The sequence below is a fragment of the Nelumbo lutea genome, chromosome 1 (genome assembly GCF_056320005.1).
Source record: "Nelumbo lutea isolate HS-2025 chromosome 1, American lotus-T2T, whole genome shotgun sequence".
In the NCBI taxonomy this organism is placed as follows: domain Eukaryota; kingdom Viridiplantae; phylum Streptophyta; class Magnoliopsida; order Proteales; family Nelumbonaceae; genus Nelumbo; species Nelumbo lutea.
In genome coordinates, this window is record NC_142684.1 from 69,420,490 (window position 1) to 69,997,205 (window position 576,716).

The 576,716-nt window shown below is 38.7% G+C and overlaps 14 protein-coding genes, 6 long non-coding RNA genes and 3 pseudogenes across 39 annotated transcripts; 13 read left to right on the top strand and 10 right to left on the bottom strand.

Moving 5' to 3' along the window:
• The first annotated feature begins 19,925 nt into the window (after positions 1-19,925).
• Positions 19,926-21,378, top strand: LOC148875149 (uncharacterized). The gene is made up of 3 exons (XR_016105919.1): positions 19,926-20,437; positions 20,523-20,695; positions 21,078-21,378. It is a non-coding gene; the product is annotated as an uncharacterized LOC148875149 (long non-coding RNA).
• A 14,672-nt stretch (positions 21,379-36,050) lies between these two features.
• Positions 36,051-36,695, bottom strand: LOC148875150 (KH domain-containing protein At5g56140 pseudogene; annotated as a pseudogene).
• A 2,856-nt stretch (positions 36,696-39,551) lies between these two features.
• LOC148875151 (uncharacterized) lies at positions 39,552-40,204 on the bottom strand. The gene is made up of 2 exons (XR_016104878.1): positions 40,073-40,204; positions 39,552-39,934 (listed from the first exon to the last, which is right to left on the bottom strand). It is a non-coding gene; the product is annotated as an uncharacterized LOC148875151 (long non-coding RNA).
• Positions 40,205-40,231: 27 nt separating this feature from the next.
• Positions 40,232-159,117, bottom strand: LOC148875152 (glycerophosphodiester phosphodiesterase GDPDL3-like). Its single transcript, XM_088964210.1, has 9 exons — positions 158,836-159,117; positions 156,601-156,900; positions 114,300-114,412; positions 106,219-106,720; positions 83,331-83,369; positions 82,900-83,181; positions 42,772-42,908; positions 41,090-41,570; positions 40,232-40,816 (listed from the first exon to the last, which is right to left on the bottom strand). Exons 1-9 carry the CDS (start codon positions 158,948-158,950, stop codon positions 40,515-40,517), a joined length of 2,271 nt encoding a protein of 756 aa, XP_088820336.1. The 5' UTR covers positions 158,951-159,117; the 3' UTR covers positions 40,232-40,514.
• Positions 159,118-170,966: 11,849 nt separating this feature from the next.
• LOC148875153 (uncharacterized) lies at positions 170,967-172,418 on the bottom strand. The gene is made up of 2 exons (XM_088964211.1): positions 172,290-172,418; positions 170,967-171,838 (listed from the first exon to the last, which is right to left on the bottom strand). Exons 1-2 carry the CDS (start codon positions 172,302-172,304, stop codon positions 171,326-171,328), a joined length of 528 nt encoding a protein of 175 aa, XP_088820337.1. The 5' UTR covers positions 172,305-172,418; the 3' UTR covers positions 170,967-171,325.
• Positions 172,419-174,094: 1,676 nt separating this feature from the next.
• Positions 174,095-188,124, top strand: LOC148875154 (uncharacterized). The gene is made up of 2 exons (XR_016104879.1): positions 174,095-174,590; positions 187,894-188,124. It is a non-coding gene; the product is annotated as an uncharacterized LOC148875154 (long non-coding RNA).
• A 2,335-nt stretch (positions 188,125-190,459) lies between these two features.
• Positions 190,460-194,843, bottom strand: LOC148875155 (uncharacterized). Its single transcript, XM_088964212.1, has 8 exons — positions 194,466-194,843; positions 194,286-194,379; positions 193,257-193,376; positions 193,107-193,155; positions 192,754-192,853; positions 192,525-192,586; positions 192,308-192,366; positions 190,460-190,820 (listed from the first exon to the last, which is right to left on the bottom strand). Exons 1-8 carry the CDS (start codon positions 194,615-194,617, stop codon positions 190,716-190,718), a joined length of 741 nt encoding a protein of 246 aa, XP_088820338.1. The 5' UTR covers positions 194,618-194,843; the 3' UTR covers positions 190,460-190,715.
• A 21,679-nt stretch (positions 194,844-216,522) lies between these two features.
• On the top strand, positions 216,523-218,050 carry LOC148875156 (uncharacterized). Its single transcript, XR_016098258.1, has 2 exons — positions 216,523-217,218; positions 217,599-218,050. It is a non-coding gene; the product is annotated as an uncharacterized LOC148875156 (long non-coding RNA).
• A 9,880-nt stretch (positions 218,051-227,930) lies between these two features.
• Positions 227,931-229,507, top strand: LOC148875157 (uncharacterized). Of its 2 annotated transcripts, none has more exons than XM_088966144.1 (5): positions 227,931-228,506; positions 228,720-228,831; positions 228,922-229,003; positions 229,160-229,211; positions 229,349-229,507. In XM_088966144.1, exons 1-5 carry the CDS (start codon positions 227,967-227,969, stop codon positions 229,373-229,375), a joined length of 813 nt encoding a protein of 270 aa, XP_088822270.1. In that variant the 5' UTR covers positions 227,931-227,966; the 3' UTR covers positions 229,376-229,507. The 2 variants fall into 2 exon arrangements, with proteins under 2 accessions (XP_088822270.1, XP_088822269.1); XM_088966143.1 differs by having other exon boundaries at positions 229,357-229,507.
• Positions 229,508-234,880: 5,373 nt separating this feature from the next.
• Positions 234,881-240,953, bottom strand: LOC148875158 (SWIB complex BAF60b domain-containing protein). 2 transcript variants are annotated; one of them, XM_088964214.1, is made up of 6 exons: positions 240,400-240,953; positions 238,963-239,074; positions 238,683-238,854; positions 238,412-238,602; positions 237,485-237,625; positions 234,881-235,202 (listed from the first exon to the last, which is right to left on the bottom strand). In XM_088964214.1, exons 1-5 carry the CDS (start codon positions 240,840-240,842, stop codon positions 237,503-237,505), a joined length of 1,041 nt encoding a protein of 346 aa, XP_088820340.1. In that variant the 5' UTR covers positions 240,843-240,953; the 3' UTR covers positions 234,881-235,202; positions 237,485-237,502. The 2 variants fall into 2 exon arrangements, with proteins under 2 accessions (XP_088820340.1, XP_088820339.1); XM_088964213.1 differs by having other exon boundaries at positions 237,489-237,625; positions 240,400-240,952.
• A 27,732-nt stretch (positions 240,954-268,685) lies between these two features.
• On the bottom strand, positions 268,686-269,099 carry LOC148875159 (uncharacterized). The gene has a single exon (XM_088963759.1). The coding sequence runs from the start codon at positions 269,097-269,099 to the stop codon at positions 268,686-268,688; it is 414 nt and encodes a 137-aa protein (XP_088819885.1).
• A 474-nt stretch (positions 269,100-269,573) lies between these two features.
• On the top strand, positions 269,574-273,525 carry LOC148875160 (sulfate adenylyltransferase subunit). Its single transcript, XM_088964907.1, has 3 exons — positions 269,574-270,063; positions 272,714-272,935; positions 273,026-273,525. Exons 1-3 carry the CDS (start codon positions 269,878-269,880, stop codon positions 273,248-273,250), a joined length of 633 nt encoding a protein of 210 aa, XP_088821033.1. The 5' UTR covers positions 269,574-269,877; the 3' UTR covers positions 273,251-273,525.
• A 3,132-nt stretch (positions 273,526-276,657) lies between these two features.
• LOC148875161 (uncharacterized) lies at positions 276,658-277,472 on the top strand. Its single transcript, XR_016105097.1, has 3 exons — positions 276,658-276,799; positions 276,874-276,992; positions 277,099-277,472. It is a non-coding gene; the product is annotated as an uncharacterized LOC148875161 (long non-coding RNA).
• A 154-nt stretch (positions 277,473-277,626) lies between these two features.
• Positions 277,627-278,408, bottom strand: LOC148875162 (uncharacterized). Its single transcript, XR_016104867.1, has 2 exons — positions 278,207-278,408; positions 277,627-278,129 (listed from the first exon to the last, which is right to left on the bottom strand). It is a non-coding gene; the product is annotated as an uncharacterized LOC148875162 (long non-coding RNA).
• A 13,147-nt stretch (positions 278,409-291,555) lies between these two features.
• On the top strand, positions 291,556-295,539 carry LOC148875163 (rho GDP-dissociation inhibitor 1-like). Of its 2 annotated transcripts, none has more exons than XM_088965309.1 (5): positions 291,556-292,491; positions 292,645-292,711; positions 293,295-293,516; positions 293,605-293,729; positions 294,997-295,539. In XM_088965309.1, exons 1-5 carry the CDS (start codon positions 292,264-292,266, stop codon positions 295,072-295,074), a joined length of 720 nt encoding a protein of 239 aa, XP_088821435.1. In that variant the 5' UTR covers positions 291,556-292,263; the 3' UTR covers positions 295,075-295,539. The 2 variants fall into 2 exon arrangements, with proteins under 2 accessions (XP_088821435.1, XP_088821436.1); XM_088965310.1 differs by having other exon boundaries at positions 291,560-292,491; positions 293,298-293,516.
• A 5,432-nt stretch (positions 295,540-300,971) lies between these two features.
• LOC148875164 (fasciclin-like arabinogalactan protein 7 pseudogene) lies at positions 300,972-302,145 on the top strand (annotated as a pseudogene).
• Positions 302,146-308,779: 6,634 nt separating this feature from the next.
• LOC148875165 (fimbrin-5-like) lies at positions 308,780-315,855 on the top strand. Of its 2 annotated transcripts, none has more exons than XM_088964216.1 (15): positions 308,780-309,033; positions 309,358-309,506; positions 309,644-309,814; positions 309,981-310,219; positions 310,307-310,478; positions 310,580-310,618; positions 310,752-310,820; positions 310,963-311,079; positions 311,641-311,852; positions 312,386-312,541; positions 312,620-312,819; positions 313,937-314,094; positions 314,173-314,269; positions 314,446-314,537; positions 315,263-315,855. In XM_088964216.1, exons 2-15 carry the CDS (start codon positions 309,420-309,422, stop codon positions 315,602-315,604), a joined length of 2,151 nt encoding a protein of 716 aa, XP_088820342.1. In that variant the 5' UTR covers positions 308,780-309,033; positions 309,358-309,419; the 3' UTR covers positions 315,605-315,855. The 2 variants fall into 2 exon arrangements, with proteins under 2 accessions (XP_088820342.1, XP_088820341.1); XM_088964215.1 differs by having other exon boundaries at positions 308,789-309,247.
• Positions 315,856-316,734: 879 nt separating this feature from the next.
• Positions 316,735-323,979, bottom strand: LOC148875166 (ankyrin repeat family protein). Of its 3 annotated transcripts, XM_088964219.1 has the most exons (6): positions 321,974-323,945; positions 321,787-321,867; positions 319,989-320,748; positions 319,151-319,187; positions 318,897-319,030; positions 316,735-317,180 (listed from the first exon to the last, which is right to left on the bottom strand). In XM_088964219.1, the coding sequence occupies exons 3-6, from the start codon at positions 320,495-320,497 to the stop codon at positions 316,844-316,846; spliced, it is 1,017 nt and encodes a 338-aa protein (XP_088820345.1). In that variant the 5' UTR covers positions 320,498-320,748; positions 321,787-321,867; positions 321,974-323,945; the 3' UTR covers positions 316,735-316,843. The 3 variants fall into 3 exon arrangements, with proteins under 3 accessions (XP_088820345.1, XP_088820343.1, XP_088820344.1); XM_088964217.1 differs by lacking the exon at positions 321,787-321,867 and having other exon boundaries at positions 323,201-323,979; XM_088964218.1 differs by lacking the exons at positions 316,735-317,180; positions 318,897-319,030; positions 319,151-319,187; positions 321,787-321,867 and having other exon boundaries at positions 319,985-320,748; positions 323,201-323,973.
• A 39,574-nt stretch (positions 323,980-363,553) lies between these two features.
• Positions 363,554-413,829, top strand: EDM2 (ENHANCED DOWNY MILDEW 2). 2 transcript variants are annotated; one of them, XM_088964221.1, is made up of 19 exons: positions 363,554-363,750; positions 364,185-364,670; positions 364,755-364,851; positions 374,490-374,543; positions 374,651-374,769; positions 378,265-378,361; positions 378,484-378,582; positions 394,481-394,728; positions 394,829-394,918; positions 395,003-395,521; positions 395,688-395,835; positions 396,128-396,229; positions 397,368-397,460; positions 398,374-398,415; positions 402,931-403,041; positions 411,597-411,668; positions 411,799-411,917; positions 411,982-412,045; positions 412,152-413,829. In XM_088964221.1, the coding sequence occupies exons 2-19, from the start codon at positions 364,264-364,266 to the stop codon at positions 413,508-413,510; spliced, it is 3,840 nt and encodes a 1,279-aa protein (XP_088820347.1). In that variant the 5' UTR covers positions 363,554-363,750; positions 364,185-364,263; the 3' UTR covers positions 413,511-413,829. The 2 variants fall into 2 exon arrangements, with proteins under 2 accessions (XP_088820347.1, XP_088820346.1); XM_088964220.1 differs by having other exon boundaries at positions 363,558-363,750; positions 374,648-374,769.
• A 24,832-nt stretch (positions 413,830-438,661) lies between these two features.
• LOC148875168 (uncharacterized) lies at positions 438,662-464,327 on the top strand. 13 transcript variants are annotated; one of them, XM_088964224.1, is made up of 13 exons: positions 438,662-438,692; positions 439,447-440,170; positions 440,335-440,460; positions 440,576-440,615; positions 443,790-444,210; positions 448,807-449,051; positions 449,350-449,434; positions 449,595-449,780; positions 449,853-450,017; positions 450,121-450,333; positions 462,115-462,286; positions 463,478-463,646; positions 463,763-464,327. In XM_088964224.1, the coding sequence occupies exons 5-13, from the start codon at positions 443,830-443,832 to the stop codon at positions 463,854-463,856; spliced, it is 1,710 nt and encodes a 569-aa protein (XP_088820350.1). In that variant the 5' UTR covers positions 438,662-438,692; positions 439,447-440,170; positions 440,335-440,460; positions 440,576-440,615; positions 443,790-443,829; the 3' UTR covers positions 463,857-464,327. The 13 variants fall into 13 exon arrangements, with proteins under 13 accessions (XP_088820350.1, XP_088820356.1, XP_088820352.1 ...); XM_088964226.1 differs by lacking the exon at positions 438,662-438,692 and adding an exon at positions 441,529-441,701 and having other exon boundaries at positions 439,915-440,170; XM_088964227.1 differs by lacking the exon at positions 438,662-438,692 and adding an exon at positions 441,529-441,701 and having other exon boundaries at positions 439,915-440,170; positions 443,793-444,210.
• Positions 464,328-465,700: 1,373 nt separating this feature from the next.
• Positions 465,701-468,915, bottom strand: LOC148875169 (uncharacterized). Its single transcript, XM_088963772.1, has 7 exons — positions 468,829-468,915; positions 467,281-467,397; positions 467,025-467,203; positions 466,731-466,824; positions 466,537-466,614; positions 466,290-466,391; positions 465,701-466,123 (listed from the first exon to the last, which is right to left on the bottom strand). Exons 1-7 carry the CDS (start codon positions 468,913-468,915, stop codon positions 465,989-465,991), a joined length of 792 nt encoding a protein of 263 aa, XP_088819898.1. The 3' UTR covers positions 465,701-465,988.
• A 52,680-nt stretch (positions 468,916-521,595) lies between these two features.
• On the top strand, positions 521,596-522,934 carry LOC148875170 (acyl-CoA--sterol O-acyltransferase 1-like). The gene is made up of 2 exons (XM_088965785.1): positions 521,596-521,702; positions 521,787-522,934. Exons 1-2 carry the CDS (start codon positions 521,609-521,611, stop codon positions 522,737-522,739), a joined length of 1,047 nt encoding a protein of 348 aa, XP_088821911.1. The 5' UTR covers positions 521,596-521,608; the 3' UTR covers positions 522,740-522,934.
• A 20,889-nt stretch (positions 522,935-543,823) lies between these two features.
• On the top strand, positions 543,824-544,994 carry LOC148875171 (long-chain-alcohol O-fatty-acyltransferase pseudogene; annotated as a pseudogene).
• Positions 544,995-576,716: the final 31,722 nt, after the last annotated feature.

Genomic DNA, 576,716 nt, shown 5'->3' on the forward strand with positions numbered 1-576,716 from the left:
AGTTTATACAAAGAGATACATTACAAATTTTTTTTATCAATAACAGTAACTTTTATTAAAAAATATTAAAGAGAGAAACAATATAAGAGATACATTATAATCATTGATACCAAGGGCCAAGATCATACAATAACCTTACTAATAATACATCAAACAGTGTTTGAGCTTTCAATCTATTAAAATAAATTATTTTAGTACCATGAATATCATTTAACACAAAATAAATTATTTTATAATTTTTGGATTTTTCTATTTTTGGAAAAATGTATAAATCTAATAAATATTTTTTTGAAGGTAAAATTAACCAAAAATCTACATATTTTTGCACTTGGAATCCCAAAATACATATATCAATTGAACCTGAATCTACAAAAAAATGAACATGATTAAATAAAAAATAAAACTATCTTCTTTTTCTTCTTATGTTTGTTCCTCTTTGGTTTGCAGTTTGGGAGTGAAGAAACAATCTCAGTTGTTCTTAGGACAAGCAATATAATGATAAGGTTTAGAAAATTAGGTAAAATTAGTCAAAATATCCATAAAGCGGAAATTCTGCCAATTGATGCATCATACCCATGTATATCCATCCATATCCACCAATACATTTTGATACAGTCAATACGGTATTGGAATGGCTAGAATTTCCACAAAAGTGCCCAATCCACCCATGCATATTGTGTCAATATTTTGAACCTTGGCAACAAGTAGTATAGTGAGATCTCACTTGCATGCATCTCAGACCATTATACTATAATAGATATCACATATTACATAGAAACAAGTATGACTCTATTGTAAGTGATAGAATTCAGGTCTGCCTTAGAGTTTGGTCTGACTGAGTTCAATTATGTAGAAGAAGAAAGGTGATAGAGAGAGAGAGAGAGAGAGAGAGAGAGAGAGAGAGAGAGAAAGAGAGAAGAGAGAATTCTGTTTCGAACTGAAAGAGTCAACTTGACTTCTCCCAATCGGCCAGTAAGTATTTATATTATTATTAAAACATAACTGAAAAGACCTTTGTGCCCTTACTTAAGTTAAGAGCACTTGTTCCAACACAACATTACAGATCAGCAACATTAATCAAGATATATACTCACCAGCTTGTTACATATGTGGTCCACTCTTCCCCAACTCAAGCCTTTTGTAAACAAGTCAGTCCACTGATTTCCCGTATTAACATGTGTAGTGTCTAGCTCTCCATTCAGCACCTTCTCCCTTACAAAGTGACAGTCAACCTCAATGTGCTTGGTTCTTTCATGAAACACTGGATTAGAGGAGATATGAACTGTAGCCTGATTATCACAATAGAGCTTCATTGAAGTGTTAATGTCGTACCCTACTTCTTGTAGAAGGTTCCTTAGCTACACTAATTCACAAGCGGTGTGCGCCATAGCCCTACATTCTGCTTCTGCACTACTTCTTGCCACTACCGTCTGCTTCTTACTTTTCCATGTCACCAGGTTACCTCCCAAAAATGTGCAATAGTCTGTAGTGGACCGCCTATCAGACATAGAACCGGTCCAATCAACATCAGAATACCCTTCTATTTCAAGTTTTCCCCCACTCTTGTATATCGGACCGCAACCCGGAGCCCCTTTTAGATACTTCATAATTCTCAGAACTGCATTCCAATGAGGAATCAAAGGTTTTTGCATTAACTGGCTCACCACACTAACTGCAAATGAGATGTCTGGTCTGGTAATGGTTAGGTAGTTTAGTTTGCCCACAAGTCGTCGGTATCTGCCAGGGTCTTCAAACATTTCACCCATATCACTGCTTAGCTTGGTATTTGTGTCCATGGGTGTTTCAGCTAGTTTGGCACCCAACAGGCCTGTTTCTTCCAACAAATCAAGCACATACTTCCTCTAGCATAGGTTAATCCCATACTTGGATCTCACTACCTCTATCCCCAAGAAGTATTTCAGTTTACCCAGATCCTTTGTTTGAAAGTGATCTTGCAGATAAGTCTTCAGCTTGTCAATACCAATGTTATCATTCCTAGTAATAACAATATCATCTACATACACCACCAACAGTATTTTTCCTCCCGGAGAGTCATGACTAAATACAGAATGGTCAACTTTGCACTGCTTCATACCAAACTTCTTTACCACCTCACTAAACCTACCAAACCATGCTCGATGAGACTGTTTAAGCCCATATATAGCCTTCCTTAGTCTGCACACCTTACCATCCTCCCCCTGAGCAACAAAGCCTGGAGGTTGCTCCATGTAGACCTCATCGAGTAAGTCACCATGCAAAAAGGCATTCTTGATATCAAACTGATATAGTGGCCACTCATACATGGCTGCAAGAGAGATCACAACACGAACTAATCCTATCTTAGCAACCAGTGAGAAGGTCTCTATGTAGTCACTACCATAGGTTTGGGAGTACCCTTTTGCAACTAATCGCGCTTTCAGGCATTCAACACTACAATCAGGCAGATACCTAACCATATAAACCCATTTATAACCAACAGCTTGCTTCCCAGGAGGAAGAGCAGTGAGGTCCCAAGTATGATTATGATGAAGGGCTGAGAGTTCTTCTTCTATGGCACGACACCACCCTGGAGAGGCAAGGGCTTCCTGGACATCTTTAGGAACAATAACTAATGATAACAAGGTAACAAACTAGCGATGGGAAGCGGAAAGGTGAGTAAGAGAAACATAATTAGAGATGGGATGAAGGGTGCAAGTACGTTTACCTTTCCGCAAGGCAATGGGTAGATCAATCTCAGATGCTAAGTGCAGGTCTAGTGTCGGATCCGTCGACAGAGATGTAGTCGGAGGAGTAGTAGCTGGTGCACGTAGGCGATGTGTATACACATGACGGATAGGTGGGCGTTCAACAGGTGGTGGCACCGGAGGCAAGGATTTGGTCACGACTAGAACAAAGAAAGGAGGGTCGACAACGGGAAGTGGAAGAGGAGAAGGTGATGAGGAGGAAGAAGCATCACCAGACCCCAAAAAGAACGGAGTAGACTCAAAGAAACTGACATCAGCACACACAAAGGACCGTCGAGAACCAGGATGGTAACACCTATACCCTTTCTGGGTCTGAGAATAGCCAAGGAAGATGCACTTAATAGATCGGGCATCGAACTTGTCGTTCCCGAGACCCAGATTATGGACAAAATAGACACCCAAAAACTCTCGGCGTAAGAGGGAATAGAGACAAAGTGGGAAACAAGACCTGAAACGGAGAATGACCATCAAGGATGAATGTGGGCATTTGATTAATCAGAAAACAAGAGGTAAGCACTGCATCACTCCAAAAAGGTTTGGGAACATGCATATGATGCATTAGGTATCTTGCTATTTCAAGGAGATGGCGATTCTTTCTCTCAGCCACCCCGTTTTGTTGTGGGGTGTAGGTATACGAGGTTTGATGTATAATGCCGTGTTGGTCCAGGTATTCCTGAAATGATGAAGATAAATATTCGCGGCCATTATCAGAATGAAAAACTTTGATGTGGGTACCAAATTGGTTACGAATCTCAGCATAAATTTTTTGAAAAATGGTAAACAATTCACTTTTTTCTTTCATTAAATAGAGCCACATCATCCTTGAAAAATCATCCACAAAAATGACAAAATATCTATATCCATTATATGAAATCACTTTATAAGGACCCCAAACATCTGAATGAACTAAAGAAAAAGGACTCCACACATGGTTATCACCCCTAGAACTAAAGGAAACACGATGGTGTTTCCCAAACTGACATGACTCACAGTCCAAAACAGAAAACTGACTCAAGGATGGAACCAAGGACTTCAAGACTTTTAGCGATGGATGACCAAATCGGCAGTGCCATTGGAGAGGAGAAAGAGATGATTGGAGAGCTGTTGAAGTTCTACCACCACCACCGTCAAGATAATACAGTCCACCTGCTTCATGCCCTCCACCAATCTTCATCCCTATCTTGAGATCCTGAAAAACACACATAGAAGGATAAAAGGTAATGGAGTAGTTAACTGATTTGGTCAGCTTACTAACAGACATAAGGTTAAAAGGCAATTTAGGAACATATAGAATTGATGAGAGGGATATAGGATCTAGGTCAACATTACCAACACCACAAGTTGAGGATGTGGAACCATTAGTAAGAGTGACAGATTGTGATGTTGAGTAATGAGATAAGGAGGAAAACACACATAGAGTTCTAGTCATGTGATTGGAGGCTCCAGAGTTAATGATCCAGGGATTGGGTGTAGATGCCAGACAAGCCATACTTGAGTGAGAAAAAGTCATCGTGTTCTGCTGTGATTGTATAAACCTCTCATATTCATCACAGGAAACACTCACCATCTCCTTCATGGGACCATTTGTGGATGTAGGAGGCATCTGGTCAGATGAATGATTCTCCTGTCTAAAGCTGGAACTTGAGTCACCGGTCGCGGCATGATTGGCCCAGGTTGAGGGAGGACAATGTAGATCATAACAATAATAGATGGTATGTCCATCCATACCACAATGAGTGCACTTCCTCGGGCCTGAGCTACGTCCTCTACCACGGGCTCCCCCTGAATCTCTGCTCCCAGTACGACCACCACCACAATTATGAGTAGACCCACCACTGCCACTTTGGCCATATGCAGAACCACTACCACCACCATGGCCAGACTGAGCTCCCCGAGCTCCACCTCTAACACCATGGCCTCTCGATGCAGCAAAGGCAGATCTATCTGAGATATTAGAGTTCTTAGTAGATCCGATAGAAATCCTCCGGAGTCGAGCAAATACCTCTTCTAGGGACGGAAGAGCTGATCCCCCTAATATCTGAGCCCGTACTGGTTCATATTCAGACTTTAGTCCTACCAAAAATCTAGTCACATCAAGTTGTTTTCTCTGTTGTTGCTGAATCTTGACATCATAAGTGAGAGGATGATAGACATTCAACTCATTACGTATGTTCCTCATGTTAGCATAGTACTCCTCAAGACTCTGATTACCCTGTTGCAGGTTAAAGTACTCTTGATAAAGCTGATAAACTCTGGTTGTATTATCCTACCCCGAATACAATTTCTTCGCATGGTCCCACACATCTTTGGTAGTATCAAGGAACATGAAGTTCACACTAATCCTGGGTTCCATACTATTCCACAACCATGTGATGATCTGAGCATCCTCTTGCCCCTAGTCTTCATACTCGTGAGAGTCAGAGGAGGGTTTCTCCTCTCTGATGTGTTTTACCTTATTCTTTGCCTTCAGAAAGACTTCAACGGATTAAGCCCAAGGCACATAATTCTCTCCATTTAATTTAATGGAGGTCATCTGAACATTCAAGTAGTCTGTAGGCACCATCACACTAGGTTTATAATCATTATTGTCTCCCATTATGTTATCACCGATTCTACACACTTGCTGAATTATTATCATTGAGATCTGCACACTACACACACCACTAGGTCACACCTATCACACTGATTGCAGCACTTATTGTTGCTGGAATGTGTGCTCTTTACACCACAAACCCTAGATCACACCTATCACACTGATTTCAGCACTTGTTGTTGCTGAAAAGTGTGCTCACACCACAAACCCTACTCCTACAACTACCTGAAATCTCGCCACTATATGATCATATCTCTTCCTTTAAAATGCACAAAGAAACCAGCATAAACCTTAGTACTTACTGGCCAAAACCCTAACATATGGTCTGAAACACACCTCCTATTTAATCCATAACAGATATCATGCACTGAAATCTCTTACCTTATCGCTGAAGTAATACCCATACGAGCAGGAAAGCAGTCCACACACAACAGCCGCTGCACACACAGCAGCCACTGCCCACACAGTTCGACCCTCTATTCTTCCTCTACTAGGAGATGGCGATCTCAGAAATCACAGCAACCGACCACATACGACTTGATTGGAGGCATAGAGACCTCCAAGGGAAGAGATGGGGTGCGCAAAGAATGAACTCTAGGCAAGCAGAAATCTAGGCAGATTCAAGAATCTTTGACACCATGATAGAATTCAGGTCTACCTTAGAGTTTGGCCTGACGAGTTCAGTTATGTAGAAAAAGAAAGGTGATAGAGAGAGAGAGAGAGAGAGAAAGAGAGAAGAGAGAATTTTGGTTCGAACTGAAATAGTCAACTTGACTTCTCCCAGTTGAGCAGCAAGTATTTATATTATTTTTAAAACATAACTGAAAAGACCTATGTGCCCTTACTTAAGTTAAGAGCACTTGTTCTAACACAACATTACAGATCAACAACATTAATCAAGGTATAAAGACAAAAATACCCCTACACTAACAATAAGTAATTATATTTCACACAAATGCAGTCATTATGCTGTGCATTTATATAGTTGCAAGCATCCAACATTCATTTTCTAGTTGATGCACATTTTTAGGAGTATTGCTAGAATGGGAAAAAAAAAGGTAAGATCTTACCTACAGCCTCTGATGGAGTAATAGGGAAGTCAGACAAGATGCCATCAACAGAGAATTTACCATTGTCGATGAATGAAAGATACTCCTTTATTGGATCATAGCTATAATTATAGCTAAGACTTACGTCATTAGCAAATTCTGATGCAAAAACTTGAAGTCCTTTCCTATGAGCATTCAACACAAGAGAGGTATGAGGTTGTAGATATAAATCAGTGTTCATAGGCCATATGTAATTTTTTGGAACAAGGATTGCAGATGCAAACGACTTGACAAACGTAAGATTTTTCAATATTGAATCATAGGTCTGGTTTGTTGTAGGTTCAATATCATCAGCCCTCAGAAAGCGGAAGACCAGTTTTGTTGTGCTTCGCTTAAATTGTGCAGTAATACTCCTGAGAAAAGCTACTTCTGGTGATGAGATGTAACTAACAGTTACACCTCTTGACACAGAAAGCACAAAGCTTCTCATACTCAAATTGTGCTGCATAAAGAATGCATCATGCTGCAGAACAAATGTGCAAGCATAAATCAGGGTAGGTGCACAAAATATAGAACTTTTGCCACTGAAACTTTCATGCATGTAGTTTCTTTTATAAATACACGTATCCTTTTGTATATGGAATTCTGCTCCTATATTTCTATACCTAACTTTGTCACTAGTAACAAAATAAAAAAGAAAACCAAATTGGGATCTCTAAAAGGTTCTGCCAACCAGAAAAAGGTACCATTTTGATGACCCTTTCAAGACCCCCAATAATGGGGTCCATCACTAGGTAATGGCCCTTAGGTATCATAAATTATACTTTGCAATATTCTGTGTTACAGTAGTCAAAGGGCTATTACCCAATGTTGGTCCCAGCCATTGAGGGTTTTGGGTGGGGTAGACTGGATATGGACATAATATTTGGAAATAAAGTTTCCAATCCTTGTTCACACACTTGTCAGACTGGGATTTTACCATTGCACCGAGCATGGTCCCTATAATCTACAATCGTTTTCACGTGTGGTCTTTTTTGAGTTGTTTATTTATGTGTAGGGGTATTTTAGTCCTCATACATTATTTTATATTGTACTATCAGCTGCCCTAGTATCAATAATAAATTGGGTACCACCAGCTCATCTTTTTGTCTCTCCGCTCTTTCTCCATCTATTATCCTCTCTTCTCTTGATTCTTCTCTCTTAGGCTTGCTGTTTTAGATGGTATCAGACCAAGAAAATTAATTTGTGCCAATCAGATCAAGGCTCTTCATCAATTAGATGTGAAGTAGTCTTTCTAAATGGTGATCTAGAGGACGGAGTTTATATGGTATAGCCACCAGGATTTCTTTAAGGCATCAAGTAAAAGGTATGCAAGTTAAAAAAAGTCCTTATATGGGTCGAAATAGTCCCCCAAAGCTTGGTTTGGCAGGTTTAACCCGGCTGTGCAGCAGATTAGATCAAGCTATGCCAATTTGACCACATTTTGTTTGTAAAATGGGATCAAGATAATATTGTAGAACTTATTTTGTATGTGAATGTTATAGTCATTATTGGGAATTGGTACTCAGGTATCCAGAGATTGAACTAATTCTTAACATCACAGTTTGAGGTAAAAAATCTAGGTCTGCTCCATCACTTTCTTGGAATTGAGGTTACCCATACAAGTAAAGGTATATTCATTTCACAGAGGAAGTACATCCTAGATCTACCGCAAGATACTGCTAAGTTGGGCACTAAATCAGCTGATACTCCTATGGAGCTGAATCACAAGTTGAGCGACTGTGATGGAGAGACATTACCTGACACAAAACAGTACCAAAGGTTAGCCACAAGGTTGATGTATCTGTCCATGTTGGAATTTCCTATGTTGTTGAGGTTCTTAGTCAGCATAAGCATGTTCCTAAGATTGCTCATTTTACTGCTGCTAAGAGGATTCTTAACTATTTGAAGAAGCATCCAGGTAGGGGCCTATTGTTTACCAAGCATAGACATATGAGAGTGGAGGTGTAATTCAATGTTGATTGGGTTGGGTTAGTAGAATATAAGAAATCTACTAGTGGCTATTATATCTTTGTAGGAGGCAACCTAGTTACATGGACTAAGAAAAAGAATGTTATGGCCAGTTCTAGTGCTAAGCTAAATACTGAGTTATATATGGTGCACGGTGTTGCAGAGGTTCTATAGATTAAGAATCTTGTACAGGAAATTGGTTTGACAGTGAGAAACCCAATGACTCTTACTGTGACAACAAGGCAGCCATTAACATTGTTGTTAATCCTGTTCTCTATGATTAGACCAAATATATTGAAGTTGGCAAGCATTTCATTCAAGAGAAGATTGAGAAGGGTGAATTGTATACATCCTATGTCAGTACCAAAGATCGATTGGCTAATGTTCTTACAAAGAGTTTGAATTTTATGAGGCATAATGAATTATGTAGCAAGTTGGGCATGTTTGATATCTATGACCCAACTTGAGGGGGGGTGTCGTGTGGTCAATATAGAGTTGTTTAGGTGTAGGGGTATTTTAATCCTCACAAATTATTTTATATTATAATATCAGCTGCCCTACTACAATAAGTAAAAAACTGGTTGCCACCAGCCCATCCTTTTGGCTCTCTACTCTTTCTCCTTCTATTCTCCTCTCTTCTCTTGATTTTTCTCTCTCATACCTAATGCAATAAATGCTAACTATACCCTACAAGAAATATCTTTAATAAATAGTTTTCAAGGTGTTAATGTACGAGGCCAGTATTCTAATATTTTTTATTCGCATGTTCTGAAAAATTTTGTTAACACCCATTTTTTATGTTGTAAATTTAGGTTATTATTTTATTTTAGACAGGGTGAGACCCTAGGCACATACAGTTTAGTATTAGTTGAATCTTTGAACTGTACCAGATTTCCAGTATTGCCATGGAACTTGGAAATTAATGAGCAAAACTGGAATATTACACCTAATCCCTAGACTTGATTATGATACTGCACTAGGTGTCGGATTGGACTGCCTTTGACATACCAATCAATGAGATCCTTAGTGGGGGTCAAAACCTAGGTATGTTGGGACAGTCTAAGAATTCATCTGAGTGGGTGATCATAGTGATAGGATCAGCCCCTTTGTTGGACAAAGGTAATGATCGGGGATGCACTCTCTCTGATGGAAACCAAGACTGTCGGCAGCTGATTTCAATTGTTGAGATTTGTTTTGCAAAGTATATTTTATATGAGATATAAAAGTATATATATTATGGTTTCTAAAATGTTTGCAAAAGGTTTTAATTCCCAGGATCCATATAAGCAGAGAGTGCGACACTATTCCTTGCAGCCGAGGGAGAGGTCCTCTCTTGTCGGTCAGTGTTTAATCATTAAGGGCTGAGAGGCTAAGTGTAAGACCATTGAGGGTAATACCTGATGGGATAATCTTGCATCTGCCCATAGTCCCTGGGTGTTACAAGGTGGCTTGGCCCAAGGACCACTTAAGGTAAGTGTTGGGCCCATAGAGCCCATTTGATGGGTTTTAGGGGGTGCACTGCCCATAGCAGTGTATTTGGCCAGGCCTTGTAACAAAGGCTGGGCTGAACCCATGTGGTTGATGTGTAGATCAATGTTTGGGTCCCATGCCATACAAGGAAGCCCAACTGGGCAGCAGTTAGGAAGGTTAAGTGAGCACATAAGCTTAATGGGCCTAAAGCCCATTTTGAACTAGACTTATTTAATAAGTTAAATATGGGCGAATTCTGAGATGGGTCAGCAGATAGGATAGGGCCTTAACCCTATCCACTCAGAGAGTCCAGATCTAAATATGATTTGGATTTGGAAACCTCATAATAAGATTAGGAGAAGGTTGATCCAATTTGCAGATAAAATAAATGTTTATCCTTATCACCTAAAGAGATGTTTTGATCCAAATAAGATTTGGATCAGCAACTCCTAATTGGATTAGGAGCTGATCCTTTGGGGTTACAAAGAAGAAGGGGGCGGCAGCCTATAGAGAAGACATACTCACATCCTCTTGAGAGCTGAAATCACGGAAGAAAGATTTCTGCAATCCCTGCAAAAATCTTTCTTGCCGCCTCCTTCCTACAGCCGCCAGACATCTAATTCGATCTCCAACTTTGTGGGAGAAGTCAAGATTCGATCTTGACATCAGTTCTTTGTGAAAGAATTGAAAAGAAGTTGTACTCACATACCATCCTGCTGTTTCTTGCGAAGGACAGAGTTCTTGGAGAAGAACATTGCTGATTCTACTCCATCCTACACTGCGCTATCTTCAGTGGGAGCAGTCTTTGAATCCTTCGTTGGGCGTGAACACCTTTGTTGGGAGATATTATTTCTTCGTATCAGGTATAATCCTCTCCTACTCCTTTTGGTTCAGATCTAGTTCAGTTTATGGTTCAAGATTGATCCTTGAAAATATGATTTTCTAATTAGGGAATGTGATTCCCAGTGGGAGGGAGAGAAAAATTTTTGAAATTCGCCCACCTTATTCCGCAAGATTTGGGTGTCCATACGATGGATCTCCCATCCCTTCAATGGTATCAGAGCTCAGGTTCAAATCTTGAACCAATTTGTTTCAGATCTGAACCTGCAAAAATGGGCAGAAGGCGTTCTACCCAATTTGCGTAGATAAGGGTTTTGGGAAATTTGTTCCCAAAATTATGGGCAAATAATTTGAAATTAAATTTTATATAATCTGATTTTTGTTTAGAACTGTTCTTTATGATTTTCTTGATTTATGGGTTGTTCGTATAAGAGGAGATTGAAATCTTGATTTGCGCAGGGAACCTGCGTTTTTGTAGATTATGGATTATTTTATTACATTTGGTCTGTAAAATATTTTTTTTTATTTTTAGACTGAATGTATAGGCATTCTATCTGATGTAATTATTAATAGAAATTATGATTTCTATTTATTTTATTTCTGATTGAAGATGGCGGCGCAAGGAAGGAGATTTCGCAGATGGGAGAATCGCAATCTGCGATTTATAGTTTATGAAACTGCAAACTATGATCTAACCTCTGTTTTGCATGATAGATTGTGCGAACAACCCTTTTGACTGATTCTTGATTTTCTTTTATCAGTATTTAATTTCAGATTATTTTCTTGAATTAAAGATTTAATTAAAGATCAAACCCTAGACCCATTCAAACCAAGATTGGTTCAAATCGTTTGGACCAAATCTAGGGTTTGATCAAGGCTTAAAGTAAGCCCTAATTTTCCCACTAATGGGCCTAAGGCTTGATATTAAATAGTTAATTCGGCCCAACCTGTAAAGGCCCAGTTTTAAATAGTTAAAACTGCTAAAAGCCCACTTAATAGATAAAGCTATATGGGCCAAACCCTTCAACCCTAATTCGGCCCATATACCTAGATAATATTAATGGTTAATATTATGAATTTAAAATTGGCTCAAATGGGACTTACAGATAATTAATTGATTGAATCAATCTATCCTTGCATGTGATGTATGGATGTGTGATGTGCTACGCACATGGGCCATAAGTGTTTGGCCCATGCTCAATTGACAGTGGCTCTTGCACACACCATGACTGAATGCACATCATTGCCATGGTGTCCCTTTTAGTCATTAGATGACCTCTCTCAGTGGTGGGCCCTACACCTCATCGAGAGGTTATGTGTAGGACCCTAGCCGTTTTAGGCCCATCGAAATTTGGCTTTATGAAAGTCAGTGGGAGCCACTTTGGTTTGACCTAGATCAAACTAGGGCGTAATTAACTGTTCCCTCCAACTAATATGAGTGCATGTGATAGGGAGATTCATATGATGAACTCTCTAAAGGCCTTCCATCATTAGCATAAGGATGGGTCCTTCAGTAATGAGGATAGGGGCATCATAGACCGATATGGGAGGGGCTTCACCAGAAAATGGGAACTCTCTCACAGTACATTGTCGTTCACGAATATGATGGGTCAGCACTCACTAAATAGAAAGGTTTACCTGAAAATGGTTCTAAACCTTGTCTGACAGAGGCCAAAGGGAAACCTCATATGGTGAGTGGATATGATCCTTCACAGAAAGGTGGTGGGGTTATGCAGCTGAAACAGTTGGCTCCATAAACCCTATGTGATTTCCCACATTTCCAGAGACAACCCGCAGTCTCCGTCACTGAGAAAGGAGGAAATCCATATGTATGCCCTTAGCTTCAATCATAATGATGTACATTATGAGTTTATTGTAAATGAATAAAAGTACATATTTGGTTCATGTTCCCTTGGAATGTTTCTATGTAATACCCTTAAATTGGACACTTAATGAGACTCGTGTTAGTTTAGAATGTTCACAGCCAGTGGGTCGGTCTGGGGAGACGTATCCTGATAAGGCTGACACTGTTGTGCCACCAAGTCGGTTAGGGTGGCCTGTCTCAGCTGCCAGGGTGAGACCCTATGCACATACAGTGTAGGATTAGTTGAATCTTTGAACTGTACCAGATTTCCAGTATTGCCCTGGAACTTGGAGATTAATGAGCAAAAGCGGAATGTTACACCTGATCCCTAGACTTGACTATGATACTGCACTAGGTGTTGGATTGGGTTGTCTTTGATGTACCAATCAATGAGATCCTTAGCGGGGGTCAAAACCTGGGTATGTTGGGACAGTCTGAGAATTCATCTGAGTGGATGATCATGGTGATAGGATCAGCCCCTTTGTTGGATAAAGGTAATGATCGGGGATGCACTCTCTCTCTGATGGAAACCAAGACTATCGGCATCTGATTTCAATTGTTGAGATTTGTTTTGCAAAGTATGTTTTATATGAGATATAAAAGTATATATATTATGGTTTCTAAAATGTTTGCAAAAGGTTTTAATTCCCAGGATCCATATAAGCAGAGAGTGCAACACTATTCCTTGCAGCCGAGGGAGAGGTCATCTCTTGTCGGGCATTGTTTGATCATTAAGGGCTGAGAGGTTAAGTGTAAGACCATTGAGGGTAATACCTGATGGGATAATCTTGCATCTGCCCACAGTCCCTGGGTGTTACAAGGTGGCTTGGCCCAGGGACCACTTAGGGTAAGTGTTGGGCCCATAGAGCCCATTTGATGGATTTCAGGGGGTGCACTGTCCATAGCAGTGTATTTGGCCAGGCCTTGTAACAAAGGCTAGGCTGAACCCATGTGGCTGATGTGTAGATCAATGCTTGGGTCCCACGCTATACAAGGAAGCCCAACTGGGCAGCAGTTAGGAAGGTTAAGTGAGCACATAAGCTTAATGGGCCTAAAGCCCATTTTGAACTGGACTTATTTAATAAGTTAAATATGGGCGAATTCTGAGATGGGTCAGCAAATAGGATAGGGCCTTAACCCTATCCACTCAGAGAGTCCAGATCTAAATGTGATTTGGATCTGGAAACCTCCTAATAAGATGTGGAGAAGGTTGATCCAATCTGAAGATAAAATAAAGGTTTATCCTTATCACCTAAAGAGATGTTTTGATCCAAATAAGATTTGGATCAGCAACTCCTAATTGGATTAGGATTCTTGCCCCCTTTTTCCTGCTGCCGCCAGACATCCAGTTCGATCTCCAACTTTGTGGGAGAAGTCAATATTCGATCTTGACATCAGTTCTTTGTGAAAGAATTGAAAGGAAGTTGTGCTCACATACCATCCTATTGTTTCTTGCGAAGGGCAAAGTTCTTGGAGAAGAACATTGTTGATTCTACTCCATCCTACACTGCGTCATTTTCAGTGGGAATAGTCTTTGGATCCTTTCTTGGGCGTGAACACTTTGGTTGGGAGATATTATTTCTCCGTATCAGGTATAATCCTCTCCTACTCCTTTTGGTTCAGATCTGGTTCAGTTTATGGTTCAAGATTGATCATTGAAAATATGATTTTCTAAATAGGGAATGTGATTCCCAATTGGAGGGAGAGAAAAATTTTTGAAATTCGCCCATTTTATTCCACAAATTTTGGATGTCCATATGATGGATCTCTCATCCCTTCACCAAATTCTAAATATATACCAAGAATAATGTACTTGATCAATGAAAAAAAAAAAAAACAAAGGACATAAAGGCAAAATAGTTGAGGTGTAAATCTTCTATGAAAGTATAAATGAACAAGATCGCACAATCCAAATGCAGCATAAAGATATAAATGAAACACCCAACTTTAATACATTTAAGCATACATGGTGAAACAACAGTGTAAATTTACCAGATATCAAGTCCAACAATGTTAATAGCACCTATATCAGCACAAGTTCATTGTGTCCTCAGTGCAACGTTATAGCCTTATAGTCCACAGTATCAATTCAGCCATGAGAAACGAGATGTAGCTTACTCTTATAGCAAGGATTGAAGTATCGAATGTCGGGCAGTGTATCAGATTTCAACGAATTGGGATCGCCATGAGACTGGGTGGGACCTGCCAGATGCACGGTGTAAGATCATATTCGTGGAGAATTGGAACGTGTTTTTGTTGGCAGGCGATCTCGATTCGTTGAAATCTGACACACCGCCCGACATTCGATACTTCAATCATTGCTCACGGCTGTATTATCATATGATGCCTTTATGACGAGTGAACAGTGACGACCCTGGCAAAAAATTGACCCAACCCGCGAATCTAAATCGGGTTAGGGTTTTTAACAAGAAAACGGGTCTTATATTTAGCTAGTTGAATTTGAGAAGGGAAAATTCCTCATCAGTTGTACTTTGGTTCGAGTGATAATTTAGTCTTGGAACTTTAAAATATGATAATTTAGTATCTGAATTTTAAAAATATGATAACTCAGTATCTAAACTTTTAAAATGTGACAATGTAGTATTTGTCGTTAAATCACTTGTTAAGTGATATTTGAAAAGTCAAAAATGCCTTAAGAATGCCATCTAATTCTTTTTTATCAACCATCCAAACATTAACAATAAAATGTACACCCCAAATTCTAGTGCTTTGAATAAAATGTTTATTTTCCAAGTTTTCCCTTCATATCAATCAATACCCCAAACCCTTCCAATCTTTTCCAAAATTGATTTATTTTATAAATTTTCCTTTCATATGAATCCCTCAAAGGTAAAGTTGCAATTTTAAACTTTTTTGTTGTTTAAAGTTTATATTGTTTGTTATGTAAAAACTAGCCTCAATAATAACTACATGGGTATTTTAAACATTTGTATGCCTCTTGTTAGAGGATTCTAGGTGGGGGGGTCTACTTGCAACTGTATTAGAAAATTCAAGGGAGGCAATTGCAATCACCAAACTTCAAGGGAGATTCCAGCAACGGTTAGAAACTTCAAGGGAGGTTTCAATAATTTACCTTCTATGATGTCATAGTTAAATAAAATATGTAGAAAAATGGGTCATTTCTCTAATATTTTATATTAACAATATTAAAGAAAAAAGTGTCATAAACAAAAACTGTTTTCATTGATAATGAAAATGAAATACAAATTTTAAAACCAACAAAAAAATGAAATTGATTTCTTATTGGTCTAGGTCAACAATTCAACTTTTAGTTCATATGTGTCAATATTTGATATCATAATTAAATAATAAAAAATAAAAACATGCTAAAAATGAAAAAAAAATAAATTTTGTAAAAAAACATTTGGGTGCATCTATAATATTGTATATTTATCATATTAAACAAAACAAGTGTCATAAATAAGAATTATTTTTATACACATGAAAATATAAAAACGTAAAAAATGTAATTTGAATTTATCCCTTTAATTGTGAGGATAAAAATGTAATTTGAACTATTATTTTTCACCTCATTCAAATCCCTCTCATTAAGTCATATATTTGAGGACTAACGTCTATTCTCTCTCATTAAATGATGTATTTTAAATATTTTCTCACCAATAAATTATGTTATTAGATCTATATCCAATACTTTTAACAATATATATATTTTTTAAATTGAACCAAGAAATGAAATTGTCCTTTTGTCTAGGTGGTGGGTAAGGTCAACCATTTGGGTCAAATGGGTCAATTCATGATGTCATAATTAAATAATAAAAATTAAAGAAAGATAAGAATACAAAAAATACAAAATATTTGTAGAAAACATTTGGGACATCTATAATATAGAATTATTTTAAACACAGAGAAATTTATACAAAATTTAAAATAATTTTGATGTATATTACTATCTTTATCACCTAAAATTGTCACGTACAAAGCACGTGCAAATTTATTAGTAAAAGAAAAAGAAAAAACACTTCCATGTGAGAATAAATAAGACACACTTAGGGCTGAGATAATTAACATACAATGAGAAATAGTTTAAGATAGTAATAGGAAAAAAATCCATCCCTTTTTGATTTTTTCGGTTCATGGTTTTGAAAACCAGACCGGACCAGACGGTCGGACCAGAAAAATTGGGACCAGTTCCATTTTTTCCCAAAACTGGATATTTGCAAAAAAAATGTTGATTTGGTCAGCAAACCGTTGACCCAGGCGGTTGAACCATTCAAACCATTCAACGGTTTTGACCATTTTTTAAATTTTTAAATTTTTTTTGTAAGAACAGGCTGACAAAAATTGTAGAACTAACGATTTTAATGTTCGAACGGTCAGACCATTCGACTCAGGAACCGGACCACTGACCGGTTCATTCTCTGGGTCGGTTTTAAAAACCTTGTTTTGGTTTATTCCCCTTCCCCTTACCTTCCCAAGAAAAATTGTAGAACTGACGAGAATATAGTTTTAAGGAAATATACGAATTGAAGAAGAAAAACTCATGCTCATGCTTATCCATGATCATTCATCTTTCACAACACAACCTTCTCAGTAAAGCATTTTCTCTGGAAAAAAAACAGAGAAAAACAAATTCATTTCAATTTTCTTCCTTTTCCTTTTTTCGTAATTTATTCATATCATAAAATAATCCAGCATTTCCCCAAAGAAAAACCAATAAAAAAAGAAGGGCAAAGAGATACACAAAGAATGGTAATAGTAGTAGAAAATTATGGAGATATACACCAGCAAACGTAGAAGAAACATCTAGAGAAGAAGCAAGAGAAGGGCAAAGAGACACAGGGAGAGTCGAAGAAAAAACTCCTATATATAGTTTATTCAGACAACAAATTAAAAGAAGGAAAAAAAATGTAGTAACTAGTAGAAGAAGAAGAAGATACACACCACGTAACGTCTGCCATGGGCTGGTAGTGTTCTTAGAAGCTCTGGAACTCTGAGCGGCGGCGAGAACAGCTGAGTGAAGAACAAATAAGAGAAACAGAGAATAAGATATTGACATTGGCGGAAAGCTCACAGGAGTGAAAGCTGCTGCAAAGCTTTGAAACTCGATTCCCAGAAGAAAGCTGGTTTTTGTTCAGCTCAGCCTCCAACTCATAAGACTTAAAAGAGGGAGACAGAGAGAGAGATTTATGGAGACTGATTCGAGCACATTCCATAATTGATAACAGCAGCAAGGCACATTACCACCTAATTTTGTCTTGGTCAGTTCACAACATTACCAAACTCTAACTAATGACATGGTTAAATTGATGATTGTGTGGTCAATCTACATTTAAGTAATTAAATACGTATCTAATCTCGTACGCGTTTAATATTTATTTACATTTCAAAAATAAATAAATAAATACGTATTTCCATATGCATAACACATCTATTGATACATTGATACTTGATAACCATGGAATGGAGGAAAAAGCACGTCGCCTATTAATATTATAAAATTCTACTATTTTTTTTTTATAATTCCTAGCGGGTTTGGTGAATGGCATTATACTATTATCTTAAAGAGCAATGGTGATTAGTATTTTTCTTTTCTTCAATTGACCGTTTCAGCATGCATGCATGAATGCTGACTGCTGATGCTGCCACCACCCAAGCCGCTGGTTTATAAGTTTATTTTTGGTTAAATATTTAAATCTCTACTCACGTTTCTGCCTTTCTGCTAAATTTTTAAACCACCCTTCAGTTTGTTTTCTGAAATGACTCCAACCTCTCATTTCTCCGTTAGGAGCTGCCGTTTGCAAATTGCAATTGATCATACGCTAAGTAAGGTGGCGTTTGGTAATTTTTTTCTGAAAGATTTTGGGAAGATCTAACAACTATGTAAAATTTTGTATTAAAATCTTAGCAGTCTGAAGACTGTTTGGTTAAGACGTGTTTGAAAGACATGATGAAAAAAGTCAAAAAGTTTTATTTGGAATTTCTTGAAAATAGACCAAAATGGACTTCACATGGCTTTTTGGGGTGGCATCTTTTTAATGGTTAGATCTTTTCCCAATCAAATAGGAAAAGACTAAAATGCGGAATGACGGTTTTCTAAACAGCCTGTGCGAAAAGATACACCAAATAAAGCCTAAAATTTTCAAAACAAAAAACAAAATCCTTATTTTTATTTTGGCTAGGAATGGATTGCCAAACAGAATTAATATAGTCGACCCATATAATTGGATAAAGTAAAAATCAGTATCTTGAAGAGAATTTCCAAACAAATCAGTATCTCTAGAATTTCAAAAGCATCACCACAGAAATCCAATGTTGTTGAATCACCAAAAAGATCAGATTCAGTCATCACAAGACTGTGTGCATTGGGAATATATCTCTATATGAATAAAAGCATACAAGTAAAGAAATATTTCCAATACATGGTTGTAAGTGACTTTAAGGATGGTGTGAGCACTATATTGTGAGGATTGGATCCGAGTTCATCTCAAGCCATAAACATGCTGAAATCTTTATCGAACCTATAACCGTATTTTCATTTAAAGCAATTGCATTTTAGGCTCAATTTAGATAGAGTATAAATATAAATATATATATCGTATAAATACATACAAAATAATATAAAATAAAAGGTTTTGTGCTACATATTTGTATTTATACTCCTTCCAAATGGAGCATTAGGCTCAGTTTGAAATGAGTCCAAATACAAATATATACAATATAAATACATGCAAAACAATACAAAAATATAAGATTTTACACTATATATTTATAGGTGCACTCTTTCCAAACTAAGCCTTAGGCATTATTGGCCTCCTGTGAAAGGTTAACCGTTCATTTGTATGAAATGGGTGTTTATGATGAAAGTGAGGGGAGATTTAAACAATTTTTTGAGAATGTAAGGGGACATTTAAGTAATTATCCTTACCTTAGAAAAATTATTAGTCAATATGGCCTCCGAAGTCCGAACAAAATTAAAAATTCTATAAAATAAGACCATTATGGTTGGGACTTGGGAGAAGACGGGATGTAGCTCGGCCGGCCGGGTAGGTGGAGATATAGATCGAGGGTCCCTTTCACTTGTGTCGCAGTTGAAGGTAGTGCTGACTGTTCGAAGTGCGAAGACCCAGTCGGCCGACCGGCCGGTCAGCAACGACCACGTCATTACACAACATGACATGAATGTGATAGTTCCGCTGTTGGGGTTTTTTCTTTTAATTGATCGATAAATTAAACAAACAACTATCATTAATTATTAGGGTAAATTATAAAGACGCTTTTGTACTATGGGGTATATGACAAAGACCCCTCGTGCTTTGTTGTGCGATAAAAACGTCTCTGTACTATAACCGTGAGACAAAGACCCCTTCCCTTTCGTTCAAATATACCGTTGTAATAATTTTTAGTTCCCATATTACCCCTGTAATAAAAGAAAATACTGTTCATCTTCTTCGACCTCACGATACATGAACCTGTTGCAAGTCCTCCCTCTGTCTCCCTTTCTCTCCCCTGACCTCTCTTCTTCCCCTTCCCCTTTCTCTCCTCCCCTTTCTTCTTCCCAATTTCCTCGGCAAGGTGGAGATCGTTAACAGCATGGTGGAGCGCTCACGCAAAGGAAAAAACGTTGATCTGAACGTGTCTTCAAATCTGCAGCTTGTCACAAATATGGCCTCGCTCGTGCCCCCAAACTCGTCGAGATCATAGCAGTGGTGCCGGAATCGGAATGCGAGTCTCTGCTCCCTCGCCTCCGATCTAAGCCCGTCCGCACCGCTTCTGGTACAGCTGTAAGTTTTGAGCTAGCGAAACTTGGCAATTCCATCAACAGATGCTGAAATCGAACCCAGAAAATCCACTTCTCTTGAGGAATTACGGCCAATTCTTGCATTAGGTACTTGGCTGTTCGATTTACCGGTGATGTTTTTACTCCATCATTTCATAATGACGTTTTTATTTTTTGAATTTGATTTGTACAGGTGGAGAAAGATGTGGCTAAAGTGGAAGAGTACTATGATAGAGCTATATTGGCGAGTCCTGGAGACGGAGAAGTGTTGTCTCTATACGGAAAACTCATATGGGAGACGCATAGAGACCAAGATAGAGCTCAATTTTATTTCGACTAGGCAGTCCAGGCATCTCCAGGTGACTGGTATGCACTTTAAATTCCATTATTTTTACGCATAAATCCTGATAAACAAAAAGCAATAGAAAAGACAGGGGAAAGTTCGTTCATCATCGTTCTATATTTGGTTTGAACATTTTTCGTAAAATTCGATTTTCCCCTGTTTTTCTTGATTTTCTTTTTATTCTTATGATGATGAACTCTCTCCCATTGGGGTTGATATAGTGTGTGTGGTGGGTGGGTCCAATCTTCAATCTTCAATCTTCAAAGTCTCCGACGGTCTCCGTTATGCGTGACAAATCAATCCATCCTGAATCCTCACCGTTACTGAAACGGTGTAAAAATCCCTGAGATCAGTTTACGTGTAGGATTCTTAGAATTGATAGTTAGTTATTGTAACTCATCTCAGATGTGGACGATACCAGAAGTGGTGCAGACGGGCTTGGCACGGAGGTGAGGGAGCAGAGATTCACGTTCCGATTCTGGCACGGCAGCTATCATCTCGACGAATTTGGGGACACGAGTGAGGCCATATTTGTGACAAGCTACGGATTTGAGGTCGTTCGGATCAACATTTTCTCCTCTGTGCAAGAGCTCCTAATAGTGTTTTTTCCTAATAGTCATTATAGGGTAGTATGGGGATTAAAAAATATTGTAGCGGTGGATTTGGATTTCAACTGAAGCTAAAGGAAGAGGGTCTTTTTTTTCAAGGTCATTGTACAGAAGGGTTTTTGTCGCAAAACAAAGTACAGGGGTCTTTGTCATAGACCCCATAATACAAACTCCCGGTCAAAAAGGTGGATTAAACCATGTTACATCTAAAGTTTTAGCCCTCCGAAGTCTGAACAATACAACCATCAACCCCATTCATACATCTAAAGTAGCCCGTTTATTTGTACTTTTTCATTTTAAATGTTTTCTGTTTTTGTTGTTTGATTGGGCTTCACTTTAAACATTTTTTACTCTCTACCTTAGATTAATACCCATTAAAGTGTGTTACATCGGTATTTAGTTTCAAGAAACACTAGGGCATTGGGAGAAACAAGAATTTGACATTTCCACAAATGCCCCATGCACAAAAATCAATGTTTCAATTTTCTACCAATTATTTGATAAATGGTAAAACCAAATATTTGTTTCATTTTGCTTCATATGCAATAAACATCAATGCCTATGTGGCATTGATGTAGCGGTGTTTTTTCAATAAACGCCCATAAAACCAAACACAATCTAAATCATCAAAAATCTAAAATTATCCTTAATAAAGTTAAAAATATTATAATTATGCCACAAAATAGATATATTAATTCTGCCCATTAGAAGCTGAAACAAAATTGAAGCAATAAAAAAATCACATCTCTCCATCCTTGAATTTGAACATACTGTAAGGAATAAAAAAAATAGCCCACAATTCAGAATTTTATTTTACCAACTGCAGTCAAAATACAGTTTATATTAAAAAAAAAGATAATAAAGCCACAAGGCCTAAGTTTTTAAATTAGCTAAAAATTTACCATCACCAAAAAAATATACTTATCTACAAATGAATCATTCAATTTCAAGTAACTAAGGGCTTACCAGATATACCGATGTTCAACACATCAGACTCACCAACCATAATATTATATATATATATATATATATAATATTGTAAACCTAGCTATTCCAAACGATTGAATTGATGCATGTTTTCCATTGAAAATTAATCTATTCCAAACGATAAAAGGCTACAGCAATCCAGGCTAAGAACTTTCCTGATCTGATTTATCTTGTAAACCTAGTTCATGTAAAAAACATAACAAGATCCATAATATATCTATGAATATTCTTGGGAGTTGGGAGGATTAGTTCTTCGGCAATAAATAATGAATGGAATGATTACAGCCACTGGATCCTTAGTTTTTGATTATTGAAAAAAATACAGGTACTAAAATTATAAAATGTGGATCAGATGGTTGTGGCATTCTTGCGATCATGGTGGCTGCTTTTTACCCAAACTAGGTAATCAAAAAGATAAAGCTGCTTCTATTTTGTTGGTGAAAAGTATAAAGCTGTTTCACGTCTTAAGCTATTCTACCATTTCTTTTTATTTTCCTTTCTTATTCCCTACAAATCCTGCTTTGCAAGTTATCACAAATAATAGTATATATTATCAAAGTGGATGGTGATGAATTCGGATCTCCCGCCAATAAAACACATTCCAACTCCTACGATTCGATACTATATATCATGAGACTGGACCTATGATAAAAGTGGGATTCATCATGTATGAGATGTGCAATATTAGATTGTAATACTAGGTAAGAGTGTCAATGGATCGGTTTTGGATTGGACCTCGTCAGTCCAAAATCAATTTGGATGGATTAGATGAACCAATAAGACATATTGGATTGGATCAATGCGGTCCAAAATATTTATTAGATTGGATTGGACTTGGTCCGCCTGTAAAAATTTATATTGAATTGGGTTGGATTATGCCAATATTTGGTCCATTAATATAAGATAAGAATATATGTGTCAATGGACCGTATTTGAATTGATACCAATCTAAATCGAAATGAATTTAAACAGATTGGACGGTCTAGACATTCAATTGGACCGGTCCAAATTGGTCTAAAACATTCATTGGATTGGATTGGACCTGGTCCATTATAATGGACTCACATTGGACTGGATCGGATTGTACCAAATCCAATCCAATTGACACCCCTACTATTAGGGTGTTGGGATGGATGATCAGCACACCCTAAGAATTCATAGCTCCACTATACAGTTGGGGTAGATGCCAGCTTGAAATTGATGCCAATATACGAGCAAGTATTAGTGTTTTAGGATAGAGTATTTATCATTTTGAATTATGTAAGATTGCATTTTCGTATGTATGTTGTTGATAGGTGATCCGGACTTCTCTGGTCTCTCTTCCACAACTGGCTCTGGTTTCACCTCTTCAGTCTCTTTTTCAGTCTTCTCTACTGGTGTCACATCCTGAGTCTCTTCGTCTTTGTGCTCTGCTACTGGCTCATCAGTTTCAACCTTTGCCTCTTCTACTACTTTTATCTCCTCAACCACAGCGCAGGAGCTTCAACTTCTGGTTCTGGAGAGGCCATTTCCTACAATGGGGCATTCGGTGTTGTTTCTTTTGGTTCTTCTGCCACTACTGATTGTGATGTAGGTGCCACCGCTTCTTCTTGTTTGTTGGTAGACTCTTGAGTCTTATTCAATTCCTCTTTTGCATCTTGAATATCTGTCAATGCTGTAGTTGCTGATACAACCTGCTGCAGCACCCGGGCAGTTGTTTTAAATATCAGAAACAACAAAACAATAAGCACAAGGGGAAATATCTAGATTTAAATGAACTGGTAAATGTTTAATACGGAACATGGTTAAAGATACCCAATTAATCCGCCATACTTGGAATTTTGTAGGCATTATACTATTACTGTATTAGTTCCATAAAATCGTAAGATGGAGACTTCAATGGAAGCTTGTTGGAGCTTGGAGGAGAGGAGGAGTTCTATAATTCGAGCTCGTTGTGGATTCCATATATAATGGAAGAACATCATGACCTGATAAGAAAGAATGGGGTTTTGGAATAACAGAATTGGTGGAATTAAAGCATGTTGAATTGTTGATCACCATTGAAGTTTGTTGAACTTGCAGATGCAAGCTACAACTACGGATGGATATATGCTAGAACAGAACCATGAATGGAGTAATATACCTCAACAATGGCCATTGAATCCAATGGGAAGTGTGGTCGGTCTCTTGGAAGAGAGAGAGAGATGTTGGGTTTCCTTCATGTGTTGGGGTCTCGAGTTCAGTTTCGGTCAGTGCAAAGCCCGTTTGAACAGCTTTTACAGCATTGCATTGGGAATATCTTCATACTTATATGCTTTAGTTAATGGGGAGATATTCCCAATGAAAGGTTGCAAGAGTCTGTTTGAATGACGTGAGCATGAATTTGCACTGATTGAAGCTGTTGCGCAATAAGTAACTTGAGAAAGTTGGTAAGAAAGACAAAATAAAATTGAAACTTTTGATGTTCTCTCATTAGTGGGAATGAGATAAATTGTCTTGTCTTGGTTAATGTTAGTGGATGATGGGACCCACTATCTATTATTCTATGGCTTTCTCTACAAGCCACATTTGGTCTTGGTGTAGTGTGTCTCTTGGCATTCTAGACACTCAAATTGGTATCCTCTTTGAGAATAAAAGAGAAGAAGAGAATGAGTAGGGAAATTCTCTTTTACAATAGAAGAAAAAGAACATATTCAAGTTTCTTGCTACCTGAACAAAAGCACATTCAATCAACCATGTGGTTGTTGTTGTTCTAGACTTATTCCATCAATCATTTGATGGGTTTCTTGGCTCTTCAACAGTGGTTTTGGAGGGGGTTCGGTCATCCTGATTGGTGAGATTTTTCTCATGTTTGTTGGTTGAAATATATCTTGTTTGGTAACTATTTTCTATGTATCCAAGAAGTTGTTTATTGAAGTTGTTATTCTCTAGTTGGAAATAGTGGAAAAATTTTGAATTAGTGCCCTGTGGTTTTTATTCTTTACATTGAAAAGGTTTTCCATGTTAAAAATTCTTGTACTATTCTTCTTATCGTGTTTAATTATTTTTCTCTTTGGCCATTACTTGTTGTTTCTCGTTTATCATTTACATTGCTGATTTGTACACTTTTAAGAAGGGATTTTAATTCTAACAAGAGAGATAACCAATGGATATGAAAAGAAAAAACTGTATATAGAGAGATAGGGGAGATCATGTTGAATTAATTAAAAGAGAGAGAAAGGGAATAATACTGGGAATAGTAGTTGTAAGAATTTTGGCAAATATACATCTCATATCACTGACTTCAAGGACATCTGCATGGCGAATAGCAAAAAGTCCCTTGTAGAGATGTGTTGTATTGCTCTTGTGTTTGGTGCAGTAGGGCTTCTAGGTGATTAATTAACTATCATGAACACATGTTCTAGGCCCATGGAGTCATCACTTCTGTTTTGTTATTTGATAAATAATCAACACATGGCATGCTCTTTGCTTTACATACACCCCTTCTCCCTCCTTTCTCTCATTTCTCTTTTGATCATTTCCAATTATCTCTTGACCCTCTTTCTCTCCCGTCAAATCACTTTCTCAATGTCAAATCTCACTCTCTCTTCACCCTCCCCTTTCACGTCAAATCATTCTCTTTCTCCCACCTTCTCTCTTCAGTACCCTCCCCCTTTTCACGTCAATTCATTCTCTTTTAACATTCTCTCTCTCAATTCTCTCCCACCTTTTCTCTCACACGATTCTCTTTATTTTTCTTTAATCTCTTTTTGGTTTTTACTTTTTATCTTGTTTTTTTCTTAAAATGAGAGATTAATGAAAGGGTCATTTACTTAGAGATCCCTTGTAATTTATAAAAACACCCCTATAGTTTACACATTAGAATGTGTTTGGTTGCCATACAAATTTATTTATTTTATTCAATTTAATAAAATATTATCTAAACATTTATTTAATAAAATTAAAATATATTATTTATTTTTATTTATTCCTTTTTTATTTTATTTTTAAATTATTTATTTAATTGGGAATAATTTACTAACAAACTATTATTACTAGAAAAAGATAACTAGATTAGGGTTATCAATGGGTTGGATCTACCTAATGAATAATTTACTAACAAAATCAACCCCAATTAATGATTGGGTTGATTTTGGTTCTTGCCTGTCCTGAACTAATTCAAACCCGATATATATATAATTTTTGTAGTTAAACATGTTTGGCTTATTAACATATAAATAATTTAGTACGTTTCTATTATTTTTATTAAAATTATATTATCAAAATTTAAATTTTAAGTAATTATTTGAAAAAACAACTAATGTTTGAGATTAGTCCTACCTAGATCCAACCCACTGACAACCATAACCAGACTAAGGCTTCCCCATTATAGTTACTTATTATTCTTAAATAATATAGTTATAGTTATTTTATTTAACAAGATAATAATAATCTAATCTATAACTATATACTTAAAGCACTGGGTTCGTGTACATATGTGGTTAGAGGTCAACACGTGGAACATTTATGGCTTAATGCTCATTATATGTCATGGTAACAAAGAAAAACTAAACCAGAGTTTTGTATTCTTTCTTCTAATGGGACAATTTCTTACCAAATTTGTAGGGTATCATTTAATTTGAAATTTTACTCTATTTACTATTTTCTATTTGAAGTGGCAGGGAGCCTTGATGGTTTCTTGTTGATTTTAAATCTGGTAAGTTTTGCAGTTGTCTCTAACTTGTAATTTAACTAAAGTCCATCATTTGGGTGAATGATTGCAAATTTTTTTTTTCTACACCTCTGAATAGTATTAAGGAATAACTTATCTACTTCTGGCTATTATTTAACCTACAATAGTTTCTCTAATCAAGAAATTAATATAGAACTTATCTGTTTCTAGCTGTTGGTTAGCTTACAATTTGCTAGTTATTTGTTCTGCAACTCTCTCTTTTATTGTATAAGGGTTTTTGCACATTAGGTGTAGTTTGACTGAATGCCCTTTTTCAAGGTGAATGATTTCAGCTTTTGTTCTTATTTCCTTGCTTTCTAATTAAAGACCAACAACAATCATGAATTGTCATGAGTATTTTTACATTCTACAAGTCTATGACTTCCAACAGTCCCACCAAACTGGTGGTGCCTGTTTGGGAGGGCTGAAGCTTAATGGCTTCTAACTTGCCAAGGTGGTCCCCATATAGATATCTATAAACCATGTTTTCTGAAGCCAAATCTACTCTCAATATAGTTCAATTCTGCCTTCTTATACTATTATTTTTACAACAATTCATCTGAAGGGTTGTGCTAAACCAACTCAACTGAAATTTTAGCTACTATACATTAAATTGATTACCTATACTTCAATAATTCAAATATCTTACCAAAAAAAGTTTAATTATTTCCCTTATTTTATTTGAATATAAGGGATTTATTCTACTTTTTAAAATTTTTTCACAATTAATGGCAAGAGGGATGAGGAAGGGGAGTTTTTCTTTGTGCTTCAAAAAAATGTATGCTAGATTGGGAGATGGTTTTGTAATTGCAGTTTATAAGGGGGATGGGTAGGAGGAGAGTGATGAGAAGAGAGGGGGACTAAGGGAGGGAGGGAGAAGTGGAGAAGGGTATATGGAGATGACAGACAAAAAGAAATGTGATTTTGTAATCTATATATTTTGTGATGGGAAAGAAGGGAAGGAAAGAGAGAGATAGATTGAATACACCATGGTTTAGGGTTTTTTTGATTCAGGGGAATGAATGACAAACAAAAAAATGAAACTTTCTTTTTAAGTTTCATTAATCCTTCTATTGTTTATATATCCTATGATGGGTATATATCCTAGGCTTAGACTTGTGATTTGGCGATTATTTAGGGGCATTAGGCTTAAATATGTGCTCTTGCAGGTGTTAAAAGAGATCTATAACTATATACTTAAAGCAAGTTCATTAGTTTTTTAACTATTGTAGACCAGTGATCGGATACAAATGGGGAAGCAACAACTTGGTTATGTGTTGAATCTCACAGCTACAACATTTCAGTCCACTCCCATGTCTATTTACTCAACCTTGTATTGGCGATTTGGCCGATAATTAATAACTATTTATACTTCTAGTTTTTTTAGTTTTTATTTTTATTTTAAAATTATAAAAAAAATGTTTGTACATTTGACATGTTCATCTCCAACTTAGTATTTTAAAGAGCTCTCTCTTGTATCCATTTTTTAATAAGTATGAATAAATTGAGTTATTTATCCCAAAGAACATTAATGAGATAGCACAGGATTTTGAATTGAAAATTAAGTTTGTTATCTTGTTTTACAATAAAATTAAAGGATTTAGCTTGAATCCCAAGAAAATAAACAGTCTTTTTTTAAATCTCCAAAAATTTCATAATTGGCCGATTTTATATACCAACCGAGGTGGTTGGTATATAATAATGCCACATCATTGAGTGGTTAAGATAACCACACCCATACTCTTATCTTATCTTTTTCTCATGTTGTTATCTTTATTATTCCATCTCTATTTTAAGTAGTGTACACTCTTTATTTTGTCCTTTTACGTACTGTACTGAACTCACTCACTAGATCATTAATATATAAATTGGAACCTCCCCACTCGTTTGTGTGAGAGAATTTGTTAAAAGTTAAAACCAAGATATGGAATGGTATCAGAGCCCATTAGGATCCCAGCAATGTCAACTAATAGCACAACAACCTCTTGTTTAAATCCACAACCCCAAATTCCAGGGTTGTCCAATGTAATCCTTACCAACCTAGTTACAAGAAAACTAAACCGAGAGAATTACTCGCTCTGGCACTTTTGGGTCTTCCAATAGCACACAAGGGAACTGGTTTACTTGGATATGTTGATGGGAGTATCCCATGCCCAACCAAGCTTCTCACAACAACTGCTGCCGAGAATCTTCAATCAACACAGCCTCAGAAATCAACCCAGATTTTGTTACCTGGGAGAAACAAGATGCCTTGTTGCTCAGCTGGCTATTGTCATCAACTCTAACTGAAGCAGTACTTGGACAAGTAATTAGCTGCACTACTTCAGCAATGTTATGGAAAACCCTCGAGAAATTATTTCTGTCCAAATCACATGTCAGAGTGATGCAACTACACTTTGAATTGAACTACAAAGGTATGCCTTCTATGGATAATTAACTACAGAAAGCCGAACTTTTGGTTGACAGCCTAGCTGCCGTACTAGGTTCCCCAATACTAGATTATGATCTCAATCTCCCAATCTTGATCGGTCTCGGACCGGACTATGAAGCCCTAGTAACCTCAATCACCACTCACTCTATGAATTAACTATTGAAGAGTTACATGGAATGTTATTGAACCATGAACTCCGTCTGGAGTTTTACAAAGCTGGTTCAGAATCCACTATTTTTGGTGCTAATGCAGCCATTAGAGGCAACAACAACAAGTCTGATCCTCCACCCTTTCAAGGGTAATGGAATGGATGTAAAGGTCCCGCTAGAGAAGCCAAATATGATACTATCAAAAGAAAGGTAATAACTATGGGAAACTTGGGCTGGTGACCCAATGCGAACCTGACTCTCTCTCTCTCTCTCTCTCTCTCTCTCTCTCTCTCTCTCTCTCTCTCTCTCTATATATATATATATATATACACACTAAAGTAGAAACATACCACATTAGAGCTTAAGCTTTTTCCCTTACCCCAACCAAGAAGATCTATCACAAGTCATAACTCAGCCCCTCCTCATTTTAGCATTCCTTGCTCCTCATGAAACCACCTCATCACTCCCTTCTCCCTCTCTCATTTTGACATCTCAACATGCCTGGCCCATCCCTCTTTCTTATATGTTTAACCCTTTGGATATCCCTTCCTAAAAGTATTCCTAAACTCTCTCTACGAAAATCTAATCTAATCTAGTCAAGTGGCACCACTATACCCCACTTTCCCCTAAGTTATCTATAATTCCTATTTATCTCCTAAATTATGTATAATTCATAATTATCTCTAATTTAGTAGAGAGTTTCTTTCCTAAATTATCTCTAATTCCTATTTATCATACCCCAACTTTTCATCTATATATATCGAAAGAAAAATTGAATTAAAATTTTAAGAATTATTTAAATATTATAATGAAATTATATAATAACTTTAAAATATTCATTAAAAAGATAAAAAGTTATCATAGATTTAATAATATTAATATTTTAATAATTTTATACTTTTATAAAATTCATAACGAAATTATGTACTAATAATATAAATTATAATTTTATGAATTATTCACTTTAAGTATTATACAAATAATAAAAATTCAAAATTCAAAAATACTATTTAAAATTTTCAATAACTAAATACTATAAATAACAAAATATTAAAAATAGATAAATATTATATAAAAATTATTTAATATTATTTAATTACTTTAATATAAATAAAATTTAAATAATGAAAGTTTTTAAATATTTTAGAATTTATTTAAATATTTAAATAACTAAATATTTTAAATAACAAAATATTTAACAGAACTAAATTTTAAATAGTTAAAATAATGAAATTATGTAGTAAACTTAAAAATTTAAAAGTAGAAAATTGTTATAATAGATTTCATAATATTTGAATTATTAATAATTTTATATTTTACAAAAATTAATAAAGAAATTATGTAATAATAGTATAACTTATAAATTTATGGATTATGAAATTCAACAAATAAGTAAAATTGAAATAACTAAATAATGATATTATTTAAATAGATAAATAATATTATAAATAACTAATTTTAAATATTTTAAATATTAATAACTAAATCATATTTTAAATATTAATTAAAAATGAATAAAATATATTAAATAGATAAATTATTTATTAGCCTTAAAATTTTTATCAAAAACACAAAAATAATTATAATATATTTAATAATATTTGATAATAGAAATATAAAATATAAATAATTTATTTTTTATATATTATTGAAATAATGAAAAATAGATCAAATAATTTAGAGGTATTGAAGCTTTCTAATAACAAAAATAGGTAATAACTTTCAAAAATTATTTTCAATTGATATTAAAAAATATAATAATAATTGAAATTATTAATGTACTAATACTAAAAACATGATTTCACATTTATCAATTAATAATTCTAGAAAATAACTTTCAAAAAATTGATATTTATTGTTAATAATTTTAAAATCTTAATATATATTTATATATACTAAAACTTATATCGATTGTATTTTTAGTAATTATTTACTATATTTTTGTGATAAATATATTTTCAATAATTATGTATAAGTCTATTTTTGTTTTGTTATTTAATAGTAAATTTTCAATAATTATTGGAGATTAAACTATTGTTATTTATTAGAGATTAAATTATTAGTTTAGCTAAAATTAAGAGTGTTCACGGGTTGGTTCAATTCAATTGTATGTTGTTTGGCCAACAAAATTAGCCTAGTTGGGTTGGGGAGTTGGTCACTAGAAACCAAGCAGCCAACTTGGGTTAATTGGTTTGGGTCAATTTTCAGTTTGGTTGGTTGGTTTAAAAAATTTAAACTTAAAAAAGTTAAATTTAAAAATTACAGTGGTATTATTAAAAAATAAATTTAAAATTTAAAATTACAAAATAAAATATTTTAGACTAAGCAATATGTGAATATATATTAAACATAATTTTTTAATATGGAAAATTGGAAAAATTCACATATTGCTTAGTCTAAAATATTTTATTTTGTATATATATACATATATATATGTTCGGTTTGGTTTGTGTCAAATTACAAATGGCCAAACTGAAATTGACCCAACTTGGTCAGGTTGGGAAATTGTTGAACCAAAACCCACTAGAAATACTAGAAAACCAATCAACTCGAGTCAGGTTTATCGTTTCATCAGTTTGATGAACAACTCAGCTAAAATTAGTTATTGTTGCTTAATAGGTTAAAATATAAAACAATTGTCTACTCTTATGTGCTTTTATTGTTTAGCTTTCTCTTAACAAAGCTCATGTATTGCATAGGCCCCTGTTAGGTGCAACTTAAGTGGGTTGGGTTAGGTTGAGGGTCAATCCAATCCTAAGCCTCAAACCTCAAGCTCAAGCTTGGTCCAATTCAAGGTTAAGCATGAGTTTACCAACCTAGGCCCAAATCAACCTTAACTAAGCATCTCGAACTTAGGGATGACAATTTCTACCCTACCCGCTGGGTATCCACCCCTACCCACTTTTGATTGGGCAAGTTTTTTTTTTTTTTTGTTTGAAGGATGTGTTTTGGGACAAGTTGGGTTTTGGGATTCTACAACCCGTTCATTATGGGTAGGGTACGATATTAGGCTAAACCCAACCCCCTCATCCTTCATATTGTTGGAAAGCATATAAAGGATTTATATTTTGAATTGTTTATTTTGGTAAGAAAAATATTTTGAATTAGATATAAAGGATAATTTATAATTTATGTGTTCTTTTATATCTTAATCAAATAATTGGAAATTTTGTTGTTTATTTATGTTATTTTACTTATTTATTGTTTTTATATAACAAGAAATAATAGGAAACTAGATGTGGGTTTTAAACCCAACCCACCCCTACCCTTGAGTGCAAGAAGGATTTTGCATTTTCATGTGTGGGGATAGTTTGGATTCTCAAAATCCAACTCCCCTCTCCGTTAGGTGGAAAGAGTCTAGAATTTACAAAACCCTCCCCAAACTCACTCTATTGCCATTTCTACTGGATTAGGCTTGGGCTTGGGCATATTGGGCTTGAATACGGGGAGGGTTTTGCGTTTTCATGTGTGGGTAGAGCCTAAAATTTACAAAGCCCTCCCCGAACCCACTCAGTTGCCATCCCTACTCGGGCTAGGCTTGGACTTGGGCATAGTGATCTTTGTAACTTAATTTCTAGATAGAATTGGTTGATAGTAGCTCTTTTCTTTCACACATATGATTCCCAAACTTTACTTCAGAGTGGATTGACTCATCTAACTCTAAGAATAGTTATTTTCTTCCACACATATGGTCACTACAGCATATATCCAATAACCACTTATTTTTGTCATTATTCTCCTCCACATTACAAGCAAGAGTGTCTCAGAATCATCATTATTCTGAGCAAAATTTGCATTCAAACTCTTTTCTTTTGATTTTCTATGTCTGCACTCAGACTTGTTGTGACCATATTTTTTGCAATTGTTGCATTGAATCTTTTGTTTGTCTATCCCGTTCCAGGATATCTATTTCCCTTTTCTCTTATTTTTGGAGTCTTGGGTTTTTGATTCCCACCAACTTCTTCTTGATGAGATGTTTCCTTTTCCTTTTTCTGGGTCAATTGAACTTGGAGAGCTTCTTCTGTTACCTTCTCTGATTTCTCATTGAGCCTCTATTCATGGGCTTGAAGGGAGCCCGATAACTCATCAATTGTCATTGTGCTAAGGTCCTTTGACTCTTCAATGGCAGTCACCACATACCTAAACCACATCAGGGTCTGGAGTATTTTCTCCATAATTTGAAGATATGTAATTTTTTTTTTTCCATTTGCTTTCATTTGATTGACAAGAGTCGGTCGAACGGTCTGACCGTCCGAGTCAACAATGGTTCGAAAACGTTGCCAGAAACTTCAAAGGTGGTTTCAGCAATTTACTCAAAAAAGAATTATCAAATCAAATTCAGATATAACAAATTATTTTTTTTTATGAACTATTTGCACGCTTGGCCTAGTATTATGAAGAGATTAGATGGGATTAGTATACATACACACACATATCTGTACTCGTGTTCTTGGATTTCAGAATCAGAATATATGTAAATGAATCAAACTTTAAGAAGGATTAAAATTTTGCAACCTATTGGGGCATATAGGCCAATACATATCATATTGGTGACCCCCGATATGCCCCAACAATGTGCTTTGAGGTCTGATCTGGTTCAAAGGGGTAGATGGGCCCTACACCAATCCCCCTAAACAGTTTGAATAAAAAACTTAAAAAAAAAAGGATAAATTACATGGACCCCCTTACTATGGGGTCAGTGACAAAGACTCCCATGCACTTTTTTACGATAAACACTCCCCTGAACTTTTACATTGCAACAAATATCCCTTTGTTAAGTGAAAAGTGTAAAATTACCAAAATACCCCACTAACATTTTTCTATTTTCTTTTTTTGTCATTTTCTCTTAAAACATAATTTACCCAATAATACATCTAATCATTATTGGAAAAGGAAAAATCTAAAGTGGCATTTGATAAATCTGAAATTTTAGATCTGAAAAGTTAAAAAGATATTTTTTTTTGTTTGAAATTTGAAAAGAAGCATAAATGCTTTTCTACTTTTTAGATTCTTTGAATCTATAAGTTTGCTTGTATTGGATCAAACCTTTATCATATGAAATTTACTGATTTTACCATTTTACCCCTATAACATATTATTTGAAAATGTTGAGTTCAATTTGCATTATCTCATAAAAAATAATTTTCAACATCAAAATAATATTGAAGCAATACAAATAAAAAATAAAAATTTAATAATTAATAATTACTTATTAATAAATGAAATGATTAAAATTAAAAAAATAATTAATGCCTAAAAATATTAAAGTATTTAACAATTAGTAAAAATAATTTATAATTTATTATTATTATTATTTATTGTTATTATTATTATTATTATTATTATTATTATTATTATTATTATTATTGTTATTATTATTACTCATCGAACCACCGTTGCTGCAAGTTGCAGCGGCGGTGGCGGGAAGACAGGGGAGAGAGAAAGAGAGAGAGAGAGAGGTTGAATGAGGAAGAGTATTTTCTAACTTTAGGCCACGTTTGAAACGTGTTTGAGCGCGTTAAGTGACGGGCCTTAGTCTTAAAATCATGGTTTTCAAAACCGGACCGAACCGGAAAAACCAAGAACCAATCAAGTGACCGGTTTCAGTTTTCCCCAAAACTAGAAATTTGCCCAAAATTGTTGATTTTAGCTAGCAAACCACTGACCCCGGTGGTTAATCGTTAGAACCATTTGAACGGTTTTGACCATTTTTGTTTTTTAAATTTTTAAATTTTTTTATTTTTTTTGTCAAAATGGGCCAACTGTTCGACCCGGTAACCGGACCCCTGACCGGTTTGGTCCCTAGGTCATTTTTAAAAACCATGCTTAAAATTTCAGATCTGAGAAAACTTTCCAGGTCGTATTTCAGCACTAAACAAAGGTGGCATCTGAAAAACAACATCAATGAATGAGAAATCTAACTCTCACCACTGATCTGCGGGAAAAGGAAAAAATCTCCGGCAAGTTCATTGGTGACGTCCTCCATCTCTCCTGGTTTGGAGCGCATAGCAGTGTTGCGCTTCTTGTGCCCCGTTAATCAATTCGTGTACCTGTAGAATTAGTGGCATTAGAAAGGAGTAAGAGGCAAATTGCAGAAACAACTGATGGGAGCACTTCACCATTCAGTCCAAGATGCTGTTGGAAGTATAAAATCGTAGCAACTAATGCCTTCTCATTTCCAATTTGCCATAAATGTTTTCCCTTCTCTCACCATATCCATTTTTAATGCATTCCAATAGGGACTGTAAGGTTTTTATTCCTGGAGAATTCAGTGAAATCTTTCCAACAATCACCGAAGCTGTTATCCGTCGTAAAATCTTTGAAACAAGAGATTCTTCATATTGTTCCTCTGAAGAAATTGTGAAATGAAAATCAGTATTTTTTCAGAAGAGAGGGTTGCATAGAGTATGACTGCAAAGCAGTAGAGACCATCCACATAATACCTTTTTCTTTTCGTCTGAACACTTTGGAAAGAAGAAAGAAAGAAAATATCAACATAGGGATCCTGATAGATTTGAAAGATGCCTGAATAAATAGAAGGTAATCAATTTTCATTGCTTCTCATGCTGAAGAACAGAAAATGCTTCGATCTAAACGTCCTCTAATAAGGACATGACACTCAGTGCTTGCCTCCACCCGCTAAAGAGATTCCCTCTAGGACCAAGGAGGCGGCCAACAAAGTTGTAATTGGGGTATTTGTCGACAGGAATATCCACCCTGATAGTTTTCTTGACAATAAGACCAGATGAGGGTTGTATAAATCCTATTCTTTCCGATAGAAATGCTGATGCCCAACCATTCATATTGGCTCCTCCATTTGAAAATAATCCTCCAGATGTCAGAGGGCTAGCTGCAAGGGGGCTAGCATGTTCAAGACCACTTTGATCTAAAAGTGATGCATTCCCCAACAGTGTGCTTACACGCAATATTTCCTGGTTCAGCAACCGATAGCTGTGTGGAAGCATAGACATAAAAGGGTTAAGCTTCTGGCGCTCTACCAGCAACTCAGAGAGATTGTCTTGCTCAATAAGAGCGTTGGTTGCAGAGCGAATGCTAGAGAAGTCAGGAGAGTGGGGCGGTAGATGGAGATGGTGAGTAAGCCATATATCTGCCGGAAGACATATTTGCCTGGAGGGTGGGCGATAGATCCAGGCCTGATTCCGGCGAGATGGGTAGGGATCCCAAGCAGGCGATTTATAGCTCCAATGGTTGAATGAGAGCTATTGTAACTTTAATGTCCATTGGAATTGTCCATTTGTTGTCTATAGCAATTTCAAGAATATTTAAGTCCAAAGTACTGTTGGCGTAGGTGACAGTTCAGAATTGATGCCAATTTTGCGGTTTTTGATGCATAGAGTGTGAGTGTTGATACTAGACAGTTTGAATGTTTATAGACCTGCACTGGAATTCAGAAATCTACATTGAGCCTAATTTTTCTTAAAATAAATTAGAATATGATAGTTCTGGCATTTAGAAAATTTTAAACAGTCAAATGAGAATCTTTTTTCAAGTTAGAATGCTAATGGAGTTGTGTCTTTGTCTAACGGCCAAAGTTCAAGAAGGATCTTTGTTGTAAAAAAAAGTGCAAGGGGTCTTTGTCACTACCCCATAGTATAGGGGGTCCAAGTAATTTACCCGAAAAGAAAATATAAAAGCAGCCAAGGATACAACCATACAGTCCAAGTCACTTTGCTTCTCCTTGTTCTATTACCCCAATCCTGCATTCTCCTTTACTCTCTCTCCTCTCCCTCTTCCCATCACTCTCAATTTGTCATCTCAACACCCTCACTTTTGATTCCTCTCCCTTCTCATTGGACTCTCTCTCTCCCCCATAACTCATGTCTCTCACTTTCTATAACAACCTAAGGTCTCCCCTTAATTAGTTCAATATATATTTTATCCTCTACTTCTATATCTAATTCCCCTTATTCTTTCCACTTTTCCATAAAAATAGGGCCATAATTTATTAAGATTTGGTTTTCCAAATCAAACAATAATTAATCTATAGGCATAATTTTAAGCAAAGAGAAGGAAACAAGGGGAATTCGATGTTTTCCATATATTTATGACATCTTTGATTATTGTTAAATAATCTATTCTTAATAATCCATTAGTTATGAAAATTATTAAAAAATTCTGAAAAATATTATACCAAAAATTATTTCAGAAATAATCCATTATTTAAGAAATGTTAAATAATTTAATAATCCACCAAATTTAATAAACAATCCATTACTTAATATTTTTTGCTTATTAATGAGTGTTCAAAAATTTCAACATTTAGAGTAATTTACATTAATCATTGTAATTTAATAAAATTTCATTAATTTTTTACAATAATAATTTATTGATAAAAGATATTACTAATTTTACTAATTTATGTAATTTACTAATTTTTATAAAATCAATAATTATAGTTACCAATTATCAAATAATTTAGGGAAACTATTTAACTAATAATCCATAATTATTTTTTAAATAAGTAATTAAAAATTAAGAAATTGATCTATGAAAAAATATTCTCCAAAACTATTTAAATAATAATCCATTATTATTATTATTCAACTAAATAATTATTAAAAAATTTAGGAAACTAAATTAGGAAGTTAATCTATCAGAATTTGTTTCATAATTATTTAAATAACAATCCATTATTATTATTTCAATAAATAATTATTAAATGATTTAGGAAAATTATAGAGTCTATCCACACCAATCTAGACCACTTGGTTAACTTCGACCATACCTGGTTTTACATTAATTAATAACAAATGGTTCACTTTTGACTAAAAATAATTAATTTACTATAATTACATTATTTTACTAATTACACTTACTTTGATTAATAGTAAATAATTTAGGATTAAGAAGTAAATAATTTACATTAGTTTATTATTATTGTAAATATTTAATTTGCTATACATTACTTCTAATCAATAGCAATTTTAATCATTTTTTTTGGAAATTATCATAAAATATTATAATTATTGTTATTTAATTACTAGTAGTTAATTAGTTATAGAAAATTATTAAAATTGTAGGGATGGCAATTTTCCCTATAAAACTGGGGCAACAAGTTTTCTCAAATCTTAAACAAGAATGTAGCAAAGATGGGGTGGGGATAGGGAAAATATTTTTGCCCCAAATTAGGGATGGGATTTGCATATAATTCCCTGAACCCGATGGTAAATTAGTAAAATATCTATAGATTTAATATTGATTTTTAAAATATCTCTAAGTTTTTCTCATATTCTTATAATCCTAGGATCCCATAATTTCATTAGAAAATACCCAAATTGTTATAATCTAATTCCTAAAATATCCCCAAATTCTCATAATCCTATTTGTAAATCATTCACAAAATATATTTTTTAAGTGATTACCTCAGAGTAGGGAAAATTTGGAGATTCCTCATCCCTAACAGGGAATGGGTGCCTCACCCCGACCCCAATGGTGAATTCAGGGCGAGAAATAGAGTAGTGTCTTGACATAGAGGGGCAAGGGACAAGGAAGGGTGCCCTATCCCGTGCATTGTATAGGCCCTCGCTAGTTTAAATATACCCCTTGAGTTACCTTTCCAGAAAATGCGATGCTGCTACATTTCCTCATTTGATTATTTCCATTTTTCAATCCATTTAGAGCAGAATACTGTAATAGCCTGCTAGGTTAGTCTTTAATTTAGGCTGTACCTGGCAGCTATTGTCTGCACGTTGGATTGCTGAGTTGATTCTCCTGTTTGAGAAGCTTGAATAGCTTGCGGAGTTCATCGACTATAATTGAAGTGTTGGTAGTGCTAAATTAAATGCAGTGCATTACGCAAGCTACCTTCATAACTTTCTGAAAAAATCTCTGAATTGGCTATGCAAATTTTAATTTTTAATCATCCTCAGAGCTTCTCCTCCCAGATTTTTTTAAACTTATTAAAATTGTCCTAGAAAAAAGACAGAAAAAGAAAACGAAAAAACATCACCACATCAGCACCACATAGGCATTGACATTTATTACACATGAAACAATCTGAAACTGCTTGATTTTAATGTTTATCAAATAAATGGTAGAAAACTGAAATGTTTTTATTTCTACACAGGGAATTTGGGGAAACGTCAATGTCTAAAGTGATGCCCAACAAAACAATAAAAACATAAAACATTTAATGTGAAAAAGTAAAAATAAATGTTTAATGTGAAAAAGTACAAATAAACAGCACATTCATAAATGCCCACTGAACCAAACACATGCTTTATTGTGTGGAAAATCATCACTTTCGATTCGCATTATGTTCTCTCATTCGATGGTTTCCTCCTGATTTGTGTTTGGGATATTATCTCCCAAGGATTCCTTCACGGGAGCCTGTGTTCTGTCACAACTCACACTATTCATCAATGTTGATTACTCCACTGTTGGCAGGACATAAGTGGTGCGTATTTATCACCCAAATGAAGGAAAGTGGAGGTGTAGAGAGTCAGAGAGGTAATGGATTTATGATCCTTGGCTCAAAGAGGAAATGCATACTTGGAAGTTGAGTTGTTTGTTACCATTTTGTCCTTAACCTCGCAGAGGATTTGGTTTTCAGATGTCAAGCTCCCCGATAAACTTATCCCCACGGGAGATTGTGTTTTCAGTGTTTTTTCTTTCAGGAGATCCGGGTTCTACTAACACCAGTTCTATAGCACGAGAGATCAAACAATCAACAATTTTACAATGAAATACAAGAAATGCAATTCAAATATGTAACATAAATGTTTACAGGCGTTCATATTCCCAAAAAAAGTAATAATAAGAAAAACTACATTTTAAAAGTGACTAATCGCGTCAACCCCAAACCACCTACAATCTGAAACAGCAAGATAGCAATACAAGAATACATTTAACGGTTATACAAGGAAACCTTATTGTGGTATCTGGAGAATGGAGGAGTTGCAGGGAGTGTTGGCATGGATATTTTAGGTGATAAGGCAGAGTAATAGGTTACTGGTTTTAGAAAAGCAGAAGAGATGTGAGGAGAATGCCCAAAGATGATAATAAGTAGGTAGTACTCTCTGTCTGTCCGCTTGACTTCGGTGAGGTTGGAGGAGATGCAAATGTCCCACTCCCACTGGTTGATGTGTTCTTTGTAACTGAAGGTAATGGTGGCTCTGCCACATCGGATTCTGTCAGGACGGGGTTTGGAGCCTCAACAGAAGGTAAAAGTGCAGGATTCCCAAGTGACAGGAGACCGTTAGGTAGAACAGGATTCATATATCTTGGTTTTTTGTTGCCCATCTTCAAACATCGGTTATCTGCATTAACAATTTAATATGAAGCATCAACACCAATATTAACTTAATATTGAAATTGTTGAATTATAAGATGTAGTACAATAGCAGGACGCAGAAGAAGGAACAATTTTCTTAAAATGGATTTCGACTGTCTTCAAGACTTCTTGTAGCAATTGCAGAAAAGAAATCCTATTTACTTTTCTTCCCCCAGACACTACTGGAAGGTGGTGAAGCATTGCTTTTGTTGCAGAAACAAAACAAATAGCATCTCCATTGAGTAGGTTCAGAACTTACTTCTGTATGCATTAGCTGTCCCTGGAAAGTCGGTGATGATTCCATCGATCCTAGCTCCCATGACAAAATTATTGATCTCAAAATTTGGGTCTGACCAGAAGTCCCATGCTTGAGATAAATATTCATTATGGAATACATGTACATAGACAGTTAGGTTTGATGAGTGTAGCTTTGAAACAATGTTGGTAGCACCAGTGAGGAAGAGCTTATTCGTAGGAAACACAGAATTCTTTGTAATTGCCACAGAATGAGCAAATTGTTTGATGTCCATGATTGATGAGTCATCAGCATCACGGATATCTTCATTAACTTTGTATACCAACTGGTAATTGGTTTTCTCCTTGAATTTGATTAAAACGGAGCTGTTACTGGACTGGATCATAACCTTCTGTTTGGTTTGGTTATAGCCAGAATGGTTTAAAGAATCAATCACTGCATCAGTTATGCTTAAGCCCAGACTCTTTGCAAGATAGGTTGCATTCTGCAGAGAAGGCAAACAAATGTCATGATTCAGTTGAAAATGATAACTCCAAGAAGGATATAAATGAGGAAGGTTGCATTTAGGTATGCCTCAAGGAGAGCACCTGTTTTTTAGTTGGCTGAGCCCTATCCATATTCACCCATAACATGAATTTAGATTTTGTTTTTTGTAAAATTCTTCGTTGCATTTAGGCGTGTCAATTTCTGACCAAACACAGGTAACCCATCCACTTTAACTCATCTACTTGGTGGATTGCATATGGGTTGACAACCCATTTGGGTCGGGTCAAGTTTAAGTTGGTTAGTTGGATTGGGTGTTAGGTACTTGTAACTTGTTGGATCCTTTCCAAATTCTGCCACTCTCTCTCTCTCTCTCACCCACCCACTGGTTGGGTTAGAATGGGTGGATTAGGATGGGAGCTGAACAGATTCTTTATGTCTCAATCAACTTCAGAAAAAACAAAAATGACAAAAATATGCAAGATAAGAGGCTGTTGAAGAAGGGTCTACACACCAAATCACCAATGAGGGTTGGTGATGCAGTAATCAATTCCCGGTACCTGCTCCACCAGATGTGGCTGAAAGTCGTTGATGCCAGTCTGCCACCTTCTCTGGCCATTTCTTCTCTGTAGTGTGTCTTTGAGAGAGAGAAGAGAAGAGAATAAAAAAATAGGCAACCATCTATGCTGACAGTCTTGAGAGGCAATTTTGTCTGAAAAAACTTGATTATTTTCCTGGTCATAGATTTGGATATTATTTTGTGAAAGTGACTGATTTTATCAAGTCACCCGTCTTTGTTTCTTTATTTAAAGTCCTTTTTAGCCTTTTTTTTTTTCTTGAGGGTGGGGAATGGGGTGGGAAGGGGTGGTTACTTAAAATTGACCTAATTGAATGATTGTAACTAATTGGATAGGACAGTACCAGCTCAGTTGGTAAAATCTCTGGCTGGTTGTAGTAGAGACTTGGGATCAAATCCTGCTATCACTACGGTTTGGGGGTTATCTTGAGACATTTGACACACACCCCCCCCCCCCAAAAAAAAAGCAAAGGAAAAAAGAGAACAAAAATTAATTAATGTTTTCTCCTTGAACCTTCGGTCAAGACAACCTACATGTGTCTAAATTCAGCATAGGTACCTCTCTTACGCAATAACTATCATCCAAGATCAAACAATTAAAAAAGATTGAAACATATGAACTGACCTCTATGCTGATCAAGACAGAAAGTGGCTTGTCCTTTGCAAATGCCAGAAAGTCTTCTAGTGAGAAGATGTTTCCAGTATATTTATATGCAGGATTGCGATATAAGTACGATCCAATGAATGGATTAGCTATAGATGCTGCATTAAAAAAGGAAGTTTGCAAAGATCAAATGGAAGTTATTAAATACTTGGTTGAGACAAAGCAATCCTTCTACATGAGTATAAAACTGCATGAGTATAAATGTAATGTTTGTCGAAATTAAGGAAAAAGAAACCCAGGACAATAATAGTCATGTTGATATGAGCGCTATAACATTAAGTTTAAAGATGGGGTCCTGTTTGATAGGTCCTACATATAGGCCTCTTCTATATAAATTCTCCCTTCAAACCGTAATTTCAACTAATGAAAATAATTATCTTATGGAATTTGATGTGTTGCAATGCCTTTTCATAACCAAACCAACTCAAGAAAACCAATACAGAAGAAAGCTTTGAAATAAAAGACAAACTTTCTAGTGCAATTTTAATTGTACTAGAACATTACGAGAATCAAATATTCCTATCATTATAAGTTAATATGCAGCAACAAAGATAATTTCCAGGGATTTTAACAGGAAAGGGTAAATGTTTAGAAATGTTCTACACAAGAAAAAAGCAAGCTACAATTTGATGTGGTTAGAGACTGGAGACTATTGCATTAAACTAGGCACAACTCTTTTTTTTTTCAGATAAGCTGAACACTATTCAAGCACCATGAAACTACTGATGGAAATAGAGGGGTAGTTGTAAGGTTTAGAGATGTTGAAGAAGAGGAGGAAGTGTTGAGAATGCTTGGTGTGGCACTGTTCACACCAAGAAACTTTTCAATCTTCTTCACAAGCAAAATTACAAAGGTGCCCTTGAATAGGCACTCAAATACAATATTCATAAAATGACAGAAATGCCCTCATTCTCTTAAAACTCCCCCTCAAGCTGAGCATAGATATTTATCATGCCCAACTTGTTCAAATTGTTGTTGAGCTTTGATTTTGGAACACCTTTAGTAAGACAATCGGCCAACTGGTCTTCAGACCTCACATAAGGTAGACATCTCTCCATTGGCAACTCTTTCTCTAATGAAATGTCGATCAAACTCTATATACTTTGTACGATCATGTTGAGCAGGGTTGTGGGCTATGTTTATGGAAGCTTGATTGTCACAATATAATATCATTGGAGTATCAATTTGCACTCTCATTTCTATCAACAAGTTCTTCAACCACAATAATTCTAAGACTCCATGTGCCATAGCTTTGTACGAGCCACAATTGATTGCTTCTTGCTTCTCCAAGATACAACATATTACCACTCGCCAAAGTACAATAGCTAGAAGTAGACTGCCTACCATCAATAGAACCTGCCTAGTCAACATCAGAATAGGCCCCTACCTTTAGATGCCCATGATTAGAATACAACATCCCTTCAAATAGGAAAATATTCTATTCACTGCTTGCATATGAGATGATCTAGGCTTGTGCATGTATTGGTTGACCACACTTACAGCATATGATATATTTGGTCTAGTCAGAGAAGGCAATCGACAAGTCTCTGATACACACCTTTATCAGGAAGGACAACTTATGATTGGGATCAATTGGAGTTTTATCTGGTTTACAATCCCATTTTCTTACCTCCTGAAGTAAATCAAGAACATATTTCCTCTGAGAAATACAAATGCCCCTCTTTGACCTTGCTACCTCAATCCCTAGGAAATATTGGAGATTTCCGAGATCCTTAATTTCGAATTTAGTAGCAAGGAAAGACTTCAATTCAGCAATCCCAGAAATATCATCCCCTGTGACAATAATATCATTGACATATACTATCAACATAGTTATTTCCTAGGGATTGAGGTCAGCTTGTGATTGTGAGAAGCCAAATTTAAGACAACTTTCCTGAATCTGTCAAACCAAGCTCGAGGAGATTGTTTAAGGCCATAAAAGGGATTTCTTCAAACAACAAACCTTTCCTTCACTCCTGGAGGAAGTTCCACGTAAACTTCTTCTTGAAGGTCTCCATTAAGGAAGGCATTCTTAACATCCATTTGATACAAGGGCCAAGAATAGTGGGCAACAAGAGACATCATAACTTGAATTGAATTCATCTTGGCTACTGGAGCAAACATTTCCTGGTAATCAATGCTGTAAGACTGGGTGTACCCTTTTGCCACAACAGTTCAGAGACTCCATGTGCCATGGCCCTGTATTCTGCTTCTGCTGAGGATCGAGCCACAACTGATTGTTTTTTGCTCCTCCAAGAAATAACATTACCAGCCATCAAACTGCAATACCCTTTAGTAGATCTTCTGTCATCAATGTTTCCAGCCCAATCATCATCAGTATAGGCTTCAAGTTTCATGTGACCATGTTTGGCAAACAGAATTCCCTTTCTCGGAGAGCCTTTCAAATAACACAGAATTTGTTCAGCGGCTGCCATATGAGTATCTCTGGGAGCATGCATGAACTGGCTAATACAACTAACAACATATGCAATAGGTACAGGAGTTTCCCAAGAAGTCTCTAAAAGACCCCTTTGTCTTCTAACAACGTCCCATCTGAAGCGGAAAGTTTGTGACTCATATCAATAGGAGTAGCAGCTGGTCTAGCACCCATCTTCCCAGTTTCAGAAAGCAAGTCAAGGACATACTTCCTTCGGGAGATAAGGATCCCATCCTTAGATCTAGCAACTTCTATGCCAAGGAAGTATCTCAACTCCCTCAGGTCCTTAATCTCAAATTCTGTATGGAGGAAAGACTTAAGAGCATGAATTCCTGAAGCATCATTACCAGTCACAACAATATCGTCAACATACACAAATACTGCCAGAGATCCACTTCTCTTCACAAAAAGAGTATGATCAGATTGTGTCTGAACATAGCCGAAGTTAATAAGTGTTGTTCTAAATCTCTCAAACCATGCTCTAGGAGACTGTTTGAGGCCATAAAGGGATTTCTTCAATCTGCATACTTTTCCTTGCATATCACTTCCATACATTCTTGGAGGGAGAGACATATAAACCTCCTCATGTAAGTCACCATTCCAAAACGCATTCTTTACATCCAATTGATAAAGGGGCCAGTCAAAGTGAGCTGCCAGAGGTAAGAGAACCCTCACAGATGTCATCTTAGCAACAGGTGCAAAGGTCTCCAGATAATCAATACCATACGTCTGTGTGTAGCCTTTTGCAACTAGCTTGGCCTTGTACCTCTCAATGGTCCTATCAGCCCGGTATTTAATGGAAAAGACCCACATGCAACCAACCGGATCCTTCCCTTCAGGAAAATCCATCACTTCTCAAGTGTCATTCTTGTGTAGGGCATCCATTTCAGATTTCATGGCATCCCTCCATTCTGGAATCTCAAGAGCTTCTGACATAGACCTGGGAATAGGATTAGAAGCAACTGAAGAGAGATATGAAAAGTATGAAGGAGAAAGCAAACCATAAGAAAGGTGTTTGGAAATGCAGTGTGCAGTGCACTTCCGTTTCCCTTTCCTAATAGCAATGGGAACATCAAGATCCGGGAAAGATGGCTCTAAAGGGGTTGAAACAGTACCTGTTGTCTCATCTGTGACTGGAAGTGCATGAGGCTTATTTGTTGTAAGGGAAACAACCTGCTCATTCCTGGATCTTTGCCTTTGATACACCTTGGGATTGTGGGTAGGACGAGGAGGTAAAGGGAGAGGAACACTAGGACAAGGAGAATGGAGTGACTGATCCTCCCTTGATTCATTTGAAGAGGACACAGGTTCATCAAGATACTCAACTGGGGCAGGGAGAGGAAGAACAAACACTTGTGATAAACTCTCCCCCTGTGGACAATGTCCTTCCAGAGAGGAACCATAAAAGGGAGAAAGTTCAACAAAGGTGACATCCATTGAGACATATCGAGTGCCAGTCTTTGGATCAAAACAACGGTAATCCTTCTGTGTGGGGGAATAACCAAGGAAGATACACTTGTGGGCTTTTGGTTCAAATTTATGTCTCTGGGCACTTGGAATGTGTACATAACAGGTGCAGCCAAACACACGAAGAGGAATAGGAAAAAGGTCCTTATCCGGATGAAGAAGACTGAAGGGGAATTTAAACCCTAAAACCCTGGATGGCATACGGTTTATGAGGTAGGTAGCAGTGAGAACAGCATCACCCCAAAATTTTTGTAGGAACATGTAGGCAAACAAAAGACTCCTTGCAACTTCAACAATATGCCTATTTTTCCTTTCAGCAACTCCATTATGTTCAGGGGTTCTAACACAGGAACTTTGATGAATAACCCCCATGTCAGAGAGATAGGAGGATAAGTTCTTCTCAAAATATTCTTTTGCATTGTCAGATCTGGAAATTTTAATCCTAGTATCAAACTGGGTTAAAACAAATTCATGAAATTGTCCCACAAGTCTTGGAACTTCATCACGAGATTTCATCAGGAATATTCAAGTGAACCGAGAAAAATCATCAATAAACAAGATGAAGTATCTATAGCCCCCCATAGAGGATAAGTGGTAAGGCCCCCACACATCAGAGTGCACAATATTAAAAGGAAAAGATCTTTTATTGCTCAAAGGATAATTGTTTCTACAATGCTTTGATAACTGACATGATTCACAATGAAGACTAGACACACTAATTCTCTTGAACAATTCAGGGAATAGATGACTTAAAGCAGAAAAAGACAAATGGCCCAAACGACAATGACACAACATAATTCGACTAGCAGACTCTGAAGAAATAGAACTAAAAGCAGCATTCCTAGGCTGATCAAAGCATTGTCCCGGAGTATCGAGCAAGTATATTCCATTCGCTTCATGGCCACTCCCAATCACCTTCCAAGACTCCAGATCCTGAAAAACACAGTGGGAAGGAAAGAAGGTTACACAACAATTTAATGACTTGGTTAAACTACTTACAAATAACAAATTTGTATTTAATCTAGGAACATGAAGGGTAGAAGGTAGGAATAAGGAATTTGTAGCCTTGACGGTTCCCTTGCCAGAAATAGAGGCAAGAGAACCATCAGCTAAGGTGATTTTATCACGGCCAAGAAGCAAATCATATGAAACAAACAAAGTAGAAAGGTTGGTCATGTGATCGGAAGCACCTGAGTCGATAATCCAAGGGGTTTTAAGATTACCTGAAGTGGTTGCATGATTAGCAAAAGCTCTTATACCTAAGTGAGCAAATGCAGAAGTGGCTGAACTTCCTGAAGGGTTGGAAGATGAAGTTACACCTTCAAGATGACTGATCATCTTTCCAAACTTTTCATACTCAATTTTCATGGCCGCCAACTGTGCACAGGTAGACTCAACTTCAGTATCTGGACTAGTGGCAACATTTGCACTCCCTGTCCTTCTACTATCATGTTTCTTCTGGAACGGAATAGGAACAAGACCAGGATGTAATTTCCAGCACTTGTCTTTGGTGTGCTTTGGCTTCTTGCAGTATTCACATACAACTTCTTTCTTTCCAGAGCCACTAGGAGCCCCCACAACTCCTTTGTGTTTAACCCCCATATTTGCAAAGTGATCACTAGCACCAACCCCTTGAACCTGTACCAGCCTTCTGCTTTCTTCACTACTAACCAAAGCATACGCTTGTGACAATGAGACACTTTCCTTGGATAAAATATTTTGTTTTGTGATGTCATATTCTGGGTTTAATCCAGTTAGGAACTCAAACACCCTGTTTCTTTCAACTAATTTCCTGTAGGTTTTTGCATCATTAGTAGTGTTCCAAGTTATAGTTTCTATTAGATCAATTTCTTGCCACAAAGACTTCAAGGTTGAGAAGTATACCGTAAGGGATTTCTCCCCCTATCTCAAATTCTTCACAATTTATAGGCTCTGGCTACATTTAGTTTCTGGGAATAGGTTTCTACAACACTGTCCCAGATTTCCTTTGCTGAGTTCATCCATAGATAATGTTGACTAATCTGTGGCTGCATTGAATTCACAAGCCACCCAATAACGGTATAATTCTCTTGAATCCACTTCTCATAAGAGGGATCATCCTCGGGGGGAGCCTTCTTGCTCCCGGAGATAAACCCCCACTTTCCTCTGCTACATATATAAATTTTCACAGATTGTGACCATGCCAGAGAGTTGGTTCCATTCTAGTTTAACCGTGGTCACAGTCAACAAAGAATCAACTGGGGTTCCCAAAGCATGTCCATATTCAGCAACATTCTTACTCTCAATATCTAAGGAGTCCATCATGTAAATGCTTCAAATAGGGTTTCAGTCAATTTCTACTAGTGTACTGAATTGTTAGACAGTTTTGTACGCCCTTAGCTCCAATAAGTTTTGATGTACTTTTGACATTTAATGTAAATGAATAAAGTGCATGTTTGATTCATGTTGTGTGGTATGTTTCTGTGTAAGACCCTTAAACTGGACACTTAATGAGACTTGTGTTAGTTTAGAATGTTCACAGCCAGTGGATAAGTCTGGGGAGATTTATCCTGCCAAGGCTGACACTGGTGTGCTGCCAAGTGTTGGGGTGGCCTGTCTCAACTGCTAGGGTGAGACCCAAAGCACATGCAGTGTGGGATTACTTGAATCTTTGAACCGGACCAGATTTTCAGTATTGCCCTGGACCTTGGTGATTGATGAGCAAAACTGAAAAGTTACACCTAACCCCTAGACTCCATTATGATACTGCACTAGGTGTTGGATTGGACTGTCTTTGATATGCCAATCAGTGAGATCCTTAGCGAGGGTCAAAACCTGGGTATGTTGGGACAGTCTGAGAATTCATCTAAGTGGGTGATCATTGTGACAGGGTCAACCCCTTTGTCGGACAAAGGTAATGATCGGGGATGCACTCTCTCTGATGGAAACCAAACTGCCGACAGTTGATTTCAATCGTTGGAATTTTGTTTTGCAAAATTTATATACAAGATATATAGATATATACAATTTCAAAATGTTTGCAAATGGTTTTAATTCCCAGGATCCATTTGAGCAGAGAGTGCAACACTGTTCCTTGCAGCCGAGGGAGAGGTCCTCTCTTGTTGGGCAGTGTTTGATCATTATGGGCTGAGAGGTTAAGTGTAAGGCAATTTTGGGTTATACTTGATGGGTTAATCTTGCATCTGCCCACAGTCCCTGGGTTTTTATAAGATGGCTTGGCCCAGGGACCACTTAGTGTAAGTGTTGGGCCCATAGAGTCCATGTGATGGGCTCAAGGGATTCATTGGGCTTTCCAGGGAATTCGGCTAGGCCTTGTAACAAAGGCTGGGCCAAACCCATGTGGCTGATGTGTAGATCAATGCTTGGGTCCCACGCCATACAAAGAAGCCCAACTGGGCAGCAGTTTGGAAGCCTATTGAGCACTTCATACTTATTGGGCCTAAAGCCCATTTCGAACTGGCTGATTTAATAATCCTCTTAAAGGGGCGGATCTGAGATTCAAATAAAGATTTGAATCTGGTAACCTCCTAATAAGATCAAGAGTGGGCTGACCTAATCTGCAGATAGGATTAAGATAATTCCCTATCCAAATACAGATTTGGATTGGGATAACTCCTAATAGGATTAGGAGGTTTCTTAATCACTAAGAAAGAGGTGAAACCCTAGTCTTGAATTACTAGAATTCGAACCAAGGGTTTTAGCAGAACCTCCTCCTACAATCTGAGATAGTATCTCAGAAACCCTAGAGAGAAGAAAAGCAAATACGCCAACTTCAGCTCTAGAGTTCTCCTTCAGCCACTGCCGCCATTCACTACCTAGTTCGATCTCTTTGAGAGGGAAAGATCAAGAAGGTGTTCTTGATATCAGTCTTTGCTGAAAGGCTGATTGTGTACGGTGCTCTTCGCTTCCATCAAATTCTTGTGAAGAATTTGGTTCGTGGGACGAACACTGCTGGTTCTGCTCCAGCATCACTGCGTCATCTCCAATGGGATCAGATCTTGGGAGTATTCTTTGGGCGTGAACACCGACGTTGGGAGATACTGATTCTTTGTATCAGGTATAACCCTTCCCTTACTGTTTGGTTCAGATTTGGTTCAGTTTTGGTTCGATTAGATCCTTGAATATTGTATTCTAAAATTAGGGAATATGATTCCCAGTTTGAAGGGAGGAGAGAAATTTTTGAAATTCGCCCACCCTATTCCGCTGCTTTCTTGGCGTTCATACGATGGATCTCTCCCTTCTTTCATGAATGTGGATGAACTCAGATTGGGTTAAATCGGCCTCAAACACAGCAACTCACAAGGCCAACTCACACTCGATAGTCGTGAGAACCAAGCTCGGTAACAGCTCTTTCAAGAAGAAGATGGCTTGATTCAGCCTTCAAGAGGTAACCAGCAGACCTCCAAACACTGTGTACCCGACTGGCGTACCTTTCTAGTTAGGGATTCTAGGTTCCCAACAATAAGTGCCCTAAAGAGAGAAAAACACAGTTTGCAGTAATTAAAGGGGCCTTTTTACAAACACTGTGTATGCAACAGAGAATACCCCCACTGTCACCAAGTAAGAACCACCTCAGGAGCAGTCCATATAGGTCCAAGAAGCAACTAAACTGAAGTAAGAACTTGCACCACGGAGTCCAAAGAGGTTTTGGCAACTTGACAGTCCAATAGGGTGAGAAAACAACCCAGAAATCTTTGAGTTAAATTAGGTTAACGACAGCCGAACAGCTGAACAAATTTACAGGAGTTTCGAACACTTCAACAGTCCCCAAAACCAGAAATATAACCCAGGGATAACTTAATGCAACTTACAGTCTTATCAATCTCTGATTTGAGCTCCAAATCAGGCGAACAGTCCTTCTTTTTGATTCTTCCTGGTCACCGAACCTCTCCAAGTGATTAGAGTCTTGGGCACCCTCCAATGACCTCCAAGAATCAGGCAAACAAGTTGAAACTTCCAGCCCTAGAACACCTTCATGCAGTTGGTTGGACTATACCCACATGAGAGCCATGCCAAGTTCAGGCCTGCTTTGATACCAAGTTGAAAAACAGCCCTTCGAAGTATGGGACTGTATAGGATTAGATGGAAAAATCAAAAGGAGTAAAACAGCTGCAAAGATTGGTAGAAGATGAAGAGAGAGTTGACGGCAAAGAGGGTTAGAGAATGAGAGGTTCGAACTAATCTCTCCCTCTAACACTCTAACACTATTTCATTAAGTTAATTTTTGAATATTACAAGGGAGGCCCTTGGTTGGGTAAGAAATTACAAAAAAACATAGCATAGAAGAGGATGGGTCTAGAATAAGGCCCATTACAGAAAAGAACATAAATATAACATAGAATAACAGCCTATGGGCCATTCGGCCCATCTTCTCTACATAGAGAAAGGCTATTGGTAAGTTTAACTTCACCCAAACCCAATATTGGGGTCTGGGATCCATCGACAATGATAATCTTACCTTTCCCTTAAAAAAGTCTATATAAGTGGTAAAGTAGAAAGGCATACCAGTCATATGATCATTGGCTCTTGTATCAATTATCCAAGAGCTAGAGGGTGGGGCATGACATACAAGTGCAGTACCTGATTTTGTAAAGGCACTAGAAGAACATTTGAACCAATAGGTGTAGGCAACCTGCTCTTTCCAAGAGGGAGTGAGATGCCTCTCAATTTTTCCATCACATCAGGTGTCATGAGTAGATGCTGGAGTAGGAGGATTTCCCTCAAGCATGTGAGTCGAAGAATCATGACTTGTAGTAGCAACATGAGCATTTACTTTCTTTCCAGTTTTAAAATTCTCAGGTTTTAGGTGGGGATTTAGCTTCTTATAGTATTTACAAAATACCTCTTCAGGTTTACTATTGAGCAAGAGAAAGAAGAGGAAGAGGAGGAAGAAGAGAGAAGAGGCTGGCAGACTTAATGCCTCAAAAGAACTTGCTTCATGTGAGTGAAGCACTTGTATTTATACTACACTGGCCGTACAACACAAGTGGTATAGAAATTACAAAAATACCCCTACGGGCACTAAATCTGTGTACAGTAAATACAATAACATCTGTCAACACTCCCCCTCAAGTTGGAGCATAGATATCAATCATGCCCAACTTGTCACAAAGATCTTGATGTCTGGAATGGTTTAGCCCTTTTGTAAAGATGTCTACTAGTTGGTCTTCAGAGCTGATATATGGAGTGCATACTTCGCCTGTGATGACTTTCTCTCTGATAAAGTGCTTGTCAACTTCAATGTGCTTTGTTCTATCATGTAGTATCGGGTTAGCAGTAATACTTATAGCTGCCTTGTTATCATAGAGTAGAGTCATGGGTTTGTCCACTGGAAAACCCAACTCACCCAACAGATTCTTTATCCACATACCTTCGGCTACTCCGTGTGCCATTGCACGGTACTCAGCTTCAGCACTGGATCTAGCCACCACCGTTTGCTTCTTACTCCTCCAAGTAACAAGGTTTCCTCCTACAAAGGTGCAGTAACCACTAGTAGACCTTCTATCACTTTGAGATCCAGCCCAATCTGCATCTGTATAAATTTCAACTCTCAAATGTCCATGCTTCTAGAATAATAAGCCAACACCAGGGAACTTCTTAAGATACTGTAGTATCCTCTCTGCTGCTTCAAGATGAGTGGTCCTAGGTGCATGCATGAACTGGCTGAGGACACCAACAACATATGCTATGTCTGGATGGGTCATAGAGAGGTACAATAATCTCCCTACAAGCCTCTGAAATTGCTTCACATCTTTAAGAGGTTCACCTTGGCTGTCACTTAACTTATGGTTGGGGTCAATGGGAGAGTCAGCTGGCTTAACCCCAATCTTTCCAATGTCCTTCAGCAAGTCAATGGGAAACCCTTCAAACTTTGAATTTCATCCCTCCAGTCACCAGTAACAATTATGTCATCCACATATACTATTAGGGAAGCCATTTTACCTTCTCCCCTTTTCACAAACAGTGTGTGATCTGACTCACATTGCTTGTATCCCCTCTGCTGAACTGTAGTATGAAATCTGCTAAACCAAGCTCTTGGTGATTGCTTCAGCCCATATAAAGACTTCTTTAACTTGCACACTTTCTGTTCATTTCCTTGAGCCAGAAAACCAGGGGGTTGAACCATATAAACTTCCTCTTCAAGGTCACCATTCAAGAAGGCGTTCTTGATGTCGAGCTGATGTAGATCCCAATTCAGATTAGTAGTAAGAGAGAAAAGTACTCTAATAGAGTTCATTTTGGCAACAGGGGCAAAGGTTTCTACATAATCAACTCCATATACTTGAGTAAACCCCTTTGCCACTAAACGAGCTTTATACCTCTCCACGGTTCCATCAGCCCCATGCTTAACAGTGAACACCCATTTACATCCAACTGGATCCTTTCCCTTAGGGAGATCAACAAGTTCCCACGTGCCATTCTTATGAAGAGCATCAATTTCTTCCTTCATGGCATTTGTCCATTCTGGTACTGAGAGAGCTTCTGCCACATTCTTGGGAATAGGGATACTGTCAATGGAGGTAAGGAAGGCATGAAATGAAGGTGAGATGTTCTCATAGGAAACAAAGTTGGAAATGGGGTGTTTAGTGGTGCACAACCTAACACCTTTCCTGTGGGCAATAGAAAAGTCAAGATCATTAGCAACAGGGAGGTCAAGACCATCATTGGGAATCAAGTTACCTGAGTGAGTATGATCTTCCCCCGAGGAGTTTGATGGCACTTGAGGTACAGCTTCTGAATTCTCCATAGCTCTTGAACTTGGTTGGCCTTTACGACGACGAGAAAAAACACGGAAAGGTGGAGGATCAGGAAGAGAAGGGGGAGAAGGAAAAGGATTAGGAAGAGGAGGAAGCTGAACCAGTTTCTCCTCATGCCTACACTCCCCCTGAGGAGAAACAGGAAAGAAGAGCTCATCTTCAAAGTAGGTAACATCCATGGAGACAGAATCTCCAAGAAACAGGATCAAAGCAATGATACCCTTTCTGAGAGAATGAGTAGCCAAGAAATATGCACCGGATAGCACGAGAGTCCAATTTCCCCTAGGTGGGAGATAGGTTTTGGACAAAGCACCGACAACCAAAAACACGAGGAGGGATAGAAAGAAGAGGGGCCTCAGGGAAGAGAAGCTGATGTGGGGCTTTGTACTCTAACCAACGAGAGGGCATTCGGTTAATGAGGTATGCAGAACAAAGAACAACCTCAAGCCAAAATCGTTTGAGAACATTCATATGAAGTAGTAAACCCCATGCCACTTCAGGGAAGAGAAGCTGTTGTGGCGTGTGGGCACAAGAGCTCCAATGAAGTGAGCCATGTGAAGCAAAGAACTCCGTGAGGTCACTATGAAAAAACTCTTTTGCATTGTCTGACTGAAATATTTGTATCTCGGTCTGAAATTGGGTGAAGATCATCTGCTGAAAATCTTGGATAATTTTTGGTACTTCCTCACGGGTTCGCATTGGGTATACCCAAGTGTATCTGGAATAATCGTCAATGAAAGTAATGAAATACTTGTAGACACTCTCAAAAGGTAAAGTAACAGGGCCCCACACATCAGAATGCACAATATGAAAAGGAAACTCAGATTCACTATTTTTTTGAAGGAAATGAGTTCAACAATGCTTGCTTAACTGACAAGTTTGACAAGAGAAATCAGAAACAGACACTGACTTACATAATTCTGGAAACACAACTTTCAAGGACTCAAAAGACAAATGACCCAGACAATGCCACAAATACATATTACTCTTTCTGAACTGACTCATAGACTCTGTAACATGAAGGCCAGCCGTATTCTCTAGCATATAGAGTCCATCAACCATATGTCCCCTACCAATCGTCCTCCCCGAGGCCAGATCCTGAATCACACAATAGGAAGGGAAAAATGTCACAGAACAGTTTAAGGAATTTGTAACACTACTGACTGAGAACAAATTCATAGGATCTTTTCACTCCAAAGCCTCAAAATGATCAATTTCTTCCCAAATTGATTGTAAGGAGGAGAAATACATGGCCACTGATTTCTCCCCCTCTCGCATATTACATGCTTCTCTTCGCAATTGATAGATTCTAGTAGTGTTTTTCGCTTGAGAATAAGTTGTAGTTAGCCTGCCCCAAATATCTGTAGTTGTTGAAAGGAACATATAGTTATGTGCGATGTGTGGATGCATAGAGCATACAAGCCATGACATAACTAGCAGATTATCCTGCTCCCATTTGGAATAGTTTGGATCTTCAGGCTTCGACTTAGCTTCTTTACCGGTAATAAATCCGAGCTTACCTCTTCCACTGATTATAAGCTTGGTTGATTGAGATCATTCAAGAAGATTTGTTCCATCAAGTTTTACAGTAGTAATTTGTCTTCCGACATTGTCATTGCTTCCTAGGAGAACATAGGTAGGTATGCGGACGTCTTTGTGTGAGTCCATCGATCACAACCCCTCCAAAAAAAACTTCTCACTAGCACCACAATCTTCCAAAAACAGATAAACTCCCAAACATCTTTTCCACAAGGTTAGACACGAGTTACAACTAAAATACTAGGAAAAATAGGTACTGGCAGAAAATATGGGAAGAAAAAATTCCAAAAAAGTTTTAGGGCTCCAAAAAATTCAGGACTACTTCCTACAGTCCTAGGGGTTTATCACAACTTAAACACATGAGGTTTCAGAAGCAACCAATCCACCATACGAGCATGCAAGCCCTAAACTCCAGATCTAGATTTTTCGCTAATTTCATACGAAAAATCCAAGAAAATCCAAAACAACTTCAAACCACCAAGAAACTTATACCAAAATTCCCCTAAAATCAGGGCGAATAACGACCATCAAAAACCCATGAAGATGCCGCCGATTGCATGGACTGCTGACATCAACCGACGGCGTGCTGATGTCAGCAGGTCTGTCTGTGAGTCACAACCAGTTGTAGAGACTTTTCTTGATCATGCGTGGCTCTGATACCAAGTTGTAAGTGTCCAGAATGCTTGGTGTGGCACTGTTCACACCAAGATACTTTTCATTTTTTCACAAGCAAAATTACAAAGGTGGTCTTGAATAGGCACCCAAATACAAATATTCACAGTATTTAATATGCAGTCTGGATTAAGTAGGCACACACTGAGCACGTTGGGTAAGCACTTGGAAGTTTTATGATAGCTGTCCCTTAAAATACCCCAACATACCCTTGAAAAAGATTAAAATCAAATCCTGATGCAGGTATAGAATATTTATTGTGTACTCATTAACTATGCTTACAATGCTGTGCCTACTAGATCCAGACTCATTTAATGTGATCTGACTTTCATTTATAGGATATTACAACAAAATATAAGAGAAATGTGAAGGATTCATTTTCCTCATATTTACAGGGTTTACTTTTGTGTGTGTGGAACCCCCTCCATTGAAAGATCATGGATCTCCATCATGGAATACAAATGTTTTCTATTCCTCAATCTCCTAACAGTTTTCTTAACTTTCCTTGACTATGATTTTTTACCTTTCATCTTGACTAGTATTTTCATATTTTAATTTATTTGTTTTTATTATTTTATTCACTTCTACAATGTTTTTTCAACTTTTACCTAAGGGTCCATTTGCTATTAATAACCCCTATCCCTACAGATTAAGTGCTTAGGAGGTTCCAATACTTGTGTGGTTTAATGGATGCAGAGAGGAAAGCCTATGAATTTGTCATCTATTCATTTTGACAAACACAACAAAAAAGAACAAAATGGAAAACCTATCCATAAGATCTTACACCTCCATCTTTCCTGGGATTAGAATTTTCACGAGAAAAAAAGTAGAGAAACCAGGCGATTCTAGGTGAATGTGGAATGCTGAAGTCATGGAATTTGACAAAGAAAATCCTTATTTCTAGGTTAATTTGTTAGTTTATATACAAACTAACAAGTATACAAATTGAAAAATAGAAATTTTGTTTATGAAACAACAATTAATTATATATCAAAGCATAGTAAATCTCATACTCAAAAGACATAGGAATTTAAATCATCATCATCATCAATACCTTATCCCAACTATATTGGGTTGGCTACATTCAAATGCAACATTGCAGTATAATACGCATTTAATAGAGCGACTATATATAAAAAAAGTATCAGAAACTAAAGAATGTTATAATTTTTTATTTGTGGAGAAACAAACTAGTAATTTAATGAAGTCCCTGCCATATTAGTTGTCTTTTTTTATTTACCTGCTATTAGTATTTTGTTCCTTGTTATTAGTCTTCCTGGGCCTTACTGGGCCTACTATAGTTGCTGTTACTATTGCTGTTATTGTTTATTAAGGAGTGTGTTGGGAGGCAGGGGCATAGATGTCATTGTAGATCTTGTTATAATAGAAACATATAAATACCAAATCTGGATGGCACAAACTGATTTAGATCTGCTCCCTTTCTCTTCTCATTCTTCTTCTATTCTCTTCCCTTCTCTTCCTCTCTTCTTTCTTCTGTTTTTCTCTTATTTCTTTTTCTTTTATTTTTATTTTTTTGCTTTTCTTGCTGAAAGCACATCAGAATACTAATCGACTGTGAACAGCACCAGCCACCTTGGTATCAGAGCAAGGTTTAAGGCTTGCTAGGGTTACTATGTAGGCTTCTTCCAGCCAGCTACATGAAGATGTATTAGGGCTGGATACTTCAGTCTGTCTTGCCTGATTCTTGGAGGTTGATTGAAGAAGTTCTTGCTGCCCAAGATCTGCATTCTTGGAGATCACCAATAACCAGGAAGAATCAGAGTTCTTTGGATCAGATTAAGGTTTAGGGGATAAACCTCCAATTAGTACTGGCGCTCAGTGGTTTCTGAGTAGAAAATAGATCCTTCATGAGATCGACAGCTTGTAGGAAGTGATTGGGATCTTCTGGAAGGAATGGCTGAGTCTTTTGTTTTTCTCTATAGGCCTGGTTCTAGGGTTTCTACTAAGAACAGGTCAGTTCTAATGTCTTTTGACCTACCCCATTTACTTCTACTGTTCTGATTTCACTACCGGACTGTTAAGGGAGTAGTTCAAACTTGTAGTTCGTACTGGATTACTGCATAAGCTCTGTTTCAGACCTGTTAAGGGAGTATTTGTGAGGTCTTTGTGGTGTGATCAGTATGAAAATAGGTGGGAAGGAACCAAAATCCTTTGGAGAAGGATCTATGGGGTCTGGAAGTATGTCAGATTATACTTTTCAGATTACTATTGTTAAATTTGATGGAACAAATTACCTGGAATGGGCCCAATCAGCCATGATGGCCATTAGGGGAAGGGGAAAGCTTGGGTATGTAACTGGAGACATTAAAAAACCAGCAAAGGAAGACTCGACCTATGCAAAATGGGTTCAAGAAAATTATCCAATGATGACTTGGCTTTGCAACTGTGTGTAGCCACACATCAGTAGAAATTACTTATGGATGAAGACTGCTAAGGAAAAATCTGGGAGAATATGAAGGAAACCTACTCACGTCTCCTTAATGTTGCTAGGGCATATGAGCTGAAAAGTGAAGTGAATAACCTTAAACAGGGGGAGAAACCTGTATCAATTTACTTCTCTTCCTTAAAATATTTGTGACATCAGATTGATCACTTGGAGACCATTGAATGGGAAAGCCAAAAGGATGCAGCAACATATAGGAAGTTGGTTGAAACAAATATGGTGTTTGAACTTCTTGCTGGACTGAATTCGGATTATGATATTGTAAGGCAATTACTCAATAGGGACAGTGTCACCTTGTCTCAAGCCTATTCACTAATACATAGTGAAGAGAGTAGAAGGAAAGTTATGTTACAAATTCCACCCATGGAATCAGCCTTGGCAGCAGCGAAATCAAAGCCTGTTGGTGATAAGGAGAGGAAAATGAAAAGGGAAGTCAAGAGGGATATGGTGTGTGATTATTGCAAGAAGTCAAAACATACTAGAGACACTTGTTGGAAGATGCATCCTCATCTTGTCCTAGCAAGACTCAAGAATAAGAAAAGGAATGCCAGTGCAACAGTTACTACTGATTGTGCATCTTCCTTTGCTGCAAAACCCACATCCCTAGATGCATTAGCTGCAGTCAGAGCTGCCTTAACTCAGTTAGAGTGTGAAGTTAGAGCCTCAGGATCATCTCAACCCTCAATTGGTACATCTACCACTACTCCCACTTCAGCTTTTGCTCACTCAAGTACAAGAGCTACTGCATATCGTGCTTCAGCCCCAGGTAAAACTAGCTGCTTTTGGATTGTTGATTCAGGTGCTTCTAACCATATGACTAGTTTATCCTCCATGTTTACTTCCTACTCATCTTCTAGCAGAGACAAAATATCTATTGCTAATGACTCCCTTGTACCTATTTCAAGTGATAAAATTCTGATATGCACTAGAATCCTATTAGAATTAGTATTAGTGAGAGAGAGATTAGAAGAGGTACAAGAGAGAGTAGGAGAAGAAGAAAAGAAGAAGAGGAAAAAGGTTGGTTTGAACTAGAGAGAAAAGTCATCCTCTCTAGTTGGTCAGGTCATATTTATATATTTCTATTAAATAAAGCGAAAGATTATTATGTCCCTACTTATGGGACACATCACTTAGCATAAACATTAACATCAGCTTAAACATAAATAGAAGGACTAAACTACCCCTATACAATCGACACTAACACTCCCCCTCAAGTTAGTGAGTATACATCATATAGTCCCAGCTTGTTACATATGTTGTCCACTCATCCTTGACACAACCCTTTGGTGAACAAATCTGCCCATTGACTTCCTGTGTTAACATATGTAGTATCTATCACTCCACTAAGCACCTTCTCTCTAACAAAGTGATAGTCAACTTCTATATGCTTTGTTCTCTCATGAAACACTAGATTAGAAGAGGTGTGGACTACAACTTGGTCGTCACAATAAAGCTTCATTGGAGTGTCAATCGAATATCCCATCTCCTGTAGAAGATTTTTTAGATACACTAATTCACAAGTGGTATATGCCATGACTCTGTATTCAGCTTCTGCACAGCTTCTTGCCACAATTGTCTATTTCTTACTTTCCATGTCACCAAATCACCCCAAGGAAAGTACAATAACATGTAGTGGACCTTCTGTCAGATACAAAACCAGCCCAATCAGAATCGATGTATCCCTCTATTTCAAGATTTCCTCCACTCTGGTATATCAATCCACGATTAGGGGCTCCCTTCAAATACCTTACAATCCTTAGCACTGCATCCCAATGTGGAATTAGAGGTTTCTACATAAACTGACTCACCACACTAACTGCAAATGAAATATTTGGCTGCGTAATGGTTAGGTAGTTTAGCTTACTCACCAACCGCATGTACCTTCTAGGATCTTCAAACTCCTCATCCATATCACTGCTCAACTTGGTATTTGGTTCCATAGGTGTTTTAGCCAGTTTGGCACCTAACAGTCATGTTTCCTCCAACAAATCAAGAACAGACTTCCTCTGGCACGAATTAATAACATGCTTAGACCTTGATACTTCTATCCCTAAGAAGTATTTTAATTTACCAAGGTCCTTTGTTTGGAAGTGCTCCTGCAAAAAGGCCTTCAACCTATCAATCCCCAATCTATCACTACTGGTAATGACAATATCATTTACATATACCACAAGTAAGACCTTCCCAGCATGTGAATCGTGGCTGAATACTGAGTGATCAACCTAACACTGTTTCATACGAAACTTCTTTATCACTTCATTGAATCTACCAAACCATACACGGGGTGACTGTTTAGGTCCATAAATGGCTTTCTTTAGTCTGCACACCTTACCATCCTCCCCTTGAGCAACAAACCCCAATGGTTGCTCCATATAGACCTCCTCAAGGAGATCACCATGTAAAAATGCATTCTAGATGTCAAGCTGAAATAGAGGCCAATCATACATAGAAGCTAGAGATATCATAACACGAACTGAACCAATTTTAGAAACAGGAGAGAATGTCTCCGTGTAGTTAATACCATATGTTTGGGAATACCCTTTGGCAACCAGTCTAGCTTTCAACCGCTCTACATTACCATTAGGTAAATACTTAACAGTGTATACCCACTTACAACTAACAACATGCTTACCAGGAAGGAGTGTGGTGAGATACCACATATGATTATGAGCTAAAAAAGAGAGTTCTTCTTCCATTGCATGGCACCACCCTGAAGAGGCAAGGGCTTCCTAGACATTCGTAGGAATAGAAATAGAGGACAATAGAGAAACAAATTGGGAAGCTGAAAGGTGAGTGATAGAAACATAATTAGAAATTGGATGAACTGTGCAATTACATTTACCTTTCCACAAGGCGATAGGAAGATCAAGGTTAGAAACAAGGGGTGTGGCTGGTGTGGGAACAACTGCCAGATCTGTCAACAGTGATGAAGCTGGAGGAGGAGCTAGTACATGTTATTAATGCGTATACACTTGATGAATAGGTGGCCATTCAACAAGAAGCTACACCAGAGGCAAAGACTTAATCATAACTGGAACAAGTGGAATGGGGTCCTCAATGGGAATTGGAATAGGAGGTGAGGAAGAAGGGACATCACTTGACCTAGAGAAAAACAGAGTAGACTCAAAGAAAGTAACATCAGGACGCACAAAGGAACGTTTAAAGCTAGGGTTATAACAATTATACCCTTTCTAGGTCCAGAAATAGCCAAGGAATATACACTTAGTGGATCATGCATCTAATTTGTCCTCTCCCAGTCCAAGATTATGAACAAAACATACACACCCGAAAACCGTAGGAGTTAGAGGAAACGGAGACAAGGTAGGAAACAAAGTGGTGAAAGGAGAATGACCTTCAAGGATGGGCGTGGGCATCCAGTTAATTAGGAAGCAAGATGTAAACACATCACTCCAAAAATGTTTGGGTACATTCATATGGTGCATAAGGGACCGAGCAGTTTCCAAAAGATGATGGTTCTTTCTCTTAGCTACCCCATTTTGTTGTGGGGTGTGGGTACATAAAGTCTGATGGATAATGCCATGTTGTTCCAAATACTCCTAAAACGGTGTAGAATGTGTACACTGAATTGGTTATGAATTTCAGCATAAAATTTTTGAAAAATGGAAAACAATTCACTCCTTTCTTTCATTAGGTAAAGCCACATCATCCTTGAATAATCATCAACAAAAATAACAAAGTATTTGTAACCATTGTATGACACTACTTTATTTGGACCCCAAACATCTGAATGAACTAAAGAAAAATGACTCGACATACGATTATCAACCCTAGGACTAAAGGGAGCACGGTAATGTTTCCCCAACTGGCACGACTCATAGAAAGATGACTCAACGACGAAACAAGAGACTTCAATGCTTTAAGCGATGCTTTAAGTGATGGATGACCAAGTCTACAGTGCCACTGAAGAGGAGAAAGAGATGTCTGAAGAGCTGTTGACAAACTACCACCACCATCAAGATAATACAGTCTACCAGCTTCATGCCCTCCACCAATATTCATCTCCATCTTGAGATCCTAAAAAACACAAGAAGGGCAAAAAGTGATAGAGCAATTAAGAGACTTGGTTAGTTTACTAACAGATATAAGATTAAAGGGAAATTTGGAAACATACAAAATTGAGGATAGGGATAAAGGGTCTATGTCAACATTACCAACACCACAAATGGAAAATGTGGAACCATTAGCAAGAGTAATAGAGTGTGATGTGGGGCACTGAGAAAGGAAGGAAAACACACTTGGAGTTCCAATCATGTAATCAGAGGCTCCAGAGTCAATAATCTAGGGGTTGGGTTAAAGGTTCAAAAAATCGTTACGTAGAGGCCCATATTGGCCAATACATATCGTATCGGGCCCTTCCCGACATTCCCCTACAGGGGTTGTATTGGGTTAGGGCCTGGTTCAGAGGGTAGCTGGGACTTAAACCCGCCCTTCCCGATACGCCCCTACTAGCGTATTGGTTAGTATCGATACTTTGAACCTTGGTTGGGTTTGGATGCCAGACAAACCATACCTAAGTGTGCAAGAGTAGCTATATTTTGTTGAGATGTGGCCTGAATAAACCGCTCATACTCATCACGTAGGACACTCATCATCTCTTTCCCGGAAATATCTATAGATATAGAACGCATCTGATCAGCTTGTTGACCCTTCTGTCTGGAACCACTATCACTAGTCATTGCATGATTTTCCCAAGTTGGAGGTGGGCCATGCAAATCATGACAAAAGTTGATGGTATTCCCTTCCATACCACAGTGTGTACACCTCCTTGGACCATTACTACGTCCTCTACCACAAACTCCCCCTAAATCTCAACCTCTAATACGCCCACCACCACCACTACAACCATACATCAGTCCACTGCCACCACTACGGCTGAATTGAATTCTCTGTAGGCCCAACAAAAATCCTCCAAAGACAGTCAAATACATCTTCTAGAGACAAAAGAGCTGACCCTCCTAGTATTTGTGCTCTCACTGGTTCATATTCAGATTTCAGCCCAGTAAAAATCTGGTCACATCTAGTTGTTCTCTTTGTTGTTACCGAATCCTAACATCAGAAGTGAGGGGATGGTACACATTCAACTCATTACGAAGGTTCCTCATGCTGGCATAACACTCCTCAAGACTCTGATTATCCTATCGCAGATTAAAGTACTCTTGATAAAGCTGATACACTCTAGTAGTGTTGTCTTGTCCCGAGTACAACTTCTTGGCATGGTCCCAAATCTCCTTGGCTGTATCTAGGAACCAGTGTTTTAAGGAGGCACGCCTCCAAGTGAGGTGCTCCCAAAACGCCCTAAGGCATATGCCAAAGGCGCTGACACCTATGAGGCATATGCTTCTTGTGCAAGAGGCATATGCCTCATGTGCTTTTTTCATGAGGCGTTCTAGAGGCATACGCCTCATACGCCTCATGCACATCTGATGTAAAAAGACAAAAAAAAGAAAAAAAAGGAAAGGAAAGAAAAGGAAAGGAAAGGAAAGGGAAGGGAAATAAAAAGAAAGAGAATAAAAGAAGAGAAATGATAAAAAAAAAAAGAAAAGGAAAGGGAAGGGAAGAAAAGATAAGGGGAAAGAAAGTGGTTTGCCCCCTACCCCTAATCTTTTCTTAATATAAAAGATTTTTATTAAAAATAAAGAAAAAATGAGATCCCCCTTCCTCCTAACCCCCTCCTCTTAAGGAGGCTTATGCCTCCTTGTGTTTGGGAGGCTTACGCATCTTGCGTTCTGAACTACGCCTCACGCCTCTAGGTAGTGGAATGCCTCCATGTTTTAAAACATTGCTAGGAACATAAAATTCACATTGATCTTGGGTTCCATACTATTTTATACCCAGGTCATAATCTGTGCATATTCTTGTTCCCAATCACTATACTCCTGAGACTTAGTGGAAGGTTTTTCTTCCCTTACATACTTAACCTTCTTCTTAGCTCTAAGAAAGATCTCTACAGATTTCGTCCAAGATACATAATTCTCCCCATTCAATTTGATAAAAGTCATCTGAACATTCAGGTATTGGTGGGAACCATCACACTAGATTTGTGTTCACTATTGTCTCCCATATCTGATTTTTTTTTAATTCACTTCTCACCACATTGCACACTAATAAAACCATCTACAGTCACAATTTCAGCAATACCCGTCACTGATTTCTTCACTCTCTGCACCACAAAGCTACCACACAACTACCTGTATACACACCATAACACTAGCAACTCACCAACCATTCGATCCACATTGAAATACTCACATAACCCACCTATTTAATCACCAAAAAAAAATCTGCACTTGACTGTCCACTGCACCACTTGAAACAGACCTCTTCTCACCATCAATTAGGGGGGGCTTCCTACAAACCACCACAAATACCCACCAAACTACTGGCCGGAGGCATAAAAACCTCCAAGGAGAAAGGGCGATCACTCCTTTTCAGTCACTTCCCCTATCTCCAATAGACGATGAAGAAAACTAAAAAACCCTAGGCTGAATGACAATAGAATAGAATTCTGGGTAGATCTGATTTTGTCATAGTTGCTTTGATACCATGATAAAATTCTGGTCTACACTAGAATCCTGTTAGAATTACCATTAGAGTGAGAGAGATTAGAAGAGGTACAAGAGAGAATAGGAGAAGAATAAAAGAAGAAGAGAAGAAACAAGAGAAGGAAAAAGGTTGGTTCGAACTATAGAGAAAAGTCACCCTCTCTAGTCGGCCAAGTCATATTTATATGTTTCTATTAAATTAAACAAAAGACTATTATGTCCCTACTTAAGTATGGGACACATCACTTAGCATAAACATTACACATAAGCTTAAACATAAATAGAAGGACTAAACTACCCCTATACAATCAACACTAACATCAGGCAAAGAAGATATTAGAGTGTCTGATACCATCTCATTATCCTCTGTCTTACATGTCCCTAAACTTAGCACAAATCTGATTTCAGTTAGTAGCATTACTAAAAGTCAGAATTGCTCAATAACCTTTTTTCCTGACCATTGTGTCTTTCAGGATCTGGTGGCAAAGGGTGATTGGGACCGGCCGTGAGACAAATGGAATTTACTTGCTTGAGCATCCACCTAGAAGGAATAAAGATGTTGGGAGTCTTTTGTGTCTCAGTCTGTGAGTCAGGTTGTGCTTTGGCATAATCGATTCGGTCATTTATCTTTTGGGTCATTGAAGACTCTTTTTCCTACTTTGTTTGAGCCTGTCCAAGTGTCTAGTCTAAGTTGCGAGAGTTGTGAACTAGCAAAGCATTGTAGATCAACCTATTCTTTGTGCAATAAAAGAAGCATTGTTCCTTTTGAAATTGTGCATACTGATGTTTGAGGACCTTATCACATTAATGCAATGGGGGGTTATAGATATTTCCTACTATTTGTAGATTATTCTCATTTTTCCTAGGTTTATCTCATGCGTTCTCGAGATGAGGTACCTACTCTGACCCGTGTATTCCACCAGATGATTTTAACTCAGTTTGGAGTCAGGATCAAAATTCTCAGATCTGATAATGCCAAGGAGTATCCATTAGAGTACTTGTCCTCATACACCTCAGCAGAATGGAGTATCTGAGAGAAAGAATAGACACATTCTTGAAATTGCTAAGAGCATCATGCTAAATTCTAATGCTCCTATTTGTTTTTTTTTTTTTTGGGGGGGGGGGGGGGGTGCCATCCACACAGTTGTCTATCTTATCAAAAAAGTTCCTTCATGGGTTTTAGACATGAAAGCACCTTTTAACCTATTGTACCCAAATAAAGACCAGTTCACTATTCCCCTTGAGACCTTTGGGTGCACTTGCTTTGTTCAAATCGTTGGGCCTCACCATTCTAAATTTGATCCTAAGGCAGCCAAGTGTATTTTTCTTGGGTATGCACGAAATCGAAAGGGGTATTGCTGTTATGATCCAGTCTCTGAGACTAGGTTTGTGTCTATGGATGTTACATTCTTTGAGGATGTCCCTTATTACTCCAAGACTTCACCCTAGGGGGAGAGTTGTGAGTAGGGAGCTTTTGCTCAAGAAGTTCCATTGCCTATTCCTATCAATGAATGGAAGTGTAGTGAGGGGGGTTGTTAAAAGTGCAAGGAGTTGAGAGTGTTCCATAGACGATGGTGGAAGCATGTCAAAAGTTAACAGTCCAAGCCACCTCCAGTCTCCTCTATAACACCAGATTCAGGTATTTCACCCTATGTAACTACAACTACTGTAGATGATATGCCTACTACCACCATTGAACCTCAACTTCCCACAAATGATCTTGACCTACCTATTGCAATACGGAAAGGAAAGCGCTGTTGCACCTCATCTACTACCCATTGCATCTCTCAGTTTCTTTATTATGACCATCTTTCGCCATCATATAAGTCCTTTTTGGTGTCCATTGCTTTTGTACCTATCCCCAGAGCTGTGCAGGATGCCTTGGTAGTACCTGAGTGGAAGGAAACAATAAAGGTTGAGATAGTTGCACTTATCAAAAATGATAATTGGGAGCTAGTCAATCAACCAAGAGGGAAGAAACCGGTTGGGTGCAAGTGGATATTTGTAGTGAAGCACAATGCAGATGGGTCAATTGAAAGATACAAAGCTCGATTGGTTGCTAAGAGATACACACAGACTTATATTATTGATTATGTAGGAACCTTTGCACTAGTTGCCAAAATGGACACAATCAGAGTGTTGTTGTCTCTTGCTACAAACTTCTCATGGCCATTGTTCCAAATGGATGTTAAAAATGCTTTCTTGAATGGTGATCTACAGGAAGAGTTGTATATGGAGTTGCCCCTAGGCTTCTATAATGAAGACAGTGGAAAAGTCTGCCGATTGAAAAAGGCCTTGTTTGGCTTGAAATAGTCTCTAAGGGCATGGTTGGACAGGTTTAGACATGCCTTGGAAAAATATGGCTATGCAAAGGCTCAATCTGATCGCACTCTCTTTTTCAAGAAAGCAAGTTCAGCTTTAACTCTCCTGGCTGTATATGTTGATATTGTGGTGACAAGCAATGATAGTAATGAGATTAATTCTCTCAAGAAGCTACTTAGTAAGGAGTTTGAGGTAAAGGATCTAGGAGATTTGAGATATTTTTGGGGAATTGAAGTGGCTAGATCCAAGCATGGTATCTTCATATCCCAAAGGAAATATGCCCTTGATCTCTTAGAAGAAACTGGAAAATTAGGAATTAAGTCAGCAGACACACCAATTGAGCCAAACCATAGGATAAATGCAGAAGGGGGTGAACTAATTAAAGATAAATCCATGCATCAACAACTGGTTGGAAAGCTTATCTACCTCTGTCTAACACACCTATATATTTCTTATGCTATTAGTGTTGTCAGTCAATATATGTAGTCTCCTAGAACATCCTATATTCTTGTAGTTGAGAGGATACTTGCCTACTTGAAAAGGTGTCCAGGCAGAGGTATACTCTTCAGGAATAATGATCATATGAAGATAGAAGTGTACACTGATGCAGACTGGGCTGGATGTGTGGATGATAGGAGATTTACCTCAGGGTACTGTGCCCTTGTTGGGCGAAACCTTGTCTCTTGGAAGAGTAAGAAACAAACTGTTGTTGCCCGCTCCAGTGCTGAAGCAAAATACAGATCTATGGCTAATGGGGTGGCTGAAGTGTTATGGTTAAAATCACTACTTGAGGAGTTGGAGGTTGAATATGAAAAGCCCCTAATGTTGTATTGTGATAATTATGTTGTTATTAATATTGTTCATAATCCAATACAACATGATAGAACCAAACATATTAAGGTGGATTGACACTTTATCAGAGAAACAGTTGCCTCCAAAGAAGTGTGCCTTCCTTATGTTGTCTCCAATATGCAGCTTGCCGATCTCTTCACCAAAACAATTACAAGGGTCAGTTTAGAGATAGATTTATGCAAGTTGGGAATGACTAATATCTATTCTCAACTTGAGGGGGAGTGTGGAGAAACAAATTAGTAATTTAGTGAAATCCCTGCCATATTAGTTGTCTTTTTTTATTTACCTATTATTAGTTCTTTGCAATAAATCCGACTAAAAAATGAGGAAGAAGAGAAGATAAGGGAAGAAGAGAGAAGAGAAGAAGAAAGAAAGGAAGAAGAAAAGGTTTGGAGCAATGAAATAGTTCTAGCGGCGCCAGCTTCTATTATATTATATAGGGTGACAAAAATAAGAAGGGAAAAGACACCTGTGCCCCTGCTGTAAGTGAAGTACAATAACAGAAAATAAAAAAGGCTTTAACTAGCCAAACACACCCTAACACAAATAACTATATTATTTCAACACTCCCCCTCAAGTTGGAGCAAAGATGTCAATCATACCCAACTTGTCACACAAATCGTTGTGCCGCACATGATGAAAACCTTTGGTGAAGATATCTGTAAGTTCTTCTAAGCTGACATATGGACTACACACTTCTCCATTTACAAGTTTCTCTCTAATAAAATGCTTGTCCACTTCAATGTGTTTCGTCCTATCATACAGGACTGGATTAGCAACAATATTGATGGCAGCTTTATTGTCACAATAGAGTGACATAGGGTTGCTCACTACAAAACCCAGTTCACCTAACAGATTTCTTATCCACATGATTTCAGCAACCCCATGAGACATTGCTCTATATTCTGCTTCAGCACTAGATTTAGCCACCACACTTTGTTTTTTACTTCTCCATGTGACCAGGTTTCCTCCTACAAAGGCACAATACCCACTGATAAACTTTCAGTCATCAACTGCCCCTGCCCAATCAGCATTAGTATATACTTCCACATTTAAGTGTCCATGTTTCTGGAACAACAAACCAGCTCTGGGAATCTTGTTGAGGTATTGAGAATCCTCTCTGCAGCTTCAAGGTGAGTTTTCCTAGGATTGTGCATGAACTAAGGACACCCACTGCATAAGCAATATTAGGCCTGATCATAGACAAATACAAGAGTCTCCCTACAAGTCTCTGGAACTTCTTCACATCTTTCAAAAACTCTCCCTGACTGTTTCCCAGCTGATGATTAGATTCAATTGGTGAGTCAATTAGTTTTACCCCCAACTTTCCTGTATCTTCTAGTAGATCTAGTACATATTTCCGTTGGGAAATAAAGATGCCCTTGTGAGAGCGGGCAACTTCAATTCCAAGGAAATAACATAAGGGGCCCAGATCTTTCACCTCAAATTGAGTGGCTAAGAATTCTTTGTCTCTGTATTTCAGCCTCCCAATCTCCTATGATCACTATGTCATCCGCATACACAATTAGAGCTGCAATTTTCCCTTCACCTTTTTTCACAATTAGAGTGTGATCTGACTAGCATTGTTTGAACCCCATCTGTTGAACTACTAAGTGGAACTTACTAAACTAGGCCCGAGGTGATTGTTTCAAACCAAATAAAGATTTTTTTAACCTGCACACTTTTTGTTCACTGCCTTTGGCACAAAAACCTGGAGGTTGGGTCATGTACACTTCCTCTTCAAAGTCACCATTCAAGAAAGCATTTTTGATGTCCAATTGGTGAAGTTCCCAGTCAAGATTTGCTGCCAATGAAAGAAGAATCCTGATAGAGTTCATCTTGGCTACTAGAGCAAAAGTCTCTGCATAATCCACTCCATATACTTGTATAAAACCTCTTGCTACCAGTCTAGCCTTGTACCTTTCAACAGTTCCATCAACCTTGTGCTTCACTGTGAACACCCACTTGCAACCCACTAGTTCCTTCCCTTCAGGAAGATCCACCAACTCCCAAGTGCCATTTTTGTGTAATGCATCAATTTCTTCCTGCATTGCATCTGTCCATTCAGGTTTGGATAAAGCTTCTGCCACATTCTTAGGAACGGGGACACTGTCCACAGAAGAGAGGAATGCACGGAATGAAGGTGAAATGTGATCATAAGACACAAAATTAGAGATAAGATGATTAGTGGTACAAGATCTAACACCCTTTCTCTTAAAAATAGGAACATCAAGATCATTAATGACAGGGGAATCAATATTGAGAGGAACAGGCATATCAGTAGGAGCAAGTGTACATGGCCGATGAGATGGATCTTGAACTCTGTTGGCTTTTATGGCAATGATGAAAGGCACGGAATGGGGGAGGATCGGGTAAAGGAGGTAGTTGAGTTTGAGCCGCCTGTTTCTCCTCAACCCTACTCTCCCCCTGAGGAGAAACCGAGAAGAAAGGTTGATTCTCAAAGAAGGATACATCGATGGAGACATAATACTTGCAAGAGGTAGGATCATAGCAACGATACCCCTTTTGAGATAAAGGGTAACCAAGGAAAACACAAGGAATAGCCCGGGGATCAAGCTTACCTCGAGTAGGGGACAAGTTATGAACAAAGCAACGACACCCAAAAACACGCATCGGAATGGTGGACAACGGAGCTGTAGGAAACAGAAGCTGATGTGGGGCCTTATACTCTAGTAATTGAAATGGCATATGGTTGATGATGTATGTAGCACACAAAACTGCATCCATCCAAAAACGTTTTGGCACATTCATATGAATTAATAAGCCACAAGCTACTTCGAGAAGGTGACGGTTCTTTCGTTCAGCAACACCGTTTGGTTGGGGTGTCCTGGCACAAGAGCTTCATTGAAGTGACCCACTCGAAGCATAAAACTCCGTAAGATCACTATGGAAGTATTCCTTCGCATTGTCTGACTAGAAGATATGTATTTCAGTTTGGAACTGAGTGAACACCATCCGTTGAAAGTCTTTCACAATTTTTGGCACTTCATCTCTAGATCGCATAGGGTAAACCCAAGTGTATCTAGAGTAATCATCAATCAAGGTAATGAAGTACTTATATCCAACCTCAGTAGATAGAGTAACAGGGCCCCAAACATCAAAATAAACAATATGAAATGGAAATTCAGATCTTTTATTTCTCAAAGGAAAAGAACTTCTACAATGTTTACTCAATTGACATGTCTGACACTATAACTGACTCACTGGCAAGGATTCAAACAACTTTGAGAACATAACTTTTAATGACTCAAAAGAAAGATGACCAAGATGACTGTGCCATAAATAGGCTTAACTCTCACTGGGCGAACTCATGGACTCTATAGCCACAAGACCAGTTTTATTCTCCAATACGTAGAGACCATCCACCATGCTTCCTCTACCAATCGTCTTCCCCAAGGCCATATCTTGAAACACACATGAAGACGGAAAGAAAGTAATTGAACAGTTCAAAGAGTGAGTAATACTACTAATGGACAACAAATTTATAGGTAATTTCGGAACATGCAGTACATTAGAAAGGGTAAGGCCGAGTGGGAGAGGTATGGTGCCTTGGCCAACTATGGTAGAGAAAGAACCATCAGTTAGTCTCACCTTATCTCTCCTAGAGAGAAGGTTATATGTCTGAAATAAATTTGACTTACCGATCATTTGGTTTGAGGCTCTGGAGTCAATAACCCAAGGTGAATCAGTGGTATGAGATGACACATGGAAGGCAGTGGCAGCGTTACCTGATGTAAACGCGAAAGAGGTAGAGGGAGTAGGGCCAGAATCCATCTGGCGGAGAGTCCTACCATACAATTCCAAATGGTCACAAAAGGAGTTGATAATTTCTTCCTTAGGGTCAGAATTGGGATGCCTCTCTTGAGTTACCAATGGACTAATCTCTTGAGATGCCATATTAGTTGAGTTATACTTTTTCTGATTCAGCTGATTTGGTTTCTTGCCCTGATCAGGTGTTGACTTCTTACCCAAATCTTGTGCCCATTTAGGTTTTCCATGGAGATCCCAACATGTTCTCTTCTGAGAGTCACCTTTCTTAAAAGCACCTCCGACATTTGTATCTGAATTTCCCCGGACAGCTAGGGCAACTGACTCCCCCTCTGCACAATTCATCACACTTCTTCTACTCTTTTCTGACTGCACTAAGGCATACACCTCCTAAACTGATGTCAAATCTTTACTACCCAAGATCTGCACCATGATGGACTCATATGAAGGATTCAGCCCTAGAAGGAAGGCAAAAACCCGTTGCTGAGATACAAGTGACTTATATGCCTTTGCATCTTCATCACACTTCCAATTCACATTCTGGTAGTGATAAAGTTCTTTCCATATCGATGCCAAATCAGAATAGTACATCGAGAGACTCCTCTCCCCCAACTTGCAAGTAGAGGATTCAACTTGCAGTTGGTATCTTGGCATAGTGTCTCTGCTCTGAATAGGTGGACTTTGCTTGTTCCCATATCTCACAAGCAGTTTCAGCCCACATAAATGTCTTTCTTACCTGTGGCAGCATGGAAACCAAGAGCCATGACATCACCATACAATTCTCTTGGTTCCACCTTTCATATTCAGCACTTCCGTTCTTCGGTTCCTTCACTCTCCCATTGAAGTATCCTATTTTCCCCCTAGTAGTGATGTAGAGTTTTATTCCCCTAGACCACTCAAGGTAGTTCAGACCATCAAAGGGAATAACAGTCATGGGGAAATTCATATCCATTCCCCCACTCACTCCATTGTGGCTCCCTGAAATCTCTGAAGTAGCAGAATTCTCAGACGACATGGTAAGCACAAGGTTTTTTTATCTAAACTCTCAACTTAGGATTCCTCCTTATATCGACAAAAGCTCCACACACAACAATTCAGTTCTTGACTTAATCTGAGCACAAAAAACAGCACCAATTTCCAAAGAAGAACTATGACGAGACTGATTTTCAGATCTGCATGAAGAACAGTCCCAGCCTACTGGTTTTCCAGTAAGTTCCACCACAGCATTAATCAATAAGAGAAATCCTAACACACATGAAATCAGACTAACAAGCAGAGAAAACAGGTCATCTTTGACCTACAACCATCTTTTCACAAGTACAGGATCACACGATCCAACAAATAAAAGAGGTATAACCCTCACAAAAGTCTGCTGACATTCAGTGATTTGGATTCATTTGTTCTCCACTTGGTACAAGACCAAGGAAAGAAATAAAAGGAAAAAAAAAACTTTAGGGTTGTACCAGTTGCAAATCTGATTTGATCAGCCCAGATTCAATCCTCTGTTCCGCCCAGATTCAGCAACTTGAAGAGAAAACTTGGTTGCCCAGATTCAACAGCCTTGCTCTGATACCATCTTGGCAATAAATCCGACTGAAAAATAAGAAGAGAAGAGAAGGGAAGGAGAGAGAAGAGAAGAAGAAAGAAAGGAAGAAGGTTTGGAGCAATGGAACAGTGCAGGCAGCGCCAACTTCTATTATATTATATAGGGTGACAGAAATAAGAAGGGAAAAGACACCTGTGCTCCTGCTGTAAGTGAAGTACAATAACAGAAAATAAAAAAAAAGGCTTTAACTAGCCAAACAGACCCTAACACAAATAACTAAATTATTTCAACATTAGTATTCCGGGTGTTTCGATACAATAAAACACCCTTTTTTGAACCTTGCTTTCAGGTGGCCGAAAAGGAGTGGTAAAGTTCTTTGGAGAATGACAAGAGCTCCTTTGCCATAGACTATATGGGAAGAAAGAAATGCAATAATTTTCAAAGAAAAAAGAAAGTAGTATGGAAGCAATGATGGAGTGCATAATGACAAGTGTAACACATTGGGTACAAACTTTGGAGTTATTTTCACAGTTCTCTTATGAAGAAGATTTCATAAGAGAAGGAGAAATTAGTTTCCAGTTGGGCTCCCCATGAAGAAGATTTTGTTAAACTTAACTTTGATGGGAGAGGTAAAGTAAAGTTGAATTTTGATTGAAGCTCTTTCGGTAACCCCGGTATGGCTGGTATTGGAGCAATAAGAAATTCGAAGGTAAGATTGTTGTTCTCTTCTCCGGACCTATTGGTGTGGCTAACTCCATCAAAGCTGAATTGTTGGCTTTACTACAAGGTCTCAGCTTAGCTAAGCAAATGGGTTTCAGTCAATTGGAAGTGGAAGGGAACTCAAAAGTAATCATTTGTTGAGCAAGACGTAACAGAAATATTCCTTGGACCCTCAAAAATGCCAATAGGGAAGTAGAAAGGACTGCAAGAGATCTGGGTTCTGAATTCAAATGGGTCAGAAGGATTGCAAATGGGTTGGCTGACTCTCTTGTTAAATAAGGGGTAGAAAGGGAGTAATTGTTCTGGGCATCTCTGTAACATAGTGTTGTTTTTAGGTCTGATATCGTGGTTAGCAAAACAAAATTGTACTGCTTTTTCACATTTTGTTAATATAATCAAAGCTTTACTGGTATAAAAAAAAAAAAGACTTTGATGGGAACAACCAAGGTAACCCAGGCTCCTTTGGAATAGGGAGTGGATTTAAGGACTTTGAAGGGAGAATAGTGGCTTTTGTTTCCAGATCCAGTTGGTTTGGATGATTCGATTAGAGGAGAGAACCTCTCTGCTCTGAGTTCAACTAGCAAGAAGGTTGAATTTTGATAAGCTAATCATTGAAGGGGACTCCAACTCCAAAGTGGTGATTGGATGGTTAAGGGAACCGGTGGAAGTAAAGTGGGATTTTAGAGAGAAGATAAAGAAGTCCAAAGGGCTGGTCAGTAACATGAATGTAAGAATTCAGTGGCAAGGAAGGATAGCTAATGGAATAGCAAACACTGTATCTAAAACAAGGGTCTCCAGGGATCACCTATTTTGGGCTCAGTTGTAAATTGTTGTTCTATTTCTGGAGAGGCTGCACCTTGCACCTCTTGCTGGATCATTGTAACTCTACTGTTTCTTTAATAAAAATTTCTTACTACTTACCAAAAATATTAATAGTAAAACCTTAAAATAAAATATAAGTATTATAATAGTATATTATAGGAAGTATTGACAGAAATATTAAAATTATATATAATAAGGTGCCTACCATCTTATTTTCGTTGCCTAGGTAGGTGCCTTTTCAACTTAACTCATGGTGTTCAAGGTAGATGTGAACAAAGAGCACTTTATTTCTTTAGGTGATGATGCTTAGGTAGGTGCCTAGCTGAAACTTGGTAACTATGAGAGAAACTTCACATCTCAGAAAATCTCCATTTACATAATCAGATATGAACTGACTTTCAAGGTCATATTAGAAAACCATAAGAGATGGAGGTAGTCATTGGGTTAGGGGACTAATTTTCTATGCTAATACCATATGCATAGACTTGGAACTCAATCCATTTCAATGTGCACATTGAAAGAGAGAACCTATAGAGAAATAAATCAATTTTTTTCCAAAACCAATACAATTTAAGGTTGCCATCCCACCACTGAAGTAAAGTTTGGGTTAAAACACCCTCCAAATTCCTTCTCCAGTGGCAATTTTATAATTTTTTAGTGTTTTGAATTTTGGCATTTTTATTTTTATAATTTATTTTTTAGTTTGTTTTCTTATGAATGGGGTTGATTTTATTAAAGGGTCATGGTAGTTTAAAGCATTATGTTAGAGTCGGCTGTAGAAGGGTAGTATAGGCTTTTTACATTAAGTTATATGTTAATTGTACTGATGAGTAGATATTAAGTTAGCTGATGTGGCCCTCACTTAAGTGAGGGTATAAGAGTAATTCTGGTGTGTTTAGAAAAGTATAAATAAAGGCTGGCAGACTAGAGAAGTAGATTTTTTCTCTGTAGTTCGACTGGAACAGTTCTTCTCCTTCTTCTTCATCTTCTTATCTGAAATCATACAGACACTATATCTGAATTTTAACATGGTATCAGATCCACGATAATCAGTTCATATCAATCTTCTTTTTCTTTCTCTGTTCTGTGCATAATCTCCTAGGGTTTTGCATAATTCTCATTGATAGCTAGGAGTTTCTCAGAAAGAAAAAAAAGGATTGATCGTTTTCCCCTTATGGGGGTTTTCATGCCTCCAATGAGTGAAGTTGTTGTGGTTTTGTGTGGTTGGTAGGAAAGCCTCTACTCGGCAGTTCGTAGAGGACTGGTTTCGTGAGGATGGTGACAGTGCAGATTTCGTGAAACAGGTACATGATCTCTGAATCAAATTGTTTTGTGTAGCAGTAATTTTTTTTTTATATGTTGCAGAACTAAATGTCCTATTCATGAGGTGTATTGTGAGGGTTTATGGTGCTCGAAGTGGAAGGCAGCAGTGGTGTTGTTGCCAACAGTGATGAAGAATTGTGAGTGTTGTTGCTGAAGCCTATGGTAGTAGGAACCCTAGTAGTATTTAGTCGTTAGTGTGTAGTGTGGTGACTAATTAGTGAAGTAGAGTGACAACCTAGTGGTAGAATTTCTCCCCTTTTTCCCTTGTGCAGTCATGGGAGACAGAAGTGAATGCAAATCAAGTGTGATGGTCCCTTCTGATTATTTGAATGTGCAGATGACTTCTATAAAACTGAATGGTGAGAGTTATGTGCCTTGGGCTAAATCTGTTGAAATTTTTCTGAAAGCCAAGAAGAAAGTGAAGCATGTGAGGGAAGATAAACCCCCAATTGATTCTCAGGGATATGATGAGTGGGAGCAAGAGGATGCACAAATTATGATATGGCTATGGAACAGTATGGAATCCAAAATCAGTGTGAACATGTTTTTAGATACAACCAAGGAGGTCTGGTATCATGCAAGAAAGCTTTATTCTGGACAAGACAACACTACTAGGGTTTACCAACTACACCAAGAATATTTCAATTTGCAACAAGGGAATCAGAGTGTTGAGGACTATTATGCAAGTATGAGAAATCTGTGAAATGAGTTGAATGTGTATCACCCTCTTACACCTGATGTCAAAATTCAGCAACAACAGAGAGAACAGTTGGATGTGACCAAATTTTTAGTAGGGTTGAAGTCTAAATATGAACCGGTAAGGGCACAGGTACTAGGTGGGTCTGCTCTTCCCTCTCTTGAGGAAGTGTTTGCTTGTCTTCAAAGGATCTCAGTTGGACCCATAGAGAAATGCACTATATAAAATAGGTCTGCATTTGCAATTACGAGAGGGGGAGGCCATGGAGGTAGAGGAGGAGCTAGAGAAGGTCAACCTGACCATGGTAGTGGTGGTGGACCCATGTACGGTCATGGTGGTGGTGGAATGTATAGTCGTGGTGGTGGTCGTGTTGGAGTTTGAGACTCAGGGGGAGCCCGTGGTAGAGGACGTGGTAATGTTTAGAGGTGTACACATTGTGGTATGGAGGGACATACTAACAACTTCTGCTATGATCTACATGGCCCACCCTCAACCTGGGCAAATCATGTAGCCGTAAATGGTAGTAGTTTGAGACAAGAATCTCAGCATACTGATCAGACCCTCTACATCTACAGATACCTTTAGAAACGAGATGTTGAGTGTTCCATAGGATGAGTATGAGCGGTTTATTCAGGGTACATCTCAGCAGAACACGGCTACCCTTGCACACTCAGGTACGACATGTTTGGCATCCAAACCTTCCCATTGGATTATAGATTCTAGAGCTTCCAATCATATGACTGGGAAGGTGTGCTTTCATCCCTTTCTCCGTCCTCCACATCACAATCTGTTACTCTTGCCAATGGCTCTACATCTGCCATATGTGGTGTTAGTAATGTTGACATAGACTCATTATCCCTATCCTCAGTTTTATATGTCCCCAAGTTTCCCTTTAACCTGATGTTTGTTAGTAAATTGACTAAGTCTCTTAATTGCTTTGTAACTTTCTATCCATCCTCTTATGTGTTTCAGGATCTCAAAACGGGGATGAAGATTGGTGGAGGGCATGAAGATGGAGGTGGTTCGACAACAACCTTCAGACATCTCTCTCTCCTCATCAATGGCACTGCAAATTTGGTCATCCATCTCTTAAAGCTCTTCAGTTACTTGTTCCGTCGTTGAGTCGTCTTTCTACTTTGAATTGTGAGTCGTGTTAGTTTGGGAAACATCATCGTATTCCCTTTAGTCCTAGAGTTGATAGTCATACATCAAGTCCTTTTTCTTTAGTCCACTTGGATATCTGGGGTCCAAAGTGTCTTATACTGGTTACAAGTACTTTGTAATTTTTGTTGATGATTATTCAAGGATGACATTGCTTTTTCTTATGAAAGAAATGAGTGAATTGTTTTCTATTTTCAAAAAATTTTATGCTGAGATTCGCAATCAATTTAGTGTACACATTAAAATTCTCCGTTCTGATAATGACCACGAGTATTTTTACACACCATTTCAAGAATATTTGGAACAACATAGCATTATCCATCAAACCTTGTGTACCTACACCCCTCAACAAAATGGGGTGCCTGAGAGAAAAAACCGTCACCTTTTATAAACTTCTCGGTCCCTCTTACATCATATGAATGTTCCCAAACACTTTTGGAGTGATTCTATACTTTCATCTAGCTTCCTTATTAACCACATGCCCATGTCTACCCTTGAAGGTTAGTTTCCATTCTCTGTTTTATTTCCCACGTTGTCTCCTTTTCCCTTTACTCCCAGAGTTTTTGGATGTGTATTTTGTTCATAATCTTGGGCCTGGAATGGACAAGTTAGATGCTCGATCCACTAAGTGTATCTTCCTTCGCTATTCCAGTACTCAAAAAGGGTATAAGTGTTATAATCCTAGTTCCCGGCATTCTTTTGTGTGTCCTGATATTACATTCTTTGAGTCTGTTCCTTTTTTCTCCGGGTTGGATGTTTCTTATCCTCCATCATCTCCTCTTCTAGTTCCAGTTGAGGAACATGTTCCTCTTGTTCTAGTTGTGACCAAGTCTTTACCTCTAGTGCAACTACCTGCAGAACAACCACCTATCCGGCAAGTGTATACACATCGTCAAGTACCGGTCCTCCTCCAGCTTCGTCACCGTCGAAAAATCCGGCAATTGTTACCACCCCAGTCTCATCCCCCGTTTCTGACCTTGATCACCCTATTTCTTTACGGAAAGGTAAACGCAGTTGCACTCTTCACCCCATTTCCAATTATGTTTCGGTACCTCACCTTTCGACTTCCCATCGCCAGTTTGTTTCTATGTTATCCTCTGTCTTTGTTCCCAAGGATGTCCAGGAAGTTCTCACATTTCCAGGGTGGTGCCAAGGAATGGAAGAACTCTCGACCCTGACTCATACTCATACGCGGGACCTCACCACTCTTCCACCTGGTAAGCATGTTGTGGTTTGTAAGTGGGTGTACACTGTTAAATACTTGCCTGATGGGAGTGTTGAATAGTTGAGAGCTCAGTTAGTTGTCAAAGGTTATTACAATTGTATGGTATCGATTACACAGATGCCTTCTCTCTGGTTGCCAAAATTGGGTCTGTTCGTGTTCTGATCTCTCTCTTGCTGCTATGTTTGATTGGCCCTTTTTTCCGCTTGACACCAAGAATGCCTTTTTACATGGTAATCTCCTTGAGGAAGTGTACATGGAGCAACCACCAGGGTTTGTTGCTTAGGGGGAGGGTGATAAGGTGTGCAGACTAAAGAAGTGGTGAAGAAGTTTGGTAGATTTAGTGAAGTATGTTGCTATTTATGGACTTAAACAATCTCCCCATGCATGGTTTGGTAGATTCAGTGAAGTGGTGAAGTTTGGAATGAAACAGTGTTAGGTTGACCATTCTGTATTCAACTATGAATCCAATGTTGGGAAGATCCTATTGGTGGTATATGTAGATGATATTGTTATCACAGGCAGTGACAGACTAGGGATTGACAGATTGAAGACTTACTTGCATGATCACTTCCAGACAAAGGATCTTGGCAAATTAAGATACTTCCTAGGGATAGAGGTAGCAAGGTCAAAAAATGGTATTAATCTATGCCAAAGGAAATATGCCCTTGATCTGCTAGAGGAAATGGGGTTGCTAGGTGCCAAACCAGCTGAAACACCCATGGAACCAAATGTTAAGTTGAGTAGTGATGCAGGTGAGGAGTTTGAAGATCCGAGAAGGTACAGAAGGTTGGTAGGTAAGCTAAATTACTTAACCATCACTCGACCTGATGTCTCATTTGCAGTTAGTGTAGTGAGTCAGTTTATGCAGAATCCTCGAATTCCACATTGGGAGGCGGTTCTAAGGATTGTGCAATATTTGAAGGGAGCTCCAGGTCATGGTTTGTTATATAAGAGTGGAGGAAGTCTTGAGATAGAGAGATACACGGACGCTGATTGGGCCAGTTCCATATTTGACAGAAGGTCCACTACAGGGTATTGCACTTTTCTTGGTGGGAACTTAGTGACATGGAAAAGTAAGAAGCAGACAGTGGTAGCAAGAAGCAGTGCAGAGGCCGAATATAGAGCCATGGCACACACAACATGTGAACTAGTGTGGTTGAAGCATCTCTTAGAGGAAATGTGGTACTCGATTGACACGATTATGAAGCTATATTGTGATAATCAAGTTGCAATTCATATCTTCTCTAATATAGTGTTTCATGAAAGAACGAAGCATATAGAAGTTGATTGCTACTTTGTACGTGAGAAGGTGCTTAATGGAGTGATAAGTACAACATATATGAACATGGGGAATCAATGGGCAGATCTGTTTACCAAATGATTGAATCGGGGAAGAGTGGACTACATATGTAACAAGCTGGGACTATATGACATATACTCACCAACTTCAGGGGGAGTGTTAGAGTCGGCTGTAGAAGGGTAGTATAGGCTTTTTACTTTAAGTTATATGTTAATTGTACTGATGAGTAGATATTAAGTTAGCTGATGTGGCTCTCACTTAAGTGAGGGTATAAGAGTAATTCTGGTTTGTCTAGAAAAGTATAAATAAAGGCTGGCCGACTAGAGAAGTAGATTTTTCTCTCTAGTTCGACTGGAACAGTTTTCTTCTTCTTATCTGAAATCGTACGGACCCTATATCTGAATTTTAACACATCACAACAAAGAAGTTTTAGAATATTTAAACTTGAAGATGCAATCATGGCAATTTTCTTCTAGCCTACTCTTTAAAGGTTAAATTTTCTATGTTTTTTAAGGAATTATGGCCATTCTAGTGATAGAGTGTCAGTCCACGACAGATTGTCCTTCTTTCCTGGGTTTATTGTGGAATTGTCTTTTGGTTTGTTTAGCTGAGGTAGAAACAATAGAGCATTATTAGAGTTATTTTAGGATTTAGACTCATTATTTGGGTGCTCCTATGGGTTACTTATGGGTTTTCCTTAGTTTTGAAATAATTAGAAGTTATTTTGAGTTTGTTTCCTAGCTAAATTTGGAGTTTCTAAAAGAAGATCCAGGCTCCTATATTGAACCTATAAATAGAATTATCTATTGAAATTTTGAATGTGAAATTTGATGGGATTAAAATTGTCTTCCAAAGCTGCCTATGTGTGAGAGTGTGATTTTCTTATCTCTTTTTATCTCTAAAGGTGCAATGTTTCTTCTTTTTTTGGTCTCTTCATTATTTATATCTGAATATCATTCTCTCATAATTCAGATGATAAGATCTTTAATTTCCATCTTCTTCCCACCATATGAAGATTGCAGGACTTTTTTCCTCCCATTGTACATGGAATTTCAAAATGTTTTCTTGGCAATGAAATTTAGATGATCCATCATAGATATATTTCTCATTAGAAATTAGTAGGCCCCAATATATACCAAGTGTACCAATCTTTGGTCTCTTTCAAGATTCTAAAGGCTCAGTTTGGGAAGAGTACAAATAGAAATATGTACAGTACAAATACGAGGTTTAGAAATACCATATACAAGATTTTGCACTGTACATATCTGTATATGCACTCTTCCCAAACTGAGCCAAAAGTTCAAGATCTTATATGCAATACTTCAATTTTTTTAAAGCATGCTATGATTTTCTTAATCAGATAATGGAAGGCCACCATTTTGATCATTTTATCTATCAGACAACCTTGAAAGAAGAAATAAATTATAACTTACGCTTTAAGGTTTTAATCTCATCCCATGTAAGGTTGAATGTAAAAATTCCTGGGTTTGGCTGAATTTGTTGAATGGTAGTGAGGCGAGAGAGAAAATTTGTTTGAATAACATTTGTGTTGTCCATAAGATTTATAGAGCCCAAACATATGGGAACCCCATCTTGTGTCATTTGAACAGCACAGTCAATAACATCAGCACCATCATCAAAAGCTTGCATATATGCAATATCCGTAGAACCAGGGTAGATTCCACTAGCTCCATTGTATGAGATAATAAGTGGTACTGAAAGGAAAACAAAATAAGTAGATAAGCTGGGGCTTATATTGTGCTTTTGACTTATGTATAAGTTATGACTTCTAATTCACCAACTAAAATCTGAAAGAAAGACTCATATGATGCAGAAAGAAGTTAATATATAACTGGCATCATACCTTTTCCAGAACTGTTTGTGCTTACATGAGCAAAGCAATCTGTGGAGTAGTTGGGAGAAATTAATATCCTGAAGAAAAGAGCTTCTTGAAGAAACAACTTTATCAAGCTAAACAAGCCATATAGATGAAATGGACAAATAACAGAATTTATCAATGTTAAATGATACATATAGATTACGTGTAAATTGTAATTAAGGTTAGTTTACCTTTTATTCAGTTATTCTAATAAAACCAATTAGCATATAAGCCAAAGGAATTGGATCTGTCTTTCTACATGATTGAGGATTAACTTTATTGCTGAAATCATACAAATCAATCGAGTCCTTTGATTGAACTACCACCATAAGTCAAGTTGTAATGCCCTGAACAATTAATGACTAGAAGGATACTGAAGTGCAACTGCTTACTGGTATATACAATTTATCTTGTTGTTCTGCCTTGTGTGGCAATTTCATATGTTTACAACAAAATTTTCATGCTCAACTCATTATGAGCTTTATGCCTTTTCTTCGGGAGGGAAGTTCTGCAAATGCTTACCATTGCACAGTTTTTTTCATTTTTGGTTTTCCATTTGAATCAAACTTTCTATTTCTTAGAATAATTTCAATATTTTTGTGGCACAACTTTCTAATATTAGGTTTCCCCATTATTGATCTGACAGTGGTATGCACTATCTCCTATGTTTTAGGTTGGTTTGATTATTGATTCCTACAGTGTTTTAGAGGCAGGCCTAAGCTCACAGGCAAGGCTCTCTTTTGTGGGGAGTCTCACCTGTCTTGTTGCTATGTATTGAGGAATTATCCTTGAGTTTGATGTCTGAATTTACTATATTGGTAGGTTGTAACTATAATATCTGTCTCTATCTCAGCCCTCTAACACTGTTTTATTAGATATATTTGAGTAATTACAAGGAGGCCCTTTGACAGGATGGGCCCAAAATAACAAGAAGAATAAACAACCTATGGGCCATTCGGCCCATCTTCTCTACACTCCCCCTCAAGCTGAGCATAGATGTCAATCATGCCAAGCTTGCTGGTATCATGCTAAAGTTTTGCCTTGGGAATGCCTTTGGTAAGAAAATCTGCCAACTGTCCTTCAGATGTGATGAAAGGAAGACACACTTCACCCGAAGAGACTTTCTTTGGGAGATAATTTCAGAGAGCAAGTCAAGAACATACTTTCTTTGGAAGATAAGAATCCCATCCTTGGATCGAGCCACTTCTATGCCAAGAAAGTATCTCAATTCCCCCAAATCTTTAATCTCAAACTCTTTATGGAGAAAAGATTTTAGATCTTGAATTCCTGAGGCATCATTACCCATCTACATACACAATGAGGTATACTACCAGAGGTCCATTACTCTTCACAAAAAGAGTATGATCGGACTGTATCTGCACATAACCAAAGTTAACAAGTGTTGTTCTAAATCTCTCAAACCATGCTCTAGGGGACTGTTTTAGTCCATAAAGAGATTTCTTCAGCCTGCATACCTTCCCTCTTATATCAGTTCCATACATCTCTGGAGGAAGAGACACGTAAACCTCCTCATGTAATTCACCATTAAGAAATGCATTCTTCACATCCAATTGATAAAGGGGCCAGTCAAAGTGAGCAGCTAAAGATAGAAGAACCCTCACAGATGTCATCTTGGCAACAGGTGCAAAAGTCTCTAAATAATCAATCCCATATGTCTGTGTATAGCCTTTTGCAACCAGCCTGTCCTTGTACCTTTCAATGGTGCCATCAGCTCTGTATTTGATAGTAAAGACCCACTTGCAACCAGCAGGATCCTTCCCTTCAGGCAAATCCATTGTTAGACAGTTTTGTATGCCCTTAGCTTCAATCAGAATGATGTACTTTATGAGTTTATTGTAAATGAATAAAAGTGCATATTTGATTAATGTTCCCTTGTTTTGTTTCTGTGTAATACCCTTAAACTGGACACTTAATGAGACTCGTGTTAGTTTAGAATGTTCACAGCCAGTGGGTCGGTCTGGGGAGACCTATCCTGACAAGGCTGACACTGTGGTGCCACCAAGTCGGTTGGGGTGGCTTGTCTCAGCTACCGGGGTGAGACCCTAGGCACATACAGTGTGGGATATTGAATCTTTGAACTGGACCAGATTTCCAGTATTGCCCTGGACCTTGGAGATTGATGGGCAATACTAGAAATTTACACCCGACCGCTAGACTCGATTATGATACTGCACTAGACGTCGGATTGGACTGTCTTTGATGTACCAATCAGTGAGATCCTTAGCGGGGGTCAAAACCTGGGTATGTTGGGACAATCTGAGAATTCATCTGAGTGGGTGATCATAGTGACAGGATCAGCCCCTTTGTCGGACAAAGGTAATGATCGGGGATGCACTCTCACTGTTGGAAACCAAGACTGTCGGCAGCCGATATCAACCGTTGAGATTTGTTTTGCAAAATATATTTTATATGAGATATAAAAGTATATATATTATGGTTTCTAAATATTTTGCAAAAGGGTTTTAATTCCCGGGATCAATATAAGTGGAGAGTGCAACGCTGTTCCATGCAGTCGAGGGAGAGGTCTTCTCTTGTCGAGCAGTGTATGATCATTAAGGGCTGAGAGGTTAAGTGTAAGACCATTGAGGATAATACCTGATGGGCTAATCTTGCATCTGCCCACAATCCCTGGGTGTTACAAGGTGGCTTGGCCTAGGGACCACTTAGGGTAAGTGTTGGGCCCATAGAGCCCATTCGATGGGTTTCAGGGGGTGCACTGTCTTTAACAGTGTATTAAACCAGGCCTTGTAACAAAGGCTGGGCCGAACCCATGTGGCTGATGTGTAGATCAATGCTTGGGTCCCACGCCATACAAGGAAGCCCAATTGGGCAGCAGTTAGGAAGGTTAAGTGAGCGCATAAGCTTAATGGGCCTAAAAGCTCATTTCGAACTGGGCTATTTATTTAGTTAATTAAAGGGGCGAATTCTGAGATGAATTAGCAGATAGGATAGGGTCTTAATCCTATCCACTCAGAGATTCCAGTGCATCAGACCATATGACCAGCCTGTCTAATCTCTTCTACTCATACACCTTCTCTCTAGCAAAGAGAAAATATCCCTTGCTGATGGGTCTCTTGCTCCCATCTCTGGTAAAGGAGATATAAAAACCTCTGACACCCTTTATTTATCCTTTGTCCTTCATGTCCCTAAACTTAACACAAACCTTTTATCTGTTAGCAGCCTAACTAAATCCATGAATTGCAGCATAACCTTTTTTCCCACTCATTGTGTTTTTCAGGACTTGCAATCTCAAAGGATGATTGGGAGTGGCCATGAGGCGAACAGAATATACTTGTTGGACACTCAAGATCGAGCTTTGGGACCACCTCATGGAGTTGCCTTAGAGTCAGTTTTGTCAGAGTCTGTTAACAAGTCTTGTTATGTCACTTTCGGTTTGGTCATTTGTCATTTTCTACTTTGAGTCATTTGTTTCCAGATATGTTTAAGGGAGTGTCTTTATCGAGTCTTCATTGTGATTTGTGTGAACTAGCAAAGCATTGTAGACATTCTTATTCAATAAGCAATAAAAGATCTCTTTCTCCTTTCCATATTGTTCACTCTGACGAGTGGGGGCCATATCATTTGCCAACTATGGGGGGTTACAGGTACTTTATCCTTTTTATTGATGACTACTCTCGTTACACTTGGATTTATCTCATGAAATCCAGGGATGAAGTACCAGCTATTGTGCAAAAATTTCATGAACTCATCCTCATCCAGTTTAACACTCGTATCAAAATATTCCGTTCTGATAATGAAATCCAGGGATTTATCTCATCAAAGGCACAAGTTTGAACCTAAGGCTCATAAATGTGTTTTTCTAGAATATGCTTCCACACAGAAGGGATATTGCTGTTTCGATCCAGTTCGTGGCACCCGCTTTGTATCTCAGGATGTCACCTTTGCTAAGTTGCCTCCTTTCTTTAGCATTTCTCCTGAGGAGGAGAAATCTGAAGAGCCCTTTGCTATGTCTCCAGTTGTTCCTCTTCCCATTTGTCTTGAGTCCTATCATGAAGTGTCTACTTCTCCCACTGGACCTACATCCAATATTCCTGTTCCTCATCCTCCTCCACCTCATTCTCCTATAATTCCCCCTCCTCCTATTCTCCAAAGGTGGTACCAAAGGCAAAGATTCAAACATGGGAAGGTTGTTTCCACTCCTATAGAAAAGCCTCTTGCTCCTCCCATCATTACTGAGGTAACAGGTCAGCCTTCTTCTGACCCATCTACAGCTTTCCCAGACCTTGACCTTCCTATTGCTCTCCGCAAGGGCAAGCGGAAGTGTACAATCCATTGTATCTCCAAACACCTGTCTTACAGCCTTCTCTCTCCTTCCTACTACTCTTTTCTTGCATTTGTTTCTTCCCATGTGATACCCAGGTCCGTACCGGAAGCCTTATCTCAACCTGAATGGAGGGATGCTATGATGGCTGAACTGGATGCTTTGCATAAGAACCATAACTGGGATATTGTTGACTTGCCTAAAGGGAAGGAACCAGTGGGTTGTAAATGAGTGTTTACCATTAAATATCACTCTGATGGCTCTATTGAGAGGTTTAAGGCAAGGCTGGTTGCTAAGGGCTACACTCAAATGTATGGCATTGACTATCTTGAGACATTTGCTCCTGTAGCTAAGATGACCTCAGTCAGGGTTTTGTTATCTCTAGTTGCTACTTTTGACTGGCCCCTACACCAGTTTGATGTTAAAAATGCCTTCTTGAATGGAGACCTGCATGAAGATGTCTATATGTCTTTGCCTCCAGGGGTGTATGGGAAGGAAATGCAAGGCAAGGTGTGTAAACTGTAGAAATCTATTTATGGTCTCAAAAAGTCTCCTCGGCCTTGGTTTGAGAGGTTTAGGGCTGCTCTTGTCTCCTTTGGCTACACACAAACTCAACCCGATCATACCCTGTTCTTGAAGAGAAATGGCTCTTTGGTGACCTTGATAGTTTATGTTGATGATATTGTGGTCACGGGTAATGACACTCAAGAGGTCAGTAAACTAAAAAGATTTCTCAACTCTGAATTTGAGATCAAGGATTTGGGAGATCTTCGGTATTTTTTGGGCATTGAAGTTACTAGATCTAAGGATGGTATCTTCATTTCTCAGCGTAAATATGTCCTTGACCTCCTTGCTAAGACTGGTAAACTTGGAGCTAAACCAATCTCCACTCCTATTGATCCTAATCATAAGCTTTCTGCTACAGATAGTGAGCTTTTATCTGATAAGGGGGTGTTTCAGAGATTGCTTGGGAAGTTGTTATATCTTTGCATGACTCGGCCAGATATTTCCTATGCAGTAAGTGTTATTAGTCAATTTATGCATTCTCCTAGAGATACTCATTTAGCTGCTGTAGAAAGGGTTCTGTGTTACTTGAAAGGTACTCCAGGGAAAGGTATTCTATTTGCTAAACATGGACACATGAAGCTGGAAGCTTTCACTGATGCTGATTGGGTAGGATGTATTGATGATAGGTGATCCACCTCAGGCTACTGTGCTCTAGTCGCTAGGAACATTGTGTCATGGAGTAACAAACAGTCTATAGTTGCTAGATCCTCAGCTGAAGCAGAATACATGGCAATGGCACATGGTGTGTCAAAATTACTGTGGCTATGATCCCTTTTAGAAGAATTGAGGGTTGACTACGAGAAGCCAATGATGTTCTACTGTGACAACCAAGCAACTATCAACATTGCACATAATCCTGTTCAGCATGACAAAACTAAGCACATTGAGGTTGATAGACATTTTATAAGGGAAAGAGTTTCCTCAGGAGAAGTTTGTTTGCCATTCATCACATCAGACGAGCAGTTGGCTGATATCTTGACCAAGGGAGTTCCAAGAGGAAAAATGACACACTATATAAGCAAGCTGGGCATGATTGACATCTATGCTCAGCTTGAGGGGGAATGTAAAGAGACTAGGCCGAATGGGTCCTAGTATCTTCTCTTGTAATATCTTTTCTTTTATTGTTGGCTAATGGACCTCTCTTAATGGGCCTGTTATTTCTTTTTGTTTAATCTCTTAATGTTACTGCCTAGCTGGCCGCCCACTTAAGGGCACACTTGTCATTACTTTAATTTTAATTCTTAATAAAAAAAAAAAAGATTAGAAGGGAAAGGGAAGATAATTTGAATCTTCTTCTTCTTCCTTCTCTTTTCGCCATCTTCTTCTCTTGTGTTGCTGCTCTTACTTCTCTTCCTTTTTTTTTTCTTCTAATCTTCAAATTTACACCTAATATTTGAGGACTGATTTACATCTGTGAGACATTTGTTTAAAGCTACAGCCCAGAGTAGAGCATTTATCTTTGAAGGGACTACCTAGTTCCAGACTTTGTCTGCAGGAAACTCAGCTTGAGGACCAGTTGCTAATTTTCTAGAAAAGGAACTAACAGAGAAAACTCCATCACTACTTCAACTCCAGTTCCATGTGTCCTCCTCCAGTAAATCCAGATTGTGATTAGACAACAGCTCCAAGAGATTAGAAACCAATTCTATTTCCCAGTCCTGAAAATATCTCCTGAAAGAAGGGCACCAAATCTGTAAATTGTCTTGAACCTCACAGAAGTTAGCCATCAGGGCATCTTGATTCTCTGCAATCTGAAAAAGCTGAGGGAATAACTCTGCTAAAGGCAAGTTGCTGCACCATATATCTTTCCAGAAACTTACCCTATGTCCATTTCCCAATTTCATCAAAAGGCCCCTACTTATCAGAGGGAATATCTCCATGATTTTCCTTCCAAATAGAGCAACCCAATGAGGTAACAGAAATGGTTTTCACCCAATCACCCCTATCTGTGTTGAATTTGGCTGCAATTAAGCTTCTCCACCAGCTATCTCTCTCTTTGCCAAATCTCCAGATCCACTTCCCCAGAAGAGCTTTATTAAAGACTCTCATTTTCCTGACCCCTAGGCCACCCTTTTGTTTAGGGGCACAAACCTGGTCCCAGCTAACCAAATGAATCTTCTTCTCTTCTTCCCACCCTCTCCACAAGAAAACCTTCTGCAGCTTTTCCACTTTTTGGGCCACTTTCCTTGGCATTGGGAAAAGAGACAGGAAGTAGGAGGGCAGACTTGATAAGGAGATTTTTAACAGTGTAATCCTGCCTCCTAAGGAGAGGTATTTTGACTTCCAAGAAGCCAACTTCTTTTCTAACCTCTCCAGAACCGGTTCCCACACTACTGAAGTACATCTAGCTCCCAGGGGGATCCCCAGATAAATGGTTGGCAGGAAGCCAACTTGACAGGCCAACATTTCAGCTAAGTCATCTATATTCTCTATTTTTCCCACAGGAATTAATTTGATTTTAGACCAATTGACTTTCAGCCCTGTAACTATCTCAAACCAACAAAGGACCCCAAAAAGCACTTCCAACTGATTTCGATCAGCATCAATGAAACAGAGGGTATCATCAGCAACCCCCCCCCCCCCCGGAGTGGTTTCAAATCCTTGCCACATACCTTCACTTCCAACCTTATTCATAAAGGCTGTTAATAACTCCATTACACAAATGAAGCAGAGAGGAGAGAGGGGGTCACCTTGCTGGAGACCTCTAGAGTTCTTGAAAAAGCCAGTCGATTGTCCCTTTACCAGGACTGAAAATTTAGGAGAATCCAGTACAGGCAAGGCGCATTTTGGGGTATGCACCTCACCCAGGTGTTCTTTGTCTCCATTTTAGTTCATCCCTATAGGATAGCTTGTCAAGAATCAGCTTAGCTTCAAGCCTCTCTTTCCTCTCTTCTTCTGAAATAGAGCCAACCTCTTCATCCAAGTCAATTTCTGTAATTAAATTCAGATAGTCCCTTTTTTCTGATTCCAACTGTTCTTTAAAACCTTGCTTCCAAGATTTTAGGAAGTTAAGTTTCTTAGCAAGGATATGAGAGCTGGAACCCAGAAAATCAGTACAGGCGAGGCGCAATTTACTTTTGTTCTTTGTCTCCATTTTAGTTCATCCCTATAGGATAGCTTGTCAAGAATCAGCTTAGCTTCAAGCCTCTCTTTCCTCTCTTCTTCTGAAATAGAGCCAACCTCTTCAGCCAAGTCAATTTCTGTAATTAAATTCAGATAGTCCCTTTTTTCTGATTCCAACTGTTCTTTAAAACCTTGCTTCCAAGATTTTAGGAAGTTAAGTTTCTTAGCAAGGATATGAGAGCTGGAACCCAGAAAATCAGAATCTGACCACACCGAAGATAATATAAGTTTGAGATTTGCCTTTGACAAAATGTGTATTTCTTCTTGTCTCTCTTCTCATTCCAAACCCTTTCTTTCTCTTATTTCTTTCTTCTATTTATTTCTTTTACTTCTGTCCATTCTCAGATATGAATATCTTTTTCCCATAACTCGGATTTTTAATTCCCCTCTTTACGCACCACTAAATTCTAGTTGAACTTGTCTCCTCCTGTCATAAATAAATGGGTTAACCTATAACTACTTATAATAATGACACGTATAGCATACAACCAAGAAATATAGAAGATTTTTCTTGCTAGTATTCTGAGAGGAGTTAGATCTTGTTCTTTTTTCTTTTCCCGTTTTTATGGGAGAGGATCTAGATCAAACAGATCCAACATTGACTTGGCTGACAACAAATAATATTCTAGAAAAATCTTTAATTAAACCTCAACACATAACAGAGATATATTACTTGTTTGGTGGTGACAATTATGTGAATAGACTTTTTGTGTATCCTTTCACTTTGTAATTTTCTTAGTATTCTTTTTTTTATATGCTTAATACAATTTTCCTTTTCATTCAATAAAAGGATTAAAGAAATAATGACAAGGAGAAACAATAATTAGTGATTATAAACTCTGAGGAAAGTCTCCAATTTGTCTTTCTGTTTAGAAGCCCACCATTATTTCTCCTGGTCCTTAACAAAGTTCCTACCTACCATCTCTAGGTTGTCAACTGAATCAACTCCAGATTTTCATATGGGAATAGCTTCCCATGGCTTTTGGATTTTTTATTGACAAAAATACCCCTTCTTTTGAAATTGGTCCCTCTCTATTATGACGGTGGAAAATGGAATTTGAATACTACTGTTCAGTTCATTCTATTCCCCTTTATTATGTCCTATATTAAAAGTATTAATTCCCATTCACTCTCATTAAATCCTATATTTAAGGAATCTTTTTTCCTCAACATTAAGTTCCATTAATTAAATCCATGAACAATAAATTTAAGTATAAAAAACTATATTTTAAAACTGGCCTAAAAATGAAACCAGTATTTTTAGGTGATGGGTAAGCAATTCAACCTTGGGTCAAATAAGTCAACCCATGGTGCTATAATTGTTGAGAATGTGCATTTGTCTTAGGGGTATTGTTTCCCTTTCTTATAATTTGTATTTTGGGCGCCCTTATAAGGACATGACTAATTTTTTGACTTAGTATATAATGAAATATTAAGGGTGTAAATAGTAACACCCTATTCTCTCCCGTAACTCTTGACAACTTGGTATCAAAGCGGGAAGAAGTCCTGGACTAGGTTCCTCTACCAACTCCCAAACTCAAGAAGACCTGATGTCAAACCACCGCTGGATGACGTCAACAGTCGGTACAAGTACTAGCGGCAACCCTTGAATCTGATCTACTCTGGTGCGCCCTGATTTTAGGGTTATTTTGGTATGGTTCTTATCTTCATCTGATGTGTCTATGATTTTTCCCAGATTTTACAATCAGAAAATACAAAAAAAAATGGTTTGATGTTTGGATTTTTCTTCCTTGTCTGGGTTTGATGCATGCTTGAAACTTGTTGGTTTTGGTTTATCTGGCATCGCTAAAGGTATGGGAAGTGGTTCCACATTTTTATGACCTCTAAGCTTTCTCTAGGAGGTCTTTCTTCCCTCATATATTGCCGCTAGGTCAGTCTTGGGCCTCCCATTGGATTCCAGCCGAGTGTTTCCCATCTTTTGTGGGTCTTGTGTGTGTCGGTTAGTTGTTGGAGTGTTGTAGAACTGTTAAAAGGCCTACCCAACTCAAATGGATGTGCCTAAGGAGTTTTAAACTTTTTCTGGAGTGCATCTGGGTAATGTCGATGTCTCCAGTGGAATGATAACCACTATAAACTTGATGGAACCAACTTCCTAGAGTGGTCTCAATCATCCAAGCTTACTATCAGAGGTAGGGGTAAGCTGGGATTTATTACTGGTAGAGAGAAAAAGCCAGACTGATGACCCCAAACTTGCTAGATGGGAATAGGATAATTCCTTGGTTATGTCATGGCTGGTGTGTTCAATGCAGCCACATCTTGCCCGCAATTATATGTGTTATGTTTGTGCCTTGAATTCTTTGTGGCGACCCGCTTCATGAATCCACTCCGAATTAATTTGAGAAAAACTCGAAGGCAAATTTTCATAGTGGTTTATGGTGGATGCGTAGGGCTTGAGCAGTATGGACCTGACCCATATTCATCTTATAGGTCCGAACTGAATACGAAGAGTTATGTATTTCGGGGTGTTTCTCTCTTGTACACAAAGTCTAAGTCTTGTGAGAGACGAGTGAGACATTGGTGTATTTGGGGCTTAGGGTTTTCTGTGAGAGCACGACTCTGTATTTCTTCTCCATTACCTACTTCATAGTGGATTTTTGTTCCTCCCTCGCCCATGGACGTAGACTATAAGCTGAACCATGTAAATCTATGTGTTCTTTGTGCTTGTTTCTCTTTATTTCTGTTTTACTTTCATTTTGAGTGCCATTTCGAATCTGTTTTCTTGGGTTTTTCCGCAACAATATGTTCCTCTCCGCTGCCAAGGATATTTTGGATTGTGTTACAGCCACATATTCTCAAGCAAAAAATACAGCTTGAGTCTACCAACTCCGAAGAGAAGCTTGTAATATGCGTAAAGGGGAGAGGACTGTAGCCATGAACTTCTCTTCTTTGCAACCTCTATGGAAAGAAATGGACCATTTAGAGAACTTGGAATGGAAGAACCCTGAAGATGATAAATAGTATCGGAAGTATGTTGAGAAGAACCGAGTGTTTGACTTCTTGGCTGGCTTGAATGGTGAGTATGATTTTACTCAACAACATATTTTGAGTGTAGATATTGTTTCCCTTGCTACTGTATACTCCTTAATGCAGGGAGAGGAGAGTAGAAGGGTTACTATGATGCAGACCCCAATGATGGATCATTTTGCCTACATGTCTTCAAGGTTCAAGCTGAATACAAACAGATAGGGTACTAATGAAAAGCATGATGACATGTTATGTGATTACTGCAAGAGGCCGAGACATACGAAGGATAGGTGTTGGAAATTGAATCCACATTTGAAGCCTAACAAGTTTAAAACTACAAAGAAGTGTAATGCTCAACTTGCTACTGTTGGAGCTGATTACCCTCCTAATGTATAGGCTCTCACACACGATTCCTCTAATGTGATGGGGAAGCTCAAGATTCTATTGATTTAACTTGAGAAGTCCGGGGCCTTTGCCTCTAATAGTTTCAGTAATCCTTCTAGTGCTTTTGCAAAAATAGGTACTGCACTTACTTTTCAATCTTCTCCTACTAGCTCCTGGATTGTGGACTCTAGAGCTAGTGCACATATGACTGGTGCTTCCCACTTCACCTCTTATAAATTGGCTCTAGGGGAAGGAAAAATCATTGTAGTTGATGGATCTCAGACCCCAATCTTTGGTCTGGAGGAGGTTAAGCTTACTCGTGATCTTTCCCTGAGCTCTGTCCTTCATGTTCCCCAATTGTACAAGAATCTTTTTTCTGTTAGCACTCTTACCAAACCCCATAACTGTTCAGTGAACTTTTTCCCTTCTCATTGTGTTTTGTAGGACCTAAGAACGGGAAGGACAATTGGAACTGGACATGAATCTAATGGAGTTTACCATTTTGGTCAACTCTTTGAGCAAGGATTACTATGCTAGACTGAGTCATGTCAAGATGAAAATTTGAGTCTTTTGAAGTTGTGGCATTGTCGCCTCGGTCATGTGTCTTTTAAGTCCATTAAATTTGTTTCCAAACTTATGAGTTTGGATATGCAATGTGAAGTTTGTCATCTCTCAAAACAATGTAGAACTACATATCCTACAAGTAATAGAAGGAGAGATGTTGCTTTCAACTTGATACAGACTGATGTTTGGGGCCCATACTCTCTTCCAAGTATGGGTGACTATAAATATTTTATATTGTTCATTGATGATTACTCTAGATATATTTGGCTTTATCTAATGAAGAGTAGAGATGGGGTCCCTTCCATTGTCCAAAACTTCTTCAAGATGGTGGAAACACAATTTGAAAGGCACATCAAGATAATAAGGTCTGACAATGCTAAGAAGTATTTTGAAAAGCATCTGTGATTATTTCTTGAAGGAAAGGGACCAATTCATCAAAGCTCATGTTTTTATACTCTGCAAAAGAAAGGTGTAGCAGAAAGAAAAAATAAACATGTTGTTGAGGTGGCAAGAGGCCTTCTCTTCCAGATGAATGTACCAACTCGATTCTGGGGAGGTGCAGTTGAAGCAACAGTGTATCTCACTAATAGACTTCCTTCACGATCCCTTTCTTTTCAATACCCTCATCAACTTTTGTTTCCTAAGGATCACATTTTCAGCCTACCTCTCAAGAGTTTTTGGTTGTAGTTGCTTTGTTCATGACATGAGTCCTTCTCGCCTGAAACTTGACCCTAAATCTATCAAATGCATATTTTTGGGCTACTCTCCAGTCCAAAAGGGGTGGGTACAAGTGCTTTGATCCCCATACTGGCCAAAGTTATGTATCTAAGGATGCTACATCCCTTGAGTCTACTCCATATTTTCAATCCACTCGTCCTTTTCTTTAGGGGGAGAGTGTTTGTGAAGATCAGACTCCTTTTTGTTTCCCTATTCCTACCTCCATGGACATTCCTAGTTCGTCTTCCCCTTGTCGTAACAGTGTTCATGCTCCTCCTCCTCCTCCTCCTCCTCCCCCTGTTCCTCTCCAACAATCCTAGCAATAGTTGTTTATAAGGCACAAAAGGAAGGATACTCCTGAAGCTGAATGTCCACAACAATCTAATCACCTGGTTCTAGGTAACCCTGAAAGCAACCTTGAACTTCCTTCTCCTACTGTTATTTAGCCTTGTTGGAATAATGTTAGAATAACTTAGATGCAGTTGTTAGGGCCTGTTTGTCTAATTAAAGTGTTTTTTTTTCGTTTTTTATTTCTGTTAGGTTTGTTATTGTACTCAGGGGCACAAGGGTCTTTTCCCTTGTTATTTCTGCCGCCCTATATATATTAAATAAACACTTGCGCCGCCAGTACTGTTGCATTGCAAACTCTCTCTTTTCTCTTCTCTTCTCTTCTCTTCTCTCCTCTTTCACCTATCTCTGGCCGGCTACACTGCCAAGATGGTATCAGAGCAGGAATACTGATTAAAAGAGAGCAGACCGATCAACCCTACTAGGTTGATCAATCTTCTCTTGACAGTAACATGCTAGCAGAAAGGAAATCTGGTTCTGGACTACAGAATAGCTACGACTGGTACAGTTCTTCCTCTATTTTTCTCCTCTTTACTCTCCTTGATCATGGGCCGAGTGAAAACCCTATGAATCTGGGGCGGCTGAATGCTATCGAACCTGTGTAACCCTAGTTGTCTTGGATCGTGTGATTGTGTTAAGACAACTGTAGGTCAATGCTGACCTGTCCTCTCAATGGTTTGAGTTGACTATAAGCAAGAAGGATCTCTCTGCTGATTAGTGGCTGTTAGCCATTCTAGAATTCTGATAGGCAGGTCTGAAACTGTCGAATATTACCTCAGTTTTGCCCAGAATTTGGTACGGTTTGTGCACAATCGGGTTGGTAAACCCTAGTGTGTGGGTGTGAACTGAGTGGAGCATTGCTTTGTGGAGTAAGGAGGGGTCCTAAATCCGGTGTGTGGGACTGAGTAACTGCTTGACCATGTCGACTGAGAATTCTGCTACTTCAGAAATCTCAGGGAGCCACAATGGAGTGAGTGGGGGAATGGATATGAGCTTTCCCATGGTTGTCATTCCCTTTGATGGTCTGAATTACCTTGAGTGGTCTAGGGGGATAAAACTCTACATCACTGCTAGGGGGCGAATAGGATACATCAATGGGAGAGTAAAGGAACCGAAGTATGGAAGTGCTGAGCATGATAGGTGGGACCAAGAGAACAGTATGGTGATGTCTTGGCTCTTGGTTTCAATGCTGCCACAAGTAAGGAAGACCTTTATGTGGGCTGAAACTGCTTGTGAGATATGGGAACAAGCGAAGTCCACTTATTCAGAACAGAGACACTATGCCAAGATATATCAACTACAAGCAGAATCTTCTACTTGCAAGCAAGGGGAAAGGAGTCTCTCGATGTACTATTCTGATTTGACATCAATATGGAAAGAACTTGATCACTATCAGAATGTGAATTGGAAGTGTGATGAAGATGCAAAAGCCTATAAGTCACTTGTATCAAAGCAACGCGTGTTTGCCTTTCTCCTAGGGCCGAATCAGTCATATGAGTCCATCAGGGTACAGATCTTGGGTAGTAAAGACTTGCCATCAGTCCAGGAGGTGTATGCCTTGGTGCTGTCAGAAGAAAGCAGAAGAAGTGTGATGAATGGTGTAGAAGGGGAGTCAGTTGCCCTAGCGGTCCGGGGAAATTCAGATACAAATGTCGGAGGTGGTTTTAAAAGGGGTGACACTCAGAAACAAACAGAAGATAAAAGCAAGCTTTGGTGCACTCACTGCCAGAAGACACGACACACTAAAGATACATGCTGGGATCTCCATGGAAAACCTAAATGGGCACAGGATTTGGGTAAGAAGTCAGCACCGGATCAGGGCAAGAAACCAGGCCAACAGAATCAAAGAAGGTATAACTCAGCTAATCTGGCTTCGACAGAGACTAGTCCTTCCGTAACTCAGGAGAGACATCCCGGTTCTGACCCTAAGGAAGATATTATTAATTCCTTCCGTGAACATTTGGAATTGTATGGTAGGACTCTCCGCCATGTGGATTCTGGGCCTACTCCTTCTACCTCATTTGCGTCTACATCTAGTAATGCCACAGCCTTCCATGTGTCATCTCATACTACTGATTCACCTTGGATTATTGACTCCGGAGCCTCAAATCACATGACCGGTAAGTCAAATTTGTTCCAGACATATAACCTTCTCTCTAGGAGAGATAAGGTAAGATTGGCTGATGGTTCTTTTTCTACCATAGCTGGTCGAGGCACCATATCTCTCCCACTTTGCCTTACTCTTCCAAATGTCCTGCATGTTCCGAAATTACCTATTAATTTGTTGTCCATTAGTAGTATTACTCACTCTTTGAACTGCTCAGTCACCTTTTTTCCATCTTCATGTGTGTTTCAGGATTTGACCTCGGGGAAGACGATTGGTAGAGGAAGCATGGTGGATGGTCTCTACGTGTTGGAGAATAATGCTGGTCTAGTGGCGACCAAGTCCACAAGTTCGGCGAGTGAGAGTTAGGCCTATTTATGGCATAGTCGTTTAGGTCATCTTTCTTTTGAATCGTTAAAAGTTATGTTCCCAACGATTTTTGAGTCCTTGTCAGTGAGTCAGTTACAGTGTCAAACTTGTCAGTTGAGTAAGCATTGTAGAAGCTCTTTACCTTTAAGAAATAAAAGATCTGAATTTCCATTTCATTTTGTTTATTCTGATGTTTGGGGCCCTATTACTCTACCTACTGCGGCTGGCTATAAGTATTTTGTTACGTTGATTGATGATTATTCTCGATACACTTGGGTTTATCCTATGCGATCTCGAGATGAAGTGCCACAAATTGTGAAAGATTTCCAACGCATGGTGTTCACTCTGTTCCAAACGGAAATTCATATTTTCCAGTCGAACAATGCAAAGGAATATTTCCATAGTGATCTCACGAAGTTCTTTGCTTCGAGTGGGTCACTTCAGCGAAGCTCTTGTGCCAGGACACCCTAACAAAATGGTGTGGCTGAACGAAAAAATCGTCATCTACTCGAAGTTGTTCGTGGCTTGTTGATTCATATGAATGTGCCGAAACAGTTCTGGATGGATGCAGTATTGTGTGCGACATATATCATCAATCGAATGCCCTCTCGGCTACTAGAGTATAAGGCCCCACATCAGCTCTTGTTCCCTACAGCCCCGCTGTCCACCATTCCGATGCGTGTCTTTGGGTGTCGTTGTTTTGTCCACAACCTATCACTACTCGTGGTAAACTTGACCCTCGGGCTATTCCTCGTGTTTTTCTTGGTTACCCCTCATCTCAAAAGGGGTATCGTTGCTATGATCCCATTGCCCGTAAGTACTATGTTTCCACTGATGTCTCATTCTTTGAAAGTCAACCATTCTTCTCGGTTTCTCCTCAAGGGGAGAGTAGGGTTGAGGAGAAACAGGCGACGACTCAGATTCAGCTACCTCCTTTACCCGATCCTCCTCCGTTCCGGGTTTTCCATCGCCGTCATAAGAGCCAGCAAAGTTCAAGGGCCGTGGAGCCGGACACTATGCAACCAACATCATCGGATTCACCCAGTGATCTTAATATTCCTATTGCTAAGAGAAAGGGTGTTAGATTTTGTACCACTAATCATCCTATCTCTAACTTTGTGTCCTATGAGCATGTTTCACCCTCGTACCGTGCCTTCCTCTCCTCTGTGGACAGTGTTCCCATCCCTAAGACCGTGGCAGAAGCTTTGTCAAAACCTGAATGGACAGATGCAATGCAGGAAGAAATTGATGCCTTACATAAAAATGGTACGTGGGAGTTGGTAGATCTTCCTGAGGGGAAGGAACCAGTGGGGTGCAAGTGGGTGTTCACAGTGAAACACAAAGCTGATGGAACTATTGAAAGGTACAAGGCTAGACTGGTAGCAAGAGGCTTCACACAGGTATATGGAGTGGACTATGCAGAGACTTTTGCCCCTGTAGCGAAAATGAACTCCATCCGGATTCTCCTTTCCTTGGCAGCAAATCTTGACTGGGATCTTCACCAATTGGACATCAAGAATGCCTTCTTGAATGGTGACTTGGAAGAGGAGGTGTACATGACCCAACCCCCAGGGTTCTGTGCCAGAGGCAGTGAACAAAAGGTGTGCAAGTTGAAAAAGTCCCTATATGGATTGAAATAATCACCTCGGGCTTGGTTTAGTAAGTTCCATGTAGCAGTCCAACAAATGGGATTCAAACAATGCCAATCAATTATACCTTGTTTGTAAAAAGAGGTGAAGGTAAAATTGCAGCTCTTATTGTGTATGTGGATGACATAGTGATCACAGGAGATTGGGAAGCTGAAATCCAGAGACTAAAAAAATTCTTAGCCACTAAATTTGAGGTGAAGGATCTAGGCCCCTTACGATACTTCCTTGGAATTGAAGTTGCCCGCTCTCACAAGGGCATCTTTATTTCCCAACGGAAGTATGTACTAGATCTACTAGAAGATACAGGCAAGTTGGGGGTAAAACCATCTGATTCACCTATTGAACCTAATCACCATCTGGGAGACAGTCAGGGAGAGTTTTTGAAAGATGTAAAGATGTTCCAAAGACTTGTGGGGAGACTTTTGTATTTGTCTATGACCAGGCCTGATATTGCCTATGCAGTGGGTGTCCTTAGTCAATTCATGCACAGCCCGATGACAATTCACTTTGAGGCTACAGAGAGGATCTTGAAATATCTCAAGAAGTTTCCTGGGGCTGGTTTGTTGTTCCAGAAACACAGTCACTTAAAAGTGGAAGTATATACTGATGCAGATTGGGCAGGAGCAATCAATGACCAAAAGTCCACCAGTGGTTATTGTGCCTTTGTAGGAGGAAACCTTGTCACATGGAGAAGCAAAAAACAAAGTGTGGTGGCTAGATCTAGTGCTGAAGCAGAATATAGAGCAATGGCTCATGGGGTTGCGGAAATCATGTGGATAAGAAATCTGTTAGGTGAACTGGGTTTTGCAGTAAACAATCCTACTTCACTCTACTGTGACAATAAAGCAGCCATCAATATTGCTGCTAATCCAGTTCTGCATGATAGGACGAAACATATTGAAGTGGACAAACATTTTATCAGAGAGAAACTTGAAAGTGGAGAAGTGTGCACACCATATGTCAACTTGGAAGAGCAACTTGCAGATATCTTCACCAAAGGTCTTCATCATGTGTGGCACAAAGATTTGTGTGACAAGTTGGGCATGATTGACATCTATGCTCCAACTTGAGGGGGAGTGTTGGAATAATGTTAGAATAACTTAGTTGCAGTTGTTAGGGCCTGTTTGTCTAACTAAAGTGTTTTTTTATTTCGTTTTTTATTTCTGTTATGTCTGTTATTGTACTCAGAGGCACAAGGGTCTTTTCCCTTGTTATTTCTGTCGCCCTATATATATTAAATAAACACTGGCGCCACCAGTACTGTTGCATTGCAAACTCTCTCTTTTCTCTTCTCTTCTCTTCTCTCCTCTTTCACCTATCTCTGGCCGGCTACACTGCCAAGAAGCCTGATGTGTCACAATCTGACCTTGACCTTTCCATTGCAATTAGAAAAGGAAAAAGGAAATGCACTGCCTACCTCATCACTAACTATGTTTCTTATGATGCTCTTTCATATCATGCCTATGTTACTGCTATCTCCTTTGTTTCTACTCCTCATAATGTTTTAGATGCAGTGCAGTCACCTTAGTGGAAGAATGCTATGAACCAAGAGATAGAAGCTCTCTTAAAAAACCACACCTGGGAGCCTGTTCCTCTTCTTTAAGGCAAAGTCCCAGTGGGCTGCAAGTGGGTGTATACCATTAAACATCGAGCTGATGGATCAATTGAAAAATACAAAGCTAGGTTGGTGGCAAAAGGATACATCCAAACATATGGGATTGACTATCAAGAGACATTTGCTCTTGTAGCCAACATGAACTCTATTCGAGTTATTATGTCTCGTTGCTCATTATTCATTAACTCTATATCAGATGGATGTGAAGAATGCCTTCCTAAATGGAGATCTTCAGGTGGAGGTAAAGGGTAATCTTACCTAATAGTGAAGGGAAGGTTTGTCGTTTAAGAAAATCTCTTTATGGGCTTAAACAGTCCCCTAGAGATATTCTCATAATTGAGTTTACACAATCACAAGCAGACCATACTTTGTTTATAAGAAGAGTTAATGGCCTACCCACCTTGTCAATAGTGTATGTGGATGATATTGTTGTCACTGGAGATGATCACTCTGGGATAAACCAACTAAAGTCATTCCTTGCTTCTGAATTTGAAATGGCAAGGTCAAAGGGAGGGATATTCGTTTCACAAAGGAAGCATGTCCTTGATCTCCTTCATGAGGTTGGGAATTTGGGGTGTAAGCCAGTTGAAACTCCTATTGACCCCAATCATAAACTGAGTGTTGATGTTGGAGATATTCTTCCAAACAAGGGTTTCTACCAAAGGGTTGTTGGTCAGCTTCTTTACCTATGCCTGACTCAACCTGATATATCCTATGTTGTTAGCATAGTAAGTTGATATATGCACAGTCCTAGAACTTCACATATGCAGGTTGTCGATAGGATTCTTGCCTACCTAAAGGGGTGTCCAAGTAAAGGAATGTTGTACTCTAAGTCTCTAACCAGGGACATCTCAAGGTCAAGCCTTATACTGGTGCTGATTGGACAAGTTCTATAGATGATAGAAATTCAACCTCTAGTTATTGCACCTTGGTAGGAGGTAATGTTGTGTCTTAGAAAAACAAAAAACAATGTTGTTGACCAATCTAGTGCTGAAGCTGAATATAGAACTATGGCTCATGGTGTATCAAAGTTGTTATGGTTGAAGTCTTTGTTATCAGAGATTGGGATCCAAGCTAAAACCCCAATGATGCTACACTGTGATATCAAGTTGCCATAAACGTTGCTCATAACCCTATTCAATATGATCGCATAAAGCATATTGAAGCTGGCAGACACTTCATTAGATAAAAGATGGCTAATGGAGAAATATGTATGCTTTTTGTGAGGTCAGAGAACCAACTTGCTAATTGCCTCACTAAGGGTCTCAACAAGCCAAAACTTGATAGAAACTTGAGCAAGCTGGGCATGATAGATATCTATGCTCAACTTGAGGGGGAGTGTTGAGAATGTGCATTTGTCTTAGGGGTATTGTTGTGTCCTTCCTTGTTATTTTTATTTTGGCCGCCCTTATAGGGGCATGACTAATTTTTTGACTTAGTATATAATGAAATATTAAGGGTGTGAACAGTAACGCCCTATTCTCTCCCATAACTCTTCTTCTTCCTACACTCGACGACTATAATTAAATATTAAAATTTTAAACTAGACAAAATTTAAAACTGATCGAAAGATGAAACTATTATCCTATCTAGGTGGTAGGTCAATGGTCAACCTAAAAGATCAAATAGGTTAACCTGTGATGTCATAATTAAAAAATAAGTATTTGAAAAATATATAGAAACATAAAATATGACAAAATACATAATTTTTATAGAAAAAAAATTGAGCACATATCAAGTGTTATATATTCATCGTGTTAAACAAAAGTACAAAGAATAAGATATGTTTTTACAAATGATGAAAATGAATACAAAATTTAAAATCAACTTAAAAGCAAAACAATTTTTCCATTGATATGGTAGGTAAGTAGTTCAACTATCTAGGCCAAATGGGTTAGCCATGATGTCCAAATAAATAATAAAATTTTAAATAGGTAGAAACACAATAAGATGTAAAAGATAAAGAAATTTTGTAGAAAAGTATGGCCATATCTCTAATATTATAAAATATATATATATATATATATATTCATCATACTAAAAACAAAAGGTGATAAATAAAATTTGGTTTTATTATTGATGTAAATGGAATACAAAAATTAAGAAAAAAAATAGAATTAATGTCTAACCCATAACCCCTTTACCATGTCAAACAGTTCATTGGTTTAATTAGCTAGGTCACCATGTTGTTATCTAAGTCAGTGTTTTTTCACTAGCATGTAACTTGGTGGTAAATTGATCCAAAATCTTAGCCAAGTGATAGGTCAACTAATACAACCAATTGATATGACTACAAGATAAAAAAACAAGTGTTCTAAAAATTGATTAGAACTGCATTTCCCTCTTAGTCAAACAAGTCAGATTATGATGTCATAAATTAAATAATAAAAATAGAAAATAGAAAATATTATAAATCTTATAGAAATTTGAGCATGCCTTTAATATTCTATAGTCATCATATTAAGCAAAAATGTGTAAAAAATGAGAATAATTGTTAATAATGATGGAAATGGCTAAAATATATAAAAAGAAAACTAATGCCTTATCCATGACATGTTGCCCAATCAAAAAGATCAATGGTTTAACCAACAAGATTAGCTGATTGTTTACTAAGCCAATATTTTTTTTTTCTTTTTGCAAATTGCAACAAAGTGATTTGAGTTGAAACATGCTTAGAAATTTGCCAGGCTGACAAGTCAATATCAATATGATTGTCCAATTCAACTACAAATTGAAAACATTGATATAAACTACAAGTTTGAAGATTTGAAGCTAGGTCTTTAGGTTGAAAGGCAACAAATCCATCAATAAACCATGCTTCGATTACTTATCTTTGTTAAATGGGTTTTGATAAGAAACTGAAATAATAATAACAATAATAATAATAATAATAATAATAATTATAATAATTATTATTATTATTATTATGATAATTGTTATTATTATTTGAAATTGCCACATGCAACACAAATGCACATTTACTTGCTTGACAAAGCATCACAATGATGCCATGGAAATTAAGATGGTCTTTGGCATAAAGGTTCATGATTAGTGGTGTTCTTTTGAGAAGAATAGGCTGTGCACTTAATTTTTAAAGAGTTATTTTTTAAAATAAAGAGACTCATTTACAAATATGGTAGCAATTGGGGCTTCCCAGTCTTGAACAATAATTGATACCACATCAGCATCTTCTGGACCATGGTCCTATTTGTGAAAACTACTTTTTATAGTTATCAAAAACAAGGGAGTTTTTAAAAGAGGTAACATTAATTTATGGTTCTAGAGCCAGAAAACATAGCTAGTGAACATATTTTCCTTCTTTATATTTTTAAAACGGCATGAAAACAAAATGATCCCTTCAAACCAAACAACCCCTTAAAATGAATCTACCAAGAAATAAATGATAGTTGTTAGCATATGTAATCTTACAATGAGCCTCTACATATCTCATTAATGGATTTCAACATAGTCAACAAACATACTAGCAATGGTAAAGAACTCCAATGGCTAAAATATGGAATTTCAGGATGTGGCAGTAACATATGGATAAATTACATTTATCAGTAATCAAAATTCAAGAGCATAATGTATGGAACAGTTCTACGTGATGTAGTCACAAGTATAGTGTTAAGAAACGTAATCAGGGGTATTAGAGTCTTTTTCTTGTACTTTATGTTAAATAAGACAATGTACCAAACCTGTCACTATTTTAATATTGTTATCCCATACTTTGAGGGGCAGAACTACCTTTTGCATTGTTTTAAGAAATATATAAATAGATCCAGGTGCCAGGGGGAGAGTCTATTCTATTCTGTCCTCCGTTTCCTTCTATTTGTCTTCTCTTTTCCCTTGTCCCTCTGTCTTTCTTTGTTTGCTTGTTACATGTTGGATACCATTTGCACATTTAACTCCATCTAAATTTGTTTGTTGCAATCCAGGAATCATTTATTGTGGCAACAAGTAGAGTGGGATCTAACTTTCTCATATCTCAGATCATAATAGAGACATCGGATGAAGCAAATTACATAGAATCTAGTGTTGAGTCCATTGCATTTATATAGTTGCAAATACCCAACATTAATTTTTCTACCTGATGCATATTTTAAGAAGTATTACTAGAAAAGTGTGACTAGGCAAAATCTTACCTATGGCTTCTGATGCAGTTACAGGGAAGTCTGACAAGATTCCATCAACAGAGAATTTACCATTGTCAATGAATGAAAGATATTCCTTCACTGGATCATAGCTGTAATTGTAGCTAATAAGCCCATCATTGGCAAAATCTGATGCAAAGACCTCAAGTCCTTCCCCATGAGCATTCAACACAACAGAGGTATGGGGTTGCAGATATAGGTCAGTCCTTACAGGCCATATGTAATTCTTTGGGACAAGGATTGCAGAGGAAAATGTCTTGACAAATGTAAGATTTTTCAATATTGAACCATAGGTCTGGTTTGTTGTAGGTTCAATATCGTCAGCCCTTAGAAAGCGGAAGACCAGTTTTGTTGTGCTCTGCTTAAATTGTGTTGTAATACTCTTGAGAAAAGCTACTTCTGGTGATGATATGTAACTAACATTTACACGTCTTGATACAGAAAGCACAAAGCTTCTCATACTCAAATTGTGTTGCTTAAAGAATGCATCATACTGCAGAACAAATGTAAAAACAGAACTCAAGTTAATGCATAGCATATACTTCAAGAATTTCTGACACTGAAATTTTCCATATAGTTTTTTTGATAAATACATGTATCCTTTTGTAATATGGAACTCTGCTCCAATGCTTCTATACCTAACTTTCTCACTAATTACAAGAGGACAAGAAAAGGTTTTCTTGTATACCCTTCCAAATTATCTTTTCAAAAAAAGTTCCACTAACCAGAAAAGGGTCACCACTTCAATGACCCTTCCAAGACCCCAAATAACTGAGCCTATCACTAGGTGATGGACCTTATGTATCATAAATTATAAATTGCATTCTACATTAAGGCGGTCACTATTACCCAATCTTGGTCCCATCTATCCAGGGTCTTAGGAGGGTAGAATGGTTATGGACTTAACATCTGGAAATAAAGTTAGCACTCTCAGACTTGAATCCTTGTTCCTACATTTTTCAGCCTGAGATTTACTATTGTATCAAGCAATAGCCCCTACAATCAATGATACCTGATCCAAAATGTTAAATATACCCAAGGTGGAAAAATGTCTCTGATACATAGTTGTCAAGGTGCCAACTAAAGGACAAGGCATTAATTTGGGTTCTTTTTGGGAGGGGTGGATTTTCCAAGTGTGGATCTACAATATCCAGATACCAGTATGATAGGCCCCAATTAACCTTACGTATGCCAGGAAGAGGAAAGGTCAACAATCAGCTAAGGGGGGGAAACAATTGAACAATTAATCACATGAGGGCAATTATAGCTGGAGGGAATAAGGAGAGTCTTGGAGCATTTATAGCTATGTCAGTTATGAAAAAAGAAGAGTTTTTGGGCATTTATAACTAGGCCAGCTGGGCATTTATAGAGGGAGTCAGTTATGCTATCAGAAGAGTATAAGAAGGGGCTTTGGGGGATAGGGGGTGGTATGTTTTTCTTTGAGTAAAGAATATTGTCAGTGTTTGGGAGAGCCGGTGGTCTCTCGAAGAACCAACCAACTGTTAATGTTTTCTGCTGAATGAATACTAGTCTCTTTTGTTGATGTTCGAGCGTGTGAACGCTGCTGTAAGTCTGTGAACTGCGTGTCAAATTTTCAGGACATATCTCACAGTACATGCCTAGTGTACTCTTAGAGAATTAACACTTTTAAAATATGTAAAATGGTATGCTTTAACTAATTAAACTAGAAAAGATCTGCACATGTTAGAAATTTAATTAAATTTAACATGACATAGGTTTTAAGAAATGACACTTATCTTCAAAAACTACTTATAAACACATGAAATAAGCATGTTACATGGGATACCTAAACCTGTATCCATGTCCAAGATTTTAGGATATGGAAAGTGTATCCACATTTTCTATAATTGTGTCCATGTCCATGCCCATTCCGTATCTGGGCATTTATTATTAATATGATGCCTGTGTAGTTTGTAAGGTGATCACCTAGAAATAAAAAATGGGCTGAGAGGTACAGAAGTTGAGTGTACCAAAGTCTAGGGCACCATATTTCTAATTGCAAGATCAAAAGCTTAAGGATGTAGGAAGAGGAAGAATGGGAGATTGAAACTAAGCAGACAGAAACATTGAATATGTATCATTTGATTTGGGCAGTCAAAACAATAGCTCCAATCCCCAGCTCCCTCTTTCTCCCCTTCCATCCAAATATATTTCTCTTAGTTTTTGGAGCAGTCTAGTCTTACATGGAGTCATGGACCCTCCTAAAATAGATGGAGTGTCCTTTATTAGCAGAAAAATACAAAATAAATAAGGAAGAAGAAGAAAAGAGAGAAGGATGAAGAGAAGAGAGAAGGGAGAAGAAAAGAGAAAGTGTTTGGGTAAAGACTCTTATGCTTCTGCGGCAGTTACAGTACATAAACAGAATAAAAAACTAAGTTATTCTAAACAGAACAAGAAAAAATAAACTGAACAAAATAACTAGAATAAACTAAGCTATTTCAACACTACCTCTCAAGTTGGGACATAGATGTCAATCATGCCAAACTTGTCACACAAATCATTGTGCCACACAGGATGAAAATCCTTGGTGAAAATATCTGCACTTTGTTCTTTTGAGCTGACATAGGGAGTGCATACTTCTCCACTCACAAGTTTTACCCTAATAAAAATGCTTGTCCGCTTCAATATGTTTTGGCCTATCATGGAGGACTGGATAGCAACTTTATTGCCACAATAGAGTGACATGGGGCTGTTAACTGTAAAGCCCAATTCAACTAATAGTTTCTTTATCCACATGATTTCAGCAACTCCATGAGACATAAATCTGTATTCTGCTTCAGCACTGGGCCTAGCCACCACACTTTGTTTCTTACTTCTCCAAGTGACTAAGTTTTCTCCCACAAAGGTACAGTACTCACTGGTAGACTTTCTGTCATTGACTGCTCCTACCCAATCAGCATTTTTATACACTTCAATTTTAAATGCCCATATTTCTAGAACAACAATCTGGCCCCTAGGAACCTCTTGAGGAATCTAAGGATCCTTTTTGCAGCTTCAAAGTGGGAAAACTTAGGATTATACATGAACCAACTAAGCACACCCATTGCATAGGCAATCTTAAGTCTGGTCATAGACAAATGTAAGAGTCTCCCTATAAGTCTCTAGAACTTCACATCTTTCATAGCCAAATATAACATGTCAATGTTTACTCAATGAACATGTCAAACACTATAACTCTTTAATTTACAAAGACTTAAATAAGGTTTAATGACTCAAAAGAAAGATGACCAAGACGACTACGCCATAAGTAGGTGTTGCTCTCACAAGACGAACTCAAAGACTCTGTAGCCACAAGACTAGAGGTGTAAAGTGGGTGGTGCCACCACAGGCCCTACCGTCCTCCCCGGTGGAAATTTTGGGGGTTGGCCCGGCATGGCCAGCGGCCCAAGCCCAAGCGGGCCCACGTCGTGTCATGCCGACATGCGGGCCTGGGTTAGGCCTGGCTGCAGGCCGTGCCGTGGGCTTGGACCGTGCCGGGCTGGGCCACAGGGCAGGCCTTGGGCCTAAGCCGAAACGGGCTGCACTGTTTTTTCTTAATTTTTTATTTTTTTTTTGAAAATTTTGGTTTCTTTTCTAAGTAAAATTGTAAAACTAAAATACTTAACTTTCCTATGAAGTTTGGGAATTAGGAACTATTTAAAAAATTAAGAAATGAGAAATATAAGTTATTTAATACATAAATGAAAAAAATACGTAACCAAATTGAAATAAGAATGATGGAATAACAAATTGGAAGAAAAATAGAAATTTTATTTCATTTAAGTTTGAATGGTACAAATTAGTGAACTACAAATACAAATTAGTGAATTACAAATTTTGATTTCTTTTCACAGCATGTTTCTTGATTAACCGTATGTCTTCGTCTGTCCTTCAGGGTAAGACTCCTTATCATGTTTTGTTTCCAAATAAAACAATGTTTCCTATCAAGCCTAGGGTATTTGGGTGTACATGCTTTGTTCGGGATGTTCGTCCTCAGTTACCAAACTAGATCCAAAATCTTTGAAGTGTGTTTCTCTTGGGTATTCTCGTGTTCAAAAAGGGTATAGATGTTATTGTCCTACTCTTCACAAATATCTTGTGTCAGCTGATGTTAATTTTCTAGAAGATACACCTTTCTTTCCATCTACTCCTCATTCAAGTCAGGGGGAGGATGATGATTTGTTAATCTATACTATCACATCATCTGTTTCACATCCTATTGAATCTGCTCCTGCTATGCCTAAGCCACCTATAGTACAAGTTTATTCTCGGCGACCAACCCCTCTGGATCCATGTCCTGCACCAGCTCCTTCGTCGTCTGATTCAGTCTCAAATGATCCTGTTCCTTCGTCATCAGAACCAATCTCTAATGATGATCTTCCTATTGCTCTTCATAAAGGTAAGCGTAAGTGTGCTTATCCAGTGTCTTCATTTGTGTCTTATAATCATTTGTCGTCCTCTTCTTGTTCTTTTATTGCATCTCTTGATTCTATCTCTGTTCCTAAGACTGTTAAAGAAGCCCCTTCTCACCCTGGATGGCGTAATGCTATGATTAAGGAGATGAATGCTTTAGAGGACAAGGGCACTTGGACCTTGGTAAATTTACCTACAGATAAGAAGGCTATTGGGTGTAAATGGGTGTTTACAATTAAAGTCAATCCTGATGGGTCCATTGTCCGATTGAAAGCCCGTCTTGTTGCTAAAGGATATGTTCAGACTTATGGAGTGGATAATTCTGATACCTTTTCTCCTATTGCTAAACTTACATCTGTCAGGTTGTTTATTTCTATGGCAGCTACTTATAATTGGTCTTTTCATCAGTTAGACATCAAGAATGCTTTTCTTCATGGGGATCTTCAGGAGGAAGTTTATATGGAGCAACCGCCTGGCTTTGTTGCTCAGGGGGAGTATGGGAAAATTTGCTATCTTCATAAGTGTCTGTACGGGTTGAAATAGAGTCATCGCGCCTGGTTTGGAAAGTTTAGTCAGGCAGTAGACAATTTTGGTATGAAGAAAAGTAAGTCTGATCATTCTATTTTCTTCAAGCACTCTGCTGCCGGCATCATTTTGTTAGTTGTGTATGTGGATGATATTCTCATTACTGGGAGTGATACTACAGGGATGTCATCCCTTAAATCCTTTCTCCACACTTAGTTTCATACCAAAGATTTGGGAATGTTGAAATACTTCTTGGGTGTTGAGGTAACAAGAAGCAAGAAGGGAATATTCTTATCTCAAAGAAAATATGTACTTGACTTGTTGTCTGAGACGGGAAAGTTGGGAGTTAAGCCATGTAGCACTCCAATGGTTCCTAACTTGCAGATCACAAAAGATGGTGAATCATTTGAAGATCCTGAGAGATATAGAAGATTAGTTGGAAAGTTGAATTATCTTACTATAACTCGTCCAGATATTGTGTATTCAGTTAGTGTGGTGAGTCAGTACATGTCCTCTCCAACAATTAATCACTGGACAGTTGTAGAACAAATTTTGTGCTACTTAAAAGGAGCACCTGGGCAAGGAATTTTGTATGGCAATCATGGTCATACTAGAATTGAATGTTTTTCAGATGCTGATTGGGCAGGATCCAAGGAAGATCGAAGGTCTACTTCAGGCTATTGTGTATTTGTTGGAGGGAATCTAGTTTCATGGAAAAGCAAGAAGCAGAATGTTGTCTCACGTTCGAGTGCAGAATCGGAATATAGAGTTATGGCCAAGTCTGTGTGTGAAATAATGTGGATATATCAGTTTCTGACTGAAGTAGGTCTTAAAACTTCAGTACCAGCCAAGTTGTGGTGTGATAACCAAGCTGCTCTTCACATTGTATCTAATCCTGTTTTTCATGAACGAACTAAGCATATCGAGATTGATTGCCATTTCGTTCGTGAAAAGATTCAGCAAGGTTTGATTTCCACAAGTTATGTGAAAACAGAAGAACAACTGGGAGATATCTTCACGAAGGCTCTTAATGGGGCTGGGGTTGATTATCTTTGTAACAAGTTGGGCATGATTAATATCTATGCTCCAGCTTGGGGGGGAGTGTTACAGACTGTATAATTAAAATAGGAAGCAAATACTATGAAGATATGATTTACCTTGATTGTAGGACTGATTTGTAGGAATTTGATTAGTCTTCTTTCCTAACATATTCTTTCCTAACATAGAATTTGTAACTTGTATATATACATACGAGATTGATGAATAATATAACAAATTCTTCTTCCTCTGTTTACTCTTGCATTACAGAAGGGAACCATAATCAGTCTTCGAGAATTAGACTGTAGATGGTTTAATCCCTAACTTTGTCTTGAAAGAGGGACCATAATCAACCAAGTAGAGGCACTTGGTTGTAGATGGTTTATTTCCCTCAATTTCCTTTCTCAAAAGTAAAAATAAAAGAGAGGAAGAAGGATACATAGCAGAAGACATATATAGGAAGTATTCACAGAGAGGACTTTCTTTTTTCCACCTGTATTAGTGAGACTTTTCCTTCCCTGCCTTCCCTTGGGCACTTCTCTTTTCTTCTCTCCTCATCTTTGCTTTTCTTAAGAATCTCTTATGAAAATTTTCTCCGAAGAGTTCCTCTGTATGTGCTTCTAGCTTCCCCTTAAGGAGCTTAATTAGGGAGTGGGATAGTTATGTAACTACCTCCTCCTCCTAGGTGAAAGACACCTGTCCCTCCCACTTAAAGAGAGGGAACTCCCACACAGGATACTTTTTTATAGTTTTAATGATTTGGCTAGCAGACTAGCCAACCAACTTATTTGAGTTCTAATTTATTTAAATATTTTTTAGATTAAAAAATGCCTTCAACAGGTTCATATGATTTTTTCTTGGTATACAGCCAAGAGAAGGATTGAAGTAAAAAAAAATTGTATCAGTCATAGATTATCTTCTTCTGACCTCAATCTGGAAAAAGAACAAGATGAAGAACAAAAAACACTTGTTCGATCTGCTCTTAAACCCAGTAGCACCGCTTTGATACCATTATAGCAGAAAAATACAAAAGAAATAAGGAAGAAGAAGAGAGGGGGGAGAGAGAGAGAGAGAGAGAGAGAGAGAGAGAGAGAGAGAGAGAGAGAGAGAGAAGAGCAAGTGTTTGGGAAAAGACTCTTATGCCCCTGAGGCACTTACAGTGCATAAACAGAATAAAAAACTAAGTTATTCTAAACAGAACAAGAGAAAATAAACTGAATAAAATAACCAGAATAAACTAAACTATTTCAGCACCCTTGTTAGACACGTTTCTGATTCCAACACCCATGGAACCTTGAGGAGCACTTCTCATATTTTTCCCTCTTTATCCTTCCTAGTCAAACACAATGAACTCTCATAAAATGTTCATAAACAGCAAAGATGAACTTCTGGATTTACATATGCAATATTATATAGGTCTATGATAACAGAATTTACAAGATGAGCATATTATTTTGATAGTACATACAGGTTTTAGATATCTCCCTACATCCATGTTTTTTTCATTTTGCTGTGTCAGACTCCTCTACATGCACTGGATTCTAATTCCCATGTCAATGTCTATGCAACACTGGATTAATGTACATCTCTCTCCCCCTCTCTCTCTCTTGCTGTCTCAAACACTGTAACAGGGACTCTAACCCACTAATTCATTTCAAGCTGAACTGATGGTATGCTCTATATGTTGCAAAAAAAGAATGCTGAATGTGTTCTCTTCAGTTGTTTTCCTTGGCTTACTATTTCAGGTATATAAACTTAGAATTTTGCTGGTTGGTGAATTTTTCATCATATTTACCTTGTTACCAAACTTCACCTTACTGCCTTGACAAATATGTTCTGAGACTACCATTTAATGCATGGACACTATTATCTATAAAATTAGAGCATTCGAATTTGGAAAGTAATTTGTAAAGTATTGAAAATAATGCATAACTTAAAAATGGTTAGAAATAAGGTTCTGTGTCATCGATCATATCAAATAGGATACTTGGGTCCAAAACCATTTCATGGGTTTCCAGAAAGGAAAAGTTGTAACCCTGTTTCCAGCACCAATTTCCATATCAGGGTGTATCACCTTACAATTCAAAATCATTTACCTGAACATTCAACCATAAGCCTGGTTGCTTCAACTGTTTTGCCACATCTTCAACAGTAAGAATACCCAAAATATGGTCAAAAACATTTGATCGAGAGAAGATTCCTTGAACAACTGTTCAATCAGAAAAAGGAATCGTTAGCAAAACCTTTGATATCTCAGACTGCATAAGGCAATCAACCACACAAAGTATTAAGCAGCTGGACCAAGGAGATCTTATAAGCAGAAAGCAATTCATTCATTTTATTAGTTTAGTTGCAATATCTAGGTTTTATAGAGAAAGAAAACAAGGAGGAGAAGAGGAGAAGAGAAGATAAAAAGAGAGATTGAATGGAGAAGGGAGTTACTGTTCACTCTCTCAAACTTGAGAATTTATACTAAAATTACAAGCCCGCGTATGGTCGTCCAAATACAAAAAAAAAATACAAAAGAACAAAAAGGACAAGTATACCCTTACACCCAAACAATCTCAACACTCCCCCTCTAGCTGAGCATATATGTCAATCATGCCCAACTTGTCTAAGTTCTCAGCAAAATTTGGATGAAGGTCTTTAGTGCGACAATCAGCCAGCTGGTCTTCTAACCTTATAGAGGGTAGGCAAATCTCTCCACTTGCTATCCTCTCTCCGGTGAAATGTGTAGAGAGGATGGGCCGAATGGCCCATAGGCAGTTCTTATTTCTTTATGTTTCTATTCCTCTTTGTCAATGGGCCTTTATGTTTCTTTATGTTTTTTGTTTAATTAAGCTAATCGCCCAATTAAGGGCTTCCTTGTAATTATAGAAAATTTGTAAATTATTTTTAATGAAAAGATTAGGGAAGGGAGAGATGTTCAAACAACACTTCTCCTATTACAGCAGATCTCTTCTTCTTCTCCTCTCTTCTTCTTCTCTCTTGCTGCTGATATCTACCTTATTTTTCACACTTAAATCAGTTCTCTCATTCTTTTGGACTGTTTTTCTTCTTCGTTTCAAAGCGGGCTCATTTCTTCTCTTTTTTCCCTTTTTTTCCCATACACAGTGTGCATGGAGAGCTGAATCAAATGAGTGATTGAAGAAAGTATTCAGCCCAATTGGTAGTGGTCTTTCAGAAAAAAGGAAGCTGTCTTGTTCATTATTCTGACAGTCCTCGGAGTTTTTTGCCCAAAACCCTAATCGACTGGAGAATTCTGATTACGGGCCCCACAGGGAGCTTCACCTTGATGCTCAGTGACTGAAGGGGTTATCTTTCTTTATCTTGAAGACAGGTCCAAGTCTTGTGTGGTTCTATGAAGCCTACAGGGAGCGACTGAATTTTTCTCTTCATAGAGGTTGGTACTTGGTGTCTGTTTTTTTCCTGTCTTCCTTGTTTATCATTTGAAGTTGTTTGAGGAAGATGGATGTCTCCGGAGTCGAAAATAAGTTCTTTTGGAGTTGCTCTCAGAAAAGGAAAACGGAAGTGTACAACCCATTGCGTCTCAAACATGGTTTAAAATGTTCCTAATTTTGCTAATATTTCCACGACATATTTCCATTTCCATGGATAGTAACATGAAGTTTTATTGGAACCAACATTTCCCTAATGAACACTACCAGACCTACATGGAGTGCAAGAGATAGTATCAATGACATATTTCCATTTTCACTTCCATGGGTAGCAACATGTAATTTTACTAGAATTGACATATTCCTTTTGAACGCTGCCAGTACTATGTGGAGTACAAAAGATAGTATTATAAAATAAGTTGGTGACAATATTGTAGATATGTGAAATAACAAGTTATTGTCCACCTAACTTACATGATTACAACTTTGAGCGAGCTCAATATTCATTTCAAACATGAAGTTAAATAATAGTTTTTGTTTCTGTAGTAGATTATTTGGTTGATCCGTTACAACCATTTTCATTTTCTATAAGTTTAAATTTTGCTTTAACTAATTCTATCATGAAGTTCTAAAGCTTAAGGTTTAAAAGGCAATTTCAGAACGTATTCTTTTGTCTATAGTAATTTAAAAAGGTGTGCCCATGCTTCTTTTGTCATTTCATAAAATACCATTCTATATTTTGCATATTTAACAATGTTTCTACCATGTCTATAATTTTTACAATATTTCCATACGATATTTCTGGCATTTTTGACATGTTTCTTATATTTAGAAGACCGACATATCCACCGACATCGACATTTTAAACCTTGATCTCAAAACACTTATCCTATAGCCTTCTTTCCCCAACTTACTATTCCTTCCTCTATTTCTACACATGCAATCCCTAAGTTTATCCCAAAAGCCCTATCTAAACCAGAATAGAGGAATGCTATGATGAATAAGATAGATGCTTTGCATAAGAACAATACCTAGGAAATGGTAGATTTTCCAGGGGGAAGGAATCTGTTGGTTGTAAATGTACCGAGAAAACAACAAAAAAGGAAAGTAGTACTCAATCTGTTTTGTTCTTTTTGGCTCACAAACAACTTTGATACTATATTATGCTGCAAAGAATAGTAGAAAAGAAGAAAAGAGAAGGACAAGAAGAGAAGAGAGGGATTATACCTGATAAGGAGAAACAGTATCTCCCAATGGAAGTGTTCACGCCCAAGGAAGGATCCAAAAACTGCTCCCACTGAAAATGGCGCAGTGCAGGGTGGAGCAGAATCAGCAGTCTTCTTCCAAAAGAACTTGACCCTTCGCAAGAATCAACTGGATGGCGTGTGAATACAGCTCCAACCAATCTTTTCTCCAAAAGATTGGTATCAAAATCAAATCTTGATTTCTCCCAAGAACTGGAGATCGAACTACTGGAGGCGGCGGCTGTAGGAAGGAGGCGGCAAGAGAGTATTTGCAGGGTGCAGAATTCTTTCTTCTTGTGATCTCAGCTCTAAAGACAAGAGTGTTTTGGTTGCATGTCTAAAGGCTGCCGCCCCCTCCTCCTTTTATAGACTTAAAGGGATCAGCTCCTAATCCCATTAGGAGTTGCTGATCCAAATTAAATTTGGATTAGAAGTCCCTTTAAGTGATAAGGGATAACCCCTATCTTATCTGCAGATGACATCAGCCATCTCCTAATCTGATTAGGAAGCTTCCAGATCTAAATCTTATTTAGATCTTAGACTCTCTAAGTGGATAGGGTCTGGGCCCAATCCTATCAGCTGATCTATCTCAAAATTCGCCCCTTTAATTGACTAATCAAATTAGCCCAGTTCGAAATGGGCTTAAGGCCCATTTAAGGTTATGTATTCATTTAGCCTTCCAAACTGCTGCCCAGTTGGGCTTCCTTGTATGGCATGGGACCCAAACATTGATCTACACATTAGCTACATGGGTTCGGCCCAGCCTTTGTTACAAGGCTTGGCCGAATACACTATTATGGACAGTGCACCCCCTGAAAACCATCCCATGGTCTCTATGGGCCCAACACTTACCCTAAGTGGTCCCTGGGCCAAGCCACCTTGTAACACCCAGGGACTGTGGGCAGATGCAAGATTAGCCCATCAGGTATTATCCTCAATGGTCTTACACTTAACCTCTCAACCCATAATGATCATACACTGCCCGACAAGAGAGGACCTCTCCCTCGGCTGTAAGGAACAGTGTTGCACTCCCTGCTTATATGGATCCCGGGAATTAAAACATTTTGCAAACCTTTTAGAAACCATAATATATATACTTTTATATCTCATATAAAATATATTTTGCAAAAAAAAATCTCAACGATTGAAATCGGCTGGCGGCAGTCTTGGTTTCCATTAGTGAGAGTGCATCCCCGATCATTACCTTTGTCCGACAAAGGGGCTGATCCTATCACTATGATCACCCACTTAGATGAATTCTCAGACTATCCCAACATACCTAGGTTTTGACCCCCACTAAGGATCTCACTGAATGGTACATCAAAGACAGCCTAATCCGACACCTAGTGCAGTATCATAATCGAGTCTAGGGGTCGGGTGTAACTTTCCAGTTTTGCCCATCAATCTACAAGGTCCAGGGCAATACTGAAAATCTGGTCCAGTTCAAAGATTCAATTAATCCTACACTATATGTGCCTAGGGTCTCACCCCGGCAGCTGAGACAAGCCACCCCAACCGACTTGGCGACACCACAGTGTCAGCTTTGTCAGGATAGGTCTCCCCAGCTGACCCACTGGCTGTGAACATTCTAAACTTACACGAGTCTCATTATGTGTCCAGTCTAAGGGTATTACACAGAAACATACCAAGGGAACATGAATCAAATATGCACTTTTATTCATTTACAATAAACTTATAAAGTACATCATCTTGATTGAAGCTAAGGACATACAAAACTGTCTAACATCTAGGATTGGTGGGTCAGGTAATATGACTGAGGACACCTTTTAAATTACAACTGTTAGGTTTGATGGATCAAACTACTTAGAATGGATCCAATCAGCCATGATGGCCACTGGGGGTAGAGGAAAACTGAACTTCTTGCTAGGGGATGTGAAGGAACCAACCAAGGAGGACCCTACTTATGCTAAGTGGGTTTAGGAGAATTATTTGGTGATGATATATGCCTGTGCAACTCTATGCAGCCACACATCAGCCGAAACTACTTGTGGGCCAAAACAGCTAAGGAAATATGGGATGTTATGAAGGAAACCTACTCTCAGCCCCTTAATGTTGCTAGGGCTTATGAGCTGAAATGTGAGGTTAAAAATATCAAGCAATGAGAGAAACAGGTCTCCGTTTATTTTTTAACCTTGAAATCCCTGTGGCATGAAATTGACCATCTTGAAACAATTGAGTGGGAGAATCAGAAAGATGCACTGACTTACAGAAAGCAGGTTGAAACTAATAGAGTGTTTGAGTTCTTGGCTGGTCTAAATTCTGAATACGATATTGTGAGATGGCAGTTGTTGACAAGAGATAGTGTGACTTTATCAAAAGCCTATTCCCTAGTGCATAGTGAAGAAACTAGAAGAAAGGTTATGTTGCAGCAACAACCCTTCAAATCAGCCTTGGCAGTAGTTAGACCTAAATCTAGGGGGTGATAAGGAGAAGGATGTGAAGAAATAAAGCTAAGAAGGACTTAGTATGTGAACACTGCAAGAAACCTAAACATACTAAGGACACCTGTTGGAAGCTGTACCCTCATCTAGTTCTAGCAAAACTCAGAAATAAGAAAGGGAATGCTAATATGGCTGTCAACACCGATAGTACAACCTCATCAGGCACAAGAGGAACTCCTCTAGATACCCTAGTTGTAGTCCAAGCTGCTCTGACTTAGCTAGAAAATGAAGTTAGTAATTCAGCTCATCAGCCACCATCAGCTCCTCCAACATTAGCTTTTGCTCATTCAGGTAGTCGGGCCTCAACATACCATGCTTCAGCTCCAGGTAGTATAGAGCATTACTGGGTAATAGATTGAAGTGCATTTGACCATATGGCAGGCTTACCATCACTGTTTACTACCTATCATTTAGCTTCCGGTAGAGACAAAGTGTCCATTGTCGATGACTCGTTCCTATTTCTGGCAAGGGAGACATCAAGTTGTTTAATGCCATTTCCTTATCTTCGGTTTTGCATGTTCCTAAACCTAGTACTAACTTTCTTTCAGTTAGTAGCATTACAAAAACAAAAATTGTTCAGTGACATTTTTCCCTGATCATTGGGTTTTTCAGAATTTGGAGACAAGGAAGGTGATTGGGACTGGCCATGAGACGAATGAAATTTATCTGCTTGGAGGGAGCTCTCATTGGGAAGATAATGAAGCTAGGAGGTCTTTTGTTTCACTCTGCTAGTCAGGTTATGCTTTGGCATAATCGTTTAGGTCATTTATCTTTTCGGGCTTGAAGAGTTTGTTTCCCAGTTTGTTTGAGTCTATTCAAATGTCCAATTTAAAATGTGAGAGTTGTGAGCTTGCAAAACATTGTAGAACAACATATTCATTGAGTAATAAAAGAAGCAGTATTCCTTTTGAAATTGTGCATACCGATGTCTAGGGACCTTATCATACCACTTCTATGGGGGGATACAAATATTTCTTGTTGTTTGTTGATGATTATACCCGTTTTTCTTGGGTTTACCTTATGCATTCTCAAGATGAGGTTCCAGCATTGACCTGGATCTTTCATCAGATGATTTTAACCCAATCTATAGATCTGATAATGCAAAAGAATATTTTGCAAAACCTTTAGCCTCTTATCTTCTTGACCATGGGATTATCCATCAGAGTACTTGCCCTCATACACCACAGCAGAATGGGGTTGCCGAGAGAAAGAATAGGCATATATTGGAGGTGGCTAGAAGCATTATGTTTAACTCTAATGTGCCTATACATTTCTGGGGGGATGCTATTCTTACAGTAATATATCTCCTAAATCAGATTACTTTATGGGTTCTTGACATGAAATCTCCCTTTACTCTTTTATATCCGGATAAAGAATTGTTTATCGTTCCCCTTAAAACCTTTGGTTGTACTTGTTTTGTTCAAATTATTGGCCCTCATCGTTCCAAATTTGATCCTAAGGCCTCAAAATGTATTTTCCTTGGTTATGCACAAACTCATAAGGGATATTGTTGCTATGAACCTACTTCTGGGAGGAGATTTGTTTCTATGGATGCCACTTTCTTTGAGGATGTACCCTATTATCCTAAGGTTTCTCCTCAGGGGAAGAGTAGTGAGGTTGGGGTTAACTCATCAAAAGTTCATTTACCTGTCCCATTGGATGAAGGAGGAAATGGGGAGGGTTGTCAGAGGTGTCGGGATTTGAGAGTCTATCACAGACGGTGGAGGCAGGTTGACTTTGGTCATCAGCAGTCCAAGCTAGCCCCAGTTCCTTCTGCAGATCCAGATCCAGGTACCACAATCCCTTTATCAGATCCAAATTCCATTGATCCAGATACCACAGTCCCTTTATTAGATCCAGATTCCACTGAGATACCTTCCATTATTGAGCCCTTACCTCCATTGGATGACCTTGACCTCCCCATTGCAGTCCGTAAAGGCAAATTGCGTTGCACCACATCCACAGCTCACTACATTTCCCAGTTCTTGTCCTATGAGCACCCGTCCCCTTCTTACAGGTCCTTTCTTGCATCCATTGCTGAGATTCCTATCCCTAGAATAGTGTAAGAAGCCTTGTCAGTTCCTGAGTGGAAAGATGCAATGAAGGTTGAAATGGATGCTCTTCTGAGAAATAATACTTGGGAGCTAGCTGACTAGCCTAAAGGGAAGAAACCATTTGGTTGTAGATGGGTGTTTACTGTGAAACATAATGTTGATGGTTCCACTAAAAGGTATAAGGCCCGATTAGTTGCAAAGGGATTTACTCAGACTTATGGTATAGACTACTTGGAGACTTTTACTCCAGTAGCAAAGATGACCAGTATTAGAGTTTTATTATCCCTTGCAACTAATTACTCTTGGCCCTTGTTCCAGATGGATGTTAAAAATGCCTTCCTCAATGGAGACTTGCAGGAAGAAGTCTACATGCAACTGCCTCCTGGATTTTATGATGCAAAAACAGGAAAGAAGGTTTGCCGATTGAATAAAGCCTTGTATGAACTGAAACAGTCCCCAGAGCTTGATTTGATAAATTCAGACAAGCCCTTGGAAAATTCGGTTATGTGCAAGCCCAATCAGATCATACATTGTTCATTAAGAGAGTGGATTCTTCCTTGACCTTGCTTGCTATATATGTAGATGATATTGTAGTAACAGGGAATGATAGCAATGAGATTGAGTCTCTTAAACAATTCCTTCATCAAGAGTTTGAGGTAAAAGATCTGGGAGAGCAACGGTACTTCTCGGGTATTGAGGTAGCTAGGTCTAAACATGAGATTTTTGTTTCTCAAAGAAAGTATGTTCTTGAACTGTTGGAAGAAACTAGAAAGTTAGGTGTTAAGCCTGCAAACACACCTATTGAACAGAATCACAAGATCATGGGAGAGGGTGGAGAACCTCTTGAAGATAAAGCTATGTTCCAACGTTTGGTTGGAAAACACCTCTATCTTTGTCTCACATGATCGGGCATCAGTTATGCAGTTAGTGTTGTCAGTTGGTGCTAGAGTGAGCCGAATAAGGGTAGTTTAGTCAACTTGTATTTGTTAAGTTGTATGCTTATGTGGCAGTTTTATTAGAGACACTCTGCCCCACACTTAAGTAAGGGCAGTTTAGTCTTTGTACAAGTAACTAGAGACTAATTACTATTAAGGGGTCGACTGATAGGGTTAACCCATCAGATTCGACAGTCCCTTCATTTTCCTTCTTCTTCTTCTCTTCTTCTTCTTCTTCTTCTCTTCTTCTTCTTCTTCTTCTTCTTCTTGCTGGTTCGGGTTACTGTAGCAGCAGTCGAAACATGGTATCAAAGCAAGGTTCCTGGCCTACTTCAGTTCGTGAACATCTCAGCAGTGTTTGTGACCTCTCTTTCTTCATTTCTGGGCTGTCAATGGAGAAAACTGGTTCGTCCTAGGTCTGAAACATCTCAGCTCGTCTCTCTCTGCTGCGCATAACCTTCTTCATTAAGAAAATGACTTCAGCAGTGAATGGTTGGTTGAAACTCTCTCTGCTGCGCATAACCTGTGAGTACTGATCAGAACCTAGAAAACTAGGTTTATTGTTACCCTAGTTCTTGGAGAAAATCCCAAGAACGGGCTGTGTTTACAGTAGTCGAATGGTGTAAGGGCTGCTGTAAGTGGCTGAATGGTATAAGTGTAAGTGGCCGAATTGTGCAAAGTGTAATGCAGTGACCTAGCTGAGTTCTTTGTGGTCGTGTAGTGCCCTCTTAAAGGTGTTAAACAGGTCTGTACCGGGTGTAACAGATATGACTGTGGTGGTGCTTGTGATGCACAATCTTTGTTGAGTGGTTGTACGAGGACTTGCATGTGATTAGTAAGTGTTGAATTGATGTTTATGTGGTTCGTGGTGTTATGAAATCAGTAGTGGTGTGAACAAGAACAAGGCTTGTGTACCTATTATTGTGCTTAGGGACTACCATAGGTGCTGGAACATCAAACTCCTAATAGCAGCACTCAGTTGGTAGCTGGGAATTCAGGTTAGAGCAGCGGTGAAAGAGTATCATGGCAGCAATGGGAGATGGGTATAATGATCAGAAACCTAGTGTGGTAGTTCCCTCTGACTATCTAGGTGTACAGATGACCTCAGTTAAACTGAATGGTGAGAACTATGTTCCATGGGCCAAATCAGTGGAAGTTTTACTCAAGGCAAAGAGGAAAGTGAAGCATGTAAAAAAAGATAAACCATCGGCAGACTCTCAAGGGTTTGATGATTGGGAACAAGAGGATGCTCAAATCATGACCTGGTTATGGAATAGTATGGAACCAAAAATTAGTGCCAACTTCATGTTCCTAAATACGGCTAAGGATATATGGGAACATGCTAAGAAGTTGTATTCTGAACAAGATAATACTACAAGGGTATATCAACTTTATCAAGAATACTTTGATTTGCAATAAGGAAACAAAACCCTAGAGGAGTTTTATGCCTGTATGAAGAATCTCATAAATGAACTCAATGTCTATCATCCCCTCACTCCAGATGTTAAAGTTCAGCAACAACAAAGGGAACAACTAGATGTTACAAGATTCTTAGCGGGGTTGAAATCGGAGTATGAACCAGTTAGAGTCCAAATATTAGGGAGCTCTACTCTTCCTACACTTGAGGAAGTATTTGCACGGCTTCGTAGGATTTCTTTGGGATAGAAAGAGAATCCCACACAGTCTGATAAATCAGCACTTGTGACAGCCAGAGGAGGTGGACATGGTACAAGAGGGGGAGGACATGCCTGAAAGAATGGTAGGATCCATCGTATGGACGCCAAAAAGGTTGCGGAATGGGTGAGCGAATTTCAAAAATTTCCAACCTTTCTTCCAACTAAGAATCGCATTCCCTGATTTTAGAATCAAAATTCAAGGATTCTACTTGAACCAAACAAGACCAGATTTGAACCAAAGATCAGGAAAAGGGTTATACCTGATACGGAGAATCAAAATCTTGCAACGTCGGTGTTCACGCCCAAAGAAAGATCCAAGATCTACTCCCACTGAAGATGACACAACGATGGTGGGGCAGAACCAACAGTGTATGTCTCACGTACCGAACTCTTCACAAGAACTCGTTGGAGGCTTAGAGCACCAAACCAAATCAGCCTTTCAGCAAAGACTGATATCAAGAACAAATTTCTTGATTTACCCTTCAATGGAGTTTGAACTATGCAGCAAGGTGGCGGCGGCTAGAGGAGATCCCTAAGGTTGAAAGTTATCTCAGATTGCAGAGAGAGATAACTGCCAAACCCTAGGTCGAATTCATGTAATTCTCTGTTAGGGTTTCCTTCTTTCTTGGTGATTAAGAAATCTCCTAATCCCATTAGAAGTTATCCCAATCCAAATCTGTATTTGGATAGGGGATAATCTTAATCCTATCTACAAATTAGATTATCCCATTTCATCATGAGGTTAATCCTATCTGCAGATTCGCCCCCTTAAGTGGGTGATCATATCAGCCCAGTTCGAAATGGGCTTTTAAGCCCAATAAATAAATAGTGCTCAATAAGTTTCCAAACTGCTGCCCAGTTGGGCTTCTTTGTATGGCGTGGGACCCAAGCATTGATCTCCACATCAGCCACATGGGTTCGGCCCAGCCTTTGTTACAAGGCCTAGCCGAATTCACTGGAAAGCCCAGTGAACCCCTTGAGCCCATCACATGGACCCTATGGGCCCAACACTTAAACTAAGGGGTCCCTGGGCCAAGCCATCTTATAAAAACCCAGGGACTGTGTGCAGATGCAAGATTAGCCCATCAGGTACTATCCTAAATGGCCTTACACTTAACCTCTCAGTCCATAATGATCAAGCACTACCCGACAAGAGAGGACCTTTCCCTCGGCTGCAAGGAACAGTGCTACACTCTCTGCTCACATGGATCCTGGGAATTAAAACCATTTGCAAACATTTTGAAACCGTATATAAGTATACATCATATATATAAATTTTGCAAAACAAAATTCCAACGATTGAAATCAACTGCTGGCAGTTTGGTTTCCATCAAAGAGAGTGCATCCCCGATCATTACCTTTGTCCGACAAAGGGGTTGATCCCGTCACTATGATCACCCACTCAGATGGGTTCATGAACCATCCCAACATACCCAGGTTTTGACCCCCTCTGAGGATCTCACTAATTGGCATATCAAAGACAGCCCAATCTGCCACCTAGTGCAGTATCATAATCGAGTCTATGGGTCAGGTGTAACTTTCCAGTTTTGCCCATCAGTCTCCAAGGTCCAGGGCAACACTGGAAATCTGGTCCGGTTCAAGGATTCAAGTAATCCTACACTACGTGTGCCTTGGGTCTCACCCTGGCGGCTGAGACAAGCCACCCCAACAGTTGGCAGCACACCAATGTCAGCCTTGGCTGGATAAATCTCCCCAGATTTATCCAACAGCTGTGAACATTTAAAACTAACACAAGTTTCATTGAGTGTCCAGTTTTAGGGTCTTACACAGAAGCATACCACACAACATGAATCAAACATGTACTTTATTTATTTACATTAAATATCAAAAGTACATCAAAACTGATTGGAGCTAAGGGCATACAAAACTGTGTAACAATGCCTCTCGAGGAGGCCGTGGTAGTTCCATGTTTGGCCGGGGTGGTGGTCGTGACTCAGGGGGAGGCCGTGGCAAAGGAAAGAGTAATTCTGCAAGGAAATGTACCCATTGTGGCAGGGAAGGACACTCGATGAATTTCTGTTATGATCTACATGGCCCTCCCTCTAAATGGGCTAATCATGTTGTGGTTGGTGAGGTTGATATCAGTGATAGTAAACCGGCAGACCTAACTCCTTCCACATCTACATCTGCTTCTGGGAGGGAGATGGTAAGTGTACCACGTAATGAGTATGAACGGTTCCTTCAAACCACTTCACAGCATACCACTGCTACTCTAGCCCATTTAGGTATTGCTTGCATGTCATCTAAAACCTCTCCCTAGATTATTGACTCTGGAGCCTCTGATCACATGACCGGGACTCCAGGTGTGTTCTCTTCTCTTTCTAAAACTTCCACATCAAAAACTGTTACACTTGCCAATGGTTCTTCATCTCCCATCTGTGGTGTTGGTAATGTTGACATAGCTTCTCTTTCTTTACCATTTGTTCTATATGTACCTAAGTTTCCCTTCAATCTTATGTCTATTAGTAAATTAACCAAGACTCTTAACTGTTCTGTTACCTTCTTTCCTTCCTCTTGTGTTTTTCAGGATCTCAAGACGTGGAAGAAGATTGGTGGGGGGCATGAAGCTGGTGGATTGTATTATCTTGACGGTGGTGGATCCTCAATTGCTCTTCAGACTTCACTTACTCCTCTACAATGGCATTGTCGACTGGGACATCCTTCTCTCAAGGCACTCAAGATATTAGTTCCGTCTTTGAGTAATTTGTCAGTTTTACAGTGTGAGTCATGTCAGTTTGGGAAACATCGCCGTGTTTCCTGAAAGAAAGGTAGGATACATCTAATGGACACCATAAAGGTTGCGGAATGGGTGGGCGAATTTCAAAAATTTCCTACCTTCTCCCGACTGTGAATCATATTCCCTAAATTTAGAATACAATATTCAAGGATCCTACTTGAACCATAATCAAACCAGATCTGTACCAAAAGACAAATGGGAGGAATATACCTGATCCGGAGACGCACTATCTCCCAAAGTTGGTGTTCACGCCCAAAGAATGCTCCAAGATCCGTTCCTGCTGAAAATGACACAGCTGTGGATGGAACAGAACTAGCAGAGTGCGTCCTACACACTGGATCCTTCACAAGAATCCTCTGGAAACACTAAACACTGAATCCTTTTAGTCTTTGTTGCAAGACTAATGTCAAGAACAGATTTCTTGACTTTCTTTTTCTGCAAAGATCTAATCTTGCAAAAAATAGATGGCGACGGCAGGAGGAGAAATCTAAAGGCGAAAAGGATGAACTGTCTTTTTTTTTTCTGGAGTATGAAATGAGATCCTATCTCAATTCGCAGGAGATATCCTATATCTCTTCAAGGTGGTTCGAAATCTGATATTTCTCTTTTTTTTTGGGGGGGTTTCTCCTCCTTTCTTCTTGATTAAGAATCCTCCTAATTAGGAGTTATCCCAATCCAAATCAGTATTTGGATAGGGGATAATCTTAATCCTATCTGCAGATAAAGTTAGCTTACTCCTGATCTTATCAGAAGGTTACCAGATTCAAATCTAATTTGAATTTGGTCTCCAAGAGTGGATAAGGATAAAGGCCCAATCCTTTTACTAACATTAATCTCAGATTCGCCCCAAGGATTGGTGATCATATCAGCCCACCTCGAAATGGGCTTCTGGCTCATTAAGTGTTCAATGTCTAATTACTTTCCAATCTGCTGCCCAGTTGGGCTTCTTTGTATGGCGTGGGACCCAAGCATTGATCTACACACCAGCCACATGGGTTCAACCCAGCCTTTAATACAAGGCCCAGCCGAATTCACTGAAAAACTCAATGAACCCCTTGAGTCCATCATATGGACCCTATGGGCCCAACACTTACATTAAGTGGTCCCTGGGCCAAGCTATCTTATAAAAACCCAGGGACTGTGGGCAGGTGCAAGATTAGCCCATCAGGTATTATCCTCAATGGTCTTACACTTAACCTCTCAGCCCTTAATGATCAAGCATTGCCCGACAAGAGAAGACCTCTCCCTCGGCTGCAAGGAACAGTGCCACACTCTCCTCTCACATGGATCCCGGGAATTAAAACCATTTGCAAACAATTTGAAACCGTACATATATATATAAATATATTAATTTTGCAAAACAAGATTCCAACGATTGAAATCAACTGCCGTCAGTTTGGTTTCCATCAGAGAGAGTGCATTCCCGATCATTACCCTTTGTCCGACAAAGTGGCTGATTCTGTCACTATGATCACCCACTCAGATGAATTCTCAAACTTCCCCAACATACCCAGGTTTTGATCCCTGCTAAGGATCTCACTGATTGGCATATCAAAGGCAGCCTCATCCAACACCTAGTGAAGTGTCATAATCGAGTCTAGGGGTCAGGTGTAACTTTCCAGTTTTGCCCATCTATCTCCAAGGTCCAGGGCAAGACTGGAAATCTGGTCCGGTTCAAGGATTCAAGTAATCCCATACTGCATGTGCCTCGGGTCTTACCCTGATGGCTGAGACAGGCCATCCCAACACTTGGTGGCACACCAGCATCAGCCTTGGCAGGATAAATCTCCCCAGACTTATCCAACGGCTGTGAACATTTAAAACTAACATGAATCTCTATAAATATCTAGTTTTAGGGTTTTACACAGAATTAAACCAAACAACATGAATCAAACATGCACTTTATTTATTTCCACTAAATAACAAAAGTACATCAAATCAGATTGAAGCTAAGAGCATACAAAAACTGTCTAACATTTCCTTCAGTCTTAGAGTTGAAAGTCGTATGTTGAGTCCTTTTTCTTTGGTTCATTCAAATGTTTGGGGCCCGATCAAGATAGAGTCTTATAATGGGTACAAGTATTTTGTCTCTTTTATTGATGATTGTTCAAGGATGACATGGATTTACTTAATGAAAGAAAGAAGTGAATTATTCTCCATTTTTCAAAAATTTCATGCTGAAATACGTACACAATTTGGTGTTCCAATCAAAGTTCTTCGTTCAGATAATGGTCGTGAATACTTTCTTACTTCGTTTCAACAGTATTTAGAACAGCATGGCATTATTCATCAAACCTCATGTGCATCCACTCCTCAAGAAAATGGAGTGGCTGAACGAAAGAACCGTCAGCTCCTCGAAACTGCTCGGTCTATTCTTCATCATATGAGTGTTCCTAAATGGTTTTGGAGTGATGTTGTACTCACTGCATGTTTCCTCATTAATCAGATGCCCTCCTTCATTCTTAATGGTCGATCCCCCTTCTCTATCTTGTTCCCCACTTTATCTCCATTTCCATTAAAAGTGTCTTTCTTGGCTACTCTCGGACTCAAAAAGGGTACAAGTGTTATAATCCCATTACTCAAAAGTGCTATGTCTGTCCTGATGTCACCTTTTTTGAGTTTGTCCCCTTCTTCTCAGGACTTGATGCACCTTCGTCTCTACCCTTACTTCCTCTTCCTTTTCCTGTCAGTGATCCAGTTCCGGATGTTCCTGTTGGAGTAGACTCATCACCTCATCCAGTGCAAATCACTACTGAACGACCACTGATCCGGCAAGTGTATACACGTCGAACGACACCGGCCCTTCCTCCAGCTTCTACCTTATTTGCGGATCCTATCATGGCTCCTATTGCTGAACCCTCAGAACTTGACCTACCCATTGCCTTACGGAAAGGTAAACGCAGTTCTACTCTCCATCCCATTTCTAATTTTGTTTCATTATCTCGCCTTTCCACCTCACATCGTCGGTTTGTTTCACTTTTGTCATCTATTTCCATACCTAACAATGTCCAAGAAGCTCTTAGTTCACCTGGGTGGCGGCAAGCAATGAATGAGGAATTCTCTGCTCTTCAACATACTCAAACGTGGGAGCTCACTACTCTCCCACCTGGTAAGCATGTTGTGGACTGTAAATGGGTGTATACTGTTAAATACTTGCCAGATGGTAGTGTGGAGCGTCTGAAGGCCAGACTCGTTGCTAAAGGTTACTCACAGTTGTATGGAGTGGACTACATGGAGACATTCTCTCCGGTAGCTAAGATTGGCTATGTTCGTGTGTTAATTTCCCTAGCAGTTATGTATGATTGGCCTCTGTTTCAGCTTGACATCAAAAATGCCTTCCTTCATGGTGACCTTGTGGAGGAAGTATATATGGAGCAACCACCTGGGTTTGTTGCTTAGGGGGAGGATGGTAAGGTGTGCAGACTGAAGAAGGCAATTTATGGGTTGAAACAATCACCGCGTGCTTGGTTCGAGAAGTTTAGTGAAGTGGTGAAGAGTTTTGGAATGAAGCAATGCCAGGTTGATCACTTAGTGTTCAACTATGACTCAGAAGCTGGAAAGATTTTATTAGTGGTCTATGTGGATGATATTGTCATTACTGGCAGTGACAAATTGGGCATTGACAAACTAAAGGTATTTCTGCAAAATCATTTTCAAACAAAAGACCTTGGGACATTGAAGTATTTCTTGGGCATAGAAGTTTCTAGGTCAAAACAAAGTGTAAATCTGTGCCAAAGAAAATATGTTCTTGATCTACTGGAAGAAACATGACTGTTAGGTGCAAAACCGGCCGAAGCCCCTATGGAACCAAATGTTAAATTGAGCGGTGATACAGGGGAAGTATTTGAAGATCCTGGAAGGTATACACGACCAGTGGGGAAGCTGAACTATCTGACTATCACAAGACCAAACATCTCCTTTGCAGTCAGTGTGGTGAGCCAATTCATGCAGAACCCCCGTATACCTCACTGGGATGCAGTTCTTAGAACTGTAAGATATCTGAAGGGAGCTTCGGGCTGTGGGCTAATGTATAAACCAGGAGGAAAACTTGAAGTAATTGGGTACACAAATGCAGACTGGGCAGGCTCAGTGTATGACAGAAGATCTACTACAAGCTATTGCACATTTCTTAGAGGAAATCTTGTGACGTGGAAGAGTAAAAAGCAGATGGTTGTGGCTAGAAGCAGTGCTGAAGCCGAGTATAGGGCCATGGCACGCACATAGAAATCGGGTTCCACATGGATAAACCTATGAAATTGTACTGTGACAATCAAGCTGCACTCCATATCTCATCCAACTCTGTTTTTCATGAGAGAAGAAGCACATAGAGGTTGATTGCCACTTTGTGAGGGAGAAGGTTCTTGCTGGAGAGATAAGCATAGAACATGTGGGCTCGAGTGATTAGTGGGCAGATTTGTTTACAAAAGCTCTAAGCTCAGGGAAAGTGAACTATCTATGTAACAAGTTGGGATTATATGAAATATATTGTGCTTTTGTAGGATATTGTGCTTGCAGTTGAGAGGATATTAGAATATTTAAAGAGGCGCCCAGGTAGAGGTATACTATTCAAGAATAATGATCACATGAAGATAGAAGTTTACATAGATGTTGATTGGGCTGGGAGTGTTGATGATAGAAGGTCTACCTCTGGATATTGTGCTTTTGTAGGAGGTAACCTTGTCTCTTGGAGGAGTAAGAAACAAAGTGTTGTTTCTCGTTCCAGTGCTGAAGCTGAATATAAGTCCATGGCAAATGGTGTGGCTGAAATCCTATGGTTGAAATCACTATTTGAGGAGTTGGGTGTTGCTTATGAGAATCCCTTAATGTTGTACTGTGATAATCAGGCTGCTATTAATATAGCTCATAATCCGATACAACATGACAGAACTAAGCATATTGAAGTAGACTGACATTTTGTTAGAGAAAGCGTTTCATCTCAAGAAGTGTGTCTTCCGTATATCATCTCCAGCATGCAGCTCACAGATCTTCTCACTAAAGTTGTTCCAAAGAAGAAGTTAGAGGCAGACCTATGCAAGTTGGGAATGACAAATATCTATTCCCAACTTGAGGGGGAGTGTAGAGAACATTGATGTGAACCCCACTGCGTCCGTACAGTTAGTAGTTATGTTAGTTACTTCAGTTTGTTAGTTAGTATTGATTTCATACTTATATTGGTAGAAATCTGCTGAGTTCAAAAATATGAATAGAAAAAGTAGTTTCTTGAAGAGAGAAGGAAGAGAGAAGGAGAAGAAGAAAAGAAGAGAAAAAGAGATCTTGAAAAGAAAAGAGAGCAATGATCTGACCACCCCCTTCACTTATTATTTATACTAAAAATAATAGAGCAGTACAAAGACAACAATGCCCTTATAGGGCGGCAAAGCATAAAACAGCATATATAAGACTCAAAAACATAATAAAATTTGGACTCACATAACTACTATGGTCCCTACCTCCTATCTAACAACTAACATAAAACATCTACTCAAAAAAACAACACAAAACTGACTAATCTTCAACACTCCCCCTCAAGTTGGGAGTAAATGTCACACATTCCCAACTTGCATAGATCATGTTCAAGCTTGTTCTTTGCCACCCATTTAGTGAGAACATCAGCCAGGTGCAACTCTGAAGAGACATAAGGCAAACGAACTTCTCCGGTTGTTACCCTTTCTCTTATAAATTGTCTATCAACTTCAATGTGCTTTGTCCTGTCGTGCTGAATTAGATTATGGGCAATATTGATTGCAGCCTAATTGTTACAGTACAACATCAAAGGTTCCTCTGCATTCACCCCAATCTCACTCGAAAGAGATCTAACCCAAAGAAGTTCTGAGACACTATGAGACATGGATCTATACTCAGCCTCTGCACTTGACCTTGCCACAACCGCTTGCTTCTTACTCTTCTAGGAGATCAAGTTTCCACCTACAAAGGTACACACTCCTAATGTAGACCTCCTGTCATCTAAGCATCCTGCCTAGTCTGCATCTGTATAGGATTATAGCTTCAAATTCTCATGATTTGAGAAAAGAATGCCTCTTCCATGGCGCTTTTTCAGATATGCAAGTACTCTCAATAGCTTCCCAGTGTTGAACCCGAGATGCATGCATGTACCGACTCACAACACTGACAGCATAAGAAATATCTGGTCGTGTCATGCACAAATATAGCAGCCGACCCACCATTCTTTGATATTTCCCCACATCTTTTACCAACTCACCATCCACACCATTAATTTTGTGATTTGGATCGATAGGAGTGTCTTGTAGTTTGGTCCCCAGCTTCCCAGTCTCCCGCAGTAGGTCAAGTACATACTTTCTCTGTGAGATGAACATCCCATGCTTGGATCTTGCAACTTCAATCCCCAAGAAGTATTTGAGCTCACCAAGATCTTTGATCTCAAATTCTTGTTGCAATGATTTTTTGAGATCATCAATCTCCTCAAAATCATTTCCTGTAACCACTGTAGCATCCACATACACAATCAGAATTGACACCAGAGCATCTCTCCTCTTTACAAATAGGGTGTGATCAGAGTGGGTTTGTGTGTATCCAAAACGGATAAGTGCCCCTCTGAACCTGTCAAACCAAGCCCTAGGTGACTATTTTAGTCCATATAGAGATTTTCTGACTTTGCACACCTTTCCTTCACCAACATTTTTATAAAAGCCTGTTGGAATGTCCACATATATCTCCTCCTATAAATCACCATTGAGGAAAGCATTTTTGACATCAAGCTGAAACAAAGGCCATAAATGGATGGCTGCCAGAGATAAAAGAATATGAACTAAACTCATCTTAGCTACCGGTGCAAAGGTTTCCAGATAATCAATACCATAGGTCTGAGTATACTCTTTTGCTACCAACCTTGCCTTGTACCTCTCTATCTTGCCATCGGCCCTATACTTCATTGTGAATATCCATCTACATCCGACTGTCTCCTTGTCTAGGGGGAGATCAACTATTTCCCAAGTTTGGTTTTTAACCAAGGTTTCCATCTCTTCTTGCATGGCTGTTTTCCACTCAGGTTTGGAGATAGCCTCAGTAACATTCCTGGGTATAGACACAGAATCCAGTGAAAAAAGGAAAGCACATTAGGAGGGCGATAAGGCACTATAGGAAAGATGATGTGAAATACAATGGACTGTACACTTTCTCTTCCCTTTACAAAGTGCAATGGGAAGATCAAGGTCAGTGGGATCAACTGCAACAATGGTGTTAGGTACAGGAACATTATCATTAGAAAACATAGCAGGCTCAGGCTCAAGAGGAATACCTGGAACTGTATCTGTTGAATCTGGAGTTTCAGAAGGACATATAGAGAGTGGTGTGGGTTGAGGATGTGTGAAGTCAGCCATCGTCTACCGGCGCTGATATTTCTATGAGGTTGCTCAGTGGCTCCAGTAATGAAACTGATGGAGGTGCTGGCTGAACTAATGGAGGTGCTAGCTGAACTGGTGATGGAACTGATGGAGGCACCAAAGAAACAGAAAGAGGAACAGATTGTAAGTTCTCTCCAAAACTCTCCCCTTGAGGAGAACCACTCGAGAAGAAAATGGATTCGAAAAAGGTAACATCCATAGTAACAAATCTACTCCTCGACACTGGGTCATAACGGCAATACCCCTTTTGGTTCTGAGCATACCCAAGAAAAACACATTTTGTGGCCTTAGGATCCAATTTCTTACGGTGGGGGTCAAGAATGTGAACAAAGGAAACACAACCAAAAACCCTCAAAGGTATGTGAAATATCTCCCCATCTGGAAAAAAGAAGACTAAATGGCACCTTAAACCCCAAAGTCCATGAAGGAACACAGTTAATCAAATGCACGGCTGTAAGGACTGCATCTCCCCAGAAATGCACAGGAACTGAAACACACACCATAAGACTCCTTGTGACCTCCACAATGTGTCAGTTTTTCCTCTCAGCTACTCCATTCTATTGCGGTGTATATGCACAACTACTCTAATGAATTACACCATGTTCTAAGAAATACGTGGTCAAGTCCTTCTCAAAGTACTCTCTAGCACTATCTGATCTAAAAGCCTTAGTTCTCACTCCAAATTGTGTGAGAACCATTTGGTGGAACTGTCGTACCAAGTTAGGAACCTCATCCCGTGATCTCATCAAATATATCCATGAATGCCGTGTATAATCATCCACAAACAAGAGAAACTAACGGTATCCTCCTATGGAAGGCATATAATATGGCCCCTATACATCAGTGTGAACAATATTAAAAGCAAAAGTACTTCTTTTATTACTTGGTTTAAAATACTGCCTACAATGCTTTCCTAACTGACAACTCTCACACTCCAAAGTACATAACTGAACAGACTCAAACAACTTTGGGAAAAGAAATTTCAAAGAACTAAAAGAAAGATGTCCCAAGCGATTATGCCAAAGCATAATCCGGTTCACTGACTCTGACCCACTACTAATGTTGCTGCTAACATGGTGGCTCTGATGTCTCGGAATCTCATCTAGAAGGTAGACTCCATTTACCTCACGACCACTCCCAATCGTCTTTTTTGACTCCAGATCCTGCAAAACATAATTACCAGAAAGAAAGGTCACGAAACAATTCAATTTTTTTGTCAAAGAGCTAACAGATAGTAGGTTGGTATAAAGTTTAGGGACATGTAAAAGGGAGGATAAAGTTGTATCACTGGTCACTCTAACTGTCCCCTTCCCAGCAATGGGAATATGTGAACCATCTGCTGTAGAGACTCTGTTTCTACCAAAGCACAACTGATAGGAACTGAAAAGGGTAGGGGCATTAGTCATGTGCTCAGATGCTCCTGATTCTATAATACAAGATCCCTCATTACCTAAAGTGGATGCAAAATTTGCAATTGCATATGAACTACCTGTATGTGCAAAAGAAGTGTAGTTGGCTCCTGCATTCTGTTATCCATTTAGAAGGCCAGAGCTAGGTGAATCTTTCTTACTCATAAGCTATCCAAACCTCTCCAATTCTGTTTTCACTGTTGCTACTGCAATGGATTCCCAATCAGTTTGGGAAAGAGGGGCCAAAGAGTCTCTTGTAGTGGCCACATTTGCATTTCCCTTTTTGTTCCTTATCCGGGCAAGCATGAGATTTGGATGAAGCTCCCAACAAGTGTCCCTAGTATGCTTAGGCTTCTTACAATAATCACACACCAAGTCCTTCTTATCTTCCCTTCTAGTCTCACTACTCCCCTTGTCTCCATTCGGCTTAGGTTCGGTTGTACTAACCATAGCCGACTGGTCAATCCCAGGCTGTCTCAGCAATACATTCCTCCTACTATCCTCTCTAGAGACAAAGGCATAGGCTTGAGAGAGTGTCACACCCTCCCTAGAAAGAATATGCTGCCTAGCAATGTCAAATTCAGGGTTCAGCCTAGCCAAGAACTCAAAAACCCTATTCATCTCTACCAGTCTGTGATAGGTTGTTGCATCATTTACACTTTCCCATACCACAGTTTCTAAGTGATCTATTTCCTGCCAAAGGGTTTTTAGCATGGAGAAATACACAACAAGGGGTTTTTCTCCCTGTTTCATACTTATCATCTGATTCCTTAACTGATAGGCTCTGACTTCATTTTGCTTCTGAGAGTAGGTTTAGTCACTCCATCCCAAATCTCCTTAGCAATATTAGCCCATAGGAAATTTGTTGCAATATGAGGTAACATTAAATTACATAGCTAGGACATTACCATGTAATTCTCCTGCACCCATCGGGAAGAGTCTATATTAGGTTTCTTCTCCCCAGTGATGTACCCTAATTTTCCACGGGCACCAATAGCCATCTTGGCTGATTGTGCCCACTACAAATACTTTGTACCATCAAGTTTTACTGTAGTAATGATCCCAGACCCAAAAATATCACTACTACCTCCAACACCCAGTCCCACAGTACTGGTGGATTTCACCTCGGTATTCCAACTCTCCATCTTACTTCAAATAGTTCAATAGTAAGAAAAAATAGATTGGAGACCTTCCAAAAACAATTTAATATCACACACACACAGAAACCAACCCTTCCGGAAGAAAAAAAAAAAAAACCCAATCCGAAGAGAAATCTCTCTCCTCCCCACGCCTCCCAACAGAGAGAAGAGTGAATCGATCACTCCAGGAGGCTTAGAAAATTCTAGAAACTTAACCGCCTCTTCAGAGAATCAAAAGAAAACTAACAATACATGGGTGCCCAAGATCAGATCAAAAACAAAGAGTCCAACTTTTCTGTGACTCTTCCCCATACTCCAGTTCTTCCTGATTTTGATGCCGAACAGTAGATCACCTTCCTGATGACTAGACCCCACCAAAAAAATCCAATAACGGGACAATTTATAGCAGATCGATCATCCCTTTATTACTTCATGCAGTCGGCTGATCTAGGGCTGCATGAGAATGCTTCCATAAACCCTATCCGATGCTCTGATACCAAGTAGAAATCTGCTAAATTTAAAAATATGAATAGAAAAAGTAGTTTCTTGAAGAGAGAAGGAAGAGAGAATGAGAAGAAGAGATCTTGAAAAGAAAAGAGAGCAATGATCTGGCCACCCCCTTCACTTATTATTTATACTAAAAATAATAGAGCATTACAAAGACAACTATGCCCTTATAGGGCGAAAAAGCATAAAACAGCATATATAAGATTCAAAAACATAATAAAATTTGGAAACACACAACTATTGTGGTCCCCACCTCCTATCTAACAACTAACATAAAACATCTACTCAGAAAAACAACATAAAATTGATTAATCTTCAACAATATTATTGATTTGTTTTATTCTTTTTGACATGTAAGAAATAAGGGTAATTCAACCCTTTTGCATTTATTTGGATATGAATATAAATACAAGTAGAGGGGCGGCAATTGCTAGCTTTCTCACTTCTTTTCTGAACCAAATCTTCGAATCCTCCTCCTCTCCTTCTCTTCTCTTCTCTCCTTCTTCTCTTATATCTTTGTTTGACTTTTCTCATCAAATATTTAAAATATATTGTAGTCTTGTTCGACTACTGTTCTCTCAGGAAAACTAGGGTATTATGTACTGATCGAGACAGTCTTCAAATACCCTCCAACCAAGAACCAAAAATGGAAGTCGAAAGCCTGAGGATTACTCTTCAAACTTGTTAGAATGCTCAAGTCAAGGGTATTTTGGTCATTCTGGTTTATCTGTTTGAGAATGAAAGGTCTATTGTATCTGAGTTTAAGTTATGTGTCCCACCTCTTATGAGGGACAAAATGGTCTTCCTTGTAACTCTATGATTTTGAATAAATACAAGTGGGTCGGCTAGGGGAGAAGTGATTTTTTCTCTCTTCTAGTCTGACCGAACTTCTCTTCTTCTTCTTTCTCTTTTCTCTTCTTCTCTACTTCAACCTAGAATCAACTAGGGTTTCCTTACATGGTATCAGAGCAGTAAGGTATTTTTCTCCTTTCTTTTTCTCATTCTTTCTTGCTGTTGTTCTCTTTCTGGGTTCGCCGCCAACTTTCACAGTCATCTTCTTGTTTCGGCTGACCTGAGTGGAGGTTCGATAAGGGGCTGAAAAGGAGCTGTCATTTTGTGGGCCTGGAGGTGAGAATGCCTCCGGTCGTTGTCGTGGTGGTTGTTGAAGTGGTATACTAAACCCTCTATTCAGTGTACGAAGAGGGCTGAATGTGGACAGGTATGAACACTGCTGTCATTTGTCCAAGTAAGGGACTGTGAATGCTGTGTTTTTTGCTTCAAAATTTGTTTGTTGTGGAGCTCGGTGTGACTGATATGCATATCAGTCGTGTTTCTCTGCATTTTTCCTCATATGTGTGCTGAAAGAAGAGTTGTCGACTACGGAAGTTCACGACAGCTGTGGTGTGGTAGTGGTTGTGTCGTGCTGATTGGTGTATCTATGATTCTAAGTATTTAAAAGTGAACTCCTAGACCTTGTGTGTAATCAGTTCTACAGTATGAAGAACAAGTGTTCGATGTAATGACTGAGTGATTTCAGCCCTAGTGTATTGATGGTGAATGGTTCTGCAGTGTGCAATACAGGTGTTTGATGTGATGACTGAGTGATTTCAGCCTTAGTGTGTGGTGTGTAATGTGTATTTGAAGAAGTTGGAGTTTGTGGTGTTATAAGTGAAGTCTTGTGAAAGTGTGTGAGGTTGTGTTGTATATTTGAAGGTAAAATAATTAAGATGGCTTCATTTGGAAATGGGAATGACAATAAAACAGGTGTCATGCTTTCTCCAGACTATCTAAGTGTTCAAATGACATCCATCAAGCTGAATGGTGAGAATTATGTACCATGGGCAAAATTTGTGGAGGTGTTCTTGAAGGCCAAGAGGAGGGTCAAACATGCGAGAGAGGAGAAACCTCCTCTGATTCCCCTGGGTTCAGTGAATGGGAACAGGAAGATGCACAAATAATGACATGGCTCTGGAACAACATGGAATCAAAGATTAGTGTGAACTTCATGTTCCTAGATACAGCGAAGGAAATCTGAGATCATGCTAAGAAGCTATACTCTGGACAAGATAATACAACTAGGGTGTACCAGTTGTACCAAGAGTACTTCAATCTGAAGCAAGGGAATCAAAGCTTAGAAGAGTACTATGCAAGTTTGAGGAACATCCGTAATGAGCTCAATGTGTATCACCCTCTAACATCAGATGTTCAGATCCAACAACAACAACGTGAGCAACTTGATGTGACGAGGTTTCTTGTGGGTTTGAAGGCTGAGTATGAGCCTGTTAGAGCACAAATATTGGGGGGATCTGCTCTTCCCTCACTTGAAGAAGTTTTTGCCCGTCTTAAGAGGACATCCATTGAGTCGGTAGAACATTCTCTCTCTGACAGATCTGGTTTGGTAATGACTAAAGGGGGTGGTCGTGGAAATAGAAGTGGTGGTGGTAGTAGTGGACTCCCAAGCAATCGTGGTAGTCACATGTTTAACCGGGCTGGTGGCCGGATTGGAGGCTGAGACTCAGAGGGAGGCCATCGAAAAGGAAGAAGTAATGCCCAGAGAAAGTGTACACATTGTGGTTTAGAGGGACACAGTTAATTTCTGCTCTGATTTACGTGGTCCACCCAACACTTGGGATAACCATGCTATGACTAAGGGTAGTGGCACAATTACTGAAAGCCAGCAAACTGACCCAATCCCCTTCACATCTACTTGTGCTTCTAGGAAGGAAATGGTGAGTGTACCGCGTGCAGTATATAAGCAGTTCCTTCAAACATCTCAGCAGAACACCGCTACACTTGCCCATTCAGGTATGGCTTGCTTAGCTTCCAAAGCCTCACACTAGATCATTGACTCCGAAACCTCGGACCATATGTCTGGGACTCTTGATGTATTTTCTTCCCTTTCACGCTCCTCCACATCTCAAACAGTTACACTTGCTAATGGTTCTACATCTCCTATCTGTGGTGTTGGTGATGTTGATCTCTCCTTGCCTTTATCATCTGTTTTATATGTCCCTAAGTTCCCTTTTAACCTTATGTCTGTTAGTAGATTAACCAAGTCTCTTAATTGTTCTGTAACCTTCTATCCTTCTTCTTGTGTGTTTCAGGATCTCAAGACGGGGAGGAAGATTGGTGGAGGGCATGAAACAGGTGGATTGTATTACCGTGATGGTGGTGGCCCTTTAGTAGCTTTTCAGTCGTCTCTTACTCCTCTTCAATGGCACTGCAGACTTAGTCATCCTTCTCTCAAGGTTCTGAAGTTACTGGTTCCTTCCTTGAGTCATCTTTCATCGTTAGATTGTGAGTCATGTCAATTGGGAAAACATCATAGAGTCTCATTTAGTCCAAGAGTTGATAGTCATGTCTCAAGTCCTTTTTCTTTAGTTCATTCTGATGTATGGGGTCCAATTAAAGTGGTGTCATACAATGGCTATAAGTATTTTGTAATCTTTGGAGTGATGATGTTCTCACATCCTGTTTTTTGATCAATCGGATGCCCATGTCAATCCTTGGAAATCAATCCCCCTTCTCCGTGTTGTTTCCCACCTTGTCTCCATTTCCTCTCACCCCAAGAGTCTTTGGTTGTGTTTGTTTTGTTCAAAACTTGGGGCCTGGGGTAGACAAGCTAGATGCTCGAGCTACTAAGTGTATCTTTCTTGGCTACTCGATGACTGAGAAAGGGTGTAAGTGTTATAACCCTAAATCCCATAAATCGGTTGTGTGCTCTGATGTCACCTTCTTTGAATCAGTTCCGTTTTTCTCAGATGTTGTGGTCTCTTCCTCTCCCTCTATGGTTCCTCTTCCTACACCTATTGTGGACCTTCTTCCCATAGCTCCTATTTCTACTGCAGATGCACATCCTATGCTTGTTACTACTGAGAGGCCGCTAATCACTCAAGCGCATACCCGCAAAAGTGCATCGGATCCTCTTCCACTTCAGCCTCTGTTGACAGATCCTGCTACTGCTCCTTCTCCCTCAGATCTTGATCTTCCTATTGCTCTGCGGAAAGGTAAACGTACTTGTACTTCTCATCCCATCTCACACTATGTTTCTACTGCTCACATTTCTGCTTCTCATTGCAATTTTATATCATTACTCTCATCTGTTTCCATTCCCAAGACTGTCCAGGAAGCTCTTACCTCCCAGGGTGGCGGCAAGCCATGGAAGAATTCTCTACTCTATAACATAATCACACGTGGGAACTCACCGCTCTTCCTCCCAGTAAGCATATTGTTGGGTGTAAATGGGTCTACACAGTGAAGTATCTTCCTGATGGTAGTGTGGAGCGATTGAAGGCGAGGTTAGTGGACAAGGGTTACTCTCAGTTGTATGGGGTGGACTATATGGAGACATTTTCTCTTGTGGCTAAGATTGGTTTAGTTCGGGTATTGATTTCATTAGCTGTTATGTATGATTGGCCTCTTGTACAACTTGACAACAAGAATGCCTTCCTACATGGTGATCTCGTTGAGGAAGTGTATATGGAGCAACCACCAAGGTTTGTTGCTCAGGGGGAGGCTGGTAAGGTGTATAGGCTCAAAAAGGCAATTTATGGACTGAAACAATCTCCACGTGTTTGGTTTGGTAGGTTCAGTGAAGTGGTGAAAGCCTTTGGGATGAAACAGTGTCAGGTTGATCATTTTGTGTTCAGCTATAACTCAAAGGATGGAAAAATCTTGCTAGTCGTGTATGTTGATGATATTGTCATAACTAGGAGTGACAACAATGGAATCAACAGGTTGAAGAAATTCTTACAAGACCACTTCAATACGAAAGATCTTGGGAAGCTGAAGTATTTCTTGGTAATAGAGGTTGCGAGGTCAAAACATGGAATCAACTTATATCAGAGAAAATATGTTCTTGATCTACTTGAAGAAACAGGGTTGTTAGGTGTTGTTAGAGTGAGCCGAATAAGGGTAATTTAGTAATCTTATGTCAGTTAAGTACTTTGCTTATGTGGCTGTTTTATTAGAGTACTCTGCCCCACACTTAAGTGAGGGCAATTTAGTCTTTGTAAGTGTAATTAGAACCTAATAAACACAAGGGAGTCGACTGAATGGAAGTTTAATCAGTTCGACTAAACCCTCCTGTTCTCTCTTTCTCTTGTCTTCTTCCTCATCTTCTTCTTCCTTCTTCACTGGTTCGGACTACTGTAGCTGCTCCAAAACATGGTATCAGAGCAAGGTTTCTGACCTGCTTCCGCTTGCAAAGCATCTCAGCTGTGTTCATGACACCCTCCTCTTCGTTTCTAGTTGGTTAATGGAGAGAGCTGGTTCGCCCTAGGTCTGAGACATCACAGTTCGTTGCTCTCTGCTGCGCACAGTTTCCTTCATCAAGGAAGGTGATTTCAGCAGTGAATGGTTGGCTGATACTCTCAAAGGAAGGTTGGTTATTTAGTCCTCTTGTGTTGCTGGTATTTCTGGGTAGGAACCCTTCAAGAATCTCTTTGGGACAGACAGAGAACTCCACACAGTCTGATAGATCAGCACTTGTGACAGCTCGAGGGGTTAGATATAGTACAAGAGGGGGAGGTCATGCTCCCCGAGGAGGCCGTGGCAGTTCCATGATTAGTCGGGGTGGTCGTGACTCAGGGGGAGGCCGTGGCAGAGGGAAGAATAACTCTACAAGGAAATGCACTCATTGTGGTAGAGAGGGACACACAGTGAATTTCTGTTATGATCTACATGGCCCTCCCTCTAAATGGGCTAATCATGCTGTAGCGGGTGAGGTTGATATCAGTGACAGTAAACCGGCAGACCAAACTCATCCCACATCTACATCTACCTCTGGGAGGGAAATGGTGAGCGTACCGCGTGATGAGTATGAACGGTTCCTTCAAACTACTTCACAGCATACCACTGCCACACTTGCCCAATCAGGTATTGCTTGCATGTCATCTAAAACCTCTCCCTGGATTATTGACTCTGGAGCCTCAGATCATATGACCGGGACTCCAGGTGTGTTCTCTTCTCTCTCTGAAACCTCCACATCACAAACTGTTACACTTGCCAATGGGTCCTCATCTCCCATATGTGGTGTTGGTCATATTGACATGGCTCCTGTGCCCTTATCATCTGTTAGTAAAATAACCAAAGCTCTTAACTGTTCCGTTACCTTCTTTCCTTCCACCTGTGTTTTTTAGGATCTCAAGACGGGGAAGAAGATTGGTGGAGGGCATGAAGCTGGTGGACTGTACTATCTTGACGGTGGTGGATCTTCAATTGCTCTTCAGACTTCGCTTACTCCTCTACAATGGCATTGCCGACTGGGACATCCATCTCTCAAGGCTCTCAAGATTTTGGTCCCGTCATTGAGTCATTTGTCAGTTTTGCAATGTGAGTCATGTCAGTTTGGGAAACATCGTCGTGTGTCCTTCAGTCCAAGAGTTGAGAGTCGTATGTTGAGTCCTTTTTCTTTGGTTCATTCAGATGTTTGGGGTCCAATCAAAATAGAGTCTTATAATGGGTACAAGTATTTTGTCTCCTTTATTGATGATTGTTCAAGAATGACATGGATTTACTTAATGAAAGAAAGAAGTGAATTGTTTTCTATTTTTCAAAAATTCCATGCTGAAATACGCACACAATTTGGTGTTCCAATCAAAATTCTCCGTTCAGATAATGGTCGTGAATACTTTCTTACTTCATTTCAACAGTATTTAGAACAGCATGGCATTATTCATCAGACATCATGTGCATACACCCCTCAACAAAATGGGGTAGCTGAACGGAAGAACCGTCAGCTTCTTGAAACTGCTCGGTCTATTCTTCACCACATGAATGTTCCTAAACGTTTTTGAAGTGATGCTGTACTCACTGCATGTTTTCTCATTAATCGGATGCCCTCCTTCATTCTTCATGGTCGGTCCCCCTTCTCTATCTTGTTTCCCACTTTATCTCCATTCCCATTAATTCCTCGTGTCTTTGGTTGTGTGTGCTTTGTCCACAATCTGAGCCCTGGAATAGACAAGCTAGATGCACGCTCAATTAAATGTGTCTTCCTTGGCTACTCACGGACTCAGAAAGGGTACAAGTGTTATAATCCCATTACCCGGAAGTGCTATGTCTGTCCTGATGTCACCTTTTTTGAGTCAGTCCCCTTCTTCTCAAGTCCTGAAGCACCCTCGTCTCCACCCGCACTTCCTCTTCCTCTCCCTGTCAGTGATCCAGTTCCAGATGTTGTTGTTGGAGTAGACTCATCACCTCATCCCATGCAGATCACCACCGAACGTCCACCAATCCGGAAAGTGTATACACGTCGAACGGCACCGGCCCCTCCTCCAGCTTCTACCTCATCTGCGGATCCTCTCATGGCTCCTATTGTTGAACCCTCAAACCTTGATCTACCCATTGCCTTACGGAAAGGTAAACGCAGTTCTACCCTCCATCCCATTTCCAATTTCGTTTCATTATCTCGTCTTTCTACATCACATCGCCAGTTTGTTTCCCTTTTATCCTCTATTTCCATACCTAACAATGTCCAAGAAGCTCTCAGTTCACCTGATTGGCGGCAGGCAATGGAGGAGGAACTTTCTGCTCTTCAACATACTCAAACGTGGGAACTTACTACTCTCCCACCCGGTAAGCATGCTGTGGGATGTAAATGGGTGTATACTGTGAAATACTTGCCAGATGGTAGTGTAGAGCGTCTGAAGGCCAGACTTGTTGCTAAAGGTTACTCCCAGTTGTATGGAGTAGACTACATGGAGACATTCTCTCCGGTGGCTAAGATTGGTTCTGTTCGTGTACTAATTTCCCTGGCAGTTATGTATGATTGGCCTCTATTTCAGCTTGATATCAAGAATGCCTTTCTCCATGGTGATCTTGTGGAGGAGGTATATATGGAGCAACCACCTGGGTTTGTTGCTCAGGGGGAGGATGGTAAGGTATGCAGATTGAAAAAGGCAATTTATGGGTTGAAACAATCGCCGCGTGCTTGGTTTGGGAAGTTCAGTGAAGTGGTGAAGAGTTTTGGAATGAAGCAGTGCCAGGTAGATCACTCAATGTTCAGCTATGACTCAGAAGCTGGGAAGATTCTATTAGTTGTCTATGTGGATGATATTGTCATTACTGGCAGTGATAAATTGGGGATTGGCAAATTAAAGGTATTTTTGCAAAACCATTTCCAAACAAAAGATCTTGGAACATTGAAATATTTCTTGGGAATAGAGGTTGCCAGGTCAAAACAAGGTGTAAATCTGTGCCAAAGAAAATATGTTCTTGATCTATTGGAAGAAACAGGACTATTAGGTGCAAAACCGGCTGAGACCCCTATGGAACCAAATGTTAAGTTGAGCAGTGATACAGGAGAAGTATTTGAAGATCCTGGAAGGTATAGACGACTAGTGGGGAAGCTGAACTATCTAACTATCACGAGACCCGACATATCCTTTGCAGTCAGTGTGGTGAGCCAATTCATGCAGGACCCTCGTATACCTCACTGGGATGCAATTCTTAGAATTGTGAGGTATCTGAAAGGAGCTCCAGGCCGTGGACTATTGTATAAACCAGGAGGAAAACTTGAAGTAGTGGGGTATACAGATGCAGACTGGGCAGGCTCAGTGAATGATAGAAGATCTACTACGGGCTATTGCACATTTCTTGGAGGAAATCTTGTGACGTGGAAGAGTAAAAAGCAGACGGTTGTGGCCAGAAGTAGTGCTGAAGCTGAGTATAGGGCCATGGCACATACTACCTGTGAGTTAGTGTGGTTGAGGAATCTTCTACAAGAAATTGGGTTTCACATGGATAAACCTATGAGACTGTATTGTGACAACCAAGCTGCACTCCATATCTCATCCAATCCTGTATTTCATGAGAGAACAAAGCACATAGAGGTTGATTGCCACTTTGTGAGGGAGAAGGTCCTTGCTGGAGAGATAAACACAGAACATGTGGGCTCGAATGATCAATGGGCAGATTTGTTTACAAAAGCTCTAAACTCAGGGAAAGTGAATCATCTATGTAACAAGCTGGGATTATATGACATATATTCTCCAGCTTGAGGGGGAGTGTTAGAGTGAGCCGAATAAGGGTAATTTAGTAATCTTATGTCAGTTAAGTACTTTGCTTATGTGGCTGTTTTATTAGAGTACTCTGCCCCACACTTAAGTGAGGGCAGTTTAGTCTTTGTAAGTGTAATTAGAACCTAATAAACACAAGGGAGTCGACTGAATGGAAGTTTAATCAGTTCGACTAAACCCTCCTGTTCTCTCTTTCTCTTGTCTTCTTCCTCATCTTCTTCTTCCTTCTTCACTGGTTCGGACTACTGTAGCTGCTCCAAAACAGGTGTTAAACCAGCAGAGACTCCTATGGAACTCAATGTCAAGTTGAGTGTTGATGCAAGTGAAGAGTTTGATGATCCTGGAAGATACAGAAGGTTGGTGGGAAAGTTGAACTACCTGACCATTACCTGACCAGATATATCATTTGCTGTGAGTGTGGTGAGATAGTTTATGCAACATCCTCGGGTTCCTCACTGGGAAGCTGTTCTGAGAATTGTTACGTACCTAAAGGGTGCTCCAGGTCGTGGTTTGTTATACCAAAGTGGAGGGACTCTTGAGATAGTAGGGTACACAGATGTTGATTGCGTTGGTTCTATATCAGATAGGAGATCAACTATAGGGTATTGTACCTTCCTTGGTGGCAATCTTGTAACTTGGAAGAGCAAGAAACAAACAATGGTGGCAAGGAGTAATGCAGAAGCAGAGTATAGGGCTATGGCTCGTACCACATGTGAACTAGTATGGCTGAAGAACTTGCTACAAGAGATGGGATTCTCAGTTGATAAACCCATGAAACTATACTGTGATAATCAAGTTGTTGTTCATATCTCTTCCAATCCCGTCTTCCATGAGAGAACTAAGCATATTGAGGTTGACTGTCACTTTGTAAAAGAGAAAGTGATAAGTGGGGTGATAACCACATCTAATGTGAGCTTAGAAAATCAATGGGCAGATCTCTTCACAAAGGGATTGTCTCGGGGAAGAATAGATTACATTTGTAACAAGCTGGGACTATATGATATATACTCTCCAGCTTAAGGGGGAGTGTTAGAATGCTCGAGTCAAGGGTATTTTGGTCATTCTGGTTTATATGTTTGACAGTGAAAGGTTTATTGTATCTGAGTTTAAGTTATGTGTCCCACCTCTTATGAGGGACAAAATGGTCTTTCTTGTAACTATGATTTTGAATAAATACAAGTGGGTCGGCTAGGGGAGAAGTGATTTTTTCTCTCTTCTAGTATGGCCGAACTTCTCTTCTTCTTCTTTCTCTTTTCTCTTCTTCTTTTCTACTTCAACCTAGAATCAACTAGGGTTTCCTTACAAAACTTAAACAAGAAAATAAGGTTACAAGCTGTTATTCACAACCTGCTTTGATACCATGTACAATTACATAAAAACCCTTATAGGACTAAAGAAGGAGAAAATAAATAATGTACAACATACAACTAAGACTATGGTAAGACAGTACAACATCAGGCCTCTTCACAACTTTAAGAGAAGATAATTGAACAAAGGTTATGACATGAAACAAATATATTAGAGAGCTTATTTGAGTTTGTTCCAAGGAGATCAACAATGGAATCTTTCTTTTGAGATAATTGCTAGAAAGTTTAGAGAGAAGAAGAAATGTCTTCTATGGTGTTCACTGATTTTTGTTTTTTGATTGTTTGCTGAAATAGGGCTGTCGAATGAGAGAAGAAGAGGAAGAAGAAGAAGAACAGAAATGAAATGGGCAGCAGTCATATTTGCGGCCAGCCCTAATCTATTATATATAAGGACAATACATAGTGTTACATAAATGGACAAGACTACCCCTGATTAGTGAAGGGACACCTAGTCAAAATAAACACTAAGTAAGATTAGGCCCAGTAACTAAGGCCCAATAACTAATGACTTAAGGCCCAACAAAGATAAATATACAAACTAAGACAGCCGAACCAACACTCCCCCTCAAGCTAAGCATGGATGTCAATCATGTTTAGCTTGCCAAGTAAGTCCACGAATTTCACTGTAGTTAGCCCTTTAGTCAGAACATCTGCAATCTGCATCTTGAATGGAGTATAAGGAATGCAGAGTTCTCCTGAGACAATTCTTTCTCTAACAAAGTGACGGTCTATCTCAATATGTTTTGTTCTATCATGTTGCACTGGGTTATTTGCAATGTTGATGGCTGGCTTGTTGTCACAGTACAACCTGAGGGGGCACTCAATCTTTATTCCAAGTTCACCAAGCAGGATCTTCAGCCATAAGAGTTCAGCAACACCATGAGCCATAGCTCAGTACTCAGCCTCTGCACTAGATATTGCAACCACATTATGTTTTTTACTCCTCCATGTAAGTAAATTTCCTCCAACAAAGGTACAGTACCCAAAAGTAGACTTCCTGTCCCCAACAGAGCCAGCCCAATCTGCATCAGTATATCCTTCAACTTCAATTTTACTATTTTTTCTGAACAGAATCCCTTTCCCCGGGCAAGACTTCAAATATCTGAGGATCCTTTCCACAGCTTTCATGTGAGGGATCTTAGGAGTGTGCATGAACTGACTAACAACATGTACAGCATAAGCAATGTCAGAGCGAGTAAGGGACAGGTAAATCAACTTCCCCACTAGCTTTTGGTATCTTTCCTTATCAAGGTAGTCCTCTCCTACTGACACCTGTAGACCATGATTCTGTTCTATTGGAGTATCGGCTGGCTTACACCCCATCATGCCTATCTCTTGAAGAAGATCAAGGATGTATTTCCGCTGACATATATAGATGCCCTCTTTGGATCTTGCAACTTCAATTCCAAAAAAGTATCTTAGTTGGCCCAGATCTTTGATCTCAAATTCAGCAACCAAAAACTCCTTTAGTCTTTTAATCTCTTCTTGATCATCCCCTGTAATTACCATATCATCCACATAGACAATAAGTGTCGTAAGTTTGCTATTTCTCTTCCTTATGAATAGGGTATGATCTGCTCCACTTTGAGTGTAACCCCCTTTCTTCATGACTCCACATAGCTTCTCAAACCAAGCTCGAGGGGACTGCTTATGGTCGTATAGGGCCTTTCTCAGTCTACATACCTTCTTGCCATAGACATAACCTGGTAGAGGATCCATGAACACTTCTTCATGCAGGTCGCCATTCAAGAAAGCATTCTTCACGTCCAACTGATATAGCTCCCATGAGAAATTTGCAGCTAATGATAATAGAACTCAGATTGTGTTGAGTTTTGCCACCGGAGCAAAAGTTTCTTTGTAGTCAATCCCTTCTTTTTGAGTAAACCCTTTTGCCACCAGTCTAGCCTTGTACCTCTCAATGGACCCGTCCTCCCTACATCCAACAGTGCCTTTCCCTTCTGGTAGATCCACTAATTCCCAAGTCCTTGCTTTCATTAAGGCTTTCATTTCTTCATCCATAGCCTCTTTCCATTTTGGGTCAAATACTATCTCAGTATACCTAGTAGGAACATGCACAGAAGATAGAGCAGACACAAAAGAACAATAACGAGGAGACAATTGTGAGTGAGACAAAAAATCAGCAATAGGGTATTTGATAGTACAAGAACGAGTAGACTTACGAAGGGTAATGGGACGATCTAAGTCAAAGGAACTTATAGTATTACCTTGAGTTTCTGAGACAGGTTGATCCGAGTCCAATTGGTCGCTGTCATGAGTTAGAGGACCCTTCTTCCTTCTATTGTAGGTGATTCTGATATCTCTTTGCAGCCTGCTGGAGTCTTCAGTAATATTTGCAACATCACTAGTAGTAGCTGGTACAATGGGAGCCTCACTAGATTCACCCGGGATACCACAACTAGGTGGATCAAGAGGAGAAGATGGAAGACCTGAGGTCGAGAGAGGTACAAAGAATGGGGGAACAGAAGAATCCTCTTCCATCCCACTAGTCTCCCCTTGAAGAGGATTCTAGGAAGAGTGAAAATAGGATTGAGACTCAAAGAATACCACATCCTTTGTAACATTTTTTCTTGGTGACTGGATCATAACACTTGTATCCCTTCTGAGTAGGGGAGTACCCCAAAAAGATTCCCTTTGTAGCCCTAGGATCCAATTTGGTCTTCTTCGGATCCTTAACATGTATAAAGCATACACAATCAAAGACTCTCGGTGGAAGAGAAAAGTCAGGAAGATGGGGGCAAATAACAGAGAAAGGAGTTTTCATCCTCAATACCTTGGATGGCATTCGATTTATCAGATATGATGCAGTAAGGATTGCTTGAGACCAATAGCTTTTTGGAACTTTGTGCTGAAATAGTAAGGCTCGAGCAGTCTCCAATAGGTGCCTATTCTTGTGCTCAGCAACCCCATTCTGTTGGGGGGTACTAGCACAAGATGACTGATGAATCATTCCAGCATCCTCCATAAACAAATTCAAGGACCTTTCAAAGTATTTTGCAGCATTATCTGACCTGAATTGTTTGACCTTCGTACCAAATTGTGTTTCAATCATTTTGCAAAATGTCATGGTTACCCGCAACACTTTTTCTCGTGCTTTTAATAAGTAGATCCATGTGCATCGAGAATAGTGATCAATAAAACTGATAAAGTATCGAAAGCCATCAACAGAAATAATGGGAGAAGGACCCCAAACATCAGAGTGGACTAAGTCAAAAGAAGCTCAAATTTCATTACTTGAAGTTGAATAAACAGTTCTACATTGCTTTGATAGTTGACAGACTTCACAAAGTAACTCTTGACTTGAAACACCTTTGAATAATTCTGGAAACAACACTTCCAATGATGAAAAAGGTAAATGACCTAGCCTAGCATGCCATAGATGTAACCTATCTATTGACTCCACATTGAACTGACTACAAGTAGCAGATGTTTGCAAGGCCGAACTGATGTCTGCATCAAGGTAGTAGAGACCTCCACACTCATGACCGCTCCCAATCATTCTCTTTGTCAATCTGTCCTGAAAGACACAATGAGTAGGAAAAAAGGTTATGCTACAATTCAAATTTTTGGTAAGCTTTGAAACAGATAAAAGATTTGAAGAAAGATTGGGAACATGCAAGACAGATTTTAGTGAGAGGTCCTTGCTTAGGTCAACCACTCCCTTCCCAGAGATGGTAGAGAGAGAACCATTAGCAGCCCTCATTTTATCTTGGCCATACATTAAATGATAGGAAGAAAATAGAGAAGATATGTGTGTCATGTGGTTAGTTGCACCAGAATCAATAATCCAAGAGGCAGGATCAATAGAACTAGTTGCACTAAAGGCAGAGGCAATACCTGATCTGGCAAGGGAGGAGGATGGAAGAGAATTGGTCCTTAGACGGGCTAGGGCCCGGCTAAGTACCTCTACCTCATCGGAAGTAAAACCCAAGGACCCGGTTCGAGGGGAATTAGAAGTTTGTCCCATGGAAGAGGAAGTAACTGTAGATGTGTGTTTTGAACCATCATCACTTTGACCCATAGCCAAATTCACACTTGCAGATTGACCCTTCTGATGCTTCTTATCTTTCCTTAATGAAGCTGGCTTCAGATGCAGATGGAGAGCCCAACAGGTCTCTTTCACATGCCTTTCCCCTCCATAGTGGGTGCACTTCAGATGTCTCTTGTCAGAGTACCTGTTTCCCCTTTGATTTGTAGAGATTAGGACCGAATGCTCCACAGACTGTTCAGCTAGTTTTGTTTGAGTATCAACCTGCATCTCTTTTCTTCTCACCTCTTCATTCCTCACAAGGTAGTAAACATGATGTAAGTCTGGCATTTCATCCCTTCCCAGAATTTGGGATCTTATGCTCTCATATATAGGATCTAGGCTAGCCAGAAACTTAAATGCTCTACCCTCTTCAATTTGTCTGTCATGCTTTTCTTTGTCTCCAGCACTCTCCCAATCAATGATAAGGTGGTGATCTAACTCTTCCCATAGACCTTCTAGTGTAGCAAAATATGTTGCAACACTCATATCTCCTTGCCTCAAGGCAGCAATATCTTGATTCAGTCTGTAAACTCTGGCATTATTCTTTTTCTGCCCATAGGTTTTAGAAACATTTTCCCATATCTTGGCAGCCGTGGAAAAATGTTGAACAGTCCTGGCTACTCTTGGAGTCATTGAGGCAAGTAGCCAAGACATAACTGTAGCATTCTCTTTGCACCAAGTTCCATATTCAGCACTTCCCACTTCTGGTTCCTTCTTCTGCCCGTCTAAGTAACCAGTGAGTTCACGGGATGTGATGAAAAGCATGGCTGAGACAGACCATTCCCTGAAGTTGTACTCATCCAACAACACACTTGTGATCTGTAGGCTATGTAGATTTGGATTCTCCAGATTAGGAGACCTCCCACAAGCCCTAACATCTCTAGAAGACACTTCCCCGGATATTGAAGACATCTTCACTTACTTGTAAGTGTCAAGACTGTAACCGCAATGTATAGAGAACTGTTTCACACTTATGGGACTTGTTGCACTGTAAACTCAGTCCTGAGAACCAGACACAGAGCTGAAACACTGCACACTGTGCCCAAATTACTGCTGTCACCGAGTACTACACTGCAACTTGCTGTGTTGACTTCTACTGTGTGCTACGCACTGCTATCGCAGGTTATAACCTCACCCACGATCAGTTCTAGGACTGCTGAGATCAGTCCTTCCGCCTAGATCTATTCTACACAGATCTATCTTAGCCGAATGGCTACAATCTGTTGTACTGTGTCTATTAGGACATCAGCCTCTGGGTCTAATTCCCCTTGGGCCCTACAACCAAGGGAAACCCTAGATGTAGGTCTAGTTGTGTTCTACGACCAACCCTAGGGTTTCTTTGCAGCAACCAACAAGAAAGATGGGAGAGTTACCTGCGAGTAGAAGAAGATGCGGCTGTTGTAACCAGTCGAAAGATCAGTGCTCTGATACCATGTTTGCTGAAATAGAGCTGTCGAATGAGAGAAGAAGAGGAAGAAGAAGAAGAACAGAAATGAAATGGGTGGCAGTCATATTTTCGGCCAGCCCTAATCTATTATATATAAGGACAATACATAATGTTACATGAATGGACAAGACTGCCCCTGATTAGTGATGGGACACCTAGTCAAAATAAACACTAAGTAAGATTAGGCCCAGTAACTAAGGCCCAATAACTAATGACTTAAGACCCAACAAAGATAAACATACAAACTAAGACAGCCGAACCAACATTGATCAATAACAACAGCTTCATTAATATTAAAAGAAAAGAGAGATTATGGATACAAGAGGGGAGATAAAATATCTTAGCTCCCCAATAACAGAATACAAAGAGAATACAAAGAGAAAAAATTAAAAATTAGCCCAAAAGATAGACTCCCTATTTACCCCTTGCTTGGCCAACCCATCCACAAATGAGTTGGCACTCCTCTTCACCCATCTGTATTATATCTCCATGTCCTTACACAGCCACAAGAACTGTTTCTTTTCATTGTTATAGCTCCACAAACCACAGTCCTCTTTCTTCAACCAGCTAACCACCACCTTCGAATCACCTTCCAAGATCAACCGGCTGATATTTAATTCCTTTGCTCTTCAAATTCCTTCTAGCACTGCAAGGATATCAGCCCTAAGAGAGTCACCTTCTCCAATAGGGCCAGATAACAAAGCAATAACAATCCCTTCCTCATTCCTGAAAACTCCTCCAATCCCAAAGGGCCCTGGATTCCTTACACTACTGCCATCAAAATTCAATTTTATAAAACCCAAGGGGAGAGGGGACCAAGAGGGGCAAAGAGTCCTCTTGCACCAAGCATTGGTAGCAACCTCCTTCCAATGTCTTAGTAAGCCATCCACAGGAAAGTCTGAAAACAACTCCAAAGATTTTAGCCAAGGGGCAACCCTTAATAGAATTAGGTTTAATAGTTCTTCCAGGGTTCTTTCCTTGTTTGAAAAAATACGTGAATTTCTTTCTTCCCACAGTGACCAGCACATAGCTGCTCTAATACTCCTCCACGTAGTCTTCCCTCGCTTCTTAGGCATCTGAAAAAAGGAGAGAACAAACTTTGGACACTCTCAGTTGGATTCCAAGAACACCCAAAGTAGGAGAAAACCCACTCCCAAACAGTTTTAGTAACCTTACAAGAGACCACAAGGTGGCAGCCGAATTCCCCATCAACTTTATAAAGAGAACATCTGTTAGGAAGTAGACAATAGTTAGGTCTCTTTCTCTGAAGTAAGTCAATTGTGTTTATTCTTTCCAAGAAAATTTTCCAACAAAAAAAGCCAATTCGATGAGGAATAGGCTTGCTCCATATTTCCTTAGCTGGAAAGGACAACCCAATAGGGACAAAAGGCTGAGTTAAGATTTCAAAGAATGAAACACAAGAAAAAGTACCAGAGGTGGAAGGGGTCCAAAATCTGGTGTCTTCCTTATCAAGATTTAGGAAGACATTCTCAAGGGTGGCTAGCAAAGGTAACATGCTATCCAAGTCTGTATCCCTAATTGCCCTATGCAGGCCTAGGTTCCATCCAAAATCAAAAGTGGAGTCTAAAGGAACCAAGAAAGAAGAGATAGGTTCATTTTTCAAGTCTGAAAGAGCATGCACTGAAGGAAATTGGTCCTTTAGAGGTGAATCCCCGACCCAAAGTTGTTCCCAGAAATTTATTCGGTTACTAGTGTTTAGACCATATCTGATCCGAGGGGAAAAAACTGGAAGCAGGTTGTGAATGGATTTCCAAGGAGAAGCAGCTGTAGCCCTTGCCAAGATTCCAAGATCCTAGCCATTGTCTTTCGGCCTATGTATGCTAGCCACAATCTCAGTCCACAATTTATCCCATTCCAATGTAAACCTCCACAACCATTTTCCCAGCAGAGCCATATTCCTTTTCTTGATGTTACCAATCCTAAGACCTCCTAGTTTTTTACACCTAGTTACCACCTCCCAACTCACCCTATGATCTCTCTTCTCCTCTCCTCTCCAGGCTCCCACAGAAAATTCCTTATTAACTTTTCCAAGAGATTGGAGACCCTAGAAGGGATCTTAAACACTGACAGATAGTAGACAGGTAGGTTAGCTAGGGTAGATCTAATCAGAGTGACTCTCCCTCCTAAAGAAAGATAATTTCTCTTCCAAGCCGCCAGCCTCTTCTCAAACCTCTCCACTACCGGAATCCAGAAGCTTATATTCTTAGGATTATCTTCTAAAGGGAGGCCCAAGTATGTCAAGGACCAACCCAAGATTGCACAACCTAGCTCGCCTGCAAATTCCCTTAGGTCCCTTTCATCTACATTCACTCCCACCACACAACTCTTATCAAAGTTCACCTTGTGGTTAGATATCTGCTCAAAGAGTTGTATTGCCAACTTTAAATTCCGGATCCAATTAATGTCCCCTCCTTCACAGAACAAGATTGTGTCATCTGCAAATTGTAAATGTGTTAGAGGAACCTCCTCCCTTCCTACTCTCCACCCAAGTACATCAGCAATCAGGGTGAAAAGAAAAGGGGAGAGTCGGTCTCCTTATCTTAGAAAAGAAAGGGATTCCAAATAGGTATATAGACCTAATTATGGATATGTATGAGGGAGAAACAACCAATTTTAGAACACTTGGGGGAGAGACATCAGGTTTTACAGTTACAAAGGGTCTTCACCAAGGCTCAGCAGTAAGCCCTTATTTATTTGCATCAATTATAGAAGAATTGATTAAACATATAAAGGAGTAGGTTCCATGGTGCTTGTTGTTTACTGAGGTCATTCAAAGGAACCTAGGAGTATCTCTAATAGGTGATAAAATGAGAGAAAGTAGACTTAGATGGTTTGTATAAAGACCGCCTACAACACCCATAAGAAAAAGTGATCAGTTACAAGTTGAAGAAGCTAGAAGAGCTAGGGGCAAATGAAAAGGAACATACATCAAAGTAGTAAGAAATGATTTAAGCACTCTTTGTTTTTTTTTTGATAAATAACTGAAAATCTGAAACCATTTCATTAAATAGGAACAAAGGCTAGCTTCAGGACTACAATGCAGCTAGCGAAAAGTACAATACAAACTCGAGTTTAAACACTCATAATTTAGCAATGGATATGGCATTAAACAAAATGGAACAGCGAATCAGGATTCTTTTAATAACAATGTTAACATTCTGCAGAGTTGGTGTAGAAAGGTGTCAATTACTAGTCCTTGTACATTAGGGATTTAGCAACTCCAATCTCTAATCTCTGCTTACCCTTATAACAATTTCAAGAATCCCCAACAACAAAAGCGTATCAGGTTCAAAATATGAAATTATAAAATCAAAGAAAAAGATGATATAGTTAATTTACGAAATTGTTGAACTAACATCAGAATGAAGTTAGCAAAAAGGAAAAGCAGTATGATTCTAGTCTATTAAGAATTTGAAAAATCTCAACAGTTTTATATCAGTGGCAAAATATCTCATTCAATTTTTCTAGATTTATTCATGCAGAAAATTGCAATATTGCATTAGAAACAACTCAAAAAGTTGAGAACTTACGGAAGAAATTTTTCAAGTCATTCAAGGTAAAGTCCACGGAAAAGTGTCCTTGCATAGGTTGCCCATTGACATAGTATATTCTATTATTTTTAGAATCATTTGGAATGTAGAATGTAATGTCAGAAGAGTTATCTAGATTGAGGTATGGAAAGCATATCCCAGCTCCATCCTTTGTCAATTGCACATCGCACCATAAGATTACATTGGACAATAATAATAAAGCGGACTCATAGGCATCAATACTGGAATCTGGAAAGATCCCTGAAAAGCCACCCTTCGCTATGACTAAAGGTGCATTTCCTGCAAAAAGGAAAAATGTCAACAGATAGGTTCTGCTTCACATAGCTCTACAAGAATACCAAAGCACTAACAATATGTCTACAAAAAAATTCTAGCTAACATGTGGATACTAGTAGTCTATGTACCAAATTCTGAATAGACACCAAGAAGATTGTACTTGATCAATGAAAAAATAAATAAAGGACATAAAAGCAAAATGGTTGAGGTGTAAATCTTCTTTGCAAGTATAAATGAACAATATTACACAATAAAACACAATATAAAGATAAAAATGAGGCTCCCATCCATGATCCATCATGTGTTTAAACATAGGTGGGTGAAGAAGCAGCATAAGTTTACCAGATATTAACTCAAACAATGTATAACATTTATATCAGCATAAGTTCATTGTGTCTTCAGTCCAACATTATAGTCCACAGCATCAACCTATCAGCAACAAGATGTAGCATACTCTTATTATCTTTATTTATTTATTTATCTTTTTGCCATTGCATGGTCAGAAACTAAACTGGCTGGGACTCTGATTTATGCACCCTGAGACCAGATATTTTGATTTTCTGAGGCAATGCACTCATGTAAAAGAAAAATAACTCGGTCATTACTTTCACATTGTCTGAAATTCTATCTTCTAGAACCATATATGGTATATCGTACATTGAAGCTGATAATCACTTATTCCTGATTATCAAGATGAACCTGACCCCTTGGCCTCTTGATATACACAATTTGAAATTTTGTCCTGGAAATTACAGCACTTGTATACTAGCTGGTAATTTTTATAGTCCATTTACTATTGTCAGTATCTGTATACCCAGAGAATAGTTTAGACATTTGAGTTTCAACTGAGCAATTGGTTAGTATTTTTTAGCACTTCTCTAAATTCTAATAACTAAGATTCACTTATCTATTTAAAGAAGCATAAGCCAAATGTCTTAGGTCAAATTCTCCCAACATCTAATAATGTGATCCAATAGAAAACAACTCAAAATCTGAAATTATGTTGACTGATGTAGCAACCTAAGCATGCACCCATCCATTGACTTAAGTATTGAGATTTTATTGGCACTCCTGTTCTCTTGCTTGATTGGTTCATAATTCTTTAACTGATATATGTTATCATAATAAACACTGATTAATTAGTTGCGTATAAAAGGAAAAGAAAGAATACTTCCATATGAGAATAAATAAACACATAGGACCCAATAATATACAATTAAATATAGATCAAAACAGTAACAAGGACATCTCCATCTTTTTTTGTTTTTGTCTTTTCGTTTGTTCTTCCTCCCCTTACCCGTCCAATAAAAACAGTAACACTTGTGAAAAGACATTTTCAAGGAAACATACGAATTCAAGAAAGAAAATCATGCTCATGTGTATCAATGATCATCCATCTTTCACGACACAAGTTTCCGTCTTGAGCTTCTTCACAGGGGGAAAAAAAATGAAAAAAAATAAAGGCACTAAAGTTTTTCTTAGAGAGAAAATATCTTCAAGTTTCTAAAATGAAATTTCTCTTAAGAGACGTTTCCTCATGAACCTTTCGTTTTATTTCAATCAAAGTTCGGAATAAAATTAAAACAATAACAACAAGCAAATGCATTTAAATTGTCTTCCTTTTCCTTCTTTTGTGTTCATGTCATAAAATAATCCAGCATTCCCCAGAAAAAAAAAAAAAAACCAAGCAGAAGGGCAGAGAGAAACATGCACAAAGAGTTGAAGTAGTAGCAATAGCAGTACACACCACTTGACGTCTAAGAAACATTTAGAAATGAAGCAACAGAAGGGCAGAGAGACAGAGTAGAAGGAGAAACTCTTTTTTTTTATTATTCAGACAACAAAATAACGAAGACAAAACCTCTGCATTCTACAAAGAAGGAAGGGAATACATGCACACACAGAATGTTAGTAGTAGAAGAAGAAGAAAAATAGCACCATGTAACGTCTGCCATGGGCTGGTGGTGTTCTTAGAAGCTCGGTAACTCTGAGCGGCAACCAGAACGGCTGAGTGAAGAACAAATAAAAGAAATAGAGGATGAGAGGTTGTCATTGGAGGAAAGCTCGCCGGAGAGAAAAAGCTACAAAGGTTTGAAACTTCCAGGGAGTGCCGGTCGGCTTAATGACACAGAACAGAAGAAGAAAATGACCTGGGTTTATGTTTAGCTCAGCGTCTGATTCGAGCACATTCCATTTTTAATAACAGCAGGGCACATGATCACTTTTGTGAGTTTTTGTCCTAATTAAAACATTACCTTACTTTTTTTGACTAATGACATGGTTAAACAGATGATTGCGCGGTCAATGTACGTTTAATTAATTTATCATAATAATAGTTAAGTAAATACTTATTTCTAATATTTGATAAATGATGCTATGTCATCACTAAATTAACATTTATTCTATGATACTGGTTCATATGTATAATTATTAATGAACTATGGTTTTGAATTATATGCATGCTCACTGTTCGGAAAAGCTTCTTTTTAACGTTTCCCTTAACAATTAAGCCTTTATTTACTAATTTATTGATATAGCGTCTAATAACATCTAATTATTAATAAATTTTAAAATAATATCTATCAACTACTTTTAGAATGCTAAAAGCATGTCCACCTATGTCATTATAAAAATTTTAAATTTTTAAAATTTGCAAGAAATACAAACAAATAGAATAGAATAATTGTATGATTAATATTTTTCTTTATTCAATCGACCGTTTCATCTCCAATAATAATAATAATAGTTATTAGTAGTTATTGTTTGGACATCTTGGTGGATTTTAGTATTTTATACTTTTTTTATTAACCATTACATTATAAAAGGGAAGTCATTACTAGAATGTAGTTAGTCTTACCCTGAACCCAACAACTCATCCACACAATCCAAGGCAATACAAGGCACAGAAAACCAGGAAAAACAATAAACAATAAGCCTACATTAGTTCTGTGTGAGGGACTGGCTGTGCATAAAGTTAGAATATGGATATAAACGACGAGAAAAGTTATTCCATTTTGGGTAAATTACAACGACCGTGTACAATGGGTCAGTCGCAAACATCCTGTATTTTCAGGGCGCCTCATAGCACATCCCCTTCTGTATTGGGAATATCTCCTGTCATGATATTATTGATTCAGATGTTTTCAATATACTGCAAGAATGAGAACGTGCTGTAAGACTCATAGATGTAAATTTCGATAAAGACATTTAAAGTTTTTTTAATTATTTTAATTATTTAAAATTTTAAATTACCCTTTTTTATTTATTTGAATGATCACCAGAAAATAGATAAAACAGTCTTTAACTGTACTAACCTTAATAAACGACTCAAAATTGAACATTTTGGCCACCGATTTCAAGATCGATGGTTTGATTATTCAGTTAAAACAGATAAACCATTTTAATTAATAAATATGGACGATATTTTCTATTCATGTGAGGCGTTTGTGAGGCGCCCTTATAGGATAGAGTTAAACAATTTTTAAACAGTAGTGATTAATCAATCAAACTTAAATTAAATTCGGATATTCGATTTATTAGATAAATTCGAATTTAGTTGATTATTTTAAAAAACTGTCGAATATGAATTAGCTCCATTTACAGGCCTACAGGTAAGTGAGATAGGTCATTCAAAAATGGAAGGCGGCAGCCGGGGAATATCTGGCAGCTATGCGAAATTAACACTTGACAGTGACCGTATTTGCGTCAGCAGATGTGCGAAACGCCCAGCCCACGGTTCGATTGTTGGAGGCCAGGGTGTGATTGTGAAGACCCTGCCGTCCGGTCAGCCTGGGCCAGCCCGCTGAGATAGTGAGATCTGAGACGAATCGAAATAGTTTTGCAGCAGCGAACCAGCTACCACGCTATAACGCGGAACATGAAAAGAGATAAAGATAGTTTATCTCGTTTGTTTCTTTTGCTTTTTAAAATAAATTAATAAGAATAAAAACACATTAAATAATCAATTTTATTTACAGTTAGTTATTTGGGTAAATGAAGTAAATTAATTAATCATTTAAATTTTAAAATAAGTAATTTTATAATTATAATTAATAATTTTAATTTAATTAATACAAATCTTAAATTTTATATTTAAACGAAATTAAGTAACTTAACATATGATATGTACTAAAATGTTTCACCAAGTGCATGTTGCTCGGGGGTTAGGGCCTTAGGGGGAGCGAGAGGGTGGGGAGGGATTTGAGGTGGTGGTTGAATTCTTGAAGAGAGAGAGATGATGTTTTAAAATATTAGTTTGCTTTTGTTCCGTGGAATTTGATTGAAACTTTAAACATAGCCTAGGCTTGGTCCAAAGTTTTGTGTTTAAACATAGCCTGGGCTTGGCCCAACAAATTTTTAGCCCAATACTTTAGCCTACCTCAAGCTCACATTAGGCTCACAAATTTCCAAATCAAGCTTCGCTCCAACCAACCTAAGCCCAACCTAACTCAAAAATTCAAGACTTTAACCTAAGTTTTTTGTTCAAGCTTGGCCCCAATCTTGAGCATGTATTAGGCCCGCAAGTTTTCAAGTTGTGTTTGTTTCCAATACTTCAATCCCAACTCAAGGCTTGCCTGGATGAAACATAATTAGAAGACTTAATTAATTAATTGAAAAAATATATATTAAAAACATTTATTATTGTGTAAATAATATTCAAAGTTCATCGAGAGAGTGGTTGGAGATAAATAAAGATAAATGAAAATTAAAAATAGTGTTACAATGGGAGAGCAGAGAGAGAGAGGTAGATCAATAGATCGAGTTTGGGTCAAGTCCAAGTAGAACTGGAACAAACCTGACAAGAATGATTAAGGACCGAAAACCGAATTGGACTTGATAGGGATTTGTAATGTTAAGACCCATAACCAAATTGATCGATTCTCGAGAGAATCGACTCTAACTCGATGGACCTAATTATAATAAACCTATTGAAAATAATTATATAACATTAATTTATTTAATATATATATATGTATATAATAAATATAGATATAGCTCAAGTCGGGTCTAAATCAATTCGGGACTGGGTGGATCTGGTTCCAACCCAATGCGAATCGGTATAATTTATCAAGAATCAATTTCAATTCTTGTAATCAGAATTGACCCAATAGATCCTGGTCCATCAGGTTCATCAAGTTTAATCTGATCCATTGACAACCCTACTAATAGAGAATGAGTGATAAATGAAAAGTAAAGAGAATAATAATAATTTTGTGGCAATATTGTAATTAAGTAAAAAAACAAAGTTATACACAATGAAAAAAAAAAAAGATTAATCATTACTTTTCATGTCACTCTTATAATTAGATGAAAACTCAAGGGCAAATTCCTTAAAGTATCCTTATGGTTTAGGAAATTGATTAACTCTACACTTATTCTTTACATACCATCTTAAAGTACCCTTAAGTTTTTTGACAATTGTCTAAAACCTCCCTTGTCGTTAAATTTTTCTTACACTCCATTCACATGCGACATCACATGACTGATATGTTTCTAAAAATTTCTAATACCCTTTTATAGTACAGTAGGTAAACCCACTTTTAAGTCCACTCCGTCTTTGCCTCCCTCTCTATCCCTATAAAAACTCTGCATTCAGACAAAATAGGGTAAATTTGTCATCACCGATGCCAAGAAAAAGAATCCATTCTCCATCAAAGTTGGACTTGCCAAATGCTTAGCATCATCGTTGAAGTCACCAATTTAGAGCAAGCTAAGATTGAGGAAGAAGCATGGGTGTGTACCATTGTCATGATTGAGTAGTTGTAGAGAGGTATTCGACGCATGGTTGATCCGTCTCTTAGGCTGCGTTTGGTTGCAATGCAAATGCAAAGATGTACACAACATATTTACCCATTTTTCGGTTCATGAATGCAAATATAGTTCACATTTTAAACCATTTTTGTATTCCTCTTGTTTGTTTGAAATCGATGCAAAAGTATGGGCCCATCATTAAATGTTCCAATGCATAAACTTAGGTCAAAAAGTTAATTATTAAAAAAAAAACAAAATTGCATCCAAAAAATAGGTACAGTAATGCTCTCTTCTTAGAATACAAAAGTGTCATAAAATACATTTTTGTTTTGATAATCATTACTTTTTTTACATTTCAAACAAATGCTCGCAAACGCAAACCGAAATTCATAAATACCCCAGTTCAGTGTTTGTATCACAAACAAACGGAGCCTTATTAAGGAGATCAAGCGAGTAGTTTCAATTCTTGTAATGGAAAATGCCTGAATTGGTCTATCTATCTATCTATCTAGACTCTGAAGAGTAAAACAAAGGCATTTCTTTTTACAGACTTCTCACACCCCTCCCTCCACTTGAGATTTCATACTCACTTTTCCTACCCACTCTCTATCCGCCATGAATTGGGGCCACACATCTCTATTATGAATTGAGAGATGTGTGACTGCAATTTATTGCGGATAGAGAGTGGATGGAAAAAGTGAGTAGTAAATCTGGGCTCCCCCTCCCTCCTTTTTCGATGTTTCCTCCACTTGACAAGTCAGAACTCAGAAGGGAACACCATGAAGGATACCCTTTTTTCTTCTTGTCGTATAGTAATTGGTGATCGATGGAGTTGTCAAACTTATATTCTTCACCCTGCCATCACCTAAACTCGTGTTCTTCTCCGCCAAATCCTTTTCCCCATCGAATGGGTCAATGGAATGGTTGAAATTAGATGTCTTCTTAAGCATCTTCAGGGTAGATGAATCGTCTATATCGGAGCTATGGAGCATATCCCGGTTGTGTTTCAACCACAATGTAAAAGTCAGATCCGGGTTACCACGCTCCATGCGACAAGCGAAGGAACGAGTATGCTTTCATCGTTTAGTTGTCCAACTCCAACTCCATTTCCAGAAAAGTAGAAAGATGGGAATCCTAAATTTGGGGGTGGGGGGAAGCCAATGATATCAACAACAGAATAAATATATAAATCTAATGTAACAGTAACACCAAAACAAAGCAAACTTAGAAGTGCTTTAGTAAGAAACCCAAATATGAATAAAGTGAAAACCGATGGTTTTGTATATCAAATATATATATAAACAACCCTACTTAAAATTCCAACAATCTAGAAGTATTAAATTGGAAACCACTTGAAAAGCCAAATCATGTTTCGGCATGCTCACCATAGAGGGTTTTAGCATGCTCACCGCTTGAAATTCCAAGTCATACTGATCTATATGATTTGATGGTTTTGAGAGATGGGTTGTGGTGATGGCTTCTGTACAGAAATCGCCTGTATCAAGTGTAGGCACGAGCAAGAACAATCATGGTTCATGCAAGACTGATGCAATTGTCTCGGATCAGTTTCCGACTGGGTTGGTGACAATATGACTTGTTTGAAGATTTTGGAGCACAGTTGTCAACATCCAAGCTCTGCTATGCTCTTGTTTGTTTACCCTGTTCTGCTAATAAGAACTTCCATGTCTTCTTTGCTCGGAAAATGAATTGGTCATCAGTTGAATTTTATTTTGAAAATTTAAGAAATAATTGAAGGCAAATTTGACATTTTACTTATTTTCTGTCTATATTTAACAATGATGACAATTGCCAGGGGTACTTCAAGATAATATGTAGACAATAAGGGTAGAGTTAATTAATTTCCTAAACTTTAAGGGTACTTAATTAAAAAAGTGGCAATGATTGCTTTAGTGGTACTTCATTAATTAGTAAAAAAACTCAAGGTGGAAAATAATAACATTCTTATAATTAGTAAAAAAAACTTTAAGGTGACAAATAATGACACTCCATTGATGCCAAAATAGCAGAATATTTTACACGAGCTCATATAGCCCTCACACATTGAATCCATTTAAAGCTCTGGCCGTACCCATTTTGCTTTTAGTATATATGTTATGGTAGAAAGGCACGTGTCATACAAGTGTATCTAATGTGAAAATATATATATTATTAAAAATCATTTAATATGAAAAATATATTTTAAAATAAAATCAAGAAAAAAAAACACATTATGGAAAACTAGATTTTTTACTTGTCTTTTACTTTTGTTAACTGGGTAAGCATTATTTGTCTTTTACTTACAACAACGGTGGATGCTAATTTGCTGCAATTACGCCACTATAGGTTTACAACAACGAATAATTTTGCTGTTATAGACCAATTTTGTTGTAGTAACAAAATGATTGATATCATAGAAAAATCATGAGTTACGAGGATGGGAATAACCTTGTCCCTGCCAGCGGGGATGGGGATAGGGAATGGCTCCCCATCCCCACTCCACCCCATTGCCATTCCTAACAATTATCCACCATCACCATTTTTCTCTAAGAAATAAGCAAAACATTGTTTTTCTTCTTATAGTCATTTAGATAAGAAGTTGTATAAATAAGCAAAACATTGGCATTAATTAATACCAAGCTTGCCATGTATAAATTTTGAGACAATATTCCTTTAATTTTCATTTTTATTATATAAAACTACAAAATAAATCAATAACAACACAAATCAATAAATGGCATTGCCACAAAGGGTATTGACAAAATAATAATTTGTCAACTCATTGATAGCCTAAATATTGGGTTCGAGGAGAGAGAAAGGGTGTTAATTAGGTTAGTCTAGGTCTAATTTTTGTTTGAAATTTATTTCTAAATAAATGTATAATTTAGTAAATCAAATAAATAAGAGTTTATGGATAACAAATCATTTAATTTAATATAATATAATAAAAACTTTATTGGGATAGGACTAATATAATAAATTATTTCTAAATAAATCTACAAAAAATAAATAATATTTATTTATTACTAGGATGTGATTGGTACAAGCTATCTCAAACTATACCTAACCTATTAATAGCTCTAAATATTGGGCTCTAGGGGGGGGGAGGGGGAGAGAGAGTATCAATCAGGTGTTTTGGGTCGATTTTTTGCTAGTAATAACAAATTGTTAGTAAATTATTTCTAAATAAATAAGTAATTTATTTAATTTAATAAAATAAATAATGAATAAATAAAAGTTTATTGGAATAGGACTAGTACATGCCATCCTGAACCAGACCCAATCCATTGACAACCCTAAATATTGGATTAATAATAATTTGTTAGCAAATTATCTCTAAATAAATAAATAATTTAGAAAATAAAATAAATAAAATAAAATAAATAAGTAAATAAATAAAAGCTTTTGGGATGGGATTGGCTAAGGATATCCTAAGCCAAACTCAACCCCTTGACAATCCTAAATATTGGGTTCAAGAGAGAGAGAGAGAGAGAGAGAGAGAGAGAGAGAGTAAAAGAATCAGGTGAGAGAACAATGAGATGACTTTTATTGTTTTTGTTTTATATGGTGGCATGACCATAAATAATTAGATACTCGGTAACAAATATGAAAGATGGAAAAGTATTATGATTACATTTATCTTATATGATGGCATTATTATAAATTTAGTGACTCATTATATATATATACTAGATATAAAAGTGTGAATGAAGTGCGGAATTTTTTTAGACTAAAATTATCCTCAATTCCTCTATTTGAGAAGGGTATAAAAGTCTTATTATAGCTTCAATGCCAACTTTAATATCTACTAAAATGGTCATTTTTGTGTATTTAATCCATATCTAATTGTGGATTGAAAATGTAACTTCAATTATTACTTTCCACCTCATTTAATCCCCTCTCATTAAGTTTTACACTTAAGGTATTAAATCCCATTTTCTCTTATTACATCATATATTTTAAGTTACTTTTCACTAATAAATGCTACTAATTAGATCTATGCCAATATCTTTAACAATATAAGCCCATATGTCATAAAACTAACTCAAAAACAAAACCATTCTTTATCCAAGTGGTGGCTAAGCAATTCAACCATCCGAATCAAATTGATCAACCTATGAAGTTATAGTTAGGTAATAAATTTTTTTAATATAAATAAATATAAAAAAATGTAGAAAAATTAGACACATTTATGATATTTTTTAATCAAGTTAAAATATAAGTGTAATAAATAAGAATTATTTTTATTGATAATGAAAATGAAAACATAATTTAGAACTGACCAAAAATGAAATATAAAAGTTAATAATAAATAGTTCAAATTTTGGATTAAATGTGTTAACCTTTAATGTCATAAATAAATAATAAAAATTAATAAAATATAAAAATGCAAAATGAGAAAAATACATAAATTTTACAAAAAAGCATTCAGGCACATGTATAATATTATATATTTATCATGCTAAACAAAAAGTAAGTGTAATATATCAAAACTATTCACATAAAAAATACAAAAGAAATTATAGAAAAAATTGAATGTATCTATAATTCTATATTTGCACTATTATTGAAAATATGAATAAGATTGTGGAACGCTTTGGCTTCCGGTTTCCAAGTCAGCAGTTCAACTATCCAATTTGAATGGGTCAAATCGATAAGATGTAAAATATAATGTAACTTTTTATTTTGACCATTAGATTAGGTTAAAGTTTATTCGCATGGTTTTGAAAACCAAACCAATCTAGAAAAACTAGAAACCGATCAGGTAACTGGTTCTGTTTCACCCTAAAATCGCTTTTTGGCCAAAAACCTTTTGATTTGGTTGGTGACCTACCACCCCAGAGAGTCGAACCGTCAACCTAGACAATGGTTTTGGGGTTTTTTTTTTGTTTTTAAGTTAGAACGAGCCATCCATTTGAATAGAGTCGAACCATTTGACCCAAGAATTGGTCCACAAGCGGTTCCCTATTCAGTTCAGTTTTAAAAACCTTAGTCCATTGTATATATACATTATTATGAGAGGGGAGTGTAAAACTTTGAGAATGAGGCGGCTAGTTAAAACTTATAAGTGAGAAGAAGAAGAAGAAGAAGAAGCCACCACCGGCAACTAACTCCATGTTCATCATCACAACCGCTACAACATTGTTGCCCTCTTCTTATATCTTTCTCAAGTCCTAAATCATTTGCTTCATTTGTATCTTAGATTTCTAATATAAGATTGGTGTTTTAATCTTTCATATCTTCCATTGATTTTTCATTTTTTTTTATTGGAGTTGTAATTTTTTCTTTTTTATTGTTACGACTTAAAAAAGGGCCCTAAAAAGAATCACATAAATGGGAGAACTCAAAATCAAAATGGAAAAATTAAAAACCCTAACGAATTTTGGCCAATTGGAATAACTGAACAAGATTATGAGATATGAACCTTTCTTTATTTAATTTTTTATGTTCTAATTTCTATTTTAAAATAAATAAAAATTTTAGAAATAATTTGGAAGCAACCTGAGAACTATTAACAAGGTCAAACATTTTAACGGTTGAATTGCTTAGGTCAACGGTTTTTTTACCATCTCAATGTTTTTTTTTTGTACAATAGTAGTGTAGGGCCAAGACGGAATCGGTGACCTGGCCGGTTCCTAGGCCAAACGATCCGACCATCCAATTTGGTCCGATTTTTGAAATAGTGACTAAAATACTCATTTATGAATTTATTCCATATTTAATTATGTAAGATTTAAATTACAAATTGAACTACTAGTTTTCACCTCATTCAATTTCCCTCTATTTAAATCTTACATTTTTTGATAAATAGATAAAAGAAATAAAGATGCGCCAAAAAGATAAAACACTACAAAAATGAGAGTCTAGCCAAGCAGGTAGGCCTGCCAATGGTACTTAAAACTTTACAATTCAATCTGATTATCACATATTTGGATGTGGTGTTTATGTAATCAGATTTGGATTTCACAATCTGCATCTGATTAATAATAAAAGGAAAAATAGTATATATATATATGAGTAAAAAATAAAAAATACATAAAGTTTATAGAAAATTATCATCATCTAGAATTGCCACGTACAAAGCACATGCACACTTACTAGTATATATATATATATATATATATATATATATAGATAGATATATAGATAGATAGATAGATAGATAGATAGATAGATAGAGAGAGAGAGAGAGAGAGAGAGAGAGAGAATCTTAAAATTTTACATCATGAATGAAAAGAGAGAGCATTAAACTCTCTCTTTTAATAATAGGTATATGGATATAGTTCCCTTGTTGGGTTGGGACCTGGAACTTGGGACTTAAGGAAGATTATAAATATTGGAATGGGATGATTATAGCCATTGGATTTCTACTTATTCTTTTGATTATTGAAAAATGCAAGCACTAAAGTTATAAAATGTATGGATTACATGGTTTGGTTGGCATTCTTTTCTTATCTTGTACAAGTCTTGATCTGCAGCAAGTTACTGCAAATATAATAGAATTACCAAAGAGGATGGTGATCACTCAAAAGAATGTTGAATGCAGGTGGGGATCTGTTACTAAGGGTGACTGAGTGAGCAAATGGGTAGGTTCTACCCAGAACCAAATGGAACGAACCTTGAACCGACCCTTGAGCCCCAATCTATCATAATATAGGGTCTGGTTCCAAATTCTAGGAACCGATCCCCACTTATGTTGGTTCTAGGGTTTAGGGGTTTACCCTACTCGAACCAACCCGATGAACCAGCCTTGGTTGAACTTGGTGGAACTGACCTTGGAACCAAATTTACCTTGAAATAAACCCTAAAATTTTATTAAGGATGTGAAGGTTTGAACTCAAGCACTCATGGTTACAAAAGCCATAGTCTCAATTTACCATTAAGTTACTTAAGTGATTTGATCATTTCTTTTCATTTTAATATTTGAATGTGTATAATAAATAATGTAAAAGATAATGTTTACAAAATTTAAATTATAATGGCACATGTTAAACCATATATTAATATATTATGATAATCTACATACTAAATACTCACTTTAATCAGTAGAGATAATATAAGTTTTAAACTCTCTCTCTCTCTCTCTCTCTCTCTCTCTATCTCTCTATCTATCTATTTATCTATATATATATTATCATTATTGAAAATCAAGCTTTTAAAGGACGTGTTTCATTTTTTTAAAGGGGGGAGAGTAAAGAAATAATAAGTTTGACGGATAGGCTCTAGAGTCGACTCCAACCGACCTTTATAGGGTAAGTTCCGGTTCCAAAAACCTAGAACCAACCCCTATTGGGTAGTCTTTAGGTTTTTCTATGGAACCAAGCTGAACTAGCCTATACTCACCCCTATTTGCTACCAATAAAACACTCCCAACACTATCCCAACTTTTCATTGCAGCCGCATTCAGAACATATCCTTTATTGTTCATGGGAATATGTTCCCAATGCAATGGTTGATTGTGACATTATTGGCACCATGTATTGACTGCTGATGGGAATGCGAATGGATCTTCTCCTCAAATAGCACAGCCTTACATCAACCTCACAACCCCATCTTACCATATATTGGGAACATCTTGTGTTATTATTCATGGGAAGATGTTCCTAATAACAGGGGATGGGGCTGTGAGGTCGGTGTGAGATGCGCCTGATGAGAAGCAAATCCCGATTCCATGGGAATCCACTGAACCCATGCCTCTTTTCTCTTTTCCCTTGTAGCAATAAATAAAGAGAAAATTATTCAAATTTTCAAAACTACCCTTGTACTTTTACATATCAGTTGAAATTTTCCTTGTTTTCCAAAAAATAAAACAAATAGTTATAAAATAAGAGTCACTAAAATAACTAAATAATAAATATGGCATTCAACAGAATGCAATTGTAATTCAACATTACATTTCACTCTAATTTCTTTCAGCTGCGCACTACCATAAATTAATCCTGACGCTCTTTGTTTGCATGCAAATTGAAAATTGAAATTTGCATTGCTGTATATGCATGGAAGTGCAAATCGGCTGAGTATAAATTCTAATTTACTATTATTTCAGGTTTGACTTTGTCTTCTTTTTCCAAGTGAAATAGAAAGTAAAATGATTTGGTCCCTGTTATTTATATCTTCTTCAAAGCTCTAATTAAATGAATGATAATAATAGAAAAGTAGGAGCAAATTTATTTATTTATTTGAAAAGTAGGAAGTAAAATGATGTGAGCCCCACTTTATATCAAAATAAAGTAAGGTCAGGAAAATGATGCATATTTTGCATCAGGTAAGAGGAAAACAAATATTAAATACAAAACTGAACCGGGTACAAACAAACCGAATTCCAATTAATTGATACGATTTATTACTATTATTGTTTATTAGGTAACACTTTGCATCGACTCACATGCACGAACCCAAATTCACCTAACCCTCCTCCCCCTGGAACCAACAAACCCACTCTAACGGTGCACAATTAATTATTACTCACCCTCCAACTAAGATTTGGAGAATGTCTCAGATACAAAATTTTCCCCAATTCATACTATATGTTTGCCACATAGAAGCTGGGCCTTCGAGGGCCCAACTAGGTTATTCCTTTTAACTAAGCCCACCCCACTCATAATAACCCCCATGTTCCTAAATCTTAAAGCCACACGAAACTTAGAAAATTGGGACATCGCTAACATTCATCTATTCCTCACTCCTCAGCTGGAGTGTCCACGTTAACTTCTTTTTCTGCTTCCACTGGTTTCTCTTCTTCTGATGGAGCCTCCTCTGTTGAGGCAGCCGTAGTCTCCGGTGTCTCTTCCACAACTGGCTCTGGTGCTACCTCTTTAGTTTCTTCCTCTGTCTTCTCTATTACTGGCTCTGGTGTCACCTCTTCAGTCTCTTTTTCAGTCTTCTCTACTGGTGTCACATCCTGAGTCTCTTCGTCTTTATTCTCTACTACTGCTTCTTCAGTTTCAACCTTTGCTTCTTCTACCACTTGTTCATCCTCAACAACAGCAGGAGCTTCAACTTCTGGTTCTGGAGAGGCCGGTTCCTCCGATGGGGCATCCGGGGTTGTTTCTTTGGGTTCTTCTGCCACTGCTGATTCTGATGTAGGTGGCGCCGCTATCTCTTCTTGTTTGGTGATAGACTCTTGATCAGTCTTATTGAATTCATCTTTTGCATCTTGAATCTCTGGCAATGCGGTAGTTGATGATAGAACCTGCAGGACCCGGCCAGTTTTTTTATCAGAAATAACAAAACAATAAGCACAAGGGAAACAAATTAATCTGGATTTAAACGAACAGGGAAATGTTTAATACGGAACATGGTTTAAGATACCCAAATAAGCCGCCATACTTGAAATTTTGCAGCACTATACTATTACTATATTAGTTCTTGAAAATCGTTAGATGCATGGAGACTTCAATGGAAGCTTGTCTGAGTTTGAAGGACAGGAGGAGTTCTATCATTCGAGCTGATGATCGTCACGGGTTCCATATAATGGAATAACACCATGACATGATCAGCAAAAATGGGGTTTTGGAATAACAGAATTGGTGTAAAGCATGTTGATCACCATTGAAGTTTGTTAAATTTAATCTGCAGATGCAATCTAGAACTACAGATAGATATATGCTAAGCGCTAGAACAGAACCATGAATGGAGTATACCTCAACAGTGGCCATTGGGATCCAATGGGAAGTGTGGTTGATCTCTTGGAAGAGAGAGAGAGAGAGAGAGAGAGAGAGAGAGAGAGGGCCAATGAGTATGAAAGGAGAAACCCTGAGCGTCAATGAGATGATAGATGGCACTAGGGAGAGGCATATATAGAGAGATTGGAGACCTTGTCCAATTAATTAAAAGAGAGAGAGGGAAGAATAATGGGAACAGTAGTAAGAAATTTGGCAAATTTACATCTCATATCACTGAGTTCAAGGACATCTGCATGGCTAGCTAGTAGCAAAAAGTTGACATAAAATAATGTAGATGAGGTTTTCTATCAATAATTTGAGCTGTAAATAATGCTAACTAATGGAGGCTACATTTTCATAATTCATATCAGCCATTATCCCTTGTAGGGGTGTGTTAATTACGTTGCCCTTGTGTTTGGTGCAGTAGGGCTTCTAGGTGACTAACCATCATGCACACATGTTGTAGAGCCATTTTCTCTTTTAACTATTAGGACACAACTTAATTTTAGCCTCGGTTTTATATATATCCAAATTACCAATATTACCTTTATATGGGTTAGGCTTTAAACTTCTTAGAAGCATTCAAATTGTCTTTTTCATCAAATCCATGTAAATACATGTGCATATGTCTATAAATTTTAGCGGGTAAATCAAAGAATGTACTATTCATCACCTCCCACGTAAAAAAAAGGAAAATCTCAATGAAACCCACCTTACAAGTTTTAATTTCATCCTACAATTACAATAATTTAAAACTTCTAACACCCCACTTATGATACCATAACCCTTTTTGTATTGGCATCAATTTTCCCTTTGTCATTATTACCAACTGTACAATAAAATAAAAATTTGTGAGATAGGAATAAATAAAGATTCCCCAAGAAAATTCAACCAATAACAAATCCATGTGAATTACAGTTGTTTGGTTAGCACTTGGATGTGGATTAGATCAAAATATTAAGTCGACAGCCATTGAAACTTGGGTATTCTCAAGGTAAAACTAAAAGAGAGGGTGTTACAGGCGGATTCCCACACATTAATCTCCTTCTTTGTATGAATTGAATTAAGTTACTTTAGCCAGCTTTTGTGAATTTGACTTGTTATAGATTTTACTGCGTCATTACATTCTTTTTTTTTCCTATGTGTTAAATCACCAAAAAAAATAAATGTTAATAGGAGCTTAATTAGCCTGTTAAAATTGGGGAGCAGTGGTATGTCTGAAATTTGATGAAATTGGAAGGATCCTTTGTTTTGAATCGAGCTCTGTTTCTATTTTGGACCATTTTGGTGATTTTAACCTGTAAACCATTCTGATTTCTGGGACAGACACTAAACGCCAACGGCAACAGCAAATGCCTAGTCAGGCCGGTGCTAGAAGGGTCCCACTCACCAACTGCGATCATTATAACTTGAAAGAATGAAATTAAAAAGTAGTGAGGTGGCCACCTTTCGGCTGCTTTCCAGATAAGTGGTGCATCCGTCCTTCGTTCTCTCTTCCATCACGTTAGAGATAGGACGGAAAGCTTCTTCCCGTGCTAGAGGACGAAGGAAGACAGCTGAGAAAAGAGAAAGCGATGGATGGAATAGAGACGGGATGTAGTTCTAATTCAGTAATTCTTCTTCTTTCTACGTGTCATGGTCGCCTAATGTCAATTAAACATGGAACTTAATTGGATCCTACATTCCTATCTGAGCTGGCCCCCTGCATTGTTGATGCTTCCCTTGTCTCGTCGAGTCCTAGACTCCTAGAGCAGCGGGCCCCACAGGAAATGTTATGCACTGCAATGACACGTAGGAGGAATGGGACCCACCCACCTCTCGTCGCCTGGTACACGCCACGTCCGATCGGAGTCAGCTGCAGGCCTGCAGCGCCCTCACCCTCTCTCAAGTTAATCAGAGATGGAAGTAGAAATGGAGGGGGGCATTTTCGTAAGTGCAACGCGAAATTTCATGCAAGATCCAAGGTGTGGGTGGGGAATGGGCTATTTATTGGGCTTTTTCCCATAAGGCACAAGCTTTTTAGCTTTTTGGTGCTTTCTATATGGTTGTTGCGGATCTCGATTCATTACTCAAGCATTTCGTGAGCAATCGTTGGTTGGAAGTTGGAACTTGGATGATGATGAGGTCGCGACTTGCGATGCGTTACAGAGTTAATAGACTGTTAGATAAGATATGGTGATGGACGTCTTCACTCCGTGTCTGTGCCGTTTCGTTCGTCTTTGCACGTCACCTTTCCCTTCCGCAAAAAGAGAGAGGTGATATTGTCGCTCGGAGTTAGGGGTGAGTATTATTCAGTTAAAATCGAAAATTTGTATCTAAAATATTTTTGGTTTATTTTTTTATTTTTGATTAAATTGGTTTGGTTAATTCGGTTTTTAGTTAATTTGACGTTTGGTTTTAGTTTTTAGAATTAGGATTTCAGTTAAAAATTAATCAAATTTTTCATTATTATATAATATATAATATACAATATATAATATATAATATATTATATATTAATATATAATATGCTGAAATTTGATTTCATAATATATAACATACATTATATGTTATAATATATATAACAGAGTATATATTATTAAAATTCGGTTTTAAACGAAAACTGAACCGAAAATTTCGATTTAGATTTCGGTTTCAGTTTTTATATTTTTAGTTTGATTTTTAAAATTTTAATTTATTCGATTTGATTTTTAACCGAATAAACTGAATGCTCACCCTTAGTCAAAGTGTGAGGGTGCATGAAATCTCACAAACAACAGGCCCATCACGTGTTACGACGGACCTACTACTGCATAGGCCACTTTGGATTTGGGATCTTTTTCTGTTAGTGATGGATTGTATAATAGGGACTGCTATGCAGATTCTTATCCAACAATTTGTATACACACATGCATAACCTAAGGAGGTTGTATTAACATTCTATCATCCTATAACAACATATGTAATTGATGATGCCTGCACTAAGGTGGACAAGAAACCGATAAATCCTTCTAAAGATTGAGCTCAGTTGGAAGTGCCACATAGGGGGTGAAGCCGAAGTTATGCCAAAGCGAGCAAGACGAAGTGAGACACCAAGTGTAGCCTACGAGGAAGCGAAGTCAAAGGCCCCGAGGAGGTTTCCTGAGGAAAGGCACTTCAACACTCAAGTTAGTGAGGGAGGAAGGAGGGTTGAGAGAGTAGAAGAAGAGAGATACCTTGAGAGGAATTCCTTTAAATACTTGCTTATTGGGGCACGTGGCATGGGCTGAGGTTCTAGGGTGACCTCGATCCGTTCGTTGTGGGTGGTTTTGGAGGCCCTACTGTTTGGCCATGTGTCCCTCATTGTCTGAGGTTCTCCATTTGCTCAACGGTCATTACTCTGCTCTTAATGTTGATCCCGTTTGATGATGTGATTGGGCTGACATTTAAATTGTGTCATGTCATGTCCAAGGTGGCAATCCAACCGAGCTGAGGTACAATTGAGGAGCCCAAGGCCCATGTAGGGTTTGGTGAGGATTCCGTCCCAACCGAGGTTTGGGAGGCCAAAGTAGATATCTTAGATGAGGAACCCAAAGTCCCCTTAAGGGCCGGAGAGCGCTTCAACTCAATTCCTTGCTACTTCATAAAGAGTGATATGCAAAGGATCATGGAGGCATACAAAATTCCCCCTATGTATGAAATGAGGTGTCCTGGATGTGGAGAGGGTGAACTCGCCTTGGCCGAACCAGCTATAGTGTACGAGGAGAGCATAAGAGCAGGCTTAAGGTTACCCTTGGACCGTGGCCTAGTGTCTATGCTTAGACGGCTTCATGTATTGTCCATATACTTAATGTCAAACTCGTTCAAGTATCTAGTTGGGCTTCTACGTTTTTGTAGCATCCAAGACATTCCAATCACTAGTGGGGGAACAATTACTTCTCAGTTCAACCAAACGACAAACACGAAGGTGCTCATTAAGGTCTTCTCCTCAGTCAAGCACTAGAATGAGGGATTTTTCTTTGTAAAGCATACGGATGGGTGGCCTCTAGAGCTCAGGCTAGTCACTCTGAAGACTAAAGTGAAGGCTCTGAAGGAAGTAGAGCTAAACAAGGAAGAGATGATGGCCCTGAGGAGGATAATTGAGGTGTACATTAGGCAGTACACCTCGTCCGCCATGCTAATTTGATTTAGGTTGATGCTGCCCCCAACTAGTCGGTTTCCAAGCTATAGGAATTTGTACGGACCACTCTTTTATTTTGACTTAATTCTTCTAAGTACTAACTATTTATTTGTGACATGCAAATGCCGAGATGGATGCTGATGAGGAGAGTTAGATGTTGTGTTTCAAAAATGCAATCGCGAGGAAGAGGGTTGTGGCATCGAGCATGGGCACACCTTCCACCCATAACAAACTCAGCCTTCAAAGAAGATTAGAACATTGAGGAAGAGGTGGTCATGGTGTATAAGGAGCAAGTGCCTTTATCTTATGGCCATCAGTAGGTGACTCCGAGGAGGAGCTCAAAGGGTAAAAACCTCGACACAAGACGATGAAGACATTTATTAGCTGATCTAGAACATTTGCCGAGGAAACACTTTGCAGACCAAGGGTATGGCCAATCAGTTTACCCAAGCAATGTTGCTCCTCGAGATCTGAAGGGAGACCTCAGGCCACATGAGCGGGTCACTAGAGAACTCATCCATCCATGAATTCATCATGGTGTGATTTTGAATCATGCATTCCACTTTTTTTTTCTAACTTAAACAACACAGATTTATGATGGAGGTTGAGGGCTTCATCGCAGTATGCTTCTATACTCTGTGTTGGATGACTTTGCAACCAATTCGTACTAGTTCGGATTTGTATGGTGCAAGAGAAGGATCATGCACTTATTCCCTGACATAGCTGACATCGTGGAGGAGTTCTACCCTTAGGAGAGAAAGATACCCATAGAGCAAACTAAGATGACCAAGGTGTGGGAGAGGACTAGGGCAACCAAGCAAGCGGACAATGCCCAAGCGCACAGTGACAAGCCTCCAACTAAGTAGTGATCCACACTGAGTTTCTAGGGTGGCCTTCCTTTAGCTTTTCTTGTTCTCCTTTTTTGTACGGCTTAGTATGCCAAGCCCAAAAACATGTAAAAACTTTTTCAAGTAAATAGAAATACTTTCATGTTGCACACCACTTTGGATTGACTCAAGTTCTTTTATTATTATTTATTTTTATGTTTTTGCACATGCCTTGATATGCTCATCTATAGTGTGGCCTCAGGCTCTACAGAACTCAAGTTAAGTTGGCCAAAGCATTTCCAAGCTCTCACTATGTAGGATCTGTTCAAGGGGGGGGGGGGGGGAGCTAAGTTGTGCCCGGTCATTTAGGAGCTGATTGGAGGCTTCTTAACAAGTGCGTCATAGTTCTCGACTGACTCTACTACCATGGCGCCAGGCCAGGAATCTAATGCAATGGGTCCTTGATTGGGCGAGGCATGTGTATGCCATGTAGGGAAGCCTTCGTTGGTCATCCTCTTTCCATGGGTGGCAGGGGCATCATTCTTGCCATGCCTAACCTAGATTGGCATTATAAGTAATAGGCCTTAGTTGTTGGTGCTCATCTAGGTCAATATGTGTAGTGCTCAATGTGTGCGTTGCTGTGAGTACTCAACAACATCATGTATAGGAGACACGTTTGCAAGAAATTTATTTTCATTTCTCAATAGAGTTATAAAGACTTTGGCCACCATTTAGCTTGATGTTGTTCACTAATAGCACATCCTCAAATTAGCGGAGTTCCAACTCTGAGGTATGGGGTTGCCACTAAGGTCTTTCAACTTGTAAGAGCTCGGGCATCGTACTTTGTTGATTTTGTATGGTCCTTTCCAATTTAGTTATAGCTTGCTAATGTGGGCTTAGGTACAATGGCTTTGCGAAGCACAAGGTCCCCTATCTAGAACTACCTGTGGTGGATCCAAGCATCACAACACTTGGCCATTATCTGTTGGTAAGTGGCCATTTTGACTTGGGCTCAGTCCCTAGCTACTTCCAAAATATTGAGCTTGGCTTAGAGGTCTTCATTATTGGTGGCCTTGTCATAGAACTTGGTCCAGAGTGTGGGGGATCTGATCTTTGTTGGAATCACTACTTCGGCTTTAAAGATGAATTTGAAAGGGTCTCCCCAATTGCTATCCTTGGAGTGGTCCAGTACACCAGTACACCTAAAGAATACAAGGTAATTCCTTAACACACATGCTTTTGACTTGGTTCAGGTGTGTCTTCAAGCCATCTAACAAAGTGCAAATTGTGACCTTGGTTTGACCATTACTCTATGAATGGTGAACTGCATTGGTGTAGTGATCAATATCGAGCTTAGTGTAGTACTCTGTAAATTTCCTATCAATGAATTGGGTACCACTGTCAATGATAAGTACTTAAGGGATACCGAAGTAGCAAATGATGGATCTCCATAGGAAGCTTCAGGCATTTTGGGTTGTTATCTGCACTAGGGGTTTGACATTGACCCACTTTGTAAAGTAATCAATGACAATAAGGAGGAATTTCTTCTGATCGGTTATAGGAGGGAAGGTGTTGAAGATGTTTATTCCCTAATGGGCAAAGGGCCAAGGACTGTTGATCGGTGTTGGACCACAGGCTGGTGGACCATGTTGGAGTGCCTCTAACAACAGTTACATTTTTGTCTGAGCTGTGTAGCAACTTGCTTCATGACCAGCTAGAAGTACCCTTGCCAAAAGGTGTTGTGGGCAAGAGCTGAGATCTAGGGTGATCATCACATATTCCTTCATGTATTTCTCGAATCACATAATCAACTTCATCAAGGGCAAGACACTTCAGGTAAGGAATGGTGTGTAACCTTTGGTACAGGTTCCCTATGATGATGTAGTACCGAACTACTCGATGTGTCACCTTTTTATTTTTGGCTTGGCCATTTGGAAGAATGTCCTCCTATAGGTAGCGGAAAATAGGATCTTTCTAGGATGGTTGGGACTGTATTGGGAAGATCATTAGGGTCACCTTGGCTATACTGGGGTGAGCAATAATATCTATTTGGATTGTCCCCCTCAGTTTGGACCGCGATGAACTGGCTAGCTTAGACAAGGCATTGGCTTGAACATTCTTAGCCTGAGGTATTTGCTATAAGGAGAAGTGTTTGAACATTCTTAAACCTTCTTTATATAGTTTGCCATAGTGGGATCTCGGGCTTCAAATTCACCACTGACTTGGTTCACTATGAGCTGAGAGTCATTGAAGGCTTCAATGCGTTATGCACTGATCTCTTGAACTAGTAGAGTATGGTGATTTGTGCTTCATATTCTGCTTCATTGTTGGAGGCCTTGAAGTCGAACCTAAGGGTGTAATATAGTGTTAACTGATCTGAGGAGGAGAAGATTGTCGCCGCTCCCCTATTGGTTGGAGGAGCCATCAACATGAATAGTCTAGGTGGAGGGCTCTACAATCGAATCCAAGGTTGAGAAGGTGCACTCCACGATGAAAGCAGCCAGTGATTGAGCTTCGGTGGAAGGTTAAGGGACATAGTCAAGGTAGAACTCACTGAGATCTATGCACACACTTATCAAGTGCCCTGAGGTCTCTGGCTTCTACAACAATTTCCTGAAATGGTGATTAGAGAAGATGTGAATACTATGAGCTTAGAAATAGAGCCTGAGCTTATACGTTGAGGTCACAAAGGCCAAGGCAACCTTCTCTAGGTTCAGGTATTTGGTTTTTACGTTAATGAGTACTTTGTTAGTGTATTAGATGGACCTCTGCATTTCTTCTTCTTTTACGAGGACTAATTTAACCACCATGTCACCAATTGAGAGGTACAACATCAACTGATCTTTAGGATTCAACTTAGTTAGTAGGGGTAACAAGCTCAGGTATTGTTTTAGTTATTGAAAGGCTTTCTCACATTTTTCAATCCACTAGAAATCCTTCACCTTCTCAAGTGCCTTGAAGAACACGAGGCACTTGTTTGTAAACTTGGACATGAACCTATTGAGTAAAGCAATCCAACCCGTGAAGTGCTGCACCTCTTGGATTTTTTCGATTTGTCCTTTACCCCACTTTTGGCCACCATGAATCCCACAAATTTATTTGAACTAACATAGAAGGCACATTTGGTTGGATTTGGCCTCATCTTGCACCACCAAAAAATATCGAAGTCCTCCTTGAGGTCGGCCAAGTGCTACTTGACCTTCAAACTCTTTACTAGCATATTGTCAACATAGGCTTCAACATTTTGACCAATTTGTTCATTGAAGATGCGGTTTACCAATCTCTAATAAGTTACGTTGCTGTTCTTATGACTAAAGGACATGACCTTGTAATAGTAGAGTCCTTAGTTAGTAATGAAGGCGGTCTTCTCCAAATTGATGGAGTGCATCTGGATTTGGTTGTAAACTAAGAAGACATCCATGAATTTAAGTAGTTCATGGCTCATGATGGTTTTGACGAGCTGATCTATCCTTGGTAGAGGGAAGTTGTCCTTAGGGCAGGCCTTGTTAAGATCAATGAAGTTGATACAAATTCTTCACTTCCCGTTGGCCTTCTTCACCATCACCATCACCATGTTCTCTAACCAGTCTAGATAGCTTACTTCTTTGATGAAGTTTGTGACTAGTAGTTTGTTGACCTCTTATTATTTGCCATTGCTTTGGGCCGAAGCTCATCCTCTTTTGCCAGACAGGTTGATAGCATGGGTCAATGTTGAGTTGGTGGGTTATGACTTGGAGTTGATCCCTATCACCAAGCAAAGACATCAACATTAGCCCTTAAAAATTGGATGATATTATTGTGAAGGTTGTTCTCAAGTAAGGAGCTTACTTGGATAATTTTCTCCAAGTTGCCGTCAAATAAAGGTAGTTGAGTCAACCCCTTGATGGGTTGAATGAGTTGAGTGCGGACCTCATCCCAGAGGTCTAGGTTGTCTAGAATAAGAGCTCCTTAGGAGGCGACTTTCCCCTTCAAGTCTGCTATGTAGCACTATCGAGTAGTGCATTGATCTCCTTGAGCTACACCAATGTTGCAGTCAGTAGGAATGACGATAGTGGTCATTGTAGAACTCGAAATACTTATCTCTGGTCCTTTTGTTGCCTATAGACTTCAATCTCTCTGACCACCAGACGGAATGGTGGTAGCGGATTTGCATCATCACATTGGTCTATGTCATGTTGAAGGGAGTAAATCTCCTGAAGGTTGGAGGTGGACTCCTTGGCCTACGGTCCCAATTACAGTTTTTCCTCTTCCTATCGCAATTAGATTGATAATCATCCCGATCCTTTTGCTTCAAGTTGTGTTGGCTTTCTTTGGCTTCCTGACACCATGTTTAAGCCTTGTTTGTTTTGTAGCTACAATAGTTCGAACCAGGAGAAGAGAAGAAGAAGAAGAAGATGATGATGATGATGAAGAGAACAGTCGAACTTGATAGAATAAACCCTATCAGTCGACCCTTAATATGGATTAGCCTCTAATTAGTAGTATAAAGACTAAATTGCCCAACTTAAGTATGGGACATGAAGTCTCTATTAAAACTGTCACATAAACACACAACTTAATAGAAATAAAATGACTAATCTACCCTTATTCGACCAGCTTGTTACATATATAGTTCATTCTCCCTAAGCTTAAGCCTTTTGTAAACAAATCTGCCCATTGATCACCTGAGCCCACATGTTCTGTGCTTATCTCTCCAGTAAGGACCTTCTCCCTCGCAAAGTGGCAATCAATCTCTATGTGCTTTGTTGTCTCGTGAAAAACAGGGTTGGATGAGATGTGGAGTGCAGCTTGATTGTCACAGTACAATTTCATAGGTCTATCCATGGAGAACCTGATTTCTTGTAGGAGATTCCTCAGCCATACTAATTCACATGTAGTGTGTGCCATGGCTCTGTATTCGGCTTCAGCATTGCTCCTTGCCACAACCGTCTGCTTCTTACTCTTCTACGTCACAAGATTTTCTCAAAGAAATGTGCAGTAACCTGTAGTAGATTTTCTATCAAACATAGAACCTGCCCAATCTGCATCTGTATACCCAATTACTTCAAAATTTCCTCCTGGTTTGTACAATAACCCATGGCCTAGAGCTCCCTTCAAGTACCTTACAATTCTAAGAACTACATCCCAGTGAGGTATCCGAGGGTTCTGCATAAATTGGCTCACCACACTAACTGCAAAGGAGATGTCTAGTCTCGTTATAGTCAAATAGTTTAGCTTTCCCACTAGTCGTCTATACCTTCTAGGATCATCAAAAAATTTCCCCCCTGTATCACTGCTCAACTTAGCATTTGGCTCCATGGGAGTTTCAACCGGTTTTGCACCTAACAGTCTTGTTTCATCCAGCAGATCAAGAACATATTTTCTTTGGCACAAGTTTACACCTTGTCTTGATCTAGCAACTTCTATACCCAAGAAATACTTCAATGTCCCAAGGTCTTTTGTTTGAAAATGATTTTGCAAAAAGACCTTTAGTTTATCGATCCCCAATTTGTCACTACATGATTGGCTCATGTAAAAGGAGGACCATGGAGATCATAACAGAAATTCATCGAATGCTTGTCTCTGCCACAATGGGTACACTTCCTTCTAGAGTTACTTTTTCCTTTACCACGGTCTCCCCCGAGTCATGACCATCGCCACGGCCAAATACGGAACCACCATGACCTCCTTGGGAGGCATGTCCTCCCCCTTTAGTACCACATCCACCTCCTCTAGCTATCACAAATGCTAATCTGTTAGACTGTGTGGGATTCTTTGTAGGTCTCAATGAAATCCTACAAATCCATGCAAACACTTCCTCAAGTGTAGGAAGAGTAGAGCCCCATAATATTTGGGCCCTAACTAGTTCATATTCTGATTTCAATCCTACTAAGAACCTAGTGACATCTAGTTGTTCTCTCTGTTCTTACTGAACCTTAACATCTGGAGTGAGGGGATGATAGACATTGAGTTCATTTCTGAGGTTCTTCAGACTGGCATAGTACTCTTCTTGGGTTTTATTCCCTTGCTGTAGATCGAAATACTCCTGATAGAACTGATATACCCTTGTTGTATTATCCTGCCCAGAATAAAACTTCTTGGCATGTTCCCATATGTCCTTAGCTGTATCTAAGAACATAAAGTTGGCACTTATTTTGGGTTCCATACTATTCCATAACCATGTCATATTTTGGGATTTTCCTGTTCCCAGTCATCAAACCCTGAAGAGTCAGCAGGTGGTTTATCTTCCTTCACATGCTTCACTTTCCTCTTTGCCTTGAGAAAAACTTCTACTAGCTTGGCCTGTGGTACATAGTTCTGACCATTAAGCTTAATTGAAGTCATCTACATACCCAGATAGTCAGAGGGAATCACCACACTAGGTTTCTGATCACTACGACCATCTCCAGTTGCTGCCATGATGCTCTTCCAATGCTACTTCTAATATGAATTCTTGGTCGCCAACTAAGTACTATTGTCAGGAGTTTGATGTTCCAGACACTACAACAGTCCCCAAACACAGTTGATAGGTACAAAACTTTTGTTCTTGTTCACACCATTACTGATTTTACAAAATCATGAATCACACTAACATTAATTCAGTAACTCACTAACTGCATACAAGCCCTCTTGAAGCTGCTCAATAGAGATTGAGCATCACAAGCACCACCACACAACCATAGCTGTCACACATGGTACAGATCTGTCTGACCTTTTTAGAAGGCACTACAAGTCCAAAGAAAACATCAACTATTTCCACTATAGTAACCTGTCATTCAATTCAGGTCACTTGTGACCAACAAAAGCTTCAAAACAACTACAGACCAACATAAAAGGGTTAAACATACCCTTACACCATTCGGCCATTGTAAACATAGCCTGTTCTTGGACCTTTTTCCAAGAACCAAGGGTACAAACAACCTAGTCCTCTAGTTTCTTATCAGTCCCCACAGATTTTGAAGGCTTTCAACCCAGAAATACCAACAACACAAAAAAAAGAGGTAACCAACCTTCGATGGAGAGCTTCAGTCGACCATCCACTTTTGAAGTTGTTTTTTTTTTTTTGAAAAACAGTCAAGTTCTACATAGAGGAAGAAGGATTGAGGTGTTCTCAGGCCTAGGTCAAATCTGTGTTCTCCTTTTTTCAGCCCAGAAAGAAGAAAAAATGAGGTCACGAACAGAAAGGAGCAAGTCATGAATTTGTGAGGAGATTTAGAGAGCAACGTCCTGCTCTAATACCATGTTTGTTTTGTAGCTACAGTAGTTCGAACCAAGAGAAGAAAAGAAGAAGAAGATGAAGAGAATAGTCAAACTTGATAGACTAAACCCTATCAGTCGACCCTTAATATGGATTAGCCTCTAAATAGTAGTATAAAGACTAAACTACCCCCACTTAAGTATGGGACAGGAAGTCTCTATTAAAGCTACCACATAAGCATATAACTTAACAGAAATAAAATGACTAATCTACCCTTATTCGGCTAGCTCTAATAGGCCTTTTTGATGTTGATGTACTTGAATGCCTGGTCAAGGAGCTTGATCATGTCCTAAGGGGCCTTCTCTAGTAAAAAGTTGAAGCAAGAGGTTTGCAGGTCGTGCATCAACATAGCCACAACCACAAATTGATCTAGGTTTTCAACTTGAATCGACCCGTCATCCCTCTATCTAAGTTGCATAAGATTAGCCGATGTCTTCCAGTGTTGTCGGCTACTGATGAATTATGCTGAAAATAAGTCTTTAAATTAGTCCTAGGTGTCGATGAACCGAGGAGGCAATGCAGAGAACCCTTGTCAAGATGCTTCTTGTAGTGTGGAAGCAAAATCTTTGCACATCAAGGTATTTGAATCCCTGTGTAGGAGCATTGTGGCCTTGAATCCTTCTAGGTAATCCACAAGGTCCGTAGTATCATTGTACTTCTTGAACTATGGTGGCTTGAATCTTGGAAGGGGAACTCGTCCATGATTTCTTGCGTGAAGACAAGCCTCTGTTGGGCCAAGCTGCTAAAGTAGGTGAGTGATGGTCGAAGTGACTCCTTCCAAGCTCATTCAAGTGCTTGCAAATGTCTTGGATCTCGTTGTTGAGGTCAAACCATTTAGATGGTTTTGGTAGTGTATGTTGATCTCTTTTGAACTCGACTTGATTTACTAACATTGTTGTTGTGATTGTTGAGGTTGCACTTGGGGTCCTAGGTGCACCTTGATTAGAATGTGGATTCTGAAGTGTTAAGGTCCTCGGGGTCTTCTAGGTGCCCTTTGGGGTCCTCTATAAGAGGATTAGCCTGAGGGGCACTCCCTAGTTGGGGAGATTTTTTGTGGGAGGCACTAGAGGTTAAGGGGTGTGCTGTCATGGCAATGAGATGTTCAACTTGTTGTCACATGGCATAGTACTCCTTGTGGGATATTGGTTGTGCTTGTTGGGTTCCACAAAGCAGTGAGGTGCATTAAGAGTGAGATCCCCTGGATGGAGGGTATTGTGGTTGGTAATGTTCTTGGGAGTCATGGTTGCTGGTATACAAGGAGTAAAAAAAGAAATCAGAGCCTTATTGTGTCGGTTCCCATAGATGGTGCCAATTTGATGTAGTCCACATTGAAATGGACGGGCAATAGATAAATCCTGTTGAGGGGCAAGCTAAGCTAGAAGTGTTGCGAAGGGGTGAAGCTGAAGCTACGTTGAAGTGAATAGGATGAAGTGAGACACCAAGTGCGACTTGCAAAGAAGCAGAATTAGAGACCCTAAGGAAGTTCCTCGGGGAGAGGCACTTCAATGCTCAAGTCAATGAGCATTGAAGAAAGTTGGCTACATTGAGCTGATGAGGACAAGTTAGCCAAGTTGTGCTGAAGAGCAAGAGAGCAAGAGGACTACAATACTAAGAGAGTGGAAGAAGAGAGAGATACCTTGAAAGGAGTGACCTTAAATACCTGGGGGAGCACTGTTGTGCTCCTCTCTTGTTAGGACACATGGCACGAGTCGAGGTGCTTGTTGTTTGAGGTTCTAGGGTGGCTCTGGTTCATTCATCGTGGGAGCTTGTAGAGGCCCTACCATTTGGCCATGAGTTCCTCATTGTTTGGGGGTTTCAGTTCACTCTTCGACCATTACTCTGGGTTTAACTTTGGCTGTTGGGGCCCAATAACATAGGCTGTTGAGACAATTTCTAGGCTAGGAACGTTCTGGGAAATTCACCTATTCACGCCCATTCTTTGGTTTTTAGTAAAAATAAATTAAGATGTAATTACTAATTTACCCATTCTTTGGATAACGTGGCATTCCCATAAATTCTCTCAACAACATAGGCTGTTGGCCCCCAACAGCTAAAGTTTTTCCCATTACTCTACTCTTAATACTGATCCAGTATGATGACGTGGTCAAGCCAACGCTCAGACTATGCCATGTCATGTCTGAGGTAGCAATCCAACCGAGCCAAGGTATCATTAGTATATCTTTTGGATTTTTGCACGTATCCATATTATTTCCATCTCCACACAAATGATAAAACTTCACATGGAACACCACTATTTATGACTTTGAGGATTGCAAATGGTTCGGATTTAATCCTATTCTTTTTAAGTTGGATTCAGATATTTGTATGATTCGTTTAAATGAAATTCAATTATTGTTTGGAAATGGGGTTATTGAAACTTGGAGGAGAAGCTTTGAGGCACGTCTGAAGACACTGTCTTTAGAACATTATTTTCCCCCACATAGTTTCACTAAATTTGTTGTTGGGTTATAGGCAAATCTGTTCCCAGGATACAACAGAGCCTTGGGGGAGAATCTACAACCAACAAAGTTGAAGAGTCTCCGAAAAAATCTTCTGTGAGACTGTAGTAGACCAGACTGAGAGAGAGAGAGAAAGTGAATTTCGAAATTATTGTGTTGTGTGTGAAAAACCTAATTCATACTCCTTAAATAGTTTCTGAAGAGTTATGAAGAAAATGTAGGTGTTGATTCAGAGAAAGGCACCCTGAACAGTCACAGTTTCAAACATTGTGACTGTTTAAAAGGTAGTTAACATCAGCATTACACCAAAAGGCCAAAGCCACAATTCGTGAACCACGTGGGTGTGAGCAAAATGTGCCTCTAAAGCGCCTCATTGTGCCGCACACATGTGCACGCGCATTGTGGGACAAGTTTGAAACTAGTTTTAGTAAGAGAAAAGTTGTTTTTTAAAACAAGTGTGTAGTTATAATTTCTCATGTAATTGCCAATCAAACCCATTGGATTTAATCTCTAATGAGATTAAAATCCAACAGTTATTATTTAATTTTGTAGAATTGCGTTGGGTTTAGAATGTAGATAATTTTTTTATTTAATTTTATGAATTTATGCTACTTTTATGTAGAGACCAATTGATATACAAATTGAATTAGATATACGAATATTCAAACGAATTGAATTTGAATAATTGAATCTATGTTTTACAAATATGTAAAATATTGAATTTGGATCTCTAGAATTCTTTAACGGATTTGGATATATCCCTATTTGAATATGATGTGATTCATTTGCAAAGTACGGTTACCAATATTAGCATCAACGTCTAATTTTAATATTTTATTTTATTTTGTTAACATAAAAAATTATATGTATTTTTTAATAAATAGTCCTATGGACATGACATGAATTGAATGGTTTTGCATAGATGAAGCAATTTGGTTATGCCATCTGGGCTTTTGTTAGCAATCTCTATCCAATCCTAAAGGGCAGCCCAATGCACAAGGCTTCTGCCAATGTGGGGTCTGGAGAGGGGCAGATGTAAGCAGATTTATCACTGTACATGTAGAGGTTATTTCCAAGATTTGAAGCCTGATCACCCAAGTTGTAATGAAACAAGTCAACCATCTTAGAGAATAATGTGAATTCCTGTTCCTCATTCCAGTGCCAGTAAATTAAGAAAGGTTGATTTTATATTGTGGCTCATTGGAAAAGTAGAAAAGGGCCACTTTGAAACCAGAGGCAAATCCATATCTTGTAGTAGAAAAAAAAAGCTAACAGAGTATTCTGTGAGTATATGGAGGCTTTGTAGACTGGAATTTGAATCCGTTTGGAAACCTCACCAGAAGAAAATGGAGGTGGTGAAATGGGAGAGTGATCCAATACATATTTCAGGATCAACTTTGATATGGCAATGGAATTTGGAGTGGGCCGGATCTCCTGCCCACACAAATTCTGCCCATGTCGACCCACACAATATTGCAGCTACACATGGAAATCATCTCATCCTCCTACATAGTATTAAGCAGGGGGAGATGTTCCCAATTCGTGGGGATAGTATGTTATAAGTAGACGTGGACAGAGTTCTCATGAACAGGAGATCCAGAATCCAAACATTTGGGTTGTGTTTTGTAACATCGTTTTTTTTTTTTATTTACAAAAAATCATTTTGGGTTGATCAATACAAATTGGTGAATAATGTCTTATCATGTCACAGTTAAGAGTTACTTCAGCCAAAATGATTAAGACTTCACCCCTAGATCAAGAAAGGTGAAGTTGGAGTTTCAGTTATAAACGTCGATGATCAGACCTATACATATGTTTTTAAGGTATATTCATTTCAAATATAAGAAGAATCAAATTAACAGTTGTATATTAATCAACCCAAAATGTTTCAAGTATAGAAACAACAATTCACCGAAATGCGTTGTTCTACTTGAAATCCTCTAGGCAAAATTATGTTCCGGAAAGTTATTAAAGGACGTTAGCATTAACTAGGCTATGGTTGAGGAGTTGAGGCAATGATGACAACAAAAAGGAGGACGTAGCAGAGACTTCAACTTGCCATGGCTTCAAGGATACCATCGAGTCAAACCAAGAAATCATTGCCAACAACCAACATCCAGAGCGTCCATAGCACAACTCTGCAACAACCAACTTTCTCTGTTCAAAGAACCGATTGAAATGCCGGTTTACACCTTACATTATCATTATATTGGAGGACGCTTGGTGATGGCTACATGAGAACAGTTTTTGGTGGGCTCTGTTGAGCATCATATGTGCATTACAGAAGACAGGCCCTCTCATCAGTCAACTTTCTAGACTTGACAAGTTGAGATCGCTCCATGTTAATCCAATGTATGCTCTCTGCAGTAAAAGCCCAAATCTGGACGAATATAAATTCCGTTCCCTAGGATGGGATCCCGAAGAAGTAAATGAAACAAAAATCCCAGCTTCAATCTGAAAATCTGGGTCTTAAATGTTCATCATAAATGAAGAAGTAAACAATGAATTTTACTCGAGAGGGCTGGAGGCCTGGACTTGGAGGAGGCATGTTTTGTGCACATACCTGGTAAAAGGGGATTAAGAAATGGTTCATCGATTGAAACTTTGTAATCTATGATTAGGGGACAAGTCATAAATGAGGAAAAGTCTGCATGATAAAACGGTTTGTGCCCCAGGGACTGGTAGTTTAAAGGTAGCAGTCATCATGGTGCAAGTCTTAGTTGTGCCTTGGAATGGTATGACTGAGAGTGCTACCATGCCAATATTTCTCACTTTGAGGCTTGCACTCTTCATGAGAACTTCATGGCTTCATGCCATATATATTCTCACATTGGGACATTTGATTGACTTGTGCATTGTTGTGCTGGATCAGCGTAAATCATCGATAGTGTTCTGCTTGATGGCCTGGTTGGAAAGCGAATTTGTGAATTGGCTTAAGAAAATACTCTCCTTGCCTCCACCAAATAAATCAGTGTTATGTTGGCTGAATACCTCTCGTTACATCAGCCGCTTGGTGAAGTTTGCTGGGTGCTTCTCGAGCTTTAGTGAAGAGATTACAGATTACCTGTTTCTACATGCTCTTTCTGATAATCAAATACAGGCTCAAATTAGGTCGACATTGCATTGGTAATCACTATTAATCCAACTAAAGTGTTATGTTTGTGTGACTCACTTCATGAATTCGCTCTGAAATAATTTGAGAAAAACCCGACAAAATTTTACACCCCCACGGTAGTTTGGACCCGATCCATATTCAGCTTATAGGTCCAAACCAAATACGAAGAGTTATGTATTTTAGGGTTTTTTTCTCTTGTACACTTGGTCTTTGTCTTATGAGAAAAAAGAGACATTGGGTGTATTTTTGAGGTTTAGGGTTTTCTGAGTGAGATTGTGAGTGCACAACTCTGTATTTCTTCTTCATTACTAACTATATTGTGAATTTTTGCTCCTTCGCCTGTAGACGTAGACTATAAGCCGAACCATGTAAGTCTGTGTTCTCTGTGCTTGCTTCTCTTTAACTCTGTTTTACTTTCATTTTCGGTGCAATTCGAATTTGCTTTTTTTGGGTTTTTCACAACATAAGGTTTGAGTGGGATTGATCAGATAACATTACAAAAATAGTTCAAAAAATGTAAAAAGATTCATCAATTACCGTGGAATTTAACCATGAAAAATGTACAAAGTAGATTAAACCAGTGAACCACCAGTATCTGCGGAGGAAAATTTGTGGCTCTAGTACGAAACTCATCTTACAAGTCTTCTCAAGACTGCTTCAGCACGCTGCTCAAATTTTGGCAGGGCCCACTCATGTTGAACTATGTCAAGACTGTCTTTCTCTGCACTCAAGCTCTGTAAAATACAAAATAAAAAAAAAAATAATAATAAAGTTACAAGATCATCAGTGTTAAACAAAAATGTAGAGATTTACATGGGAGACGTTGACACTTCCATTAGGTTTGATAAGGCCGTATTTATTAGCCCCTAACAGTGCTATAGACATGCTACTTCAGTGGAGAGGGTTAGGGTCCAGAAGAAGCCTCTATCGGAAGGCAATCACACATGCCGTCATGTTTGGTTTATGGGAGGAGAGAAACAATTGGGTGTGAAGGAAAGATTGCCTCCTAAGCAATTAGGGCCAGATTCTCTTATTGGTTAACTTAGGGTTTGCGCAATAGAAACAGCTCAATTCCATTGTACAATACATATTCTCATTTACATTTCCTGTCCTATAATGAAATGGTTATTTTCTATTAATGTCCTTGATAGAGGTGGTTATATGGTTTTGTCAAAAGCTGTAGGGGAAATCAAAGTTCATTTAACTTGCAAAATTAGAGGCCAACAAAGATTAGACTTTAGAGGTTTTTATGATTCAGTCCACCCCTAGGAAATCCTAGCTCCACCTGAGTGGACTGAGTCCTGCCCGTGGATTGATGCCAAATTCACGGGCAGGATGTGGTTTATAGGGGGGGCTACTAGTAGACTAGGAGGGGGCTGCAAAAAAGATTTCTGAGGGGGAGTGCAGTCCAAAAATCCCTAGACTTTAATGGCAATCTGGTCTAAATCCATACAGAACCATTTCCACCCAATGTTTTAATGGAGAGTTCTTCAAGTGATAGAGAAGGTATTATGAGTTGTCAAGATTTATAGAGAGAATCAAATAGTGAAAATAAAGATCAATTATTCTTCTCATAATGTTTGACACATGTTCATATATTTGTTAAATGGTAAAAGTACATAGGAGCAACTTATCAATCACATGATGTTTGACATGTTATGCTAGACTTTATGTTAGGATGCATTGGTGAATTGAATTCTCTACAACCCAAAAAGTTAACACCTAAGAACTCATATATAATAGGCTAAAAAAATCTTAAGCTAAGCAAATGGACAAAAGGCTGACAACAATTTGTCGTCCCTAACAGTATGCCAAACCAAGAAGATCGCACTGTTCACTTCAATTAGAGTATCTCACTTCTTAAGGAGAAATCAGTGTTGTGCTATCATTCAAGCTACTTACAATATGGGCAGCATTTTGCTATAGATATTTGGCACTAACAATTTTAGACATCATTTAATCAAAGTGGCTTTAAATAGAACAGCTTGGTGAAACAGGATTCATGTAGCCGACCCCATATAGTTGGGATAAGGCATGGATGATAATGATTAGTAGACCTGTTCATGGGCCAGGCTTCGGGCACAGCTTTATACTGTTTCAGGCTCAGGCTTCAGGCCAGGCCCATTCAAATTTTGCCAAAAGCCAAGCCCGAGCCCGGCCCATGAACAGGTCTAACGATTAGATTAACCAGCAGAAAGACGGAAAGATAGACATTACATACCCTTGTAGGATCAAATCCAAACCCACTCATTTGCATCATTCGCTGTGTGTCATCTGTAGCTGCATTAGCAAATACATATCAGTTTCTGTAACATTTAAATATAATCATCATAGAGTTGAAAAAAAAAAAAAAAACATCATACAAAGTCTACGTTTTATCTCTTCAGAAGTAAGAGGGAAAAAATGCCCATTAGCCATATTACACAACAAGCACTGACCATTTTCTTCTCCTAGAATGAGGCTGAATAGACCCCTTAGTCCAAATAGATTGAGAAAATACCTGAAGGAAATAGAATGGCAAACCCATCAGAAATTATTAATCATATAGGACTTCCACATCCTGAAGTCAAACTGAAAGGTAACAATTTGTATAGGACAAACTCCAAGGAATATATTGTAGGAGGAACTAAAAATAAGGATCTCCTTGTTAAGGAAATATGAAAGTACCATGAACGGCTGCTCACATAGCTAACATCAACTGTGCTCAAGTCAATTCCATTTTGTAGCATTGATCTAAACCTCTGAGTCAGTGGAAAGGGTATCTTTGCTGAAAAAGGAAAAGATAAAATAAGATCAGATACTTATAATCACATCCACAATATCACATGTAAGTTAAAAATAGTAAATTGACCATGTAGGTCTTGAAAATGGTCAAGGGTACAAGATAAAGAACAAAAGTTACAGAAGCAATGAAAACAAAACTGAGTATCAATAGAACAGCTGCACAGATATCTAATTTAAGATAACTACTATTGCATTCAGAAACATTGATATTTCAAATGGGAAAAGAAGTGACACACCTGCGACAAAACCAGAGAAGAAAAAGTTGACCCACGCAAAAGTAAGAGTCTGAACAACAAATAACAAATTGGAAAAAGTAGTAAATTGTCCAATCTGAGCAATTGTGCAAACAAACAGGGTATAGAGAAGGATCAAACAAATCGCAATACCTGGGGTATTATCATAGAGAGGTTTTTCTTCATCATATCCATGGCCATGTTGGGATCAGAGAACATTTGTGCTTGTGCATTTTGAGCCTGGCCCTTAGGGACATGCAGCAACCCATTCTCCTGCAATGATACAGCAAATAATTTCAAATGCTATGATGGATGCAGCATAAGGATCACCAGAACTTGAAGCATATAAACCTGTGTCAGTAAATGAGTTCCCTTGTGGAACACTCAAGAATTCTGAAACCCAGTGGAATTCAGAGAAAAGAAGTAACAGAATTCCATTAATGAGAGAAGAAGAGAGCTTCCCTCGAAGAAGGTTACATCACTAAAGCATGGGGCAATGCCCAATTGCCCACCATAACATACTGAAGATACAATGAACAGATCTCAGATAGTAAAATTGTCATACCAAACAATGAACAGTTTTCAGATGACATTTGATTTAGAAGAGGATATAGTTCGGTGTTGAATGCAACCACAGAACAGGGTATGCCAGTCTATGTACAGTTGCACCAATCGAACAGGGTTTGTGTAGTGAGGGACATATGGTTCAGCTATGAATTAGTTTGGTTGAGTTTAGTATAAGATGCAAACGCATAAATTATTCACGTGAAGTGGTGGCTTCACAGGTATATCTCTAAATGAAAAAGAAAATTGAAAAGATACAAAGAATGGCAACCAAGAATGTAACAAGAAGGCCCTGGCGAAAGGAAAAAAATAAAAGAAAGAAAGAGGTCCTTTCCATGCTTAGAATGAAAACATACACAAACTAAATAAGCTTAAGCAGGAAAAAGAAATTCTATAAGCAAGAAACGAACTTACTTATTATTAGTATAATAAACAGAATAGATTACTCATCAAAATCACTTGGTTAATAGATATTTATCTTCCTACTCAAAAAAAAAAAAAAAGATATTTATCTAGAATGAGGAAACGACGCATGAAAAAAAAAACAAAAATTTCCGCGAAAAAAAAAACTGACTTGTATAAAGTAATAAACACGAATATGAGCCGAAGGAAAAGAACCTCATTACTGAAATACGTCCTTCTAGCACGAAACGACTTCAGGGGAATAAAATTTGCAGCCGCCCGTAAATTCCTGGCCCTAATAACAACCTGTCTGAAATTATTCAAAAAAAGCTAAGATCAAAATCAAAACTTTAGGAATAAAGAGAACGAAAGCAGCGGTTTGAATTATTATTCTACCCTTCTTTGACGACCTTGGCGTCGGGCAATTGATAAGATCGCATTAACTTGGAGACGAAGTACCGAAGAATTCCAATAAGAACCATGACAACAGAGAGAGGGATCAGAACCCAGTCTCTAATTGCCGTGTCTAGGACTAGATCTTCCGCCATTGGAGTAGCTCGAGCTCTAACTCGTACTGGAAATCAAAAACGAATCGCCCAAATCTTCGCCCTGTTTCTTATTTTGATGTTATCTTCTGAAATAGTGTTTCCTCCAACTCCAACGCTGAGCTGGAGTGCAGACTGCTCTCTATTGAGAGGCCATCCCTAGGGTTTGACGTATTTTCATATCTATCCCTGCCTTTTTCGAAAATTTATGACTAGTATTCTGTACTTTGGAAGTGTCACTTTCATCCCAAACTTTAAAACGCGATAATTCACGCGATAATTCAGTTACATTAGATAAGAATAACTTTTAGGTCTTAATATCCATAAAAGTAATATTTTTAATAAAATTTTAAAAATAAATTAGCTTTTTAAAAATAATATAAAAAAAGGTAAAATTATTATTCATCTTCTTCTCAGAGCCACTCGCCCCTGCCTTCAACACGCTTCTGGCACGTCTCCGATTGTTGTCTCTGCCTCTAGTTGTCATCTCTAACAGTCACCTCCGATTGTCGTCTCCAACGATCAATAAAGTGTTGTTGATAGTTGGATACCAGCAAGTGGGTCTTAGACTATCGCTTGTAGTCACAGAAACTCTCCTCAAATCTTTCACAAACTTCATACCCCTTTGTCTCTATTTAAAAAAAAAAAATCTCAACAAATTTTATTCATGACTCTCCCTAAATCATAGACGGTGACCATGTCCAAATCCACTAATTTCCCCAAATCTAGAAAATAAAACTTATGTGGTTTAGGAAAACCATCTGATAATGATTATGTCGTTGTCGAACTAATTCTCCTTGACGATGATGTCACTATTCCAGACGACCATTCTATTTCTAGCTTATACTATGGCAAAAGGGATGCCATTTCTTGGGATACCAGAGAAGGAAAATTTTACTCATAACGGGTTCAGGTTACACATAACGGGTTAAAATAGGTAAATAAGTGAAGTGTTAATAAATATTCCAATTTTTTTTTGGATTTGTAGGAAAATGAACAAGTATTTAAAGCGCCAAAAAAACCGCCAAAGCACGACAGGTCAAGCAAAGAACTGGCAACTCCCAAAAGGTAGCTTTTCCTGTTCTGTTTCTTAGTCGGGAAGAAAAGGGGTTATATAACTTGTCTATCGACACCTTTAGCTTAGATCCCCCATAACGACTAACACTTATCTGTCGACGACCACGACGACGATGGCCAAGATAAGGACCGCTTTTTTGCGAAACTCATGGATTCCAAACCCCACCACTTGCTGGTGTCCAACTATCAGCGATGCTTTCTCAATCGTCGAAGGCGGCTATCGGAGATGATAATTGAAAACGTGCCAGAGGCGGTGACAGGTGTCTATGATGAATAATCTATAAGAAGAAGATGATAAACAGTAACGTTGTCTCTTTTTTATATTATTCTTAAAAAATTAATTAATTTTTGAAATTTTATTAAATATATTACTTTTATTGATCTAATATCTCAATCAGAAGGCCCTTTCGAACACCGTTCAAATGGCCTTGCATTGGGAAGATCTCCGCACTTCTGTCCTTTATTTAATGGGAAATATTCCCAATGCAAGGTTATAACGGGTGTTCGAACGGACTTTGCACCAACTAAAGTCGGTTTTATAAGTAAAACCGTTCGTGCAATTGGAGGACGTCTAAACGGTTGAAGTATGCAAGGGATGCTTCACACTGTTAGTTAAGCAAAACCCTTTTTTTCGAGTACTCTCTTCTCTCCCTTGACAGCGGCGGTGAACCAGTGGTGGATTCTCTCCTATTTCAGACCTCCACCTCTAGCCTCTCATCCTCTCTTTCTTTGTCTCTCTCTCTTGTCTTCTCCTCCCTTTTCCTCTTCTTCCGTTATCTGTTTTGTCATTGTTGAGATTTGGGGAACACTCCCTTGTTCAAGATGAAGCAGTGGTAGACCGGCAACAACAATTCGATAAGCTTTTATCCCTCCATCAGGAGGTGGTGGCGGCAAGCAGTTAACCTAGGCCAAAATATGATCGGGACCAGCGGCAGCAGCGGGAGTTACCCCTAGATCTTCCTTGCATAAAGCAAAGTTTGTTGCATTATTTTTCAGCATGTGATAAGCCAATTACCTTCTCTTATAACCTCCTCTACGATCCTTGAGTGTTGGAGACTTCCTGCTCTCACCAGAATCTTCCGTCCATGGGTCATCACAACTGGGCGAACTCACTGTCTACTCGATGGGTTCTGATAGACCTCTCCAGAGTCGGTGGACTTGAGTGCAGAAATAGCCTCGATGAAGGATCGTAAGATTTTTGGGAGGAGATCTTTGGTGGACAAGGACTCATCGTCATGTCCGAGGCAATTGCAAAGGATAGATCAGCCTTTTCTGATCAATAGAGTAATTTCCTGGCCACGGAGATTCAACTACTGTGTCCATCTCACTTGGTTTATATGTTATGAGCAGCTTTGCTTCTTCTCCTTTCTGGTTTGTTTTCCTTCCTCAAGGATTATACTTAGAGGTTGAGGCTAAGGAGGAGAGAGGAGTACAACCCTGCGAGCGAGAGCAGAGCAGGGAGTGTCGAAATGTCATGAGTCTTCACATTTTCGAATTAGGAAACCGTGACATTTTCAAGAGAAGGCAGTGAAGGAGACGTTGTTCCCTTTGGATGGCACGCTTCAGTCAGGTCACATGAAGCTAAAGACGTGTGGCGCATTTTCCTTTTACATGAACGGTGCACGTATAGAGTGTGCCCTAACCGAAGCCGAACTCCAATCCAATACCTGCCCTTAACAGATAGTCAGTTATTTGTGTATCATATGTTATCATGTATTACTTAAGACTTTTGAAAATGTTAAAATTATTCTTGAAAATAAAATATTGGTCATCATCTTCTTCTTAAAATTCAGGAAAATGAGAAAAAAAAAATAAAATAAAATAAAAAATGAGTAAGACAAAGTTGTTTCATTTACCAACCCCATAAGGACCAATCAGAAAACCGATATCCAACGCTCCATGACTCTTTCACAGAGTCAGTGTTCCTTGAGTCGGTTCACTCTATACTATGACGAGAAGTGTTAAGGCTACCGATCAGAAAACATCGGTTCACTCTATACTGTTAAGGCTACCGATCAAATGGGTAGTTTTTGAATTTGTAACGACATATTTGTTGATCTTATGTATGACAAGACATAACTAGAGATACAGTGTTCAGTGCTGCGAAAATGAATGAGAGATCAAATTAAAATCCATGAATCTTCTTCTACTTCTTGCTACATCTCTCTCTAGTTCTCTACTTGTTCTATTGTCAACGTTTTCAAGAAAGAGTATTGATGAGAATACAAATATATATGCAATATATAGTTCTTCTAATCATTTTGGGTTTAATTTGTTCTTCTTAATTACTTTTCTTTATTCTGCTATACTCTCTTGTATTTCTAAATTTGTTCTTCCATTCCATGTTATAACTTGATTTTTAATTCTGCAATACGGGATTTGGGAATTGATGAGAGTGGATTTGGCCCTTCAATGACATTATGACACATGGCACCTCAGAACAAATAGGTGACACCCGAAAACACTTTAGCAACAACTTGCCTTAGCCAAGTTAATGGTGTCCCACCAGGCGCGGCCTGGCACTGATGCGACCTGGCGGCCTACGAGACGTGCTCACCAACAAATTCGGCATGCATATCCTAACACTCCCATGATCCTTGGAAGTTGATCCACATGCCGAACGATCTGGAGGGTGGTCAATGTGCATGGTGGTTACCTCTAGTAATCTCGAACCACTTATATGACCTCGCAGAAATCTCAGATATGGTGCGTGAAGCCCACGCCAAACAATGCCTATATAAAGGCATCAACCCCAATGGCAAGGGGGGTGAGTAAGCAAGTAAGCAAATTTCAGTTCTCATACTTTGTGATTTTTAGCTCGTAGTCTACTATAAGAGTATTGATTTAAGCATCGGAGCGACCTCGTCGAGTTAGCCACCCCGGGTCCTCTGACATTTGGTTCCTTGCAGGTTTCTAAAGAGCAACGAAGCTTATCAATCCAGCTCGTCACCAGACAACTCGGCACTTGGTCAGCCCGGCACCTCACGGGCAGCTCGGCACCTCATAGGCAGCTTGACACTATAATCAACTCGCCACCTATCCTGTCCAGCTCGATAGCCAAAGTTCTCCACTTTGGCCTGAGTCATCGGCCACTTGAAAGCAGACCAAATGATGAGGTACTTAACACAAAAATTCATACTCCACCAAAAAATTGATGAATGAAGAGGGGGAATGGGAATTTGGAATTGGTAGATTTGGTGTGGGAGAAGAAGAGGATTTCTCCATGTCTCTTGATTGGTTTAATCCAACATCGATCAGACCGGCTCTGAGACTTGATCCGATTTCTCTCCTTTGACTTTTCCATGTCTCTCGACTATTAAACTGTGAATAATATTTTAGCCACCCAACTCCAACTCTATGATGGAAGGGGACCTTCAAGGTCGTGTAATGAACACATGGGCTGATAAAACTCGGTCATTACTTCATACAACTCCCCAACGTTCTGTGATCTCAACAGTAAGGAAACAACGGTGGTAGGCCTATCGCATTTGGTCCCTGACTGGCCAGTCAACGCAATCGGGCATCAATTCCAAGTCCAGTAGCTTCCCCGGATACCTCCTAAGAAGGGCTTCCCATATCGTACAAGTTGACACGAAAGTATAACACAAAAGATGGTGAGACCTAGTCTTCCATGCATAGAACACGTGACATGGTTAGGGAGGAAAATTTTTATAGTTGATTCTGATTTGAGCAAATGGTTGATAAAGAAAATTAAATGACACTTGAAGGGCATTTGTGTATTTTTACAAGTTATTTAATGGCAGGTTAATGATATGGACTGGATTGACACGTTTTGAAACTCAGGCACCGAATTGTCACATTTTAAAGTTCGAGAACCAAAGTGGTCCCAGGCCCAAAGTACAAAGTACTAATTGGGAAATTTTCCTTTTTTGTTGACACCTACCCCCTACCTTCAAGCTTAGCAAATTAGCAATTTGTACTTTTATAAGCTTCATTTGGGAAATATAAATATGTTCAATACAAATCCAAACAGAGCCTATGTGCATCATTCCAATTTTATCGGATGTCTCTGATGAAGGATGATTTGACCCAACCTATGAAACGGTGACACGTAGATGCTGACTTAGCATGAGCGACAGCCTAGCGTTGAAGCCCAGAGCGACCAAGTGATGGGCCCACGAAGCAGTCTGCTACGTTACAGTTCACGAGGGGAGGAGTCCGCCGTAAGGTGAACTCCAAGTTGCCCGTGCTATCTTTGAAGTGATACTCCGAGGCAACTGTAGCTCGCGAGCTAAAGTGATTAACTCGCCCGAGCTCCCTAGCAAACAAGTCATTCCGAGGACCAATTCCACTAAGGGTAATCCTGGAGTGTTTCAAGTTCGCCACAAAATAGCTCGTGAACGAGCCACACTAGCGCTCTCCATGAAGCTTCCGACTGACAGACCGTACTGGTTAGATTGCGCCGTATCTCTACTGACGGCGTAGTCCCAGTCCTTTCAACAGTCTGCGTCCACGTCTCTCATCAGGTAAAGGTGTGCCTGCCACTTTAGAAACGTGTCACTCAGCTGGGCGAGGCATATGCCACAACGGCCACCTGCACAGCCCTAGCAAGTAACGGTTGTGGCAGGAGCCCAGTGGCGGTTATGCCTAACCTAATGTGAGTGTCCCTATAAAAGCCCTCAGAGCAGAAGAGAAACTTCTTGAATCTCTGACCTCTTGAACATTGTGGTAACGCGCTATCCTCACTCTTAGCCTTTCATCTTTCCCTTGCTTCTACCGAGTACTGACTTAAGCATTGGAGTGTCCCTGCCGAGCAACCCCCAAAGGATTCTTCTTATTCTTCCCTGTCTTAGGTGTCTTCGAGGAGCCACACGAGTGCCAGTTAAGAGTGACTGGATTGGGGCGCATCATTTGGCACCGTCTGTGGTAAACGCTTCAAAAGGCCTTTCTCTCTAAACCCTCACAGTTCTCTTCTTCCTTGAAAAAAATCCAACGCTCATGGCTTCCTCTAGCAACGTCAGACGAAGCACGGAAATGGATAACTCTAGGGAGCAACCCCAGCTTCCTATTGTTTGTATCGGACAGTTCACTGTCCCCCTCTCAGCGGATGGAATCCCCAACTTGAATGTGCCTCTTACAATGGCACCTGTCATTGCCCCACTCCCTGCTACAGTCGAAGCGACGTTCACCGAACCTTCGGTCATGCCCCCAGCGGCCAGCCCAAACCAATTAGAGGACTTGATGCCGTGCATGTGGGCCATGCAGGCCCAAATGCAACAGTTCCAGCAACTTCAACTCTATCAACAACATGTACTGCACCAGGTCTCCCAGTATCAGTATCAGCAGCAGTTCCCCCAACTGCCTCAACCTCAACTTCAGCAGCAGTTCCCGCCTCAGCACAGCCTTGCAGCAAGCTAAGTCTTGCCGCTAGGACGAGCACCCCATTGGCCAAGGAGAGGCCCCCCAAAACCTCCCAAAAAACCAGGCCTCCCCTCGCGGCAGACGAGAGAGACCAACTACCCCGGTCTCACCGCGGGCGGACAAGTCGGGAGGACCCCAGCTTGCCAGGTCTACATCACCTCAGCAGTTGAAGTTTGAAACCCCGATCCTTGAAAACCAATTCGAGATCCTGGCAACAGACTCCAAGCGGGATCCCTCTGTCCATAGCCATCACTAGCAGACCAGGCTACTTCCTACACAAACCATTCCAGACAGCGCAGAGGTGAGCAACACGAACGCCGAGCACACCAAGAAGCAGAGACACTGCCGCCGAGCTCGTCGATCTGTCACCTACGATTTGCCCGAGCTCATGGGCAAAGAAGAGGTGAGCTCGACCGAAATCAAAGCTCCCCTTCTCTCGGTTCCATCCCCCCGTCTTCCGATCTCTCGGCAGTCCCAATGCCCAAAGACTTCAAACTCCCCCCTCTTGACAAGTATGATGAGTCGAACGACAAGTATGACGGGTCGTTCGACCCGAATGATCATGTAGATGCCTTTCAGTCACAGATGCACCTGGCGAGAGCCAGTGAGTCGTGCATGTGTGTGGCCTTCTCCACTACTTTTAGAGAAGCGGCCCGCACGTGGTACCGGAATTTGGCACCTAGGTCGATAAGAAGTTGGACGCAGTTCGCACAAACCTTCGCGTCCCACTTCATCACCAACAAACGGTGCCCGCGAATTGAAGAAAGCCTCCTCAACATAGTGTAGAGAGAGGAAGAGTCCATCCGGGGCTATATCAAGTAGTTCAACGATGCATGTATGCAGATACCGCGCCTGGACCCCGCTGTACGCCTTGCAGCAGCCAAGAAGGGCGTGACACACAAAGAGTTCAAATGGCACATGGTCGTCAACCAACCAATGACCATAACCGAGTTTCTGAAGCTTGCGAATAGGTTCATAGCCACCGAAGAGGAGATCAACCAAAAGGGCGAGGGCGCTCCCGAAAAAAGAAAGAGGGAAGGAGAGCTTTCTAGTCAAGGGGACAGCCGAAAGAAAAAGGACATAGCTTGGGGGGCAAGGCCGGGTCAGTTTTCCCGACCTCCTATAGAGGACCGAGCTTATTACACCCCACTGAACGCGAAGCGGACTGAAATCCTGATGGTGATCAAGGATGCCCCGTACGTGAAGTGGCCACCCCGTCTGAGGGGGAATCCCAATGAAAGAAATAAGAATTTGTATTGTAGTTTTCACAAAGATCACGGTCACAGTACCGAGAGTTGTAAAAACCTCCGTGGCGAGATAGAGGAGCTCATCCGTCGCGGATACCTAAGAAACTTTGTACAAAATAATAATAATAGTAATAATACAGGTCGACAAAGGGAGCACGATAAGGATGCTCCCGAGTCCAGTAGCAGGCCGACCGAACAACACAGAGGCAGCCTCCGGAGGAGAGACCAGTTCGGGGGACCATCCACATGATAGTGGGAGGTTCGATCGTTGCAGGTTGCACTTCAGCAGTAGCTCGGACGTTGGTTCGTGAGGCCACCCGGGAGGAGCATAACCCCCCAAAGCGGCCGAGGACGGAAGAGCCAATTTTCTTCACAAAAGATGATGCGCGAGGAGTCTACTACCTCCACAATGACGCGCTCGTAATAAAGCTAAGAATCAACGACTTCGAGGTCAGGCGCATACTCGTCGACTCAGGCAGCTCATCCGACATCCTCTTCAAAGCCACGTTTGACCAGCTTCAGTTGCAGAGAAGCGACCTGAGGCTTACGGACACTCCTTTGGTATGCTTTAGCAAGGAAGAAGTCCGACCCCTTGGGAAAGTAACAGTACCTGTGGAAATCGGCACATGGCCTTGTGTGGTCAGGTTCAAGCACGACTTCCTGGTGGTCGTGACCCCCTCCCCCTACAATGCCATAATAGGTCGACCGATCACCCATGTTCTACGGGCGGTGGTTTCCACTTACCATCTGGCTATGAAGTTTCCAACAGACTTCGGTGTGGGGGTAGCGCGGGGTGACCAGCTCGAATCCCGCAAGTGCTATGTCGCCGCCCTGAAGGGAAAAACCATGGTGGCCGATGACCTTAAGCTGGAGCGGCCTATGGAGCAAGGCGGAGAACGAGCCGCGCCCATAGAAGAAACATTCATAGTTCCGACCTCAGTCGTAGACCCAGTCAGATGCTTCAGACGGCGCTTCTGTCCAAGAACCTCTACGATCCAAATTGGTAAGTTTCTTACTTCAAAATTTAGTTATTTTTGCATGGTCTGTGGCAGAGATGCTCGGGGTAGACCCCGAACTCATAACTCACAAGCTAAATACTAATCCTGTAGTTAGGCCCGTTAGACAGAAGAAACAAAACGTAGCCCTAGAGTGGTGGAAAGCGGTCGACGAGGAGGTCGAAAAGCTCCTCACGGCTGACTTCATAAGAGAAGTCCACTACCCGAGCTAGGTAGCCAACCCCGTCCTGGTAAAGAAATCCAATAGCAACTGGCGCATGTGCGTCGACTACACCAACCTGAACTAGGCTTGCCCAAAAGACTACTTCCCGCTCCCCAGAATCGGCCGCTTGGTGGACGCGACCTCAGGGCACGAGCTGCTAAGTTTCTTGGATGCTTATTCGGGCTATAACCAAATCAAGATGGACCCAGCAGACGAAGAAAAGACTGCCTTCATCACGGAATTCGGCCTATACTGTTACAAGGTTATGCCCTTCGGGTTGAAAAACGTAGGGGCAACCTTTCAAAAGCTTATAAATAAGTTGTTTGCGCCGTTAATCGGCATAAAAGTAGAATGATATGTAGACGACATGGTCGTCAAAACTCAATTCTCACATGAATTAATACAAGATTTGCATTCCGTTTTTGAAATTTTGCGTAAGTTTAATATGAGACTGAACCCAAACAAGTGTGTGTTTGGTGTGACCTTGGGCAAGTTTCTATGACACATTGTTAACCGGTGCGGCATCGAAGCCAACCCAGATAAGATTAAGGCCATTTTAGATATGAGACCACCCCGAAAACCGAAGGAGGTTCAGAGGTTGAATGGCTGCATAGCCGCCCTGAGCCGCTTCATGTCTAAATCGGCAGACTGTTGTCTGTCGTTCTTTAAGGCAATTAAGAGAAAAGGGTTTGAATGGACCCAAGATTGCCAGCTCGCGTTCGACGAGCTCAAGAAATACCTCGCTAGTGTGCCGACCTTAACCCGACTCGAGGAGGGCGATGCTTTAGAACTGTACCTCTCGGCGAGCGACGAAGTGGTTAGTTCGGTACTAATAAAGGAAGTAGGTCAGGTCCAACTACCCATCTATTATGTTAGTAAAGTATTGCAGGGAGCAAAAACGAGATACCCAGAGATGGAAAAGCTAGCATACGCACTGATAATCGCAACTCGGAAGCTCCACCCATACTTCCAAGCTCATACTATTATCGTCCTCACCAACAAAACTCTAAGGCAAGTGTTGCTTAAACCCGAGGTTTCTGGTTGGTTGACGAAGTGGGTCATTGAGCTCAGCGAGTACGACCTCTAGTACAAGCCGCGAATTGCCATTAAGGCCCAAGCCTTAGCAGATTTCATAGCCGAATGTACATTCAGCTCCGAAGTCCCCAGGCCGATTGAGCATGAGGCTTCCAGCTCGGATGAGCCCGAAGCTCCCAGGCCGGTCGAGTCTGAACCCCATGAAGTAGCAGCCAGTGTGGCATCTCTCCTAGCTCGGCCAATTGCGAGCTGGGATGAGGAGCCCTGGATCCTTTATGTAGATGGCTCCTCGAACCAACAAGGCAACGGAGCCAGAATAGTTCTACACGGCCCAAGCGGTACGAAACTGGAATATGCGCTATGTTTCGAGTTTGTGGCGTCTAACAATAAAGCAGAGTACGAGGCGTTGATAGCTAGACTAGCCCTACCCAGAGAAGTAAAAGCAAAGCACATTGTTATCTGCAGCGACTCCTAGCTTGTGGTTAACTAGGTCACCGATGAGTATGAAGCTCGCGAGCCAACCATGATTGCCTACTTGACCAAAGTTAGAGAGGCCCTGCTCGACTTTCAGTCACACTTCATCAGACAGATCCCTAGGTCGGAGAACGCTGAGGCCGACGCCCTGTCCAAGTTAGCCAGCACTAGCGACACCACCATGAGAATCGTGTACATAGAGGACCTGTCTCGGCCTAGCATTCTTAGGGGGGCAGAGGAGGTCGCTCCTGTCATTCAAGCAGAGCCGAGATGGATTGACCCGCTCGCAAGCTTCTTGCTACACGGGACCCTCCCTGCAGATCGCAATGCAGCCAGAAGGGTGCAGCGCTAGGCAGCCAAATACGTCATGATAGGCGAGCGGCTGTACAGGAGATCCTACACGCTTCCCTATCTGCATTGCTTGCGGCCTACCGAAGCCGAGCTCATACTCTGCAAGGTTACGGGCCACGAACCACAAAGTAATCCCGCTTCCAAGTGGGAATCTTATTCGGCAGCTCATACAAGAGCTTATAGCCGTGGCGGGGAGAGAGGTAATAAAAGCGTCTCTCTGGAGGAACCCCAAGAGCAGCGTTCTTTATACAAAGGATTGAGACAAAAAATCAAGGTCCAAAGGAAGGCAGTACTCGTAACACAGGGATATAGTCCTAACCATGTTTCAAATGGCGTTGGGATGAAGCTGGTCAATGGTGACGTTGAAGTGATTTAACACCTCCACTATCAAGGGGTGCAGGGGGAGCCGCAAGCAAGCCTCGAGTTGTTCCTGAAAGATTATTATGTCATTGGGACCATGCTCCCAAAGGAAGTTGCTAGTGGGGAGGCTGTAAACCAGGTCCCCAGGGAGGCGAAAGTAGCGGATCAGAGACTTGAGTCTCTCCGCTGTCATCAAGGGCCAAAGGTATCGGGCTCCCTCCCCCTAGAAGTAGGTGCCATGTCGCCAGAGGCCTCCCGAGCTTCTGGGACCTGCTCCCAGGTTCCCCCCGAGCTCGAGGAAGCATCGCCATCTTGGCTATCGCCCCTGTGATAGGTGTGGTATGGGTACCCAGACATGGCTGACAACGATTGGGACTCACCAGAGTAGATGAAACGAAGCAAACTGAGGAATTCGGGTAGACTAGGTGAAGTGTGCGACCTCAGAATCCAAAGACAGCAAGATGGCATTGGAGAAAATGAGGCCCGAGGGGGCCCCCTATTTATAGTCTCCACCCTTCCAGATTGACGGCCCGGATCAAAGCAGATCCAATGGCACGCGGGCACCCTGACCACACGCCTTCTGAAACCGAAGGCGATTGGCGGCACGTCTTCCATAATTAAGGTAGTCGCAGCCACACGTCGTTCGGAGTTAAAGGCCACCTCAGCACGTTTTCGGAATCCGAAAAGTTAGGAAAGTCAGAAAATCTCTTGATTCTCGTAAATGCATTTAATGAGGGTAGTCAATCAAGTTTGAATTTCGATCAAATTAGTCCATCGCACTTCATAAACTCCTCGCGCTAAGGTGGTACTCTTAGCTCGAGGAGTGGGGGACAATTGATGAAGGATGATTTGACCCAACCTATGAAACGGTGACATGTAGACACCGACTTAGCATGAGCGACGCCTAGCATTGAAGCCCGGAGCGACCAAGTGACGGGCTTACGTAGCAGTCCTCTATGTTACAACTCACAAGAGAGGAGTCCGCCGCGAGGCGAACTCCGGGTTCCCCGTGCTATCTTTGAAGAGATACTCCGAGGCAATTGTAGCTCGCAAGCTAAAGTTATTAACTCGCCCGAGCTCCCTAGCAGACAAGTCATTTCGAGGACCAATTCCACTAAGGGTAATCCTGGAGTGTTTCAAGCTCGCCACAAAATAGCTCACGAACAACATGCACTAGTGCTCTCCAGGAAGCTTCCAACTGACAGACCGTACCGGTCAGACTGCGCCATATCCTCTACTGACAGTGCAATCCCAGTCCTTTTGACAGTCTGTGTCCACGTCTCTCAACAGGCAAAGGCGTGCCTGCCACTTTAGAAACATGTCACTCAGTCGGGCGAGGCGTATGCCACAATGGCCACCTACGCAGCCCTGGCAAGTAATGGCTATGGCAGGAGCCTAGTGGCGGTTATGCCCGACCTAATGTGAGTGTCCCTATAAAAGCCCTCAGGGCATAAGAGAAACTTCTTCTTGAATCGTTGACCTCTTGAACATAGTGGTAACGCGTTATCCTCACTCTTAGCCTTTCGTCTTTCCCTTGCTTCTACCGACTATTGACTTAAGCATCGGAGTGACCACGTCAGGCAACCCCCCAAAGGATTCTTCTTATTCTTCCCTGTCTTAGGTGTCTTCGAGGAGCCACACGAGTGCTAGCTAGGAGTGACCGGATTGCGCTGCATCAGTCTCCAAAGAAACAATAGAGTCTATGTGTATGGACTATGGAGATATGAATCTAATGAAGATCAAAAGTTTTGATCTCTGTTGGATGTCCCGAGCTTAGGTGTGGGCTTTTGTGGTAAAAACTACAAAAACAACACATTAGAGGGGGGCCAGTGGATATTCCGGGCTAAGGAATCCGATGATCAAGATAGTGGATGCCGAGTTGTTTGAGGTGGTAAAGGAAGCAAGAGTAGGAATTAGAATGCCATAGTGATTTCGAGCGATGTCAATGTACCTATATATAGGGCTCATGGCTCGGCCAAAATGTGGTGTGAAGGGTGAGCTAAGTGGTCGATCTTAATAGGCACGTCTAGGCGGTTGATGGCAGCACATCCGCCATTCATGGGGAACGTTCGAGCTGTATGTTCACTAGGGGTGAGCAAGAAAAACTGAAAAACCAACCGAAACCGAATTGAAAATTAGGAACCGGCTGGTTCGGTATTTTTAAAAAACTGAAGGTACCAATTCGATTTCGGTTAACCAATATAGAAAACCGACAGTTAATCGAATCAACTAGTATACACATATTTCTATATATTTTACATATATTTATTTATATTATAGATATTTTATATTTTCTATATATTATAAATTAATAAATATGTATTATATATAGTTATAATATATAATATATTATTTATTGTTTATTGTTTAAAATATAACAATATATTTCTAATTTTTTACTATATATTTATATATTTTTTATAATATATATTATAAATAAAAAATAAAAAATTGACAAACCAAACCGATCAATCGATTAACCGATTGGCTTCGGTTACCAATTTTCCTAAAAAGAATAGTTCTAGTTTAATTTCAAAAATAACATCAGGATTCAATTAATCGAACTGTGAGCACCCCTAAGTGGGGATGAGATACCAACATCGCCAAGTGGGCATCTATGCTTGCATAAGGCATAGGTCAGCTCTTCTATGTTGATGTTAGAGATAAGAGCAAATTCATCTTGTAGGTCGGAAGTGTCTCTCTTAGGTCGGAGGTAGCTTGGGTTGGATGGACCGGGTCAAGAGTGGGCATCGTGCTTCCAGGTTGAGAGTACATTCCTAGACCTATTCTAGGTCGGAGATCGGTTGTTACTTAGACACTTGGGGTTGAGCTGCCAATAATAGCCTGAACCACTATTTAAGCACAGTCTTGCCACGTATGGTAATGAAGAGCCGTATAACGTTCTTGTCGACACTTGTTGAAGTGTAGTTAGAGGGTAAGTCGTCATGCACCGGTGGCGGCTTCTAATAGGTCTTGAATTCCCACAAGTTCATTATGCTGGTTTAGAACCGTCTGATAGATCTTGTCGTCGTACGTGCGGACTTCATGCGAATAATTAACTTCCATAGACGCCAAAAAAATGCACTACAATAAATTCGTACCTCGAGAAGACAAACTATCACGACTATCTACAGTTGGATCAAATGGATTTGAGCCATTGATGATCCACTATCTTTGCTTATAAATAGTAGGGTCATAGGGAAACATTTCTCACTTGTCCATTGTGGAGTTACGCTATTGTAAGGTTGGAGAGCTTGGTATGTGATAAAGAAGTCCATGTAGAGCCCGGTCAGTCGAATCCTTTAGATCACTTCTAGGTGACTATCCTTCCATTATTCCTTTCATTGTTATGTCTAGTTCGTTCGAATTCTTAGAGGGAGAGGAGCAGGTTGGTGCATAAGTCGGGTAAGAGGTGTCCCCAGTCCAAGAGTGCCAATGTTGCCATAAAAGGGCCTCAACTTAAAGGAAGAAGTTTGAGTTTGGCCCAACTCGGTTAAATTTTGCGATCTATACCAAATCAAGAAGTTATGTCCCTAAGAATTTTAGGTTTATCCTCCCTTGACCCGATGACATCACCCTAGGTCCACTAGAACTCCGTTAAGGTTCTGATAGGCACCGTCTCAATCCGTTAAGGTTCTTTTACGTGGTGAACGAAGGAGGATGGCCCTTCACCTTGAAGTGGGTTATAGCCATAGCAAAACTAGATAGAGAATCCTTAACCGGGGCCGAGAAAGAGTTAGTTAAGGACCTGATTGACAAAAAATTACAAGTTAGGGATTACTTAGCCGAGGAACAACTAGTCCATGCCGGTCTGAGTCCAGCTAGTAGGTCGCTTTCTATACTTAGGTGTTTTTTCATTTATTATGGTCTTACCTTGGATTGCTATCTAACTTTCTTTGTCTCTAGCAACAGGAATGCCAAACACGAACATGGACATCATTGCCACATCCGTTGTAGCTCAGAAGAAGAGGAAGCTAATGAAGCCTGAAACGTTCTGAGCTTTGGGGGATGAGCAAAAAGGGGTGCCAACACTTAAAAAATGATGCATATCAATGTCGAGGACGTGAAGGTGGCAATGCCAATGGAGGAAGCCAGGTAGGAGCAGGCAGAGTCTAGTAGGTCTACGATCCCCCTTACCAAGCAAGACCCAATAGCTCTTAGCAACAAAGGGGTTGGCACACTGAGGACCCCCGTCACCATCATGGGAGAAACACAAGGGTAGGTCTCTGAGTTGACACTATTGCTCACTCCTAAGTGGTCCGTGCAGATGAATGAGAAAGAAAAGGACCCTAGGATGGTCTCAAGCCAAGCAAGGAGATTTTGTTCCTTGATAACCTTCGGGAAATGGGGAATCAAGCTGACATGGTGCTTGGAGCCCTACTATTTCGACACATCATAATGGTAAGTGCATAACTGTTATGGTCCCGCGCGTAGGATCTCGTCACGGTCGGTCTACGGTGAGAAAGCCCTGCTTTTCCTTGCACTTTTCCTTGCATGCAGACTCTATTGCGGAAACCGAATGGGTGATTTGTCCAAGAGACCACCCGAACTCTCCTCACTCTTTTCTTGACTGTCAAAAACTCAATGCTTTATTTCAATTCGTAGCTCCTTAAATAGGAGATTACAGAAGAGAATCCTTGTTGGATTTGGCTAGGCTAGGGTAATCAAACTCAAACTAAAACTCATAATTTCCTACTCAAACTAAAACTCATAAATCTTACTTAAGAAGATAAAATAAGATAAGGGATAAGGGATAAGGGATAAGATAAGCTGGCGGCGAGTTGGCTTGACGTGTCCAGATAAGGGTGGGCCCACCCCTATGAGCTATTGTGTGGGCCCCGCTCTGCTGCTGCTGCCGGGTGCGTGCACGCGGCTCATGGTGTCGCCGCCGCACGGTGCATGCGCGCAGTGCTGCTGTCGCGTAGTGCATGCGCGTGCCTCATGGTGCCGGGCGTGTGCGCGGTGCGTGCTGTCGTGCAGTGCGTGTGGTGCGCGCTGCTGCCTGGCGGTGCGTGCTGCGCGCCATGATGCCGCTGCCATGCGGTGCTGGGCGTGTGCGCGGCGCGTGCTGCCGTCCGGTGCATGCAGTGCGTGCTGCTGCCTAGCAGTGCGTGCTGCGTGCTATCGGCGGTGCGTGTTGCTGTGCTGCGTGCTATCGACGGTGCGTGTTGCTGTGCAGAGCTACCAGGCGGTGCCTGCTGCTGTGCGTGCTGCTGTGCGGCCTGCTGTGCGTGTTGCTGCCTATGACTGTGCCGCAGTGCGCTGCCGGATGGTGTGACCATAACATTACACCCCTCCCGGACTACGAGCTTGTTGTCAAGCTTGTGTTCCAGATACATGGCTTGGGACTCTGCGAATGGATCAAATGGCTGCACACTATTTCTCAGTCCACCCATAGTATGAACAACAGGGACTGTCCCGTCTCTCAGTGCATAATGCTAGACTATTTGATGCATACCCCAGCCGCGTTCTTTAGTTTCCCACTCCCAGGCGTAACCATGGCTTCCAGTGACTACACGCTCTGCTGCACTCAGGCCAACCGCAAGGACATTGAAGTGTTCCCTACCTCCTGGGTCATATAGTTTGAAGTAGTTTTGTGGAAGATCCACATAACAGAAATCACGTACTGGACCACGGCCCCGGTGTGCTATGTTGTGGATCACAGGAATGCATCAGGTATGCTTACAGTAGAGAACCTCAAGAGCTGCCTTACCGAAGAGAATCATGCATTTTAAAATATCTTCTCGGCCTCCCCCATATATATTTTCCTCCATCTTGCGAAACATAGGCCTGTCCGTGAACACAAAATCCATGCCATCAACATAAGCTTGAGAGAAAGTTACCTCATGCCCTTCCACCTTACATCTCTTGTGCACTCCTGTTTCTTGGATTTCTGCATAGTTAGCATACTGTGGTGCCACAACCATAACTCTAAGTCCACGTTGAGCCAAGGCCTTCGGTAAAGCCCAAGCAACATCGCTAAGCCCACCTGTCTTCGTCAAGGGAGCGCATTCTGCAGGTTCTACAATAATGTTCGTGACATTGTCCCCGGCCAAAAGAGGAGACTTTACAGTTTTATCCTTCATGCGTTGATCTTTGGAAATAACTGCGGCTGTAGGGGCAGCGATCTTTTGTTCACTGCATGCCTCTGCCCAGTCCAAACGGCGTCTGTTCGTGTTGGCGATTCCCTTCGAACTCATTTCTTTGTTGGAGAGGAATGCTTCCAGCAGGCGTCGCATCTCCCGAACGTCTTCCCTGACTTCACGAACCTCCCTACTGGTTTCTGTAAGTTGGTGTTCCAGTTCATGGACCTTGGAAGATAGCTGCTCCATATCGCCCGTGACGTCTGGCTCTGATACCAATTTGTTATGGTCCCGCGCGTAGGATCTCGTCACGGTTGGTCCACGGTGAGAAAGCCCTGCTTTCCCTTCCACTCGTCCTTGCGTGCAAACTCTATTGCAGAATCCAAATGGGTGATTTGTCCAAAAGACCACCCGAACTCTCCTCACTCTTTTCTTGACTGCCAAAAACTCAATGCTTTACTTCAATTCGTAGCTCCTTAAATAGGAGATTACAGAAGAGAATTCCTTGTTGGATTTGGCTAGGCTAGGGTAATCCAACTCAAACTAAAACTCCTAATTTCCTACTCAAACTAAAACTCATAAATCTTACTTAAGAAGATAAAATAAGATAAGGGATAAGGGATAAGATAGGGATAAGGGATAAGGGATAAGGGATAAGATAAGCTGGCAGCGAGTTGGCTTGACGTGTCCAGATAAGGGTGGGCCCACCCCTATGAGTTGTCATGTGGGCCCCGCTCTATTGCTGCTGCCGGGTGCGTGCACGCTGCTCATGGTGCCGCCACCGCTCGGTGCATGTGTGCAGTGCTGCTACCGCGCAGTGCGTGCACGCGCCTCATGGTGCCGTTGCCATGCGGTGCCGGGCGTGTGTGCGGTGCGAGCTGCCGTGCAGTGCGTGCAGTGCGCACTGCTGCCTGGCAGTGCGTGCTACGCGCCATGATGCCGTTGTCATGCAATGTCGGGCGTGTGCATGGTGCGTGCTGTCGTGCGGTGCATGCGGTGTGCGCTGCTGCCTGGCGGTGCGTGCTGCGTGCTATCGACGGTACGTGTTGCTGTGCAGCACTGCCAGGTGGTGCCTGCTGCTGTGCGTGTTGCTGTGTGGCCTGCTGTGCGTGCCGCTGCCTATCACTGCGCCGCAGTGCGCTGCCAGATGGTGTGACCATAACAATAATCCTGCTCTAGTTCAAACTCTTCCCTTTCGTTGCGAGCTGATTTGAATTAACTAATCTTTTTTAGGCCAACTCCTTGGCACAAGAAATTCTAGGATGGGTTGAGGCGTGCACCAGACAATATGAGGCCAACAAGAAGGAAGTGGGGGTTTCTCACGGCAAGATAGATGTGGCTATGGTGGAGATACATTGAATGCTAAGGTGAGCACACTATGAGCTTAGGCAAAGTCTAGCCTTGCCAACATGGAAGAGAGGGCAGTGGATGTTAAATGGGAGAGGGTCAAGTTGTCTGAGAAGTTGATCGAATCAGACAAGAATACCGCCGTTCTCCTAGGTGAATTAGAAAACAAGGTAGCCGAGCATGCCGAGGAGTTAAAGGTTGCTAGGGTGAAGGCCTTAAAGACTACACTGCCTCTCCCAAGTTCCAAGCTAACTACGATGAATAATGCTTTTGCGTCCTTGATCAAGGGATTCAAGATCTATCGTCAACTCATCGTGAAATAAGACTCAGAGGTCATAGTGGTAGGATTGAAGCTATCAACCATCACCAAAGAAATGTTGAAGAACATTGACGAAGAGTACTCTAGCGAGGAGGAAGAGATTGGGGTTGGTGAGGAGGCTGGAGATAACGTGTCCCTAAACGATGCTTGAAAATGTTTGCCTCTTTTCCTGGACCTTATATATACAAACTGATGTATTTTGGGCTTCCATGCTCAACTTTTTTCTTCTCTCTTTCATTATCGTTGTTGTTCCATTCTCTCTTTCTTTTGTAATGTAAAATTATTCTAAGGCAATGAAATGACCTCTTGGCTTATTGATCTGTACAAATTCTAAGTTTGACTTTTCTCAAATATTTCACATGTTAGTTTGAGGTGGTTGAGTTCGAAATGATTCCCAGCCAAGATTCAATAAAGCAAGATGAGATAATTGATCTTATTCTTGGGTAATTCGGATTTGTCCACCCGAGTTGTCCCGGTGAATGGAGGCCAAGTTTGGATTTGTCCACCTGAGTTATCCCATCTTGCAACAATAAGTTGAATTATACAGCTACATGAAATAAATTATACAACAAGTTTGGATTTGTCCCCCTCCTGGTAGGTTATCGGCCTGTGCTTTTTGTCATACTGGGCCTTCATTTGCTGCTGGGCCCGGTTCGGGTGTTCCTTCGGGGACCTCAAAACCTCATCCCTCTGCTGTAGTTTTTCTTCCATTTCTGCTACTGCTGTTGACCCAACTTCATAGGGAAGTATAAGAGTGGTTCCCTCCCATACAATGCCTTAAATGGGTTCATTCCCAATGAGGAGTGATAGGTGGTATTGTACCACAGCTCGGCCCATGGCAGTCAATTCATCCACTGTTTGGGCCTCTCCCCCGTAAAGCATCTCAAATAAGTTTCCAAGCACCTGTTAACCACTTCGGACTGTCCATCGGCTTGTGGGTAGTAGCTGGTGGTGTGGTTCAACCGAGTCCCCTGGACTTTAAAATATGTAGTCAAGAAGCGGCTAATGAAAGCCGGGTCCCTATCCGTCACAATGGATCGTGGGGTGCCATGCAGTCTGGTCACCTCTTTGACAAAGGTGTGTGCCACTTGGGCCGCTGTGTATGGGTGCGCCAGCCCAATAAGATGACTGTATTTGGTAAAATCCATGGTAATATCCTCTCATACTTGAGCCGGAACCGGGAGAGGCTGCAACAATCACGCCGGAGTTTGATGGTCAGATTTGTAACGTTGGCAAGTAGTGCATTGAGCTACAAACCGCTGGACGGCTTTCTTCATCCCTAACCAAAACAAATGCTGGCTTACCCGACGGTAGGTACGGAGTATTCCCGAATGGCCACCCAAGGCAGAGCCATGAAATAATTGAAGCAACTCCGGAAGAAACTTTGATTGGGCCGCAATCACTAGGCACCTTTTAAAGAAAAGATCTGGCCCCACCAAGTAGAACCATGAGGCTGAAGTCGGATCTGTTGTAAGCTTCTGGACGGCCTTCTGTATGGTTTCGTCCAGGTGGGCTTCTTCCTTGAGCCTGGCCCAGATGGAAAAGTTGGGATGGGATTCACCCAACATGAAAACCTACTGGCTGCGGGACAGAGCATCTACCGCCCTGTTTGCTACACGTGGCTTGTACTCTATCTGGGAGTCAAACCCCAATAGCTTATACAACCACTTCTGCTGAGTTGGGCTATGCACGGGTTGCTCTGACAAATGCTTGAGGCTTTGGTGATCGGAACGGATGACAAAGAGATGCCCTAGCAGATAGGATCACCATTTCAGCACTGCAAGGACAACCACCATCAGTTCCTTATCATAGGTGGACTGTAGTTGGGCCTGGGTAGACAACGCCTTACTGAAGTAGGCCAGGGGTCTACCTTGTTGCATTAGGACTGCTCCCACTCCGGACTTAGATGCATCACATTCTACTACGAACTCTTGAGAGAAGTCTGGTAAAGCAAGAGTGGGCGGGGTGGACAAGGCCTGTTTGAGTGTCCTGGAATGCAGCTTGGGCTTTGTCATTCCAATTAAAAGCATTCTTTTTTAGCAGTTGGGTCAAGGGGCCCGCTATCAGGCTGTAATTTTTTGTGAATCGTCTGTAGTAACCGGTTAGGCCCAAGAACCCTCTAAGGGCCCGTATGGAGTCTGGAATGGGTCAGTAAACCACGGCTGCAATTTTCTCAGGATCAGCTCTAACCCGGCCTTGAGAGACAATATGGCCGAGGTAGTGCACCTCTGTCTGGCCGAACAGACATTTGTCTTTTTTGGTGTAGAACCGATGTTGCCTCAAGATCTCCAAGGTAGTTTTCAGATGCTGTAGATGGGCATCCCAATCATTGGTTACTGGGCCCAATTGTCGCAGCTACTGGATGCCCAAAATCACATCTGGTCCCCCTTAACTCCAACTGGTGGAGATTCGCTTGGAGTAAGTGCCCTTGCACCTTGATTTTCACGGCTTTACAAACCCCATCACAACTGAGTCTGTGTCCGTTAGCTACATGGACTGAGAAAACCGGTATAGGTTCCACTGCTAAATGGAGCTGGTCGATTAGCTGCTCTGAAACGAAGCTTAGAGAGCTCCCACTATCCACCAATATTGCCATTGGGTTGCCCTCGATTACTGCTCTTAGCCTCATGGTTCGAGGTGATGACGAGCCAGTCAGGGCATGGAGGGAAATCTCCGGTCCCTGCTCTATAGATTCTTCTTCATTTTCTGGGGTTGTTTCTTCAACTGTGGGGCCCTCCTCGTTGGTATCCTCCAGTTCTAATAGAAACAGTTGGGGTCTCTTGCAACAATGTCCGGGCCCGAACTTTTCATTACAGTTATAGCACAGTCCAAGCCCGCGGTGTGACTGCATCTCTGCCCAAGAGAGACGCTTGAGGGGTAAATCATTCGGTCTAACCGGTTTGGCTGGAACCGGTTCAGTTTTGGTCGGGGAAGTCTTGATGATTGGCCCGGTTAGAGTCGATTTATTAACCCATTTGAGTTAATTTAGTCTCTCTTCATGCAGGCGGGCCAAGTGAGCCGCCCCATTTACAGTGACCAGTTGCAAGGCTTTCACCTCACACCGGATTTCATTCCTTAATCCCCGTAAGAAAGATCCCACCAACGCTGAGTCAGGCCATCCATATACCCGAGAAGCCAACCTCTCAAACTCATTCTGGTACTCCCTCACCGTCCCCAATTGTTTAAGTCTCGACAGAGCTTCTTCAAAGTTTTCAAACCCAGATGGTCCAAAACGGTGACAAAGGGCCTCTGTAAATTCTGTCCACCCACTCTGGGGGTTGGAGTGTCGATACCATTGGAGCCACTGGATGGCCTCCCCCTCCAAATGGATCGAAGCCATCGGCACATGCTGATGCCCAGGAATCTCATTAATCTCAAAAAATCTTTCGGCTCTGAATATCCAAGAGATGGGATCCTCACCTAAGAACGAGGGAAATGCCAACTTGGCCATCCTCCCGAATCCAGAACCAGCATGTGGGTGGCTGGGGTAATTGGAGCCTTCGTTATCTCCTTCGCGTAGGTTGGAATGGGATGATCACTGGATCTGGCTAGCGACCCCCAAGATGGAGTCCTTCAAATCTCGTGTTCGCCATCCTTCATTGCCGGCAGCTCTGATACCGACTTGATGGGATACTGTCCACCGCAGAGGTCTCTTCGAGGGAAACCTAACCTCCTACTAAGAAAAGAAGAAAAAGAAATGGATTAAGCCAGGTCTGCCCTACTCGTTTATTCTCAGTTATTTATAGTGTACAAGGAAATCACGACATGTGCATGGACTGTTCATGGTTGACGTCTCTTCCTTGAACCAGCTCCCTTGAACCAGTTTTAAAAATAAAAAATAAAAAATAAAAAAAGAAGTATCGAAACACCCGATACGCCCTTATCAGCGTATCAGGCGTATCGATATTTTGAACCTTGGTTTCATATTTGGAGTCCCAGGCTCAGGCTCTTCCCGAGCCAGAGGTCTTCACTTCATTCATTCTTCATATTAGCTTGCATTGGCTGTCTTAAGTAGTCGACTATTGTTTTTGTTTATGACAAGTTTAGACGTTCAATCTGTTATATTTTGATGATATGGTGATCGATGACAGGTTCCTGGAGGGCTGGAAAATAAGAAGAGGAACATTTACATAGCGAAAACAAGCCCTCCTAGCGTTTTCAAAGCATACTTTGAGCAATTTGAAAGAGGCCTTTCGACATTCCTTGTGTCACACTCAGAGCAGTTGGTTCTAGGAGGGCGTATGATCTTAACACTTCTGGGTAGGAAGAGCGAAGATCCCTATAGTAAAGAGTGTTGTTATATATGGGAGCTGTTGGCATAGGTTCTCAATAGATTGGTCTCGGAGGGAAAAATCATGGTTCGACTTTTGGAAGCTAAGGCTTTTTGATGATGATAGCATCTTCTGGCTTTGCATGAGCCATGAAATTATCAAGTTGTAGAAACCCAAGAATATTTTTTTTTTAAATATTCAAATCTGATTATATATTTGTGATTCAAATATTTTGAATGGAGAATATATATATTTTTTAATTTTATTTGTAATTGATGTTTATTTATTTTCGTATTTTATATCTATTTAAATGAATATAGAGAAGAGAACAGGAAATTTGAAGAAAATTAGAAAACAAAGGTTATTTGAAAAAAAAAATATATATATATATACTTTTAGTCGCAGTCGCGATTGCCGCTAAAGTTCCTGACTGCCACTAAAAAAAACTTCTAGCGGCAGCTTAATGTTTATACCAACAGCCACGAAAACTGCCACTAGAACGTTTTGGCGACAGTTTGCCGACTGCCGGTATAGCCTCTAGTGGCAGTTTTAGGGACTTTTAGCGACAGTCTTTTTCCTTGTGGTGACCCCGCCTACATTAGAGTCTCTAGTTCGTCTTTGATCACGGAGAAATGGCCTTAAGAAGAATCAACCTCACTGCCATCCCTGAGGAGTAGAACAACGCTCAGGAGAACACTAACCTCGAGGTGGAAAACCAACCCGAAATGCAAACGCCCATCCAAGCAGACATTGAGATCTTGTCAAACAAGGTCTATGGGTTCAAGGCGCTCTTTGAAGAACGGTTTAAAGACTCGAAGAAAGCCAGGAGGAGACAGGAAACACCCTCCAAATCCTACTCAACCGTTCAGCCCAAGCTGAACAGATCCCCACCGCTACTATCCATGGCGTCTCGAATTCTAACCTAAACCCTAGTCGCCATGCCTCCAACGCCATACCCACTGTCTCGGAATAGCCCCACAAGGCCAACCCAATCCCAACCCAAGTAGGCTCCCTACCTGCTCACCAGTTTTGTACCCTCCCTTGTGTCGACCCTGTATCAAAGACCCCTCTTAACAAAAACGAGTTGAGGGAGTATGTTCAGGGACTGATGGTTGAGAGTCGCAGTGGGGCCCAGGACTCGACGGTTCTACAAAAACCTTACTCCGACCGTACTCTAAACAAGTCTTACCCTGTCGAGTATACCCCTTTTCAGTAGTGGCCGCAATATGACGAACAAAGGGGTAGCCCATAGGAGCACATCAGAAAGTTCGAAGACCTTCTTGGCTCCTTCGCTCTTGATGGGGATTTAAAGGTGCAAGAGTTCTCAAAGATGCTGACCGGTCCAGCATATACGTGGTTCGTAAGTCTTACCCCTGGAAGCATTGATTTGTGGAGCGAGCTAGCCAAGAAGTTCTTATCCAAGTGGTTCACCTTAGAAAGGAAGTTGACGATGGCCAATCTGTGAAACATAGAGCAAGGATCGAGAGGACCTCTTGGCATATGTAATGAGATTCCAGAAACTTACACATTCCATTTTCGATGGACATGCCACCAAAAGAAGCTTTGTTGAGTAATGCGTCCAAGGTATATGCCCCACCTACAGAATCGACATCGAAAATATCGAAGTCGAAATCTTCAGCCAGCTTTGGAGGTGCACAGAGAGAACGACGTGCACCATCAAGGACACCTCCCCTTACAACAAAAATGAGGCGTGCATGGTTGATAGACGCCCTAGAAACAACGGAGGAGCTAGACAAGGTCCATACCAGCGGGACAATACCTAGGGGAAAAGAAACCCACCACTGCCCCCTCCTTTCCCTATTACAAGAGAGGAGGTGATCATGATTATGAATAAGCAAGCTAGTAGAAGACAAGGTCATCAACCTTCCGCCGCCGCCACCAAGAGTCAACCCAGAGAAAGACAAACATGGAGGAAGATGGTGCAACTACCATAAGACGACTCACCACGACCTTATGGATTGTTTCACCTTAAGGAGGATATTTGCACAAAAGGTAAAGTTAGAGCAGTTTGTAAAGAGTCCTGGCCCGTGTGGAAGTCGACCCCCTCCCAGCCCATGCCTAGGGAGGTAGCATCAACATGGTAGGAGCATCTGGACAGTACCAGGTTGACGCCCTAATAGAGAAATTGTAGCAAAGCGAAAAGCTATTCAGTTCTTCACTAAACAGGGGGCCAACACAACAACAAAGAAGTTGGCCATCAAGGCACTGGTTGAAGTATTCCAGCACCCCCTACAACCTTACAACCATGACAGTAGCAGAGTTGAGTTTATAGCAGACAACATGTTGGCCATTGATCCCCACCGTAACAGACCCCTATACATCATGGCGAAGATAGGGGGTTTCGACATGAGAAGATCAATGGTTGACGGGAAGTTCTGTTAACCTCATTTCGATCCACACACTAGAATTAATGAACGTTGGAAAAGAAGACATCAAAGGTTGCCTTTGGAGGTGACGGACTTCAACGGGAACCCGTCTATCACCGAAGGGTCCATCGAGCTGTAGGTTGTGATCGGACCATTTACCATAATGCAAGAATTCCAAGTAATTAAGGGAAGAACCTGCTACCACGCTCTCTTAGGGCACCCATTGATCCACAATCTAGCTCTCGTCCCCTCAATGTACCACCAGTGCATCAAAGCTAAATACCAAGGATGATCGATAAGGATCCCAACCACCAGGGCTCCGTTCGATAAGTCCGAAACGCACCTCCAAGATGCCATCTACTTCATGGAGTTGGTAGAAGATGGCGAAACAAGGATAGCCAAAGTGGAGGGAATGAAGATAGCCACAGTAGAGGGAATGAAGCTGCCACACCCACCTGAGAGTGAGACCATAGGAACAACGGGACGTTGGAAGAGAAGCAGATGCGTCTGGATGACAGAGGACGATGGGAAAGAATACTCCACCATCGTCGAAGACAATGAGGATGACGAACCACCTATCGCTACATGTCTCTTTACTTTATCTAATAGATATTAATATTTTTTAATTTATCCCATGACTATTTACTTCATCCAACATCTACTACCTGAACCTCTTTACCCTATATGTGACCCCCACATGCTCATTTATAGGACAAAATAATTAAATGAGCTCTTTTTCTAGAAACCACTTCTTATTGCTTTTATCTCTTTTTTATTATTATAAGTATATACTTCCCATCCTCAATTTCCTCTCTCTCTCTCTCTCTCTCTCTCCCCCTTCTTTCACTATGAAATATTTTGATTTTTATTTAATTTTTCATTTTACTTAATATTTTTAACATATTTGTCTGGTTGCTTTTAATTTTTAACTAGTGAATTATCTCGTACTAAGTACGAGGTAATTAAACGTGTGTATAATTTAGTTTGAGGTTTACTATTTAGTTATAAAAAATTAAAGTGAAAAAAAAAATAACATGATCATGCATTTTTGTAATTGATAATCTATTCTGATCTATTTTATTTAAAACCCACTATTAATTTATATTTTTTTAATTTGATTTAAGATATTAAATGAGATCTTATTGGCAAACAATAACCCACTTTATTTGGAATTTACTATTTATCTAATAAATCTATTTTGAGTTATTATTTTTAAAAGTTAAATAAAGTTGCATCCTAAAAGTTAAATCAAGTTTGTAATTGATAAAGTATTTTCTTTTTGAAAAAAAAAATCATTTTAAAAACAATCATGGGTTTATGGTAATCTTTTAATGGGTCCCACTATTTGTATTTAATAGACTATGGATAAACATGTGTTAAGCTAATAAATATTTATCTATTGAGAATGTTTAGGAGTGAAACTACCTATTTTTTTAATCCTATTTCTTGTTTCTTGAATTACTAGGATGTTGTGTATCTGAATGGTGGGTTTGTAGCATGAAGACATTTCTTTAATATATATATATATATAGTCTAACTAAAGGAGACCTCAACTCAACATCTCGGCTGCTAGGGGACCTACAACCAAATGTAGTTGAGTTCGAGCCAAGCCGAACTCGAACTTTTGAGCTCAAGCTCAAGTCTCTAATTCAAATCGAGCTCGAGCTAGACAACACCTTGACCATTGAGGGAGACCTCAGCTAGGTACCTCGGTCACTAAGGGAGATCTCGGCTCAACACCTCGACAAATGAGAGAGACCTCAACTCGGCACTTTGTCAACTAAGGGAGTTAGCTCAACACCTCGCCTGCTAGGGAAACCTTAGCTCGACACTTCAGCAGCTTAAGGAGACCTCAATTTGGCACATCGGCAATTAAGGGAGACATCGGCTCAGCACCTCAACTGCTTGAGAGACATGCAATCAAAGGTAGTCAAGCTCAAACCTCCGAGCTTTGGACTCAAGTTAAGCTCGAGCTCGAGCTCAAGTCTCTAATTCAAATTGAACTCGAGTCTGATGGTTTGTGAACGAGCCCCTACAATGTAGGGCCCCCTCCGCTAGTTATTTATTAAATGGAAATTTAGGTAAATTGAAATTTGGATAAATTTATTAAAATTATTATTTTTTTATTAAAACTTTTGACGTCATTTTCTCTATTTTATCATTTTTTCATAGATCTTATTTTTGTGCCATTGTGTCTTCTCTCCCTTGCCACGGTGTTATCTATTTCTCACCATTGTGTCTATGATTTGCCACCTATGATGTGGTATTTTTGTGCATAATGTGACATCGCAGGCTTTGGTATTTCTACCCACTATGTTTCAGGGGATATGTGAATTCGCGATTATGGTTTTTAGATGTGAGCACACCTATATTCTTAAGCAACATCGTAGACTGCGCACGTCACAAACTTAATTTGCTAAAGTCTTGCAATTGTCGGATCAGGTAGCGGGATGATTAGGGTAGCGCATAGCCTCTACCGTAGTGAATTTGAACCTGCGTTAAGATTTCTATGATTTGAAAACTATGATATGGTAGCTCTGCATATAATGTAATATCGTAAGACATCGCAAGACTTTAGCAATTCTACCTGCATACCAGACTTGGGTATATTTGCGCATTGAGTTTCGAGAGATATGTGGATTTGTGATTCTAGTTTTCAAACACCCGATCACACCTATATACTGGCAAAGGACATGACCACCGCAATGGCTAACCCCATTCTACGCACTTTCACATTTTTACGTAAAATGGTATTTCCGTTCATTATGTGATATTGTAAGAGACATTCCAGATTTTGGTATTTTTGCGCACATATATACCTAGATAATTTTGTTCATGAGTTTCGGGAGATATGTGAATTTAAGATTCTAGTTATTAGACACGCGACCGCACCTAGCTATATTCTAATGGTGAACATGACCTCCATCCTATGGTTAACCCCATATGCTTTATACTTTAATATATTAAAAATATAAAATACAAATGACTGCCAATCAAGGCTTAAGATTTTGGCTAAAATACATAAAGTTTTTCATAAAAATCTTTCCTATAGTTTTCTCCTAGATGATATATTCTTTAAAATACCTATTTTATCCTTTCTCATATACTGTTCATCATCTTCTCCTCTAAATGTTTCTGTATCAACAGCGGCGGCACCCCTCTAAATATTTCTATACCAACGTATAGATATGTCAGTACGACCTTCTTCTAGTTACGTGATTCATTCCACGGTCCTCGTCTGAAGCCAATGGCCTATCTGCTCCACTAGAGTCAGAAAGTGATCGGACTGAATCTATTATTTCTGTACCAACATTGATTGTCTCGCTTCCCGACTGTGTCATCAGCAGATGATATGGGTGACTAAAGTATAGGGGAGGCTCAGCATGGTCATGAGCAAGCTGAGGCTGTGATAGAGCAAGGTCTGGAGGCTGACTATAGTTTTCTCTCATGGAACGACTAATTGGATATCCCTGAACTATGCTTTCAGGTGATGAATTTATTACAGATGGGAAGTACGTACGTGAAGCTCCTCTTTGTGCCTGAGCTCTCAGAAGCTGCTGCATTTGTAGTCGATGCCCCCTGCTCTCTGCTTCAACTGAAGTAGCAGCAGCAGCAGCACTCTGCTGTAACTCCATGGGCACTTGATCGACATAATTCTGTCGTGGGTATTCATATTCTCCTCCCAGTAATCCCTCTCTGCGTAGTGCCGCAGTGGTGAGAACTCAAAGGGGTGATAAAACAGGTGGAGAAGTAGTAATCGAAATGGAGCCTGCTACAAAAAAAAATGATGTCGATGCCACTCCATCCTATGATGAGATCCATGGCCAATCCTCTGAACACTTGCTGGATCTCAAAAATTGATATCTCCCTATCCGACCTCTGCCTCGCCGATTTGAAACGATGTCCATGGGGCCTAAGAGGGATCCTCACTCCCGATTCCGATGCTTTTCCCGTCGTTTGGTCCTCGCTGCCGGAACTGTTCCCATCTCCATAAATCGGTATAACGTCGGCACCCTGGACCTCTCCTTTGCAGACTGGGCATTCGTTTTCGTTGGAGTAAACGTGTGCAGCCACAAGTCACAAATAGAGACATGGCCAACAGAACAAGTGGCAATAGTAGGTGACGACTGGGTCCTTCACCATTCCCATGCATACACTGCATTCGAACAAGTGGCCAACAGAAAATGGCCAACACTGCAACTGGTTGCAGCAGCGGAAATGTGAGAGAAAGGGAAAAAGGGGAAGAACAAGAAACCGAAGAAGATGAGTGATTAGAGAAGAGGAAGAGATCGGATTTAGAGGTGTGCCTCCGCTGCCTCTCCTTCTCGGTTCCAACGGGGAAGAAGATGAACAGTATTCAAGAAAGGGTAAAATATGCATTTTAAAAAATGATAATGTATTTAAGGGAAGGCAGGCATTTTGTTAATTTTATAAAAAATAGAGGAGAGGTTTTTGATAAATTGATATGATTGCTAGAAACTTCAATGGAGGTTTATGTATTTGACCCTAAGATTTTAGATAAGGGTGTTAATGGTCTAGTTTTGGATTAGACCCCATCCAGTCCAAAATCAACTTGGACAGATTGGATGGACCAACAAGGCACATTAGATTGGATCAATCCGGTCTAAAATATTTATTAGATTGGATTGGACCTGATCCATCCGTAATAAATTTATATTGGATTGGGTTGGATTAAGCCAATATCTAGTCCATTAATATAAGATAAGAACATATATGTCAATGAACCGGATTTGGGTTGAAACCAATCTAAATCAAAATAAATTTGAATAGATTAGATGGTCCAGACATTGAATTAGACAGGTCCAAATTAGTTCAAAACATTCATTGGATTGGATTGGATTGGACCTGATCCATTTATAATGAACTCACATCAGACTGGATCAGATTGGACCAAATCCAGTCCGATTGGCACCCATAGTTTTAGATATGCTATGCATGAATCTCAAACCTGCATCCCTCTCTATCTCACAACCGAAGTTTAAAGAAAACGAGAACATGTACCTAGAACGAATGATAACTATGACTGCAATGAGAAACGAGTTTTCATTCAACACTGATCATATAAACAAAAGGATGGGATCTCCATATCAAATTTCCATTCAGTATTGATTCTTGCACATGGACAAAATGGTCTTTCCAAATGAAAGTGGAAAGAAAGAAAATGATAAGAAGCTGTTGGGGTCGGTTGATCCGACCTGGTTCTTCTACAGCAGAAACTCGCCTTGCCTAACCCTTCGCGTGGGAACCAGGCTTTGCCCTAGTTTTGACTCGAGAGAGGCCAATACTTCTTCAGCAGGATGGGGTAGTGTTTTTCAACCCTCTTTAACTCTTCTTTCACCTACCTCTTTTAATGATCTTAATTGTAGGCAGTCGTCCCAATCGATTTAAGTATATTCAAGGATCTCATAGAAAAAAATCTGTTTTCGAGTATTTATGATCATTATGGATTCTAAACCAAAACCCCCTCTTAAGTAAGGACTTTGAATTTGCTCGCCAAAATGACTGGGTATCCATTATAGCATTTTAATTGAAATTTGCTCAACATTGTTGCCAAAATTGGAGGATCAATCAATACCCAACTGAGAATTTAGAGAAGATGGTTGGAGGGAGAAAGAAACAGGGTTTTGGGTGAAAAATCCCAACAAGGAAGACAATTCATTTTTTCTTTAAACATAGATATTGCAATCTTGTTTGTTTAATTTTTTTATTAATTACAAAGAAAAAGGAAAAAAAAAAAAGGTAAAGTTATAAGTTATAGCAAGAAAAAGAGTTTCAGCCCTTAACCATTTAAATTAAGCTTTTAGATGATGTGGCATGATATGAATGGAAAGATTAAAAATGATCCTTTTCTTGGTGAGATGGGATGGGCTCTCCATCTCCACAAAGCGTGCCCTACAGCCCATCCCCACACTTCCACAGGGGAAGTTCACCATGCACAAGGGGATGGGGTGTGGGGCACGGGGCACCTGTCGGGCATGCTCTGTATGTAGACTATCCAAGCTCTTTTTTGGTATAAAAATGGTCCTTTTTCGGTGCATATGCATTAAATTTTTGCTCTCGTCAATTTATTAGCTTAGGGATTGTTTGGTTATAGCTTAAATTGCTGAATTTAATGATTAATTTCTTTGTCTTTAAATAATAAAATATTGAAAGATATAGTAATCTATCACACTTCAACTTCAACTACTGAGGAGCATAGAACCTCTTTAACAACCTATTAACTAAAAGACAAAACGATAGGTTGCATTTGGAAATAATGTAAATAGAGTGTAAATCCCGGTTCAGGGTTAAATTTGCACTCTACTTCACTTTTGCCTATGTTTGGCAATATTATATTTATGCATTGATAAATGACAGAAAATACATTTTCCAATGCATATTTACATTGATAATAAGATGTATAAGAACATCAATAAAAATAAGCAAATTTGTATTCAAGTGGGTTTTTTATCAAAAAAAGCATATATATTATTGGAATTCGTGTTTGCATCCATTACAACTAAAAGTCTCTTTGGTGAAAAGATAAATTTGTCAGTGCAAAACTAACACAACTTTACAATTTATATGAACCATTTTATACTCTACATATTTGCATTTACACTTATTTGCATCGTTTCTAAATGCAGCCATAATAGTAGGGGAGAGCATGGGTTGGTTTTGTAGGGGCTGTTTCCAGGTTTTTGAAACCAAAGGTTTTCCAAAGTCAATTCTAAAGTCTACCTATGAAACTATTCTTAATAATAATAATAATAATATGATGTTTTTATATGTTTTATTTTTTAAAGCTTTACCTTGGGTAACAATCTATCATAAGCATTCTACATTTCAAATCCATATAGTCATTTAATCTCAAAAAAAATAAAAAATCCATAAACAATCCAAATAATACCACATAATCATTACTAGTCTATAATCCAAGTTCACACATTCCACAATTTAGTTAAATACAATCTTAATACAAATCTTTATACATTCAACAATTTAGTTAAATGTAATCTTGATCGAATAGAATACAACTTCACACACATTCCACCAAGATCGGTTCCACGCCAAAGCCAATAAAGGCCAATTTGACTAGGGTAAACCAAAACTTGGAACCGGCCTAGGTGAGGGTCAGGTCAGCTCCCGGAATTTAGAACCGAATTCTACCTGATAACTGATTATACAATGCCAATTAGAAAATCTTTTTAATCAATCAGTTCGGCTATTACCAGCCTCAAAATATGGTTAAATAATATAGGAGTCTTGCAAGATAAGATAATAACAATTCTAGATAAGCCTTTTGAAAAATGGCTTTCAGAAATTATCAAGTTCAAGGTGAACAAAAGATGTTGATTATTATTAATTAGCTAGAACACACCGCAATTGGCCGGAAAGACAAGTATACTTGCTTTATTTAAATTAAAATCATATTAGGTTAAGGTTTCTCTTTTCAAAAAAAAAGAAAAAAGCTATTTCCCAGACATGAGCCAATCAAGAGCTAAAAGTAAAGATATATAAGACGGTATTCCCTCTAGGCTTAAGCTATTAACAAGCCTAGCATATTCAATGTTGTCTTCTTCTTTTCTGCATGCATTAATAATAATAATAATAATAATAATAATAATAATAATAATATACAGCTGTTAGTAAATGGTAAAGATTACGTAATTCCTTAAAGCCTGACCCATTCCATTCATCATCTTTTACAATCTCTCCTTCCCTGTCTGGCTGTACATTCAACTTTATAGATCCTTATCTTGTCAATGGTGCATATATTTGTCTAGGAAATCTCTTCCTTATGTCTTCACATGTGCTCTGTGCTTGCTTTTTACAAAGTCTTCATTTTCATATACAGGATTTGACATCCAAACTCGATCATTTTCATTCACTCAACTTCATCATGGCCTTGGCCTCCTCATCCACTATATCCCGCTCTGAACTCCACACCACAACGCACTTCACCACCCCAATCATCCGTGGAGAAAGAGATGCAGCACAGTACTACTGTAACCCTTCTCTATACCTAAAACCCACAAACAGACCACTGGTCCAAGCAGTTCGTACTTCTTTTAATTTTCACTCTCCTGTGCCAAACCAGAATTTGATGCAGCGGAGCTTATCTTCCAATCAGAATGCAAGCTTTTCGTTAATGCCGTGTGGTGGTACCAAAATCTCGGCATCCGGGGAAGGAGGAGACAGAATTGCGCTAGAAACAGTACTCAAGCTTTACAACGCCATTAAACAGAGAAATCTTCGCGAATTATCCGAAGTAATCGCAGATGAATGCAGATGTATCTGTAACTTCGTCTCTCTTTTTCGTCCTTTCCTTGGGAAGAAGGTACATTTATATAGAATATATCTAACTTTATTACAAAGAGGTTCTTCTGCTACGACATTAATTGTTGATAGAAAGAAAAGAAAAACTGAATTCATCGAAGTTCCCTATAAATCATCATAATAGATTAATTATCTTTCAGAAATTCATTCCCGCATTATGTTTGGTTTCTACCTAATTATATATGATCACCCTAATGTATCTATTTGCTTGCAGCAAGTAATGGAGTTCTTTTCTTACCTAATACGGTCTATGGATAAGAACATAGAAATTATAGTACAACCCACATTGCATTATGGAATGGATGTTGGTGTCTCATGGACACTGAGTATGCTCCTCCTTGCTTTGAATTAATTTCCACATTCTAAGTGTCTCGAGTTTTTTCTTGGAATTACTTAATTTGATGATTGATTTTCAGATTGGAGCACGAATCATGTGCCTTTGGGATCTGGTTTCAGCTTCCATACGTGCCATGTCTACCATGGGAAGGTGATGATAAGGTGATCAGGAAATTTTCAAAACCAGAAGAACTACTAACCCCTCCCTGCAACTCATTCAAAAAGAAGGGAAAAAAAGGGAAGAGAGAGAATGAAAGAGACAAAATGACAAGTGTTGCTTCTGAACTAGTACAGATTAATTGTGTTTGAATCCTGCAGGAACATTGAGATGTTTATGGAACCGCTCCTCCATATTGAGCCCCTGAGACTGGTATTCTACACTTGAAGCTACTACTTTTATATATATATATATATATATATATATATATATATATATATATATATATATATATTTATTTATTTATTTATTTAATTCAAAGCTTATGAATGCTAATGGCGATCATTTAGTCTTGCAGAAAATTATGGCGCGTGTGATGTTGGTTTTGGATAAAATTGGTTCCTTCACTGTAACCAAAGAGAGACAACAGAGAGTAATTTACTTTTTTCTCACTTTAGTCATCGTTGTAGCTGTACTGTTCTTGTTGAAGCGATCTTTCTTTTGAGCCATATGTGGTCCACTGTACCACCTGCCTTCTGATCAGTTTACGTACATTCATTCATTAAAGGAGCTGAGTCACTGTTACAACTAAAAAGAAGGAGGAGACAGTTCACACGCACACATACACATAAAAATAAAACTAATCCATCAAACAATAACATGAAAACCAGACTGTTTAATTAAATTGAGGACAAACAACCTCTAAATAGTACTACATAATAAACTGGATCGCTTCTGTGATGGTTTTCGATTGAAAATTGAAGCGAAAACGCCTCTAAATTCGACCACACAGGAATCCATAGACACTAGAAACCAAGATGACACTATCTAACTGCTAAGTAGACATAAAAACAACTTCTTGCGAGTAGTATAACCAAACGCCACCAGCCTCCGCAACCTGCAAAATCAACGGAAAAAGGGTTAGCAGAAAAGATGGGTAAAGCCATTATGCACTGCTACTGCAACATGAATTAGTTGCAGAGGTTGAAAGAGGTAAACAAGGGATAAACCAAGCTGGTTACAGAGATTTTTTTTCCTTTTTTTTTCTGTGTCGGAAAGGTGGTTCTAAAGCTTAGACTCACCCCTCTCTAGCATGTCGGTGGCTGACCCAGATTGCATCTCTTAGGCAATGACATGGCCAGAGCGGGATCAATGCCAAAGTTGGGGAGAATAGACTTGTAGCTGCACAGGCAGTGCAGGTCGGCTGTGCGCATGATGTTGCAGCACTCGCTGGTGGGTGCCGACGGAGATGGGCCTCGGATGGCCGGCAGACATTGAGCGAGCTGAGACGAGTCCATGTTGCATATAGTCATGGCCTTGGCTCCATCCATTGCCATGACCACCATCACCACCATTCCTAGCACCAAAGCAACTCTGATGGTCTTAGCCATGTCTATCTTGTTCTTGTTTCTGACGTTCTGCAGCACTACAAAACTCTTGTGAAACTGATGTCTGTGGTAAGCTCCCTGGACCAATTTATAGGGAGAGTCGAGGGAGTTATCTGGAAATAGAAATTTCAGGTTTGGGCTTGTCTCTCGTTTTGTGATTGAACCGCTGGACGGTGAGGACTGAGAAACACGACCCACGAGAGAATCCGTTTCAGGGTTTTGGCTTTTGGGAAAATAACCAGATGAGTCTGAGGATTGGGCCCGGGTGAAGGTTGTCGTGTCTTTCCTTTGTATATGCCATGGCCGACATAGTAGTTGAAATTGAATGGACCACAACCATAAGGATCCAAGGGTCGTGATTGATTCAAAAGTATAGGGAAGGTGGCAGATGTCTTTTGTCATTTTCTTCCAGCAAGAGAGAAGTGAGAAGTCCGTTGTTACTCTTAAGACTGGACGGTTCACTGAATGAAGTTCAGAGCTTGAAAACCCTGAACTGTTAAATCGATTTGGGAAGTGCAGTGTATTGGTAAGTGGAAGAGATTCAAACGGGCATTGGGCTCTGCAATTTGCAGTGAACCAGGGATTCTTTTTCCTTTCTCCAGGCCAGAATGCCAGATGTTGAAATATCCAATCGGGATTTGAAGGGAATTTTCTCGAAGGGATAACCAGAACATTTTTTACATGTTGGTGAAGTATCAGAGTGCAATTGTGAAATTGGGAGAAAGTAGTTCGTTACATAGAGAAACGGAAGCATGAGAAGGACAACTCGTGGACGACCAATCGAGGATAACTGCATTTTAACATTGATGAAGGAATAAGGATCGTTGATTGCACCCGTGCAATTGCGACTAAGGGTGTCAATGGACCGGTTTTGGATTGGACCTGTACAGTCCAAAATTAAGTTGTACAGATTGGATATATTAACAAGACATATTGGATTGGATCAAGTTAATGGCTGGTCCTTCTGTAAATTTATATTAACAAGGTGTCAATGGACCGGTTTATTAGATTGGATTGGACTTGGTCCTTCTGGAAATTTATGCTAGATTGGGTTGGATTAAGTTAATGTCTGGTCCATTGATATAAGATAAGAATATAGGTGTCAATGGACTGGGTTTGAGTTGAAATCAATCTAAATCAAAATGAATTTGAACAGATTAGATGGTACAGATGTTGAATTGAATCGGTCCAAAATGATCCAAAATATTCGTTAGATTGAATTGGACCTGATCCGCTTATAATGGACTGACATTGGACTGGATTGGATTGGACCAAATCCAGTCCAATTGGCACCCCTAATTGCAAGAATGTAAATGTGCAGCAGGTGCAAGAGCGAGAAGGAAAATACATATATAGTACTCTTTTTGGTTGTGGTTCTTTTTTTTTTTTTTTATTGCCAAATGGAACCACCAAAAGACAATTTCAGACCTTATATAGTTTTGTCATGTTGTTAACTAGATCGGGTATCTCAGAATAATTTGTTTCCAGGAAATTTATGGGAAATAATTACGAAATATTTATTAAGGGTCATTTACTAGAACATCCCTTATAGTTTCACATATTTATGTAAACATAATCTATAATTTTCATTTCACTAAAACACTCCTTATAGTTTGTAACCTATTTATTTAATCGACCTTTCACTAAGAAGTGTTTGTTTTGCCATCTAAAAATAGTAATATGATCACCTAAATTGAGTGAAAAATGTTTAAAGGCATTATTAGCATGGGCTGTGATTGTTTATTCCAAAATTTATCCCTAATATTTTTTTCATATGGAAAACAAAATTAACTAAATAGAGTGGTTGTGTGTGTCTTATTAAAGGCAAAAATAGTATTTTTATTTTTATTTTTTAGAAAAATTCCTCATCAATAGTACCTTATACTTTAGGGGTTGTGTCAAGTCAATTCCCGAACTTCAAAATGTGTAAATTGTGTCTAGGTCCCTATCCGTTAATAGATTAACAAACAAGTGAATGATAGAAATACCCATCATGTGTCATCTTATTTTATTTATTTGCCATTTCCACATAAACCAATTCAAGAGCCAAGCATAGCGCTTCAGATGTGGTGACTATGGTGGAGAACTCAACAAGTTGTTTTGTGGATGATGAAAATACGTGAACCTTCACTCCCAATTTCTCAACTGAGTTTACCAAGTCCTCATATTTCTTCCTCATCTCCACATTACAACTTCTGAAAAGCTTGTTAGTGATTAGTGAGGTTTGGATAGCCATCAGCTTGTGTGCAATTCCAACATGCTTGGTCCCGTAACAGACCTTAACACTTAAACAAGATGGGTAAAATGGTTAGAAAAATACCATTAAGGGTAATTTTTCCATTTTGAAATTATTTAATGTGCACTTGATGTCATGTGACAGTGTTGACTAATGGTCAACTAACAATAGACTTATTAGACACAATTTGAAAGTTTAGGATACTAAAAAGACATATTTTGAAGTTTGGGGATTGACTTGACACAACCCCCAAGGTATAAAGTACTGATAAGGAATTTTTCCTTATTTTTTTATTAAATTTATTCAAATAGACATTAGGGTCAAAACTATCATTTTTCATTCTCATTTAATGAAATGTCTATTAAGTAATTTGATTACAAACTATATGATAGATTTTAGTAAATCAATGAAACTATAAGGAGTATTTTAGTAGATGACTCTTTATACTCGTGTAAGGGCAAATGTTATGCACCTATGCAAGAGAAGAGGGTAATGATTTAAGTTCATGTGTATAATCAAATTCAACTTTTATGACTTGCACTAAATTCAAGACAAATTATATGCTTTATAGTAGTATAGATAAGGGAGATACAAATCAAAACCATTCACGAGAAGAGAAAAAGAAACAATAGAAAATAATTGATTGGTGATTGAAATATAATAGTTGCATATTGGGTCTTCTATATTTTGGTGAATCTAATGTTTTCAAATTAATTACAGATTTTTTTATTAATAATTGATAAATTAACATGATATTATGATAATATATTAATAGCTTTATATATAATAATATATTGTAAAATCTCTCTCTATCTATCTATCTATCTATCTAATGTTTTCAAATTAATTACAGATTTTTTTATTAACAATTGATAAATTAACATGATATTATGATAATATATTAATAGCTTTATATATAATAATATATTGTAAAATCTCTCTCTCTCTATCTATCTATCTATCTAATGTTTTCAAATTAATTACAGATTTTTTTATTAACAATTGATAAATTAACATGATATTATGATAATATATTAATAGCTTTATATATAATAATATATTGTAAAATCTCTCTCTCTCTCTATCTATCTATCTATCTGAGATCTATAAACATTCAAAATGTCAAAAAACCCCTCTATACATCAATGCCCGCTCGTGAATTGGTATCAATTCTGAGCTACCACCCATTCCAACTGTAATTTGGGTTTAAAGATTCTAACCCTGGGCTGAACCGTCATTCTCCCTTTTTTTATAGGATTAAAGTATACATTTTTTATGTATTTTTTTTTCTAGTAACTCATTTCCTATGTGTCTATATCTTAATTATTTCAACCTTACATTTAATTTTATTGTGTTATTAATAGATATCAGAAATTTATTAGAATACCGTTGAAGTATCCAAACCATATATCGTCCATGTCCTTCCACCACAATATTTTCAAAATCGGACCAGATCAAATGGTCAGACCGGAAAAATCAGAAACCGATTATCTGACCAATTCTGTTTTACCCCATAACCATCTTTTAACCAAAAACCATTGATTTGATCAGCAAATCGCTCACTCAGGCATTTGAACCATTCAACAATTTTTGGCCTTTTTTTTATCAGAGCGGGCCATCCATTCAGTTCAAAACCCTGAACGGTTCGTTTTGTTTTTAAAAACCTTGTTCCACCGTATCCAAAACGTATCAAGATATCTATCTATTTTCCAAGCTTACGAGTACGATATGATATACCGATAATATTAAACATTGATTCTATTCATCTGGTGCCGCAAAATTGTAAGTGGTACCTCATTAAATTAGATGCATGCTTGGATGTAATGTCAACTGTCCCCAAACTCAGGACGAGTTCGTCTTCGGTCAGGGCAAACTCTCTTCGTACTAATATGTTTTATTTATAGAAAGATATTTCCAACGCAAGGTTGGAAAAGGCTGTTAAAACGGTGTAGTCATGAATTTGCCCTGACTGAAGCCGGTCTCACTCAGGACTTGCCCATGGGCTAAAAAATTCTGTGTTCATCTTTTCACGGAAAAAGAAGCAGAAAGAAAAAGCAGAATCTTGTAATATAAAGAATTGAACTGTCTTGCAAAATCAACTTGTAACTTGTAGGCGCACACCTAATATTCAGAAAAGGATAGATTTTATATTGATAATTTACTCAACTACATGCCACCAACTATTTGTATCTATTTAAGTGCCATGCTTGTGAAGTGGTAAGAGCCATGCCAGCCCACATGCAAACAACATGATAATGTTTTCAAAGAAACAGATTCATCACAGAGATGTTAATATTAACTTTCTCCTAATCTTTTCCTCGGGTTTCCATCTTTTTGTATTTCTTAGGTGGTTAGGAAATTGACTGTAATCCAAAGATGCTAAATGAGAAAACCAGAACCCAGGGCCTTGGCATCAACTACAACAGACTCCTTGCCACTGACCAACAGAGGGTAGATTTTCATTTTGTTCATAAATAACCAAGTTGTAAACGTAATAACATCTACCAATCAAAACATACAAAAAACCAAACAAGTATCTGTCAGAACAGACTAGCTGCCATCAACGCCCTACATCTGCACCTGCAAGCAACATTAACGACAAAACCCATCAATTCTTTTTTTATTCGAATTCATAGCAAAAACAGAAAGGCATTACTTGTTCGAATCAAATGCATTTACCAAATTCTAAAATTGCATGACTCCAGACCCAGGGTACAACAAAATCAGATAACTCCGGGCACAATAAATCCACACCCCTGGGATATGCATATAACCCACTAATAATTTTGTTGGAAAATAAGCACAACGAGAAAGGTTTCTTTGGTGAAATCCAACTCATATTATCAAAATATTAGGATTTTGGGTTATCACTTATCAAACCCGTCAAATTATGGGTGAATGTTTTCGTTGTTCCCACACCTGAATTGATGACTGAGGAAAGATGGTGGGCTGCTGCTGTAGAAACCATGGAGCGACAGATTGGGGTTCAGCAATCTAATTTGGCAGTGGAAGAATAATCAGATCAAAGTGATTATCCAAGTAAATAAAGGAAGTAGTGCCATAGAAAGCCATTACCCAATGCTCATCCCAGCCATAAATGCTACATGGGTCTTGGGAGGGAGAACTGTATACAGACCTAGCCTCCAGTATTACTGTCAGCTCGATATTTAACCATCACATAGAGCAATGACCCTCAGACTAAAACTATCAGAACAGAAAAAAGGGACATTCTTCAATAGATCATGCAGATTAGTGCAAGGTTCAAAGTATTGATACTAGGGGTGTCAATGGACCAGTTTTGGATCAGACGGGTCCAATCCAAAATCAATTTGGACTGATTGGATGGACTGACAAGACATATTGAATTGGACCAATCCAGACTTAATGGTCCAAAGTATTTATTGGATTGGACTGGACCTGGTCCATCCATAATGAATTATATTGGATTGGATTGGATTGAGCTAATATACAAGCACTCACAAACACACTGACTAGGATGTTACAAGAAACGAAACACACACACACACACTAGAGATTTTTAGTTACTCAAGTCCAAATGGAAATACATTTGCAAAATTAAATATAAAATAAAAAGAAATATTAATATAGTCAAAGGAACATGAGAAGCAAGAGAAGGATTCACTCTTTTTCTCCCCCCTCCCCCAGGAAAGGTTACAAAAAGAGAGGAAAAAAAACTCGAATTGATTTTAAATTCAGCCTTTCTGTCAGGAGCCATATTTCTTTTGGATAATTAACAGAATTTTATTAATGATAATAAAGTACAACAGAAAAGAGGGAGGGTGCAATCTCTTAACCCTCCTGAGATTGATGATCATGTTACAACATTGCCCAAAAAAGACTATCTCTGTCAAGAGCCATATTACTATCCAAATACAAGTCCTCAAAACATACAATGTCAAAACAAAGACCAACTAAGTGATGCAATTTGGGCAGACCCAGATTGAGGATTTGTTAAATTTTGAAGGGGCCCAACCCAGATGCAGTCTAAATTCTTCAAATCTGCACCTTCAAACTCTGACCAAAAGTCAACTGAACCTTAGAATGGATATCATCCAAGTAACTCAATTCAATTATAATTCTATCATTTCCAGTTTTGCCATTTATCCATCTCAGAAAAATTCTTGAACTCTGTAAGTTACATTTTCTGCATTTTTCTTTGATCAATTTATAAGGTGTTTATCTTTATTATCCCTATCATTTAACAAAAAGGAAAAAACACTATTTATTATGCCTATCCTGTTTTCTAACCACCCATCTAAAGGGGCCCAGTCATTAATATCACATACAGAATAAACATACACTTCGTATAGAGATTAATCATTATTATTGACTCCCATGAAATATTTCTTATCCAGAATGTTAGCATTCACAATATTCTAGAATATTTATTATGTTCATTTTGATCAGTAACTAAGAACAAAAATACTCAAGTGAACTCAACACTTTGTGCAGAACAACATAGAAGCAGGTCACAAAAGAGAACCATTAGATTACAAGCTTTGAGCCAATCATACGAAGGTAAAAGAGAAACCATGCACTTTATGTAGACTGGGGTCTATATACTTTGACCTCCATGGCACATGGCACTCGCACATTAAAACCTAAGTATTTATGGTATTCAAGCACATTTTTTCAAGTTCTCCTCAAGGATAACCAATAAAAAAATAATGAAGCTTTACAGAATCTAAATGGAAGTGGCTACTAGCAAGGAAGATATTAAGTTATATATAAAAACTGAACGTGCCCAAGTAGAGAGAAGCTGGTCGCAAAAAGGAATAGTTGCATTACAGGTTAAATCTGCATATCAGAGACAGGGAATTGCAATGTTAAAGAGATTATACCAACCAGACTACAAGATGTTATGACTGTTTGAAGAAATGGTGTGCCAGCATCTCGGATATTCCCAGTGCAGAAAAGCTTTCACATCCAAAAAGTTCTTGAAGCTTTGCATCACATAGTATCACCATTGAATTTAGAGGATCCTAATAGATCAGGCAAAGACACTAGTCATGCTACAGGTTAAATCTCAATCGACCATTCATTTAAATGGGAATCTAATAAACAATAAAAGTGGGAAAATTATCTGAGAGCTCATTCAAATACAGCTTCAAGTATGTAGGAAGAAAGATGGGTAATATACCATCCAGGCAGACGGACAAGACATTATCCAAGAATAGCATACATAAAACATGTACGATAATTGATTGGTACAAAGCAAAATTTCTTTTTGGGCCAAGGATTAGTGCTGCCTCTAAAAGGCTAGAAATATTAGTGAATGTCCAAAAATCAGTAAATAAACTGAATTTGCACTCTTGATAATTGAAACCACAACATTCCCACTCAATGAAACCACAGGCAATGAGGTAAGGTGATTTTGTTTTAATGCATATTCTGCTTTCTTATTTGCACAGGAACAAGGGCTCAATCAAAAGCATGGGGACTACCTTCTATGACTTTATTGTGATGATCATGTAATATGCTTAGAGATTATTCTAAAAATGCATATTACCATTTCAGAATTTCCAAGGAAGTATGCACATAACACCCATAAAGCAAACCTAAAATGAAATAAAGATACAGAACTAAGTTCCAACTTGAATATATTTCTTGGAACCCAATACAGTATACCTTAGTAAGCAACAGATAATCTTATAATAGAGATGTTTTATGGGTTTTCCTCTTTTTTTCCATATCACACCCGGGAAGGAACCTTATAATAGCGATTAAAATCCTAGATATGGTAAAGAATTATACTCCTGTCCACCCACCTCCAGATGGTTAAGTTTTATGTAATCCCAAACACGTTTTAGAGCCTCCGATTGGAGCATCTCTCTTTCTTCAGTACCAAAAAACATGGCAAGTGCATCAGATATTATCAAAAGAGGTGGAGCAGCTTCAGTACTTTCAGTTGTGGATTCCGCCTCTAACTTGACCCGCTTAGAATCTTGACCTGGCTCTTCTGCAGGCATGAAACTGCATGTATTATACATCATACTATCACATGAACTAAGGATTTTGCATCTTTAATGGCATACATACTTGTAGGTTCAAGAGGGATAATATGCTTTGCCAGAAGTTTATTCATCTTGAACATGTCGGTACAGTCTGTCTCAAACACTAAACGCAGTGCATCATCACAAACTATCTTTCTCTTGTTACTTGGATCTTGGAGATTGTGTTTCCTTATGTAAGCCCATAGCTGTTTCACAATCTGAAAAAATTTATGGTGCCATAAGGATCCTCCTATGTGTCAAGGAGAAAGCTAATATATTTAAATATGGCAAGGAAAACTAATGAATTAGGGTTTTGGAATAAGAACCTGAGTCCTTGGCATGGATGGTTCACCAACAATCGCTTGTAGTTCAGGTGAAACACCACAAACCTTGTTTAGACCTCCTGGGCCACCTCTTCTTTTTGTTCCAGCTGGAGCACTGCGATAATGAGATACTATATGAGCGGAAGTAGCACAGATAACACCTAGTTTCAGATTATAATGACCAAAGTATCAGCGCATTTGACTGATTTATGTGAACCATAATATTTGGACATGCCATCTGCAATTGCACTTGCATATACAAGACAAATATGCACAAAGATATTATATGAGTAAATCAAATAACCTTAGAGCTTTAAGCTCCAATTATTGTGAAAACAACAAAACAGTAGGCATATACGGGTGAAGATAACCTACCAACCCAAACCAACAACTGTAATATACATAGATGGCATAGAAGAATATCTAGATAAATAGGAAAGCAATCAAACTACAAAATATGCCTGATGAATTATCTTTCACAGAAGTCAGTCATGTAGCAGATGATTAGTCCAAATTTGTGGAGTTAAACCCAGATCCATGAATAACTATTTAGCATTGAGGCAGATCTGCATAAATGGTCCTTCAACATGGCAACCAGATGATAAAGGTAGAAAGACAATATCAATTTGGTCGACTAAAATTGTCCATTGAGTTGTGCCAAAAGTTTGTTCTCTTTAATTAGACAAGTTGCACGGTTGTACCAAATTAGACAATAGAACAAGTACCTATCAATTTAACTATCAACTCTCAGTAGCACTGGTTGCACTCATCAGGCCATACAAACTTTTGAAGCCAGATGCTGAATGCTGACTTGTTAATACATGGGTCGTAATATAAGTAGGAGCCAACAAAAGTTGAAGCACTACCGAGTTCAACCAATTTGGAAGCCAACCTTAACGTCCTTACAAATGGATAGCTGGAACTCGGCAGAGAACCAAAAAATGGTATTCAGTTTTCAGAACACAAGTATCCATCGTGAAATGAAGCAAATCAGGCAAGATCAAATGACAGAATAAACATAAAAAATAATGAAATTGATAAGGGATAGATGAATAGTAAACCCCCCACCCCCCCCCAAAAAAAAAAACAAAACTAGGAATAGGAAGAACTTCTACTCTTATCAAAGCAACCATAGGCACTCGTAGCAAAGTTCCATCATTCGGATCCTCAAAATACGAAACTATATTTCATAAAACCCAAAGGTCCACTTGGCTGTGGAAGAATGCCAGTAAACAATAAGCTTAAAGCCCTAATTTCAGAACAAAATGGCCCCAGTTTCGCGTTTCAATACAGAATTTGTAAATTCAAATTTCAAAAAGGCCAAGAAGAAAACAAGAAATCTAAAATTCAAAGGGGGGCAGAAAAACTAAAGTCAACATTTCCGCGGCGAATTCAAAATAAAACCCACAACAAGAAAGAAGGGAAAAAGTGAAAAAGAACCTTTCTTTCGGCATTTCGGGAGCGGGTGCAGCAACGTTCTGAACAAAAGCATCGGCCTTCGTCACCGGAAGATACTGCGGAGGCGGGGGCCGGTGCGAGTGCGAGTGCGGCTGCGGCTGTGACTGCGGAGGAGGACATCGGAAGTTGAGCTCCCCGGGGCGGTGGTGGGTAAGGGCGAAATGGTGAGGGATTTGGGGGTGGGTGGTCTGAAACTGAGGGTGGTGCTGGAGAGCAAAATGGTCTTTGGGATGAGGATGGGGTTGGGCATGTGATCGGAGGATAAGGTCGATCTGGTCTCTGATGAATCCTGCCTTGTGAGAGAGGTCTAACCCTAGCTTCACCTCCAACTGTTGAACGACGCCATTAACGGAAGTAACAGTGTTAGGGCCAGACTGACGGAGCAGAGTCTCCACCCCGTTTGCTATTTCTTGGTCCGACACCATTGCTAAGGCTGAAGCTTCATATATTAACAGAAAAAACGGTTCCCTCCCTAGGCACTGCTCTCTCTCTCTCCTCTCTCTTTCTCTTTCTCTTTCTCTCTCTCTCTCTCCCCGCTTCTCTCTTTCTCTCTCTTTATATATTGAAATGACAGGAAAACCCTTGACTATAATTGAAATTTGTCAACACTAGCTAGATGACAACAATACCCTTGACTTATCCGCAACGGAAAGGGACGTCGTCGAAGACGATGCAAGGGTAAAGCTGTAACTGAAACTGTTGAAGGAAATGTATACCGTATACGGTAGTTGTTATTGAGTCAAATGACGTTATGACGTCATTTCGCCAAGACAACATCGAAGGTGATTAGTTTCAAATTACTATAATACCCTTCCTGTAACACGACTCCACTCCACATCCCAAGGCAGTACGCATGGCTTATTTTTACTGAAAGAATTGCTTTTTCCGGGGAGCAGATTCAGATTTCAGATAACACTTCACTATTTTCTTTTCCTTTCCTCTCAGACATTTTCCTTTTTTTCTTCTTTTGCTTTTTGTTTTTGGGTGGATTCTCGGAGACATTTTGCTTCCGTCGAATCAAATCGGGAGCCGTCCCTTTCGTATCGAATCTAATCTCTCTCTCTCTCTTTGTAGTACGGATGGTAGGCAGGGCAGATGACGGTCGAGGTCTGTCTCTGGTTGGCGCTTGCCGCTCTACCTACCCTCGGTTCCATCTCACTGTTCTCTACTGCCTGTGGGTCCACCTCAACTTTGGAATTGGGCTCAGACCAGATGGGCCTGGACCAAGGCCGTGCCTGAATGCAAAATTTGCATTCAATTTCACATGTTTTATTTGTAATCATAATTTGCAACTCTCACATAATCATCCATACCTTATTCCAATTATATAAGGTCATCTATATGAATCTTGTGTCGTCAATTGATCAGAGAGCAATATCTTAAATTATTATGTTATAAGTATATGCAAAATACAAGTGGGATTTTTTGTTTACCTTTATTTGATGCAAAATTTTCATTTACATTTGACACAAAATTTGTATTTGTAAATTTGCAACCCCAAAAACTAGTGGGATTTTTTTTTGTTTTGTTTTTTTTTTTTTTTTTTTTTGGGGGGGGGGGGGGTGAAAAGAGGTATTCATTAAAGCACAGAAAATAGAACTACAACAAATAAAAAAAAAAATAGAGAGTAACAAAATAACTTTAGTAAAGTTCAAAGACTTGACCGATAGGAGTCCTTTGAAGCAAGCCAGAACTTCCCCTTGAACCCAAGTGAAGAGGATGCAAAGAGCGAACCACATTTAGCAACAAAACATCTACATGACTGTCACGAGCCAAAAACACCAAAACTAGCAGACCCGACACTTCTGAAAGCAACATCAACATTGATTTTTTATCCAATCATCCTTAGGAGGCACCACCAAAACTAATGGAAATTTTGTATCACATTCCTCTCGCTTTCTTGTAAAGTGGGAACAACATCATTTTACTCCTATCATTATTTCCGCCACACAAATAATTTTCCTTTTTCTCTCACATAAAATGGTCCATTTTAATTGCAATCATATACATACTACTTTAAAAAGTACAAATAACCTCAAGAATATTTCTATAATTTTGTGATGACAAAATTTACCCCTTTATATTTAAATTTATTGATAAAAAAATGAGGGCAAATAGGATAATTAGTTATTGATATTAAATGAGGTGAAAATAGTTAATTTTAAGATATTCAATACATTCAATTATTAATTTGCATTCACCTTCATTAAATCATATATGTAAGGCTTCTTTGTTTCTTCTCATCATTAAATTCTATAATTAAATACATACATAATAAATTAATAATATCAAAAACATAAAAACTTATACTATTAAAATCTACCTGGAAAAAAATAGTATTTTCATCTAGGTGGTGGTAAGAAATTAAATCATTTGGGTTAAATGAATCAATCCATGTTGTCACAATTAAATAATAAAATTCAAAAATATATAAAATGCAAAAAAAAATATAGAAATTAAAAAATAAAACATTTTTAACATTATATACTTGACATATTAAACAATAATAAGTATGAGAAACAATGTTTTAAAAACCAACCTGAAGGCCAACTTGCTTTTGCCTTCAAGTCACAGATCACCAATTCAAATCTCAAGGTCAAACGAGTCAAATCGCTATGTGTCAATGCTGTGTATATGTGTAAAAATACATATTTTATCAATAAATAGTATAATTATGTTTTACATATATTACATATAATATATGTACTATGTTACATTTATTTATGTTTTTTAATTCCAATTAATTTTTTTTATTTATAAAAATATTAAAATTTGCAATTTGGGGCCAAAAAAAAGTTTGCACATAATTAAGTGCACAACCTACGACTTGGTTATTGGGTCGAATGGGTCAATGGTTGTACCGCCCAAGTTAGATAGTTTTTAACAAAAATGGAGAGTTTCAACAGCACCAAACCTAGAATTAAGGTTGAGTGACGATTCGAACGATTTAATCAGCCAGGTTAACAACAAGTTGAAAACATTGATGATAAATAAGAAATGTTTTTATTAATGATGGAAATGAAATGTAAAATTTAAACCCAATTGGAAGTAAAACTATTTTGCTATTATCTCTCATTAAATCTTATATCTAAGGTATATTCTCTTATTAAATCCTATATTTAAGATATATTTTTCTCATCATTAAATTGAACTAATTAACTTCACAACATTAATTTTAATTTTTAAAAATAATATAAATTTTAACTTTTAAAAATAAAAAATACAAAGAATCACAAAAATAAATATTATACATAAGATATAATGTTATATATTTATAAAAAATAAAATTTTTGATACATATTTAATATTATACATTCATTATATTGAACAAAAATAAATATTATACATAAGATATAATTTTATCAATAATGGAAATGCAATACAAAATTTAATGCCAACCTATAAATCAAACTACTTTTCTTTTTGGACCGTGGATTAGTGGTTTGGGTCAAATAGATTAATCAATGATCCAACTTTTCAAAGAAATTCATGGTGTCATAATTGAATAAATAAATATTTAAAAAATAGATAGAACACAAAAGATAAAAAAGTACAAAATTTTTTCAAAGACATTTTGGAATGTTTCTAATGTTATATAATCATCATATTAAATAAAAATAATTGTTAAAATAAAAAATATTTTTATAATGGAATACAAAATCTAGTAACAGCAGCAGCAATAGTAGTAGTAGTAGTAGTAGTAGTAGTAGTAATAATAATAATAATTGCTATTATAATTTATAATTTCTATAGGTGCACATTTAATATAGGTATTTAAGTTTATTTTTTACCATATTGTTACTTTTATTAATTTTTCAATTTCTATCCTAACTAAGATATATCTAAAATTCAAGTAATTAATATGAAAAAAATTAAACGTGCAACGCACGTGCTTAATTACTAGTTCCTCCAAAACGAATAGATGCATGCTTTTCAAAAAAAAAAATGCATAACTTGAAAGAAAAGTTTAAAAAAAATCTTGAAAGAAAGTGAATCAGAGTTTGCCACACGTTCCTATACATTTACTCTATGAATAGACGAAGCCAAGAGGGTTAACCATTCAGCCTCATATTAGGAGATAAATTGTGTAGGGCTGCAAGTCAGGCAAGTTGGTCTGGGTTTATGGTCAACCCAGGCCCAACCCTAAAACTTGGGCTTAAGGCTCAAGTCTAGACCGAGCCCAAGGTCAAGTCTGATTTTCCCAACCTAAGCTTAGCCTACATTGTAATTTGATGCACTTGAGTTAGGCTCGGGCTTGGGTTGGTCAATGAACGCAATCCAAAATTTTATATATATATATATATATATAAACATGTATGCAACATTTAGGTAGCCCGAACCTGGCCCAACTATATACATTTATATACACATATGTGTACATATGTAAATGTTGCATACATATTTACATATATAAACAAATATATCTATATTTCGGGCTACCTAAGGATTAGGCCTAAGTCCGACCCGAAAAAAAAAATATCCCAACTTCTTAGGCCCAAGCCTAGCCCTTGTAAAATTCTAGGTTGGGCCAATTCAGGCTCAAGCTTGGCCCACCCAAGTTACACCCCTAAAATTGTGATTATGGGGATACACTTGTACGCTAACTAATTTAAGGAAGTGTGAAATGAAAGGGAAGTAAGTAGGTATGACTAGAAGAGAACACAGGGAAGTAAGTAGGTATGAATAGAAGAGACCATTTACCAATGACTCAATAATTTAGAAGGTGTTCTATATCATGAATGAGAAATTGGTGGGTGTGGACACCACATTTTTTTATTCCATGTAACTCATATACAGTTTATAAAAGTAATCTACAATTGATCATAAATATATAATTTATATGATAAACAAATTTAAAAAAGTATTTGACAATTCAATATTAACTAAAAATATTAATTTCAACAAAAGTTATAATAAATTAATTTAAAAACAAAATTATTATTTTATTAATAAAATAATAAAAAAATATTTAAACAAACAAAATAACAAATTATTGCAGGATAAGCATAGCACCAAACTATTTATGCAAACTAATAACCCACTGGTTTCCATACTAGTTGTAAGACAAGCATAGCATCAAAATATTGGTCAACCGGTTTCCTGAAATGGTGTATGGATAAACCACCAATATTACAATTAGTACTTAAACAAAAATAATAGAACCACCATTATAAGAGAGATAAGAAGAATAGTGCAAAGTATGTTGCACTCATAGCATGCAAGAAACATAATATCCGACTTATGGAATTCATTATGCCTCCGTACTTATAATCTCTACATGGGTTTACCTAAGCATCACGTTCAATTAATTCATCTACCCATTGAAATGAATTTGGGTGATTCTCCTATTTTGGGCAACGGAAGAAGCACCGTCCATAATTGGCATTGATTTTTGCCATGACTAGTTCCATTAATCCCTTACCACATGAGCACATTGGTGTGCGTATATGTCCAGCTATCACTATATCAATTTATCAATACAAATGCAATAATGAGATAGGATTACTTCACCCAAACAAAGAAAATAAATTCAATGTACCACAAGTAAATTCAAAATGTTTCAAACATATCTAATATGTTAACCATATTATCTAAAATTCGAATTAAAATTAAAACTGAAACGGTTCAATTTTGTGTTGTGCTCACATCATATTTGCTATATTGTCCCTAATATTGGTTATTTGTATTTTTGCTTGTTCATTCTCCCCATTAGAATCATTCCCATTGGCTTTGTTTGAATACTCATTAGTCATGTCTTCCATTGCCCATTGATTGATGTCTTTATTGTGAATGTCTTCCTACTTAATAAAATTGTAGGTGATTAAGCATGCCAAAATAAGGTGTTAAATATCTAAACCCTACAAAAAACCATATGCAATTGAATAAATTAGACATAGGTAAATAGGAATATACTAACTAAAAATGTCAAAATAAATTACCTACGGGAGGATGTGGGAATTCTAAATGTCATTGAGAAATTGCTTCTACAAATACCCTACAGTCATGTGCAAATCCTTCCCAGCCCACGTAGACGTAAATTTCATGTCAAACATATATACAACCAACACATTTGTGATGCAACACGACTTCCTCCCCCTATATGGGATTTGTTTGTCCAAAGGAACCCATGCACTTATATGGGTATCATCAATTGCACCAATACAATCCTAAGTGGTCATATACATGGTCAATATATAAATAATACATGACATATATATAGATATATAAGACAAAAATGAAATACCCGAAATCATGGGTAATATTTCTCCGAATGTCTAATATGTGGTTGCGCTTTTTCAAATGATAGTGGTCGAATCAACTCTCTCCCAAGCCTACAAATTGCTTCGCACGTCCTCCTAAAGTGAGTACTAATAATACTTTTAGAATGTTGGAACCTAATTGCCATTAAACATGTTCACAGGTCGGGACGGGCTTTGAATTTACATTAACAAAAAATGCTCAAGCCTGAGCCCAAGCCCGGCCCAACTATAAAGCCTGAAGCCTGGGCCCAAACCCGAGCCCAACTAGAAATTTGAAAAAAAAAAGATTTTTCCTTTTTAATTCAATTAAAAGTTGTTTATTTATACTAAAAGACCTCAAAACCTAAAAAAATAATGAAAAGTTTCATTATTACTTGAAAAAAGAGAAGAAAAATATGTTATATATACTTTTTTATTATACAAAATATATTTTTATTAATATAATGCATTATTAAGTTGGGCTCTTTTGAGAAAGACCAAGCCCGACCCGAAAAAAAAAAAGTCGGGCTCGATATTTTAGGCCCGAGCCCAAGCCCGCGGGCCTGAAATCTTGTCCAAGCCCGACTTAGATCGGACTGGGCCGGGCTGACCCGTTGGGTTACTTGGCCCATGAACAGGTCTACTTGCAATCAACCAATATCTTTCACTGTGACCAACAATCATAAGAAAAATAGCAAGTGATTCCTCCACTATGATATTTCGACTGTTGGATCAAAGGCAACGATATCTCAAGATATTAGCAAAATTTTTAAATACATGTCTCACCATCCTAATTGTGGCACACACTTTGTCAGGATGCTCTAAGTCATCCAAATATTTCATGACAAATCCATGCCCACTCATCCTCGATATGTAATACAATTGTTTAACAAAGTATGTATTGTGGTATTTTACCACTCCACTAATGAAGACAAATTCAAAGAACTTGTAATCATCTTCATCCCATTCATTAAAAGGGATGTTGTCTATTTCATTGATATCCATAAAGTTCCTGGAAACATACACACATTGTCATACTAATTGAGATATCATAATAAAAAAAATTATCATAATCAAAAAACATGCATAAGCAAAAATCAATACCAATAAGATATCCAATCACTCAAAAAAGTCAAACATAAGCAACAGACAAATAATCCAAAGTTTTCTATGTCTAAACCTTCTTCAGCCACTCAAGCTGGCATTAAGATGCAAATGTCATAAACATTTGTCTCCTATACTCCTTAAATATCTCACTTGCCTTCAAAACTTAATAGACACAATCAACTCCAATCATTAGAAAGTCGTTCACAACATCCATGCATTCCATCACAAATACATCTTTCTTGCATTGTTCTTCATATTCTCTATCCTTTCCGGTCTCTCTCTCTCTATTTAAATTTCTAGTAGCCTCACTCTTGCCTTGCTAAACTCTGCCCAACCATCCATTGTAGTCAAGAAATCAGTTCCCTGCTTGATCCTCTTACCTTTCCTGAAAGATGTAGAGAGTAAACTAGTCTTTGTAAGTCTATTATTTTATTGGCTATCAGCACCCAATTTTTGCTTGGTTCCTTCACCCCACTTCTTTGTACCCTCATTTTAAACCCCAAATCAAGTTGAGACTTTACGAAGCCAAAATCCCCTCTTTTGACACAATTCACGAGCAAATAAAAAACACTGAAACCAATAAATCAATATTGACATCCTATCAGACATGACCCTAAAACTTAAGAAACTATAAATCAGTCACACAACCACTATTCATCACACAAAATCCTTTTTTTTAACAGCCATGATCCAATGCATCCATCGCCTCAAGATCGCTAGGATATAATCAACTAGAAAATCTTACAACTCTATGACAATCAAATGTAAAAACACCAAGGTCTTATTTTGATGGCCCTGAACAATTACCAAGATTGACCATTTCTTTTTTATATCAGAACCATCCACTTGACTCCTCACCATAATCTATGCATACCTAACAAATTTTAACTCAAAATTCCCATGTTTGATCCACCATCAAACCTATATCATATTTCAGCAAATCTTATTGATTAGAGCTTATCATCCATCTTCCCAACTTTATTTAACTAATCAGACTTCATCACTGTGTTTGGAAACCCAAAATACTCTACACATCAAACTTTACAACCAAACTCCTCCCTTTGACCGTTAAAAAAGTGATATTCCATTCCGAGTTGTCTCGTAAGTGACAAACCATTGACCCAAACTAAATCTATCAATCTACTCCTCTAATCAAAGATCCATCACTTCCATCATATTTTGAACATTCAAAAGTGCCTACCCACCAAATTTCAACCTAAAATTCCCCAATTTAACCATTTTATAAAATAAAAAATCTATTTCAGTAAATTTCATTGACCCAAACTTGTCAACCATATATCTCATTGGCCAATCAGACCACACCACTCTGTTCAGAGGCCCAAAAAGCCCCATCATATCAAATTTCACATCCTAATTTACTCGCTTGACTATTAAACTAGGAAGATGTCATTTCGACATGCCAGATCGAATTGCCACCTAATCTATTCCAACCTGAAACCTCAAAAGGATGATGGCTGATGTCAAACCCATTCTTGACATGTTCAAACACTTAAACCAATGAAAATGAGCCTAATAAACCCAAAAAGCCCAAAAACCTAAAGATACCTTCACTTAAGACTAAGAAAAGACAAAATAACTTTTAAAAGTTCATCAATTTTACTACGGCCCCAAATACAAGACTACCATGACAAGTATGCCCCAAGCTACCATTACATGCACAAAACCCATGAAAACCACCCCCAAATTGAAGAAAACTTTCACCAAAGAAGAAAACTTGACTAGACACCATTTCCTTTGAAAAATCTTTACCCATTTTTGTGGAAAAGTTGTCTTCAGGTCTAATCTCTCTTATGAAATGAATATCAAAACTCTTCCCATCTTCTTTTCTATAAATACAAACCCAACTCGAGTTAGAGGGGAGGAAACCTGAGGGGGGCTTTCAGGTGAACTTTGGGTACAGATCTAAAGATGGCAGATCTTAGAAGAACTCCTAACCTCTATAAAACTTTCATTGATGAAAAACCCCTAGATATCTGAACCTTAAACTTCAAAACCACAATTTTTGTTTCAGATTTGAAATTTTCCCGAAATTCCCAAAGCATTCGTCCATATTAAACCTCTATTGAGCCCATTCAATTACTCTTTTGATCAATTTGATTTCTGAAATATCGATGTCAATGTCACATACAAGATGTAAGCCTCTCACCCTATCTGTAGCTTGAGTTTGTGCTTAATGTGTTGCTTGAAATTCTGAAACAATGGAGAACCATTGTTCTCAACTTCTTCTATACTAAGAATAGAGGCAAAGAGGTAAGGGTTTTAGGGAAGTTAGTACCTAAGACCCAACAACATCACCTCAAAACCGGCCTTAGGAGAAATTGAGAACATGTTTCTCCAGATTTTATAAATTTCAACAACTATTTCTGTTTGTGTTTTGCATGAAATAAAGCCTAGACAACTCCTGTATTGGACTGCTATAGCAGCTTGGAGAGAGGGATGCCTAACACCTTCCCTCTCCCAATCCTTTCAGATTTAGAATCTCTCAATTATGTGTCTTTTCCTATGGAGAACAGAGTCACTAGCAAAGACATAAATTGACTTTTCAAATCTAAAAATGAGGCATCATTTTCTCTAAAACGGGTGATGACTCCATTTCTTTGAACCAGCCATGAGCTTTCCGAAGCTCACATTGGTTACTACAATTTCAGACTCAACAAGGGGGGTCTCAGGCGTGGATGCATAAGGCATATGAACATCATTGGGAAAGAGGTTAACAAATGGATCTTGAGTCTATGGGACATAATCATTCTCTTTATCTGATGGTACTTCAACATTATTCGTAGATATGTTTCCCATAACACTAGTTCCAGAGAAGATGACCTTCAACTCCTCCAGATAGGGGTAACCCTTTTTCTTTATCTGCTTTGCCCACCTATACTTCGGCATGAAGTATAGTAGTTTGGTGTTAGCATGCAATTAATTAAAACCCCTCAATTAACACAAGTAAAAGGGATGTAAAATAGCCATACCGTAATCAAGAAGTCACAAGCACTCTCATTAACAACTGTTTTTTTTTTCTTGTCAGTGGATCTATTGTAACTCCTATATGGTAGCATATTTGTTGATAGTTGCTAAATCACTTCTTCAAGTGATGGAATTTGTTTTTGAATTAGTCATGGGTATATGCCTTACTGTGTGTGTTGTTGAAATTCTCAACAATATATTTCCAACCATCATTGTTAAATGTCGAGATTAGTCCATTGTGAGCCTTCACCTAATCTACCATCAATTCAATGAATGTTCGTTCTTCGGCCTCACTCCATGTGGCCAACTCATTGGTCGTTTCTTCATGAAATACTTCAAAATAAGAGGCCATATATGTCTCTAAAATAGGATAGAAATGGGTTATGTGAAACAATCAAATTTTAACAACACGAATCAATATCATTGTACTCAACACGGTTCATGGCATTTAGTAAATGTAATTGGGTCATGGCTGGAGTGAATGATACTTGTCATATCTTGGCAAGTGCCCCTTAAGCTTTAGCAATAAACTATTTTCAATGGGCTGAAAGGAAAGACAAACAATTCTCCCTCCAATGTTTTGAAAGCACAAGGCACAAAAATAAAATGCAAGAGCCAATTGGTGCCTAAGGCACAAGGTGCAAGGTAAAGCATGCGCCTTTTTAAGCAAGGCACAAAATTACAAAAACAAGCTAAAAATATATAAAAAAGCAGAAAATCCAAAAAAATGCCAAAAAAATTTAAAAATTCAAAAAATATTAAACATAATGTTAATAAAAATATAAACGTAAATTTTAAAATAAATGTTTTAAAAAACCTATTATCTAAAATTAAAATAGATAAACATAACATGTAATTGTATTCAAATGAAAATTTAAAAATAAAAGCAAACATATAAAGTATGTTCAAGCGTATAAAACCCACAATCTCTTTTTCTCCTTAATTGCATTGCTTCAAGTAGCTAATGTGATGTAAAACAAATTGCATTCTTGATTATATGAGTTGCCCTTGAGGCAGGCCTGGGCTGAGGCACACCAAGCCTAGCACAAGCCTAGGCTGAGGCGCATCAGGTGCACACCTAGGCCTTTTGAAAGGGGTGCACCTAGGACCTGGGCAAGGTGCATACCCCAAAATACGCTTCGCTTGTGCGCCTACACATGCCTCAAGTGCGCCTTTTAAATCACTGTCCCCCTCCAACAACAACTATGACAACAAACAATAGAAACCAAAACAATTAAAGAAAAAAAAAAAACTACTAGACTTGTGTGAGGTTAGCAAAGCTAATAAGATCTAAAAGGTTCATCCCTGTTTTTCACAAAAATGTAACAACCCCATCCAACATAACTAGTCTATGTTGCAATCTTACCAAACATTAATGCCATAGACAAAAGCATTATAAAAAGTGAACAAAAAAATGGAAAACTTGGATAGAGTTTTTTGTAAATCAGATGAATAGGTAGGGAAAACAAGAAGAAAAGGATGAAAAAAAGTGTCATATAAAGAAGAAACAAAAACAATACAAGAGTAATGAAGAAAGAGGAACAACCAATGTGGATTGAAACAAAAAAGTCACTAAGGGAAGAAACAAGGTAGGGTCGATGATGCTTACTGGTTGATTGTCCTATAAGCAACAGTAGCTCAGCTCAAGCAACACCCTTGAAGAGGTCATCAGATCTGGATCCGTTAATAGTCCATACTGATGGTAGTTTCTTGAGTCAAGGTTCAAGTGGATTTGTTTTTTCTTTTTAATAATAAAAAAAAAAAAACAGTGCTGGCCTGAATTTGATTAAAACACTCGAAGAGAAGTCTTTTAACAGAACCCCTGTTGTGTGGCCTCTAATGAATCATACTTTCAAAATGATTCAATTGTGTTTAAGTGCCCTATGATATAAAAGTGAGTGATATTAGTGAGTCATACTTTCAAAATGATTAAAACGCTCGTAGAGAAGCCTTTTGGTTGGTTCCTTATGATAGAAAAGTGAGTGATATTAGTGTTGAGATGTTTAATGGCATTGTTGACTCCAATCCCATTTGGCTAAAGTGGAAGGGGAGCACTATTATAAGCAAGGGCATGCTTCAAGTCCATACCCCTATTGAAAAATTCAGTTTTCATAGGAATTAATCATGTAGCTATGGAAGGTTGTAGCCATTGCTAATAAGCTTTCGGTCTAAGAAAGTTTATTACTATAAAAGACACGATTTGAAAGTTATCCAAACTAATTTCTGAAAATAAAAGTATTAGAAACCTTGGAGAAGATATTGGACAAGAAAGCAGAGCAATAGAAAATATTAGAAACCTATCTGTTCCTTATACTTTCTTTTTGTTAAGCATAAAGTCTAATGGGTCCCATAGTGTTCTGCTTTATTCTAATTGTTCAAGAATGACCTTTATACTAAGATGTTTCTGAGTTTCCAGTGCATCAAATTAAATTATTTTAAGGGAGAATGACGGTTCAGCCTAGTGTCAGAATTTGTAGGTTCAAAGTACTGTTGGGGTAGGTGTTAGCTTGGAATTGATGCCAATTCACGGGCTGGCGTTTATGTATAGTGTGGGTTGTTGACATTTTGAATGTTTATAGCCTGCAATGAAAATCAAAAATCTGCATTGGGCCTGTCCGTATCACAAGTTTCAGCCGCACGGGATTTCTTCCTCACGAGTTTCAATCACAAGCTCCAAGTTATAGTAGCAAGGGTCATCTCCCTCACAAGTTTCAGCCGCACGAGATTTCTCCTTCCCGAGTTTCAGTCGCAAGTGCAAAATACCTTGTCCTACTTCGGTGAGTGATCAATATTAAGAGTTATCACTTTGTATCTATTTTCACCTTGTTTGTAGTTCTATTAGGGTTTTTACTTTGTATATGTGCACGGTGTTATGGTTTAGTCATTTTTTTTGTGTTTTTAATTTTTTTTCTATATTATTCTTCCTAGAAGTTCATTGTTCGGAAATTGTAGTTTAATTCTCCTTAAGTAAAATGAAATATAATGTTAATGAAATAAATTCTTTATTGTAGAAATGAGTGAACACTTAACTTTCAATTTTGCAATCACCAAGTAATCTGATGTTCGAGACAAAGTTTTATGATTGTTGGAAGAAGTGTATCATGTAGGGAAAATAGTCGAATGCCAAGTCTTGTGGTTTTTTTTTGAATGGGTCATTCCCATCAACCACTTAGAAGAGGTTACTTCACATATGTGCAATGATAATGTCCAAGCATGCCGTGTGAGAGAGCTACAGAAGTTTCTAACTGAGCTAAATGACCGGGTGAAAACTCTAGAGAGCAAATGTGATCAGATGTTAATTGGGATCATGCACATCTTGAAAGTTATTGTTTCTTTTGACTTCGTTTTAATGTTTATGTTTATGAAGTAGGGTATTATATGAGAAGAAAGGAAGCAATGTGTTTTCTACATGTTAGGGTGTTAGTGTATACCCTTTGAAGATTTAAGCTTATGACTTGTAACTTATGGATGGAACTTAAGACTTATGATGACAGCTAAAGTATTTTGGTCTCTAGGGATATATGTTTTGCTTGAAAGTTCTCATAATTTGTGATATTATGCATTATGGTTCTGATATGCATTTGAGTTATCCAGTTGCCAATGTTGGTTCTTTCTTGAATGGCTTATATAACCTATGCTGCTTTAGAGAAGAGAGAGGTATGTTTATAACCTTCTTGATTTGATTTCTCCACTCCCTTAACAACTGCCTTGAATTCAGCATCTTTACTTACTTGAGCTGCAATGACAGTTCCTGATGCATAGAGTAAGTCTTTCCTACTGGTGTAGATGTTTACAAAAAACATGAGGGTATGCCATTCCACCAGAAATGGGAATGGGTTTCCAAATCCACCCAACCAAACAATTGGACCATTCCAATTCTGATTCTAGATCCCTATTCCCACAAACCAAACAAGACCTTAGCTATTTGGTCTGTTATTAGCAAGCTTAATTAAGAGTTGGAAAGCATAGAATTTATCCTATTCTAGAAGGATAGTCTTGAACAAGTAAATGTTCTCTTAAAAGAGAAAACTAATGTTTTATCCATAATCCATTGACCTGATCCAATAGGTTAGTGGTTCAACTTGTAAGGTACCTAATTATTGATCAAGCCAAGGATTTTTTATTTTTTTTTTACCATAAGTGGTTTGAGTTGAAACATACTTAGAAAGTTGTGACAATATATATTAATCTAATTGTCTAATTCACCCACAACTTGAAAACATCAATATGAACTATAAGTAAAAAGATTTGAAGCTAGGCCTTTAGATTGTTGAAAAGACAATAAATCTATCAATACCAATATATGATGCCTCAATTATTTATCTTTAATACATGGGTTTTGATAAGAATCATGAACATTATTATTATTGTTAGGGGTGTTTTGAAATATGGGAATGCAAACAAAGGGAGGAAATTTGTGGAGTGTTATTTTGTCAATGAAGGATAGGTTGAAATATGTGAATGCAAACAAAGAGAAGAAACTTGAACCTTGATTAAGTTTGAACTGAATTTCAAGCACCGAACTTTTGGGCAATGACAGTTCCATAATTGATATGTTTATAAAAAAATGAGAACCCCTAAGTCTCCAACAACCAAAAAATTTGTATCGCATGTTCGTGAAGTGTACAAAAAATTCAACAACCAAAACATTTCAGCACTTAACCACTGTGTACAAAAATTCTTTATATGCTTCTATAACGAATTGGGTGTTGTTCCAACTTGTATTGTATGTTCATGTAAATAAACAAACAAAAATGGTCTAATTGACCCATATGCGAAATTGGCTACATCTTCATTAAAACTCATTGATCCTTGTCCAAATTCTGATGAACTCTATAGGATGATTCCTGCACCATTGGAGGAAAACTAATGTTAAGGAACTCTAGAAAAAAAGAGATTTCACAATAGAATGAGCTAAATGAAAAAGATTTAAGAGAAATAGCAAATTAGTTCCACACGCAACAGTCCTAATATGTACCTAGAACCACTAGAAAATATGATAGTTGTTTCTACTAAGACATAATGTTGATTGGCCCACTAGCTTTTGGGGTTGAAACCATTGATGTTTTCTTTAGAGTTTTATCTACAAAAAAAAAAAAGAAAAAAGAAAAAAAAATCTAATAGTTGTTTTTGAGATAAGTTAATTTCAATTCAACTGAACCTTACGGTGTAGGAATCATATCCAATTTCCACGTAGTCACTCTCATTGAACAAAATAACCCTTCCAGCATCCTAACTATATGATTTTTATAACATCTTAACTATATGATTAAAGTACAGTGTTTTGGCTTTTAATTTATCTGTGCTAAATTAGGGTCCATCCTTTTCTACCCACTAAAAACCTCATGTATTGTTCTAATCATGCTCAACCCAGATGACGGTACCAAGGCATTATCAAAAAAATAAAATCAAATCAAAAATCAAAAATTAAAAAAAGAGAACTAGTAGAGCTCTTTGTTATACAAAACCTAAAATAAGAGGGAGAGGGAGAAGTTTCAAAGATGATCCTTGTAACTCCTAGTGAAGGTAAGGACTGAGGACTGACAAAAAAGAATGTGAATTGAGGGTTGAGAAAGGTTTGCTTTTGACACATGCCACTGTGATCGAGGGAAATTAGAGCTGCACTCAAGAGCTGATACTAATAGCTACAATCAAACGAGCTTCTTTTGATACCCGAGGAGGTGAAAAGGCAATATCATCGATAAACAAATTTAAAACTTCTGTGACCACAAAAGCAAAGCCCCTTCCACGAGGTTGGAACAAAATAATCCTGAGGTAAGACAAAACAGAGGGAAAGTCAGGGAGCCCAAATCACCGAAATGGTTGCCCAAAAAATATGCTTTGATCCTGGAAATCTAATCTGAATCCAGAACTGACTACTATGGATTGCATTCTGCATGTGGGTTTGTCTCCAAGAAAAGAGGGGAAACAAAGAATCTCCAGGAATCATGGGAAAACAATAACAAGTATGTTCACTATCTCAGGAGCTAAAAACGGCATTGAAGATTGGGAAGGCCCAGTAAGCACAAGAAGAAAACTAAAAGAACAAAATATGAAAATTGGAAAGTGATTAGTAGAGAAGAGATCCCAACATTTTGAGGGAGAAAGCAAGCAAGAAAGAGATGACCTATTAACGACCAGAACTCCAAAACAGAAGCTCAAAATGCAGAAGAGAGAAACCCATCTGGTTGAGAGCCTGCCTCCACTCTTTTGGTGCCTGCTCACGAGCATCAATCCCATTAAGAGCTATATGCCTCTATAGAGCTTCTTGCTGCTGTTGTTGTTCAAGTGTTATAGAGAAGAAACAAAAGGTGCCATGGGAGAGGGAAAAAGAAGCTCGGGAATCTGAGAGTTTGCAGCAAACTGATGAGAGTATATTTTAAAAAAGTAGTTGGACTCATTTTTAAAAAACAAACAGATATGTTTAGAGACCGAAGGCAACCCATCATAAGTATGTTAAATTCGTTCATCAACTTGCAAAGTTTCAGGAGATACAAAATTGACAACAGAACATCAGAAAGAGCAACTTCACAAAATTGCTGCAAATTTTCAGCAAAGCATTGTCTTAACAATATCGGTTTGACTATATTAATCATATTCTCCAATTCCACTCTAGTCACTGATATATTTATTGTAAAACCATGATCCCTCAAATCATTTCTCACTACTTCAACTCATTTCCTTTTTGCTTGCCCCTAGGACCCTTTAATTTGCAATAGACCTCTTCTTCTTACTGGTTCCATAGATAATTTTTAATGCATATCACCAAAACATCATAGTCTTCTCTCTCTTATGTTTTTATCACATAACAACGCTACTCCTAGGTATCTATGCATATGCTCATTTCTAATCCCATTTTTTCTAATCCTAACTGAATATTAACCCAATTAATCTGCAAGTTTGTAATTAGTCTCATTTCTAATCCTATTTCTTCTCACAATGACTGCAACTGGAGCATCTCTCTAGGCTTACTTGTAACAGATCTATCATTTGATTGTTTTTTTTTCTTTTTGTAAAGGTATGGTAACTATATTAAAATCGAAAGAAGATACAATAGAGGACTGTCCAGACAGGGTCGATTCAGAAATCAAACTCAAACTCAAGTTACAAACACCAATTGGTGTCATTGGAGCACTACCCACACTCCTAGCCTTTATATGTATGGATGGTGGTATCAATGACCTAGGCATACCCACAAAACATTCCTTATAGCATGAGTGGTGACAATCTGACTAACCTATAAAAGCAACAATTGGGAATGTATTACTTGGTTACTGACTATCAAATTGTAATGGATATGTAGTGGCCTTGTATCTGTGAAGAAACTTAATTAAGTGATATAAGCCTACCCCTACCACTGCCCCCTACCCCTAGAACCGGTAGCTGATGAAATACCCTGCAACAAAAACCAAATCCACAATATCATGATTGATAGCTATAACACCCAAAAACAAACACAGTACAAAAGTTTCCTTATGAGAGCATTTACCTTCTATGTCTTGGATCCTAGTGTGTTGGAACTTGTTGTGGTGGAGCTGGTTGTTGTGCCACTCCTCTAGCCATACTTCTACATCTGCCCATAACATCTCTAGCATGAAACACATGGAGATTAATTTGACTTGATTAGGATTCTAATAACAATGTAGAACTCCCACCAATACCCTGCATCCTCATGCTTGTCTGACCCTCTTGTACACAAAACAAGAATATTATCAACTTCTATTATTTATTAAGTAATGAAGAGAGCTACAAATATCATGAATTACCTGAGGTGGTGGTCCTTCATTGCTTCTTCCCTGACCTTTGCACCTTCTTCTATTTTGCTCTTCAGCACCACAATTTGTACACTTCATCTTCCTAAACCTTCTCGACACATGGACCCCATAACTTACTTCATCTGGCGCCTTCCTCCTAGCTTTCTTTGGCCTACCAGGTTGTTTTTCTAAATGGTGGTGGTTTGACTGGAACACCTTTAGTCCTTGGCCATTGGGATTCATCAGGCACTGGTATAACATAATGATTGCATGCCTTGAGACACCTCTCATTAGTGTATAGTGGATCCACACAGTCATAAATACTGCCATGTTGTGACTGAATGCATGAAATGGCATGGCAACAAGGTAGCCCTGTTAGTTCCCAAGCCCTACAACTATATGTCTTGGACTGTAAGTTCACCACCACTCTTCTCTTGAAATGATCAACCTCAAAATTTCCACTCCCCGCATAGGGCACACTAGTCCCTTGTCCCTTCTTAACTTCTAGCCTATGCTTGTGCATTCTCCAATCTCTTCCTAGCATTAGGGCACACTAGTCCCTTGTCCCTTCTTAACTTCTCTTGTCTTGTTTGGATCAACTTCATCATCTGCCTCCGGATAGTATCAATCAATGTGATTATTGGCTTGTCTCTACAATCCAAAATTCACTTGTTAAATAACACAGAGAAGTTGTTGCATATATCACCACTCCTAGCTTTATGTCCAAAAGCAGCTCTGGACCATACATTAGTTGGCATAACACTTAACCACTGGTAAGCATCATTATTCAGACCCTTCAACTTATCCATATGCCAATTAAATTCTAGCATAGTGTATGACATTCCAGCCTTCCATAAGCAATCCCTCAGATCCTTTCCCTTAAACCTATCCTTAAAGTTAGCATAAATGTGTCTAACACAAAACCTATGGTCACCCCCTAGCATAAGACTCTAAAAGCGCTCCTCCAACCCCTGAAAGAAATTGTGCATTGTACAATTAGCATGAGAACTAATTAATAAATAAAAGAAATTTTAAATTTACATGTGTAAGTCAATGTACCTTCTGCCTATCATATATGTAGGTCCAACCACATTCCTCTAGAGGTCCAATGCAATCACTCAACAATGTCAAAAACTAAGCCCATGAATCCTTCACCCCAACCTCAACAATTGCAAAAGCTATTGGGAAAATTTCATTATTCTCATCCAACCCAACAACATGTAAAAGCTTACCAGAATGAGGTTCCTTTAGATGGTACCCATCAAGCCCAATGATAGGGCAACAACCATCTCTAAACCCATTCTTCATTGCTATCAAACAAACAAACAATCTCTGAAATTCCCCTATACATCTTTAGCCTATACAATCTTGATCACACTTCCAAGATTTATCTTCAGAACCGCTTCACAATAATCCTATAGCTTGCTATATTGTTCAACATGTACACCCTCAATATCGACAAGTGCCTGCTACTTTGCGCGGTAAGCTCTGGATCTAGAAACTTCAACCCCAAACTATCGTAGTGTCTCATTCTGTAGTGCACCACTCCTTTTCCTAGGTGGTGTTTGGTGATAATCTAACCGAAATTTCCTTTATAGGCATAATGTTGCTTACAATTACTCCACTATTGTGGATTAAATGAAGCCAATGGAAATTGGAAAGAAATAAAACAAAAAGGTTTCAGGTACCATAGACTTTTCAAGGGAAAACAGAGGAGAACATAGATTAGGCGGATGCATTGAAAGACTCTCGATCTACCGCTTTCTTCAAGAAGCTACCCTCTTCTAAGACCATCTGAACAGGCAGGAACCCTAACCCATTGGCCATGGCGAGCATCATTTGTTTGATTTCAGCTCTGAACTATTGGATTTTAATTTCATAAGAGATTAAATCCAATGGGTTTGATTGGTCAATTACATGAGAAATTGCACCTGTACACTTGTTTAAAAAATAAAAAAATAAAAAATAAAAAATAAGTTTTTCTCTTACAAAAACCCAGTTTTGAACTTGTACCACATTGGAAAATTATAAGTTTTGTTTTCAATATTTCAATAGGAGCTTATTTACACTCCTTAGAATTAGTAGAGGAGAGTATAGAGATTCGATACCGCGCAATGCGTGCGCACATGTGTGGCGCAATGAGGTGCTTTAGAGGCGCACCCGCGTGGCTTGCGATGGGCGGCTCTGGTTTTGGTACGTCGATGACCGTTGATCACCATTGATGAGATCAACGGTCACGATTTGATCGGGTGTGATCAAGAGGCACAATTCAAAGTTAACAGTCACCAAATGTTAACAACTTTTTAAATAGTCACAATGGTTGAAATTGTGACTGTTCAAGGTGCCTTCTCTAAACCAGCACCTACCTTTTCCTCATACCTCTTCACAAGTTATTTAAGGAGCATGAATCAGACTCCAAAAACACAATTTCGAAATTCACTCTCTCTCTCTCTCTCTCTCAGTCCGACTTGCTACAGTCTCACAGAAGGTTTCTTTGGAGACTCTTCAACTTTGTTGGTTGCAGATTCTCGCCCAAGGCTCTGTTGTATCCTGGGAACGAATTTGCCTGTAACCCAACAGCAAACTTAGTAAAACTGAGTGGTCTAAAGACAGTGTCTTCGGACGCGCCTCAGAGCTTCTCCTCCTAAGTTACAGTGACCCCATCTTCCCCAACAATTTTAGAACGTTATTCTACAATGGAGGCGGAAGCAAGCATGACTTCGATCAAAATGATGAACCAAGATCTTGTTCGACTAAACCAGTTCGATGGAGTAAATTTCAGCCAATGGCAAGACAAGATGATCTTCTTTCTGACCACACTAAAGCTATACTATCTGTTGGACCCGAATCTGCAATCACTTCCTGAACCCACTGACAAAGACTCTGAGAAACTAAAGAAGGAAAGAAAAATTGGAAGATGACTCACTTCTGTGCCGAGGACACATTCTGAATGCCTTATCAGACCGGCTCTACAACTTCTACACGGAACTTGCATCTCCAAAAGAAATCTGGAAGGCCCTGGAATTCAAATACAAGGTGCAAGAAGCAAGTACGAATAAGTATCTTATTGTAGAATACTTTGACTTTACCATGAACGACCATAAACCTATACTGGAGCAAGTTCATGAACTACAGGTGATAGTCAATAAAATTCGTTCCCTTAACATCATCCTTCCTGAATCTTTCCAAGTGGGAGCAATCATTGCCAAACTTCCACCCTCTTGGAAGGATAATAGGAAGAAGCTTTTGCACAAGGCTGAAGAACTTACCTTGGAGAAAATTCAGCAACACCTTCATATTGAAGAAGAGTCTCGAATTAGAGACAATAGGGATAAGACCCTGACCGGTATGCTGAACTCTAAAGTAAATTTTGTGGAAAACGGATCGAAGAAGACTAACCCTGCATTACAAGTAAAGAAGAAGGATGGGAACTTCAAAAAGAGCAACAATAAGAAAGTATCCTGCTATGTTTGTGGAAAAAAGGGGCATTATGCTCGAGTCTGCCGATATCGGAAAGGCGGAACCAAGTCTGCAGACATGGTAGAAGACAATCTCGTGGCCATGATTACTGAAGTCAACATGGCAGAATCGTCTTCTGGATGGTGGTTTGATTCAGGCGCCACAGTCCATGTTTGTAAGGACAAATCCTTATTCAAGACATATGAAGAAGTGACTGATGGCCATGAGGTACAGATGGGAAACCAAACATGTGCCAAAGTTGCTGGAAGAGGCAACGTAGAGTTGAACTTCACCTCCGGAAAGACACTGACTCTCCTGAATGTTCTCCATGTTCCTGACATTAGAAAGAACTTGGTCTCAGTAATCTTGTTTGTAAGAGGGGATTCAAAGTTGTCTTTGAATCTGACCAACTAATCATATCCAAGAACGGGATGTTTGTTGGAAAGGGATATGGTTGAAATGGTATATTCAAATTAAGTATTAATGAAGGAAAAGTTCCTGCTTATATTGTTGATTCTTTCTCTTTATGGCATGATAGATTAGCACACTTGAATTTTAAATCCATAAAGAACATGAGCAAACTAGGTATAATTTCTTACAGTAATGAATCAATTGAAAAATGTGAAATATGTGTAAAATCTAAAATGGCTAAGAAACATTTCCCTAGTGTTGAGATAAATTCTCAACTTCTAGAACTAATCCATTCTGACATCTGTGAACTCAATGGTGTATTAACTAGAGGAGGCAAGAGATACTTTATAACATTTATAGATGACTTTTCTAGGTACACCTATGTCTACCTTATGAGAACTAAGGATGAAGCCTTTGACATGTTTAAACTATATAAGACTGAAGTTGAAAATCAACTAGAAAAGAAAATTAAAACCCTTAGAAGTGATAGGGGTGTTGAATACATTAAAAATGAGTTTAATTTTTTCTGTGAAGAATTTGGAATAATACATCAGTGTTCTACTCCTTATACCCCTCAGCAGAATGGCCTGGCTGAAAGAAAAAATAGAACACTTACAGAAATGATAAACTGCATATTGTTAAAAGATAATGCACCCTTAAACCTGTGGGGGGAAGCACTCCTAACAGCCAGCCATTTACATAACAGAATTGTTTCTAGAGTTAATAACAAATGCCCATATGAATTATGGACAGGAAGAAAACCTACTTTAGCATATCTAAAAGTGTGGGGGTGCTTAGCATATTATAGAGTTCCAAATCCTAAAAGAACCAAATTAGAACTCAGAGCTAAGAAAAGTATGTTTGTTGGATATGCAGAACATAGCAAGGCATATAGGCTTCTAAACTTAGAGTCCAACATAATAATTAAAACTAGAGATGTTGAATTCTTTGAAAATAAACTGTGTTTTGAACCTGTAGAAAATGAATCCACAGAAAATGACAGAGAAAATCAGGTCTCAATACCTGTTGATAATAATGAGACTGAAAGAAGAAATGACACAACTATAACACCTACAATAAGACTTAGAAGAAGTCAAAGACAAAGAATAGAGAAACACTTAGGTTCAGATTTTATCTCTACTCAGACAATTGTATTTTTGGTTGAGGCTGATAGAGAGAAGGTTTTAAATAAAATACCCATTGTCCCAAACATTGAAAATGATCCAAAAACCTATAGTGAGGCCATGACCTCTAGAGATGTTGCATTTTGGAAAGAAGCTATAAATGATGAAATGGATTCAATAATGTCAAATAACACATGGGTACTAGTAGATCTGCTTCCAAGATCAAAACCAATAAAATGTAAATGGGTGTTTAGAAGAAAATACAACATTGATGGAACTGTGCAAACTTTTAAGGCTAGATTAGTAGCCAAAGGATTTAGTCAAAAGGAAGTGATTGATTACTTTGACACCTATGCACTAGTGGCTAGAACAACTTCTATTAGAACACTTATAGCATTAGCATCCATTTATCACTTATTTGTTCACCAAATGGATGTTAAAACTGATTTCTTAAATAGTGATTTAAATGAAGAGGTTTACATGGAACAACCAGAAGGATTTGTTCTTCTTGGAAACGAGAAGAAAGTCTGTAAACTGGTTAAATCACTATATGAATTAAAACAAGCACCTAAACAGTGGCATGAGAAATTTGATTCTTGCATTCTAGCTTTTAGTTTTAAACATAATAGTGCTGATAGATGCATCTACTCAAAATTAACTGAAAATTATGGAGTAATTGTGTGTCTTTATGTGGATGATATGCTTATTGTGGGTACAAATATGGTTGGCATAAATGAAACTAAAAACTACTTATCCTCTGTTTTCAAGATGAAAGATTTAGGAGAAGTAAATACCATCTTGGGAATAAAAATTAAAAAGCATAGTAGGGGCTATGCACTAAGCCAATCACATTATATTGAAAAAATACTTGAGAAATTTAAGCATTTAGGTTTTAAAGAATATAGCACCCCATAAGATTCTAGTATAAAACTAGTAGAAAATACTTGTAGAGCAATTGCACAACTTGAGTATGCTAGTGCAATAGGGAGCTTGATGTATGTTATGCTTTGTACCAGACCTGATATTGAATTTAAAGTAAGTAAACTCAGTCGGTTTACAAGTAATCCCGGTGTAGAGCACTGGAAGGCAATTGGGAGAGTTTTTGGGTATCTTAAGAGAACCCTAGAACTTTGCTTGTTTTGTTGTGATTATCCAGCTGTACTAGAAGGATACACTGATACAAGTTGGATTACTGGTAATGGAGATAACAAGTCCACATTATGATGGATTTTTGTCCTTGGTGGGGGTGCGATCTCTTGGGCATCCAAGAGACAAACTTGTATATCTCACTCGACCATGGAATCCGAATTCATAGCCTTAGCGACTGCTGGAAAAGAGGCTGAATGGATTAGGAATTTATTATTAGATATAAAACTTTGGCCTAGTCCTATGCCTCCAATTTCCATTTACTGTGATAGTGAGGCAACTCTGTCAAGGGCCTACAGTGGTACCTACAATGGTAAGTCCAGACATATAAGTCTGAGACATGAATTTGTTAGGCAACTGATTCAAGATGGAGTCATCACTATAACCTATGTGAGGTCAAGTAAAAACTTGGTTGATCCTCTTACCAAGGGTTTAGCCAGAGAATTGGTAAGAATGACAACCAAAGAGATGGGATTAAAACCCTTTACTTAGTCACCTGTAATGGTAACCCAACCTGAACTGAAAAGCCATCAATATTGGGTTTAATGGGTAACAACAAGTTACAACAATGTAACTGTTAGCACTGACATTGAGAAATTTCCCATCACAACATAAACAGTGATGTCCGTTATGATGAGAGGTTGAGATAAACTCTTAATGAAGTTCTGAAATGTGTTAAATAACAGAGCACATAGTGGAACTTCACCTATGTGAACATAGAAGTGGTGCCGCTTCTCATGAGGGTTTGGGTTTGCTCTCGGGATTGTTCATGAAACCAGGAAAGAAGCACATAGCCATAACAATGCTGAGCAAAATTTGAAACTCTTGCAGAGACTGAACATTTTTATGTGTATAGGTGTCTTCGGTCTGTCTTGAGAGTAGTTGGTTTAAGGTCTTACCACCAATAACTTTGACAAGGCTCTGAGATAACTATACTAACAAGAGGTTTAAGTTGATAAACACATTTTGTATGCATAACTGTGTCATAGTAGTTTGGATTGAAAGAGAACTATGTAATTGATCAATCAATGTGGGGGATTGTTGGATTTTAATCTCATAAGAGATTAAATCCAATGGGTTTGATTGGTCAATTACATGAGAAATTGCACCTGTACACTTGTTTAAAAAATAAAAAATAAAAAATAAATAAAAAATAAAAAAATAAGTTTTTCTCTTACAAAAACCCAGTTTTGAACTTGTCCCACATTGAAAAATTATAAGTTTTGTTTTCAATATTTCAATAGGAGCTGATTTACACTCCTTAGAATTAGTAGCGGAGAGTATGGGGATTCGATACAACGCAACGCGCGCGCACGCATGTGCGCACGTGTGTGGCGCAATGAGGCGCTTTAGAGGCGCACCCGCGTGGCTTGCGATGGGCGGCTTTGGTTTTAGTACGTTGATGATCGTTGATCACCATTGATGAGATCAACGGTCACGATTCGATCGGGTGTGATCAAGAGGCACAATTCAAAGTTAATAGTCACCAACTGTTAACAACTTTTTAAACAATCACAATGGTTGAAATTGTGACTATTCAAGGTGCCTTCTCTAAACCAGCACCTACCTTTTCCTCATACTTCTTCACAAGTTATTTAAGGAGCATGAATTAGATTCCAAAAACACAATTTCGAAATTCACTCTCTCTCTCTCAGTCCGGCCTGCTACAGTCTCACAGAAGGTTTCTTTGGAGACTCTTCAATTTTACTGGTTGCAGATTCTCGCCCAAGGCTCTGTTGTATCCTCGGAACGAATTTGCCTGTAACCCAACAACAAACTCAGTAAAACTGAGTGGGGACAAATAATGTTCTAAAGACAGTGTCTTCAGACGCGCCTCAGAGCTTCTCCTCCTAAGTTACAGTGACCCCATCTTTCCCAACATGAACTCCTCCAAGTCCACAGACCCATTGTAGTGCGATCAAATTGATGGAAAAGGGAGCGATACGTGATCGCCAACTTGTTGGGATCCATCATTGACGTCTACGCCAAAGTGGATTTCGAGTATCCTCAAGTTCTGAAGTTCCTTCACCATTTCTGCATACGAGAGGCAGCCGTCCCGGTTGTTGTCGAGCTGAGTGAATCGATCGTAAACACAGTCTTCAAAAGCTTGCTCGTCCTCCACAAAGCTGCGAACGGTTGCACCATCCAAAATTTCTACACTCATCTTCGTAAAATGTAAACAAGCTTCAAGCCTTCGATCAAAGAAGAATAGGATGAATAAGGAGATCAAGTGGAAGCTTTTTTCTTTTCTATTAATGGTTTGTTCTGAGCAAAACCAGAGTTGGCTCTGCAGTTATATATACACGATGCTCCAACGTTGAATTGTATCATTGTATTACTGCTGCCTCTAAAGACCTGTGGTTTATTGAGTTTTCTGTGATCTACAGACTACAGTGAGTCAACAAGCGTCAAGCAAAGGCAACCGCTCTTTCTCGAAGGAGTGAGAACTGAGAACCGACACAGGATGGAAGAGCACAGATACGGTGTCAATGTCAAGGATTCGCTGACCGCGTGAGCACTTACGACTGAAAAACAGTCAAATTCCATTTGCAAACCATTGGCGTTTCATAAACAGAGGTAGAATCGATAGCATATTCTTCAAAACGATTCTAGTGGATTTGACGCGAGGCCCACCGCACCGCCCCACTTCTTCAAACCGACATTCCAACAACTATTTCCGTGTTTATAACGCCATTAAAAAATATACGAACCGACTGAGAGTCCATCAGCACCTGGTTTTGCGATTCATGATTCTTCCCAATTGGTTGACATTCGAAACTTCTAAATTCTAATGGTCCACACACCACATCACACGGAACGATCCAGTGTGGTCAGCTTCCCAACTGAGTTCATGATCTAAAGCTCATCAATCCTCTTTTAGTTTATTTGGCATTTAATCAATGATTTGAGCCATTGTCAGTAAGGATTTTCAGTGCTGTATTTTTGCATTAATTCTGTTTGGGAGGTTGTCACTAAGCAACCCGGTACTTTACAGGTAGTTTGTCACATGCAGTTCAACCATCGTGTGATAATTCCAAGGATCTCACCATCATACCCCATGTCTTATGGGGTTGTACTTTTAATGGTTATATTAGTTCATCCATTCCTCGATTCAAGTGGAAATGGGTAACCTTACCAATTGATGGCATTATCCTCAATTAACACGGAAATAAATCCTATCACAGCGAAAATTCAAGAATTACTCCACCAAACCTAGGAGGACTCCAGTATATAAAGGCTTCACCCCCTGGGCCAAAAAGAGGAATATGCATAATCTCTGCTCTCTAACTCTCTCATAATCTGATATCATCTTCAAACTCACAACTAAGTACTAACTTAACTATCAGAGTGACCTCACCGAATTAACCACCTAGGTTCTCTGATTCATCTATTGCAGATTCCTCAGTTCCTATAGTTGTTGGTAGTCAGATCATCCCCAATAGAGAGGAGCCAGATTGCGTTACATCAAATGCTATTATCAGGTTTATAGGAAAAACAAAAAAAACAAATAGAAAGGGGTTTCAGTAAAGAGACTGCACCCGCTTTATTTGTGTTTAAACGCGAAAAAATTCTATATCTAGTTATCAGCCAATCTGTTGTCTCGATGCTTACATTGTTGATCAACTTGATCTTCTCTGTAAGTATATATTAGTTAAATAAACTAAAATCTTTTGTGCAATTCTGCAATATTATATTAGAATAAGAATAGCAACTGTACAGTCAAGATGAAAGATCAATCTTGTTGAAATTTGAATCCTCATCAATAGTCTTACAATGGTTAGGTTCTGAAAATTTGAGACATTAGCCAGCAGAGACGCCTCGTACAGGGAGTTAGAACAACTGAAATATCATACTACAACAACCCATTACAAAATTTGAATTGTCATACCCTGTTCTACAACGTCAAACAGATGGTGATGACACTCTTTTTTTATAGCTTTTATTCGAGTTATAGTACACACACGACTCTTAGTTGGGAAATGGGAATAGATATATGCACGCGATAATACTGTGCCTTGAAGAAGAGGCTAGCAGAGAATTAATTAAGCAGATGACTTGGAGGATTCTCGTTCGACTGCTGCTTTTAAGAAGCTGCCCTCTTCTAAAACCATCTGTATAGGCAGGAATCCCAGACCGTTGGCCATGGCGAGCATCATCTTTCTAATCTCCGCCTTGAACTCCTCCAGATCCACGGACCCATTAGAATCATGATCAAACTGATGAAAGAGGGAGTTATAAGTAAGTGAAAGCTCACTGGGATCCGTCTTGACATCCACGCCGAAGTGGGTCTCGAATACCCTCAGACTTTGAAGCTCCTTCATCAATTCAGCGTAGGAGAGGCGACCATCCTTATTAGTGTCGAGCCGAGCGAAACGGTCGTGGACAGAGCCTTCAAATGCTTGCTCGTCCTCCACGAAATTGCGAATAGTTGCACCATCCAACACTTCCACGCTCATCTTTGTAAACAACCTCTGAAGCAAATTAAAGAAAGATAAAGAAGAATTTGAAGAACAGTTGAGAGAAGAATTGAAGATTTCGCGCTTGAACAAAAGCAGAGCACACTCTATAAACTATATATAAGTATTCATGCCGTGGATTTGTTCACTGCTTAATGGTTTCTGCTCCAAAAGTTAGAAAGGTCGCTGGTTTTCCAAATGGTTTAATTCTCTGCCTCCGGTTTCTTTCGCAAAAAAGTCATCCGTTCGCATATCAGCGTGTTTGTTGAGAGTTGAGACCGTGAAGTTTCAGTGGTCGTCGGTCAAATTCCATTGGCTTATTTATTGGGGCAGAAAATTTGGTTCCACGGGCTGGGCTACCCGCTACCGGCGTCGACCGTTTCAAGGGAACGGATCAGATGATCCTATCAAATTCGAGGGTCCCACAAGTCAGCAGGAGTAAATAAACCGTGCGTTGCTATTGAGATGATTCTTGATCGTTCATCGTTGCCAGAAAATGAACGTTCGGATGAATGAGCTGGAGCCTGGAGGGCCACCAGCTCTTTCCTATCCTACGGTTGATGATCTGATCAAGATGGGTTCAACGTCACTACTTTCAACGTCGGTCGTTGGATATGATAATTATGACGTCATTATTTCGATATTGTATACCTGAAGAATATGAGTACTCTGCGGGACAATTTGTTTTCCTTTTCCACTTTACCGAGGAACGGTGTCTCTGTTATCCATCCAGCAACCAACACCGGAAGGAAGAGAAGGAAAGAGAGTGAATGAAAGCATGTCGCAGGTTCTCAACCTAAGCCCATCCCACCGAGCTCTCCCCTCAATACGTCTCGATTCGTCTTCATTTCGCTTATCCAGCAATCTCCTTTACACTCAAAACCCTAATAATTGGACTTCTCTGCAGCAGAAACTCAGGTGCAGAGGCAGATATTCTTGCCTCTTTTCAGACAACCGCAGAGAGGTAACTACTGCTTTCATTTCTCTTTAAATTTGAATGTTTTACTTCCTGTTTACTATATTCCTGTTTCCGTTTGTTTATTTTAGTTCCTTGTATTCACGCAAGTCGAAGCGGGAAATTCTTGAATCTTTACTGAATGAAGAAATTTATAGTATTTAATCACTTTGGTATGAAAAAGAAATTTTGTTGAACTAAAGCTTTGCATTCCTACTAGAGTTATTCTATTAACTGGATAAAAATTATCGCCCTTTTTTACTCATCAAATGGGCATTTAGTGAGTAACTTCTTTCTCTTGAATGAAACAAAAGAGTTGCAAGCGATGAAGCGAACAGTGTCCAAGATAAATTTTATAACACGAAATGTAGTGTTTTGTTAGCTTATACCATCCAAGGTGCATTTTTATTCTGCTACTCTAGTTGGCTACAAGCACTAAATTTTGATACCCCATATTTTCAATGAACCACAACATTTCCTTCTTGACTTAAGGGCATTAATTGGATTGTTTCTTGAAATTCCGAGGCTGCTTTGAAATGCATGGGGAATGAAAAGCACTGCATACACATTTTTTAAAGCTAAGGTTTGTCACATCCTTTGTAATTATCGGTGCATCATGAGCATCTTTAAAAAATGTATTGCGCAATTTTTGGTCTGGGAGAAATGGCAATAGATTTAGCCTTTAATGGAATGAGAAGATTTTTCTTCTTCCTTTTTTTTTCTTTTCTTTTGTTTTTTGTAAAGGGGTAGAGATTTAAAAGAGAACAAAAATTCAATAAGATCAAAATGAAGGCTCAAGGTAATAATACAATAAAAGGCAGGTTACTTCCTTGAAATGCTGCTGCACTGAAAATCAAAACCTAGATTGCCTACTACTTTTCTTGGGATTAGATCGTCAGAGGATTGCTTGTTTTCAAAAATACTCAAATCCCTCTCAAACCATATTTTTCAAATTAAGCATAGACCAAATAACTTTGCCTGGTTTTCTGAGGCTAAATTAACCATTTTTTAGGAAACACCATATTTTGAACTATATTTTTAAATTCCTCATTTGTTTAGCAATTCCAAACCAAGGTAAATGAAATTTATTATTGAATTTGCATACCTTGATTAATGCATTTGAAAGGTAGCTGCTATCTTCACCACATAATACTATAACAGCAACAACTGAAAATTTTAAGTGCAATAATTTGGCACCATCACATTAGTTTTTTACTTTTAGATTTCCAATTTTGTTTCAAAGAATTACACTAAAGACATGTTTAATGTCGTGCAGCATATTTTCTTGGTGATGGTGGGGTGGGGTGGAGGGCTATCATATTGCTTAAGCACAATAATTTGACACATTTGGTGAGATGCCCTGTAATCATGTAGTTGCGATCCTTTACTACTTGCCGTATTTGAAGCAACATGTTCAATTCTTCAAATAAACTTGTTAACTAAACTGCGCCATGCTTTTTGGATGAAGTAAATTTTGGGGCTAGATATGAAATTAGTCTACCTGAATTCTGGTTATGTTGTTCATTTTCAGAACTGATTTGAGGCCACCTGTTCAATTCTTCGACTGTTTCATAACCGGTATTTCCTATCTATCCTGAGCATTCAAATAAACTTGTTAAGTAAACTGCACCATGCTTTCGGATGAAGTAGATTTGGGGGGCTAGAATTAGGGTTATGTTCATTTTCAGAACTGGAGACAGAATAAGGATCAACTCCTCAAGTTTCTGTTTTTCACTGTTTGGGCATTGCTGCTCAGCAACAGAGAGAAAAAGTGTATAGTTTTAGTAAGAAATGATTTAAGTACTCATAATTTAACAATGGATATGGCATTAATCAGAATGGAATAACAAAACAGGATTCATGTAGCCGACCCCATATAGTCGGGATAATGCTTGGATGATGATGACAGTGGATTTTCAGCCGGAATATATATTTCTCCCTCCAAATTCAATATCTGAAGTGCAACCCAAATCTAAATACATTCCCATGATCCAAAAAACAGCCTAAATTAGGGGGCATATCTATGGAAGGTCAACTTGAAAGGAACAAACCGCACCGATTGAGTGAGTTTGATATCCTTAGGTAGGCCAGATCATATTGAGATCCTTCCCTTGAACATATTTGAAATCCTCTGTGAGGTACTCATTTTGAAATTCTGTCTTGGTGGATTTTTGGTACTTCCAGAATTTATTCCTACTTCCATGGCTTAATCTAAACACAACCTTGACGCCTGTTAAATGCCCATTAAACTCGTCTTCCTATGTAGTTCAACTCAGTAAATCATATCAAACTTTTGAAGTAGGCCATAGATGATGATGCTTGTAAAATTAGGAATTTAAAGTTACATGAAACATGGCACTTCTTCTAGTTGGGTTAAGGATATAAATATAAACACATAAAATCCCCATATTTGTGTTCAACCATAGTTGTTGCATCTTCATAGTATGTTATACTTCTGCACCTATTACAGCTTACTGTGGTGATTGTATTCAATTTCTTGTACCAGAAAGGGAACAAAAATTTAGGTTGCCTAAATTTCTGTGAATTCTGTAGCTTTGGGGTTTGAAGCAAAACCAATGAGTAAAACTATTTCAACTATTAATATAGAAGTTTCTTTAGTTATATTTAGTTATTTACCTTGTAAACATCTCTGAAGCAGGAACAAGCGAGAAAGGCATTAGAAAATGCTCTTGGTGGAAAGAAAAATGAATTTGAGAAATGGAATAAAGAAATTCAGAGAAGGGAGGAGGCATCTGGTGGAGGAAATGCTGGTGGGGGAGGTTGGTTTGGGTGGGGTAGATGGTTTGGTGGGTCCAATGGTGACAATTTCTGGCAAGAAGCACAGCAAGCAAGCCTTGCCATTTTAGGTATTATTTTCATGGTAAGCAGTTTCCTCTCTGTTTGTGTGGGTTTCATTTTAGTAGCTTCTGTTTCATCTGATTATAGTAATACTCTCTCTTTGGATTGCCAGTATCTTGTGATTGCGAAAGGGGAATTAATACTAGCTATCATCGTTAATCCACTGCTATTTGCTTTGAGAGGGACGAGGAATGGCTTCACCTTCATAACATCACGCTTTTCAGGAAAGTTCTTCCCAGCTGGTACTTACATTGATCCTGACAATACACCAAAGAAGGAATCCTATGCCACTGTCTCTGCTAAAGAGAGCGTGATAAGGAAATGGGGTAGCGATTGATACCTTTTGTTTCAGGTGCAAACAATACTTTCTCCAATAGTGTCCTTCTATTGCAACAATTACTGGAACAGAAGTTAATGCAATTTTGTCAGATATATGATTGATTATATGCCTTGCTACGGAGATCATTGATTTGTAGACAACAGACATTTTTCTCAGAGATTTTAGAGTTGTTTGGACATGCCTGCTTGGGCTGACATGCAACATCGCTGTTCTTGGTAACTTGCACATAATGTGCAACACCCAATATGAAATTTATCCTGTTATTACCTCAATGGAGCATACATTACATGATAGAAAAAGTTCACTCCGATTGTAGTTTAGGTACTGACAATGGAACATACCCCTTAAACTTAAAGACCAAGATGGTCCTACTATTTACTTGGTTTCCACAACCATTCATGGCATACTATTCAATTGGTCTCCCTGATTTACCAATCACTGCGATGACTGTAAGCATCAATGCTTCCATCCTTTTACATGGGAGGAAGAAATTGTGTCCAGTTAAGAAACTTGTATCTGCCATGGATGGTTGGGTTCATCCAATTGGTACAGTTTTTAGAATTAAAGTTTCCACATCCTTAAATTGGACAGATTTTTGTATCATTGTTTGATAGACCATCATCTTCCCATGTAGCTCTCAAATTCCAATTGGTACAGTTTGTAGTTAGCTGCTTGTGTATGACGAACTTGAATGATTTGGAAAATACCAAACATGCTCTAATAACAAAGTTTTAAGTTTGTAATTAGCTTCTTCTGGATAACTCGAAACTTATATCATTTGAAAAGCCTTTTGGTCGGTAGAATTAATACTTACTTTGGGTTTCTATAGTCTCAAGTAACTGAAAATCATGTCGTCTTGTATTCCCTGCGTTCAACCATTTTTAGGTATTTTGTCATGGGCTTGAAAGTTGGGCACTTGTATTGTCAAAGTGAAAATTGAGCGCTTTGATGACCCAACTTCAACATTCATGATTCATGTACCGGAGACCTTTCCCTAGCTGTTTGATTTGATGTGCCTCTTTTCTCTGACGACTCAAAGGGTACAATGCATTTTATTCCAATATGACAAAAAAGTATTTTTTTTGTTTTAATATTTAATAAAATATTTTGTCCAAAAAAAGTATAGTTTTGATTTTTTCAATTTGATTATTTTATTAAATTTATAAAAATACCAAGGGGACAGAAATGATTAACTCTCCATTTCTGCAATCGCACGGAGGGATTGACACTTGTGTATGAAATATGTGTCGATCCTGGAATGGGATGATACTACTGAAGCTGTTTGGTTTGAAAGAAAAAATAGGGAAAGGAAAGGAAAGATAGGGAAACATTTAGAAATCTTTTCTACATTTTCTTTCCTTTAGGTTTTATTTGGTTTATGGGAAGATTTGAGTGGAATGGGAAAATACGGGATGGGATGGGATGGGAAAGTGTAAAAATTTAACTTTTCAGTGTTTGGTTTTATATATATGGGAAAATAAAGTAAAAGAAGAAGAAGAAAAAGAAGGTGAGGGAGGAAGAAGGGAAGAACAGGAAACAGGGAAACACTGTTGGTTCTTTGTCCCTGCCCAGTTCTCTTGCCACCGCCATGTAATCACAGAGAACAAGGAACAAGAAACAGGGATGCACTGTTGATTCTTCGTCGGAAAAGCACTCGGTTGGTTCTTTACCACTGTCTGGTTCTCTTGCCACCGTATGTAATCACAGAGAACAGGGAACAAGGAACAAGGAAGCACTATTGGTTCTTCACCGCTGCCTAGTTCTCTTGCCACTGCCATGTAATCACAGAGAGCAAGGAACAGGGAAGGTAGTGCACGCCACTTCCAAATTCCAATGGTCACGGCTCACTAGAGTGGCGCGGGATCACACCATCACAGCCTCTCCGTCTCTCCCTAGTCATCTGCACTTTGTTTCCTCAGCCCCCACCCCATGAGCATTGCACCTCCGCTCCATCCAATAGTGTCGAGTTTCTTTGAGCAGCGACAGCGGACAACAGTGGAGAAATAGAGTTTCCTCGAGCAGTGATGGAGATTGGACGGCAGGAGGGGACATACCTTCACTCCTTCTAAGGAGGAGATTGAGGCAATGAACAATGGTTTCTCAAGTTTTTCCATCGAGGTCGCACTGTCTGATTCCACAATTTTAAGATCTCGCATCCCACATTTTTCTATCCTTATCCTCTATTTCCCTCAAAACAACTAAGAGATATTTCATTTTTCTCATCCCTATCCCACAAACCAAACGAAACCTTAAAAACCATACAAGATTTCTAAATGTTTCCCTACATTTCCTTTCCTTTCCCCTCCTTTTCTTTTAAACCAAACATAGCCAGAGAGAAAGAGGGACACAATGGAAAAACGGACGATTCCTCAGTGCCCCCATTCCTGTTTTGAACCCGAAAGCACTTAAAAGTAATAATCCTAACAACAAAGAATGTCTAAGGCGGGCTTAAACTTAAGTCTTTTTTTTTTTCATTAGAAAAAAAAGAAGGAAAGAAATTTTAAAGCTTCAAATACAGCTTAACAGATCAATATTGTTGCTTAACACTAACAGAGCCCGAGGAATGAAATTAATGCTGTGTTTGGTTGTAATATAAATAGATTTGCACTGATGCAAAACTATGACAGTGCAAATGATTTGAGTATAAATTCTGATTTATTTATTTTTGAAATTTTAGTTTATTTTGTTTGATTGTAATGTAATATAAATAAAGTGAATTAAGACATAAAAAAGAATAAAGTAAAACCCAAAACAAAATTAAACAAGAATTTATATTTTTTTTATTTGTATTTTCACGCATTTGTACTAATACAAATTAAATTGCACAGCAACCAAATGCAGTCTAAGTGAAAGGAAGCTAATGAAAAGTTTTGAAAAGTGTTGCCAGAACTTTTCAAAGCAGGCTTCTGTTTTTGGCATGTACTATTTTTGGGTGCTTGAATTGGATTAAAGATACAGTTCATTCCTGATTTTGAGTGTTCTTTACTTTTTTACCAAACATGTTTTCTATCCTTCCTGCATCTTCCGTGAGGTCTTCTCAAATGGGCATCAATGTGGGAGAACGACCCCATGGCCCACAATAAATCATGGGTTTTTCTTTACTTCTCATTAAAGGAAGCTTCTCTGTTAAAATGGTCAGCTGGCCTATGATATGAAGCAGAATTTGTAGAACAAATAGGAGTTGTTGTTGGCATTTGTGGGATTACCTATCGTAACTTGGCCGTTCATACCCACCCCAACACGGGTTCGCATCTGCCCCCTCCCCCCCACCCCACACATACTTGCCCCCCAAAAGCGTACTACAAAATCGAAATGCGATCGCGTGTCATACACACAAGCATTAAGCAAGACGCGTGCGAAATCCATTTCACGCCATGAAATGTACCTCCGTTAATTCCTCTCTTACCCAAAAGCGTTCTTCTCCCATACTCCTCTATTCCACTTCAAATTGAAACTCTTGGCGCCGGTCCCCTTTCCTGACTCACTCACCGGAGATTAATTCAGTCGAGTTCCGCCGGCCGATGCCGACGGTTATACCGGCAAGAGGTAAGTACTCTATAAGTTTTTCTCATTTCTTATATTTTTTTTTGTTTTTCTCATTCATTTTCTAACATTCACAGATATGAATCCACCGGAGTGGGAGCCCCCTGACGCCGTTTCAAACCCTTGACATCCCCGGAATTTGAAAGCCCTCCAAAGTTCGAAACTCTCTGGTCATAAGCAATTAAAATTCATAATGGTAAACAGTAGTTTAGAAGGAAACATAACTGCCATGCTAGGAAGTGTTGGTATGTTTCAACACTTCGACTGTAAGAAGATATGGCTGACAATTGGTGTTGATGCAGCATGGAGAAATCTACGTCAGATGAAATTCGGGAGCAAGATTATAAAGAGAGAAGCCAAAGGTCTGAGTTCTTTTAGCAGTTGGTCCTATCAACCATTTTCTAAAACCATCTGCAACTTGAGCGGGCTATCAGAAAAAGTACCAAAGAAATGTAGTGATATCTTTGAAACACCTTGTTTATTGTTCATGTATGCATTTAGGTAGCTGCTATGTCTAGACGAGGGATTTTGGTAATAACCAAAGACCAGCAGTATTTCTACTGTTGTAGCAAGGCAATGTATATTTATCTGTATATCTGTAGTAGCAGGAGTCATAGTGTTGTGTAGAAAGTACTCAGCAGATATATACTCTCATCAGCAATGATGCTCCTTTAAATCTTTGCTTTCCACTGCTGTTACATGATCTCTGTAGATATGTCTTCAAGGTCTAAAGCTGCATTTGGCATTCATTGTTTTAACGATTCCCTTTTGTAGTTAAAATGCCCCCAACGCCAAAAAGAGGTAAGTCCTTAAAATAAGGAAAGGCAAATGAAGCCTACGACTTAAAAATTTTTACCATTGCTGAAACCAACTGCCTCTTGAGAGAGAGAGAGAGATCGTATTACAGTGTAGATACTAATAAAGATAGACGAAATATTGACAAAGAACCTTTAATATTTCATGAGAGAATACATGGCAATCATTACAAAGGGAATTATGATCAAATTCATTTGTCGCAACTGATCTCTCTCAGCTTCAGCAGCGTCCTCTTCTTCCGCTCCCCCCACTGCCTCTGCTCCACCACTGGATCAGAAGCCGATACTGGTGGTGCAACAGCAGCAATATAATCTTGTCTTCTTTTCTTTCTCTTGTAAACGAAGTCGCCGTCGTTGCACAGCTCCCACTCCTCCTCCCAGGCTGTTCCGGCCATGGCCAAGAGCCTTAAGTCAAAACTCAAATGCCAAAGAGTTTGGAATTTGGAGGGCTTTCGAATTCCAGGGGTGTCAAAGGTTTGAAACAACGTCAAGGGGCTCCCACTCCGGCAGGTTCAGATCTGTGAATGGTAGAAAACGAATGAGAAAAAACAGAAAATAAAATATAAGAAATGAGAAAAGCTTACAGAGTACTTACCTCCTGTCCGTATGGCCATCGGCGTCGGCCGGCGGACTCGATCGGATTAATCTCCGATGAGCGAGTTACAAAAAAGGGCCGACACCAAGAGCTTCAGTTCGAAATAAAATGGAGTATGAGAGAAGAAACGCTTTTGGGCAAGAGATGAATTAAGGGAGGTGCATTTTACGGCATGAAATGCGAAAAACGTCTCGATTAATGCGCGTGTAATGATACGCATCGCGTTCCGATTTTGTGGGACGTTTTTGGGGGCAAGTATGTTGCGGGGGCAGATGCGAACCCCCCCCCCAACACATAAGTTGACGTGGGCACTATAGTCTACGTCGTGGTAGCTTACCCACTTTAAGTCAGTCAAGTCACTGAGTCAATCTATCAGCACTTAACGACAAAAAAAAGAAAATGGAAAAGAAATCTATAAAGTCAATCGAGGGTCATGACTTGCATTCACATAAGACATAACAAGCTCAATGAACATACATGCGGAAATCCAATTTCAAAGGCAACATCAGTTGATTTCCCCGGCAAAATTAATTCCATCCGTGACACATGGTAGAATGGTGAATGAGTTAAGGCATGATTTTCAAAACCGGACCGGACCGGATTGGAAAAATCGGGAACCGGTCACTTGACTAATTCCATTTTTCCCAAAAATTGGATTTCTCCCCAAAATCATTGATTTTGGTCAACGAACTATTGAATCGGACGATTAACTATTTAAAAGATTTTGACCATTTTTTATTTTTCTATTAGAACGGGCGAGCATTCGATTCGAACGGTCAAACCATTTGACCCGGTAGCAGAACCCTGACCGGTTTGGTCACCAAATCAGCTATAAAAACCATGAGTTAAGATTTTCTTTCAAATTCAGATTAGCTGAACGTTTTGGCTGTTGGGTTGTGGAATTAATGATGAGTTTTCAAGTCAGTAATAAATTCATGGGCGCTATTGGTGAAAGGTGTAGGCCCAGTTAAACCTTCCTCTGCTTTTGACATTTGCTTGTTATTTCTTTCAAGCCTAAAGTTTTGAACCTTGGTCTGTATTTTTCTTTTTTTTTTTTTTCCCATTTTCCATATCATTCCTTGTCTCAAAGATTGCTTAAAATTGGGGGCTCGTATAGTACATGTGCATTGATGTAGCGCGACCTGATTACTCTCTATTGGAGGATGATTTGGCTTCTTTCTTCTCGCTGTACAAAATTTTTTAAGTACCTACAGCGGATGAGCTCCTTAATCTTGTTGTGGAGGTTTTTGCAGTTCTCCATGCTATGCCTGTGGTCTCTATGGAAATGACAATAGACGTTTCAGTTTCTTGTTGCACGATCTCCCATCAACCTAGGAGGTCACTTGACAAAGGAGGAGTCCTTGATGGCCATTAGGATTTCTCCTCGCGTAGCATTGAGAGGTGTGTAGTTCGTCCTTTCAATAGGTGAGGTCCTGGAGGGCTGACCTAACTTGCAAGATCGCAAAGGAGATCGGCTTCCAAATTTGTTTCCTCCCCTGCTCGAAGACTTGCTCTTTCTTCTTTTGTGCCCATCACTACCTGTGTTGTCATTGTCTCTTTTTCTTTTTTTTGTTGGGTTGCCAGTCTTCTGGTTCATTTCCTCTTCGATTCCGATGAACTGGTCAGCTAGCTTGAGGAATTCAGTTATGTCTTTTGGTTTATTGGCCACCACACGCCATTTAAATTCTCTATGAGTTATTCCTTTCTTAGTTGTCGTGAGTCTTACCGTCGGGTCTAAGTCGGGGATCTGCAGGCAGGTGTCGTTGAAGCGCTTGATGTAGCTTCTAATCGACTCTCCTTCTCTCTGAACCATGTTGAGGAGGCTCTCCTGTGACCTCGAGCACTTCTTGCTGGTGATGAAGTGTGAGTTAAACAAATCTGCGAACTACGCCCAGCTCTTGATCGATCCCTGCGCAAGGGTCCAGTACCAAGTCTGAACCAACCCCTTAAAAGTGGTGGAGAAGGCCATGCTCATACAAGACTCGTCAGCCCCAGCTAGGTGGAGTAATCTGACTGTCTCTCCTCCTACGGGGTGAGACCTGATTCCTGGGAGGAATTGCGAGTTAGGAAGTCTCCTTGCCTTGGTGGGGAGATAGAATGATGTCCTAGTTCACGTGAGGCCGGTTCTGATTCTGCTGAGCCCCTGGGTGCCGAGGTGGAACCGGCTACTGGCTCTGTGGCAGTGGGGGGAACTACTGCTGGTACTGCTAGTAGAATAGGTAGTGCTGGAATTTCTGGAATTGTTGAACCTACTGCATTTGAACTTGGATGACCCGCACACACTGCACCAGGTCATGAAACTGTTATTGTCCAACTCCGGGGGGAACCACAGAGGGCTCAGAAAAGGTTGTGCCTACCACTGGGGGAAGTAGGGCGTTCACCTGTATGGTTTTTGGTGGCATGGTCAGTGCTGGAACCCCAATCGCAGTAAGCGGGATGATGAACTGACCGATGCATACTGAAGGGAGTTGGGGTTGTCCCCCAAAGATGTTCATCTCGCTACTTTGTCCGGTGTGATTGGAAGATGCCATTGATTCAGAAGAAGGTTGATGACTGTAAAGAAGATGACTTTTCGATCGATTTCCCACAGTCGGCGCCAATTGATGTAGCGCAACCTGATTACTCCCAGATGGAGGATGATCTTGCTTCCAATCGGGCAGCGAGCTAGGTGAATCTGCAAGACAGCGAATCAAAGAACCCGGGGTGGCTAACTCAGCAAGGTCGCTCTGATGCTTAAGTTAGTAAACTGTGATGCGAGCTGAAAAAACTTTGAGAGCTAGAGAGCAAAAGAGTAGAAAAATCACACGTACCTTGTGTCATTGGGGTTGGTGCCTTTATATAGTTGAGCCCTCGTGGTGTTTGTGGATTGGTTTCGGGATCTTCATCCTGATGGGATCCGTTTATGCTTCAATTAGGGAGAAATGTTTCAATTAATAAAGATTATCAATTCCGCCCGATTCGGGCAGGGAGAAGATTAAGCCTGCCATTACGTGGCGTGATCCCGTGAGGTTCGGAGTCTATTGGAGAGACTTCTGGGATCGTTACGTGGCAGTCCGGGTCGGTAGCCCCGAGCTAATACATCAGTCTTTTAGTTCCAAACTGGATTGAATGCCGAGGTGACCCTGCGTCGAGGTGACCCTATGTTGAGGTGTTTGAATACTCGAGCTCAATTGTTGCGAACCAGGCTTGCCAAGCTGAGTTGTCATCTCTTAGTCAAGCTGGATCCACCTGTCCCCTTTTCGCTAAGTCGGGCCAAATCACCATTCATCATGCATAGACACCACTTACAATTCATAAATTTAAGCTATTGAGTTATGATCCACTCATATAATTTTCTTTAACTTCTCATTCCCTTTAATGTGGAATTCTTTTCAGACACTATTCATATGGCATTTTCAAATAAAGTGGTGAAGAGATGAATAAGATAAAGAAGCATAGGACAACGTAATTTTGTCTCAAGCAATTGAACAAAGTTGGTTGGGACTATAAATGGATGAGTATTGCCTCTGCCCTTTGCCTTTGGGAATTCAAATGGGAAGTTGGCTTCTATTGTTAATTGAAATAGTTATTTATACTTACAATAGATGACTCATTGTTTTGTTTATGAACCAATTAAGGCCTCGTTCACTTTTCGGTAAGTTATTTATTTGAGTAAATACAGTTATTTAGGAAAGTTTTTCTTGGGAAACATTTACTTGGGTAAGTGCATTTATCCATGTTCTTTTATTTCTCACGCAATTAAGGCAATGACCATTTTAACCATAAAAATCCATTATCAAAAGGGGCATTGTTGTCCCATTCAAGTGTTGGTAACTTTCTCCCTATGTGAAAAAGTTATTTACCCACATAACTTTCCCTATCCCACATAAAATCTGAAAAAAAGAACATGGGATTCTTGGTCAATAGGAACCAAAATCCCATTACCAACTTTCCCCCTCTCAAAATCCGAAAAAAGAATGCTCTATTGGGAAAATCTATGATGCGAAGAAGATATGGTATGAGAAGAGTTTTGATCAATCAAAACCCATCCATGAATCTTGATAAATAACACCTAATTGGCTACAATGCTTGCGATTCTAGTTGACTGGTTAAAAGTTTTTTAGATATCATATCTTTACCATATCGTAGTCAAACCCCGCCCCATCTTTTATATATATCAATGACTTGCACGTATGAACAATCTCAGTGAAAAATTTTGCATGAGTATCTCTCTATTCCGGCCATTTTTCTCTTTCTTCCCACTCTCCCTGTGAAAATATTTGCATGAGAGACAAGTGTCAATGCCACTTCTCTCTTTTGGTCTTTTTATTCAACCCTTCTTCCCACTCTCCCTATTCAGCTCCCCGTTCTTGCTGTCCATCTTCCTCCTCTCTTTGTCTCTCTTTTCCTCTCTCTCTCTCTCTCTCTCTCTCTCTCTCTCTCTCTCTCTCTCTCTTTGTTATTTCATAATAGCTTTCTGGACTAGTACAGTGCTTCATCTTTGTTACAGGGGGGTGAGGCTGGAGTCGACCAAGATGGTTCTGAAATAGATTTGTCTCACTAACTCAAAGGTCGTCGAGGGTGTGTTTGCGGGATCTGTGTTTTTCGCATCTCCTCCCCCGAGTTCTCTCCCTTTCCCCGCCTTCACCAAAAAGGGTGTTTCTAACAAAAATGATGTGGCGATGACTGATCTCCATCAACTACTGCGGCTAGATCTATCTTGAGTTGGGTCTAGGATGATGTTTCCAGTCAGAGTTGGTGTCCTAATGCTAGATTTGTCACTCTAAAACTTTGTTACTGGCGGTAGCTCTGTATATCGGTTTTCCTCTATATTTTTCAACAGGAATTCCGAATGATTGGAGCTTAATGAAGATTGATGTGCCACAATCCGGCTGCTCCCTGTAGGAGATGATCTGGCTACCACCAACAATGGGCTCAATGAACTTGCAAGAGATGAACCAGAGAACACGGGGTTGTTTACCTGACAAGGTTTCTCCGATGCTTAAGTTAGCACTTGGTTGCAAGCTGAAAATGATATTAGATTGTGAGAGAGCTAGAGAGCAGGCATTACGCCCCACCTCACCCCCGAGGGGTGGAGCCTTTATATACTGGAGTCCTAGCAGGTTCGGTGGAGTAGTTCCGGAATTCTCGCTACGACAGGATCCGTTTCCGTGTTAGGTGGGAATAACGCTACCAACCGGTAAGGCTGACCATTTCCGCCTGAATCGGGGAGTGGGGAGATAATATTAGTCATTACAAGGTATGATCCCGTAAGATGGGGAGTACGGTGACGAGATCCCCAGGGTTTCCATGCGGTGGTCAGTCAGCATTGCCTGAGCTCGTGCTCTTTAGATCCGTCCCGATATGAATGCTGAAGTGCCTTGGTCCCGAGGTGGTCCTGATGTGACCTTGCACCGAGGTATACTCGTCCCGAGGTAGACTTGTCCCGAGGTGGTCCTGTTCCGAGGTGGTCTGGGTATCCGAGCTCGATCCGTTGCGGACTTGGCGTGTCAGGCTGAGCTGTTATCCTGCTAGTTAGGTCACTAGTTCAGCATAAAGGTTGGTCGCCAGGTAGGCGCCTGTGCCAAGTCGCTAGTTCGGGACACCATCATCTTGGCTAAGTTGTTGCCTAAGTGGTTCCGGGTGTCACCCAGTTGTTCCGAGGTGCCATGTGTCTCAATATCATTGGAGGGCCAAATCCGCCCTTATCATTTGCCCCCCACTCCCGAGCTGAAAGTAACTTGGCAAAGGGAGTAGATTACTCCTTCTGGCCTAAAATAACTAATTCGATGAGCTCGTAAGCGTCGATTCAATTCCTTAGGCTCTGGGAGCGACTCGTAGTCCACTCTCCTTACCCTTGATTTTGCCCATGCCGAAGAGGTGACTGGGTCTTATGTGGTGCCGAAGTCTTTGCCAGTTCGGCACTTTAGCCCTTAGACTCTAGGAGCGACTCGCAGTCCGGTCCTTGATTTGGCCCATGCCGAAGAGGCAACTCGCAGTCCTCTCTTGTCGAGCAGTGTTTGATCATTATGGGCTGAGAGGTTAAGTGTAAGACCATTGAGGGTAATACTTGATAGGCTAATCTTGCATCTGCCCGCAGTCCCTGGGTTTTTATAAGGTGGCTTGGCCCACAGACCACTTAGTGTAAGTGTTGGGCCCATTAGGAGTCCACGTTATGGGCTTCAAGGGGTTCACTGTCTTTTCAGTGAATTCGGCCAGGCCTTGTAACAGAGGCTAGGTTGAACCCATGTGGCTGGTGCGTAGATCAATGTTTGGGTCTCACGCCATACAAAGAAGCCCAACTAGGCAGTAGTTTGGAAGGTAATGAGCACATAGACTTATTGGGCCTAAAGCCCATTTCGAACTGGTTTAGTTAGACTAATTAAAGAGAGGGGCGGATCTAGGATTGGATCAACAGATAGGATAGGGAGTTATCCCTATCCACTCAGAGAGTCCAGATCTGAATTTGGACTTGGAAACCTCCTAATGGTATTAGGAGAGAGTTGATATAATCTGCAGATAAGATAAGGATTTATCCTTATCACTTAAAGAAGTCCAGATTCAAATAAGGATTTGAATAAGGAAACTCCTAATGGGATTAGGAGCTGATCTCTTTAAGTCTATAAAAGGAGGAGGGGGCAAACCATTCAGTTCATCCCATCACATCCCAAGCATCCCAAATTCCAGAGATCAGATCTCAGTTTACACAGAGAGAAGACAGCACCAGTGTGACTGCGCCATCTTCTCCCTATGTTCTCCTCCAGTTGCCGCCATAGCTAGTTTGACCTCCAATGTTGTAGGAGCTATCAAGAAATATTCTTGATATCAATTTTTTGTGAAAAACTGATTGGGAGTCGTGCTCACCTACCCTCCAGCGAATTCTTGGTGAAGGATTTGGTTCTTTGTAAGAACACTGTTGATTCTGCTCCACCCTGCATTGTGTCATCTTCAGTGGGAACAGTCTTTGGATCCTTCTTTGGGCGTGAACACCTCCATTGGAAGATTTTATTTCTTCGTATCAGGTATCCCTCTACTACTGTTTTGGTTCAGATCTGGTTCGGTTCTTGGTTCAAGATTTATCCTTGAAAATGCAATTTTTTTTTAAAACAAGGAATGTGATTCCCAGATGGGAAAGAGAGAAATTTTTGAAATTTTGCCCTACCTTCCTGCAAGGTTCGGCCATCCATATGATGGATCTCTCATCCCTTCAGTTCAGTACTTTAGTGCTATGTCTGCACTGCATCAGCCTCGTGACTCTAGTCACCCACTCCTACAAGAAGCTACTAAGAGCTCGACCTATGGGGGCAGCACTACTGACTTTAGGTTGCCAGCTCATACAGGAGCTTTGGAAGGGTCGACCAGCAAGGACGTCTATACACTCTGTTGGCCGCCAAATCCTACAGAAGCCACAAAAAGCTCATCTTTGTAGAGGAGACCTCGCGAAGAGGACTGATGTGACTTAATCCGAGTTGAAATAAAATTGGTAGAGCTGCTTAATATGTTAGCTATAACTTCCTGCATAGTCTTTGAGTTCATAAAAAATGAAAACTATAAAGCGAGAGCTTTAGTTTCTAAAAGTGAGGACTTAGCCTTAGAGGATGAGAACTTAGCTTTTTGTAGCATTTCCCACAGATGGCATCAAATGATGTAGTGCAATCTGGCTGCTCCCTGCAGGAGATGATCTAGCTACTAGCAATGACAGGCTCGATGAACTTGCAAGAGATGAACCAAAGAACCTGGGGTTGTTTACTCGACAGGGTTTCTCCGATGCTTAAGCTAGCACTTGGTTGCGAGCTGAAAATGATATTAGATTGTGAGAGAGCTAGAGAGTAGGGATTACGCCCTACCTCACCCCCGGGGGGTGGAGCCTTTATATATTGGAGTCCTTGCAGGTTTAGTGGAGTAGTTCCGGAATTCTCGTTGCGACAGGATCCGTGGGAAGATAATATTATCTGTTACAAGGTATGATCTTGTAAGACGCAGAGTACGATGACGAGATCCCCGAGTTACCATGCGGTGGTCGGCCAGCATTGCCTGAGCTCGTGCTCTTTAGATCCAACCTTATATGAATGTCGAAGTGCCTTGGGACCGAGGTGGTCCTGATGTGACCTTGCACCGAGGTATACTCGTCCCGAGGTAGACTTGTCCAAGGTGGATTTGTCTCAAGGTGGTCCTGTTCCGAGGTGGTCTGATTATCGAGCTCGATCCGTTGCGGACTTGGCGTATCAGGCTGAGCTGTTATCCTGCTAGTTAGGTCGCTAGTTCGGCATAAAGGCTGGTCGCCAGGTCGGCGTCAGTGCCAGGTCGCCAGGTCGGCGTAAATCTTCTACTTTCATGGTGACCAAGATTGCTTGCACAAATATTTTCATTTTGGCTTCAACTTCTGAAACAGGAAGGGAGTTTTTTCAAGTTCTCCTATCACGATTTTGAAAATTTTGTTCTTATTTCAACAGAGGGCGTAATGGCTGGGGTGAAGGCGGCTGCTCTGGTGACCATTGCTATTGCAATTCCTACTGTAAGCTTCTGTAATGTGGTTAGAAGATAGTACAGCCCTTTACTTTCATATTGATAACACAACTCTGTTCTGCTTCATCTCATGCAATTTGCCAGTGTTAGAATGTTGCCTTGGGCCAGAGCTAATCTCAACCCCACTACTCAAGCTCTCATCATCTCTATAGGTCTGCTCTCTCTCTCAGACATTAAATTTCTGTTTCTTAATGTACTTCGATGCTCTAGTGGCAGTGGCTGGTTCCGCATATTTTATAATTCCAGACAAGACAGTGCTGGCTACGGCAAGGAAGAACTCATTCAAGGGTCACACTAACATAGAAGCTAACTTTTAAGTCAGAATTCCAGACATGAATCGGCTCCTGGAGTCTCTTTGTTTTTCTCTCCTACCCTTTTGTCTGGAGTAGGGTCCCTTCCATTGTATGCATGCCTAAGGTCATCCATGTAAATTTCTGATTATAAATAAGGAAATTGGGTTCCAAATAACGACCAAATAGCGTTTCAGGATTTCGCAATTTCCTGGTTTCAGATGGTATCATCGCATGGGAGTTTTATCAGATAAAAAATAATGATTGTTTATTTACATAGAATGATAGAAGGGTAGAGCAATTTTCCAGAGTAATGCACAGAAGGATAGACATGAGAGATGGGTAGTTTCTTATAAAGGAAGTAGAGCTCAGGCCGAAATTAGTTTAGCGGTGGGTATGATGATTTGGATAGATGGCACATGGTAAGTTGAGATTCTGCAAAACAAATGCCACAATTTAAGGGAACCTATCTAGGGTCTAGGCTGGATCTGTTTGGGTCACAGTAGGAATCGAATCGAAATCCATCTGACTTAGAATTGGAATGGTTTATTTCTATAATCTAGGATTTTTGTTCTTGGAATGACCCATTTCGATTCCAGACCCTATCAAAATAGATGTTTCCTATCACTTGAGAAATTAAGGGGTTGTTTGGAAAACGGATTTCATTATTAATCATCTCGGACAATATTAATTCTAAATCTGTTTATACACAAAACCAAAACCACAGCAGCAACATCTTTACGAAATATGGTTTTTGAGAAAGAAGAAATGATAAGAGAGATTTGCCAATTCCACTTTCTGGTCTTACCCTCCCAACCGATTTGGTAATTCATTTTTTAGGCTGATTGATTCCTCGAAAGTGGAGGAAATGGTCACTCAATATTTTCGTGCATGGGGTGATTTTCAAATCCAAGGGAGATAACCCAAGGGATTCGGTCGGAAGAATTGCTCTGCCAATTCTGTGTTATAAATTAACATGCTCTGATTCACGAATGCACGACATATGTAGGGTTGCAAATGGACTGATGGAATGAGACCCAAATTTGATCTGTTAATATTTGGATTATAATCAAATCTCATTTATATCAGATTTAGATCAGGATTTGGATTTGGATCAGTTTCGATATTAAATATCATTAATAAGTTAATATAAAATGAAAAAATATTAACCATTAATAGTAATTATTAACCATGTTTGTCTCGTTTCTACATATTGAATATTGATAAGACAAATTTTGGATCCCAACAACATATGTAAATATTACCACCTTTCTCCTCCCTGACCGGTAAAATTTGGTCGTCTGCAAGTTGAAATAATCGAGAGATGCAAAGCTTCCTGTGGAAAGTGCCCTTTCCTATTTTTAGAAGCTCTTCGCGCGCTTTCAGATTGTTTGCACTAAAAGATGGAATCAAACTGAAAACCTTTTCTTGGTTGTGAATCTCTTGGGTTTGCGATGTCCTTATGCCAATGTAATGAAATTTCAAATTTGCTCTACAAGCTATCATGGTGACGGACTGAACACGCTTGCCCGGTAGCTATTCTCTCTGATTCTGATTTGTTAGTTCTGTTTCGGTTCATATGTTGATGACACTTAGAATTCATCAGAGGAATGTCAAAACTCAAAACGCCATGGGACATGATTCCCGGACGAGGTGGAGTATGAAACCAAGAATGATTACTTCTCAACTCAACAGTGGCTCCCATTTTAGTTGAGAATAGAAAGATGAAATGGAAATTTGTATTTCTTCTATTTGTTATGTAATATATATATTTCATAGATTAATTTATCCATTACATTAGAGACTCGGATTCGGACCCCACAACTACAGCTTCTATTGTTCTTTTTTTTTATAGAAAAGATTCTTCATTGAAAATTCTCAAATTATGAAAACAAATATAAAAATCTTATATATCTTATCCCCTACTTAGTTTTTGGATCGATCTTTCGGTTCGAATAGACGGCTTCTGACAACAAAATTTATAAGCAAAAAATTACGGAATCATTCTGGCCACCAGTTTTTAGGTTAACGGTTTGACCATCCAATTCGAACGAACGGCCCGTTCTAACAACAAAAATTACAAGCAAAAAACTGAGTGTGTAAGGTCGATTAAGTAGTATCATACGTGTTATGTCATTCGAGCATATGACTCATACGACTCGAAAATAGAACCATTCTACCCATCGGTTTTCGGGTTAAACGGTTCGACTGTCCAGTTCAAACAAACAGTCGATTATGACAACAAAAATTAAAAAAAAAATAAAAAAAATGGTCAAAAACCATTGAACATGTCAACAACGGTTTGACCATTCTGTTTGAACAAATGATCGGTTCTGACAACAAAAATTACAAGCAAAAAATTATAGAACTGTTTAGGCACGAGTTAACGGTTCGACCGTCCGATTCAAACAGATGGCCCATTCTAACAACAAAAATTACAAGCAAAAAATTAAGTGTGTAAGGTCTATTAAGCAGTATCATACGTGTTATGTCATTCGAGCGTGTGACTCATACGACCCGAAAATGGAACCATTCTGGCCACCAGTTTTTGCGTTGACAGTTTGACCATCCAGTTCGAATGGATGGCCCGTTCTAACAAAAAAAAATTAAAAAAAATAAAGAACATCCAAAAACCATTGAACGGATCAATGGGTCGATGGTTCGACCGCTTGGGTCAATGGGTCATTGACTCATTCAATGGTTTTTGGCCAGGGACCAAGATTAGGGTAAAACGGAACCGATTGCCTGGACATTCCTAATTAAAAATAAATAAAAATAAAAAAAAAATGGTAGTTCGACCGTTTGGTTTGAACAGACAAACTGTTCTAACAACAAAAATTAAAGGCAAAAAATTGAGTGTGTGATGTCCATTAAGCAGTATCATGTGTGTTATGTCATTCAAGCGTGTGACTCATATGACCTGAAAACGGAATCGTTCTGGCCACCGGTTTTCGGATCAACGATTCGACCATCCGGTTTGAACGAACGACCCATTCTGATAACAAAAATTAAAAAATGGCCTAAACCATTGAAATGGTCAATGGTTTTTTGCCAGGGACCAGGATTGGGATAAAACATAACCAGTTGCCTGGACAGTTCCCAATTAAAAATAAAAAATAAAAAACGGCCAAAACCATTGAACAGGTCAACAGGTCGGCGGTTCGACCACCTAGGTCAATGGGTCGTTGACCGATTCAACGGTTTTTGGCCAGGGACTGGGATTGGGGTAAAATGGAACCAGTTGCCGGCCTAGATGGTTCTCAAGCTAAAATGTATATTCGTCCAGGTCAACGGCGGTTTGAAAACCATGGTTTTTTATGCTTTTGGATTTTCATGTGGGCTTTATTCGAGAGAGTGCAGAATTTTCCTCTCTTTTTTTCATTTTCTGCTTGTGTGTGTGTTGTGTATGTGTGTGTTTAGTCTTCTTCTTCAAGATCCTCCAAAATGATTTAGGGTTTACCACCATTTTATTTCTTCCCCTTTATTTTTTCTTTGGGTTTTCTTATGCAATGTTTTTTTTTTCTTACAAGACGATCTGATTTCTCTTTCTTTAATTGCATGTATGTTTAGCTCCATCTCAAAGCAGAACTTTGGACTCAATTTTCTAATTTTTTTCCTTGATTTTTCTAGTTTGGTGGATTTATCGCCATTTTTTTCTGTGTTTAAGGTCACATTGGATTTATCTTTCAAGGTTTTGGAATCCCTTGCAATGTCCACCCTTCCCATGACTATGACTACAAAGTTATTTCGTTTAATTATTGACATCTGAAGAAAAAAAACAACCCAAAAATGGAGCCGTTCTAGCCACCGGTTTTCAAGTTGACGGTTTGACCGCCCAATTCGAACGTATGGCCCGTTCTGACAACAAATATTTATAAAAAAATAATTAAAAATAAAAAATGGCCAAAACTATTGAACAGGTCAACGATTCGACTGCACGGGTCAACGGGTCATTGACTGATTCAACAATTTTTTGCCAAGGACCGAGTTTGGTGTAAAATGGAATCAGTTGCTTAAACGATTCCCAGGCCAAACAATCCTACCGTCCATATAAACTGGGAGTTCTCGATGCCAAGCAAAAGACAACTATGAAATATAAATCAGAACTATCAATGAATGATCATGTTCTTTTATATGAAATGATTTGTCGAAACAATATTTAAAAAACAAACACATAATGATCTCTTTTAACTCTTTATATAAATTACATTAAGAAACTGTGTATTTTTTAATGTAACAATTTATAATAGTTATTAAGAAACTGTGTATTTGGCAATTGGCACAATCTCCCAAGAGGAACCGAATCCCACACTATAATGTAATTAATTAAGTGGGACTCTGGAGAAATGATTGATTAAGATTTAAGACACTCCATAACTAACTAACTACCTACGTAACCTGGCCTGAAACTGACTCGATCAGATGATCCCCACCTCCATTGAATGGATCAGATGATCATGAATGATCTGAAATTGACTGGATCAAATGATCCTCAGAGTGCAGCCCATCATATGTAATTGAACATTTAAGTGTCTTTCTCGGTCCCTACGAAGAGGTCAACCGGAAGCTATTTTCCACCCAATCTTAGGCTGTATTTTTCAAGTCTGGGAGAGTCGATCCGTGGCCTCCGTGGAGGGAGGTGCAAAAGTGACCCTCACGAACCACAATCTCTCCACCTCGATTGCTCCTACTTTCCCTCCTTTTCCCTCGCTCCTTAGCAAATTTATTTATATTCGGATCACCACATGACCATTTCCAAACTTTGTTTAGAGAGTTTAGACTGCCCCAAGCAACGGTATTCTCTGTCTTCCTCCGATACTCCAACCAACGGAAGATTCTACCATTAACCCCACACACAATTCGAAGAACGAAAACCAGTTTTCCTTTTTGTCTCTCTTCTTTTGGTGGGTCTATTTTTTTAGTTATTTGTTCTTTATCTTCTTAGAAGAGCGTGGGTGGGTTTCGTGATCCTGGTTCTTCGGGATTCGTTGACAGAGGTCTTTCTTTTACAAAAGTTCTTTTTTGTGTCTGTGGTAACGGGCTTCTCTCGTTCTTCTTTTCTCACTGCGAGACTTTTCTTGGGCGGCGAGGTTCTTGCTTTAAGTTAATATTTTTTTAAGTATTTTTCTTTTTGGGATTCTGTACCGGTGAGCTGTGTTTTATCGTTTTTGGGTTGGTGGGTCTTGGGGCTTTTCTGTTTGCCTCACTGTTCATGAGCTGTTGATTTCTCTGGTCGTTGGAGCTGCTTCAAGTTCCACGAACATGGGTTTTGATGATGAAAGCAAAGAGGGTAACGAGGAGAAAGGACTCCCAGCCGCAGAAGAAACAACACCTGAAGCTCAAGAGGATGGTAATGAAGCAGGTGATAAGCCCCACAGAGAGATGCGTGAGGCTCCTGCTTATGCAAGTGAGGAAGAAGAAGATGATGAAGGAGCAAAGATAAACTTGGGTCCTCAGCGCTCACTCAAAGAACACTTTGAGAAGGACAAGGTTCGTTCCTGTGGAAAGCCTGCATCTTTTTGTTGTTATCTCTCTTTGAATTCATTTTTCTTGGTTCTCTTTATTGTCAATTTTATTTCACCAATTTATATGTTTTTTTTTTTTTCATTTTTTCTTCTCTCTGTTTGCTGTCGTATTGTTCAGGAAGACGAGAGCCTGCGGAGGTGGAAGGAACAGCTCCTTGGTGGTGTAGATATGGATTCTGTTGGAGGTACTCATTTTCTTCGTTAAAGGGAAAAAATTGTAGTTGGGCTTGTGATTTTTTTTTTCTTTTACCATTCTTGTTAAAGGCCTTCTATTTATCTTTTTTTAATTTTCAATTATTTCCAATATCTTAAGGGGGGGTATTTGCTTTTCTTTTAACAATTGTACTTATATTAGACCATTATTTCTCTCTCTCTCTCTCTCTCTAACATACATACATACATACATGTAAGTGCATTTCTGTTTGTATAATATATGTATGTATTCTGTGTAATTCATATATTCTGCTCCAATTTCTGTTTGTATAAACAAATTTTCATATTTATCATGCAAGAGTGCATTTCTTTCTCTATTTATGGTTCTAGCTAATTTGAATTTTTAAAATTTGTATGTATGTGTTTTATATTTTGGACCAAAGTCATGATCTTCGGGATTTTGTCTCCCTAATTCATGATTTTTATATATGTATGGTCATTTCGTTCTCCTCTGTTGGTTACAAATTTCTTTCTCTTGCAAGTAGCCATGTTTGATTTCATGTGAGATAACGTGCGTGTATTTGTGCTTTCAATTATGCTCGGTCTCTTGTGTAGTAGAAAGTCTGGAACCAGATGTTAAGATCCTGAGTCTTACAATCCTTTCCCCGGATAGACCTGACCTTGTTCTTCCTATTCCTGAGACTGGAAATCCCAAGGGCTTATGGTTTTCTTTGAAAGAAGGCAGCCATTACAGCCTAAAGTTTTCCTTCAAAGTCAGCAACAACATTGTTTCTGGCCTAAGATACTCAAATACAGTTTGGAAAACTGGTGTCAAGGGTAAGCTCTCTTTTCTCCCATGTGTTTTAAACTTCTATACATGCAATTGAAGGATCACATTTTTTTTCTTTCTTATGCCAAATTTCAGTTGACAGCACAAAAGAGATGCTTGGAACGTTTGGTCCTCAGCAAGAGATTTACACACATGAGTTGCCAGAAGAGACCACCCCTTCTGGAATATTTGCTAGAGGATCATATTCAGCAAGAACAAAAGTAAGTTGAAATTAACAACTTCTGTTCCTTAGTTCATGATAGGTATTACTTGTAAACAAGTGTTTCTGTGGATATTCTTTTCAAGGCTAATTTGGGCAGGGAACATTGATAGATTATAGCGAAATGTTTCATGGTGTTGAATCTTTAAATCATGATATCTGAATCATTAGGTTTTAAATATCAAACTGATTTCGGCATCTATTGCTTGCATGATGTTTGTTCATTATGCCTTGTCTGTTTGCAGTGCAATTTCATTTGCACTGGTGCAAAAGTGAGGGGATGCAAAATCTGGTTTTCTTTGGTTTAGGATTTTCTATGTTTTATTTGTTTCCAGTGCAGGTTAACTGAAAAACCTTAAGTAAAATTATATCAGAATCTACAATCTTCTCATCTTCACTTCCATGCATCTGTACTAGTGCAAATGGAATTGCACTGCAAAGAAAAGAAACAGAGCCTTAAATGTTACATAAATTGAATTGTAAAAATAGTGGATTTACCATGTGTCCTGTATTTCTGACTGATAGCTTACCACCTTCATTGACACATTAATATTCCAATACTTCACAATTTTGGTTCACTCATTTCTAGTATTCTTAATGGTTCTTGATTTATGCATTACATAAAGAAAAAGCAGTGCATCAATGATGAGCGGAGCTTGTGCCTTGAATTCTACTGTATATGCTACACCAAACTATTCATGTCCCCCAGACACAAGGTGGATGGGTTATAGTCCCAAACTTAAGGGACTTAATTTTCCAATCTGACGTCCCGGTTTGAAGGATGACAAAATCCTGCTTCTATAGATACTTTTGTAGAAAATTGTCAGATTATGTATACTGGCATCTATGAGAATACGAGTCCAATTTTCATCAACCTGTACAAATGGCCCATTGAATCATAAATTGAGACCTAGGTCAGTCAGTGGTCAGCCACTCTTTTATAGCTAGGGGTATATTGGAACTTTTTTCCTGATAAACCATATGTTTTCTCACTACCCAAGCTCTTCAATTTTCAATCTTGATTGTTAGGTTAAGAATTTTTAGTGAGACTAGGTATTGTCATGTCGAACAATAAAGCATGAATTGAACAACTTGATCAGTTGATGGACCATATATACAAAATAAGACCCCTAGAAGCATAGCCTGTGAATCCTGTTAGATATGCAATATTTATGCATTAAACATTATTCTATTTTTCTTTGTGTTAGCTTTTACTCTTCTTCTTGTGGTTCTAATCTGATCCACTTTTCTTTCATTTTCCTTTGTAGTTTGTTGATGATGACAACAAATGCTACTTGGAGATAAATTATACCTTTGACATCAAGAAAGATTGGCCATCAACTTAAAGAGCATTTGTTCATCTCGTGCAGAGATTTGTCCTCACTCAACTACATTCTAATTGAAAATGAGGAAATGGAAAAAAATGAACCAGATATTCCTCTTACTCATATCTCACTTCCCCTGTCACAATTGTCTGAACAAGATGCATACCTGAAACTGGTGTAAGAACAATGAAGCAGAAGAGGGAAAATAACTCCAGAACTCCATTTGGTGGATTCTTGAATAAGAGAGAGTTTAGGTTGTCAAAGAGATGTTTTTTTTTTCTTTTCTCTTTCCTGCATGTCTGGAAACCAGAGCGGGTATAAATCTTCATTTATATGGTATGAGCATTTAACAATTTGTATAGGGATTGTCAGAAACTTGAAGCATTGTAGTTTGTAATTGTATTGTATTCTTTAGCACCGGTACGTGTGGCATATGACTAGAATTCTAAAGCTAGTTAGAGCTAGCTGAAACATACTTTCTTCTAATCTCTTTGTTGTGTTCTTTTTCTAAATGCATTTCGTGACTTCTGAATTGTATATTTTATGTGGATAGGAATTGATAATCGTATTAGCCTATACTTTGGTAAGTATTAGCTTCTTCTGTAACATCTGTTAGCAAAGAGAAATGGCAGGCTTGTCAATGCCAAAAACCCATCTAATCAAATGAAGTCTTGATTTATTGTAGAAAATACCCTCTCTAGCCCCTGATTTGGTCAGTACTTTGCAAGGGGAGATGATCAGCAAATCCCCATCACTACCAGTCTACTACCAAAACCAAAGCAGAATGGTTTCAAACTTTTAGAAAGGAAATAACAAAAAAGAGAAGCCACCACCACCACCAATATTTATTTGGTGTCAAACTACGGAATCACGTTTTGCCAATTTCCATTCAAAGGGTGTTAGAGGGAGATTCAAAATTTCAAGAATCTATTCTCCCTCCCTTGTATTTTTGAGCTGTCTTTTCATCTTCCCTCCTTTAAATGCATGGGAAGACTCATTGTCCCATATTGTTTGGGAAAGGAGGAGAGGTGGAATATATCTATAGTTTTGCTCTCTCTATGGGTAGGGACCCATTGGGAGAAAGAACTATAAATATTCTCATGCATGTGAGGGGGGTTTTCTGAAGAAACATGTCTCTGAAATGACACTTATGTGTCCATTGACTGAGAACATTCTTCTAAAAGAGTATTAGTCAACCCAGAATCATACCAGTACACTAGACACAGTCTTCAACATTCCATCCCAATTCTGAATTCCCAGCTAGTAAGCGCTCTTCTAAAGGAAAATTTTTTCCACCATTCCAGTCCACTCAAGAGTCATTGTTTTGTCAGAACATGAACCTTTGCTTTGAATCCTTCAACGTTCTGGCTTCTCTGAAACCTGAAGGTTGAGACTTGAGATTGAACAGATTTTGTTCCCAGGTCAGTGACCCCAGCTGCAGCTAGCGTCTCTACCTCAACATGGACGTAGAATTGCAGTTTCCTTCTAAGGTGCTGCGGTGGGCCCTTACTAATGCCTTCCTAGTTCCTCCTAGACCAGTCCAATAATCTATTCTCCTTCCTCTACGGCCAAAAGCCTATATATTTTCGCACCAAGTGTCAGATATTGACATCTGATCACGACCCCTGAACTTCCTCTTAACTTCTGATCAAGCTGAGTTATGTGTCATTGAATAGGAAAACAGTTGGATGGGTGTTCACGTCTCTCCTTTTATTTGTATCTTTCACCTTCAGCACTAACTTCTTCATATGGATAATAAGACCTTTGGTATATTAAGGAACCAATAACCCAATCTCTCACTCATCACTAGCTCTGTCGATCAAGTGCTCCAGATAATATAACCATATGCAGCTGTCAGCATCACCCGTAGGATAAAGAGCCAGCCCTGAAACTATTTCACTGCAACTACTCTAATACCATAAAACAAACCGTGAAAGCAATAAATGGATGATAAAATTAAATGTCTGCAATGAAGAGGCAAAGAAAGAAAGAAAGAGATGGGTCGATTCGGTCATGGAGGAGAAAGCACATTTGTAGTTATGCAAAATCGCGTAATTGAGAAAAAAACACTCAAAACAAGTAAATGGTACAATTTCTTCTTTCCATTTTTTCGAGAAACCACCTACCACTCTACCAATTTGCTGGATGCCTATTCTGAATTTGAAATCTGAATTGAAAAAGCACGGTTTATGTTGTATGTTGGATATTGGATCAGACGGTCAGAGACATCTCACTTAACCCAACTTTGAAACCGGATTCAGTCAGTTCAAAGCCCGTTCAAACACCCATTATAAATATCTCCCCATGAAATCAAGTACAGAAGTACGGAAATGTTTCCCATGCAAAGGTTGTTTCAACTGGCATTGCACTGACTGAAGCCGATCTCCCCAACTTTTGTTTAATATATATGAAAGTCCATTAAGGGGAAGATGAGCCCTAGACCTGGAGTAGCCATGCCAGTAAATCGGGTTTCACTCAAATCGAATTTGAACCTAAGCCACAGACACTGTGTATTTGGATTGGACCTGGTCCATCAATAATGAATTTAGATTGAATTGGGTTGGATTGAATCAATATTTGGTCCATTAATTGAAGATAAGAATACAAGTGTCAATAGACCAGGTTTGAATTAAAACCAATTTAAATTAAAACAAATTTGAATAGATTGAACAATCCAAACATTAAATTGAACCGGTCCAAAATGGCCCAAAATATACACCGGATCGAATTGAGCCTGATCCATTTGTAATGGTTTCAGATTGGAGTGGATTGGATTATACCAAATCGAATTCAATTGACACCCCTAAACATTAACCTAAAGCACGATATTTTGAACGTATCCAATTATCCTTTTTTAATTCAGAGGGGTGAAAATAGTGTTATTTAACATTTAAAATAAAGATTTTTGAAAAACAAATAAAGCCTTAAAAATAAAATATCAGCAATACAATAAATATCAACCGATACGGAACAATAAATTACAAATCTTTAATCTTTAGGCATAAAGTACAAATGTTTCAATACTGTCATGTCATATCAACGGATTGAATTTGGCACGGGACAACCTCAATCCCAAACCAAACCCAATTACGGCTTAAAGCTGACCTTGTTAACCCGATAGAGTCGGTGAAGGCGGATGCACCACTTAACCTAACCCACTGTATCCCTATCTGGAACCGGGAAGAGGATTAAGATGGATATGGACCCCCGGTTACCCTTTCTTATGTTTTAGACTTTTAATACTTAAACAGTGTTTCAACTTCCTAAGCAAATGACAAATTTAACTCAGACTCCAGGTGAGACAAAGAATTAATTTGAATAATTTAAATGGAGGAAGAAGCATCAAACCCAAAAATAGATTGTTTGATCATATCCTTCAATCATTTCCGCCTGTTAACCCACATTATTGCTATTGTTCAAAGGTGTTGGGCCCCGAAGATTGATGATTTTCAACAAGTATTTATGTTTTTATAAGGGAAGAGTTTTGGCCAATCAAAACCTACCTACGATTTAAGTTGATTAGTCATAAGTTTTCAGATATCATATTTTTTTTATATCATAGTCGAACCCGTTTTCATAAGGCCACGTTTGTTTAGGGTGGAAATTCAAATCGGAGTAAACTTTATACCTTAGTTCGATTTTCTATATGTTTGAAAAGCATGTAGTTTTATACCGCAAATCGATGTAAAATTGATTTTTGAATTTTTTTACACCGACAATTGATGTAAAATATACATCAAAATTTTCAGTGTAAAACTAACGTCTCTCTCTCTCTCTCCTTCTTCTTCCCCCTTTTTTTCTTTCTTTGTTCCATCTTGTAGCGGCAAATCTGAACCCAGGGTGGCAGCGGCAATCTCTCTCTCTCTCTCTCTCTCTCTCTCTCTCTCTCTCTTCTTCTCCTTCTTCTTCTTCTTCCCTCCCTTTTCTCTTTCTCTGTTCCGTCACCACCACTACAACTAGTTGCAGCAGAAGATCTGAACCCACCTCCCAGCTGTCTCTTTCTCTCTTCTCCTCCTCCTTTTTCTTCTTTTTCTTCCTTTGCTTCTCTCCTCTGTGTAAATTTTCACATAATTTACACCTTAACAACTAAACATGGTCGGTGTAAATTTTCAAAATCTACAGGTCCCAATTTCCATCAACAACTAAACCGATTCACATTTCTTGTTAGTGTAAAACTGAATTTACATGTAAAACAAATGCAGCCTGAAGGACAAATTTTTTAAACTATCCTTAATGTTAATTCTACTCTTATTAATTAATTATTGTCTTAAATTATCCCTACCTTTTTTTATAATTGCCATCATTCGTAATCATAACGGAAAAAGAATGAAATGTTCATTTTACCCTTATATTAAGAGAAAAACAGTAGGAGAGATGAACTTCGGGAAGAGTCCAGTCCAAGCTTGGTCTCTTCGCTGCTGCAGACAATCTTCGGGAAGAGTCAATTCTCAAAAATAACAAAAAATAGTTTAAACAATAAGAATAGCTTAAGAAATTTATAAAAAGACACACACATGCACATATTGATTCTTACCGACAAAATGAATTGATTAGCTGAGATAGTTTTACACGATAATGGTTAGCACGAGTGCCAAGTGGACCCATAGCATTTTAAATCTGGGAAAGCCCCATCCGTACTTGGGCCTCTGACACGTAATCGTGAGCAGATTATGGGCCAACCAATAAAAGGTGGACTTGATCGGTTGATCCATCAAACCTTTCAAGTCATCAGTGCAGCAGTCGAGAAGCCGGTGATAATTGGTGAAAAACATTATTATTACGTTTATGCTAGCCTAGGGTAGAGTGCAAGCTCTGCTAGTAAAAACATTATTATTACGTTTACCCTGTTTCTCCCTTCACCAGCAGCCTCCAAGTTCTATATTACTGTTTAGCGTCATTTACTACAACATCCCTTATAATTTCACAGATTCACTTAAACGTATCGTTTTATTAAAATACCTTTTACCTTTATTTAATTGATTTTTCATTAAGAATTATTTATTTTGTCATATCAAAATAGTAATATGGTCACCTAAATTAAGTAGAAAATGTTTAAGGGCATGAACTTATGATGTTTATTTCAAAAATATTCTTAAAATGAGCGGAAATGATCAAAGTTATGAATCAATGGTCGTTTATTCCAAAAGTATCCTAACATTTTTTTGTGTAAAAAACAAAATTGAACAAATAGATAAAAATATAGTGGTTGTCCATCTTTTACTAGGGCAAAATTGACACTTTCATTTTTAGTTTCTTCTGATTAAATTTATTTGAATAGATGTTAAGGTTAAATTTGTCATTTTCCACTCTCATCTAATAGAAAGTCAATTAAGTAAATTGATTGCAAACAACAGAAGATGTTGAGGATGTTTATGTTTTAGTAAAACATAAATGATAAGGAGACTTCAGCAAATTTACCAAACTATAGGAGGTGTTTTAGTAAATGGCCCCAACTGTTTATTTCTATCAAAATTCAAAAACCCATCATTATATAGTTTGCATTCCATTTTATCTTACATTTTTATTCACCACCTCTCTCTCTCTCTCTCTCTCTCTCAACCCCTCTTAGTGAGGTTAGTCTTCTTCAATCCCATCAAGGTTTGGTGAATTCTTTTTTTATACCCTTTTGTGCTTTTGGTTTCTCTTGGTGGTTTTTCTTTTACTTGGTTTATCAACATCTGCTTGATTTGTGGAGAATAGGGACAGGGTTTCATAAGAAATTTCTTATTCAAGTGGATCTTATATTCGACCTTTTGTGGTTGGTTTTTTGATCCATTTCGAAAACATTTCTCCCCTTCTTATAGAAAGCTCCAAACGTGAACTTTCAAGCCCCATCAGCATTTTTTCCGTTGAGTTCCTATTCTTGGTCTCCCCTGGAAGCATTGCAACTTTTGGGGGTTTCCATTGACTGGGTTTTTTGGTTCTCTGTTTTTACAGATTTCCTTTGACTGGGTTTGATACCTGTTTTTTCTTTTCTTGGTTCCGATTCTTCTTCTCTTCTTGCAAAGGGATCTATTAATTAATGATGATGAGTTTTGGTTGTTGAAGGAATTTGGAGAGTTAGGAAACACAAAAATTAAGGAACAGCAGAAATGGAAACTACCATGGTTTTCATGCTTAGTAGCATACTAGCAGTGTTGTTGAGTTCTTCTGCAAATGCTCTGTCAGTTAGATCTCTATCCTCATCGGTGTCGACACCGGCACCTGCACCGGCGCCAGATTACGTTAACCTCACCCATTTACTCTCAGTAGCCGGCCCCTACCACACCTTCCTTAAGCATCTTGAAGGAACCGACGTCATCCAAACATTTCAAAATCAAGTCGATAACACAAAACAAGGCATAACCATCTTCGCACCAAAAGACCAGTCCTTTGCATCTCTTAAAAAGCCACCTCTCACCAATCTAACCAACGAACAACTCCGATCACTCCTCCAATTTCATGCCTTGCCACAGTACTACTCTCTAGCAGACTTCAAGAACCTGAGCCAATCGAACCCCGTCACCACATTTGCAGGTGGACAGTACACGCTCAACTTCACGTACTCTTCAGGGACAATCAACATAGGCTCGGGATGGACAAACGCCAAGGTGAGCAGTAGTGTACATTCGACAGATCCAGTTGCAGTGTATCAGGTCGACAAGGTCCTTATCCCCGAAGCCATCTTTGGCAATCCTCCACCTCCGTCACCGCCATCTCCGGCGGCACCAGCTCCTGACATTGCTCCAGGCTCTTCTGCAGGTAGCCCCGGCCCCGTTGGAGATGAGCCTTCTCCCAGTGCTCCATCTGCCTCCTCTTATAGGATCGTCACCTGGGGTATCTTCAGTTACTTCCTTTTATTGGAAGTTTCAGGTGGGTTGATCTTATTCTTGTAAGAGAGAGTTTCAATTCTTATGCGGAACTGTGTCACTGTGGGACCGTTTAATTTATTTTCAGAGAGAGACAGAGAGAGAGTGATGATCGTTTTCGTTGCTTCAATTGCTTTGCTTTCAAGCTCAATCATTTTTTTTTTTTCCTGAACATAACATGTAATTGAGATTTGAAGGATGCAATTTCTACTCTTACAATCATTGAGTGTTATTACTCCACAAACTCAATCTCAGTTTCTTCCTTCTCTTCGTGAATTTTGGTGATATGATTTTATCTGAAAATGATGTTCCGTGTTCTCCCTCATTATATTATTAATATTTTTGTTGCGTGATCACCGATTCTCTCTGAAAGACAGCACGGTGCATGCACATATGCACGTATAAATGGATGTATGCACCTCTATGACTAGCGTTGCTTCGTTACTAGCAGATCCCACACTCTAATGGTGAGAAATGGAACCAACTATTGTATCCATGTGGTGCTCATGGATGACTCTGGACCTTTCACTTGCCATGGGCCAAAATAGCCTGCTGTCTGACGACCCTTGGACCTGGCCCAGCGTTGGACAGCTTTCTAATGGAGCCCAACTGAATTGAATCATTTACGGTCAAGGAATTGATGAATGGCTCCATTCAATCAGGTCCATAGTTGAAATTTCAAACTCAGATCGATTCAATCATTATTCACATTAAGAAACGTGATTGAAGTTAAAGATCACTAATTAAACTTGAACTGGTGAACTCCCTCAGTTAAGGAATTTTTATGAAATCATCCTTTAAAATACGCTATGAATGGATACATAGCCAGCATTGTATTATATGCTTAAGTAAAGGTCAGAACTTTATAGCTTATTCTATAGCCATAGAGGCCTTTGGGACAAGGGAGAGTTTTGTTGCTAGCTTTCCCTCCTTGATCATAAGCCTCTTTAGAGATGCTTCTGCTTCTTTTTCAGATCTCTTGCCCACAAACTGCTCCCACATCCATACCCACAAGACACTATTTCCGTTTCGTGTATTAGCAATATCTCCCCATGAATGATAAGGGAGATATTCCCAATGTATGTCTATGCCATCTTGTGGGGATGATATGAGACAGTTTGGGTAGGGGATTCGAGCTTCACTTTGCTTGTTTAATGAATGCATTTCTTACCAAAAGAAAATATTATATGTTTAAGTTTGCATTAAAGTCGCTCTCATCCTAAAATTAAGAGAATTGGGATAATACTCCTCAGACCGACCTTACAGCCATATCCCACCGTGTATTGAGAACATCTTCCATGAAAAATAACAAATAAGAACGGATAATGTTTCCAATGTGCGGCTGAAATATGCAGATCCGGGGTCAAATCAAAGAGGCAATAGAAACTCCCCATTAGACAGCCTGCAGTATTTAGATGGACGCCGGCTGACCATCTCAACTACTGGGTCATCAGCCATAGAACATTTACTACTTTCGCATGATTGATTCACACATATACAAGCAAGGATTATGAGGATGAATATTTAACTTCTCAATGAAGAGAAATGTTGAATCTTTGACGACAGCAGATTATCTGCTCTTTTTGATGTGGATGTTGATTGTTGAATGATTGAATCTATTCCTTCACGAATCTATAAAGAGATAAATCCTGAGACAATAAGTAGTAAAATGGTTCAAGATCAATATTCAAGATCAATGTTCACAGTCAGTGCATTTACATCAGGCCTTGTGTTGGTTCGATTGATGGCGTATAGCAATACATTGCAGAAAGAACAAAGCCCATGAGAAGCAGCGAGGAAGGAAGGATATCAAGTGGAGAGATCAGATTTTTCATTCGTTCCTCATTTGACGCTCAAGCTTCTAATTTCCTTCCAAGGTTGAGAATATAGGCCCCGTTTGGTTCATGGGAATAGGGTCTGGGTCTGAAATCGGAATAGGCTATTCTGATTTCAACAGCTTGGTTGGGCATAATCAGAATCCCATTCCCAATCCTTTCCTTGGGAATGAAATCCCATTCCTATTGATTCCGATTCATATTCCCATGAATCAATTCATATTCTCATTCCTGTTTGAATCAAACAGGCTATAGGAATGGATCATTCCAATTCTATTTTCAGAGAATTTCCATTCCGATTGCAAACCAAACAGATCCTTAGAAATGACTTCTCCCCATAATTCCATTTGTAACTAGATGAACATTAAAAAAAAAAAAGCCCATGGCAGTACCACCGCAATTTATCATCATCCGGTACAAGTGTAAGATTAATTAATTAACTACCTTTTGTGCATCTCCTTCAAGGTGGGCACGAGAGCCGATGAGAAAAGGGAACATTCTAAAAATATTCTTTTTTTTTTATTTGTTTTGAGGGAAATAAAGGGATGGGATGAGAAAAATGTGGGATGCAAGATCCCAAAATTGTGGAATCGGGGTCGCACTGTTTTGGTGCAACCCCGATGAAAAAACTCGAGAAAACTTGAGTTTTCTTCATTCGCAGGATGGGCCTTCTTCAACTGTATAAGGTGATGAACCAGCAATGACAAATGGCAGAGGAACCAGTGTTTTCTATTCTACACAATTTTCTTCAATTGGAGTAAGGTGATGACAACAAACAGTGCGACCCGATCTATTCTCCATAGTTTTCTTCACCAAATACTGACAAGGAACCACAGCATGTTCATTGCCTTCCCCGTTCGAACAAAGGAGGCAACGGTGGCAAGGAGAGCCAGTGCATGGGGCAGCAGCGATTTGCTACCATTGAATAGAAGAGGTGGCGATGGCAAGAGAACCAATGTGAGGGGCAACGGCGATTTGCTACCATCGAACAAAAGAAGTGGCGGCAGAGGAGACAGCGGTGGCAAGAGAACCAGTGCAAGGGGCAATGGCAATATGCTACCTTCCTTGTTCTGTGTCTCTCCCTCCATCCTCTTCTCTCTTATCCCTCTTCTTCTTCTTCCTATTCTTCCCGTCTTCCTCCCTAATCACCTTCTTCTTCTTCTTCTTCTTCTTCTTCTTCTTCTTCTTCTTCTTCATCTTACATGAATCCAGCGAAGAACTAGGTCGTGATAATGTTTTTCCTATTATTTTTCCATATATAAAATCTAACACTAAAAAGTTAAATTTTTACATTTTCCCATTCCATCTCATTCCACCCAAATCTTCCCACAAATCAAACAAAGCCTAAGAATCCTTTCATTTGGTTTACAGTTGGAATCAGAATCAGAATCAGAATGGTCAATTCCCGTAACTTGTTTGATTTAGAAGATAATCAAAATTAGAGTATTAAAACTGGATTTCCATTCCTAAGAGAGAGGGATGAAATGATTATTCCATCAAATGGGAAAATGCCATCTCACCGAAAATGGGAATCAGATCTGATTTCGTCCAATCAAACAGTTGCAATTCTAAACCCCAGATCCTAGATTGGGAATTCCTGATCCCAAATTTCATTCCTCCAATGCTCAATACGCATGACTATTCGATGCTTGGATTTAATTCCAAATAAATGTCTTAGAGCTATGCAGGCCGTATTACTGCACCCCACATAAATGCACTGCACACCACATCTGGAATATTATATCATCTGGAATATTCTGGATTTGCGGTGGAGTGTGGATGTTTGGTTTTCTGAGAAGTCTATTATTGTATTAATTTAAAAAAAAAAAAAGGAGTTGGGGTAGAAACGTATGGACTTCAGGCGTAAAAAACAAGAATATAAGAACTTTTTTTGGTATTTGGTGATATGCACCATTAATATGCAAGACCAGATCTAATATGTACAACATTGTAAGCACGCTTAAGTATATATTTGGCATCAATGCTGCAAATTTGGAATACCATTTCTTATGAAAAACGGTTTCAAACAAATGCCCATTTCATAGAGTATAGTTTTTTTCGGATATAACACTAATATGGCACTGTTTTTCTGGAGCAACAGTTTGAAGTATTTTAAGGGACAAGTGTCATAAAAATTTCTAAACATTCATTTAATGTATTTACAATATTGTGCTTACCTGGCTAATAACCCTTTTTTAGGGTCGACAGTGGAAGAATCGAATTCACACTAGATCAAATCATCAAACGAATTAATATACCAACTGAACCATCACTATTATAACATAAGGACTTCTAAAATCCCATAATTAAAAATGAATACTCTTTCCATTGCCAGACCGCCCAGACTCCGAGTATGTTTGGGTGGGTCAGAGCCGAATATGTATAATTGTTTGATCATAAATCCACCGTCCTACTCCTACATGTGGAAGGAATATTTTGACTTGAGCTTCGTATTGGGAAAGACAGTACATTATATCTTACCTCTATACCGTTGCATATCACTAGATCCAATTTGCCAGACGGCAACCCTTGTCTGATGGGGCCCCACCGTATAAATCCGAATGCAATGAGAGAGAAAGAACAGCCATACAAATCGTGGACGGCCGTTCAACTTTCGGTGGTCACCGGGAAAAAAAAATACAATTTCTATTTTCTAGAAAAGAAAAGAGAGTACGTAATTTTGTTTGCACTCAACTCGCTCGCTTAAATCTTAACAAGTTAACAGGTGTGACGTGTGAATTACAAAAGTGATGTTGTCCTGAGTTCTCTCAATCTTTCTGGATTTTAGTACTCTTTTTTCTCACTCCCCCTTCTTTGTCGGTGAACCTTTTGGGAGTTATTCGCGCATGTGTGTCTTCCGGTCTTCCTTAGGAAATTCGATTAATCCCTGCTTTTTGGGTTGAATGGGCTTTTAACCCTGTTTCACGTGATGGGCTTATTTGTTGAAATAAATAAGCTTATTTCAAGTCATGAATTAATTCATTTTTTTATTTTACATTATAATTTTTTTTCTTTATGATCCACGGACGACGGATGGGCTCCACCTCAGTGATACACCAAGGCTCAGTTTGAAAGGAATACAAATACAAATAGTGTAAAACTTTGTATTCTGTATGTATTAATATTACATGTATTTGTATTAATAAAAATGAGTTATTTTAAAATCCAAATCACTTGACCTTAATATATCAATATGAGCATTTCTATAAGCTCTAAAAGATGCTAATTTTTCGGCATACCATTTAATTCCTTAATCAAATTTAAATCCATGCAATGGTAGATATTCTCAATACACGCCCCACAATTCATCCTAGACATAGACATGTATTGAGAACAATTTTCCATAATAAATACACGAGATATTCTCAATACACGCTGATATGTGAATGTGAGACGTCAATCTGCATTCCGACAAGGAATTGACTTTCTGGTAAAGGTAGCTTTAGTAGCTTCTTCAGAACGACTAAATGAAAGCAACTTAATTAAATTTAAAGCCCTCCAAACGGACGACCCAGAATTAAAGAGGATCATACATTGAAACATCACAGAATCTTTAAGAGCCTTATCACACAAATTGCCTGAATCTGGTGTTCGTCTAATGGAGACTTTGTTTATTGAAAAAAAAATCATAAGCAACCAATGTTTTATTTTGACCCAATAATTTTTTTTCCTTATTTTCTATGACCAATTAATCTACTCTTTAATGCCCCATGATGCCAACGTTGATCATGCAATTAAAAGTGATAAACTCAACTGGATATTCTAACAATCAAAATAACCAAATCTATGTCGTTTTTAAAACATTGAACCAGTTTTATATAATTATCCATTCAAGTTTAAAAATGAATGAACAAAGGGGAAGGAAGAGATGTTCCTCCTATTTGTAAACCATGGATAAAATATTAGGATGTCTCTTTCCGGTGCGATATGCTTTTAAAATATTAGCTGCCTTTTTCCACCATTTTTGGAAAGAGAAGGAAAAGAGGGAAAGCTAAAATTTTTAAATAAAAAATAAATAAATTGTAAACCCACTAATCTAATTAGATTAATGGGGTGAATCCCATCATTCATTCCAATCTCATGGTAGTCACAGTAGGGCTTACCCATCAATGGTCATCCCTGACCTCCCTTACACAACTAAAGTGTATGATCTAAGAAGAAACACCACTACTGCTGCATCATCAGGTAAAGCAACCCACATCATTCCAACCAAAGTGTATGATAAGCAGACCCTCAAAGCATCACCAAGTTTCCCTTACACACTACTCATCCTCTCTCTCTCTCTCTCTCTCCTTTGTAAGAAAAAAAAAAAAAAAAAGCCTTGGGATTGGCAAGTCATTGTCTAGGCTAGAACAAGAACAAAAATAGAAAATTAATCTTACCCAGCAATTTGAGCTGTGGTGGTTATAAATTATCTGCCACTCCCAATCTGTCTGGTTTCTAGGGCCCAATGGCCCATATCCCTCGCTCGCATGTAAGTACAAACAAACTTATGATTTTGTTAATCTGGTCTAGAGATGAAAACAAAAAAGGTTGCCAGCTTGGCAGTTGGGGCCATCCTCTCTCTCTCTCTCATGTGCTTACATCTTTAGTGGACCAAGCATCCCCCCCCCCCCCTTTTTTTTTTATTAAATCCACCACTTTTCTCCCCAGACCTGCCCCAAGCATCTCTTTTTGCACCTTCATGGCTTAACTTCTTAAATCCATTTGTTTTGGGGCCAACTTGCCCGACACGTGGCAAATTAAAGCTCCACACCCTAGAGTAATAAGCTTGAGTTTACAATCTCTCACAACAGCCATGTTGCTGTGTATTGTGTCGTAGAAAAGCCCCAGAGGCTCAGACAAACCTTGTTTGTCATCTAGAACGTGAATCATCTCTATCACTTGATGATGCAATATCGGTGGGTCCCCAGATGGTTGCATGTCCGCCACGTAGCGTGATGCATTGCGCTGGTAAACATCTCCACGCATCCATGGTCGGAGATTCGATACATCCAAAGAAGAAAATTAAGAGAGAAAAGCAATAAAAAGGAAGGCAGTCTCGAAGACAGCACGCTCTTGGCTGGCCCCTCTGCCCTCAGTCTTCGCGGGTCCGTAGGGAAAACGGTTTTCGTTTTCTCTCCTTCCTCACCTTGCTCGCCAACGAAGGAAAATCGATCCCTCTTCTCTTCTCGTCTCCTTCTCCATTCGAAGAAGAACCATTGAATATCTGAAGAAGAGTCAAACCTGCAAAAAAATAATTAAGGAAGAAAAAAGAAAAACTTAGCGACTGAAACATGAACCTTTGATTGAAACAGGTCTCTCTTTCTTGAATTCTCTCTCAATACCTAATTACCTTTCTCGTTTTCGATTAGTTTCCTTATCTTGCCAAGGAAATTCTTGCAAACAAGGAAACTTTGTTTTTTTCGCCATTTTTCTTGTGTCTTTGGATTTCGTCTCTCTGTATCCGTCTGTCGAGAATGGAGAAGGAGAGGTTGGATATTCATGCACGTTAAGCCACCTGTCTGCATGGTTTGTCATTTGGGAGTTTTCTTTGCCTGCGAAAAATGGATCTGAGTTCGATTGCTGGTGTTGCTCATTGAATTCTCTGTTTTGCGATTTGTATTTTCGTGAAATTCCAGGGAGGAATCTACTGGATAATTAGCTTCTTCCCCACGTTGGTCACTCGCAACAGGGGGCGAAGATGTCCAGTTACGTTGGTGTTCTCGTTTCCGACCCATGGCTTCAGAGCCAGTTCACTCAGGTCGAACTTCGCGCCCTCAAATCCAAAGTATGTATCTAAATGTCTTGACATCTTCTTTGTTTGAATCGGGTGTTTTTCGTTGCTCTTTTTATTTGAGGTGATTATCTGATCTGTTTTGCGATTATGAGATGATTTATGAACTCCGTTGCATTTATTTCTTACAGTTTCTTTCGACAAGGAATGAATCGGGTCGAGTTACTGTAGGAAATTTGCCGCCCGTATTGGCAAAATTAAAGGCCTTTAATGAAATGCTCTCCGAGCTAGAGATTACCGGGATCTTGGAGGAATCGTTTTCTGACATGACCGAAGAGATTGATTTCGAAGCCTTCCTCCGGGTGAGTCTTCTCTAGTTTTGATTTTTAGTTCCTGCTTTCTTCTCTACTTCTCCTTTAATCAATGACAACTCTGTTCATAGAAAGAGAAGAAAGACAATAGTGTTTTACCTTTCAATGGAGTTGGAAGGATGAAAGTATTTGTTGATGAACCACATTCATTGGTCAGGCGTATTTGAATTTGCAAGCCCGAGCTCAGGCCAAATTGGGGGGTTCAAGGACGCCATCGTCATTCCTCAAGGCCACAACAACTACCCTGCTTCACACCATTAGTGAATCGGAGAAAGCTTCTTATGTTGCCCACATCAACAGCTACCTCGAAGAAGACCCGTTCTTGAAGAAATATCTTCCTTTAGATCCATCTGATAATAGTCTGTTTGATCTAGTAAAAGACGGAGTTCTTCTCTGGTAAATATACAGAATAATTCTCTACTTGATTGTGATGCAATATGTTTCTCTTGGTTGCTAATTGGGATGTGCGGTGGCTTGACGCAGTAAGCTGATAAATGTTGCCGTTCCTGGGACGATTGACGAGCGTGCTATTAATACCAAACGGGTACTAAATCCATGGGAAAGGAATGAAAACCATACCCTTTGCCTCAATTCTGCAAAGGCTATTGGCTGCACTGTGGTGAACATTGGAACACAAGACTTGGTCGAAGGAAGGGTGAGTTGAGTTCATATCAGCTACCCATTTGTGTTTTATTGGTATAGTCTGTCCATGCAACTTGAGAAAGACTCTCAAGTTTCCTTTACTTCTTTTTGTAGCCGCACCTGTTACTTGGTTTGATTTCCCAGATTATAAAGGTATGAAGCTAAATATGTTCCTTCTTAATATTTTTCATAATGCTCTCTGGTTCAGATTGTGGAGATTAATTCTTCGCATTCATGTTTATTCCATTTTTACTTTGATTGCCTTTACATGTGATGATGGTTTCAGATCCAACTGTTAGCAGACCTCAATTTAAAGAAGACTCCTCAGCTTGTGGAATTGGTTGATGACAGTAAGGTGAAGACACATTGATTTATTTTCCTATTTTTCTACTTTATTTTTAAATTTCAAAAAATGGGGGTTTTACCCTTTAGCTTTTATGTTGAAACTTGAAAAGAAGGAAATATCATTTGTTCTTTCTTGATATCAAACTTTACAGGATGTGGAAGAACTCATGGGTTTAGCCCCAGAAAAAATATTGCTACGGTGGATGAATTTCCACCTGAAGAAAGCAGGATATAAGAAAACCATTACAAATTTCTCCTCAGATGTAAAGGTAAGAGGTGTAATTGATCAATGCCTTTCTATTTTTAGTCAATGGCAAGAGAAATTTTTGGTTGGTATTGTTCCAGACCCTGCATTTGGCGGTAGCCTCAAGCACTGGGCTGCCCCTTTTATTGTTCCAGAATTAAAGCAGTTGTTATTAGTGAAACATATGTGCATTCTCCTGCAAAAGTCTATTTACAATTGTAAACCTAGGTCTGGTTCATGTGTAAATAGGTAAAACCTGGAGAAAATTTTAGGCAGTTTGGTGTTCTTATGCATTCTTGATTGCACAGCTGGTGCTTGTACTCTTCATAGAGGTGAAGCTCAGTTATTTCTAGAATGATAATGAAATAGGAGAGAGAATAAAAGCATGAGCATATTTATACGAAAAAGTCCTACTCCTACAGAAGTTGTTCTAACTTCTCCTGGTCTTGCACACTCCAGTTTTTCCCTCCCAGCAGCTTCTTATTCTATCACTTGCAACCATGGCCTAAATAATAAAGCCACACTAATAGAATATACTTTAATGTTGAGCATCTTCTGCATAATGATTAACTCTATGCACCTACAGGATGGAGAGGCTTACGCTTTCCTGCTTAATGTTCTTGCCCCAGAGCACTGTAGCCCATCCACCTTAGATGCAAAGGATCCTACTGAAAGGGCAAACTTGATACTTGAGCATGCTGAGAGAATGAACTGTAAGAGATACCTAACACCAAAGGACATTGTTGAGGGTTCACCAAACTTGAATCTTGCATTTGTTGCACATATATTTCATCATAGGTAAAAAATGAATTATTCTACATTTTATCTTGTTTCCTTTAGAAGAATACTGGATCTTCTCTTTCTACTTTAGTCTAGCCATAGCATTCTTTCAACATGACTGAGGTTCATTTGCTATAGAATTTAGATTTCTTCTATCGCTGTGTTAAGTGGACTCATTGTACTTATGAAAAGGTTCATATTTGTAGGAAAAAGTTCAGAAAGCTTATGGTTATCTTTTCACTGTTGCTTCTTAAGTTGGTAATATAAGAAGCATATCTGCAGGATCTGGACATAGTTACTTTTGGTTGGAAATTTTTTGGGCTAAATTCTAAATGTTCTTTTTGCAATTGCATGATTGCAACCATATGATTTCTCAATTTTAATTTGGCCCGTCCAAACAATATATGGTTATTTGTGCTTTACCCCCTCCCCTCCCCCCTTTTTGTCTCTCTTTTTTTTCCTTATTTAAGATGAAAGTGTCAGGATGCTGTTAATGGTAGGAAGCTTTCTTGTTTGTGGCATGCTAATGTGGTTTGGATCTCTTTTTGCAGGAATGGCTTGTCTATAGACAGTAAAAAGATCTCGTTTGCAGAAATGATGACAGATGATGTTCAAGTATCCAGAGAAGAGAGATGCTTCCGACTGTGGATCAACAGTCTTGGAATTGCTACATATGTCAACAATGTATTTGAGGATGTCAGAAATGGGTGAGTTTGTATTTCCTTTTGCATTAATAGTCTAGTCTCTTACCAATCATGTTTGATGTACATCTCTAATGCATGCAGATGGGTTCTTTTGGAAGTGCTTGACAAAGTATCTCCAGGATCAGTTAACTGGAAGCATGCCACAAAGCCTCCCATCAAGATGCCATTTAGAAAAGTAGAGAATTGCAACCAAGTAGTAAGGATTGGGAAGGAGTTGAAGTTTTCCCTCGTCAATCTAGGTGGAAATGATATTGTACAAGGAAATAAGAAGCTTATACTTGGTAAGCATCTCCATAGTAAGATCAAAATATGGTATATTATTGTAGTAGATATTTACTATCATGTATTTATCAGATGCTCTTCCATAAATCATAATGATAATATATCAACTGACTCGACAAGATGCTAAGCATTGCTAGGAAGCCCAATCCTAATTATGTTGGTTTCTTTAAGATGAACATTTAGCTTGAATGTGAACAGGAACTTAAATAGCACATCTATCCCAGTTGTTCATGGTTATTTTTGGTTGGTGGATCATCTCCAGGATGGAAGATGTTTAAAAACCATGTGACCCAACAATTTGAGCTGGCAATTTTGGAGTCTGAAATACATGGTTTTACATTACACGGAATCCCTGTGGATGTACTAAGCATTATGTATCATGTGCATAAGCCTATCATCCCAACTGATAAAAATGGACCATTTACATATGTTCATTTCCAGGTGTCATGTCCTGTTCTTCAAACATGTTAACTTTGTCTTAAGTTCACTGACAAGTGACAAGTTATAGCATAGTCTTAGACGTTAGTACCCAAAAGTTGAACTTCATCTGAAGTCTCCTCAAGTCCCCAGTTATTTCTTCTTACATGATTGGACTTATAAAGAATGTCATTCAGAAAAGAATTAACTTTTCCCCAAGTACTGCAATCAGTGTTATATTCTCATGGGATAGTAACTTCTTGAGACAAAGCATTAAAATATAGGACACTGGTAGTATGCACTATAATGCTATTTTATATGCATGCGTCTATATATCACATGGATGTTGGTTTTGGTGGTCCATGATGTAATGGATCTTAAATTCTATCCATGTCATGGGGAGACATCTACTGCAAGCCTACACCTAGTGCTGTTGCATCTTGCATGTCATGAACAAGAAAGCTCTTCATAACTCCTCCATGACTCTAGATGAACTTAAAGAACATCATATTTTCTTAAAATTTTTTTAGCTTCATTTAACTAAATTAGCCTTACAGTTCGAATCTAGAATGAAATTCTTCCCTGACCTTCTTCCTTTCTTTGCCTAATAAATTTCAGTTCTTACCTACCGATTTGCATCGATTGTTTTATTCATAAGATTCGTTTCAAGTTCCACTGAATTTTCGGGACCTGTCCCAGCTTTCCTTTGGCAGTTGATGAAATTAAATATGCTCCAACTATTGAAAAATTTGAGAGTCTATTCACAAGGGAAGGAAATGACAGATAGCGATATCCTAAATTGGGCAAATAAGAAGGTGAAGAGTGCCAATAGAAATTCACAGATGGAAAGCTTCAAGGTAACAACCTTTTCTTTTATTACCTTCAATTCTTAAAAATTTCGTGAATGTTTTGATTTGACTGCATTTTGTCTTCAGGATAAGAACCTTTCAAATGGGATATTCTTCCTTGAGCTTCTTAGTTCTGTAGAGCCAAGGGTTGTGAACTGGAACCTTGTTACAAAGGGTGAAAGTGGTATGTTGGCTTGAAATTGCTGCAACTAATTCCATTATTATGACTTATGAGTTCTAGTTCTGTGATATGCACAAATGTTCACACCTTTGATATACATACACACAAAGTAGAATGAAATTGTAATGGATTAGGATGAAAGAAAAAACCTTCCTTATGTTTTGGCATTGAAACGGCAGATGATGAAAAGAGGTTGAATGCTACATATATAATCAGTGTTGCACGGAAGCTTGGGTGTTCCATTTTCTTGTTGCCCGAGGACATAATGGAGGTAAGAGCGTTCATTGATGGATTTATACATTTGTGTGCCAGACCCCATACAGATACAGAACTAGAAACCATTTCAATTAACAGTTCACTGCGATTTTCCTGATCTTTGCTCCAGTTTTATGTTCTCCTTTAAATTTGGTTTGATTCTCAAGTCACCATGACTTTGTTAGAACTCAAAACATCCTAAATTTTGGAAACTGAAAGAATTACCTGCATGCTGTAGTTCTTGAAGTTTGCAAATATTTTAATAGAATTTATTTTTATTTTCCTTTTATTCTTCTTTCTTTCTGGCAGGGGAGCATATTTACATTTAAAATATTAATACAGCTAACCCTGCTTTTATAAACATATAAACATAGGGTAAAAGACATGATCCTTGAAAAATTTACAGCCAATCAACCAATATCAGAAAAGTGGTAACCAATCAGATGGTATTCATCAAAATTCACAGGGTGCTTTTCATTGGTCAAAGCTCTTCCTGTACCCATGTGTTTTTGGTATCATACATTTTCCCGTGAACATAACGTAAGAGTTGTCCTGAGCAGTTCGTTGGGATTACAATCTCCTTAACCACATTGCACTTTCTCTTTTTCCTTTTTTTGGTAAGTTCAGATGTCAGAAATAGTAGTTCTTGATGTTTGGTGAGTAGACGAATTGCTATGCACTAATCATTGAAAAGATGTTACCACTTGGTATTACCTAAAGTGTAGTTGAATCTTGTGGCAGGTAAACCAAAAGATGATCCTTATTCTAACAGCCAGCATCATGTACTGGAGCTTAACGCAACCTGTTGAAGAATCAGAATCAACTGCAGGTGAGAAAGCTGCAACTCCAGATGCATCCCCAGCCCTCTCTGTTGATGCCGAAAATGGGGACGTTCTAGCAAGTGCAGTCTCAAATTTGACCGTGGAAAATGGAACCAAAGATACTACATCTTCCTCGTTGGTTGATGGTGAGGATTCAGACAACACGTCTTCCGCAGTAGTTGAAAACGGGGACACTCCCAGCAAAAGAATAACACCCATAAATTCCAACTCAGAAACAGGAGAAGAAAAGGTGGTACGATAACTAGGATACAAGCTAGAACAAATGCACAGTTGTCTTAGATGTGCATATAGTCAAAGATTAATGGTCACTGTAAAATCTGTGCCCTATCCTCTGCATTTTCTTTTGATTGGCGCGAGGGAGGATGTTCTTTTCTTTTTGTAACTAGAGTTTTGTTATTGCTTAGGTGTATTCTTTGGAACGATATGTCAATAATGTTGAATTAAACGTGGAAAAGTAGTAGCTAATGAGGCCTTTCTCTTGTATCACTTTCAGTATTTGCGTTTCAAAATGTAATCCTTGATTTTCTGGGAAAGGAGGCAGGGGTGGAGGTTAGCCGCATCCGACCAGGCATTAAATCGAATTTCGAAATGCAATTTCAACCATTTCTCCTGCAGAAGGATATCTTTCTGGTCTCTAGTTGCTCTTATTCCTGCAGCTCTTCCTCCTACCAGCTATATTTGTCTAAGCGACATTAAAAACTGAGTATGTCTGTTTTTCAAGAAGAAACAGAGAACATCAAAGACCGAAGAATGTTTGATTTGAGATGGTTGGATACAACTACCTCCCATAAAGAAACTAGAGGTAGCAGCATAACCCCAGTTCTTGACTTGTTGCTTGATATAACTGGATTTTAGACTTTTAGGGCTTTCAAATGTGGCTTCATTTGCAACATACTAATATCACCCCACAAACCTCTCCCTCCACTATCTTAAACCAAAATCATGTTAAACCCAAGCTATGGAGTTAACAATCGAAAGTCGAAGCATCCCTTTTGATCCTTCATGAGATCACCTAAAGCTGCTCGTAAGTAGTGATGATTCACAACTAAGTATGTTCAATGGAAAAACCAAGGGAAACCGGCTTGGTCTAGAAAATGAAGTAGCTACAGGATGGTTGCAGAGTGCAGGCTGCAACAAATTATTCAATCAAGTAAACTTCGGCCTAGGAGCTAGGAGATCAAATTATGAGCTTACAACCGAATCGGTGGTTGAGAGAACTCGAGGCAAAGCCAATTTGATATCGATTATCGAGGCATTGTAAATGCACGTGAATGAAGGACCGAGAAATTGGGTCAGGACAGCTACGACTACGTGACCCGTATAAAAGCTTACATGAGAACAAAAAGTAATGAGCTCATCAGCACCGTCAAATGTGAAATGCCAAAGCTTTTATTTTTATATATAAAAAAGAATAAATATTGCTTACATATTTTTTTCCCTTTTCTGCTTTTTTTTTGGGGGGGGGGGGGTCTGTCTAGTTTCAAGACTCATCAGCGAGATTATCATGATTCTCCTGTTCTGCCATAACCAGGAGCATCTCCAGCCTCCTGTCAAACAGAGCTGCACTCTCGTCTCTCTTGTCAAGCTCAGCAGCTTCCACCTCAAGCCATTTCTCTCGCAAGTCATCAAGAAGATTACCTTGGTCGACATTCACACCAGCTCCTGGGGCACTTGGAAGTGTAGTTCGAAGAGAGGAATCTCCAGAAGGTGGTGGGAGTGTCAAAAGCATCGCCCGGAACTCACGAGTGTCAGCAAATGTCTCAAAATTACAGGCAATTATGTCTAGGCAGTACTCCCTTATCTTCAGAACTCCATACCTGTTTCAGCACAAAAATAAATCGAGACTGTTTAGCCATTTGTTAATAATGCACCACGACTATTCCAAGACTTTGAAGACAACCATGTAGAGGGATAGGTTTCTCATTAATTCATCATTTTACACAGCTATCAGCACCAGCAGTAACAAAAATTTGGCTGGTCAGCCTCTTTTTTATACACTCTTTAGTCTTTATAGGGCTCTCTTTTGAATTTCAATGAACAGGCCCCTTTTGTAGACTCCATTGCAGAAACTTGCTAAAATGAAAAAGAAAATACAACACCAATGTATTTGGTGACCAGTAACCCGCATTCCATCCACATGATATTTTATGTCGTAAGTTTTTTCAGTTAAGTAGCCAGTCAGTTGCATTAATATTTCAAAAAGAGGTCAACTTGGAAGGTGTAATAGGATCTTCACATGGTTAGTGGGAGTAAACCATCACTACCATACAAAGATCTTTACATGGTTATGATCCCCCAATCTCTTTAGTCTTTACACCAAAATTCTTCAAAACCGTGAATGGGTTGACAAAGGTCCTCCGATTATACCTATCAGCTTCTAAAGGGGAGAACTTTTGCAATCAAATGTACGGAAACCCTTCTCCTACAAAGTGCACAAATGGAAGGCAAAAGAAAGAGGTTCCATTTTTTCAGAACCCCAAGTAACAAACAAGGAACAATTTCCTCCTGTGTCCACAAAAGCTGCACTAATTCTCCAGTTTTCTCACTCTTGAAATGAAATGATCAATAAAGAGGATGTTGTCCAACGCATTCATCCACACTGGACAGTCCAAGACACCAAGTTGACCAAAGTACATGCCCCTAAATTTAGCCAAAAAGATCATAGAATGTTGTAATAGGGAGACTAAAAACACATCTTATCTCACATGTCACCTAACCTACCACCATCTCAATGTATTCAATCAGTACAATCTATGAAGTGCATTTGAATACTGGCCTGACATTTAAGTATTAGCCTTCCAACTAGAACTAAAATTGGATGACCAATTATCAAGATAAAATATTTCATGGTCAGCCAAAGCAAGAACAGCACGGATAAGGTATCAGAATTCAGACACTTGAATTTGCAACAAAGTTGAAGTTTGAAACATGGGCATGGCACTCATTCTATAGCAGCCAGATAACAGAGGTAGTGTTCTGTCAAAAATACTAATGGGATATGCTCCACTGAAGGTCTGGCCAACTAATGCAAACAAATGTATCAATGAGCCATCAGCTTGAAGGGTTCTTCAAGGATGTTGGCCAATTTACTTTCTCATACCAAAATTGTGGGGAATTTGAAAGGAGAAGAATAGAAGAATGTTTGACAATAAATTTAGGCTGTTGCATAGGATATGTAAGTAGGGACATCAGCTCACTGATCATGAACAGGGTGCTAGCACAAAAAGGATATGAGCAATGTGGATTTTGTTTCCAACTGGGAAGAGCCAGTGAGGCAACAGCAGCATGTTCAGTTCATTCCATTTGTATATTGTTTTTTCGTGTCTTCAGTGATACAGAAAGGGTTATCCTATCCTCCCCCTTTGACACATAATCATCATATGTATAATTAATAAAATCGTGTTGTTATCCATAAAAACAGATTGCTTAAATCACAACCTCAGCAAATGAATATAATGTGTAGCATACTGCTACTCCAACTTCTGATCAACAATATTGAAGAAAAACAATATAAAGAGAATAAAACACCATACATGTCTGATAATATCAGCCAGTGGCACAATTCTGTAGGTGATACCATTTCCAGGTGTGGCAACAATGCATCAGCCACAGCACGCTTAAGGGGAAACAACAGGTATCTTGAAGCAGCATCAAACATTTCCTCTGCCTGCTCAATAATAGTGCAATTGAATACCAAATTACCAATTATCAAGTGTGTGTGTGTGTGTGTGTGTGTGAGAGAGAGAGAGAGAGAGAGAGAGATTGCTTCAAACTGTATGGTAAATACCTGATTTGGATCTATATCCTTCAAACCATCAGTATACCTGCATCAAAAGTTTCAGAAGAAAATCAAGGTGAAACTATTCTGAGGATAATAGCATGATAGCATGCGGTTGGCCTCAATCAATTAAAAAGACGAGATTGAGCTGCATATGCCCTAACCATTTATGGGTTGGGTCATTTCTGGGCCCATTGATGGGTATCCAAGAAATAAACAAGGGTATTAATTAACCTATTAAAGGTAAGCAGCAGCTCTGTTGATATTTTGATTAAACAAGGGCATTAATTAACCCATATCAAAAGCTCAAGTCTGCATTATTGACTAGGTACTTTCATTTGGGCAACACATCCAGCATTAAGCTATCTCATGCCCAGAGCCTTACTACCAGTACATGTTATAGAGATGAATTATGCTTGGAGCCAACCTTTCTCTTTAACCACCTAAATCTGGACCAAACCCATTGACACCCCTCATTCTAGCACATAAGACACCACATGAAATAATCTAAAACTGAACCATTATTGATCCCATATTCCCATAACATAATGCTGACCAGACAAAAACGTTTCTTTTTCCTATCAACAGGGTCAGAATGCCTTGGAAAGTATAGAATACACTATAAGCATGAGATCATTTGTAATTAGCTAATGAGTTTGTTGATGTTTTCTGTTTTAATTTTAAGGAGCCTAATTTGGGCAAAGAAACCACTATTAGTATTGATAAAAGTCAAAACATGGTGGTAGTTTTGTCCTTTAAGATATATACTTTCTGACCAATGATTGGGGTTGTGCCCAAACCCAAATCATTCACCAATTTTAATGATCCTATTTAGGTTCTTACTTACATGTACTCTATCATCTTCTCAAAAGTCTCTGTGCTTAAATCATGTTCTTCAAGAAAAGGAAGAGCATAACCAGGTGATCCATCTTTCCCTTCAAGAAAATCTGTCATACGAGATAACCTTGCTTTGAAGTATTCCGAACGTGATGCCAATATCACCTGATGACAGCAAAAAATCCTTTTGCCAACTCTTATGCAAACATCTGCAAGATCATCTCCATAACAACTCATCGAAATATTCCCAATAGCAGATACCAATCCATCAGTTGCATTTTCTAAGATTTCTTCCTTACTGGACTTTGCAAGAGAATTTTGAAGAATTCGGTACAAGGCAGCAGGAAGCCGATCTTGCTCCGGAAGGGACAACCCCTGCAAAATAAACCGCTTCTGCGAGTTATCTATATCTTGCAATGACTTATACTCAGCATACTTTTGGTGAATCAGTTCCTTCTCAAGAACCCTCTGTAACCCTTCACACTTGCAGACTTTGCAAATTCTTACAAGATCTTCCATGTCATCCACTGCAATCTCAAGTCTGTCAGAATAGAAGAAATGGATGATGCTGTAAAGGGCAGGATAAGACAACTTCTCTCTTGAGAACCTTACTTCCCTGCGACCTTTCCAATCAGTCTCAAATTTCCTTTTAAAGAAAGTTGAACGAGAACTTAAAATTATTCTGTGAGCTTCAATGGGCTTGCCTTGCACAAAAAACACTACATCTGGGAGAAAGTTGTAGGAATTGGATGCATCATTGAATGAAGATCCTGTCAATTACTCATACAGTATGTCAGCTCAATACCTAGATTAGTCTCAAATGGAATATTATCAACTATATGGCATGACAGTATTAAGTTCAAGGAATTATATCAAATAGCAAAATGGAAATAAATTGAATGAAAAAAAAAATGTTGCATCATACTTTATGGAATCAAGTTCTACCAAATCCATTTAATGGATTTATGCTGCTAAAATAAGGATTTACACTAAAAAAAATACAGCACACCTTTATAGTGACCCAGTACATCCCTAACTCAAATTACATTCTATATCATCAACTAGTTCCAGAAGTAATACAGTATTCTAAAAACAAGAGCAGCCAAATATTTGCAACATGGAAAAAGTGAGAAGCCCATGCAACAAAGCATTAAGATTTAGCAGATTTCAGAAGGGATTAACAGATTTTCCTACACAGGAAGGATGCCCTATAATGTATTTAGGCTTTTAAAATAGCAAGCAAGGTTCCAATAAAGTTCTGTATTATTTGGATTTTGATTAGTCCATAGAGTTGCATGTTCATAAAGAGATTTAACTTTGATTTATAGTTTATTATTTAGATAGAAGTTGCAAGTTCTTTTATTTTTAGGGGAGTTAAAATTTTGTTTCATTCGGCTTGTTTTGGTCTGGGTTTTTTTTTTTGTGAAGAAAAAATAAATGCCATAGGTTAGGTTCCAATCCACCCCTCCCAAAACCCCACATAGCTAGGACCAACATTGGGTAATGGCTTTTTTTCTTTGATTTGGAATTTCTTTTACTAGTATGAGTTTTGTCTACAATACAGAGGAAATAGGATGGTGCAAACAATCTATTGCCTTTACTATTAGTAGTAAATGTAACTGTTCTCTTGAACAATATAAGGGATACCGGGGGGAGCTCTGTTATCATTTTTTATCAGCAACTTAAAGAGATTTATTAGAATTGAAAAGAGAATGCACAACAAGAAGTTGTTAGAGATAACACCCAATACAGCAGATAGCCCCACTTCCCAAAACATTGAGCCCAAAACAAATGATGTCTATTCACACCTTGTTTAGCTAAGCCATCTTCCAAACCATTACCAGACCTCGAGGATATATATAGATATATATATAAGAGAGAGAAATTCCCTGAGAAAAAAGGCAAGAAAAAGGATAAAGCATGAATGTCATCTATTTTGAAAGAAAAGAAAACAGATTTCATTAAGATCAAAAAAAGGGGAGGGAAGAGATGTACATGAGAAGATAAAGCATGAATGTCATTGTTGAACTGATAATGTACAGGGAACCCACCCAAATCTCTCAGCAAAGTGGTCTTCCTTCTAGCAACTCCATCAATGTTACATCATGCATTAGTACATGAACCAGGGTAACAATTTTAACATAATTCCCTAATATCAACCTCTAAAAAATTAGCCAAAATACAAGGCTGAGCTTAATGCAGATTGGTTGATCCTGCATTTCTAATTCGCAAAATTATTCTTTCTTTTCTAGGTAATTTACCGGGTTTGAAGCTAATATTGGAAGTACAGACATGTGAAAGTGTGCTCAAGACAAGAATTGCAACTTCAATCACCAATTTATCCACCAAAAAGTGTTATTTAAGGATGTTTCCTTGAACCCTGTATTACCCAAGTGTTTGGTCTTGAGTTTCAATCAATCTACTATTCTATAACCTGGTTAGTTGTTTGTCTTACAATTAGTTCTTCTCATCCTTCAATAAATGAGGCATGCAAGGCATGGTTCTGAAATAAAATATTAGTGACAACTAGGAAAAGCACCAATGTATATTTTAGTTTTTACAGTTTGTGGGGCGCACACGGCACGTCCCCCGGCATGCTGCTTTTTTTTTTTTTTTGAAGATTTAACCTCGAGTGGGAATGTGGGATGTTATTTGAACGAGTAATTTACTATGTCATACACGGTAGCACGATTTTTAGAGTTTAAACCGTTTGGCCTATGTGGGGCTTGAACTTAAAAGGTTACAGCCGTCATATTAATTAATAACGTCAATAGTACGAATCTCCAGCCAATTGAATTAACAGGATTTATTTCTTTCAGAATTCATAGTTGCATATTGTTATATATTAAATTCTTCAATGTTTTTCAATGGAGGCGTTTCACTTCGTTTAGGAGCAGCTTCGCCTTGCATTTCACGCAGTCGAGATCTGGTGATTCCTTGAGTTTTAGTTGCGTTTCTTGCTTCCAAACACTGGTTTTTTCTCGGTTCACCTTAAAATCTTTGATTGCCTTCTTTCTTTGGGCAAAACCGAAAGGGCGGAGGTTTTGAATCTTAAAAGAGAATTTTCTTTTCAGACAAGCATGTCTACCAAGATTACTTTCAGTTATACCTATTATTCGCTCAGTATAAAGTATAAATGGCGCAAGAACATATTGAAAGACCTAAAGCTAAAGTCCACAAAAAAAAAGGAAAAGAAAATAAAAGAAATTGAAAAAACTGGACCTGGGCAATTGGTAGGAGTCCCCGACTGTTCGAGATAAAGACGGTTAGCTCTGCAGCCCAAGAAGGTCTCTCTCAAGGCAGCCTGCAAAGGTCCCAAAGGCGGCGGCCGAGCTTCAAAAGCCTTGAGAAGCTTCCGCACTTTGAGATTCAATGCGGCGTAATGACACCGATCGCCGTCAAAGGTGTGCTCGGAACAGATTGCTCCACTCTCGAGAAGCATCCTAGCTGCATCAAGGTGGCCCGCCAAACAGGCGTAATATAAGGCAACAGAATCCCATTGGTCTCTGGCATTTACGTTGACCCCGGATTCAATAAGGTACCGGAGCCTCTCAACATCTCCAGCCCTCGAAGCTTCGAAGACATCACCGGCAGGAACCTTCTTGAGTGGAACTGAGGCTTTGAAGTCTTCAGGGCTGAGATCAATACCATCGAGAACGGAATCGATTGTCCACGACTGTCTCTTGGACATTGTTCAGAACTTCCTAGTTCGTGGTTTAGGGTTTCGAGTAACTTGGTTTCGTAAGAATTGGAGTCAAAATTCATGATTTCGAGCTCTGGGGCTTCAGCTTTTGCCGTCTACGAAGCTGAGGGATTGAATTGAAGTAATTGAGCATTTCTTCTTCCGGTTCTTTGCTTGAACAGTTGGGAGGAGTGACGGATAAGACGAAAAACTGAAGTCTGAAGTCTGAACAGTGAAGAGGCAGCCAGGCGGGAATATCTGGCGGGTGGTAAGGGGTTTCAAGGTAAGGCGGTATGTATTGAGATGACACTTAAAACATACCGTTGGGGAATACTAACATGCTATACAAATACTTATTATACGGTATTAGCGGTGACCCGTGCGATGTACGAGAAAATCTGAAAGGTTTAATAATTTTATTTAACTATTAATTAATAATCAATTTTCGTTGTTAATTAACTAAAAGTATTCAAAGTTATTTTAATAATTGTATTTTCATTTAATGTTGATTTAAAAAAAAATATTGTTAATTTAATATGAATTAATATTTGTTAATAAATTTAGTTTTATTAATAATTTATAGTAATTTTAACAATTGATTTTATTTTTATTATTTTTAAATGAAACTTTGATTAATTTTAAAAAAAATAAAAATAATTACAAAAATAACATTTTTACTAATTTCACTAATAATTAATAATTATATAGTAATGACAACGAGGTGGATTCAATATGGGGCACCCCATCCCTATCCCTGTCCCATTGTCAAGACACTCTACCCCATCCCCGCTATGTTCCTAGTGACAGACGGGTTCAAGGCAAAGCAACCACTCCTCAATGTTGGGCGAGTTTAGGGGTAAGGCACCCCACTCCTCATCAAGGATGGGGAATCCTTGAATTTCCCCACCCCATTCCCAGTATTGAGCGAGGTTCAAGTAAAGGTGTAAATCGGGTCATGTTGGGTCAAGCCTTAGGCCAAGTTAGGCCGCGGATTGGGCCCAGTTATGAGAGGTCAATTTAAAAAAAATGAAAAAGATGTTTAAATTTTTATTTCATATGATTTTTTATGTATACAGTTGTTTATATATACGATTAGACCTATTCATAGGCTAGGTAGCCCGACGGCCTAGCTCGGCTTGACTCATTATTTTTTAGGCTTGGACAAAATTTTAGGCTCGTGGGCTCGAGCTCAGGCTTTCCCGAATAAGTCCGGCCCGATACTATTACATATACAAAAAAGTACTTATCTTATATATAATAAAGAATATATATATATATATATATATATATATATATATATATATATGCTTCTTAAATTATTAATAAATATCATTTTACTATTAGGAAAAATAAATTAGTTTATTAATTTATTAAATTATTACTAAATTAAATAGAATATTAGTTTATAAAGATATACTAAAAATAACATTTTGTGTATAGATTGGACTTCAAGCTCGGGCTTGAGCTTTGAGCTTTATATAAGGGCTAGGCTTGGGCTCAAGATTTAGGCCCGACAGTCAAGATCGGCTTCTATCAAGGCAAAGTTGTGACCACACCGTTCTAACAGTCATTTTCACCCTTGCATTGGGAGTATCTCTTCATAAAATAAAGCATACAAGCATGGAGATAGTCTCAATGCAAGGTAGTAAAGGGTGCTCGAACCAGCTTTGTCCTGACTAAAGCCGAACTCCCGATTGTCAAGCCAGGCTCAGACTTGGGCTTGCATATTTTCTATGATAAAGAGGCCCGTGTTAATTATAAAACTATGATTTTTTACAAATTAAATTTTTTATTTAATTATATAATGTTTGATATAAAAATATATATAACATTTCTATATATATTAATATAAAATTTGTTATTTAAATATATGCATAGAATTTCCAAGTTTAACTTATTAGGGATTGTTTAGCTTGGGCCCTATCTGCTAAAGCCTTCATTGGACTCCAAATGTTTGATACCCAATTAGACTTCGAATCTAATTATCGCTTATAATGTGTGAGTATGGTGCATATTTCAACTAGACCTAACTCAAAAGAAAATAGTTGCTTGAGCCTGCAAATTTATAGATCTAATTGGGTTAGGTTAAGTTATAAACGATTTGTTACTTTTTATTATTAATTATTATAATATTGTTAGATATTAAAAAATTGTAATTATTAAATTACTATAATTATTTAAAACACAATAATTTTTCAAAATTATCATATTTTTAGAAATATTGATAATTTCTTAGCTAAAACTAATTAAATGTAATTTTCTAGTAACTAAATATAACTAATTGCAGCTGAAATTATAATTATTTTTAATTATAATTTAAAAATAATTAATGTTAATTATATTACTATTAATAATTAAAATACAATATTTTTCAGTATTATTCATTATTTTTTGCAATAAAATACATGTAATTTATTTTTTTAGTTATTTTTAGTATTTTAATTAAGCTTTAGGTTTTTCAGAATTTTCAGATTTTTAATTAATATTTGGTGCTTTTTCATTATTATTCAGTAATTCTTGCATATGAGTATTTTCAATAATTTTCAGTATTTTCATCATTTATTTTATCATATTAGTCATTACAAAATTAATTTGCATTTGCTTTCAGTAAAAATAAATTTAATAACTAAATAAATACCATAGTTAATAAAAATACAAGTAATTTTCAATATTTTTTGATAATTTATGGCTTGGGTATTTTTTAATAATAAAATACTATTAATTGTACTTTTTTAATTATTTTCAATAAATATTAGGTTTTTTATAATTTTTTTGGATTTTTAATTAACTGTTGGTATTTTAAAGCTATCAATTAATATTTTTTATTAACATTTATTAAGATCTCAACTCATAAGTTATTTGAGAATATTATTAAAACTATCAATTAATATTTTTATATTTAAATTTCTTATTTTTATTAGTGTTTATTAAGTTGGATTTTTAAGTGCAATTAAAACACATTTTTAATATTTATTAAGTTTTGTTAATATTTACTTTTGGTGAAAATTTAGTGGATTTTTAAATTAATAATTTTTTGATTGTTCAACCTCAACCTACTTATATTATTTGATTTATATCATGGTTCTATTTTACCCCGTAACTATTATTTCGCCAAAAACTGTTGATTTTGCTAGTAAACCCCTGACCTAGGTGATCAAACTGTTTGAACCGTCCAAGGGTTTTGGCCTTTTTTTTTATAGAACGGGTCTTCCATTTAGTTCGAACTGGGAACCAAACCTCTAGCCGGTTCGTTGTCCAGTTCAATTTTAAAAACCTTGATATATACCTCTCTCTCTCTCTCTCTCTCTCTCTCTCTCTCTCTCTCTCAAATGTAATAATGACATGCATTAAAATAAGAAACCTTGGAAAACCCAAAAGTCTCCATTTCTCTCTCTCTCACACACTCAATTGTCGTTATTAAATATAATAATAACATGCATTAAAATAAGAGGCATTGAAAAACATAAAGGTCTTTCTCTAATAGCGTGCATCTTTATTAATCTAATCAATCAAGATAAGTAATGATTATTGTTTAATATTTTTAAAACAAAAGAAAATAAGAAAAAAAATAAAAAAAAAATGAGAAAATAGATAAATAACTTATCTCAAAGGAGAGACATGCTAACATTGACAGACCAATTTTAATATATATATATATATATATATATATATATATATATAAGATATAGAGAGAGAGAGAGAGAGAGAGAGAGAGAGAGAGAGAGTAGATACTTGTTGGGACTAGTAAATATGCATGCATGTGCTTTGAATATATTAATATAACATTAATATAACAATAAAAATACTTTATTTTTATTATTAATAAAAATACTTATTATTTATTATTTTTATTTAATAAGATAAATGTATAATTAGAGATGTGCTAAAATTTTATAAACAAATTTTTGTGTTTTCTATATTTTTATTTCTATTTATTTTTTGAGTTTTATTATATAATTATGACACCATGTGCTGGCCTATTTGACTTGAAAAATAAAACAATCTCACTTTTGGGCAACTTTAAATTTTTTATTCTGTTTGCATAATTAATTCTAAAAATAATTATTATTTATCAAACTTATTTTTGTTTCATATGATAAGTTTATAATATCATAGATATCTCAAAATCTTCTATAAATTTTACGTATTTTTAAATGTTTTATATTTCTATCTATTTTTTAAATTTTTATTATTCAATTATGATATCATTGGTTAACTTGCTTACCAAAGGATTAGTATGGTGCAAGTAAACTTGTTCATAAGCCAAGTAGCCCAACGGGCCGAGCTAGACCAGCCCATTCTAAGTCGGGCTTTGACATTATTTAAGGCCCACAGGCTCAGGTTTGAGCCTAAAACACTGGTCCTAACCCTTTTTCAGGCTAGGCTCGGGCTTTTCCTTAAAAAAATATGGCCCGAGCTCAAGCCCGACTTGATAATATATGTTATGTAAAAAATATATATTTTTTATTTTAATAAAAATCTATATATAGTATTTTTATTTGTTTATCTTCTATTTTTTCAAATAATAGTGATATCTTTTATTATTTTTGAGTTTTAAGGGCTTTTAAAATTCATAAAATATTTTTATTGAATAAAAAAGAAAAAAATATATTTTCAATTTTTTGGTTGGGCCCAAGCTCGAGCCTAAATGTATTCTATTGATACATAGACAAAACCCGGCCGACCCGGCCTGACCCGGCCCATGAATAGGTAGGTCTAGGTGCAAGTCAAGTAGGTTCAATTAAATTTAAGCATAACATTGGGCTAACCCTATGCATTGGATCTAAGGCTTTAGACCAAAGTAAAGCCTAATCTATTCAACTTGGGCCTAACCTCTAACTAACATTGAAATTTGGTACCTTGGGTTAGTCCTGGACTTTGGTCTATGTCTATCAATTAGCATCATGATAAAATTTGTCATAAAATGTATGTATGTATGTATGTATATATATGTGCAAATATGTGCTATATGTGTATTTACTATTGTAGGTATATAATAAAGCTTGACTTTAGCTACCTAAGGGATATGCTTAGGCCCAACAAAAAATAAATAAAAAAGCCCAAACTTTTGAACATAGGCCTAGGCTCCAATCAGTGACAGAAAATTGAAGCTAGCCTAACTAAAAATATGAGATAGGTTGATTCGAGTTTGAATTAAAGCCCACCCAATTTGCCTCCCTATGGATCATTAACCATTAATTAAATGCAAAAAAATATTAAGTTAGTTTAGTTTTAAATTCTATAGCTGCCATTAATAAAAATAATTGTTATCTATCACACTTATTTTTATTTAATATGATGAATAAATAATATTAAAGATGTACGCAAATGTTTTTTACAAAATTTCTCTGTTTTTAATAATGTTTGTGTCTCTACCTTTTTAAAATTTTTATTATGATATCATGGGTGAATCCATTTTACCTAAATGGTTGAACCATTGACTCACCTCTTGAATAGTAAAATTGTTTAGTTTTTTGGTTAGTTTTAAATCTTGTATTTCATCTCTATCTAATAAAAATACTTTTATGTAGCATGCTTAAAGTTGTTTGATTTGATAAATAGAAAACATTAGAGACATGCCTAATTTTTTTACATTTTTGTATTTATTTTTTGTAATATTTTTATTTTTATTTATTTTTAAATGTTTATTATTTAACTATGAGAACATTGGTTGATCCATTTTGATGTCAAAAGTTGAACTATTTACTTGCCACTCATGAAAAATGGTGGTTTATTTAATTATTTTTCATATTGGTTTTGGACATAGGTTTTACATTATTAAAAATATTAAATGTAGGTTTAATTTGTATAATTTATTGGCGAGAAACAAAAATACTTCAAATAAAGTATATAAGGATAGAGAATAAGAGTTAAAGTTTAATGAAGTGAAAAGTACTAGTACATTAAATTATATTTTTTGCTTGCGTAGTTAAAAATGGACTAAATTCATAAGTAAGGGTGTTTTAGTCAAAAAAATACCACAAAGATCATTTATTTAATGTGTCTTAAATTTAAGATTTAATGAAGGAAAATGGTACTTAATACCTTAAATATAGGACTTAGTGATGAGGAATATAAAGAATTTAATAAAAGTAGTTGATGCGGCACGATCCGGGCACTCCTACTTGGCTGCTGGCTGGCTCCTAACTGGCAATGAACGACACCTGAGAAGAAGAAGGTGAAGGATTCCCGAGGGATTAGCTCGAGAGCAAGTAAGTTTCAGATAAGATCTCAGATGTCCGAGAGAGCCCTTCCCTTCAACTAGGGAGCTCTTATATAGGCTTTCTTGTCAAATCGGGCGAAACCGCCACTGGGCTTCTGTCGTAGTCTTTACCTGCCAGGGCTGCGTAGTTAACCGTTGCAGGGTACATCCCAATCGGGAGAGTGACACATCCCAGGAAGACAGGCATGCCACCATCTGTTGAGAGACGTGGGCGCAATCTGTTGAATTGGCAGGGATTACGCCGTCGATCAGGAGACGTGGCGTAGTCTGACGGGTACGATCTTGTCAGATAGAAGCTTCCTGAAAGCATCGCGTCGCTTAGCTGCGAGCTATCCTGTTGCGAGCTACTTTGTAGCTCCTACGAGTACTTTGAGGTGACCCTTCTTAAGGTTGTCTTTGGGGCAGTTTTATTTGCCTAAGTGCTGGAGCGAGCTGGGATAGACTTCTCTTGGAGTATTCCCTTTCAGAAGCTCGGGGGACCTCGAGCTCACGTTGTGGCGAGCACCCCTATAGTGAGCTATGGTGTAGCGAGCTGCCCTGCGGGCTGGTTACTTAGTCGTAGTCAGGCTTAAGTTTTTAGGATAAACTCTTCCCCTACCATTAGCGTCATTACAATCCATTTATATGTGACGTCATGTGATTTATATAATTCTTTTAATTCCAAAACTACCCTTCATGGTTAATTTTGCCCTTTATTGTTTTTTTTTTCAAAATAAACCCAATGGCAATGTCTTCTCAAAACAAGCACAACTTAGAAGATGTGAATTTATGGAAACACAGTGGGTGGAAAACCAAAGAGTAGATGGTATGTGGGGATCTAAATGTTAAATTATTTGATTTGACACATGGTTTTCAAACTGATGTTAACTCGAACAATTAGACTATTTGGCCTAGGAACCATCCAGGCAACCGGTTCCACTTTACCCCAAACCTGATCCTTGGCCAAAAAATGTTAAATCGATCAATGACTCAACCCGAGTGGTCAACCTGTCGACCCGTTCAATAGTTTTTTATCATTTTTTATTTTAATTGTTTTTATTTTTTTGGTGAGAATGGGCCATCCATTCAAACCGGACGATCGAATCATTTACCCAAAAACCGATGGCCATAACAGTTACAATTCCGAGTCATATTTTAAAACATTTATTTGACATGTGCCCATGGACGTAGAGCTTTTGGTTTATGCACCTGTTATAAGAATGTTGTAAGCAAAGTAGCAAAAGGTTAACAGTCCGAGTTCGTTAAATACATATGGATGTGTTTTTGTTGTCAAACCTAAATTCCATATGAGATGAAAAAAAACAAGCAAAAAGCCCAAAAGTCCGCTAAAATTATTGTACAATGAAACTGATTAGTCTTGTACCAGTTAGATTACTTATCAGAGAACCTCTCGTGCCATCAAAATGTCTTATTAGAATAAGCACAGTAAGTTTTTAAGTATGGTATTTTTTTTAACCCAAACATATATTAACAGGGGAGTTGTTTGCCATTGCAAGACTCGATCAATTCAAATTAAAGAACTTCTTTACTTTGCCAATCTTGTTGTTGGATCGATTGTTAAGGCCACACTTAGTTGATCGAGCTGCTGCTAGTTCTGATCCTACAATTCTTAAAAAATCTCCACCACCTAAGTCACAGGAGGTGGTCAGCAAACCAGAGTCGATGAGAAAATTTTTATTGGTTGGGTTTTATTTTGAAATTTTGATAAATAATGAAGGGCAGATTTGGCATTTCATTTTTTTGTCAATATTTAACGATGATGTTCATTGTTAGAAAACTTAAGGGTACTTTACATAAATTTTCAAATAGTGGAATAAGTTTTGTCCTATTTTTAAACCATAGGGGTACTTTTAAGTATTTTACCCTATCAATAATTAAATTGCCTCCTGATGGAGGGTGATTTGGCCCGACCTCGTAGCTCAGGTACACATAGGCGTGACCTAGCTCAAACAATAACTCAGCATGACAGCACAACGGTCAAGGGCACAACTCGGTGGGGAAGTCCCACCGAGTTCAGCACCGCAACTCGGCAGGTAAACTACTCGCCGAAAGCCGCCTTGCCCGCACCTCCTCCCCGAGGTCAAGGGACTTCGGGGGGTCCCGAGTTCGGGGCACCCTAACCCCTTTTGAGACCTGAGCTCCTCCCAATGGACCTCGGGCCACTCCTAAGCAAGAACGCACAAATTCTTCTTTGGACGCCTCGAGGCACAAAGACCTCAGGTCGGCTAGCTCGGCATAACCGGTTGCAGGCAGCCCGTCACTTAAGGGACAGCCCAGCTTAGGGCGATTTGCAGGAGAACAGCTCGGTATACCATAGGAGGGCTTCCTGCCCGACCGCCATACCAGACAAACCTACGAATTGCAAGCATGTCCCCTTGCTGCACTTGCCACCTTTAGGAAGGCATCCCACACCTGACAGACACGTACCCTGCACGGCGGCCCTGCACGTGCCACCTCAGCCTTTCCTGTAACGGCTATGACAAACTGATAGTGGCGGTTGTACTTGACCTGTTAGAAGGCAGAGGGCCGGGAGAAACGGAATTCAGCTATAAGGAATTTATCCTCAAGGAACAAGGTATCTGGAATCACCAACGAAACCTACACTCTTAGCCTTCATTCTCTCTTTGCTTCCTGTACGCAACACTAACTTAAGCATCGGAGTGTTCCCACCAGGAAACCCCCCGGGAGTTTTTCCTCCTTCCACTCGTTTCAGGTACATCTCAGGAGCCACGCGAGCGCCAGCTAGGAGTGATCGGATTGTGCTACATCATTTGGCGCTGTCTGTGGGAATCGCTTAAAAAAACCTTTCTCTCTAAACTTTTTTAGTTCCTTCTCCTTCCTTGAAACAATCCAACGCTCAAGGCTTCCTCTAGCAACGTCGAACGAAGCACGGAGATGGATAACTCTAGGGAACAACCCCAGCTTCCTACTGTCTGTATCGGACAGTTCACCGTCCCCCTCTCAGCGGACGGAATCCCCAGCTTGAACGTGCCTCTCACAATGGCACCTGTCATCGCCCCACTCCCCACTACAGTCGAAACGACATTCATCGAGCCTTCGGTCGTGCCCCCAGCGGCCAGCCCGAACCAGTTGGAGGACCTGGTGCAATGCATGAAAGCCACGCAGGCTCAAATGCAACAGTTCCAACAACTTCAACTCTATCAACAGCACGTACTGCACTAGGTCTCCCAGTATCGGTATCAATAGCAGTTCCCCCAGCTGCCCCAACCTTAGCTTCAGCAGCCTCAGCTCTCGCCTCAGTGCCTAGCTTCGCAACAAGCCAAATCTCGCTGCCAGAGCAAGCACTCCAGCCGAGGAGAGGCCCCCCAAAACCTCCAAAAAAACCAGGCCTCCCCCCACGACAGATGGGAGAGACCGGCTACCCCGATCTCGCCGCAGGCGGACAGGTCGGGAGGACCCTGGCTCGGCAGGTCTACGTCGCCTCGACAGTCAAAGTTTGGAACCCTGATCCTTGAAAACCGGTTCGAGATCCTGGCAACAGATTCCAAAGAGGATCCTTCTGTCCGTAGCCATCACCAACAGACCGGGCTACTTCTGGCACAAACCATTATGGATAGCGCGGAGGTGAGCAGCACAAACGCCGAGCCCATCAAGAAGTAGAGACGCCGCCGCCGAGCTCGCTGATCTGTCACCCGCGATTTGCCCGAGCTCATGGGCAAAGAAGAGGTAGGCTCGGCCGAAGCCAAAGCTCCCCTCCTCTCGATTCCGTCCCTGTCTTCCGAACTCCTGGCAGTCTCGATGCCCAAGGATTTCAAGCTCCCCCCTCTTCATAAGTATGATGGGTCGTTCGACCCGAATGATCATGTAGACGCCTTTCAGTCATAGATGCACCTGGCACGAGCCAGCGAGTCGTGCATGTGCGTGGCCTTCTCCACTACTTTTAGGGGAGCAGCCCACACATGGTACCAAAACTTGGCACCTGGGTCAATAAGAAGTTGAGTGTAGTTCACACAAGATTTCACGTCAAACTTCATCACCAGCAAACGGTGCTCGCGAACTGAAAAAAGCATCTTCAACGTAGCACAAAGAGAGAGAGAGTCCATCTGGAGCTATATCAAGCGGTTCAACGACGCTTGTATGCAGATACAGTGCCTAGACCTCGCTATACGCCTTGTTGCAGCCAATAAGGGCGTGATGCACAAAGAGTTCAAGTGGCACATGGTCGTCAACCAACCCACGACCATAACCGAGTTTCTAAATCTTGTAGATAAGTTCATAGCCACTGAAGAGGAGATCAATCAGAAGGGCGAGGGCGCACTCGAAAAAAGAAAGAGAGAAGGAGAGCCTTCCAGTCAAGGGGACACCCGAAGAAAAAAGGAAATAGTTCAAGGTGCAAAGCCGGGTCAACTATTCTGAACTCCTGCACCGGACTGAGCTGATTACACCCCATTGAACGATAAGCGAGCCAAAATACTGATGACAATCAAAGATGCCCCATACATGAAGTGGCCACCCCATCTGAGGGGGAATCCCAATGAAAGAAATAACAGCTTATATTGCAGTTTTCACAAAGACCACGGTCACAGTACCAAGAGTTGTAAAAACCTCCGTGACGAGATAGAGGAGCTCTTCCGCCGCGGATATTTGAGAAACTTTGTACAAAATAATAATAATAACAATAGCAATAGAACATGTCGGCAAGGGAAGCACGGTAAAGATGCTCCCGAGTCCAGCAGCAAGCTGGTCGAACAACCGTAGAGGCAGCCCCCGGATGAGAGGCCAGTTCGGGGGACCATCCACATGATAGTTGGAGGTTCGATCGTTGTGGGTTGCACCTTAGCAGCAGCTCGAACATCATTTTGTGAGGCCACCCGGGAAGAGCAGAACCCCCCAAAAGCAATCGAAGATGGGAGATCCAATATTCTTCATAGAAGATGATGCGCGAGGGGTCCACTACCCCCATGATGACGCACTTGTAATAAAGATAAGAATTAATGACTTCGAGGTCAGACGCATACTCGTGGACTCAGGAAGCTCAGCCGACATCCTCTTCAAAGCTGCGTTTGACTAGCTTCAGTTGCAGAGAAGCGATCTGAGGCCTACGGACACCCCTTTAGTGGGCTTCAGCAGAGAGGAAGTCAGCCCGCTTGGGAAAAAAACAGTACTTGTAGAGATCGACACATGGGCTTGTGTGGTCAGATTCGAACACAACTTCCTGGTGGTAGCGACCCCCTCTCCCTACAATGCCATAATAGGTCGACCAATCACCCATGTTCTACGGGTGGTGGTCTCCACTTACCACTTGACTATGAAGTTCCCAACAGATTTTGGTGTGGGAATAGCGCAGGGCGACTAGCTTGAGTCCCGCAAGTGCTACGTTGTCGCCCTAAAGGGGAAAACCAAGGTGGTCGATGACCTCGAACTGGGACGACCCATGAAGCAAGGTGAAGAGCGAGCCACGCCCACGGAAGAAACACTCACGGTCCCGACCTCAATAGCAGACCCAGCTCGATGCTTCAGATTGGCGCTTCCATCCAGGAGCCCCTACGATCCGAACTGGTAAGTTTTTTGCTTCAAAATATAGATATTTTTGCATGGTTCACGGCAGAAATGCCTAGTATAGACCCCAAACTCATAACTCACAAACTGAACATTGATCCTGTAGTTAGGCCCGTTAGACAGAAGAAACGCAACCTAGCTCGAGAACGGTGGAAAGCGGTCGATGAGTAAGTCGAGAAGCTCCTCGCAGCGGACTTCATAAGAGAAATCCACTACCCGAGCTGGGTAGCCAACCCCGTCCTGGTAAAGAAGGCCAACGGTAAGTGGCGCATGTGCGTCGACTACACTGACCTGAACCGGGCTTGCCCGAAAGATTGGTTCCCGCTCACCAGAATCGATCATTTGGTGGACTTGACCTTAGGGCATGAGTTGCTAAGTTTCTTGGACACCTATTCGGATTATAACCAGATCAAGATGGACCCGGCGGACGAAGAAAAGACTGCCTTCATCACGGAGTTTGGCCTATACTGTTACAAGGTTATGCCCTTCGGGTTGAAAAACACAGGGGCAACCTTTCAAAGGCTTGTAAATAAATTGTTTGCGCCGTTAATCGGCAGAAAAGTACAATGTTGTGTAGACGACATGGTCGTCAAAACTCAATTCTCACATGAATTAATACAAGACTTGCATTATGTTTTTTAAATTTTGCATAAGTTTAACATGAGATTAAATCCGAACAACTGTGTGTTCAGTGTGACCTCAGGTAAATTCCTAGGATACATCGTTAACCAGCGCGGCATTGAAGCCAACCCGGATAAGGTTAAGGCCATATTGGACATGAAACCACCTCGAAAGTTGAAGGAAGTTCAGAGGTTGAATGGCCACATAGCCGCCCTAAGCCGTTTCATGTCTAAATCGGCGAACCGTTGTTTGTCGTTCTTTAAGGCAATAAAGAGCAAAGGGTTTGAATGGACCCAAGATTGCCAGCTCACACTCGATGAGATCAAAGAGTACCTTACTAGCATGCTGACCTTAACCTGGCCCGAGGAGGATGACGTTTTAGAATTGTACCTCTCAGCGAGTGACGAAGTGGTCAGTTTGGTACTAATAAAGGAAGTAGATCGGGTCCAACGACCCATCTATTATGTCAGTAAAAGCTTGAAGGAAGCAGAGACGAGATATCCGGAGATAGAAAAGCTAACGTACACGCTGGTAATTGCAGCTCGGAAGCTCCGCCATTACTTCCAGGCTCACACTGTTATCATTCTCACTGACAAGCCTTTGAGGCAAGTCTTACTTAAGCCCGAGGTCTCTGGTCGGTTGACGAAGTGGGTCATTGTGCTCAGTGAGTATGATCTCTAGTACAAGCCGCGAACTACCATTAAGTCCCAAGTCTTAGCAGATTTCATCGCCGAATGCACATTCAGCTCTGAAGGCCCCAGGCCGGTTGAGCATGAGGCTCCCAACTCAGGTGAGCCCGAAGCTCCCAGGCCAGTTGAGTCCTAGCCCCGTGAGGTAGTAACCAGTGTGGCATCTCTCCTAATTCGGCCAAGCCCAGGCTGGGATGAGGAGCCTGGATCCTTCATGTAGATGGCTCCTCAAACCAGCAGGGCAGTGGAGCCGGAATAGTTCTGCACGACCCAACTGGCATGAAACTGGAGTACGCGCTATGCTTCGAGTTCGCGACATCTAACAATGAAATGGAGTACGAGGCGTTGATAGCTGTGGTCAACCAGGTCACCGACGAGTATGAAGCCCGTGAGCCAACCATGATCGCCTACTTATCCAAAGTCAGAGAGGCCCTGTTCAACTTCCAGTCACACTTTATCAAACAAATCCCTAGGTTAGAGAATGTCGAGGCCGATGCCCTGACCAGGTTAGCCAGCACCAGTGACATCACCATGAGAACCGTGTACATAGAGGACCTATCTCGGCCTAGCATTCTCAAGGGGCAGAGGAGGCCACTCTCGTTGTTCGAGCAGAGGCGAGCTGGATTGACCCGCTTGCGAGCTTCTTACTACATGGGACCCTCCCTGTAGACCGCAATGCAGCTAGAAGGGTGCAGCGCCATGCAGCCAAATATGTCATGATAGACGAACAACTATATCAGAGATCTTACACGCTACCCTACTTGTGCTGATTGCGACGTACCGAAGCCAAGATCGTACTCTACGACATCCATGAGGGTCTGTGTGGTGGGCACTTGGGGGGCAGGGCCCTCGCCTTAAAGGCACTTCGACAAGGATACTATTGGAAAAAAATGAAGGCAAACGCTATTGAGCTCATCAAAAAATGTGACAAATGCCAGAGACATGGCAATATTCACCGCCAACCCGCCGCCGACCTCAAGTATCTCACCAGCCCGTGGCCCTTTGCACAGTGAGGCATCGATCTACTTGGGCCATTCCCGCCAGCAAAAGGTGGAAGGAAGTTCTTAGTAGTAGCAGTGGACTATTTTACCAAGTGGATAGAAGCCGAAGCCCTCGTGACGATCACAACCCAAAATGTTCAAAACTTCTTTTGGAGAACATTGTGTGCCACTTCGAATTACCTTGGGTATTGATCTCCGACAACGAAAGTAGTTCGAGGACATTAAATTTTAATACTGGTGCCGAGACATGGGAATCCAACAAAATTTTACTTTAGTCGCGCACCCTCAAATAAACGGTCAAGTAGAAGTCACGAATAGAGTCATCCTCCGCGGACAGGCACGGCTGGACCGAGCTAAAGGATTGTGGGCCGATGAACTACCCAGTGTCCTGTGGGCCTACCGGACCACGAAGAAGACCGCCATGGGAGAAACACCCTTCAATCTCACCTATGGCACCGAAGCAGTGATCCCCGCAGAGATCGAAGTACCTATGCTACGACTAGAAAAATACAGTGATCAGACAAACGAAGATGAGCTACGTACCAACCTCGATCTACTTGACGAAGTAAGGGACCTTGCGTACATTACGACCACAGCCTACCAGCAGAGAGTTGCTCGGTAATATAACGCCAGGGTCAAGAAGCAGAACATCCGCGTTGGCGACCTAGTCCTTCGTAAAGTTATGGTACCTGAGCCCAGCGCTGGCAAGCTCGGGTCCAACTAAGAAGGTCCTTACCGAGTGAAATGTGTGCTCGGGGAAGGAACATACGAGTTCGAGGCATTCAAAGGGAAACAAATACCTCGAGCATGGAATATTGCCAACCTAGGACAATATTATTTGTAAGAATCGAGTAGGCCACGAGCCACTCCCCAAGCCTAAGGGCCAGAATACCGAGCTAACATGACCTCGACACATAAGACCAGCCGCCACTTCGACCTGGGTGAAATCCAAGAGCGGACTACGGGTCCCTCCCTAAGCCTAAGGGCCACAAAAAGACACTGGTCGCCACTTTGGCCTGGATGAAACCTAAGAACAGACTACGGGTCCCTTCTTAAGCCTAAGGGCCACAAGAAAACCCCAGCTGCCACTTCAGCATAGCAAACTGATAAAAACCTGGTTATCTCTAACCCTTAAGGGAAAGACAGCTCAGGTATTAACCCTACGGTGTCTATACCCTTGTTGCTCTTACTCAGCTTGGTAACCCGATAGTCCGGGGTAACCCGCGCAACCCGAAGTTACACAACTTCACTCAGTCAGCCTTACCACCAACTCGGTGGCTTGACAGCTCGGGTAACCTATACATTAAATTGACCAGCTTGGAGTCTGCTCACACTTAGAAGTATTTTTGCACTCAGAGATACTCAAAAGAGACTATATTTCATTAAAAAAAGAGTTCGGGTACAAGAGTTTTTACCTGAGCTCGAAGGCTCAAGATGGTACATTCACAGTTCAGAAAGGGAAAAGATTAAATTACAAATATAGAGAGCAAACTACTTCGGGGACTCGCCACCTCTATTAGAAACCCCCTCGGGGACAGTGTCCGGATCGGCGTCCTCTGCTCCATCTTTAGGACCTTCTTCCTCGGAATCGGGGTCGTCTTTTGACTGACACACAATGTCATTAGTAATCTGCGAAGTAGTGATGGCGCTCGTGTCTAGCTCGGGGTAAAGGTGCCTAATCAGCACCTTTGAAGATTGCAGTCTTCTCCCTTATGTCCTCCTAGAGGTACCCCACTTCATGCTCCAGCTTCCCCTTTGCCTCCTGGAGGCCTTGCACCTTGAGCTTCAAGGCATCCCGCTCAGCCTTGAGGCTGCTCACCTCGAGCCCTAAGGCCTCCTGACTGACCTTAAGGCCGTTCACCTCGGCCCTCAACTTGTCATTGTCTCGGGCCAACTCCCCCTTCTCTGCCATTAACATCTCGATGAAGCTCTTTTGAGTTGAGGCGTCACTCTCCAGGCGATGAACCTGACAACGAGCTGCCCTCAACTCAGTATGGGCTGTCCGAGACAACTTCTTAGCCTCCAGAGCCCGCCTCAGGTGCCGATCTGATTGGAGGGTCAAGGCGCGAATGGCGGTGTTCACCCGTGAAAGGGAAACTAGTCAAAAAAAAAAAAGAAAGGAAAAAAGAGAAAAAGAAGAGAAACTCAGCACCATAGTATGAGTGGCAACTCGGGCGTCAAGCTGACCAGGAGTGAGTTCGGCCCACTCGGTGACCTCCCCCGGGTATGCAGCAAGCGTACTCTTCTTCAGGCTGCACTTGGGGTGCAAGACGGATTGGCTCCCCTGACCCTCCGAGCTAGAAGTCGTCATCTCCACATCGTGAGTGGAGCTCTCGGAGGTTTCAGCGGCAGCTTCAGCAGGATGATCCCTGGTAGTAGCGACGTTAGCCTCGGTGACGCTTTCCCTAGCAAGTCGGGTAGGCTTAGCAACGGGCTCGGTGGGCTTAACGGCAGGTTCCGTCGTCCCCTCAAGCCCCTTGGGCACAACCCCCTCTTCCAAGTCTACGACGGGCACGGCTGCCACCTCGGGCCCCAAGGCAGAGGTCTGCGGAAGTCGAGGCTCAGTTGGAGCTGGCGGGGACCCAAAGTGCGCCTTCTTTGCCACGCATTTCTTTCTCTTCATCTGGTGGAAGAGTTCTGGTTGTCTATCTTTTCCGCCTCCATGGGACCTGTGGTGAAATATGACATCAGTAACCCGAAGCAAATTTATGAGTGAAAAAACTGAAGTGAGAAAAACCTACCCGGACTCAAGCCCGCTCGGACGAGCTTCTCCTTAGAAGTGAAGTATTTATAATGCAACCCGAGCTTGGCCAGTGACTGGAGCTCCTTCTTGGTCTTCCCATCCAGGATGACATCAAGGTCTTGAACGACTATCCTCCAATCGGTGGGGAAGGGCCACCCCGTGCTGCTCCAGACTATGAAGTAGTCCCGCTTCCAAGTTGAGACTTTGCTTGGGAGCTTGTACATGAGTTTAAAACCCGGGCAGGGGGACAGGTAGTAAGACCGCCTATGCCCAGGGAGAGCGCCCAAAGTGCTCTTCTTTATAGCTAAGATCGTACTAAGAACATCTAAATCTATGGAAAGGGAATGGTCAAAACAAAGAGAAATGGACCCCACCACATTCCGTATGGAGTTCGGGTGGAGTTGGTCCAGTGTAATGTTAAAGTGTACCAACACCTCAACGATTAAAGGGTGAAGTGGAAGTCTGAGCCCGACTATCAGTTGCTCCTTGAAGATCACGATCTCGTTGGGACTGTGCTCCCATGGGAAGTTTCAGGTGGGAAGACTATATGAGTACTCGCTAGGGAGGCGGAACCTCTGTATGAGTACTCACTAGGGAGGCAAAACCTCTGTATGAGGTCCTGAAGCCTCTCCGAGGTCATTATGGAAGTTCCAAACTGATATGGTTCCCGACCTCAGTGGGAGGTAGATGCCAGATGACCCGAAGTCACCCGTACTTCGGATGGCTGGGTAGCAGAGGGGACATCCTGAGTCGAGGTACCTACCTCAGGCTCATCGATGAAACTGTCTACACTAGACGACATACCGGACTAACAGAAAGAAGGGAACTAGAAGGGAAAAGGAAGCTCGAGAGGACTCACCAAAGAAATGCAACTGGATTGGAAGAACAGAACGAACTGGAGGACCTGAGCTAAGAAACCCATGGCACGAGCTCAAACGCTAACAACGAAGGTTTGTGGTGAAGAAAATGGCCAAGGGACCCCCTATTTATAGCCGCAACCGCGGATTCTTCGAGGCGAAAATGATTTAGCATGCTTTTGACGTCCGCGAAGTCCAAGTCGCGTGAAGTCCGCGCATAACCCGGATGCGACCCGAATCTCTTTTCGGTCGAGCCAGGCACTAGACCAGTACAGCTAGACGGAACGCACAACGACGCAGCACAAACACCGATGCCAAATCCACCTAGCGCATCATGACCTCCCCACGCTGGGTCACCGCCGCCGACGCAGGGAGTGGGGGGAAATTGATGGAGGGTGATTTGGCCCGACCTCGTAGCTCAGGTACACGTAGGCGTGGCCTAGCTCAAACAGTGACTCAGCATGACAGCACAACGGACAAGGGCACAACTCGGTGGGGAAGTCTGACCGAGTTCAGCACGACAACTCGGTAGGTAAACTACTCGCCGAAAGCCGCCTTGCTCACACCTCCTCCCCGGGGTCAAGGAACTTTGGGGGGTCCCAAGTTCGAGGCACCCTAACCCCTTTTGAGACCCGAGCTCCTCCCAATGGACCTCGGGCCACTCCCAAGCAAGAACGCACCGATTCTTCTTTGGACGACCCGAGGCACAAAGACCTTGAGTCGGCTAGCTCGTAATAACTGGCTACAAGCAGCCCGTCACTTAAGGGATGGCCCAGCTCAGGGCGATTCGTAGGAGAACAGCTTGGTATACCATAGGAGGGCTTCCTGCCCGACCGCCGTACCAGACAAACCTGCGAATTGCAGGCATGTCCCCTCACCGCGCCTGCCACCTTTAGGAAGGTGTCCCACACCTAACAGACACATACCCTGCACAATGGCCCCACGCATGCCACCTCAGCTCTGCCTGTAACGACTATGGCAGACTGACAGTGGCAGTTATACCTGCCCTGTCAAAAGTCAGAGGGCCGGGAGAAACGGAATTCAGCTATAAGGAACTTATCCTCAAGGAACAAAGTATCTGGAATCACCAGCGAAACCTACACTCTTAGCCTTCGTTCTCTCTTTGCTTCCTGTACGCAATACTAACTTAAGCATCGGAGCGTTCCCACTGGGAAACCCCCCGGGAGTTCTTCCTCTTTCCTCTCGTTTCAGGTACATCTTAGGAGCCACGCGAGCGCCAGCTAGGAGTGACCGGATTGTGCTACATCACCTCCTTTCATCATAATTTAATTCTAATAAATTACAAACACTAGCTTATTGACAAATACCCATTGAATGTTCATTTGCAGCAAAGACCCCCTGAATTTTTACTTTACTACAAATACCCCTTGACCATTAGGTTAGTTCATGGAATGCGTTAAATTACAAAGACCTCATTGTACTATGGGTTCAATGGCAAGTACCCCATGAACTTTCATTTGCAATAAAGATCCCCTTAACTTTTACTTTAAGATAAATACCTACCCTTGACCATTAAGTCAAATGATGGAATGCGTTAAATTATCAAAATTCTCAACTAACTTTCAAAAATTTCCATTTTCTTGCCCTTTTCTCTTTATCCCTAATTTACCAAAAATACCTCAATTTTCTCCAAATCAAAACATATAAAAAAACAAGAATAATTTCATTGGCATAATTTTTTTTTTTAATTCTCAATTAACTTCACTCACATGAATGCCTCTCTTCATCTCAAAATATTAAACCATCCACTTCTTCCTCCAATAAATTAAGAGAAAACCAAACAAACCATTAATTTATATCTATCATAAAGAAACTTTTACCCTTTCATTTGAATATCAAATCCAACCATATATTTGCAATGATCTATTGGAGCGATTGAGGGGCTTCAAGCTATAGTTGTAAAACTAATCGAATCATAAACCATTCAACAAAAAGAGAAAAAGAAATAAGAAAATGGTAGTTTGAGGATTAAAAAAACAAATAACTAAATGAGAATCTTTTTCGAAGTCAATTGGCATAACTCTAACGGAGGGGTATTTGTTGCAAAGTAGAAGCTCAATGGGGACTTTGTTGCAAACAAAAATTCAGAGGGGATTTGTCAACGGTCCCTTAGTACAAGGGGTATTTGTAATTTACCTTCTAACTTTTGGTCATTTATTAAACACAGTTTAATGGGTTTACTAAAACCTACCATATTATTTGTGTAAGGCACTTGTTGCAAATTAATAGCCTTAGGATGCACTATTCCCACTTCTTCATTCAACCAAAACCAAACATTGTGTGGTTGAACTAAAAATCAAACATTGGTTTGTTTTAAAATGCTCAATATGAAGTGTTAGGGGTACTTTTGGAATATAATAGGATAGTCCCATGCCTTTGAACATTTTTGCACTCATCATAGGTGGTTAAGTTGCCATTTTCAGATAGCAATATAAAAGATCTTTGATAAAAGGCCAATTAAGTAAATCAGTTGCAAACTATTGCAAACTATATGGAAGGTTTTAGTAAAAAGTAAACTATAAGGTAGCTTTTAGTAAATCCATGAAACTATAGAGAATTTTTGGTAATTTTTTTAGAGAGAGTTGGCTTTTTACATGTTACATTACAACATGAAATGCATCATAAATTTTAGTGGTATGTATGGTTTAGTTTTGATCCTCTTGTTAAATAGGAGGTCTTGGTGCTTCTATGGCTTATCTTAAAAATAAAAATAATAAGTGTTTCAATAACAAATCTACTCCTCCCCCTATCCTCCTTGATAGAGCTTTTAACTACTTTTGGGAGATTAAAGCTAGTCTTGATGATGAGGTTGATAATAATGTCCAAAAAGTTTTGCAGTTTGTTGTATGGTCCTATCCTAAGTTAGGTTTTATCAAAACTAATTTTGACTGGGAAAATGACATAATTTGACTACTCTAAGGCCGAAAATACCCCTGAATTGATGCCCTTAAGGCATCAAAATGCAGAATTATCAATGGTCCTGTCATATGTTAGGTTTTATCAACACTAATTTTGATGTCTCTTATAATAGGGACGGTTTGATACTTCATTGCTTGTATCCATAAGCTTACTACATTGGCATTTCTTTCATCAATTTAAATGAAACTTGGGATGCTAGGGAAGCTATCAAAATTCCTATCAACTTTAAGGAATTCCCTATCATTCTTAAAGGAGATTCAAAGCTCGTCATAGATTGTATAAAGAAGATTGTGGAAACAAAATAACATAATTATGAAGTGTCTTCATGTGTACTCTCTATTCAACACTAGTGCCATCTTTCGTTATTCGTATCCTGAAGCAAATCAAGTGGCAGATTGCCTGGTGTGTAATGTTTTAGTTTGTTTTATTGTAAACATTGATTGCATTCATTGGGATCTAAATTTTATTTGATTTTGCAATTATTAGGGTTGTGCTACCTCCCCCTCCCCTTCCCCGTTCGGACTTGTATAGCACCTTCCAATTTACCAAAAAAGCATGGTATTATGTGACATTAGTTTTGGTTCTAACTTCAAACTTAGTGACGCTCAACATGAAGATTTCCATTCAAGTTTTGACTTTAAACCCAGGTCCATGATATGTCAAAAACCTTTAAACAAATCACTTTGGAAAAACCTCATTCTCAATTCTCCACATTGGGGGTAAATTATACTCATCGTCCCTTCTGTCAGTTTGAAGTAAAGAGGGAATCAATGAAAATCTCATTATGCCATGTTAGGCCATTACACTTTCATACAAAATAAACAATTTGCGTCTCCTATATTTTCTTAAGAACACAGACTAATCTGCCATTGATTTGTAGTCAAGATTGTCCCACCTTTTGCTCTCATTTCTATATCTTCATCTTGCAAATACCTCACCTTATTTAGCGTTTCCTCTTTGTAGCCTTTATCAATCAGTTAGCTTTCCCCCTTTCTTATTTTAGGAAGTCAAGAGAATTTCAATCCTATAAAACATTATTTTGAACTAATATTTTTTTAGTTTTATTTTTATGCATTTTGATATAGTCAATGGAATATTTTGTACTTGTTAGGGCCATACCAAGCCACCGATGCTCACAACGTGAACACTGATAGCCACACCTCATCTAATGATCTTGGCCACATCATAAGCTCTGAGTCAACACCAAGGAAAAGAGATCGTGCCACCTAGCAAAGACCCCAGATGGATAATCCACTACTCACCCTATGATGAAGAGTGCAAAACCTCCAAAGATTTTGGACCCCAACTTCTTCGACAAGATGATGCATAGAAGACGGATCATAACCTAATGAACCACGACACATGGTTATATAAAGGCATTTCCCTCGAGGCATTCTATCTCCAATCTCTTCCACTCTTCAGCCCTCTTTCTCTTTATCTATTGACTTGGGCATCGGAGTGCCTTCTCTAGGGACATCCTCTTCATGACCTCTAACCACCCTTTGGTTACAGGTCATACTTGGCATCTCCTCATCTCGTCCTTTCACTTCGGCTCATCCAAGTTGGCAGGATTTATCTATTGCACGTCAACCTTGGTTCGGGTAGCATTAGTACTATAAAACCACAATTGGAACTTTTGTTGACCATCTTTACAATAACGAGAGAATTGTAAGATTAGGGCCATAATAACCTATAAGCATATAAACTACCAAAAACCATAGACTTATTTAATAGGGATAGTTCTTCAATGCTCAAGTCAAATAGGGAAGAGGAAGAAACCAAAAGAGGCAGAACTTATATGAGTAATTAAAGTATTGTAAAGTAAGAATTGCCTTGGGTCAAGTGCTTTATATAGAATGAGAGTCCTTGCTGAAAGAAGACCATAGTTTCCTTTAGAGCTATCAATAGATTATAAAAGTGTGATGCCTAGTTAGACTCTAAATCCAATTATCCCGGTTTTTGGATGTTAGAACTTGCATTCGATTAATAGTTGAATCGGATGTGGATTTAACTCATTTGATTGATTAAAATTCGAGTTTGATAAAAATTATTAGTTTATGTATGTGTAGTATAATTATGTATATATAAAGATACCACATATAGTTATACAAAACTTATAATTGGTAAATTTAATATTTTATATTTATATACTTTTATTATTTGTGTACAAGTTAAAAAATAGATTTTTAAACCTTTTTTTTTGTGGTCACTTTAAACACAACGAGGTGGGTGTGGATTAAATTTGAATCTAATCCAAAATTTGACATGATAATTGGATGCAAATGCAAGTATAAAAATTTCATAAGTGGATGCAGATGCGGATGCATATGCAACTAAGTCCGATTGAAATCCAGTCCATTTACAACCCGAATTTTCTTGTTTAGTTCAATTTTATTATGATTGAACCTTCAACTTTTGGGTTTCATCATTCATGTTATTTGTCATTAATGATTTCCCAATGTTGTCATTGGTTGGTGCCACATTTGATTGGTGTCTGAAATGACATTACAACAAAAATTAAATAATTTCTATTTATTATTGTATTAAATTATGTTTTTTTAAGGCAAATAGGCCTATCAACTGAGGGCTGACAATCGATTTCATTGGTTATTTTGCTTGGAGTTACAATCAAGAGAAAGTGTTTTAACCATAAAAGGTGGAGGAGTAGACCAAGTAAAACAATTAGAAATTGAAAGAGCTTTGTGTGGCCAACTTTTGTACTGTCTTATTGGTAGCACAAGGCACCTAGCGAACCGAGCAGTGAGGGTTTCTAAACAAGAGGAATTTGCAATCTCTAATTGTGTGTCTGATCATCCATAGAGGAGAAGAATCATAGTGTAACAAACTCTTGATGACAATGAGAGAGTCACCATAGAGAATAATAGAATAAACACCGAGTTCCAAGGCAAAAATGAGAGTTGAGAGTTTTGGCTGAGCTTCAATCTCTAAAGGTTCTCTAATATGCAATTTAACAAATCGGGGAAAACATAATTGGCCAAATGAGTCTCCAAAAATTAAACCAGCACCTCCAATGGATAAGTTGCACAATGAACCATCAAAATTAAGTTTAAGTGAAGATGGTGGATGTTTCTCCCATCTCACTATACTCTCGTAAGTGGACCTCAGATGTATAGATCGCTAGCTGTCAATTAGAGTGGAGGATATGGGCATTGTTGGAAAGGTTGATTCCCCATAACTAATTTACACCTTGCATTTCAAATGTGCCACATGAATATAGCTTGACCCACAATCATTAACAAGGAAGATGAAATTAAATGGTTATCCATCAAGAAGAAATGTTGTAGTCAGTTTTGAACATTTCAATCGAGATTAATTTCCACTTGAATAGAGAAATTGGAAGCAAACCACACTCTTATAATGATTGATCAACTAAAAAAATAGGTGTCTAGTAGACTCTTGCTACTCACAAAGATGACATAATGGGATGATATGAAGAGAATGCCTTGATGGAGAAACTTCTATAGGTAGAAACCCAACTATACTTCTCCTTAGAAATGTATGAATCCGATGTGGCAAATGTCTAATTTTTCAAAACAACATCCAGGTTACTTTCCCAAATGCAAAGTGAGAAGATGATGTTTGAGCAACTTGAGATGGTAAATGTGTATATGCTGATGTTGATGTCAAAGAGCTATTAGGAGAACCCAACCAAAATAGGACATCTTCAAAATCCTGGTTATAGGTTAGAAGAGGGAGGGAGATAATTAAGGGCCTGACTTCATCACCAAAAAATTCTGAAATACGGAATGACATCCACTCATGGGTATATAGGTGAATAAAATTTGCCACTTTGAAAATTGATAACGATTGATTGGTGGAAGATGATAATAGTTCTAGTGGTTCACCGATAGGAAGATAGGGTTCATGAAGAAAATCTGTGGACCACCCATTGCCAACTAAGCATATGCATCCTTGGCGAAGAAAATCATGACATTTCAGCATGCTTGACAAAGTGTGGGAAATTGAAGACCACGAAGGTGTTGTTGAATAACTAGAATTTGTAGCAAAATGTTTTGAAGATAAAAATTAAACCCATAACTAATTTGTTTTTGTTAAAAACTGCCAACGGACTTTTATGAGTAAAGGTAAATTTAATTTGTGGTAATCTTTAAAGCCCAACCCTCTATGTAATTTAGGGATACAAAAAGAACCCAATTCTTAAGATATATGTGCCTCTAATCCTCGAAATGACCCACCTAAATTTATGAGTAAGCCTTATTAATCACTCACAATGTGTGAGAGAAAAAAGGTTAGAGGGCATTACATATGTTGGGAGCAAATTAACCGTACATCATAGATCTTCCCACATGAGATAAGAATTGGTCCTTCCAATTTTCAAGGTGACTTTTAACATTATTAATTACAACCCGAGCATCTTCTTTGCTACTTTTGAACTAATGGAAATCGCAACCCAAATAAATTTCTTAACCTATCATCAATTTCACCCTAGGTGATTAGTTATCCTCAAACAGCCACAATAGTGAACATTACAACTAAAAAATATGGAAGATTTCTCAAAGCTAACTTATCGGCTTGACTATGAACAAAACTGTTGAAGAATCACATTAATAAAGTATGCATCACACCAAATTCCATGTCCACATATTAAGATATCATTAGCATGCATTATATTATTTAAAGTGACACCTCTTGAACCAAACCAAAGGCATTTGAGATGATGATGGAGGAGGGCATCATGCAACATCCTAGAAAGTACATATGCTCCCAAAATGAATAGATATGGTGATAGAGGGCAGCTTTGATGGAGACCTCTTTGGGTCTGATAAAAGAACTGAAGGTTCACCATTTATTAGTATAGAGTAAAAATATGTTATAGTGCATTGAAAAATTAAGTGACAAAAAGTCTCTAAAAAACCTCTCCTTTTGAGAACCTAAATAAAAAAGGTCCACTTCATCTAGTCATAGTCTTTTAATAGATCAATCTTCATTACAAAAGCACCATATTTACCATCTTTTCTGTGAATGCTATCAAGAATTTTGGAGGTGATAATATGGTTATCAAGGGATTTGTCGGCCATGGGTAAAAGTTGTTTGTACAGGAGAGATTAATTGATGAAACAATCTTTTCAATTTAGAAATGATAATTTGTGTTACTATTTCATAAGTAACATTTGTAGACTCCATATGACATACCAATAAAATACATTCAAACCCTCTACCAACATTATCTCACATGACACATCTCATACATGACGGGTCCCACTTTTATGATGGTTCCCATTCTCATGGTGAGATGTGTCATGTTTGATCAAGTTAATAGTGAGTTGGAATGCTTTTTGTTGGTAGAATATCCCAAATCAAACTTGTAAGCCTTATAGGCCGAAAATTAGTCACCAGCTCCACACCCTCTTGTTTATTGAACAATACAATATTAATATCATTAACAAATTTAATATCATGAGAATTCACAAATAAGTGTTGAGCGAAAGCAACAAGTTCAGTGCCAACCTCTTCCCAACATTGTTGATAAAATAAAGCTGAGATACCACCCAAGCTTGTAGTTGTGGTGGGCCTAATAACAAATAAGGTGGATTTGATTTCTTCAAAAGAAGGTATGGAACATACTAAGTTATTGTCTTCTAAAGTGACATCACATGGTGTGAATTAATCGTGAATATATTCATAAGGAGAATTAGAAAAAAAAACTCAACAAAATAGCTATTTATAATATCTTCAATAGTTGAATGGTCTGATGTTTATTAACCTTGAAAATCTTGGGCCAATGAATTCTACTTTCACGCTTCCTATTCAATGCATACATGTGAAAGAACTTACTATTTGTCTCCAACTTGTAACCAGTTTCACTTTGCTCTTTGGTGACAATATAGATCTTCAAACTTTTTTTAACCCCAAAATTTACTCCCAATTGAGGGGTGGACACCGCATATTTTATTTATGTTGTAGCAGGAATCTATTGATATCTCTACTGGAGGGCAACTTGGATGGATGGGTTGATGTTATCGGTCTACCAAACTGTAGAAAACAAATAATTAGAGTACCTAGGGTGTTGAACCTGGGCTAAGCACTCTGATGCTTAAGTCAACAATGAGAATAGTGAGAGCAAAGAGCTTGAAAGAGCAAAAGGTTAGTGGGTGGCAGAATAGTGAGGTCCTTTTATAGGCATCGAGGTCCGTGTTTCGTGTCTAAGATACCTAGGAACAACTGGCCTTACCAGCCCATTATTTTAAGAGTATGTTTCTTCCATATTGGTGGTGATCCATATCCAAACTCACTGAATCATGAGGGAACTGAATATATGTGTATTGGGTAGGCAACATGCCACCACCTGACTTAGAACCGATAAGTGTGTCATTCAGGATAAGGGCGTTCTACCATGTAGGTTGGTACCCTGGGAGTCCTACTCACTACTTAGGTCTTCATCTACCTAGGTCAGGGAGATTGTACCAACCTCCAAGGTCTTTGGGAATTTTAAAAAAAGGAAGACCAACCCCATATGTTGTAATAAGCTTCTATACATATGAAGGTAACCTATTTGAGCTATCATAAATCATATGTTGTGAAGCTAAACAACCCAATTTTGTAAGTGCGTCAACTGGTTGATTAGCTTCTCTATAAATATGTACACAAAAGAAATCCATCTTTCCTTTAAGCTCCTGAACTTGTACAAACCAATATCAAAGTTTCAAAGGTGTTGCACAAATTTCATTAAGAATGCTAATCAAAACCGAGGAATCCAACTCTACCATATTTTTGTTTAATTATAAGTTTGTCACAAGGCGTAATCCATAGTAAGGTTGTTGGCTCAACAACCAAGTTTGTCTCACTACCATAACTATTGGAGAAAGCACAAATGAGACCATTCCTTCCATTTCTAATTAGGCCACCTCCCCCACAAGGGTCGGGATTACCCCTAGAAGCACCATCAACATTTAGTTTCACATAACCATCAGGTAAGGCATTCAAGTAGACCACCTTACTCTCCTACTAATTGGTTGGATCGTTAACCCCAGGTCACTTAAAGAGATCTGTTGATTATAATTCACAGCATTCTCGAATGTCAAGAAAGGAAAAACCTCATGCACCCACCTTATCACCACCCAAATGATTGTTTGAGAGCAGTGGAACTTGTTTTCCATTTTATGCCTATTCCTCTTCTTCCAAATCTCCCAAACTACAACACATGCTATCAGGCCCACAATGATAGTTCATTGATTCCGAATTTCAAAGGATTCCAAAAAACAATTGGATCATAGTTCCTTGACACTTTCATCTCCCCTAAATGGCAGCCCCAAAAGTCTACCGAAATAAGACCAAACTTTTCTTACAAGAAAACCACAAACCGTCACATGATTAGCATTCTGTATTGATGGTTGTTGACAACAATAGCATTTGGATACAAGTAGAATTCCCAACTTTCTTATATCAACATCCACATTCACCTTACCAACCATAAGTTCCCAAATAAAAAAAGCTCACCTTTGTTATGACTACTTCACTCTAAACCGCCTTGTACCAATCCGCTACTTGATGACTAGGAAGTCTTGAACTTTGTCTAAGTGCCATATGTTCTTCTCACCTAGAAAATAACAAACCTGTAACTAATGATTAAGCTCCTCTACTTGAATGACTTTACCAATCAAGGGACCAGATTCTAGTCACATATCAAACCAACAATTGGTCATCCCTCTACCCACCATCCACCTTGATAGCCAAACCAAATTCTCCTTCAAGTCGAAATTTGATTTCCAAGTTCGAGAGGTATAACTTTGATAATCAACTATATAAAAATGTTCACATCTTAGAACCTTTGCTTTAAAATAACCTGCCCATAAGGAATTGTGGAATAGGACCTGCCATAGAGCTTTTAATCTTAGGGTTGTAAACATTATGCAAACTTTTAATTTGTAGCCAACCTTATTTGAAAGGCATAATTATCCATTCCTAAGCCGCCCAATGATGTTTTTCTCCTTTCTTTTTTTTTTTGTTTTTTCTTTTTGTTCTTTTTGCAAGGATTTTAGTACAGGCGATTGACTCTTCCTTGATGATTTTGGTGTGGCGTGGTGGTGGTCATCATTGCTACTTTGGCTTTCACCATTGATGGCTGCTTCCCGACTATATTTCACCGGCATTCATGGTTTTGGGTGGTTCACAGTTTCGGTGGTTATGGTTCTGGCAGTTGCAATTCCGAGTGGTTATAGTTCTAGTGGTTACCGTTATGATTGTTATGGTTCTGGGTGGTTCCAATTTCTTGGTGCCAGTGGAAGTTCCTTGGTGGCCCTTGCTTTTCACCTCTCATGCCTTTTTGGACTCACTATCTTTACCTTTGTGAGGCACTATTGTCTTTATTCCTCAATTTTTGTGGTTGGAGATGCACTCAATTGTTTCTTCTATTGGTGATTCTACATCACCTTCTATTGGTTGCAAAAGTTCTTTTTTTTTCTCTCCTTTATCCATTTTGTTTATTTCGTTATTTCTAAGGAATTGTATTTTTAGTTACTTCCATGGTATTGTTATTACTTCTATGTATTCATACAAGTTTCTTAGATTGAATGAAATATGACATTGGCCTTGAAAAAAAACATAAATAGGTATATTATTCAACTCATGTCCAAGTAAAACAAGCTTAACGTCAACTAATAGCATTCTACCCTTCCATCCAGAGATTTTAGCGGCAATTTTTTTTTGCACCAAATCATTAAATTCTGTCAATCTTAACATGCCTTTATCGATCGGAATGCTAATATAGGTGAAGGAAAGTGTCTTATGAGTAACGATTGCAGTCGAGTTAATTATCTGGAACCTGCCACGAGTAGGTCTTGCAAATGTGAAAAAACAACTTTTAACCCTATTTACCAATTGTCCAGAGCAATTCTCATACATGTGAATCAACTCCATAGTTTTCTCCAATACTCTTTTTGATCATCGGGTGAAGATAATCGTGTCATCAACAATAAATCTTAAAGCTTCAAAATATAGTCAACCTCCATTTGTAATGAACTTTGTTCTTGCAAATTATCTTCAATACAAACAATGGATTAAAGAGATGTAACTTTGGAAAGAATAAGCTTCTATTGTTTCTTTAACTACCCATGGTAGGTGGAAATCCTTAAATTTTGTCATTGCACATTTTGCGATAAACTTATCAGAATTAGACACCTAAGTATGGAAACCACCCACTTGTCCAATAAGCTTTAAACCAAAGGGGAGGTTACTTCAACGATAATGTTGCATAGGATTTTGCATTATTGGATAGTGGTCAAGAGTCATCACAAAGACCCGATCAATGAATTCTGCAAATGATGAAATTAGGATGTTTCCTATTTGACAATGTGGAACGAAGCCCCTGAAACCCAATGTCATGAAGATGGAAGTTAGTTAACACAGATAACAAAGCAACAATATTTCTAGTTGAAATGAGGTGTCTACCTTCCTTATCGACCTTCAGATAGATGACATTAAAATCTCTAATTAACACCAAAGGAAAAGTATTGCTTTGGCACAATATGTGAATGGCATTCCATATCTCCATTCTATGTGCCCTTACTAGATGCCCATAAACAAAGAATATGCTCCATTGGAAATGGGAGAGGAAGTTATGCTCATCAAACACTATAAGATGGAAAGAAGAATATGAAATAGATAAATTAAAATTGGATGGCCATAAAAGCCATAAACCTCCACTTAAACCCACTAATGGAATAATATGTTATTACAAGTTTTTGAATTGATGTAATATACGAGATGACTTCCTTTAGTCACATTTTGTTTCAATGATAAAAGCAATATGAGGCTTTTCATCATTGAGGAGTCAATGCAATTGCCGGATTGTCAGAGGACTCCCTTGCCCTAGCAAGTCAATTAATAAAGATAAGCTATAGAGCCCAATCGGTCTTGTCTGTTTCTTCATGTTCATATTGTTGGCATGGGTTGTAAACAACAAGTTTTCATGAGAAATATCTCTGGCGATCCTCTTGACTCAATTCAGAACCAAACCTCAGTGAACTACACTTAACTTATTGATTAGAGTGTGGAAGTTGCAGAAGGAGTTCAATCCTAGGGAGATGCTTATGTGGATTCATAAGGATCTTTGTCAAACTTGAAACAATACAAGTAAGTGTATTAAAGTCCTTTAATAAACAATAGAAGGGAAATCATGTGAATATGAAGGAAGATTGTTTGCTTTGGTGGCCATACTTTCATCATCTTCATATGTAAACCCACCTCCCCATACTAAGGACTGAGAAGTAACGATCACCGCTTCACTCTGAATAGATTTTAGTAACATAACTGACATTGAAACTTTGAGATTATGTTTATATCTTGCCACCTCCTTCATTAGCACTGGGATCTCATTGACAACAAAGACATTGGAATTATTACAATAAATTAATAAGAAAGAAGAGCTTGTCAACCTTTTTAAACAATTAGCATTAGAATAAAACTCCCCTGCTTTGATAGAATTACAATTAGTTAGTTCAGATGTAATTCAGCCATCCACATCAGTTGAGTTGGAGGTTAAAACCACTAGAATAAAACTCCCCTTGCCACCACCTACATGCAACTACATGTTCTCCACTGCCTGTGATCTCATTGCATCTACTTGTAACTACACTTTGGGATCCCTAACTGGTTTTCATCAGTTATAGAACTATCATCGATGATAACTTCGATGAGTCTTTAGGCAAAGATTGCATCGGAGATGATAAAATGTCTCTTGAAGAGGGTGACGTATGTCCTATAATCTCTTCAATAGAATGATTATATGGAGTTCTTTAAACTATACGAGAAGATCGAGATCAACACAAGTATGAATAGTCGTATCCGGGTGGTACTTAATCTAGCAACCATCCACCTCATGGCCCACTCGAGCATATAATGAATGTGAGCTCCGGAAAGCTCATGGTCAACACAAATAAAAGGAGTTGCCACCCATTTTCCTAAGAAAATTGATCATCATTTTCAGTTTTGAAAAAATAAATTTATCTTAAAAATAGTGACTCCATTCTCCATGGGGATGGGGACTTGGACAATAGATTCTAAGCTCCTGGGATTGGGAGAGGGAAGGTGTTAGGCACCCCTTTCTCTAAGATATTGTAGTAGCCCAATACGAGATTTCTTAGGCTCCATTTGTTGTAAAAATGATTGCTAAGAATTCCTTAAATATGGTGAAAAACACTAACAACTTCTTCCAAAACTTATTTAAGGTAATGTTATTGAGTCTTAGATATTAATTTGCCTGAGACTTCACATTTCTACCTATTTTCTCAATTTAGAAGAAGCTACTAATGTGAGTTCTCCATGGTTTTAGGACTTTAAGCAACCTAGAACTAAAGTAAAAAACATAGACTACGAATCTAAGCTAAATAGTAAAATGATAGACTTACCTCTCGTATGTGACATTGATAGGAGTGATCTAGCAATTGAGATATGTTAGAATGAAGCTTGGATTAGCAACTAAGTGAAAGAGTGTTTTTGGTTACAAATTTTTTGTCTTAAAATAAGAGAGGTGGATTTGAAGTTTTGGAGCTTAAGTGCTTGGGGATTTCTAGCAAATAAAGGTTCTATAGAGGCAAGAGATGCTTCTTAGGTCTTTTCCCTCCATCAAGCTTGACTTGAGTTTCTATTTATAGATAAAATGGGGGAAAATGGAGGAAAAAAGCTTGGATTTCCCCACCAATTTCTTCTTTGTACAATATTTTATCTCGATATGGGATGTATTACTCATATATATTATTTTATCTTTTCTTAACATTAAGTGTGGGTGTCTTTGGGTTTCTATGCTTTTTTAAGTTTGTTTTGTTTAATTTTGTTGGTCCAAGTGTTTTAGTAGGTTAAGTAAGGGTTGATGTCAACTTCTACACTTTTTAAGTTTCACCTTGGGACAACTTATGAGGCAATTTAATTTAACACATTGAAATGAAATCTTTATAGTTTAATGGCCAAATAGGTGAATTTGGCTATGGAATTTAACATACAAGGTTTTTTTTTTTTTGTCTCTAAATATGGTGTTGAGGTTCGACCGGTTAAGTGAAGTTTGGATGATGGAGGTCTACATTTGGAATGCTCTTAATCAAGAATACTTGCTGAAACAAAATTTTAGCTTGATAAATGGTCAAATAGGGAAATTTTGGGATGAAATTTGGTGGGTAGATACTTTTAAACGTCCTAAACTTTATGGAAGTGACGGATCTTTGATTAAAGGTGTGGGTTGGTAGATTTGGTTCAGATCAGGTATTAACTTATGGTTTATCAATTAACAATAATACTCAAAATGGAATCTTGCTTGTTTAATAGTTAAACAGATGAGTTAAGTGACGAAATTTGACATGCAGGGGTTCTTTGTGTCTTTGAATATGATGGTAAGATTTAGTTGGATAGATGAAGCTTGGATGGTGGAGATGTATGGTTGGTATGCTTTAATAAACGAGATTTGCTAAAACAAAATCTTTGCTTGAGGGTGGGTCGAATTAGGGGATTTTATGTTAAAATTTAGTTTAGTGGCATGCATTTGAATTATAAGGCTGTTAGGAGGGTTTAATTGTGTCAATGACATATGAATCGTGGGTTTTAGGTCTAAAAAGTAATGTCAAATGTGCTAAAGATGATTCTTTAACATATGAGTAGGAAAATCAAATAGTTTAGGGATAAAATTTGGTGTGATTGGATATACAAATGTTTTGGTGCTAGAGTGATATTAGGTAACAAGTGTGGTGATGGGGCACAATTATGATCATCAAAATGGAATCTTGTAGGTCTAACGGTGGATTTAAGGATATTTGAGCCAAAATCTGGTTTCTTGGGTTTTGGGCACATTTTAAGGAATTAGATGAGGTTTGATCGGGCATTTGAAGTGCAAAAAGTGGACAAGAGAAGGGACCGAGAAAATTTTGGGTGCTTACAACTAGGCTTGTACACGGGTCAGATCAGATCGGTTTTGCCTATTTTGTCAATGAAACTGATAATAACTGACCAAAGTTAATATATAATCGAATTGAAATTGGTTATTATTGGGGTTAGTTTTAGTCGGTTTGAATTCTACCGATCCGATGTTCTCCTTTGTGGGCCCAAGTACAATACTTTAATAATGTTCTTTTGAGTGGATTTTACATATGATTAGCTATGCCATGTGTCAAGTTCAGGTGCATGAATTTAATGACATGGTTTAGTGTTAAAGTGGGGTGGATTTTATAAATGGTTAGGTAATTATATCCCATATTTTCATGAAAACTTGACTAATTAAATGACTAGTAAGGGGCCCACATCCATAGGTTCCATTAATCAAATATAGATTGTATCAAAGACCAAAGTATTCTTGGATGGCTAGAATTTTACTTTGTAGTGTAGCCGTGTATATACATCAGGTCAGGTCGGTTTTAAATCGGGTCATAAAATATAAGCCACAGCCGAACCGAATCATCGGTTTCTATTATTATCAAAACTGAAACTGACCTAGTTTTTATAAACCCGACCATCTCAGATTGGATCAGCCTTGTTTGGTCAGTTTATGATATTTTGTGAATAACCCTACTTACAGCGAACAAAAGTGATATATACATTTAAATTTAACGTGCACCTTAATAGTTTTTACATTAAAACTATTTGAACAAGAAAAGTATAGCCACCTTAAGCCTCATAAATTACTATAGTGTGTTGTATCATTCTGATATGGTTGGTAGGGACGACCAATCTTATTACATATATGCATCGTCGTGTTCGTATCAAGATAATTGATTGACAATAGTACTAAATGAACAAAAAATCATCTTGAGAGAGTTCATAACACTTCAGATGTTTATAATGGATAACTCTTTGAATGACAACGGGATCATTGATGAACAACCAATGACTTAATCTCGATCAAAATTGTTGGGAAAATCTCACTAAAAATGAAATATCTATGAAATCTAGCATGTTTTGGAGCGATATTTTCCAAAATTTCACTAGCATATTCTTAAACCCTTCAAATTTATAATGCTAATCAATATGAACTTTACATATCGAACTCCTTTGCCAATCACCCATATTGAAGATGGCATTTTTGTTTGTTATAAGAGAAAATAGGTGACAGAGGTAATAGTAAGTGAAAGAGTTCTTGAAGTGTAGATTCTTCTGCCTAGGAGAGAACACCTACAGGTATACCTTTACAACCCTGGTAATAATTGGTTCCCTTTTGGATAGCTTTATAGTTTATGTGTTACTAAGCATGAAATTAAACATTTGTGATTTGTTATAAGAACTACTTTATGGAACTTAGAGTTCCTTTAGTGTAGTAGATTTCTAAGAAAATGAATTTATTTATTAAATGACCATGAACTATAAGGTGTGTGGAGCCTAAAACTTGACCTTTAAAGCTTTTAGGGAGAAAAACCTCTAGTCATTAACTTATAATTCCTAACAAAATTATTTAGAAGAATAACAATGTGAACACCTTTGTTTGCTTTTGATGATCTCAATATTGCGTATTGATTGTTTGGAACTGTCTCTCAATCATTCCTATGTTTACATTTTATTTTCAACTATTGACCATGCCTGGTTTGAATCATTGTTTTCATTTGATGTATCATCTTTGATAGGTTTTTCATCAACAAGAATGGTTTTCCTTGTAGGAGTGGCAATCATAATCAGAATTTAATATTTGTCTTGCCTTGGTAGTGCATTGTACTATAATTATACAACCAAAATTCAAAAATTTACATTGCATCAATTATTGCCAATGGGCAAGCAAGAAAATGAATTTACTGACTCAATTGGAGAGTTAGAGCCTTACTCCAATATACTTTAAAGGGTAAATTTATTAAACTACCCTTATGGTTTAGCCAATTGAATAAGTGTACCCTTACTATTTTAAAATTAACTAATGCTACCCCTACAGTTTTTGATAGTTGACTAATACTTCCCTTATCGTCAGTGTCCATTAATGGAAGGATGAAAAATATTGTTTTGCCCATCATTTTTTTTTTTAATTTTCAAAATGAAACTTCAATTTTTGTTCTAAGGTTAAGAAAAGATGATTAAATTTTCTAAAATAAAGCTAAAAATACTTCATGTTTATGCGTTCTTATATGCTTAACTATCACCAAAACTATCAGCATTAGATCATTAGATGAAAAACGTTCTCCCTCCTTACGGTCCTCTATTGCTACAGACAACATTTCTTGTTGCTTTTGGTGTTGTGTTAGTTCCGATTTTATGTATACTGTTATAAAGCATGTACTTATAATCAATCTATACTACATTATAATGCGATTAGGTCCCATTCCCCCATCACCATAATCATAGTGATTTAGATTTTTTGTGAACATTGTCGTGTTTATCTTGAGAACTTTGCAAAACTTTCCCCTCTTCCCTCTTGTATTCCCTACGTGTTTCTTCCATTTTCACATTTTGGGTAAGTTTTTATTCCCTTCTTTCTTTACCATACCTGCCCCTATTTTCACATTTAACACCCTTATTGGATTGACATTTAGGGGAGATACTGAGACCTTTCACTGAAGTTTCACTCCTTGAAAGTTCTATTAAGACCATCCTTCATTGTTTTGGAGAGAGATTCATATTAAGGAACTCTTATTCTTTATTTTCGTTTGCTTTTTTATTGGTGTCAATAAGTTTTAACAATAATTTATTCCCTGTTTTGAACACAAATTGTAGTTGGTATTGTGTAGTGAAAGAGGTTGAAAGATTAAACTTAGAAAGTTCTACCGAGACCTTATTCACTATTTTTTCAAGAGATCCAGGTTAAGGGACTCTTATTATTTATTTTTGTTTGATTTCTATTGGTTGGCATATAGCTCTAACAACAATTTCTTCCCCTGCTTTGGGCACACTTGTTATTGCATTGCATTGTTATTGCTTAGCTCCTATTTGAAGGGTGTTATTGACTCGATTTCACTCTTTTGGAGGGGTAAGACATTTGCTTCGCCCATTGCTGATTTTGGAGATTTGTACAATCTCTGACCACTAATGCATGTATGTTGTTAGTTTTGATTAATTCTAATGTTTAAGTTTAATTTGTTTTGATGTTTAACCATTCCTTTATGAATAAAAAGGAGTTTAATGCCTTTCAAAAGTGAAAATGAAGTCATTAGATAAAAATCATAGCCAAATCAATAGGCCTTGATGAGTTGTTGTCATCGCCCTGTGGAGTGAACAATGTTACAACAACTCGGGTCAATAAGGTGACCGAAAAGGTGACTGCTATAATCGGTTTTGTTTAGTTTAAATCGGCTCATTTTTTCAAATATGATTTGAGTTTGACATATCACATTTGAGGTTGCAAAATGGTATCCAATTCTAAATTCGAATCCTATCCTATTAAGCTTGATCCAAAGTCGACCCATTGGATCAAATGTGAATCTACCCCTATTCGATTTGATATGATCCAATTCGATTCAATTTAAATATATATACTTAAAAATTATATTATATCTTTCATTGAAGTTTGTTTTAATGTTATATTTTTCACTCAATTGTCATGTATTCAAGTTTTATAAAAGTAACTTTAAATTCATGTTATTCATAAAATATATTATTAAAGTCATGGTTAGCTCATATTATTAAATATATATAATATTTTGGTCATTTTTATTACAATTTATTTTGTACTATCTAACATCTGATTATAATTCAAATTCGATTTGAATTTGCTAGATATCCGATAGATATTATTTGATTTGGATTAAAATGTTAACAAATCAAATTTGGATATGCCTATATCCAATTCAAACCGATCTGTTTGCAACTATAATCATGTTTAGATTGGATTTGAATTCAATTATAATTAGATTAGTTGCATACGTATTTGAATCTATAATCTAATTACAACCTCGCTAATTAGCTATCATATCAATTTAGTTACTGATTATAAATTCTAGAGCCGATTTTATTTTAAATCCACTTTAGATAAATACTGCTATCTATTTATTTTAACCCAATTTTAACAATTATTGGTTATTACTGTTGTTTAATAAATATATAATTAGCGACTATAATTAATAACAATTATTGTTATATTAAAAATACTTTAATAGTGTTATTAGAAGTATTGCTGTTGATTATTTAATAAAATATTATAATTATTGATTGTTACTAATAAATATTGCTAATATAATTTAATCTTGATAATTATTAATTTAATAAATATTGGTAATAAATCCTATTTATAAATTTAATAATTACTGTTATATTAAATAATATTATCAAAACTATCATTATTGATTATTTAATAAAATATTATAATTACTATTTATTATTGATAAATGGTGTTAATGACTAGATGTTTAATAGATAGTGTTAATAAAAATCAGCAAAAATGATGTTTGACTTTTTGCTTATTGAATTTCTTTGTTTTAAATTTTTGGGTTTTGTGCTTTGAAGACTGTTAGATTATCTTAGTTAAAAGTGTTATTTGAATTTTGCTTAATGTATTGCTTTGGTTTACATTTTGTGCTTTGAAGATTGTTACATATTGTTTGTTAAAAATATTGCTATTTTAAGTTTTTTTATAACTATTATACCTATAAATAAAATAAAATAAATTATTGTAAATTAGAGGACCTTAGGATGATAATTACTTGAAAATATCAAATAATATAAACCCAAATAAATTAGAATAATTTGTCAAAATTGCATTGCGTTTTGTCATTGATCGCACATGCCCCACTAGTGTAGTACTATAGTATGTAAATAAATTGGAGAAGTTGGGCCAAGTAGGGGTGGGCAAAAGAAAAAAAAAAATCAATTGAAAGAGCTTACTGAAACCGAACAAAAAATTTGGTTAACCAAATCGATCAATTCAATATTTTAGAAAAATCGAAGGTACTAGTTTGATTTTGGTTAACCAAAATATAAAACCGATGGTTAATTGAACCGATCGGTATGTATACTTATATATATTATAACCATATTTTCTATTCATTATAACTTAATAAATATGTATTATATATAAACAAATATATATATATTTATAATATATAATATATTATTTATTATTTAAAATATAATATTATACATTTTATTATATATTTATATATTTTCTATAATAAATATCGTAAATAATAAAAAACTAAAAAACTGGTGAACCGAACCGATCAACTAATCGGCTTTGGTTACTGGTTTTCCAAAATTCGATAACCTCAATTTGGTTTAAAAAATTAGCCCCCCGAACCGTGAGCACCACTAGGGCCAAGCTGATCCCAATCTGAATATAGCCCTCTCCGTGTCAACTAATTTGGATAGGTTAGTATTAGGGTTGGGAGTTCGAAGCTTGGATTGGGTTGTTAGGGTTGACCCCAACTCGACTTGCACGATTGCACTTGCACCCTATAGATGAGACCAGATTTGCCTCTCACACGCACATCCTATCATGCATTGGAAACATCTCCCATACTTATTAGTTATGATTCACGATGGATGTGCCTGAGATGCCCATTTTGTGGGCTTGCACGGAATGCGATATGCTCCTCACACTTGGGCGCCTCACATGCACATCCACCGTGCATTGAGAACATCTCCCATAAATAATAACTTAAAATTTAAAAGTACGGGAGATGTTCCCAATGCATGGTAGAATGTGTGTGTGAGACACCCTCAGTGAGGAATAGATCCGGTCTCGATAGCCACAAGCTACGACTTGTTAGGTCGCTAATTGACAAAGATTCGGGAATAATCGACCACTCACTATTAGACCTGTTCATGGGATGGGCTTGGGCCGGGCTTTTACTCTTCATTAATGGAAATATATTAGGCCCGAGCTCGAGCCCGGCCCGACCAATAGGCTTACAACTAGGGCCCGAGCTCGGCCCTAATAAAAAGCCGGAAGCCCGACCTAATACAAAAATTAGAATTTTCCCTATTCAATAATCAATATAAATTAGAATTTATTTACATAAAAAAAGAATATAAATTCAAAACTTATTTACATTAAAAAAGAATATAAAGAAGGGAAAAAGGATGTGGAAAAGAAGGGTTCGACTGGAAAAATAAGGGAAAGAGGTGAAAAAAAGAGGGGTATTCGACTAGGGTTTTTAGGTTTAATTATAGGTCGGGCCGGGCTATTTTGGCAAATCCTGGGCTCGGCTTGAATTTATTGCGGGTCAGGCTTTTTGGCCCGAGGTTAAACCCATGGGCCCATATACCTGTTCAAGCCCTTATGGGGGCCGGGCCGTTGGGCCAGGTCTAGTCACTATAATCTGATGGTTATTAATTGATCACGTATATCTCATTTGCCGCCAACCGCGTCACTGAACTCATCACTTTTACTCACTTTCCCGATTTTTCTCTCATTGCTTCGAGAGCGTTGGGCTCTTTTTTTTTTTTTTTTTAGGCGGGCTCATTTCAAGAAGAAAACCTTTCACATATTTTTTACGGGTAAAAGTAAAACCCTTCATATCTTCCCTCCCAGGAAAACTGGAAAACCGAAATCACGGTATCTCTGCCGCTGCTTTTAATATTTGAAGAATCTCGGAAGGTAGAATCCTCGAACGCTCGCTTAGAAGGTAAGCTTCTTTTATTTCCTCCGTTGAAGATTCAGTCGGTTGTTCTTTGGTGAATATCTGCAACTATTTTGCTGGATAGGTTTAATTTCTCTCATTTGCTATATCTACCCTTAAACGACAATTCTATACCGACTTTTATATGAACGTTTCAATTTACGAGAGCACTTCTTGGTATCCCTAGACTCCGAATTAATGTCTTCCGAGTCTGTTCTTTCGTTTTAACTATTTCCACACGAGCCTTGTACAATTTTCCCCATTTCTTAGCAGATGCTTATCTTCTTATGCATATTTAATTTTATTTAGGGCATTTGAGAATCATGGGTAAAAGTAGGGTGACATTCATGTTATGTGATGTGTAGTTTGTTACCGGTGTGTTGTAAAAGAGTAGCATGGATATAATCTTGGTTGAATGTAATCTTGATGTATTTTCTTAGGTCATTAATTGAGGATATACCTAGAAGAAAAATAAGTTGGAGGGGGGAAGAATAATCAATTCCCTCTATTAGATAGACGATGGCATCTTCGGATGATGAGGATGAAGTTGTTCCACAGTCAGTTGCCAATTACCATTTTGTGGATGCCAAGGATGAGCCCATATCATTTTCGGTTTTGCCTATTCAATGGGACAAGGATGAGAGTGCGGATGATATCAAACAACATATATTCTTGCATGGAACTGCGGATGGACTCCAGAAAATCTATAAGCAAGTCACAGCATGGAAGTTTGATATATCGCATGGGCAACCTGAGATTTCTGTGCTCACCAAGGAACGTAATTGGATAAAGCTTCAAAAGCCAAGGAAGAGCTTTGAGGACACAATCAGGACAACCATGATCACTGTTCATTGCCTTCACTATGTGAGGAAAAATCCGGAGGCATCAGGAAAATCTGTCTGGGAACACTTGTGTAAAGTTTTCATGTTCGTGTGCTACTATTATCATTTTGGTTCGTTGTCATTATTTCTGGTTGGTTACATGAATTTAGTGATTCTTGTTCAATGCAGCTCATATGATCTTAGACCTTCTGAGAATGATCTCTTGGATCAAGTGCCTTTAATAAGTGTAGCTAGCCAAAGAGATGAAGTGCTAGCGAAGTCCAAGGTTTGTTTTACCTTCTTATAGTTATATTCATATATTTGTATTTACTTCTACACATTAAATTATCGTTTGGTTTGTTATAATAGTTCATACAATTACTCCTCCTGTAAATAATTACTCCGGCATCTGATCTCTGAGTAGTTTGGTTGCACATTGTTGACTGGAATATTCTTATCTTCTTTTTCATCTTCTGATCTCTGGCACTTTTCAATGATTGCATTTCTTATCTTCTTTTTCATCTGTTTTTATAGGTAATAGCTTTCATTTGCTGAGTCCCTGAAAAAAGTGCCTTTTATTTTCTAAAAGAATCAAAGTTTTGTTACCAATAAAAATCCATAAAAAAAACCATATATAAGCATAGAAGTGCAAAAAGGGCAGATAATGTTAACAGTTTTTGCACTTTGCCGTTGCTCTTTGTGGCATGCCTTTTTTAATGCTTTAGAGGTGTTAATCTCTAAAATTGAGAATGATGGTAGAGCATAGATTATTGACTTTACTGTTTTTCCCAAGTCCAACATGTTTCTCTTACTTGTGCTTTGACACCATGAAGGTATTGATCCCCATCCTTAACAATGTTGATCCGAATGTCTTGATTGTCAAGATCCAAAATTTTCCTAGGAGTGTTTCAGAAGAAAATAAATGTTTTCAATAAAAAAAGAAAATAAACGCTTTTGTTTGCTCCAGATTCCAGAAAGAGAGACTCCTGATGCATGTACCCTTAAGTATGCAATCTATTAATTGGTCTTTGGCCACAGAGAGTCTATTAATCATTTTCTTTTATCCATTTTAGCTTTGTTTTTGAAAAACTTTGAGCTGAGTCTAGTTTTGTTGCTGAAATTTGAAAACATGTTATTAAAAAAATGAAGATATGTCTTTGCTTTATGTGTTATTCAGATTTCACTTTATCAGAGCTATCACTGTTCCCTCAGTGTTTGTAGATGCTATCACTGTATGCAAATCCTCCTTTGGAGATGCTATCACTGTTCCCTCATTGTTTGTGGCAACTCATGTTAAGCTCTCATATGTACTTTTTTCGTTTAATTAGGAAGAAAGGAATGCTGAAGTTTAGTACAACAAATCAGATTTTGGGTGGTATACTGGTAGACATTGTACACACCATATGAGCAGTCAATTGTTTTGAGTTTTGTCTAGTGCTCTAATGTAAATGATCATTAATGATGATATAGATTGTGGTTAGATGGATGAAGCACCATGCTAAGGGATCTTGGAGGTTTCTGGAATCTGGATCATGTTAGAGAGATAATATCAGCATAGGATTGAATCCCTCTTTCCATGGGATTTTGAAGTCATGCAATTATTGTCTTGTTTGAGAGTTAGCTTTAAGGGATAATCCTTATTTTTTTCAAAATTTTCTTTTACTTGAAATAGATGTAGAAGAATAGAGTGCTAGAAGAAGAAGAAGCATTACTGCCCTGAAACAATATGTACTTAAATAAAGAGGAAATTACAGGACCGCCCTTCAAGAAATTACATAAATACAAGAACTATATATTTCTACACTCTTGTTCAAGTGGAGTATAGATATCAATCATGCTTAACTTGCGAAAAACACAACCCATCTTTTTTTAGTTATTCCCTTAGTTAAGATTATCAGTCAATTGTTCCTTGGTCTTGACATATGGAAGGCATATTTCTTTTTAAGTCAATCGTCTTTATAATACAATGCCAGTCAACCTCCACATGTTTAGTGCAGTCATCTACTAGAATAGACTGTGAACAATGCTACTAGCAGCCTTGTTATCATAATAAAGTCTTATAGGATGACTAGGAGCAAAGTCTTTTTTTTTTTTTTTGATAAATGATAGAAATTTTATTAGAGTATAATCAAGTATCACATGATTACAAAGTACATCCGGCGGAGGCGTGAGATGCAGCCCCAGCCATATAAACTGATTACAACTGAGCCCAGAATAGTTCAGACTTATGCACCCCCTGTTTTGCAACAAAATCAGCTATCCTGTTAGCTGACCGCCTTTCCCATTGGACTGAAATTGTCATATCTCTGACCAGCCACTTAAATCTTTTCATATATTCTTTATATTTCCAAATTACAGTTTCAGGTTCCTTCAACCACCCTATTACCAGTTTAGAGTCCCCTTCAACTAACAGTCTATCATAATTTAAGTCTTTAGTAATCTGTACTCCCTGCAAGTCAGCTTGGAACTCTGCAAAAACCGAGTCCCCTACTCCAACTGGACCTGAAAACACAGCAACAACATGACCTTCATAGTTTCTAAAGACCCCCCCTATACCAGCTGGGCCTGGGTTCCCTAGGCTGCTGCCATCAAAATTCAGTTTGATGAATCCTTCATCTGGTGGTTTCCAGCCCACAACAGGTTTAACCCTTATAGCAGAACTTCAAGCTACAACTTCCAAATTTCTCCACATATCATCAAAGGAGAATTCAGAGAATAACTTTAGGGACTTGGCCCACATTAAAGCTCTATATAAAATGCAATCCAGATCTGCTTCCTTATTTCTTTCTTTATCATTGAACACTGCCATTCCTTTCCTCCCACACCGTCCAAATCAATGCCAGCCCTAATACATCACAAAATTTTACCCCTTGTCTTTGGCCAACTGGAGGTCATTGGTTCAAAGAGACTTCTCATTTGAGTAGGCAAACTCTACCTGTGACTAGAGCAAAGTCATTCTCTTTCACCAATAATCTCAGTCAATGTAGTTTTGAAATACCATTGACCATAGACCTAAATTTAGCTTAAACACTTAGTCTTGTCACCACATTCTGCTTTTTTACTCCATGTCACAAGATTTCCTCCTAAAAAAGTGCAGCAGCTTGAATTATAGTTCTAGTCATCTAAGTAACTAGTCCAATTAAACAACGTATGCTTCTAGCCCTAGATGTCCATGATTAGAAAATAGTAATCTTGTACCATAAGAGGGTTCAAATATTTAAGAATATTCAATAGCTTCTAAATGGGGAAACATGCATATGTTGACTTGTCATTCCTAATTGTATAACATTGTTTGGTCTTCTTAGCGGTGAATATTACAATCGATCTACTAACCTTTAATACACCCCTTCATCTTTCTACAGTTTCTTCATTTGTGCCATTGAGATGATGATTACCCCTATGAAAAGAACATACCTTTCTTAGACTATGCAACCTCTATACTAGGAAAACACTTATGGTAGCCAGATCTTTTTATCTAGCTACAAAAGTCTTGAGCTGATGAATTTCCTCATGAATATTACTTGTCACTACAACACCACCAACATACATGATTTGTGTTGAAACTCCCACTTGACAAATAGAGTATGATCTGCATGGCTTTGTGTGTTCACAAATCTTATAGGTGCTTTGCTGAATTGGTCCCCTACAAGCTCTAGGAATTCTTTTAGGCTTCTAGCTCATAGATAGACTTCCTTAACTGGCTAACCAAGTAATTCAACACTTGGAGGTAAAAGCATATAGACTTCTTCCTGTAGATCACCATGTAAGAAGCCTTTTTTTTTGATAAATATGTAAGAATCATTCTTCACATCCGGTTGATACAAAGGTTAAGATTGATTAATTACAATAGTTAACAAAATTCTAATAGAGTTTGTCTTTGTGACGGGGGGAAAGTTTTAGTACAAAGGTTAAGCTTTACAATGAAGGCCTATCTACACCCCACTAGTTCCTTTCCTTTTGGTTAAGGGTGCAACTTTTGCGGGTTAGGGTTGGGATTTTGTCAAAATTTCAATGGGCCCAACCCGAAGCCCGAGTCCTAAACAGTGTAAACTGTTAATTCCGGCCAACCCGATCTGCTCCCCTACTTTTGGTAGATCCAACAAATCCCAAGTTTAATTTTAATGAATGCCTCCATCTCACTATTTATAGTTGCTTTCAACTCTGGTTTATATAAGGCTTTAGAAACATTTATAGGAAAAGGAATGAAAGAGATGGCTATAACAAAGGTCTTATAAGATGGAGATGAATTAGAGTATGAAACAAATTAGGAGATAGGGTGTAAAGTACATTTTCTAACACCTTTTCTTTGGATAATAGTAGACCTGGCAATTGGGTAGGCGGGTCGTGTCAAGACACTTTTGGGTTGATTTCGGGTTGGGTCAGCAAATGCTATACTCTAACCCTAAATGTTCGTGTTAGGGTTGACCCATTGGCCAATTTGGGTCAACCCTAAATATAACTGAAATTTCAAAATAATAAAGAAAATGCACATGAAAAATGCCAAAACTAAAGCAACTAACCTTAAAAATGAAGAGTCTAGTATTAGAGGCCATTGACTTCAAGTTCATGTCCAATCAATCTCCCTGTTTCCAGATCAATCTAGTGTGTGGGTAAAAGATCTGGATTTGTTTAGAATGCCACGAAGACCGTAAGGTAGATAACTCAAATGAAGAGTCTAGCATATAGAGGCCATCGACTTCAAATTTATGTCTAATCAATCTCCCTGTTTTCAGATATTAGAGCACACAATGATCAGGAAATGATAAATGTTACTTTACAATTAGTTTGTTTGGTAATATGGCTAATGGACAGTAAAGTAGTTGATAATCGAGGAATATGAAGAACAAATGGTAGCATAAGATTAGAATCTAGTTGAGCATCTCCCTTTCGAAAGGTCAAAGAAAGGGATCCATTATGCAATTCTGACATTATTCTTTCCCAATAGAGAGCGGTAAGGTGAAAAGAGAGGGCTACCTAGGTTACCTGAATCAATGACCTGAGAGACATTATAAGCATTAGTAAAGGTACTAAGGTTACCTGAATGAACAAAGGTTGTAGAGGCACTACCATTGTTTGTCTATGTGTTTAGTAAAAAGGTGACACGTGTGTCAATTTCCTTGGCGATATGCAGATCAAGGAGACCGTGACATAATTAAAACAGAGCAAAACTTTAGACCATAAACACTACTTTCTGGAAATGGTGGCAGAACAGAAGTAGAAACAAATTTCTAGAAAACTCAATATTCCATAAAAAATTCTGAAATCAAGTTTGTTCATCAGAAAAATATGATGTGACTCAGCCCCAATTGGTCTCTTTTGCAAATAACTTGCCTAATGTTTTCCATGATCAAAGAAAAAAACCACATACCTTTTTTTTTATGATTTTTGTAAGAAAATATCAATTCTCATTACATGGCGTTCTGATCATTATAGAAATGTCCCAAAAATCACACTTGATTAAAAGTAGGGCTTCTACGACCTGTCTTCATATCATCCCCTCATTACCTGTATGGATTGAAACTGGGTCAATAAAGACAGCAGAACCCTAGGGTCTCCTTCTTTGGCACCAACTTGAAATATATGTAAACGAAATATGAGTGCTAGTAAATTATCAAAAAAAAGAGTGCTAGTACAAGAGATTGAAAGACTGAATTGGGTGTGTTAACCTTGGCTGGCCCTCAAACAATATAAACCTAACTCAAAAAAAGAAGAAATTACACTATTGCCCTCCAAGAAATAAACTAAATGCAAGAATTCTCTACTACATGTTTCTACACTTTTCTTTCTGCATGCTTTCCACTCTTTTTGATACACCTTTTTTGTAGAGGACTCTCTTTTCAGGCCATATGGCTCACCCTTGTGTGATGCATGACTTGGGTTTGTCTACCTACCTTTGAACGATTTGATACTAATACAATATGTACTTTTAATTTTATAATTGTTACTGCTCAAAAAAAGAAGAAAATCATTATTAGTAGAAAAATTATTTAATCAATATCCTATGAAAAATCATGTAATAAGTTCTGCAACTCATTGACACATTCATAGGCTGTTTAAAAGGAAAAAATGGGTTCCATTAGGCAAGAAAAACCAGAAAAATAGGGGAAAAGTCCAAAGTAAGGAATCAGAGCACACATACAATGCATGGAGGGAGCATAACATCCAACAAAAGAGGTGATTAAATTGCATAACTCATTGACAATTAAAGAGGTGTTCTACAATATAAATGCTTCTGTTTTCAGTGGTTTTTGATATTGCCACATCAGCAAGAAAACAAAAAAAAAGTTTTTGAACTGTGTTTTTGTATTGAGAGCCAAACCTCCTACCAAGGAAAAACCGGAGGGGAAGAGTCTGCTATGTTATCATAGAGGGATTTGAGAGAAAATTAATCCTCTTTGGACCATTTCCAAATTCTTTCATCTTGCTGATCCAGAGAAGGCTTTTGGGTCATGAAAGATGATGGGATATATTGAATGATACAAAACAAAATCATGTTTTTCAAACTGGAAATTTGGGAACACGTTTTTGGTTTCAGTTTTAGAAATGAAAAAAAAAAAAACATATTAGAACCAAGAACATGTTTTCCATGCTTTTTTTTTTTTCTGTTTTAAGTAACAATTTGTTTTCAAACCAATCGTTTTAATTTGTTTCTGGAACTCACAACAAGGAAAACAATTCACATTGAAGAATAACTCCTAAAAATACAAACCACCACATAAACTGAAGATGTGCCAAAAATTTTGGGAAGATTGGAGGAAGGATGTCTGAAGATTGGAGAAGATCTTAAGATAGAAGCTAAAACTTTTGTCTTTGAGATGACAAAACTAAAGGATTCAAGTACTTTGAAGATTACAGAGGTGAAGAGGGCTGTTGTATTATTGGGAGGGGAAGTGATTGGATGTTTCAAAAACTGGGTTGGTGGTGCTTTTGCAGCAAGGTGAAGTCTTGATCGGAAGAGTTTGAAAGATATTGGGCTTAGAGAAAGGAGAACCAAAAAGGAAGGTATTTGGCTTTGTATGAGGGTTTTTTTGGGGGTTGGGGGGGTGTGGTAGACAACTACTGTGTTTCCCTGAATGTAAGAGAAGTTCAGGTTGGGGAGAGGTCTCAAAAACTCTTCAGGAGTTTCTGCAAAGCAAGGAATTTGAAAACAGGGTATGTTTCGTGACTCAACACAAAGAAGACCTTTCAATCAAAGTGGCCTGCTGATTGGGAGCAGATTATCCTAGCGACTGGAAATGGTGTGCATAAACTGGTGATTGATAGATCAAGGAAAAATGGGAGGACAGATTCGTCATCTTTGCTAAGCAAGAAGTGAGAGATTGGACAAGACTGGGAGAGGATATTTGTAGACATTTTAATTTGAAAATGCTGATTATAATCACCCCTTTGACAGGAGTACAACAGTATTAGATGTTACTGAGGAGACAGGAGTACTCATGATGGTCAATTGATGATTTCAAAATGGTGCTTGTTCTTAAATGCTAAGGAAAGATGCTCAGGTGATGGAGTGATTGTAATGGTGCTGGGGTTGCCATTTCACTTGTGTCTGAAAGAAATACTTCAATCATTAGCCTCTGTTTGTGGGGGTTGGCTGGAAGAAGTGTTTCTGGGTGATCTCCATTTGGTTACAATGAGGATAGGAGTAAGACCTGAATGCAACCTCAAAAAAGGTGGAGTTGTGCTTGAATGATTTTTTTTTGTCAGCATGTGGTTAGCAACCTCCATTGAAGCTTCCATGTGGAACGATGATTGCAGGAAGGAATCTGAAGAGTTAGAATTGGCTGCCTTAAGATTGCATGATCTTGCAAAGATTAGAGCAATGCTTGGAGAAGGAATTGAAGCACACCATTTTACTAAAAATGGAAGACCTCATGGTTCTTCTCAGTCATTGGATGGGAGATCTTTCGTACAGGTGCTTGTGATTGAGATGCCTGTTCAGTCTTCTAATGGTCCATGTTTTGGCATGTGCTTAAGGATGTTGAAAAGATGCATGGTGTTGGTTCAAGCCAAGGTTGGTTGTGAGATCCTCTTTTGACTAAGGCCCAGACGTGTTATGGTGAGTCATAACATGCATGGTGATACTTTTGTTTGGCCAGCTAGTGGGCCAAGAGGGTTTTTGCCTCATTCCAATTTTAATAATCAATTAGTTAATTTTGGGCCTGGTTGCTGTGTCTAGGTGTTCGATCAACCAAAATTATTAGGCAGGAAGGGTTAAGGTCAGTTGGAAAGGTAAATAGGCAGTGGCCTCTGGTTTGGGGTAGATGGCGGACAGGACTTACTGTCCATTGTTGTCTTCTTTGATACTTTTTGGTTGTATTAACAGGTTATAGAGTGAGAGCCAGGATGATGCTTACATCTGGGTTGTTACCAAGTATGTTCACAGTGCTCACGATGGAGTGGCAAAGAAGATGATCATTGATCTGACAGAGAAGGGTAAAGAAACTGGATTTGGAATTGCTGAAACAAGTGTGAGAATCCAGAGATGATGTTTGGGGGTAATGAAGAGTTGGAGACCACAACCCAGGTAAGGAATGATGATCTAGGGTTGAAGCAACGAATTTGGCAGTGCAAGTATGCAAGAGACTAAGACTGAAGATATTTTCTTTACGAGAGTAAGTAACTGAAATTTGTTAGAAAAACAAAAGAGGAGAAGATGTACAGGAGGACTAGGGGAAACTCTAGCGGACTACAAAGGTAGCAGCCTATTACTATATAAAATACCTAAAAGAAAACCAACATTTGCCAATCCATCTGCTATTGAGTTTAGATCCCTCAGAATCCTGAGCAAGTTAACACTTTAGCCTTGGTAGAGTAGCCAACACTAAATTCTAACTATTCAAATATCTGTAAGAGTAGCCAACACTTTAGCCTTGGTAGAGTTAGCAATTCTAATTAGCCCACTATAGGCCCAACAAATACTTCCCCTGCCATCTCTTAAAACTCCTCCAATACTAGCTACATTGGGACTGGCTGAAGCACTTCTATCAAAATTTAAAGTCCTCTCTCCTTCCCATCTCATGAAAGGGCCTAATATATGTTGACTGAAGCAGTTGGGGAAGCTGGTAAATAGTTTTGAGATTTCTTATTGTAATTTGGGATCTGAGAGTTTTCAAGTTCTCAGGGGGGTTTTAAGGGATTCTCTAGTGATTGGTGGAAATAATTTCACATTTAAAATGAGATGCTATGGGAGTTTGGGTTTGCTTGCTTTTGATATCTTTGCTGTAGTCAGGGGTTCTTTTGCTCTGATGTTTGTGGGTTTTGTGGTCTAGTATAATAAGGTTCTTCCGTGTTTTCTCTCAGGTGACTTCTGGTCACCTTTCTTTTATCTTTTTTATTTTGCTTTCTTAATTAATTTTTTTTTTTATTACAAAAGGCCCAGCTTGTTATGTCTGTTTTTTATACATTTGCATTTTGTTTTGTTGTTAACAATTGCTTTCTTTGTCATGTTTTGGCAATTGATGGGCTGCTAATTTTGGCCTTAACTATATTTATTTCCACAAGTTACTGTTGTTGGCATTGTGGTTTATTCTTTTCCTATGTGATCCCTTGCTTATTGTTTTCCTCGTTTGGATTGGGAGGTCAGGGGTCTATCATTTAATTTGATTTTAGTGGAAAAGATTGCGAAGGAGGTTGAGGCTGAATTTAAATGGGTCCGAAGAAGTGCAAATGGGCTAGCTGATGTCTTAGCAAAACAGGGGGCATTGAGACAGCAACTATTTTGGGCTGCATTGTAATGAGGGATAGAATAGAGTGATTAAAGGGATCAACAGTCCCATCACCAAGTTGTATGAACTGTTTACAATCTGAAATTTAATAAAATACATGTTTACTGATAAAAAATGATTTAATTTGATTTTTTAATCCAAAAGTATTCCATTCCATCTTGCACATGTTTCATTGTTGTGATGATTCTATCGTTGACAGTTTCTACTTGGATTTCTTGAGGAGAAGCCCAGGAAGAAGACAGCATTTAATGAGGTTATTACTGTCTTCACTCGATTATTTTCTTTTATTGTTTCTTTTTTTTTTTTTCTCTTAATTCGTTCAATCTATTGAATCCTATAACTGAAGAATTTGTTCAGCAGGATTTCTTGGTTCTTTCAGACACAAAAAATCCATTTATTGTTGATGATGAAGAAGAATCTGAGGGTGATCTTTTTGATTCTGTTTGTGCAATTTGTGATAATGGTGGTGAACTTTTGTGGTATGACCTCCTTGTTTATTGGTTTGACCTTTGCTGCTTTAGTTCTTTCTTGATTGCATCTTCTTATCAGAACTTGTATTAGCAAAAGAAAACTTGATGTTCCTAATATGAGGTTATTTTGTGTGTCTGTGCACACATGTGTGCATCTAAATGGATTGCTGGGGTCTTTAAGGGTCAACAATCTATGGGTATATATTACTTGTGACTTATATAACTTTATGTGTGATGTGATGTAAGTTACTGAAACCTTCATGGTGTGAGCCTCATGAATGAGTCTTAATCCTGATGAACATTTTCCTTTTCCTAAGTGACAAGGAAAAATGAATTAAAGGAAGAACAAGGATAACAAACTTCAGAATTAATAATCCCTGCTATAAAATGTAAAGTTAGAAAATGCATGAAAATGTGTTAATGAAGCTTGGTCTTTTTTGTTTATGTAAAATTGAAAAACAATGGTTTAATGATTAAATTTGTCAAAATAAGGGACATTCTGATATTTTTTTGATAATAAATAAAAAAATTAATAATCAAAATAAGATTATAACCAAGTGATGTTGAGGGATCACCCCCCCACCAAAAAAAAAAAAGAAGATAAAATTGTTCATAACCTTCATCCCCCAAATTCTAGATCCAATAAAGCCCAAATGTTACATTCAAAATATTCCTTTGTGATAACCATCAAATTCTGGAAGTAGAATGACCCAAATCTCCCAGAAGATGATTTGATCCCTGTGTTTTGACTGGCCTTCAAAATTTCATTTGCTTCTTTCCTTCCAAATCTCGCAGAAAATAGCAAATGAATGCAGCTCCACATATCAAGGCTGAACAGGATAAAGTAATTCCCCTGGACATTGAAAAAAACACCCAACAAAAAAGTGCATCACATTCTTCTCTTCAGCTAGACTGAGATAACATCTCCCTGCCATCTAAATTCCCCTTTCTTTAATATGGTCTTTCACCAGTCATGCAAAGGCTTCCATTCTAGGAGGCACAGGATTCCCCCAAACCCCTTTAACACTTGATTTCTCCACCTGATTTCTTGCCAAAGCATTATAGAAAGATTGCACTGAGAAGACACAATTCCTGCTCTCAAAAATCTTATATCCATCTCATCTCCCAACTTGAAAGAGATAATTCAAGAAGGCTGATTGGAAGCTCATGATTCCTTTCCACACAGACCCCGTAGGAAGACTTAACCTTGTTTGAATCCCACCCAAATTCCAGTACACCATAGTGACCATACTTGCATGCTGCAACCTTCCTCCATAAAGAGTTCCATTCTTCCCCAAACCTCCAAAGCCACTTCCTCAATAAAGCCTGATTAAATAGCCTTATTCACCTTATCCCAAGACCACAATCTTTCTTATCTGTTATCTCTACACAGCCAGTTCCATTTGACTAAATGATTTTTCTTCTCCAATCCCTTTATACTCCGTAATAAATCGCTTTGCATTTTCTCTATTGTCTGTCTCTTCCACCGATAGGAATCTTAAGCAATGAAAGGTTGTACATTGGAAGCATTTTATCGTCTCTATAAAAAATTGGCTGCCAAGTAGATGAAACAGAGGTTTTTGCAACAATAAGCAAACCCTGATAAGTAATTGGAAACTCACCCACCAAACACCCCAAAGAAGCTGCAGTCTTCCAATGATGTTTGAGAGATATCTCCAATCCCTATCTTAACACTCTTATCTACATTTATTTTCTGAGCTACCAAAATTTCAAAGCACTTGAGAATGACCCTCAAATTGATTACTTGATCAGCTGAAGCTTCCAGGAAAGTTAAGGTGTCATTTGCAAACTGAAGATATGAAATTTGGTGTCACTTCCTCAACCTTTTAGGTTACAACTGGGTTGCCTCAGAGAGTATTTTGGATTTTATTCAGCAGTGGCAAGGTTGGGGACTCAGTAAGAGAGGCAAGGTTTATGGGCAAACAATTGTTCATGCAGTGATGTGGGGTGTTTGGGAAGAAAGGAACAATCAGATCATTGGCAACAGGACCAGAAATCAGAAAGACTTAATTTCTCAGTTCTCACATTACTCACATAGGTAATTTGTGGGTCTCTAGTTCTGAGCTGTTTAATGGTGTTCCTGGTAGTGACCTGAATAGCAACTTGTTGAACTTTTTATTTTCCTCCCCCAGGCCACTTTTCATTCCTCGTGGCCTTGCGATAAGAGGGTAGGGGGTGTTTGACCTTATACTTCAATGACAGTGCTACAGGCAATCCAGGGTTAGCTGGTATTAGAGGAGTATTTGGAGATAGGCTGGCAGTGTTTGCTGGGCTTATAGTGGGCCGGTTGGGGTTGCAGATTCTAAAAGGCTGAGGTTTTGGCTGCTCTTACTGCCTTACTGGTATTCACATTGCTAAAGATTTGGGATTATGGAATCTAACCATTTTATGGGTCTCTGCTAATACCACCAAGTTGCTCAGTGAGAAGGTTGGCCACACTTGGAGACTGGATCATTAGTCATTACTTGGCTGAGGCTAGAGACACTCTGGATTCAATGCTTGTAAATATGTCCTGGGTTCTGAGGGGTTTAAATTCTGTAGCAGACAGATGGTTTAGCTAAATCTGGTGTTTTGTTTGGATGTAATGTTTGGTAATAGTTCTCTTTGTAGCCCGTTTGGCTTCTTTTTTAACTTTTTTTTTTTGTTGTACATCTTCTCAGGTACTTCTTCCTCTAATTCAATTTCAGTTATTTTCTCTCCCAAAAAGTCTAAGAGCGTAGGCATGCAGAACACCATTGGATAATGTTTCTAGTCCATGATTTAAATGCGAAGCAGGGTAACTGCCAACAGTGACCGAATGCACCCAAAAGTTGTGTGTGGGATCAAAAGCAGTGCATGGCTTAGTACTGCATCCCTATCTTCTTTCAGAATAGACTATACTGAAATGACATGACTAAACATGACAAACGGATATCCTCACAACCACACTTTTGTCATGATTTTCTAAAAGGCAATCGGATAAAGACAAAATAGTAAAGTATCAAATTCCAGAAATGTCCAAAGTCCAGACATTTCGGAGATAGGTAGAAACTTCTAAATGTCCCGAAGATGGGCAGGAGTCCAGACACCAGAAATCCATAATCACAGGATCCAGGATACTCGGTCTCTTCTCCATTACTACTCTCACTTAGAGTATCAGGACTCCTTGCTTCTCACCATTGCCTTACACTAAATTATTGACTTGTAATGTTTCCAAGTTAATTCTTTATACATTAGAACTCATTCAGTTTACTATAGTGCTGTGAAGGAGGTTAGGTTGTATAATAAGTAGGCATATAGAAATAAGTGAGACTCAAAATAAATTAATGTAGGAACCATCGAGCTTTTACAAATTTAGAGTTTGTTGACAAGAAAGCTGAAATATTTCTTTATTCATTGCCTTTTTTATGAAATAATATTGTTAATTTTTTTGTAATGTTTGTTAACTTTGTTTTTTTTAATCTCTTTTTATCATGACCCTTCTATCATTGTGTTCCTATATAGTTGTGAAGGAAGGTGCTTCAGGTCATTCCATGCAACCGTAGAAGCTGGTGCAGAATCAGTCTGTGAATCCCTCGGCTTTTCTAACGAGCAAGTAGATGTATGCTCTTCTCACATACTTTTCACTTTCATTCTATTTTCTGTGTTTTGCTCCTTTCTTTCCTTTTCCTGGGTGTTCATAGCAGTATGTATATCTTTTTAGCATGATTTCTTTGCTTGCAGGCAATTCAGAACTTTCGTTGTAAAAACTGTCAATATAATAAGCATCAATGCTTTGCTTGTGGGAAATTGGGCTCTTCTGGCAAGTCTTCTGGTTCTGAGGTATGAGTGTTATCAAACTACATCAACTGGGCTCTACTGGTATGATGCCTTAAGAGTTGTGCACTTCGCTTTGTGAATAGCATGGTAATTAATGATAATTTTGAGGTGGAATGCTAACTGTTATCAAACTACATCAACTTTTATTCTGCTTTCAACAAGTGCAATATCATGCACTTACTGCATGGGCCTAAAGCAATTAATTACATCCTTGCTGTCTTACAATTATAATCTGTATTTTTACACTGTTTTTAGACTACCATGGGACTGTATTGAGTAGGAGTGATCATTTCTAGCCTGGCCTGGCCCACAAAACATTTATATGCACATATGTGTATCTTATTTCATATCATGTTGTATACATGCCATGATATTATGGTGCTTATTGCCCTTGTTTTTGATCATTATGATGTTCTGGATTTTTTATGCCTCTATGAAGTCTCTATTCTTGTTTCAGGGTTTGGTTGTGGTTATTACCCTTGTTTTATTTTGGGATATGGTATTTTTGGTACTTATCTTGATGTTTGCGGTTTTCAGTGAGCAAATTATATTTTTATATTCTATTTGTCTGGTTTCTGATGTCTCTTTTATATACATCGTTCCGTATATGGTTTTCAGGCTTTGTTTTATGGCCTTACGGGTTAGGGAATGTTATGGGTCTTGAAATATAGAAGAGTCCAATTCGCAGGTAGGTAGATGGGTCCACCTAGTTGGTCAACAAATCAGTTGGTTATTGTGCAAATTGTGTTAAGTTGGGGGTGTATGGGATGTAGGTTTATTGGTTTAATCTTAGATTCAGTTATTTGTTTGCTATTTTGTAGGTCGTGTGGTTTGTGGAGTTTGGGTGTAAATGGCTATTTAAGTCCATTTGGATAATGAAGTCAGTAATGGGATTTTCCACCCAAAACAACTTTATATGTTGTTTTTTATGTATTTCGAGGTTCTGGGATCCCTTGAAGCATCCCATCTTGTTGTGTGCAATCTAGGCTCATAGCAAATGGTATCATATCAGAGCATGTGTTCTTGGTTTATTGCCGGTAACACAACTCTGTATCCCTACCAAAGCTAAACCACTACCATCTTCCATATCTTTCACTTCCTTGCTCCATTCCTGAGTTCTATCTCACCACCATTCATCATACAACTTGAATTTGCAGTGGTCTCCTAGAAGTTGAGGAAATAAAGGAGGCAGTGTTTTCAATGGATAGAACAAAGGCTCTGGGTTCAGATAGGTTCACAATGGCATTCTATCAGGACTGTTGGAAAATCTTGGAGAAGGATCTAATATTAGTGTTTGAAGAGTTCCATAGCAGGGGGTAATTAATCGGGGCTGAATTCCACCTTCATTGCTTTGGTACCAAAGAAGAGAGATGCTACACATCCAAAAGACTTTAGACCAATCAGCTTGGTCAATAGACAGTACAAAATAATTGCAGAAGTGTTGTCTCTTTAAGCAAGTTCTCCCTTTGTGAAGGGAAGACATATTTCAAACTAAATCCTAATTGCAAATGGGAGTGTAGAGGCCTTAAAAAAATCAAAGAAAAGAGGAGTGCTTTGTAAACTGGATCTAAAAACGGTTTATGACTTGGTGGACTGGTCTTTCTTGCTGCAAGTGATGAGTAACTTTGAACATCGGATCTGTCGAAGCTGTTGCTGCTTGCTGTGTTGTTGATGGGCAATGACAAATTATCGGTTGTAATGGCGAGAAGAGACAGAGAAATCTCGAGAGCTTCTCATACAAGTCATTGGAGCTCCCAACGATGACGCTTCCTCAAAACCTTCTTCCTCATTTACTCCATCGTCTCATCATTCTAGTCGAGAACATAAGAGTTGGAATGGAATATATCTTTCATCGGAAAGATGGAGAAAGGAGAGAAAGGGCAAAGTGATGAAGATTTCCAGATGGTGAATAGAATGGAAATTTGAATTGAACATTGAAGCAAATAGATTTCAACTCCTCTTGATTTCCCCAAGAGGAGCTGTTAGAGCTGTTGATGCTTGCTGTGTTGTTGATGGGCGATGACAAATTATCGATTGTAATGGCAAGCAGAGACAGAGGGAGATCTCAAGAGCTTCTCATACTAGTCGCTGAAGCTCCTGACGATGACGCTTCCTCATCTGCTCCATCGTCTCACCATTCCTGTTGAGAGCATAAGAGTTGGAACAGAATATATTCAACTTTCATCAAAAAGATGGAGAGAGGAGAGAAAGGGCAAAGTGATGAAGATTTCTTGATGGTAAACAAATGGAAACTTGAATGGAACATCGGAGCAAAAAGATTGTTTTTCGAACTTGGAAGGGCCAGAGGTAGAAACTTGCTAAAAATAAGAGTGGATAGAAAGGTGATGGTTCTATTACACGAGGAAGTCGTGTTGTTGTTGAAAGGGTTCATTGACGGAGTAATCAACTCCATCAAGACAATAAAATGGAGAAACTCTTTGGAGGTGCTAAGGAAAAGATATGAAGTTAAGGAGGAATGGGAAAGGATGGTTTATTATAGTTGTAGAATACTTTGCCGATAGGAAACAGATGGTACGCATATCGGAAGGGAAGCTGTTACAGGGTTGGATATCATTCGTAGAGAAGCTACAACAGTTCCTTGTCTTTGCATATATGACTTCAAAGGAAGAACAATAACAAACTTTAGAAGGCAGTCTGGAGCATATTCAAAACCAGGTGACGAGTAGTGCAAATGATGAGGACAAAGAAAAATAGACCTCAACTCTTCAAAGTGGAGCGTTTGTAAGTTCAAATGTGACGAAGAAGATGATGGTTGAGGTTGAGCAGAGTGTGTGGGAGCGGAGGTTGGTTATAACAGTTAATAGAGAGGTCAAAGATTGGAGAAAATTGTTAGATAAAGCGGTGAATAAATTGGAATTAAAAGCTGAGGTAGCCATAAAACCATTCTCAAACAGGAAGGTGATTCTACTCGTTGGTGATGAAGTAAAATGGGGCTTCATGACTTTCGAATATGAAGAGAGGCTAGTCCAAGTTAGGAATTTGAAGCCGTTGTGTAATGAGGTGGAGCAATTCTCTGGTAGCTTCCTGCTAAAACTGGTTTGATTGTCGTTCCACCTATGGAATGAGTCCACTATGGCCTTTATAGTGAGGATGGTGGGGGGGGTCTTGGAGGAAATAAAGCTACAAGACTTATAGGCTGTAGAGATTCGGATCCCAGGGGTGAAACTAGAAACTTTGCCTAGATCAATTGAAGTTCTTTCTGGTTAGACCTGGTACAAAGTCTGGCTGATTTTAGAAGTGGAAGCGACTCTTTGGGGACGAAGCTCCAAGGTTGAAGACAATGTTGGAGTGGTGGGCTGGATTACACATGGCACACATTCGATGGTGGGAAACTCTGTTCTTTTGAACATTTCTAAATGGGAAAATGGAAAGTTGGTGAAGCTAAACCAAAATTTAAGTAAGCCAAATAAAGAAAGAAATTCTAATTTTTGGAATTAAAAGAAAAAGAGGAGACTCGGGCTTCATATACTTATGTGGCCAAAAGGGGGAGCAACTTGACCAAAGGTAGAGGTGTTGTCAAATCTGATTCAATTGGAAGGCAATGCGGCCCAACCAAAGTTCAAGACACTGACCCACATGACAACTCAAGTGGTCACGTTGTTCGGGGAAAAGAGGTTTCGATTATAGACGATAGAGCTTGTCTGTCTTCTTCTTCTTTGTTGAATGCGAATGGTCGTATCACCTCCCAGACCCGAAGTTGTGAGCGAGGCTCAAAGGGATCTCTGTAGTTGATTCTTCGAGCTGAAGCAACTTCCGCTAGTGTCATCCATCCCTTACAAGTTCAGATCCAAGGTACACTAGAAATCGACTTGAGGAAAGGGAGGGAGTTGAGAAGGATAAAAAATAGAGAGGGATAAACAATTGGGTGAAAGGACTCACTGTTTAACACAAGAGACGAGAAGGCACTCTTTAGAATCAAGCCAAGGAGATAGGTGAACCCCATTCCCCAAAACAAGGCATGACAGACCACACTAATATCTCTTGCACTCCCCTTCCATACCAGCAAACTCCAGGTAATTGTGTCCTTTCAGGTTGTGTAGTGCCAAATTCAGGTCCCATTCTAGAGGTTGTAGCCTTTGTTGAAGAAGAGAGAAGAGTGAGTAGTGAAGTTAGGGAGAGTAAGGAGAATGGGGAGGCTGGAGGAAGCAAAGAGAAATAAAAGAATTTGAGAAATTCTGTAGAGGTTTTTGGATGAAATTGGAGAGAATTATTTACTGAAGGAAGGGGTAAACTTTGAAAAAAAGCTAGTGAGGATAAAGAAGTTTGGGGGAAAAAGCACGAAGGAGTGAATAAGAAACCCTACAAAGGGGAATCAAGTAGTGAAGGTTAAAAAGTCCGAATGATCTCAAAGTGTTCCTACAAAAAAAGAGAGAGGAAGCAAAGGTAAAAAGGAGGAAGCTGAGTGAGGTTGAAAGACTAATGGGGGATGTGGAAGGAGCTAAAAGCTTTGATATTAATGGGGAGAGAAGGAAAGGAAACAAGTAAGGTCAATAGAGGTTAGGGGTAAATAAGTAGAGAAAATGAAAATAATCACCTAGAATGTTAGGGGTATGGGAAGTGCTATAAAGTGAGCAGTCATTAAAGAGGCAATCAAGAAGATAAATCTAGATGTGGTAGTGTTGCTGGAGATCAAGAGGGTAGGCTTTGATATCTTGTGGGCAAGGAGCGTCTTGAGAGGTAGGGAAATCAGTTGGGTTGCGGCTCCTTCCTGGGGGGCAGTAGGGGGTATGGTGACAATGTGGAAGGATGATGTCCTCACAAGATTGGAGGAATTGATGGGACAATTTACAATTTCAATAAAGTTTAGGCAAGTGGAGGATGGACTTGAGCGAGTTTTAACAAATGTGTATGGGCGAAATGATTATAGAGAGGGAGAAACAATGGGACAAATTGGGTGATATTAGGGGACCGTGGGATGTTGACCACTAGCATGATTGCTGGGAGATATTGGGTGATGTTAGTGATCAAATTCAAAGGCCCAGATGGTTTTACAATGGCTTTTTATCAGGATTGCTGGGAGATATTGAAAAAGGATCTATTGGTGGTGTTTGATGAATTCTATAACAGAGGAGTGATTAACCCAGGCTTGAACTCCACTTTTATAGCCTTGGTTTCCAAGAGAAAGAAGCAAACCACCCGAGGGACTTTAAACCAATTAGTCTTGTAAATAGTTTATACAAAATCATAGCGAAGATGTTGTTTCTGAGGACTAGGAAGATGCTCCCTACCATTGTAGCAAATAATCAAGGAGCTTTTGTAACGGGGAGACAAATAATAGATCAAATTCTTATGACAAATGAAAGTGTTGAGGATTTCAAGAGATCAAAGAAAAAGGGGGTGGTTTGCAAATTGGATCTGGAAAAGGCTTATGATCTAGTAGACAAGTCCCCGTTGGATGTATTTGGACTAGTCATTACTCTATTTTGGTGAGTGGGACAGTGGATGACTTTTTTTTCTGGCATTGAGAGGAATCGGACAAGGAGATCCTCTTTCTCCTTTTCTGTTTTCCTTGGTTGTAGAAATGTTGGGTAGGGTAATCACTAGAGTAGATTATAGGAATCTAATTAGGGGGTGGAGAGTTGGGAGGGAGAATGGTACCACTTACTTGCTTGCAATTTGTGGAAGATACAATTCTTTTCTGTGAAGGTGGAGATATTGATTGGATTTGGAATTTGAAACTCGTTATATAACTTTTTGAGCAAATGTCAAATCTTAAAGTAAGGACCTGTTCATTTCCTCTTAACTTTTATCTCTTAAGAGGAATCTTTTAATTTGAGGAGAAAAATGGTTGTTCGTTTCCTCTTGTCTCTTATCTCCTAAAGTGCAATTATACAACTTTTTGTTTTCCTATGATACCCCTAAAAAGACAAATAAAATCTCTCATATATTTGGTCAAAATGGATATTGGATAGTTTTCAAAATTCAGAATTCAGAACAACATTCTCTGCATTCAGAGTTCAGAAGAAAGAGAAGTTCACCAATACCATTATACCTCTTAATGTAATTATTGCACTTTTAGATGTCAGACTTCAGAGTAAACGAATAAGCCCTTAATTTTGAGAAAAGTTGTATAGTGGGTGTTAATTTGGGGGAAGGGGAGATACTGGAGTGTGTTGATATTTTGGAGTGTGTTGATATTTTGGAGTGTAAAGTTTCCAATTGGCCCGTAAGTTGCCTTGGCCTGCCTTTGGAAGGTAATCCATAGAAAGGGGGCTTTTGGTCCTCAGTAGTGGAGAGATTTGAGAAGAAACTTGCCTCGTGGAAGAAGAATTATCTTTCTCTTGGAGGGAGAACTACCCTAGTAAGGTCTGTCTTAGCTAACTTGCCTGTTTACTTTTTGTCGTTATTTAAAATCTTGGCAAGAGTGGCTAGTGAGCTAAAAAAGTTAATGAAAGATTTCCTTTGGGAACCAGGGGAAGAGAGAAAAAGGACCATAGGGTTGGGTGGGAGGTGGTGTTTAGGGGCAAGGAGGGAAGCCTTGGCAATGAGAACATAAGGAAGATGAAATTGGCTTATTAGGGAAATGGTTTTGGAGGTTCTCACTGGAAAAAGAAAAGTTGTGGGTAGTATTCACAGGCTTGTATGACTTGCATTTTGGCCACCTTATCAAATTTTGGGAACAAGTTTGGGTTGGGGATTCCCCCTTTAAAAGAACAATTTCTGACTCTTTTTGCTATCTCTACCTTCAAGAATGAACTAGTATCTACCTTCCTTGTACCATTTAACTCTACATTTGGGTTTGGTTGGAATTTGGAATTGAGAAGAGGTATCAAGGACATAGAATTGGATAGTACCTTACCCCTTGTTTTAATCCTTGATGGGAACCTATTAAAGAGGTGTGGTGTAAACCTATTCCTCCAAAGGTGGGAAGTTTCTATTAGGAGGCTTTTCTAGAAAGAGTTAAGACAAGAGATTTTGTTCATAGAAGAAGACCTGATAGATGTTTGTCTCCTCATTGGTGTGTCCTCCGCAAAGCTGCTAGTGGGTTTTGGTTTCACTTACTAATTTCTTGTCAATTTGCAAATTCTATTCGGGAATGGTTTACTTCTTTGTTTGGGTGTAGGTGGTGCTTTTTGTTGATAGTTGTTTGTGTACTCAGGTTTAGTACCACAAGGGTACTGTTGTAATTTCTCTCTTGTTTATATTGTACGATTGGGTCAGTATAAATAATAACTCTTTCATTCGCCCCCTTGTAGGTGGTGTTGGTGGGTCCACTCGACTCTCCTCTCTTCTCTCTTCTCTCTTCTCCTCTCCTCTCCTCTCTTCTCTTGCTCTTGCTCTTGCTCAACATGGTATCAGAGCAAGTCGTCCAAGCCTGAAGGGTGGTGCCAAGCAAACCTGCTATTCAATGTCGTGCAGATGGTCTCTCCATCTCCCAGAGCTGCATCCCTCAAAATGCTAAGCTGTTGCATCCGGTTTGACCCAGAAGTTATAGTGACCTTTCATCTCTCAGAGCTGTCTCCATCGAACTCCTAATCTGGTGTAATCAGTTCGACCCAGAAGTTACAGAGTCTTTTCATCTTCCAGCCCAGAAGTTGCACCTCTTGTTTGCTCGACTGTAGAGAGGCTATTGTTTGAGGTTCGTAGAGGGAGTTCTGGTTTATAGAGAGACTATCATCTGAAACTAAAAGAGGTACTGGTCATCTTCTGTTTGGCTGCCTATTGTTTGAGGTTCGTAGAGGGAGTTCTGTTTTATAGGGAGACTATCATCTGAAACTAAAAGAGGTACTAGTCATCTTCTGTTCGGCTGCCCTACTGATTGTCTGTTCATCCGATTGATGGACTGTTGATTGACTGTATTTCTTAACAAAGTAACTATATTCAACTATTTTTTTTTTTTGGTATTATGGACTGTTGATGCCCTGAAGCTGATATTGTATTAATATTATCGATTGACTGTGCGGCTACCCTGTTGATCTCATTGATTGGTTTGCTATCGGGCCTACTGATTAGGTCATTCAAACCTAGTGATGTACTGCAACTGTAGTGTTTTTGTTTTGATTCCTACAAAATCGTAGGTCATACAGACTTGTTCTTGTACTGCAACAGCAGTGTTTAGACTTTTTTCTTAGTGAAACCGTAGGTCATTCAAACCTAGTGATGTACTGCAACTGCAGTGTTTTTGTTTTGATTCCTACAAAATTGTAGGTCATACAAACGTGTTCTTGTACTGCAATAGCAGTGTTTAGACTTTGTTCTTAGTGAAACCGTAGGTCAGAAGGGCTTGTTCTTGTACTGCAACAACAGTGTTCTGATTTTTCTCTCAGTGAAACTAGAGGTCAGAAGGACCTATTTCTTCAATAGCCTTGTACGACAATACTCATTTGGTTGCTGTTTCATTTTTTATTTTGATATCATGGGCAGTGAAGATATAGCCACATCTGGAGTTTCCTCAATGTTGAATGGAATGGGTGGGGGTGACCTATCCTTTCCTATGGGTGTTGTCACTCTTGATGGTTTAAATTACCTGGAGTGGTCAAGAGGGATCAAATTATACATCACTGCAAGGGGGAAGATAGGCTATATTAATGGGAGGATACAAGAACCATCCTCTGGGAGTGCTGAATATGATAGATGGAATCAGGAGAACAGTATTGTTATGTCCTGACTCTTGGTTTCCATGCAACCTCAAATAAGGAAGAATTTCATGTGGGCTGAAACTGCAAATGAAATCTCGGAACAAGCAAAGTCTACATATTCAGAATTGCGACACTATGCCAAAATTTATCAACTGCAGGCAGCATCATCTACTTGTAGACAGGGGGAGAGGTGTTTATCAGTTTATTACTTTGACTTGACATCTGTCTGAAAGGAGTTGGATCACTACCAGAGTGTGGATTGGAAGTGTGATGAGGATGCCAAAAAGTACAAGCAACTTGTCTCCCAGCAAAGGGTGTTTGCATTCTTACATGGTCTGAATCCTATGTATGAATCTATCAGGGTTTAGATTCTCAGCTCTAAGGATCTCTCATCTGTTCAGGAAGTCTGCTCTTGTACAGTCTGAAGAAAGCATGAGAAATTTGATGAACAGCCCTGGTGGGGATGTTGTTGTGTTGGTAGCAAAAGGGGGTGTCTCTACTGGTGTGGGATCTTCCTCTAGGATCTCTAGAAAAAAATAGAAGATAAGGACAAATTGTGGTGCACTCATTACCAGAAACCCCGACACACCAAAGATACCTGTTGGGATCTTCATGGGAAACCAAAATGGGCTCAAGATCTGACTAAGAAGCAAGATTCAAAGGTGAATAAGAAGTCTGGACGGCAAGGTACAAAGAAACATCACATGGCCAACATGGCTACTCGGGAGAATCAACCCCCCATTTCAACTGTGACTTAGACACATCTCACTGGACCTGACCCGGGGGAGGATATTATGAATTCCTTCTGTGACCATTTAGAGCTCTATGGTAGAGCAATTCGTTAGATGGATGCTCCTCCCTCAACCTCATTTGCATCTACGTCAGATAACCCTGCCACTGCTTTCCATGTTGCTTCTCACACCCCTAACTCTCCATGGATCATTGATTCTGGAGCGTCAAAACACATGACTGGTATGTCCTCTTACTTTCAAACCTATCACCCTCTTTTTGGAAGAGACAAGGTGAAACTAGCTGATGGATCATACACTTCCATAGCTGGTCAAGGAACTCTCTCTCTTCCTCTTGGCCTTACCCTTTATGATGTCCTTCATGTTCTAAAATTTCCCATTAATTTGTTCTCTATTAATTCCTTGAATTGCTCAGTGACTTTTTTCCCTTCTCATTGTGTGATTCAAGATCTGGCCTTGGGGAGGACGATTGGTAGGGGACGTATGGCTGATGGACTTTACATGCTAGAGAATAAGGCTGGTCTTCATGTTACAGAGTCTATGAGTCGGTCCTGTAAGAAAAAAGTCTATTTATGACATTGTTGTCTTGGTCATTTGTCTTTTGAGTCTTTGAAAGTTGTATTCCCAGAACTGTTTAAGTCAATGTCTGTTTCTGATTTTTCTTGTCAAACGTGTCAGTTAAGTAAACATTGTAGAACTCATTTTCTTCAAAGAAATAGTAAATTTGAATCTCCTTTTCACATTGTTCATTCTGATGTATGGGGCCCTATTACTTTACCATCTGAGAGTGGCTACAAGTATTTCATTACCCTCATTGATGGTTATTCTAGATATACCAGGGAAGGAGTACCAAAAATCATTTAAGATTTTCAGTGGGTGGTCTTCTCTCAATTTCAAACAGAAATCCAAAATTTTCAATCAGACAATGCAAAAGAATTTTTTCATAGTGACCTCACGGAGTTTTTTGCTTCTTGTGGTTCCCTTCACCGTATCTTTTGTCCCCGCACGCCACAACAAAATGGTTGGCCGAACGGAAGAACCAACATCTCCTTGAAGTGGCTCTGGGTTTACTTCTTCATATGAATGTTCCCAAACGTCTTTGGCTTGAAGCTGTTCTTTGTTCCACCTACCTTATAAACTGTATGCCCTCTCGTCGGTTAGAGTACAAAGCCCCACATCAACTTCTCTTTCCTAAGGCTCCTCTTCTTTCTATTCCTCCGCGTGTCTTTGGTTGCCGGTGTTTTGTCCAAAATCTATCTCCCACCTGTGGGAAATTGGATTCTCGTGCTATCTCTTGCATATTTCTTGGTTACTCCTTCACTCAAAAGGGATATCGTTGTTTTGATCCTGTTTCTCGGAAATTCCATGTCTCCATGGATGTTTCTTTCTTTGAAGATGAGCCTTTCTTTCCTGTTTCTCCTCAGGGGGAGTGTAGGCATGAGGAGAAAGTGGTTCGGCTTCCTTCCCTTCCTGACCCTTCGCCTTTTCGTGTTTTTTCTCGTCGCAAAGGCCAACCAAATTCAAGAGCTATGGAAAATCCGGAAGCTGTACCTCAAGTGCCACCAGACTCCTCGGGGGAGGATCATACTCACTCAGGTATTTTGGCTCCCAATGATGTCCTTGAATCTTTTGAAAATGATTCCTCTACTGCTAATGATCTTGACCGTTCTATTGCTCACATGAAGGGTGTTAGATTGTGCACCACTAAACATCCCATTTCCAATTTTGTCTCCTATGAGAACATTTCATCATCATTCCGTGCTTTTCTTACCTCTATTGACAGTGTCCTTATCCCTAAGAATGTGGCAGAAGCTCTTTCAATTCCTGAATGGACAAATGCCATGAAGGAAGAAATTAATGCTCTTCACAAAAATGGCACATGGGAACTTGTTGATCTTCCTAAGGGAAAGGTTCCAGTTGGATGTAAATGGGTGTTCACAGTCAAGCATAAGGCTGATGGAACAGTGGAAAGGTATAAAGCTCGCTTAGTGGCAAAGGGATTTACTAAAGTGTATGGAGTTGATTATGCAGAAACTTTTGCCCCCGTTGCCAAGATGAACTCCATTAGAGTCCTTTTCTCTCTTGCGGCTAATCTGGATTGGGTTTTACACCAACTTGACATCAAGAATGCATTCTTGAATGGTGACCTTGAAGAGGAAGTGTATATGATTCAACCTCCTGGTTTTCTAGCTCAAGGCAATGAACAGAAAGTGTGCAAGTTGAAGAAGTCCTTATACGGGCTGAAACAATCACCAAGAGCTTGGTTCAGCAGATTCCATGTGGCAGTTCAGCATAAAGGATACAGGCAATGTCAATCAGATCACACACTGTTTGTGAAAAGAGGAGAAGGTAAAATTGTTGCTCTAATTGTATATGTGGGTGACAATTGTTACTGGTGACTGGGAGGATGAAATTCAGAGATTGAAGTTTTTTCTTGCCACTCAGTTTGAAGTGAAGGATCTAGGACCTGCCAGGTACTTCATTGGAATTGAAGTCGCCCGATCAAAAAAGGGTATCTTCATTTCTCAAAGGAAATATGTCCTAGATTTACCATAGGACACTAGGAAGATGGGGGTGAAGCCAGTTGACTCTCCCATTGACTCCAACCATAAATTAGGCGACAGGCGCGGTGAACCTCTCAAGGATGTGAAACAGTTTCAGAGGCTTGTAGGGAGATTGTTATACCTTTCTATGACTCTCCTAGACATTGCATATGCTGTTGGTGTCCTCAGTCAGTTCATGCATGCTCTTTAGGTCCTCCCATCTTGAAGCAGCAGAGAGAATCCTCCGATATCTAAAGAAGTATTTGGGTACTGGCTTGTTATTTCAAAAGCATGAACATTTGAAAGTTGAAGTTTATACAGATGCAGATTGGGCTAGATCCCAAAGTGACAGAAAGTCTACCAGTGGCTACTGCACCTTTATAGGAGGGAACTTTGTTACATGGAGGAGTAAAAATCAAAATGTGGTGGCTAGATCCAGTGCTGAAGCTGAATATCGTGTTATGGCCCACGGGGTTGCTGAAGGCATGTGGATAAAGAATTTGTTGGGTGAGTTGGGTTTCCCAGTGGCCAAACCTATAACTCTATTCTGTGATAACAAAGTAGCTATAAGCATTGCTGCCAATCCGGTGCTACATGATAGAACAAAGCACATCGAAGTTGACAAGTATTTTATCAGAGAGAGAGTTATCACAGGCGAAGTGTGTACTCCCTATGTCACTTCTGAGAACCAGCTTGCAGACATCTTTACAAAGGGTTTAAACCTTTCTAGACATCATGATTTTTGTGACAAGTTGGGCATGATTGATATCTATGCTCCAACTTGAGGGGGAGTGTTGACAGTTGTTTGTGTACTCAGGTTTAGTACCACAAGGGTACTGTTGTAATTTCTCTCTTGTTTATATTGTACGACTGGGCCAGTATAAATAATAACTCTTTCACTCGCCCCCTGTATTCTGGAGGGCTTTCAGTTCACTCTCCTCTCCTCTCTTCTCTCTTCTCCTCTCTTCTCTTGCTCTTGCTCAACACTCTCCAACGACTGTGCAAAGCTTGTTTACCTCCTTTCCTTCTAACCGGCCAACCAAAAGGGCAAAGATAATGTGGAGATGTGTTAGGGCTGCAGTTGTTGGTCTATGTGGGAAGAAAGGAACTTAAGAATCTTCTCAGAGAAGGAGAGACTATGGAAGCAGTGATGGAAGTGATTCATGTAAGGGTAACTTATTGGTTGAAGACTTTGGTCCTATTTGCAGAAATTTCAGTAGATGACCTGCTTAGGAACTGCAAGGAAATTGCAGATTCAGGTTCAGCTAGGTAGGTCTCAAGCTCTTACTGTACCCCCCACCTCTTGGTTTTGCCAAACTGAATTTTGACAATAGCAGTATGGGCAATCCAAGGCCCTCTGGAATTGGGGGAGTCATGAGGGATGGAAACAGAATGTGGTAGCCATGTTTTCTGGGCCAATTGGAATAGGAAACTCTTTGAGGGCTGAGATTTTAGCAGCTTTTTGGAAGGGATTCAAAGGGCTAAGGATTTGCACATAAACAAGCTGATCATAGAAGGAGACTCTAAGAGTAATAAACTGGTTAAAAAAACACAGCTCAGGATTATGGTGCTATAGCAATGAAAAGAGGAAATTTAAATGGTTTACCAAAGACATGAAAGTTCAATGCACATGGATAAAGAGAAGTGCAAACTCTTTTGCAAATGGCTTAGCTAGACAAGGGGTGAATATGCGTTTTGTTTTTTGGGTGTCTAGTGACAATTATAGGAAGTTAAGCTATTTTAGCTCCCTTTCTATGTATTTTCAGCCTTTAATCATTTAATGAAATCTCTGTTATTGATCCAAAAAAAGTGATGAGTAACTTTGATTTAGGTGACAGATGGTGTAATTGGGTAAGGAGGTGTTTGAGGAGTTGTCATTACTCATTGTTGGTAAATGGGATGGTGGTGGACTTTTTCCTAGCATTGAGAGGGATAAGACAAGGAGATCCACTTTGTTCCTTCTTGTTTATATTGATTGCAGATGTTTTAGGGAGATTGATTCATAGAGCTGACTCAAGAAATCTGTTAAGGGGTGAAGATTAGGAAGCGAGGAGATACCACTCACACACTTGCAATTTGCAGATGATACAACATTGTTTTGTGAAGGTGGGAATATGAATTGGATAGGATGTTTGAAACTGGTTATACAACCTTTTCAGCATATGTCTAATCTTAAGGAGAATTTTGAGAAAAGTTGTTTAGTGGGACTGTGGGAGTAAACATGGAGGAAAGGGAAGTTAGGGAGTTTGTAGATATTATGGGATGCACAACCTTAGATTGGTCAATGAGTTACTTGGGCTTGCCCCTACGAGATAACCCTAGGAAAGGAAGTTTTTGGGACCCAGTGGTGGAGAGATTTAAGATGCCCTCTCAAGTAGCTAATTGGTTGGAACGGTTGATGAGGGATTTTCTGTAGGAGCCAGGAGAGGAAAGGAAGGACCTTAGGGTGGGATGGGGGGTGGTAACAAGAAGCAAGAAGCAAGAAACAAGGAGGATTGGGGATTTGGAATATTAGGAAAAGTAATTTGGCATTATTGGGGAAGTGGTTATGGAGATATCATTTAGAAAGGGATAAATTGTGGGCAAAGATAGTGGCTAGCATTCATGGGATGGAGGACATGGCTGGGATACTGGAATCATGGCAAGGACTACAAGCACATCTCCTTGGAAAGCCATCCATAACCTTCTTCCAGTTTTCTCCTAGTGGACCAGGTATGACCTGAACTCAGGCAACCTTATCAAATTCTGGGAACAAACTTGGGTAGGGAACTCTCCTTTGATGATCCACCCCTCTTTGTATGTTCTTTCTGATCTAAAGAGCCCATTTCATCTTTTTTAGTCCTCTCAGATGCAATCTCTGGTTATGAGCGGTTAGGGATACAGATTTAGAAAACACTATGTTCCTTCTAGCTTTGCTTGAAAATGTTTTTATGGAACCCCAAAAGGAAGATTGTAGAATTTGGACCCCCTCCCCCTCGGTCTCTTACTCTTATGCTTCTTTCTTTAAAAGCCTAACTCAGTAACCTACCTCCCTTGGCATGCCTTTCCTTGTTAAAGAGATATGGTTCAAACCTATCCCTCTGGTTGGGAATCTTTCTCGGAATGAATCAATACTTGTAATCTTCTTCAAAGAAAAAAACCCAAGACGTGTTTATCCCCGCATAGGTGTATTCTTTGCAAAGCAAATGGGTAGAATGGGTACCACTTATCAGTGTCTTGCCATCATGCAAAAGTTGTTTGAGATTGGGCTTTATCCCTTTTTAGGTGTGGTTGGAACCATCCTTTGAATGTACAGAGTTTGTTCTCTCCATATTTCTTCATTGGCCAGTGAAAAGAGGAAGGGTAATGTGGAGGATTGGTTGAAATCCCTGGACCTTCCCAGGTTAAAAGGGTTATAAATCCTTCTTGGATTTCCCCTCCTGTTGGTTATATAAAGCTGAATTTTGATGGCAGTAGCATTGGGAATCTAGGGCTATCAGGTATTGGGGGAATTTTCAGAAATTGACCCTTTTCTCTGCCTGATTGGTGAGGGTGACTCTCTTAGGGCTGAGATTTTAGAAGCCTTGGAAGGGATTCAAAGGGCAAGAGACTTGATTATTAGGAGACTGACTATTGAAGGTGATTCGGAGGTAGTGGTAAATTGGTTAAAGGAAGATAAGACTAGAATGTGGAAATACAACAATGAGAGGAAAAAGCTCAACTGGTTGGCAAGGGATGTTGAGATAAAGTACATCTGGGTGAAAAGAACTGCAATTTCCTTTGCTGATGGGCTAGCTAAGCAAGGGGTGAATGGGGATTCTTTATTTTGGGCTTATTTTGAACTTTGTAGTTTTTCTTTTCTTGGTTTTGGGGGAGTTAAGATAGTTTACCTCCTTCTGCTTTCTGTAATTTATTCGTATTTGAATTCAATAAGGATTTCTGTTACTGATAAAAAAACAGCACTTTGTATATACTTGTACCATGTTTCTTTTTTCATATTTCTGCATAACAGTTCACCAGTTGTTTACAGGTATTTTGTTGTGCTAATGCGACCTGTGGACATTTTTATCATCCGGAATGTGTTGCAAAACTACTCCATAAAGGGAACAAAGCTGCTGCTGAGGAGCTGCAGGAAGTAATAGCTTCAGGGAAATCATTTACATGCCCCGTCCATAAATGTTTTGTCTGTAAGGAAAGAGAGAATAAGGATGACCCTGAATTGCAGCTTGCAGTATGTAGACGTTGTCCTACATCATACCACAGGAAATGCTTGCCTAGGTACTATTTGTTGTGTGGCATTTTTCTACCTAGAGTCTAAAAGCAAGGGTTATAGTATGTGGAGTTGTCGATCTCACCAATTCTTTGAAATTCTTACCAGGGAGATTGCATTTGAAGATTCAGAGGATGATGACATCATACAAAGGGCATGGGAGGATCTCCTCCCAAATCGTATCTTGATATACTGCCTGTGAGTTTCCATTTTTATGTTACTGTTTTTGCTATTTACCCCCTGTAAATTGTCAACATTAACATGAACAATTCTTTTGACCAGGAAGCATGACATTGATGAAGAACTTGGAACTCCCATAAGAAATCACATTATATTTCCTGATGTTGAAGTGAAGAAGAAAAAACATCCTTCAGAGTTGCAATCAACCAAAGAAAAGTTTGTGGTGAAAAGGGGTTTGGTTCTTCAGGATGCCACTAGAGAAGGAACTACAGTGAAAACACCAAAAGTTTCTGCAGTAAAAGATCGTGACTCTACCAAAAAAGGACAAGGATTTGATTTCTCAAAGATTCCAAAAACGACTGATGCCTCTAGAAATACTTCGAAGGACAATTTGAAGCCTGTTTCAATGAAATTAGACAGATCCCAGACAGTAGATGAAAGCAAGATATCTTCAGGAGAGGAGAAATTAAAATCAGTACTGAATAAAGAGTTGAAACATGTTAAGCCCAACCAACAGGACACACAAAAGGCAACCAAGTTTGGTGAGACTACGACTACTAAGCCTGTTTTGAAGAAATCTGTCAGTTCACTGTTTTCATTGGATGCTGAAGCAGAAAAGAGGTGGTGTGCATGTCTTCTTTTCCTTATCTGACTAGTCTCTCTTTTCATTGGTGTAGCTTGCTTGTTGCCTCTCTCTTCCCCTTTCTCTGTGTGTTTGTGCATCTAAAACTGTAATTAATAGAAGTTGAACTCCATTCTTTTCTTAATCTTGTTTCTCAAATTGCAGAATATTGGATTTAATGAAAAGCTCTTCTTCTTCAATATCCTTGGAGAAGATTATGCAAAAACATAAAGCACCTTCAACACATGCATACTCATCCAGAAACATTGTTGACAAGACCATTACAATGGGAAAGGTGGAGGGTTCTGTTGAGGTAGTTCTTATATAATGCTTAGTTTGAAAAGCTATTATATCTTGTCATTTTCTATAGTTTTTAAAACTATAGTAGTTGCTATTCTAATTACCTCAGTTTCTACATATTTGCAATGTTTCTGTTATTGGTGATGGCATTCCTCTTGATGTTTTAATTGTAGTGGCTTCTTATATGTAGAAAACTATAGTAGTTGCTATTCTAATTACCTCAGTTTCTACATATTTGCAATGTTTCTGTTATTGGTGATGGCATTCCTCTTGATGTTTTAATTGTAGTGGCTTCTTATATGTAGGCTGTTCGAACAGCTTTGCAGAAGCTAGAGGAAGGATGCAGCTTGGAGGATGTAAAAGATGTTTGTGAACCAGAAATCTTAGCTCAGATAATCAAGTGGAAGGTGATTTCCATTTTCATGTTAACTAATTTTACTTGTATCATTACTATTGTTTCTACCTATTTTTGGTAAGATATAGAGCCTATATTTATTTGAAATAAGGTAAAGTATGATTGTATTAATAACTGGTCCTGTAAAAGGACCTCAAAAAATGGCCACTCTAAAAAAGTATAATCAGATGTAAAATATTTGAATTCAGCATGTATTGACAACCAGCTTCTAATGGCATCTATGGCTGAATTGATGACCGTGGCTTCAGAAGTGGATTTGTTTTCAAACATCTTTCTTTTTCTTTCTGACTACACAGCCCAAAGCACTGCTGGAGGGATAGAAGCCCAGCAAAGATATAGAGCCTATATTCCTTTCATATATTCTCTTTTCCACAGTGGTTGTATAATGTTCTTTTTTTTTATATCTTTTGAAGGGCTACACAACTGGGGGAGGGGGGGGGGAGTAGCCCATCCCCCAAGCCAGGTGCAAGCGGGATTCGATCCCAAGTCTCCGCTGCAACCAGCAGGAGACCTTTATATTGTTCTTTAATGCGCTACATTAGTGTTCTTTTCCCGTTTTTCCTTTTCATTGTGGGATTTTTAAGTCATTCTATATTCTGATATGAGCGCTGTATACTAACCGCTAACCAGCTGATATGCACATGATTACAATGTCTGGTCTAAATATGCATCACTGTCAGATGTAAAAAACACATTTTACACCTTTTGTTAAGTTGACTAATAACTTGTAAGAAATAAAATAATTAGTTTATTCTAAATATGCATCAATAGCCTTAACTTTCATAAGCAAATTGCATGATTGGTTGCTTATTAGATGATATTTTTTTATTCTCGTGTATGGTTGCTATCTTTAACTTTGACTCTGTTTCAATTATGTGTATTCTTTTTAATTTATTTTGCCATATCGTTCTACACTGTTACAGCTTATGAAACTCTTACGAAGGGTAAAATGTTCCTTCAATATTAGCATTTTGGCTATTTTGATATCTGTTCCATTTTTCGGAAGAGGAAGTTGAAAATACTAAAATTTTGTTTTATTGAAGCTGAAACCACAGATCAAACTAGAAATAAATGATGATATTCTTATTCTGTATAGTGAGTGTATACTAATTGCTTTGATCCTGCTGTAGAACAAACTCAGAGTTTACCTTGCACCTTTTCTTTATGGTATGCGTTATACATCCTTTGGTCGCCATTTTACAAAGGTGGACAAGCTTAAAGAGGTATGTGGGTTGCATTTACATGGTTCATACGAGTGATTTTTTATCTTCTCTCAGAACAAGTCAATATGATTAAAACCTACTGACATAATATTGTACTTCATTATTTCCTTGTATCTTTAATTTTTGTCAAGGTATCTTGTTTTAAACCTTTACTAGACAGAGACATATTTTAGATGTACAAGGCCTATTTAAACTTATAATGCCCAAATTTGGATGCTCACAAGAACACAGATGTGGAAATACCTTTCCATTTCCTACAATCAGGGTTTAGGATGCGGTAAATCCCACTTTATATGCTCATATCATGTTTTAAACAGGGGATTTCAAAATCTCTTTAATGCGTTAAATATTGTAGTGTACTAGTGTATACTTAGAAGTGTCCATGCAGTATTTGGTGTTGTATTAGTTAGGTATTGCGCCTGACACTGGTGCATGAGATCGTTTTTTATAGTATGATATATGTGTTGTGTTCTAGACCTTGCTTATGTCAAAGATTGACAACTTGACATAACATAACTGTCTCAGACTTGAACCTTTCACACTGGAACTAGCAGCATTTCTAGGGGCAATGGTGCTTGTGATTACTATGGTTCATCATTATTCTAAGAGAGGGTGTTTTCATGTTCAGATTGTACACACTCTATTTGGTTGCTTTTGAATTTCCCATTAATGATTTGGCCAAGTCTAGGGTGTTACCTTTGGGTTCTTCTTGGTTTAGGTTTTTTGTTCGTTTCTTAAAGCCTCCTTATGGGCAGATGATTTTCTGTATTATCATTAAAATTGGAAAAAAAAAACTTCAAACATGTTCTTCATTTCTCCAGTTGGTATGCTTTTTGTAACCTTTTGCTTTGATAAAACTGGCAAGCAATTGTTTCATGTTTTGGCTAATTAATGATGAGCCAATAATGTGCAGATTGTCGACAAGCTCCACTGGTATGTTCAAAATGGTGACATGGTAAGAACTTGTACAACAATCAGTTTTTATAGTAATGTTAGGTGTGCAGTAAGGTTAAAATCATGTAGGTAATATTCTTCCTAATGACTTGAAATGTTGGAACTTAAGATTAGAATCTTTTTAATAACTTGTGCCTCTTATATATTAAGATCACTTTAATTCTGACTTTGTGCTATATATTTCTATGATTCATTAGATTCTATCAGTTACTGATTTATGTATATGAATGAATGATGTAGGTATGGTCATGTTAGTAAAAGCAGAGCAAGGCTTTTTGTTTTTTATTTTTAGAAATAATAAGAGAAAATAAAAGAACTTGGAAACAAGATTTTGTTTAAACCAGTGTTTTAAAAGGCATGGGAGGCGTACGCCTGGCCTCCAGGCAAGGCGCTCCCAAAACGCCCTGAGGTGTATGCCAGAGGTGCTGACACCTCTGAGGCATACGCCTCTTGCGCTTTTTACTTGAGGCATGCTAGAGGCGTATGCCTCATGCACATCTGATATAAAAAGACAAAAAAAAAAGAAAGAAAAAAAGGAAAGGAAAGGATAGGAAAAGAAAAGAAAATTCATCAAAAAAGAAGGAAAGGAAAAGAAAGGGAAGGGAAATAAAAAGAAAGAGAAGAAGAAGAGAAAAGAAAAGAAAAGGAAAGGAAAGAGAAGGGAAGAAAAGATAAGGGGAAAGAAAGTGGTTTGTCCCCTGCCCCCCCTTTCAACTAATGTTATGCACCTTTGTTCTTCTTAATATAAAAGATTTTTATTAAAAATAAAGTTTATACATGTATATATGGTAATATATATAACTACATAAAGTTTATAATTAATAATTCAGTATTTATATCTATAAAAATTTATTTATTTTGGCCAATTCTCAATAGGAATCCCCTCCAATTCTCTATATTAAACGTAATTCAGGAGTAATATGGGTCCACCTGGAATTGGAGGTGTATTCAGGAACAACCATGGTGACATCCTAACAATCTCTAAAGGACCATCAGGCCATGGAAATTTAGTAAGGGCTGAAATGCTAGCAGTGCATGGTTTAAGGGTGGCAAAAAGCAAGAATTATACAAATATGTTAGTTGGGGGGATTCCAAAATAGTGGTGGGATGGGTTCAGGATGAAGATAGGTGTCCTTGGATGTCTAAGAACCTAATGAAGAAACTAGGGGTGAGCACTATTCGGTTAAAACCGAATCGAAAATTTCGGTTTCGGTTTTTCAATTTTTGGTTAAATCGGTTTTTGGCTAATTTGGTTTCATAATAAATATTATATGTTATATATATATATATATATATAAAATAGAGTATATATTATTAAAATTCGGTTTTAACCAAAAAAATCGAAAACTGACAAAAATTTTGGTTTTGGTTATTTTGGTTTATTTGGTTCGGTTTTTAACCGAATGCTAACCCGTAGAAGTAACAAGAGAGCTTAAAAAAGACCGGGTGGTTAGCACACATTGGGTGCACGAGTCATCTAATGGTTTGGCCAAACAAAAGGTGGTAAGTGGAACATTTTTTTGTGGGAATGGGAGCACTCATTATTCTTATAACCTGGTCATCTCAACCTCTGGGATGTCAGCTTTTTATCTTACTGTTTATATTTAACAAAATTATTAACTTATTTTCATGTTTCTACGTTTTAAAAATAAAGAATTTGACTTGAATTAAATATGACGAAGATCTGATATCCGATTGGATCAGAAACCATTTTGAAACCCCTTGAATAGGATTGGGATTTAAGTTTTAAATAATCAGATTGGGTCAGATGTGGCTGGATCTGATCAGAATGCAATTCGACTATAGTCTTATGAAAAATGGTAGCTGATGATGTTTTCAAAGAATCTCACTGAAGGATAGAATAAGAAAAGGCATGTATGCAATATTCATTATTTTAATTCCAGGAAAAAGGGGTTACTAATCCTGATGATTTTTGTCGAATACAACTGGATGATTTTGCGTTTCACCAATGTATCTATGGTTGAGAAAAAATATCAAATTTGAGGGTCTTTATTTATAGATAAGGGTATAATGAGTTTCTTTCAGTAGAAGTTTGTTGGATAAAGGACAATATTTTAAAATGTGGAATATACCAAGTGAACTTAGTGAGAGGAGACAGCTTTATTGTTAGGTTTGAGCAGTGATCTAAAAAACATGCCTAGTTGCCAGGGTGAGGCACATTTCAAGGCATTTAATACAATAAATTTTTCAAAAGAGAGGGAACTATAATTACAATCACAAAACAAATATTTTATGTACAGGTAAAAAATTTAAGATCCTAATAACGACTTGTTTGGGGTTGCCTCAAGGGGCTTGGTACAAAGGTGCCTTGTATAATTTGGAATACATTAGCTCTTTAAAGTAATTAGGAACACATTTTAAGACATTGAAGGTTTCACATGTTTGAATATGTTTTATATGCCATGTTTGATTTGAATTTTACATTCACTTTGAATATGTTTCATATGTTATGTTTATTTATCTTAATTTGAGCCAATAAAATTTATTTTTATAAATTTGAATTTTACATTCACTTTGCAATTGCTTTATATTGTTGTGTTTTTTGAAATTTTAAAAAATTGTGTGCATTGCTCGAAAAAAGTGCCATTCCTTGCCTTGCACCTTGGGCATGAAAAGCCCCTTGTGCTTTTAAAATGAGGTTGGGGACACAACGGGCCACTCAACATTAAAAATCTCCTTGTAGAAGGTTTTTCAAGGGTTGTCATAAGTAGGAATCCCCAACCCCGATCCCCATCGGGGGTAAAAGTTTTCCTCCATCTTTGATCAGGACCCTAATCCCCAAAATTTTTAATTAATAGTATTTTGTGTAAAATAAATAATTTTAAAATGGCCATCCCTAGACATAAGATGGTTGCAAACCAATAGGCTAGGCCCCTAGTTGTTTTAGTGATTTAAAAGGTGCACTTGCGCCTCAAGCGCGTCTAGGCAAGGCACAAAATTTAGGGTAGATGCCTTGTTGAGGTCCTAGGAGCAACAATTTCAAAAGGCGCATGCCTGGTGTGCTTGATGTGCCTTGTGCCTTAGCCCAAGTGTGCACCTTTTGAAAGTTTTATGCTTTTGTTCTTTTTTTGAACCTATCGGCTAGGCCAGGGGCTCCACCCTTGGACCCCCAACCATGCCCCTCGAGGCAAGCCCAAGGAAGTCCATGTTAGGGTCTTAAATTCTTAATTCTCACATGGACTTGTTTGGACAAAATACCTTCTTAAAAGGCAAATAAAATTATAAAATAATTATTTTTTGTGTGAGAATTAAAACCCTAACATGGACTTGTTTGGGCTTGCCTCGAGGGGCGTGGCTCAAAGGCAACTTGTAGAATTAGGAATGTAATATGTTTTACATCATATTAGTTACTTGAAGTAATGCAATTGAGGATAAAAAAGAGTTTGTGCCCGGAAAGCTAAGGAATTGAACATCAAGAAACTTATAATTGAAGGGGATTCAGAGGTGGTGATAGGGTGGCTGACCAAAGAACAAAATGATCTTTGGAAGTATAACAATGAGAAGAGGAATTTCAAATGGCTGGTGTGGGAGATGGAAATTAAGACATGTTGGATTAAGAGATCAGCTAATTCCCTAGCTAACGGTTTAGCAAAACAAGGGGCAGAAAGGGATTCCTTGTTTTGGGCTAAGTTGTAATGTTAGTGTCATTGTATCTTTGTATTTTCTTCTTTCCTTTCTTGAAGTTCTTTGTGACTCTTGGAAGTAAGTGTGTTTGTCTTCCACTTGTAAATTTTCTACTGATGAATTAATGAAAGTGTTATGGATAAAATAAATAAATAAATAAGAGTTTGTGGGCTTTACATGCTTGAAAATGTTTTATATTTTATATTTTATTTTTAAATTTTCATTTGAATATGCTTTACATGTTATGTTTATGTATTTTGGTTTTAGATAATAGGTTTTTTAAAACATTAATTTTAAATTTTAAGTTTATATTTCTTATTAATATTATGTTTAATATTTTTTTTATTTTCTACTGCATTTTTTTGAATTTTTTGGCATTATTTGAATTTTCTGACATTTGTTTTTTAATTTTTAGCTTTTTTTTTTTTTGTAATTTCGCACCTTGCTTCACAAATGGTGAGGGAAATCAGGCAGCTCTTAAGAAATCTTAACCCTAGTTCCAGCTGGATTCAGAGATCGGTATGAATTGATTGACTCACTAGCTAGACAAGGGGTAAACACAGAGCACATTTTTTTTTGGAAAAAAATGTAAAAAGAGTGAGTTCAGTCTAGCTACTGCTGAATGTTGTTGTTGTTATTTTTATTTGTTTTACTAGTTTGTTTTTTCTTTTCATATCTTGGTCTGTTCTTTTTATATTTGGATGTCCACCGTTTAATTTGCCTAACTGTTAACCACTGGTTCAATGTTTGGTCGATTTTAAATTGATTTAGGTTTAGCTCAAGGTTAGCTGAACATTATGCAAACAATGTTTCATGTATCGTTATTTTGCCTGTTTTGGACTCCCTCAGTGCTACTTGTTCCTTTTGACAGATTGTGGATTTCTGCTGTGGAGCTAACGATTTCAGTTGCTTAATGAAAGAAAAGCTTGAAGGAACTGGAAAGAGATGCTTGTTTAAAAACTATGATGTTATTCAACCGAAGGTTATATTCCTACTCTTGGAACTACGGATTGTTAGCTTAGGAAGCATCAACCACATCTATTTTTTTCCGTTTCTCTTCTCATTTCTTAATTTCTACTCAGGAATAGATTGCCCGACTTCTGGATGTTTTCACTTTTCATTTATACATTTTGTTGTGTAGTTATGTTTGTTGGCATGCATTTATGGGCTACCAAAATGATGTTTCTGAACCTAACTGTGGATGAATTAGCTAAATCTGTTTCAGGCTTTTAATTTTGTACTGTTTCTTCTTTGGTATGCAGTCCAATTTAATTTCATCCTAATAATAGCAATGAAATGCAATAACTTCATGAAATATGGCAAAAACATCTTAATAATGCAATAACTTCGAACTGTTGTTTTCAATCCCGAAGGAATTTGGGAGCCTTTTCTGTAGCACATCACAAGTGTTTACCTTCCCTAGGAACACTTCCCAACAGAAAGCTTGTACTTTTGGAGGAATCGGTTTAGACCTGATTTCTCTCACTGGGAAGTTCACCTCTATATGATCAATGTGAGTGAGCAAACCAAATAAAGATGCATAGGAAAATAAACCATCAGAAGATGGGGACCAAACTCTACAATCAGCTATAGATTGGTCCAAGTAGACCCTCTCAAGTGTTGAAATCAAAAGCACCAGAGACTCACACACTCATTTTCCCTCAACCCTCTTCTGAAACAAAAATCCCAAGAGATCCCTGAATCTGAAAGCACACCAAACCTAACAACTTGTTTGTTTTTATGGTTTGATAAGGAGTAGAGGTCTGGGAATCTGATCATAAGAGGCACATCCCCAACCCAAAGGTCTTCCCAGAATAAAACTTTGTTGCCACAACCAACATCAAACCTGATAAATTGAAGAAAGGTTGGATATACCTCAAAGATTGCCTTCCAAGGAGAAAATGGAGCTGCATTGGGGGCTAGATTTGCATCCCAGCCGTTATCTGCTTTGCCATGTAAGCCTTTAATGACCCTGTACCACAACCTTTCTCCTTCACAAGGGAATCTCCACAGCCATTTACCTAGAAGGGCCTTGTTTTTCTTTAATAGGTTCCCTATACCTAATCCACCCTGCTCCTTAGGGTAACAAACTTGCTCCCACTTCACTAAATGATCTTTCTTTTCATCACCTAGTTCCCACAAAAAGTCCCTCAATCTTCTCCAACTTCCTACCTATTTTCATCGGGATCACAGAGGTGGAGAGGAAATAAGTGGGTAGGTTTGCTAGGGTTGATTTTATCAAGGTGATTCTTCCCCCCATGGATATATAATTTCTCTTCCACATTGCCAACTTCTTTATGAGCCTCTCTACCACCGGTTTCCATAAGCTTTTAGCTTTCGGATTCCCACCCAAGGGCATACCTAAGTATTCCAGAGGCCAATTTTTCACTTCACAACCTTGCAGATTTGCCATGGCTTGGATGCCCTCCCCCCTTCAATGATGATTCCAGCTACACAGCTTTTTTCCCAATTGACTTTCAGTTTGGAGGCCTGTTGAAATTCATCCACCAATCTTTTCAGATTCCTTAAACCGGATTCATCACAACTTTCACAGGAAATGATTATGTCATCAGAAAATTGCAAATGAGACCCCACCACTTCTGATCTACCCATCTTCCAACCTTTAAACTGGTTTTCTTGATCAGCTTTGGTGATTTGTCTACTCAAAACCTCTGCTACAAAGGTGAATAAGAATGGGGATAAGGGATCACCCTACTTGGTCCTCTTTTAGCCTGGAAGAAATCCTTTGCTACCCCATTCATTAGAATAGAAAAATGTGTTGAGCTAATACATTCTTTAATCTACATCCTCCATTGCCCCATCTTTTCCATTAAATTCAATAGGAAGGACCAATCCACCATATCATAAGCTTTTTCTAGGTGAAATTTACAAATCAAACCTTTGCCACCTTGTTTTCTCTTAGCTGCCAAACACTCATTTGCCACTAAGATTTGATCCACAATTTGTCTCCCTTCTACAAAATCTCCTTGGTTTTGAGAGATAACATAGGGTAATACAGTCTTCAACCTACCAGCCAGGACTTTAACAATGATTTTATACAAGCTACCCACTAGACTTATCGGTCTGTAATCCTTAGGGGTTTTGGCCTCCTTTTTTGGCACTAAAGCAATAAAGGTTGCATTCACTCTAGGCGATAATTTCCCTTCTTGATAGAACTCCACAAATACATCCATTAATTCATCTTTCAAAATTTCCCAACAATCTTGATAGAAAGTCATTGAAAATCCATCTGACCCCAGAGCTTTAGATCTATCCATCAAGAATATTGCTTCATGTATCTCCTCAATAGTGAAAACTCTTTCTAGGAGGTTAATTTCAGATTTTGGCACTCTGTCCTAGTGTTTTAAAAGCGCAAGGCGCAGGGGTCAATTTGCACATGAGGTGCAAGGTAAGGCGCAAAAAATACAAAAAAATGCTAAAAAATAAAAAAAATGTCAGAAAATAGAAAAATCTAAAAAATTCAAAAAAAAATAAACATAATATTAATAAAAATATAAATTTAAATTTTAAAATAAATGTTTTAAAAACCTATTATCTAAAATTAAAATACATAAACATAAGATGTAAAGCATATTCAAATGAGAATTTAAAAATAAAATCAAACATTATAAAACATTTTCAAGCATGTAAAACCTCTAATCTCTTTTTGCAATCAATTGCATTACTTCAATTTACTAATGTAATGTAAAACATATTACATTCCTAATTCTATGAGCCGCCTTTGTGCCATGCTCCTCGAGGCAAGCCCAAACAAGTCCACGCTAGGTCTTAAATTCTTAGTTTTCACACAAGAAATAATGATTTTATAGTCTTAATTGCTTTTTAAAAAGACATTTTATTAAAAGACATTTTATTAGGATGAATGAATGAGCAACATTACCAAATTTGGGGTTCTTGGAGCGGAGCCCCCGACCTAGATGCTATGTTCAAAAAAAGCAAAAAAGCGTCAAAATTTCAAAAGGCACACGCCTAGGTGCACTAGGCGTGCACCTTTTGAAAGGGCTACGCTTAGGACCTAGGCGAAGCGCGTACCCTGAAATGCGCCTTGCCTCTACGCCTAGGACCTAGGTGAGGCGCATACCCTGAAATGCGCCTAGACGTGCCCTTTGAATCACTGCTCTGTCCCATTGTAAATTTTCCAATTCTGCAATGTTTTTATCAGAGGATGCTAGGATTGACTTGAAATGATCCACGAAGCATCTTTCAATTTCCTCTTTTGCAGTTACTACTCTTCCCTCCACCTCTATACTAGAAATTTGGTTTTTTCATCTTCTCCCGTTTGTTAGGGAGTGGGAAAATCTGGTATTTCCATCCCCCTTCAGAAGCCATTTACATCTAGATTTTTAATCTCTTCTTTTCTTAGGATCTCTTCCAATTGCACTTTTAAGTTCTATCTTTCTACTCTATCCTCCAACCCACACTCTTTCCGAGCCTCCTTTTGGTCCACTTCCTCTATTTTCCTGGCTAATTCATCCTTTATGACCTCAAGTTTTCCAAATTCCTTGACCTTTTCCTTCAATATTTTCAGTTTCTTGGAGAACCTCACAACTTTATCTCTAGCCCTTATCCCGCCTTCTAACCACCATTCTTTTACCTTTTGCAAAAAAATTGGAACTTCTAGCCACATGTTTTCAAATCTAAAAGGTGTGGGGCCTCCAATAAGATTTTCTTGGTAGAGGCTTAAGGGGCAATGATCAGATGTCACTTTAGGTAGGGCTTTCAGTGTCGATGTTCCCTACAACTCTTCCCAATCAATGGAGAAAAGGAATCTGTCCAGTTTTGAGCACACTTGATTTTCTTAGATATTTGACCAAGTGAAAGAGGCTTGTAACAAGGTAGGTTCTTTTAGTTCTAGGGACTCCATCAAGGAATTGAAATGTTTCATACTAGTTGTTAAGGGCTGGTTGGGGTTGTCTGTCTCATTTGTATATCTTATTACATTGAAATCCCAACCCAAACACCACGGGCCCTCTCAAATGCCCTTGATTGTAGCTAGCTCTTCCCAGAATGTGTTCCTCTGTGTTCCTCTCTCTTCGGCCCATACACATTAGTCAACACCCACTTCCTTCCATCACTCATCCTCTTGGCTTTTATTGATATTTGAGTATTGTCCTATCAATTCCTCCTGATAGTCAAGTTCCTCATTCTTCCACATTGTAAGGATCCCACCCGAGGCACCCCACGACGGGGCAAAGGACCAACTTAGACTGGTCTCCAGATGCTTCTTATCCACGTTCTGTCCAAATTCGAAAGCTTTGTCTCCTATATCATGACTATAACTGGTCTCTCATTTCTTATCACATTCCTGATGATTCTCCTTTTCTTTGCACTTCCTAAACCTCTTACATTCCAACAAAGCACCTTCATTCCACTCTTTTTTTTTTCGACCCAAACTCATTTTCAATTCCTATCATTCTCTTTTCTTCTCCCTTTTCCTGTTTACAGACTTCTCATAGGAAACACCACAAGCTAGCCTTTCCACCTCATTCATTCTCCTCTTTGTTTTTTTGTCATCTTCTGCCTCCTTTCTAAGATAGACCTTCCCTTTGGTGAACTTGTTTTTGGCTTTTTTTTTTTATTCCTCTTCTTTTACTTTGGGGGTCTCTCTACAACCATCTTCTCCCTCATTTAACCAGCAGACTTCCTTTTCCTTTTCATGAGTACAACAACTTCATTTCTCCCAGCATCCTTCTCCAACTCCATCACATAAATCAATTTCTCCTCGTTGTCTTTTCCTCCTCCCCCACCTTCTTTTACTATCACACATGGGTCATTATCCGCCACCGGTGAAGTTTCAACAGCTGGAACTGCAAAATCCAAAGGCTGAAGGTTACTACAAGGATCAATACCAAATGAGTTTTGACAGTAAAGTGGGGGCGAAGAAAGAACTGGATTGAGAGGAAGGGGGGAAGAAACTCCTTGATCTTGAATCTGGTTTTCACCGATTACTCCAAAGACAAACCCTGATGGTTCGGGTTCAGGTACAGTGTCCACCTGTGCAGCTGGGGGGAGCTGTTCCTCAAGTGGTTCCATGGTCGGTTTGCACTGGATACCCAGATGGAGTTTAGACTCTGCTGGCAGCTGCAGTTGGTACATAGTCTTTCCCACCCTTTCTAGTTTCTACTATTTGGGACGACCCAAAATATCTTGGAGCCAATTTTTGCCAGTTCCGTCGAGCCAAGGAAGATTGGCGGTAATGCTGAAGCTTCAAATAAACATGATCTCCTACTGTGAGTTCCAGCTGCCTGTGCTTTTTATCATCTGTTGCTGAGGCTGCTTTAAGTGCAACTTCAGGGACTTAACGATATCATCTGGAGATGACAATTGGTTGTCTACTTCAGCAGTAGCCGAAGATCCTCTCTCATGAGGCAAGAGAGGTGATGGTTCCCTCCCATACAAGGCCATGAGGGGTGATGTTCCAATTGATACATGGTATGTTGTATTGTGCCAATACATTGCCTAAGGCAACCACAGTGTCCGCTGTTTTGGCCTCTCCCCAATTAAACACCAATAGTGGGTCTCCAGGCACCTATTAATGACTTCAGATTAACCATTTGTTGGAGGATTGTAGCTTGCGGAATGCAACAGTTGCACCACTTGAGCCTTGAGGTATTCATTCCCAGAAGTTACCCATAAACAAGGGATCTCTAGTTGTAAGTAAAGAATTGGTGTACCATGGAGTTTGGCAATCTCCTGGATGTAAGCTCTGGCTATGGTGGCTGCAGTGTAGGGGTGTGGCAAGACTTTAAAATGGGCATATTTTCTTTGCCGGTCTACTACAACAAGTGGCTACAACAACCCTGCTGGAAACTGGGTACTATACTTCTGTTGTTGACAGGTGGTACAGCAACTGGCGAGCAACATAATTGTGCACCATTCTTCTCATCCCCTTCCAATAGAACCAACTTGCTAGCCTCTTGTTTGTGCAAAGTACCCCTGAATGCCTTGCTTGAGCTGAATAATGGAAGAGCTTGAGTAGCTCTAGATGGTAGGCAGATTTGTTGGTAAAACAGAACAGAGCCTTGCACTGTGTAGCCAGGTGCCTGGGATGGGTCTTGAAGCCAATGGTCATAGAGTTGGTTCAGTTCTGGATCCTCTTAGGCCCCAACCCGTAGCTGGACATAGAGGAAAATAAAGTGTTGAGATAACCATCATCTGAAATTCTTCTGCCCTTGACAAGGCATTTGCTACTGCATTAGAAGCCCAATAACTTGTAGTACCAACTCTTCTGCTTTGGGCTTAAAATAGGGTGTCTAGTAGATATTTGATGCTGAGATGGTTTGCTCTTACAATGAACGCGCTCCCAAGAAGATAGGGTCTCTGTTTCTGGACCGCTAGTGCGATGACAATGAGTTGCTTCTCATATGTGGTCTTCAACTGGGCCTGTGGACTTAAACCCTTGCTGAAAGCAATAGGTTGCCCATGTTTGCATAAGAACAGCTCCCACACCGTTTCCTGAGACATCTATCTCATCTGTGAACTTGGGCCTACCCCAACTCATCAAATAGTTGTCAATCAGAGGAATTGGGAAATGTTCCTTCATTGTGATGTGGTTCAATGCGTGATTATCCACACAAAACCTCCATGAACTCTTTTTCTTTGATGAGCTTGATCAATGACACTGGTGAAGAATATGGACTGTTAACGGGCTGAATCAGTCCCTTTTCAAGCAACGTGCCTCTTTTCAGTCTCCACATGCTAATATTGGGGGTACATATGTGGTCTCAAGTTAGCTGGTGGGGCTCCTAGTTGGATAGTAATTTGGTGGTCATGGGCCCTCGCAGATGGTAGGGTATTGGGCTCAAGAAATGCGTTCTGGTATAGTTGCAAAACTTGCTTTAATTGGGCTGTACCCCCAGTCGGTTTAGTTACAATGGCATGTGCTGACAAAGTGGGAGTGGAGGGTAGTGAATCCAGGTACATGAGCAAGTAGGTATCCATGTGTTGACAGCTTTTTACAAGGACATTGTTTGCCCCCCTCATGAAGTTGATGGTTAAATGGGGCCCAGTCACAAGTAACCAGCCCATGCTGAGCCAATGGATCTCCAACACTATGTATGCACCTGAGAAGTCCCGGGGGGGGTGTAAATCAACACAGAAGAGGTGGCACTGAAGCTTCAACTCCATAGACTTGCAGATTCCTTCACAAGTTATGAGGTGCCCATTAGCGACATGTACTGTGAATGAATTGATGGGCTGCTTGGCTAAGCCCAATTGCTTGGCAGGCACCTTGGTAATAAAATTAAGTGAGCTGCCACTGTCTTGTGAAGGAATTACCCGCATGATATGGTGTGCGTTCACCCCCTGTCAAGGCCCACAATGAAATTTCATGGTACTCTGTTGGGGCAGAATCACCTTCTACAGCTGAAGTGACTCGAGTTCTTCACTGGGGACCTCTTCAATGGGATCATCAACTTGCTGTAGGCAAGTTTGTTGGGTCTTGCATTGATATTCCACAGAAAATTTTTCGTCACAATTATAGCATAGTCCCTTTTTGCGATGGGCTTGCATTTCATTCCATATTAACTTCTTATAGGGTAACACCGTTGGGGTTGGCTTCCAGTTTCTGATATATATATATATATATATATATATATATAATATATATATATATATATATATATATATAGTTGGGCAATTTCTGGACCGTGGTCACTCTGGGCTGGTCTTGAGCTGGTTGGGCTGAAGCTGGTGCTGGACCAGGGACATTCTGTTTCTGCTCTACATTTTTTAGCATAATGATTGCAGGTAGGTTTAACATAGTCACTGATTCTAATGATCCCTTCAATGTTTAGAAGGCAATTTAAATATTTTTTTTTGGAAAAAGATAAAGTATATTCATTAAATAAAACCGAGATACAAGACCCATGTACACCAACTATCTGTGCAATGTTAGTATCATTGTCAAAGGAGTATCATAAAACTTGTCTTTGAACAGCCCATGAACCCCAACCCAAGACAAAATTCTTCCCTCTAGAATCGATTTCAGCCCATGAGCAACAGTCTTCTAGACGATAGAACCTTCTTTATTTTTTATCAATGATGATAGAGCCTTCTTGACCCAATCCCTTCAGCCATGGCTTCAGAAAAACAATCCCTTCAGCCACCAGTTCTTGAGAAAATCATTGTAGTTTCTTTGCATTTCTATATTGTGGACCCGTCTTATTTGACCCTTGTTGTTCCTAGTTATAGTCATGATGCTGCATCCTAGGTTTATAAAGTAAAAAGTATAAACCAATAATACTTATTTGATTTGTCATTAGTTTGTGTTTTCTTTGCATTCTCAGAAAGAAATGCCAGTATGGATGCAGGCAGTTAGTTCATATCAGCAAGACTGTAGATAATTCTATATTTTCCACAGTAGTTTGCATTTTTATAATGTGGACCTTTATTTAAAAACAAACATGACTAGTAGGTGGATGCAAATTTCAGTACTTGATGTGTTTTTATTTTGGGGGGAACATTCAAATTCTATTGGGGCACATTGTATTAGGGTATTAATGGATCCTTTTACAGAATGATTTCAATTTTGAGAGGAGAGATTGGATGACTGTCCGGCCAAGTGAATTGCCCACAGGGTCTCAGTTGGTAAGAGGCCTTTTCTTTTCCTTATCAAATGCTGATATGAACTAATATCTTCTGAATCTGTAAACAGATTTGGATGTTTTCCAAGTTTTACCCATATGTGACTATTCTTTTTATTTTTATCTTTGAGTAGATCATGGGGCTCAATCCCCCGTTTGGAGTTAAAGCAGCACTTGCAAACAAGTTCATTGATAAGGCTCTTGAGTTCAAACCAAAGCTTCTCGTTCTTATTGTTCCACCAGAAACAGAAAGGTAGAAAATGGCTTTTTTCCTCCATGCATCATATGTTCCCTTCTCAATTATTTGATTTTTCCAGGCCGGGCAAAAAGAGGACACCATATGATTTGATTTGGGAGGATGTTGAGAAACTTTCTGGCAAGGTATATTTAAGGAGCCAAGCATGTATACTTGATTCTAGTTGATTTTAATCCACTACAAGGTGGATCTGTTTTTCTTGCTTCACATTATCAATTTTTTCCCTTCCAGTCTTTCTACCTACCTGGATCTATCGATGTGAATTACAAGCAAATAGATCAATGGAACACTACAACTCCAGTTCTTTATCTTTGGAGCCGCCCTGATTGGACATCCAAGCACATGAACATTGCTGAAAAGCATGGTCACACGTCCACAAAACAGAGAGAATTACATATGGATGAGAACCATGATGAATCACAGGTTTCAGAGCATCCAAAGGAGAAGAATCACGACCACTACAATGATATTTCAAGGACAAATAATGGAGTTAATTGTATCTCTAGAGAAATAAATGATGTTGCTGAACAAAATGCTGAAACGGAGGATGAAGAAACTAGAACAATTATTCCTCAAGAGATGAGGGGAAGATCCCCTGTTGAATGTAACATTGGAGCCAACCAAGATTTGTGCGACGATTCTGAGACAGAAAGCCGCAAGCATCATGGGCATAGGAAGAAACGGTCCCGAGAGAGTCCAAAGGAGAGGCGGGATCTTGGTAAGAAATCAAAGGTTAAGATTGATACATCACCTGAGAGGAAGTATGATGAAGGTAGGCCTCATACAAGCAAGGCATACAAGGAAACATCTGAAATGGGTAGTCCTCAGGGTAAGAGAACAGATCCTAGAAACTCGGAGGAAGGTCAGCCCTCTGAAACCCTTGAGATTTCTCCAGAGAGGGTAGCCAATGAAGAAGGCTCCAGGCACTTCCAAACTACCCTTCCTGTATCCACTCCAGAGTTTGGTGTAGGATACAGGGGAAATCCAACTAGTATTCCTGATGTAGATATTGAGGAAATAGAAAGAAGGTACAATTCAAACAGAGGTGACCCATTTCTAGGTGGAAACCATAATTGGATGGCTGGATCTAATCTTGGTCAAGAGGTCAGGGGTTTGGGTGAACAATTTCCTGGGCGCATTCAGGATAACATGGAGGCTTTAAGTCATAAACCTTACTTCGATGAGTTGGAAGAGAAGTACAGGAGAGAAGATGTCAGGATGCAGCTCCATTATGGGCGACAAGATTTTGATAGTTTGTCTCACAGAAGCAGCTATCTGGGTGGTCAAGATTCTATGCTTGGTGGAATAGGTTCACTTTCTTCAGCTCCATATGGCATCATGGGTGCATCGGGTGAGTCGTCCTACCAAAGAATGAACCTGCCAGCAACACAGCGGTATATGCCCCACCTTGATGAGTTGAATCATACAAGAATTGGTAATTTTGGGCCTGAGATTCCTCTGGTGGGTAGAAGTGGTGTATATGATCTGCCAGGATCTAGGCCCAGTTTCCGTGCTGACTCATTAGGCTTTGCTCCTGGTCCACAGCACCCTTTCTCTCATCACAATTCATCTGGTTGGCTCAACGAGTGAAAGATTTTTTGCGAAATCAATGATTGATACAACTCGCAATGTAGGTAAGAGTTTGTTGAATTTGGAAAGAAAATGTATGCCATCATTTCAGCCTTGCCATTTTCATAATTACCATCGTCAAGGAGGTATTCCGTATGCTAGTTACTTCACAGCAACCATCATTTTTAGGCCTGTTATCAACATCCATTTTGCATGATATAGGCGTGATGTGTTATTTATGGGGATTTAGGCAAGGGAACATTACTCCTGAACATCTACCGAGCATATGTATCCATCTATCTAACATGTTTTGTGATATTATCGAAAGTTACATTTCTTATTCTTATTACACCCCCAATGTGGGCTCCTCTATCAGCCAGGGTTCCAATTTTTGCCTTATTTTATATTGTGCTGTGCGCACAGGCGACAGGACAGGAGTTTGAAGGAGTTCAAGTTTGACCCATTTTGCAAGATAAATGATCTATTGTTTGCTTATGAATTATGGTACAATTATAGTGGAGCTAGTATTGTTGCAGAGATCGATGGCATAGAAGATATCCTGTCTCAATCTCAATTTTGTGGATGTGGTTGGTTTGCTCAAAAGGTCGGGGAATTAGCTTACTTCTAATACCCATCCGCGGCGTATTAGGACGACTAGCTTATTAGCTCAGGGGCGTCCCTATGATGAATGGCAAGGACAAATATGTTTGTGTCATCTGTGCCAAAAAAAAAAAACAATTAAATGCTTTAACAATAGAATTCTGGTGGATAAGAGATGATAAATCTAATATTTTTTACCTCAGAAGTTGCCAATCCATCCAAATGGCGGAGGACTCGGAGGTTTGGGCTTCAAGGATATTTCTCTTTCAAACAACTCGCATGCATAGAGAGTAGATGCAGTAGGGGGGCACATTATGCAAACTTGGCAGCGGCTGGAATGTTCATACATTTTTTTTTTTTTTTTGAGAAAATTTCATTTTAGTACCCTGAACTTTGGTGTGGTGTCAAGTTACTATTCAAACTTTCAAATGTGTCACTGACTCGCTGTTTTAGAAAGTGTCAAATTGGTCTAAAACTGTTAGCGGATGTAATTATTATGAAAAAGGATAAAAATGCCACCACCTCCGATATCAGGCTGATTATAAAATATAAATTCATTGGCTTTGTATCACAACAAATTAAATGAAACTCAAATATTTAAACTCTGATCTCCAGCACGTTACAGTTTTGAATTCCTCAACCTCTCCGGGAATTCAAAACCATTCAAGTCTTGCCATAAAAAAAAAAAAAAAATCATGTCTTAGATCTGTCTTCCAATTTGATTAACGGGTTGTTGCCGCCCGATTTTGGTGGAAACAACATACATTACTTGAATCCCTAATACAGGGTGATGTTTCTAGTGGTTTCAAAACCATTCAAGTCTTAGATCTGTCTTCCAATTTGATTAGCGGGTTGTTGCCACTAGATTTTGATAGAAACAGCATACGCTGAATTTCTCATACAATAGTCTCTTCGGACGTATTCCGCTGGAGTTCGCGAAACAAATTCCAGGGAATGCCACATGGTAGTATATGGGGTTTGGGAGGAGCCCGAACTTGTTGCATTGCTACAACCTAGTTTAAGGTAGAGGATAATGAACACTGTCTTCTTTTGAAGGTAGTTTTAACATTTTAAGAAATTTTAAGTTACAGATGTCATCAGTTAACCGTAAGAACCAACTTGAAACTTTTTGAAAGTTTGAGTACTGCAGCGACACTTTTGAAAGTCCACTAGTTTAGGTATTAACTTGACACTACCCCCAAAGTTCAGGGGTCTGTTTCCTGGGTCGAATGGTCCAATCATTTGAACAAAATGAATGGCCCGTTCTGTTAAAAAAATGGTAAAATGATAGTTCTAGGATCAGCGGTTTACTGACCGTTTAGATCAGCGGTTTACTGATCAAATCAACAGTTTTTGGCTAAAATGATAGTTCTAGGATAAAACAGAATCAGTCAGGTGACTGATTCCCTGTTTTTCCGGTCCAACCATCAGGTCCAGTCCGGTTTTGACAACCATGACTTTCACAATTTATCTGTTGATACTGAAAGGCGGTGTTGGAGGGTGATAGAGGTCGAAGCTACACTCTGACGTGAAAATGAAACTACAACTCAACTTGTGCAATTAGACTTCCCTCCCATGCTTCAAATACCAAAGATCGCCTGGTGTGGAAAATAACACCAAATGGGCACTTTACAACATCTTCAGCTTGGACTTACGAGGTAGATTTGAAAAGTTTAAATTTTTTGTTTTTGTCGCCTTGGGTTCGGATTTTCCTGTGGCGTTGTATCCGTAATTGTTTGGCTACTCAAGCAAACATGGTTAGAACTTAGAAGGGGTGCTCCGTGTTCGCCTGTTCGGTTGATGCATCATGCATTCATGATGCCCCGTTGTGTCATGCTTATCCTCAAGTGATGTATCAAACATCACCTTTGGAACCGAACTCAACATATCTTTAATCTTTAAAGAAACTTCTATTAACATTTCAGATTTGTTGGATTTGAGGGAGTGTTGATCAAGAGAATGTTATCTAATTCTAGGACAATGCGGTTGAAGCCACACTGACAATGCGTTTAGTGCTGAGGATCATTTGCATTGTTATAGACTTATAGTGGTTTAAACTTTAAACGACCTATGTGTATCTGATTCTGATTTGTAGCTCTTTTTTCTTTTTCTGTAGCTTGTTTTTTCGTTTTAGCTTCCATGTTTCTGGTTTGGTTGGTGCTGAGTGGTGTTTTTAATCTACATTAACTTACCAGATTTAGTATCCGAAACTTTCATTTTACCGGATTTAGTACCCGAGCTTTCATTAACTTACTGTAAAGTGTCATAGCAAAAAGATACAAATGCCCCTTAAGTTTTATCTAAATTTTCTTTATCAAATGAATCTCAAAACTTGTGCTTTCAAAATGAGCAATCAACGTACGCAACAATATCAAAATCGATGACTGCCTTTCACTGTACGCAACTCCCCCTCATGGCAATGGACATCTCGAAACGAGAAGACAACACTGTTCATCGTCTCTGAATGCACTGTACAGAATGATCAGTTATCACTATTCGCTGAGCCATGACATGACAGAATAAGAAAAACGCTCATTTACGACAAAAAAAAAAAAAAGAAAGAAAAAATAATAATCTCTCTTTTTCTGGGTACGAGTCCCACAAAGGACTACAAAGGCGATGAACTGAACCAGGACCCATTTGAATGGGACGTTGGAGCAACTAATGAAGTAAAGGAGTTCGATAGGGATTGAAAAATAGGCTACAGCGATAAGGAAATCAATGAAACCCCGAAAAGGAGAAAAAAAAAAGAGAGAGAGAGAGAGAGAAAAACCAAAATTAAAAGAAACCCATTTGCCAGGTCTCAAGATCTAAAATACCCAGAATCCCAAAGCCTCCAAAACCAAAATTGAAAAATTTCGCTTCCGCTGTTTTTCCTCTTTTGTAAATTCTGTTTATCTATCTTTTTCTTGCAAGATATATTTTTTTTTCCATCTTCAGTGTTTGTGTATGATAGCGGAGTTGAAGAGCACGAGATCTCTACAACTCACGACACCGTAAACAAGTCTCACTAACAAAAATAATGCGAAGAAGGACCACTGATACCGACCTTTAAAAGCCCAGATGCCAGCACCAGAAATGCAAGGCAACTAAAAGGAGTACCTAAAAAACATACACACTCCCGTGGCAAATGGAAACAAGATTTCAATGAAAACACCTTCGGATCTTTCTTTCTTTCTTTCCTCTTCTTCACGAGCCAACTTTAAGCTTTTAAAACACTGATTGATTTTGACGGTTTTCAGTAGTAGCTTCGCCACCTGCCGCCTTATCCAATCATGCAACGTATAGAATACATAAACCACCAATCTCCAACGAGAGCAGCAGAAACAGAGACAACAACGATAAGAAGACTCAAGAACCCTCCCCCTCCTCCTCCACCTCCTTCCTCCAAGAAAACCAAACCCAGTTCGGAGCACAACCTACAAAACCAGTGCCGTGAATACCACCCTCCACCTGCCTGGTTCTCCGGACATAAAACCGACCATGTTATGCCGTGTTGGCCGCTGAAACCCAGCAGACGAGAAGGAGAAAAGTGGTTTTGGGTTCTTGGTTCTTTCTGTAGTTCATAGCAGAGCAGATAAACCGAAAATATCAGATTCTCCTACTGTTCTCTTCATTTCTTATTATCGTTTTTTTTCAACTGCAATCACCCTTGTAACTCTCATCCCTCTGCTTCTTAAAGTTAAGGTGAGAGAACTTTTCTTGAAGAAGAAGGCTTGGGAGCTTGACAGAAAGGTTGATAGAATGATCAGACAGAAGGAAGCTGTCCACCGTGTCCGAATGCTGACGCAAGAGATTCGGAAGTCAATGGATAGGCATACCATCTCCTATACCACTCTGGTTGAGCTATATAATACTTTGGGACTGCAGAACAGTGCGATTTGGATGCCCAACGAGATCAGAACAGAGATGACACATCTAGCAGAGCGAAGCAGTCAGACCTTTGAGCCAGGTCTATTCATCGTTAGTTGTCTTAGAATTAGATAACAAGCTCCTGATCAACTACCTCAAATTCAGCAAATCTAAAATGTTAATATAAGTTTCTTTTATAGTTAAAGATCAAAGATATGTTGAGTTTGGTTACAAAGGTGATGTTTGACACTATTGCCTGCCAATTCTTGCAATGAGATTTTTCAAAAATCAATTCACGGATTCACCCATCAAATTGGTCATGATATATGATTATCAGGCTGGTAACGGGTGTGAGGACCTCTCTGCACTATATTGGAGAGAAAGAGAGAGAGAGATGAGGGTAATTGAAACGTTATGGTACTTTTAACAATTTCAAATGTTAATACCCATCTTAATAAACCTATCCATATATGAAATATCAAACCGAAAAAAAAAGAAAGAAAAAGGAGTATTGATAGTTGAAAATTTATGAATGCACGAATAAGGGTGTCAATGGACCGGTTTTGGATTGGACCCTGACCAGTCAAAATTAATTTGGGTTGGACTAATCTCGTCCAAAATATTTATTAGATTGGATTGGACCTGATCCTTCCATAATAAATTTATATTTTATTAAGTTGGATTAAGCCAATGTCTAGTCCATTAATATAAGATGAGAATATAGGTGTCAATGGACTGGGTTTGGGTTGAAACAAATCTAAATCAAAACGAATTTCAGCAGATTAGATTGTACAGATGTTGAATTGGACTGGTCCAAAATGGTCCAGAATATTCTTTGGATTGGATTGTACCTGGTCCATTTATAACGGACTCACATTAGATTGGATCGAATTGGACCAAATCCAATCCAATTGACACCCCTATGCACGATTTTTAAGTAATTTATTCATTAAATCTACATTTTTCTCAATGTAAAAATCATTCATGCTCAAGTACATGAGTTATGTTTTTGCTCCCTTTACTAGCAAAAACATGTGTTTTTTTTTTCTGTAAATGGGCAAAAATAATTGTTGAAGTATTCTCAACACCTAAATAAATTTTTATTCTTTTTATGGAGAAATAGTTTGCTAATATGTATAATTTTGTTTTTAAAAATTCTATTACTCAGATTGGTGATTGGGCTTGGGTTGGGCTTGGATATTGAAAACTATTATTAAGTTAAATTAAAAATAAATTTCAACAAAAAGAAACTAAAAATGATTAAAATATGATATATTACTAACAAAATGAACTAAGAATTAATTTGATATAATGGATCAATGGCTTGAGAATAACTTTCATGAGGCTTGAAATTATTATTCTTTGTTTTTTTTTTAAAGCTAATCTTAAATGTAATTGTTTAAATATCTCTGGATTGGGGCCATATATTATCCATTTATAAACAGATTGAATGATTTCAATTGTATTGAGTTCAAATTTGATTTGCGATCAATTTTGATATTTTTCATATAGGTTTTACTTATTTTAGAAAAAGGTCAGGAACTGAAATACAATGTGGGAAAAAAAATGGCTGCTTGATTTTTAAAACAAAAGTTGATTTTAGTATTGGGGCATATCGATTTTTCTCAGATCGTAATGATTTTATATTGGTTTCAAAAAATTTATGTTAAAGAACATGTTTTAAGCGATAACTTTTAGGATTTGTTTGACTTTGGGGAATAAGGGAGTAATCGGAATTGGAATAACTTAATCATTTGGTTGGATGGAATCTGAATCCTATTCCCATTCCTGATGAAATGACATCCCTCCCCCATTTGAAATAATGGTTGTTCCCTTCCTTCTCTTGGGAATGAGAGTCCCATTCCAGTTGATTCCAATTCTAATTTTGATTTGCCTGCACTAAACAAGTTATGAGAATAGACTATTCTGATGATTCTGAAGAATTTTGATTCCAACTCCGACCACAAAATAAACAGACCCTTAATTGTCATTGGGATCTTTTTTGTCATCTCCTGGGGATATTTGAGACATTCTTCACCCTAATTATCATGAACATTTTGTTCTCCTTAGGTTGTGTTTGTTTTGAAAGAAAATAAAACACTTTTATAGTTTAGTAAATGGATAAAACTTACCCTACTGTTTGAAAAATTACTTAAGGTACTCTTAAGTTTTCTGACGACAGACAAAATCCACCCCTACCATTAGCACACCATTACAATTCATTTGTATGTAATGTTACATGACTTGTATAATTTTTCTTCCCAAACTATCCTTTTACAGTCGATTTTGCCCTTCATTATTTTTTAATTTTCAAAATAAAACTCAAACGGTTTTCAAATCCATCTTAAGTTACCATGGTGAGAGCATTTTCAGTGAGCTCCTCGTATGATTTAGGCCATGTTTGGAGTGCTTATTTGGGCTATTAAGCATTTATTGCTATTTGGGAAATAAGCCCAAAATAAGTGCTTATTTTAAAAATAAGGGCTTATTTTTAAGCCCAATTTTCCAGCTCTTTTTTAAGTAATTATACAATAAGCACTTATTCATTTTTTTCTTCCAAAATTAACCCTAATTAAATTTTAAAACACCACTTATAAAATCTATGTCTAGTTGAATTTTATAAAAGTATTTTCGTAAAAGTACTTTTATAAAAGTACTTTCACAAAAGTGTTTTTATAAAAGTGCTTTCGTAAATGTACTTTTATAAAAGTGCTTTCATAAAAGTATTTTTATAATCCTAATTAAATTTTAAAATACCACTTAAAAAATCTATGCCTAGTTGAAATTTATAAAAGTATTTTCGTAAAAGTACATTTATAAAAGTGCTTTCACAAAAGTGCTTTTATAAAAGTGTTTTCGTAAATGTACTTTTATAAAAGTGCTTTCATAAAAGTATTTTTATAACGCTAATTAAATTTTAAAATACCACTTATAAAATCTATGCCTAGTTGAATTTTATAAAAGTATTTTCGTAAAAGTGCTTTTATAAAAGTGCTTTCGTAAATGTACTTTTATAAGAGTGCTTTCATAAAAGTACTTTCACAAAAGTGTTTTTATAAAAGTAATTTAGTACAAGTGCTTTCATAGGGTATATTTTGAAAATTTGAAAGAAAACAAAAGACAAAATAATCACAAATGCTTATTTAAATACTTATTGGAGAAAAAGACTACCAAATGTGCCAAATGCAAATAAGTGCTTATTCGAATAAGCACTTATTTTTAACTTAAGCACTCCGAAACATGGCCTTAGTACTTTCTTCATGGAACTTCCATTTGTTGAAATTTATCGTTATGAAAAGTAATTTGTTTGTCTTTTCACTAGGAACATGACTGGTTTATCAAAAATGGGATGTATGCAAATCAGTCCCTTGAATAGTTAATGAGCAAAAATGACATGGATGTTCGCAATTATTTTAGAGTACAATATACATTGCACAGTAAGAACACAAATCATGTCTTCCATCAATAATCAAGTTAGAGCAAGTGATCGGGCTTGTAACTTAGCTTACCACATCCTTTTGCAAGCGTACAGACTTTGGGGAAGAACTTGTATATATTCAGGACACATGATGAGAGCTTCTCTTTTCTCCTTTGACAACTTTGATTGTTCTCATGGTTTTTAAAATCGGATTGGACCAAATGATCGGATAAGAAAAACTGGGAATTGGTCTGTTTTACTCCAAAACTGTTTTTGGCCAAAATTTGTTGATTTGGTCAGCAAATCACTAATCCAGACAGTCAAATTTTCGAACTGTCGACCTGGATAACGGTTTTTAACTTTTTTTTTTAACTTTTGTTTTTATTTTTTTCTATTAGAGCAAGTCATCCCTTCAAACTAGATGATTAGACCATTCTATTTTTTCTGTTAGAATAGGTCATTTGTTTAGACCAGATGATCAGACCCATTTAGCCTAGGAACTGGACCCAAAACGGTTCTCTATTTGGTCTGGTTTTAAAAACCTTGATTATTCTCTTGAAATCAAAAGTTTGATCTTATCAGGAGAATACCGGTTGAAGCAAGTTGTGATGAGCAAGTTGCGAAGAGTTTTACTCTCATAATAAAGTTTGTTATAAAGTCGGTTATGAATCTGTTTTGGTAAATGCCATGTCAACCTACTTTGGGTCCTTGTAATAAATGCTTATATATTTGATAAGTTTAATGAACGAAACACAACTTTTTCTTTGCCATTGTCCTGTTACATGTTTTACATAGTATCAGAGCTCCAGGCTCTCACGGAAAACTCTGATTCTTAACTCTAGTCTTCTTTTTGGTTCTTGTTTCGAATCCTCTTCCACCATCAAGAAGAATGGTCGTGAATAGAAGTGGAAACACTGTATTCACTGTCATTGATTAGATCTCCTCTTTCTGTGATCAGAATTCACCTTTCTACCTCCATCCTTCTGACAGCCCTGGTATGGTGCTTGTCTCTTGTCTGCTAAACAGAGACAATTATATGACTTGGAGAAGAGCTATGACTAATGTTCTCAGTACCAAGAACAAGATTGGCTTTGTGAATGGAATGATTCAGATGCCAAATCCGACGAATCAAGTAGAGTTGCTCGCTTGGTCAAAATGTAATTCTATGGTGGTGTCATGGATCTTCAATGATTTATCCAAAGACCTCCACAAAAGCATAGCCTATGCTGAAAATGCCCAAGAAATGTGGAAAGATTTGGAAGAAAGGTTCTCACAAGGAAATGCACCAAGAATCTTTCATCTCAAGCGAGAACTCATGTTGCTCAAGCAAAAAAATCTCCCTGTCTCTATTTACTTATCAAAACTCAAGGCAATTTGGGTTGAATTATCAGTCTACATTGATGGACCATTATGTACTTGCGAACTATGTACATGTGGAGTCTAGAAAAATTTTTACAGAATGGGAAAGAGATAGAGTGTATCAATTCTTGCTTGGCCTGAATGAAAAAATTTAACAACATTAGATTTAGCATTTTGAGCATGGACTCTCTACCGAGCACTAGTAGAGTTTACACACTTGTATCACAAGAAGAAATACATCAATCTTTAATTGCTCAACACGGTCCAACTATGGAAGCTACTGATTTTCATGTGGCGGGTCCAAGATTCAACCCGAAAGGAGGAAAAGAAAGGTCCAATATTTGTTGTAAGCATTGCAAGAAACAGGGTCATAGTAAGGACTGCTACTTGAATTGTTCGAGTATGCGCCGAATTGGGAAACTTGATCAAAGTCCACATCCAAGAATGGCACTGGCAATCAAGAAAAGTCTACTACTGGCACGAGCTCAGCCCAAGCAACCTCTCCAGTTTCTAGCCTATCAAAGGAATAGTATTAACAGTTATTAAGCACCATTAGTAGTCTATCTGATCTTCTAAACATTGATAAGCATACTTTCTCAGCCAACTTTGCAGGTAAAATCACTACATCTTCTTGGCTTTTGGATAGTGGGGCCTTAGATCGCATGGTTCCCGCTAACTTTGAATTTGCTACTACATCTATTACATTGGCATTACACTGAAACCGATTCAATTGTCAAATGAAATATTGTTACCGGTTCAGTCACAAAGTAACATAGCATTGTCTTCAGATTTGGTATTAAAGGGCATGTTATTCATTCTAGGGTTTCAATGCAATCTTATATCTATTGGTAAACTTACCAAATACCTGAGTTGTACTGGGTTGTTTTTTCCTACTTTTTGTGCTCTTCAGGACCTAACATCCATGAAGCTTATTGGTGTGGGCCTAATGTGTGATGGGATGTATCACTTCCCTTCCCTTCCACCATCCTTCTCTTTGCACAGTATCCATGCATATGGCATTCAAGGTTGGGCTATGCTTCTTATGAGAAACTTGCTCTGATTCTAGAACTGTACATTACTATATCTAATAATGATTGTTGCGACACATGCTTTCGAGCAAAACAAACATGCATTTCTTTTCCTACTAGTCATACTAGATTTGATGCACAATTTACACTAATACATTGTGATATTTGGGGAGGTTATTGCACTTCGTCTCATTCTGGAGCTCATTATTTGTTAACAATTGTAGATGGTTGTACTCGAGCTACATGGGTGTATTTGTTATGATATAAATCATATACTCATTCCTTTCTTGTAATGTTTTGTGAAATGGTCAAAACACAGTTCAATGCTCAAGTTAAGTATATTCGTTCAAACAATGGGTCTGAACTTCTCTCTAGACCTATTCAAGATTACTTGACAACACATGGAATCTTACATTAAACATCTTGTGTTGACACCCCTCAACAGAATGGGGTCGTTGATCGCAAGCACCAGCACCTACTTGAGATAGAAAGGGCCTTACGGTTCCAAGTGCACCTACTAATCAAGTTCTGGGGAGAATGTATTCTGATAGCAGTTTACATCATTAATCACTTGCCAACTCCAAATGTGTGTTATGCAAGTACATCCCGACGTGGGCGTGATAAATTTGATGCTCGTGACACTAAATATGTGTTTGTCAGATATCCTAATGGTAAAAAATGATACAAATTATATGACTTGGCTACTAAGCGGATATTTGTGTCTAGAGATGTGATTTTCCTGGAACACAAATTTCCCTTTGATGATGGCGACATGTCTTTGGACCCATCTCCACCATCAACCATACCTCTTTCAATTGTCGATGGTATAGTGGTTGATAAATTCCTAATCAAACACCTAGAATTGAACTAATTTATGACAATTCATAACCCCCTATTAGTTCAGAATTACCTAAACACAATAGTGACATGGACATTATCACTTCGCCAACTCCTGAACCTATTGTTCCTAGCCCACCAACCTCACATAACCATCGCCCACTTCGCTCCAAGAGACCTCCTCCGCACTTGGTTAATTACATTTGTCCAACACTTCAGTCACAAATTGACTCATGCAGCACTCACTACCCAATCTCCAATTTTTTAACTATGAGTTCAATCCCCTCTACACAACCCAAGCCTTCTTGTTATGATGATGCCAGCAAACATGATTGTTGGAATAAAGCTATGTCAGTCGAACTAGCTACACTTGAGCGCACCCATACTTGGATATTGACTGACTTACCACCAGGAAAGACTCCCATTGGGTGTCGTTGGGTGTACAAAGTCAAGTTTAAGTCTGATGGAGTTGTTGAGCATTACAAAGCCTGCTTGGTAGCAAAAGGCTACACTCAAACTGAATGCATTGATTATAAAGAGACACATGCCCCAGTTGCTAAGCTCGTAACAGTATGCTGACTCTTAGCTCTGGCTATAGTCTGAAATTGGAAACTACATCAGATGGATGTGGACAATGTGTTCCTCCATGCCTCCTAAGGATCAACGTGCATGTCACTTGAACAGATCCATTATGGCCTCAAGCAAGCCTCACACAATTGGTTTGAAATTCTAGATCATGCTCTTCACTAACGGGGTTTCAAGCAATCAGTTGCTAATAATACCCTTTTTACTTTAGTACAATCAAGCAGCATTCTTGTTGTACTTGCATATGTTGGTGACTTGGTGATTGCCAAAAATGACCCAGGTTGTATTTCTACTCTCAAATACTACATACGATAGTGGTTTCCAATTAAGGACCTCGGAGCCCTTCAATATTTTCTTGGAATTGAGATCTCTTGGTCTTCTTCTGACATTTATCTCAAACAATGGAAATATACCCTTGACATCCTTAAGGATGCAAGCATGCTAGGTTGCCAACCTAGTATGTTTCCCATTATGCAACAATATCATTTGGGACCTGAATCTGGTTTGCCAATTGCTCAACTTGATCAATACAAGCGACTTGTGGGTCATCTTCTCTATCTCATTGTTATGAGACCAGAACTCACTTATTCAATTCATATTTTAAGTCAGTTTATGAGTGATCCTAAACAACAACACATAGATTCTGCAATACATGTACTTCGATACTTAAAGACTACACTTAAGCAAGGAATACTTCTTCTGTCTGATTGTGATCTCCAATTACGAGCTTACTGTGACTTGGATTAGGCTGGTTGCCCAACCACTCAGAAATTCATCACCGGCTATCTCACGACTCTAGGACACTCTCCTTTGTCATGGAAGAGTAAGAAGCGAGCAACAGTGGTACACTCTTCTGCTGAAGCCGAGTATCATGCAATGATAGTTGCCACCAGTGAACTGTTGTGGCTGAAGCAACTCTTCTTTGATCTTAGTCTCTCTCATCCATAACCCATTAAGTTATATTGTGACAACAAGGCATCACTCCACATAGTCATTAATCCAATATTCCATGAGTGTACCAAACACATTGAAATAGATTGCCACTTCATATGAGAGCACCTTCAGTCTAAAGCTATAACTACTGTTCATCTTCCTACATCAGCTCAGCTTGTAGATATCTTTACCAAAGTTGTTGGCCGAGATAGGTTTGCTTATTTATTACCCAAGTTGGGCATTTTTAAACCTCATGCTCCAACTTGAAGGGGGGTATTAGGAGAATACTAGTTGAAGCAAGTTACAATGAGTTTTACTCTGGCAATGAAGTTTGTTATAAAGTTGGTTATGAATCTATTTTGATAAATGCCACGTCAGCCTCCTTTAGCTCCTTGTAATAAATGCCTATATATTTGATAAGTTTAATGAAGGAAACACAACTTTTTCTTTGCCATTGTCCTGTTACCAGTTTTACAAATCTCACCAAAAAGATATAAGAATGAAAGACTATTTGCAATAGAAATAAACCAATAAACAACATATGACTGATGCAGGCAATTCCTTATTATTTAGGGTTAAATACACTGCAATCCAATGCAGAATTTTGAATGACAGTCATTCTCCCTATTATTTATCATACATACCCTCTGCAAATTGCAATTGCAATTGATGGAAAGAATAATAGAATCATTGTACTGTACTAGATCATGAGCAACTACACTTGATTTCTTTTTTTAATTGATAGAATTTATAATTATATATGATTTTAGCATTTTACTAGCGGGGGTCATGTAATGTACGAGAAAATTCAAAAGTTGGTTTATTATATTAAGTGGTAAAGAACAAACAATCAATTAATTTTCTTCAAGTGTTAATTTATTGATAATTTAGTAACCATAATTTGTTGTTAAGTAAGAGTACTAAAACAATGGAAACCACCAATTAAAATTTATTGTTAATTAAATTTTATTAAACCTATGTTTAATTAAAATATATTGTTAATTTTATGATTAACCACTCCTTTGTTAATTAAATTAATTATTCAACTTGCTAGCCTAAGACATGATCCACTGGACCACTGCCCGGCTAGAAGCTCTCATTTTTTTTAACATTTTTAGATGTTACAATGTTTGCTCAAATACAATGGCTTCTTGGCATTATAATAGCGTCTCATAGAGGAATTCGAATTAATTAGTTGATTGCTTTAGCTATTCAGCAGGTTGTGGAACCAATAATGAGGTTCCACGCCATTATTAAATTCATAGGCTCTACAATAAATGATGCGGGCCCCATGTATTTAGCTCCTATTTGAGAACACTTATAAGAAGTACTTCTTTTAAGAGTTGGGACCACACATTAAGTGGTTATTAAGTGATTTTGTGTGTTTGGTAAAAAAGTAGGGAAGAAGTATTTTTTTTAAGTACTTCTTTAAAAAAGTGACTTCAAGTTGGATTTTTTTTTAGTACTTCTCCAAAAAAATGGGACGAACCAGTCACTAATAATTTTTTATATACCTAAAATACCCTTGTGCAAGGGTTATACTTCCTTCTCCATTCATGCAAACATCTCTACTACCAGGTAGTGGTGCACCAGTTGCAAGTTCATTGGCGACCATCGACGATGAGGAAAAGTGGTTGGCAGACCTGTCGTTAGTTCACAAATCTAGGATCAAATACATTTTCACAGATATCGAACTCTGGGATCGAAACCTAGAATTGGTTGCAGGTATGTAGCCTTGCCACTCACCGTTCCTGTTTTTTCTTTCTTAGTCCTCAACTTTGCCACAGAGGTCAAAGTTTGGGATCGTAAATCTATTTTTTCTTCCTCAGTCATCGTTCATGTTCAATGCCGCCACTCACCACTGTTGCTGGTTTGAACCCGTCGCTGCAACGACGATGATAAACAGGGAAAGAGAAAGAGTGAAGACTAAGAAGAAAAAGAAGAAGAAAGAAAGATGGTGTGGGAGAAAAAAGAACGATGGGAGATTGGAGGTGGAGATTGGAATGGATTCATCGCCGCCATTGGTTCTGTGTCATGAGGAAGATGATGAACAGTGGATTTTGGGGGGTTTTGAAGAAGAAAAGGAAGAAGTATGAGATGGAGAGGGAGGCCGAAGTATTTATTATTTATAATTATTATAATTTATTATTATTATTATTATTATTATTATTATTCTTATTATTAGATCCACGTGGTGATTCACGTGTGGGTCCACATGGGCTCTCAGTTAAAATGTATAGCATAACATATGAAAAGCATTGTATATATGTATGATTGAAGTGAGGGCTAAAATTGTCATTTGTGTAAATATAAGCACTTATGGGGAAAGTAGCTTACCAAACATCCCCACCCCAATAAGTACTTAAAAACATAATAAGTAATTTGGAAAGTGGGTTACCAAACACCTCTATGAGCTGCAACAAGTACTTCTTTTAACAAGTACTTAATCATCAAACAAAGACTTAATACTGGTGTAGAACCTTATCACTGGTTCCACAGCCTATTGAACAACTGAACCTTGCTCCTCATAGAGGTGCAAGTCCTTTTTAATTCATTACATTTCCTTTTAAATTTGTCTAACCAAACATTTTAATAATATTAATTTATTAATAAAGAATTGTATTTATAGCTACACAATCGGTATTTTAAAATTTTAATTAGAATCCCATTGTCATCAATCATCATTAATAAAATTGTTAGACAGTTTTGTATGCCCTTAGCTTCAATCAAAATGATCTACTTTATGAGTTTATTGTAAATGAATAAAAGTGCATATTTGATTCATGTTCCCTTGGTATGTTTCTGTGTAATACCCTTAAACTGGACACTTAATGAGACTCGTGTTAGTTTAGAATGTTCACAGCCAGTGGGTCGGTCTGGGGAGATCTATCCTGACAAGGCTGACACTGTGGTGCCACCAAGTCGGTTGGGGTGGCCTGTCTCAGCTGCCAGGGTGAGACCCTAGGCACATACAGTGTAGGATTAATTGAATCTTTGAACTGGACCAGATTTCCAGTATTGCCCTGGACCTTGGAGATTGATGGACAAAATTGGAAAGTTACACCCGACCCCTAGACTCGATTATGATACTGCACTAGGTGTCGGATTAGGCTATCTTTGATATACCAATCAGTGAGATCCTTAGCGGGGGTCAAAACCTGGGTATGTTGGGACAGTTTGAGAATTCATCGGACAAAGGTAATGATCAGGGATGCACTCTCACTAATGGAAACCAAGACAGCCGGCAGCCGGTTTCAATCATTGAGATTTGTTTTGCAAAATATATTTTATATGAGATATAAAAGTATATATATTATTGTTTTGAAATGATTTGCAAAAGGTTTCAATTCCCGGGATCCACATAAGCAGAGAATGCAACATTGTTCCTTGCAGCCGAGGGAGAGGTCCTCTCTTGTCGGGCAGTGTATGGTCATTATGGGCTGAGAGGTTATGTGTAAGACCATTGAGGATAATACCTGATGGGCTAATCTTGCATCTGCCCACAGTCCCTGGGTGTTACAAGGTGGCTTGGCCTAGGGACCACTTAGGGTAAGTCTTGGGCCCATAGAGCCCAATAGATGGGTTTCAGGGGGTGCACTGTCCATAACAATGTATTCGGCCAGACCTTGTAACAAAGGCTGGGCCGAACCCATGTGGCTGATGTGTAAATCAATGTTTGGGTCCCATGCCATACAAGGAAGCCCAACTGGGCAGCAGTTTGGAAGGCTAAGTGAATACATAACCTTAAATGAGCCTTAAGCCCATTTCGAACTGGGTTGGTTTGACTAGTCATTTAAAGGGGCAAATTCTGAGATGGATCAGCTGATAGGATTGGGCCCAGACTTTATCCACTTAAAGAGTCCAAGATCTAAATAAGATTTAGATATGGAAGCCTCCTAATTAGATTAGGAGATAGCTGATCTGATCTACAAATAAGATAAGGGTTATCCCTTATCACTTAAAGTGACTTCTTATCCAGATATGATTTGGATTAACAACTCCTAATGTGATTAGGAGCTAATCCCTTTAAGTCTATAAAAGGAGGAGAGGGCGGTAGCCTTTAGACATGCAATACACAATTCATGTTTTCAGAGCTGAAATCACAAGAAGAGAGAATTTCTGCTCCCTGCGAATACTCTCTTGCCGCCTCCTTCCTGCAGCCGCCGCCTCCAACAGTTTGATCTCCTATTCTACAAGAGTAATCAAGATTTGATCTTGATAACAATCTTTTGGAGAAAAGAATGATTGGAGCTGTATTCACAAGCCATCATGTTGATTCTTGCGAAGGGTCAAGTTCTTTTGGAAGAACACTGCTGATTCTGCTCCATCCTGCACTGCACCATCTTCAGTGGCAGCAGATTTTGGATCATTCCTTGGGCATGAACACCTCCATTAGGAGATACTGTTTCTCCGTATCAGGTATAATCCCTTCCTACTCCTTTTGGTTCAGATCTGGTTCAGTTTATGGTTCAAGAATGATTCTTGAAAATATGATTTTTAAATAGGGAATGCGATTCCCAATTGAAGGGGGAGAAAAAATTTTTGAAATTCGCCCCCTTATTCCGCAATCTTTGGGCGTCCATGTGATGGATATCCTATCCCCTAAATAACCATTTTGCTCTAATCCCAATAATTTCCCCCTCTCTCATTTACATATAGACCACACCATGGACAAAGTTCTTTTTTCTTCTATTTTTTCCCCAAAGTCACAATGTTCCCCTTAAAAGTTGAAATATCAAATTACAAAAAATAATACACTCCAATAGGAGATATTATTCACAATTAAAAACATGAAAATTAAAAAAAAATCCATAACTTGATGTTATTTTTTCACTGTTGGTTAAATCTTCATAAGCGAATCACTCTCTAAGCGAAGGAGACCAAGGCATCAGTCCATGGGATAGCTCCCCAACGCCCTGACCAAGAATGACATGAACTCCTACACTTCGGCTAGTGCATTCTTTGCTCTGATCACCTCGAGAGTGCATCAATGTCCACCAAGATTATGTATTTGAAGTGCTTAGCCATCCCCATGTTCTTGTCATCCACCAATCTTCAATAGCTTATTTTCTTGAATGCAAATGCTAATAAAACCTAATATTTGTCAGCTCTCAAGCCTGCTTCACAAATTGGATCACATGTCCTAGGGTGTAAATCATAGTAGGATTTTCACCTTAAAAACCCATTCATGATGACTTTATTTTCTAATGTAAAATAATGTAGATTCCCAAATGAACCAAAGTGATACCAATGTTTTACTAAGAAATCCCCAAAATAAAACTATGGAAGGGGACACATAATAAATCCAAAGACAATTTAACCTGCAGTGGAGGTTCATTAGCACATGCTCAAATACTTGGACTCATCCCACTATTCCCACTGCATGAAACTATCTACGTGAAATATTTGGAAGGAAAAACATAAACAAAAAGAGGTAGCTCTACAACAAAATTGGTATATACTCAAAATAGAAAAAAATAGAGCAAATGGATCCATTAGTATATACTCAAAAATTCTATTTGTTTTAGGAAAAAAATTAAAAAACAAACAGTATAATGTGAAATTTCTTGGGTATGGTAAAACAATATACCTTGCAAGAGAAACATGAATATAGACTTGGAAAAGGATAAATTCTTAAGTAACCTCTCAAGTGTCAACTAATAAAATATATGGCCAAATACATATTTAATTACTTAAAAAAAATACACATATGTAATCACAATTAATTTTTGTCTAGAAAACAATGATATAATATTGAGCCTTGATGCCTATACTAAATATGTTAATGATCTCAAAGACTTCAAACATGAATTATAATAAGACAAACACCAAAATGAACTCATATGAAACATCTTTATCTATCTATCTATCTATAAGGGCCGGCCCAAGACAATAATAAATAATAAATAAGTAAATAAAGTAAACAATGCCTGTGGCATGCCACCATGACAAACTTGTGTAAGCCAAACTCCATTATCCTATCACCATGAAAAAATTATGTAGATATAAGTCAAATTGTGCCATGTTTCCATTTTCAAATATATATCCTTCTTCAAAAGAGTAGTTGACATATTATACCATTAAAAAAATTAATGCTTAACAGAAAAATTCATAAAATGGTATTATATGATACCATAGTTACAAATGGAATTATATGATATCATAGTTGATAAGTTAAAAGTATAGCCAGAAATAGGGGTAGCCCTCCCCAAAACCTAAATGACTATCACATCTTAAGTCTCCTAACCAAAGAATCTCTTGCTAAAAAAATAATGAAAACCATACATGAAAAAATAGCAACTTATTAATTAAAATGGAAGAAATACGGTGTTGTAATTTAACTCCAACCTTGTGAAACATGCCAAAGAAGAATAGCTCACAAAACTTGTTACAATTCAAAGAAGAAAAAGACAAATCCAATAGAAAGTTGCTGCTTCCATATGTCTCTGGTCTAACATCCAATGGATCATTGGACCAATTGGCACCATGTTAAGAAAGCCTCCATGACGACCAAAGAAAAAGTAAAGAAACAATTAGTAGTTTCAAGAAAAAGCTAGAAGAAGTTAGGCTGTTTATGGAATCATCTAAAGGAACTGAAATATTTAAAAGTCCCAATGGGGATTGGTGATTAATTTTGAAAAATGAATTACCTAACTATTTGAATTGCTAACATACGAAGGCACCATTCATGTATTCAACAAATAAATAAAGAGCAATAGATGACCCATAATAGAATGAAAATCTGTTGAAAATAAAAGATAGGAAGGCCACAATAAAACACGAATTTTAGATTTATAATTCTTTTATAGTTAATCATCTAATATAGGTTTCTAACCTGAAATTACTGACTGCATTTGCAAAGATACATAAGCAAAATAAATATTTTATTCTAAAGATTTTATAGCCTCTCTCTCTCTCTCTCTTGCATATAACTACCTCAATCACCAAAAAAACATCAAAGCATAAAAAACAACTTAGGGGGTGTTCAGTAGTGTGTTCATCTCGTGGATGGACCGTTTTGGTCCATGCCACGGGAAGAAGGGAGTGTTCGGTTTGTTGTGGATGGGACTGGTCCACACTATATTGTGGACCAGTCCTGTCCACACCCCATTTTAGCGTCAATGGTAATTTCTCATGGAAGGGGTCTGTCCACAGTTTGTTTTTGATATTTTGTTTCATGCGCGCCCTCCAAACTCTATACATCAATTTACCGTTGAAGTTCTCCACCGCTGAAGATTCCTCTTGTACACCACCAAAGATTTCTATTGTGTTCCACCGAAGGTCACCACAATCGAAGATCCCATTGAAGGTCTCCACAACTGAAAATCTCTGCTATGCTCTGCCGAAGCTCATATTTGTGTTCTTTTCGTGCTTCAATGGCTTCTTTCCGTGCTTCAAGTGCTTCAATGACTTCACTGATTACCTCTATACTGTCTTGAATCAAGTTGGTAACTAGGGAAGAAGGTACGATTGTTGAGTTGACCTTGGACTGTGTGAATGGCTCAAGGAGAGGTCATGGAAGTAAAGAGTACTATCAAGATGGGACTGGTGAAAATTTGATACAAGAAACAAATCTCAAGTTAGCTGAGGTGGCGGATGGAGAACAAGGAAGAGGGCGGACTATACTCGAGGATGGTGCACATATACATATTTTTGAGTTAGCTATGTACCTAGAAGGGACTTAAGGGAAAGGAATGAAAAAGGTGTGATAATAAAGGAGATCAACAAAGATATGGGCAAATCACAGGAAAGGACAAAAGTTAATTAATGCAAAGAAGGCTCGAGTTGAACCAACCTTGAGTGAAACAATTCCACAGACCCATGGAGAGCCAATTGAACCAACCAAACCCAGTTCAAGTGTAAAACTGTGAATGCCTCTAAGAGTGGGGAGTTTGACATTGATGAGCTGCTGGCTGAAAATGATGAAGTTAGCAATGAAGCTACAACGATAGGAGTTTGTAACACAAATATGGAGATAAAAATCATAGAAGCAGATGCAACAGTGTTGAGATGGGATACTTGGGGAGTTGGCCTGGCATGACCCATGGCCTAGGCCCGTGCCGTGCCATACCATGCCGCGGGCCAGGCTGGCTCGTGGGCTGAGCCTTGGGCTATGCCGAGCCGTGCATCGGGCCAAAGCTATTTATTTAAAAAATGACAAAAAACCTAAAATTTTAATTTTATATGAATTTTGATGTATAAAATTGCTTATATATACAATAATTAAATAAATTAGTACAATAAAGTTAAAAAATATATTTATTTTATTAATATATTATGTACTATATATTATTATATAATTATAATTTATATAGTATTATATATATATATATATAATGCAAAAATTAGATATTTATGATTAATTGTGTATACCACTACAGAACACCATTGTGGGTGTGGATTGGTCCAATCCACATAGTTTGTTCACAGTTTAGAATAGCTATGGACTGTGGTGTGGTGTGGATTAATCCCTGCCACAAGGTGTGGTATGGACCAATCCACACCCACCAATTTCTCATCCACACACCACAAAACACCCCCTTAGGCTGCCTGTGGGCTTCTAGCTCTTAGCTCAATTTGAAACTTGAGTGCTACAAATTCACTTAAAAAGCATCAATGCATATAAGCATGCATCTCTCTCATATGTTCAAATCATAAAATGAAAAGCATAACAAATGGATTGAGATGTTGAATCTCTTTTAAAACAAATCTTCTAAAACCAAATAGGGTTCAAATGTGTTACTAAGGGAGATTGTGCATCAATGCAGAATTGTGAAAGAGAAGTCAGCAAGCATGCCTAGGTTTTGGTAAAACATTAAAAAAAGGGTTCTAAACTATCGAGAAGAGTATTCACTTGAATCTCTTGAAAAACAACAACTGGATAGAAGAATGCCACCTATCCCTTATTGCGGTGAGGGTCCCTCTTAATAAAAAATGCCACTACACCAAAAAATGAGAGATGTGCAAACATGTCACATCCCTTTTAGTGTGTGTGTGTGTGTGTGTGTGTATTCACATTATTAATAACTCAATATTTTACAAAATCAATAACAAAATTATGTAATAATAGTATAAATTATAATTTTATAGATTCTTAAATTCAATAAATAATTATTATTTTAAAATTTAAATAATGATATTATTTAAACAACTAATTTCACTTATATCAATTAATAATTATAGAAAATAACTTTTAGAAAAATAATATTTATTAATAATAGTAATTTTAAAATCTTAATATATATTTATATATGCTAATATTCATTGTATTTTCAATAAGTATTTATTTTTTGTGATAAATATATTTTCAATAATTATGTATAAAAATTGTTTTGTTATTTAACATAAATTTTTAAATAATTATTTGAGATTAAACTACTATTATTTAACTTTTTAAATTTAATTTATTCTACTTATTGTATTTTTGTTATAATTTATTGATTAATGTTTATTAGAGATTAAACTATTATTTGAGATTACACTAGTTATTGACTAATTTAATATATTTTTTAGTATTTATTGTATTTTCATTATCAATATATTTTCAATAGTTGTGCATTTTCGCTATAAAATTTCAATAATTATTGGATATTAAACTATTGTTATTTATTATAGATTAGGATATTAATTATGCAAAAATTATGAGTGTTCACGGGTTGGTTCGGTTCAGTTGTAGGTTGTTTGGCCAACTAGATCAACCTGGTCAGGTTGGGGAGTTGGTCACTCAAAATCAACTAGCCATTAGTGAAAACCGAATAACTCTGGTTGTATTGTTTCGGGTCAATTTTCGGTTTGGTTGGTTGGTTGGTTCAAAAGATTTAAAATTTAAAAAATAAATTTTATTTTTAATTTTAAAAATTACAATGGTATTATTAAAAAATAAAATTGATGATATAAAAATGAGAATTTTCCTCTTTCTTGCATTAAAAAATATATTAAAAATAATATAAATATATATATATATATATATATATATATATATATATATATAGTTAGGTCGTTTGATTTTGGTCAATTTACAAATGGCTAAAGCCAAACCAATCCAACCTGGTTGGGTTGGAGAATTGTTAAACCAAAGTCGACTAGAAATACTAAAAAATAGACCAACTCTACCCGAGTTGGTTGGGTTGGTCAACTTCATAACTTTGATGAACACTTTCTCATCCCATTCCATCCCACCCAAACTTTCTCACAAACCAAACGGAGCCTAAGGGAAAATCTATGATGCGAGAAAGATATGGTATCAGAAGAGTTTTGACCAATCAAAACCCATGAATTTTAACAAATAACACTTGATTGGCTACCATGTTTATGATGCCAATTGATTGGTCAAAAAAATTTCAGACATCATATTTTTTTCCATATCATAGTCGAACCCAAAATATAAATAATTATTAATTATTTAAAAAGTTAAAAATATAAAATAATCGTATACTCTTATGTATTTCTATTGTTTATCTTTCCCTTAACAAATCCCATTCATAAAGAAAAATTGTCATGTTTTACACCATTCTTCCAATTGCAGAAGAGTGTAAAAGGTGTACTCAACTGATTCGCTTTTTACATTGATAGACCTGACTGTTATGGATTTCCATCGATAGAGTTTTTTATTTACACCGCTTCCAAATACAACCTTTAAGTATTTAATAGGGTGCTCACATTTTGGTTAACCAAACCGTGGGTTTTTTTTAACCGAACCGACCTAATTGGTTTTTCTAAAATCTAAACCAAAATCGGTGGACTAGTTAACCGTGGTTCAGTTTTTCAGTTTTTTATGCACTCAAAATTAAAAAAAGGGAAAAATATCTGAACAAACATGGCAGAGGGGCGAGGGCGAAGTGGTGGCCGATGATTTGCTGTTGCCAGACTGGTTGGTGGTTGTTGTTGCCTAAAGTGAAAGCATAGAGGTGGCAGAGCCGCGGAGATGAGAGATGAGAGAGAGAGACATAGTCAGAGAGGTGGCGGTCCTAGTGGAGTCGAGGTGACGACCATCATCTTGGTTGGTTGTTGTAGCTAGGGTTGGCTAAGCTGGCTTGATGCTTGCTGGCGAGGTGGCGACCGGTGTTGCTACGTACTTATGGTTGGTGTAGCGGAGACGGAGATGACAAGCGAGAGAGAGAGAGAGAGAGAGAGAGAGAGAGAGAGAGAGAGGTGAACACATGGAAGCACCGAAGCAAGGGGAAAACTGGCCACTAGGTGAGAGGCCGTCAATCGGAGGATGACCAGTGCTGGAGGAAAGACTGGGGATTGGGGAAGACAAGAGAGACAAGAGAGACTGAGAGAGTGAGAAAGCCAAGGGTTAGCCTATTAGGTTTACTAGTTTAGGTTTCAAAGAAGGGGAAATTGGGAAAGGGCAGACAAACACCAGGTTTATTCTATTTAAAAAAATAAAAATAAAAATAAAAATATAATATATAATATATTATTGTATATATACTGGTCGGTTTGATTAACTGTTGGTTTTCTTAAAAGGTTAATCGAAATCGAACCATTTTTTTTTGGTTTTTTAAGAATATCGAACCGGCCAAACTAACCGATTCGATTAATCAATTTTTCAATTCGATTTTGGTCGATTTTTTCAGTCAGTTCGATTTTTTGAATTTTTTCTCACCCCTAGTATTTAACCTAAAAGCAGACGGAAAGTTTTCTATTGCACCAAAAATAACTTTATTATTTATTGCGAAGCAAAATGAATTAGAATTTAGAAAAAGATGTGAAACAAAATTTTTACTTAAAAATACAAAGGGTAAATTACAAACACCCCCCCCTCGCGAGACTATGGGGTTTATGACAAAGACCTCCCTATACTTTGTTTTGCGACAAAGACCCTCTTGCACTATGACCGTGAGACAAAGACCCCCTTCCGTTAGCCTTCCGTCCAAAAAGGTTGTTATAATATTTTTTTAATCCCTATATTACCCTTATAATAACCATTTGGATAAGGGAGAAAAACATTGTTCATCTTCCCCGACCTCATGATACACGAACAGCAATGACGGTAATCCCCTCTACCTCATATTCCTTCACATTTCTCTCTCTCTCTCCCTCTCTTTCCTCTCCCTCTCTCTCTTCTTCCCCTTCTCCATCATCTACCACCACAACAATGTCACCATTCTGCATGCCATTTGCATCATTAATATCCAAGTCCTCACCCCAATCACCATCGTCAACCTCTTCATCATCTTCCTCTACACCCCTCCTTGCATTATTCAGCCCACCCTCAAAGATACCTTTCATAACCCTTAATAAGGGCCAATCTCCTCCACAGATAATAGGTGATGGAGGCATCAGAAGCGATAGTACTCTCCCCTCTGGCAAGGTTGGAACATTATCTCCCAATTCAGCTGCAAGATGTTTAGCAACATCCTGGAGACCATGGACAACAACAATAACATATGCAAGGGGCAAATGACCAGCATTCTCCAAAATCTTGACACGTTCCTTGACATCACCCAAGTACATGGCATTATGAAATTGGCCCATCACATCATTTACATTTTCCTTTTCCGGCTTGCTATTTCTTTATATTACCTTTTTTCACCTCCATCTCTCTTTGTCTCTGGTTGAAGTCTTGAAGACACAATCAAAAGGGTACCGGTAAACCTACTTTCCTACATTTCTTTCATTGTGTTTTAGAATGTTGAAGGCGAATCTGGATTGTGTTGTTTAGATTTCAAATTTTAGGTGTCTTGGGGCAATTTAGTTTTGGAAAGCTATTCTACAATGAGTTCTTGAATCTCTAGTGGAATGTTTGAAGTTTGAAGGAGAACCTCGATAATTTGATATGTAAACTTTCTATTGAGTTATGCCTTTACTTGCTTTCTTGCAGGATTCGTGAGAATTTTGATATTTTTTTGCTTTGGCGTGCTTGATCTTTGTTGTTTGTGTTTCTTTAATGGATAATATTCATTTCATTTTGTTTATTTGTTCTATTTTATTTCTAAATGGGAATGGCAAACTAGTTAGTTGGATGCCTCACAAACTGACCAATGCCAAAAACATTATGAGATACAAAATAAAACATCATTCACTCAGTTGTTTATCTATTCCACAAAACTAGCATTGAATCCCCACGGGATTTCCTGGGGGACAAAGATGCAAGTACCAGTATATGGATATGGTGATTGGGGAAGGGGAAGAAGAGAGATGGAGATGCAAAGACCGAAGTCCTTCCTCTTTCTCTCTCCCGATCTCTCTTCTTCCCCTGCCCCTTTCTCTCCTCCCCTTTCTTCTTCACAATTTCCTTTATTTTGCGGTCCTTGCAAGTGCACGATCTGAACTATGTGGATAACGTTGAGTGTCAATTGCGTCATCTCTCACGACAACGCTTCTTCGATTACTGCAGCTTCTGAAGAGGAGCCGTATGGAACGACAACGAAGTTGCTGGTCAAAAGATGGAGTTGAACGATGGCATCTGCACCATTCCTCTGGCGCAGGCATGCTAGAGTTGAAGACGAAGAAGAAAAGAAAAGGAAAATGAAAATGTGTTTCCTCATCCTTTCATTTCGGAGAGTTGGGAGAGAGAAATAATGAGAGAGGAGGTAAGGGAGGGGGAAAGAAGAGAAGAAAGGGAAAATAATAGGTTAAATAGGTTTTAAGAGAAAAAAGGAAAAAAAAAGAAAATAGAAAAAGTTTAATAGAATATTTTGGTAATTTAATGCATTTTATCATCTCACTTAACGGTGAAAGGGTTTTTGTCACAGACCCTCTATTCCAGGGGGGTCTTTGTAATTTACCCAATACAAATACGCCCATGCTAATTACTATGGCTCAGTAATAACTAATAAATACTTCCCTAAACTTTCATTGCAACAAGGACCCCTTAACTTTCATTTTGCGCCCAATTTTCTCAGTGGAGTGGAGAGGGAGGTTTGGCTAATTTTGGGTCGACCACTGAGAAGTATTCCTTTGCATTTTCTTTTTCGCCTTTCGGTGACTTTGGTTCCTCTGCTTCATTTCGTAAACTGCTGTGCTGAACTCACTACCCTAGTTCGTTTGATGAGCAGCAGACAGCACATTAGCTTCCTATCAATTTCGACCTTAAAATCTATTTCATTGCCAATTCTAAGGTAATATTTCTCCTCTCTCTCTCTGTCTCTCTTCCTCTCTCTCTCTCTCTCTCTCTTGCTTCTTTATTTTTCCCATCTTTTCCAATGTTTTGTTGTTCGCTTCTGATTATGGAGTTCATTTTTCTTCCTTTTGGATAAGAACTTAGGCCCCGTTTGGTTCGCAGGAATATGGGTCATTCTCTCTACTCGATTCCAACTTTCTAACCCTCTCTTCCTCATCTCTCGTCACTCTCTTCTTGGCACCTGAAGTTTGAAGAACGGATCTGGATTGAAGCCCCTGCGACGGCGAGGTAAGTCACCATCAATTTTCTCTCTCTCTCTCTCTCTCTCTCTCCTTCCGTCATCTTCTTCTTCCTCTCCTTCTCTCTCACACTCTTTTTCATTCCTCCCGTCTTTCTGTTGCAGACCAGACTAGACCACGGTGTAAGTTTTCCTTGTGGCAAAGGTATTTCTTATTTTTATTGTTGCTATGATTCTTTTATCCTAAGTTGATGAAAAGGCCATGAGATTTGATTTAACATTGATGATAAATATTAGATTTGGTTGAAATTGAATCAACGTATGTATTAGATTTCTTTTTGTTGGTTGTTGGACTTGATTATCCTTTTAAGCTCCAGCACATCATTGGTCTTCCCATTAATCCTTTCTAGTTCTAGCAGAGGTTTTTTCAAAGAGCTGAACTGCTTCCAATGCTTCATTCTTATTATTGCTGAAACCTGCAGGTTGAGTGGAATTCTCTTCACCGCTCAAAACTTCAAGCCTTGACTTAATTCCTAGGAAATATTTTCTTTAACTTTAGATTTTAAGGGCTTTCCATGGCTATTAACCCTGTATCTGTGTCAAAACACGTGAATCATCCCAGTAGTTCGTTATCCACAGATCATAACTTTGAAGCAAAAGCCCCTAACATTTTCTAGCTTTAAATTTCCACCCAATTACTTAAGAACTAGTTTCTATCTAAATTTCCAAATCCAAGCACCTATAACCTCTACCTTTCCAAAGTTCTTTATTGATGATACACCACCCCGTGCTGATAAAAAAAATGATATACCACCTAGTGGCACCACCAGAAAGTTATAGTTCTCTTACCAAGCACCAAGGAAGATAAGCTGGCCTTTTTTTTTTTTTCAATTGGGAGGGAGAGTCAAAGAGATGTCAATGGGTAGCTCTACCCCCAATGAGGGGCTAAATAATGCAACATATAAAAAAAATACAACTAAAACTACATATTAGGGCCCCAGAAAAAGCTCTATCCTCATCTTTCCTTTCATAAAACTATTAGCATCTGATTAAAACCTCAAAGTTCATAAGAACTATGTGTTAAGTTAACCTGGCCTCTAATATGTCCTCTTTTACAGATGCTAGCAGTAGAATTGGTAACCCTCCAAATTCAACAAGGGGTTGGATCTGGCACCGAAGGACCATGTCTCCCTGAATATGATATTAGGCCGATACCTAGGCAACTGGGTGCCATGGGGGTCACCGGTCACCTTGCCCAAGTTCCCAGACAATAGGTCTGAGAGGCATGCAGGTACTTCACATAGATATGTTGTTTGTCTATGTTTTGATATAAAGCTTGTCTTTGATGAAAACTACTGCTAATTATTAGTAAAAGATGTCTTATGGTTAATATGAAAACTAGGGAGTTATCCTAGGATTCAGATTAAAGAAACATCGCCTGAGTGACATTTAGACAATTAGGCACTTAGCTTCACCCGAACGCTTTGACAACTATGAGAGAGTCTCTTTAAGAAGATAAAACAACTTCATTCTGATCAAGTCCAATGTATGCATAGTCTTGGGAGAAGCTAGAAGTAGCAGAGAATAACCATCCCTAAAGAGTAAAGACATCCAACATGTCCTTTTTAATTCCCTTTTCATGATTAGAAACATTTACAATGTTAGGAAGTATTCCATGTATATAATAATATGGACTATGATCTTTGGACATGAACATAATCCACACCATTCCTGCCTGCATACATTAATATATTTATACAGAGATGTTCATATAACTACATTTCTAAGAACATTATGTAATCACATACTTCTATGCACAAGTGCAAAATAATGAATGTATTGTCTTAAGCAAACAAGTGATAAAAAGGGAAATAGATATTAGGGAGTTCGCAATATATTCCATAGAGTGCAAACAAGATGATATTAGAAGACATCTATTTGAATTTGGAAATTTTTGTAGCATCCCTCAGTGCAACCATCAATTGACATCCCCCTCCCCCATCTCTAAAGGGCAAGGTAAGGCTACAAAATTGATGGAAACTCTCAGGGAAGCCACTCTCTTGAAGCCCCTAAGGAAATTTATATAGGAGTTATATTTTCGGGCTTGGAGGTTCTATGATGCCCAGATATGCATAAGTTGACAAACATATCGTTTTATATATTTCAAAACTATTAATGATATAGAGTACATCTAGAAGTGCCAATGTAGCATCTAGTATTTATCCAGCAAACATCATGCCAGACACTATGTTAACCAGATATGGCGAGGACACAGCTGGATTCCGTATCAGATACAAAATTTACACTAAAAATTAAGTAGCCGATACAATGTCGCACCTTGTATTGTACAGGAATCCGGGTATCATAACACCGGTACAGTAGGCATGTATGGGTATCCGGATATCATAAAGGAGGGAGTGACTATTTCAGCATTACAGATACCTAGTGTAGATGCTGATTCCACGAAAACCAAGATGTTTGACTCTATCCTACAGGGCTGTGGTTCCTGTGGATAGACAAACACCAACTCTTCTCTCTGCAATTTTTTATTAGTAAGGTTAAAATAAGTAAATTAAGAAAGAATTATGAAATGCAAGAGCAAGACCTATTCAAAATTTGCAGCTCAAACAAATATAAAACCAAAAAGATGCATGGTTATGAAATAGCCCAGAAAACATATGATCAAAACCAAACCTCAAGAAGCCATAAACAAGAACATTCAGTAATAATGGCACAAGTTGCTCTCCTACAATCCACAGATAATGCACTGTTTTTTCTGTAACGCTTCCTTGACCAGGTACTCAACTTAAAATATTTATTATTCTGGTTTAAGGTGGTTTCGTGCTTGAAAGTGAATCTAGATAAAAGTGAAATGACGGCTGTTGTGGAGGTTGTGAATGTGCAAGATTGTTATGACTTATGAGTTCAATGCCCTGGAATTGCTTGGATTTGTATCAGATTGTTATGTTCCACTTGCTGCAGTTTGTCTTTTGATGCGATAGGAATGCTGAATTTTATCTGTTGGCTTCGGATTCTTTTTTTCTGTAGTGCTTCTTCTATCAGATTCGTGCCCTAGGGAACTGGACCCCAGCAGCATGTTCAATGTATTTTGCTCTGCAATTCGTTTTTTTATTTGAGTTTTGTTTTCCTTTCTTTTATGAGTTTGATGCCTTGGAATTGTTTGGATTTATATCAGATTGTTATGTTGGGATTTTTAGATTTCCACTTGTTGCGATTTCTGTCTTTCGATGTGATAGGAATGCTGAAATTTTAGCTGTTGGCTTCAGATTCTTTTCAAGTTTTCTGAGTGCTTCTTCTATAATATTCATGCCATAGGGATATATCGAATGTTGATTTTGTTTTCTGTGGTGCACATCAGTAGCATTTAATAAAAGTAAACGGACGGACTGACGGAGAAGATGAAAACAAAAAGAGAGGAGAATGGGGAAAGTGAGGAACTGTTTTCTCCAGAATTGAAGAGGCAGAAGCTGCTTAAACAGGCCCCTCCACCTCCTCTCCTCACTGTTGAAAATTCTCTTCTTCCTCTTGCTTCTTATGATGATGATGACGACGACGATGATGAAGAAAGGGGTAGAGAAGGCAGTGGTGATAAGAGGCTTGGACAAAATGGTTATAGAGGAGAAAGAAAAGGGCAAGATGGTCATAGACAAGAAGAGGACAGTGATGAAGAAGAAGATGATGATGATGATTCACATCAGCAAGGATCAAATCATGTCAAGTGCAACCGCCAAGTTGAAATTCGAAGGGACTGTCCTTATCTTGATACCGTTAATCGTCAGGTAAACTTAGTCCTAATAATGCTAGCATCAATGTTTTGATTGTTATCGTTTTTTAACCTGCAAGAACAGTTTTCCTGGAAGGACTTCCTTTGGAACTGGATTTAGAAATTTGGATGTTAATTCATTTTTGAGTCAAAGGTAGCATTAAAAGCTCCCAAGCATTCATACGATTTTCCTTGTTTATGGGGTGCACCTATTTTGCTAACTACATCCTAGTTTTAAAATTCCAAAAACAATGAATACACATAATGATCCTCATCAAAAGATGATAAGCCAGGATCTGCTGCTTAAGTCTTGGACTTCTAGCTCAATTGTCTATTTTCCCATTAAGTACTAAATCTTAAAGTAAAAATTTCTCAAAAGAAGGCTTAGGAATCGGGATAAACCTAGAAAAACAGAAGTAGGAACTAAGAATTGCCAACATTCCTTAATATGATCACTAATAGTCATTAAAACTGTACTCTCAATCATCTTCCTTCCCACAAAAGATGAAATATTGACCAACTTTTCTGAACTCTGATGTCTTTTTTTATAGTAAAATATTTTTTAATAAAAGAAAATAAATGTTTACAAGAGGTCTTTGCGGCTCCAAGAAAGCCAAGAAACTCCATCAAGATGGGGCACCCTGACCAATGTTTTAAAAGGTAGACATGATGCGAGGCATTCAACTACTTGTTCAAAATGCAAGAGGTGTAAGCCTCTTGAGCACATGGAGGTGGTGCAAGTGTTGCTTAAATGTTTTTTATTTTTCTATTATGGTCTTATGTGGCTAGGTTCACATACAGTGTGCTATGATTAGTTTTTGTGCCCTCTCCCCTCCCCCCACGGGGGTATGACAAATCTGTACAAGGGCATTTTGAGAATATTACAATAGACAAATTTGGAGGTTTTTCATCCTCTGCATTATGTTAATATACATGGGGAAATTGATAAAAAAAAGTTAATATACATGGGGAAGTTGAGATAATGGTTCCCCCACTTTTATCTATAACATTTTTATTATAAAAATTGACTTAAATATAAAAGCACATGAAGCGTATGCCTCTTTGGAGATCTAGTCCTATTTTCAGTATTTCAGTTGCAGAGAAGATAATTTACAAATTGGTTATCTGCTTATGGTCCAGCTGTTCTATTATTGTAGCTGTAAAACTGAGGGAACCCATGAAAGAAGTTTCTTTTGAAGATTAGGAGAAGAGAAAAGTGATTGAGAAGATGGCTTAGTTAACGTAGTTTTCCTTTGCATGTTTTTTTTTTTTTTTATCAATAACAAATTCATTAATTCATCATTAAAATAATTACAAAGAGGAAGACAAACACTCTTATCTTCCAAATACGACTTGAGCCCTCAAGAAGAAAAGAAAAGGAAAGGAAGAAACAATAAAATTACAATTTAGCCCAAAACATTGAATCCCTTGCTACCCCTTGTTTAGCTAATCCATCAGCTAAAGAATTAGCTGATCTTTTAACCCAATTCATCAGTTTTCCTTTGCATGTTGCTGATAAAAAAAAATTACATGCTTACTACTCAGCCTTACTCTCATCTATTTATATGCAAGTGCAAGACCAAAATAACGTCCTCTCGCAGGTTGAATAGTCTGTTATGAATAAAATAGGCAAAGAAATATATACTTGGAAATTTTGTTACAACCAACTTCGAACAGCAATGCTCATTACTAAGGCAGAGGAGCTACTAACTGAGTCAAGTCAGTAGGAATTTGGTCGATGCTTTTGAAAGATGGGGTTTGGGTTTTGAAGCCTGAAAGATGTATTAGGCTTTGAAAGATGGGAGTTGGGATTTGGTCAATGCTATAGAAACCTGCAATTGGAACACTATAGGTAAACAAAGATGGAGATCAATTTACTTCATCTGATTTGGACAACCTTGATGCCTTGTCCAAGTTCCAACTTTATGAAACCCATCAACTACAGTGCTAAATCTGAATAAATTTGGACTAAATCCAGTCTTCTTCATCTGACCCACCAAATTCTAAGCCTTCGAGGGCCTTTTGCTTCGCACAATTCACTAATTAATGTCTTATAAGACAATATATATGCAATATCTCTCCTATATTTTTTACCAAATCATTCAAAACCCTTATTTTTTTACCAATGCAATTCAAGAACTTTATACAAAATATATTCCTTGTAATATGCATCGATCATCAATTTGTAAGTATAAATATCAGGAAGAGTCCCCTTAAGTTTCATTTCTTCATAGAGCTCAAGTTCTTCCTTATTAGAGCCTTTTCTGGAAAACCATTACATGCTTGTATATGTGAAGTATTAGCCAGAAACTCTATTTATCCATCTCAAGAAACAACTTATTCACCTCTTCTATATTGTTTTTTAATTTTTATCAGTAACATCCAAGAAAATTTTATATTAATATGTATAGGTAGAAACTTCCTGCATTCCAAAACTATTGGAATGAGAGATGGGTAAAAAAGCCTTAGGTTGACATGTTGTTTGTCAGAAATTTCATACAAGTTAAGACAGATTACTGGATCTGGCACCCCAAAAAATAAAAAAGAAAGAAAAAAAGAAAAAAGAAAGGAAAAGAAAAGAAAAGAAAAGAACTCTATTTAATCCCTGCCCCTGCTAGAGAACCTGTTATGCTGTTGGAAGATCTGGAGCCCAGTTGTACAACTAGTTCATATTGGTTGCCGGTGCTTTTGCTTCCCCTTTTAAATTCTCAAGAAGTAGATACCCTCTGCCCTTACAAAATACCTTTCTAAAATAAGTTGAAAAAACACTCATCAATCAAAGTAATGTACTAATGTATATGATAATATTTGGGGAACAATCCATCCCTTCCAATTGAGACAAAACATTTGAGATTGTACAAGAGCATTGATGATTGATTTGTATAAAAGAAGAGAAGCATTTAATTCAAATGAGTTTTTGTAAAATGGTGCAGCAGAAGAGATGGAGATGGTGAAGGGTGAGGGGAAAAAGCTTTCCTGAGAGTAACTGGGCTTGTACTAACATTTTCGAGGAGAGGAGGTTACCTCTTGGGACACTGGAAATCCTAGAAGAAGAATGAGGAGGAGGAAGACAATACCTTGATTATCCAGTTCACTGCTACTAACATAGATGCTGAAGTTCTTCAATGTTAGGCAATGCATCTTGGCCACAAGCTCCGGTCCTCAAACACCATTGGCTTGCATATCATCGAATTACAGATGAGGTTTCGAGGCCTCTAAAACTTGGCTTATGCATGATACTATCTGGAAGATTCCCAAAGTTTTTAATTGCAAGCCCAATTAATGATCTGTTGAAGCTTCAGTTGTAGCTTCTCAGGAATGTGGATGGTTCCAAAAGGCAAAAACTCAATTTTGAAATTTTTAGGCTTTTGAAAGTGCAAAGCTCAAAATTTGCAGCCTAACCAAATAGCGACTTAGAGTATATGGTATACTATCAACCCTTCGTTCAAAGATAATCACTTAAAAGTTGTCTTAAGCTTATAGCCTATCCTAAGTGTTGTCTATCTTCTCGATTCTCATTAGCAGATATAGGGTACACATGCTTGAGGGAATCACCTGCCCCATCAGAGAAATTTGAATGCCACCAGCAATGCAGTTTCGCTGCTCCTCCATTCTCTGGAATCTTGTTCTTAAACTATTTATATATTGTCTAATTGTCCCTAAGAATGCCAAAGTTACTAATACAACCAGTTGGCTTTATTTGGTATTTCACATGCTTCATGAATAAGGTCCATGCTGCAGCCTGCAGGTTAAATTCTTGCTTTCTAGAAACTTCTCCTTTGATCATTTCTCATTTGGGGTAGGAGAATGGATTGATTTCTTGTAGAGTATAGTGGAAACATGTGCTATTTGTTCTTATATATCTGATGCAGTGGTGGTCAACACTTTCTTTTCTATTCTCTTTATAGATGAAGTAATTGAAACAATTGAAATCAGATCTGCACACTGGGTAAAAACTATTGACATATTTAAAGATATCTCAATAAATGATGTAATAGGAAATGGAAGGAGGTGACACAGATGGGAACACATAAAGAGATTACTAAGATGGATTGGAAACCTCCAGAACCACATAAATTGAAGCTAAATTTTGATGGCAGCTCCCTTGAAAACCCTGGAGAGCAGGAATAGGGGGAGTATTTTGGGAAGTTGTGGCTTTACCCTCAGGGCCAATTGGGTATGGAGATTGGGTTCAGGAGGAGACAAAGGCCTGAAATTAGCAGAACAATAGGGGGACTCACTTCTGGTCATTGCTTGGGCTAAGTAAGTAAACTCAGCACCATTGGAAGTACAAATTTGCATTCAGGGAGATTGACTTTCTTGCTAAGAGATTTAACTCTATTTTTGGATGGGTAAAAAGGACAGCAAATGGACTGGCAGATACTCTAACAAAACAGGGAGTTGATAGACCTACTCTATTTTGGGCTAAATTGTAGCTGGTTGTATTACAACAGTGGGATGCTGATCTACATAATTTGGGTTTCTTTGTATATTGTAGTACTCTGGAGTGCAGAGCAGATAAAGAAACTGTAACCTGTTTTTCAGTTTAATAAATAACTAAATTCTTCTTTGCTGATAAAAAAGTGTAGTTGTTTTTGTTCTATTTTTGCAGGTTTTGGACTTTGACTTTGAGAAATTTTGCTCTGTCTCTCTGAAAAATATGAATGTCTATGCATGTTTGGTCTGTGGGAAGTATTACCAAGGAAGAGGTCGGAAATCACATGCATATACTCATAGCCTTGAAGCAAGCCACCATGTTTATATCAATCTTGAGACAGAAAAAGTTTATTGCCTTCCTGATGGATATGAAATTAATGACCCTTCATTAGATGACATTCGCCATGTTCTAAACCCAAGGTTTGGCTATCTATTGCTCTAGTTATTTCTTCCTTTTTTTTTTGGTAATTTGATCATACACTTTACCATAGTGTCTCTTGTTATTATGGTGCAAGAGGCACATATTGTTATACTGGTATAAAACTAAGTTTTGTTGTCTATCTAGAGTTTCACATCAATCAGTTATGTTATATTGCCCAGGTTCCTTTGTTTTTAGTATTTTGGTATAATTTTACTTTTTTAGCTTTACTTATGCAAATTAGTAAATTACTTTTGTCAGATAACTTGGTTCTAATTCTTCTAGTTTTAATTCATACAGGTTCACTAGAGAACAAGTTGAAATGCTTGACAAAAATAAGCAATGGTCAAGGGCACTTGATGGCTCTGATTACCTTCCTGGAATGGTAACTAGTCTTCTATCTTTTAATGTTTATTAGTGCTGCTTTTGTTCTTCTTGACCTTATCATTGTCTTTTCATCTGCATATCCAATCAAGATTTAAGTTTTGGTTCTTCCATTCATTCAGTCATTCATCATAATTTCTTAATCTTTGGCAATGTTTCAGGTTGGATTGAATAACATTAAGGAGACTGATTTTGTGAATGTCACAATTCAATCTTTGATGAGGGTTACTCCCTTGAGGAACTTCTTTCTTATTCCTGAAAACTATGAAAACTGCAAATCTCCTCTTGTTCATCGATTTGGAGAACTTACACGAAAGATTTGGCATGCCCGGAACTTTAAGGGCCAGGTTTGCTACTTCTATCTGTGCTTGGTTATGTTTTAAAAATGAATCTGATCTTGAAACCTTACTCGTTTACAGGTAAGCCCACATGAATTCCTTCAGGCAGTTATGAAATCTAGTAAAAAACGGTTCCGAATAGGTGAGCAGTCAGATCCTGTCGAGTTCATGTCATGGCTTCTGAACACACTGCATTCAGATCTTAAGGGTTCAAAGAAGAAAAGCATCATTCATAAGTGCTTTCAGGTTTCACTGTCGTCCAGTCTTACTTGTTTACTCCATTTTTATTCTTTCTCTTTTTTCTTTTTAACTAATTAAGATAATGTTCTTTGACTATACTTTGCAACAGGGGGAATTGGAGGTTGTGAAGGAGATCCAGAGGAAAACTACTGAGAAGAAGGATAACAGTGATGGGCAGAATAATGGGACTCTTGGGGATGGTGGAAATGAACAAGACAATGTTGTCATGGAAACATGCAGAATGCCATTCTTAATGCTTGGGCTTGATTTGCCACCACCCCCTCTTTTTAAAGATGTAATGGAAAAAAATATAATACCACAGGTAAATCCCTTAACTGTGTCAACTGGTCCTGAAGCTTGCAGTACAAATATTTTGGTTATCTTGTTAGTCTTATGATCTTGATATTCTGGTGGGGTTATATATTAGATAAAAGATGGAATGCTAAAAGAGAAATTGTCACTTTTATATTAAGAAGTAACATCTAGATCTTGTTACTAGACCTGTTAATGGGCCGGGCTTGCACTGGTTATCAATGCAATATATTGAGGCCCAAGCCCGAGCCCGGCCTGACCATTGGGCCTATATCTTAAGCCTGAGCCTAAAAGAGAAATTGTCACTTTTATATTAAGAAGTAACATCTAGATCTTGTTACTAGACCTGTTCATGGGCCGGGCTTGCACTGGTTATCAATGCAATATATTGAGGCCCAAGCCCGAGCCCGGCCTGACCATTGGGCCTATATCTTAAGCCTGAGCCTGGTCCTCATAAAAGCCCGAGGCCCGGGGCCAAAGCCCGACATTGCAGTTGCAGATTTGAGTTCACCACAGAGAGAGAGAGAGAGAGAGAGAGAGAGAGAGAGAGAGAGAGAGAGAGATTGTAGAAGAACTACCATCACCGCCGCTGTGAAGAGGATTAGTTTGTTCGAAGTTCAAACAAAACAGGATGAGTTTGAATGGAAATTTAGGCTAGGGTTAGAAATATTATATTTTCAATAATATATATTAATAATATTTTTATTATATAAATATTGTTGGGCTGGGTTTTTTTTATGAAATCTTGAGCCTGGCCCGAAATCAGGTTGGGCTTAGATAATAGGGCCCGAGCCCAGGCCCACGAGCCTAATAATATGTCCAAGCCCAACTGCGGTTGGGCCATTGGGCTACTCGGCCCATGAATAGGTCTACTTGTTACCAATCAGCATATACGATATTTTCCTCCTTTAGTGAAGGGTAGCGCATGAGTTACAAATTACCATTGGATTTTATGATTAAAATGGAATGTCAACATCTTGGCCCATGTATACATGGGCTTGTATGCCAGAATGCTTACTTATCTACATAGTTTTCAAGGCGTCTAGGCAATTCTGGGCAACATTGGGGCGCCTAGGCGATAAAAATTTTATAATATAAAAAAACTGGCTTTTGGCTAGTTTCCTAGTTTTACATACCATTCAGCATGTATGTGGATTGAAAAAATAGCAATTCTCTTTATTAAGAACATTAAATTTCCTCTAAAAATGTGGCAAATCATTACATTTAAAAGATAAAAATCTTTTACATATATTAATTTCATTATTTTTGTAGAGAAGATGGGTCGAATGGCCCATAGGTTGTTTTATTCTTCTTGTTATTTTGGGTCCATCATGTCAATGTTAAGTTATTTTTTTAAGTTCTTTGTAAATTCTGCCCAACTAAGGGCCTCCTTGTAATTACTCAAAATATCTAATAAAACAGTGTTAGAGGGCTGAGATAGAGACAATTCGAAAAGACTCTTCTCAGAACCCTCATTGCCGAAACATGCAAGTCTCCTTTCCTCTCTTCAGTTTCAACATGGTATCAGAGCATATCTGAACTTGAACGTCCTAAGGCTGGAGGCTTAGTCACGTACTGCCTAATTCTTGGAGGTCATTGAACAAGCCCAAGACTAGAATCTCTTGGAGAAGGGGTTCGGTGACCAGGAAGAATCAGAGAAGAAGAAAAAAAGGGAAGGGGAACAACTCGGTTCTGTTATTTTTCTGAAGCTCGAACTGTAAGTTGTGCTCAGTTTTCTGGTTTTGTTTTACATTACCTTCGACTGTGTTTGGACTGTTGAAGTGTTCGAAAATCCTAGCTGTTCTGTACTACCTTCATCTCCATTAAATCTAGTTTAACCTAGAAATTTCTGGGCTGTTTTTCTCTTCTTCTTGGACTGTTAAAATCTGCCAAAACATCCTTGTAACAAGGCTGTGTATTGTTACTCTTGTTCGGCAGTTTTTAGAGGGTTGTACGAACAGGTTTTGGGGTCTTTTCTCTTCTTTGACAGTGGGGTTGTCTCTATTGCCCACACTGTGTTTGTGAAAAGGCCTATTCAGCAATATCGATTGGTACTTACTCTTCTTGGCTGAGTGTACAACCTTGAAAAGGTACTTTGGCTAAGTGCACAGTGCCTAAGAGTTTCTGATTTCTTCTTGAAGCCTGAACTCTGTGTGTTGCCTCCTTGTGGTCGGCTGAACTCAATGTGTTGTTTCCTTGTGGTCGGCTGAACTCAGTTATTGCTTGCTCTTATCCAGCATACTTGTAGAAGTCATCTGAAATCATATTTGGAGTGTTTACATGATGTACTCCTCAGAGTTTGAAAACAAAAGTGGTGTTGAATATGGATTGGATCAGGGGACTCCAAGTGATTCCTTATTGACTGTGACCACAGTTAAGCTAGATGGAACTAATTATCTGGCATGGTCACAATCAGTAAAGATTCATGTTTGTAGTAGAGGAAAGTGGGGGTTCATTTCCGAGAGTAAGAAGGCTCCCCCAGAAGATGATCCATCTTACGAGAAGTGGATGCAAGAAAATTACACTGTCATTGGGTGGCTTGTGAACTCAATGCAGCCACAGATCAGCCAACACTATCTATGGATGAATTCAGCAAAGGAAATATGGGATAGTGTTGCTGAAACCTATTCCCAAAAACTAAATATGGCTAGAGCCTATAAGTTGAGAAGTGATGTGAAGAATCTGAGACAGGGGGAGAAACCATTGTCTATATACTTCTCAACTTTGAAGTCTTTGTGGCAAGAAATAGACTTGATAGAAGCTGTAACCTGGGACACCACCAATGATGCAGAGACCTACAGGAAAATGGTTGAAAGAAACATGGTATTTGAGTTCTTAACTGGACTTAACCCGGAATATGATATCACAAAACAGAATATTCTTTCAAAGGAGTGTGTATCTTTGTCACAAGCTTATGCATTGGTGAGTAGTGAAGAGAGCAGGAGGGCTGTACAGGTTCAAGGGGCTGATATTAATGATCACTTCGCCAATATGGGGATTAAACCTAAAGGGAATGTTGGAACTTCTAGTGGCATAGGAAAGAAAGAAGTTGTATGTGAGTACTGCAAGAGGCCGAAGCACACCAAAGACAAGTGCTGGAAGTTACATCCTAACCTTGTTCCCATCAGGTTTCAGAAAAAATATGATAGTAAAAGATCAGGAAGTGCAAATGTAGCTGCCGGGCCAGATAGTGAAGAGATGTCTGTTTCTGCACAGTTGGCAGCCATGAGAGCAGAATATGAAAAGTTTGGGAAGATGATCAGTCAGCTGGGTGATGTGACTTCTGCTACCGACCCTTCAGGAAAAATCTACTACTTTAGCATTTGCTCATTCAGGTATAAGGGATTTTACTAATCATGCTACTTCTTCAGGTAATCTCAAGATACCTTGGATTATTGACTCAGGTGCTTCTGATCATATGACCAATCTGTCTACCTTATTTGTTTCATATGACTTACTTCCTGGACGTGATAAAATCATTTTAGATGATGGTTCACTTGCCCCTATCTCTGGTAAGGGAACCATCAAGGCTACAGATTCCTTGTACCTCCCTTCTGCCATTCATGTACCTAAACTAAATACAAATTTGTTGTCTGTGAGCAGTTTAACCAAATCACTAAATTGTTGTGTAACATTTTTTCCTTCCTACTGTGTTTTTCAGGATCTGGAGTCTCAGAAAGTGATTGGGAGTGGCCATGAGGCGAACGGAATATACCTGCTTGATACTCCGGGACAATGCACTGATCATCTTGGGAATGTTGCTCTTGGATCTGTCTCTTCAGAGTCTGTTAGTCAGATTATGTTGTGTCATTGTCGTTTTGGTCATCTGCCTTTTTTGGCTTTGAGTCATCTATTCCTTGAACTGTTTAAGGGAATTAGTCTGTCTAGTCTTCATTGTGAGTCTTGTGAATTGTCAAAACATTGTAGAAGCAAGTATCATTTGAGAAATAAAAGATCATCTGTTCCTTTTAATATTGTGCATTCTGATGTGTGGGGGCCTTACCACTTTCCCTCCATGGGTGGTTACAAATATTTTATCCTGTTTATTGATGATTTTTCACGATTCACTTGGATATTCCTGATGAAATCCTGTGATGAAGTCCCGAGACTTGTAAAACAATTCCATGAATTTGTTCTAACCCAATTTGATACCAGGATTAAAATCTTCAAATCAGACAATGCAAAAGAATACTTTGAGAAAAACCTATCCTGCTTTCTTTCTGACATGGGAGTTATTCATCAAAGCTCATGTGCTAGGACCCCAGAACAGAATGTGGTTGCTGAGAGGAAAAGTAGGCATATTGTTGAGGTTGCAAGAAGTATCTTATTTGCCTCACATGTTCCTACCAGGTTTTGGGGTGATGCTGCACTTACTGCTACCTATCTCATAAACCGCATGCCATCCAGGGTTTTGGGTTTTAAGTCTCCCTTTGCTCTTCTTCATCCGGACAAAGATATTTTTCCTATTCCTATTCGTGTCTTTGGCTGCACCTGTTATGTACATGTTCCAAGTATCCAAAGGCATAAATTTGAACCCAAAGCCCAAAAGTGTATCTCCCTTGGTTATTCCCCCAAACAGAAGGGTTATTGTTGTTTTGATCCAAAGTCTGGCAATCGGTATGTCTCAATGGATGTCACCTTTGATGAGTCTTCCCTTTTTTATGATTCCTCTCCAGAAGGACATTGTCCACAGGGGGAGAATTTGATACAAGTGTTTGCTCTTCCTCTTCCTGTCCCTGTTGAGTCCCTTGATGTGTCTGCCTCTTCCTCAAATGAATCAAGGTTGGATCAGTTGTTCCATTCTCCTTGTCCTGGTACCTTACCTCCTCGTCCTGTCCTCAATCCCAAGGTGTATCAAAGGCAAAGATCCAGAAATGTGCAGGTTGTTTCTCCTACAACACATGAGCCTCCTACACTTCCAGTCACAGAAGAGACAACAGGTACTGGTTCAGCACCTTTGGATTCATCATTCCCTGACCTTGATATTCCCATTGCTGTTAGAAAAGGAAAATGGAAGTGCACTGCACACTGCATTTCCAAGCACCTTTCTTACAGTTTGTTTTCACTTCCATATTTTGCCTATCTCTCTTCTGTTGCTTCTCATTCTATTCCCAGGTATGTGTCAGAAGCTCTTAAGATTCCAGAATGGAGGGATGCTATGAAATCTGAAATAGATGCCCTACACAAGGATGACACATGGGAAGTGATGGATTTGCTTGAAGGATCCTGTTGGTTGCAAGTGGGTCTTTACTATCAAATACAGAGCTGATGGTACCATTGAAAGGTACAAGGCCAGGCTGGTTGCAAAAGGCTATACACAGACATATGGGATTGATTATTTAGAGGCTTTTGCACCTGTTGCCAAGATGACATCTGTGAGGATTCTTCTATCTTTAGCTGCTCACTTTGACTGGCCCCTTTATCAATTGGATGTGAAGAATGCATTTTTGAATGGTGAATTACATGAGGAGATTTACATGTCTCTTCCTCTAGGGATGTATGGAACTGATATAAAAGAGAAGGTATGTAGACTGAAGAAATCTCTTTATGGACTAAAACAGTCCCCTAGAGCATGGTTTGAGAGATTTAGAACAACACTTGTTAACTTTGGTTATGTGCAGACACAGTCCGATCATACTCTTTTTGTGAAGAGGAGTGGACCTCTGGCAGTATACCTCATTGTGTATGTAGATGATATTGTAGTGACGGGTAATGATGCCTCAGGAATTCAAGATCTAAAATCTTTTCTCCATACAGAGTTTGAGATTAAAGATTTGGGGGAATTGAGATACTTTCTTGGCATAGAAGTGGCTCGATCCAAGGATGGGATCCTTATCTCCAAAGAAAAGTATGTTCTTGACTTGCTCTCTGAAACTGGAAAGATGGGTGCTAGACCAGCTGCTACTCCTATTGATATGAGTCATAAACTCTCAGCCTCAGAAGGGACATTGTTAGAAGACAAAGGAATCTTTCAGAGACTTCTTGGGAAACTTTTGTATCTATACATGACTCGGCCAGATATTGCATATGCAGTCAGTTGCATTAGCCAATTCATGCATGCTCCTCGAGACACTCATTTGGCAGCTGCAGAGAGAATCCTAAGTTATTTGAAGGGCTCCCCAGGAAAGGGTATTCTGTTTGCCAAGCATGGTCATATGAAACTTGAAGCTTACACCGATGTTGACTGGGCCGGGAACATTGATGACAGAAGATCTACATCTGGGTATTGCAGCTTGGTAGCTGGTAATGTTGTTTCTTGGAGAAGCAAGAAACAATCGGTTGTTGCTCGGTCTTCTGCTGAAGTAGAATAAAGGGCCATGACACATGGGGTTTCTGAATTATTATGGCTAAAATCTTTGATGGAAGAACTTGGAGTTGAATATGACAAGCCAATGATGTTATACTGTGATAATCAGGCTGCCATCAACATTGCTCACAACCCAGTGCAACATGATAGAACCAAGCATATTGAAGTTGATCGACACTTCATTAGGGAAAGGGTCTTTTCGGGTGAAGTGCGTCTTCCTTTCATCACATCTGAAGGACAGTTGGCAGATTTTCTTACCAAAGGCATTCCCAAGGCAAAACTTCAGCATGATACCAGCAAGCTTGGCATGATTGACATCTATGCTCAGCTTGAGGGGGAGTGTAGAGAAGATGGGCCTAATGGCCCATAGGTTGTTGTTTTATTCTTCTTGTTATTTTGGGTCCATTCTGTCAATGTTAAGTTATTTTTTTAAGTTCTTTGTAAATTCTACCCAACTAAGGGCCTCCTTGTAATTACTCAAAATATCTAATAAAACAGTGTTAGAAGGCTGGGATAGAGACAGTTCGAAAAGACTCTTCTCAGAACCCTCATTGCCGAAACACACAAGTCTCCTCTCCTCTCTTCAGTTTCAACAATTTTCAAAAATAGTGCTACTATAATAAGTTTTTAATAGAGCAAATTCATATTAATTAGTAGCTAAAGAAGGTTATTAGCTTTATATGATAAATATTCAAGATGGAAAGTAAAATAGAAAAAAAAGGGTGGAGTTTTTGTTTTATTTAATTAGAGAGAGAAAATAGAAAAAAAGAACTTTATTATTCTATTCTTTCTTTCCTCTTTCTTTCTTTCTTTTTCTCTTCTCAAAGCCCTTTGATCTTTTAAATTCCAATAGTAAAACATACTTTAATAAGATACAATAATATAAATGATATTATTATAAAAGGCGCCCGCCTTGTCATTTTTGTCACCTAGGCGGGTGCTTAGTCGCCTAGGCGGGTGCTTAGTTGCCTAGGCGGGTGCCTAGTCACCTAGGTAGGCACCTAGTTGCTAAAAGTCAAGGTGTTTGGGCGAGGTGCCCAGCCAAGGGTGCCTAGTTGCCTCAGTGACGCCTTGACAACTATGCTTGTCAATACCACACTTATCTTGGTATTTCATCAAAAATTTGTGATTGACTGTCTGTTTGATATTGATGTGGTCATGTATAATGTCTAGGCATTCTGCATATACCCATTAGATGTTTTCCTTATCTTCTTGTACAAGGGCAGTGGCAGGTAGGGGTGTCCACGGTTCAGTTAACCAAACCATGGGCAATTTTTGCAAACCGAGCCGGTCCCAACGGTTTTTCAATTTCTCTAAGCCGAAACCAAACTAGTACCACCGGTTAACCGGTTTGTCGGTTTCGATTTTTGATTGGTTCGGTTCTTCGATTTTTTGGTTTTTTATATTTATAATATATTATATAAATATATGTATAGTATTATATTATAAACAATAAATGATATATAATATATTATAAATATCATAAAATATATAATATATAGAAGATATATGACATATTTAAAAAATATATAAAATATACATATAAGTATATATACCGATCGGTTTGGTTAACCGTCGGTTTTTCAAAAATACCAAATCGAAACCAAACCGACCACATTTTCCTGTTTGGTTGTTTTCTTGGTTCGGTTCGGTTTTTCGTTTTTTCATGGACACCCCTAGTGGCAGGAATTGGCTTGGTGTGATCAGAAGCTTTATTTTGAGAGATTCTAAAATTTTGCTTTAGGCAGAAAATAATTGATAAAATACTATATTTACAAACAGGTTTCTCCTGATAGAACAAAATCACTTCTTAAGATTTTGTAAATCAAAATTAGAGACAGTTTCTTGTGTTGGGTCTGTTGGGTATTCCACTTGTTTATACCTACTAAATCATTGTCATCATCTAAGCCTTGTCCCAACTATATGGGGTCAACTATGCCATTCCATTCTGTTCGGTGCCATATCCATTGTTAATTTATGGGTGCTTAAATAATTTCTTATTACTACTTCTACCCAAGTTCCTTTCGTTCTGCCCCTATCTCTTCTAGCCCCTTCAACTTGTAATGGATCATTTTTTTAACAGGTGCTGTAGATGGTCTTTTATGCACATGAACAAACCATCTCAATCTACTTTCTCTCATTTTATCACCTACTGGAGTTACTCCTAGAGTCCTTTGCATTTCTGCATCACATGTTTTTAGACATGCTAATTCTTAACTGCCTAACACTGTGCTTCATACAACATAACTGGCCTTACAACTGTTTTACAGCATTTTTCTTTTAGCTGGAGTGGTATTTGCCTATAACATGAGACTCTGGATACACCACTCCTTTGCATATATTCTGTTTTAGTCCTACTTATTTCTAATGCAGTTCGTAAACCTAATTTTTTATTTAATGCTTTGCTAGTTTTATCAATTATTTTTTTTTGATAAGTAAAAATTTTCATTAAAAAGAAAATAGAATTACAAACTGATTAGGTGTTAAGGCAACACCTGGAAACAACTCAAAACCATATCAATGACAAAACAAAAACAGATCTATTTATCAAAAAAAAAAAAAAAGAAAAAACAAAACAAAAACAGATCAAAACCAATTGTCCAGGACTCCAGATTACAAAATAGCAAGTCCAACACCTCCAAAGTCTGGCTCAAGCTCTTCTTTCTTGACTTGTGCAAATTCAGGAATCACCAGTACCCAGATTACAAAATTGTAAGTCCAACACCTCCAAAGTCTGGCCCAAGCTCTTCTTTCTTGACTTGTGCAAATTCAGGAATCACCAGTACCCAGTCTGAAACAGATTTACCAACAGCTGCCACCAGTCTAAGTGATAGCAATCTGATTTCCAACTCCCACCTCCACCACTCCCTCTCTCCTTTCTCTTCTGGCAACCCCTTCACTCTTCCTCTTCCAAATCTTCTTCCCTCCCTTCTTCCACCCACACCTCATCCCCTCGCCTAAAACTTTTTTCTTGTTTTTTCTTCTCTTTTACTCCTTTTGAAAAGCTCAATTGCCCTTCTAACCACTCTCCCCCTGCATAGAAAAAATAAACTGAGAGTTTCCCACCTCACCTGTCTCTCCACTACTTCAATATCCACCCTTCCCTTTCCAGAGCCCACCTCTCCTGAGACCTCCTGTCCCTCATGGCCCTCTACCGTCTCTCCTTCCTCCTTATTTCCTCTCTCGGACCCTCCTCTCTCTTACCCCTATTTCCTTCATTTTGAGATAAATAATAACTCTTCTTTTTCTATTATAAACTCTTTGCTGCTGCTCACTTCTATCTTCCCCACTAGGAAATTTTCTCCACTTTGTTTCCCCTGCCTTCCTCTTCTTCAACTGACTCCCCTCTCCTCCCCTTCTTTATTGTGTCTTCCAACACTGTTGAAGGAATTACAATATCCGAACTTATCAGCGTTCAAACAAGCGATGATCTCCAGAGCTCTCGAACCAGGCAGGATACTCTCTGTACTTCCTGTCGTCGCTACATAGTCATCAACAAACACTAGGCACCATGGGACCTCTGCTTGAACATTTCTATTCAATTCATTCATGACTGGTGCAAATAACGTCATACATAATTTATGATTGGTTCAATTAATGGTTTGAAAAAGAGAAAGGAAAAAAGGGAACCATTCCTAGAGCATATCAACCTTTTTTTTTGTTCAGTGGCTAGATGACTGAAAATTGTAAGATACAAAGAAGATTTGGGCATATATCAATCAGTGATTTAAAATGTGTGCCTAGGCGCTTAGGCGAGGCGCATTTTAAGCTATGTGCCTTGCTCGTCTAGGTCCTAATGCAGCACTTTCATAAGGTGTGCACCTAGTGTACCTTGCGCTTCAGCCCAGGCGTGCACCTTTGTAATTTTTTGTGTCTTATGTTCTATTTTGAACCTATCGGAGCTCTGAGAACCCCCTATTTGCTAATGTTGTTGAGTTGTTCATTCATTCATCTTAGTAAAATATCTTCTTAAAAGATAATTAACATTATCAAAAAATTTGTTTTGTGTAAGGATTAAGAATTTAAGACCCTAACATGGATTTGTTTGGGCTTGCCGCTTGGTACAAATGTGGCTCATAGAATCAGGAATGCAAGATGTTTTACATCACATTAACTATTTGAAGTAATGCAATTGAAGAAAAAAAGAGATTGCAGGTTTAACATGCTTGAAAGTGTTTTATATGTTTGATTTTATTTTTAAATTTTCATTTGAATGCACTTTACATGCTATGTTTATGTATTTTAATTTTAGATAATAGGTTTTTTGTAAGATTTATTTTAAAATTGAAGTTTATATTTTTATTAATATTATTTTTAATATTTTATTTATTTTTTTGCATGTTTTTTTTTTGAATTTTCTGACTTTTTTTTTTTTTAATTTTGACATTATTTTTTGTATTTTTGCGCCTTGCTTCAAAAGGTGCGTGCCTCACCTTGCATCTTGTGCCTTGGGCGCAAATTGCCCCTTTGCGCCTTGTGCTTTTAAAACACTCGTATAAATAGATAAAGGCCTTAAGCATAACAAAAAGGATTGCAAATAACAATAATTAGAAATAATGATATAATCAATATAAATAATAAATGAATCAAAAGAAAAAGTCTCTAGTTTAGGCTTTATGTGAATAAGCCTACCAAAAATAAACATATTAATAATTCAAACCATGACTATATAGACTACAATTTGTTAAATAACAACTATCTTGCCCCTGTTAAATAATCTCAGTATTGGATGAAGTGGAGAATTGGAGAATTTGTTCTCTTCTTGTTTTCTTAAAGAGGGAGTAGCAGGATAGTTTTGACTACCATCTGATTACAAGAAGGAAATGTGCCTTTTTTTTGACTGTTTTGCTTCCTTCAAATTTAAGTAGTGATAGCAGTTTATATAGACTACAGGGAGGTATTGGGCTGTTAACCTTGGGATTATGAATGTAGTTTCTTCCCTGTAGGGGCTACCATGATAGCATCTCTCTAAGAAATTTGTTAAGCTCTAAGTTAAGGTTTTGGAGGAGGGGCTGCCATGATAGCATCTCTAAGTATTTTGTTAGTAAAGACTCATAGAGTAAAAAGAAAATCAGGACATTTTTTTGTTCCTGTTTTTGACTCCCTTTTCTTTGTGTGCGGGGTTACCCTTCCACTTCCCTGACTCTTCCCCTCTTCTATCATGTTTAATAAATATTGTCATGATCCATGGAAAGTGGCATCAGATTTTGATTAGCATTCTAGCAAAAGGTTATGGAGATTCATCAAAAGCACAGGAACCTGCCAGATTTTTAGTTTCTTGTACAATGCTATGCCAATATCCCTTTTTTTGTTTGGTGGTGGACTCCCTTATTCCCTCAATTCCTTCCCTTTATTCTATTAGTTAATTAGTTGGTTACTTGTTTGGGTGGGAGTGGGTATTTCTCCACCCAAGACAGTTCTGATATTTTGATAGATTTACATGTATCTTGTTGAAATTTTTTGAGCTGAGTTGGTTTTACACAGGTACCACTTTTTAACATACTGAAGAAATTCGATGGTGAGTCTATCACAGAAGTGGTGCGTCCTTGCATAGCGAGGATGAGGTACCGTGTCACCAGATTGCCACCATATCTAATTCTCCACATGCGGCGTTTCACAAAGAACAATTTCTTCATTGAGAAAAATCCTACCCTTGGTAAGATTACTTGCTTTTGAAGATGGACTGAAACATATATGTTAGACCCAGTCCATCATCCTTAAATTGCCTATATATTGTATACCTACTCATCATCAACTCTAACATTCATTCAGATCACTCCTATTGGATGGAGTATTTTAGGATAGCTTTTCATTTGGATGTTTGTTCATGCTTGGTGGTGCACTGATTAGATAGGGTTCATGATATGGTGAGCCAGTATAATTTTACAAGGGGAAATAGTCAATTCAGGGTGATGGATCTGAGATCAGCTTCAGATTTCTAATGCACTAAATTAAGCTGGTCTTCGTTGTAACTTTCCTAGCCAATATTGTCTAAGTGGAGTCAAATAGAAAAATCCGGAAGGGTGGGATTCAAATAATAAATTGTACAATTTATTTTGAAACTTTGAAGAACTGTTAAAAAGTTATAAAAATCATTGAAAAATAAAAATGGAAAGAAGAATCATGACTTGTGACCTGAAAAGGGGGTGGCTTTGAGTTCAGTACATTACTTGATTCCAAAACCAACATTACGAAAGTAACTCATTAAAAAAAACAGAACTAGTCATGAGTTACTAAAAACAACCCATGATCCCTAATTATTTCTCCAATTAAATATAGAAGATACCAGAGCAATATAAAAAAAGGAGAAAATTTGATTTTCGACCTAAAGCTCTAAAATTTGACAATATAAGGTCTTTGCTATTTCTTCCATCTTATAATGCAGCTAGTCATCTTTTGAAGTAGAAATTAACACCGCCAACCAGAATAAAAATTTAAGTAATGAAGGTGAAAATTTCTTTGTAATAAGGCTTGAGATGAAGAGGCCCCTAAATTTCAAGTTTCTAATTCATTTTCCTTAAATTCAAACAAATAAAATTGTGTAAATGTCAAAGGAAGCAACAACAACAACAATAATAAAAGAATGGTTAGGATAGATTTTAGAAGCTTTGGTCTTGTATCTTCTAAATCTCGTTTAATTCCATAAAATCCCATAAATTGTAGAATTCATATAACTCTTGTTGGGTTTCAGAGTATTCAACCCCTATTCTAGCCAAAATGGGATTCAGGGGAACAGTCTGAACCGATTGAAACCATACAATGTAGATTGTGAACTACATCTATTTAACAATTGTTCTTAGCTATATGACCTGCCATTTTCACATGCTGATGTTTTCCTTGAAATCAGTCAACTTTCCTGTAAAGAACCTTGAGCTTAAAGATTACATTCCATTGCCAACAAAGGAGAACGAGAAAATGAGATCCAAGTATGATCTGATTGCAAATATTGTTCATGACGGCAAGCCTGGTGAAGGGTCTTACAGAGTATTTGTACAGCGGAAATCAGAGGAGTTATGGTAAATGCTCAGTAACTTTTTAAAATTTTTATTCTCGTCACTTTGTTGATGTATAAAAATGCAAAACTATAATGCATGGAAATCAAACAAATGTAGTGATAACACTCAATTTTTAGGTACGAGATACAGGATTTGCATGTGGCAGAAACTCTTCCCCAGATGGTTGCACTCTCCGAGGCTTACATGCAAATATATGAGCAACAACAGTGATCGGTAGAGTTCAAAGTTCCTTTAGTAGCTTGCCTTCGGAACTTTAACTGGGATATAACTTGCTGCAGACATTTGCTTGGTCGTTCAAAGGAAGAAGGAAAATCAGTTCCAGGTACAATAGGTTATATAAGTTCTTGTTTGCCAACAATCTGAGAAGTTCCAAGGTTACCAAGCATCACACATCGGCATTGTTGCTGTCCTTGATACCAGTTGCCACTGATAACATCATTTATATGTGTTTTTTCAAGGTTCTGCAATCAGCATGGGGCTGCTTTTAATCGTACCCCTATCATTTAGAGCTGTTAATTTTCGTAATATATTCTGGACTGCTTGTAACATCTCTAGTAGTGATAAAGTACAACTTGAGAATTTTGTTTGAACCGGGTGGTGGTAGACTCGCCGAAAATGAGTTTACCATTTTGCTAGCTGATAGCATTCATAAGCCGAGATTAAAAGTAGAGAAATTTGATATTCGTTTGTGTTGACCCTTGTTAAGATTGCAAGGCCTTGGTCTAAGCAGATCTTGTTTAGTTTCCACTTTTATGGTCAGGGAATTGAGAACCGGAATGGCTCAGTTTGATTCATCTACGTCAGATTGAATCGGATGTAGCTACGCTAAATTGATTGATTAAATTTTGGATTTATATTAGATTGAATCAAATTCAGATTGAAATTGGATATTGAATAGCATTCAGATACTATCAAAATATCATGTATTATTAATAAAATTAATAAAAAATGGCTTTGATATTGTTACCGTGAACAAACAAAGCCAAATTGAACCTGCGATTCTTGCGTAAAAAGGACAGCAACAATGCCGACACTTGAACTTGCCGACACTCAATACAAATTTGCTAATGCATACAAATGATACAATACAAATTTCAAGGTTTTTAGTATTAGAATTGCAGATTATATTAAAAAATGATTTTAAGAAACTTGTCAGGATGTTCTTCGGAGTTTGGATGACATAAATACAGTGAAGAAATCACCAGATGACTGTAAGGTATACAAGGAATTATGTTTTAGTATTCATAGACCCATTTTTAAAATGTCAGTAAATAGTTGAATAAAAAATGTGCACTCTAAGAAACCAACATAAATTATATTAATATTTGAAAGATAATTACCTTTTGTAAAGCATAGCTTAAAGGATAGAACCAAGATTTTTAAAACAGGATTGGATAGGGAATCGTTTTGGATCTAGTTCCTGGGTCGAATGGTCTGATCGTCTGGTCTGAATGGAGAGCCTGTTCTGAAAAAAAAAAAAAATTAAAAAACAAAAAAAGAGGCCAAAAACCATTGTCTGATTTGCTGACTAAATCAATGGTTTTTGGCCAAAAAAGTGGTTTTGGGGTAAAACAGAACTGATCAGATGACCAATTCCTGGTTTTCTGGTCCAACCATCCAGTCCGGTCTGATTTTGAAAACACTGGTTAGAATCATCTTGTTTCTATTAACATACTGAGATACGACGTTGTGACAAGAGCTGTCATGTTCATATGGCTGATTTAGTGATTTAAGTCAATTATACGGGAATACAAGTGAAGCTGACCATCTGGCATTAAAGATAGTTGGCCTTGATTAGGGCTAGGGAGTTAATTATAGACATCAAGTAATTTATAGTTGAAATCCATACCTAAAATTAATGAGACGGGTGAAAAAAAAATAAAAATCAAGTTGAATAATTCCCTAACACCTCAGTCATTTCCTCCCACACCCAAGTATCCCTCCAGGCTCCAGCAGGTTATTCATCATAATTCAGAATTTAAGGGAACGCCACAAACCTGGTGACTATACCGGAATTATTGGTATTGAGTCTCGCTCAACCTAAACGGAAGGCATGATACTGAATTCCAATCCAATTACAGGGCGGATAAATTATCACCACAGCCCTGGTTTGGAATGCAAAGTTGTATAAATATTTTCAGAGTTCAGACTTTACATTCGCCCCGACTAAAGCCAAGGAAAAGAAAGAAAGAAAAAAAGAAAAGTTTCACTTTCACCTCTATATATCCTTGTGATGATGGAGTGTAACCTCACGGCCTCACCCCAACCCACAAGGGGCAGTGGACTCACGCTGGGGTGTTTGACGTAACACATCATGTGATTGCTTTGTTATTTGCAGCGGGTTATTTGTCATTCGATTGAAAAGAATTTAACCGTCTCAGTCTTTGATCAAGCTCTGCCATTACTGCAGGCTCTTGCTTCTTGCGTTGCTTTGTTATAGTGTTGGTAGTCATTGACCCAATCTTATCGAAGGCTGCCTGCAGAATTATGCAAAGAGGCTATGCTTAGGTTTTCAACTTCAGCAATTAAGTTGCTAATTTGGACAGAGTGATGGATGAATAAGAGGTAAATACTTCAAAGGCAATGCTTACTTGAGACATGATATTGTAGATAGAAATAATGGTTAGAGGATATCTCACTTACTGTCAATAATTCATCAGGATCAAAGAGATGATGGGTTGTTCTCTGTAGGATATTGAGCACATCGCCAATCTGATAGGTCATCAACAACTCCTCTTCCTTCATCTGTAATAACTGGCAGAGCTTAAACCTCTTCTTTGGTAACTTCTAAGAGTTTTGAGTTGTAATTTTAAATGATTCTTCATAAATTAACCCCCACCCCCCTCCACACACAGAGAGAGAGAGAGAGAGAGGAAAAGAGAGACAATACCATGAAGATGGCCAAAGCTACATGGAACAAGACCTTAGCTCCTTCATTGAAAAGGACATCCCAGACCCTCATAGTCGTCTGAATAATCCAGCAGGTAAAAAGGTTAGTCATAGGACATGCTTAAAACATGTTTCACACTTTCTACCAGGGAAAAGAACAATAAAGAAGAAAAGGGACTGACACTATTTTCTGACCTCTGAAGGCAAGCTCTTAGAGAAGAGGCAGAGAAACCACTCAGTGGCAACAAGAGAGACATCAAATTCCAAAGCTTCCAAATGAGCTGCGATTCTGAATTGAGATGTTCGGATTCAAAGAAGGGACCAACAAACCATGCAATAGACAAGAGAAGCCAATTAACCAGCTAGATTAAAGAAAGAAAAGTGGAAGGGAGGAGAAAATGAGGACTAGCTTCTGTAATTCTTAGTAAAGAAGTCTTTGAATATAGAATTCGAAAAAGAACTAGAAAGAAATAGGACAAAAAGGGCTACCTTGGGCACTTCTTAATAAGCAAATCTTTGAATACCCTTTGTTCAACATGGCAGCCTGATAAGTTGTCTGTGTAGCAGTCATTCACGAGTACATTTTCCAAGAGGACAGCAAGCATCCAAAATGCATCTTCTTCTGTTTTCATCACTAGCAACAATAACGCTGCCACATAGTTCAAACCCTGCACAAGGAAAATTCAAGCCTTAATCATGATAACAGAACTTAAATTTCACCAGGATTCAAGTAAGCTGGACCCACCTGACAATACCCAACATCTGAATCCCGGAAAGAATACCCAACAAGGACTCGTCGAAGAGCTGCATGACCCTCTGGAGTGTCCAACCATGGATGACCAGGGAAAGTCCGTGGTAGATCCTGCATAGTTTCAGCATAGGCATTAACTCAATTTTCTGTTTCAACATGTAACTAGGTAATTCATTAATTTCAAAGCCATGACCAGCTACCAATTCATGTAATCTGGACTCTACATTGTATCTATAAAGATCGATAAGCAAGCTGGCATGGTCACCGGGGCAGAAGCAATTTTAAATTTCACATCTGACAGAACTCAGTTAAGAACAGGAAGGAACTAATATGCTAGGGTGCATGTGCCTCAGTTCTTAGGATCTGGTTGAATGAATGCCAGAATGCTCAAAGTATAGTTCATTGATGTACTCTAAGTAATCTGTATTCTGTAAGCCATATTGAGTGTCTCACCTTTTATAGACATTATCCGTAGGTATTTATAGCAGTAAATAACAATTTCTTGATTATTCTTTTTGTGTAATTCTACTGGTTTGCTAAGGCAGTCATGGTTGTTCTGCTATCTCGTACTAAATTTAACGAAGTGCATATACGTGTGATCTCATATTTATTACAATTATTGTCAAAAGTGTAAAGAAAGAGGCTTTAAGCGATCTAACCTGGTGTCTACTACTAAATCATAAAATTCTACTGTATTCGCAAAAATAACAATAAGATAAACATTACTGGTTTGGCCATTTCATTATTGTACACAATCTAAAAAGCCATTACCCACTGTTGGTCACAGCCATTTGGGGTCTTGGGAGGGGTGGACTGGATACAGACCTAATTTCTCTTATCTAGTAATCAAATTAAATGATTTAATCAAAATCTATGGTTTCTATTTTCCTTCATCTTCATGGCATAATCAGATATTCATGCCACTGACTTAGAGACCCAATACTTTCATAAACTGTTAAGTCTCTGACGGTAGCATCCAAGAGATCTTCTGCTTGGCCTTATATTCTTGGAGTAAATGTAATAATTCAAGGTAAAGGCAGATGCGTCATAGTAATGCAGTGTTTACCTAGACAAAAGAAAAGGTAGAAATAAAAGTACTTAAAATCCAAGCTTCCAAAAGAACTTATCCATTGCTTCAATTTTCATCCTTGTGCTACACTATATATGAAAATGAGAGATGACCTAACTTAATAGAAATCAGTTCCTAACTGGACAATGTTGAGGACTTATGGAACTCTGATGATCATTTGTTTCATTTCAAATCAAAATTGTGGGATTTGAGTAGAATTCTTATTTGTCCTGTAATGTTCTCTCCCAATCTCATATCATATGATTGCAAATATATTCCTGTTTGCAAACTATCCACCTCTCAAAGTGATCAAACTTGACATAAACAAAAGAACAAACAAACAAACAAAAAAACACCTTGTAGAGGGAGAGAGAAAGAGAAACATAAAATCTGAAAATAGAAATCAAGAAGTGAGGGAACAATGCTCCAAATGTCACAACAATCCATGAAAAACAAGAAGCCCGGGAACTTACATGGTCGATCTGCCGAGTAGCAGGTGTAACCTTCCCCTCAAAGAACTGGTCATTTGAAATGGTATTCAAAGGGAGTTGAAAAAACATTTACACGAACGACTTAAATTACCAAAAAATAAAAAAAGCCTTTTGGAAGCCATGAAAGGCACTTTGTCCACCATCAAAGCTTGAATCCAAAGAAAAAGTGACTTTTTTAATGACTTAATTTTTTTCGAAACACGCAGAAAATTTTTAACAAAGCAAAAATAACAAAACCCAGTTTTCTCAGGCAACAGACACGTTTTTTTTTCTCGCACAGGAAATCGGAAAAAAAGATTCTAGAGATGGATATTGTCTGAACTCAAAAACAAGATATTTTAAGAATAGCAGGTAATTTTGAAGCCATGAAGGACTGAAAGAAGGATATATGCGACGTAAAAACCGACATTTTTGCAATTAGAGCTTGAAGTGTAAGGAGATACGACGGGAAAATAGGTGGTATGAACTGAAACTTTCATGGAGATTATGGTTTGTGGATCGCGAATGGGGTCATTGTGAAGGTGTTTTATTATTATTTATTTATTTTTTGCGTTACAGAGCAGGAAAACGTTGATGATGGCGATGATGTTGAATGAGTGATGGACATGATGAGGGACCTTCGGTCGAACGGAGTAGGTTAATATTAGACAATTAAGGACATGAGTAGAATTACCAGAATGCCCTTATGTTCTATCAAAATCAAAATTCTTATCCCTGTCTACTGTCTAGTGTTTCGTTGATTCTATTTCAATTCTTATCCAATTATTTGGATTTAAATTAAGGCTGCGTTTGGTTGCGGTCAAATTTATTTAAATTGATGTAAAGTAAAATTATGATAGTCTCAAAAATATATATTTTGGTTTAACAAAAAAAATGTCCCAATTTATCTTTTGAATCAAAATTATCTTTGAAAATAAAATGCTATTCATCATCAAATTAAGTTTGAACCAAAGCAATGATGAACGACTGAAAGAACATTTGGATGGTTGACACTTGAAGGAAATTTGCATCCATTTCATATGCTACTTAAACGGTGGTTAACGATGTTAAACTAAGATATTGGATTGGCACGTTTTAAAATCAAAATATTAAAGTGAGATTAGGCCCAAAGGACAAGATTAAACCAAAATTTATGCATTTGTACGAGTGCAAATAAAATTGCACTGCAACCGAGGCCGGAGACCGCAATGTGCGTTTTCAACTTTGATACAACCCTCCAAATTCAAAGCTGGCGGGATTTTGTTTTGTCAAAATTTCTGGATAAATCTATTATTAGTCTGAGTTGATAGCCCTTCTGATACTGACAGGAATGCGCCTCTCACCTAATGATAAGTAACAACTTGTGAAAGAAAAAGAATAAAAAAAGAAAAGTTAGACCGAATGACATCAGCGGTTTAGTAATTAAGAATAAATATAATTTTTAAGCTTGTAAATTACTAGTTCTGTCATTTTGTGGTATTTAAGTAGACCGGTCCACTAGTGGACCGTTTCTCGGATTTTTAATAATTTATATTGGTGAACGGCTGTTCCGGTCTAATCGGTCCGAGTTACATACCGTTGGCTCGTGCCTATTTTGTATTTTCTTCTCGACAGACAAAGCTCAAAAACTCAGAAGGGTATTTAGGTGATTTCGTGAGGATAAAGACGCGGTTTTGTTGTTAGTGGAGGGGCAATTGGGTAATTCTGATAAAGAAGGGCTATCCCTTCTCTTATCCCGTATCCATGTAACTATAAACTACTTTCGTTAGAAGTAAATGAAATTAGTTGTAGCGACTGTGGTACGAAGGAAGACAATAGAGGAGAGGAGAGGGTTAGGGTTTCACCTTGCACGTGCCTAGTTTTAAACATTTTAATTTTTAATATTAATAATTTATGCTTTAATTTAGGCGAAAATAGTTGAGTATGTCTGAAGATCCATGAACAACAAAAATGAAAAAATGTGAGTGGGATGGCTGGATGCCATGATCTTAAGGAAACTTCACTCTTTTTATTTATGCCCCTGCCTGGTGCCTGCCACCTCCCATCATTTTCCTTCCATTTTAGTCTCTACTCAGTGGGAGTGTGGGACCCCCACCCTAACCAACAACTGGGACCCTCCATCATGTCTACACCGTAAACGCGGTTTTTGTTTCTGCACTATGGTTCGACCCATCTCTTAACTTTGACAATATGGGCCAGCCTTATTTTTCTTTTTAAAGGAAAATATTATTTTAGGGCTGTCAACTGGTCGGGTTTGGATCGGAATTAGGTAGAATTCGTCTTGAATCAACAAGAAACGTGAAAGTCCTTAGCGGTGTAAATGGATCATATTATGATCCTGCCCGATCCGATCCAATTCTATTTTGTTCTGAAAAAATTCGATTTGATTTGATGTTATTTATTTATTTATAAATATATTTATATTGTATATTCGTAATTTTTTATGTTATTTATTTTTTTATAAAAATACATGTATATATATGTGATGAAAATAATTAAAGAAAATACTTGTATTTTTAAGTTTTTCCTTATATGAATTGTTTTATTTTTTTTATTTTTTTTAAGAAATTAAATTGGATCAAATTATATTTGAATATCTGGCATTATTAATAGAATTGAATTTGAATCAGCATTTGTAAGGTCCAATTGGATTTACTATTATTTGAATATACCTTGATTTGAATCCGGTCCAATCCATTTGAGATCCTGTAATCTAACCAGATCATAGGATTTAGAATTTAAGACTTAGAATCGGGCCAATTGGTTCCTTAGGTTCATCGGGTCAGCCCTAATGAAACCAATTATTATAAACCTGCTGAACTAATACCATTGATTTGTGACTATGGGTGGATTCGAGCCGAGCCGAATAGTATGAGGCTCGAGCTCGGCTCACCTAGGAAGTATAAGGCTCGAGCTCGAGCTAGAGTTTGGTTCGAGCTAAAACCTTGAGCTCGAGCTCGGCTCGAGTCATAGCCTCGTAAGCTCGAGCTTGAGAAAAAATATTTTATAAAAATTAAAAATTATATATAAAAAATATTTTTTATTTGATATTTAAAAAATAAGAATTATAATTTTTTTTAATTATATATATATACATACATTCAACCAGCTTGTGAGTCTCACGAGCTGAACTCTATTAGGCTTGAGCTCAATTTATTTATTAATCGAGCCTGTAATCTAGGTTCAAACTTGAATTCAAATTCAATTAAAACCGAATCAAGCTGACCTTTTCACGAGCCGAGCTCGAACAACTCGTAAAAAACTCGTCTCGTTGCCACCCTTATTTGTGACAGGGTAGAACTGGAACCAACAACCCATTGGACTAAATCCTTAAACTAAAGCCAATACAATCAGTTTGATCCTATCAGATCCATCAGGTCGGACCCAACCTATTGGCGGCCCTAAAAAAACAATGGATGTAGACATGAATCATGAATGTTCTTTAACACGAACCAAAAGTGTAACTTAAACGCGGTGTGATCTGCTTTTCATCTTATGTGGCAGACAGGTAACCATGTGATGAGTGTAAAATGGAATAAAGACCAATCTAATTAGAATCAACGGTCAAGACTTGAGGCTCTCCTACAAAGATAATTAGCAAATAGCAGGCCACCATAATCGCTTATCGCTCGTGGCCGCATCCAAGGAGACCGGATCTGCTCCTCACACATAGCGCCTTACACGAACATCCTACATGTATTGGAAATACCTCTCCTACTTATTAATTATTATTCATCGTGTAAGGCGCCCATTTGTGAGGAGCAGATCCCGCTTCTCATCCAGGCAACCCACCCTGCACCGAAACAACTAAATTAAATTAAAACCTTTGATTTATCGTCATGACCCCACCTTGAATTATATGATTTGATTTCATAGGGCACTGCACTACATTTAAGGTCATAATTTTCAGATGTCGTGATTTAAATAAAGGGATAGGATTTTCAGATTATTAGATGGGGCTACCCACGTAGTGTAGGTCCCGTCCCATGATGGTCCCCCATTCGTTCCGATAGCATATACACGTACAATTAAGGTGGGGGTCATTCCAAGGTGGCATTGCATGATTGCATCAAATTCAAATAAAAGCAGTTCGTCTCTCTTCGATATATTATTATTAGTAATGTCTCAAGGGGACACTCCAAAAAACAAAAAAGACATTTGGGTGTTTTGGTAATTATGGGGAAGGAATAATGGTAGATGATTGTTTTGCTCTAGATATACTTCCAATATGATTATTGTGATAAAAAGTATGCAGACGTAGAATATGTTGGAATCGTATAGGTAGCATTAAGTTGGGAGCAGATATGGACTCTCATTGTAATTTGTATGGGCATAACTTGTTTTAGCTTTACTGTGTAACCAATGCAAACACATCAACAATTCCAAGATATCTGACGCCCAGCCCCAGGTAAGTCCATGCCAACAAAAGACGAAAGACGATAAAAAGTCAGATCATGAAGCATGTCACGGGTTTTGCAGGGGATCCTGTATTCCTGTCTCGGTCATGAAAAGCTTTTCATTTCTGTGAGTTATTCTATAAATTCTTCAAAATTAATTAAGGTTATGTTTGGTTTGAAGAAAAATGTAGGAAAAGAAAGGGATAGGCAAGATAATCTTTACAATTTTTGTATTGATTTTTTTTTATCTCTTCCTTACTTTCCCTATTTTTTTTCTTCAAACCAAACATAGCCTAATACTCTTCTCTAGTGAGAGAGAGAGAGGGATTGACGAGGTCCAGGTCCAGGAGTTACTCCATTCTATGTTGATCTCTCTTGTGTTATTTTTTTTTTGAAACTAACGACCAAGTGTACAAAATTAGAGTGGATGATTAGCGATGAGAGCCACCATATTTCAGTTGGCGCTTGGTACAAATCTCAGCTACTTTTTAATTGAGATCAGACTTTTTTGGTTTTTGCGAAAAAGGAATCACTAACGCTGTGATATGCATTGATGTAAAATTATGGCAGTGCAAATGATTTGAATGTAAATTCTGTCTTATTTTATTTTATTTGGTTGCAGTATAAATGAAGTAAGATAAAACATAAAATAAAATAAAGAAAAATTTAATACAAATTTTAACAATAATTTGCATTTTTTACATTTGTATTCCCATACATTTATACTAATGCAAATAAAGAAGTACAAATACAAATATGTAGATTGTAAAGTTATATATTTTATATTATTTTGTATGTATTTATATTCCTTCTAAAACTCAATTTAGAAGAGGTATAAATACAAATGTATACAATACAAATATATACAAAATAATATAAAATACAAGATTTTACACTCTACACATTTATATTTATACTCCTTTCAAACTGAGCCGGATTATTTTGTATTTGCATTCTTCTGAAACCGAGACTAAATGGTTTATTTTGAATCGCTTAAAAAATAAAAAAAAAAAAGGAAAAGCTATGACGGTGCTGAACATATATGTGGATCAATAGACGATAGGAAATTAGGAACAACCTCTGATCATGAAGATTGTCAAGATGATCCATTGCATTAGATGGGCCCTACGGAAGTTGGTAGTTGGTGCTTTTCCGGGAATTAGTCTCAAATGTACAACTGTTTTACGCTCAGCATGAATGATAGTTAATAGTTAATACGACGCGCGTAGTAGACACAAAATTTGACGCAAAATCGAGAGCTTCCCACCTATTGGGGCTGCTGCAAGTCGGGCCGGGTTAGGTTGGGTTGAGGCTAATCTTAGTTCAATCCTAAGTTTTAAACCTCCAACCTTAATTCGACCTTCAATCCAACCAATCCAATCCTAACTAAATTCCATCAATCCTAACCCAACCCAATTCAAGCGAAGTCAATTTCGGATTGGGCCACTTTCTTCCCATCCCTTAAAATTTCATAGAATTTCTCGATTTTAGTTCTTAATTCAACTTTCAGTATATATATTAATCTTATATTTCATTAGTACTTGTTTCTTGACATTTTTTTTTTGTTCTTTTGGTACAAAATTCAGAAAAACAAGTGTTATGACTTACGATAGATCTTCTTGGGCGACAAACAACATAAAGGAGATGAAGAATAAAATTTTCAAAATACATAAATTAATGTTATTAAGGTTTGTCTTTCTCATTACGATTAAATGAAGTGATTATTTTAAAAGAAATACATGATACTATGTGGTGGGGGCTATTCAAATATCATGCATCTAAATAAATCATTGTATGTAATAATATCACATATAATATATATTTATATATGACATGTACTATAGAGTCGAGTTCGGGTTGCTTAAGGGGTCAAACCTAACCCAACCCAAAGTAAAGTCGAGTTCATGAATTTCAACCCTTAACCCTAACCCAAACATCAATCCAACCCAACATTTTCGGGTTGGATTCAGGCCAATCCAGCCCAAGTTGCACCCTTACTACCTACCTATAATTATCTCTTCTTTTTCAGCTGCACACGAGCTCTTCTCACCAATCTTCAAGCCTTTTTGACCGAATGGGTCCTCTATGTCTGCCATAACATTGGGCTTGAGCCCAGCCCAACTTGCAACAGTTCAATACATCACGGTTGACATTAGATTCTACAATACACATCTCATGTCAACTTCTTTTCCTTCTTTCTTTCTTTCATATATATATATATATATATATAGCGGTCCCGTGTGATACATGGAATTGGTTTAAAATTTATTGTTCTATAGACTTATACAACCTAGGGGTAGGGAATGGAAATTTTCTCCATCCCCACCAAATACTAGTCTTCCCCGATCAGGTGGGGATGGGATAGAGATTACTTTAGTGGGGATAGGGTGAGGATGGAATTAATAGAAATACCTGATTGGGGATGAGGAGTGAAGCCCACAACTCTCCACACCCTGTGTGTGTGTGTGTGTATATATTATATTAAATATATAATATTATCTATGTTATTTATAATATTATTTATATTATTTATATCAAAATGTATTTAAAGTATTATTTGTATTTTAAATTTTGTTTTATTTCAAATAAATATATTTCTAAAAACAAACTTTTAATTAAAAAAATCAGGGATTCAGGTCCCTAATGGGGAAGCCCTCTTTGTCGAGGACCGGGGATGCTGGCTAAAATTTTTGATAGGGATTAGTTTAAAACTTGAGGTTGAGATGAGGAGTATGATCCCCACCCCAAACCTGCCCATTGCCATTCCTACCCTAGGGGTCATCCCCTAAACCTATAACACCCCCCAAACCCATTAATATAGTTCCACTAATTATGGTAATTATAAATGTAATAGCCAATACTTACAAAAATTTTCCAATTATTTATTTGAAAAATTGAAAGTTTTATAATTTAGGTTTCATTAAATTAACAAAATAACTAATTATTGCTAAAAAATATATTAAATATAAAAATAAATTTATATTTATTGAAATTAATTTCCAACTAAAAATTGTTGAAAATTTTAATTATTGTTTGATAATATTATTAAATATTAATAAATTGACCAAACTTACTGAAAATATCAATGTCTACTTACTACTAAAAGTAATAGTAGATTTTAATTATTAAATTTGTAGTTAGTAATATTTTAATTAATTACTAATTTTAGTAATTAATTTTCAAAAAAAATTTGAAATTAAATTACCAGAATTAGTAGTTTTCATACAGTAATTCTTAGTAATTAAAATTTTCAATTTACCAAAATTACAAAAAAATATAGTTTAGGTGTTTATATTTACTAAATAATATTCAATAATATCAGTAATTATTGAAAATATAAAAAATATTTCACAAATTAATTTTCCCATGGTTTTGGTTTTTAAATGGTTTATAATATAGATTAATAGGTGTTTTAGGAGGAATTTTAGATGGGAGATATTGTTTAGGAGAAATTTTAGGAGGGGGTTGAGCCGATTGGTAACATGAGAGAGAGAGAGAGAGAGAGAGAGAGAGAGATGCAAATGGATAGATAGATGACCATTTCAGACCTCAGTAGGGATGCAAATGGATTGGACAAGATTCAAATATGGGTGTATCCGAATCCGGTTCTACAGTATAAATAGTAGATCCAATTGAATCTTATAAACAATGATTTGAATTTGAATCCTTTAATAATGCCAGATATTCGAATATGATCTGATTTGATTTAATTTATGAAAAACTAAAAAAATACACCAATTTATATAAAGAAAAATACACCACTATATATATATTAGTAGGTCCTATGCGATGCATAGAATTGGACTTAAAACTTATTGTTCTATGAAGCTACACAACCCTGTGGTAGGGAATGGCAAATTTTTCCATCCCTACCAAGTACCCAGCCTCCCTAATTAGGCGGGGATGGAATTAATAGGAATACTAGATTGGGGACAGGGAGTGAAATCCACACCCCACCCAACCCCGATTATATATATTAAATATATGTGTACACATATTGATGATATGCAATCCGGTCGGTCCTAACTGCCTGTTACCTCGCTTCTGACGAGATTGGAGGTGCCTGAAACAAGGAAGAAAATGGAGACTTCCGGGGAGGAACCCGGTTGGAACACTTCGAAGCTCAAGTTAGTGCTCTTTAGAAGGCAAGGGAAATGAGGAATTCTAAGACCAGAAAGCATAAGAATCACCTACCTCCTTCTTTGAGAGATGGGGGCCTTTTATGATCACTCTGTACACTTACTTCCATACCTCTGCCAGTTCAGGTATCATTACCTCCTTCGCCAGATCGGGTGTCATTTCCTTTGCCAATTGCCAGTCGCCAGTTCGGGTGTCATAACCTCCACTGCCAGTTGCCAATTCGGGTGTCATAACCTCCACTGTTCCTTGTCAGGGCCGTCTCTGCCACGCCTGAGATGGCAGTGGCAGGTGGCTGTTGGCGGGCGACTGTCATGTGTCGGACCCCTAATCAGTCAGGTGCACCGCCTCGGTGTACGGGCTTCCTAGGCGTCAGGTATGGTTGTTCAGTCAGGCGACTTGGAACCAAAGTGGTGTGCGAGGTGATCTTGAGTTTGGATAGAAGTGTGGCCCAAACTACCCTTGGGTGGGCAGTTTGAGTTTTTGTCTTTTGTGCTCCTTGTAAGGCTCAGGACCTCAAAGGGAGAGCTCAGGTTCCTCCTTGGGGAGCTTGGGTTGTAGGTTCCCCCTTCGAGGGAGCTCGGGACTTTTTTCCTTGGAGCTTGGGTTGTGGGCCTGCTGTCATGCTGAGCTAGCGCTTCTGCCAAGTTACTCTTGGTTGCTTCCATGTGTCATATGGCCAAGGGGTCGTGTCAAATCTCCCTCCATCAATTGCACCCCACTCCCTATGCCTGGGGTCCTGACCCAGCGTGGGGAGTTCACGGGATGACGGGTCGATTTGCCTAGGGACATTTTGGCCTTGGGTTGGAACTTCTCCGGTCTGACCTATTTGTGCTCTTGGCTCAACTAGGGTCGGCTTGGTTCGGCCAGGGGTCAATCCCAGACTGCCTGTAGCTCACGCGCGTAAATAATTTAAAATTTTTGAACATAAAAAATGCGCGCCAAACTGACTTTTTCTCGGGGGGTGCGTAGCCGGTTTCTTGAGGAGGCATCGGATGATTTCGATCTTGGCCGTTGATGCGCGAGTACGGTGGCTATAAATAGTGGGGGGGGCCTGGTCACTTTCCTTCGTCATCCTTTAGCATTCGTTCCTTGAGCTCGCGTCTTAGGCTATCAGCTCGCGTCACTTTTCGTAGTCCGGTAGCTTTTCCTGGTGAGTCCTCGACCTTCTCTTTGTTTCGATGTCTAGTTTGGGTAGTTTAGGTAGTCTCCTAGGGGGTCCGATGCTGGTTCTACGAATCGAGCTGCTGCCCCTGACAGCCTTAGTGAGTCCGAGGCGGGGCTCAAGGTAGAGCTTGAGGAAGAGCTCGGGTTTGAGCCTGTAGGTCGAGTCTCCTTGGGTGGTTTGGCATCCACCTCCCATCGAGGTCAGGTGCTAGATAAGTTTGAACCTTCCACTATGACGTCCAAGAGGCTTTGGTCCCTTATTGTCTAGTACAACATGCCCAGTGAGTATACTTACTTTTTACCCTCGGGCGACTTTCCTTGGGAGCACAGTTCGGATGAGATCGTGATATTCCGGGAGCAGCTTGTTGCCGGGCTGCGCCTTCCCTTCCATCCCCTAATCGTCGAGGTCATGAACCACTTCAGCATCATTGTAGGTCAGCTTCACCCAAACTCTATCCGCAACCTTGTCGGGACCATCTCCCTTTGCTGTGAGCACTGCCTTCCTTTGGACTTGGAAAATTTTTCCGCTATTCTCATGCTTAAGAAACAAGCGGGTCCCCCGCCCGGGCGTAGGAGGGCGTACTACTTGTCACCTCGCCCGAGCTTCAAGCTCTTACATGATCTCCCAAATAAGGTCCCGGCATGGAAGCGGGACTACTTCGTGGTTTGAAGTGCTACGGGGTGGCCGTTTCCTACTGAGTGGGGTTTGGCCGCTCCTGACCTTGGTGTCGCATTAGACGAAGATACGATGAAGGGCCTCTAGGACTAGGCCCAACAAGGGGTCAAATGCGAAGTCTACCTGATGGAGGACAAGCTTATTCAAGCCGGTTTGAGTTCGGGTAGGTTTCTTGCTCAGACGAAGGTACTCTTGCTTTTGTTTTTATTTCCGTCTTCTGACGCTGAGCTCCATTTTGCAGGTGTTATGGAGGCAGAGAAGACTCAAGGTGCCAACTTGTTTGCTGGCATGAAAAGGAGGAAGGGAGCTGCTAAGCGGGTCCGCGTCGATCCTTCCCGGGTTATGGAGCCTAAGGCACCGAGAATGGAGCCTCCTGGGGAGCCCGAGGTGCCCCCTCTAGTTTAGGAAGCGGCAGGGGTCCCCTATGCCGACACTGCTTATACCCGGGCTGTGCCTTTGGGCTCGGGAAGTCATGATGAGGTTGGGAGTGTGCTGGCGCCGAGCTACGCTCTCCGAAAAAGCAAGAAGACTACTTGCCCCGAGGAGGTCGCAACGTGGGCCGATCTTCCTACAAATCTCATAGGCGCTCGGGTTGCCTCTCACGCCATGGTGGTAAGTTGAAGTATTGTTTTTTTTTTTTTTTACCGAGCTGATTTGTCCTCGTTCTAGCAGGTGAACTCCTCTATCCACGCTTTGGCAATCCAGGCGGAGAGGGGCTTGAAGCGAGCACAAGCTGCCGAAGCGGCTTCCTGTGCTGCGTGAGCTGAGCTGTCGAGGTCTCGGAGGGACAAAGAGGCCTTAGGAATGGTGGTGAGGCACATGGCGGACCTGAAGTTGGACCTGGAGCATCAGGTTGAGTACCTCCAGGATGATATCAGGGAGAAGACTCAGATACTCTCTCAGGCCATTGAGGAGGCGAAGGTGAAAGCTGTTGATGATTACATCGCTTCGCCACGGTTTGACGATATGATGGTGGGCTCATACAGAAGGGGTTTCAAGTTGAGCCGATATATGATAAAGAACACGTACCCCGAGCTCGATATTTGTGCCATAACCACTTCGCGCATCACCCCGGAAATGGCTGCTGCAATTGATGATGACGCAGATTCCGAAGACGAAGCGGGACCTTTGGGTATTGTCGAAGTCCCTTCTGAAGGCGAGGAAGATTGACCTCCGAGCTTGTGAGCTTGTTTGTGTTTTTTGTTTTTGTTTTTTTAAACACTGTAAAGCGAACATTTAGCAATGAAGTACTTTTTCTGTTCAAGTTTTGTGCAAATATTCTTCTTTTGCCGAAGTGACTATATGCTCGAACTGCTAGACTTAAGCCCCGAGGCGAGTTAACATAGTAAGGCTATGTGCCCGATCTGTTCTCCGCCCGGGTTAGTTAACAAGCTGAATTGGGTCCTGGGCTATGCACTAAGCTTACGGTGCCGAGGTCATCGTTAGCTCGGCATTCTAGGCCTGATGGTGCCGAGGTCATCTTTAGCCCGGGATATCTGTTTACCTTCCAGGGTCTCGAGCCCGTATGCTCCCCTGAGTACTCTCTTTACTCGGTAGGGTCCTTCCTAGTTTGGCCCGAGTTTGCCAACGCTGGGCTCAGGTACCATGATCTTGCAGAGGACCAGATCGCCGATGTGAAAGTTTCATTTCTTAACTCTAGCGTTGTAGTACCGAGCTACCCTTTGCTGGTACGCTGCAGTTCTGATGTATGTGAGGTCCCTCACCTCGTCAAGTAGGTCGAGGTTGGTACGTAGCTCGTCATTATTAGTATTGTCACTGTATGCTTCCAACCGAAGTGAGGGGATTTTGATTTCGGCTGGAATGACTGCCTTCGTGCCATAGGTGAGGTTGAAGGGAGTTTCTTCAGTGGCGGTCTTCTCTGTAGTTCGGTATGCCCATAGGACGCTGGGCAGCTCGTCTGCCTATAACCCTTTAGCTCGGTCTAGCCTGGCTTTTAGTCCGCGAAGGATAGCTCTATTCGTGACTTCTGCCTGACCGTTGGTAAAGTAGTCTATTGCCACTACTAGGAACTTCCTTTCTACTGTTCCTGGTGGGAATGGCTCGAGTAGGTCGATACCCCATTGTGCGAAGGACCATGGGCTGGTGAGGTACTTGAGGTTAGTGGCGGGCTGCATGCTTTTGGCACTTCTCTCCTCTATGTACACAGTTCTCATGGTGTTGTCACTCGTGCTGGCTAGCCGGGATAGGGCATCGGCCTCAGTGTTCTCTAACCTCAAGATTTGCTTGATGAAGTGTGACTGAAAGCTAAGCAGTGCCTCTTTTACCTTTGCCAAGTAAGCGATCATAACTGGCTCGCGGGCTTCGTATTTCTTTGTAACTTGGTTGACCACGAGCTGGGAATCGCTACAGATAACTAGGTGTTTTGCCTTTACCTCTTGTGCCAGAGCTAGCCCTGCTATCAATGCCTCGAATTCCGCCTCATTGTTGGATGCCGCGAACTCGAAGCGTAGCGCATACTCCAGTTTTGTGCCTCTCGGACCGCGAAGAACAACACCGACTCTGTTGCCCTGCTGATTTGAGGAGCCATCTACGTGAAGAATCCAGGGCTCTTCATCCCAGTTCGCGCTCGGCCTAACCAGGAGAGATACCGAACTGGGTGCAACCTCACGGGGCTTGAACTCAATCGACCTGGGAGCACCAAGCTCACCCGAATTGGGGGCCTCGTGCTTAACCGGGCTAAGGACCTTGGAGCTGAACGTGCATTCTGCAACGAAATCCGCCAAGGCTTGGGCTTTGATAGCGGTTCGGGGTTAATACTGGAGATCGTACTCACTGAGTTCGATGACCCACTTTGTCAATCGTCCAGATACCTCGGGCTTGAGTAATACTTGCCTCAAGGGTTTATCGGTGAGGACGATGATGGTATGGGCTTGGAAATACGGGCAGAGTTTGCGGGCCGCAATGACCAGCGCATAGGCTAGCTTTTCTATCTCCGGATATCTTGTTTCTACTCCCTACAATATTTTACTAACATAGTAGATGGGTCGTTGGACCCGATCTTCTTCTTTTATCAGTACCGAACTGACCACTTCATCGCTGGTCGAGAGGTACAGTTCTAAAACATCACCCTCTTCGGGTCGGGTCAACATCGGGATACTGGCAAGGTATTTCTTGAGCTCGTCAAATGCGAGCTGGAAGTTCGGGTTCCACTCGAACCCTTTTCCTTTTATTGTCTTGAAGAAGGGCAGGCAACGGTCTGCTGATTTAGACATGAAACGACTCAGAGCGACTATTCTGCCATTTAGCCTCTGAACCTCTTTTTCTTTTCAAGGTGGTTTCATATCTAGGATGACCTTTATTTTGTTTGGGTTGGCCTCAATACCGCGCCGGTTGACAATGTACCCTAGGAACTTACTCGAGGTGACACCGAAGACACACTTGTTTGGGTTTAGTTTCATGCTAAATTGACGTAGAATTTGAAAGACGGAATGCAAGTCTTGTATTAATTCATGCGAAAACTGTGTCTTGACAACCATGTCGTCTACATAACATATTCTATCTTCGTGCCAATTAAGGGCTGAAACAACTTATTCACGAGCCTTTGAAAGGTCGCCCCAGCATTTTTTAGTCCGAAGAGCATAACCTTGTAGTAGTACAGGCCGAACTCGATTATGGAGGTGGTTTTTTCCTTGTCGGACGGGTCCATCCCGATTTGGTTGTAGCCCGAGTAGGCATCCAGGAAGCTTAGAAACTCGTGTCCCGAGGTCGCATCCACTAGGCGGTCGATCATGGGGAGGGGGAAGCAATCTTTCGGGCAAGCTCGGTTCAGGTCGGTGTAGTTGACGCACATGCTCCACTTGCCTTTTGCCATTTTTTACTAGAACTAGGTTGGCTACCCAGTTCGGGTAATGGACTTCCCTTATGAAGTCTGCTGCGAGGAGCTTCTCGACCTCCTCATCGACCGCCCTTCAACATTCTGGGGCTAAGTTGTGTTTCTTCTGTATAATGGGTCTGACTACAGGGTCAGTATTGAGCTTGTGAGTTATGAGCATAGGGTCTATGTCGGGCATTTCTGCCGCAGACCAAGAGAAAACATCTAAGTTACTGAGTAAGAAGCATACCAGTTCGGATCGCAGGGGTTCTTCCAGGGATGCTCCGACTTGAAGTAATCTGGCGGGGTCTTCTACCGAGACAAAGATGGGAATAGTTTCCTCTGTTGGTGCGGCTCGCTCCTCGTTATGTTTCATAGGTCGCTTCAGTTCGAGGTTGCTGGTTACCTTGGCCTTTCCCTTGAGGGCGGCAACGTAGCACTTGCGGGACTCGAGCTGGTCGCCCCGTACAACCCCGATGCCGAAGTCCGTTGGGAACTTCATGGCCAAATACTGAGTGGACACCAAAACTTTTAAAGCGTGGGTGATCGGCTGACCTACTATGACATTGTAGGGGGAGGGGGTCGTGACCACCAAGAAATCATGACTGAGTCTTACCGTGCTAGGCCACGTGCCGAATTCCACAGGTACTGTGACCTTTCCCAGGGGTCTGACCTCTTCTCTGTTGAAGCGACCAGCGGGGTGTTTGCGGGCTTCAAGTCACTCTCTCGGAACATGAGCTTGTGGAAGGCTGCTTTAAAGAGGATGTCTGCCAAACTGCCGGAGTCAATGAGTACCCGCCGGACTTTGAAGTTGTTGATCTTCATCTTTATGACAAGTGCGCCATCGTGGGGGTAGTGAACCCCGTGCGCATTATCTTCGATGAAGAATATGGGGTCTTCCGTCCTGGGCCACTTTGGGGGATTTTGTTCTTCTCTGGCGGCCTCCTGGGTTGATGCCCGAGCTGCTGTCGAGGTGCATCCTGCTACGATTGATCCTCCAACGATCACGTGGATTGTTCCCCGAACTGGTCTTTCCTCCAGGGGCTGCTTCTGCGGTTCGGCTGGTCAACTACTGGACTCGGGAGCATCTCTGTTGTGCTCTCCCTGTCGACCTATCTTATTACTATTATTATTATTATTATGTTGCACAAAATTTTGTAGGTACCCGTGATGGATAAGCACCTCTATCTCATCGTGGATATTATTACAATGCTCGGTGCTATGACCGTGGCCCCTATGGAAGCTGCAGTACAAGTTTTTATTCCTCTCGTTCGGGTTTCCCTTCAGACGAGGTGGCCACTTCACATACGGGGAGTCTTTGATTGTCATTAAGATCTCAGCCCACTTCGTGTTTAAGGGCGTGTAGTCCGCCCGACCTGCTAAGGGAGCTCAAAATGGTTGGCTTGGCTTCGGCCCTCGAGCTGGGTCTCTCTTTCTCCTGTCATCTGAGTTGGAGGGCTCGCCTTCCCTCTTCTTTTTTTCGATCCCGCCTTCAGTCCTTTGGTTGATTTCCTCCTCTGTTCTTATGATTTTGTCCACGAGCTTGAGGAACTCGGCTACGGTTGCGGGCTGGTTGACTACCATGTGCCACGTGAACTCCTTGTGTGTCACGCCCCTCTTGGTTGCCGTGAGCTGTACTGTGGGGTCTAGGCACAGTATCTGCAAGCATGCATCATTGAGCCGTTTGATATAGCTCCGGATGGACTCTCCTTCCTTCTGGACTATTTCGAGGAGGCTCTCCTCGGTGCGGGGGCACCGCTTGCTGGTAACAAAGTGCGCGGTCAAGACCTGCACGAACTGGGTCCAGCTTCTTATTGACCCGAGGGCCTGGTTCCTGTACTAGGTGCAGGCTACTCCCCTGAAGGTTGTAGTGAACACCACACACATACAAGACTCACTGGCCCTTGCTAGGTGCATTTGGGACTGGAAAGCATCGACATGGTCATTGGGGTCAAAAGACCTTTCATACTTGTCTAGAGGAGGGAGTTTGAAATCCTTGGGCATGGGGACTGCAAGTAGTTCTGATGACAGGGGGGAAGGGACTGAAAGAATAGGGACAACTTTTATCTCATCCGAGCTTGTTTCTTCTTTACCTTGGAGCTTGGGCAGGATATGGGTGGTAGTTCGGCGACTTCGCTGGCGTCTTCACTGCTTTTTAGAGGGCTTGGTGTTGTCGAGGTTGATCGGCCCGAACTGCTGGTAGTCCGTTGCCAGGACTCCGACTTGACTGGCAAGGAGATTCCCGATCTGCCGGCGAGCTGTGAGGCGGGGGTGATTAGTCTTTCCCTCTTGCCCGGGGATGAGGCCTGGCTCTTGGAGGGGTCCTGGAGTTGGGAAGCTCCTCCTTGATGAAGGCGCCCGCCCTGAGGGGAGGGCTTGGCCAGCTTTGAAGCAGGGTGCCGAGGTGGGAGCTGTGGTTGGTTCAGAGGCAGTTGGGGGAACTGCTGTTGATAGTGATATTGAGAAATGTTGTGCAATACTTGCTGCTAATGGAACTGATGTTGCTGGAATTGCTGCATTTGGGCTTGCATTGCCCGCATGCACTGCATCAAGTCATTGAATTGGTTTTGGCTAGTCGCTAGAGGGACAACAGTAGGTTCAGCGAAAGTTGTATCGATAGGGAGGGGAAGGGGTACATTCACGGGTGCCACCATGCTTGGTGCATTGAGGCTAGGGATTCCGTCCGTCGAGAGGGGGACAGTGAATTGTCCGATGCATACAGTGGCGGGCTGAGGGTATTCCCTATAGCATTCAAGTCGGCGTTGTGCCTATTGCTGCTGGAGGTAGCCATGGAAGCTAAGGTTTCTTTGAGAAAGAGAGTTAAAGGATAGGGGAGGCTTTTTGAAAGTATTCCCACAGACGGTGCCAAATGATGATGCACAATCTGGTCGGTCCTAGCTGCCAGTTACCTTGCTTCTGACAAGATTGGAGGTGCCTGAAACAAGGAAGAAAATGGAAACTTCCGGGGAGGAACCCGATTGGAACACTCTGAAGCTCAAGTTAGTGCTCTTCAGAAGGCAAGGGAAATGAGGAATTCTAAGACCAGAAAGCGCAAGAATCACCTACCTCCTTCTTTGAGAGAAGGGGGCCTTTTATAATCACCTTGTACACTTACTTCCATACCTCTGCCAGTTCGAGTATCATTACCTCCTCCACCAGATTGGGTGTCATTTCCTCTGCCAGATCAGATGTCATTTCCTCTACCAGATCGGGTGTCATTTCCTTTGCCAATTGCCAGTCGCCAGTTCAGGTGTCATAACCCCCACTGCCAATTGCCAATTCGGGTGTCATAACCTCCACTGTTCCTTGTCAGGGCCGTCTCTGCCATGTCTGAGATGGCAGTGGCAGGTGGCTGTTGGTGGGCGGCTGTCATGTGTCGAACCCCTAATCAGTCAGGTGTGCCGCCTCTGTGTACGGGCTTCCTGTGCGTTAGGTATGGTTGTTCAGTTAGGCGACTTGGAGCCGAAGTGGTGTGCGAGGTGATCTTGAGTTCGGATAGAAGTGTGGTTCGAACTACCCCTGGGTGGGTAGTTCGGGTTTTTTCTTTTGTGCTCCTTGTAAGGCTCAGGACCTCGAAGGGAGAGCTCGGTTTCCTCCTTGGGGAGCTTGGGACTCTTCAGCTCGAAGCTCGGGTTGTAGGTTCCCCCTTTGGGGGAGCTCGGGACTTTTTTCCTCGAAGCTCGGGTTGTGGGCCCGCTGCCGTGCCGAGCTAGCGCTTATGCCAGGTCACTCTTGGTGCTTCCACGTGTCGTATGGCCAAGGGGTTGGGTCAAATCTCCCTCCATCACATATTATATTAAATATATAATATTATTTCTGTTGTTTATAATATTTTTATATTATATCAAAATATATTTAAAATATTATTTGAATTTGAAAATTTCCTTTATTTTCAATAAATAGCTTTATAAAAACAAAAATTTTAATTTAAAATTCAGGGATTTTGGTCCCCGATGGTGAAGCCCTCTCTGTCAAGGACTGGGGGTGCATACTAAAATTTTTGATAGGATTAATTTAAAACTCCAGGTTGAGATGAGTATGACCCCCGCCCTTAACCCACTCATTGCCATTCCTACCTTGGGGTCATCCGCTAAACCTTTAAGGCTATAACACCCCCAAACCGATGCATAAAGTTCTATTAATTGTGGTAATTACAAATGCAGTGTCCAATACTTATGGAAATTAATAAAATTTTCCAATTATTTATTTGAAAAATTGTAAGCGTTATAATTTAAATTTCACTAAATTAAAAAAATCACTAACTACTGCTAAAAAAATTATAGTAAATATCAAAATCACTGAAAATATAAAAATAAGTTTACATTTATTGGAATTAATTTTCAACTAAAAAATTATGAAAAATTTTAATTATTGTTTGATAATTTCATTAAATATTAATAAATTGACCAAAATTACTCAAAATATCAATAACTAGTTATTGATTATTTTTAATTATTAAACTTGTTTTTATAAATATTTTAGTTAATTATTAATTTTTTAGTAATTATTGATTTCAATAATTAATTTTCAATAAAATTTTGAAATTAAATTACCAAAATCAGTAATTTTCAGTAATTAAAATTTTCAATTTACCAAAATGACTAAAAGTTATAGTTTAGGTGTTGATATTTACTAAATAATATTCAATAATATCAATAATTATTGAAAATGTAAAATATATTCACAAATTAATTTACCCAAGTGCTTGTTTTTTAGATGGTTTATTATATAGATTAAGAGGTGTTTTAGGAGGAATTTTAGATGGGAGAGATTGTTTACGAGAAATTTTGGGAGGGGGTTGAGCCAATTGGTAACATGAGAGAGAGAGAGAGAGAGAGAGAGAGAGAGAGAGAGAGAGAGAGAGAGAGAGAGAGACTCTAGTGAAGAGGAAAGGGCATCCACGTGGAAGTATAGATTAAGAGGTGTTTTAGGAAGGAGTTTAGGTGGGAGAGATAGTTTAAGAGAAATTTTAGGAAGGGGTTGGCTTAGCATGGTTTTTAAAAACGAATCGGTGATCGAACCGGTCAGGGGTCCGATTACCGGTTCGAAGGGTTAACCAGCTGGTTCAGCAGTTTGCTGACCAAAATCAATGATTTTATGGGAAAAAACGATTTTGGAGGAAAACGGAACCGGTCAATGACTAGTTCTCGGTTTTTCTGGTCCGACTGTCCAGTCCATTCTGATTTTGAAAACAGTGTGGCTAAGTGATTGAAAACATGAGAGAGAGATTTGGAGTGACATTCTAGTGTAGAAGAGAGGGCTGCCACGTGGCTACATGGAAGGTCTAGGAAGGGGTAATGGAGAAAGGAGAGAAGAGGAAAGGGAGAACGGGAGAAGGAAAGGGTTGTTGACATGGGACCTAATTGCTTTATAATATAGTATAAATATATATATTGCCATTTGAAAGATTCTAGGGTCACCTAATCACTTCATATATAGCAACAAAGCTGTCTATTTTGAACTGCATGATATTTGTTATTCCCATAGTCTGTTTAGTTCAAACAGGAATGGCAAATATTTTCACCCTAGAGTGGAAATTGGAATCAGCTGAAAGGGGATTTCATTCCTCAAATGGGGGAATGACATTCCACCAGAAATGCAAATGAAATTCTAATTCCATCCAACTAAACAGTTGAAATCAGGCCCATTTTGATTCCTATTCCAGACCCATTCCCGCAAAAGCCTTCCTGTAGTGTTTTGACTTTGGATTATAATATTTAAAAAAATAAAACAATTTTTTGTTCAACTTTATTTTTCACAGCCATTAAAAGAATAAAAAACCTACCCAAATGGACCCTAACTAAAGACCAAGTCAAGTCTTTGTTGAATGGAATTCGTCTTTGGCAGAGAAGAGTGATAATTAATCGGAAAAAGATTTTATAATTTGATTATCACAATATTAAGGGTTACCTTAACATAAACTCTTCCATTGATATTGACTATTCAAGTGGTGGATTTTGACCAATAGCAGCCTAAGCTGCTGAGAATGTTTTTTGATATGACGTGTTACCAACAGTGTGGGGTATATAAAAGTAATTGCCCTCAACGACAATCAGGGGGAAGAAACTTTCATAATAAGGGCCCGTTTGGTTCGTAATCGGAATTGAAATCTTCTCAAATTAGAATATAATCTGTTTGATTCAGATAGGAATGAGAATGAGAATTAAAATCAACAGGAATGGGATTTTATTCTTAATGGAGGGGTAAGGAATGGTAATTCCCTCAAATGGGGGAATGCCATTCCAACAGGAATGAGAATGAAATTTCAATTCTGCCCAACCAAACAATTAAAATCAGAATAACCCATTCCGATTCTGATTCCAGACCTCTATTCCTGCAAACCAAACAGACCATAAATCTCAACAGTCATTTAAGCTCAGCACATAAATATATACAAAATAATACAAAATATAAAATTTTGCACTTTATATATTTACTTTTGTAGTCCTTCCAAACTCGGCCTTATAGAAAAATAATCCCAATGCAGGGCTGAGGTGTGCTATGAGATTGGTGTGAGGGATAAATCCAATTTATGTATTTATTTTAGAAACTGTAATTGATCCTCATATCAATATAATTTTTTTTTTTAAGAATCACTATATTATTACTTTCAGACAAACACTGTTGTTTCCTATTACCCATCTTAATTACAAGTGCTTCTTTAAATATTCTCATGGATTACATTAACCCACATAAACAGAACTGGGTACTATCTAAATGAAAATGAAAAAAAGGTAAAAGCTGACATCCATCCAATTAGAATTTTTATTCAAATATTGTATGCTTTATAAAACATAATATCAAATCACTATAGGAAACAAGAAGCTCAAAAACATGCATCTTTCTGATTTCATTTTTGATTAAAAAAAAAACTCTACATAACCAAGTGCATGCTTTCAGTGATTTCATTATATAGTACATTTTTATTTTATTTTACAAAAATTAATTCAGTGTATTAGCTAGGTGGCATTCAGCACTAAATCTAGACTCTTATATATCTAAACAGAAAAAAAAAAACGTTTTAAACCAATTTGAAGTTTGAACTATAACAAACAACTTTTTCTAATTTTTAGATACCTAGGGGTGGTTATGATCTGAGCTCTTCACAAGCTATTTGAGCTTAGCTCGACTCGGTTTCAATTGAGTTTCGAGCAGAGCTCGAGCCCAATTTATAGGTTCGTTTATTAATCAAGCCAAGCTTAAATAACTACATAATAATAATAATAATAATAATAATAATAATAATAATAATAATAATAATAATAATAATAATAATAATAATAATTCTTAAAATTTTAAATATCAAATAAAAAATATTTTTTATATATAATTTTTTATTTTATAAAACATTTTTCTCAAATCGAACTTGAGCCGAGCTGAACTCGAGCTTACGAGCATATGACTCGAGGCGAGCTCGAACTCAAGAATCCTGTTTTGCCATCCTTTCTATATATCTAATTTTCTCAATAAAATCACATCATTAGATGTTCAGCTAGTTGCTCCAACTTTCGAAGAATGTTTGTTATACAGTTTTACCCATCTCAATATAGCACCGTTTTTATATAATTAATCACCTATTAATTCTAATAATATATGTAACATATATAATATATAAAACATATTTATTGTATAATATAATATTGTATGGGGAGGTTATATGGGACTTCTATAGCCTATAGACTGCATTTGGATGTGATGTAAATCAAGAACCGATGTAAAATCACTTTTGTATGGGTTTGGTAAAAGAGTATAATTATTATTGACGTAAAACTACACTCCGTTTCAGTATTGCATACATTTGGATTAAGTATAGTTTTACATCGATAATAGATGTAAAACATGATCACTTTTAAAGTTTTACATTGATAATTATTGTAAAAACTACATCAATTTTATCGATGTAAAACCTACATTTTTTACATCAATTTTCAAAATACAACAATGATTATATATACGGTTCAGTATAAAACGTCATCAGTGTATTTTTATACTGAAGGCATTTTACACCTCTTCCAAACACAGCCATAGGTCAATTTAATGTGACAAATTGTCCAATAACATCATTATTTATCCAAATGACATCAATGTTTGATAAGTTTAGAGGAGAGGCCGGTTCTGATAAATTCTAAGAGTCAAAGGTGGTGTGTTGGGATGTCTAATCAAATGACGACCTCAACTCAGAAAGGCAAAATCTTTAGGGAGAAGGGATTAGTTCAACGTTATCTATGAAGACTACCTTAATTAATGAATTTAATTGTTTATTTAACCACATAATTTGTCCTAATACCATGTCCAGAACTCTCTACTACTTCTATGTCAAGGTGGTCAATGACAACTGTTTCTCTTCTTTTATGAATCTACTACTCATTTTGTAAGCATTTCAAAGAAATGATTTCTTTTCCCTAATTTTGATGAATTCTGTTATTAGTGATGGATGCCGGACTCGGGCTGTTCTCTTTAGAATAGAATTAGCTAAATGTGATGGCAGTTTACATGTATCTACAATGAAACCATCGGGAGATGTTCTTAATGCATGGCGGGGATGTACTGTGAGGCATTATAGGGTGGAGATGTGAACTCATATACAATCATTCAATCTCTCATTATAGGCCCCATATATTTTATGATTGGCATAGAATATTATTATTGGTTCTATCACGCACCAGTATATTAGACATCCATCACGTTCAACTAATCTAAATTAATTCACTACATAGCCCTTGAGGTGCAGTGTGGACCTTAGGGCGATCAGGACGTTTACTTGATAGAATCTGTGAATCTGTGAAGCATCAGAACTTGTTACAAATTTTGTGTTTGTTTGGTTATACATCCTCTATGAGTCGCACTTTGGACTCATTGGCAGTATAAATTTTGCATCCAAGGCTCCATTAGTATGCAGTGCAAATCTTAATCAGATAATAATTCTGCACTTGGTTCAGTTTTGCATCTATTTGTTTTTAACCATGATTTGCACTCTTAACTGATATAAAATTTGTATTTTTTTGTTTCATTTTCACCATCTTATTCCTATATCAATTCTGCATCCTCTTGCTTCCTACCTCACTCTCACAAAATAGCCTTCCTCTTGTTTCCATCCTCTTTCATATAAGGTGAAGATCATATTATTTTGCTTCCTAATTTGTTTCTCACAAGTAAATAAGATTAAGTCAAATATGACGCAAAAGTAAATAAGAATTTACACTTAATTGCACTCCAGTACATTTACTCCAGCAAACAAACTTTGCATCTAAAAAAAGTGGTTGATATTAATTTGCATACCTTCCTCCTATCTTAATTCTCTCACATCATGTGGGCACCATATCATTTTTAGCTCCTCAACTTACTCCTCCCAAATGAACAACCTTCACTCTGTCTCCGTTATTTTTCATAACAAAGTGGGTATCATATCATTTTACTTTGCACAGACAAACAAGACAATGTCAAATTTAAAGCAAAACTAAACCAGAATTTGTAATCCCCTGTATTCAGTCAGAATTGTAACGGGAATCAGAATTGAAATGGTCTTTTCTCTCCACTTGTTTGGTTCAGACTGAAATTGGAATCTGAATCAGAGTTGACTGCAAGGGATTCTCATTCCATCTGGACCCTTAAATTTACTACAGAGAGAGGGGGAATGAGAGTTTAATTATCAAAGAAGGGGTTTAGCAAATAATCTCACCCACCTTGAATAAATTTACTGTCCTTTTGTATTTATTTCGGATATAGAAATTAGGCTCAGTTTGGAAGGGGTATGCTTTTTTAATATTATCTGAAGGGCTACACAACCGGGGGGGTAGCCCATCCTTCCAAACTGAGAAGAAATAGAAATTCTTGCAAGTTATCCTATGTTTGGTTTGAAAGAAACGGTAGGGAAAGGAAGGAAAATATAAAGAAAGCTGAATGTTTCCTTACTTTTCCTTTCCTTTCCCTAGTTTTTCCTTTAAATCAAACACATAATCTTGTTTTAATGGCTAAAGAAAAAAGAACTCCTAACCACTGATTTGGAAATGAAATCGTTTTGACCATTGGTTCTCAGGTCAAATAGTCCGACATGAAGTCCCACAGGCCGCACGGAGGTCTGTGCCATGCTGGGCTGGGGGTTTGAGGCCCACGGGCTGGTACGGCATGACAGGACAGCTCGTGTTGTGCCGCCTATGGCCCATGTGCCAGCATGGCCTAGTTCGCAGTCCGGCCCAGCACGGCCCATATATATTATATATACTTATTTATATTATATTATATATATATATATTTATTTATATATTTTATATATAGTTATATAATATTATATAAATTATAATTATATAATAATATATAGTATATAATATATTAATAAAATAAATATATTTTTTTAATTTTATTATACTAATTTATTTAATTATTGCATATATAAGCAATTTTATAACAAAATTCATATAAAATTAAAATTTTAAGTTTTTTGTCAATTTTTTTAAATAAATAGCTTTGGCCCGATGCACAGGCCGACCTAGCCCAAGGCTCGGCCTACGGGCCAGCCTGGCTGATCCCCAAAGTTTTCATCGGGGAGGGCGGCACGACTCATTTTACACCTCGAGTTTTGGGGTTCAAAACTTGACCCAGATCCATGAATGGCTCTTGGGTCAACCAGTCCCATCATCTGGTCTGGTCAGTTTTCAACACCATGGTTCTCAGAGTTGAAAATCATTGTTTAAAAAACCGACCTAGAATTGGAACCATTCTGGCCACCAGTTTCTGGGTCTGGTTTGATTAGATGTCCCGTTCTGACAAAAATAAAAAATAAAAAAATAATTAAAATAAAATTGGCCAAAAACCATTGAATAAGTTGAATGAGTCAATGGTTCAACTGTCCAATTTGAATGGATGGCCTGTTCTGACAAAAAAATTTAAAAATAATTAAAGTAAAATGGCCAAAAACCATTGAATGGGTAGAACAAGTCGACGGCTCATCTGCCCAGATCAATAATTCATTGATCAATTCAACAAATTTTGACCATGAACCTGGTTTAAGGTAAAACAGAATCAATTGCCTAAACAATTCCTGGGCCGAACAGTCCAACCAAACCATATAACGAAGAAGCGATAGGAAAAGATAGAAACGTGTGAGTGCAGAAGTAGGCTATGTAAGAAAAGAAACCTAATAATTCAATGGATCAAATTTATCCTGAGCACTATAATAAAAGGTGTAGAATTTTATGAAATTAGGGGGTGCAATTTGGGTGGCCCCAATCCAAAGCTTGACCTGATTCAACCCAAGTTTTTGCACAAGTTGTTAGAAGTTGGATTTGAGTTTTAGGGGCCCGACTTAAACTTGCGTTGTGGCCTCGGGTACAGGTGTCAATTGGACTTTGGTCCAATCCGATCCATATCAATGTGAGTCCATTGCAAACGGACCAGGTCTAATTTAATCCAATGTTTAGACCATTTTGGATTGATTTTATTCAATGTCTGGACTGTCCAATCTGTTCAAATTTATTTTAATTTAAATTAATTCCAACTCTCATTAACACCCATATTCTTATCTTCTATTAATGGACCAGATATTAGCTCAATCCAATATAATTTTTTTATGATGAACAAGGTCCAATCCAATCTAATAAATACTTTGGACCATTAAGTCTGGACTGGTCCAATTCAATATGTCTTATTAATCCATCCAATCCGTCCAAATTGATTTTGGTTTGGATGGGGTCCAACCCAAAACTGGTTTCATTGACACCCTTAGCACGCCTCGAGTGGTCCAAGCCTAATTCTAGCCCGCCTAAGCAAGTGCCTGTATAATCATATATCCATTATATAAAAATATCTTTTTCTAATATATATGTACAAAATATGTATCTATACATTTATAAAAAAAATTATATATAAAAATATATACATAAATTCTTTGAAACCTGACTAATCCGCTTAAATTCAGCCCAACCCAACCTATATAAGCCTAAGCCCAATCTGAATTGTGTTGGGTTAATATTGGATTGGGCCAGACCCGAACTCAAGGTTTATGGGTTCGGGTCTGGATTGACCTTCAGCCCAATTCGCCGCTCGAAAACAACTATTTATAATTTTATATATTCTCTTGTTTCTTTGCCTTTTAGTTCAATAATGTAGAATTGCAAACTTTTCGCCGCAAGGTCGTAGGTACGGCGATTGAATTTTAATGAGGGTAGGTAGTAAAATTGCGACACATGACAACTTAAATAGATTTTAATAAGCACCTTGGAATTCTTGGCATCATCCTAGTGTGAGGCACCTCGGAAATGACGGATGCAGCTCAACCTGGCACATGAGCAAAGCTAAGTAAATTAACACATCCCACCGAGACGAGCTGGCACTAGGGGAAACACACCAGAGCTGAATCACGTGTGCATAGCAACAACCACCTGGCGATGCAGTCATCCCATTTGCGCACTTTGTTAGACGTTGGATCCCATGCTTCCTCCACGTACAACTAAACGTGGTATGCAAGAATCCAACAGGTGTCTCAGTCGCCTTCGCCTTCGCCTCCACGTACAGCTTGACCAGTACTGACTTAGTCTCAAGCCCAGGATATCATCCCAGCTCTCTGACATATTCTTCCCTATAGGTCATCACCTCCCATCCACGCCGAGCTCCTACTATCCGAGTACTGGGAGATTTTGATCGTCATCCATACCCATTCCAATTTCCATGAAATATGTTGTTGATACCTATCGGTGCAATATAGGGGACGCTTGGTTCTGTTGCCGTTTTTCAAATAAACGACACCACATCGGAACCAGCTTGATCTGAGCGTTTTTTGAGTGAAAAATAATTGTTTAAATTATTCATTTTCAATTAAATGGAAATTGACGAAGATCAAAAGTCGTAACATGCACTCAGGAGCAGCTTGGTGGAAAGCAGAGTACCTTGTTCAAGGAAAGAATTTAAGAGGGCCCGGGGTGATACCTTGGCCTGTAACTCCAACGAGCAGGTCAGTAGTTGGCCGAGCTGTTCAAGGTGTGTTAAGTAGTAGCAAATGCAATAAAAAAAGTGTGTTATGAATGCAAAACTAGGGGATGCTTGTGCCAAGAGATACGTGTTGGAGAGGTGAAAGGCACTTGGTGATAAGGGCAGAGCACCTGGAGATGAAGTGGGACATGTTCAAATCATTCATGCACCATGTTATCCATGCATGGAGGAAGCCTAGGACCCACTAGCTAACAAGATGGGCTGGTGGTTGTTTTCGCATACATGTGGTGGATCTCGAGTGTGCTTTTACTAGAGTATCTCATCTTAGTGAGGTGTGTTTTCTTACTGCTCTTCGCCATTGTTGACTTGGTAGCTCAGGCAAAGTGAGTGCCACGTTGTCTGAGGTGAGCGTTTGAAGAATTTCGAAGTCCCCCAAGATCCCCCTCTCCATATTTCTTATCATGTATATATACAAGTCGACCGTGTTACTTTCTAAAATCCAACTCCTAATATAAAAGGAAATACAAACTTCTAAACTTCTAAATCTTCTAAAACTTCTAAATCCTATTTGTACAGGAAGTATACAAATCCGAGATCTCCTTGGTGTCTCGCGAACCTTATTGCCTGAGGATTGCGAATGCTCAACTTGGGAAGGAAATAATCAAACTGTTTTTGTCTGAGAGTCTTTGTAAAAATGTCGACAACTTGTTCATCGGTACATATATAGGAAGGCGCAATGGCGCCGGCTCACAACTCATTGCGAATGAAATGACAATCAACTTCAATATGTTTGGTTCGCTCATGGAAGACGGGGTTTGCAGCAATGTGCAGAGCAACTTGATTGTTACAAAACAAGCGTATAGGTTGAGGATGAGATACACCCAAAGATGACAATAGATCTTTTAGCCACTTCAACTCACAACTGGAAGTAGCCATTGACTGGTATTCAGCATCGGCAGAGGAATGAGAGACAATATGTTGTTTCTTAGTCTTCCATGAGATGGGGGAATGTCCGAACATGGCAAAATACCCAGTAAGAGAGCGATGAGTTAGATGACAACTTGCCTAGTCGAAATCATGATAGGCATACAATTGCGGATCACTATCAAAGCGCAAAAATATTCCTTGACCAGGATGTCCTTTCAGATAACGAACCACACGTAATGCCACATCCCAATGATCAACACGAGGACACTGCATAAATTGAGCCAAGACATGGATGCAATAACTGAGCTCCAGCCGTGTAATGGTTAAATAAATCAAACAGCCCACAAGACGTCGATATCGTTCGGGGCCATCCAGGAGTGCTTCATCAGCAAGGGCAAGTTTATGATTATGAGTAATAGGAAGGTGAGCATGTTTGGATCCCAATAAGCCAGCTTCTGTAATAATATCAAGTGCATATTTCCTTTGGCAAAGAAATATCCCCGATGATTTGAGAGTCACTTCGATGCCAAAAAATATTTAAGAACACCCAACTCCTTCATGCGAAAACACCGGTTCATATACTGTTTAAATATGACTTCAAGGATTTAAACTCTGTCCCATTATCACTTCTTACCACCTTAACCTTCTTATTAAATTGTCATTCAATCATGATGCAGAAATTTTTGAGTGTTCTACCAACTTTACTTTTTTTAGCCAACAAATAAATCCAAACTGCTCGAGAATAATCATCAACAATTGTCAGAAAATATACCGCACCACAAGATGCATGTACTTTATAAACACCCCATAAGTCACAATGAATTAATGCAAAACAATCTGTCACCTTATTGCTGCTTTGAATAAAAACATCTCTAGTTTGTTTTGCCTTAAAACAAACATCACATGTTTTGTTCTTACTATTACTGATATTAAGAAGTTAGCGAACCGTTTGATAAGAAGGGTGTCCCAATCTTCGATGCCACAAATCGCATAACCCAATTCCATCTGTCTTGTAAGATCGAATCGGCGCTACACCCTTGAAGACATAGACCCCATCAAGCTGTTCACCCGCACCCATCAGAGTCCTCGAGATGCGGTCATGTATCACACACAACTTATTAGTAAATGTCACAATATAATCTGTGTCACGAAATAACTGACCTATTGACAATAAATTACAATTGAGTTTTGGGACATATAATACGTGCAACAATTTAAAATTATTTCCAAGTTCAACGGTGCCTTCTTTCACGGCTTCAGTGTGCGCACCGTTGGATAACCTAACAGGACAAGGTGCAAGATCATAGGTGTCGACGAGCACATTTAAATTCCCTGTCATGTGATGTGATGCCCTAGAGTCAACAATTCATTGAGTAGAGTAATTCTTACTAGAGAGTTTTTCATTAGTCCTGGTTTTGTAAGCATTAAGCATGCTAACAAGAGTCTGCCATTGCTCGTCATTAAGACAGTTCAGTTTGTACCTGTCTCCGTCAGTCACGACTGCATTATCAGCCACCTTACGCCCTATCGATGACTGAGCAGCATGAGTTTTTGCTGAACCTCGGTCACATCCGCCAGAGGGTCCATCCCCTTTTCCTTGACCTGTTCCACGTCCGGTCAACGTACCGCGAGGTCTATCTCCCCACCATTCAAACTTACTCGAGCTTTCACCGTTCCTTTTGTTGTTGGCAGCCGTGGTAACCGATCAACAAGATTCGTCTGAGCTTATTGATTATTGTAAGTAACACACCGAGCTTGATTCTAAGAGGTAGATGGACGATCCTGATGAGACTCACGAGCGAGCCCACCGATTCTAAGCTCCTGCCTGGTTTCCTTCGATCCTGCAACGCCAAGCAAGAACCGGCAGAAGGACTGAGAAACAAAGGTTAAAGTCCACTCACGTTCGAGCTCATCGTGTCCAAGCAACTGATAGCCAGTCAGTGCCCTCGAACGGTGCCGCAAACTGATAATCGTTGGAATACAAGGTGGGTGCATAGGAGGTGGGATCAATCTCGTGACGGCCTGCGATATCAGGTACTGTATAGAAGACGTGTTCTTCTCGGTGAAGGAGGTGACCACGGCTGATCTCGGGATGTTTCAAAGGCTGCCGGGAATTGTCGAATATGGAAACGCGTTTGAGTTGGCCCTTACTGGTCGGAGGTTTTCTGCGTTGGAGGCAAAGAGCATGGGTCTAGTCTCTACACCTTTTCGTTCCAAGACGGAGTTGGCGTCTTCTGGGTCGGCAAATTCAGAAACTCTAAAAAAATTTGCAACAATGGCATCTTCTGGGTTGGCGAATTCGGATCTGGCATGTCAACCCTCTATATATTCGCAAACTGTTCCTAAATGAAAGTAGCAGTGGCGAGGGTCAAGCGAATGGTACTGCGGGATAGTTCAATTCTTGGCTTCAATAGTTAAGAATGGCAGCTCTACGCTAGTGGAGGATGCGGTGGAGGATGGAGTACTCGAGTTCACAAGTGATAGTTTGAGTAACAAAAAAATAGCAAAATGTATGATAGAAAGGAGAAAAAGGAACTTAGTAGTTTGATAGAAAAAATTTAGTAGATATATTCTGTCGTTTCTCTCAAATGTTACGAACCAGTATAGGAGGGTGGTATTTATAATAGATAGAGTCGGTTGAAGGTGAACCGACTTACATTGGAAGAAGACTGACATTAACTTACCTTGGGAGAAGAATCGACTAACATTGGAACTTACTTGAAGTGAGCTTGACTTCACTGTTCTTCAAGAGAGCTGATTTAATGCTTTTGAAAATGTGTAGCAACATTTAATACTCCTCCTTGGTGCACATTTCAGCAACTCCAATCATGTCACGTAACAATTCAAACTTGCCTCTTGGTAGTGCCTTTGTGAATATGTCTGCTAATTGTTCTTCAGTTTTACAATGTTTGAGTTCTATTTCTTTGTTTCCTTTAGCTTCTCTGATAAAATGATACTTGATGCCAATATGTTTGGTTCTGCTGTGAAATATGGGATTCTTTGCCATTGCAATAGCTGATTTGATATCGTAGTAGATTTCAGTAGCACCAACTTGTGGTTCTCCCATGTCATCAAATATCCTTTTGAGCCATATAGCTTGGCTCGTTGTTGTTGCTGCTGCAATATATTCTGCTTCAGCTGATGATTGGGCAACTGTTGCTTGTTTCTTTGAAGCCCAAGAAAATATCCTTGATCCAATTGTGAAAGCATAAGCAAATGTACTTTTCATGTCATCTACTGATCCTACCCAGTCATTGCCCGTGTAGCCAATGAGCTTAGAGTCATGTGTGACTGTACCAAATTCCATAGTTTTTTGTACCTTGCAAATACCTTAGTATCCTTTTAGCTGCTCCATGGTAGACTTGACTTGGATTCTGCATGAATCTTGATAGCAGAGTAACTGCATACATGATGTTTGGTCTTGTAGCAGTTAAATAGAGGAGACTTCCAATCATACTCTGAAATTGTGATTCATTTGCCTTTGGTGAGCCATCTTCCTTTTTGAATGCTTTAGTGTTGTGTAATGGGGTGGAGACTGTTTTGCACCCCTCCATTTTGAAAATTTCAAAAGAATTTATGTATACTTCTTTTGTGAGATGAAGGTCCCTTCTTCTTCTTGAGTTGTTTCAATTCCAAGAAAGTAGTGCATTAGGCCCAAGTCGGTCATCTCAAAAGTCTTTATCATGTCTTCTTTAAACTTCTTGACTATCTTCTCATTATTTCCAGTATAAATGAGATTATCGACATATAGAGAAACTATGAGAATGTCATTCGTACCTTGAGTCTTGATTAATGCCTTCTTTAATCTGAGAACTTTGTCTTCTTGTCCTTGCACCATGAACTCTTGAGGCTGCACCACATAGATTTTCTCCTTAAGATAGCCATTGAGGAATGCTGATTTCACATCTAGTTGAAAAGTTTTCCATTTCTTCTGTGTAGCTAGTGCTATTAATGCCCTGGTTGTGTCAAGGCGAGCAATTAGAGCAAATGTCTCATTGTAGTCGATAACATATTGTTGTGAGTATCCTTTGGCAACTAGCCTTGTTTTAAGCTTTTGGATTGAGCCATCTGAGTTAAGATTTGTCTTGTAGACCCACTTAACTCCAATAGTGTCTTTGTCTTATAGACTATCCACAAGCTTCCAAGTCTCATTTTTTCGATCATCTCTTCATTCATAGATTTTCTCCATTTTTCTTCCTTAATGGCTTTTTCAAAGCTTTTTGGTTCTATGATTATCAAGCTACATGTTTCATATATTTATATTAAGGATTTAGTTCTTCATGGTGGTGAGTCCGAAGTAGACTGTGAAGCTTGTTCCGGTTCTGATTGTGTTGGTGAACTTGCTTGATCATGATCTTCTTCAATTCCTTGACTCGGTAATAGGGGCAAGTTGATAGTCTTCCTTTCAACTTCTTTTGTCTCCCAATTGTATGCAACATCCTCGTCGAAGCTTATGTCTCGACTGATTATGAGTTTTTCTTTTCATAAGCTATATACTCGATAGCCTTTTGATTGAGTGCTATAGCCTAAGAATATTCATTTCTCAGTCTTCTCGTCCAGTTTGCCTCTTTTCTCTTGTGGGACGTGTGTGTTGCATATCCACCCAAAAACTCTGAGATGCTTTGCTGGTGGCTTTTGCCCACTCCAATCTTCAATTGGTGTCTTATCTTACACAACTTTAGTTTGACATCTGTTGAGCAGATAGACAGCAGTGCTTACTGCCTCTGCCCAAAAAAATTTTGGAAGACCCTTTTCCATGAGCATGGCTCTTGCTGTCTCCATAACTGTTCTGTTTTTTCTTTTGGATACTCCATTTGTTCTGGAGCGTACCCGATTATGAGTTGATGCTCCATGCCTTCATCTTCACAGAACTTGTTGAATTCATTAGAAGTATATTCTTTGCCTCTATCACTTCTTATGGTCTTGATGTTGTGACCACTTTGCTTCTCGATACAGCCTTTGAATTTTTTACAAATATAAAAAACCTGCGATTTTTCTCGCAAGAAATAATCCCATGTCATTCTAGTATAATCATCAATGAAGAGAATGAAATACCTATTTTGATTATTTGATGGAGTACGCATTGGACCACAAACATCTGTATGAATTAACTCTAGTGGTTCTTTGGCTCTCCAAGCCTTGTCGGATGGGAAGGGTTGTCGATGTTGTTTTTCGAGCATAGACCCTTCACAAACATTGTTGAACTCCTTCACAGCTGGTAGGTCACACATCATGTTCTTCTACTGAAGAATCTTTAATCCATGGAAATTAAAGTGTCCAAATCCTCTATGCCATAACCACGACTCGTCCACTTGTGCTTGCATTGCTATATAACTTGCATCTCTCCATTGAATGGGAAAACATCTGTTTTCTGTCATTTTTGTTTTTGCAATTTCAAAGGACTTGTCTTGCTTGTCATAGATTGTGCAAGAGTTTCTCTCAAAATGTAAAGAGTATCTTTTTTCAATCAATTGGCCCACACTGAGTAGATTTTGATCAATGTTGGGAACCAAAAGTACATCATTTATGTATTTCTTGCCTTGTGGTGTCAACAATAATGGTGCCTTTGCCGGTTGCTTCCATGAAGTCGCCATTACCAATTTTGACTTTTGTCTTAATTTTATCAAGACTATGAAAGATGCTTTCATTTTTAGTCATGTGGTTACTGCACCCACTGTTAAGATACCAAGTATCATTTTTTTTCTTCTATTGCAAAATGACAAGCATAAAAGAGATTATTTTCCTCATTTTTCTTTTCTGAAAAATTAGTTTGATGGGTTTTCTTCAATCTACAAGCTTTTTCAACATGGCCAAATTTTTTACAATTTTGGCACTATGGTTTTCCTTTAAACCAGCAATCTTTCTCCAAGTGGTTTCTTTTCTTACAAATACCACATGAAGAATACTTGTCATTATTTTCTTTTGGTTTTCCTTGCGACTTTCTCCCATCAACTTTTGGTTTATGAGACAACATATTAACTTTAGACTGAAAGTCAGCCTCAACCGAATTTTCATTATGCCTACCACACCTATTTTCATGTCTCGAGAGAGCCCATTAATTCAGTTGGTGATAGTGTTTCTAGGTCCTTTGTTTCTTCTATCACCGAAATTATTGCATCATATCTCTCTGTACAAGAGATTAGAATTTTTTCGACTATGTTCTTGTTAGAAATAGTCTCCCCATAGGCTCTCATTTGGTTTACTATATTTCTTTTATTATAGAATAGTAATCTTTTGCAGTCTCATTATCCTTCATCTTATGATTTTCAAAATCCCTTATAAACTTCTGCAATTTAACAGTGTGTACTTTGACAGTTCCTTGAAACTCCTCCTGCAGTGTGTTCCATGCTTCTTTTGCAGTTGATGCACCCATGATTCGAGGAAATATCTCCTTAGCCATTGCTTGCTGCAAGCAGAATAGTGCTTGACAATCCTTTTGTTGATTCTCTTCATAGATCTTCTTTTGGTTTGCTGAAAGAGTGGAAGTATCTTCAGCAATGCAGAACCCTTCCTCAACAATTTTCCATAGACTTTGTAACCGAAAATAGGTCTTCATTTTGATGGACCAGAAGTCATAATTTTCTCCATTAAAAATTGGAAGAGAAAGAGTAGAGCGATTGGCGTCAGATGGTTAGAAGAAATTACACCCAGAAAATTGATTGGACAAAGCTTTGATACCATTGATAGTTTGAGAATGATAGTAACAGAAAAATAGCAAAAATGTATGATAGAAAGGAGAGAAAGGAACTTAGTAGTTTGAGAGAAAAAATTTAGTAGATATATTCTGTCATTTCTCTCAGATGTTACGAACCAGTACAGGAGGGAGGTATTTATAATAGATAGAGTTGGTTGAAGGTGAACCGACTTACATTGGGAGAAGACTGACTTAACTTACCTTGGGAGAAGAATCGACTAAAATTGAAACTAACTTACTTTGGAAGATGTAACGACTCACATTGGAAAGAAACTAGCATTGGAAGTGAGCTTGACTTCACTGTTCTTCGAGAGAGCTGATTTAATGCTTCTGAAAATGTGTAGCAACATTTAATAACAACAACCAGTGACGAAGTTATCATCTCCAAAATCTCGCAGTCCGGCCTCAAGAGTCTTATGAACAGAGAGGGCGAGTTCGTAGGCTGCTTGACTCGAGTCTTGCAACGTGGGAATTACCAGTTTCGTGCCTACGCCTCACTCCTATTGAAATCCATGTTCGAGGTGGCCGATCCAAACTAGTTGATCAGCTTGAGAACGAACTCTTCGTGGAGATCGTGAAACTCTTGCACGACCAAATCTCACACCAGGCTTCCAAGGCTGCACTGAAAGTCCTGATCGAGCTTTGTCCATTGGGACGAAACAGATTTAAAGCGGTGGAACAGGTGGCGTGTCCTGATCGAGCCTACTGCCGGGATGTCTTTGGCTGCACAGGGAAGCTTTACACTGCCAAAGAGTAACAAGCCAGTCGATGAGGTGTGGAAGGAGATCGCTGCTAGTGTCGCCCAGCAGTGACAGAGGAAGACGATTAAGAATAGGGAGTTTGCTGGCTCTGATACCATGAAGAATTTCAAAGTCCCCAAGATCCCCCTCTCCATATTTCTTATCATGTATATATACAGGTTGATCGGAGGTCTTGCTCCTTTCTAAAATCCAACTCCTAATCCAAAAGGAAATACAAACTTTTAAACTTCTAAATCTTTTAAAACTTCTAAATCCTATATGTACAGGAAGTATACAAATCCGGAATCTCCTTGGTCTCTTGCGAGCCTTATCGCCTTATCTTCGTGCAATAGCGTTGGTCATCCGAGGTGGGTGCTGGCTGTCTGAGATGTTAATGTGCCTATTGGAGCTGCCACATGCCTTTGATTTTACCTCAATCACTTGCCCCCCACTTCTGAGGCCGAGGTTGTCGTGGCTCAACTTGAGCGAAACAAGTACCTTGGACTTGGCCTGTTTTGTAACATGCTCCGGTGTGAGATACCTTTGGAATTTGTTGATCCATGAACGGACAAAGCATCACTTCAGTTCATTCTAACAGGTCGCATCGCTATACGCGTGGACGTAACACTGTTCATTAACTTGAAGCTAACTTCAAAAACTTGCTAATTGATCGAAGGGCGACCATAGCCGTTGGAGTTGTCTATAAATATTGAGGTTTGGGGGGGGGGGACCATTTCTCACTTAATTGCTTGGAGGAATTTCGTTCTTGAGGTCAGAGAGTTTGATGCTTAAAGGTTTCCTAGATCGTTAGGTGGGTCTTCTTTTTCCTTTCATCCCGAGTGAGTCTTCCTTCCTAAGTTCAATCGTTTTCCTTTTTAGTTTAAATTTCCATGCCGAGCTCTCTAGAGGAGGCACTACTACTTCTCGTTCCGACTTTAGAAAATCCTTGAAGGCCTCCCTAATATGGTTTCAAATTGGAAGTTGAGGTACTCTTTTGTTGTACAGGATAGGCCTTGGCCTTTCATAAAAGTGTAGGGGCCGTAGGGCTCTATTACCAGACCGAAGATGCACTTCTAAGGGTAGGTCTGATCCCGGGCCGCCGAGGTAGCTTATCTCCTCGTCATCACCTCGTTTAGTTATTGCACCACCATAATTGTGTGTTCACTTTAATATATTCACCTGTGTTTGCATCTTCATTGGCCGACAAGTGACATGATTGGAGGCGGTATCGGCCAAATGCTGGTGAAGAGGATGAAAAGGTGGAAGTTGTTGAAGGGTAGGCCAGCTGCTGAAGGGAGAGCTTCTCCACCTGTGGCCCCGAAACACTTCGAGGTCATCGCCATTGATGAGGAGCCTGTGATTCTAGTGTTCGAGCAAGTTCTCATCCTGGAGGCTACTCAGGGGCAAGGCCAACCAGTTCTTGTAGTTTGAGGTTTGCAAGCTCCTCGAGTTCCTTCGTTTCCAATGCTACTAGAAGAAGTGGGGGTCTTCTAGAGTTTGGAAGGAGGAGAACGTGTAGTTTACACTTGAGTGAACGCCTATTTGGAACTTCTAATGGAAGGTAGTAAGCGACAACCAAATTAGAAACCACGCGGTCGCCTGTGAGCTAAGCAAGGGGGTTGTTCTTTCGTGGTTCGAGGAGGAGATGAGGAACCTCCCACTGATGGTCCTCGGAACCCAGCTTGAGGTAATTCTTTTGAACCCCTGCTTTCAATATAGCCCTTTCATTTTTTTCTTAACTTAATCTTGCGCCTCAAGCAAACGCTGCTGCCCACGGAATCTTCGACCGAGTTGCTGACTAGCTAAAGGTGGATCAAGAATATTTCAATGGTAGAATATGGGGTACTTGGCCGATGTCAACGAGGCCCATATTGAGATGTCTCATGCAAAGTTTGACCTAGATGCCCTCAAGGGTGAGCATGAAGCGATGATTGCCAAGCACCAAGCAGTCAATCACCGAGTCGATCTAGAAGGTCCAGGCCGTGAAGTCAAAGGTGGTGGAGATAGAATAGAGGTTGCAGGCTCAAATTGAGGGACGGAAGACTGAAGTGGGGAAAAAGGAGGCTGAGCTCGTCTAGCAACAGTTTGCTTTTGTCGAACGGTTGACTGCACCTTGGAAAGAAGCTATTAGCATCTACAAAGCATCCCCAGAGTTCGTGGCAGAGCGGGATGAGTGTGCATTTCCTTTCCTGGAGAAGTGTATCGGCTCCTCACCACAAGTTAAATTGAGTCCGCAACTTACTCAAGTTACTCCAATGGGATCGATTGGGTTCCCTATCTTGATGTTAAATTGAACTGAGGAGTCATTCTAGCTTAGTTACGACTCAAGTAATTTAATTAGCCCGACTCGGTGTTAGGCAGCAACCAAATATACGAGTCAAGTTATAGTAGATAATCACAAAAAACACAAGTAATGAATAAAACTTGAGATTTTATTGATAATTTACGGGAGAAATTACATCATTGATAATGTGTTCCAAGTGTGGGGTATAGCCCTCCCAATTAAGGTCTCGATCTGGTAGGTTTCGGGTTTTGGTACCCTCACCACTCTGTAAGCGTAGGATGTGATTTCAACATGCGATGGAGGGGTCTGATCTCACTAACTTAGGTCTAACTATGCTTAGACTTGCTTAGATGTGATTTTAAGTCCCTATTAGGGTCCTACTGCATTGGGTATTGTTGAAATGAAATTTTAATCTGTGCTGGGAGTAGTTTATTGTGCCAAGTAGCGTTGATGAACGATTTCAAATTGCTGGGCAACATTGAGATGCAACTTCAAATTGAAAAACCAACTTTTAAAATTTTAAGTCTTAACAACGAAAAACATTTAGGCATGAAATTGAGCCTAAACACCTCCTAGTAAAGGTCCTAATTAATTCCTTAGTGGAGTCGTCAGTTGTGAGCTTCAAGAAATTCATGGTCGACTTGTACAAAAGGACTCGCCACCCAATTTTCAGAGAAAATTGATCATCATTTTCAACTTTGAAAATCAATTTTACGTTCTTTAATAGTGACTTTGTTCTCCATGGGAAAGACATTTAACCAAGAGATTTTGGATTCTAAGGATTGGGAGATGGTAAGTGTTAGGCGCCCCTCTTTCTAAGCTGTTGTAGCAGTGCAAAATGAGAGTTATTTAGGAAAAAACCTAATAAAATGATTGCTAGAATTTCTAAAATTTGGAGAAAAATGTTTCTAACTTCTCTTGAGACTGATTTTGAGATGATGTTATTGGGCCTTAGGTACTAATTTCCCTAAAACCCTCACCTTTCTATCTTTTTTCTTAGTCTAGAATAAGTCAAGAAAACTGGTTCTCTAAGGTCTTAAAACTTTGAGAATCCAAAAATTACATACTTGAGCTAAAGATGGAGTGAAAGGCATACCTCTCGTATGTAACATTGCCAATGATATTCCAACAGTTGAACTGAATGAAAGAGTACTTGAATGAGCTCAAGAGAGTTTTGGAACTGTTGGAGGCTTAGAGATTTCGTATAAATCTCAAATCTAGAACATAGTGGGCAGATTTGGATTTTTAGGTTCAAATGCTTGGTGATTTCTCATGAATCGGCACCTACAGGAGTTGTGCTTGTTTCTTGGCTCTCTCCTCTATCTTCTAAAGATTCTCACCTAGAGCTTGAGTTGTGTAACAGGTCTGAATCTCACCCAATTAGAGAACTTGGGCATGAAGAGAGCTTTTCATGCAAAATGTTAGATATTTTTAAAGAAAAAGATATTCAAATAATTTTTCCTTTTTGGTAAAATTGTAAAAGGATTTCCTTCGATTTGGGGGTGATTTTCACGTGTTTTGTGCATCCAATGGGGTCTTGGGGTGTGTCTAACATTGTAGTATTGTATTTGGGGTTGTCAATGGCATAAAATGTAAATTTGACATACCTATAAATGTTACTTTGTCTTTTCTTAACTTTAAATGTGAGTATCATTGGGTTTTGGGGCTTTTTAAGTCTGTTATGATCAATTTCATTGGTCTAGGTGTTTAAACAGGTCAAACATAGGTCTGACATCACCCATCACCCTTTTGAGGTCTCAGGTTGGAACAAATGAAGTGATGATTTAATTTAACACGTCGAAATGGAATTTTTCTAGTTTAATAGTCAAACGGGTGAATTAGGTCACGAAATTTGGCGTACAAGGGTTTTTGCGGTCTTTCAACAAGGTGGCTTGGTTTGATCTGTTAAATGAAACTTGGGTGATGGAGATTTACAAATGGTATGCTCTAATCTACAAGAGGTGTAGATCAAAAGATTTGATTTCAATCAAGGATTTTGGCTTATGGCTCACCAACCAATGACAATGTCCAAAATGGAATCTTGCTTGCTTTGGGAGGAAATGGAGGAATTAAGGATGATTCTGATGGGTGGTTTATTTTGAGGATTTTGGGTTTGGGATATGATTTTTTGTGTGGTTTAATCGTAATATTAAATTGGAGGCTTTGTTAATTGGACGGTTAAATAAGGAAATTTTGAATTGAAATTTGACGTGTGGGCATAGGTTGAAATGAGGAGTTGGGTGGATGGTTCAAATCTAAGAAGGAATTGGTTGATCTAACTCTATTCATTTAGGACCATTGTAGATTTGAGGTGAGATTTGGGGGGTTAAACGTCTCTTAGGATCCTTGGGGCAATGGATGTTTTGGATTTGATTTTATGGAGTCAAGTTTTGAATGTTGTATAGATCGGGACTGCCAAAGAGAAAATTGGTGTATCTTTAGCGTTTGGTCATAAAATTCAATATGTAAATGTGGAGTTTCATGTAAAAAGGGATTTTGATAGGTGTCAGGTTGGTTTGTTTTTTTTTGTTTTTTCAAAAATAGAAGGGTTTAAGGTGGTAGGATGTTATGGTCCCGCGGGTAGGATCCTGTCATGGGTCGGTCCACGGTGCGAAAGCCCTACTTTTCCTTGCGTGCAGACCCAATTGCGAAAACTAAATGGGTGATTTGTCCAAGAGACCACCCGAACTCTCCTCACTCTTTTCTTGGCTGGAAAATTGAATGCTTTATTTCAATTCGTAGCTCCTTAAATAGGAGATTATAAAAGGAAGATTCTAATTAAACTCAAACTCCAACTTGAACTCAAACTCCTAATTGCCTACTCCTAATAGTAATTCACTCTTACTTAAGATAAGATAAAGATGAGATTAGATTAAGATAAGGGACAAGGGATAAGATGAGGATAAGGTAAGCTTGCGGCGACATGGCTTGATGTGTCTAGATAAGGATGGGCCCACCCCTATGAGCTATTGTGTGGGCCCCGCTTTGCTGCTGCTGTCGGGTGCGTGCGCGTGACTCATGGTGCCGCTGCCGCGCGGTGCGTGCGCGCGCCTCATGGTGCCGCTGCCGTGCGGTGCTGAGCGTGTGCGCTGTGCGTGCTGCTATGCAGTGCATGCGGTGCGCGCTGCTGCCTGGCGGTGCAAGTTGCTATGCAGCGTTGCCAGGCGATGCCTACTGTTGTGCGTGCTATTGCCTGTGACTGCACCGCAATGTGTTGCCGGATGGTGTGACCATAACATAAGACACCTAGAGATAAAGTGGAACACATTTAAGTGATTCATGTGCCACGTTATCCATGCGTGGGGGAAGTCCAGGGCCCACTACCTGATAGGATAGGCAAGTGTGACAATATCGCTACTAGGTGGTTCTTACTCATGCGGGTCATTGGCTTGCAAGCCGAGCAACGCTTCACCACTGCCGACTTGGTAACTTAGTGGGTGCCTGATTGCGAAATGTGAGCGTTGATTATCCGTGGTGGGGATGTGACTATTGAAGCTGGCACATGTCTTAATTTTATTAAAGGCCTATTTTTACCCTCATCATAAAGAAAGGGAACGAGTTCGGCTTCGGTCAAGGCAAAGCCCGTTCAAGCAGCCTTTACTGCCTTGCATTAAGAATATCTCCATAATTGTATGCTTTATTTCACGGGGAGATATTCCCAATGCAAGATTGCAAAAGACTGTTAGAACGGTGTGGTTTTGCCCTGATAGAAGATAATCTCAAAAGAAACATAAATGCCTTGAAAATCACGTTTTGCTCCATATAGAAAACGTCAATTTTGTTATCTGATTATGGATTAACGTGTATAGTGGATGGTCCAAAATGAATAGTTCTTGATTGCAAGACAAGCTGCAATGTTTTAATTGAATAACTAGATACTTAGAAAACCAAGTTGCCATTAGCCATGTCTGATAACTTATGGTAGGAAAACTTTGGCAGAACGCAAGCCTCTTAGAAAAAGAGTAATGGTCAAACAAAATACATGCAATTAGCAATTATCAAGGAACCAAAGGGGCTAGGGATCACAAAAGAAACCACAACAGCTACATTCAATCCATCATGGTGATAATTCTCCAGAGTTGCATATATCGAGATGAGCACTGAAATGAGACAATCACTTTCCCTAGTCATTACTTGGCTGACTCAATCTAACTATTTTGAGCTCAATGGTGGTTGATGACATAATTTTGGTAGCTATAATTAGTAAGGACTAATAAGGATTAATGTATCATATGAGTATTAGAGTATATCCAGTTGTTACACTGCTACACTCATGTACATCTAGGACTTCATCCATAGGATAACAATTATCCTTAGGAGTTAGGATAATTGTTATCCTACTGAGATGAGAACTTGTTTGTTATCACTTCGCTGTTATCGAGGACTCTCTCTTTGTAACAGTTCCTCCATTATAAATACATGCAAGGCCAATGGCCAATTTATTGTGCCAAATACTTCTTGTTTTCTCTTCTATTTAACTTGGTATCAGAGCATTGTCGATCCCATGGCTTCCAGCAGCTTCAGTTTTGCCTCCCAGCAATTGCTAGGTGCGTCAACTTCCAACAATATGGCTGGTTCAAATTTGGTTCCCCATTGTAGGATCCATTATCTCCCTATCAAGCTCACCAACGACAACTATCTGCTTTGGAAAGCGTAGCTGCTATCAGTTCTCTATACCAACCGTTTAATGGGGTATGTATATGGTTCTTGATGAGGGCAGATTTGTCCCTCCAGTGAAATTATGACACCTGACACCTCATGCCAACTAAGTGCAGCCTCTTGACAACTAGACAGCTCGAGCAAGCTACACGCAACTCGTCACCTACAGGCAGCTCGCCACTTAGAGGCAGCTCGAAGCTCATCACCAAGGAAAACACCACCAGGCAGCTTGGAGCTCATCACCAAGGAGCTCGCCACCAAGCAACTCGGAACTCACCACCAAGGAGCTTGCCACTAGGCAGCTCGGAGCTTGCCACCAAGGAGCTCACCACCAGGCAGCTCGGAACTCACCACCAAGGAGCTTGCTACCAAGCAGCTCGAAGCTCATCACCAAGGAGCTCGCCACCAGGCAGCTCGGAGCTTGACACCAAGGAGATCACCACCAGGAAACTAGGAGCTCACCACCAAGGAGCTCGCCACTTATAGGCAGCTCGACACATACAGGCAGCTCGCCTCCTATTAGGCCACGGAGACCTGCCTCGGGTAGAAGCACCTTGACACATTACCGACAGCTCGATGAAAAGTAGCTTGGTGAAAAGTAGCTCGGTGCAAGGTAGCTTGGTGAAAACTACCTGACAACCATACTTGCCAGATCTAGAGACTGCACCCACGTCTCTGGCCAGGCGGCGTCATGCTTGCCAAATCTGGCAACGCCTCATGTTTGACAGGGTCGTACCCTACAACGGTTACCTGCACCTACCAGCTCAGCCCTGGCAAGTAACGGCTGTAGTAGACAATCGGAGGCAGTTACGCCAAATCTGTCAAGTCACCGCTATATAAGAGCTCCAACCCCCTAGAGGGGAAGGGGGATGAAAAATGGAGGTAACCCCTACTCTTTAGCTCTTTCATTTCTCTAATATCACCTTCAAGCTCTCTACTATCAGAGTGCTAACTTAGCCATCGGAGTGGCCCCATAGGCTAAACACCCTCGGGTCCTCTGATTCAGTTCTTGTAGGTTCATCGGTTCCCACCGACTACAAGGAGGAGCAGATCATCTCATGTAGAGGGCAGTCGGGTTGCACTACACTAGGAAGCTCGCCACCAAGGCAGCACACCCAGCAACTCATCAAAGGGGAGCTCGTCACCAAGTAGCTCACCACCAGGGAGCTCGTCACCAAGTAGCTCACCACCAAGGAGATCGTCACCAGGTAGCTCACCACCAGGAAGCTCGTCACCAGATAGCTCCCCACCAGGGAGCTCGTCACCAAGTAGCTCACCACCAGGAAGTTCGCCACCAAGTAGCTCACCACCAAGCAGTTCGCCACCAGGGAGCTCCATCATCCTTTGAGTCACAACCTGGGAGTAGGTTAAATGACGAAGTACTTAGCCAAAAATTGATACATCACGAAAAAAATTTGGTACGCAACCAGAAACAATTACATCAATTGGCATCGTCTGTGAGAATTACGCTACAAAAATCTAAGTTCTCATCCTATAAAAAGCTAAGTCATCTTCTCCCAGAAAGCTAAGTCGTCACTCTTTAGAGACCGAAGCTCTCGCTTTATAGTGTCCATTTTTTATGAACTCAATGACTATGCAAGGAGCTAACAGACTAAGCAGCTCTACCACTTTACTTTCAATTCAGATAAAACCTCATCAGTCCTCTTCACAAGGTCCTCTACAAAGATGAGCTCTTCGTGGCTTTCGCGGGAGTTGGCGGCCAACAGACTACATAGGCTCCCTTGCTGGTCGAGTCTTTCAAGGCTCCCATGTGAGCTGGTGACCTAAAGTTGGTAGTGTTGCCCTCGAAGGTCAAGCTCCTAGTAGCTTCTTATAGGAGTGGGTGACCGGCATTACGAGGCTGATGCAACGCAATCACAGGCAGCTCGCCCCCGGTCAGCCCGACACCTCACAAGTAGCTCGACACCCAGTCAGCTCGCTACCTCACAGGCAACTCAACACTCGGCCAGCTTGACACCTCATAGGTAGCTCGACACCTCACAGGTAGCTCGACACTTGTTTAGTTTGACACCTCACAGGTAGCTCGACACCCGATCAGCCTGACACCTCATAAGAAGCTAGGCACCTTACAGGCAGCTTGGCACCTGGTCAGCCCGACACCATATAAGCCCCACTCGCCTCTTCGGCATGGGCAAAGTCAAGAAGAGTGGACTACAAGTCGCTCCCAAGGCCTACGGGCAACATTACTACTAACCCAGTTGCCTCTACGACATGGGTAACACAACTGCTTAAGACCCAGTCACCTATTCGGCATGGGCAAAGTCAAGAAGAGTGGACTACAAGTCGCTCCCAAAGACTACGGACCACATTACTGCTTAAGACCCAATCACTTCTTCAACATGGGCAAAATCAACAAAAGTGGACTATAAGTTGCCCCCAGAGCATAAGGGCTACAGTACTGAACTGGCGGAGACCTCCTCACCTTACAGGCAGATCCTAGAGCCTAAGAAATTGGATCAGCACTTATTAGTTCGTCGACTTATGGGCAAAAAGGAGAAACCTACTCCCTTCGCTGAGTTACTCTCAGCTTAGGAGTGGGGGGCAAATGATGAGGGCAGATTTGGCCCTCCAGTGAAATTATGACACCTGACACCTCATGCCAACGAAGTGTAGCCTCTTGACAACTAGACAGCTCGAGCTAGCTACAGGCAGCTTGTCACCTATAGGCAGCTTGCCACTCACATGCAACTCGCCACTTAGAGGCAGCTCGGAGCTCATCACCAAGGAGCTCGCCACTAGGCAGCTCGGAGCTCATCACCAAGGAGCTCGCCACCAGGCAGCTCGAAGCTCACCACCAAGGAGATCGCCACCAGGCAGCTCGGAGCTCATCACCAAGGAGCTCGCCACTAGGCAGCTCGGAGCTCACCACCAAGGAGCTCGCCACAAGGAAGCTCGAGCTCACCACCAAGGATCTCGCCACTTACAGGCAACTCGGCATAGGTAGCTCGTCACTTAGGGGTAGCTCGACACTTCTAGGCAGCTCGGCATAGTTAGCTCACCACTTAGGGGCAACTCGGCACTTACAGGCATCTTACCTCCTATTAGGCCACGAAGACCTACCTCGGGTAGAAGCACCTCGGCACATTACTAGCAACTCGGTGCAAGGTAGCTCATTGTAGAGCAGCTCGGCGTATGGCATGAATTTTTCCTACCTGACAACCGTACTTTCCAAATCTGGAGACTGCACCCATGTCTCTGGCCAGCCGGCGTCATGCCTACCAACTCTGGCAATGGCTCATGTCTGACAGGGCCGTACCTTGCAACGGTTACCTGCACCCACCAGCTCAGCCCTGGAAAGTAACGACTACGGAAGAGAATTAGAGGCGGTTACATCAAATCAGTCAAGACGCCGCTATATAAGAGCTCCGACCCCGTAGAGGGGAAGGGGGATGAAAAATGGAGGTAACCCCTGCTCTCTAGCTCTCTCATTTCTCTAATATCATCTTCAAACTCTCTCCTATCAGAGTACTAACTTAACCATCAGAGTGGCCCCACCGAGTAAACACCCCTGGGTCCTCTGATTCAGTTCTCGCAGGTTCATCTGTTCCCGCCGACTACAAGGAGGAGCAGATCATCTCATGTAGGGGGAAGTCGGTTTACACTACAATAGGAGGCTCGCCACCAAGGTAGTGCACCCAGCAGCTCATCAAAGGGGAGCTCATCACCAAGTAGCTCACCACCAGGGAGCTCGTCACCAAGTAGCTCACTACCAGGGAGCTTGTCACCAGGTACCTCACCACCAGGGATTTCGTCACAAGTAGCTCACCACCAGGGAGTTCGCCACGAAGTAGCTCACCACCAGGAAGTTCACCACCAGGGATCTCCATCATCCTCTGAGTCACAGGACACCTGGGAGCAGGTCAAATGACGAAGTACTTAGCCAAAAATTGATACATCACAAAAAAAATTGGTGCTTGACTAGAAACGGTTATATTAGTTCTATTGTTGCACCTCCTCAATATATACAAGATCCTAGGGTTGTTCATAAGAATGCCCAACCCAACCAAACCAACCAACTCGGGCCGACCCAACCCGAGTCGGCCAGGTTTTCATTCGTACTAGTCGGTTTTGGGTTGGGCACATACAAAAACTGACCCAACCCGAACCGAACTAGTCTTTCTTCTACTAGTTTGGTAGTTCCTATTTCCTAGTTTGAGTAGTTTCCAATTCCTACTAGTCTTCTAGATTTCTACTAGAAATAGAAGGCCCATTAGGCAATTACAATTAGAATTCAATTAATTAGGTGTCCTTTTTTAGTTTTTTTACCTAGATTAGGCAATTACTATCAGAATTCCTACTAGAACTAGAAGGCTCATTAGGCAATTACAATTAGAATTCCTAGTTTCCTACTAGTCTTTTAATTCCACTTTTGTCTTCTCTTAAAATCTTCTATTTTCTAACTTAACTTGGTTGGTCTGCACCCTCAACTCAAGTCCTCAACTAATTCAGAGTTTATTCGGCTTTGTACAGGAGCAAAACGGAAACTGACCCAAATTGACTCAAACCGACCAGGTCGGTTTGGCTTATCAATGGGTCATTTTCGGTTCCCACCTCTGGTTACCCGACTAGGTCGGGTCGGTTGGGAAAATCCCATGAAACCGACCCAACCCGACCCGTGAACACCCCTGCCAGATCCGACCGACGGAGGCCAGATGATTCTCAATCCAGCACACATCAAATGGTTTGAGAAAGATCAACTGGTTCTCTCCTGGATCATTGCATCACTCACAGAGAACGTGTTTGCCCAAGTTGTAGGACATCGCTTATCTCGTGACGTCTGGAATGCTTTAGCCAAATCTTTTAAAAATCACTCACGATCCAGGCTGATGCAGTACAAAAGGCAGCTTCATAGAAAAAGGAGTTATGTCTATTTTCGAATATGTCAAAAGAGCTAAATCAATAGCTAATAGCCTTGCAGTTGTCGTTGAACCAATAAAAATGAGTGATTTAATTCTATACATATTAGCTAGATTAGGGTCAAAGTATGAATATGTTGTTACTGCTATCACTAATAGGTCTGACATAGAGGACCTCGATATTGATGATATTTTAGGCATTCTTCTTGGCCATGAAGGCTGGCTAGAACAGAATCCTACCACAATTGATTCACCCCCTACAGCCAATGTGGCCAATTTTAAAAATAAAAATCAGAATAATACTCAATGCTCTCCTTCTGGGAATACCCGTGGGAGAGGCAGGAGGCGTGGTTCTTTAGATAACCATCCAAATAATGGTGGCAGAGGGCGTGGTAATACAATTGTTTATCAGCTATGCAATAAATCGGGACATGGTGTGATCAAATGTTGTCGGTGGTGTGATCTCAATTTCAAGAACGAAGAAGCAGAACTAGCAACTTACAACAACAATACTATTTCTTCATCTCAATCTTCCTTCGATCCAACTTGGTACCCGGATAGTGGCACAACACATCACATGACTCCAGATGTCGACAATCTGCAAACTCGGTTTGAATATGGTGGGTCAGATCAAGTCAAAGTTGGTAATGGTTCAGGTTTGAACATCAAGAATGTTGGTTCTTCAATTTTACATACTGCTACTTGTCAGTTTTCTCTGAATAATGTTTTTCATGCGGAGCTCTCCAAAAATCTGCTCTCTGTTAAAAAATTTGCTCGAGATAACAAATTGTTTTTTCAGTTTCACGGTAATTATTTTGTTGTGAAGGACTATACAGGGAACATCCTGATGCAAGGAACTAGTAGAGATGGGTTGTATCGGTTTCCACATGAGGTGATTCATACAAGTCAGCCTTATGCATTAGTTGGTGAGAATGCCTCTGTTGATGATTGGCACAAACATCTTGGGCATCCAGTAATGCGAGTGGTCAAGCAAGTTGTCACCTAGTTCGGTCTTCCCTATGAAGGTCATTTTATTTTCAGCTCTAATTTATCTTGTGAGTTATGTCAAGTCAGTAAGAGTCATAAGTTGCCTCTCCCCTCATCCTCTTCAATTGTTTCTCGCCCACTAGATTTAATTTTCTTAGATGTATGGGAACCAGCCCCAATTCTGTCAAATGAGGTACTTCTTCCTTGGTATTCAACTTATTCGTTATTCTAATGGAGTATTTCTTAGTCAATGTCAGTACATTACTGATATGCTACAACGTTCCCACATAGATGCTGCTAAACTGATTTCCTCTCCTATGGCTATTCACCCCAAGCTTACTCGGCATGATGGCTCTCCTCTTCCCGATCCTATCGAGTTTTGGAGTATTGTTGGCGCCCTTCAGTATGTTGCTATCACCCGTCTAGACATCTCCTTCGCTGTTAGCAAAGTCTCTTAGTTCTTTCAGTCTCCTACTGATGTTCATTGGGCAGCTGTAAAATGCATCTTGCGTTATCTCAAACACACCATTATACATGGTCTACACATCTCTCGGTGTCGTCTACTTCTCTTACACTTCATGCGTTTTCAGACGCTGATTGGGCTGGTTGTCCGGATGACCAACGATCTATTGGCGGATTTGCTATTTATTTAGGGCCTAATCTTATTGTCTGGAGCTCTCACAAATAGGCCACAGTAGCACGTTCTAGCACCGAGTATGAGTTTCGTGCTTGTGCTACATCTACTACTGAAGTGGTGTGGGTTTCCTCTCTTCTTCGAGATCTTGGTATCAATTTCTTTGAGATACCTACTATTTGGTGTGATAACATCGGAGCCACCTACCTTGTGGCCAATCCTGTGTTCCGTGCTTGGATTCGTCATGTTGATGTTGATTTTCACTTTCTCCGAGATCTTGTTCTTACCAAACGGCTTACCGTGCGGTTCATTTCTTCCAAAGATCAGGTTGCTAACATTCTCACCAAGCCACTTGCCGGTGATCAATTTTGCTTCTTACGGGACAAACTCCATGTTCACGATGAGCATGGAGTTTGAGGGGATGTATTAGAGTATATCTAGTTGTAACACTGTTACACTCATGTACATCTAGGACTCCATCCATAGGATAACAATTATCCTTAGGAGTTAGGATAGTTGTTATCCTAATGAGATGATGAGATGAGAACTTGTTTGTTATATTGGTTTGTTATCTCTTGGTTGTTATCATACAAATACTTATTGCTTTCTATTCTATTTAACTCTGAGATGGGTCCGCCCATTCAAGAGGATAGTTTGTTATCTCTTTGCTTGCATCAACTGCAATCACTACTGTATCATTTGCCATTCTACTTGAAAATCGAGCAGGCAGCAGGCCTATCCGTGAATTCAAATCTGTACTCTTAATTAAAGCATCAAACGCCAAGCTTCTCCATTGATGTCAGGTTCTTCCTTACAGGATGGAAGTTTCTTTAGACTGAGAGCTTGAATGTGGTGGGGTTTCTTCCTTATTCTCCCTTGTCACTCATTTCCAAATATAATAACGTTAAGCTTTAACACGTTTTTGTTTTCTTTGTATTCTAGCTATCAGTTCTTGACCAAAATCTAAACCATGGGTTTTGATCTACATCCAAAATGGATTATTGGATTTGAATCTTGGTGCTTATTGATATAGGACAAGTGTCCCAATCTTCTGAGACGGTGAAGGAAACGACTCTTTCAATGCCAATATGGGTATGACACAACCACTACCAAAACACCGTTTGTGTGGGCGTTTTTTGTTTTTGGTAAATCATGCCAATCAACGCTCACACTACCAAAACACCGTCTTAGTTTTGAGGGAGTAATCATGTAACACATATGACATATTGCATTCATCTTCTTTAGTTTTCTCTTTTGTCAGGGGTAAAAATAATAATAAATAACGGTAAATTGATGAAACCTCCCCAAGCCTATTTGTTGCTGAAATCTCCCTGAAGTTTGGTAGTTGTAATCATTTTCCTTTAATTTTTTGACATAGTTTCAAGTAGATCCTCTTTGTTAGAATTCTCTAAAAAGAGGCATCAAAACGTAACTAAAATTTCGATGCAGTTACATTTGACCAAAATGATTATTTTTAAAACTTTATCTTCATACGAATTGTTACCCTCAAACTTTCCAATCTCTTTTCTGAAATAAATTTATTTTTTCAAATTTGCCCTTCTTAAGTAAAATTGCCACTTTAAAATCTCTTTTTTTTGTTGTTCATAAAGTTTGTATTAATTGTTTTTTCTATTGATTTTGAACCATCGACTTGGATGGTCGGACTGCCCGGTCTAGGGAACCATCTAGACAACCAGTTCCATTTCACCCTTAACCCATTCTTGGCCCAAAAACTGTTGACTTGGTCAGTGACCTAATGACTCGAGTGATCAATCTATTGACCCATTTGTCCTGAACAACGGTTTTTAGTCATTTTATTTAATTATTTTAAATTGGAATGGGTCATCCATTCGAACTAGACGTTTGAATCACTGACCTGAAAATTAGTGGCCAAAGCGGTTCCGATTCTAGGCCAATTTTTAAAAAATTGGTTTTTTTCTTTTTTTTTTTTCGTAGAAAGCAGCCTCAATAGTAATGGCATGTGTATTTTGGACATTTTCAACACTCTTGTTATAGGATTCTAACAAAGGGGGTCTACTTGCAACTGTGTTATAAAGTTTATGGGAGGTGGTGACAATTACCGAACTTCAAGGGGGTTTCAACACCAGTCAAAAACTTTTGAGGAGGTGTCAGTCGTTTTGCCTAAAATAATCGTTATCAAAACAAACCAGTAGTTATTTGGTGGTGTTCGCTACCATGGTAATCTCATGGATGGCATGTTTTGGTCCATGCCACGAGATGGCCACGGTGTTTTTTTTCCATGGATGGGGGGATGGCCAAGTATTCGAGCCGAATATAGGGCTATTTGAGCTTGGCTCGTTGAAATTGTGTTAGGCTCAAGCTCGATTCGAGCTAGAGACTTGAGCTCGAGCCGGCTCAATTAAAACTTCAAAGCTTGCAAGTTCGAGCTTGGCTCAGCTTTAGCTTGACTACAAGCCAAGTTTTTTTCTAAAAATAAAAAATATACATATAAAAATATTTTTTTTAATTTACATTAAGAAAAATAAGAATTACAAAAATTATTTATTATGACATATAAAATATAAAAAATACATACATATAAAAATGTTTTTATTTTACATGCAAAACATAAGAATTATAAAAATTATTTACTATTATACATAAAAAATAAAAATATTATTTTATAAAAATTATTTATTATATATATTTATATGTATATGTATGTATGTATGTATATATGTATTTATGTATGTAATAAAAAATATTTATTTTTTATACTACGCTTGACTAGGCTCACAAGCCTCACAAGCAAAGCTTCATTGGGCTTGAGCTTGGCTCAATTAGGAAACGAGCCTATATATCATGTTCAAGCTCTGCTCGAAGCTCAATTTAAATCAATCTGAGCTAAGCTCAAATAGCTCATCAAAAGCTCGGCTCGATTTAAATCTTAGTGTCTGGCATGCAACCTAACACCAAAGGCACTAAAGTTTATTCGGTAAAATTATTTTGTTACCATTTTTGTTAAAATTAATACTTATTGATTAATATTCAATTATCGATTTTTTTTTAATTTATTTATCATAAAATTATAAAAATTAGACATTTATGATTGACTGTATAAATTATTTCTTAAATTCTATGAGATGTATAGAATCAAAAGTGTTGGCGTTGACACACCACACCTATACAACATACTATGGTTGTAGGCTAGATAGTACCCGCACGATTGGTCCCTCCTACAGTGCTGTAGTATTGAACCAATCCACACTCATCTTTTTTTTTTTTTTTCTGATAATGACACTCACCAATTTTTTATTCATTCTAATAACACCCCTTTTATTTACGCATGACCACGACAGTGCCCGCACGATAGAGAACTCCTTGTCGACCTTTGCGAGAATAAGAAGTCCGTCCTACACAGGTAACGGAGCGGGGAGCTTACACACTTAGTTCCTTCCGAGAGTTGCCTTGTTCGTGAAGTCTCCTTTCTGGTATGTGGCTGAAGGTGACACAACAGTCAGTGCACCGTCTACGGAAGAATTCACACAAAAACGGGACATATGGACGAATCCTGTTGGGTTTTTTCTCAAAATTTATTACATTTGCTTCACAATCCACAGCAGTTTCTTTTCTTTTGTTGTGTATATATTGCACAATTCACAGCAGACGTACTCTTGGGCCGATATTGGCAATACACCATATACCCTTTCTTAGGGGAAGAGAAAAGTTTGACTTCTTGGGCCCTTCTTACCGTTCAAAACTAAACAAAAAATGAGAAGAAATTAAAAAGTAGTAGTAACAGAAACCAAAATAAGAATTCACAGCCATCGAGATCGATATATTTATATACAAGAAGAAAAAGTATCAGAAAGAGCAAGCGAGAGAGCATGGAGGGGGAGATTAAGAGCTTCATCAAGGTTTGGTTCTTGGTTATCGCATCCTTAAGTTTCTGCTATTATGTAGTTTCAAGAATTCCGAAAGGCAAGTTCAGACTGCTCACAATCCTCCCCATCTGCTGCCTCTTTCTTCTTCTCCCACTAAATCTCCAATCCGTTCATCTTGTAGGTACTACTGCTTTCTTCGTGGCTTGGCTAGCTAATTTCAAGCTCCTCCTTTTCTCTTTTGGTCAGGGCCCTCTGTCGTCCAACCCATCAATCCCGCTCATTCATTTCATCTTTCTAGCTTGTCTGCCTATCAAAATTAAACAAGACCCACCTCCCCGAAAAACCCAGCAACCAGTTCCAAATGCCTCTACAGAAAGAGATTTAGATAACCCATCTCACCAATTAACCAGAAAAGGCACCAAATCACCACTAAACTACGCCATTAAGGGTCTACTTGCAGCTCTGGTTGTCCGTCTCTACGACTACAGACCTTATCTCCACCCAAAAATCATCTTATCTCTGTACTGCATCCACGTATACATCTCCCTGGAAATCCTTCTCGCCGTGGTTGCTTACTTGGTCCAGCCGTTGCTCAATCTAGAGCTCGAGGCACAATTCGACGAGCCCTACCTCTCGACCTCTCTCCAGGACTTCTGGGGACGAAGATGGAACATCATGGTGACGAGTATCCTGCGCCCAACCGTATACGAGCCGACGAAGAGCTTTGCCCGGCGTATAGTAGGGAGGAAGTGGGCTCCATTGCCGGCCATATTGTCGACGTTCGTTGTGTCAGGCCTGATACACGAGCTCATCTTCTTCTACCTCGGACGTTTGGAGCCGACATGGGAGGTGACCTGCTTCTTTATCCTCCACGGAATGTGTCTGGTAATGGAGATCATAGCGAAGAGGGCGTTGGCCGGGAGATGGAAGTTGCACGGGGCGGTTTCCAGGATGCTTTCCATTGCGTTTTTGATGATTACCAGCTTCTGGTTGTTCTTTCCTCAGTTCCTCCGGTGTGGTTTGGTCGTTAGGGGGCTGGCGGAGTACGGCGCCATGGGGAGGTCTGTGAGGGATGTTGCTCGGTTTTTCAAATTGAGATCCTTCCAAAATGCTTCCAGATTCATGGAAATTTGAACGAATGGATCATCAACGGATGATACTTGGAATGCATGGCTCGCGAGCTAGAGATTCAAGTAGTAGTAATTAATAAGGAGGGAAATCAATGGGATATTCATGTTGATCATGGCTGTTGAAAAGGTTTAAATAGTATAGTAGTTTTTCTTGTATTGCATAAAAAGCATGATTGGAATCCCTCTATGTAGAAACTCATGGATGGAGGTTCGAGTGACAATTTGGTCCTCAAACTTTAAAATGCGACAATCTAATACCCAAACTTTATCAATGCGACAATCTAGTACCTGCCGTTAATGGATCGTCAGTTATGTATATCATATAACTTCATGTGCAATTTAAGACTTTTGAAAATATCAAAATTATTCTTGAAAACAAAACACATTATTCATGGTCGTTTTCCTCGAGAAGATGAAACAGAGCCCAAGCTCTCTGTACACAGTTGATGGATGGGGAGAAAATGAAAAAATGAGAGGGAGGGGGAGGGGGAGAGAGATTAAAATCATAAACAGTGGTGAATAGAAGAAATATTGAGATTGAAAATAAAATTGCTATTATATATGCATCATTCAGATCGCAAAAAACAAATTACAGTAATGAGAAATAGAGATAGACAACCCCCTCCATACGCAATTGAGATGGTGGTGGGGAGATGGAGTACGAATAAAAAAAAGAAAAGAAAATAAGTAGTTAGTCAGCAGAGCCCAATTGACATGAGGCGAGGAGTGGAAGTCAGGCTTGGTGGAGCTCTCAATAGGAGAAGATGAATAGAATGGGGTGGAATTAGAATTGGTCCAGACAGTGCCAAACGTGACACGACAACTACAACCGGCGAAAACAGAGGAAGTAACAAGCTTGAAAGAGGACTTCATGGTTCTTCTCTTGGCTTTTCTCTTGGACGATTTTCTATTAAATGTTGCTACACATTTTTAGAAGTCATTGAATCAGTTCTCTCGAAGAACAGTAAAGTTAAGCTCTCTTCCAATGTTTGTTTCATTCCAATGTGAGCCGTTGCATCTTCCAAAATTAGTTAGTTCCAAAGTTAGTCAATTCTTCTCCCAAGGTAAGTTAATGTCAATCTAAGTCCAATGTAAGTTGGTTCACCTTCAACCGACTCCATCTATTATAAATATTGCCCTTCTGTACTGCTTCGATACATCTAAGAGAAATGACAGAATACATCTACTAATTCTTTCTCTCAAACTACTAAGTTTCTTTCTCTCCCTTCTATCATATATTTTAAATATTTTCTATTACTATCATTCTAAAACTATCAGTGGTATCAGAGCTTTGTCCGATCTATTTTCTGGGCGTGATTTCTTCTAAACATTATGTGTGCTGACGCCAATCGCTCTACTCTTTCTCTTCCAATTTTCAATGGAGAAATCTAGTCCATCAAAATGAAGACCTATTTTTGGTCTCAAAGTTTATGGAAAATTGTTGGGGAAGGGTTCTGCATTGCTGAATATACTTTCACTCTTTCAGCAAATCAAAAGAAGATCTATAAAGAGAATCAACAAAAGGATTGTCAAGCACTATTCTGCTTGCAGCAAGCAATGGCTGAGGAGATATTTCCTCGAATCTTGGGCGCATCAACTGCAAAAGAAGCGTGGAACACACTATAGAAGGGGTTTCAAGGAATTGTCATGGTACGCATTGTTAAATTGCAAAAGTTTAGAAGGGATTTTGAAAATCTTAAGATGAAGGATAATGAGACTGCAAAAGATTACTATTCTAGAATAAAAGAAATAGTAAATCAAATGAGAGCCTATGGGGAGACTTTTTCTGACAAGAACATAGTCGAAAAAATTCTAATATCTTGTACAGAGAGATATGATTCAATAATTTCGGTGATAGAAGAAACAAAGGATCTAGAAACACTATCACCAATTGAATTAATGGGCTCTCTCGAGACATACGAAAATAGGCATGATAGATAGAATGAAAATTTGGTTGAAGCTACCTTTTAGTCTAAAGTTAATATGCGATCTCATAAACCAAAAGTTGATGGGAGAAAGTCACAAGAAAAACCAAAAGAAAATAATGACAAGTATTCTTCATGTGGTATTTGTAAGAAAAGAAACCACTTGGAGAAAGATTGCTGGTTTAAAGGAAAACCACAGTGCCAAAATTGTAAAAAATTCGACCATGTTGAAAAAGCTTGTAGATTGAAGAAAACCCATCAAGCTAATTTTTCATAAAAGAAAAATGAAAAAAATAATCTCTTTTATGCTTATCATTCTGCAATAGAAGAAAAAAAAAGGATACTTGGTATATTGACAGTGGGTGCAGTAACCACATGACTAAAAATGAAAACATCTTTCATAGTCTTGATAAAATTAAGACAAAAGTCAAAATTGGTAATGGCGACTTCATGGAAGCAACCGGCAAAGGCACCATTATTGTTGACACCACAAGGCAAGAAATACATAAATGATGTACTTTTGGTTCCCAACATTGATCAAAATCTACTCAGTGTGGGCCAAATGATTGAAAAAATGTTACTCATTACATTTTGAGGGAAACTCTTGCACAATCTATGACAAGCAAGACAAGTCCCTTGAAATTGCAAAAAACAAAAATGATAGAAAACAGATGTTTTCCCATTCAGTGGAGAGATGCAAGTTATATAGCAATGCAAGTAAATGTGGACGAGTTATGGCTATGGCATAGAAGATTCAGACACTTTAATTTACATGGATTAAAGATTCTTCAGTAGAAGAACATGATGCGTGACCTACCAGCTGTCAAGGAGTTCAACAATGTTTGTGAAGGGTGTATGCTCGGAAAAGAACATCGACAACCCTTCCCATCCAGCAAGGCTTGGAGAGCCAAAGGGCCACTATAGTTAATTCATACAGATGTTTTTGGTCTAATGCATACTCAATCAAATAATCAAAACATGGATTTCATTCTCTTCATTGATGATTATACTAGAATGACATGGGTTTATTTCTTGCGAGAAAAATCTAGGTTTTTGATGTTTTTAAAAAATTCAATGCTCATGTCGAGAAGCAAAGTGGTCACAACATCAAGATCATAAGAAGTAATAGAGGCAAAGAATATACTTCTAATGAATTCAACAAGTTCTGTGAAGATGAAGGCATGGAGTATCAACTCACAGTCGGGTACGCTCCAGAACAAAATGGAGTATCCGAAAGAAAAAACAGAACAGTTATGGAGACAGCAAGAGCTAGGCTCATGGAAAAGGGTCTTCCCAAAATTTTTTGGGCAGAGGCAGTAAGCACTACTATCTATCTGCTCAATAGATATCCAACTAAAGTTGTGCAAGATAGGACACCGATTAAAGCTTGGAGTGGGCAAAAGCCATCAGCAAAGCATCTCAGGGTTTTTTGGTGCATATGCTACACACATGTCCTACAAGAGAAAAGAGGAAAACTGGACAAGAAGACTGAGAAAGGAATCTTCTTAGGCTATAGCACTCAATCAAAAGGCTATCGAGTCTATAGCTTAAGAAAAGAAAAACTCATAATCAGTCGAGACATAAGCTTCGACAAGGATGCTGCATATAATTGGGACACAAAAGAAATTGAAAGGAAGATTATCAACTTGCTTCTATTACCAAGTCAAGGAATTGAAGAAGATCATGATCAAATCAGTTCGCCAACACAATCGGAACCAGAAAAAGCTTCACAGTCTACTCCGGACTCACCACCAAGGTGAACTAAATCCTTAACAGAAATATATGAAACATGCAACTTGATGATCATAGAACTAGAAAGCTTTGAAGAAGCTTTTAAGGAAGAAAAATGAAGAAAAGCTAAGAATGAAGAGATAAAAATGATAAAAAAAAAATGAGACTTGGGAGCTTGTGGATCGTCCACAAGGCAAAGACACTATTGGAGTTAAGTGGGTCTACAAGACAAAGCTTAACTCAGATGGCTCAATCCAGAAGTTTAAAACAAGGCTATTTGCCAAAGGATACTCACAACAATACGGTATCGACTACAATGAGACATTTGCTCCAATTGCTCGCCTTGACACAATCAGGGCATTGATAGCACTAGCTGCACAGAAGAAATGAAAACTTTTCGACTAGATGTTAAATATGCAGCCTCAAGGGTTCGTGGTGCAAGGACAAGAAGACAAAGTTCTCAAATTAAAGAATGCATTATATGGCTTAAAACAAGCTCCACGAGCTTGGAACCACAAAATCGACAATTACTTCTTGGATCAAGGATTCAAGAGGAGCTATAGTGAGCCAACACTCTACATCAAGACTCAAGGTACAAATGGCACTCTCATGTTTCTCTATATATTGATGATCTCATTTATACGGGAAATAATAAGAAGATGGTCAAGTAGTTTAAAGAAGACATGATGAAGACTTTTGAGATGACCGATTTGGACCTAATGCACTACTTTCTTGGAATTGAAATAACATAAGAAGAAGAAGGGACCTTCATTTCACAAAATAAATATACAGAAACTATTTTGAAAAATTCAAAATGGAGGGATGCAAAACAGTCTCCACCCCATTAAACAACACTAAAGCATTCAAAAAGGAAGATGGCTCACCAAAGGCAAATGAGTCACAATTTCAGAGTATGAATGGAAGTCTCATCTATTTAACTGCTACAAGACTAGACATCATGTATGCAGTTAGTCTACTATCAAGATTCATGCAGAATCCAAGTCAAGTCCACCATGGAGTAGCTAAAAGAATACTAAGGTATTTGCAAGGTACAAAGAGATATGAAATTTGGTACAATCACACATGACTCTAAGCTCATTGGCTACACAGACAGTGACTGGGCAGGTTCGGCAGATGACAAGAAAAGTACATCTGGTTATGCTTTCACAGTTGGATCAGGGATATTTTTTTGAGCTTCAAAGAAGCAAGCAACAGTTGTCCAATCATCAGCTAAAGCAGAAAATATTGCAGCAGCAATAACAACAAGCCAAGCTATATGACTCAAAAGGATATTTGATGACATGGGAGAACCACAAGTTGGTGCTACTGCCATCTACTACGATAGCAAATCAGCTATTGCAATGGCAAAGAATCCCATATTTCACAGCAGAACCAAACATATCGGCATCAAATATCACTTTATTAGAGAAGCTGAGGGAAACAAAGAAATAGAACTCAGACATTGCAAAAATGAAGAACAATTAGCTGACATATTCACCAAGGCACTACCAAAAGGCAAGTTCGAATTGTTATGAGACATGATTGGAGTTGCTGAAATATGCACCAAGGAGGAGTATTAAATGTTGCTACACATTTTCGGAAGTCATTGAATCAGTTCTCTCGAAGAACAATAAAGTTAAGCTATCTTCCAATGTTTGTTTCATTCCAATGTGAGTCGTTGCATCTTCTAAAATTAGTTAGTTCCAAAGTTAGTCGATTCTTCTCCCAAGGTTAGTTAATGTTAGTCTAAGTCCAATGTAAGTCGGTTCACCTTCAACCAACTCCATCTATTATAAATATTTTCCTTCTGTACTACTTCGATACATCTGAGAGAAATGACAGAATACATCTACTAATTCTTTCTCTCAAACTACTAAGTTTCTTTCTCTCCCTTCTATCATATATTTGTACTATTTTATGTTACTATCATTTTCTTAGTGGCTTAGGGTCAAGGATATGGTTATCAAAGGCTTTTGTATTTGTGGGTGAATTGTATAATCTATTTGCCATGAAGGGATCGGTGGTGTAGTAGTAAGACCATCTTCCGTGAGAGAACTGAGGTTGTTGAGGTTACCGATTGTGGTGTTGTCATCGTATTGAGCTTTTTTTTCTTAACTGGGTGAGAGTTGATATGGTTCCTGGTCTTGCCCATGTCCTTGAGTTTGTAAAATCAGGCATTTTCCATCATATCTGATAATCTAAACCTGTAATTCGCCATCGAAGATAAAGCTCTCACTCTATCAAGTTTTTAGTCTAAATAACAATATAGGTAACGACTAGTGAGAAAGAAGTGAGGATAAATAGGGAGTGTCAAGTGTGAACTATGCAGGAGGGTCATATCTTCCAAAACCCTGAAAAAAGCTATCTTTTCCCATTTGGATTTTGGAGATTAATGTGCTTTCTCTATTCTTGATTCATGGTTATTTTTGTGATCCTAGCGATAACAAAAGAAAAGTCTTACTTTCTCATTTTTGTGTTACGAAAGAAGCACGTTCTTTAGCTATAACCCATAGAAAAGGTCCAGAGAGAGAAGCTTTTTCGTTTGGGTACTCCAGAGTAGTGCATTTTCTCTCCGAGTCCATGTCAAAGTCCAAAAATGTGTATTACGGTTAGTTCTGATTTTAGAAAAAGATTGATAAAGAAAATTAGATAACACTTGAAAGGCATTTATGTCTTTTTACATGCTACTTAATTGTTGATTAACGACACATTTTAAAGTTTGGGGACTAAATTGTCACTCAAGCCAAAGTACTGGATACTAATCGAAAATTTTCCCTATATATTTTACTTAAAACTTCAATGGGTACATAATTAACTACATAATTAACTACATATCTTTCGTTTAGTTTTTTTCTTCTAGGTAGAAAAACTGAGATTCATAAAATAGAAACACAGAGAAACAAAGTACAGCCACCAAAGACAAAGCCAACGCAACATAACTAAGCACGTGAATAAGAAGACAAGAATTAGAGAACTACACTTCTAACATGGAAAAACTATAACTAAGATTCATGTCCAAAGTGCTAACTCTCACTGGGTTGATGTGTCCTTTAGCAGATCAGTTCAAGTCTGGTTTGTTGATGACTTGGGCAAATTTTGATATGACTGGTACTGAGGACCGTCTTCGACGTATGCAGGTTACAAATGCAAGGAAGGCTCAAGTGACGAGGGCTTTGGGGGTGTTTTCTGGTGCCACAGACACCTCCCAAAGGTTAACGGAGGGTATGCCTTGGCAAACAAAGAGGTCGAGGTCATCAGAAGAGGTGGTAGTGGTTGACTCTAACAAGGCAGCCCTTCAGCACGGCCAATCCTCTATGCAGAGGGGGGACACTCTGGGCAATGCTTTGTCCAAGGGCAGTGAGATGGCCGATGTGTGCGTGCTGTGGTAGTTGACGGTCAAGTGACACCCTCAAATCCGATGGGGTAGTGGAGCAGCTCGCTCAGGGTGTGATGCTCCCAGGTATTAGGAGGGAGGCCAGTAGCCACACCAGCAACTTCTTGGAGAGTTTGGTCATGCATCAAATCATGGTGGTAAGCTCAACTTCTCTTTGTTTTCCTTAAAGCTTCTTTTTCTGTCCCGATGACTAATTGTGCCTTGGTTGCTGTTGGTGTGCTTGGTCATCAGCCTAGTTGATTGTCTTTAAGTTTGTAGCGGCTATACGAGGTGAGAGAGGATGAGAACGCCCAATTGATGGCTGAATTGTCTGAGCTAATGCAGGGGGTCAAAGAGAGGGAGGAGATTGTCCGCAAGCTGAGGAGCCATGCCCACGATTTGATGGAGGCTAGCAAGCAGCTGAAGAAGGTTTAGAGAAGGCCAAGGGGAAGATAGCTCAAGCAAAAGAGGAAGGCGTTTCTGAGTATAAGGTATTATTGTCCTTTCAAAACGAGTTTCACGACCGTGCACTAGACTCCAGGTAGGAGAGCTTCACTCTTTATCAAAGGTGAGTAATGCATCGATTTCCCAAGCTAGCGGACATCGTAAAGGGGTTTGGCCCATTTGAGCCCAAAGAGCTTCCCAAAGAGTAGGAGACCGAAACCACAGTGGATAAAGACCAGGACCGAGCTGAAGACCCCCCAATAGATGCTAGTTACGGACCTTCGCCCCTTCTCTCTCTCTCTCTCTCTCTCTCTCTCTCTCTCTCTCTCTCTTGTACTTAGCTCGGTATGCCGATCTTTATTGGTGTAAGAAAATAGTTGATAAATGAAAGCATGTTTACTCATGTCTTATTCTCCACTTTGCACATTTATTTATCACACAAGTCGAACTGGGATGAAGAAGTATCATGGGTGATCACTTCGGGTTGTGTTGGTTGATGCGCTTTGAAGCTCTCAATGTTGACGGGGAGCTAGGTGGCACCTGGTCATAGAGAGCTCACACTTTTTGATTGGGTTGGCCATGGTCCTCAGCCAGCTCTACCCCGACTCCGAGTTGGGTGGGTACATGGAGTTCAATAGTCAGCCTCTTGCCTCTTGTGGCAGGGGCATCATTTACACATTGCCTCATTAGGGCTAATTATGGCCTTAGACGTTTTTGGTTGGTGAGGTCTTTCAAGCAATGGTTGTTGGACCTCAATCATTCAAGGTCAGCTTGGTTGGTGTGTGCAGAAATCCTAGGTCCTTGGCCACCAAAGTTCAGATTGGTTGGTGTGAGTAGTGATCGCTTGATTGGTTGGGGAGGAATGAATCCTTTATATATCTTGAAATGTCATACAAGTGTTGTCTAGCCGCCATTAAGGCTAGCCACTAATGATTGGTAGTACATCCTTAAATTCACGGTGTTCCCCTTCTTCGATATCGTTCTCCCATGGAGGTCCTCTACAAGTTGGTTGTGTCGTATACAAAGCTCATCCCTGAGGTTTGTTCTTGGTGTAGAGCTTCTAATTGGTACAAGGTCTTCCTCTACAAGTTGTCACGTAACATTGTCTCGCCATGCGTTGGTTTTTTCGGGCAATGCCCACACTATGCAATTGGGAACTTCATGACTAGGTGGTATGTTGAGACCGAGGCTTGCAACACGTTCAGTGTTGGTCAGGTGAGGATGGCATTGTATGAGGATAGAATGCAGATTATAATGAAGTCTACCATGACCAAGTTGGTGTCGGGACCGTACATGTATCGGTTTCTCCCATTGCTTTGAGACTTAAACTTTCCTAGCCAACGGATGAAGCTACAATCTCTAATCTTCATCAACATCTCAGAATGTGATGTGTTTAGTGGGGTGAAGTTGTGGATGGTCGGCAGTGGTGACCTCAGTCTACAATCAGCTTCATGGTTTGTTCTCTTGTTGTCGTATTCTGCATTTTCGTCATCTTGGTCTAATGCTTTTGATCATGGTGGTCCTCTTTTTCCTCTTTTTTTCGAAATGCTTGAGCTTCTTTGGCATTCATGTACTTATGGGTGTGCATCATGAGCGTTGTGAGTGTTGTTGGAAGGTTCTTCCCCAATGAGAAGATGAACATGGATGAGTGTATCCCGTTCATGATGGCAGCCATAGCTACCGACTGGTCTAGGCATTAGACTTGGAGGGCCTTAAAGCTGAATCTTGCTAGATAGTCCCTCAATGTCTCACCTTCTTTCTACCGCACTTGCATGTGGCTAGCTAAGGTCTTCTAGTGTCTTTGGCTAGTGACAAATTATGCTACGAAGTGTTTCTTGAGTTGCTTTTGGGTGGTGATAAAGCACAGTGGAAGGGTGGCATACCACGTTCGAGATATGCCTTAGAGGGTCACGACGAGACGATCTATGGAGCATCATCATCGCTTTGAATCCCTCAAGGTGATCGGTAGGGTCGGAGGTTCCATTGTACTATTCAAACTTTGGAGGCTGCCATCTATGCAGGAGGAGGGAGCTCATCTACAATCTCTTGGGCAAAACTAGCTCCTTGGCAGGGGTAGGGTCAGATGGTCTAGAGGTGTAAATCGGGCTAAGCTGCCCACGGCCTGGCCCAGCACGGCATGAAGGCCCACGGGTCATGCTAGGCGTGGCATGAATGTTCGTACTGTGCTGGGTTGGGGGTTTGAGGTCCACAGTCGTGTAGTACGACCCGTAGCATGGCCCACCCAGAATATAGCCATTGGGTCCCCCCCAAGGGGCCCAATGACTAGTTTTAGCTTTTTGGGGGGTTTACAGAAATACCACACAACAGTTATAAACAGCCATATTATGGGGGTGTTTGTGTATTGTGCTTATGGGGGTTGAAAAAATGACATAAATGCCCCCCAATAGCTATATAACTAGTTTAGGGGGCTTTTTGGGTAAAGTTATAAATAACTTTACAATGACCAAAATACCCCTCTCAACAACTAAATAACAACTATTTTTTTGGGTATTTAGGGTAATTGAATTATGTTCAAGTCCTATAAATAGCCCTATCCTCCACCATTCTCTTCACACCAATTCAACAATTCTCTTAATCTCCTCTCTCTCTCTCTCTCTCTCTCATACTCATACATTATCAATTCTCTACAATCTGAGTAATTCTGATTAGCTAATTGTCTGATTCTGCATTTTCATTTTGGGAGGCTTGGGCGTTGAAAGGCTTCAACCGTTGAAATAAAGTTGGGATTTTAAACCGAAAATCCAAATAAGTCAAATTATATTAATTTTTATCTTTTTAGAATTAAAAAAAAATGGTTGGCTCTTCTAAAAACCAATTCCCCAACATGTTCACCATTGATGATATTCAATCGCATCATGATAGAGTTAGCACTAATGCGGTTGATGTCGATGGAAGTGGAACTTTCACCCCCGGTACTGATACTAGGGGAAAAAGGAGGGCCTCTAAGTTGAGTAGCCCAGTTTGGAAAATTTTCAAAGTAGAGGATATTGAGGGGAAGGGGAAAATGGTCGTTTGCCAAAAATTGTAGGAAGGACCCTAGTTATTGTAGCAAGGGTGGTATGGGTCATTTGAGCTAACATCTGCTCACACATGAGAAAGAAGAAGATGAAGGGAGAGAAACAACTCAAACACAAATTGAGAGGGGGAGTAGTTTTGGTACTTTTAAATATTCACAAGAAAAAATGAGACAAGAACTTGCTAAGTATATTGTACATGCAGAACAACCATTTATATTAGCTGAAGATCCAAAGTTTGAAAAATGGTTGCATAATTTTATAAACCCACAATAGAAAAATGTTTCTAGGAATACAATTAGCTCAGATGCTTTAAAAAAAATTTATTCATATAAACAAAATTTAATTTCTTTGTTAACAAATCTTAATTCTAAAGTTGCAATTACTTCGGATGTTTGGGCATCCAAATTTAATATAAGTTATATTTGTGTTACCAGCCATTTCATTAATGAAAATTGGCTTTCGAATAAAAGAATTTTAAGTTTTACTAGACTTGAATGGCCACATATTGGCCTAATTATTGATGCAAATATTTTAAATACTCTGCATGCTTATGGAAAAGAAAATAAATTATTTTCTATTAGTTTTGATAATACCAACAATAATGACTCTGCAATAAATATTTTAAAATCTCAATTAAAACCATGCTTAAATGGTAAATTATTTAATATTAGATGTGCATGTCACATCTTAATTTATGTATTCATGATGCCTTGAATATTATTTCTACTCATATTTCAAAAATTAGAAATTGTATTATATATATAAAAAGTTCAGGGGCAAGAAAAAAAGATTTTAAATATTTATGTCAAAATTATGGTTTAAAATATAAACATTTTATATTAGATGTAAAGCATAGGTGGAATTCTACCTATGCTGTGTTAGAAAGTTGTATTTCTCATAAACAAATTCTTACTGATTTTTATAATTCAAAAATGGCTAATGATATGATATTTGAGGAAGACTGGAATATGGCAGTCTGTATAAGAAATTTTTTTTAAACATTTTTATGATGCAACTCATGAATTATCTGGAATTTATTATCCAACTACTTATAATTTACCTTATCAATTAATGGTAATTAGTGATTATTTTGCAAAATATAGAAATAATCCACAATTTCAATGTACTGTTAAAATAATGGAAAATAAATTTAAAAAAAAATATTGGAAGAACATTTCTCTCATTTATTGTTTAGCTACAATATTAGACCCTAAGATTAGGAAAGATGGTTTAGATATTTTACTTGAACCATATTGTGAAAATATGAATATTGATATAGGAAATAAAAAAGAAGGAATTAACAATTTATTATTTGAAATGTACAGTTTATATGAATTTGAAGTTATAGGAAATATTCCAACAACTTGTACAACATCTTCTACTTCTGGCCTTGAGCCCAGCAGTAGAAGAGAAAAACTTTTTTATTTAATAAGTAGAAGGCAGAAATTTCTACTTCTACAACAAGTTCATTTACTGAATTTAATTTTTATTTACAAGCAATTTTTTCTAATTTAGGTGAATGATCAAATAATTTTGATATTTTAGCCTAGTGGAGTGAACATTCGAAAAATTATCTAGTTCTCACGGCCATGGCACGTGATCTACTAACCCCTCCAGTGTCTACAATTCCAATAGAGTCTTGTTTTAGTGCAGGTACAAGGATGCTGGATGACAAAAGAAACTACATGAACGACGAAAGCATAGAGATGTGCATCTACTTCAAGGATTGGCTAGGTGCAGAAGATAGATTACAAGACAAAGGAGGGCATGATACTACACCTGATATTTCACCTGAAGTAGATGATGAAAGTCATGAATCATGATTCATGAATTTGACTACTTGTATAGAATTTTTTTTTTTTCTAATTATTGGTGGACTTCTCTACTTTGGGTGCTACTCGTCGGTCTCAAACCAAGCTAGATTCGACTAACAAGATCAGGATTGATGTGAGCATTGGACGAGCTGTTCCTTGGCTAGGAGTCTAATGCCTATGTGGTGGGACTGGCCACGAGCATCATTGGCTTGGGTCTGTGACACAGAGTCAAGCTCCCATGATGACTGGGATTGCTCACATTCTAGTCAGGTCTTTGGTCGGTCTACAGGGTGCCTATTGGGGTCCTTGGTTCGAGGATCAGCTATAGTGGGTACCTGCATGGTGGGGGGGAGAGGTTGGCAGGGTTGACTAGCATCTAAGATTAGGCCTCTTACGGTAGGGAACTATGCAGTGAGCGGGATCCCCGAGATGTTGAGCGGTATCCAAAGCGGTTGAAGTGATCTTAGGCATGGATATCTTCGGTGATGCCAATCTAATGTTGTTTGATATGAGGTGGCTCAAACTGAGGACGTAGCCAGATGATCCTATCAACTGGATGAGGCCTAGGTGGAAGGATGGAAGTGTGCACTAAGGTTATCTACAAGCACATGAAGAGTCAGAAGTCCGAGGAGTAATTCCTCAAGTAGGCACTCTAACGCTTAAGTCAGTAATAGAGAGGTTGGTCTGGACGAACTAAAGTGAGCGAGTTAATCCATAATAAGGTGAATGAAATGGGTGCGAAAGTGAGTCGAGAGTACAAAAGTCCCTTACCTTGAGGGGGAGGTACCGATATATAGCCGAACATCCATGTTGTAGTCAGATTAGGCCTATGTGATTATCAGGATGAGGTGATCCATTGAGGTCCTCGAAGAGTTACCCCTTCCTCGGCAGAATTTGTTTTCTTATTCATGTGAAACTCTTCTCCTAAGTGTGCTCTTTCGTCACATGGCCATGAATGGCAATGCTGACATGGTCGGAGGAGGGTGGACATATGGCAATGATGGAGAAGACTGATGGCATAGAAAAATTGGGGTAGAGAAGATTATCGCCAAGATCGCCGCCAGTAGAGAAGATTATTTGCCACTATGGAACAAGAGAACACTCCTCTTTCTCTCTCTCTCTCTCTTTCTATCCATCTATCTCTCATTCACTCCCTCGTTGAAAAGAAAACACTCCTCTCTCTCTCTCTCCCTCTCTATATCCATCTCTCTCATTCACTCACTCATTGAATCTTCTTTTTCCTCGTTGGGTTCCTCAAAAAGCAGGGGTTTTTTGTCCATGTGCTTGATGCAAAATGTAGGGTTCTCTCTCTCCAATCTTGTTCTTGGTTCTAAAAAAAGGTTTTGCCTCCCTACGCAACATAGAATGTCAATAGATGACAGTATAACATGGCATTTTCTCGAGTTTGAATCTGCTCCTCAGAGCGTGCCTCACACCGAACTCACAACACCTTTTCAGTCATGTATTTGGAACATATTCGAATAAAAAAATTACAATTACGGAAATGTTCTAAATGCACAACTGAAACATGTTGTGAGGTCGGCGTGAGGCACGCTTTGTGAAGAGCATATCCAATATCCATTTTCTCTTTATTTAATTTATCCAAAAATATATAATTTGCACCATTTTTTGTAATTTTTTTCTAATTTCATGTGTTTTTGAGAAACATGCTTTTTTTTTCATTTTTCCTTATGTTTCTGTTGATTGAAATATATGATCTTTGATTTTTTCTATCAATTTTTTCTTTTCTATCAAGTTTCTACATTTTTTCAATTTTTAGTAATTTATGTATTTTCCAATTTCAATGTTTTACAATTTCCAATATTTTTATAATTTATGTTTTTTTGCAGTTTCTGTCCATATATAAATTTGTTGTTTTTGGTCATTTTTGTTGTTTTTTCTGTCAATTTTGTTTTTTAATTTTTATATGATTTGCAATTTTTGTATTTTTTCTGCAATTCTTTTGTATTTTTTCTTAATTTGTTGATATTTTTTTGTAATTTTTTTATGTTTTACATGAAATATACTTTTTCCATTTTATGTGTTTTTATGTATTTTTCATTTTTATTTTAAAAAAATGTTGTTTTTTTTATTTTTAGTTGAAATATATAGTTTCATGTTTTTATGCAATTAGAATAGAAAAGAAAAAAAGTAAAAGAATAAATATATTTTGAATTAGAGGGTCAAATGAGTGGGTTAGGGTGGGTGAGGGTCAAAGTGGGTTGTGACACACTATGACCCACTGACATGGGTGACAAAGTGATTACTAGGTTAATTTGGGTGGTTTGGCACCCAATCCACCCATTTTCTACCCCTATCTAGCCATGAGAGGTATATTTTTTAAAAGAAAATTCCAAAATAAATTAACAAAATAGACAAAATTTTGAAGAAACAACACATACCTCTATATTGTTCCTACCACAGCCCGCATGCTCTAGTTCCATGCATGGCCCAATTTAAAGCTCTACAACTCAGGACTTGTGTTTGTCAATGTATATGATTTTGTGGCAATTTTTTTACACCTCAACTAGTGGGGACCCATGCAATGCACGAGATTTGTTGAGTTAAAGATAAACAATAGAAACATGTAAGAGTATACAATTGTTTAATATAATAATTAATAATCATTTAAATTTTATATACTACTTTTAATCATTTTTTACAATACAAAAATAACAATAATTAATTTTAGATAGGGCTTAATATATTTCAAATAGTGCCTATACTATTAAGTAATTTAAAACAAAAAAAATATTAATTGATAGTTTTAATAATATTATGATTTAAATATGGGTTTAATATATTTCAAATATGGGTTCTAATTAATTAAATAATTAATAATGTTATTAAAATTGATATTTTTATGAGTTTCGTTGAGACCTTTATTGTGCATAATGTCCATACTACACAAGAGACTTGTATAAAATGGAAGACCCATTAAAAATGATATAAAAATAAAAATAATGAAAATAAAAGATGTAGAATCCATTTTATCACTTATACGAAGAACACAAGCTAAACGGACTATCTAGAAACCTGTAACATGTGATACATGACATACAACAACAACAACAATAATTTATATATAATTTGAAACCTAATAACTATAATGAACAAAAATTACTAAAGTTAATACAAATATTAAATTTAGCATATTTTTATCTAAAAACTATTAAAAGTTAATAAATTAATAAAAATTAATATTAATTTGTACTTAGGGATGATCATTTATAAAAATCCGTATAACTAATATTAATAGGACAATTAAAATTAATAAAATAAGTAAAAATATAAAAATAATAAAATAACCATTTATTAAAATATAAAATAATAATTACATTTGTATTTATAAAATCAGCATAGGTAATTATCTATTACCAATATATTATATTATTAGAGAGAGAGAGAGAAATTATATTACAAAAGAGAGACAACTAAGAGAGAGTATTAATGAGAGATAGAGATATAGCATTTATGTTATTAAAGAGAGAGAGAGAGAGAGAGAGAGAGAGAGAGAGAGGGAGTGGTGTAAGGATGTTTGGGTATTTTAAGCCCCCTTAAGGACTAAAGAACTCGTGATACAAAACCCCCCAAACCCTAATATTAATAAAGTAATAAAATATTATTAAATTAACAATAAAATAATAGTAATAAAATATTACTAAAATAATAATAGCAAACAATGATACTAATTATTAAGTATAACAATAATAATAATAATAATAATAATAATAATAATAACAATAATGTATAAATAAAATATTAATACAGTATATTTTAGGGTAGGAAAAATAATTGTAGTTATGATAATATTACTTCTAACTAAGTAATAAATAAATAATAAAATAAAAATATTAATATTTATAAGTTAAAATGAAATATTAATATAAAATATTTATTATAAATACTAACATATTGATTATTAAAGACTAATAAAATAATAAATTATTAATAAAATTGTTAGTTGATTCCAATTCCAATTCTAAATGAACCAAATAACAACAATCGAAATCCAATAATAGTGTATACATATATGTTATATATAACTATATAAAGTTTATAATGTATACAATCCTACTGTCTACATTGTGTGGGGTTGATGTAGATTTGAGCTAGACCTAGCTTAGAAGAAAATTGTTGCTTGAGCCTAAAAATTTGTTGGTTTAGTCATGTTTAGGCTAAGTTATAAATGATCATTCCTAAGTAGGAGTTTTATAATTAAGTCATTATTTTGTTTTAATATTTTAATTAAACTTTATAGTTTTTATATAGAATGCAAGTGGTTTATTTTATTATTTTTAATAATTGTTTATATATTATTATTATTATTTTATGAATTTTTAATTTTTATTTCTTTCATAGTTGCTAGATAAAATTTTGCTAAAATTTTATTTTATTTATTAGGTTTTGAATTATAGTTTTACGACAACTAACAAATTAATAGTTTTCAAATGTGAATAGGGATGACAATATTCCCCATTTCATTGGGTACTCAACTTCTGCAACTCGATTGGACTGAGGTCCTGAGGATGGATATTGCTTTGGTAGGGATGAGGATCGATAATGATACCCAACTAAGGATGAAGACAAAGATGGGGATGAGGATTCATTTCGTAGTCTTAAAGTTTTTGCTTGGACTTAGATTAATTTAATTGTGACTAAAAAAGTTAATCTATAGATTAATTTAATTATAACATCTAATGATTAATAAAGTAAAATAAATAAAATATAACGCTAATGGATAATATCAAAAAATAATTATTTAATGAGTAATTAGTAATAATTTATTATATTTGATAAAATTAATAATATAAGTAATCTAAATTATAAAATTATTTTTATAACAAATTACTAAAATTATTAATATAATTATCAGTTTCTATTGTTTCACTTTTCCATGATAAATTTCGTGCATTGCATGAGTCCCCTCTAGTATAAAATAAAATCAGACGATCCACGTCAGCATGTCTCTCCTTTGAGAGAAGCTACTTATCTATTTTCTCAATTTTTTACATTTTTCCTATTTTTATTTTGTTTTAAAAAATAAAAAAGTAATCATTAGCTATATTGATTAGATGAATAAAGCTATACATTATTATAATGAAAAAAAGACCCTTGGGTTTTCAAGGCCCCTTATTTTAATGCATGTTATTATCACACTTAAGAAAGACATTTAAGAGAGAGAGAAAGAGAGGGGGGAGGGAGTAGCAATAATAATTACAATATTTTTAATAGTTAACAGTGTTAGACAGTTTTGTATGCCCTTAGCTCCAATCAGTTTTGATGCACTTATGACATTTAGTGTAAATAAATAAAGTACATGTTTGGTTCATGTTGTGTGGTATATTACCGTGTAAGACCCTTAAACTGGACACTTAATGAGACTCGTGTTAGTTTAGAACTTTCATGGCCGTTGGATAAGTCTGGGGAGATTTATCCTACCAAGACTGACACTGGTGTGCTGCCAAGTGTCGGGGTGGCTTGTCTCAACCACTAGGGTGAGACCCAAGACACATGCAGTGTAGGATTACTTGAATCTTTGAACCGGACCTGATTTTCAATATTGCCCTGGACCTTGGAGATTGATGGGCAAAACTGGAAAGTTACACCTGACCCCTAGACTCGATATTGATACTGCACTAGGTGTCAGATTGGACTGTCTTTGATATGCCAATCAGTGAGATCATTAGCGGGGGTCAAAACCTGGGTATGTTGGGACAGTTTGAGAATTCATCTAAGTGGGTGATCATAGTGACAGGATCAGCCCCTTTGTCGAACAAAGGTAATGATCGGGGATGCACTCTCTCTGATGGAAACCAAACTGCCGGTAGTTGATTTCAGTCGTTGGAATTTTGTTTTGAAAAATTTTATATATATGATATATATACATATATGGTTTCAAAATGTTTGCAAATGGTTTTAATTCCCGGGATCCATCTGAGCAGAGAGTGCAACATTGTTCCTTGTAGCCGAGGGAGAGGTCATCTCTTGCCGGGCAGTGTTTGATCATTATGGGCTGAGAGGTTAAGTGTAAGACCATTGAGGGTAATACCTTATGGGCTAATCTTGCATCTGCCCACAGTCCCTGGGTTTTTATAAGATGGCTTGACCCAAGGACCACTTAGTGTAAGTGTTGGGCCCATAGAGTCCATGTGATGGGCTCACGGGGTTCACTGGGCTTTCTAGTGAATTCGGCTAGGCCTTGTAACAAAGGTTGGGCTGAACCCATGTGGTTGATGTGTAGATCAATGCTTGGGTCCCATGCCATACAAAGAAGCCCAACTAGGCAGCAATTTGGAAACTTATTGAGCATGGATTACTTATTGGTCCTAAAGCCCATTTTGACCTAGGCTAATATGATCACCCACTTAAGGGGGTGTATCTGGGATTAGGGTTAGCTAAAGGATTAGGGTTCTAACCCTATCCACTCTTGGAGACCGAATTCAAATGTGATTTGAATCTGATAACCTCCTGATAAGATCAAGAGTGGGCTGACCTAATCTACATATAGGATTAAGATTATCCCCTATCCAAATGTTGATTTGGATTGGGATAAATCCTAATGGAATTAGGAGATTTCTTGATCACTAAGAAACGAGGAAACCCTAATATTGAATTATAGGAATTCGACCTAGGGGTTTGCAGTAACTACCCTACAAGTTTGAGATAGGATCCCATCTTCCTAGGCTGAAATCTACATCTACGCCACTTTCAGCCTTAGGAACTCCTCCAGCCGCCGCCACCTTACTGCTTGGTCCGAACTCCTCTGAAAGGACGATCAAGAAGCTGGTTCTTGACATCAGTCATTGCTGAAAGACTGATTTTGTTCGGTGCTCTAAGCTTCCATCGGATTCTTGCGAAGAGTCCGATGCGTAGGATGCACACTATTGGTTCTGCTCCACCGTCGTTGTGTCATCTTCAGCAGGAAAGGATCTTGGACCTCTCTTTGGGCGTGAACACCGACATTGGGAGATCTTGATTCTCTGTATCAAGTATAACCCTTCCCTTGATCTTTGGTTCAGATCTGGTTTGGTTTGGTTCAAGTAGGTCCTTGAATAATTGATTCTAAAATAAGGGAATACGACTCCCAGTTGATTGAAGGGAGAAAAAATTTTGAAATTCGCCACCTATTCCACTGCTTTCTTGGCGTCCATACGATGGATGTCTCCCTCCTTTCAAATAGTACTAGTCATATTTATAAATTAATGGTGTTTTTAATAATTATAGTATTTTTAAATAATTATCAGTATTTATTTAGAAATAACATTAAATAATGTATTTACTAATTAATATAATGTAAGTTATAATTTATTAAAAAATAGTATAAGCAATTAAAATAATTATTAATTAATAGTAATTAAATAATTACAATATTTTATTAATTAATAGTTTTAACTACACTTTTAATTAATACAATATTTTTAGTAATTATAGTATTATTAATTAATCAAAAGTATTCATTAAAATAATGAATTTATAATTAACAGTATTTTGAATAATTACAACACTAACAATTAACCATATTTTATAGTATTTCAACATCGTAGAATTATTAATTATAATATTTATTAATTAACTGTGTTATTAACATATTGAATTATTAAAAAATATTAATTTTTTATTAATTCATTAATTAACATTTGTTAAAATTTTAATTAATGTAAGTTGTAATTTAAATTATATTTGAAACTATAAGTAATATAATTAAATTTTAAACTATAATTAAAATTAATTATATTTAAATTATTTATTTAAATATAATTTAAGCTATAAATAGTAGAAAATTACATTTAATGAAAAGAAATTAGGCAAGAAAATAACAAAAAATAAAGTACCAATAATGTTGTGATAATTATAAAAAATTATCCAAGAAATTACCAAAAATGGATTAACATTATTTCCAATAAATATGATAAATTATCAAAAAATAAAAAATATAACTAATAAAATTACTTTTTGAGAGAAGCTATTTATATATATTCTCAATTTCTTTTTGTACTTTTCCTATTTTCATTTATTTTAAAAATATAAAAAATAAGCATTGCTTATCTTGATTAGATTAATAAGGTTGCACACTATTTGAAAGAGGGAGAGACCTTTTGGTTTTCCAATGCCTCTTATTTTAATGCAAGTTATTATTACATTTAAAAAAGACATTTAAGAGAGAGAGAGAAAAGAGAGAGAGAGAGAGAGAGGTGAGGGAGGGAGTAATAATATAAATTATTGTATTTTAAAATTATTAATAATAATTACAATATTTTTGAGAATTAACAGCATTTTTGTTAATAAATTGTATTAATTGTATTAATTAAAAATAATGTATTTATTAATTAATATTATTTTTAATAATTATAGTATTTTTAAATGATTTTTAGTATTTATTCAAAAACAATATTGAATAATGTATTCATTAATTAACAGTATTAATATAGTACTTTTAATAATTACAGTATTTTAATTAATTAACATTATTTATTAAAAATAATGCATTTTTATTAAATGTATTTTTAATAATAAAAATAATGCATTTTTATTTATAAATAGGTTGAGGTTAAACAATCAAACTTAAAACAACAAAATTAAAAATTTGTTAATTTAAAAATCAACTAAACTTTCACTTAAAAACACTAATAAAAATTAAAACTTTAATAATAAGAAATTTAAATAAAATTCCACTAATAAAATTAAAAAAAAAAACATTGCAATTCTACTAAAAAATCAAACTTAATAAACACTAACAAAAATAAGAAAAAAGGGGAAGAGATGGATGATGAGATCAACAACTTCATTAAGGTATGGATATCAGCACTTGCTTCTCTATTTTACTGTTATTCAATAGCAGGAAAGTTTCCAAAAGGTGTTATCAGACTCCTATCTCTCCTCCCTGTCCTCTGTCTCTTCACAATCCTTCCGTTGAATCTCTCGTCTTTCCATCTTGGAGCTCCCACAGCTTTCTACCTCGCTTGGCTTGGTAACTTTAAGCTTCTCCTCTTCTCCTTGGATCAAGGTCCTCTATCATCCCGCCCAGCAAAATCACTCCTAGGCTTCGTCTCAATTGCTTCTCTTCCTATCAAAGTCAAACCAGATCCATCTCTCGGTAAGTCACATCAAAATTCATGGAAGTCTCTACAGTCCAGAGCAGAAGAAAGCCCATCCCCCTGTGGATCACATCTAAAATTAGCTGTAGAATGCCTTGTTTCCGCGGTGCTGATACATCCAAGCATCCTCCTATGTATGTACTGTTGCAACCTTTTCCTTGGCTTAGAAATCACTCTGGCCATGGGTGCGGCCGTCGCTCGAGCCCTACTCAGCCTAGACCTCGAGCCACAGTTCAACGAGCCGTACCTCACAACCTCTCTGCAAGATTTCTGGGGGAGGAGGTGGAATCTCATGGTTTCAAGTATTCTGCGACCAACTGTATACGACCCAGTACGGCGTATCTCAGCTCCTGTGTTTGGGACGAGATGGGCGCCGCTGCCGGCCGTGGTGGCTGCCTTTACGGTGTCGGGGCTCATGCACGAGCTCATCTACTATTACCTCACGCGTGTGGATCCCACGTGGGAGGTGACGTGGTTCTTCGTCTTCCAAGGGCTCTGTGTGGCGACGGAGGTGGGGGTGAAAAAATGGGTAAATGGGAGGTGGAAATTGCAGCGTAAGGTTTCGGGGCCATTGACTCTGTCATTTATAGCGGCTACCGGTGCTCGGCTGTTCTTCCCACAGTTGTTGCGGAATGGTGTGAACGAAAGGGCAATCGGGGAATATGCTATTGTGGTCAAGTTTGTGAGGAACAGACTGAGACCCATTTTTTAACTCCATGTAAAATATTTGTTTATTCATTTTATGTTTAATTTATTTATATATTGCAAAACAATTCCATTGGACTATTCGATTTTGACCGTAAGTGAATCAAATTTGGGTTTATTTTTACCATAAAGCCAAAGTCTTCCCTATCTCAAATAATAGTTTTTTTTTTCTTTTAGAACAAATAATAACAATAGTTTCCTTTATTTTAGAACAAATAACAGTAATAGTTTTCTTGATGTTTCGACTTTCAAGCATGCAAACAATTTTGGTGTAAAATAAGGCGTGGCCTTTTTTTTGTTAACTATGTGGCCGTTTGGAGAGTATGGTGAAGCTTGGTTTGAAAGAAAAAGTAGGGAAAGAAAGGGAAATGTAGAGAAACTTTTACAAACCAAACATAGCCTAAAACTACAATATATTGGGCAATGTTCAATGTATCAATACAGGGTGATACGCTGGTAGAGCGTATCAGCTTGTATCAGTACTCTTCTTTTGTTGTTTTTTTTTTTTTTTGAATCTGGTTCAGAGGGGTCGGTTTAAGGTCGGTCTACCCCTGAACCACTTGCTGATCTAACACACCCCCTGTAGGGGCGTATCAGGAAGGCTTCGATATGATATGTATCGGTCGATACTATGGGCCAATACGTATTGATACTTTGAACCTTGATATTGGGTTTCAAACTATGCCACACCTCATTCAGTCATTTAGTTGTGGAATGTTCCTTGCCACACCCAAAATATTGATCATAGGTTTTTCTCATGGTCTAAACCATGGCATAGGGTACTATAGCCCCAACATTGGTTACGTTGTTCTGTAGGCTCGTTTTTAATAGTTTAAATCATAGCTAATCAATTTTATTTTATTATTAATTAATATTTTATAAATTTATTATTTCTCTTATGTATGTTTTCATATTTTTTATTACTTTAAATTTTTTATCAATATTAGTTTTTTAAATTTATTATTAGTATCATTCATTTTTTTAATATTATTTTATTAATTTATTACTATTAAAGTTTTTTTATATATTTTTAAAATTTTTCATTATATAATTTTTAATTTTTTATCACATGTTAAACTAATTCATGTTATTGATTTGTATTTTGTTTAAAAACACAAAAAAAAAATGTTATTCTTGATTGACAACAACATAGATCACCTTACATTATGTATATGAGATACACAAAATCAAAATACTAGGTGTGGCGAACTGTACAACACCTTGCAAAATGCCCATGTGGGTGTAATATGGTTCAGGCTACCAAATTTTCACCATAGTATAAAACGCCTATTCTGCTATGGTGTGATGTATTCTCTTCTCGACCACACTACAAAACTGTTGGAAGGGTTAGGATCCATCATATGGACAGCCAAACCATGCTAGATGGCTAGGCGAAATTTCAAAAATTTCCTAATCTTTTGGGAATCGAATTCCCTATGTTTTGGAAAACTACATTTTTCAATATCGGTCTTACACTGAACCAAACTAGATTTAAAACCAATCAAAGACGGAGATGCATACCGGATACGGATACCACAAACACAAATCCCAAGGTGGAAATTCATGCCTAAATCAGTCCTGAAACTAGCCTCCAGTGAAGATGGTGTAGTGTATTCCTGAAGTTAGTTCAACAACATAGTTTTGAACAAAACTGCAACCCAATTGCTTGGATCGAACTAGGGAAATTGAATCTGATATCCCTTGAATTTTTTTCTTGCAAAAATCAAAGGAAAGAGGATACGCCCACCAAACAACGGGCCGAGGCCGAGGTGGCCCATGAAGGACAATGGCGCAAAAGTGCCTTCCGGAGGCGGCCCGAGACCCTTGGGGAAAAAAACTTCACTTGCGTGAGTAGTGCCGCTACAAGGAGACCTTGAGCAGGTTACACAAGGGGTGCCTCGATCCTCTAACCCCGGAAGCATTCAAGAGGGGGACTCCCTGTCTGTGGATAGTGTTGGTCAACAACTCATGGTTGGCATGGCTCTCCCTAGCAACTGCCAGTCCTGGATGCAAAACACCATGGGCGCTATCTAGGACACGCTCTTGGACAAGGCCACCGAGGTATGCGTGTACTTCTCCAAGTCAGTTATGTCGTCAAGGTCTTCTTGGCGGAATGTGACTGACAAGTTTTCCTTTTCGTGTGCAGATGGTCTCATGCTCGGTCGGCCTTTAAGACAAGGTGGAGGGGTTGATCCAACAACTTCGGCAGGCGTAAGAAGAGATTAAGTGCCTAAGGAAATAGTCAGCTGAATCACAGTCCATTCGGGAGGCGGCCAAGGGTTGGGCCTGTGATGAGTATGAACACCACAAGAAGGTCAAGGCTGAAGTGGCAACCAAAAGGGAGCTCGTGAAGGAGCTGAAGTCCTCCCTGGTGTCGATGGAGCAACAACCGGATGAGTCGGCCATGAAGGCAGTTGAAAAGTACAAGACCTCGAAGGATCACGATGTAGACGTGGATTCCTTTGCCTCCCAAGCTTACCTAGAGGGCTTTGACGATTACAAGGTCCAATTGTTGAAGATTTTACAGAGCTTCAGCATCAATCAACTGGTCCCATTCTTCATTGATGCTCAATAGTTGGTGGAAATACTAGGGATGAGGGAGGATACGACCGTTGATGCCACTTCTTAGGCCGTTGTCGCTACTGCTAGGGGGATCATTGAGGCCGGCACTGAGACCAGAGGGGGCCAATATAAAGTTTCCTTTATTTGGGCCTATGTGTCCCTTATTTATTATTTTTTTGTAAGGGGCCAACACCTCCCCCATAAGAGGCCTTTTTTCTGTAAAGACACTTGAGTTAATGGAACTTGAGTTCTTGTCAAAAGATACTCTTCTTCTCTTTTTTTTTTCTTTTTTTCTTTCATTCGAAGGGCCAATGCCTCCCTCTGAAGAAGCGTTTTTGTAAAGAAATTTGCAATTTTTAATAAAATATTTCTTTTTTTTTTTTTTGCAAAAATGATCTTTCCTAGTCGATATTAGTTGTTGAGGTCTTATAACTTCCTGCCTTAGGGGAAAAGGAGGAGGGTGATTGCCTTATCCAGGAAAATGCCCTTCTACTCAACAAATTCTTTCTTAGGGATTTAAAAAAAATCCCTTAGTGTGTCATTTTGTAGGGGCTTTGTTGTCAAGGTCGTGAGAAATTGCCTTAGTAGAGAAGTGTTGTTTACTTATTGTGACAATCATCATGTTTTTATTAAGTGAGCGATTGACGTCAATTTTTTGGCCTTCACAAAGACTATCTTCTCTTAGGGTCTTTAAGGATGAGGTCGGGGTCATGGGCCACTTATCGACAATCACCGAGGTCCCAAAAGTTCTTGCCTTAGCTAGAAAAGAACAATGGGAAACTAGGCGTATAACTCGCAAAGTGTCATATGCCTTGGGCCAACGTCTGGTCTGAGTATATAACCTTAAGGAAGATTAAATTGAAGTGAGAGGAACTTGCACTTTTCATTCACAAATTTCCACTAACAAAGTTACACTTCTATTGATAGTACATCCAGAGATTTTTAGAGTTCTAGGTACGAGGCCCTAGTCTTCCACCCATAATTTTAGCCGAAAGGTGTCGGGTCCAACTTCTTGCTTGATTTTGTATGGTCCTTCCCAGTTTGGGCCAAGCTTTCCAACGCAGGGCTAAGGAACCATGACCTTTCTAACAACAAGGTCAACTTCCTTGATGTGGTGCTCTCTAACTTGGAAGTTATAGTATCTTGCAACTCTTTACTAGAAGGCCACGACCCTGATTTGGACTTGCTCTCGGACACCTTCTAATAAGTCAAGGTTGTTCCGTGACTCTTTACTATTCTCAGCTTCTTGGTATACCTCAGTTCGAAGTGTCAATTGGCCAATTTCTGGTAGGATGATGGCCTATGTCCCATATGTTAAGTTGAAGGGTATTTCACTAGTGGCAATTCGAGGTGTCATTCAATACACCCATAGAATGTTGTACAACTCATCCGCCCAAAGCCCTTTGGCTCTATCTAACCTTGCTTTCAATCCATCTAGGAGCGACCTATTGGTGACCTCGATTAACCTGTTAGTTTGAGGGTAACCAACCAAGGTATATTGCTATTTTATTCCTAGGTTTCCACATATTCTTTGAATTTAGAGTCATAGAACTATCAGTCGTTGTCAGTGACGAGTATGTATGGGATCCCAAATTGGCAAATGATATTCTTCTAGAAGAAACTCTTAATCAACTTAGTAGTAATTTTTGCCAATGCCTTAGATTCGATCCATTTAGTGAAGTAGTCTACTACCACGAAGAGTTGTCTCCTATTCCTTGTGGCTGGAGGGAAAGGTCAAAGGAGGTTCATTCCCCATTTTACAAAGGGCCAAGGGCTACTGAGGGCTAAGAGGGTTGTTGCAATCCAATAGAGGATGTTAGAGTACCTTTGGCATTGGCCACACTTTTGTACCAACTCAATAGTATCATTTTGAATGATCATCCAAAAATATCCTTGCCTAAGTGCCTTTTATGCCAAGACCCTACACCCTAGATGATTGTTGTAGATGCCCTCATGAATTTCTCTTAGCACAAACTCTCCCTTCTCTTAAAGGATGCATCTAAGATAGGGCAAGGTGAACAATCTTCTGTATAGCTTGCCTTTAAGTATGGCATTCCGTGTTGACTGCTGTCAAACTCTCCTTGCCTCATTCTTGTCGGATAGAAATTGTTCATGTTGCAAGTAGGCAAGAATGAGATCCATCCAACAAGGTTCAGCTTGGACTGGATACACTTCCTCTCTTCGGTTTTGGTATGTGTTATGTTTTTGATGTGCACGGTGTGGCCAAGGGCTGATACCGAATAGCTTGCAAGTCATGATAGGGCATCAGCTCGTGTGTTCTTGTCCTGTGGGACTTGGTGCAGAGTGAAATTCTGGAAGTGACTAATTAACTCTCGAACATTGCCCAAGTAATTGGCCATATTTAGCTCTCTGTCCTCATACTCTCCATTCACCTGGTACACAATCAATTGTGAGTCACTAACGACCTCAATGTGCTTGTCTTTAAAGTCTTTTGCAAGCTCGAGGACAACGAGAAAAGCCTCGTACTCGACTTCATTATTGGAAGCAAGTAAACTGAACCACAATGCATACTCCGCTTCTTATCATCTGGGGTTAGAAGTATAAGGTTGGCACCACTTCCTTTGGCATTGGAGGATTCATCTACAAACAAGGTCCAGGTCGGTAGAGGTTCTTCCTCATTCCTTGGGGCTTAGTTGTGGTCGTGGCTGAAGGTGCATTCAACCAAGAAGTCCGTCGTTGCTTGCACCTTTATTGTAGGTCTCAATTGATAGTGTAGGTAACTCTAATAGCTCGACAACCCACTTGTAGGCTTGAAAGTAAGGCCACAGCTTCCTAGCTGAGGAAACTAGCGCAAACACTATTTTCTCTACTTTTAGGTATCTGGTCTCAGCCTCACGGAGGACCTTTCAGATGTAATATACCAGCCTCTGAATTCCCTTGTCCTCCCAAACCAGCATCGAGCTTATTGCCTCGTCCCCAATCGAGAGGTACAAGAATAAGGTTTCTCCCGAGATGGGCCGCGTGAGCAATGTTAGCTACGCAAGGTAGGACTTTAATTCTTCGAAATCATACTGGAAATCTTTTGTCCATTGGAAGTCCTTCAACTTCTTTATGGCCGGAAGAATGGTATGCATCGGTCGACCGACTTGGACAAGAATCGGTTGAGGGTTGCAAGCCAACCAGGGAGCCTATGGGTTTCTTTAATTGACTAAGGGGGCTCCATATGCAATATGGCTTGTATCTTCTTAGGGTTGGCCTCTATGCCTCATTAAGTGACTACAAAGCCCAAGAATTATCCCGAGGTTAACCCGAAAGCGCATTTATTGGGGTTCAGCTCCATGTTATATTTCCTCAATACCCCAAATGCCTCGCCGAGGTCAGAGGTTTGCTGGCTAGCCCTAAGACTCTTCACAACCATGTCGTTGACGTAAGCCTCGATGTTCCTCCCCATCTTCTCTTTAAAAATCTTGTTTACCAGTCTTTGGCAAGTAGCCCCGACGTTTTTTAGTCCAAAAGGTATCACCTTTTAGCAGTAGGTGTCGTGCTCGGTGATGAATGATGTCTTCTCTTCATCATCAGGAAGCATTTTTATTTGGTTATAGTGGGAGAAGGCATCCATGAAGCTTACTACTCATACCCCATGTTGGCATCGACGAGGTGATCAATCCTTGGCAAAGGAAAATTGTATTTGGTGCAAGCCTTGTTGGGATCTGTGAACTCAATGCTATGCAATGTTTTTAAACTGTCATTGACCCGGACGGTTGGATAGTTCAGCCTGAAAACCATGCAAGCAACCGGTTCCGTTTCAACCCTAACCTGTTCTTGGGTAAAAAACTATTGACTTCGTCAAAAATCTGCTGAGCCGGGCAATGAACCACCAACTCGTTTGACCCAGTCAGTGGTTCGCAATATAAAGTTGTAGAGAGGAGAACTCAGATATGAGATCAAGCACAAAAAGAAGAAGAAGAAGAAGAAGAAGAAGAAGACTGCAGGTGTTTTAAAGAAAGCAATCTCATATCTGCATTTGTTGTTGCAGCCTCACCGTCGCCATTGTCGTTATCGTCGCTGGTGAGCATCGAATCCTCCTCCTCCTCTTCCTTCTTCTTCCCTCCTTCTCTCCTTCCTTCTTCTTCTTTCTTTTTGTTTTTTTTCTTTCTCAACTGACAATGGTTTTCCTTTCTCCTTTCTGGCTTTCTCAGCCAACATCTCTTCTTTCTAATATGAGGTTTGCATATTAGGGCAAATCTCATATAAACATTTGCCTTAATATGCAAACTGTAAACCGTTCAACCCAGATGGTTAAACCGCTGACCCGAAAACCGATAGATAGAATGGTTCCATTTTTTAGTCAGTTTTTAAAACCTTGATGCTATGTGTCATTTCCCATTAACTTTCTTAACCATTACCACATTAGATAGTCATTTGGAGTAGTGTACCTCTCTTATGAAGCCAACACCGAGTAGCTTGTCCACCTCCTCTCCAATGGCTTTTCAATACTCCGATGTAAAGTTCTTCTTCTTTTGCTGAACTGACCTATATCTCAAGTCCATGCTCAGCCTGTGAGTAATGACCAAGGGGTCAATCCCTGGCATATCAGGAACGGACCAAGTAAATACATTGGTATTAGACCTGTTCATGGGCCGGGCCGGGTCAGGATTTCACTTGTCACTAATGAAAATATACTAGGCCCGAGCCCGAGCCCGGCCCGACCAATGGGCCTATAACTTGGGCCCGAGCCTAGCCCTGGTAAAAAGCCCGAAACCCGAGCCCGAGCCCGAAGCCCGACCTAATTGAAAAAAAAAAACAATTTTCCCTATTCAAATTAGAATTAAAAATTCATATAGTATTTTTTTCTATTTAAATGAACAATGGGCCTACAAGATGGTATTTTTCCCTTTCTTTTATATTTTAAAACACAATTTTACATTCTTAAATCAAAAAATTTATTCAAATGGACATAATCACATAACTAATTTTAAGTTTAATATTAGGTCGGGCAGAGCTATTTTGAAAAAACCCGAGCCTGGCTTGAATTTATTGTGGGCTGGGCTTTTTGGCCCGAATTTAAGCCTACAGGCCTATAAGCATGTTCAAGCCCGTCCGGGGGTCGGGCCGGCCCGTCGAGCCACCTGGCCCATGAACAGGTCTAATTGGTATTAGCTTCGAGGAAGCTTACCACTTTGGAAAGTGTGTCCTGGAGGAGGAGAGACCCGACTCGTACCATTTTCTCAGGCACAGCCTCGTCTAGGGGAACTGAGATAAGGTCCTTTGTCGGCCTCAAGTGGACAGTTTGTCCCTAAGGTTGAGCCCCTCTAGTGGCAAGGCTTCCTTGTTCTTGCCTTTTAGCGTCACAACATAGCATTGTCTAGCAACTTGCTAGTTTCCTTAACTACCACAACACCATGCTTCGTAGGGAACTTCATGGTGAGGTGGTAAGACGAGATGACCTTCTTGAGTATGTGAAGGGTCATCCCCATGATGGCGTTGTAAGGTAGCCTATCTTCATAACCAAGAACTCAGTCATCTGAGTGGCATGTCGAGGTCTGATCCCTAAGTGACCGATAAGGTTATTTTTCCTTTAGGTCTGATAGTTGCTCCAAAAAACCTGATAGCATGTCAATGGGCTACAGTCAGTTTGGTGTTAGCCGCATCTTCTCAAATGTCTCATAGAACAGGATATTGGCCAAGGAGTCATTGTCTATGATGATCCTTTTCACCATGTAGTTGGTGATGATCATTAGCACCACCAATACGTGGTTGTGGGGCACAGAAATCCCCCATAGGTCATCATCTAAGAAGGGGATGAGGTCCTCCGGTCTTGGCCTCTTTGGTGTTTGCCTCTGAATGTTATACTACCTGGCGTATACCTTTTGAGATGAGGCAGATGCTCCCCCTGAGGCCGAGCCCTCGGCCATGACTTCAATGACTCTGGTCAGGGGGCGATGGGTATGGGGCCTAGCCCGTGGCTATTACGAGGATGAGGGACCCAATCTCATTCTTGAGCTCGTAACAGTCCTCGGTGTCATGGTCGGTGCCACGGTGTCGTGGTCGGTTAAACAAATTAGTCGATTCGATTTCAATTCAGTATTTAAAAAAAATGAAGGTATTGGTTCGATTTCGGTTAACCAAAATAGAAAACCGACAGTTAATCAAATCGACCGATATACATATATTTATATATATATATATATATATATATATATATATATATATATATTATGTATATTATGTATATATTTTATATTTTATATATATTATAAATTAATAAATATGTAATATATATAATATATAATATATTATTTGTTATTTAAAATATAACATTATATATATTTCTAGTATTTTATTTTATATTTATATATTTTTCTATAATAAATATTGTAAATAATAAAAAATGAAAAACTGACAAACCAAACCGATGGTTAACCGGTCGACTTTGGTTACCAATTTTCCAAAAACCAATAACCTTGGTTTGATTAACCGAACCATGAGCACCCCTATCCCCCTTCTCGGGTTCCTCTTACACTTGGTTGGCCATTTCATGAATTCCTCCTTCCCTATTTGCATCACTATGTGCGTTTAGGAGGAGTTTAGTCGCATGTACCTATTGAAGGAAGGGGCCAGTAGCTTCTTGTTACCTCCCTTGTTGGTGGGGCCATCATTGTGGCCATCCATTTCCTTCCTCTTTTTGTCATTAGGCCCTACTTCCAGATTTTGGAGGCGCTTTTTAGCTTTAGCCTCTTAGGCAACAATGTACTTTTGGACCTTCTTCCAGAATTCAGCTTTAGACTTGGACGGAGCCTTGGAAATGGATGGACTGAGGGGTCCAGGATGAAGGCCACTGATGGTCGTGGCCATGGAGACCAAGGGGTCGAGGTCCTTGACCTCGAGTTCTTCCCGTTTGAACCTCTTCATACATGCCCGAAGGCTTTCCTCGGGCTTTTGCTTGACGGACATTAGGGAGATTACGGTTTTTTGACATCATTGGCCGCTCACAAAGTGACCTAGGAACAGGTCTGCGAACTGGCCCCAAGAGTCGATAGAGTGTGTAGGCAGTGTCGAGAACCATTGGCATGCTGCTCCCTTGAATGTGGCCTAGAAAGCTCGGCACAGAGGGCGTCAGATTATCCGTGCAGGAGCATGAGGGCCTAGAAGCTTTCCAAGTGGTCTTCGGGATCTGTTCTCCCATTACAAGGCTCCAGTGTTGGGGCCTTAAAATTCAACCAGAGGAGCTCAAAGGTGATAGAAATCCACGAAGGCCTCCATCCAGCTGAATGAGGCATGGCAACTAGCAAAGGCATCACCTCGGTCCTCCTTTACCTACCGAAGTTGATCCTAAATGGCTCCAATTAGCACCTGAATATCTTTGAAGTGCTAGTCAGTGTATGGCATCAGTGCTTCGGCCCGGTCCTGGTTCTCTCTCACGTGGGATGGATCGGTCCTATTCCTAGAGTGCTCAGATGTCAACACATCCTATTCCTTGCAAGAGTGGTGATCATTGAGGAGATCCTGAAGGTCAGAAACCGATGGAAGTGAAGCGTTGTGGCAGCCTCCCGCCCCAAGAGGGGGGTTGTAGTGGCCCGAGCACCCACCGCCCTCCTGGCTAGAAGTCGTGTGACGATAATTATGGTTGTGGTTCCTAAGCTCGGCGTGGGGTTCCATGGGGTCGCCCCCTTGGCTTAGGAGCCAAGGGGTCTTAGAAAGGGGCTTGCTAGCCTGTCGGTTGTTGCTGTCAGATTCCAAGGGTAGGCCCCCTCCAAGCCGCCCAAGCGTTGGCTTACCAAGGTATGGGTGGATCACCCCCCGTGTTGTCTACGGCTTCCAACGGGGTGGCCACCCTGTGGGTTGCCTCTTGCCGAATGCCCTATATTGTCCAACAATTGGGCCAGGTTTTCTATCCTATCAAGGACCAACTTGAACTGGTCGATCGTGACTAAGTTCTAAACATTAGGAATGGTGTCTTGCTTGTTAGCCATTTTGAGAACACTAGTTGATTAGGTTAAATTTGTTTTCTTAGAAGAAAGTTTTGAAGACGGTTCTCACAAATGACACCAATTGTTGTTGTCAAATATGGAGTAAAGGGCAACAATGTACTTTCTGGTGTTTGAGACCAACGAGTCCAGCCTATTGAGATGAAGAAGATGTCAGAGACCCCGGGAATCATCCTAGGGGCGAAGGCTTCGATTGTCAAGTTAGTTGAGGGTAGACCTACTCATGGGTCGGGTCGGGCTTTTACTCTTCATAAACATGATTTTGTTAGGCCCGAGCCCGAGCCCGGCTCAATCAACGAGCCTATAACATGGGCCCGAGCCCGGCCCTAATAAAAATCCCGAAGTTCGACCTAACAGAAGAAAGAACTCATTGGCAGTGACTGTGTTCGCCAGTGCTGAGTTCGTGTCTGTGTGAGAGAGAGAGAGAGAGAGGATTCACCAGCCGATGCTCAATTCATGGTGAGATGCAATTTTGACAGTGAAAAGAGGAGTCAATTCACGCCTGAGAGAGAGAGAGAGGACTCGCCACCGCCGCCACCAGTGCCTGTGTTCGCCGCCTCGCCAGTGTTTGAGATTTGAAAGAGAAGAAGTGAGAAGAGGAACAAGGGAGAAAGAAAGAGAGAGAAAGAGAGAGAGAGAGAGAGAGGACTCACCGCCGGTCTGTCGAAGTTGTTGCGCCGGTGAATGTTCGTCGGTTCTATGGCTCTTGAGAGTGTGAGGAGGATGTGAAGAGAAGAGAGGTTCGGCACTGAGCAGTTTGGTTAGCAGGAAATGTGGAAAGAGATGAATGAGGATGTGAATGTTCGTCGGGTCGAATTTATTGCGAGCTGGGCTTTTTGGCCCGAGGTCAAGCCCGCGGGCTCATTTGCATGTTCAAGCCCATCCAGGAGCCGGGCTGGCTCGTCGGGCCACCCGACCCATGAACAGGTCTGGTTAAGGGCTATAAGGGGTCGGACCAAGCAAGTAAGGAAACTTAGAACTTAAGTTAGTGTTTATTTATCTCAATGTAGGACCCCCTTTTATAGTTGGTGGCCATTGATAGTAATTGATGATAGACATTCGGCCGATGCCACATATCAAGATCCACAGGTTAGCTAGACATTCCTATACCAGATTCAAAATCAAATCAAATCTTATTAAATCCGATTGGATCATATCCGACATAAAAATATCGGATCGGATTCAAATATACCCTAATTGAATCCGATCCAATCCATTTATATCCCTAAACACAAGGACACGCAGAAAACCGGCATAAAATCACAGGGCAGCCCAGTGCGCGAAATTGCTACCAATGCAAGGTCTGACAAGGGACAGATATTCACAGCCTTGCCTCTGAACATATAGATAGGCTGATTCCAATATTTGATCCCAATCACCTATCACCTATTCACAATGGAACAACCCAACCATTATACCAAATCCCACTCTCAAAACTTACATAAAGCGAACCTCTTAATTTCTTTTGAAGTCCACTAATAGTATCACGTGCAATGTAAGTTCCTTTTTTCCACTTGTTTAAATAAATAAAGATTTAATATTATAAAATATTATAAAAGCAATTAGTTGTCTTTTCATTTTATGGACATGGGCTTGCATGTGCTCAAAATTCTAAAGTATAGCCTGTATTTGGATCAGGGATCCATTGAAATTAGGGTAATAGTGTTGTGGAATTATAATAATTAATAATTATAATATTTTTATTATATATATATTCAAGTCGATTTGCAAGCCTCACAAGTCAAGCTCTAATAGACTTGAGCTTGACACATTTAATAATCAAACTATTGAATTAGACTTAAGCTCGAACTTAAGTTCGGTTGAAACTGAGCCGAGTCGAACTCAAACAGTTCGTAAAAAGCTCGGCTTGTTGCCACGAGGGGGCAATTAGAATTCAATACTTAATCTATTCCGATGCAATCCAAACTGGAGATTCATAACATTCAAAGCACAATTTGAAGCTGTTAACAAATATATACGTACGCAAAAAGCTTGGTGATAAGCATCAGACATGTACAAAAGTAGTAGTCCAATAACTTGCCACTTGTTGCAGAATTAGAGGATCACACCCCCACCATCCATAGGGGTTGTAGCTTGTGGGAAAGAAAACTATCAGAACACTTGGAAAGATGTACAGAGAGTATAGATCAGGAAGTGCTAATTTATGTTCCATAAAATCATATATCAACGCTAATTAAGTAATTAAGAATTATTGCAACGCAAGATAAAATTGGCCAGTCCAAAATCCATTCACGCACTTCTATGGGCTTTGTTTAGGTCCAGTACTTAGGGAGAGCTTAGCCCACACACTAAGAGAAAGAGAGTTGAGCCCCAACTGACATCAGCCCATATTAGCCCAGTCCAACTTACATGTGGTAAACTTCAACCCACTAGTCCTAAAGCCAATTTCGATGGCTATTGTCTAGTGTCTCAGGGAAGAGTTCAATACACCAATCCGGATTGGATCCCAGGTGTACAGTGTGTTCACTCTTGATTGGTTAATGTAGCCCATTGCACATGCTTTTGTTTGTAGCAGATCCTGACCCTCTCTATACACAGTGAAGTATATATAGAGTTGACGTGGATTTTGCTTAAAGAATACGTACCCAATTTGAAGGGTCAACCATTTAATGACCCTTATGGGTGGCGTGCATTGTCAGCAAAGAGAACGAATCATCAAGAAAGGAGCTGTGAACTATCTGTCATACTTAAAAATGCATACCATTTTTTTTTAAGTTTTGGAGACAATAAATCAAATGAGACTTTATCATAATCAAATGAAATATGCATTTTCAAACTGTATTTAGTTTCAGATTTCGGGCCCATCAAACCATGGCTCATAGCTGGTGTAGGATCAGGAATCAACAGCAAATGGGTCTTCTCCACTGGTCTGAGATATTATGAAATTGAATAGTAAGATCAAAATAATGTCTCCCATTAATGGACCCACTAGACTGAGAAGAGAGAGAGAGAGAGAGAGAGGCATTTAATTGAGAAGCTTTTGATATTTGAGGCCATTAATGAAGCCTCCTATTGGGTATTGACAATTTAGAGATGTCAATGGTGGGATAAATTTCTCTTTATATACAAAGCATTTAATAAGGAAAAGAAAAACTTGTGTTAAAGAGTAAACAAAGCAAGATGCATTAATGGAAAATTAAGTGTGAGTAATTACTAGACCACATGGACACGACTGCCATTTCACCTATACAAGCGGCCTAAGGACAGTAATTAATACACCAGCTTGAAACAGGGTGCCACCCAAATTGGCGCTTAAGTTAAAAGCACTGGTATTGATGATAGGCATATGGCTTCTAACTCTCTAACTATTATCACTGATTATTATATGCTAATGGTACTACTTTAGACCCATCTTGCCTCAAAGGATGTGGTCCATTTATCATTTATGTGCGCGATGCACACGGGATTCGTAATCCCGTGTGTTGTGTTACCCATCAGCTCCCTCTAATCAGTCTGAAAACTTGTATATAATGAGAAAAAATATTGTGGCGTTACTCAATGTTTTGGAAATCGAACCGGATGTCAAACCATGGATAGCGGTTCGGCAGTTTGACCGTCCGGTTTGACTCCAATAGAATCATGAAAAGCAAATTTATCATATTATATGTTTGATAAGAGGATGTGTATGGATTGGGAAAGAATGTTTTTGAAGTAATTTGTATTGATTTTAGATAATTTGGAATGTGAGTCTTGCTTAGTGTAAGAGATTAATGAAAGACATAGATTTGTCCTATCTAAGTGGGTTTCTGACTCAGTTGGTAAGGTCTTTAACTGATTGTAGTGGAGACTTGGGATCAAATCCAAATGTGACACAGAGCCATCCTCACACCCACTTCACAACTCGTTTCTGCCACACATCAGGAACATCTCCATTGAATAATATCATGAAGCATGAAAAAAAAAAGGCACATATGGGTTCAGTTACACCAATTTTGTTCGGCCATTCCATGTATTCAGTGACATGTCCATGTTAGATATGAACCCTCTATCCTAGGGTGGAGCTAAGATTTTTAGGGATTGATTGAATCCTATTCATGGATTGATGCCGAATTTATGGGCAGAATACGATTTATAAGGGGGACTACTAGTAGACTAGGAAGGAGCTGTAATTCAGATTTCTGAAGTGGATTGCAGTCCACTTATCCCTAAAATACTTTGTCACTATTTCAGTCCATGTCATCACTTGTAGTCCCTTTCAATTCATGACAGATTACCTCCTCTTTGTACTGTTTTACGTGCTATTCCTGCTTCCTTAATAGGTAATGTAGCCTCCAGATCATTTGAAAAATAAAGGCATTCAGAACATGAGAAATTTTTCAGAAAATTTGGATCTAACATTTTGATTATGCCTTGGGTCATCGAAGATAACATCCAATAGTGTTTAGATTTGCACTGTTAATTGGACAAGGTTACATGAGAACGAACACATCTAATAATGAGGCACTGCTTTGATTATTATTAATATAGTGTAATATTTGTTTCCTTATGATTATGTCTTATTTCCTTTGTGTTTAGTTTGAAGAAAAAAATAGGGATAGAAAGGAAAACAGAAGAAAATCTTACAAATCTTGTATACCTTTTCTTTCAAACCAAACATAACCATGTAAAGATTTGACGTATGAGTCTACACGGTAGGTAATTTGTTCAGATTGAGTATGTTTATAGTATTGATCAGATTAAAATTATGAGATTATCTGCTCAAAAATTCCTAGCTATGCTGTAGGAAAAGTTCAAATAAGTTCCTTTAGAAATCTAATGATATATCATGTATGGGCTCCCACCCCAATTTCAATTTCAATTTGCCCTATTGGCATTACCTATTTAATTGGCCTAGTCTTGTCTGTTTGGTGCACTGATCATCTAGCAAAGAGAAATATATGGGCTATGGGGTGAGTCACATAGGATCCTCCATCTCCATGTGGTGCAAGCCCAAGAGGCTCCACGTTTTGTCACATCAAACCCTCTCACCCAACCAAATTCAGCCTTCTAATACCTCTCCCACACGGCAGAATGAAGCAACAACCAAGTCGGCCAATGGAGTATAACACTTTAACTACTCTATTAACCCTTTCCAATCCCACCAACACAAATAAATTAGAAAAACCCTACAAATTATGAAAAGATAAAACAAATGCTCCTAATACATGGTTACCATTTTTTAAATCCTTTTCCTCTAATCCTTCTTCTGGGTCAGAGAATAGAACCCACTATTTCTGAGATAGGATACTTTTTAATTGATAAACATATATTAAACTATATTAATGGTCAGTGGAGACAACCTAAACGGAAAAATTGTTCATTCACATGTGGAGAGTGTGAAACTATGAATACGTTGTTGTAGCCCCTGTAGGGTACCCTACCATCAAATCACCCAAATCAAAAAACCAATTAACCTAATCCATCCCATATATTATTTCAACTTAATCGATCTTTTCAAATACAGTATTCCATGGCATTGTTGTCAATCAAGATTGCCCCACCCTTTGAGTTCCCCCATAATAACCCATTAGGCAAAGGGAGAAGAAATTAAACCGGGGCTAAAACTTGGGTCTGAGAGGAGTTTCAATGGTCCAACCGTCCAACCCAAATTTGTCCAAACCAAACCCTTTTTTTTTGGTATTCGGTGCCCTACACCATTAATAACCTCCCCCTTTACCCCTTTTCCCCCAAAGTGCAGGTTGTGGGATTTGATTCCGCATTGAAGCTGAAACAAAACCAGTCAATACACCAACAAACCAGCCCTTGGTTGGTTAACCAAATCCAATTCAATCCTCCTGACCAAACTCAACTCATTAGTTCGGACCTTGTTTGGACCTTGTTTGCTCTCATGGGAGTTGATCACAGGCAAACTTGTCATAATGAAAAGTGAAAATGGAGTAACGGACTCGTGTACTAAGGCTGCAACTTGGGTCAAGTTGGGTTGGGTTGGGTTGATGCTTGGGTTAAGGTTATGGTTGAAATTCATGAACCCGACTTTACTTCGGGTTGGGTTAGGATTGACCCCTTGGGCAACCCAAACCTGACTCTACAATACATGTCATATATAAATATATGTTATATATGATATATCATACATTGATTTGTTTAGATGCATGATAATTGTATGGCCCCAACTATATACTATCATGTCTTTCTTTCAAGATAATTACTTCACTTAATCCTAATCGGAAAGACTAAAACCTTAATAACATATTTTTATTTTTTTTGTATATTTTATTTTTCATTTCCTCTCTACCATTTTCCACTCAAAGCTCACAACCGATAAAAGATCTAACATAAATCATAAATCATAATAACCTATAGTCATTTCAAATACTTTTTTCTGAATTTTGTACTAAAAGAACTAATAAAACATGAGATATGTAATGAAAGTTGAATTAAGAGCTGAAATTTAGAAATTTATGAGATTTTAAGAAATGGGGAGAAGGTTGGATTAGGTCCAACCCAAACTTTGGATTGGATTGAATTAGGATTGAAGGAATTTAGTTAAGATTAGAGTTAGGGTTAGGATTAGGATTGAATCGGTTTGATTGAAGATCGGATTGGGTTAAGATTAGAATTGGATGTTTAAAACTTAAGGTTGAACTAGGGTAGGCCTCAACCCGACCTAACCCGGCCCCGACTTGCTGCCCTCATATGTACAGGGCACAGTAGGAATTTTCTTAAGATGCCGTTAATGAACCGTGGACTGTATTCTGTACACAAGTGGAACCCTAGCAATACTGAAGGTGGGTTTGGTCCAATCAATGGCCCCAAAGTCAACAACCGGTTTTTAAGCTTCTCTCTCCCTCGGGCGTGATGCAAGCCGTATAATTTTGAAAAGGGAGGGGGACCCCGACACGGTCTACAAAACAACTTGGATTTTTGGACTTACCATTTACAAAGAAATGACCCAAGAAATAGATAACAAAAGGGCAGGATATGAAAACAGAAAAGAGAAGCTTTGGCTTTTGGTTTTTCCTATAAACCCTAAAAATAGCAGGTTCCAAGGCAGCTGGTCTGCTTCTGCTAGCTAGCTACACACTAAAGACTAAACCATTGGTCCTAAAGTCCACCCTGATGCCAGACCTAACAACTGAAAACCGAGTTTACCTAAGAAAATTCAACAAAGAAACCATATAATATAGTTTTATGCTCTAGCTTATCTATAATAGGTTAATAAGATGGAGAAATAATGATAAAAATCTGTTTAAGTTTTGCATTTTTATGATAATTTATTGCTTTGGAAGGCCCCAAAAGTATTTGTTGTAGTCTTCTAGTTAAGGTAGCTAGCTATCTATCTATCTATCTAATGGTTGGAGTCATGGGATGAAATGTTTAGAAGAGAAAACAAAAAACTGCTGGCAGAAAGATAACTCAGTTGTCGTTTAATTGCATGGCTTATGGAGCGCCTAATCCTATGACCCACCCCTCATCGTTGATCTCGATGTTGAGCATAAAATTTAGCTCCCCCCTAACCTACCACTCATCAATCAAAATCAAGTGAAAAAGAAATTTTGAATCGATACAAATACAACGACAAATAATCTCATTAATGGCTGATTTTTGCTTCAATGAAGTGTTTGAATGTTCGTTTGGTTGCGTAAATGGTTGAACCCATTTCTTTCTTTGTTCGATGTTGTAGATAAGTTGAAGTGAATACGTTCAGAAGCGTCCAGTACTGAAATGGCTTCGAGCATGATGTGGTTTAAGCTTCATGATTAATTACAGTTTCAATCAAAGCTTATTAAGATAGTTATTTATGTTCAACGTTGTCTAAGCTAAAAGTAGTAAATTCTAAATAAAACTGTGCGTGATTTTTTCTTCTCTTCTTTTTCATTTTCAATGGTTACGAGGGTTTTCTGGGATTAGCAGATATAGTATTCGAGACACAGGAGGAAGTGCTCAATCGACATGGGTCGGTGAAATTCAGTCGCCCTGCTTCTAAGTTAATGGTGACATTTTCCTTTCATACTAATGAAGAAGAAACTAGGAAAAACGTACGCCAATCCTAATCTGCACCTTAGATCAAACTCAGAAACAAAGAAAAGCCAAGGAAAAGAAGAAAATCAGAGACCCGGAAAACCAGCGAAATGTTATTACATTTCTGTCAGTCTGCCGTGAATTTTTTTGGCAGTCTTACATATATCTCTCACCTAAGAATTTCTAAGAAAGCCAATTTCCCAAAGTAAAAGAAGGAAAAACGAAACAATCTATAGAAGAAGAAGAAGTTACAGAAAAACAAAGGAGAAGAACGAGAAGAGCAAGATGAGAAGAGAAAAATGCCTGGCTTTCCCATGTACGCCAATAACCGTCCGACGATTTCGTCACCGGAATCTCATTCTTCTACTCGAATTCCTGAGTGCTATGTCAACGAAGAGCTCCTGAACAGACTCGCCTCTAACAAAACAAAACTCAGTAGCCCCAATAAAAGTTCCCCGTGAAATATCGTGCAGAGAAGACTGTTCTTCGTCATGTTTCTTTGCTTCTTGTTGATGATAAAAAGCCAAGAGAACAGAAAAAGAATAGAAGAAGAGACGGAGAATAGAAGGAATTGAGGTTTTAATATTAGAGAGCGAGAGAGAGAGAGTAGGAGTTCCCAAGAAGCTGACGAGCGTTACGTTTTTCTTTTCCTTTTTTTTATAGTTTTGAGAAGTTCTATAATTTTCTTCCGTGGGCCATGGCCCATGGTGGCCTTTTTCTCACAGGTTGAATTTGCCCTTCTATATTCCCCCAACATTCAATGACTTAAAGCGATCTAATTGACCAATTAACCCCTATTATTTATAATTCCTTCCTGCCCCACTACCACACTACGGTTGGTCTTCTCTTTTCCTAGTAACGTGAGTCACGTTACGTGCTGAGTTTTAAGGCCTGTTCGGGAGGGCTTCAGCTGCAGTTGATTGATTTGCTTGTCAGAAGTTACTGAAAATAGTTTTATCAGGAAGTTGATTTTACATATCATTTTATTTTTGGCTTTTTCATGTTTTTCATCAAATACAACTTTGATAGCTTTCTACTGTAGACCCAATATGCCATTTATTGTGTATTTAAGGTTCAGTTTTGAAGAATATAAATACAAATATATACAGTATAAAACAAAGATAAGGTTTTACCACTTCACTTTGAACAGCTCTCATTCTAGTAGAATTCTGGCGATAAGTAACCCTTGAGGAGGATGGATGTGCAGCAAGTCATGGAATCAATATTTTTTTACGATAGTAATAAAATATATGAATCCAGTACCTCTCACAGTAGCACCTATAAATTTATTATAGGTGTGGAATATTATTATTAATTTTATATCCAATTGAGAAATGATAGTAAAGTTCAGGTCATATCCCATATCACATCTCACCCATGTATTTAAAACATCTACCCATGATAAATACAGGAAATGTTACCGATGCACACTGAGATGTGCATGTTGGGGTGCCAATCTGATCTCTCTAGTAGTAGATACCAAATATTACATGCTTGACCAACAGGCCAAAAGTCAGTGAAATGCATCAAACAACATTTAGAACCATAATACCATTTTTGCCACGCGAGATGGGAACAAGTCAGAAAAAGGGGCGATATGGCCATTTGGCTTTCCAGCAACATGGGTTCAAGAAATTTGACCATGAAAAAGACGAAACTAACCTTGCGTATAGATCTCGGTATGGCTTGGGAGTTGGGATTCAGAGGACGGAGGTAGTTGTGGTTGGCTTGAAAGCCCGACCCCGACAGGATTCCTCCAACAACGAAAAGTTAAACAGAAAAAAAGGAGGGGGGCATAGGAAATTAATGTCCGTAGGTGGTCAAACCGGTTACAGCAGGAGAGTGGGGCCAACCGGCACATTGGACCTAACTCTGAAGTTGAAATATCTTCCCCTTGAATTGACAATGTGACCATTACTCAGCAGTAGAGTTGTTAAAGAGAATCTCTTCTTGTTCGGCTTCGGTCTAAAGCCAAGTTTTTTCAAAAAAAAAAAGTCTAAAGCCAAGTTTGGACGGGTTGATTTGAAAAATGAGTAATTATTATTAAGTGTGTGTTTAAAAATAAGCATTTATAAACGTTTGATGAAAAAGCACTTATTTTAAACAGGGATAGTATAAGTACTTTTATAGTGATGTAGCGGCCAAGATAAGTCAAAAAGGAAATAAACACTGAAAAATCAATTCAAAATTTCAGCTTATCTTTCCAAACACAAATAAGTGATTATTGGTATGGTCCTGACCTAAAATAAGTGCTTATTGGAGCACTCCCAAACACAAATAAGTGTTTATTTAAGCTTATCTTTCCTTTTAAGTTTGTTTATTTATTTGGTCTTGTTTTCATTCTGACAATGTGGTATTAGGTTGTTTGATTGGTTAGTTATTAAAATGGCTATAATAGGTCATGGATATAAAAGAAGAGAAAGTAGACTAAGATGGTTAAGAGATATGCATACAAGACCATCTACAACATCTATAATGCATGTTCTGTTGCATGTTGATGGGAGCAATAGGGCAAAGAACATGGGTTGAAGTAATAAAAAATAATTTAGGGGTTGTTCGGTAATATGATTGTTTTGGTATAACTGCAACTGTGCAACATCAACAATTTAGATGGTGTTTGAAAATATGATTGATTTTGTTTATGAAAAACAAAAACATTTGTCACATCAGCAAAATTATGGGTGTTCGAGAATATGATTGATTTTGTAATGTGAATTATTTTTCTGGTTTTCGGATTCGAAAATAAATCCAAACCAAAACAAAAACATAGAAACATGTTCTTGATTGTGTATGTATTTTTTGTTCTCAAATATTTGATTGGAATTTTATTTTTATTTTAGAAAACATAGTTTTGATATTTTCAAAAGTACGATTTGTTTTTATTTTGAAAAGCAAAATCATGCATATTATAGAAACAGCACTTAACCAAATGGAATAGAGAAAACAAAATTCATATAACTGAGTCCAATAATTGGAACAGGGCATGGCTTAGATGGCGATGATTGTTTAGGAATAAAAGGTATGATACTAAAACAACTTTGAACAATCAGAACCCATGAATTTATGAATACCAATTGATTGATTAACACTTTTATGTTTTATCATACCTACCGGTTAATTAATTCTGTTATTCCGAGTTAATCATGTAACTAGTAGGTTGATAGCTGCAACAAATTGAACCGAGCTTTCGGTTTACATAATCTGGTTTCCATTCCCAAGGACCAAGGGTCGATACCATCAAGTGATCTTTTCTCAAGGCAGATAAAAAATAAGCATTAATTAGAATGAAAAATGTGGGCGGCAATAGGCGGCCCAGCCCACTCAGCCCGTAATCACATCTGAGATCTGATATTAGACTTGGGCTTAGCCACCCTAGTGGTTCAATGGACCTAGGCCTAGTCAAAAGCCAGGCTAAGCGGGCTCTTGCAATGCAACAGCCGTAGTTGTCACTTGTCACATTAATAGAGGCTGTCTGCACCAAAATCCAGCCTTGTTCTTTCCAGTTTGAGCCCTCTGATCTCTTATTTATTTCTGGATTTTCTTAGCTATAATGCAGACTGCAGAGAGAGAGAATTATGGATTTGAAGATAGAGCAGTAGGATTGAAAAGGAACATTTACTGAACCTAATTACCTAAATTGGTTGACTCCTACCTCTCCTCTCTGGCTCTCTGTTCCACATACAAACTTAGAACACATTTGGGAGTCATCGCTACAGTGCAATATTCTGTCCATTTATCTTCCTTTAATCAGCGGATCCCTATAGCACTTAGGACTGCAAAGTGCAAATAAGTAGAGATAGGACGTGCTGGGCCAAGGTTCTTGTAGACTCTTGTCCTGGCCCATTTACAATTATGATCTTTTGTTTTTTGCGTAAATATATACATAATCGGATCTATGCCACATTGATTGCTTTCTTTTATGAAACATTATATTTTGGTGCTTTTCCTTTAATTACTTCCTGATTTAGAAACCTATTGCTATGTTTTTATTTTTCAGTTTGTCAACTTATTTTGGAAGTTTAAAATATTCTTAAATAAGTAAAATGTCCTATATCGAGATAATGTTGTTAGTATTTATGTATCATATGTAATACAAATAACTGAACATTTATTATTGGTATATATATACATACTATATCCGTATATGTATGTATAGGGGATGGGTTGAGCCATCATCCCATGATTTTCAAACCGGATTGGACCAGACAGTCGGACCGGAAAACTGGGAACCGGTTCCGTTTTTCCCCAAATCCACTTTATTTCCTAAAATCATTGATTTTGGTTAGCAAACCACTGAATTGACTGGTTAATCGTTTGAACAGTTTGGACTATTTTTTAAATGTTTTTTTGTCAAAACAGAATGGCCATTCGGGTTGAACGATCAGACCTTTCAAACCAGTAACCAGACCCCTGACGGGTTTGATTTTAAAAACCAACCATCATCCCATCACTCCATCCCAGGAGTGGCCCATTTAGTCAAAGGTTGAACCTATATGGATCTGAATGGGCTGATGAGCCTAATACCAAGCCCATACCCAGCCAAAGAGTCCAACCTAGTCCATTTATAGCCACTTAACCAATGTATATCTTGGGTGGGCTGCTGAAACGTACACCCGCTAGAGTGAGTGCCAGTCCAAAGGATATGTTAGAATTAAAGCATCAGAGATGTGGCAAATTTTGGCCCAGTACAGAAGCCATGATAGTACTCAGGATAAATTTTGGTGGGGTAATCTGGGGGTGCTCGCCGCTAATTTGGATTTGCTGTTTAATAGGCTGTTAAACCAATGATAACACCCCCAAGTGAGAGATTGAAGTGGTCCCACAACCTGCTGAACTGCTATAGCATTCCACTATGTAGGACTTTGCTTTTTAAAACAAAAACATGTAAAGTGCAGCAGGAACAAGCCTTTTGATCAATGCTTGTGGGCTGCTATCAACTGGGTTCAGATAAACAAATCCATTTCAAATATATATTTTAATCTATCTGTTGGAACGTGGATTTGAATTCAGATCTCTCCAGATTCTTGTTGACTTGAATATACCCCTATCCGAATTTGATCCTTTTGCAGCCCTTTCCTGATTGTTATAAAAAAACAGGGCCATATAGATTACGCATAGATATACTATGAGACTCAGTTAAAATAATTTATGAATGAGTGTCACATGAAAGTCATAGAAACTGTATTTTATGTATATGTGCCCATGATTTAATTATGAATATAGCATTGAACTGAACAGAATGGTGAAACAGGATTTAATGAGGGGTATTTTGGCTAGATCTATTAGCATATGGACATGTGAATCGACTTTATAACATGGATGACAATTCAGCAAGTTAAGCATATTTTGCCATCTTAGCAGGTCAGGTTAAATTTGAGCAGTTTGTGATGGCCCAACATGTCGATATGACACATAACCAACTTCTAGAAACTAGCTAACTGTTTCCAACCTCTTCGGGATTATGCCGTACATCTGTAAGCCTTATCCTTATACTATCCAGATCAGATAGACTCAATAAGCCTTATCGGCTCATACGAAGTCCACCTCCGAGTACGGAACGAATTCCTGGTAGCGCAAGCTGAAGATCTTAGAGGTGTTTCGTAAAACCTATGGGCTACGAAAGCTTGCCTATATAAGGGCTCCAACCCCAATGCTACGAGGTACACGCAATTACTTGCTCACTAGCTCTCTAGTTTACTGAATCCTTCAACTCGCAAACTCCACTCAGTACTTAAACATTGGAGTGCCCACATCGGATAGGCCACCTTGGATTTTCTAATTGTGCTTTCTTAGAGTTCTACCGGCCATAACCAGATCGTGCACTATCAGGATTCATATAATTGACCCTAGAACAAGACTTAAAAAAGAAGATGGTGTAGATGATACAATCATACATAATGAATGGAGTGAAAAAGTTTAAACTTAACTCGTCTTCTTCTGTTATCTTCTGTTACCAATGTCGTCTAATTCCTCCACTCCTCCCCTAATTATTCAAACATACAGTCATGGTAGGACGGAATTCCATTAATTCCTTTTCGATAATTGTTGCTTTTTTATGGCTGAAATAATAAAATTTTGTTTGATTTAGTTTCACTGTAAAAGGACCAAAATAACCAAAGTTTCAGCTTTCTAAAAGCCCTATGGTTGTTGTATGGATGGGATTGCTCTGCAAACAATGACTTATCTGGATCCGTTTGGGTCAATTTATCGAATATGATGTAACTGGTTATACCAAATGAAAATTTAACAAAGATGCCCATCCTTTTCAACATTTTTTTTTTATTTCATTTGCCGGTTTATGTGGACCTACTACCACTACCAGTCTACTTTCATGGCCATTTCCACTCTATTTATCTATATGTGTGTATTTACCTAAGTAAGTGCCCGGGTTAGTGCATTAGTCTATGTTTTTATTTTATTTCTCAGTTAAATAAGATAATAACTGTTTTAGTCATAAAAATTATTATTAAAAGAAACAATTTTGTTCTGTTCAAGTATCAGTAATTTCTCCTAGGTGAGAAAGTAAATTATTCATTTGGGAGATAGGTATCACTTATCCAAACAAATAATACTTAAATTAAATAAAATTTTTATGAACCTCACATAAATCTAAAAAAAAATATATATATATATATATGAATATCTTGATTAATGGAAACCAAAATAATAAAAAGATCGAATGAACCCTTACCTTAATTATTCTTAAAACAATATCTAGAGTAGTACTATTCATTTCTTTCTCTTCACAAATCATCTCAGATGATGAATAAGATGAATTGATTATGCTGAAACTTAGCCCATGGCAAAATGATCACCATTATCAAAGCATGGGGATGCTCCAATAGTAAGAGCCCTTGAGTATGAAGTTTACTTTTTCTAATTTCTCAAGCCACAGCTTCGTTTTCTTTTGTACATACAGCCGATACATACCAATTTAATGCATCTGTCTTCGATTAAACCACCTCTTCCAAGTTACATACAGTCTTCTAGGGGTGGTGTCCTCCGGTATGTATATTCAACAAGAAAATGAATCATTATCTTGAATTTTAAGTCCTGGTAGCGTATTTGTCTAACCCATTTGCCTCCCATTGATAAATATGTAATAAACAAAGCAACACAAGTAGAGTTTGGATCTGTTCGACTGCTCACAACAAAAATCCATTCCAACACATTTCAATATAATCTATACCCGCATACATCTTAATCCCTGTCTTATAAGCTCAGTTTGAAAGGAGTATAAATACAAACAAAATAATACGAAATGTAAGATTTTTATATTCCTTCTAAAATGAGTCATAAGAATCTAGTCTCATGGTGAGATGTGCAAAAACAGGATCATGTTGGAACTTTTTTTCTTCGGAGTTGATCCAATCGAACACAAGGGAAACCATTGGTCACTGCCGTGTGTGGGTGGCCATGTTGTATCATTGTGTTTCAAGACAGTTGGAGCAGAACAAGAAATGTGGAAGTTTCCAATTCTAGTTGTCCTGATATTATTTTCCGAGCACTTCCTAGCTAGACAATCCAATCACTTTGTGACCGGTATTCCATTACACGTGTGTATAATCCATACATGTGAGAGAGTAACTGACTTTTACACGAAGTGGGTGCCTTTTGGGGAGGAATTAGAGCTGAAGATTCAGCTAAGTTGGTTCAGCTGCCTTGAGGCTCACTGGATAAGTTATCGAAAGAAGCCAAGGCTGTGTTTGTTTTCGATATAAATAATTGTTCGCATTTGTTTTCGGTGTAAGTTTTACACGCACTGACTATACCTTTTTCACTTTAACGACTCATTATATTTAAACCCATTGAAATGCTTTTACATTATAAAAAACTTTACACTAAAAACAAACTCAACAGAATAAAAAATGATGGAATGAAAATCAATTTGGGTTCTCTGGATTTTTTTCCCCAACATAACTCAAAGGCTATCCATATAGAACCCATCTTGAAATGACTGGAGCCACTGCACTTCAGCCCTTTCAAATAGGGGTGTCAATTGGATTGGATTTGGTTAAATCTCATCCAATCCAATGTGAGTCCATTATAAATGGATCAGGTCCAATCCAATTCAATGAGTGTTTTGGACCAATTTGGATCAGTCCAATTCAATGTCTGGACCGTTCAATCTGTTCAAATTCATTTTGATTTAGATTGGTTTCAACTCAAATTTATATGTCCATTTACACATACTTTATCTTATATCAATGGACCAGATATTGGCTTTATCCAACCCAATCCAATATAAATTTGTTACAAACGAAGCAAGTCCAATCCAATCTAATAAGCATTTTGGATCGGATTGGTCTAATCCAATATGTCTTGTTGGTCCGTCCAAATTAATTTGAATTGGACGGGGTCCAATCCAAAATCGGTCCATTGACACCCTTACTTCCAAATGGACACAAGTCCCGAGCACTTGTCACTGGGCCCATGTGAACCATGTTTTTGTTTTGACAAGCAAAATCAAGTTATTTGAAAAATAAAAGCTTTGAAACCATAAAAAATGATGGTTTCTAAACAAAAATATGCTAACAGATATTATATGATTTATGAGAAATAATCTCAATCACTAGATGATTAAACCACAAATTCAAAAATACATTTTTTACAGTTTCTAAAAAATAAAACAAAAAAGGCATATACAACCTGTAGCCCAGGGGCGGAGTTAGAATTTTTTGTTAAGGGGGCCAAAACCTAGAAAACATGAATAGGGGGCCAAAAGCTAAGAAACATGGATAAGGGGATCAAAATATAAGAGGAATTTAAATGGGTTTTGTGTGAATTTTGATGTCATAGGGGTGGCCATGGCTCCCCTCCGCCACCCCCTTGCTCTTCCCATGCCTGTAGGTACACACTATTTGCTTAGACCCTTAGAGAACACCGAATACCAAAAATAACATCACAAGGTTGCATTCAAGCAACTCGTAGACAACCTCCTTGTTGCAATGAACCCGTAACGTACCACATGCTCTACGATGAACTCACAACACGTATTGCAAAATCGTGATAAACCCATAGTTTATCGAGCCCACTCGGTGCCCGAACCAAAGGAAACCACAGCCAAATCCAGGACAGGGCCCCATGCTTGTTCGAACGTGCGATAAATTGACGATTCGATAAATATACAATGAACCCACAACTTACGAGCCCACTTGCTACCCAAACCGAGAGAAGCTCATGTCGAGCCCATGGTGAGGCTCGTACGTGCCAAGAGCCACGTGGAACCTACACCATCAAAAGACGTGGTGAGATACCACGCACGGTTAACAAGACACCGCCCGGCAAGCAGTGACGCCATTAAATGCCATGTCAATTAAAATAAAGTGCACGAGAGGTAGTAACACATGTGAGTAATGAGGGATCTTGAGGAGAAGGAAAGTCGATCATCGGGAAAATCCTCATGAGACACATTGCGAAACCTCAATGGCACACTTAATGATCGACAACAAATCCAATATTCCCTTTCCCAATAGGAGATAAGCACCTTTATCTCCTACCTTTTAGGATCTCGAGATCTCCCACATAAATAGAGACCCTCCTCGTATTGAAATTTATTCGATACTCAACCTTTAGCGTTCAACACCCAACATCCAGTACCCGAGCACACCTCACTTCCGAATTCCCTACCCCTAGCACTCAACCCAAAAGAGTCAATCTCCCTACTCATCGGCCTCTCTTTGTCTTTCAAAGAGACCGCTCCCATCCAAGCCTTACCCTACCTACACAACAAAGATTATTTTTTTATTGGGCTTAGCCTCATACTTCTATCTAATGGCTGGGTCAGTAGTTGGGCCACAAAAGCATCATGTACTTTTTTTTTGGAAATTCTATTTTAGTACCCTTAGCTTCGGGGGTAATGTCAAGTTAGTACCCAAACTTTCAAGCATATCACTGCAGTACCTAAACTTTCAAAAAGTGTCAAATTGGTCTCTATCATTAACTGGTCGTCAATTATCTATTGAAAATATCAAACTAACCTTCAAAAGAACTGTTCATTATCTTCTACCTTGAGACTGAGCATGTTATCTTCAAAGAAAAAGAGAGAAAAAACATGAAATATGATAGAGGAAAACAATAAATGAAAGCAAAGAAATAACTAGACAAAAATGTTTTCCATATCTAAAGGTAGAAAACAATGACTTCATTAGTTTATAATCTCAAACACTTCAACCGGTTCAGTCTCAAGGTAGAAGACAATGAATAGTGTCTTCTTTTGAAAGGCAAATTTCACATTTCAACAAATAACTGATGGTCAGTTAACGATAATGACCAATTTGACACTTTTTGAAAGTTTAGGTACTGTAGTGACATGTTTGAAAGTTTGGGTACTAACTTGACACTACCCCTAAAGTTTAGGGTACTAAAGTGGAATTTCCCTTTTTTTTAGCTGCACCATTTACAGATTACTAGCTATACCTTAAGGCTCACCATATATCTATTACTCGTTAAGGAAGAGTAACTGAGTAAGCATACAAATTTGTTTTCTTGTATGCCTCACAATTTGCAAATGTACCTCCCATGTGGAAAAATGGAACCCGAATCTCCTGTAAGCAAAATCTATGTTTAGATAGCATCCAGTCGTATATTGGGAATATCTCTCAAGGTTGGAAAATGTTTGGGTTCTTGGTGAATTACCAAGGCACCGCTTGATTCGCTGGAATAGGGGTCTAGAATCAGAATTGGAATGGGATATTTGGATTTCAACTATTAGGTTGAGCGGAACCAAAATCCTATTCTCATTCCTGCTGGAATGACATTCTCCCATTTGAGGGAATGACCATTCCCTACCCCTCTTGGGAATGAAATCTCATTCTTGTCAATTCCAATTCCAATTCCCATTCTCATTCCTGTCTGAACCAACATATTATGAGAATAAACCATTTCGATTCTAACTGCAAACCAAATGAACCCTAAATTATTTTCAAAAGACTGGGCTCTACATAAATGAGAAAACCATTCTCCACTCTAAACATTCTTCTTTTTCTAATCACTGACCAAAGAATAATACCCTTAACACAAATTAGTATGAAAGTTGGCTTGAAGAAAAAAACCACAAGGAAATTTATGTATGAATTATAAGAAGTGAAACCATATCGAAGCTCCTTCTCGACTTCTCCCATATTGAGACGTTGGACCTCAACGATCTGACATGGCCAAATCTATAGACACGTGGTAAGTCATAATCTTTTGAAGCTCCTTTTCCCAATACTAGTGGTGGTAATTGGGCGGATTGGGTTGTGTTTCAACCCAACCCATTTAACCCGCCAATCCATTAATGACCCATTTATATAAAATTAAATGGGTTGGGTTCAACCCAAACCTACTTTAATCCAATCCAACCGGCCTAAACCCATTAATCTTATATTTATGTACTTAAAACAAAAAACTAACTCATTTTTAACAAATAAGTTAGTCATAGCTTAGTGGTAATAGTAGTTGCTATTTACACAAGTGGTGAATGTTCAAATCACATTACATGCATGATATTTTAATAAAAGCAGCAAAGCCATTTAACTATGTTTGGGTTTCGGATTTGATGAACCACAAATGTTCAAACCGGTCAGACCAAGTTGACCTATCTAACTGGATTGTCTTCGAGGCAATCACATCAAGTTCAAGAGTGATTGAACTGCTTAGATCCAAATCAGTCCGATCGGACTAGACCCCGCCCAAACCGGTTCGATCCAATCGAACAAGCCCTTGATTGGACCGGACTGGTTTGGTTCCAGTTCAATCCGATCAAACCGGATCAGCCAAATGGTGGCTTGACTTGCATTGGCCCATATCAGGTTTGTGCATGGGTTTGGGGCCGAATCGATTGGACCGAAGCGGGTCAAAAGAAGTAAATTGGACCGGGCCGAATTTGAGTCGTGTTGTACAGATATGAACCAAACTGGACAATCCAAACCGGGCAATGCAAAGCGGGGAGGTTTAGGGTTTGGGCCCCCAATCGGTCTGACCCGTATAAGCTTGTACCAGGTTGAGCTGGGCTATGTGAATAATGGTTGGACTGGACGACCCAAACCGGGCAAAGAAAGTGGTATTGAGCCATCCCATCCGAGGGCTATTTCGGATTCTGGTCATCCTGGATCGATATATGTTGGATCGGGTCAAACCACGTTGAACTGGCCTAGACTTGGGTTAAATTGATTTGGATTTATGTTGGATGAAGTGTGTTGATTCAAGACAAAACTAAATTTAGTCAATAATTAATAGAAAATTAATGCATTAATTATAAATTATTTAATTCAAATAAAGAAAATAAAAAAAAACTAAGGAATTAATAATAATGTCTATAATGGTTAACCCAACGGTTATCCACAACCCAACCCTACCCATTTAAATGGGTGGGTTGGGCGGGTTAGATATTGAGTGGGTTGGGTGGGCTCAACGGGTTGGGTGAAAAATTGCCACCCCTACCCAATACGCCATCTCATACACACAATCAAATAAGCAACCAAAGCCAATTTATACATTTAGGATTTATTAAATAACAACAAACATGCATGGAAATCAAACTTCCAATTAGGGATTAAAATTTCGTCACATATTAGGGCATATCAGCCGATACATATCGCATCGGTGACCCTCTGATGTGCCCCTATAAAAGTGTTTTAGGTAGTCCTGGCAATTGGATTGGGTCAAGACCCTTCGAGTTGACTTCAGATCGGATTGGATTATCAAATGCTAGACCTTAACCCTAAATGTTCGGGTTAGGGTTGACCCATGGGTCAATTCAGGTCATCCCAAAAAATAAGTAAAATTAAAAAAAAATAAAGAAAAATTACATGAAAAATGCAAAAATTAAAGGAATTAACCTTAAAATTCTAAATATAAAATAAAAAAACTTGAACATTTGACAATTTTAAAAGTAAACAATAAAGAGTAAAGACTAAATAAAAAAAATATATAAAGAGTGAAAACTTCTAACAATACATAAACAGTCCCAATTAGACTTGACAATCGGGTCAATGGGTTGATACATGACCCAACCCAATTTTTTCTAGGTTGGGTCGGGTTATTCTCACATTCATATAGCTAAGTATGAGACCCTAACCCTATTTTTTCGAATTAGGTTGAATCGGATCTGCGAATTGGATCAACTTTTTGCCAGGTATAATTTTGGGGTAGACAAGTTTTAAACTAACCTTCTAAACTGGTCATAATTAAAATAAAATATAAAAACAGTTAAAGATACAGGCAAATGCATCCCATCGGATGGCCTGTATCGATATTTTAAACGTTTGCTTCGAATTGATTTAACTCGTTAAACCATCGATTGTGATGACTTGTGCCATAACGCTTAATGACCCTTGAAAGCGACAAAAATGAAGAGGGTCCAATGAAGATTTCACA

Excerpts from the sequence above, each read along its gene's own strand:
- LOC148875152 (XM_088964210.1), bottom strand. The coding sequence starts at position 158,950 with ATGACAACCTCTCATCCTCTATTTCTTTTATTTGTTCTTCACTCAGCC. Across the intron at positions 156,901-158,835 it reads CCCATGGCAGACGTTACATG|GAAATGCACCTTTAGTCATA; the intron begins GTGCTATTTTTC and ends TCCTTTTTGCAG. Across the intron at positions 41,571-42,771 it reads CTGTCTTGATCAGCATAGAG|AATGCAACCTATCTTGCAAA; the intron begins GTCAGTTCATAT and ends CCTTCTCTGCAG.
- LOC148875155 (XM_088964212.1), bottom strand. The coding sequence starts at position 194,617 with ATGGCGGAAGATCTAGTCCTAGACACGGCAATTAGAGACTGGGTTCTG. Across the intron at positions 193,377-194,285 it reads GGACGTATTTCAGTAATGAG|GAGAATGGGTTGCTGCATGT; the intron begins GTTCTTTTCCTT and ends GTATCATTGCAG. Across the intron at positions 192,367-192,524 it reads CATTCTAGGAGAAGAAAATG|CTACAGATGACACACAGCGA; the intron begins GTCAGTGCTTGT and ends TTGCTAATGCAG.
- LOC148875157 (XM_088966143.1), top strand. The coding sequence starts at position 227,967 with ATGTCTTCACATGTGCTCTGTGCTTGCTTTTTACAAAGTCTTCATTTT. Across the intron at positions 228,507-228,719 it reads GTCCTTTCCTTGGGAAGAAG|CAAGTAATGGAGTTCTTTTC; the intron begins GTACATTTATAT and ends ATTTGCTTGCAG. Across the intron at positions 229,004-229,159 it reads CATGGGAAGGTGATGATAAG|GAACATTGAGATGTTTATGG; the intron begins GTGATCAGGAAA and ends TGAATCCTGCAG.
- LOC148875158 (XM_088964214.1), bottom strand. The coding sequence starts at position 240,842 with ATGGTGTCGGACCAAGAAATAGCAAACGGGGTGGAGACTCTGCTCCGT. Across the intron at positions 239,075-240,399 it reads CCCGAAATGCCGAAAGAAAG|TGCTCCAGCTGGAACAAAAA; the intron begins GTTCTTTTTCAC and ends TCATTATCGCAG. Across the intron at positions 238,855-238,962 it reads CATCCATGCCAAGGACTCAG|ATTGTGAAACAGCTATGGGC; the intron begins GTTCTTATTCCA and ends AAATTTTTTCAG.
- LOC148875159 (XM_088963759.1), bottom strand. The coding sequence starts at position 269,099 with ATGAGCGTGGAAGTGTTGGATGGTGCAACTATTCGCAATTTCGTGGAG.
- LOC148875160 (XM_088964907.1), top strand. The coding sequence starts at position 269,878 with ATGTCGCAGGTTCTCAACCTAAGCCCATCCCACCGAGCTCTCCCCTCA. Across the intron at positions 270,064-272,713 it reads TTTCAGACAACCGCAGAGAG|GAACAAGCGAGAAAGGCATT; the intron begins GTAACTACTGCT and ends TCTCTGAAGCAG. Across the intron at positions 272,936-273,025 it reads TTTTAGGTATTATTTTCATG|TATCTTGTGATTGCGAAAGG; the intron begins GTAAGCAGTTTC and ends TTGGATTGCCAG.
- LOC148875163 (XM_088965309.1), top strand. The coding sequence starts at position 292,264 with ATGGGTTTTGATGATGAAAGCAAAGAGGGTAACGAGGAGAAAGGACTC. Across the intron at positions 292,492-292,644 it reads AACACTTTGAGAAGGACAAG|GAAGACGAGAGCCTGCGGAG; the intron begins GTTCGTTCCTGT and ends CGTATTGTTCAG. Across the intron at positions 293,730-294,996 it reads CATATTCAGCAAGAACAAAA|TTTGTTGATGATGACAACAA; the intron begins GTAAGTTGAAAT and ends TTTCCTTTGTAG.
- LOC148875165 (XM_088964216.1), top strand. The coding sequence starts at position 309,420 with ATGTCCAGTTACGTTGGTGTTCTCGTTTCCGACCCATGGCTTCAGAGC. Across the intron at positions 312,820-313,936 it reads AAATAAGAAGCTTATACTTG|CTTTCCTTTGGCAGTTGATG; the intron begins GTAAGCATCTCC and ends GACCTGTCCCAG. Across the intron at positions 314,095-314,172 it reads CACAGATGGAAAGCTTCAAG|GATAAGAACCTTTCAAATGG; the intron begins GTAACAACCTTT and ends TTTTGTCTTCAG.
- LOC148875166 (XM_088964217.1), bottom strand. The coding sequence starts at position 323,669 with ATGTCCAAGAGACAGTCGTGGACAATCGATTCCGTTCTCGATGGTATT. Across the intron at positions 320,749-323,200 it reads GACTCCTACCAATTGCCCAG|GATCTTCATTCAATGATGCA; the intron begins GTCCAGTTTTTT and ends AGTAATTGACAG. Across the intron at positions 317,181-318,896 it reads TGGCTGATATTATCAGACAT|GTATGGAGTTCTGAAGATAA; the intron begins GTATGGTGTTTT and ends GTGCTGAAACAG.
- EDM2 (XM_088964220.1), top strand. The coding sequence starts at position 364,264 with ATGGCATCTTCGGATGATGAGGATGAAGTTGTTCCACAGTCAGTTGCC. Across the intron at positions 395,522-395,687 it reads GATGCTGAAGCAGAAAAGAG|AATATTGGATTTAATGAAAA; the intron begins GTGGTGTGCATG and ends CTCAAATTGCAG. Across the intron at positions 398,416-402,930 it reads ATGTTCAAAATGGTGACATG|ATTGTGGATTTCTGCTGTGG; the intron begins GTAAGAACTTGT and ends TCCTTTTGACAG.
- LOC148875168 (XM_088964224.1), top strand. The coding sequence starts at position 443,830 with ATGAAAACAAAAAGAGAGGAGAATGGGGAAAGTGAGGAACTGTTTTCT. Across the intron at positions 449,435-449,594 it reads CTGATTACCTTCCTGGAATG|GTTGGATTGAATAACATTAA; the intron begins GTAACTAGTCTT and ends GCAATGTTTCAG. Across the intron at positions 463,647-463,762 it reads CGGAAATCAGAGGAGTTATG|GTACGAGATACAGGATTTGC; the intron begins GTAAATGCTCAG and ends CTCAATTTTTAG.
- LOC148875169 (XM_088963772.1), bottom strand. The coding sequence starts at position 468,915 with ATGTTTTTTCAACTCCCTTTGAATACCATTTCAAATGACCAGTTCTTT. Across the intron at positions 467,398-468,828 it reads CTACTCGGCAGATCGACCAT|GATCTACCACGGACTTTCCC; the intron begins GTAAGTTCCCGG and ends GAAACTATGCAG. Across the intron at positions 466,825-467,024 it reads CTTATTAAGAAGTGCCCAAG|AATCGCAGCTCATTTGGAAG; the intron begins GTAGCCCTTTTT and ends ATCTCAATTCAG.
- LOC148875170 (XM_088965785.1), top strand. The coding sequence starts at position 521,609 with ATGGAGGGGGAGATTAAGAGCTTCATCAAGGTTTGGTTCTTGGTTATC. Across the intron at positions 521,703-521,786 it reads AGTTTCAAGAATTCCGAAAG|GTACTACTGCTTTCTTCGTG; the intron begins GCAAGTTCAGAC and ends TTCATCTTGTAG.